Genomic DNA, 454,537 nt, shown 5'->3' on the forward strand with positions numbered 1-454,537 from the left:
ATCCGTTTCGGCCCGCCGGAGAGCGTTTCCTCTCCGCTGTTTTGCTAGGCACCGTTTCACAGGGGCTTGACAAATGAGTTTGGAAAACCGCTCCTGAGAAATAAAACAAATCAGCGCGAGATGAATAGGGGGGGTAGGAAGCTGCCGTTTCCGGGTGGGGAGGGCGTGGAGGGGCTAATGCCGGGGGGAGGCCGAGGGGCAACACGCCCACCGTGAGTGTGTGAGAGAGAGAGAGAGAGAGACCGACCGACCTGGTCTCAGTCTTGACACCAAACGAAAACACCCCAAGAGTTGCGTTGCCCCTCTGGCCATTTTTTTTTGATTATGAATAGATTTCCAGAAGCTGAACTCGGGCATTTGTCCTCCTCTGCTGTCCGTTCGTCACCCCCCACCACCCGCCAGGGTGTTGAATCTCCTTTGCGTATCAATTACCAGCTTTAGTTGCCTTCGGTTGTCAGTGTTGTCACAGCTGCAGCTATTTCATTGTTCACAAACAACAGAAAGATGTAGGATTAACCCGGCCGTACCGCTCACTTTGAAATCGCTAATATAGCGATTAGTACCGAGCCGCATCGCCATGGGAGAGCACATATTTGAAGATTGGGGGGGGGGGACTGAATCGCTCCAGTGTTTTGCTTAATTCAGGTGCAATTTATTCAATAGACTCGGGGTGACCAGATGTCACCCCCCCCCACCCCTAGAAAAATCCACTTTTTAAAGAACTCTTTGGGATGCGATGATTTCAGTCTGCATGCATTCATCCCCTGCATCGTGGCTTTTGTTTCTAAATACGAACAGTTTCAGATTGCAATAATCCATCAGATTTTTATTCGCTATTCATATAACCACTGGGCCGTCTCCATTCATCCATCATTCATCCTATAGCTCATTTTTCTCGCGGGCCACATTGTAGTTTGAGTTTCCCTCAGAGGGCCGTGAATACTGTGGAACAAAAAACATTTCATCATCTCATCATATTTACATCATCAATTTATGAACTAGTTTTGGAATCAGAAATCAAGGCTAATGTGTTTGTGTCAACTATTCGCGTTTGGTAACACAAAAGTGCTTGCAATATCCCAACTTTATCATTTATGATATATGACAATTAGAAATTTTGGTACAGATTTGAACAAGAATCGCGTAAATTGACGCTCTAGATTTGGCTTCGTGGGCCACATATAATCATGTGGCGGGCCAGATCTGGCCCCCGGGCCTTGAGTTTGACACCCGTGCTCCAGCCTATCCGACGCTCTGATCAAGATGGTGAGCGATCTTGAGCCAATCACAGCTGACCTTGGATGGGAGCCAATCGCAGGACTTGTACATACAGTACAAACAACCATTGTTTCTAACCATTGTAAACATTCGCACCGATGGACAACTTAGACAGATGAACCTAATATGCATTTTCCATCCATTTTCTTTTGCCACTGATCCTCACGAAGGTCGCGGGGCCGATCCCAACGAACAATGAGCAGGAGGCGGGGTACACCGTGAACTGGTCGCCAGCCAATCGCAGGGCACATGAAGACAAACGGCCGCACTCACAATCACACCTTTGGGCAATTTAGGATCTCCAATGAATAGCCAATGGGGTTGTCCGTCTCCATTGTTGTACTTCATTTACAGCTACGTTCCTCTTCATTGTTGAACTCGTTGACGTCTCACGTCGTGTCATCTGTTATGACGCACGCACCCAGAGGTGGAAACCCAAGCCAGATCCGGGTTTAAATGTTTGCGGTCCGAAATCAAGATTGAGATAACGGCATTATTGTCCTGTGAGTGAACGTTTTACTAACGCTGTAGCCATAACGATACAACATAAAACAATGGCTGTCATTCATTCATACAATTTCTATCCTGCTACTTTTGTGTATTCCGGGAGATTAGAGTGAGAGAGAGAGAGAAAACAGTTGACCACCATTTATTTTCCTTCCTCAGAGAACACTTTGAAACAGCGACTTTCCATCCCATAATGTTCTCAAAACTTGTGTGATGATTTAAGTTCCAGACCTGCTGTCAGACAGTGACCATTGCTTTCAACAAAATCTACACGAAGGAACAATGTGCCAAAATTTCCACGACTTCCTTTTAAATAGACGTCGTTTTGCCTCTGCGACGTCCTCTGAAGGCGGAAAACTGAAACGGCAGTTTTTGTGATTGAAGACCATCGCGCAAGCAACTGTTATGTGCATACGTGTCAACGTTTCGGAGCGCTAACCTGTGTAAACTAGCAAAAACAAATCCTGATAGAGAGCAAAAAATCCTTAGAACATACCGAAGCAAATTATATGTCAAAATAACATGGGGAAAAAAAACACAAACGTTTTTTAATGATTTTTATTGTAGATCTCCATAATGACAATATCTCAAGTTAATGTCTAATTCTACTCAGTAGAATGATCAAAAAGATAGCTACTTATCAGCCAGGCTACAATACCGGAGAAATTTGTAAGAGAGATTCACCAAAAAGAATCAGTGATGAGAAAAGAAAAATGTTTTGAAAGATTACATATCTACTGAATACCGATGATCAATTCCTTATTTTTAGTAAATAAAGGCTCCGTCACACCATGACGTTCTGGTCAACATTCTCTGAACATTTCAATCTTTCTATTCTTCTAATCGTTCTAAGCGTGTAACAGCGACCAAATAAGATACCCCTAAAAACCATTAGCGGGTGCTAACATGTCACTGGCGCGCGACGAGCGATTTGTCAACGTTGGACGAGCGCGTTGAGCGTGTGACTAAGCAGGTGAATAACGACAGAATAGCGTTTTGCTGGCGTGTAATTTTTACAGCGGAACGGGAACAAAAACGTTGGAAATTTCATACTCACTTCAGTTGTTCTCGTGAGTTTGAACAGTCAGCGTCATGCCGCCTAGACGAAAAAAAGGTGGGGTGCGGACTTCAGCAACTAGCGCTGCAAGCAAGAATGCAAAGCATATTGTTAGCATAATGCTAACAATAAGTTATAGATGAACTCACTGACATTAGCTATTGTTCCTATGAAGCCATCTTGACATAAATATGACACCCTTGTGGTGAAAACACAGCATTCAATTATATTATTTTTAGCTGTTATAAAAACTCGACCATGAGCTAGAATGCTAGCAAGAGAGCTACAATGTCGGCTACAATAATGCCATGTATTTGTAATGAGGCCAAGGCGGCTAACTAGCGAGCATGGACGCTAAATTAGCTACGAGCTGAGTCGACTTAATTTGAGCCACAGATGATCAAAGTCGAGATAAAAAATGACACTCACTTTTTGTTGCAGTCATGTAATATCCCGATATAACTCCTATCTCGCTATGTCAGCGTCACCGATAGCGTATCGTTAACGATTTGATCGATTGTGACAGGAAGCCGAGAGGGGGCCAGCGGCTCCTCGCCCGCAGCCTCCATGTTTCCCGTGGTGAGGTGTCCGGCTCGGCGGTGCTCGATCCGGGCCAAGGATTTACTGGAAAGTTACCGGAAATGTAAGTATTTTGCTAATCCAAATCAACATTTGCTGCTGCGCTTAACATCATGCCTGCTGCGACGAAAATCTTTGATGCAGGTCTACGTTTGGAATTCCCCAGCTTTGGGTTGTCCCCACAAGAGAGTAGACTAGCGCCATTCCGGGCAAAAGCAAATGGAAATTTTCAGAATCCGTATGATTTGTGATATACGGCCGTATACGTAAGATTCACCACAAAATCCGTATGAACTACGGCTAAACCATACGAGTTGTCAGGTATGTATATAAACCTCTTGAAATACCCGGAAAACACCTCCACAAACAGAGAGAGCATGGAAACTCCATTCAGGAAGGTCGAAGGCGAGATGTAATTCCTCAGAACCTCGGAAGACAGACGCTAACCACTCGGTTGCCGCAAGGCCCGGAGATAAACCGATTAAAAGTAAAATCGGATAATGTTTTGACTTTACAGTTTGGGCAAAAGGAATCTTTTCAGGTGTGTCTTTAAATTCAGTGAGGAACTGACGGAATATCTGTAAATGCTCAATGTGAATAAGCTAATTACACGCCGGTCAAAGGTAAAAGGTCGGCGCTGCAGCGCTTTGGCCTTTGCATGAGTCTACCGTAAAAAAATGTCCCTGTTTTTTTAGACTATTTTGAACTGGTCTTCTCATACAGTAACATGTCCTTAAATTCTGAGGTTAAACCCTCATAAGGGCACTGAGAGGATCATTTTAAATCCCTGACTTCAAATTGTGAAGCAGCTTTGCTTCTAAAATATGAAGTAGAGGGAGTCTTCGGGTTAATACGGTCTCGACCTAAGACTTTACAACGCCCGTCCCCCAGCCCCCATTTTGTCTGGCTAATGCTTGTCCGTGTTTGTGCGCCGGAAGTATCTTCGCGTTTTTCTTCTTTCCGTTTAAGACATTATGGCCCCAAAGAAGAAAGCTGTGTCTTTTAGCAATGGTTCTGAAGCCATAAGAAAATTAATTACCATGGAACCGAAGCTCAAGATCATAAAACGATTGGAGAAAGGAGAGACACCAACACCACCAAGGCTTCAGTCGGTTGACCGTGGTGACAATTATCAAAGATAAAGCCCGTATTTTAGCGCATGTGAAGGATTCTGTTCCCATGTCGGATACAATGATCACAAAATTAGGTTCTTTGATACTTGTCGAGATGGAGACGATTGAGGACCAGGTTCCTTCGCGATAGCTAAGCACAGCGTCCCCTTCTTCTTCTCCTCCATCCACCTCTCAGCAGTCATGCTAAATACATCATCTTGTTTATTTCAATGTATTTCTTTTTTGATGCAAAGGATTTTGATGTAAATCCCGACTTAAATGGCGGAATCCGACTTAAGTCGAAGTCCGAGTTAAGTCGCTACTGTAGGAACGAATCTCAGTCGTAGACCGAGGCCTCCCTGTGCAAGACTTGAACATTTTTCATTTCTTAGCCTCATCTGAGACTATTCCCAAAGCGCCCTCTCGGTTTTTGTCGGGAGCCCTCTTTTGTTTGCGCTCTTTGGGTGTGTTTCTCTTACCTGCGGACTGATGGATGATTTTTTTCACCGGGGTCAAAGCGCAGCAGCGAAAGGCTGCAACCTAAACTGGGCTCTCCGTCCTGACCTTACACTTGGTGCATGCTTCTGAAATTCTAGATGCGCGGTGAGGGGGTTGAATAAACACACGTTTAAGGGAAGAAGTGTGTGTGTGTGTGTGTGTGTCCCTGCCCCCCTCCCACTTTGCTATAGTATGAAATAGTTCCCTTCACTTGCTAGTCACCTTGTAATCAGTAATGCCGGATTAACATCTGGAACGAGGTTCACGCGTGCACACACACAGGTGAGCTGTCATTCATTCTTTCCAGACATTATCTACACACACAGACACATGCACACAAACATCCATCATCAATAACAGTGTAGTAGCTGCTCCAGCCAAGTAAACTACAGCTCCTTGGCTTCCAGGTGTCATCCATCACCTGGGCCCACCGTAGAGGTGGTGGTGGGACTGGGGGTGGGGTGTGGTCTGGGGCCCTGGGACACACACATGCACCGAGCTTGATCCACACCAGGCCACAAAAACTGGACAGAGTGACACTTTGAGATGGTGGAAAGGAAATTACAAATACTTGTGTAAAAAATTCCTATGGTAAAAAAAAAGTAGAACCATGGTACAATAGTCCGGTGCAAAGTGAACCGAGCAGCCGAATATTTTACCCAGTGCAAAATGAGATGTACTGTCATGGTACTGCTGAGCCTTGTCCTAGTTGTGCTGGTCCCCCGACACGGCACACACCGGCAGCAATTGGTGAGGCGCACACCTGCAGACCTGCGCCTCGTTTCCTGTAATTACGACTGGTACAAATAGAACTCCTCGCACGGTCTGGCCTTTGCCAGATCGGTGCCTCATGGCTGGTTCCCGCACTCTCTTGATTCCGTTCCTGATCTCCTGCCCACTGACCTGCCTGTCATGCCTGACGAACCGCCTCTCCATCTCTTGAGTCATGCATTCGGGTCCAACCCCGTGTTCTGGTCGTGACAGAACACTGGGTTGGAGGCGTGAGAGGCAGGTCAGTGGGCAAGCAAGGGTTGGTACACAGGAGATCAGGAACGTAATCAAGAGAGTGCGGGAACAAGGCACGAGGCAACGATCTGGCAAAGGCCAGACCGTACAAGAAGTCCTATTTGTACCGACCCTTGCCTGCCCACTGACCTGCTTCTCACGCCTCCAACCCCGTGTTCTGGTCGTTGGTTGGAGGTGTGAGAGGCAAGTCAGTGGGCAGGCAAGGGTCGGTACTAGGGATCGCAACTGGTTACAAATAATCGGTTTTCGGTTTTTCAAAACCGAAACCGTAATCGGACTTTTGAAATCGGTTAAAATTTCCAATCATTTCTTCCGGTTCCGGTACTCCACATTGCGCTATTTTTTCAATATCATTTCCACTTAGAGTAAAGTTGGACTCAAAAGAACATTCAGTTAAATCAAAGAAGCAGTGGGAGTACTTTACAAGAAGTTGTAGCGCCGGAGAAAAAGGAGTCGGAGGCGGAGTGTCGGACACGGGTGAATTATGTAAACACCACAACGGTACCGGTTTTAAAACCGGTTAATCGTTTTTTTGCTACAGGTGTTCGGTTAAAACCGGTTATGAAAGTAAGCGTTTTTTTGCGATCCCCAGTCGGTACACGGGAGATCAGGAACGGAATCAAGAGAGTGTGGGAACAAGGCATGAGGCAACGATCTGGCAATGGTAGACTGTACAAGGAGTCCTATTTGTACCAACCTTTGCCTGCCCACTGACCTGCATCTCACGCCTCCAACCCTGTGTTCTGTCACGACCAGAACACGGGGTTGGACCCAAATGCATGACTCAGGAGACGTAGAGGCGGTTCGTCAGGCGTGAGAGGCAGGTCAGTGGGCGGGCAGGGCTTGGTACACGGGAGATCAGGAACGGAATCAACAGAGTGCGGGAATGAGGCATGAGGCAACGATCTGGCAAAGGCCAGACAGTACAAGGAGTCCGATTTATACCCGTTGTAATTACGGGGAACGAGGCGCAGGTGTGCGCCTCATTAATTGCTGCCAATGTGTCCCGTGTCAGGGACCACCACAGCCAGGGCAAAGGATTGGCAGACCATGACAGTACATCCTATTCTGCACTGGGTAAAATATTCAACTATTCGGTTCACTTTGCACTGGGCTATTGTTCCACGGTTCTAATTTTTTTTTACCTTCTGTCACGACCAGAAGACGGGGATGGACCCAAATGCACGACTCAGGAGATGTGGAGTGGGTTCGGGAAACATTTTTATTCAGTCCAGTGTCGGGGATCAAGCTGGCAGTCCACGGAAGCAGCAGTAACATGGTCGTCAGGCGTGAGAGGCAGGTCAGTGGGCACACTGGGGTCGGTACATGGGAGATCAGGAACCTAATTAAGAGAGTGCGGGAACGAGGCATGAGGCAACGATCGAGCAAAGGCCAGACCGTACGAGGAGTCCTATTTGTATCGGTCGTAATTACGGGGAACGAACGGTCTCCGCCGTGTCGGGGACCGGCACAGGCAGGACAAGGACCAGCAGGACCATGACATGTACGAACAGTTACACCCCTTTATATGTTTTTATGTCCTCTCGTCATCTCTGGATATTGTAGTAACGAAGTATAGAATTCAAAGTGCAGATATCTGCTTTCAAACGAAGGGAGTAAAATTTAAATGTGTCACACAAAAAAAGAACCAAGCAAAGTACATTGCCTGTACTGTACTGTACTGTACTTCAATACAGTACACTAATGATGGTGTTTGTATTACTGATGGAAATACACACACACGGGAAAAAGAAGTGTTAGTCACTTAAAAAAAATAGAAGTTGCCCTCTGCACACTTTTTAATTATTTTCCACTTTTAATCGGCTTTCTTTATGAAAATCTCCTACTTTGCTCAAAGCCTCTTCCCACAATCTGGATTATTTTGGGATGAATAGTGCTGATTAGGTGGCCCAGTAAATGCAGACGCAGGTTTCAAGCGCGTATTTCACCCAAATACTTCCGTTCAAATTCTTCATTCGTGATTTGAGACTGGTGCTGCGCAGATGGTGTACTGTACACTTCCCACCAGGCTTTAAAAAGTGCCAGCTGCGCAACAATACTCGCAAGTGACGCTTACATGTGATATCGGGGGGGGGAACGAGGCCCTTTTAGATCTTCTCAAGCCGCGCTGTAAAAACATCAGGTGGCCTCGTTTATATGAATATTTAATCAGCTTCGGCATTTCCACGCAACCCCTTCGAGCCGATTTGTAAAAGAGCCGAAAAGTAAAGTGGCTCATGTAACATCGTGAATATCTCCGGAAATTCTTATTCTTTTCATAAATTCCACTTTCTCAACCCGTGGTTGTTTTATGTGGAAAAAAAAAGAGCTTTTGGGAGACAAAAAAAAAAAAAAAAAAACAGACGAAAATTACTACACTGTACATATGTTTGAATTCATAACATTTGGAATTTCCTGTAAAAAATACAGTGGGCAGTCTCATTGCACATCATATTTCAGTCTTTATACTTCACTTAAGATTTTATTGTTTTTGCGGCTATATTTGCATTCTTTCAAGTAACCGTAGTATCAGTCACACATATTTTTGGTAAAATATTTTCAAATGAGGCTTAAGGCCATACTGACAACGCCAGATCTTGTCCGATCTCGGAAGCTAAGCAGGTTTGGGGCCTGGTTAGTACTTGGATGGGTGACTGCCTGGGAATACCAGCACGGTGGAGCAGCTGGAAAAGCGTTGGAGATAAAAACTTTGCTGCAGGATTAAAAATGATATTAATATTAATAAAAGGATATGCTGTTTTAAATTAATATAATGTACCTACCTATCTAGCGACAGGAACTACTTTAATCTACAAATTTTAAAAAGAAGGTAGGCCAGCCTTGCCTTTATGTTTAGCTAGCTATGCTAACAATCAAGTAAGCATTTAATCAAATGTATTTAAAAAAAAAAACCACGAAAAACAACAGCTGCCAAACAAAATGTTTTACAAGCGGTAAATGTGATTACATGAAACATTGGGAACAAATTACCCAGAAATTAAATTAAATAAAACGCAACATCTCATGCTCAGTTGAAAGGCAAAGTATAACTTTTATGGAGGGAGTCTGGTATTTAAATAAAAATAACATCTATATCCACGTATGTATCCATCAATCACGTAAGTAGAGATAAATTAGCCAAAATGTGGGTGCGGATTTCAAAAAGATGGATTTTTTTTTTTTTTTTTTAAAAGTCATATATTTCCAAGCATGTGCTTCTGGCCTGTTTAGCAACACGTCATGCAACACTGGCAGAACACGGCTAGCGTCTGTCTCCGCTGCCGTCTGCGCTTCACCCGTGACGAGAGCACAACACCCACCTGGCACGGCGTGCGCGGATTTATTTTGCCGAAGTCTTTTGACAGTCATGAAATTGTCCTCGCGCATTCCTGCGCTATTAAGACACTCGTGGATCCCTCGCAGGAATTTCCCGTCTGTCGCTGTCTGTTTTCTTGCGGAGGTGAGGGCGAGTTCACCCGCGACCCCGAGAATTACTTTCGCTATCTTATTAGGGTAATTGTCGAATAATACAGGATTAACAATTTACACTGCTGCATTTGTAAAAATGTGTAATTTTAATTGTTTAATGTCTTTTTATGGGGGTGCCTTTGCACTTTTTGTTAATATAATAAATACCAGATGGAAAAAGGAATTCATGTTCCATTCAAGCCAAGTTATTGTTTTTCTTTGTTTTCAGGTGGATTTACGGATATGATGGCATTTTTATGAGGAAAAATGAATAAAGGAGTACCACATAGCACATACCAGGGAAAGTCCAGCGCCATCTTTCACTATCTACTCCGTTGACGTTTACTTCCTGTTTCTCTTGAGATGGAACGACTGGGAAAAAAAAGCACAGGTAACAAATACTTTTCTCATATATTCATAGCTAATGAATGATACAACTTTACCACTGATTTAAATATAGTTTGCATATTTCACAGACACAGTATTGAATGAACCCTTGCTGTGCAAAATTCACGGGGCACAATCTTTTGTGGCCCGTGCAGCCGTTCCTCAAAAGTTCTTTTCTGAATTGTTAAATTTCACAGTTGATGAGTCAGCGGGGACTACAAAGGCCCAAATATTTGTGTGCAAACATTAAAAAGTCAAATTAAAAGTAAAGTCTTTTTTTTTTTTCATTATCATTGGAAAGAACTGGGAACATGGCGAACTACTTCCTAAATTAAAACACGTAAAAATGTACAGTTAACAGTGTTTTGATTAATTTACAGAAAATTAAGAGAAATAATGAGAAAAATAGTTACTAATTCTTGTATTTAATACATAATCTGAAAGATCTAATTATTAAGATAGTCACTAACATTTGACTAGTATTATTTTCAATGGTAAATGATTAAAATACACACACATATATATATATATATATATATATATATATATATATATATACATACACATAAATAAATGAATACATGAATGAATGAAAAATAAATAAATAAACAAATGACGAACGAATAAATAAATAAATAAATAAATAAATAAATGGGTGGGTGAATAGATAAATAAATAAATAAGTAGATGAATGAATGAATAAACAAATAAATAAACAGATAGATAGATAGATAGATAGTATATTTTTTTCCACCCTGTCATCCGTCGGATTATTTGAGGCAGTGCCTCCGATGCAGATACGGTTTTGGGTGGAATCCAAAAAGTTCCTGATGTCGGGGGAGTGCAGGTGTGGGGGTCACAAGGGTGGCCCTCCCGGTTTCCCTCATCACTCAACCTGAGGTGCACACATCACGTCCAGATGTTCCCGCACATGAGGGTGCACGCCGCGCTATCGACTTTTTCTTCAGCGGCGCTGTGAACGGGAATCCTCAAGAACGCCGAGGCGAGAGTTCGCCGTCGGTTAGTCGGAGTCAACGCACCGTTCGGATTTATAAGTATACGCTCCCCACGTGAAGTCCCCCGCCGAGGCCGTTCGTGTCAGGCAGCGATGTTATGACTCTCTCCGTCTGAAAAGTCACCCTTGACCTCCGCGCCGGAGCCGGCTTGAGTTATCCGAGCGCTTCTCGCTTTTATGTGATGTCCTCCCAGCGGAGTGAAGACGTCAGCGCGTCGTCCGCGACGTCAAATTTCACGGCAACTTCGAGTCGTGTGACTCTGGCGTGAAAGATGACGTTTGAACAGGACCGCCGAGCCAATATTTTACTTGGCAGGTTACAAGCGTCAAAACTGGATTATCGGTCACGATAACGACTTAATTCTCAAAGCCAAACTACTGCGCTTCTGGTGTCGTCCATCGACCTTTATGTCTGTTTATCTTTCAACTGTCTAATTTCCTTTCAACTCACCGTTGTCGTACTTTTATGTCCAATACTCTGCACAATCTGAATTTTATTAATATCAAAACACACACTAACATCACAATTGTGTCGCTACATGACACTGTGTCATCACACTTTTCCTAGTATGACGTAGAGGATTAATTTGAAAATCCATCCATCCATTTTCTTTGCCGCTTATCCTCACGAGGGAGTGCCAGAGCCTATCCCGGCTGTCAACGGGCAGGAAGCGGGGTACACTACGAAGTGGGGAACTGGGGTGCCCGGCAAAAGCCAGGCAGCCACTGATTGATGTATCTTTCTGTACGCAAAATGATTATAGGTTTTTTTGTTGTTGTTGTCGGAAAGGACAGCATCAGTGTTGACCTTTCCATGGATTTCCATGAAATTCATCCATTTTCTTAGCCGCTTATCCTCACGAGGGTCACCGGGAGTGCTGGAGCTGAACTGGTCGCCAGCCAATCGCAGGGCACATGGAGACAAACACCCGCACTCGCAATCACACCTTTGGGCAATTTAGATTGTCCAATTAATGTTGCATGTTTTTGGGACGTGGGAGGAAACCCGAGTACCCGGAGTAAAGCCACGCAGCCACTGATCGATGTATCTTTCTGTACGCAAAATGATTATAGGTTTTTTTGTTGTTGTTGTCGGAAAGGACAGCATCAGTGTTGACTTTTCCATGGATTTCCATGAAATTCATCCATTTTCTTAGCCGCTTATCCTCACGAGGGTCATCGGGAGTGCTGGAGCATATCCCAGCTGTCAACGGGCAGGAAGCGGGGTACACCCTGAACTGGTCGCCAGCCAATCGCAGGGCACATGGAGACAAACAGCCGCACTCGCAATCAGACCTTTGGGCAATTTAGAGTGTCCAATTAATGTTGCATGTTTTTGGGACGTGGGAGGAAACCCGAGTACCAGGAGAAAACCCACGCAGGCACGGGGAGAACATGCAAACTCCGCACGGGCGATGCCGGGGATTCATTATTATAATAATAATCATTATTTGTTCAACAAAACTGTCGGGAAAAAAAGTTTAGATTTACCGCAGCGACTAACAAAAAGTTCAACATTTATGAATTCTTTTCTCGCCCTCTGAGCTCTGTTCCTGGGCAACCGGCGTTGACGACAGCGAAGTCATTGTTCCTGTCCAAGAAATGGTCTGGTATGTGAATTGCGGTGTTTTTGTACAGATTAAACCGGCCAGCTATAATCTGCTAATTAATGAGCTTTCCTTGTTCCAGTTGGCAAACGGTTTCACCTTTAGACACGGCGAGGTCACTCACTTCCCCCTCTACGACGAAGCCAGCCTCACGTCGGGCAGACGGATGAGACTTTTATCAGTTGCGGGTCCATCCATTTAACACTTGGCGGACGGATGACGGCTATTAATCAAGCGCTTCTGCTTTGCGCGTTCGTTGTATCTTTTTTTTTTTTGAGTAACGAATGACCACATTTGGAAAAAAACGACACCCTGACAACCTCGCGACCTCAAGTACTGCCCCCGCTCTAGCCAGTGCGGTTAACGCCCAGTCTGGGAAACACCGCTCGCGTATTGCTGGAAGGAGATTAGTTGGGTGTTGGTGAGGATTTTCGATTGTGATCCATATTTTTCTCTTCCCATTTCCAACACCCAATGTTTTTCTATTGTGGGCCCCTGGAAGAGGCCACGTGAGAAAATCTCTGAGATCACTTTTATTTGCCTTTCACAGATAGCGTGATGGATGACATCATCATAACTTTACAGGATTGGGTTATGCACGCACTTTGACCCAAAAAAATATACAATGTCTCCGTCTCTCTCTCTCTCTGTAGGGTAACCTTTTCCGCTCCGTACCTCTTCCGTGCGATGAGCTCCATGTCCATTGATGTGCGCCGGGCTCCCTGCCAGGATCCACTCAAAAGAGGCCAGGATCCACCAAAGCCTCAAGTGTTAAACAAAACCAAAAAAAAAAAAAAAAGCATCTGCAAAGTCAATACTGGACTTTTACATCGCCATCCGACAAGAAAGAAAGAATAAGAGTCGGGAAGTGCCTCAAAGGGCATACTAAAGTCTAAACGAAAACACTTAAGGCGCACAGTACCCCACAATAAAAACCTGCTGTCTCCGAGGTCCACTCGTCTCGAGAGGGCCGTAACCCGTCGCTCCGCTGCGCTGCCTTCCGCCCATTCTCTGCGGAAGGTTAATTGCTAGCAGGGAGACACGAGGTCAGGGTGTGCGACTTCCAAAAATGTTGCTAGCGCACGGGATGTACTTGACATTTTCCCCTCGGTACCAGCAAGTCGCTGTCGACATTTAGAGCAGATGAATGGAGCTCAGCCACACATTTGTTTTTTTTAAGTAATACCACGTGATAGTTTGATTTGAGACTACAGCCATAGCATCAGTATTATTCTTTGTTTGATTATTTAAGTTTGCTAGCGCTAGCATCTGCTAATGTAACTGTACTGTTGTGAGCGGCACACTGAAACGATCATACCGTCTTAATTTGTTCTGTGAAACTCAAAGCCTACTTTATTGTCAACGATGTGATTACAGTGATGCCTCAGTTCCAGAAAATGGTTCAAGAAATGGTTTGTTCGAAAACCGAATCAATGTTTCCCATTACAATGAATGCAAAAAGAAATAATGCGTTCCAACCCTAAAAAATTTGGCTTTTTAAAGCATTTTTTTTAGCTTTTCCTGATAATAAACTGCATAGTAGAAATACATATATGTTTTAAATACTTTATATGATAAAATAATTCAAGAAATATATTTATTTTTTTGCTTAAAATGTATGCTTTAGTAGAAGAGTAAGCGAGGCTGGCAGTGCATTGCAGCATCTGTAGCGACTCGGCCTCCAGTCTTGTAAACTTTTTTTATTAACCAAATTGCAGAATAACTTTAAACAGGCAACTTGCCTTCTTTGGAGCCATGATTTGGGATTAATACAGTATTCCTCGATAGGAAGAAAACCAATAGTGACCACCAGGACACGTCTGTGTACGGGAGGCTGCGTTATACAGAATAACAAAAGTTTGCTGGTTGCGCCGCACGCGATATGTTATTTCCGGGTTTTCTCGGGGGCGTTCGAGTAGCGATTTTTGTTCTAAGACAGAAGCAAACAAATCTCGAAATTTTAGTTCGGAAACGGGGACGTTCGAGAACCGAGGCTTTACTGTATTTACTTTTTTCTCTGACACTTGTACGATGTAATAATGTAAACGAGGTGGCTCACGGCGACGTTAATCATTTCAGCAGCACGTCCCGCTTTGTGATATGAACGCAATCACGCGTTGTAGCATGTAGCAGCAGGTAGAATGTAGCATTAGCATGTACTGATTGATTTTTTTTGACAGACCAGTCACTGGTTTAAGGCCCAGGGGGCCAAATGTGACCCGCCACAGCAGTTAATTCATGTCAACTTCCATGATTCTTGCTCAAATCTTTACCAAAATATCAGATTTCCCGTGAAAATATCATGTTGACAAAATACTAGCATTTATTTTCCATTACCAAACTCCTTTTTGCGGTAATTTGATGGAGGGAGGGGTTAACGGTAACCTTGTTCAAGGTCATCTTTTGCGTTTCAAGAGGACTTGTCTGACTGTGCGTGTCGAAAATTTCTCGAGAGTCAACGAGAAAACCTCAATGAGCTCCAAACCATAAATTTGCTTCATACAATGAGAAGAAACTAATCAGTTTTACTCATCATGAACTGTACAGTATTTATCCTGCTCCTCGTTTAAAAGAAATATGCATATAATAATATTTTTGCTTTTGGGTGGCACGGTGGATCAGCTGGAAGGCTTTGGGCTCACAGTTTTGAGGTCTCGGGTTCAATCCTGGCCCCGCCTGGGTAGAGTTTGCATGTTCTTCCCCAAACCCCCAAAAACATACATTAATTGGAGACTCTAAATTGCCCCTAGGTGTGATTGTGAATACAATTGGTTGTCTGTTTCTATGTGCCCTGCGATTGGCTGGCAACCAGTTCAGGGTGTACCTGTGACAGCTGGGATATGCTCCAGCACACCCCTTGTCAGGATAAGTGGCTAAGAAAATGGATGGATGGTTTTGCTTTTGTTCTTTTGGAGGTGGGGCAGTTTTTTGTCCCTGAGTGCGCCTTAAATTCCACAATAGTTTAGAATATTAATTTTAAAGTGCGTAAGTGGCGTATCGACATGGAATTGTTGCTCGGGGCTTCAATCCACTATCCATTGTCTTCTTACCCCACCGCCAACTGTAAAATGTTTATTTGAATAGCCGACCGAGCCTCGGTTGGACGTGCCATTTTTCTAACGGCTCGGAACGTCGGGCGGAAGCCAAGGCGTGATTGATTCGGATTTTACGGACAGATTGATACGCTGGAGAGCATAAATCATTTTCATTGCCGCTCATCAGCGCTCTGACAAGCGTCTCCGTCGCCAGATAAAATCGGGCTTTGCATCATCCGCCGTACAAGTTAGCATACTCCCTTTTCCTTCCTGGAGAAGCGCTCTTGTCGACTCTCATCAGGAGGGCGTTTAACCCCGAGGACGTAAGGACGGACTGTCAACAAGAGTTACTGTGTGGATTTTTTCCAGCTTGGAGATGACATTGTTTTTTTTTTCGTGGACCAGTGTCCGTTTCGATTTTTTTGGACGTGAACTGCAAGCGAAATCCTTAACTGCTCTTGACTCCGAACGAGGAGTCGAGGGAATTTGCGGATCCTCCTCCACGCTTTAGCGCTCTCCGCAGTGGGTCCGACAGCTGTTGGAAACGCCAGACGGGGGACGAGGGACAAACTTGGACCACGTGCTCGGCCCGGCTGTATATTATTCCCGCTTTATTTATTTTAGTGGCTAATAGATTTTAGTTTAGCACTCGTGATAAAGTGTCCCTAAAACTTCACTACTGAGAGTTTGAAGAATTCGGTCTCCAGCACACTTGCTTGCTGGAATTGCGCTTTGTAGGATATTAAACACAAAAGTACATTTATTCATTTAAAAAAATATTGAATTAAAGTTGTATATTTGAGAATGTTTAACTTTAGAAAAAAACTGTACATTTATTTAAATTAAAGAAAAAAAATTCAAGAAAAAAGATATTAAAAGCTATTTTTAAGATTGTCATATGATGAGAATAATTGTATATTTGCAATAAAATAGAATTTTTAAATGAACAAGTTGTTAATATGCTACAATGATGTTATATATTTTCTAGATAGAAAGTAAAAAGTTTCAAGATTTAAGTCCCAATATTAATTATGGAATAATGTAGTATAGTCCTATAATAATAATTAATTTTTAGGTTAAACTGTACAATATATCTTTTTTCAAGAATCAAATCATATTTTTTATGGATTTATATTTTGATGAATAAAGCGGTATTTTTCAGAAAATAACTGATATTGTGGTGTCTTTTCAAGATTTATGTTGTAATATTATAAGAATAAAGGTGTACTTTATATTTTCGAGATAAAATAATTTTTCTCAATAATTTTTCCAGAAAAAAAACTATATTTTCCATGATTAAAAGTCAAGTTTTTTTTAAGTCATACATTTTTTAGAATTTTATTTTCATGTTTTTGAGGTATGCGGTAGGTTGGACATTTCGAGGCCAGTGTTCTAATAATAGAGAATCAAGTCAATATTTTTTTACGAGAGGCATGATGTCAAAGGAACTTTTTGTTGCCTGTAAAATATGAGTTATATAGCAGATGTCGCCAAGTTATATTGTAATATATTCACAGGAAAGAATGAAAACGATGGAAAATGATGTGAATGGATCCAAAAAAGGGAGGAATTGCGGTGGTGGGCTCCAACCCAATGGAACCATTGATGAATACCCCCCACCCGCCCCCGCCCTCATATTTTGGATGTGGGTGGAGGGGGGGGGGCTCATACGATTCAAACTGTGATTCCAAAATAATTGTGGACTATTCCATAAATACACTGACGGCCAAATTCTCTCTCTGGAAAAGACATGAATACTTACATAAGTCCTGATATTGATAAAAATGTAAAACTGATGTGCGAAACATGTCATTCACTCTAATAATATCTTATTGTAATTTATTCACAGACGGTTCAATAGTTTCATAGATCATGAAAGAAGAAAACAAGCAGCGAGACACGCACACCGCACAGGTTTGAATACATAAATATGAGAGAAGATGAAAATAAAGTCGATAGAAACATGTCTCCATCTGACCTATAATAATAATTTCATAAAGCTGAGCTCGCTGTTTTCATAAACCGAGCCCCCGCAGCCTATGAGAACGCGCGTGCTGTGAGAAATGATTAAATCCGGCTCGGTTTTTCCTTTTCATCCCAGCAATCCCCCTTCTGCGTCAACAAATGATTAAAAGTCAAACCTGGCGGATTTCTATTTTTATGAAGTCGAGAAATGAAGCTTAGCCGTGGAATGCGATCACCCGGAATGGTGGAAATATCTGAAGATAAACTGTTAAATCGAACACGTCGGCGTTGGCCCGCGCCCTCATGGCCGGTCTCTCTGAAGCCAAATTTACGAGTCCATAAAGTGCGCAATTAGGACTTGTGAAAGGCACTAACGGTCCCCTCCAGGGGCCTTTCGCAGGAAATGGTTATGTGCTGGCCTCTGAAGTGGTCACCGTCGCGAGAAAGTGAAGTCGAAGCATCGGCGGCAGGATAAAGCGCGGAAGCTTCGATTAACATACGTGTACCGTAATTTCCGGCCTACGAGCCGTGACTTTTTTCACACGCTTTCAACCCTGCGGTTTATGCGGTGATGTGGCTAATTTGTGCATTTGTACTAACGGCCGCAAGGGGGCACTCGAGCGGAAAAGGTAAGAGTGAGACCAGTTGGAATACATGTGCCGAGGAAGTGACTTTTACCGGTCCGGCTCAGTTGGCCCTGCACTAGCGTGCTACTGCCGTGTCTCAGTGATTTTTACCAGTATATATATATATATTTTTTTTTTTATTTTTTTTCTTTTTAACCTCCCCCGTTAGCGCTGCGCTAGCGTTAGCGCGGCGCTAGCACTGATCTAAAAAAAAAAACTGGATAGCGGCATACACATCTAGCGGTGTGTCAATGGATAGGTTTCCAATTATGCCATCTTGTGTGTCACCACCACCCTTATACCGATCAGATGAATTAACTATAGAAAAAAACTTCAGCCTTCACCCATCACCTGTGTTCTTTGACCTCAATGACACACAAGATGGCGTAATTGGGAACCTATCCTTTGGTTGAAGCCAGTCGGCTGCCATTTTGGTACCACCAAAACGTTTACAGGTTGGATTATGGCGGGGTTTTTCCCTCAAAGTTTGGCATGTAGAATTAAAACTAGTCGTGTGACCTTGATGTTTTTTTCAGTTTCGGTAACATGAAGGATTTTTAATTCGATGTGGTAAGCCAAAAAAGGCTAAGTGCAAAGGAAAGACGTATAAACACTGTGACTAGCAAGAAACCTTGCATATTACCTAGGACCCGATTTCCGTAACATGTTAACTTTTCCCAAAATACGCCGTGAAGCACTATCCTCGTAAAATAGCAAAAAACTAAGTATTTTTTGGTCATAAAAACATTACATTTTCAGTCAATCAGTTAGATATATTTTTGGAAATAAGGACTTGCAATGGGACAATACGTGCTAAACGCATTGTTCATTTTCAGACAGAAAATTTAAACTTCTTTCCTCGCATTTGAAAATCAAATTCAATTTGCAGAGTTCTGTATTATGAAATTCATTAAAAATGTCACAGAAAGTGTTTTCTTTCTTATCCACTGATGAAGTTTGGGAAAGTAGTTACATCGCTTTTTCGCGAAAAACCATCGGCCCATAAAGGTGAAGTGGAGTGTGAACAGTGAACAAAAGAAACCGTCAACAAAACTTTGTTCAAGTCAATTAAGATCATCAAAAAATTGAAAAAAAACCTTTACAAACAAACGTTAACAGTGTCAAAGTAAATCTTTCTATTTTACCTGTGGATTATTTTCTCACAGCCACAAAACTGGCGATTAACGCACAGGTCGACATGGTTGTTTTGGGAGTATCAAGTGGTGGTTGGCGGATGGCGACTTCAGTTTTGATGCCCAATGAGCTAGACAGTCTTTTTTTTTTTTTTTTTTTTTAGATCAGTGGGTGCTAGCGTTAGCTCAGCACTAGCTTTAGGGCGACGCTAGCGTTACACTGCCTGTGTACCGTTTTTCTTTGTAAATATCTCGTGTTTAAATGTGGGCACTTGCGGCTTTTACACAGCTCCGGCGTGTGTATGTACCAAATGGTATTTCCTTTACAAATGTACTGGGTGAGGTGCACTCTGTAGGCCGGGAATTACGGTAAATGTACAGCATATGAAAATACATGTTTTAGTATACAGCATGTAGTGATTATACATGTATACAGTGACCAAAATGTAATTGAATATTTGACGGTATTAAATCCTTCCCCTCGGAGTGCACACATTAAAGGAATGTGCCTCTTTTCCATCGAAGAGTGTGACATTTTACGGGCAGGAAGAGCAACGCTGCAAGGACGCCCGGTTCCCAAAACACTCACAAAGCGAAACCTGCTGTTCGGCCCCTGAGCGCTTCGCTCGGGAGGAGGCTCGCGATCGGTCGCCGGCAGGAAGCAGGTGGAAGCTCTCAGTTAAGATAGCGCACCCCCCGAGCTGGAGCTGGACCAAGTTCTTCGTAATCAGCTCCCGCAAAGGAAACCAAAACAACGGTGTCTCTTGTAGCGGTTCCTGTCCTTCCACTACGGAGGTCGGGGGTCAGACAAGCCAATCCGGTGTCTTCGTCTCAAGAAACACGCACGGCGCGTACAAAGGATTTCGTTCCTCCGTCATAACAGCCACAAAGTGATTGCTCGCCTTTGTACACCCAAGTGTGTTTTCCATCCATTTACGTCACAGTTATTTCCATATTTGGAAAAAACTCTGCATGGAAAGAAAATGGAGGGCACGATGAGCGGGGAAACCAAAGAACCTGCACTTACTGTCGTTTCTTATGTCACCCGAACGTAGTAAACCGCAAAATCATATACATATGATTCTTATACGAAGGAAAAATAGCCACTTTGAGCACATCAGAATTGTGCAGATTTTAGACTAATTTTTGTCGCTACGCATGATTCGCCAGTCACAATACCCGCGCTGTTTACTTGGCAACTTTGGGCCACGCAGGAAAGAAAGAACAGAACATTAGATCACTTTAAAGGGCCACTGTCATGTAATGTATGATTTTTTAGTATGTTATTAATGAAAAAAAAAACGGCAGCCGGTATGGATCCATCCGTTTTTTTTCACCACAAAACATGATTTTGACGTGTACGGCTTTTTGTAACTCCCGCCATGAAAATTCTCTCGAGGGATTTGTTTTCAAGAAGAAGCAGGAAGTAATGTACAAGGCAGTGGCGCACTCAAGCAGTCTTGTCCGTTTATGCTAGTTTTACCTGCTGGAAGGTAGCTCGTTGTTCCTTCGTGTTAGCCAAAATTCCGGCTCGTTGCATTGCTGGATGGTACTCGAACACTTGGGATGATGGATTTACCCTTCATAAGTTCGCAAGAGACCCGGTTCGTCATGAAAAATGGATTGCACGGGTGCAAAGGACGAGAGCTTTGTGGGTTCCAAATGACAGGTAGGTGTGTATACAGCTACTAAAAAAAAAAAATAATAGTTTGGGGGGGGGGAGGACCATGTAATCCACCTCTCATAATGTAGCAAAAGATTTGCGTACGTATGACAGGGGTGCTAAATGTGTAGATGTGCGCATCGGACGGCTTCCCTGTCGGGCTCGCCGGCGAAGGTTTCCGCGTCGGGCTCGCCAGTGAAGGCTGCCGGCAGGAAGGCGGACGACAGCGGCTCTGAACAACGCTGCCCCACGACAACGGTGTGAAGCGCCCCGGCTCGGCAGTGTTGTTCATCGCGGATGGCGGCTGTATAAACAACACCGTAAAGCGACCCGGCCCGCCACCATGATAAGCCACCTTGGCGCCGAAAATGAGCCACCCCGCCGGCCTTGTCGGCTGTGGTAGCTTGTCGGGGCACCGGGCCGCGATGGTTCATCTACGTCGTGGAACTGGATCGGACGGGGAGGCGGTTTGGCTGTGATCCGCATATCATCTAAATATGGCTCGTAACAATAGGGTGATATTGCCCCGGGAACTTCACTCAGTTGTGTGATTTTTCTCTTCTTTGAAAAGAGCTTCCGCGTCAGAAGGGGCGTGTTCGTCTCCCATAGTAGGGTCCACGGCGTGTTTTCAATGGCGAATGTCCGGGGTGACGTCACGGACAGAAGATGCAGCCAATATGGCGACCACTTGGATGTCGTCGAATGACACTTGCTCATGGATGACGCGCGCTCCGCTCATATTTATTTTTTCGTGTAGACATTGAAGTGAATAATGTTATACGTATTTTTCATTACAATATCTATTTTACAATGCTTATAGTGATGACACTTGACCTTTAAGGGTTTTTATACAGATTGTGAGTTGAGTTGCTTTATGTTTTTACTTTGGCGGCGTGGTAGCCTAGTGGTTCGAACACCTGCCTCTCAGTGGTGACGTTTTGGTTTCGAGTCACAATTCCCTAAATAGGGATGGTTTTTGTCCAAATGTTGCCACTTCCCAACCAAGAATGTCTATCTGTTTATCTATTTTATGGATTATAAGATTATCCTTATCCTCTGACGTGTGAAAAGAGCGGATTTGTACAGATTATAGAGTCCGAAAAGCGTCCGGGTTGACAATCTTAGACCTGGTACACACATGTTGGACCATGTGTGTACCATGTTTGCAAAAAAAAACAAAAAAAAAAAAACATCAGTCGGGCATTTTGTTTTTACTTCCAGTTGTTTCTTTGCGTGTCTGTCTAAAGTTCTTTTTTTGTTTGGCTACATCGCGGTTCACGGGTTCATGACTCATCTCAAAAACTTGAATCTTTTAAAAAAGAAGTAACACTGCACTGTTATTGTAACTTCATTTTTGTGATGTCCAGTTTGGCCTTCTTGCGTAGTTCATCATATGCATGTGTTTCATATCTACATCCTGACTTCTCCTCCCTGGGCAGCGTATGAGGTTAATAGAGTGAAAATACATCGATAAAAAAGGAAAATTATCCAGGTGAGTGTGGAGGAGGAACACATTCAAAGAGAAATGTTTCATCCGCCGGCTCATTCGGATCCTTTAGCGCGTGAAAAGGAGAATTTACACCCAAAGTTCTCACTCCTGCGCACCTTAATGAAGCAAATAAATTCAAATCGTCCGTTTGTGCTGGGCCCGCCTGACCTCGTAAGTCTCTTGCGTTTTTTTTTTTTTTTTTTTTTTCCAAACTTCACATCTCACTTCACACCCCTATCCTTGTAAATGACGCCGCCGGCGACTTGAATTATATCTGCGTGGGTAATGTTTCCCTTCAAGTTGACTACATGTGTTTTTGCTTTCAAACACGCATTATTATTATTGGGATTTTTTGTTCTTTTCAATATTGAGCGTGCATATCAGTCTCCTCAGGAAACGCCAGTTAACAATGAGCAATAAAGAACGGGCTGTCAGCATCCTGCAAGATGCACTCGGTGTCCTTCGCGAACCCCCTATAATCCATCCATCCGTCCATTTTCTTTGCCGCTTATCCTCACCAGGGTCGCGGGGAGTGCTGGAGCCTATCCCCGGGCACGGGGCGGGGTACACCTTGAACTGGTTGCCAGCCAATCGCATGGCAACTGGAGACAGACAACAGTCGCACTCACAATCACACCTATGGGCAATTTAGAGAGTCCAATTAATGTTGCACGTTTTGGGGATGTGGGAGGAAACCGGATCGTCCAGAAAAAAAACCCCACAGGCACGGGGAGAACATGCAAACTCCACACAGACGGGACCGGGATCGAACCCGGGTCCTCAGAACTGTGAGGCCAAGACTTTTTCCAGCTGATCCACTGTTCCCCCTTTATAATAATAATAATGATAATAATAATAATAATAATAATACGACCAATTGGATGTCAACCAATTCAAGGCGTACCTCCGCCACCTTCCCATAGATAGCTGGGATAGGTTCCAGCACTCCTGCGACCCTTGTGAGGACAAGCGACTCTGTTAATGGATGGATGGATAGTAATGGGAGTTGGAAAAAATATGAGGACATTTGAAAGAGTGTGGGCGGCACATTGGCCTCACAGTTCTGAGTTCCTGGGTTCAATCCCGGACCCACTTGTGTGACGTGTGCACGTTCTCCCCCTGCCTGCGTGGGTTTTCTCTGGGGCAATCCGGTTTCCTCCCACATACCAAAAACATGCAACATTAGTTGGACACTCTAAATTTCCCCTTGGTGTGATTGTGAGTGCGGCTGTTTGTCTCGATGTGCCCTGCGATTGGCTGGCAACCAGCTCAGGGTGTACGCCCCCCTCCTGCCTGTTGACAGCTGGGATAGGCTCCAGTGCTCCCCGTGACCCCTGTGAGGATAAGCGGCTAAGGAAACCTCACTAAGCAAATAAATATTTAAAAATATAACAATGAACAATGCACGCTTGAGGTCACGGGATCATTTCGTTGGTGAAGAGTTTCCATGAATTAAGATTAGGCCTCGACTAAAAAGAAATTGGAATATTTTATTATATCTTATTTTGGGGGAAAATAATACAAATACTGCACATTGACAAAAAATATAAAATATAAAAAAAATTGACTAATGTATTTTGGGTTGAAATTATATAATTTAAAAAATATATAATCTTATAAAAACAATACAATAGTTTTCCAAGTTAATAATTTATAATACCATGAAAAAGTCATACTCTCATACAGAAAAAAATTAACTCTTACAGAATCACTCTTATATTATTTTGAGATTTAAAAAAAAATAAGACCAAGACTAAAGTACTTTAATTTGAATTTTTTGAAAAAAAAATACTACATAATTCTCATAGGATTACATTTTTTAGAGACTAAAAGTTTTTATGTTATGAAAGTGCAACTTAAATGTTTTTAGACTACGACTTTATTTACTTGAATTGGATGTTTTAGAAAAATGTATTGTCACTGTGAACAGGAAAAGCAGAGTTGAAAATGGATAGATAGACAAACAAAAATATTTTAATCACAAAGTACCAAAGGACTTCAGGGGAAGCACACCGGCTAGAGAAAAATAAATTAAAAGGGAAAAAAATCGACTAGCTCTCTTGGCTAACTTCAGGCAAAATGATTGAAATGCATGCGTGGTTCACACTGATGACTACATACATACCTAGAATTCATTATTGATCACGTGTATAATTTGTGCTTGTAACTGAAACAGAGACACCATTGAAATGATCCAGAAGTCCAACACCAGTGACCTCTGATATCACCAATGGGAAAAAAACAAACAACTCCCAAAGACACACGCCAACATCTTGCATGAATCTTCCACTCATCTTCCCAGAAGAGCGGAAGCTCTTTTCCTCCACTTTATTTGTTTGTCCTCTGCATTCAAGGCCCACAACAATTCCCCGTCCAGGTTTGTTTATGACTACCAGATTGTGTTTACCCGGCGTGAGAAGCTAAAGAAAAGCCCCCCCCCCAAAACAAAAAAAAAAACAAAACAAAAGAAAACAAAAAAACAAAACAACAACAAAAAAGGCTCATCAGCCTTTTAACTGAGCCCACATGTGTTTTGCGGATGTTCTAGAATAAAGATGCTGCAAGCTTTCTCTCAAATGAATTTGTCAGTATAGTTTTTGTGTGTGTGTGTGTGGTGTGTGTGTGTGTGTGTGTGTGTGTATATATATATATATATATATATATATATATTTTTTTTTTTTTTTTTTTTTTTTTTTTTTTTTTTGCTCAGGAGTAATGCGCCATCTTGCGTCGGAGAAGAGACATTGTCTCACTCTGAAGACGGAAGTAAAGCGCTGGGCTGTTTCAATTAATCTCATCAAGTACTCCGTGAACAACAAAAGGCAATTCCGGCATGTGGAACATCTGCCTTCAAAGTAAATCCTTTACAATCTGCTGCACTGTTCGTTGGTTTTATTTTCTGACAACTAAATAACATAAATAAACAAAGTAATTTATATCTTATATGACGAAATCTAGAAAGGCAAAAAAAGTGATGTATAGGGTCATGCTAAAAATGTATAAAAATATACAGGCTGTCTGTAGCGGAAGTACAACTTGGCTTGAACATTTGTAACATCACTTCGAAAAGTTAGCTGCCGGGCTGTGAGCAAGTCGCCGTTTCCTTGTCGTCATGTCGTACAGTGCAAAAATCGGTCCGTCCATCCTGAGCAGCGACCTGTCATGTCTGGGCAGCGAGTGTAAGCGGATGATGGAGTGCGGGGCGGACTATTTGCACCTCGACGTCATGGACGGGTCAGCTTGACTACTTCTTGACAGCAAGTTCAGCTAGCATGCTAACGGCTAGCCTCAAGTGGAGTGAGCGCACGAGGGCTTCAGGGGATGCTAAGAACTTGTAAACTATTCATTAGACGCTAAATTCACGCATTTAAAATATTTTTTGGGGGGAGTGGGGGTTGATGAGTGCATCTATCTATCTATTGTACTGCATCCATCTATGTGATTTTCTTTGAGCTGCAGCAATATTAATTTCTCCCTCTTTTGCAGCCATTTTGTCCCCAATATCACATTTGGGCACCCCATGGTGGAATGCCTGCGAAACGTATTAGGCAAAGACCCTTTCTTTGGTGAGAATATGTTAAAATTCCTGATTTTAATGCTCTAGCTGACAACATGCAAAGTGTCTCATCGTGACTATTTTCAGACATGCACATGATGGTGTCCAAGCCCGAGCAGTGGGTGAAGCCCATGGCTGCCGCAGGTGCGAACCAGTACACGTTCCACCTGGAGGCCACCAACAACCCGGGGAGCCTCATTAAAGAGATCCGTGAAAGTGGCATGAAGGTGAGGAAACATCACTTCAGATGTGGTGACATGATTCCAGAGAGGGGTAGGTGTTAAAACGTCAATGTCTTTGCTTGTAGTAAGGCACTGTCGTCAAATTAATACCATTTGGTATTATAAATTAAAGGTCCATTGTCATGAAATACATGATTTTTAGTATGTGATTAATGAAAAAAAAAACGGCAGTCGGTATGGACCCATCTGTTTTTTTCACTACGAAACATGAATATGACCTATGGCTTTTTGTAACTCCCGCCATGTAAATCCTCTCGAGGGATTTGTTTTGGAGAAGAAGCAGGAAGTGACATACAGGGCAGTAGCGCACTCAAGCGGTCTCGTCTGTTTATGCTAGTTTTACCTGCTGGAAGGTAGCTCATCGTTCCTTCGTGTTAGCCAAAATGCCGGCTTGTTGTATTGCTGGATATTTCTCGGAACACTCGAGAGGATTGATTCCAAATGATCCGCTTCGTTGTGAAAAATGGATTGCACAGGTGCAAAGGACCAGAGTTCGCGTGGGTTCCAAATGACAGGTAGGTGTGTATACAGCTTCTAAAGAAAAAATAATAGTTTGGGGTGGGGACGTAATCCTCTCATAACATAAAAGATTCGCATACATAAGTCAGGGGTACTAAATGTGTTGCATCGGAAGGCTTCCCTGCAGCAGCTGCTGAAGGACGGCCTCCGGAGGCCTTGTGGATCGCCACCGGCCTTGTCGACAAAGCTGGCGGCTGGCTCAACCAGAGTGGCCCAAATCTGCCGCGGAAGTGGATCAGCCGGGGAGGCGGTTTGGCCGCGGCGGCGTCGTCGCTCGCGGATGGGGAGGCGGTTTGGCTGCGGTGTTGTCGTCGCTCGCGGGTAGCGTTGTTTTTATCACTGCCGCGCGGAGGTGGATCGGGCAGGGAGGTGGTTTGGCGGTGATCCGCATATCATCTAAATATGGCTCGAAACGATAGGGTAATATTGCCCCGGTCACTTCACTCGGTTGTGAGATGTTCTCTTCCGTGTCAGAAGGGGCGTGGTTGTCTCCCATGGTCGGGGCCACGGCGTGTTTTCAATGGCGAATGTCCGGGGTGACGTCACGGGCAGGAGATGCAGCCCATATGGCGACCACTTGGATGTCGAATGAGACTTCCGCATTTTTGCGCATGGATGACGCGCTCTCCGCTCATATTTATTTTTTCGTATAGACATTGAAGTGAATAATGTTATGTATTTTTCATTAAAATGTCTATTTTAGAATGTTTATAGGGATGACACTTGTTTTTTTTCTTTTTTTTCAAATGAGTTGAACAGGCAAAGCAACACTGGCAAAATATTTGCATCTTAGAATCACAGACCTTGTGTCAAACTGCTAACTGATTCTGCAAATTATGAATAGGCACTGGATAGTGACTTCCTTCTGTTCCCAGCATGTCAGTGAGGACACGCTTTGATTACAGAAACCACCAAAAACAATGAATGAATTGATAAAAAGTCCCATTGCAGATATGACCTGACATGTTGTGGTGACGGTGTGCAGGTGGGATTGGCCATAAAGCCCGGGACTACCGTTGAAACGCTGGCACCGTGGGCCAACCAGATTGACATGGCTCTGGTCATGACCGTTGAACCTGGCTTTGGAGGACAGAAGTTCATGGAGGACATGATGCCGAAGGTACTGCCGCAAAACCCGAGACTGCTCTCAAAACCTCTCCGTAGCATCTTTTACACATAGATCCAATTGGATTTCCACATCCCAGCCGTAATAGAAGCGAGTGATAATGTGTGAAGAATGGTAGTGAGGATATAAAATATAGAATTCAGCATAATGAAACCAAAGTATGTATAATTTTCTTACACGAAACTGTTACAAAAACAAAAGTGCTGTGCCAAATCCTGTTTTTCTTTGTGCTCACTCTGTGGTTATGGTGAAATGTCGGTGCTTTGTTGCAACATTACATTGTCTCTGTACACTTCCTCATTTCATGTCTTAAATCAGGGGTACGCAATGCGTTTATCGCGATCGACCAGTCAAGGGGGAGAAAAAAAGCCATCATCCATTTTTTTTTTTAACTTTAGCTCACCGCGCATGTGCAAACAACGACAATACTGGAAAAAACGCTGTCAATGAGTCTGCAGTAAAGACGACAAAAACGTATCACTTTCATACGGAATGGGAGGGAGCCAACTTTTTAATTGTCATTTTCGAAGTGCATTTGCCTCATCTGCCAGTGGAGTGAAATGTGGAGCGGCATTTTTGATCATTTTATGGAAAATATGACACCGACATTCCGCCTAAAAGCAAGCTGAGAATGAGAAACGTGAACGAACTAAAATCCCAATTGGCCGCACAGCAGTCGCTTTTCACACAATATGGTTCAACAGCAAAAGTGGCCACCGACGCATCGTTTCCAGGTTTGTCACATCACACATGAAAGAGGCATAGCTGACTCGTTGTTCTGATCTTTTAAAAATCCATCCATTTTCTTTTTGCGCTTATCCTCATGAGGGTCACGGGGGGTGCTGGAGCCTATCCCTGCTGTTGACGGGCCGGAGGCGGGGTATACCCTGAACCAATCGCAGGGCACATAGAGAGAAACAGCCACACTCACAATCAAACCTCGGGGAATTTAGAGTGTCCAATTAATGTTGCATGTTTTTGGGATGTGGGAGGAAACCGGAGTGCCGGAGGAAACCAACGCAAGCACGGGGAGAACATGCAAACTCCACACAGGCGGGTCCGGGATTGAACCCGGGACCTCAGAACTGTGCCATTGCTTTACCAGCTGCCCCACCCTGCCGCCCTCTTTTAAAATTAAGGTGGAAATATTATCTTCAATAAAATCTCTGCAGCTGTGAAGGCTGATGTGTGGAAGGACATCTCAGATTGTGTTTCTCACTCCAGTTGGACGAATCCACTCACGTGAGTGACACAGCCCAGGTGTGCATTCTCATTCGTGTGGTGTTTAGTGATCATCAACGTGAACTCGGATAGCTACAAAAAATGTTTAAAGTTAATTATCTTGTGTAATATGGGCTCATGCGGTTATGCAAGGCACACAAACATATATTTACACGTAAAGAATCCTCAATATACATTAAAATCAATACGTTTTGCATTTTTGTAGTGGGTAGATCTTTGTGACCTGGTCGTTCTATTTCATCATTGGTCATTCTTCACCCCCCAACGATCGGGAGAGGCAGGATGCTTGAGAAGTAGATCTTGGGGTAAAAAAAAGTCTGGGCACCCCTGTCTTAAGTGGTAGAAAAGGTTTGACGTGGCCGAGTCGCTCATGTTTTTGACTGTGACTGTTTTTCCCGTCGTCACCTGACTTTTTAACCAAACCGTGAAATTACGTTTCCCTCCCTTGGGCACCAACTCTGTGGAGATGAGAAATCAACCAGTGCTTAACCCAACTGTTCCACACGTTTAAGAGTTGGAATGATTTCAACTCGATTAGTCACGCCCGGAAAATCGGGTTCACGGAGGTCAGAATAAATAAGCGGCTGTTGTGTAATGCTTCCCGCGTGAGGGTCGTTCAATAAATTGATGCTCCAAGAGCATAACAAACAAGTTTGAGTTTTCGCATAAGCAAAAGTGACTTTACAGTACATGCGCTACATATCAGATGCTACATGAGTAATGTAACATAAGCTGATTTGACACCTACACATCAATATCATTGAATAAACATTGAAGGCTTATATTTTGATGTATTTATGTATTCAGGTGTATATTACACAGCACAACTGTAGGTTGTATTGTTACAAAAAAATAAAAGTTGTAATACTTTCACAATTCCACACGAAATAAATCAGTTGTCCTCAACTAAAGCTGTAGTATTGCCAGAATTTAAAAAAAAATTATATACGGTGTGTGTGTGTGTGTGTGTCTGTGTGTGTGTGTGTGTGTGTATATATATATATATATATATATACACAGATTTTTATTCGGTTGGGGGTCAAGGCTTAAGTTCTAATTTGAAAAAAAAAAAAAATTTATGAGAAAAATTAACTATAGTATATTCTGAAAAATATGGAACCGAGCCAGTGTTACCAGGTAAGGGTAGCAATGTGGTTTTAATACTATAAGAGAATAATTCTGCCAAAATTAAATGCTTAAACTAATGTGACTTTACAAGAAAAATAATTTTCCTAGACTAAAGCTGTAATACTACAATGATAGTCGAGATATTGTTGGGAAATAAATTTGGAATATTCCCAAACATTGTTCCAAAAAAAAAAAAAAAAAAAACATTGTGAAGATGTAACATTCAAGAAAAATGCCTTAATACTACATGAATGAAGTTATTTTACCAGAATTATATTGAATTATTGTAATTTTATGCAGTAAGATTAATATTACCAGAATAAAGTCAAGAAAGTTGAGATTTTACTGTTAGTAATTTTTTTTTCTAGCTGTACCATTAGGAGAAAGATTTTTTTTTTTTTTTTTCCTTTTTTGGGTGCAGGTGAGCTCGCTGAGACGTCAGTTCCCCTCGCTGGACATCGAAGTAGACGGCGGCGTGGGCCCCGACTCCATTTACAAGTGTGCGGAGGTGAGCAGTAATAAACGCCACGCGATCTCGAATCCCGTCCGATGTAACCAGAATCTTACCCGTGTCCCCTTGTCACACGTAGGCCGGCGCCAACATGATCGTGTCGGGCAGCGCCGTGATCGGCAGCGACGACCCCCGCTCCGTCATCGCCCTTCTACGCACGGTGGTGGCGGAGGCCATCCAGAAACGCTCGCTGGACCGCTGACATGACTTTTTGATGAACTCCGGTGTACGCGGAAGGTGAGGCCGGCAGTTAAGTGAATGAAGCCGGAGCGTGAAACATTCCCAATAGTTTTGAAATGAAATTAGCGCTACAAGCTGTGTCAAAAATTATTTTTCTATATACTGTGTATATGCACACACTTCTGGTGTTCATCTGTGGGAGTTGGTTTTGTTAATTAAAAAGCCTTCAATGTTGTTTTCATGTGTGTATTTTTTTTTCCCCCCTTATTGGCTTTTGACAGCAGCGTGCATATGCACACAAGTGATGCCAATTTGGGAGGAATTAGGTGTCCCAAAGAAATATAACTTTTGGTAATATTTTTGTTTTACATGCTGTATCTCAAAAACAGTAATCAGAATTAAACGGAACAGTTAAAGCAAGCAATATAATCAAACACTGACTAAAAATATGAACTGATGGCAAGGAAAGGTCATAGAAGAGGAAAGCAATTCACTTGTATTTAAAAAAAGTGGAGCGCAAAGTATACCGTAATTCCCGGCCGCCAGAGCGCACCTGGTTACAAGCCCCACCGAGCACATTTGTAAAGGAAATACCATTTGGTACATACATACGCCGCAACTGTGTAAAAGTCGCAAGTGCCTGCATTGAAACATGAGATATTTACAAAAAGACAATAAAGAACGCTAATGGTAATACTAATGCTATCTCTGTGCTAAAGATAGCGCTAATGCTAACAGGGCCATTAAAAATAAAACTTACTGGTAAATATCATTGAGACATGCCAGTAACACAGCAGCAGACGGTAGCACAGTGCTAACGCTAGCGCAGCGCTAAGAGGGCCAGTATGACGGTCTGAGCGCTCCCCCTTGCTGAAAAGTGAAATGCCCCGCTCTCATAGTTCCCCTTCTTCTACATAGAAGGAGCTAACATGTTATATCCTAAGCCTCACCTTAAAACAAAAATTAATAAGATATACACATATATGTACGTTCGCTGTGTTCGTCTTTCCGAGACGTCCATAGCGAACATGAACACTCAGTGAGAAGTTATCGAATGGCACACGTTGAACCATGGATGGGGATGTTTCAGACTGGCCGGAAGTTTACAAAATATACGCGCATGCGCATTAATCACAACGAGACTTTTCAGCGCCGGGAGTGCTCAGACCGTGGTACCGGCAAAAGTCACTTGCTCGGCACATATATTCCACCGGTCTCATTGTTACCTTTTCCGCTAGAGGGCCTCCTCGCGGCCGTTAGGAACAAAAAATGCACAAATTAGCCGCATCAGCGCTTAAACCGCAGCGTTGAAAGTGTGTGGAGAAAAGTCGTGGCTTGTAGGCCGGAAATGACAGTAAATTACAGTGAAAAATGTTCCAATTTTTATCAGAACAAAAAAATTTACTGCAAGTTGCAGTATTTTGGGGAAAAAAAAATAAAGCAAATGCAGAATTTAGCCGAATAAAATGGGAACTTGTAGAGAAAAAGAGATATTATACATGAATAGTATTAATAAATGTTATATTTGTCTTTTGTTTCTCAACAATGTAGTACTTTTTGGTGGAGTGGAAGGGGGCTGGAATATTCAAAGTATTTCAATTCAACTCAGTGGCATAAATTGGGTCTCAGTCCAAAGTACACATTGATGCCGTCCTGTTCTCTAAGGCGGTGTCGCATGAGCATGAATGAGAATTACCTGAAGGTCAAACTGCGACATACTGTAAGCTCATCGCTCACCATTTTGCTTGTCTGCCGAAGTTTATTAAAGGTCGCCCGCGATCGATACGTAATCTCGCACCTGACTGGAATGTGAGCGAAGAGGCTGCACAGTCGGTTCCCCCTCTCCCCCCCCAGTACCCCCACCCCACGTCTTGTGTCTCAGAAAGACGAGTCCCTGCTGTCGATGACAATCACCGGTGACAAGCTTCAAACTCGCGCTCAATAATGCAGCAACACGCCTGTGAGGAAAATCACGGTCCGTTCCATTATTGATGCTCAAATCAGCCTTTTTTTTTTTTCTTTGTAAATGCCACATGACGTCCGCAGAAAGCGTTCTGTCATTGCATAATTTGTGTGTCGCATTTTTGAATATTTAAACCAGAATCCCCGTGCGAGCGATCGCAGGACTAACGTACGGCGACGCATCTTTTACGTTCATACATCCAATATTGTACGTTTCCCGTTACTGCTTGATTTCTTCCTCTCCGCAGCCGATCGCCAGTAACGCGAATGCAAATGTCAGCATCCCGAGCGAAGTCGCAGGTTCGTGCGACCGACGTGCGCCTCGGAGTCGCTGGCGAACGAAAGAGAAACTTCCTGCTCAGTTGCCTTGGCAACCGCATCCACAGGTGCTGCCGTTTGCACACACTGCCAAGCGCTCTTGTTTTCCCCAAAGCCCAACGTTGCTCAATCAAGACGTCGTTCGGCTGAAATCAAGTCTGAATAATACAAGAGAACATTGAGGCAATTTAAGAAAAGAAAATATATGTAAAAAGCTGTAATATTGCCAAACATTTGACATGGATAAAAAGCGTCTTTTTATCTAGTAATGCAATTTACATGACTGAATTACCTTTTTTTAATGGGAAAAGTTTTAACATCAGAGAAAAAAAAGTAATATCGTAAGAATATATGAATATTCTGAAAATAAAGTGGGAATTTTAAGAAAATAAAGGTCCATAATTATCATAGAAAATTCTTTCATGAGCCTGGGGATTAAATTACAAGAATTGTAAGAGAATAAAAAATAATGTTAAGAGAATATCATAAAAATATTTTATATAGATATCAAAACATTTTAAAAACAATTTTAGGAAAATAGTCATAAAAATATTAATAATTTTGTAAAGAATTCTTTTCTGAATGTAAAATCACAATTTTACCAGAATGAGACAAAATTAATTTGTAAAATAAAAATAACATTCTACAGTATTCCAAACAAAACACTTCTAGCAATGAGAGAATAGAAAGTAAAGACCAATTTTTCCCAGAATCCATTGGCTATCGTGACGTTCCTCCAGGTGTGCACGCGGTGGCCACCTGGGGGCAATATAATACAAAATGACATCTGAAGATGGTCACAGCTCCTCAGTAAACTGCAATACTTCATTTATTCAATAATTGATTATTATTATTCAATTTCAATTTAATTATTCAATTAATTCAACTGGAATACTGCAGTATTTGTTGTTCTTTGCAGAGGACAACTAATATATTTCGGTCAATTGAGAACAGTTTTCCACTCACAACGCCAACCTGGAGGCAACAATGTCTTGTCTTGTTGCTTGTGAGACCAGATGGTGATGCTATGGCGTTTTACATTGTTTATTAGCATTCAGCTAAATGGAGTCCATTAATTAAGGCAAAGCTATGTAGTTGTCGTAAATACACACGTATTTCTCTTTATCTTACTTTTAATCAACTGGGAGTGACAATAAGCAGCTTGAAAAAGCTTTTTTTTTTGTAGAAGAAGAAGAAGAATTGATCACTTTCTGCCAAAGTGCTGCCTGTTGTGAGTTGAATTGCCAGCTCTTGCATCCCAATTTTTTTGCAAACAGTGCCTCATACCTGGAAAATCTCATCTGCCTTGTATCCAGACTAAAATAATTATTTTACAAGAAAGATAAAGATACCAAAAAGTCTTAGAAAATGAAGGGATGGATGATAGGAAATGCCACGGATTGGGTCTTGGCGGAAGTCTGAGACAGATTCCCCCCCCCTAAAAAAAAAAAAAAAAAAAGCCTTCTGACAAAGAACTCACTTTAAGTAGGTGCCTTCATCCATCACACGCGGCGCCGCTAATGTCACCGGACAGACGGACGGACGGATTTTGATGGCGCGTCTCAGTGCGTGACACTTAATGGAGTCCCAGAGTGATGAGCTTCACCTCAAATAGTCTCTTCGGAGTCTTGCCCACACAAAGAGCTGCCACACCAACTTTGACGAGAGACACACTCTCAAAGTTTGCTAATGCTTTGCCCGGTTATATTATGCATGATATTACTCGAATGAGTCTTAAGTCAGAGTGCCCTTACTGGAAAGGAATGTGCCTCGAGCCATGCGGAGACAGAAGGATTGATTTTGGATCACACTCGTTTAATAAAAGTATATATATTTTTTTTCAACCCTCAACATTTATCTAAAATCGTAACACAGTGATGCCTCCATTCTCGACCACAATCCGTTCCAGAAAACAGTTTGAAAAGTGATTTGTTTGAAAACAGAGTTGATGTTTCCCATTACAATGAATGGAAAAAGAAATAATGCGTTCCAAGCCTAAAAAAATGTGGCTTTTTAAAAGATTTTTTTTTTAGCTTTTCCTGATAATAAACTGCGTAGTAGTAATACATGTATAGTTGAAATACTTTAAATAATAAAATAATTTAAGAAATATACTTATTTTTTGCTGAAAATGTATGCTTTAGTAGTAGCGTACGATAGGCTGGGAGTGCATTGCCGTATCTGTAGGGACTCAGCCCCCAGCCTTGTAAATTTTATTTATTAACAAAAGTGCAAAATAACTTTAAACAAGCAACTTGCCTTCTTTGGAGCCATGATTGGGGGTTAATACAGTAGTCCGCCATAAGAAGAAATACAACAGTCATTATCGGGACATGTCTGTGTACGGAGGCTGTGTCATACAGAATAACAAAAGTCCGCTGGTTGCGCCGCGCATGCTATGTCATTTCCGTTTTTTTTTTTTTTCGGGGGAGGGGTGTTCGAATTGACAATAACAAAATGCGTCGTGGGTGGGTCAGCTGCTTGCGGCATGCACATTATGTTATTTCTGGGTTTTGGTGGGGGCGTTCGAGTACCGATTTTCGTTCGATAACGGAAGCAGAAAAAAAATCTCGAAATTTTTGTTCGAAAACGGGGACGTTCGACAACTGAGGGTTTACTGTATATTTAAAAACTAAAAGTCACTTCACTGTCATCTCGATGTTACATGGCGACATACTAATGCCTAAAAAAAATGTAATTCAGTAACATCTGAAAAGTCACTCATTTTAAAAATGTAAACAGTTGAAATGGACTGTTTAATCGATAAACTAAAGTATGTCAAACAAAGGCGTAATATGCAATAAATTCATGACAAAGGTTAACTAAACTAACTAAATACAATAAATTAATAGGAAAAAAAATGGGCAGCACAGTGGATCAGATGGTAAAGCGTTGGCCTCACAGTTCTGAGGACCCGGTTTCAATCCCGGCCCCACCTGTGTGGCGTTTGCATGTTCTCCCCGTGCCTGTGTGGGTTTTTCTCCGGGTGCTCTGGTTTCCTCCCACATCCCAAAAACATGCGACATTAATTGGACACTCTAAATTGCCCCGAGGTGTGATTGTGAGTGTGTTTGTTTGTCTCCATGTGCAACCAGTTTAGGATGTACCCCCGCCTCCTGCCCGTTGACATCTCGGATGGGCTGCAGCACGCCCCGTGACCCTCGTGAGGATAAGCAGTGAAGAAAATGGATGGAAGCAATAGGAAAAAAATCATTTAAAATACAGTCGCATGAATTATTTTGTTTCCATTCATACGTGGATGGAATTATTTAGTTTTTCGATATCGCACCTCCAAGCGTCAATCCCATTTCAGCGTTTCTACCGGGCCTCACATATTTTTTTTCTTTGATCACAGCTGTTTTTATTGGCCCTCATTTTGTTGCGCGGAACAATACACGCCGCTCGTGTTTCGCTCAGTCTCTCCGGGATGTGACATCAGGAAAAAAAACAAACCAAAAAACGACATTCTTACATCAGGTGTATGAATAATGGATCGGTCGCAGACGAGGTCTCCTCGTGTGATCTCCCGCAAACAAACAAAAAAAAAAAACAAGTTAAACGAACTCACTCGAAGTCAAACCTACACGGGCGCATTTGCGCATTTGACATTCGCGCTAAAAAAACTAGATTGTGAGTTTAAGCATCGTCACACAAGGGTTGTGGGAAGTATGCAAATATGCAGCCAACTAATGAAAAAAGGTTGTTTGAAGTAGCGCCGCCTCCCAGGAGGCCAGACTTACTGCATCTCCTCTGCCATTTTTTTTTTTTTGCATCTATTCCCCGTTGCGTTTGTTCCACCCCCCCCATCTTCATTCCATTCTAACATTAGATTGAATATCTTTGCGCGTGCCTCCTCCTCTGTTCTCCCGCACTAAAGGAACATTAGGCAAGTCTTTGCCTTCGCTTTCTCCGTCATAATTACTCAGCCTCCCAGAGGAGATGATGAGCTCGCTCGCTGCTTGTTGTTGTCGTCGCCGCCCTCGCTTTACGATCGAGCGTGCACGAGTGTATTAACAATCAAAATACGACACGCTCGGAATTCATAACAAAAGACGTGCCGTCTTTGCCCCGCAGCCGAGTGCGGCGTGAGCGATGGCAGCCGTGACGCTTGCGTGTACGTGGGGGCCACCCGCCGTACAAACTTTATGAGAACGGAGCGCGTCGCAAAAGTACACGTTTATGTTCCAAAAAATACTCGTGTCAAGTGAAATCCGTGTCATAGAAGTTGATTTTTTTTTTTCCATTTTGTACTCATTTTTTCATTCATTTTAGATTTTTGATATTGATTGAGGCGGCACGGTGGATGAGCTGGAAAGTGTTTGCCTCACAGTTCTGAGGACCCGGGTTCGATCCCGGCCCCGCCTGTGTGAGAGTTTGCTCCGCGCTTGCCGGTTTCCTCCCACATCCCAAAAACATGCAACATTAATTTGACACCCCAAATTCTCCCTACATGTGATTATGAGTGCGACTGTTTGTCTTAATGTGCCCTGCGATTGGCCGGCAACCAGTTCAAGGTGTACCCCGCCTCTTCCCCATTGACAGCTGGGATAGGCTCCGGCACGCCCCGTTACCCATGTGAGGATAAGTGGCAAAGAAAATGGATGAATGGATGGATATTGATTGACTTATTTACAGTCTCTTAGCGGATAAAAGAACGCAATGCGCATTCATCGTTGTGTACACCTGAAGTTAAAGCCAAGCATTCATTTGTCACAAAAATATAGTAAATGCCGCTATGCAATTGTTTGCTTTGTCCTAATAAAGTAAAATATCAAAAAAGTTAGCATACATCGATAGTGTAAAATAACATTATTATGCTTCGGAGCAGTGTGACGCCCAGAAAGCTTCTCAAACTGGTGTTGAACTGCAGTTTTCAACCGATCCATCCATCCATCCATTTTCTTAGCCGCTTATCCTCACAAAGGTCACGTGAAGTGGTGAAGCATATCCCAGCTGTCAACGGGCAGGAGGCGGGGTACACCCTGAACTGCTTGCCAGTCGATCACAGGTCACATCAAGACGAACAGCCGTACTCACAATCACACCTCGGGGCAATTTAGAGTGTTGCATGTTTTTGGGATTTGGGGGGAAACCGGAAAAGCCACGCAGGCACGGGGGGAACATGCAAACTCCAAACAGGCGGATCCGGGATCGAACCTCAGAGCTGTCAGGCCAACGCTTTCCAATTGAGTCACCATGCCGCCTCGCCCACCGCCCCCACCAAAAAATGCATATCACCAAAACAGCTGCACCATCCGAGCTACGCCGTCTTCCCTCGGACGGCCCACCCGGCCATGACGCAAGTGGACTGTAACAACGAAAAAACTTTCGCAAGCAATTAAACGAATAGAAAGCGATTCCCGCAGCTCACACACAACACGAAACAAAACAAAACACAAACTCAACTCGGGATTTCTTTTCTGCGCTTGTTTATCGAGAGACAACTCCAAGGGTAAAGACGACGACAACAACAAAAAAGGACTCGTCTAAATAAATGACGCGCCTCTCTGAGGTAATTCCACCTATTAGCGGCTAAGGAGTCTCGCGCGTTGGTGTGTGCTCTGAAAGCAAAGAGAATGAAAGCCTGGAAGTTAATTAGCTCCACGGCTCAATGGAGAAACTTCGGGCGGGACAAAATGGAACAACCTTGGCAGGTTAATCCCTCGCCGACGCGTGCGCGCGCAAACATATTCCGCTGTATCAATTATGAAAGGAGAGAGTATTTCACTTTCATCGGTACATGTTGCACATTTGTGCAAAAAAATATCTCGTCATATCAGAAAAAGCAAGTGGAAGTCAGGCCAATCACGACATCTTTGTGTTCCCACCGCGATCGCAGGCGAACGTCTCCCACCGACGTCCCCGTTGCGCATCCTAATCCGAGTCTTATCGATCGGTTTCCGCCGGGCGCCCGCGAGCTCGCCCGACGCCGATGTTGCGTCAATAGCCCGTTTCTCCTCCTCCCCTCTTCCGTACGCCCCGTTCGGGAAAGCGGCGGTCCGCCGCGCTCGGACTGAACAGGATTTCTCCCCTGGTATTGACTAACAATTGCGTCAGCGTGTGACGCAGACGCAGCCCGCAAAGCGCTGGCTGGGCTTTCTTTTCCAAAAGCGGAACCGGGGCGTCAATGGACTTCGTGTTATGAAACGGTGGGAAATGCAAACGGGAAGGTCTGCAAGCGCTCACGTGAGGCGTTGTCGCTAACCCGCTAGAGGGAGACATTCACCGGGGGGGGGTGTATCTGCAACGGAAGGCCAGGAAAATGAAAGGGTCAGAGGGAGGCGCTGGCTTCTAAGGGAATGGTTGGCTGTTGAATGTACAAACTGGTGACAAAACTGGGTCTCGTTGCCTCATCTTGTTATTTGCGGCGTCTCCAAAATTGTACGCACATCATTTATTACACTGGTCGACAACAAATTTATCCATCCATCCATTTTCTTGGCTGCTTATCCGCACAAGGGTCACGGGGAATGCAAATTTGTTTAAGATTTTTTTTTTTGCTGTGAACCACATTTGAAAGGCCGTTATATGTATACCAAAAATATAATAGATAATTATTTTTGCATTTCAAAGTAAAACGTTGTTAGGTGAACTATTACAGATTTTATTTTGAAAGGTGGATGGATGGAGGAATATCCCATTGTTGTTAAAAGTGAAGATTTTCAGTTTTGTCAGTTAAGCAAGAAACATGAAGTCGATGGTCATAATTCGCGGGTCACAGGAAACAATGCGGTGCCCTCGGGCTGCGAGTTTGAACCCGGTGATTTAAGGCAAGGCATTGATCGGCTCAAGTCAATTCCAATCACTATTATAGTGCGACAGAAGACTCGGTCAATTGATTGTAAAGTGAATCCCGCACCCACCGCCGAAGAAGAAAACAGAAAAGTGGGACAACGAGACAAAGGCAGAGCGCTCAAAGGATTAACGTATGATTCGTGTTTTGATTTTTCTTTTTTTTTTTTTTTGCCCATCCTTAAGTTGCGAGTTGGCGTCGGCTCGCGGTGATGCAAGCGTGAATACAAGCCCCGCTGCATTGAGCTTTCAGCGTCGTCGCCTTTCCTTTCAGCCCAGAGAACTCTCCAAACCGCCGGCCGTAACGACGGCTAACTACCGCGGCTCTGATTTCTAAAAGTATATCCACGTAAGATTGATGTTCCGGTGCGCGCTATTTCCCCCTCCTTTCTCCTCGGCGCTCCGACTCGAGTTATTACAAAAGAAGACGCAGAAATGTGGGAAGCGCGTCTTTGACATTTTGCCAAGAAGCGCTCAACTCTGGTTGTGTGTACGGGTTCAAAGGTCGTCATCCCACACTGATGCGGCAGGTTTTAGTGCCTCTGATCTTGGGAATTACATTTTTTCCTTAAATTAGTATTAGTGTATTATACTATCCATCCATCCATTTTCTTTGCCGCTTATCCCACGAGGGTTGTGTTGTATTGTTTTGTAATTAGAGTAATTACTCTTCCGCGGTCTGGGATAGGCACAAGTACTCCTGTGAACCTTGTGAGGATAAGCGGTTTGGAAAATGGGTAGATGGAAGATTTGGTCTGTTTCGATTTGTAAGACTTTGACACAAATAACCCCTCAACTCCGTCCATTTTCTTTTGCTGCTTATCCTCACAAGGGTCGCGGGGAGTGCCGGAGCCCATCCCAGCTGTCAACGGGCAGGAAGCGGGGCACACCATGATCTGGTTGCCACCCAATCGCTGGGGACGTTGTACACTAATACTCTTCCGTTTTATTTGTATATTTAAAGATATATTTGGGATCAATGGTGTAGTGGTACACACGCCTGACTTTGGTGCGGGCAGCATGGGTTCGATTCCCGCTCGGCTATATCTGACTGGCGACCAGTCCGGGGTGTGGCTTGCTGGGTTAAGCTCTGGCTCTCCTGTCTCCCTTGTGAGGATAAGTGGCTTGGATAAAGGAGAAGTGGATATTATGAATCAACTGGAAATATATCAAGTTTTTAGTTTGTTTAGTCAACCTATACAAATGTAGTATATAATGTAATTTATTGTGATTTTATGATCAAAACAGTATATTCTATAAAATGGTTTATTTAGTATCTAACTCACCTATTCTATATTTATAAAATGTACCGGGATCACTTTTCAAAATTGTATTAAATATTTTTGTGACCCACATTTTATTCTATTTAAATCCTTGTTTTCTGATACAATTTATTGTTATTCCTATTTAAAAATAAATATCTATATACTTTTGATGACTAGAAAATAAAACAATCGTATTAATGACTTTTGTTTTTTTTACTGAGGAATATTTATTAAAAATGCAATACCTGTAGAGTTTGATTGTTTTCCATATAATTTTTACGTTTTTGTAAAAAAAAAAAAAAAAATTAGTATAGTAGTAGAGTATTTAAAATAGGAATAAATCGTTTTTTTACATTTGAATATATTTTTCACTCACAACTTTATTTCAAATAAAACTACCCATCTATACACTGTACATTACACGTGAAAACAACGTTTTGTTTTGCACTGGAAATAAAGCAATCATCTGTAAATTATTTTTATTGCAATAAACCGACAATAGCAAAGTGCCTTTTTAATGGTCACAATGGCAACTATTGGACAGAAGAAAATTTTAAATAAAAACAAACCCATAGTGATATTTATTAAAAAAAAAAAAAAAAATACATCACCGATCATCACTGGCTGAACCGAAACACCACCACAAAACTAGCTAAACGCGGAGCCGGCACGCGGTCGACACATGCAGCCCTCGCAAAGGCGGCGGCGATGACGCCGCCGTCTCGATTGAGGCCAGCCGGGGACGGGACTCGTCATTATCATCGTTGTTATTATTCACAGGATTATTACTACAAAAACAGCAGTCATGACGCCCCCCCACCCCCCCGCTTTCCTGGCACGGGATGAAATGCTTGTGTGTGGGTGGGGGAGGGGGGGGCAGAACTGTATCAAAGGCAAAGCGGTTGAGGAAAAATAATACGCTAAATTTCATTGAAATTTAATGAGGCGACGTCGCAGGCGCCTCGCAAACTTCCGCGCGGACAACGAAAGCAAAACCCTCATTACAGGTGTTTTCTCGTCTCGCATGACAACAAAACACCTCGTGTAGTATGCGTGTGCGTGTCAAATGTGCTTTGGTTCCGTAAATGAAGCCGACGTTGCGGAACATTTGCGATTTTCTACTTGCCTGTGAGGCTTGCCCGAAAATGTTTGAAACGCACTTGGAAGGTTACAAAGTTAGATTGGATGAATTCATACCGTAAATACAGTACGGTATTTGTTTTCCCTCAAGTTATCTATTTTGCATGAAAGTGGCGTCGCAAACTTTTCCGCGTCAATATTTCTGGTCCTGTGGGGGAAAATCGCCAAATGTTAAAAAGAATGTCACAATTTAGTAGGATACGGTACGCATGTAATTGACAGTTTTTGTGACTTTTGGCATGTCCAATCAGGCATTGCCACTTCATGTCGCTTGTAAAACTGTAATACAAAATTGGTTTTAGACACCCCCCCCCCCCCCCAGAGAGAATAACACAGAACAGCAAAGTGGACTTCACCCGTCAATGTTGTCACAAGGTCCGAGACACAACAGCCAATCGAAAAAAACAAGATTTAACCCCCCAAAAAAATGTATCGGGGCTTCTAGTGTTTTGTGACATCTAGCCACCACCGTGCTGACAAGCCGTACCAGTCCAGTAAATACAGTATGTATTATTTTACAACAATACTTAATTACATTTGTAGTTTGATTTTTACCTGTGGTAGAAAGCAAAAGTATGTACGTGTGAAGTCATTCAATAGTGGGGTGGATGATTGCCGGCGACCCAAAAAAACAACAATAAACACCTTCTCATTCCTCTTTGTGGCGTTCGCACCATGTTTTTGTGGTTCAGTAAAGATAAAACAGCATACTCTATTGGGAGCTTCAAAACGTGAGACAGAATCGCAGCTGCACTGTGTCCAAACGATTGATCGTTGAAATATTAAATACCTTTACAGGTAAAGTTAGAATAAATAGCGTAATTTCCGGCCTATAAGCAGCAACTTTTTTCCACACGCTTTCAACCCTGCGGTTTATGAGGTGATGCGGCCAATTTGTGCATTTTTTTCTAATAGCCGCAAGGGGGCACTCGTAGCCGAAAAAGTAAAGAGTGAGACTGGTGGAATATATGTGCCGAGGAAGTGACTTTTACCAGCCCTGTTAGCGCTGCACAAGCGCTGTGCTAGCCTGTTGCTGCTGTGTTACTGGCATGTCTCAGTGATATTTATGGGTAAGTTTTATTTTGACTGGCCTTTTAGCGCTAGCTTTCTCTGTACCGAGCAAGTCGGTCTTGGTCTAGATTACCGTGATTTCCGGCCTATTAACCGTGAGTTTTTTCACACGCTTTCAACCCTGCGGTAATGCGGCTAATTTGTGCATTTTTTTCCTAATGGCCGCAAGGGGGGGCACTCGAGCGTAAAAGGTAATTGTGAGACCAGTGGAACATATGTGCCGAGGAAGTGACGTTTACCGGTCCGGCCCTGTTCGCACTGCGCTAGCATGTTACTGCCGAATCGCAGTGATTTTTACCAGTATGTATGTATGTATATATAAATATATATATATTTTTTTAAACCGGACCTGCCCTCCTAAAAATTTTCTATAGAAATTCTTTAGAAATCCATATAATTTGTACAGAACAACTTGTTCTATAGAACTTCGGATGTGATTTTCTATAGAATTTATACAGAATAGAAATTCTATAGGATTTGGGTCCTAAAGTTCTATAGTTCTTTATAAATTCTTTTAGAATTTAGAAATGTTCTATAGAAAAGCGTTAGCATTAGCGCGGCGGTGGTAGCGTTCAAGTCTCTGTGTACCGTCTTTCTTTGTAAATATCTCGTGTTTCAAGGTGGGCACTTGGGGCTTTTACACAGCTGCGGCGTATGTTTGTACCAAATGGTATTTCCTTGACAAATGTACTGGGTGAGGCTTATAACCAGGTGCGCTCCGTAGGCCGGGAATTACGTTAGTCGTATACTGTTAGCGTAACAATAAGCTAACTGCAGTTTTAAAATAAAGTTCCAAAACACATTGTACGCTCACAAAAATGAAAATTTGCAGGTATACAGTATTGCCTGATCCTGAAACGGCATCATTTTCAGTACAGCGTGTCGTTTGGAGCTGGACAGTAAAATTGATAGGTTTACATTTTCGTACCATTTTTCCTACTAAATTTTTGTGAGGCAAGACTACAAGATTGCGAGCTGTATCGCCAAATGGTGTATTTCTTCACACAAGTCACATTTCGACATAGTACATGCTTTTTTTCGTTGGACAGCGTCGAAATAGCGGGGATCTTCAGTTTTTATGACATACTGTAGTTCAATCGATAACACAAGTCGTACAGTCTTGATTACAGTCAGTTTTTGTATGAAAAACACTACTAGGCCATAAATAGAAAACAATGAAAACCAAGTACCTACAAGTGAGAACCGCGCGAGATTTCTTGCGCGGCGTGACCACTTGCTCGCTTTCTGTTCACAATCTCAAAACTCGGGACGTCACGTTTATTTGTCGGGGTGGGGGGGGGGTTTGCTGTATGACACGGCGGCTCAGGAAGTCCAGCGGGAGTCGGGGCGGCGCTCTGTCACACAAACACGGCGCTCAGGAAGAGCTCCAAGTTTACAAAACATCTAAAATGCCTCCTGCGTTATTGTCATGCAATATACATGTTGACACGACCCAGACGACAAAAGTTGGAGGAGGGGTGTTTTCTTTTTTTGTGTGTGTGTGTGTGTGGGGGGGGGGGTCCGTTATCCCCCCACCTCCTCTTAATTTTAGGTCCAGTTCTGGCAGTGAAAGGGTTACATTTTTGGAGTTTTTCCTCAGTCTCTTGCATTGTCTCATGTCTCTTGGCACGTTGAGCCACCTTTTGGGGGAGAAAAATCCACTCAACAAACGCACCCCCCCCCCAAAAAAAAAATCCTTCCAAGGCGAAGCATCACAAAATAAACGCAAAAGCAAGCAAGAAGCTTTTTTTTTTCTCTCTAGGTTTCTTTGTCTTTTCCAAATATTTGTACAGATAAAAGCCACAAATAATTTTACTCCTACCTGTATCGTCTTTTGAACACTGACTCAATCGGAATTCATTTTGGTACCAAAAAAAAAAAAAAAAAATGGAGCATCTCGAACCACAACATGGTCATCATCATCTGCCGCCGTTGCCAAGGAAGCAGCAGAGAATTTCAAAATAAAAAAAACAAAGTATAAAACAATAAATAGAAAACACAAACATTTTCCACCACTTATGTGTCTTACAGTATCTACACATTATTTTCATTTGAAAGGATGTGATCTTTTTTTTTTTTAAATTTCATACCTTAAAAAAAAAAAAAAAATCATTTTTCATCCGTCAAGCACGGAGCGAATCGAAGTGAAATGCGCTCGATTTGAATTTCAGTTCCCCGGTCGTGCCGTAAAAAAAAAATTCAATCGAAACGGGATTAAAAACGGGAGTCGAAACGAACGTCGTTTGCAATATCGGGAAGTCTCGGCGAAATGTGGAGCGGATCCTCGGCGGGACGTAGAACGTTTAGAACGGACGTGCGTTTTTCGTTTGCTCGCGTCGTCAAAGTTTTGTGTGTCTGGCAGTGTGGAAGCAGTGCTCCAGGACTTGGTTCTGCGGGCCAAATTCTTCGCGGGGCCAGGTGGGCCTTTTTTTCCCCCCCTTTTGTCTCTCTGCAAGGCTGCCAAGTCGCCGGCGATGGAGTCAGTGGGCTCGGAGCATCGCTATGGCAACCAATTTAGTAGGCCAGCCTGTACTTGGATCGGGACTGTCGAGACTTTTTTTTTTCCACCCCCCCACCACAGTTCCTTCTCTTAAAAGTGAGATTTTTTTTTTTTTTGTTCTCATTTTTGAAAAAGATATTTAGGGTAATGAAATCAAACACAGCGCCGAGACACAAAAAAAAATTAGAACGCTGCTCACTCGCACACGAAAAAAAAAAAAAAAAAAAAAAGGCAGTCGATCTACTGATGGATCAAGACAGTGGCGAACGACGGGAAATTCCGCAAGCGGCGTCCCGATCCGCTCCCCTCGTGCGGCTTGCGAATACGGCGAGTCGGGGGCGAGGTGGGGCGGTCAGGAGCTCCTAGTCCACGGAGCCGGGGTGCAGGCTGAGGGCGGGCGGGTCCAGACAGGTGGGCGAGTAGCTGAGGTGCGGTTCCTTAATCCACAGGAGGGGGGCGCCGTTCTTGCCCTCCTGGCTCTTGCCGCTGCCGCGGCTCCTGAAGCGCACCAGCAGGAGGGCGATGAGGAGGACGGCGAAGACGGGGAACGGGTAGAAGAAGACGAAGTAGAAGAGCGTGTCGTTGGCGCACACCACCGACTTGACGGTGGATTCTGTGGACGGAAGTTGGTCGTTTTGTTTAATAGTTGATGAAACTTTATGATAATTAGTGGTGGAAATAATGTAGCATTTCATTCGGTGTGATATTTTTGTTTGATTTGGTTTTTTTTTTCTGCTTACTGAATCACAAAAACCTGGCATTTGGACAGGGGTGTGTAGACATTTTAGGATTAAAGAAAAATATCGAAAGATATCAGTTGGGGGGGGTGCACATTACCGTAATAAACTGTATATAAATGTGTAACATAAGACATGGGATATCATATCGAATAATATATGTTTACATTTTTTACCACTCTACGTACCTGTATACAACTATACAATGTGATTGTATTTTTTTATTTTTCATCCATACCTAAATATAATGCGCGCTATTAACTTTTTGAAAATATATTTGGCAAATTTGCGCGTTATTTTTGAGAAATTACGGTAAGTAAAACCGCGATTGCGCCAATAGTGAGGCGAACTGTCGCATGTCAATCGGATCACAGAAAAAATATCGAAAGATATCAGTTGGGGGGGGGCGCACATTACCGTAATAAACTGTATATAAATGTGTAACATTAGACATCGGATATCATATCGAATAACATATGTATACATTTTTTACCTCTCTATGTACCTGTATATGACTATACAATGTGATTGTATTTTTTAATTTTTAATCCATACCTAAATATAACGCGCTCTATTAACTTTTTGAAAATATTTTTTCGCAAAATGTGGGCATTATTTGAGAAATGACGGTAAATAAAACCGCGATTGCACCAATAATGAGGCGAACTGTCACATTAGCACATCAAACGATATCCCCTCCATCCCATCCATTATCCAAGCCGCTTATCCTCACAAGGGTTGCGGGAGAGCCGGCACCTAACCCAGCTAGCATCAGGCGAAAGGGGGACTACACCCTGAACTGGTCGCCAGTCAGTTGCAGGGCAGATATCGACACCATCACTGAGCGGGAATCGATCTCACGCTGCCCGCGCCAAAGTCGGGCGTGTTTACCACTACACCATGAGTGACTCCAAACGATATCCATCTTTTTTTTTTTTTTAATATTTAGACTGACTTGGGGAGGGATTGGTCCACTGAACCCTGGTGTGAGTGCACATCCATCTTTCGAAGTCAATCTATACGTGTCGAGTATAAATGCAGCACATCAAAAGGAAACTGTAAGAAGGTCCAAAACCAGGATGAGCACGGCCGACGGAGCGTGTTCCTCCCGACAACAAAAATGCGGAATGTGTAGCGCGACTGTTTGAAACCCCCGTCGGACGCGGTGCCCTCGGTGATGGCGGGAGATCGCACCAAATGGTTCTTGAGTGTTGTGGTCAGTGAGGGATTCTGTGACAAGGTGCGTATCCGTCAGGCCGTCTGCGCGTGGTCAATTCGGAGGACGCTTGGGGTGGGTGAATCGGAGATGAGCGACGCGCTAGTATGACTGAAATGGCGACGTCTCCGAGGTTGCGTGCGCCATCTGGCGACCCGGCCAAAGTGCTATGGTCACCTTTTCATCCCTGTAGACTTGAGTTCAAGTCGGTGTTAACGCCTCAGAGTTCATTGACAAATGTTGTCTGAAGTGGGATGCTCATCTGCCAGACCATCTGTGACAGGAAGTTGGCGAGCGACCAGTTCACAAAGCCTGGCTCTGTGGCGTCCTCGTCATTTGTTCAGGTTTTTCTTCCCAATAGATCTGGGTTGCACTTTCAAGACAAATACTGTCAGAATGGGATTATTATTATTATATTTTTGGTACAGCGGAGGGAGAAAGGGACTTTGCCTTGAAGTGCAGTGCTCTGACATCGGCCCTAGAGTAGAACATGGAGTCGGTCTTGGTCCAGATTACCGTAATTTCCGGCCTATAAACCGCGACTTTTTTCCAAACGCTTTCAATCCTGCGGTTTATGCGGTGATGGGGTGAATTTGTGCATTTTTTCGAACGGCCGCAAAGGGGGGACTCGAGCGGAAAAGGTAAGAGTGAGACCAGTGGAATATATGTGCCGAGGAAGTGACTTTTACCAGTCCGGCCCTGTTAGCGCTGCGCTAGCGTGTTACTGCCGAATCTCTGTGATTTTTACCGGTATGTTTGTTTTTTTAACCGGACCTGCCCTGCTAAAAAATTTCTATAGAAATCTATAGAATTTGTACAGAACAACTTGTTCTGTCGAACTTTGGATGTGAGTTTCTATAGGATTTGTACAGAACAATAGAAATTCTATCGGATTCGGGTCCTAAAGTTCTTTAGAAATTGTTTAGAAATGTTCTATTGAAAATTTTTAGCAAGGTGTTAATGCGGCGCGAGCGTTAGCTCTCTGTGTACCGTCTTCGTCGAGTGAGACCGGTGGAATATATGTGCAGAGGAAGTGACTTTTACCGGTCCGGCCCTGTTAGCGCTCCGCTAGCTTGTTACTGCCGAATCTCAGTGATTTTTACCAGTATGTTTTTTTTTTTAACCGGCCCTGTTAGCACGGTGGTAGCGTTAGCGCGGCGCTAGCATTAAACTCTCTGTGTACCGCTTTTCTTTGTAAATATATCGCGTTTGAATGTGGGCACTTGCGGCTTTTACACAGCTTTTGACGTATGTATGTACCAAATGGTATTTCCTTTACAAAATTTCCTGGGTGAGGCTTATAACCAGGTGCGCTCTGTAGACCGGGACTTAAGGTACTATTTTATACTGAAGGATTGACAACTCCTAAAAAAAAAAAAAAACACGTAAAATTTGCTTCTGAGTTTCAGTTTTTAGTCTGTGACTGAGAAAATTGTTAAGACATTTTGAGTAGGTATGGTGCAATCTTTTATTTTTTATCTTCTATTTATCTTGGGTCATCGTTTAAGATATCGAATGTCAAGAAATGCAAAAGCTTTCAAAAGATGACACTTTAGATCTTAACTTTTAAAATACCGATAATCCTGATCATTTCAGACAAGCTAATCATTCCTTTAATACCAATAAGCATTATGATTTTGGTGGTAAGTGCAACATTAAAATTTCATTTCATCTTAGACGGGCCAACATCTGGAAATTGATTCTCTTGCGTACGCTCGATGTACTGTATACATACAAAGTAAGAGAGGAAGCGCTCACCTTGTTGCAGTACATTGACCGTAACGAAGCCGGAGTTGTTGGTGGCCAGGCGGTACCAAGCATTGCGAGGGTTGAGCAGCCACTCCTCCACGTGGCAGTAGTAGCGCCCCGCGTCCGACGGCCGCGCCCCCTGAACGGTCAGGCTGTACTGGTCCGAGGCGGTCCTCTCGAACTGCAGGCGGGAGTTGGGCCCCGCTTCCTCTCTGGGGCTGCAGTTGCCGTTCCCGAAGACGGCGTCGTGCCCGATGGAGAAGACGCACTCCCGCTCGCGCTCTTCCTCCGTCGGCGGCGGCAGCTCCTCGTCCTCGTCGCGTTCGACGTACCAGGACACGGAGAAGCGCGAGTCTCGGGACGACTGGGAGGGGATGCTGCAACCCAGCCGGATTGAGCCGGACTCCGCGACTGTCACGTTTGACTCCGTCTCCTCCACCTGGAGTCGGGCCTCTGTCGTGGGACACAGCAGCAACTGTCAAACTCTCTCTTGCTGAAATTGGAACCTTAGCCTAAAAAAATTGCAACACGAGTCTTGAAAAGTGAATTTTTAATGACTTTGAGTGTCTGGACACGTCTGCCTTGCTGAAAAATGGATGCGACTTTACCCACATATCCAGACATGAATGAGTCGCCAAAATTTCAGTTTCAGGCCTCTAGTAACTAGAATGTACCCCCCTGGGTCGTCAAGGTGTGGAAAGCACGGCGACGAGAGGCGCTAGCCGCCAGCTAGCTTGCTAAGCTAAAAGGCTGCCAGGCGCCAACCTCATCTGCGGCGTCACTTACTCGTTTGGAAATTGAACTAACACCACCAAGATGTCCTGTAAATTCAAGAATTGTGGCGTTTTTGCGATTTTCTTCAAACGTCGTCCTCACAGTTCTGAGGTCCTGGGTTCAATCCCGGCCCCGCCTGTGTGGAGTTTCTATGTTCTCCCGTCCCTGCGTGGATTTTCTCCGAGCACTCCGGTTTCCTCCCACATCCCAAAAACAGGCAACATTAGCTGGACACTCTAAATTGCCCGTAGGTGTGATTGTGAGTACGGCGGTTTGTCTCCATGTGCCCGGCTGGCAACCAGTTCAGGCTGTACCCTCCCCCCTGCCCATTGACGGCTGGGATAGGCTCCAGCACTCCCCGTGACCCTTGTGAGGATAAGCGGCTAAGAAAATGAATGGATGGATGGATATAAAATGCATTAAACACTGCTTCACTTGTCAAAATGGAGTTGAGGGTTATTTGTGTCAATGTCTTAAAAAAATTGAAACAGACCAAATCTACCCATTTTCCAAGCCGCTTATCCCCACAAGGGTCACAGGAGTACTGGAGCCTATTCCAGACCACAGAAGAGTAATTATAGTACTGTAATTACAAAACAATACAACAGGAACTAAGGAACCTTTGACCAAGTAGCGGAAGTTCAGCATTTGCACATTCATCATTTCTATTATTTGCTCTTGGCAAAAATTCTCAAATCATAGAATTCAATGAATAAAGTATACATTACATATTTATTTCCAGGGACCTGTAAGTTTGTAAAAAACCATCAGCAAAAATAAATTAGAACATCACATACTCAGAGCCGTCTTGACGAATCAATACCACCGATGCTCGAGATTCATATTTTCCTTAACGTCATGTTAATTTGTCATCAGATATCTCCGGTAGCGCGTAATATAAGCGTGAGAGTCTCTGTGCACGTACGGGCCGTATGTTCCCGATGAAATGTTCACTTATAAATGAATCCAAGGAAACAACTATTGACTGACAGAGGAAATGACATCCCCGTAATGAAAGCAAACACATTCACCTAATATAAGGTTGCGTATACGCTGTACTGTGATATATTCCCATAGGGTTCTATTTGTGCGGCTCCAAGAGCCCAATTAACTGCGGCGGTGTCGACTTCATATAAATCTTATTTATTTATATTTTTACTCGCAGTCTTCACGTTCTTGAACTAATGCCGTATTGATGATTCCGCTCTGGATTATAAACAGGACACCTCCAAATAAAAGTTCTAAGGTAAAAGTTCTCCCACCACACACACACACACACACCTATAAATAAAAGTTCTAAGAGCCCCCCCCCCCAAAAAAAAATCAGCAATATATCCACGCGATAAAGTAAGTTATTCGAGCAACTCATTATTTATCTGGAGGCGACAGAGGTTATTGGGAGTTTTCTTGTTGATAAAAAGCAAAAAAAAAAAGAGAAAAAGAAAACTCCACTTACTGTAATTTCCGGCCTATAAGCCGCAACTTTTTTCACACGCTTTCAACCCTACGGGGTGATGTGGCTAATTTGTGCATTTTTTTTTGTTTTTCTAACGCCCGCAAGGGGGCACTCGAGCGGAAAAGGGAAGAGTGAGACTGGTCTGGCCCTGTTAGCATGGCGCTAGCGTTAGCGATAGCATTAGTGTGGCGCTAGCGTTAGCAATAGCGTGGCGGCGCTAGCTTTAAACTCTCTGTGTACCGTCTTTGTAAATATTACATGTTTCAGTGTGGGAACTTGCGGCTTTTACACAGCTGCGGCGTATGTGTGTACCAAAGGGTATTTCCTTTACAAACGTACTGGGTGACACTGATAACCAGGTGCGCTCTCCAGGCCGGGAATTACGATACGTTTTTTTTTTTTTGTTTTCCCTGAGAGACTCTGTCTAATTTTGAATTTGGCACGACTACACGACACCTTCGAGTGCTTTTTGGATGCTTGTCGGGGGGAAAAGCCACCCGGCGAGAACGCTTCCGTGCGGTGCCCGACAGCTGTCGCGCCCTCGAACCGGTCGCTGCCAGCCGATCCCTTCCGCGGATTCGACCGCTGCCAAGGATATTGAGCCGCTTGTTACCGGGGCTAGCGGCCGGCGGCTATTAGCGCCCGGGCAAGAGCCGGAAATGAGGATTTTATACGGCGCGTGGTGGGCAAAGGGGGTTCCAAATTAGAGAGAGTGAAAGGAAGCTGGGTTGGGTGGGTTTGCCTTTTTTTTTTTTTTAATATTCAGCGCAAGCTACAATGCTTTCTACTGATAATTTTTTATTACATCGTACACAATGAAGCAACATGTCATTAGAAGTATATGACGCTCTTCCAATTCGGCACCATCTATGATCCAAATGAATAGACGACGGCCTCTCAAAACCTCCGGCAGCTTCCATAACTGACCCAGCTGGACACTTTATTTTATTAGATTTACACTTTGATAAAGACGACGCTCCGTTTTGAACGACGGCGTGATTCACTTCACGTGTCTGCTTTTGCAGTTGTACGCCACTGCCACAACGACAACAAATTATTTTATTCGTGCCCGAGCGCCAGGCGCTGAGAAGCCCCGTGTGGAAGGAATCATTGCGCTGATTATTATTCTTGAGACGTGCTTCACTATGCGCATCTGTGAAAACTGACATATCGCAGAGGGAAAACTCATTCGCTAGTGCCATTGCTCGCATTTAAATTATTATTATTATTGTTGTTTTAATAATAGGAAGGGACTTTTTTCATATTTTGTGACATTGCAAGAGTCTGCCGAAATTGAGTAATAATAGTAATAATAATGATGAAAAATAATTGCATTTTTGTAAAATATTGCAGGTATAGCAAATATAGGGTGTCAGTATATCAGATTAATAATCTTTAATGAAATTGATGTCAACGGCATCAATTTAAAAATTTAGAAAATGTGAGGGCTGATTTAAAGTGATTAGTCATAATATCCATCCATCCATCCATCCATTTTCTTTGCCAGTTATCCTCACGAGGGTCGCGGGGAGTGCCGGAGCCTATCCCGGCTGTCAACGGGTATGAGGCGGGGTACACCCTGAACTGGTCGCCAGCCAATCGCAGGGCACATAGAGACAAACACTCACAATCACACCCAGGGGCAATTTAGAGTGTCCAATTAATGTTGCATGTTTTGGGAATGTGGAAGAAAACTGGAGTGCCCGGAGAAAACCCACCCAGGCACGGGGAGAACATGCAAACTTCACACAGGCGGGTCCGGGATTGAACCCGGGACCTCAGAACTGTGAGGCAAACGCTTTACCAGCTGAACCACCGTGCCGCCATTAGTCATAATATTTAGTCATAATAGTGTATTTTCTATGAATGTAACATAAATAGCATTTGACAAATTAATAGGGTATATTAAAAAAAACAGTTTTTAAACCACCTTTCATATAACATTGCACCTTTATACTGACGATGCACGAAAAAAAACTATCAGTATAATACATTGGTAGATTTGATTAAGCTTTAATAAAACAATGAATTGAGTTCTCTGGGCAAAATGTATCTGCCGAGGTTGGATGACCTTGAATTAGACGCGTCCCCCACGGAATGGAGAAGAATCTAATAATAAAAAAAGTCGAAATAAGGCCAGCGAGCCAGCTGGTTCCTTCTCGCCTTGGCAGTAAAAGAAGAAATGCACCGTTCGAGAGACCCACCTGGCCGTCGGACCAGAACCTCCGTGAACCCGGACGAGTCCCGCGAGAGGCGGTACCAGGCGCCGTCCGGGTCGCTCAGCCACTCCTCCACCAGGCAGTAGTACGTCCCCGAGTCGCCGCTCTCCGCCCTGTTCAGGGTCAGCGCGTAGAGCCGAGGGGAAAGCCTCTCGGCCTGCACGCGCCGCCGCAGCCGCTCCTCGTCGGCATACGTGCCGTACTCCAGGGCCCCCGAGCGCTCGATCCGCAGCAGGAGCTCGTCGGCCTCCGAGCCCGCGGCGGCGCGCCTCACGTACCACAGCACGGCGTGCCGAGAGTCCGGGCTGGTCTGCGAGGTGACGGAGCAATTGATTCGGACTCGGCTGTCCTCCAGGTTGACCAGAGACTGGTTGTTCTTTTGCACCCGCAGCTTACTATCTGCAGAGAAACACAAGAGATGGACTTTAAAACCCGAGTGTCATCCCTGTAAACATTCTAAAATAGATATTGTAGTGAAAAATACGAAATAATAATGACATTATTCACTTCAATGTCTATACGAAAAAATGAATATGAGCGGAGAGCGCGTCATCCATGCGCAAAGTTGCAAAGGTGTCATTCTACGACATTCAAGTGGTCGCCATATTGGCTGCATCTCCTGCCCGTGACGTCACCGCGGACATTCCCCATGGAAAACTCGCTGTGGCCCCGACTGTGGGAGACAAACACGCCCCTTCTGACACCTCACAACCGAGTGAAGTGACCGGGGCAATATTCCCCGATTGTTTCGAGCCATATTTAGATGATAGGCGGATCACGGCCAAGCCACCTCCCTGCCCGATCCACCTTCGCGTGGCGGTGATAAAGCCAACGCCACCCGCGAGCGACTTGTCAACAAGGCCTGCGGCTGGTGCACGGAAGCCTTCCGATCCGCACATCGACACATTTAGCACCCCTGATTTACGGATTACACCCCCCCCAACTATTTTTTTTTTTTTTTTTTTTTTGTAGCTGTATACACACCTAGCTGTTATTCGTCCTTTGCACCTGTGCAATCCATTTTTCACGACGAACCAGATCTTTTGGAAAAGTATAAAAACTGAATCCATCCTCCCGAGTGTTCGAGCACTATCCAGCAATACAACGAGCCGGCATTTTGGCTAACGCAAAAGAACAACGAGCGACCTTCCATTGGGTAAAACTAGCATAAACAGACGCGACTGCTTGAGCGCGCGACTGCCTCCGACGTCACTTTCTGCTTCTTGTCGAAAACAAATCCCGAGAGGATTTTCATGGTGGGAGTTACAAAAAGTCATATACATCAAAATCATGTTTTGTGGTGAAAAAAACGGATGGATCCATACCGGCTGCCGTTTTTCCCCATTAATAATAGACCAAAAATCATGGATTTCATGACAGCCAGAAAAAAAAAAAAAATCTTAATTACTTGTGCAAAATGTTCATCTCCAGAGACATCCACCTCCCGGACGTACCTGAAGTCAAGCTTCACGAGTGTGATGCAGTTTTGGCAACGACTAATTTTGCATTTTCCAATTAACTACAACAAAGTTTTCACGTTTTGCGATTGACATTGCTCGGTTTCAACGGGCAGTTGGGACGATTTCACTCGATTCCCGCACGCGCCTTCACAGTCGCGAGATACACGGAGGACATGAAAGAAAAACGTGTCACAAAAGTAGCGAAGGCACAAACGGGCGACAAAAAAAAAAGGAGGTGAAGGTTTTGGAGCTGGGGGGCACGTCGGCATTATTAGACAAGGAGGTGGGCCGGGCTGTCTGTCAAAATGTCAGAAGTCGGACGGGGAGGGAGGAGACGATGTCGAGGTGCTGACACCATTGGGTACGTCCGCATTAGCGGCGGCAAGGGACGAATGAGTTGCAGGTATGCGTGGGGGTGGGGGAAGGGGGAATGAATCCCTCTGGAAAGTGTCGAACACACACTTGGGATCCGATGAGAATGTGCAGAGGGACCCGATACCGTGTCCCCCCGTTTTGTGCGCAAAAGCAACAAAGCGCGAGATATCCCCAACGTTGTGCCCGTCATCGATAGGGTATTAAAGCTAAATAGCCGTTAGAGCACGCGACAAATGATTGGCCAATATTATCGAGCCTCCGAGTAGACATATTGATCGTGAGTGTGTGTCGACATGTGGACCTGCTGGTGCAGTTTTTTTTCCACTAGGGGGCACTAAATACCTCCCGTCCCGGCAGCAATTTGTGCTATCGAACGGAGAAGGACAGAAATCTTGACGTCGTCTAATGTGGCAGGAGACGGGAATTAAGATTCTGAGGACATAATGACTTTAAGAGGTGTCACACTATTGCAAATCGAGCTCTAAAATCCACGTTTTTTTAAATGATTGGGAAAATAACTCCTTCCCGCACAAAGGGGGAAAATCACCTCTCGCGATTGATTTTGGAGTCATTAATAAAAATAAGAAAATAAACCTTCGACTCTCGTTAATGTGATATTGTGTCGGTCACTCTTTGTCGGCATGTTTTAAAATATTCCTTAATTGACCAAACTTCAAAAGCAGGGATCGTGAAATTTACGGAGGGGGGGAAACCAATGCAAAGTTGAAGGGGTTTTCACATTTAGACTTTTAAACACTCACTTGCGTTCAATAAATAATCACCATAATTGTAAGAAATGTTAATTCATCTTTCTTCCTGGATGACATGTCAAACGATATTATGCAAAGGTTTTTGCAGGTTAAAACGATCAAGCAAAGCCGTCTAACGCGAGGCTGTACTTCAACCATGGATTACCATTACTTGATTCATTATTTTGGAGTCACAGATAGTGTAGTGCTACACACGCCTGCCTTTGTTGCGGGCAGCGTGGGATCGATTCCCGCTCAGTTATGCCGTCGATATCGACCCTGCGACCGACCGGCGACCACTTCAGGGTGTAGTCGCCCTCTCGCCCGAAGCTAGCTGGGATGGGCTCCGGCTTTCGCGCAACCCTCGTGAGGATGAGCGGCTTGGGTAATGACTCACTATTTAATGTTTCCTAGTTTTTAAACGACAAATCAAACAGTCCGGAGAATATTCAAAACATTGGGCATATTCTCCTCGTACTGTTTTGATTGTCATCGGCCTGCCACGGTTGTTTTCAGTCATATTTACAAATACCGTAGAAAAAAAAGAAGAGGATCACTCCTACGACTGTACTTACAGCACATTTGCACCCCCGTGCATAAATTGATCTTGCGGTAATACAAAGATAATAACGTCCCGTAGTTGTAGCAGATACAATTAACCAATCATCACAGCTGAGACTAATGACTTTAATAAGCCTAATCACGACTGTTGCCGTGATTTATTCCCGCACTATTATTGTTGTTAGCTTTTTTTTTTAGCTTCACACGACTCCGTACGAGGCCGCGAGGTTCTGCGAGTAGAACCGCAATAACACGCCATTGTTAAATCAAGACCTCTTTGACAGTGTCACCAATGAACTTTGTCTTTATGAAGGATTTTATTTGTATTTTTTTGTACAAAACGTAAACTTTGATTTGAACTTGTACCGAAGAGTTTTTTTTTTTTTTTTTTAAGGCGGTCGAGATTCCAGCGATGATACGATCCAGTACTTCTCGTCATTTTTGTGGTTCTTGTTATTCTGAGGTTCACTTATGAAAAACACAACACAAAATACATTTAATAAATGTAAGACTCCTCTACGCCTTGAATAGCTTGCATATTATCTCACCAATTATTATTATCTCACCACTACCAATGACCTTCATCCCGCCCGTGACTCCCCCTACTGCTTTATCTGTTTACGAACGGCGACAAAAGTTCAAGAAAGGTCAAAGTTCCGGATGGTTCCTCTCCCTCCTCCTGCCTGAAAGTCTGCACTGATCAGCCAGAATTCAGAATTCACTTTGATTCTCAATAGACCTTTGCTGTGGCTTCAAAATCTGGACTATCAGTCCTGAAGAAAGCTGGAGTTGCTCTGATATCTGTGGACGTGAAGTCCTTTGATTCTCCGTATTGGACCACCTTAAGAGTGTTGTAGAACCGCAGTTGGACTTCCTGTACTTTGCCTACTGGTAGTTCAAGAAAGCTCAAGGTTCCGGATGGTTTGTCTCCCTCCTCCTGCCTGAAAGTCTCCGCCGATCAGCCAGAATTCAGAAATCCATTTGATTCTCAATAGATCTTTCCTGCTGCTTCAAAAACTTGACGATCTTGTTTCTTGAGTAAGCGACTACAGGTCTGTTGCGCTGACATGAAATCCTTTGATTCCCTGTGTTGGACCACCTGAAGAGCGTTGCAAAACCGCAGCTGTACTTTGCCTACTGAGCAAAGAGTTTGGCGGATGAGACAGCCAACAAGGGACTGCATTTCATCGTGGAAGACCTCAATGGTGGAGGGGACATCTTTGACTTGCTCTCATCCAAGCTCCACATCCCTCCTGCCACTGCCAGGGGAGTCCCAGTTCCCTGACATGCAGGACCCAGACGGTAAGGCTTGGGGAAACCACCTCATCCACATGCACCATCAACACTGGGACACCCCAAGGATGCGTCCTCTTGGCACTGCTCTTCTCTCGGTCCACCAACGCCTAGACCTCAACACACCGAGGTGTCAAACTCGGGAATTATGCAAACGACACAGTAGTCATCTCAGCGACGATGGCGACATGGCACCCAACGGAAGACGAGTCCAAGATTGGAAACCTCACTACCTCCCCCACAGAATCGAACGCCGGAGAATCCTCGCAATCAATTTCTTTACCTCGCAACCTTCAAAAGGAGAACCGAGCAAGAGTGGCTTGGCACAGGAGAGCGGGAATTTATTAATTTTTTGGTTCTCATTTCAAGTGTGAACGCATGCCCCGGGAAAAGAAAAAAAAAAATGGATCAAGACGTGTGAGACGTACAGCGGTGTTTACAGAAACGTCTTTTCAAAGATAAAATGTGCCAATTATTCAAGCCATATTAAGAGGCATTATAAGTTGTTGTAATTAAGCATTTGCTCAAGCGGAGGCGGGACAGACAAACAAGCCGGCTGAGCGAGAGGAGCAATAAAGCAACAAAAAAAAAAAAAATGAGGCCCTCTTCAACAGCAAAACAACCTTCACGTCTCCCCCCAGAACAGTCTGGCAGCGAAATGCGACATTAAGTGAGCAACGACTTCACAGCGCAGCCAGTCACGTCCGCTCACGCGTGTCCGAATCCCGCAGAGAACGCCACGCGTCTCCGGTCTTTCTTTTGCCAAGAAAACACACTAAAGGATTCCATATGATCCGAGTGCATTAAGTGGTGGTGAATGTGCCATTGATGGGAACTGCAACATAGTTGGGGGAGGGGGGACAAAGAGGGGGGAGCCAGTTCAATCACAAAGTAACAAGGCGAGATCGTCGACGACGTGCCTTCCCCTCAGCAGCGGCGTTTGCGTCGGCTTAATGAGCCTCCGGGGGTGGGGCGGGGGGGAGGGTCGTCATCAAAACGGGATCGTCAACATTTCCACTCTTCTGCTTTTACCCGGCATTCAGACTTCAAGCGCCGGTTCTCGCGCTCACCTGTTTTTATTACCCGCGCCGAGGGGCTCGTGTTCTCATCGAGGTGGGTTTGTCGTTTCGTTAGCGGGGTTGCACACAAAAGCGCTTCTCCGCAAAAAAAAAAAAAAAAAAAAACATTTGCAGTCGTTGCGACTCCGCGATCCTCGCCTCAGCTCTAGCTCGTCGCATTCCCCGCTTCAAAATACAGAAGGAAATGTTTAAAAGCCCCCCCACTGAAAGGAGAGACGCCAACAGAAAAAAGGATGGAGGAGAACAAGAGTCTCCTGAAGGGAAAAAGCAAACGCTACACACCGGGCTGCAAAGCTAACATTAGCATGTGAATTTCTGAACTCCCAGCTCAACAGGTGCTTGAAATAGTACCGGTTTTTGCCAATTTAAGAACTGGGGTGAGCCAAGTCGGTACTAAACGCTGTAAATGAGACCTAAGAAGCAGCTATGATGAGGTACTCTCTCGAGCACCGGACATGGTGCTGCTGCTAAGAGCCGTTTTCACCGCGTGGTACCCACTAGCCACCACTATATTCTCACATAATGGCAAAATGAAGTACTATTCATGCGGTCAGTTGGGGTTCGTTTACACTAAAATGATTAAATGCAACTGTATTGTACTTAAGAGTTAAATTAGCAATGTAAAAAAAAATGTTTTTCCAAAATGCTGAGGCTGAATTTTGAAAATCGGATGATGGGCTCTACACACATAAATCTTTTAGTGTCAGTAAAAATTTAAAGAATATTTTTGTGTGATATCGCCTATAAAAAATTTATCAAATTAGTGCAGGGGTGCTCAGACTTTTACCCCAAGATCTACTTTTCAAGCAGCCGGCCTCTCGCGAGCTACCGACGACGGGGGGGAATGATCCTCCCAAATGTTATGTTATTAAAGTTATGTGACATATTATACTATATATATTTAAATCCAGAATTAGCTTTTTGTGCACTGTATTGTCTGTGCTTTCATCCTGGATCAGGTTGTGTCAAGGTGGAATTTGAAAATGACGCACCATCTCATCCTGCACTTTCTACTTCTACACTCGAAAAGAGAAAAAATCTCGTCCAGTTTAATCACTTTTTCTTCGGTTATTCACATACTCCGACAGTCCTTGCATCTTATAACAAAAGCATTCCTTCTTTAACTTTCTCCATTAATATAAAAAGTAAACATAAGCAGCATGTCTAGCTCGTCTTTGCTCTGCGTTGCCCAGACTGTGTTGCTAACTAAAGCAGCGGCGGTGGGCGCTGTCATTATAAAAGTACTGTAACATTTGTAATCATGAGTGTACATCTTTAAGAGCGGGGGTGGGGGGTGTGAGGTAAACTAGGAAAAATAGAGGTCGTTGTAAGAGAGAGTTCCGTGCGCTGCCTAAAAGAAATCAGTGGCTTCTTTACCGTACGTATGTGAATTGTGCCATTGGATGTAACAAGCAGTCACCCCTCACTCATTGAATGACATTGCAAAATGCCACAAACTGAAAATCTGTATGTTATACTTTCCACAGCGTCCCGCGATCGACCAAGACTGCCTCGCGATCCGATCGACGCATTGAGCACCCCTGAATTAGAGTAAAACAGCATTTTTTTTTTTTTAATTTATGTCTCCCGGCGGACCATTTTGTTTAGTCTGCTACTCGATTAACCCTTTTTTCTGATTGGCTGACAAGTTTCAGTTAAAAGTGTCCACCAATAAGCTCGTATGGGCCGAAAAACTGGGGCTTCTTCAAGTCAACCGTGATGTTTCAAACTGTCCCGCTACCCCTAAAAAAACTATTTGAATAGGTCAAATTCAACATTATTTTTGAGAATAGTACCGTAGTGTGACCATTTAATTCAGTGATTCGTCACGTACCACTAGAGCAGTGGTTCTTAACCTTGTTGAAGCTCCCGAACTCCACCAGATTCAAATGCGCATTCATGATGTATGGCTTGCCCAGCTTTGCGATCAGTTACGCAGCTTCATATGATGCTGCAAGGATCGGTTTGTTAATGGGTACAAATCCGAGAGCAGGTAGTGTGGCCTTGTCGTGGAATCGGGCTCTTTCACCTTGAATTCAGCAAGCATTGTGTTCTTATATCCCCCATCTAGATGCAGCTTTTGAAAGTGTTCCTTCAGTTTTGCCGGTGCTGACATAGTTAGCATGGATTAAAATATGAGGAACGTAATCACACGATACTACGATGGCATTCACACGTTGGATCACTCCTGAATGCACTAAATTCCTCCCAGCACTGATTGGCCAGGCAATGTCACCTGATCATCTGCGGCCAGTGATGACCAAGCGCGGTATGTCATCACGTATAGACATGATGAGTCGGTGTCTCTGGATCTCCACGGCAGAACCCCTCAGACCAACTCACCGAACCCCTAGAGTTCAATCGAACCCAGGTTAAGTACCACTGCACTAGAGGAAGCAGTACCACACGTTTAAGACCCAGTGTTCACAGTCTCCACTTTGCTGCAGGGTCCAATTTTTCTAGCTACCCAAAAAGAGACAGACCAAGACCAGACCAGAATACAGAATTCACTTTGATTCTCCATAGATCTTTGCTGCTGCTTCAAGCACTCTGCGATCAGTCCTGAAGAAACCTGGAGTTTCTTGACTGAGGGACTACAGGTCCGTCAACATGAAGTCCACAGATACCAGAACCAACCTGGTACATCGCAAAACTGCAGCTCATTTGGCGACCCCCCCCGATTTATCACAGTTCATCACTGGCACCTCAGCCATAATCGTAGATTATTTCGTGGAATGTTTCCGTCCGTCCCAGGACAGATTCCTAACTTTTTCCTCTCATCGGGCGCAAAGTAAAATTCAACGTTCACCCTCTTCGCTGTCTCCTTTGCGTCAACTAAATGAGAGCGTTGCATCCTTGGCCCTCTGAAAAGTTGTGCAGCTCAGCGGTCATTAAGTACATATTAGGTAAGTATATCTAAATAAGAGCCGGAATGTTCAAGGGAGACCCAGCGGCACCTCTGGAAGAGTACTTTCGGCGCCATTCATATTCATGAGCGCAGGTACGGCTTGTGGAATATTCATGAAGCCGCTGTCAGGTGATTAGACGGAACTCGATCAGGAGACACATAAATCAGAGAAAGAGTGAGAGGGAATGTGACGGCTGGTCAAAGGTGTTTTGAGGAACGGGGAAATGGCCGATAAGCCGAACAGGTATTAAAAGCCTCCGCAGGGAACCGAGACCGGGATTGGAAATGACTTCAGGAGCCCGTCCTGATTTGAAGAGTCAGGCTGCAGCGTCTTCTTCCGAATGCTTGCCCCCCTTCCAGTTTTGCCGTCACTTTGAAGTTAGCCGAATATTTTTTTTTTTTTTTTTTTTACGAGCGATAGTTATCCTCATCCGCTCCCCACTGACTTCCGACGTTTGTTGTGCAGCCTCGAAAACAAGAGTTGTGTCCGCGTGCTGCTTTTGGGGTTTGGGGCTTCAATGTGCTTGCGTGCTTCCTTATCAAAAATCGAGCCGGAGCCTTTTGTGCACAAAACACGCACCGCGCAAAAAGTAAGCGTTACGATTTTTAACTGCCATGAAAAGAGACAAATTGGGCCCGTCTGGGACTGGGTTGAAATAAGGGTTCAATGAGCCAATTAGCTTCTGTAATGTGTGGATTTGTGTGCGGTTCTGTGCACTGCGATGACAGCGCGTGCCACGCAAAAGTGCTGAGGTGTAGGAGCTGTTGTGCCGCGGGAGGCACAAATGGGATACGGCCCGTATCATTAGATCTCCATTTTGGCCCTGTGACACATTTTAATACAATTCGCAAAGCAACAATCATACTTTTAATTAAATTTGTGCTTAATTGTTGCCGCGCTTTCGCAGTGGAAGATCAAATCCCTGTGGTCCTATTTAAGTTATCTCGGGCCATGCCGTGATGTTCGCCGAGGTTGCCCTGGAAACTGCCGTAGACTATGAAATGTATGACAGCTTGTCCAAGAAGAGTTCAAGGCCAACTTTAAATATATACTGTGACTTTTGTTGGCGATGCATTGAAGCAACATACTGTAACAGTCACATTTCAGATTTTTCTTGCGCTCCTGCGGTATCCGGTATCCTCCGGTACGGGGGGCGGACCCAAATGCAGGACTTCGAGGCAGAGGCATAATGTTCAATGTAGTTTATTCCGGAAAAAGGGTCATACACGGTGTAGCAGTCCGACACGGCAGAGGTACAAAAACGCTAGGCTAGGCGGGATCCAAAAGACACGCAGCAAGGTCCGATGACTGTGGGGCAAACTAACAACTCAACAGGTCAGGATCAAACAAAAGGACACAGAATCGCCGTGACTAGGGTTACTCTAACTTAGGCGTAGAAGCGGAGAGTCCCACGGGAAGTGAATGCAACTCACTAACACAAAACAACGAATTGGCAAAGGCACGTGACAAAAACTCCAACATAAATGCCTGCCTCATTACAGTCCCAATGTCAAACAGCTCTGGGCGGTGACACGGCCAAGTCTTGCTCATGACAAATTGGGGATATAAAAGATGAGTGAATTTTATTATCTGGAGAGGTTTAGAAAAAGAAAAGTACGAAAGGTATATAGGCTAACATTTCTAAGAGTAATACTGGTTCAAGTCAATCACTCTTGCGTGAAACCGCCGCGAGCTGATTTGATCGCCACTTGATCTAAAAAGTGTTAGCTGGTGTGTGCACGCTGCACTTGAAGGATAAAAAAATAAAAAAGGTGGATGCCACTCATTCCTACAGTGGAGAAAAAATTGGGGAATTTGCTCTGAAGTGTAGACTTCAGCCCTCCAGTATCAGAGACGGATCGGTCGGGACCTGGAATTTTGTGTGTCGTAGAAGCCTGCAGGAAATGTTTAAGTGAATTTTGCTGTCTTATTTCATTGATAAGATCATTTCTGAACACGCCCATTTTTTAAAATGTCATCAACTGTTTGTATTTTAGTAATATTTGTATTATAACTTGGATATTTGTTCAATACCACATAACGGCACCAACACTCCATCTCAGTCCTCAACGTGGCTTCTGGTGACCAGCAACAAAATAACTCTTCATAATAAATAACATCTTCATCGTAAATTCTTACTGATATTCTTCTTGCGGCGCTGCCATTCTTTCAGAGAAAAAAGTGTCACAAAACAACAACAAAAGACTAAAAGTTGATCCTTTGATGTTCGCTGAAATGAGGTCGCGTGTGGTGCAGTGTGATGGACATGTTTATCCCGGAAGTTATCCCAGTTGGATGTTTAAAAGGTAGACATTGAAGACGTACTTTTCCTTTAAATGTTGGTCAATTTTGATTTAGACTCGTCTTGGGAGTTTGGCAATTCCGCCGTAGTAGTTTTGGACTAGCTTGTGGAATCGACACGGTTCAGAGCCGTCATGCCGATTCTCTTCCTCACCTTCAAGCATACAGTACGAAGTGGTTTACCCATTAGGAAAGTGGAGAAGATGAAAGATGTTTAAAAAAAAAAAAAAAGGAGCGAGAGAGTGAGAGAGAAGTGATAACATTCTCTAGTGGAGGGGGGGGGGGGGGGGGGGAGAAGGCTTTCGGAAAGCAGCAGGTGGCCTCTCCAGATCTACTCCAAATGACTTACTGAATCTTAAGGCAGCTTGCTCTGGCTTTAGCATTAGCATTAGCATGGGCCAGGGTTAATCCATGAACCCCCCCCCCACCACCACCACCACCACTCCCACTGCCAAGCATGTCAGAACTGAAGCCCGAGACATGACTTGATCCCGCCCGCGACATCTCACTTTGGCTGGCCGCCCCTCGCCTAAGCCACTTCATCCCAACAGCATTGAGCAACGCCACGCCGGTGGGACGGGAAAATGAAGGATGTGCAACAGCACCGCCCGAATTCCGTGCGGCAGACCAGTTTCTCAACGCATGACGAGATACTGATGATCCCATTGTGTCGGACGGATATAAATTTCTAAGGCCCCCCAACATCGCTAATTTTAAGATTTACATATGTATACCCAAACAAAGCTTCAACTCTCCACCGACGTTACAAACACTTTCCTTCCTAATGCCTCTCAGTTAGGAAGTACAAAATACATATTTGTTTTCTTTAGTACTTACTTTCTCAATCGTGACACTATTGCCGCAACTACCGTACCGGGCACTTTTGCACTGAGTCGGCTTAACTGTCATCAATAACTTTTCTTTTGGTTTCTTCCTATCATACAAGGTGTCTGTTATAAAATAATTCAGTACCAGCTGCGACTTTTTTCACATGCTTTCAACCCTGCGACTTATGCGGTGATGCAGCTAATTTGTGCATTTTTTCTAACGGCCGCAAGGGGGCACTCAAGCGGAAAAGGTAAGAGTGAGACCGGTGGAATATATATGCCGAGGAAGTGACTTTTACCGGCCCTGTTAGCGTCGGGCTAGCGTGTTGCTGCTGTGTTATTGGGATGCCTCAGTGATATTAACCGGTAAGTTTTGTTAGTTAGTACTAGTATTAGTGCTAGCTCGGGGCTAACATTAGCGCTAGCATTAAACTCAGTGTACGGTCTTTCTTTGGAAATATCAATGTGGGTTTCAATGCGGGCACTTGCGGCTTTTACACAGGTGTGGCTTATGTACGTACCAAATGGGATTTCCTTTACAAATGTACTGAGTGAGGCTTATAAGAAGGTCCGCTCTGTAGGCCGGAGATTACGGTAATCTTTCCAGACCCACAGAACACTGCCTTCTGTGACTATATGAGTGCTAAACCAATCAGACGAAAGAGTAGACTTACTCCTTTCACCGGGAAAAACATAAATGTTTCCATCAGTATTCATTCTTCAAAGGGTGGAAAAAGCAGTAGAACGTGGGTGGCTTTCAAATGACAATATTCCCTTCCTAAAAATTATGCGCGCAAGACTTGTAGCCAATTTTCAACTTTTGCTCGTGGTCTCAGAACTTCCCCAACACCAGTACGAGAGCTTCAACGTGAATTGGCTTGATGGAAAGCCGACCCACGAGAGATGAATGGGCTTCAAGACGCAGAGAACAAAAAGACTCATCAAACTAAAGCACAGGTGCGTTTGCGTAGGAAAGTGTCGGGCATAAAACCTGCGCTGATTAAGAGAAGGGCCGTCCGAGCTGGCCGAGGCTCGACCCGCTCTGCTCTGCTGCTTGGCTACCGCTGTGCATCACTGTAGCTAGTACTGAGTTACGACTTCAATTACAGCTGCGGCAACGAAGCGCGAGGAAACATGCTTACGAGAAATGGAAAGACGCATCTTGAAATAGAAAACACAGATCGGATGGAATTTGAGAGAAAAACGGAGTGTGCGTATCTCGGGCAGTACACGGGTTTGCTTTTGCGAGGACGTCAACAACGGGCTCGATCTAGCGAGTCTGGAAAACGAGCGTGACGAATTAAAAGCCTCTCATGAAATTGTTTTCTGTTTCAGTGCACGCCCGGAAGACGGGTCGCTCGGCGCCCGTTATGACCCCGCGCGCCGGAGGGTTGCGTTTTCCCAAACAGGCAGAAGAAAACCCTGAAAGAGCGGCAAGAAGGCAGCCTGGACGCAGAGTGCCGCCTCAGGTGAGCTCGCGGGTATGGCAAAGTAAAGCAGCCAAAAAGAAAAACAAAGAAGGAGATTTACCGCCACGTCAGTGGCAATAACCCCAACCGTAACGGCGAGCACAACACGGTATCCTTATTATTCATGAAACACCGGCAAGGAAGCTGTTTGGCGAAAAATGTAAACATAATGGAGAGAATTACGAGGAGGAGGAGGGACTCAGGGAATTATAAAATATTGAAAAAAAAAAAATCACAAGCGTGTGAAAGAAGCTGAGGGGGGCGCTCGCAAAGGAAAAACACGCCGCTAAGTGAGAGCACGGGGACCGGGGAAGACATTAAAAGAGACTTATGAGCGGAGGGAGGAGAAAAAAAGCAGGAAGAAAGAGATGGAGCGGCTGATGAGAGGGCGGGCCGTAATGAAGACGGACAGCTTCTATTCACGGCCCGATAAGACAGAACCTCCGATCGCCGCAGTCGCCATCAATAACGGCTCGGTGGCAAGCGCTTCACCGCCGTGAAAAGGGGGGTGTGGCATCTGCTAGCGCCAGCCCTTACGAAAAAAGGGAGGACAACCCTGGAGAACTATCAGAGAGACAATAAAGTTGCGGCGAGTCGACGACGTAAATCGTCAACACTTGTCACGCGGCGACAAGATAAAGCAACATGAGAACCAGATAAGAAACAATGAAAATGAAAGATGGCCAAGAGAGAGCTAGCGTGAGGTGTGAAAATTAGCGATGGGCGTAATAACACATTAGTTGTGTCTTAATTGAGCGGTGAGAATTCTGACGTGTCTGCAATTCTTTTTGGAGTCAAAATGGAGGGCAGCAGAGGCACTGTTGAGTCAGAAAAACGAGATCTGAACGCTACGCAACATGATGGAAAGTGAAGCCAACAGGTTACTAGAGCTATGAACAGATCACTGGTGAATCCCCATGAAAACAAAAAAATATTCCCATTTCTTGGGTTGCAATCACGTGATAATCGCCGCCATTTCTACAGACAAACTAGGCCTTTGCCGACGACATCACCAATGCAACGTGCGGCGGATGTTTTCTACCTACTTTAACTCACTTGATGATTTCCCCAAGCTAGATATGTACAGAAGGTCAAACTCTGTGAAGATATCGATCCATATACTCTCCACGACGACGTACTTCAAAGGATCTGAAAGACTTCCCTGAAGTTGAATATCCGGACACTAGAAATACACGTTTGATCAGAACAGACCATCAACTAACCAGTTGCCTTGTGTACTCGAGCTTCGTTCAGATATGCACGTCGTATATTTGCAAGCCACTTTTGTTGCCGTTTTTCCCGATAACTCAGATAACTGTATCTTCTCCTTCATGCAATCTCATCTTTGGGACACGGAAAAATCGCTTCCCACTGTCTCCGTTTCCGAGATTTCCACATCCGTACACGCAACAAAAATCTGGCGTGATGACGCCGGACAGCTGACTGCTCGTCTGCAACAATGGCGGTCAAGTACCCGGATGAACAAGCGTGACGTCACGTGGAACCCAGCCATAAAAACTTTTGCATTTGAACTTAAACAAATGACATTAATTTAATAGTCTCTATAATTTATTCTCACAAAAGCTGCAATGCCGAAAACTTCAGTTCATTTTACGGGTGCTGCCATTTTGAGATCTCCATAAAGTTACCCCCACACCCCAAAAAAAAACAGCTTGCCACTGAAGTTGTCTTGTATTTTCCATAGTTTCAATCAGCTGGACGGATAACATGGAACCGCAACACCAGAAGGCAAAAAAGGAGTTATTGCTAAGAAGGAGCGTCTATGGCAGATTGAATGAGAGAAACTTTATCCAACACAGCTTGAAAGATTCATAGAGCAGCATGGTAAGTAAGTAAGCGAGCTAAGTAGCCAGTAGGCTAGCTGGAATGTCAGCCAGAATGATTCATGGCACTGACGAGCGTCAAACAGACCCCGGGTTTCTAGCTGTGGCAAGGGATCCTGGTGAAGGTAAGCCATTTTAAATGAAAGATAACAAAAAAAAAAAAAAACCAAGAGACACGGCACCTAAAAATACGCCAGTCCAGAAGGTTCAACAGTTTTCAAATCATCAAATTGGATTTCTCATTCGTTGGACCACTATTTCACAATACTACAGGGACGAACGATTCATTTGTATTTCGATAAACACCCCTAGCGAGAACCTCAACATTGTCATTTCTGCCACCTCCAGTTCTGCTTCCTGTTGTTTCTTCAGTGCCACCGTCTTTAATCCGTCCATCATGTCCGGCCTCACCACTTTTTTTATAAACTTTGCCCTTCATCCTAGCGGAGACTCTTCTGTCACATAGAACACCAGACACCTTCCGCCAGCTGTTCCAACCTGGTTGGACCCGTTTCTTCACTTCCTTACCACACTCTCCATTGCTCTGTATTGTTGACCCCAAGTATTTGAAGTCATCCACCCTGGCCATCTCTTCTCCCTGGAGCTTCACTCCTCCTCCTCTGCCCCTCACATTCACGCACATATATTCTGTTTTGCTTTGGCTAATTTTCATTCCTCTCCTTTCCAGTGCGTACCTCCATCTTTCTAACTGTTCCTCCGCTTGCTCCCTGCTTTCACTGCATATCACAATATCATCGGTGAGCATCATAGTCCAAGGGGATTCCAGGCTAACCTCATCTGTCAGCCTATCCATTACAACCGCAAACAGGAAGGGGCTCAGTGTCGATCCCTGATGCAGTCCCACTTCCACCTTAAATTCTTCTGACACACCTACGGCACATCTCACCGCTGTTCTGCTGCCCTCATACATGTCCTGTACTATTCTAACATATTTCTCCGCCACACCGGACTTGCGCATGCAGTACCACAGTTCCTCTCTTGGTACTCTGTCATAGGCTTTCTCTAGATCCACAAAAACACAATGAAACTCCTTCTGAGCTTCTCTGTACTTTCCCATGAGCATCCTCGAGGCAAATAATGCATCTGTGATACTCTTCCTAGCCATAGCACGGAAGCAACTAATGTGTCCTAAAAATGAGAACGTACCAATTAATTGATTGTACATTTTCCCCGTGATTAACAGAAGGAAGTGTAGTCAAAAGTTTACGGGGGTAGTGCAGTCCTTAAGTGGGACAGCCTCTTTCTGTTCCCCCTCCATCCTCCCCCAGGCGACATCCCGATCATCCTTCCAGCCCCGCCAATAACCTCTTAATGTCCTCCTCCTCGTGCTAGACACGCGGCAGCTAAAATGATGAGAAAAATTTATTGAACTCCCCAAACCATCATTAATCTAAACTCCACTTCCATTAGGGAAAATTCCGCATAATTATTTGTGTGCGTTTGCGCGCGCGCGCACTTTTACGCGCGACAATATTAGATTGTGTCGTGGCGAACGGAAGCTTCCCCCGGCGAGCCGTCGTGCTGAACACGTGTTTGCCGTTATTGTGCTGCAGCAAGACCCAATCAGGTGAAATGTAATAATAATGCGGCCTTGTGTACGGAATCACATGCGCTAATGTCTTGCGGGGGGATTACGTTGGGGGAGATCCTGTAAGAAAATTAAACACGGGCCGTGGGAGGTTAGGCCCCCCCAACCCCCCTTCCTGCTGTGTTTGCGTGTTGCGTGCACACACAAGATTGATGGCGCTAAGCAATTGACCACCCGCTGCTTGCAGCCTGTGCCGGATAAATTCAAGCTTAATAGAAATGAAGATAGAAGTGGCGGACGCTGTATGTATGCTGAACTCGTCTGGTAGGGGCCACGGGGGAGTGCCGTTAAGGCAATCTGGGACAGGAAGTAGGAAGTAGACCCCAAGGCTACTGGCGCCTCGTTATTTGGAGCAATCGCATGCGCGGGAAGACGAAAATATCGGGACACCTGTCGGTGATACTGACGGGAAATGAAAATCGGCGTAATCCTTTTGCTTCCGCTCATCGAGGAGCACCTTCGACGACGTTTGTCCGTAGATAATTTGCCGTCTTTTTTGTGGATAACAGCGATGACAGTAGCAATCATAAATGCATTTTATGATAACAGTGGAACAGTCCTGATGTCATACAAGTCAGATTCTACACGACGGGACTGTTGGCCAGTCAGTCACAGATTGAACTACCGTAATTCCCGGCCTACAGAGCGCACCTGGTTACAAGCCTCATTTGTAAAGGAAATACCATTTGGTACATACATACGCGGCAGCTGTGTAAAAGCAGCAAGTGCCCACATTGAAACACCAGATATTTACAAAGAAAGATGGTACATAGAAAGAGTTTAACGTTGGCGCTAATGCTAGCGTCGCACGAAAGCTAGCGCTAACGCTAACAGGCACGGTTAAAACAAAACTTACGGGTAAATATCACTGAGACACGCCAGTAACACAGCAGCAGCACGCTAGCACAGTGCTAACGCTAGCGCAGCACTAACATGGCCGATAAAAGTCACTTCCTCGGCACATATATTCGGGTGTCACTCTTACCTTTTTCGCTCGAGTGCCCCCTTGCGGCCGTTAGAAAAAGTGCACAAATTAGCCGCATCACCGCATAAACCGCAGGGTTGAAACCGTGTGAAAAAAGTTGTCGGCCGGAAATTACGGTACTTTCTGAAATACAACAACAGACCACAACGTCACACGCAAGATTTCACCAAATCATGCGAGGCTCGAGTGAAGTAAGCGCAGAAAGATTTTTTTTTTACCTTTTTACAATAGCCTCACAGATTCTGCGAAGAAAATTAATAATCACTGCATGTGACGAAATGGGCCAATCACGACAACGAACTATTTATGACGTGTGAACGGCAGGCTACGCACAAGCAATGCAAAGGTGCTGTGTGTATCAACAGTAACACATCAGCAACACGCGGTAGCGCAGCGCTAACAGGGCCGGTAAAAGTCACTTCCTCGCCACATATATTCCACCGGTCTCCTTTTTACCTTTTCCGCTCGAGTGCCCCCTTGCGGCTGTTAGAAAAAATGCACAAATTAGCCGCAACACTGCATAAACTGAAATGGTTGCATTACTGTCCCCGTTGAAAACATTTATTCAGTGACGACTTTCTGAATGCATTTGTAGCTGTTGATTGAGGATGACTGATTGAGTTTAAAGTTTTGCGCTGGGCTTGTGTGACTCCCGAGCCACAACACAACTAGCGTTACCGTCAGGCTAGCGTTAGCGTCACGGTAGCGGTAACCCTAGTGCGAACGCTAACGCTAACAGGGCCGGGTAAAATAAAACTTAAGGCCCCGTCACACCATGACGTTCTGGTCAGCGTTCTATAGCGTCCGAGGAAACGTTGGTAGTCGCACATGGTCGCCGGGATAGCGCCAGAAGAGCATTGTTTGAACGCGAGTGAACGTCAATGATAGCTGGGAATGGGCGGAGAACGCCGGTCCGGAAAAAAAGTTTTGAACATGCACAAAAGTTCTCACCGAGACCAGCGTTCATCAACGTTTAATTTTAAACGCTATAGAACGCTGACCAGAACGTCATGGTGTGACGGGGCCTTTACCGGTAAATATCACTGAGACACGGCAGTAACACAGCAGCAACATGCTGGCATAGCGCTAACAGGGCCGGTAAAAGTCACTTCCTCGGCACATATGTTCCACCGGTCTCCTTTTTTACCTTTTCCGCTCGAGTGTCCCCTTGCGGCTGTTAGAAAACATCCACAAATTAGCCGCATAAACCGCAGAGTTGAAAGCGTGTGAAAAAAGATGCGGCTTGTAGGCTGGAAAATATGGTAGATCAATCAAACACAACAGCAACACGCGAGAACAGCACCAACGCTAGCGCAGCGCTAACAGGGCTGGTAAAAGTCACTTCCTCGGCACATATATTCCACCGGTCTCCTTTTGTACCTTTCCCGCTCGAGTGCCCCCCTAGCGGCTGTTAGAAAACATGCACAAATTAGCCGCATCACCGCATGAACCGCAGGAGTGAAAGCGTGTGAAAAAAGACGTAGCTTGTAGGTCGGAAATGACGGGAAATCAAACGGATTCTTTCTTGTGGAAGTAGCACTTCATACACAACTGAGGGTACAAGAAAAAGGGATTTAGTAGTGACGCACCGTTACCATGGTTTTTGAGGCTGGGTACAAGTACTTCTATTTGAGTACTCGCCTATACAATGTGCTCATACTTGATGATTTAGACTCGCTCAATTACTGAGTTTGGTCAGTCGCTGTGTTTGTTCGCGCCTCTTTTCGCAACACAGACTTTGCGAGGGGACAGAATACTCGGGCCTTATCGGCCAGCACTCTCGGAAAATAGAGAGGAAGCGGAAACAAACCATCTGTGTGAGTGAAGGTCCCCAGACGCGAAGGACACGGCGTGGCAAGGACTGAGAAATGTCTCTTTTCTCTTAATATGAAGGAATTTCAAGCAAGAAGTACACAATGATTGCTTTGTCACACCAGCTGAGGGACTTCCCAGTTGACAACTTATCGCATGATCATTGTCACGGATGGAACAGCAGGATGGCTGACCACTTTACCCCCCAGACCTTGAACGCATTCCCCTGTAGACACTGAGGGTTAGAGCGCAAGTCCCTAGCGGGGAAAGTAAATGAGCTTTCAGGATGATGAGGCGATTTCCAAATAACTCCTGAAAGGCCACTCGACGCCGGCGTCTTCTGCGCGGACGGCCGAGGTCACAACGCAGACGCGACGCTCGCTATCTGGCAATGTCGCGCTCAGTGCGCGCGCTCGCTTATTTGTGTGCGCCGCTGCGCGTCGGCGGGTGGTGGAGGGGGGGAATCAATGAGACACGGTCAGGTCCGATCATGTGACTACATTCCTCTGTCTCACTGTGAAAGACTTATCGATCAAGCAAGTCTCGCTTTGTTAGCGCCGATGTTGCCTGCAGGCACGCTAAAGGACACAAACTGACAAACCGCCAGGCACGCTCATAAGTCTTTCGTAGGATTTCTTACAAAAAGAAAGATACAGGTGCAGTATAGCGGGTCTTCGGTTTTTGACTGAGATGTGGTCCTGCGGTTGTGACGTAAACATAGCTGGGTACATAATTGGGTGATGTGCCAGAGTTGATCATTATGATGATCATCACACGCGTTCAACCCTGCGGCTTATGAGGTGATGTGGCTAATTTGTGCGGCTCGCGTCCGAGAGGGGGCACTCGACCAGGAAAGGATAAGTGTGAGACCGGTGGAATATATGTGCCGAAGAAGTGACGTTTACCGGTCCGGCCCTGTTAACGCTCCGCTAGCGTGTTACTGCTGTCTCTCTGTGATTTTTACCGGTATGTTTTTTTTTTTTTTTAACTGGCGCAATTAGCATTAGTGTTAGCGCGGCGCTAGCGTTAAACTATCTCCTATAAACTATCTAAAATATCTCGTGTTTCAATGTTGGTTTCAATGTGAGTAAGGTAAAGGTAAAAGGTAAGAGTGACGCTGGTGGAATATATGTGCCGAGGAAGTGACTTTTACCGGTATATATATATATATATATATATATATATATATATATTATATATATATATATATATATATATATATATATATTTTTTTTTTTAAACAAGCCTGTTGCTGCTGTGTCACTGCCGTGTCTCAGTGATTTTTTTTAACTGTCCCTGTTTGTGTTGTCCTACCGTGTTGCTACTGTGTAGCTGCCGTGGCTGTTTTTTTTTTTTTTACCGGTATGTTTTTTTTTTTTTTTAACCAGCCTAGTTCATGGTACCGTGTTGTTGCTATGTTAGGCTAAGCTAAGGTATTAAAACTTTGAAAACTTTTTGTGTGTAAAGCCTGAATCCACAGGAGAGGATTGTCAAATATAATAATCATTTCGTCGGATTTATTACAATAATACATTAGGAAAACAGACTTTTTTTGTCATTTCTTTCAGCACAACTTTAGGATGATGGTGAGACCTCGGTGCTGACCGGAAGGGCCAACGTGCAGGCTGAGCGTCCAGAAAAATAAGATCGCTGTGAATGACAACTAGAAAAAAAAAAAAAGGTTGGGGACCACTGGTAAAGAACGTGATTAAAAGCAATTATAATAACTTTATGGGCTATTTGTAGTCGGCTTGTTCCCAATTCCCCACGATTAGGGAGTGTATGTGTGTGGAGTGGGGGGGGGGGGGGGGCTGTACAAGATAAAAATAGTTTCAACAAATGGGTGAAGCCTAAAGAAACGGCGGTAAACAACTTGTAATTATTGTGCTAAATTTGTCTCCAAAAAAAGCAATCAGACATGCTAGGATAGTTATGGCCATTAGCCCGTCTTAACCGCTTGAAATTGTGGCAAAACGTCGTAACTGGAGTGCCTGCTTTTTTTTTTCCCACGTAATTTTAGTTTGTGCATGAAAACGTTGCATGACACGCTAACAATTTGCCTTTCAGACGATCGCTTATCAAAATCATGTGACTTGGCCATTCTCCCTCCAAATTGGTTCTTCAGGTACCGCAGGGCCTTTTCCCCCCCACCTCACCTGCGTTATGAATTATGTATTGTGCCATACGAGACTGTGCTCAATTGGGCCAGTGTGTGCCCATTTGTTGTCGGACTTTGGCCACTAATTGGGAGTGTGTGTGTGTCGCAAAAGGTCCGGTGCAGGTGGCGTGGAAAGTTTAATGCCTCCGCTGAGAAAAACCCGAGCTCAAGGAGAGACGGCTCTCGCTCTCTTTATCACAATTTCCCCGCTCTGACCCGACTGTCTCGGTTCCTCCCTTGCCGTCTTCCCGCTTTGTTCTTTCTTCCCGTGGCCTCTTTTGCCATCTATTCGCCGAGCTCCATTAGGAGACCCCACCCCGGTGCGCACAGAAAATGCCCACGTCTGCAAACACACTTCTATTAGCGGCCAAACCGTAGACCAAGAGCAATTATAGAAAGCGGTCATCCTCTCATCTCTAGAGAACTCATCAGAACCTCGTCTTTACCTGGTTGGAGGACGCTGATTCCGAGCAGGTTGGACGTGCGGTTGGCCACCCGGCTCCAGCTGTCGTCGTAGTTTTTCCTCCACAGGACGGCGGTGCACTGGTACTTGCCCGCCTCGTGGCGCCCGGCCCGCGTCACGGACAGCCGGAAGTTGGTGTTGGAGTGCGAGCGGTCCACGGTGGTGCGGGTGCCCAGGCCGAGCAGCTGCTCCCCCCACTGCAGCGTGCCCTCCCGGGTGAAAGTCACCAGCTCCTTGAACTCGCCCTCGCCGGGGGCCTCCGCGCCGGCCGGCATGAAGCGCCAGGTGACCGAGGCGGGCACGCGGGGGTTGTGCCGGGGCTTGACCAAGCACAGGAGGTCGAAGGAGTCGCCGTAGGTTACCGATGGAGTCCGTGATGAGGCGGAGACCATGAAGGAGGACTCTAGTGGTGACAGAACAGATGCTGATGATTAGACACAAAAACAAAACATCCAGCACGACAACAGCTTATCCTCACAAGGGCCACAGCAGTGCTGGAGCCTATCCCAGCCGTCAACGGGCAGGAGGCGGGGGTACACCCTGAACTGGTTGCCAGCCAATTGCAGGGCACATAGAGACAGACAACAGCCCCAGCAAAATCACACCTAGTGGCAATTTAGAGTCTCCAATTAATGTTGCATGTTTTTGGGATGTGGGAGGAAACCGGAGTGCCGGAGGTAAACCCACGCAGGCACGGGGAGAACATGCAAACTCCGCACAGGCGGGGGCCCGGGATCAAACCTGAGTCCTCAGAACTGTGAGGACAATGTTTTACCAGCTGACCCACCGTGCCGCCAGACAACAAATATATTTCGGGCAATACAAAATATGTGTTCTCACTCATAATGCCAACCTCTAGGCAACAAGGTCTTGCCCGGGGACACTTCCAGAGCAAATAGTCAGGGTTTGGATCGAAACCACCAACCCTCAGGTCGCTGGATGACCCGCTCTATCGACAAAGTCACCGTCACTTCATCTGCCCATTGTTATTGTCATTATGCCTCTCTTCAGGTGTTGCTCCACCATTGAATGTATGTTTTTGGGATGCGTGAGGAAACCGGAGCGCCTGGAGAAAAGCCACGCAGGCACGGGGAGAATGTGCAAACTCCACACAGGCGAGGCCTGGATTTGAACACGGGTCCTAAGAACTGTGAACTTTCCATCTGCACCACCATGCCGCCCTTTACTGTTTTCACGCTATGTTTTTGTAATATGGGAGGATGCATAAATATCTGTACAAAAGCCAAGCAAATATGGAGAAACTCCTGAGCTAAGCTCCGAGGGTTTTTCAGGGTCTTCAATAAGACATACAGACCCGAGTCCGACTTCACCTACCATCAACAATTTTACCCTGACAGCTCGCTAATCGTAGCTAGCGAGAATTTCTCAGACATTTCAGCATCCGTGCGTGCGTCATCCACAGCCGAGATGCTGCCTCAAAATTAACAGCAATAACACAACGAAAACACGAGGGAGAGATTTGTTTCAAGCACCGGCGCTCGACCTCTGCCAAGTTCGGAACTGGCCTCATTAGGCTAAAAACGTTCCATCGCCACCATACGTTACGGTCAAAAATCCAACCCCCCCTTCCCCGGGGAGGTGTGGGTTACAGATCCTCAAACGATCTAGGCCCGTTGTCTGGGAAATGTCAAATGTGAAAGCGCTACACTCGAAGCTCAGGACGAAATATTGAAGTAATGCGATTATTTTGGCTAAGATTTCGCTCTCATCTTGTGTTTCTCCTGCCCTCCATCTCTCTCTCCCTCTTTCTCTCTCTCTCTCTCTCTCTCTCTCTCTCTCTCTCTCTCTCTCAGCCATCCTCAGCTTTGTCCTTCAGGGGACGGTAATCAATGGCTCGCTTCAGTCCGGTCCGCTTAACCAACAGAAGCGGCCTGGGGTCTCCATTTTCTCATTGACAAAAACTTGGGCGAGATTTCACAGCACAAGAAATGAAGAAATGTTTATTTATCAAAAAAATAATAATAATAATTACTCCAGCCTGTCATGGCGGCCAGAGACACCGCCATTGCCAACAGTCCTCTGACTAAAGGAAAAAGTAACTCGTTAACTTGGTTGTTGACATCATATTTTGCATTGTTTAACATGTACACTTGTTCAAATGCTAAAAAAATGAGTGATATTATTACTAACCATTACTTATTAACCTTATAGTTGTAATAGCATTACAGGCTTTTTTTCCAAATTGGATTACTGTTTACTTGAATCTGAATATTGTACTAGCATACACCAAATATGTACCGTATTTGCTTCTTCAACCAACAGCTGTAAACATGCAGTACTACTAAAAGTATTTGAATTTCTAGGGATGGTAATTTTGGGTTAGGGTTAAAATCATGAAATATTTCACTGAATATGTGGAAAGTGAGTGTATTCACGTGTTTAGTTTTTCTTTTTTTTTTTTTTACTTGAACTAGATAATGAAATTAAGCTTTTCACACTATTATAATTGATTGAAACACAACTCTGTTAATTAATGTAATTTGTTGAAAGGTACTTGTATTAATTAATCCACCCACATTGGTCCTCACTGCTTATCGTATACAAAAAAAAATAAATACCCACCGTAATTTCCGGCCTATAAAACGCGACTTTTTTCCACACGGTTTCAACCCTGCGGCTTACGCGGTGATGTGGCTAATTTGTGCATTTTTTTCTAGTGGCCGCAAGGGGGCACATATGCGGAAAAGGTAAGAGTTAGACTGGTGGAATATATGTGCAGAGGAAGTGACTTTTACCGGTATGTTTTGTTTTTAAACCGGCCCTGCTAGCGCTGCGCCCTGTTAGCACTGTGCTAGTGTGTTGCTGCTGGGTTACTCCCGTGTCTCCATGATTTTTATTAGCGTCGCGTTAGCGTATTGCTGCTGTGTTACTGCCATTTTTTTTTTAACCGGCCCTGTTAGTGCTGTCCTAGTGTGTCACTACTGTGTCGCTGCCACGGCTGTTTTTTTTTTTTGTTGTTTTTTTTAACCATCCCTGTTCGTGCTACCGTGTTGTTGGTATGTTAAGCTAAGCTAAGGTATTAAAACTTTGAAAACCTTTTCTGTGTACCGTCTTTCTTAGTAAATATCTTGTGTTTCAATGTGGGCACTTGCGGCTTTTCCACAGGTGCGGCTCAAGTATGTACCAAATGGTATTTCCTTTACAAATGTACAGGCTTATAATCAGGTGCGCTTTGTAAGCCGGAAATTACGGTAGATGTCAAATTTTCGCCACATCACAGACACATTTCGACCAATTGTTAAGCTTGAATCCATCTATCATGTTTCTTTACTTCTTCTCCTGACAAGAGTCGATAGGGGAAAAAAAATTGATTTTGACGGCATGGGGTCTTTCAACTGAGAATTTTCCCAGCGTATGAATCATTGATGTTAACATTAGTCTGGCGGTTAACAGGTAGATGCCAAGAAATGGGATACGTTGAGAAGGGCGCGAAAATCATTTGGAATAGCTTTGAGGAAAAACTCAATTAAATGTGTAACCTAAGCGGGGTCATTCCTTGAGGGAAAAAAAATATCTTGTTATTATTATGACATAAAGCGAGCCACTGTGCTGCGCGGCCTCATCTTCAGTGTGACAAACAAACGCAAAGAATACGTTTCCCCGAGGACCTCGTTCTAGGATGCCCTCCAGGGTTTTGTTAGCTCCCGGCCAGAGTCCATTAGGAGGCAGAAAATTCAATTAGGCCACAGTGAGCAAATATAATATCTACAGCATTAGACGGTCAATCAATTCACCGGGCAGGTCAAAGTATAAGCCGGCCTGTGCCCAGTCGGCCACCAGAGGAAATGAAGTTGTCTTTTTTTTTTTTTTAAGGCAGACAAAAACAGCAAAGCTTGTTACAAAATTGAAAGAAAAAAAAACATGCATGGGAGATCTGGATCCAATAATAATACAGTGCTGTACCTGCAGACCAAAACAAATGGAAGATAAGTTCAAGCCAAAATGAGCGCGTACAAGCTTTCGGCGACAAATTTGGACAAGAAGAGGTTTGGAGACACGAGCGCCTTTGGACTTGTTTGCTGTGATCTCCATAATACGCCTCTTGTTCCTCAAACTAATGTCTGTCACTGAAGCGCACAAATAGCCACTTCAAAACGGACGGCTCCTCTTTGTAGCGGATTAATCCGTATGTGGAGTGTGTGTGTATTGAGCTCTTCAACCCCCCCCCTCGATCTTGACCTGTCAGCTCCTCAGCGCTGCGCTCCGGTGGTTTTCCCAGCTTGTACTCAGAATGTTCTGCTTAACTCTGCACCGGCCGAGGGCAGACCCACACACTGTGAAACACATCGGTGCTGAATTTCCATCCTAATAATTCCGACTAATCTGTGTGTGTGTGTGTGAATAATGATTGTCACTGCCACATGCGATACTTGAGGAGCGGCAGGTAGCGAGTACGTGTCCGAACAGCCCTTCACCCCCGGGCACAAAATGAATAAACCATTCTTCGACTTAATATTGGCATGTGTAATGGGACACATGGCCATTACGTCGATGGCAAATGAAAACCGGAGAAAATGCGCTAGTGGAACAGTTTGAGAGTCGACCGGGGAGACTTTCTTCGAGACTTTGGAGTGTGTCCATTGTGTGACCTTTAAAGCCCCCTGGGTCCCAATCTCTCATTCAGTTCCCCCCGAAAGTATTTGATGAGGTTGAGGTTTTTTTACAGTCAGAAAGGCCAGAGTCATCCGAGCACACCTTTACGGACCTTGCTTTGTATGCTGGGAACTTAGTTGGCCTGACCTCTGGCTGATTTATTGATCAAGAGATCAAGTCTAGTCAACACGTGGAGGCGGCTCACCATAGCCAGACGATGAACTTAAGAGGAACACAATACTGGACAAGGGGGTCCTGGTTTTCCAGAGTCTTGGCCTATGATGTTTCGTGTTTACAAATACCGCAAAACTAACGATAAGAAGAGGATTGTTTTCTCTTTACAACAGTTTCATTTCTTTCTATGGAATGAATATTCTCTGTCAGTTGGTGACTCTGGTTCCAGGCTCACCGTTTCAGGTACCACAAGACCCCCAGAAAATAGGACCGCCAAAAAGCGGTACGGTTGGTTTCCAATGATATCAATGACAACATTCTACCAAAGACTTAAGTGTATGGTTGAAAATATTGTGCCAATAACATTAGAAAGTCAAAACATTGCATGGTTAAGGATTCTGTCAAAATAAAAAAAACACAGCATGGAGTCGGTCTACCTCTAATTGTTAGATTCATTTGGTATTAAAAGACTATATTTGATAGCTTCTCATTGACCGTCCTGTGGGTCCCGCGATAAATGGTGGATTGCCGTGAAACGGAACAAGTGAGCAATTTTGTTATTTTTTACCAGTTTTGATTCTCAAAAATGAAAACCAAAACAGGTGGTGGGAATCTTTTCCGACCTTAGCCAGTCATCCGCAACGCACAGCCACATGCCTTGTCTCTATTTAAAACAGTTCAGACTTTAAAAAAAAATGACTTACCAACAGTCTTGACGGTGACTGTCTTGGTGTCAGACTTCTCCCCAATCTTTTCCCAGCTGAGTTCAGGTCCAGTGCCGTTTTGAAGCCACTCGGTCGCAGCGCAGCCGTACTGCCCCGCGTCCTCCGGCAAGACGTTGTAGATGGAAAGCAAGAAGGTGTCTGCCCGCGACCTCTCCACGCGTATCTCGCCGTAGCTGGAGCGCTCCCTGTAGGCGTCGCTGTGCAGAACGGTGCCGTCCCGGTCCAGGGAGGCCAGCGTCTGGGCCGGTTCGTTGCCCCGTTTCTCCGTCCACTGCCAGACGACAGACAGCGGCCCTGTGGTGGACTGCACCAAGCAGGTCAACTGCATCACGTTGCCCTCCAGAACCTCAGAGGAGTTGCTAGACAACGAGACAGTCATGTTGGTCTCTGTAAGGAAAACAACGCACAATAAAGGTCAGCAAGTAATAAAGATGAAGTCCTTCATTAAAAAAAAAAAAAAAAAACAAGTCTCTCTCACGCTGAATGCAAAAGACAACAGGAGTAAAACATCCAAGAGAACACATGCCCAAGGGCGATGAGACAAACTACAGAGCGCCGTTCCCTGGAGTCTTAAGACCATCCAGTACGAAATGTACTGCAACCAGTATTTGTGTATACGTGAGCAGTTGATATTGCGCGTTAGTTTCTGGCCTGGAGCGCCTCATGGTGACGGCTTGAAAAGCAGTCACCGACCGGTGGGTTTGGGCTTGTGTAGGGGACGGGGGGGGTTGTTAGTCTTTCCGAACCGGCAGAAGTTTGTAGTTCATTGAGGTAAAAAAAAAAAAAAAGGATTGGATCACATGAAAGAGATGAAGACGGGGGTAGAGACGAATCTCTTACTTGCTTTTGCCGCTCTGCGATGAGTTGGAAAAACACAGCGACATCATCGTCACTTCAAAAACATCAGAAAGCTCTCGTTAAATCACAAACTAAAGGGCTGTCGCCCCCCACCCTCCCCATCCCCATCCCGCCCCCCACCCTTTCCTCCCCTCAGGCCAAACTGCTCTTTTTCGCTAATAAATATGAGTCATGCCATGAATATGGATTGCGCTAGCCTCTTCGCTTTTAACACACTCAAACCTCGAAATCCCCATTTTTGAAAGCCTTCCCCGCACTCATTCCAATCCTTTCAGACCCGAGTTGACTCAACAAGAACCGAAGGACGTACGCAGGTACGACACAATTTTCAGTTGTTTTCTAAAGTGGAGCATTTGCGCAAGTAAATATAATTTACAAGCACCTGCACTGGAAGGTCCAATCAAGCCATCATCTTAAACCAGTACATGTCAAGGCCCGTCTTAAGTTTGCCAATGACCATTTGGATGATACTAACCCTATGAGTCATGGGAGACATTTCTGTGGTCAGATGAGACCAAAATTGAACTTTTTGGTCATAATTCCACCAACCGTGTCCGGAGGAAGACTAATGATGAGCTCCATCCCAAGAACACCATCCCTACTGTGAAGCATGGGGGTGGTAGCATCATGCTTTGGGGGTGTTTTTTCTGCACATGGGACAGGACGACTGCAGTGTATTAAGGAGAGGATGACCGTGGCCATGTGTTGTGAGATTTTGGGGAACAACCTCTTTCCCTGAAGATGGGTCGTGACCGGGTCTTTCAACATGACAATGACCCAAAGCACACAACCAGGAAAACCAAGGAGTGGTTTTTCGTAAGAAGCATATCAAGGTTCTGGCGTGGCCTAGCCATTCTCCAGACCTAAACCCAATAGAAAATCTTCGGAGGGAGCTGAAACCCCGTGTTTCTCAGCGACAGCCTAGAACCCTGTCTGATCTAGACAAGATCTGTGTGGAGGAGTGGGCCAAAATCCCTCCTGCAGTGCATGCAAACCTGGTGAACAACTACAGGAAACGTTTGACCTCTGTAACTGCAAACAAAGGTTTCCGTCCCAAATATTAACATTGGTTTCCTCAGGTGTTCAAATACTTATTTGCAGCTGTATCACACAAATAAATTGGTAAAAAAAATCATACATTGTGATTTCTGGATTTTTCTTGTGGCCATGCACCTACGATGAAAAGTCCAGACCCCTCCATGATTTCTAAGTAGGAGAACCTGCAGTATAGCATGGTGTTCAAATACTTATTTTCTTCACTGTAGGTACAGTTTTAGTTTCCTTAATGAATTTTAGAACATTTCAATTGTTAACAGTGTCAAATTATCTGAGCCCAGCAAACCCAACGGCATACCGTCACCCCCTCCAGACCCTGACGCGGAGCATCCTGTGGCAAACTGAACAGCACACCGCTTGTCGGGAACAGCTTTTGAGTCGCCTTCAGGTGATCCCGTCACACCAGGGTGGTGACGCTCACCCGATTTCCCCTTTTAGATTGGCGCAGCACAATTTCAAATGAGCGTGTGAACATGAGAGGGGAGCTCGAACACCAAATAGCTGCCACCTCTCGACTGCTTTCCGCGCTCCATTGCAGGTTCTCCTGAACTTGTGTCAACCGCAACAAACACCCCTTCTAAGGCGTTAAGGAGTCTTGTCGGAAAAACAAAGACAACCATAAAAGGAGTTTTCCTGGAGACCCCCGCTGGCTCGGGGCCACCGTTCTGCGCTCGTTTGGCAAGGAAGCGCATAAAGGTCGGGTTAGGGTGGCCGCCGTAAGCCGCTTGAAATGACACGCTTGTGTTTTTTTGTTCCGCAGCTGGCGTGCGCGTCGGTTTGAAATCGCCCCGCGAGCTCGACGGACCCACCCGTGCATCCGAAAAGGAACGGCCCTCCCGATGAGTACCCCCCTCACACCCCCTTTGGGTGGACACCGGCGCGATGCGTCTCCCCTTAGCTTCTTTCATTTCTTTGTAGTCCCATTTCATGGTTGTCAGTTCAACCTCTGTAAGTCGAGACTCCGCAGCTCTCCATTATCCCGGTGTGCCCCCCCGCCCCCCCACCCCTTCCGCCAACCCTCTTTACAGGAAGGACCGTAACTCCACATTACAATTCCTGAGCAATCCACTCAACGGAAAAATACATTAGGAATAAGAGGAGCATTATCTGATCCCGACTTACTCGCAGCGAACAACGGAGGCCGTCCGTCATGGCACAAGGATAAAGGTGGGGTGCATTCAACACAAGCAAAACTAAAATTATGAATCGCTCATCATTCTCGGCGTAATTGACAAGTAAGGACAACACAACTAAGCCGGTGGCCTCGCGACCCGCTTATTACTCACTGAGCGGCTGCACCGTGATGTGAACGTTGCGAGACCGCTTGCTGCGGTCGATGAAGTCTCCCGTGGGTGTCTTTTCCCGCTCCGTTACGCGGCAGATGTATTTGCCGGTGTCGTTGGGGCGGAGGTGCTGCAGCTTGAGGAGGTGCACGTTGGGGCTCACCTTGCGCACGGTCATCTGGCCGGCGGCCTCGCGGGCCACGTAGTCGGGGCCCAGGACGGGCACGGCGCTGGGGTCCACCACGGCCACCGGTGAGCTGCTGAAGACCCACGACACCGAGAAGAACCGCTCGGGGACGTTCTGCGCCTCAATGGTGCAGCGGAGCTCCAGCGGCTCACCGGCCGTGAAGGACCGCCTCTCCGTGCTCACCTGGATGCTGAAGTCACGATCTAAAGGGAAAGCGGAAAGTCCACGTTAGATCTGGAACGGGCTCGGTGGCCGACGGACTGGCAGCCACGGCTAGTATCTTAGCGGTTAGCATGCTTGTATGCTATATATGCTTATATAAGTATGTGGGTGTTTGTGTTCAAAGTGGAGGATCACCACCGTTACACATACACAGTCTAGATGCGACTACAGTACGGTGGAACATCATTTTTACGGCGCCCGATTTAACGGAGAGCGCGTGTAACGGACTGCCGCTGTGAACTACGGGGCTAATTTACACGGGCCAGGACTTATGCGAATCACATTTCAATTAGCCACGTCCATGTATGTGGTCCCGCTGCGTTCTTGAAAATGACATGACCCGGTTCAAATCCCAGCTCGGAGGAGGTCAGTTTGAACAAACTAACACTTTTCAAACATTTTCAAGACTTTTTTTGTATTCATTTAAAGTAAATGTGTACTTTTTCTTGGGCATTTTAGGCAATGAAAAAAAGTATTAAACGTTCATACTGTATGGTTGTACTGCAATTTCCGGCCTACAAGCCGCGACTTTTTTCACACATTTCCAATCCTGCGGTTTATGCGGTGATGCGGCTAAATTGGTGCGTTTTTTTCTAACGGCCGCAAGTGGGGCGCTCAAGCGGAAAAGGTAAGAATGAGACCAGGTGGAATATATGTGCCGAGGAAGTGACTTTTACCGGTCCGGCCCTGTTAGCGCAGCGCTATTGTGTTATTCCCATGTCTAAGTGATTTTTATCGGTATGTTTTTTTTAACCAACCCTGTTAGCGCGGCGCAAGAATTAGCGCAGTACTAGCACAAGCGTTAAACTCTTTGGTGGTACGCCTTTCTTTGTAAATATCTCGTGCTTCAATGTGGGCACTTTACACCGCTGCAGCGTATGCAAGTACCAAATAGTATTTCCTTTACAAACGTACTGGGTGAGGCTTACAACCAGGTGCGCTCCGGAATTATGGTATATAGGCTATGAAAAAAAACACTGTATCACACATTACCACAATTCACTACTCGTGGATTCACCCAGTGACAATTTATTATTATTACAGTATTATTATTTTACCTAGCCTTTTGTTGAAACTGTCACAAAACTGTTTTTTTGTTTTCAGGCCATAGCCCTGTCTAATTTAAAAGCATTGCTTTGGCACCACTCTGTGGTACTATGGTACTGAAGTGAGGAGCTTCATGTAGTCGTTAGTTGGAAGAGAATTCAAGTCACGCTTGCTGTCACTTTGTGGCACCTATAGGAAATTATAAAACTTGGTCGGGGGGTTGGGGGCGGGGCATTCTGGGCTGAGCTCGGTCGATACTCTGGGGGAGCCATAAGCACTACTAGCCTGGATTTACAGTATGTGATTGAAGTGACAATTATGATTGTTTAATTAAATAATGGCAATGTAATAAAATAATAAGGAAAAAATCTCAAACACATGGCATCGAAGAGCTTCAGATTGAAATCAATATGATAAAACAAGTCAACGTGAGGTTGACATCATCAAAACTCACCGACTTTTAACCTGTACGAACCCGCGTCTGACCAAACAACACAAATATTAAGAATACCTGCTGTGAATATAAACGATAGCAAAAGCACAAAGCGGAAAATGTGGTCAAAATATGCTACATTGTCCATCATTTGATGAGAGAAATGACGGCAGCCGGAGGAATCAGAATAATGCATTTCTAATCAACGCGGGGGGCTCCGCACAATGTCACATTTAATATTTGCGTCATGTGCTTATTGTTTGCTTTTGCGCCGTTAACTGTACCCAGTGGTGATCCGCGTGGAGTTAATTATTGAGTGTCCGCGCATGCATTTATTCATATTGTATGTTCCGGCTGTGTAAACACAACCGTAGCAGGGATGTGTCACATTAACTTTACAAAGAGGAAACAAAAAATTAAAAAAAGAAATAAATCAGATCTTAAAAAAAAAAAAAAAAAAAAACATTCCAGTGAAGCATATTAAAGCAGACATTTATTCTGTCCATGTTTTTACTGTATATTACTCCATTCATTTTGGTTATTTTATCATTGCAGCTTTCAGCATGAAAACACAAGGCAATAATCTTTCCAGTTCACCGATTTTACACCAAACTCATCCGAGCATGCGTTTTCGGACCTTGTTATGAGCCCCCCCCCCCAAAAAAATGTCTCGTCTGGAATTTCGCCCTACCCGCGATTCATTAATTGATGAAGAAGGGGATTCGATACTTTGATCCGTACAGTCGATCACGTGCGGCGCATAATGACTGGCTACATGTCACCATTAACTCCCCCTTCCCCAAACCACTTCTCGTCTGCGTGCCCCCCCCCCCCCTTCATCACAACAAAATACCGACGTGAGGCTTCCAACGTTTCCACCGCAGAGCAATTGTCAGGATTGCGCGTCAGTTGTCGTAATTACAGCTCGAGGTTACCACCAACCCCGAGAGGCAAAGCAGCCTTTTTTCCCCCGACACGTAGCATCTGCAAATTAATACAGCAAATAAACCCCCCTCCCCCCTCGTCCCCCCCCCCACCCCCACCCCACACAAAGTGAGTGCAATTTGGATAAGTGGAAGCAGAGCGAGCACCACCAACTTTGCTCTGTCTGTGAGCAGGAGGAAGATGATGAGGAGGAGGAGGAGGGAGAGAGCGCTTGACTCCCTGTCACACTGCGAGCGAGAATTCTAATTAGGTTTATTTTTTATTGGCGAGGTGAACGCGCGAGAGGAGGGAGGGGGCGCAGCGGAGCCCTGGAAAAAAAAAGAAAAAAAATAAAATCAGCATTTTTTTTTTTTCCTTGCGTGACCTCAACCTTTCCTCTTTTCTATTCTCTCGGGGTCTTCGCTGCGCTTGCAACCGACACACTTTTAGTGTCATCCTGTGCCCCGAGAACCCCGTTTAATATTCCGTCCCCCTCGCTTTAGTATTCAGCGCCCGAAACTGCAGGAAAGCGCAGTCTTCCAGTGTTTGCCAATATTTGGTCACCATTCTTGAGGGGGGTGTCTCCTCGGGTAGAACGCCGCCGTCCACGTACGCAGTTTGAGCGAAGAAAAATGGCGTGCAATTATCAGGTTTGCGCGGTGGTGTAAAACTTCAACCACGGGAAGACAGATTGAGACTTGATTGAATTATTTTATTTGTTGTCGTACAAACATTTACTGTAATTACGACTTGCGGCGCTAAACGTAATCAGGTTTAAGTCACTCAAGGCTAAATCTGCTTCTCCTTTCCCAGCCAAGATATTTCTTCTTATCAGGGAACTAAAAAATATTTAGTTAAAAAAAGGAAACACAGTACAGTTATAACCTCAGTTCTCGACCACAATGCGCTCCATTAGACGCTTCGAGAAGCGATTTGTTCGAAAACCGAATTGATACTTCCCATTGCAATTAATGGAAAATGAAATAATGCGTTCCAAGCATAAAAAATTGGGCTTTTTAAAGCATTTTTTTAGCTTTTCCCGATAATAAACTGCATAGTAGAAATGCATGTGTAGTTTTGATACTTTATATAATAAAATGATTTAAGATATAGATTTATTTTTTGGCGGCATGGTGGCTCAGCTGGTAAAGCGTTGGCCTAACAATTTGAGGTTCAATCCTAGAGACGCTTGTGTGGAGTTTGCATGTTCTCCCCGAGCCTGCGTGGGTTTTCTCCGGGCACTCTGGTTTCCTCCCACATTCCAAAAACATGCAACATTAATTGGACACTGTAAATTGCCTCTAGGTGTGATTGTGAGTGCAGCTGTTTGTCTCAATGTGCCCTGAGATTGGCTGGCAACCAGTTCAGGGTGTACCCTCCCTGGCTCCTGCCCGTTGAAAGCTGGGATAGGCTCCAGCACTCCCCGCGACCCTCGTGAGGATAAGCGGTGAAGAAAATGGAGGGATGGATTTGTTTTTTTGCTTTAAATGTATGGGTTAGTAGTAGAGTAGGCTAGGCTGGGAGTGCACTGCCCGTATCTACTGCGACTCGGCCCCCCAGCCATGAAAACTGAAAGTGTAGAATAGCTTACAATAACAATAATAATGAGGGGGAAAAAAACCAACAAAAAAAAAATTACAAAAAGTAATGTGCAAAAACAACTCATAACTCAAGTTAACGAAATGTTTGAAACTAAACAAAAATGGAGAAATGCTAATGGTACAGAGCATTATTAAAGTTCACAAGTTAAAAGCAGTGCAAAACTATCAACTACTGTATTAAATCTCTTCGGTGGGGGTGACTTGCAACCCCCCCAGGAAGTTCTTTTCTTTTCCCAAAGAACTTATCAGGAGCAATGATTGGGGGTAAATAGTCCTTAATAGGAAGAAAAAACAGTCAGTAATATAGCTACACAATAACGCGCGTCGTGGGTCAGCTGTTCGGGCCGCGTTCTTTATGTTATTTCTGGGTTTTGTCGGTGGCGTCCGAGTAACAATTTTCATCCGAAAACAGAAGCAAAAAGATCTCGAAATTTTCGTTCGAAAACAGATTTGTTCGAGAACGGAAACGTTCGAGAACCGAGTATTGACTGTACCATAATTCTCAAGGGGGAGGTAACAAACACATTAGCTTTATGTAGCTAGCTGTGGTCACTTTTACCAGGTAAAATTTGGTACTACCATAATCAATATATTCCCAAATTCATTACTTGTTTATAACTCATTATTTGCAACGTCGTGATGTACTTTGGAGTATTTTAATAATCCATCATCACATGGCACAAGGAGACGGCTGCAATCACTGCCATTTTTTTTTCTTTCATTCTTTCAAGATTCATAAACAAGGTAAAAATAAACCAACTGCTTGCACATGAAAGCTTTTTTAAAGATCAACAAATTGATTATCACTCACATCCATACTGAGAACACTCGGCAAGCAGACCAAAAATGTGAAAGAAAGATTCAGAGCACAATACAAATATTGTTTGCGATATTACACGCCGCGTTTCTGTCGCAGACGTTCTCCACTTTGTATGCGTTTTTGTCACCACACACAAAATAAAAATCTGTGATGTGCTGCAACCTTAACCGCTGTGATATCACGTCTTGACGATTGATTGCTGCACGCGAATACATAACAGTAATCATTTGCATATATTTCAATGTCACAGCCCCTCTGATTGGACCCAAATCTTCTCTGGAGACGCTAATCAAGGGTGGGGGGAGGGGGCGGGGTTGATGTATACCGATATGACAACTAAGTCCTGATGACAGCTCGCCATTCATCTTCACGCTCTGCGTTTTTTTTTTTTTTTTGCCTTCCTGATGAGAACAATCAAGTTTTTGATTCACATCATTAATAAAAACCTAACAGCGGTGACATTTCAAATCCCACATTGTTTGTTCGGTGTCGTCAAATGCGAGGAGAAAAATATTGCTATTTTGCTTTTAATAGGGCATTTAGCAAGATGCTGAGTGAAAAGATACGACGCAAAATGTCAAGTTTATTATCTCCATGGCAGCGAAAACACGCAAATGACTTTTTTGGGGGGTCATTATTAGTAGAGGAGGGTGGTGCCAGCCTAAAAAATACAAAAATTTCATCAGGTAATGTTTTTTAAATTTATGATTATAACTGATAAAATGCATGGAGGAAGGCCAACATGGCTGACTGAAGTGGAACATTATCTTTATATTCCTATAATAATAACTTCCGTAGACACACGAAAGGCTTGAATTGCTAACTAGCAATAACACAGGTTGTATTAAGGCAGTGGTTGTCAAACTGGGGGTGGGGTGGGGGGGGTGTTATGACAGGCAGGGGTGGGGGCTACCATTAACACTTTTATTTCTTATATTACACCCAGCAGATGGAGCTAATTTTAGTACAGAGCGCACAAGTCCACACCACCCACTGAAATGACTGCAAGAATTCAAGAGGTTAAATCTTAGCAGGAAAAAAATAGTTTTTATTATTATTTTTTGGTTTATTCTTGGTGACCTGCTAAATTTTTCAACTGGAAAAGCGACTGCTGCAGTCAGTGATTATTGGAGCAACGACTGTTTTTCGCGCTTTCCTCGATTCTCGAGGAATCATTTCCGCAAGCTCACAGATTTCGAGTAGATCAAAGAGGAAGTTGATTTAAAAAAAAATATTAGAGGGGGTAAAAGGAAAAGTTCTTAAAAACAGGGAGCTGAAAAAAGACGGGTCCGAGGCTGGCCTCTTTGATGCCGGCTCTGGGTGATTAGTTAGTGATGGGGCTCTCTCCAACTTCATCTTTTATGATGGCCGCTTAATGGAGGTGCCGCTCTCCTCCATCGTTCTCCCGTCTCCCGCTGTCAAATATGCGCACGTGCCAACGAGACGAGTTGGCCCCAAAAAAGTTCTGCAAGTTTCACCCTTGCCTGCCCGAAAGCAAACACGAAGGGGAAAAAAATAAAAATAAAATCATACATCAAGCTTGAGTGCTAACACCTCTGTCGTGTTCACTGTCATGCAACATCATCTATTACCGTAATTCCCGGCCTCCAGAGCGAACCTGGTTACAAGCCTCACCGAGTACATTTGTAAAGGAAATACCATTTGGTACATCCTGTACTCACTCTGTGTAAAAGCCGCAAGTGCCCACAATGAAACCCACATTGAAACGCGAGATATTTTACACAGAAATAGTTTAACGCTAGCGCGGCGCTAACGCTAGCACTGACGCTAGCTCTAACGTTAGTGCCGCGCTAATACTAGTGCTAACGCTAACAGGGCCAGTTAAAATAAAATGTACCGGTAAATAGCACTTTTATGCAAGTAACACAGCAGCAACACGTTAGCACAGCGCTAACGCTAACAGGGCCAGTTAAAATAAAACTTACTAGTAAATATGACTGTTATGCCAGTAACACAGCAGCAACACATTAGCACACTGCTAACGTTAACGCTAACACTAACAGGGCCATTTAAAAGTAAAAAAAAAAAATTACCAGTAAATATCACTGTTAGGCCAGTAACACAGCAGCAACACGGTAGCACAGCGCTAACGATAAATAAGGACCAGTTAACATAAAACATACCGGGAAATATCACTGTTATGCCAGTAACACAGCAGCAACACGCTAGCACAGCGCTAACAATAAATAAGGACCAGTTAACATAAAACATACCGGTAAATATCACTGTTATGCCAGTAACACAGCAGGAACACGCTAGCACAGCGCTAACGATAAATAAGGACCAGTTAACATAAAACATACCGGTAAATATCACTATTATGCCAGTAACACAGCAGGAACACGCTAGCATAGCGCTAACGCTAGCATTAATGCTAGCAGGGGCAGTTAAAATAAAACTTAAATAAACGTAAATATCAGAGACACACCAGTAACACAGCAGGAACACACTACCAAAGCGCTAACGCTAACAGGGCCAGTTAACATAAAACTTACCGGTAGATATCACTGTTATGCCAGTAACACAGCACCAACACGCTAGCACAGTGCTAACGGTAGCGCTGACAGGGCCAGTTAACATAAAACTTACCGGTAAACATCACTGTTATGCCAGTAACACAGCACCAACACGCTAGCACAGTGCTAACGCTAACAGGGCCAGTTAAAATAAAACGTACCGGTAAATATCACCGAGACATGCCAGTAACACAGCAGCAACACGCTGGCACAGCGCTAACGCTAGTACAGCGCTAAAACGGCCGGGAAAAGTCACTTCCTCGGCACATATATTCGAACGGTCTCATTCTTACCTTTTCCGATCGAGTGCCCCCTTGCAGTCGTTAGAAAAAAATGCGCAAATTAACCACATCGCCGGTTGAAAGCGTGTGAAAAAAGTCGCGGCTTGTAGGCCGGAAATTACGGTATATGATTATCTATTATAGATTACAGGGAAGATGGCGAGTGTTCAGAAGGGAACTCTTGGTGCCTTTTTTCTCCTCCTTGAAGTAACGAGGAGTCATCTGACGAACGTGCTTCACATCCCCGGCAGCCGACGCGATCTGGGGCGCAATCCACTCGTACAGCTCCAGAGAGGATGTGAAGCCTTATTGGCGAAGGCCAAAAAAATGAGTCTAATTTGAAGGGATTGACTCGGATCAGACACCCGAGACCGGGTTCCGCCTGGATAACGCCGCCAAAGACGTCGCTGTTTACTCGCCAGCACCGAGGGCCTTTCCAGTAGGCGCACAAAGAGCGACTTCTTCCGAGTGGGCGACGTCACGGCTCGAGCGGCGGGGTGACGAGGTCGAGTCGGGTGGGAGGCGCGGCGACGAGCCATAAAGCTGTCATTGTGTCGGATCCATCCAGCCCGGCGGTTGACTACTTATGAGATAATTATCTTGAGGCATATACAGCCGACATCATGTCACTTAGCCTCGTGCCCTGCCTCCTCTTCCTCGCCCACTTTTGTCATCTCCATTAGATGATCGACTGAGTGAACAATCGCCGTTCCTCACGCTAATGCACTCGAGAAGAACCTCAACTGGTGTCACTGCAAACAGTTTCAGAACTGTCTCCCAACACGGAGGCACCGGTACACTCAACCACCGACTAGTCGCTAGTTCCTATTCATGAACGCACCTGTTACCCTTTTTTTTAATGTGGAATCCATCTTTAGCTATTTGCTGATAAACATTGACGGTTGTTGTGCCCTTGTTGTTATGCTATTTTGCCTGAACGCTGCCAAAGTCGTGCCAAACAGGAAAGTAGTAATTGGTGTCGAAGAAGTGAGGGATACATGTCGACCACTCTAATATAAACTGTGCGTGCGTGTATACGTTTGTACAGTATATATATTGGGGCTGTCGCAATTTAATCTTTTTCAGAATCGATGCGCCAATTGGTACCAATTGATCAAATAATCTAAAATTAATCGTCCAACCCCTGATCCACTTTTATCTATCTATCTATCTATCTATCTATCTATCTATCTATCTATCTATCTATCTATCTATCTATCTATCTATCTACATTACATCTTTCTATATACTTTATCTATCTATCTATCTATCTATCTATCTATCTATCTATCTGTTCACATTACATCTTTCTATATACTTTATCTATCCATCCATCCATCCATCCATCCATCCATCCGTTCACATTACATCTTTCTATATACTTTATCTATCTATTCACATTACATCTATCTATCTATCTATCTATCTATCTATCTATCTATCTATCTATCTATCTATCTATCTATCTATTCACATTACATTTATCTATCTATTTCTATAACATGCATTTTATTCATCACCTGTTGGTACTGAGTTTATTTATCTATATAGATAGATAGATAAGATAGATAAGAGAGAGAGATAGAGAGAGCGAGAGAGAGAGAGATACCACAGTCTTGTAAAAGCCGCAAGTGCCCACATTGAAACTGACATTGAAACACGAGATATTGACAAAGACGCTACACAGAGTTTAACGCAGGGGTGCCCAGACTTTTAGACAGACAGTTAAACGCTAACGCTGCCACGCTAATGCTAACGCTAGCACCGCCGCGCTAATGCTAACCCTAGTGCCTCCGTGCCAACAGCCGGTTAAAAGAAACCATACTGGTAAAAATAACTGAGACATGCCAGCAACACCCGAGCGCAGCTCTAACAGGGCCGGACCGGTAAAAGTTACTTCCACGGCACATATATTCCACCAGTCTCACTCTTATTTTTTTCCGCTCGAGTGCCTCCTTGCGGCCGAATTAGCCGTATCACCGCATACAGCACATCGGCCTGACAGTCGGAGGACCCGGGTTCCAATTCGGCCTCGCCTGTGTGGAGTTTACATCTTCGTAGGTTTTCTGCGGGTACACCGGTTTCCTCCGAGAAACACGCATCATAGTTTCACTGAAGACTCTAAATGTGAGTGCGAGCAGTTGTTTGTTTATATGTGTCCCGCGATCGGCTGGCGACCATTTCAGGGCGTACCCGGCCTCGAGCCCGGCGTCAGCCAGAATACCCTTTAGCAAACGCATGACCTTAGCGAGAAGAAGAAAGCACGATGGAAAATAGACGGTTGGATATATACGTATTATATGTTTTTTTTTAAAAGTAGTCCTGGAGTTTCTTTGACATGAATTAGCACCTTAATGGCCGTTACACTGCGCCTTGAGGTGGATGAAAGGTCTCTGACTGCACAGCGATTTCTATCTAGATTGTGTACACCGCAGACACCTGCTGTGCACACTTCCACCGTTTAACGGTGTTTACACCGTCATTGACTACGCTTTTAACGTCGCCCGCCAAGGCGACACAAATGCATCAGTGGGAGGTTTGTGGAGGTTGAGTAAGACCCTTTTTAGCGCCGTAATGAGGTCAGCGCGAGAGGCCGATCGGCAATCGGGGGGAAGCCGGCCCACGTGCGAGATGCGCGTCAGCTTCTTGACTCTTTGAAATCAAACCCGCCGTCCCTCGGTTTCGCTCACCGGTGGGCTGAATGCGGAGCGCGTTCTTGTCGCTTTGCTTGCGGGTCATGGCGAACCAGCTGCCGTCGGCGTCCTGGATCCACTCGGCGGCCTGGCAGTAGAGCAGGCCCTGGTCCACGGGCTGCAACTTGTGGATGGTCAGGCGGTAGGACGTGGCGCTGGTTTTGTCCAGCCTGAGGTCCCCGGCCGCCATCCTCTGGCGGTACGGGCCCCCGGACCGCAGGACAAAGTCCTTGGACAGCGTGAGCAGCTCCTGAGGTGGGGCGGACGCGTCGTCGGGCGCCTTCAGGAACCAGCCCACTGACAAGTGAGTGTGTTGCATTGTGGTCCGGGACACTTCACAGGTCAGTTGTAGCGTGTCGCCTTCCACTTTGGAAAGAGTCTGGGATGGGGCTGATACTGTCAGCGAGTCGGCAATAACTGCAAGGAGCAAAAAAGAAAAAAAATCTCAATAAGAGTTGCGGGTCACATACAAATATGAATTTCATAACGAACTGGCACAGACTAGGAATGTGGCTCGATGTGATTGTGTAGAGGGAGCGAAGAACGGCAATTCACGAAAATGCTCAAATACAATAAAAATCATCCATCTGTTTCTTTTCAAGTGGACCTGCACAGGACAAGCTGGAGCACATCGCAGCTGACTTAAATGAACCACGTGATCCGCACATACCGGTTCACGCACGAGCTTCGACGGCCGGGTCGGTCAACACGGACACTGGCGCGTTTTGCATTTTTAATATTTGTTGGTATTGTTGTTGTTTCATAATGCAAAATCTTTTTTTTTTGTTTATTTTTAATCAGAGTGCTCAATTATTTTCAAACTACAGTACAACCTCGGTTCTCGACCCCAATCTGTTCCAGAAGGTGGTTCGAGAACCGATTTGTTCGAAAACCGAATCGATATTTCCTATTAAAATTAATGGAAAAAGAAATAATGCGTTCCAAGCATGAACAATTGGGTTTTTAAAACCATTTATTTTTAGCTTTTCTTGATAATAAACTGCATAGTAGAAATACATGTGGAGTTTAATGTGTACAGAGGCTGCGTTAGACACAATAACGCATGTCGTGGGTCAGCTGGTCGGGTCGCGTGCGTTGTGTTATTTCTGGGTTTTTTCGCTGTGCGTCCAAATTCACAATAACAACGCACGTCGCGGGTCAGCTGCTCGGCTCGCGTAAGTTGTGTTATTTCCAGGTTTTTTCGCGGTGCGTTCGAATTTACGATAGCAAAGCACGTCGTGGGTTAGCTGGTCGGGCTGCATGCGTTGTTTTTTCCGGATTTTTTCGCGGTGCGTTCAAATTCACAATAACAACGCGCGTTGTGGCTCAGCTGGTCGGGTCGTGTAAGTTATGTTATTTCTGGGGGGTTTTCGCGGTGCGTTCGTATTTACGATAGCAAAGGGCGTCGTGAGTTAGCTGGTCGGGCTGCATGCATTGTTTTTTTCTGGATTTTTTCATGGTGCGTTCAAATTCACAATAACAACGCACGTTGTGGGTCAGCTGGTCGGCTGCGTGCGTTATGTTTTTTCCGGATTTTTCCCCGGTGCGTTGAAATTCACAATAACAACGCGCATTGTGACTCAGCTGGTCGGGTCGTGTAAGTTACATTATTTCCGGGGTTTTTTCACGGTGCGTTCGTATTTACGATAGCAAAGGGCATCGTGGGTTAGCTGGTCGGGCTGCATGCGTTGTTTTTTCCGGATTTTTTCGCGGTGCGTTCAAATTCACAGTAACAACGCACGTTGTGGGTCAGGTGGTCGGGTCGTGTAAGTTACGTTATTTCTGGGGTTTTTTCGCGGTGCGTTTGAATTTACGATAGCAAAGCGCGTCGCGGGTCACGTAAGTTATGTTATTTCCGGGTTTTGTCGCAGGCGTTCGAGTACTGATTTCCGTTCGAAAACCAATTGGTTCCACAACGGAAACGTTCAAGAACCGAGTCTTCACTGCATTTAGAACCCATCTTTCTTCAGTGTAGCCTATCAAAATGATGTTTCTACTTTATCGTGAGGCGCGTGGCTCCCATTTGATGACCACCTGAGGTTCCGAGAGGAATAAAAGGTCGCAGTACATATAGTGCTCGAATTTATTTGGGAAATACACACGTAGCAAATATTTAACAACAAAGTGAATGTGCTGGAGAGGCGGTTTGAGGTCAGAATGATTCTTTATTTTAAGTGTTCAGCCACAGTCAATAATAAAAACACCATGTTTTTGATAAATGCGCAGGACTGGCTTGAGTACGGCGGACAATTTGTGTTTACCTCAACCCAAATTGAAAAGAAACAAGACGTACAGATATGGAGGTAAGTGCCTGAAGATATGATTTGCAACGTGTGGAGCAAAAAGGTTCCCGTGTTTAAATGTATGGCGTGGATGTTACACAGTAGCGAGGTAGCGCAGGCACGTCGCCGTTGCCGAGGAATGGCGCTCGACGCGCGCAACTTAAGACGGCGTGACATCAAGTTAATTGAGCCAATGATGCAAGTGGAAGCATAAGCGCGCGTGGTGAATCTCAGCCCGGTTAAAGCACGAGTGCGTTGTAATTTATTCTTAAAATAACAGCTTCCATGGAAACGTGATGGTTCAGTGGCTCTTAATAAGGTGATTGAGTGTTTTTTTTTTTTTTTTTTTTTTTGTTCCGGGCATGGCGAGCCTCACGCATCGCTTGAGTCTTTTTAATGACCGTTTAACTTCACCTTTGCACCTTGCGGGATGAAAAACGCAACACGATTCACCGGAATGCGGAATTGTGACAGGGGTTTTTCTTGCATATAAACAAAGGGGTCGGGAACCTTTTAGGCCGAGAGAGCCATAAACGGCAAATATTTTAAAATATAATTCCAAACGACTCGTCCAATATTTTTAAAAACTAAATACAAGTATATTTGTGCATTTTATGTATGACCGACACTTCAAGAGTACAATAAGTCTCTAAATTCATTTAAATAACATTATGATGTTGCTAACCGATGATGACAAAAGTACTTTTTACCATTAATGCGACTTCTTTGGTGATGGCTTAGTCGTCTGTTTCATACGTCATTAAATCAAAGGTCGAGTGTCATCCCTATAAATATTCTAAAATAGATATTGTAATGAAAAATACGTACAACATTATTCACTTCAATGTCTACACGAAAAAATTAATATGAGCGGAGAGCGCGTCATCCATGTGTCATTCGACATCCAAGTGGTCGCATCTCCTGCCCGTGACGTCACCCCGGACATTCGCCAATGAAAACACGCTGTGGACCCGACCTACGGGAAACGAACACGCCCTTTCTGACACGGAAGAGAACATCTCACAATCGAGTGTCCGGGGCAATATTACCCAATTGTTTTGAGCCATATTTCGATGATATGCGGATCACGGCCAAACCACCTCCACGCCTGATGAACATCCGCGCGGCGGTGATAAACGCTGCCCGCGAGCGACGACGATGCTGCGGCCAAACCGCCTCCCCGTCCGATCCATTTCCGCAATGGAGATGAGCGAACGCGGCCTGCCGCTGCGACGAGCCACCCCGGCCGACAAGGCCGGTGGCGTACATCGACACATTTAGCCCCCCCTGACTTACGGATTTTTCACGATGAACCGGGTCTCTTGGAAACTTACGAAGGGTAAATCCATCCTCCCGAGTGTTCACGCAATATCCAGCAATGCAACGAACCGGCATTTTAGCTAACACGAAGGAACAACAAGCTAGCTTCCCGCAGGTAAAACTCATCAGAACAAACGAGTAAGCTGGAGGGCGCTCCTGCCCCGTACGTCACTTCCTGCTTCTTGTCGAAAACAAATCCCTCGAGAGGATTTTCATGGTGGGAGTTACAAATAGCCGTATACGTCAAAATCATATTTTGTGGTGGAAAAACGGATGGGCCGCGTAAGGACTGTAACATTTGTAATTATGAGTGTACCCCTTTAAGAGCGGAGTGGGGCGGTGTAAGGTAAACTAGGGAGAAGAGCGTGTGGCCGTCATTGGAGGATGTGCGTCGGGTCGTTGTTGGAGAAATGTACGTGTGGTGCCAAAATGTTCAGAAAAAAAGATTGGGCCACGGAGTCACGCGATCAACCAGAACTTCCTCGCGATTGAGCGCAATGGACTCATTGAGCACCCCTGCTGTATACAGTATGTTGTTATGAGAGCCATCCGCAACCACCAAAAGAGCCAGGTGTGGCTCGCAAGCCTTAGGTTTCCGACCCCTGCTCTAACATCATGCAAACAGACATTTGGACCAATGTAACACTAAGTCGGGCGCCATGTTGGTCATCAATTCCGATTATCAGGCCGCAGCGAGAAACAGGAAGAAGATGTTTATAAAACTGACACACAAAAAAAAAGAAAATGGGATGGATGACAAGGAGAACCAGTCTTTCTTTCTGCAACTGTGCCGGAGGAACACGTGGATCTTCAAACGTGTAATTACTCCAGTTGCAAAAGAGCAGCCATTAAATAGACGTTAGGTGCAAAGCACGTTCACGTTGATCGTGCGTGAAAACGCCAGCTCAGCTGAAATCGGGGCCAGCCAGAAGGTAGCAGCCAAACTAGGCCAGAATCCGATAGCTCGCAGAGAAGAAGACGGACGAGACGGGACGGGACGGGGCCCGGAGAAGAAGAAATACTGTTAAAATAGATGTAGCGGGAAAACAAAGCGGCCAATAAGGGAGGGTCAAAATTTGCGGGCCTCTAATGAGGCGCTGCATTCTGCCATTTGCTTGCACTTCTTTGACCGAATCCCATCTTCGCGCCGCTCGAGTGAGTTATTACAGCGATATTAGTCATGGGCGCGATAAAGCTCGTCCGCTGATATATGCCTTTGTTGCCGGTATGATACAATTACTAATACGGGACTCTAAGTAGGCCGGTGCCAGTGTTTATAGTGAGAGGCTGCGCTCGTAATGGTTTCTGGCTGGGCAAGCTCGCTCTCTTAATGGGTTTTACCGCTGGGCAAGCGGATTTTAGTGGGACCGTATCGGTATGATATAATCCTGTTGTTGTTCCACAAATTAGTGTCTTCCAAATGAGGGACCGCGAGCGGTAAAGGCTACCGCAAATCCCAAAATAAGCGAATGAGCTCGGATTAGCTTTTCAAATCGCCGCTTTTGTTAGTTAGCCAGATTAGGCCAAAATGATAACATTTGTGCGTCCGTACACTTTATTAAAGCTTGAAATAATAAAAAAAAAAGTGCATATTTGCATGACAAATTTCGTTCGATAGTACATATTGTAATCATTTGTTTAATGTGAGATATAAAGGAAAATGAAATTTAAAACTAGTTAACGAAAACACTCAAAACACAATGGAATCATCTTGGCATCATGAAACTATGAAATTTGAAGAGAAAAAGGTGAGATAGCTATGTTTTGGTTAAAGTGATTTTACAGGTGCGGAACTGGCAGCCATTGCGGTTTCCGAGGTGCTATAAAGCATGTATTACTGCGTTATTACAGCGGCCAATGGCGCAAATGATCAATTACTGTGACACGCAACAAAAGACCGAGTGCTCAGCCGTCAGAGCTTGAGCGGCAGCCGCACGAGACCGTTACCACAACAACACACCTACGCTACAACCTACCATTGCCATAGCAACCCTCCCACATTACGCTCAGGGCCTCTTACAACGGCAAATGCCGCACCGGGACAACCTTCTGGCCCCTCCATCCATCTAATATCCATCGTGAAACCCTCTCTAAGCACCCCTGGAGTGAAAAAATTCAGAAAGTTGATGCTTCGCGGCCCACGGCGTCACCCCCGGCGAAGATATTTCACATCGAGACTCGTCCTCGCTTCCCTGGACCGATCGGACTTAGAGACGGAGCCATCCGGCGCGGCAGACCAATCGGAGCGCCTCGCCCAATCTCGGCAGCATTTCCGAGGGTGCGGGGATCTCGCGATGCCCTCGCTGACCTCAATCTGGGAGCGGATTAGGAACAGAATGAGATGGCGTCTCCGGGCACCAACACACACTTATCCTGTCACTTGAGACAACGTAACAGTGAGTCAGAGCACCTCAACGGTAGCCGCTCTACGTCCAGCATCGGATTCTGGAGCAAATCCTCAACCGATTGTTGTGCTTTTATATGGCCACTCACAGAAGGTACAGAAAAGCACATGAAATATGGTTGGAAATGATCTCTAAATAGGGCACTGGCTGAAATCTTTCTTTCTGACATTTAAACAATACTTTTATTATAACTTTGTGTACGTCGCACAGTTATAGAAAATTCAGGTCTACGTGTGAACTTAAATTCAAGTCAAATGCGGTTTCCTTGTCCTATATAAGACTCCTTGAAATATCTTTCCCAAGAAGCTTGTTTTTATATTGGTTTGGGTTATGCGTTTATTTCTTCTGGCAACAGTTTATTTTATGCAGCAACCTAGATTTATTTTTATTTTAGGGAGGTATTATTCCAAGGCTGAATCCATTAAATGGCGTGAGTCAACATATTGACGGTGTCATAAAAACTACATTCTTCCTTTTAGTTAAAACTTACTCAATGTGAATGAGATTTTTTTTTTGGGGGGGGGGCTCTAAGATCTGCGCTTGTCCTCATTGGGGTGACGGGTGGGCTGGGTTGAGCCTATTGCAATTAACTGGGCGAGAGGCGGACTACAACCTTGGTGGTTGCTAGTCAGTCGTAGACAAACAAGCACTCTGATGTTACTCATGATAGTTTGATCAGATATTCCTGAAGTTTGTGTAAAAAAGATAAAAGGGGAGGAGGTCTTGTAGCAAATGAATAAATTTGCCTTGAGGATGCTAGTGGAAAAATACAGAGAAGGTCAGAAGGAGCTACATTGTGTCTTTGTGGATCTAGAGAAAGCCTATGACAGAGTACCAAGAGAGGAACTGGGGTACTGCATGCACAAGTCCAGCGTGGCGGAGAAATATGTTAGAATAGTACAGGACATGTATGAGGGCAGCAGAACAGCGGTGAGATGTGCTGTTGGTGTGTCGGAAGAATTTAAAGTGGAGGTGGGACTGCATCAGGGATCCGCCCTGAGCCCCTTCCTGTTTGCGGTAGTAATGGATAGGCTAACAGGTGAGGTTAGACTGGAATCCCCTTGGATTATGATGTCCGCAGATGATATTGTGATCTGCAGTGAGAGCAGGCAGCAGGCGGAGGAACAATTAGAAAGATGGAGGAACACACTGGAAAGGAGAGGAATGAAAATTAGCTGAGGTAAAACAGTATATGTGCATGAATGAGAGGGGTTCAGGGGGAAGAGTGAAGCTCCAGGGAGAAGAGATGCCAAAGGTGGACGACTTCAAATACTTGGGGTCAACAATCCAGAGCAATGGAGAATGTGGTAAGGAAGTGAAGAAACTGGTCCATGCGGGGGTGGAACAGTTGGCGGAAGGTGTCCGGTGTTCTATGTGACAGAAGAGTCTCCGCTAGGATAAAGGGCAAAGTTTCTAAAACAGTGGAGAGGCCGGCCATGTTGTACGGATTAGAGACGGTGCACCAGACAAAGTTGGATGTTTTGGAGACAAGGTTAGAGGGAGCAGACTTCGATGGTTTGGACATGTCCAGAGTATATTGGTAGAAAGGTAGTGAGGATGGAGCTGCCAGGCAAACGAGCAAGAGGAAGAGCAAAGAAAAGGTTGATGGATGTCGTGAGGGAGGACATGAGGACTGTGAGTGTTAGAGAGGAAAATGCACAAGATGGGCTTAGATGGAAAAAGATGACACGCTCGGCGACCCTCTAACGGGACAATCCGAAAGAAAAAGAAGAAGAAGAAGGGGGTTGTAGCAAATAAAATGGTTTGGAATAGTTCAGCATTTAATTTTGGGATAGATTTTAGGAAGACTCATGGAAGCCGACATACAGTCTGCTTTTGCGGGCCACATAAAATACTGTGGTAGGCCGGACCTGGCCCCCCGGGCCTTAGGTTTAACACCTGTTCATTACCAATGTGATAATGATATCCTTTTCTCATTCGCTGTGAGAAATGACACGTTTCTTCTTCCGGCTTATGGTGCCGCACTCGCGTGCCTTTGAAGGTCTCCCAGCAAAAAAATCTAATTGAACAGTCTGAGACGTTTCTATCGCAGGTTGTATTTTTCTCGCTGGAGTCCCTTTTTAATATTTGAATACATAAATCCAACATCCGTGAGGAATTAAGGGGAAGTGGCCACATTTTTGACTGATCATCCTTTGCATTTTTCGCTTATTGTGCTTGTGTGGAAAACGGGGGGGGAATGATTCCGTGTATTTATTATTTTGTCTATTTTTTTTTTTGACAAGACGTCATTCCGGCATAAATCGGCCCTCCTGGTCTACCTCATCTCCATTTTTCGTTTTCCGGCGCTTTCGCTTTAATCTTCCCTCCTAGTCGATCTTCTCCTTCCGTCAGAGCCTGTGAAGTGAGCGACGCTCGTCATTGCTCAAGCTGCCCTTTTAAGTCCGCGCAACATGAGCGCATGCAAGGGGGAGGGGGCGGCGGCGGTGGGGGGGAGCGACGACACAAACAACAGCGCAAAAACACGACTTTTGCAAAGATGAGAGGGGGTGAAAACCGATGATTTATCCGACGCGACCTGTATATTCCGTGCATCCAAACTTCTTTCTTTGCACTTTGTTCAATGCATTTTCAAGTTGCCGAAGAAAGAAAGAAATACGAAAGGAATTCAGCGTGTGTGTCGTGTGTCAAGCTTGACGGCAAGGCATCGTATGCACTCATGTTCTGGTTTTGTTTGACATGGAAAACATTATTTTCCGCTCCGCAGGTGCACGTAACATATATGGATGTCGACAAGCGGCATGGTGGGCATCTCATTAGGAAGCGGTGGCTGCTGTGCACAAAACAACAGGGGAAAACTGCGCAGTTAAAAAGTATGTGAAGTACAAAAATCACCAATCGGCTATTCCGTAGCTGTATTTATCTTATTACCGTAATTCCCGGCCAACAGAGTGCACCTGGTTGTAAGCCTCACACAGTAAATTTGCAAAGGAAATACCATTTGGTACATACATACGCCGCAGCTGTGTAAAAGCTTCCCACATTGAGCCGACACGGTACACAGATAGAGTTTAACGCTAGTGCTAACGCTAGCACTAACGCTAGCGCCGCACCAACGCTAGCCCCTAACGCTAGCGCCGCACCAACGCTAGCCCCTAACGGGGCCGGTTAAAATAAAACTTTCTGGTAAATATCACTGAGACACGCCAGTAACATAGCAGCAACACGCTCGCACAGCGCTAACACTAGCACACCACTAACATGTCACCTCCTCTGCACTTATATTCCAGTCTCACTCTTACTTTTCCACCCGAGTGGCCCCTTGCGGCCATGAGAAAAAAAATGCACAAATTAGCCGCATCACCGCATAAACCGCAGGGTTGAAACGGTGTGAAAAAAAAGTTGTATGCCGGAAATTACGGTACTTTCTGTAATACACAGCAACAGACAACAACGTCACACGCAGGATTTCACCAAATCATGCGAGACTTGAGTGAAGTAAGCGCAGAAAGATTTTTTTTTTACCTTTTTACAATAGCCTCACAGATTCTGCGAAGAAAATCAATAATCACTGCATGTGACTAAACGGGCTAATCACGACAATTAACTTTTTCTGACGTGTCAACGGCAGGCTACGCACATTCCACGCGAAGGTGCAGCGTGGGGCAATACGTAGGTCACGTGATGGAATGCGGCCATTGTCGGTCCCGGGAGTATAAGTCGACCTTTACAGTAGCGATTATACATTTGTGATTTCACATGGAGAATTGACAACCCGCGATGAGGAAAAAGTTTTAGACGCTCTTGGATTGAAACTGCTTTAAAATGCAACTTTAAACATCACCTGTCAAGTTAAAAAAGATTTTACGGTGGCAACAGATGGATTCTTTAATGGATCAATTCAATTTACATTATGTCCTGGGGGATGGGGGGGGGGTGGATGTGCCCTAAATCCAAACAAAGTTGACCAGCGTCCCAGAACGGATAACGTTCGGGCTGTGTGGCGCCTTTATCATGGAGCATTAAGCAAGTTTCGACATTTAAATGTTTTACCTCATCTAAAATATCAATGAATTTGACTAATGAGTACATTTTGGCAGGAGAAGCACGCACAGCAGGCGAGTGCAGCAGATGTTCAGCCGCAGCTGAAGTGGTTACCGATTTCTGTAACGCGCCGGCGTGTTAAGCGTCGGCGTGTCGCTACAACGCAAACGGCCATTTGGCGAAGCCGGCGGGGTAAATAACGTTAATTACTTCGGGAAACGGATAGCGGCGGCGAGAGGACGGCGGCGGCGAGCGGGGGCGGCGCCGCGCTCCGATTCGTCAGCCCAGTCGCCGAGGCGGAGGGGGACGGCGTACGCGCCGGGTCAGGACGCGGCACAATTAGGGGATAAATACGCCGGCAGCCTCGCCTACACCTGTCACCGACATCCTGATTATCCATCAAGCTTCAAATGCTCCAGCTCTGAGAGCGCTGTTGAGTCACTCCATCGGTGGATGAGGAGCTTCAATAGGCAGATGGTATAATTGGAGTTTAAATGGGACGACGGGGATGAGGAACAATGAAATTGTCGCCCGACTCGACGGCGACAAACCGACGAGGCTCTGTGCCTCCTCGCGATCCCTCAATCAATCAATCAAAACGGCAAACGGCTCGACATCGCCAAGACAGGTGGAAAAAACAAAGAATGTTGTGCTGATGTTGTTTGTTTACGTTTATTTGATGCAATGTGTGTCATAACAACAATTCATTATGATGAGTTTTAATCTCAAGACTGTCACGTCAGACTGTCTCGTTCCTTTCATTTGAACCTGACTGCACATGACAAATGATTTTCCGAAGAGTCGGCGCGTACGCAAAATTGAAACGCCGCGTGAACCGAACCACGGATTTTCCAAAATGTTCCAGCCCTGACAAAAAAAAAAAAAACTGCGACATTGCGGGGAACGAACAAGTGATATTGCAGGACACTTATTTCAAAAATTTATTCTCTTTGTCGCCTCCTCCCCGGGCCGGGAAATCAAAACAGGTCATCAAACTCAATACAGTCGCGCCGACTACTACAAAAGCAAAGTCCACAAATGATCCTCGAACCGCTGCGAACGTGATGATGAGCCGTGCCAAACGCGACGATGGTTTGGGTCAGGGCGGGTTTGTTGTCAAAAGTCAAAAGTTGAAGGCTGCAGTCTGCGTCCCAAGTCCTCAGCAGGGGGGGTGTTACATCCATAATACAACACACGAGTATCATCTGAGAAGCCCGCGCAACTTAGTGGAACCTAGATGGCGTACGCTTCCCGAATCTTATGTCACGCAATTATCATACACGGGCCTCAAAAGCGCTGTGTAATAATTTAATACATTGCAGCCATATTATGTATAGTGTATGATGGGTGGCTTCTGCTCGCAAAATGCTGGTTATGATATTCTCTTGAGAATTAACGATGCTCTCTTTCCAGCAAAATGCCACCATCTTTCAAAGCTGCCGGTCCAGAAAGGAGAAGTCAGACCATTCTGCTGTAAATCAACGCCGGTTTCACTCATTGTTTACACTTTCACGCTATAATTTTATTTTTAATGACATACTTAGTATGCTGAGAAACTGTAAATCTATTTTGGCTGTTCTTCAGCAGCGGTTTGGGTTTTCCGAAACAAACAAGTTAATTGATTTCTAACGTTCGTAATTCGTGGCAGTGATTTTAGTGTGGGGGAAAAAAAAAAAAAATCTGTGTATCGGGAGAGAAAATAATAATGAGCCCATTAATAACCCTTGAGTATCGCTGGGTCAACAGTGAATGCGGAGGGAACCATAACACGGGATTTATTGGTTTGCTCTCAGTTGGATGGCAAATATTGGAATGTTGACATTGCCGATTTCCTTAGAGGCAGTAAAGCGCTTCACATTGCTGAAATCATCAGAACAGAGTACGGGTTACATTAACGTCGGGGCTGGGACAAACTGTAGATATTGCGATATGCCTTGTCGTTATCGCTCGCTGCAACTACATCAGATATTGATACAATCATTATCTTCCGTCAATATGTGCACGTGGCGCGTTTGATTTTGTTTTGTTTTTTTAATATGAGGCGAGATGTGTGCGTGGGGTATCGATATTGCAATTGAGGTATATTACTGGGTTATCCGTCACAATGCAGCATCAATACGAAAGCCTCGGGTATTGATAAGATCACAATGCGGTGCTTAAGCATGTGCAGTTGTTAACGACTTTACAGTTCGATGTGATGTTAAATAGGTTGGAAAGGAAATATCGATGTGGACCTCGAGGGTGCATGGGAGTTCGCCCAACCAGTCTACGTGTGTTTTGTAGAAGGCGTTTGACCGTGTCCCTCGGGCAGTCCTGTGGGGGGTTCTTCAGGGGTATGGGGTACCAAAGCCCCTGATACGAGCTGTTCGGTCCATGTACGACCGCTGTCAGAGTTTGGTCCGCATTGCTAGCAATAAGTGGGACTCCTTTCCGGTGAGAGTTGGACTCCACCAAGGCTGCCCGTTGTCACCGATTTTGTTCATAACTTTTATGGACAGAGGTTCTAGGCGCAGCCGAGGATTAGAGGGTGTCCGGTTTGGTGGCCTTAGCATCGCATCTCTGCTCTTTGCAGATGATGTCGTCCTGTTGGCTTCATCAAGCTGTGATCTCCAATGCTCACTGAAGCGATTCGCAGCAGAGTGTGAAGCGGCTGGAATGAGAATCAGGATCTCCAAATCCGAGACTATGGTCCTCAGTCAGAAAAGGGTGGCGTGTCCTCTCCAGGTCAAGGATGAGATCCTGCCCCAGGTTCAAGTATCTTGGAGTCTTGTTCACGAGTGAGGCAAGAATGGAGCGACAGATGGATCGGTGCAGCATCTACAGTGATGCGGACTTTGTATCGGTCCGTTGTGGTAAAGAGGGAGCTAAATCGAAAGGCCAACCTCTCAATTTACCAGTCGATCCACGTTCCTACCCTCACCTATGGGCATCAGCTGTGGGTCGTGACTGAAAGAACAAGACCCCAGATACAAGTGGCCGTAATGAGTTTCCTCCGCTGGGTGTGTGGGCTCTCCCTTAGTGATACGGTGAGAAGCTCGGTCATCCGGGAGTCGAGCCGCTACTGCTCCGCATTGAGAGGAGCCGGATGAGGTGGCTGGGGCATCTGATTCTGATGGCTCCCGGACGCCTCCCTGGTGAGGTGTTCCGGGCATGTCCCACTGGAAAGAGACCCCGAGGACGACCCAGGACACGCTGGAGAAACAATGTCTCTCGGCTTGCTTGGGAATGCCTCGGGATCCCTCCGGAAGAGCTGGAAGAAGTGGCTGGGGAAAGGAAAGTCTGGGTATCCTTGCTGAAGCTACTTTCCCCGCGACCCGACCCGGAAAAGGGGTAGATAATGGATGGATGGATGGATGGATATCGACATGGGAAGATCACGTCGTCGATGTTTGGTGCCTACATAAATGTGTCATAAACTAAGGGGACTCCCTTCAGCATAGCCAATCAAAGTTCCTTCGTCAAATTTTCATCCTTAACTGTTATCGCCAAAGACTGGGTGGAAAGGCTACGGTAAATATATTTTCACACCGTTCGGCCCCCGAATCATATCACTAAGTGAACTTCATAAATCAGGTGAGAATTGGCAGAACTATAAGTTGCTGTGACTTCTAAGATTAGTTTCTAGAAATTAAAGGCTTCGTTCTACAATATTGCAATAAGAACGCATTTAAAGTTCGCCTTACAGGCTTAGAAGACACAAAAAAAGTTCCATAATGCAAAGTTGGAATTTTTATGAGCCAAACGCCCCAAATGAAAACAAATGGATCTAGGACTGCGCTTAACAAACGAGGCGCTGTGAGCCCAGAGTCTCGCATGCGTGACGCAAAGTTTGATTAATGAGGTTTCAGAGCATATCCAATATTTAGAAAAATGCGAAGACAAATGAACCCCCCCCCCCGAAAGTGCTAAAAGAGGACATGAGCGATCTCACAGAAGCGGTTACAAGATTTTCCCGACAGGAGGTGGGAGGCCCTTCACTAATGCGAATCTCCTCTCTGAGAGGGGATCTGCAGGAGCGCCGACCCCGAAGTCCCGCGCTACCGCTAAGAGGTTGATGACCAAAAGCTTCTCATTTTTTCACAAAAACTGGTCTCGGTGGCCTTCTTTCCAGTGTCACCGAACAGTCGTCCCTCTTTAGGCTCTGTCCCATTTTCTCCTCATTGGAGCCCCCCCCCCCCCCACACCCTCCACCCTTCCTTCCCTTCTTGCTCGTTTCCATCCAATTATCACATATTTCTTTGTCTATTTCCTCCATCGGCGTGTCCCTTTGAAAGACTTTCTTAGAACGCAGCGTGAACATTTTTGTTTTTATAGAATTCAGAATCTCTCACTAACTTAACAATCTTATCCCTCCCTGATTCTTTTTTTTTTAATTTTATTTTGGCTGATTCACAAGGCGAGTAAAAATTATAGCGTTTGAGGCATGTGGATTCGCAAAGCTGCCCCCCCCCCTTTCCCTGTGGTTATACCTGCAGGAGAGGTGCATCATGACCTGCCGCCGTGTCCCCCTCCCAGCAGGGGACTCGCCAAACACAGGATGCGTTCAAATCCAGAAATTCGGCGACCGCGTCGGATAAATGACTACCGACAACGCTCCTCTCTGACCCGCTTAACCGAGCCTTCAAAGACGCGCGGCACGGCCGCTGCAGGTCAACGGAATCGCGCGCTACTTAAGAGACTTCTGTCCTATTAACGTTTTCCAAAAGAGCACTCTGAAGGTTAAACCAATCACGACGGCGCAACGTACGCTGAAGGAGCAGGCTTTGAACAAGGGAAAGCTTTTAAAAGGCAGCGACTAATACAATAATGATATTTGAAGGTTAAACCAATCACGAGGGCGCAATGTAAGCTTAAGGAGCACTAGATGAACTGCAAAATGGACGCTTTTAGAAGGAAATGACGCCGTTACAGGAACAATATTTACCAAAGAGTGATTGAAAAGTGTCATTTAAGGGGGGTCCGTAACGGATAACCACAGGATGGAGACGAGAATAGCTTTGTGGTCAATGTTCCCTCTAATTTTTGATGTGTTTGAGCAAACGCGCTAAGCCCGTGAGCGCCCCCTTTGACCACTGTGAGCAACATCAGACGTGTGCAATCAGTGTCATCCATTGGCTCATTAAAAGGTTCAGATTACATGTCCATAAGAACATTTTTAAGAACAATTTTGTGTTTTTGCAAACTTACACTGAAAATGTCAACAAATGAAAAATACATTACAATACAAATACATGCCAAGCCAACGACGAACTATAAATTTGAAATCTCGCTTCCAACTTTGTTTTTTTTTTTTTTTAAACACACAATGATATCCCCGTCTGTGTTTTTTCATGTAAAACTGAATTATTGCTTGCAAAATATCTTTCGCAATGCATGTTGAAAGCTGAATGATGCTCCCAAACAATTTTGAGGTTAATGTTATGTTGCCTCCAATATTTAAAATATACAATTAGCTTTTTGGGCAATGTATCGTCTGTGCTTTTCATCCTCAATCAGGCTGTGCCAAGGTGGAATTTTAACATTATCCACCATCTCATCCTTCGCTTTCTACTTTGGCTTCAGACCAGACCTTTGTCACTCAAAAAAAAGAGAAAATGTCATCCAGTTTCACCACTTTTTCTTCTATTATTCACATTCCACGGTGTTTGTAATTATGACTGTACCGCTTTAAAATTGGGTTGGGGGGGGGGGTGTCAGGTAAATGAGGAAGTAGAATGTGTGGCCTGGTGTGGCCGAGCAGCAGCTCTTTGTGAGAGGCAGTGTGTTGCCGTGTTTTAAAAAGAAAACAAAACACATCAGGCTGTGGTTCACTGGGCTGGATCTGTTTTCCTCTGCGCTGAGAGTGTGCGACAAGTGCACAAATGCGCAGTTGCGCAGCTTAGAGGGTACATTGTTTGCGGCGTCAAGACGTTCTGGGAACTGATCGCAGCGTTGCGTTCTTCTCTTTCGTCTGAAAGTTGCAGTGCGATACAATCAATCTGCTCCAGAAAAGTATGTCTAAAGTCTCCCGAAAACTTTTTATCTATGATGTCAAGCGACACCACCGGTAAACACGGCACCTGCATGGACAATATGATTTTCTTCGTTTTAGAATTTGATCTAACGTCCCTCAGTGCCTTACTTTCTACTGAATGTTAAAAGCTAAAACTAAAACCTTGCCCCTATTTAAAGATTTTATGATGGCGGCTGTTCGACCCGATGGATTGTTTGTATTTTGACAATTTGTGATAGGAAAATTGTAAAATTACACCGTCTTGAATGGGTCGACCCTTTCACCCTGACCGTCTAAGCCAGCTTTTCCCGCTGTCCGGCATAGCGGACGGAGACATATCGGAGGCCAAATGAGGGGCCACGGCCAAAATATGATTCACTTCCCACGGCCGTTTCGATTGCAAGCAATCGCAGTTATCCCATGCGCCGGCGCTGACGTCGCTTTGCATCTGCAACAGCTGTGTGACCGCACAATTCCGACACAACAACGCAATTAAACTGACAGGCAATAACATGTCCAAACTATGGCCATTTTTTTTTAATACAATACAACACAAGACCGAGAGAATGGTATCCAAACAGGAACTCCAGAATAAAAAACAGCCACAAAGCACAAAATGATAAGCAACCCGCCTAACAAATGCAAAAAGTTTCGGTTGAATCTCTCTCTCTGTCCATAAAATATTCAAGGATGACATCTTTTGACATGTGAAAAATGCATCTCTGGATTTTGAAGACATCACTTCATAGCAAAGAAAACGGTGGAGCTAAAGAAACGTGGTTTAACGTTAAAGGGCATTGTGGGTAATGTTTTGCCAGAAACTTCACTCGCTAAGTTCTTATAAACTTCATACACGTATGTCGTAAATCTAAAGAGAAATTAATTCATTGATTTTCACGTTTTCACTGTAAAATTAAACAAAGGCCAAAATATTGTACAACAGTTCTGCCTATGACTCATCTTTGTTGTAAATGTTAAAGGACCCCAAAAAAGGTCCGTTTATGCATTATATAGTTTTGAAATTAAATCAGATGATTCATCGCTTATCAGAATTAGTTACTCCAAATATATGAATTGCCGAGGGCCCCGTAGCTCAGTGGGTAGAGCATTGGTTTGGGAAACCGGGGGTCGTGAGTTCATATCCCACTGGAGGGGTTGCGTCGTAAAAACTGTGCCAAACAAAAATGAGCGTTCATCTGAGATGACCCCATAACAGGACAAACCGAAAGAAAATTACTTCTAAATATACGAATTTCCTTAAAAAAACAATATCAGTCGGTCAGGCCCTAGTACGTAGTTCTTCGCCTTGAACTGCAATCATACAAGATCTTAACTTAACCCCTGACGCTTTCTCTCATTAAAGCTTTCCCGCGACTCAGAACGAGAAAAAGAAAAAAATGCATTTGATCTCCTGGTTAGCATTTTCCACGAAGTGATCAAGCGCTAGACTGCGGGCAAAGCTTGCGTCGGGCACTCGTGTTCTCGATGCCTGCCTGCGGCGATCAAGTGGCCTTTATTGGACGACTCTGATCACAGCCTATGCGCTGTCCTTCCGCTTCTCGTCAGGAAGACATTTTGAGGTTCTGGCTTCAGACTCGACTCTTTTCTGGCCCGGCAGTACGGTTCAGACCGCTTCCCAAAAGTTGGGAAGCTATTAAGAATTGATACGGTACGCCTCGGTCTTTGCACCCAAAATGTAGAGCAAAATGAACTACAGTCCCTTGTTGGCGGATTCATCCTTCCCCGCGACAATGTGAATAATTTGAAATGACATAAAGCGCACCATTTCAAAATAAAGCATGTGTTCCTCTTCAAATTAGCAGTGGCAGGCCAAGAATTAGGAGACAAAATGCCGGCTGTCCTCTTTTGTTACGCATTGTTGACATTGTCACATTCCTCTCCTTTGTCAAATTCCTCGGCGGGTGAGTTTTTGCGTTGCGCCGCTGATCTCACGTCACACTTTTTGTGGCGCCGACGCCGCGATCGCCAGCTCGCCTACACGACTCGCGCTGGGAACAGATCAGGGATTCTCCGTTATGAATCGGATTGTGTAGAGATGAACGGAAGGAAGGGGGACATTTGCTATTTGACTGATCGGCGGCAAACGCTGAGATAATAGCTTTGTTATTTGAAGTAGCCAACAGTTTTCTCATTCACCTTTCCTATTTTTAACGATATTTATGGGCTTCAAACCACGTCGAGTGGGAGAAGATCAGCAGCCCCCTTTTTTTCCACACTGAGGCTGAGTAGCAAAATTATTCCACAATCACATCATTATGCGTGTTTACGCAGTACTCAACAAGACCAGTGTAATACCACCGAGAACTATTCCAGATATCTGCAGTTCACCTACAACAGCGTGACTGTATGATAGTTATGTTGTGTGTAAGTGAGGGGCTTACGCTTGTCTAATTAATGTAGTACAGATTGATTTAATAGGTGGCTGATGGTAAACCCGTTAAGCTCTTGTTGAAGACTTCAATTGCCACATTGGCTCTGCATAGTCCCAGGTAATCCCATAGAGATACAGTCATGCCTCGGTTCTCGACCACAATCCGTTCCAGAAAACGCTACGAGAAGTGATTTGTTCGAAAACCAAATCGATGTTTTCCATTACAATGAATGGAAAAAGAAATAATGCGTTCAAAGCCTAAATAAATTGGGCTTCTTAAAGCATTTTTCTTAGCTTTTTCTAATAATAACTCCATAGTAAAAATACATGTATAGTTTAAATACTTTATATAATAAAATAATTTAAGATATATATTTATTTTTTGCTTAAAATGCATGCTTTAGTAGTAGAGTACGCTAGGCTGGGAGTGCATGGCCGTATCTGTAGCGACTCGGCCCCCAGCTTTGTAAACTTTTTTTTATTAGCAAGAGTGCAGAATACCTTTGAACAAGTAAAGAAAAACTTCTTCGCCTTGTTTGGAGCCATGATTGGTCCTCGATAAGAAGAAAAACAACCGTCACTACCGGGACATGTCGCGCGCGTTATGTCATTTCTGTTTTTTTGTTTTTTTTGGGGGGAAGGGGGCATTCGAATTGCCAATAACAAAATGCCTCGTGGGTGGGTCAGCTGCTTGCGCCACACGCATTATGATATTTCCGTTTTTTTTCAGCGGCGTGGGGATTCACAACAAGGCGCGTCGTGGGTCAGCTGGTCTGGCCGCGCAATGTTATTTCCGGGTTTTGTGGGGGCTTTCAAGTACCGATTTTCGTTCGAAAACAGAAGCGAAAAAAATCTCGAAATTTTCATTCAAAAACCGATTTGTTCAAAAACGGGGATGTTCACCAACCGAGACTTTACTGTATACTTAAAAACTAAAAGTCACTTCACTATAATCTTACCAAAGCTTAAAAAAATTTTTAATCTTCGTTCGAAAACGGGGACGTTCGAGAACCGAGGCTTTACCGTACTACATAGTACTTGATGGTAGTTTTGACTGTTTGCACCCGTGTAAGGATTCCAACCGGGGTGAGTAAAAGGTCATTAGTTTGTAGACTGCTTATGGGACACATGCGGTCCTCACAAAGAATTTTTTTTTTTTTTTTTTTAAAGTAAAAGGAGCAACCACTTGGCTTTATTTGTCTCACTTTTCACTTTGGGGCAGTTTCATGTCCACAACTTTGCATGTGTCCACTTTCCTAATTAAACAGCCCGATTTGATGGTGTAACAAAACCAAAAAAAAAAAAAGTGGGAGAGGAGCGAAGCCAGCGCTGGGCAAAGAATGAAGCGGCGAGCCTTTTGTTATTGTAGAGGGAGAATGGCGATGTGGATTTATAAGGCTGAGTTCTGCGATAAGACGGGATTCGCGGTGAGTAGACTCTCCAAAATGCGACGCCGTTTTTACAAAGGCACGAGAGGAGGATTTAACACGATGCGTGCAAACACCGGCGCGCGCCATGTGCGTGCGCGCGCAGGTATATAAACAATTATGACATTGCCTCTCACTGAGGCCCCAGCCAGGAAACGAGGCTGAGCCAGTGCGTCGGGAAGATGGAGAGTAAGTGGGAGATTAAATGGCGAGGCGTGAGGAGGGGTAGTCGGAAGAGAGGTGGGAGTATGAAAGACAAATCTTCCTAAGAGCGTTTGCGAGGAGCTGCGCGCAAAGCTATCGTTGACTAAAATCCTTCACAACATCAAAGATTCATTCCCTGTGCCTAAAACACGCACGGAATAGCGTCTCCGTTCCTGCAACTTTCGCCTGTTTGTCTTTCCCTGTCCCTGAGGTTGCGGGGACCCGCGGGATTTGCCCGGGACCGCCTGCATCCGCACGAAAACTCGCCCCGCGCAAAAACGGACAAATCCCGCGACAGCAATTACCTAATCTACCCAAAGGCTTGCGCCAGAGCACACGGGTACCCCATACGAAGCGGGTACACCGTGACACCACAAACCGCATTGATCAAGCACGTCACGATTCCGGCTGCAGAGCCGGTTGGCAGCATTAAAATCCTAATCGGTTTCATCCCCGCGCCGCGCCGCCTTCGCTCTCCTGCATTTTACGCCGGGATCCCGCATCCCTCCAACCCTCCATTCCGTACGTCACACCGACCCCAGATGGTAAAGCGCCGTGACCAATTAAAGACTTCCCGGAGGGCAGAACCAGTTATTGTCATACGGCCATCTGACAGTTTTTTTTTTTTTTTTTTGTGCGCGCACGCACGGGTTAATAAACGCTATAAATCGCACTGCTGTTTGAATTTGCGTCGAAAGCCGTGTCATTCTGCTACGTCCACACACCTTCCCTCGAAATAAGGCAGAAGGTAGCAGGTGAGATAAAATGTCACTCTACGCCAGGACGCAACAAATCTCGGTTCTGTAAATTGTCCGCGTTCATGTGGGTCACGCAGATTATCTGCGATGCTCGTCTGTCACCAGCTGGAAACAATGCAAATGAATCAGGGCGCCACGACGGAATCGGACTCGCGTAAACTGCCGCAAACATGGCTGCTTGGCGGTGTCACATCGTAGCGGTTAGCCGGGTAGAAGGCCCTGAGTTTTAATCTCGAGCGTGGTGTGCAGGTTTTCATTCGGTACTTTGGGCTTCCTCCAAGAATCCAAAATTATGCTAGATGCTTTTCACGTGACGTCATGAGTCATATGACATTTGTTTACGACGCCGACTGGACAGCAAAACTACAATACAACTCGCGGTTTTTTGGGCTGATTTGTACAGTTTCACAGTAGTAACGGCCCTCTGATGGAAATCGGAACTACGAAGCGGCCCCAGACAAAAGTGAGTTTGACACTCCTGGTTTAGCGCGTGGACGGCTAGCTAGGCCTTGAACATGATCGGTAAAAATTAGCGAGTGAGACGGATCAAATAGTTTTATCCCTCTTGGAAGCTTTTGAAACACATTTAAATGTATGAAAACAAACTTCTTAAAGTATGCTACTGTAATAATAAATCAGATGCAAGATTGCCCTTGCCTAAAGGGGTTTGACGCTCACAGTTGAAGTTTATTGTAAAATCGCCAATGTGCGTTCATGCTTTTTGTTAATATTGGCTTGTCGCTAGCTATAGCCGTTAGCTGCAATTTTGCTAACTCTATGCCGATGGCTTTTTTCGAGCGTGCTCTCCAGTCCCTGGCTGAGTAACTTTCTGCGCGCACTCGGTGAGTTGGTAGCGAAAAGTATGCGGTTTCTGACCATCTCATCGCTGTTTGTGTAGTTAAGAGTCTTGAACCAACAGCTTGAGTTCTGTCGCAAAGTGCTCTTGTGAAACTTATATCTAGCAAATACAGGATTTGCTTCCGGAGTGAGGTAATCAGAGATTTTTTTTGTAATATGTTTTTAGCAACTTATCTTCGCCTCCGGTCAGTGTCCACGATCCACAGCAGGAGGAAACTGCACTTGTGTGAGTTGGAACACCGAACGCCTCCTTGTTGTCTTAGTTTTTTTTTTTAATTGTTTCCCCGTGAGTACGTAGTTATACTACCGTCACTCTGACACCATGTTATGAACTTCCTGTCGCGGTATTGAATAACGTAGACGTGAGTCTACGTGTACTTTTTAACATGGGTGGTATTTATTTCGCTTCCCGCCCCCCGCCAACCTCTCTAGCTCACTTGCTCATCGTCCTGTCTCGTCGCGCCCCGCTGACGTCGACACAGTCACAATCACACCACACTTGCTAGATACGAGAAGTACTATTGCTCAATCTAATATTCTTTCTTTATCAGTCACTCTTTCGTTACAGTGTTCGTTTGTCAAAGGACTTTCAAGATAAAACATCAAACGATAACCGTCGCTAAAACATTGCAGTACAGACTTATACCTTCCTAGCCACGATATGTAGACAATATCTTGCCGTCCGAAATGGCGTCGTAAACAAAAACACGTGGTCGGCGTGACGTCTATGAAAAGTATCAATTATCCACAGGTGTGAATGTTATGTGCCCGGCAATTGGCTACAGCTGACCCACGACGCTTATGACAAACAACATAGAACACTGATGTATAGATAAGATGAAACAGAGGAGGAAAAACAAACTTTGTTGAAGGGAAGGACATCCAGCAAAGCAGCAGGTGAGGCAAACGAGCCGTTGCCAGTATGAGCTGCCAGTATTTTTTTGTTTGTTATTTTTGGGTGAGGGTAAAACACATCTACTCTCCACCTCCACTTGCTAAACGTATCCCTCTTACTAACCTCAAACCACGATGCAACGAGTTAGGTGTGTGTAATTACTTTTTTGGCTTTTTATTCTCAATTTTGCCACATCCCAGGTAATAATAATATTTGTTACGTCTTGTTTCGTAATGAGTAAGCAGGATTCGAGAAATCTTTTTCACTTCTTGCCGTTAACGTAAACTTGCATGGGGTCAAGCATACCAGGGATGGTGCTAATGCGGAACAAAGGACGCAACTTTTTCTTTTTAATATCAGTACGGTAACTGTCATGAGCAAGACTTGGCCACTGCCAAGATGCGCGTGGCCATGCCATTGCTCCGGGCGGTGACACGTAGTCACAACCCTAGTCACAGCGATTCTGTGCAGTTCGTTTGATCCTGTCCTGTTGAGTTGCTCCATCGTCATCGGACCTTGCTGCATGTCTTTTGGATCCCGTCCAACCTAGCGTTTCTGTACCTCTGCCTTGTCGCACTGCTACACCGTGTATGACCCAGTATCCGGAATAAACTACATTGAACATTATGCCTCTGCCTCGAGGTCCTGCATTTGGGTCCGCCCCCGTAATAGAGGTTCCTAACAGTAACACTACGATTTGTACTGTGAAAGCCTTTATTAACCATTCGTGTGTTTTTGTTTGTTTGTTTTTAATGTGAAACTATCATTTTCAGTGGAGATTGTGAAATATTTACTGTATATTGTATTTTTTTTACATTTGGATTGTTAGCGAGTGAGGTCTTGAGTTGATTAATACTAGTGGGAAAGTGTGTCATCCACAAAGCTTCATTTTTTTGTATTTTTTTTTTTAACCAGCAGTAGGGGACAACAGCCTAAGCTGCACACAAAGGGTTTTTTTTTTCCTTTTTCTTTCCGGACTTTTCCAACACAACCTCCGATTCGCTCTGCAAACAATGAGATTGTGACCAGATTAGACTGCTAATGAGGGGGCTGCTTTGCTAATCTCTAAACCAATATAAGCGGTCCTGAAGGCCAGAGCCGAAAAATGAGACGAGAAGATTTTTTTCCACACTCTGTTAAACTGAGCGTGGGGCGATCACTTCTGCCCTTTACCGCTCCACTCTTCTATTATCGGTGCTTTAGTAAAATTGTCAAGAAATATAGTAATGTCCCAGTTGTTGTAACATTTGAGGTTGTGTGACTAGAAATGGCAATAAATAAGCGCATTATCGCATGACTGTGTAGTGATTGCTTCACTTCAGGTAAGAATTATTCCTCTCAATCTCAAATTGCCAAGAAGTATTTATAATGCCAAGTTGGCTCATTTGAGAACAATCCATATTAAAAAAAAAAAAAAATATGACAGGGAGTCGTCTCCAACGTACATGGAAGCGTGTTGCGGCCACACGTTAAACTCCGACAGATGTGTTTTTTTTTTCTATATGCATTGTTCTCAAATGAGTCCAATGCGTATTTAAAAAAAGAAAATAAATCGTCGGTCACAGCGATGTTTACATAGGTTAACGTGTGGCCGCAACACGCTTCAGCGTACGCGGGATGAAGCCTATCCCAGCGGTTTATTGTCTTTTTTTTAAATATGCATTGGATTCATTTGAGAATAATGCGTATTTAAAAAAAAAAACGTCTGTCAGGCAGAGGTTTACCGAAGTTTAACGTGCGGCCGCAACACGCTCCGTGTGCGGACGAGCAGACTCGCTGTCGTTTTTTTCCAATGATAGCTGATGAATGAGAGTTTGTGTAAAACCAGGGATCCTTTATTTAAATATTGCTATTTGTATTGAAAAAATCTGAGTGGCTCCATCGCTATGTGGGATTTATTCTCGATTGAGAACAGATCCAGCAATGAAGTACTTGTATGCGTCCAGACTTTTCTACGCTTTCAAACTCTTCCATGTAAACCTCAACGACTTACTCACCAGATCCTTTTGTAGATCCAGTCGTCCAAGACAAGCGGAAGCGGCTTAGCAGTCCACTTTCTTATCGGCAAAAACATCGACTTTGGCATTAAATGCGGGTCCTCTCATTTTTCCACGTACCTTTGTTTATTATCACCTTCTAAATGTTTAACGGTATCGGACAAAATTCTGGGCGTCGTGCTATAAGACATATTTTCGTTTTAGCATTGAAGAATGCTTTGCTAGACCGTCAGTATGGCCAGTCACGTGACTTCGGCTCTATATTGCAATACACGAGTTTGCACCACAATAATGCTGGCAGTGAATCCATCCTATGACACCTGTTGACTTGCGTTATCCGCACTTCCTGCCAAATCTTAAAATGCCCTTTTGGGGCTAAACAAACCATTAGCCGACTGTGTTATCCAGACAGAGGTTACTCTTGAACAAATCCAGTCCTCACGCACGGTTGAACAAACCCGAAGAGATCGTCTCGCGGCATCCGCAACGTGTCATCCGTTTGACATAACTTGACTTGTGAACGCGCCGAAGCAAGCGTGTCCATGCGCGTTCTCTCGCGTGTACGCGTTTGGTGTATACGTTGCCGCACACGAACGGAGCAAAAGCCCGTTGACCCCGCCGTGCTCAGATAAGGCTTCAAAGCGGCCGCCGTCTCAAGCAGACTCCCGACCGTACGCTTCCTAGAGGCAATTATGCGGTAACTTCCACACTTTACTTGCCCACGTTTTAAAGGCATGAACACAAATAGTTGTTAGCTCATCCGTTCACATCCATATTCATGTTGTATTCATATTCAAACTGCGGCTGCGCTCCGGTAATCTGGCAGAGAAGAGGCAGCGGGCCCTGGAGGGGTTGGCGCTTTGCTTAACTAATCGAATCAACTGGAGGAACAGCGCTGCGTCTTTAGCCCATTATATAAACATTAATAAAAGGTACAGAGTATGGAGAACACACACCGGCATATCCAAAAACATGAAACCCCCCCCCCAGAACCCCGTCTCGCTAAAACCCCCGCGCTAAAAATAATAATTTTAAAAAATATTTGAAAGGGAGAATATGCTTGATGCTAGTTTTACACTTTGATTGGTAATGCAGTATGGCCGCCGACTAGTAATAGTCCAAGAAGCTGGATTTGGACTCCATTACAAATCAGTCCATAAATTTGTCCTGCTACGGTCGCTGAGTGGACGCTGGGAAAAGGGAGAGTAACTATTTAATCAGTTGATTGATTAAATATCTTGTTTTATTATTTAAGTGTAATTTAGGTTCTACCATTTTACCTACATATCTTCCGTAATTTCCGGCCTAGAAGCCGCGACTTTTTTCTCCACACACTTTCAACCCGGCCCTTTATGTGGCGATGCGGCTAATTTGTGGATTTTTTTCTAACGGCCGCAAGGGGGCACACGAGCGGTAAAGGTAAGAGTGAGATTGGTGGAATATATGTGCCAAGGAAGTTACTTTTACCAGTTAGCGCTGCGCTAGCGTGTTAAGGCCGTGTCTCTGTGATTTTTACCAGTATGTTTTTTTTAACTGCCCCTGTTAGCACGGCGCTAGCGTTAGCACAGCGGCACTAGCGTTAGGATAGCGCTAGCATTAGCATTATTTCACACGACTTTTTTCACACGCTTTCAACCCTGCTGTTTATGCGGTGATGCGGCTAATTTGTGCATTTTTTTTCTAACGGCCGCAAGGGGGCACTCGAGCGGAAATGGTAACAATGAGACCGGTGGAATACATGTGCCGAGGAAGTGACATTTACCGGCCCTGTTAGCGCTATGCTAGCTTGTTGCTAGAGTGTTTTTTTTTGTAATGGTATCACGATTACATCAAGCTACGGAGTGACAAGAATTGCTCAATATATATGCAAGATACCTCAGCTTCACATGAATCAATAATGAATTTGCATTTTATAATGAGATACTATATGCGTATAGTATAATATATATAATAATATAGCCCGTGACTTTGTACATATCATGACACACGGGGGCATGCGAATTAGCATATTCCTTTAAGTTTCCTTCCAAATGTACCCTTTAGCTATAAGCGCAAAATGTGATATTGGTCGACTCGGGAAAAGTGTGGAGGTGTTCTGATTTGTCGTAGCGTTCAATCACTACTTTCATATTCTGTTCCAAGAGCAGTCAGTCGAACATCTGCTGGTGTTGTTATAGACCTCTTCAGTAGAAAGCAGAGCAGGGATCCAACAGGAGCACTTCAGCACAATCTCACATTCCATTATTGGGCGTGGGGGTGGGGGGGACGTCTGTCCGCCGACTGGCACCACACCGCGCTGTGACAGTGTGGAGTTTTCGTGTTCGGGGAGGACACGCCGACAGGAACGTCGCAGCGCCTCGGCCCGCTAAAGTAGAGGAGACGTGCGAGGAAAAGTGGAGCCAGACACCGCGATAAGAATCTCTTTCCATTTGGACGCCTGCCCGGCGCGAGGCTTAGAGTCTCCGCGAGAGGCCGGGTAGGGAAACGAGAGCGGGAGGTGAGGGGCGAGGCCGGAGAGCCAAACCGGCAGCGTCCCTCCCAAGGAGAGACGGGAGATAAAATGCGGCGGTGTCACGCGGTCCTCGGGTCCCGATCGATAGCGACGGGACTCAGAAATACAACTTCCCTTGTCTGTTCGTCTCCACTCCGCGTCCTCAACCCACCCTTCTGTTTTCACCAATCCCGCTATTTATTTCTCCACTTGTCAACGTGAGGTTTGCAAAATGTCGCTCCAAAGATGCTTATCGGCATCCCCGTCCCCCCGACACCCACCCACCACCTCATTCTTCAAACAAGGTGTCCATTCAATCATCGGTTCCCTCCATCAACCTGCACTCCGGTGGTTCAATCAGCCGTATTGACAAAAACCCGCGCGTCGACCTGGCCGGCACCGGCTTAAGGCTGAGGGTACGGACTCGGCTAAATTGACTCTGGAGATTTAGATTGATTGATTGGTGGGGGGGGCATGAGACAGATGAGGGGACATGTCTGGGAAATTGGGAGATAGGGTTGCGATTGCAGTCGCTAGCTTAGGTGTCGCTCATTAGGAGTGAATTAAGAAGAAACTTCAAGTGGACTTATTGTGGGAAATGGACATTATTGTCGAACGGTTGGGTCTCTAGACTGCTTGCTTAAATTATCTGCCGATTTCTGAAAATTTATGTTTGATCGTGAACCACGTACCTACATTAATTAACATTCATGTTGGTGTTTTGATGATGAAATAAGAAAGGCACGATGCCGTAGCTGGAAAGCGTTGGGCTCACAGTTCTGAGGTCCCGGGTACCCGCTTTTAATACTTCGCTCGTCGCTTCTACCTTAAAAAATACATAGACCAGAGCTCAACTCGAAACTAAAACGCAGCGCCTAAAAAAATTTAAAAAATAATATATTGGCTTATGAATTTTTTTTTTAATTGATCTAAAAACAAAATGGAGGATGGACCGAACCAAATTGTGGAAGGTCCAGGTTGCCACGACAAATTAGGCCCATTGGACACTATTGAAAAAAAAAAAAAAAAAAAAAAAAAATCAATTTTCAGGCTCATCCTAACACGTCACACCACAATTGGCACCTGGCCTCTGACGGTCAAGACCGACCTGTTTTAGATAACTCTAAAATTAGTTTCCCTAAACGTAGAAAAAACGGTGTTTTTGATCAACTTTTGTTTTAAGGTTAGGGTTAGGGTAAGGATATAACGTATGTTAGCTACCTCTATGTAGAAGAAGGTGAACTATGAGACTGGGGGATTTCCCAGTAAGCGTCTGCTGCGTACCCGGAGTTTCCCTGTTAGCAACACATGCGCATTCATCACAAGGAGACTTTTCAGCACGGGGGAGCGCTCAGACCGTCACACCGGCCCTGTTAGCGCTGTGCTAGCAGTAGCGCTGTGCTACCATCTGCTGCTGTGTTACTGGCGTGTCTCAATGATATTTACCAGTAAGTTTTATTTTAACTGGCCCTGTTAGCATTAGCGCGGCACTAGTATTAGCACTAGCGTTAAATTATTTCTGTGTACCATCTTTGTTTGTAAATATCTCGTGTTTCAATGTGGGCCCTTGCGGCTTTTACACAGCTGATGCGTTGTTTTAAGGTCAGGCGAGGTTAGGGTTAGGCTTAGGCTATAACTTATGTTAGCTATGTAGAAGAAGGGGAAATATGAGACCGGGGGATTTCCCAGTAAGCGTCTGCTACGTACCCAGATTTCCTGTTCGTAACACATGCGCATTAATCACAAGGAGACTTTTCAGCACGGGGGAGCGCTCAGATCCGTCACACCGTGTGGAGTTTCCGTTCCTGCGTGGGTTTTCTCCAGGCACTCCGGTTTCCTCCCACATCCCAAAAACCTGCAACATCAATTGGACACTCTAAATTGCCCCTATGTGCGATTGTGAGTTCGACTGTTGTGTCCAGCGATTGGCTGGCAACCAGTTCAGAGTGTACCCCGCCTACTGCCCGTTGACTGCTGAGATAGGCGCCAGCACCCCCTGCGACCCTCGTGAGGATAAGTGGCTAAGAAAATGGATGGATGGATATTGAAAAAAATGAACCAATTCACCGCGGCGCACACAATAGACAAAAAAACAAGTTGAGACCGAATCAAGAGTGCCTCTCCAAAATGAATGAACTCATTAATGGACAAAATTGATTTTCTGATTTTAATGCTCATCTCCAGTTTGTACCCCTGAGGTGTGTTCGCGGGATGCCGAGAGCTTGTATAGCGAGGTGGCGTGTAATTAAAGAGAAAAAAAAAAAAACCATAAACACGACTCGGGGCCATGCTGCGGCACGTGAGTCACACAAGTGGTGTGAAATCCACACTCTGCTGGAACTTAGCATATTTTTAAAATGAGCAGTTTTGGGGGTGTGATTTCCATTATGTTGCAGGTGTGTTATCAATCAACAGAGAACCGAGTGTTCGGCGTCGTACTTTATGAGGAAAACCTACCCGACTGCTACAACTAGCATTTAAAGGTTGGACGTTCCAGATCGGATATAATTTGAACGTTACAGTGCAATGGCCAAAAAAAAAAACACAGTTATGTACTGATCCGCCCTGAAGAGAAGAAGCGACGGTACAAGCCCACATTAATCTTGGGTGTGCATTGCTTTCCTTATACAGTAAAGCCTCGGTTCTCGAACGTCCCCGTTTTCGAACAAATCGGTTTTTGAATGAAAATTTCGAGATTTTTTTGGGAAATAACATATTGGGCACGGCCAGACCAGCTGACCCACGACGCGGTTTGTTGTGAATTCCCACGGCCCCGAAAAAACACATAAATAACATAATGCCCGCGGTGCAAGTAGCTGATCCAACCACGACGCGTTTTGTTGTTGTCTATTCGAACGCCCCCCGAAAAAAAAAAAAACAGAAATAATAGCGTGTGGCGCAAGCAGTTGACCCACCCACGACACATTTTGTTATTGTCAATTCGATCGCCCACCCCCAAAAAAACCCGCAAATTACATAACGCGCAAGGCGCAACCAGCGGACTTTTGTTATTCTGTATCACGCAGCCTCTGTATACAGACGTATCCCGTTAGTGACTGCTGTTTTTCTTCTTATCAAGGACTACCACCATTAACCTCCAATCATGGCTCCAAAGAAGGAAAATTGTTTGTTTAAAGTTATTCTGCACTTTTGATAATAAAAAAAAGTTTACAAGGCTGGGGGCCGAGTGCCTACAGATACGGTAATGCACTCCCAGCCTAGCGTGCTCTACTACTAAAGCATACATTTTAAGCAAAAAATAAGTCTATTTCTTAAATTATTTTATTATATAAAGTATAAACACTATACATGTATTTGTACTATGCAGTTTATTATCAGGAAAAGCTAAAAAAAATGCTTTAAAAAGCCCAACTTTTTAGGCTTGGAACGGATTATTTCTTTTTCCATTCATTGTAAATGGAAACGTGGATTTGGTTTCGAACAAATGACTTCTCGAACCGTTTTCTGTGACGGCTTGTGGTCGAGAACCGAGGCATCGTTGTAACAGGAATGGTTTCATTTCTTCCAATGAGGACGTGGGTGAAAAGAAGCCAGCCATAAATATGAACAAAATCAATCGTGTGACTGGAGAAATACGGCATTTAGCACCCAGCCTGGCAGCCTGATTTAAAAAAATATGTTTATACACACTGATAACTGATTTCCCTGCCAGTTTTTGGTGCACCGCCATTGAAACTCGCGACCTTTCCATCTACTTTAAGTCTTCCTTTCAATTTGTGCGGGCTAATGGCAATCGGAAACTGTACGGGGGAAGGGGGGGGGGGTTTACCATGTTGGCAATCACATCAGGCAGAGACTATTTAAAATGCACCCATATGGCACCGCTTGCGTGGGGGATAATGCCCGGGGGGTGGACCGTAACCAATCACAGTGCACTTGACTCAGCCGGTCACACACACACACGACTCAGCGTTGCCCCACAAAACCACTAGTGCAACTTCCGTCCGCCCATTTTCTTTGTCTTCAGCATTTATTCTACTCGTCACCTTCTTTAGTTCCTGAAAAAGATGAAAACTCTCTTTTGCTAACTAGCTAAACTAGGGAAAAGCTTTTTTTTCCTCGCTCAATGCGAGAATTGTTTGCAAAAACGCGGAGGCTTCATTTTTACACGCAATAGGTACCCCCCCCCACACACACACACACACACACACCCCTACAGCGCTTTGTGCAACACCCGAGGGTGAAATAAGGCTTCTTAAAACGGAAGCCGTTTGATACTCGGGCATCCCGCTGCTTTATTGGACGCGCCCGCGCGCAGGCTGGTGCGTAGGATAAGGACAGCCTTGACGGACGTGTCGGCCCGTTGTCCTTTTCGCCGCCAATCTGATGTGTAGGAGGAGGTCCGACGGACTTAAAGCGCAAATGGAACCGAACAGATGGCGCTTAGTCAGTCGTGTGGGGGACCCGAAACGCTCGCAAGATCTGAAAAACGGAGAAGTACAAGTGACCTCGCGCCTCGTAAACCGCCGTTGTTCTCGCGTCTCTCCGCCAAGAATAGGAATCACACACGCACAAACAAACAAAAAAAAAAAACGGAATTAAACGGAGGAGTGCTACATTTATATACATCTTATGTTAATGTGAATAAAAAAATAAATTTATGGTTACGGTTTTTGACACATCAAAGTCAAGGTAGCATGGTTAATGCTTAAACATGAAAGTGGCGAGCTATTTTTTAACACTTGGAAATGATTTTGATAGATAGATAGATAGATAGATAGATAGATAGATAGATAGATAGATAGATAGATAGATAGATAGATAGATAGATAGATAGATAGATAGATAGATAGATAGAGATAGATAGATAGATAGATAGATAGATAGATAGATAGATAGATAGATAGATAGATAGATAGATAGATAGATAGATAGATAGATAGATAGATAGATAGATAGATAGATAGATAGATAGATAGATAGATAGATAGATAGATAGATAGATAGATAAAATATATAGAAAGATGTCATGTGAACATATTGTTTCAACCCTCTCTGGACCAAATAAAATTGTGCAGAGAAAAAAATCTGATACTTTCAGAAAATAACACTCTGGACTTCAAATTTTCGATGATATGGAAAAAACCCGTTGCAAATTTGCAACCCCTGCCCGGAAAGGGTTAAAATCCATAACTAGCAGGACCCGGTGTCCCTGAACAGATTGCGTGTTGAAAGAAAAATTGTCCTGTGCAAACAGGCAAGTGAAACTTACTATAATTACTTTATGATAGTCATAACCAGTTTTCATCAATGCAACACAAGGAAAAACTACATTTTTCCATAATGATTTCAGTGGTTTTTTTGAGGGTATAGATTTGGGCCACATAATTTCAACTAGGAGGCTATCATTACTCCCGTGACCCTTGTGAGGATAAGCGGCTCAGGAAATGGATGGATGGGAGGCTTTCATTCAATTTTGTAAAAAATGTCAAACGCGCAACCCACCCAATCTATTGACAGTGTTCAAGTCAGGCCTCGTAAAGTGCCTAATAATGCCGTCCACTCCGCGCTTAGCGAGGACAAGAGCTAGCGTGCCGTTATCAAGACATACATCTACGATGGCGGGCCCGCGATATGTAAGACGTAAACATAATAGCGCGCTGACTTTTATTGCCTATTATGACAAAACAAATCCATAAAGAAACGTAGCAACGCTAACTACGTACAGTCGATAAACGGGCCTGCCAGCACGGCATGAATTTGCAGCACTGCGAGACACGAAAAGATCTCGCATACAGCCGTGATAATAAACGTGTAATTCTCCCGCGGTGTCAATCAACACTGATTGTTTTCGTTCTGAAGAGTTTTTGGGACAGATTTTGCAACAGATCTTTTTCAGCTCGCGTAGGTGAACATGTTGCCCGGCGGAATCCTTCAAACTCAATCCGTCATCCTCAATCAGCAGCTACAAATGCATTCAGGAAGTCATCACTGAATAAATGTTTTCAATGGGGACAGTAATGCAACCATTTCAGGGACAAAATCCACACAGAAAAGTGGAATGTAACCTTTTCTAGCAACGTGGGAGGTTTTTATTCCCGATTTGGTGGAAATGATCGCGTATTTGGGCCGTAATAGCCAATTACAACGTTGTCGTGCATACGACTGCTGCGCCACCCGAGGCAGTACGAACGGGCAGATCTGCAGAGTTCCGCTTTTATTTGATCGCTCTACTGTAATTTCCGGCCTACAAGCCGCGGCTTTTTTCACACGCTTTCAACCCTGTTTACGCGATGATGCGGCTAATTTGTGCATCTTTTCTAACGGATGCAAGGGGGGCACCCGAGCGGAAAAGGTAAGAACGAAACCGGTGGAATATATGTGCTGAGGAAGTGACTTTTACCGGTCCGGCCTTGCTAGCTGACTAGCGTGTTACTGCCATGTCTAATTGATTTTCACCAGGATGTTTTTTTTTTTTTTTTTTTTTTTTAATCGGCCCTGTTAGCGCAGCGCTAGCGTTAGCGCGTTGCTAGCATTAGCAATAGCATTAGCGTGGCGGAACTAGCATAAAAATCTCCATGTACTGTCTTTCTTTGTAAATATTTCATGTTTCAAGTGGGCACTTGCGGCTTTTACACAGCTGCGGCCTATGTACGTACCAAATGGTATTTCTTTTACAAATGTACTGGGTGACGCTTAGAAACAGGTGAGCTCTGCTAGCCGGGAATTAAAGTATGTTTTTTTTCCTGAGAGACTCTGTCTAATTTTGGGATTGGCAAAGGCACAAATACATGACACCTTCGAGTGCTTTTGGATGCCTGTCGGGGAAAAAGTGACTAGGTGAGAAAGCTTCCGTGTGGTGCCCGACAGCTGTCGTGCCTTCGAACCGGTTGGTGGCAGCTGATCTCTTCCGCCGATTCAACTGCTGCCAGGATATTGAGCTGCTTGTTATCGGCGCTAGCATTAGCTTTAGCGTGGCGCTAGCATTAGCATTAGCACGGCGCTAGCGTTAGCGTTAGTTACTTTGTGTGTACCGTTTTTCTTTGTAAATATCTCGTGTTTCAATGTGGGCACTTGTGGCTTTTACACAGCTGCGGCCTATGTACGTACCAAATAGTATTTCTTTTACAAATGTACTGGGTGATGCTTATAAACAGGTGGGCTCTGCTAGCCGGGAATTGCAGTATGTTTTTTTTTTTCCCCTGAGAGACTTTGTCTAATTTTGAATTTGGCAAAGTCACAAATGCATGACACCTTCGAGTGCTTCTGGATGCCTGTCGGGGAAAAAGTGACCAGGTGAGAAAGCTTCCGTGTGGTGCCCAAGAGCTGTCGTGCCTTCGAACCGGTCGGTGCCAGCTGATCTCTTCCGCGGATTCGACTGCTGCCAGGATATTGAGCTGCTCATCGGCGCTAGCAGTAGCTTTAGCGCGGTGCTATCATTAGCGTTAGTGCAGCGCTAGTGTTAGCACTAGGGTTACCACCGCGCTAGCGTTAAACTGTTTCTGTGTACCGTTTTTCTTTGTAAATATCTCGGTGCGCTCTGTAGAATTACAATAAGTTTAGGCAGACATATCTGCCCATAACACGCTTGCTCTCGAACACGCATCGAAGGAAATTAGACCTTGCAAAAAAAGAAAAAAAAAAAACACCCAAACCTTGACCCGCTGGGGTGTGACGATATTTCCTGTTGTAATGCCGTGACCTACACCCCTCTTCTCCTTCCAAGTTTACTTATTGACCTACAAATAGCTGATATGGTGACACTAACGTCACACAACCTCCTCCTCCTTTGTTTCATAATTCTTTTTGAGGTCGCGCTTCCTTTTGGAAAAAAAAAAAAAATGCATCCCTCGCCTATTCCGGTGTGATGTCACGCATCCCGGCGCTTCAAACGCTGACATTATCCGCGGCTTTTTCCTGATAATTGGGATTGAATTTGAAGATTTTATGACGGCGCTTCCGTGGCAGTGCACGGTGGTCTTTTGTAACGGATTGCCTTCATAAAAGGGACGCATTATCAAAAAGGAGTTAAGCACATTAGAGGAAGGAGTCAATGACTGATGAATGGCGCTCGGAGAAGAGCAAGAACAGGCGGGGGGGGGGGGCGCGTCAAGGTCTCGTTTGTCCACAGAACTTGAAGAGGCCGTGCAGCTGTTGTCGGAACACAAAAGAGCCCCAGAGCCCAGCGGCAGAGAACCGCGAGACCCCGTGGCCTTGACTTACTAAAAGAGGGTTAAGAGGTCACGGATACGGGAAAAAAAAAACGGGAGATAAAAGTCCCATCAGGGCTCCTCTAGTTCTCTCTCACACCTGGCTATAAATACTCGTTCGCAATCAGCGCCGCCGGCCCACATTCACGTGGGAAAGTGGCAACCGCCGGAAGTTCGGGATGACAACGAAAAGTGCAACTCGCTCATCTGTCGCAAAAAAGCACGCCGACGATCGTCATTTAACAGCGCCGAGCGGCTCGGGTGTGTCGGTGCCCAAACAACGGCGGCCCATTACCACAGCAAGTAACCCACAGAAGAAGAAAAAAAACCCAGCACCGATTACAGGTTCAACTTCCTGGAAAGCCGCAGGTCCAAACCAGCCAAGTCGATACCGCTGCAGACGAATGTCACTTTATTTTGCTGCATTGGCTTCAGGATTATTCTCCTGTGGTTTCCAACCACTGCGCTTCGACAGTGTCAAAAAAAAAAAAAAGGGGAAATGATCCATTTTCACCCAATCGGCAACAAAATGTATTATCCGTTTGCAACAAATAATGTATCGTCGTTCATCGATGTGCGCCGGTGAACATTTTAAGGTGCCACCTGTTGCCGTTCAAACAACAGAAAAACAGCTTTGCGCCCAACTAAAACGACCTAAATTTCACACTGAATAAATACATTTGCGAGCATTTTGGAACAAAGATCATTATTTTAGGATGTATACGTTTTGTGACATTTTTGTCTGGTGGTGCGAGTTTTTTAGTCTGTAAAATAGGTGTGCCTTGACTGAATAAAAAGGTTTCAAAACAACATTATCGACCTTTTCAAAACTGAGAGATTCTTCTTGATTACTAATTAATGCGAAGGTTTTATCCACTCTTCTGAAATAACCAATTTGTCAATCTTATTTCACCCGAAACCAATTAACAACATAAGAAAAAGTCTAAATATGCGGCACTTTAATTTTCTAAAGTGTTCGGGTCCCAATCCCCCCCCAAAAAAAATCCCAATTTCCTGTCAGTGATGAGCTGCAGTAGACTTTACAGCAAGTTCGCGGGCCGCTCACGTGGTCCTCGGGGCCCTAAGATCCACAGTCTCCATTTCGCTGTTGCGCTCCATTTTCTTGCTCATGGAGCAAATAGACCAAAACAAAACAAAAAATGGTTACTGTAATTACCGTCCTATAACCCGTGACGTTTTTCACACCCTTTCAACCTTGAGGCTTTTGCGGTGATGCGGCTCATTTGCAGATTTTTTCCTAACGGCTGCAAGGGGGCACTCAAGCGGAAAAGGTAGTCAGACCGGTGGAATAGATGTGCCAAGGAAGTAATTTATACCGGTCCGGCCCTGTTAGCGCTGCGCTAGTGTGTTACTGCCGTGTGTCAGTGATTTTTACCAGTTGTGTGGCGTTTACATAATTCACCTGCGGGACCTCGAGTTGGGTTGTGTGGTTCCGCACGGACTGTTTTTGTTGTTGCACTTCCGGAGTTAAGAAGTAGTGAGTTCCCGCCGTAATACGGCTAGTGTGTTTATCTCTACAATTAAAACAAGACTTGTTCCTGCGTTTGACACTCCGCCTCCGACTCCTTTTCTTCGGCGCAACAGTTTTTTTTTTTTTTAAACAAGCCCTGTTAGCACGGCGGCGCTAGCGTTAGCACGGCGGCGCTAGCGTTAGCTCGGCGGCGCTAGCATTAGCGTTAGCTTGGCGGCGCTAGCATTAGCGTTAGCTCGCCGGCGCTAGCATTAGCGTTAGCGCGCCGGCGCTAGCATTAGCGTTAGCTCGCCGGCGCTGGCGCTAGCGTTAGCATTAAACTCTCTGTTTACAGTCTTCCTTTGTAAATATCTCGTGTTTCAATGTCGGTTTCAATGTGGGCACTTGCGGCTTTTACACGGTTGTATGTACCAAATGGTATTTCCTTTACAAATGTGCGCTCTGTAGGCCGGGAATTACGGTATTTGTCTAATATGAATTGATGGCTTTTCATCGTTTTTTTTTTTTTTTTAATTTTATTTTTTTAAGAGGTAACTGCTTATACAATTCGGTTGGTTAATTTGGACTTTGACCCCCCCAGACAAAGGTTAGTAAAGGTCTGCATTCATTACGCCAGCATGAATGGAGGGAAGGGAGTTTCCAACTATGGCAGCTGTCCTAACTTGTGTGGGCCTTTAGGATAGATACAAAGTGTGTTTGGGGGGTGGGGGGGGGGGAGTGTTGCACGCAGAGACTGCTGAACAGGTGACACCCCGTCGTGCAACATATCCTGTCGCCACAGTTAAGACAAGCTCAACAAAGTTATCACAGTTGATGTGATTCCAATCCCATTATCAACACACTGCACCTCGGGTATGTTTAGAGCGTCGGCCAAATGCTTGACCGCTCCTGGACGCGCACGTTTTGTATCCTCGTGTGCCTGCGCAGCAGCCCACTAAAAAAAAAAAAAAAAAAAAAAAACAAGGCCAATCATCTAAATGCGCCTCCACGCTGGCGCTGTTCACTGTAATCCCGTGAAAAAGACCTCGAGGAATCAAGCCGTTTCCCAAAGTGGGAACCATAATAGGACAGCTTGCACCTTTGAGCAGTTGTACTTGTAGAAGCACTTTGTGGGCTTTTTTTTTTTTTTTTTTTGGGGGGGGGGGAGATTAAAGTGCCTCATTAAGTTTCAGAGTTCCAACCTCAACTGCCAAGATCCGAAGCAAAAGATCGCAGCATTGCTGGTTTTTGGCATTGTCTCTTGCGTTTGTACTTATTTGCCGAGGTTCTCGTCGTTTTGAACTCAAAGATGAGCTTGAGTAGAGTTCACCAAAGCTTAGAATGGGAAAAACCCAATCTGATCTTCTAACGATTATGGGCTTCAACCAAATCTTTTCCTTGCAGTTGGTCCCGTTAGGGGTCGCCACATCTTTTTCCATCTAAGCCCATCTCGTGCATCTTCCTCTCTAACACGCACTGTCCTCATGTCCTCCTTCACAACATCCATCAACCTTTTCTTTGGTCTTCCTCTCGCTCGTTTGCCCGCCAGCTCCATCCTCAGAACCCTTCTGCCCATATACAGTACTCCCTCTCTCGCCTCTGAACATGTCCAAACCATCGAAGTCTGCTCTCTGAACCTTGTCTCCAAAACATCCAACTTCGGCTGTCCCTCTAATTGAACTCATTTCTAATCCTATCCAACCTGCTCACTCCGAGCGAGAACCTCAACATCTTCATTTCTGCCACCTCCAGTTCATCTTCCTGTTGTTTCTTCTCTAATCAAAACCGTCTCTAATCCGTACATCATGGCCAGCCTCACCACTGTTTTATAAAACTTTGCTCTTCATCCTAGCGGAGACTCTTCTGTCACATAGAACACCAGACACCTTCCGCCAACTGTTCCACCCCGCCTGGACCCGTTTCTTCACTTCCTTACCACACTCACCATTGCTCCGTATTGTTGAGCCCAAGTATTTGAAGTCATCCACCCTCGCCATCTCTTCTCCCTGGAGCTTCACTTTTCCTCCTCCGCCCCTCACATATATTCTGTTTTACTTCATCTAATCTTCTTTCCTCTCCTTTCCAGTGCGTGTCTAGTCTAACCTCATCTGTCAGCCTAACCCAGGGGTCACCAACGCGCTGCCCGCGGGCGAATGGTAGCCCGTGAGGACCACACAGGCCACAAATTGTTACTATTTGTGCTTTAAATTCTGAATCTGACTTGCTTACGTGAATTAAAATTTTAAAATACATGTAATGTTTTTACTACAATACTACACTACAAATTTATTACAATATATTAAAACGAAAATATTTTATGTACGTGTAATGAACCGAGTCTGAAATTTGCCGCAAACAGGTCACGTAGCACCCTCGTACGATCGATGCTCACGAAGTAGCCATCAGCCACAAAAAGGATGCTGAACCCTGGCCTATCCATTACTACGACAAACAGGAAGGGGTTCAGCGCGGATCCCTGATGCACTCCCACCTCCGCCTTAAATTCTTCTGACACACCTTCGGCACATCTCGGCTTTTCTGCTACCCTCATACAATTTAACCAAATCAATTACCGCTACTAAATGAGTTATTAAGGATGGGAAAATCATTCTCCAAATGTTCTGGATGCCAGTGTCACATCAATCCCAATAATGCTGCCTGCTGCCTTAAATCAAAAGGCGGTTTTAATGGTCATAAAGTCATAATTACAGTAAATTTTTACATAAAAAAACACACATCCAAGGCATTTAAATGTGACAATCAAATTAAATAGAGTGTTTTGCTAAACCAGCCACACGCAGGATTGATTGCGTCTGGCAAACCAGCAAAATATCATTGCAACAAATTTTATGCTTTTGCCGTAGTGACGATCCAATCACAGCCATCTGACATTTTTGAAATGCCAGGAAGAAAAATTATCGAGACGTACCGTCTATTGAGAAATATGATTTTGCAGCTTCTGGATTTCGAACACCTGACGTGGAGCCAGTCAAGTCAGGAAGTTAAAATGAGTTTTTCAACCGCATGGACTTCCGTCTGCATCGGTCATTTCAGTGCACTGTGCCAATAAATGCCTGCCCCCCCCCACCCCCACAAATTATTGACGCGATACATAACACTCATATGCAACTTCCCCATTAGACAACAAGTTAATATACAGTATAGCCTCGGTTCGGTTCTCGAACAAATCGGTTTTCAAACGAAAATTTGTATTGTTTTTTGCTTCTGTTTTCGAACCAAAATCGGTACTCCAACGCCCCCAACTTCTGCTTCTTTTCCTTTCGGCTTTGTCCCGTTAGATGAGCGCATATTAGTTTGGCACAGTTTTACGCCGGGCGCCCTTCCAGACGCAACCCCAATCCCAGGCAGTCTCCCGTCCAAGTACTAACCAGGGCCAAACCCGCTTAGCTTCCGAGATCTGACGAGATCGGGCGTTCTCGGGGTTAGCGTGGCCGTAAGCACTGGAACACCCCCGACAAAACCCGGAACGCGCGCTGCCAGACCATCTGACCCACGACGCGCTTTGTTGTGAATTCCCACCCCGCCGAAAAAAAAAAACAGAAATCATGCGGTTTTCGAACAAATCACTTCTCGAACCGCCTTCTAGAACGGATTGCGGTCCGAGAATTGTGAACCGAGGCCGTACTGTGCACCGCAATCGCCGACGTTCCGGCGGGACTCACCTGTCAGGTTGGTGCGCGCGCTGTAGGAGCCCAAGTAGCGGCCGTCCGTGTTGGGCGTGTAGCACTCAAACAGGCCCTGGTCCTTGGCCTGCACCTTGGTGATGTGCAGCATGGCCGAGTCCCGGCTCAGCCTCTCCACGTAGATGTCTTTGCTGTTCACCCTCTGCGCGTAGACGGCGTAGGCGTAGTTGGGCTGGGCCGTGCTTACGATGCGGATCTCCCGGTCCGGCGCGGACGGGAGGTACATGGACCACTCGAAGTCCTGCTCGACGCCTTCTTTGTAGCCCGTCACGTTGCACCAGATGGTCACGTGGGAGCCCTCGGTCCGGATCAGCGGCCCGCTCTGCACCGTCACGACTCTCTGGGCCACAGCGGCGCCTGCTAGGCGAGGGGGGGGGGTGTAGCGGAAGGACAGCGGATAACACGGGTTACCAAAACTGCACTTTGAAATATTTACCACGTCTGCGCGCCGCACCTCTCGCAGGAAATAAAGGAACATCTGCAGGTACACGTCCTCGGGAGTGAGCTTGAGGTGCGCGCGTACGCTGTTTTTCCAACGCTTGAATTATTCACTTGGTCTTTTTAACAGCTGCTATCCAATCCTGCTCGCATCTATTTGGTTTACAGCTAAACAGATGCACCGCAGCCGACGGCTCGGAAACTACGAGCCGAGGCGGAAATAGACGTTTTAGCGACAAAATGTGTCTTTTCATATATATATATTTTTTTTTACACATTCATGCACCAACATGAATAAATCATATTTCCATTTAATCATAAATGACTACAACGTGCACGTAATTAGAATAACAAACGGAATGCTGCATAAATGACTAAACTGTTTCGGACTTTTCATCGCATTGTCGCACTGCTTGCTGGGCGGCGTGTGTGTGAATGTTGCACGCACTTGCCACCCGACACACACACACAGCATTGTCCATTCACCCAGCAGCTCCAAGCACCCCCCCCCCCCCCCCCACCACCACCACCACCGCCACCCCTCTTCTTTTGGGCCCGGACACAACAGAGCAGTTACACATGCCCAAAATCCAGACAGAGCGACAAGTATGCCGTTTCCTGTCTGCATAAACAACTGGGATTTGCAGCTGTGCGTACATGCGTGCGTGCGCTTTTTTTAAGGATGGAGTGGACACACAATGCTCGCCCATGAATAATTCACCAGCTTTTTATCTTCCATATCCTCCCGTTTGCACCCGGCAACTTTTCCTTTACGTCCGCGGCCGCCCGCTTCGGCACTCGCGGATGTCGTTGAAAAAGGACGACGCCGGTGCGCGTTTTTGCCGACTCAGTGAGCGCAGTGGCGGAAAATGGGAGATTTTTTATTTTTTTTTTTGCTGTGTGCGCACACCTACTTTTTTTTTTTTTTATCCATATATGTGTGGTTTGTATCATGCAAATCTCCCTCATTCATCATTTCTGCGCTTAAAGCGGCGGGTCTTCCGTCAATTGCGTTTGTGGCCCGTTTCGCTCGGGTGCAGCTTCAATCCACTCAAATCTTGCATTTCCTTTAAAAGCCCTTGAATGGGATTTACTTTTGAGTTGCCATGGTGACTCAAAGTGTAGGTGGAGGGGTAGGAGGGGGCGATGGAGACAGTCATCATGACGTATGGGTTATTTTTTTACACAAAAGGACCCCCACTGGACTTATTGGCTCTGACCACTGGCACAGTACTAACAAATGAATCATCTTTTAAAAGCGAATACTGCGTTAACAACGCCGGGGTGCAAAATATCCAGTTGGCTAAAGGTTACAATAATCTGCACATCAGCGCCGGTTGAAGCAATATCTTAAAAACAATCTATCAATGCAGGATATTGGGTTCAAGAATGGGAAAGCTCGCAGATAAAACTCCAGGAAATGCATAGTTGACATTATTAAAGGCCTTAGATCAGGGGTCTCGAACTCATTTTACCTTGGGGCCGCAGGGAGGCGGAGTCCGGCTGAGGCTGGGCCGTAGCCCCGCCGCACGTGGATGTGTGTGAAATTTAAATTTGAAATCCTATCTTCTCAAACATATATATTTTTTTTAAACACAAAATAAGATGAAGGACGCTGGCGTTTACAACTTGTGTGGAAAACCTCTAAAAATAACGCTGCCATCTACCCCACCGTGATTGGTCGGCTTGTCAGCTCCGCACACAACACTGTAAAAGTGCCATCCATATAAAACTCGCACGACCAGAAAACTTTCACATTAAGGTGGGGGCCACAAAATATCATCTCGCGGGCCGCAAATGGCCCACAAGCCGCCAGTTAGAGACCCCTCTGTCGTCGATAAATAAGATAAGTGCTTTGTAACTACCGTAATTTCCGGCCTACAAGCCACAACTTTTTTTTCCACACGCTTTCAACCCTGCAGTTTATGCAGTGATGCAGCTAATTTGTGCATTTTTTCTAACGGCCGCAAGGGTGCACTCGAGCGGAAAAGTTAAGAATGAGACCAGTGGGATATATGTGCCGAGGAAGTGAGTTTTACCGGCCCTGTTAGCGTTGCGCTCGTGCTGTGCTAGTGTGTTGCTGCTGTGTTACTGGCGTGTCTCAGTGAGATTTACTGGTAAGTTTTATTTTAACTGGGCCTGTTAGCGCTAGCGCGGCACTAGCATTAGCGCATGCTAGCGTTATAGTGTTAGCGCCGCGCTAGCATTAACCTCTTTTTGTGTACCGTCTTTGTAAATATCTCATGTTTCAGTGTGGGTACTTGCAGCTTTTACACAGCTGCAGCGTATGTATGTACCAAATGGTATTTCCTTTACAAATATACTCGGTGAGGCTTGTAACCAGGTGCGCTCTGTTGGCCGGGAGTTACGTATATATATATATTGCTCATTATTAGCACTGCTAATTTGTGCACTGGTGCCCAGCTGGAAAATGTATCTCTCCGAGCACAAATATAATCAGCATCATTCATAACGAAATGCACTGTGTTGATTTTCACAACATGGAGTTAAAAAAATTTCCGGCGCAACGTAATACAAAGGCTCTCTCCTCAGATGTGGAAGTACAGCAGGAGCCAATTTTTCCTCCTCAAAGGTACAATATACAATAATTAATAGACGCCATGTGGGACTCCAACAAAACAGTTTCTAAGAATAAAATAGTACAAGATTATAAATAAAAATGAACAGTGACGGGTACAAAAGTGCATACTGATTGCTAAACAAACGTTCAACAAGGAAAAAAAAAATTCTGCAAAATAAAATATTATTCCTTCAGTCAGAAGTCTGAAGTGTTGTTTTTTTGCTTGGTTGACCTTTTTATATGGTTGAAAGGCCTTGACTGTAATCACTGATGTAAAAAAAAAAAAAAAGAAAAGGCAGTTGGTTTACTGTCACTTCATATTTTCATAACGCACAAGGAAGTAAATACAATTTGGGAAGAAAAACAAACCAAACCTGGAACCAAGCAACATCCTGTTGGCCAGGAATCAGAGCTCGCATCATTTAATATGAATTTGCTATGGAAATAAAGACCACCTGGCACAATGTCAGGACCACTGGCCTTTATGAATTTGATTCACGTTTTGACGCCCTTACCGGATCACAAGACGTTGACCGTACAATCCAAGTAAAATGTTGTGGTGACGTAAAAGGACCGACCATATTGTACTCAGAGATGCTTCGCGATGAAAAGGCTTCAAAGAACAGCAAAATATGAGCATGGCCAAGAGATACAATCATCTTTTATCATTTCTGCGCAGCAGGAGCGCCAGTATCATCTTAAAAAATTAACGCAGAGTCACACAACTTGCATAACCGCTGAAAAACGACTCTCAAAACTGGGATGGAACCTCGAAAAAGGAACAAACTCAGTGGGCATGATATCAGAAGAGCAGACCTGGAGGACGGCGTCACGGTAAAGCGAAATGGTTGAGAATCGAGTTGATCGAGATCAGAGAATGCAACAATTTAAAGATCTTCATATGGAAACTAGTAATAACTGGAACTAGGGAAGGTTCCATTCCATATATGGTTTGAGTTCATTTTTAATGAGGCCTGTGCCAGACTAGATACCACAAAAGAGACGAAAGTACGGAAGAGCAAGACCCTTGAGGGTACCGCCACCCTAGCGACAAGCCACTAGTACCCCTGAAGCAACTGACCTGGATATTTGTCAGATTTTACACCAACTAAGGTGAGCAAAAACCTTCTGTGGCGACACAAGGATGCGGAACCCCTTAGATCTCACTTCAAGTTCTTTCAGGTCTGTGTCAGGCAGAATAGCACAAGAGAAAAGGTTAAAAACAGAAAACCTTTATGAATGCAAAGTACAAATAAATTCGGCGGCGCATGTTATGGGAAACATCGGGTAAAATGATCCAGCGTCTGGATTGGCTTTGACCCGATTCCCGTTTGACCTCATCTACTGGCCTCAGTGTTGCCGGGTCTCATCTCGAAATTGCCGCCAACGTCCACTATTACCGATATCCCCGATATTACCCAATATACTGTCCGGCATCTTCTTGGGGAAAAGTTACTTTCTCACTCCTGATTACATTTGAACCCCCTTCAACCGTCTCTTCCACATCTGAGCCCTTCAAGCCTCCTCTTCTGTCTCCCTTCCTCTCTTTGCATTGGCGCTTCTGCGTCTTTTCAGGCGGGATTTAAGCAGCTCCAACCAGACTTCAAAGTGTCTCTCGCTCTGTGGGCTGTTTAGAGAGGCTGACAACGACATACCAAACCCTGCAAAACCTTCAACTGATCACCGCATTCGGCCGCCTCCCAACCGCAACAATCCAAGCACTTCACCCCCCTTTCAACGCGCTCACAGTTCTTCTTCACCTGTGCCGGCGCTCGAATCAGTCCCGGAGTGCCCATATTTGCTCGATAAGGCCTCAGATTTGTCTATTATTAACAGCATCTCCATCGCTCCTACCCCCGGCCGCCTCCTGCCTTCGCCGCCTTTCCGTGTGTCATAGCTGCATCCCACACTGCGCGTCGGGCATGAGTTTCGTGCTGCATCTCCGTGGACGAACTCCGCGCATGACCTCGCCGTACGCGAGGCTGCCGGGAGACAAAGGCGGATGACTCCGAAGCGCACGTACGCGTCTCCACACGCGTACAGGATGCGACAAAAGAGGATTACGCTAAGTGGAAGGGTGTGTAGGGGGGGTAAACTAATCCAATCATTTGTGGCCACTGTCTTATTCTCAGCGGAAACGAACGGGTGCAAGGCTACTAGCGCTGAAGCCTAGTCACATCAGTCTTCCATGACATGTGATAATTACACACCTAGGAAGGTGTATAATAAAAGCACCACGGGGTGTAAGTGATATTGAGGGCACCCAGAGCACAAGAACAAATGTGCTAATGTGCAATTTTAGAGCGCCGTCATAGTCACCTAACTGCAGAAATAAGGAGACCACGGTGACTGGCACCACGAGCAACATTTCAAAGTCAATTTCTGGTCAGTCGCGTCCGACCGCAGAGTCTCAAAATCTACGACGTCTCTCGTTGGCAAACGGACATAGACCAGTTCGTCGGTACCAACGGACGGTTAGACGAGCAACAACACAAGCGCGGGCTGACTGAACTCCACATATCGGCCGTCACCAACGCCACGTCCTCGGGAGCTACCCGACTCCAATTCACGACGACAAACGGTCTCCGCCTCGGGAAGCACGCCCCATCCTCGCCCGACTCCGCTTGGGCTTCCGTCACCTGCCGAATAGCTACAAACACCGCCTCGACGACACGGTCGCCGACGTTTGCCCGGACTGTGGCACCGGGCCGCACGACAACGCGGCACCTGTTCATCTGCCAGGCGCACCCTACCACCCTCACGGCAGGAGATCTATGGCGGCGACAGACCGAGGCGGCCGCTTTCCTCCGGGTATAAGACTTTTCGCACGATTGTCTACGTCCACACAGCGACACTGTCACGCTGGCTAACACATCACAACAACAACAAGCAACATTTCTCTTGAGCTAATTTGGGTTTTGATTATTGACAGTCACATTTTCCTCCACGTTGCCATCATTTCAGAGTGCAGGAACCATCAGCACTAAACAAGGCTGCACCGTCATCGTCTGACTCGGCCGCACTCGCCTCGTTCTTTCAGGGTCCAAACGCACGCGGTGTGACGCGCCAGATGCGTGCGTTTGAGTAATTGCAAAGACACTCTCGATTCTCGTCAAAGTCGAGGGACACGCAGCCCCGCTCAAGACGACTAAGTGCGTTTTGAGGAAAGCAAACGATGGAATAAATAATAAACCTCAACAGACAAGCTTCTCTTTTTGCGATTTGGGAACATTTCTTTTTCGGTTCCAATTGGTTCTCTGGCGAAGTTGGCGGTCAGTGCTTGCCCAGTCTTGGACTGGCATTCTTACAATTTGGCACTTCATCTGAGCCTTTTCTCAGGGTTAGGGTTGCTGACGGTCACCATCCAATGATACGTTCCATTCGATAGTCAGCCTGCGAGCGCGTAATTGGCCGTAATGCGTTCCCACATTCTGGATGATTGTCCCTTAGATCCAAACTGAACAGTCATCAGCTTCAAGTGGTACGTCGGCGGCCATTAATTATTAAGTAGAAAGAGATGTAATCTCAAATCTGTCTTGCTGAATGCTTTTGTCACAAAAATAACACTGTCACAGACAAAAGTACCAGAATGACGGGAATCGTATTATGTTTCCGAAGCTCATAACGGCAGCCGTGTCTGCCTCCTATTGTGCGAACGAACATATGCCCCCACGTCCCTCTGCGCCCACCCCCGCAGCCATTAACTTTTACAGTACAAACTTTTAGGGGAAAATTGGCAGCGACACGGAGCAGAATAAACTCCGACCAGTGATGCATGAATTAATTATGAACGTGCCGAACGTGGATGCAGTCAATGTCCTATCCTCTCGGGGGAGGTTCAGACTCATCCCCAAGATCTGAGACCCTGTGAAGCTTCTGAGACGGCGAGGTAGCGACGGAAAGAGGATGAGAACTTATGGTGCCGGGAGATGAAAAAAGTAAGGAGAGGGTGAAAGCCAGAGAGAGAACGACAGCCGCCTCCAGGGTGCCGAACGCTATAGAAATGCGCAGAACTAAGAGAATCTCGAAGCGTACAACCGCCTCATGTGCAGTACATGTGTGGCACAAAGGGGAAGATCAGGAACATGGCACTTTTCAGTCGTGGTTCTTTTGTCTGGAGGGCTCAAAAAGTATTTAGCCTGTAAGTACAACTTGTTCAGGAGCAATCGTGTCGGAATAGCAAGAGAAAACAGTTTCCAGAGATTGATATGGTCAACCTTAAGAGACCACACACGCAGACGGGTCAAGATTAAAAAGACAACACGGCCATTCAGAAAGTTTGATGCAAGCACCCAGAATGTCCTCATTCAGGTAGAAAATATAGCAAAGTCATCCAGGCCTGACAAAATTAGTCTGCCGGTGTCTAAATATAGCGAGATCAATCCCAATGTGACAGTGAGACGCGATTGCAGCCTCTAAGATGGTTTTTGAGTGGTGTGTGTGCGGAACTGGAACAGTTTAAATGTCTCCCAACCTTTTCTTTACGTTTTGGAATTTCAAAGCAGTTCAGGAGTTAACGTTGAAACGTTTCTTTTTCATCAAATGCATTCATAGTGCTTAAGAATACTGTATGTAACCTATGAGCCCGAGGTTTGATTCCCCAACTGGCATCAAATCATTGGGGTGCTACAAATTTTACTAAATGATCACGACATTGTTAAATATTGAGCTGTTTTTCTGATTCTGGTTCCATACTACTCAGGTAGTAGTGAGCCTCCTGCTGGTCTGTTTTGATAAAACTATTCTTCATTTTGGCGTGGTAGGTGTGAACAAACAAATTGAACTTGGGTGCGAACCAAACCAACCGGTCTGAAATTACCTATAAGCGACGGTTTGGAAACTTTGGAAACCATTCATGCAGTTACAATGTCATCTGATCGCAGGGGGTGAAGCGAATACAGATTATAAGTATTTGAACACCCTGCGATATTGCAAGTTCTCCACGTAGAAGTCAGGGAGGGGTCTGAAATTTTCATCGTAAATGCGTGTCCACTGTGAGAGAGATAGTCTAAAAAGGAAAATCAGGAAATCACAATGTATGATTTATTTGAGTGATACAGCTGCAAATAAGTATTTGAACACCTGAGAAAACAAATGTTAATATTTGGTACAGTAGCCTTTGTTTGCAATGATAGAGGTCAAACGTTTCCTGTAGTTGTTCACCAGGTTTGCACACACTGCAAGAGGTATTTGGCCCACTCCTCCACACAGATCTTCTCTAGATCAGACAGGGTTCTGGCCCGTTGCTGAGAAACACGGAGTTTCAGCTCTCTCCAAAGATTTTTCCATTGGGTTTAGGTCTAGAGATTGGCTCAGCCACGCCAGAATATGCTTCTTCCGGAGCCACTCCTTGGTTTTGGTCTTTGGTCTTGGCCATGTTACAAGTTTGAGTCTTACTGATTGTATGGGTTGGACAGGTGTCTTTATGCACCTAACAACCTCACACAGGTTCATCTGATTCAGGATAAATTATGGAATGTTGGTGGACTTTTAAAGGCGGACTAACAGGTCTTTGAGAATTCTGGGAGAGCGCACATACAACTAAATGCGGACAATATCAACAAGTACGATTCCACTATTTTATCCTCTTTGATTTCAATATGAAGTTTGTGTAACTTTAAAAAAAAAAAAAATCATACATTGTGATTTCTGGATTTTTCTTTTTAGATCATCTCTCTCACAGTGGGCATGCGCCTACGATGAAAATTTCACACCTCTGCATGATTTCTAAGTGGGAGAACTTGCACTATAGCAGGGTGTTCAAATACTTATTCTCTTCACTGTATTTGTTATCGAAGTGGAACGATTTTACTCTGTGAAGCTTTTCTTGTTTCTTCACTCACAAATCCATAAACCAAACCTACCGTTATCATTCTTGAAACACACTAAGTTGCAGAAGTAGATATTTTTAAAGGCCAAATCAGGGGGAAATAGTTCAAGATTACAAATCTCTCAAAGGATTTGGACAAATAAAAAAGTGAACCATAGGTGAGAAAGCCTAAAAAAAAATCCTTACCTCAAACATTCCTCTTAAACAATAATGATGATAATAATTGCTTATTATTACTGAAATTGTACATCTTTGCTGATATGCAGGGACTAAAGATTTGTACACGGAAACACGGAACCCAACTCATGGAAGGGTGACCACATTTTCTCTCTTTCATATTTGATCCCCCCCCCCCCTTCCCCCCTACGATCTCATATTCTTGACGCTGTGATTGATGCGCTCCCATGCGGCATCGAATTTTACGATTCATGCCGCGTCCTCCCAGTTACGACACCATGTCCTTCCCGCGGTGATGATAATCACCTGCGGCGATAAATTGCATAAATCAGCGTCGCGGAGCGGTCCTAACAACACACTGACCCAACTCCGAGAGTCAAAACATTCGACAAATTCCATATTTAATGATTTTATTATTGTTTTTACATGATCTGGTTTTAAGATCATTTGAAGGATGGTTGCTGGTGACACGGCAAAACAAATTGAGGAAGAGAGGCCGAGCCTTCAGCTTCCATTAGGACGAGCCCGTCGTCGGCTGACAAACACTTAAGAGCGACTGCGGCCATTACGGCCTCAATCGGGAGGCGAAGAGGCTGACGTCGCCTACAATGGGAAGATAAAGTAGATTCCATTATAGGTCAGCGTTTCCTCTTGGAATGGAATTTCGAGTCCGAAAGAAGCAGCCAGGTGGTGTGCATGGTGCGGGGATTACAAGATTTACATGCCGGGGAAATCATTTTTGGAGGCAGGCTTTAGAAGCCGGCAGCGTGATGAAGCAATCCCTGCTCGGTTTGGCCAAGATGCGCTTTTTTCCCAAAAAAACAGCCAATGATCGACAGATGCTCTGTTTGGTCGTGTCTGCGCAGAGAAGGAGCGCTGTCTACAGGAGACATCCTGGTCAATGTGATGCAATCTATTATTCATTTTCTAAAAACAATCGCGTTAAATAATGGAAGTGGAACAAACAAAGGAAGGGCTAGCGTAACGTCGGCGAGCACAGGATTTGAAGATTTCTTGACAGGTATTATCCAAACTAGATGTAAAATCTTGTTTTTTTTTGTTTTTTTTTTAATAAGATTCGGCAAAAGCTTGTATAACATAGTCGAAAGAAAACAGAACTGAATTGGTGGCAGCGAAAACGAGGAGGATCCGGCATACTCAAAACAAATTTTCACCGAATGTCGTGAATACTCGACGTGGGATGCTCCTGGTGACGAATTCAGTGGACTAAGAATCTTTCTGTGAAATCTTGGTACCCAAATTGGAGCCGTAATTTCGTTCGCGTTTGAAGTAGCGTGGCCTAGCTTAGCCTAGCCTCGCTTACTAACAACTAGACTCATTCGAGGTGGAAAACATCAATCGCTAGTACCTACACGACCTGCAAAACCTTCGTATCATATACAACGATGTCCGTGAGTACTAGTAGTGAGGAAGTTGGACAAGTTGAAAGGCCTAGTTTAGCCTAGCCCCGCTTGCTAACAAGTACACGCATTCATAATCAAATACTTACCGAGGAGGAAAACATCAATTTGCTGGTATCTACACGACCTGCAAAACCTTCATATCGTATACAACGAGGTCCGTGAGTACTAGTAGTGAGGAAGTTGGACAGGTTGAAAGGCCTAGTTTAGCCTAGCCCCGTTTGCTAACAACTAGACGTATTAGTAATCAAATACTCACCGAGAAGGAAAACATCAACCGCTAGGTACCTACACGACCTGCAAAACCTTCATATCATATACAACGAGGTCTGTGAGTACTAGTAGCGAGGAAGTTGGACAAGTTGAAAGGCCTAGCTTACCCTCGCCCCGCTTGCTAACAACTAGATGCATTCATAATCAAGTATTCACCGAGGAGGAAAACAATAATCGCAAGTACCGATACGACCTGCAAAACCTTCGTATCATATACAACGAGGTCCGTGAGTACTAGTAGCGAGGAAGTTGGACAAGTTGAAAGGCGGAGTTTAACCTAGCCCCGCTTGCTAACAACTACATGCATTCGTAATCAAATACTTACCGAGGAGGAAAACATCAATCGCTAGGTACCTACACAACCTGCAAAACCTTCATATCATATACAACGAGGTCTGTGAGTACTAGTAGCGAGGAAGTTGGACAAGTTAAAAGGCCTAGCTTAGCCTAGCCCCGCTTGCTAACAACTAGACGCATGAGTAATCGAATACTCACCGAGGCCTGCAAAACCTTCGTATCATATACAACGAGCTCAGTGAGTACTAGTAGCGAGGAAATTGGACAAGTTGAAAGGCTGACTTAAATTCGAACTGTAATTGGGATCTATATTTTTAGTATGTTATGATCCTCCTCTGGTGGGTTCTAGTTTTAAATCACAAGCGATCTGGCCTGTGACTGTACAATTTTTTTTTTTTCCAACATGGAATAAGCCTCTAAAGTCCGTCGGCCGTGGCCAAAATTGCGTGACATGTCTTTTCAACCCTCGAGACATCAGTTAACAAGCAGCAAAGGATTTGCGCTTTGGCGGCTTTTTCTTTTGCTTTTTTTTTTTTTTTTTGCAACAGTTCTTCAAAAAGAAGGAACAGCGTCGACGTGGATCGTGAGCGGAAAGCGAAAATAAACGGTAACAAATCTTGAATCGATTCAGTTTTCTCCATCAATTTCCGTCAATTTGATCAGGGGTGAGCTGGAGCTTTATTTCGCAGCTGACTTTGGCCAGGAGCTGGGGGGGTAGACCCTGGACTCTTCATCGGCCAATGGAACTTTCCGACCTGTCAATCACTCGTACAATGATAGCCAATCAGATAGCCGCACTATCTCAACCCCTGGCTTGACACGCCTCTCTCGCCATATTGTCCATGAGCAATGCTGGTTGCCAGTAGCGTGCGCTTGGAAAAGTTAATCTTACGAAGAAAATGGTCCTCAGATGCGCTTGGGTTAACGTGCAATTCTGATGAAGGATATCCTGCTAGGTTACAAGGTACCCGCTTGATTTATTTTACAAAGCCTAAAACACAGTTGACGAAGTGTCTACGATGGATTAAGGCTCGCGAGAGAGCGCACATACAACTAAATGCGGACAATATCAACAAGTACGATTCCACTATTTTATCCTCTTTGATTTCAATATGAAGTTTGTGAGACGTCAAATATTTTTGCAGCAATCGCCAACGTTTCGCTGCAACTCTGACATTGCGTCCTGCTCCGTCCAAAATCTTAATTCTGTGTACATATTCTTGTTGTGAAATAGTTGAGACCTCTCTGTAGAACTGTCTTGGCCAAGTCTGACACATTTGGCAAAAAACATACCCCAATATTATCTGGAATACGCGATCGAGAATCGGCTTCAAGCATGTTCTGTTCAATCGCCATTTTGGAAGCTTGTGGGATATGGCGGAGGGGGCGGAGCTTAAACTCGCCCTCGGAAAGGTCCATTGAGGTTCACGCCAAACAATTCACACTCACGCCTATGGACATTTTTAAAACTTTGATTAATCTAGCATTTGTGTTCTTATCAGAGTACTTGGAGAAAATCCAGACAAGCACGGCAAGTATTGGCAACCTCAACAGAGAAGGGCCTGCCGCAAGTTTTGAACGCCTTATCACACAACTGTGATCCAGATATACTAACCACAAGTTCAATGTGCTCCCAAACTTATCTTGCCGCTTATTCTCACAAGGGTTGCAGGAAAGCCGACGCCTATCCCAGCTAGCTTCGGGCGAAAGGTCGGACTACACCCTGAACTGGTCGCCAGTCAGTCACAGGGCAGATATCGACACCACCGCTGAGCGGGAATCGATCCCACGCTGACCGCACCAAAGGCAGGCCTGTGTACTACTACATCATCAGTGACCTGCCAAACTTGTTAAAACTAATTTTTCACAAGGTGATAGTGGGATGCTGCAAATCATTTATAGATGCCACAGCAAAATATGAAACCGAGAACGATTTTACCAATTTCCTGGAAAACTCAAGTTGAACCTTTATATGGTAGTTGGAGAATATACTCAAAATACATCATACAAATTGCTGTGGAATATAAAATCCAAATACATCCTTCCAGACATTGGGTATATTGCAGACAGTCACATTTGGCACAGTTCTGATTCAAATCTCGATTCTCGTTGTCCTTGTACTCGCGTGGGCTTCCTCCCACATTCCAAAAGCACATTTGGTTCATGGAAGACTAGATTGTCCACGGACGGGAATGCGAGTGTGAACGCTTGTCTATATTTGTCCCAAGGTGGAAGGTGTACCCCGCATCTCACCAAGTTAGCTTGGAGAGCCTCCAGTTTACCCGTGGACCATAGGATGGATGGATGGATGGATGGATGGATGGATGGATGGATGGCCGGCCTCAGTTGAGGGGTAGAAAGATCTGAATGTGTCATTTTTCAGGCATCACATGAACGACAACGTTAGCCAATTTGGGAAAGTACAAAATATGAAAGTTGGTACCACTCCGCAGCCTCCAAATGAACAAACGGGTGGCGAACTCGGCGCAGTCATGCGAAGGCACAGCGGCACGGACTGCTTATGGTCTGAAACTCTGACTTGAGCCTTGTTTATGTAAACGGGGTGCTACTTTGTTTGCAGCGTCAATCAGCATGGCAGCAAATTCTAGAGATCATTTAATTGTCATTCATTCGTTGCTGTTACGTTTAGGACTCGTAGGACATCGGCGCAAAATGGACGTCAGAGGCAGACGTTTAAGTTCAGTGTATCAAAGTTAACAAAAAGGCATTTATTGAACGGTCTGGTGCTCTGTTCTCCATGATCCGTTTATACACTAAGCTTTCCTGGAGGAGGCAGTAAAATGCCGGTTGTTACTGGCTGATATACAGTGAAGAAAATAAGTATTTGAACACCCTGCGATATTGCAAGTTCTCCCACTTAGAAATCATGGAAGGGTCTGAAATGTTCATCGTAGGTGCATGTCCACAAGAAAAATCCAGAAATCACAATGTATGTTTTGTCAACGATTTATTTATGTGATACAGCCGCAAATAAGTATTTGAACACCTGAGAAAACCAATGTTAACATTTGGTACTGTAGCCTTTGTTTGGAATGACAGAGGTCAAACGTGTCCTGTAGTCGTTTACCAGGTTTTGCACACACTGCAGGAGGGATTTTGGCCATTTTTGTGGAAAATACACAGATTGCAAATCTGTTTTTCTTGGAAATATATTTATCAAAAATGATCACTCCCAAAAACTGTTTATATAAATTAGCGGTCGGTGTTTTGTTTTCTTTAAATTCACAGTCCCCTTATTATAAACAATGGGAGCGAAATTGATTTAAGAACTCCACTCTGTTTGTAATAAGCGACAAAAGGAGCTTCGTTTCATTTTTTGTGTTTTTACTGTGACTTTTTGTAATTTTGATATCTTTCAATATCGACTGCTTACTTTTTCTTCTGCTTAATGTGCTCCCGCTGCCTCGTCTTATTACCCGATGCGCTCTTAGAACAGAGATTTTTTTTTTTTTTTTTTTTCTCAAATCGCAGACTTCACCTGTTTGAATAAAAGTAAAATTACAGCTCGGATAAACAAACTGTTTAAATCCGCCGATTGTGAGACGACGTTTGGAAACCGTGTTCTGCGGCTGCTCGTGTGGGTTTTCTCTGGGTACTCCAGATTCTATACTGTCTGTCCATCGACTGTCTACCGTCAAGGACTTCGTCTGATGGGATACGTTCCAGGTCACCAGTGACCCTAATGAGGACTGGATGAAGGGTGACATCACTTTGCTTTTCAACTAACAACCACAATCCCAACGTAAATTTCAAACAGTTTACACTTCGGCCATTTTGCGAGCGATGACAGTGATTTATTGAGCGGATGCCGAGAGACAAACGTTCCGTTGCCCCGTCCTGAAGAGACTTCTTTCTTCCGCCCACGCCCACAACTGATTAGACTCTCAGTTGGACCGTGATGTTGAAAGGATCCTTTTTTCTTTTTTTTTTTCCTCCCGTGTTGTTTGAAATGGATAATCAGCATTTAGCGAGTCTTTGGAACTCTTTCAATGACATTTTCAAAGATTTCCATTTTAATATCTCATCAGGGGCACACAATGAGGTTTTGTGTCTGCTCATGCAGGAAAGCCACTGTTACTCAAATCGTATTATGTCTGTCTGGATCCTCTGCTATGTTGACTGTCGTCATCCTAACTGGGTTGAACCAAGGTCAGCACGAGACGCTTGAAAACATGGCCACGGGATGGGCATTAGACTAAATGTACTTGACAAACAAACAATGAATGGATAAACTGGAAGTGTTATTATCTATATTATTATCTAATTTTTTGAACTCGAGTCCATCATAGATTTCAAGAAAGTTGAGTCCAATCCTGACATGGGTTGGACAGGAATTAGGTGAGCTGCTAGGTTTGCGTGCGATACACAAATAAAAATATTGAAAATGCAGAATTCCATAGATATAGTAAATTTCCGGCCTATAAGCCGCGACTTTTTTCACACGCTTTCAAAACTGCGGTTTATGCAGCTAATTTGTGCATTTTTTTCCCCCAATGCCTGCAAGGGGCACTCGAGTGGAAAAGGTAAAAGTGAGACCGGCGGAATATGTGTGCCGAGGAAGTGACTTTTACCGGCTGGCCCTGTTAGCGCTGCGCGACCGCTGTGATAGCGTTATGCTGCTGTGTTACTGGCATGTCTAAATGATATTTACCGGTAGGTTTTATTTTAACTGGGCCTGTTAGCGCTAGCGCAGCCCCAGCATTAGCACACGCTAGTGTTATAGCGTTAGCACCAGCGTTATGCCATGCTAGCATTAAACTCTTTCTGCATATTGTAACTTTTACCGGTCCGGCCCTAGCGTGTTACTGGCGTGTCTCAGTGATTTTTACAGTATGTATGTATTTTTTATTAACAGGTCCTGTTAGCACGGCGCTAGCGTTAGCATTAGCTCAGCACAAGCTTTAGCACAGCGGTGCTAGCGTTAAACTCCCTGTGTACAGTCTTTCTTTCAATGTGGGAACTTGGGGCTTTTACAGAGCTACGGCTTGTTTATGCACCAAATGGTATCCATCCATCCATTTTCTTTGCCGCTTATCCTCACGAGGGTTGCGGGGAGTGCTGGAGCATATCCCAGCTGTCAACAGGCAGGAGGCGGGGTACACCCTGAACTGGTTGCCAGCCAATCGCAGGGCGTATCCAGACAAACAGCCACACTCGCAATCACACCTTGGGGCAATTTTTCGAGTGTCCAATTAATGTTGCATGTTTTTGGAATGTGGGAGGAAACCGGAGTGCCCGGAGAAAACCCACGCAGGCACGGGGAGAACATGCAAACTCCACACAGGTGGAACCCGGGACCTCAGAACTGTGAGGGCAACGCTTTACCAGGTGATCCACCGTGCCGCCTACCAAATGGTATTTCCTTTACAAATGTGCTAGGTGAGGCTTATAACCAGGTGCGCTCTGTAGGCCGGGAATTCCGGTAAATGGGGAAGACTTGAGTCAAGTTACGTTTGTGGAAGTCTCCCACCCGTGGCGACTGAAGGCCGTAACTACCTGCACTGACTCCAGTGCGGTCGTGAGTAGATTGACGGAGCCCGCGAGTCGGCCCACATCGCTTGGACGTGCCACAACTTCCCATAGCTGAAGTCAGGTCGCTACTGTTATCCCACACAATGAACAGAATTTGCAACCGTCGACTAATCCATTATCATACGCATAAAACGGAGCTTAAGTGCCAACTATTCAACTCTCCAAAGGCCAAATGTTGCATACCTTGTAATGCCGTGTCAGGCGTCATCAAACAAATAATTTAGATGCAACATTCATTTTAAACTGTAGATACACAGTCACAGGCTGTTCCAAAACGGATAAAACAGCATCACGGTCACATATGGCACAGCGGTGTCAACATTTTGACGCGCAAGAAAAATTGGGTTTGTTTGAAGATTGTTCTCTTCTAACCTTATTCCGAATAAATTATTCAGGCTGCAGCTGGGTGGCATAAATGCATATTTTTCCCCTGTCTCTGATCGCAAAGGTACAACAAAACTTGTGCCTGTGATCATTTCAGTGATCTACGCACCCGGACATTAGGTGCGCTTGCAAAATTGAATGATATCCAGTTAAAAAACAAAACAAAACAAAACAAAAAAACAATAACACTTACTTTTGATTAAAGTGCTCAAGTTTTGATTTAGAAAAAAAATGTGCCAAAAAAATTTGTGTGGTGGTGCGTCACTGAATGCCCCTTGTAAGGGTTCACAATAGAGATTTTGGAAAAATATTTGGAAGGGGTAAAAATGTTTTTTTTTTTTTTTTTTTTTTTGCTTTTATGAAAGAGAACAAGACAAGAAGAGCGCCTGATGTTGTAGAATTTGAAACTTCATCACAATCTTTGGCAAAGAAATGCCTCCAAAAATCACACAAAACTTTCCAAGAATTAAAAATGTATAAATTGCCATAGGTGCGGTGGCTCAGCTGGTAAAGCGTTGGCTTCACAGTTCTGAGGTCCCGGGTCCAATCACGGCGCTGCATGTGTGGAGTTTGCATGTTCTCCCCGTGCCTGCGTGGGTTTTCTCCGGGCACTCCGGTTTCCTCCCACATTCCAAAAACATGCAACATTAATTGGACACTCTAAATTGCCCCTAGGTGAGATTGTGAGTGCGACTGTTTGTTTCTATGTGCCCTCCGATTGGCTGGAAACCAGTTCAAGGTGTACCCCACCTCCTGCCCGTTGACAGCTAGGATTGGTTGCAGCACACCCCGCGACCCTTGTGAGGATACGCGGCTAAGAAAATGGATGGATGGATGGATGCTCACTTTTGTTTAAAGCGCTCAAGTTTTGATCTGGAAAAAATGTCTTAAAGAAAAATTCCTGTTGTGGTGCGTCACTGAATGCCCCTTGTAGGATTTGCAATGGAGATTATGAAAAAATGTGTTTTTCTTTTGCTTTTATTAAAGAGAAGAACAAGAGAAGAAGAGTGCCTGATGTTGTAGAATTTGACGATTTTTGGGGGAAAAAAATGCCTCCAAAATCAGACTTTCTAAGGATTAAATATGTATAAATTGCCGTGTTTTGGCTCTTCTTTAAGAATGCTTTATTGCGCTTACATTTTACAGTTCAAAACATTTTTCAACACTAATAATATCCTCAAAACTGTCAGAAAAATAAACATGGTTAACAAAATATCACACTGTGATAACTGCCGACAATTTTGACTTTGGGTCATATTTCTTTTTTCCCCTTATTTCCTATGAGAAAAGTTATTCCCAAATATAAACAATCGGAAGGTCACAGAGCAAATTGAATCCAGACGTTGCAGCGTATTGATCTCAGGCGGCAACAGAAGCGGGACAAACACTGTCGACCCGTAAGGAAAACGCTGCCGGCTGGTCACATGACACTGCATCGGCGAGTGTTTAGACATGGCGGTCATGCTCTGATGCGGCTTTTAAGCCTTCAGGTTTTGTTTCTCGCCGCGGGGGGAGGCAAAGCCGTCACAATGGGAGCTACGGGCAAGTTGTAAAACCGGTTTACGCCCACATGCAGACCCCCCCCCCCTTTTTCCTACATTAAAATAGACGCCATTGCCCAAACCATTAACTCCATATGAACACCTGCTCCCCAATCGTCGCCTCAACCCAACCCCCAACCATGCCTCCCTCAGCCATCAGTAAGACAAAAGACTTTCCTCTTAAATATGCCAAATAATGACTAAATCATGAAGACGTGCCGATAAAAACATCTTAAAATTGTCGTGTTCAAAATGCAATCACTTTGAGTGTTGGTGTTAATTAGTAAAAATGTATACTCCGGGAAAAAAAAAAAAAAAAAAAACAAAAAAAAAAAACACTCCACCGTCGTGCCTCATTATCCATCTTGCGCTCGAGCACGATTGCGACGTGACAGCTGCGTCTTACTTCGTGTGCGCTGGCGAGATTTTCCCGTGACTGGCAGCCCGCTATCACTTCGCAGGTTTGCGGATTACGCCGCGGATCGCAGGGAGAGACAAAAAAACCCAATTAACTATTAATTAGTGCGCTTCAAACGGACTTTTCTGACATTGTCAGTCATTTTGCCTTTGAGGCGGCAAAAAAGCGCACTTGCGATTTCATACATTTATGCATAAGCAATTAGACGCACAAACACGCACAAGTCATTGGTTTTTTTGGGGGGTTTTTTTTGCTGTAAAAGTCGAGAGAAAGCGCATTAACAGAACCTATTGTCGCTCGCTCTTTATGGGAACAAAAGTCTACTTTTTGCAATAATAAATAGAATACAGAAATGCATGCAGACAATTAGTTGCGCAAATCCAGAGTGCGAGCTACTGCATATGGATCATCTCCTCGCAGGTGGGGAGTGGTCGCCATAGTTACAAGACCTGCCGAGGATTCCCGCACCGGAGGTGCGGAGGCAAGGCTACGATGAATGATAGCAGCATCTCGCCGTGTGGGATCTGTGCGTGCGCGTACGGGGAAAGAAGTCGAGCGCAAGCCTCGGGGCGGGCCCTTCATTATCACTTCCGAAGCCCGACAGCAAGAGGGGGAGGAGCAGGAGAAAATCCCGGCGGGGGGGGGGTCTTAGTTGGTGTGTCTGGCAAAGCTGCGGAGGTTGCTCGTAAACACTCCAAGGTGGCTTCGGCTGTTAAATACAGTACAGGAGGATTCTCCCTCCAATAAACGTCGATGTGACGGCGTCAATCCCAACAAACGCTGTCAGGATGCTAAGACTTGATTGGAGAGAGAAACCAACGATGGAAATGTGTAAAGTTGGCCTAAAGCTGGATTTACGCGGGATGGTTCACAGATTTTTTTTTTTGGTCTCACATGGCAAAATTCGGGTATGCATTATTGCAGCATTTGATCCGAGACTACAGAGTGAAAGCGCAGGTCGACTCTACGGCACAATGTTGATCAATAAAACAGGCTCAGGGTGTCGGCCCAGGCCAGACTATATCATGTTTAATATTTGGCCCATGTTTATGTGTGTTATTGTTTACTCTCGTGTTGTCACACGCCACACTGGAATTGAGGTTTGGCTGTTTATCTGCAATACGGGCGTCTGCTTCAGTGAACGTAAACAGTCATAGCTGACATGTGTGAGATTTGAAAGTCACAAAGAACTAGACGGTCGAACGAAAACAGAAACGAGGACGCCATCGGAATTGGGCTTTGGGACCCGCGGGCTAAATCTGACCCGATTTACGAGACGTTCACATATCAAAGGTCAAAAGTAGTACATCAGATTTGGATGACCCTTTTCCTTAAACTCAAAGATGTTCTGTCAATTTATATTTTCATGAATCTGCAATCAAGACGAAATAACCATCACGCATGCCAGGCCGGTCGTTGTTGTCGTCCATTTTTACAGAAACACACCAAATGTTTATCCCTCTGTCTGACTTTCTTGCAAATCGTATTTTAAATACCCTTCGTTTAGGAAGTGAAGAAACTGGTCCAAGCGGGGTGGAACAGTTGGCGGAAGGTGTCTGGTGTTCTATGTGACAGAAGAGTCTTCGGTAAGATGAAGCGCAAAGTTTATAAAACAGTGGTGAGGGCGGCCATGATGTACGGATTACAGACGGCGGCAGTGAAGAAAGAACAGGAAGCAGAACTGAAGATGTTGAGGTTCTCGCTCAGAGTGAGCATGTTGGATAGGATTAGAAATGAGCTAATTCGAGGGACAGCCAAAGTTGGATGTTTTGGAGACAAGGTTCGAGACTTCGATGGTTTGGACATGTCCAGAGGTGAGAGAGTGAGGAAATTGGTAGGAGGATGGTAAGGATGGAGCTACCAGGGAAGAGAGCGAGAGGAAGACCAAAGAAAAGGTGGATGGATGTTGTGAGGGAGGACATGAGGACAGTCGGTGTTAGAGAGGAAGATGCGCGAGATAGGCTTGAATGGAAAAAGATGACACGCTGCGGCGACCCCTAATGGGACAAGCCGAAAGGAAAAGAAGAATTTGTGTACGTCGTAGCGGTAAAGTACAAGCAAGCTTTGCTTGAGAAGGTCGAACTAACCACAACAGTCCACCAGCATTTTGGTTGGGTCCCATTATCAGACGAGCACTTTCAGGGTTTACACTGAAAAATCTCCAAATATTTGGTCCAAAACATTGCAGCTTGTTTTTATTTTTCAACTGAGAATCAAAATGGCGTCCAAAGATATGTCTAAACATGGGCAAACAAGCTGACATGGAAATGTTACAACACGGGTGATGAATTACCGACGACGCTAACCTTGTTAGCTACCATGACAGCCTCGGTTTTGCTTTTTATTACCCTGCCCCCGCCTACACGTGCAAGAGGAAACAAATTGTCCGGCGACGTTATCGCCGCAGTGTCGCTAACACGCCGGTCACAAACGCCGTTCGTCGATCACGTGACATGTGCTTTGCGCTCGAAGATACCGGAGATTATTCCTGAAAGCGTGATAACAAAGGACAAAGGAAATGTGTGGCCTGAAGGGAGCTGGGAGGCTTTTTTTTTTCTTTTTTTTGGGGGGGGGGGTTTACTTGGGGACTTGGGTGGGGGTGGGGGTGGATAGTTTCTAATTAGTATTTGAAGAGGGATGGGCAAAGCACTCTTTGGAATAGGAGAGGGGGAGGAGGTCAGGGGCTACTCACTGGAGGAGTATGAGGAGGAGGTAGCTGGAGGGCCACTCGTTCAACTGAGAACAACACGGTAAAGTGTTCCAACAGAACCACTAAGGGGGTGTTTTTTTTTTTAGGTCGCTTTGCCGAAACATGAGATAGGATTTTAGACAAAAGGGCATGAAGAAAAAAAAACCAAAACTGGCAGGAAGTTGGGATACGGAGGAGTCCTGTCAGTTATCTTGTGCGTCAGCTTCAGTCATTCTCTGCTGAATCACTGCAGCAGACGGGAAACCTCCCCGGAGAACTCGATCCATTCCGCACACTCACTTATCTTTGTATATGAACCGGAGAGACGCACCGCGTTGGGGGTCGCGGGTTCGGCGGCTCCGGCGCCTCGACAAAACGCCGACAGCTGACTTCAACTTTGGACGGATTGCTTTGTCTTTTGAAAAAAGCTTCAGCCTCGTACACAAACTCACTTTAACGTGACAACCGACCCGTCGCCCATCGCTGTCTCTTTTTTAAAGTTCCCGTTTAGTGAAGGTTGAAAACTGGGTCTGCCAAAAGTGACTAAGGCTGCGCAAGAACTTTTTGGCTTGGGGCATTCTGTTTTCCCCCTTCCAAAAATTTCGAACGCTTCAATTGGAACCGGCAACAACAACCGATGAGAAACGCCGGTCGTCCGTGTTTACTTCTGCTGGTCACGGAAAGCAGACAAATTTGATCTGAGCGGAGTTTGAGGGTAGCGAGAAACCGGCGGACTTTGTGGTAGGCCACGCATTTGGTTCCCGAGTCTTTACTTGAATCAACCCACTTCTTAATAGTGCCACAGTCATAATTATCCATCCTTTTCTTAGCCGCTTATCCTCACAAGGGTCGCGGGGAGCGCTGGAGCCTATCCCAGCAGTCAACGGGCAGGAGGCGGGGTACACCTTGAACTGGTTGCCAGCCAATCGCAGGGCACATCGAGACAAACAGCCGCACTCACAATCACACCTAGGGGCAATTTAGGGTGTCTAATTGATGTTGCATGTTTTTGGGATGTTGGAGGAAACCGGAGTGCCCGGAGGAAACCCACGCAGGGACGGGGGAGAACACGCAAACCCCACACAGGCGGGTCCGGGATCAAACCCAGAAGCTACATAAAAAACAAAAAATACATCACATCAAAAGTGATGCTGATTATTGAATATATTAATGTACGCATATCACTATAGAACACAGGTGTCAAACTCAAGGACCGGGGGCTAGATCTGGTCCGCCACATGATTTTACGTGGCCCACAAAGCCAAATTTAGAATGCAAAGTTCCACGATTCTTGTAATAATCTGTACCAAAATTTTATAAATGATAAAGTTGAGATATTACAAACATTTTTGTGCTACCAAACGTGAATAGTTGAAAAACACATTACCCTTGATTTCTGTTCTAAAACTGGTTCATAAATTGGTGATGTAAATATGATGATTAAATATTTTTGTTCCACAGCCATAACGGCCCTCTGAGGAAAACCAGAACAATGTGACCCACGAGAAAAATGAATTTGACACCCCTGCTGTAGAATGTTTGGCTAGCCGAACGTGCTCTGGTTAACCAATCAGACGGGCAGAAAAATTTTGACGTCATTCCGCCCCAGCCCGCTGGCCTTGTGAGAAGAATTTCAAACGTGAACGTTTCAAGGAAGAATGCATTTTCTATTTAATGGACGTACGCTTAAAGTGTTTGAGTTTGTATTTGCAACTAATGAATATCACCTCAATATCGATTAGTGGCCTGTTAATAAACGGAATCAGTTTTGGCCCTGGAAACAAAAAAAGGTCTCCGTCTAACTTCTGCTGCTGACAATTCACAGTAAGAGAATCCGGAAATATTACAGTAACACCATCTAAACCCCAATGTCCAACCAGAGATCGTTTTCAGTTTATTTTGTAACATTTGACCGGTCACGGCATTCGCCAACAGAAATTTGTCAAAAATGAGTCAAGTCTTGTCGAGAGGTGCAGCGCTAAGATTTCTGACTTGGGCCAAGGGGAAGTAAAACGTCGCGGTAGTTTGGTGTGAGTTTTTAAACGTGGCTGTGAAGTCTGGATTACAGGCCGGCAGATTTACCACTGTAGGGAGACGACGCTATTAACCCAAGTTTCAACTTGTCGCGCTACCTCTTGCGGGGCCGTCGAACGCAAACATTACGCAACGTGCCTCCGCGAGCACAATTGAACGCTGACAAAGCGACGTCTCAGCCCGCGGCAAACGGACGCGTGTTTGCGATACACACCTGAGCTTTCTTCTTTATTTACAAGAAACCGTCACGGAGGTTCCCCGTGACTGACAGGCTGAATGTTTTTACGAGTCACTCGAGTCCACGATGTTGTGATGCAAACGAGGACGTACGCGACTATACGGAATATTGCAGGCGCAGAATAACAACAAGATGCGACATGCCCCCTCGCCAAGATGGGGAGGTTCGTGGTAGGGGCAAGAGAGCGTCGCATAAGTTTGGCCATTTGTCGAGCGCTGACACAAAACAGCTCGCTGGAATTTTCCTATAATGCCAACAAGCGCTCGCCCTTATGTCAGCTGCCACGTGGACGACATTCCAAGCGGAGTAGCAGCTGAGTCATGATAGTCGCGCGTGGGCGCGTACGCACTTGCGTCAAAAACGCCTACCGCGCAGCATTTCGGGCACCGGCTGTCGGGTAACATTTGGAACAAGGTTGGGCATCGGGGAGTGCCGTTGCGAACTTGGAATCCTCAGACAGTTTGAAATAAATCAGGCGTCACGCCTCAAGATTTGGGGTGCGGGGTGCAACTATTACTCCAACTGTTTGAGCTTTACAACTTCTCCTAATGGTGTCAAAATGCCCACCAACGGCGCCACAAAGCCCTTTGAAATACTGAAATGCGCATATGAATTATAGAATATAAAGCGTTTAGTTTTGGCACCACACGGAAACGCTAACACGAGCGGAACTGCTATGAACCCCGATCCAAAAATAGTTGGTACGCAAATGCTTTCATGCCGCTTGATTGACCCAAAATTGGACAGACGGTTTTATACGCACTAATATTATTCAGATTCGAGAACGACTTTCTGCTTTTGTCTTTTTAAAAATATTAGCGATAGGAATATTATCACTAGCTTCTTGGGTTGAAGAAGCTGATCAAAAGATCAGAGCCTTTAAAAAAAAAAAAAAAATTGGCTATTTTCCAAGCTTTAAATGTGATGAGTCATGCGCAATTCAAGTGCAGCCAACATAGACAAACATATTCAAAATAAGGATGAAATTGAAAAATGGGCGAGATGCTTTTATGCGTGCCTGAACTCGGGACTTCCATCGGGACGATATGCTCAGATTTAAACTGCCGAACCACATGCCCAATTCCAGATTAATGCCTAGATCCCAATTGAAATCATTATTCGTCTGCCCGTTTAAACTGAAAGAACAAACAAAACAAACAACGCACATTGAATCCAAGCAACAAGCATCGCTAGCAGGCAGGGCGTACACAGACAAAAAAAATGGATAAATACTAAAATATTACACATTCCATAGCGTTTTAGTTGGATTTAGCTGACTCTTTCCCCAATGGGTTGCATTCACTGACGTCACATTTTTTTGCTGAATTACCCGCACACCACTGCGTGCCGCCATATAACCTCTCTACCGAACGTGTACCAGTGCGGAAGGTTGCGGAATATTCTCCGTTACCGTTTGTGTTTTTGTGTTTCACGGGCGTCTCGGGACTCAAATACACAAGGGAGGACTTGCTAACCATCAGAGAGCCTTCTTCTGACGTTTTTTTTTTTCAACAACTCTCGCCAATTCGCTGAAGCTTTTCCCAGAGTTGCTAGTCGCTAGGTCTTCAAAGCCAGTACACAAGTCCGGCTGCGTAAGCGGGGGACATCATCTAACGCTTCCGTTGAAAGACTTTGGATGTTCTGTGGCTCTGTGGACGATTGCCCGTCGCCGCTATCACGCTCGCCGGTCTCAACCCGCCGAGCTAAGCTAACACGTTAAATCGACACTCTTTTCAGAAGGCCAACATTACAGTAAAGATCCTTTTTTGTTAGTCACTTGAAAGTTTCGAGAATTTTGTGAAATACTGGATTTGTTTATTCGCTTGTCTTTCTGCCATTGTCATCAAATTTTAAACAAACATTTCGCTTTGCTTGTGGTGAACTAATACACAGGTTTTACTTTTTGCCTTTGACTTTTTACCGCCTTTCGTTTTCCGTGTTAGCATACAGGTAAGTGCTCCTCTTTCGTGATTTCTGTCACATAGAGTAAAAAAAAAATCAAGGGCGCAATGCTGCGCCTTTGTGACGCAGTCCTGAGTCCCGTGATGTGAGTCCCGTTATGTGTGCATGACAGGTAGCCTAAAAGTCAGTCTGGGCTTGATGCGCTGTCGGTCGCGTCTTCAATAAATGCGGTTAGAAACATAACGTCATCCACCTTGCCTATGTGCGAGTAACGGCGCTCAGGGATCGAAAATGGCCGCCGCACGAGACAGCCCAACGGGTGACGTCACGTGAAAACAACCCATTAATAGAAAAGCGGGTAACCTCCACGTTGCTGCACATTTTAATTGTGTATAACTTTACTCTCATCCGTATGATCAGTTTGATCGACATTCTGATCCAAGCACATCCGAGTCAAAGTCGATTTTTCACTTTTTTTTTCCTTTCTGCTGTATCCACGCGGTCATGACGCATATTGAAAACCTGCCACTAGAGCACAAACAAAAAGACGTGGGGGAAAAAAAAAATGGGAAACGTGCCACTTGAAACATGCAGTGGAGAAGAGCCAGGCCACAAGCTCCTAATCCAGTTCAGTCGGGTTTACGCAGTTCAACTACCTCGCACATATTCATATTAGTTTAACAGAATTTATAGGATTAGTAGCTGGGCTGCCTCCATTTTTTCCAAACCGTCTTACGCAAGCACACACAAACACACACCTTTCAAATCAAACACACACACGTTGGAGCCTCTATCTCCGTGTTTGAAAAGCTAACAAGCATGCGAGCGAGCCTCGAGGCGCCACTCTTGGTTGGGTTTACATCACACAAATAATCTCACACGTAAACACACATCTGGTTGAAAACCTAGCAAAAAAAAAAATAATAATAAAGTCCTGATGCAAGACGTAAAGTGATGTAACATGACTGCCGTGGATGGCCCCTGTAGCACCATCGCGTTCTTCTTTTTGTTTTGTGTTTTTGCGATTGGCCGGTCGGAGTTTTGCAGGAAGTTCAACTTGCCCGGTAGATTGTTTTTGCCCATCCAGCTGGGAGAAAAAAAGAAGACTGACGTCTTGAAATGATTGAAAGGTCGGATGAGGTTCTTTCGGGAGGTTGGTTGACTTGGAGAAAGCTTTTACCCACAGGAAATAAAAAAAAATATGTTCCAAGGATCAAACTGTCGCCTTCGTAAAATCGCCATTGCAGTGAAAAAGTTCACAGCTGTCGCTATGATGAAAACTCTTAACCGTAATATTGGACATATTGTCAAAAGGACATTCTGAGTATCAAGTTAGAACATCATCAAAGGAATTTTTGACACCGCATTGGGCACGCAAAAAAAGTCCAGAGTACTCTAGGGATGTGAAATCGGCGATTTGTGGATTCAGCTCGTGGCTGTTTTTTGTTTTCACTGTTATGAACAGAAAAAGTCACGATACTCTGGACGATTTTGGGGTTTTCGCTTCCGCTATGTTTTTTTCTCTTTGTTTTGGGATTGTTTTTTGTCAAAGTTGATGCTAACACTTGGGCTAGTTAGTATTTCACGCTACAGTACGGCCTCGGTTCTCGAACGTCCCCGTTCTCGGACAAATCGGTTTTCAAACGAAAATTTCGAGATTTTTTTGCTTCTGTTTTCGAACGAAAATCGGTACTCAAATGCCCCAAACAAAACCCGGAAATAATTGAACGCGCGCGGCCAGACCAGCTGAACCACACAGGACGCGCTTTGTTATTTGTCAATTTGAATGAACAGACGAAAAATACCTGGAAATAACATAACTCGTGCGACGGTTGATTCCGTTTTTGAACCGCCTTGTAGAACAGATTGTGGCTCTACTCAGTACAGCCTCGGTTCTCGAACGTCCCCGTTCTTGGACAAATCGGTTTTTGAACAAAAATTTCAAGATTTTTTTGCTTCCGTTTTCGAACGAAAATCTGTACTCAAACGCCCCAAACAAAACCCAGAAAAAACTGAACCCGCTTTGTTATTGTCAATTCAAACAAACCCCCGAAGAATACCCAAAAATAACCTAATACGTACGGCGGTTGATTCGGTTTTCGAACAAATTCGGTTTTCGAACCACCTTGTAGAACGGATTGTGGTCGAGTACCGAGGCTCTTCTCAGTACAGCCTCGGTTCTCGAATGTCTCCGTTCTCGAACAAATCGGTTATGGAACGAAAATTGTTTTGTTCCTATTTTGGAACGAAAATTGGTACTCAAACGCCCCAAACAAAACCCAGAAAAAACTGAACCCGCTTTGTTATTGTCAATTCAAACAAACCCCCGAAGAATAAGCCAAAATAACCTAATACTTACGGCGGTTGATTCGGTTTTCGAACAAAATCGGTTTTCGAACGACCTTGTAGAACGGATTGTGGTCGAGTACCGAGGCTCTTCTCAGTACAGCCTCGGTTCTCGAATGTCTCCGTTCTCGAACAAATCGGTTATGGAACGAAAATTGTTTTGTTCCTATTTTGGAATGAAAATTGGTACTCAAACGCCCCAAACAAAACCCAGAAATAATTGAACATCCGCGGCCCGACCAGCTGAACCACACACGACGCGCTTTGTTATTGTCAATTTTGACGAACGGACGAAAAATACCCGGAAATAACATAACTCGCGCGCCTTCTATAACGGATTGTGGTCGAGAACCGATGCTCTACTGAGTACAGCCTCGATTCTTGAACGTCCCCGTTCTTGGACAAATCGATTTTCGAACTAAAATTTGGAGATTTTTTTGCTTCTGTTTTCGAATAACTGAACGCGCGAGGCCCGACCATCTGACCAACCCACGACGCGCTTTGTTATTGTCAATTCGAACGAACGGCCGAAAAATACCCGGAAATAACGTAACGCGCGTGGCGGTTGATTCGGTTTTCGAAAAAATCTGTTTTCGAGATGCCTTCTAGAACGGATTGTGGTCGAGAACCGAGACACTACTGTAACTTCTAACTTCACTGTATTTTCCTACTAGCGTTGGCGAACTTGGCAGGGCGAAAATAGAATTATAGAAATTATCGTTTGCAGCCAGGTGCACTAACTCTCATGTGATATTGCGTAACTATAATTTCCGAACAGAACTTTGCAAAGTAACCTGAGACCAGTGGTGACAGAAGTCCATTCTTTTGTAAAGTGGAACAAGCAAGCCGTTTAATGCGACTTCTCTTCTCCCTAAAATGTTAAATACCGAATCGCAGACCAATCGGCACAATCGACGTTTCGAGGCTCCGCTGTACAAAATGGTAATTACATTAAGAGATGCACTAGCCATTACTTTGTTTTCCGATACTGACAACGAAACAAACAAGCCAGCGGCTTCAGAATCATGTCGCTTGCTGCAGAATCGATATCCACCCTAACGCTAGCAGCGCATCGCCGTAGGAGAGTATCTCGAAGCCCCTCAAACGCACAATGACACACACCTACACCTACCACCCGCACAATTTCACTCGTGTGATTCATTTGATTATGTAACACTAGAACCGGCACGTCCCCGGCCTTTACTTGTAGATACAAATCTGTTGCGTTTATCAATTGGAAAAATCACTTCTGCGCCAGTGAAAGTGCCAGCAAGACGCAGCCAGGCGCAAACGGTAATCCTCTTGGCCGAGCGGGGGCCTGTAGCCGCCCCCCCCCTTGAACCCACCCGCTTGATGACGGGCCTCCCATATCCAGCAAGGCCCAAAAGCCATCTGGTGTTTGTTTTGGGAGGGGTGGTGGTGAGGGTTGTCGGTGCCAGCGAGCTTGTGTCTATGAATGTTTGCTTCGATCAGTCACACTGTGTCATCATAACTTGCCAATCTCCCCACGCACGCGCGAGACACCCAATCCAGCAGAACTTGGGTGACAAACGGATGCAAACTCGTAAAAAGAACATCTGACGGGGATGACAAACCCGAGTGATCTCACATCCTGAGGTGATGATGCATCATCCAGCTGCGCGTCGGGTGACGCCAAACGGTAAACGGGCGATCCGAGTCTCCGGGGTGCGAGCGTCTATACGGTTAATCTTTGGTCGGGGTCGAAATATGACATTAACCTAGTTCAATACGCAGCTGCTCGCATGTTATGATTGCTGTCACTAAAATGGATACCGTCGGACTCAAAATTGCTGATAGCGATTTTGGCTACCCTAAAGCTTGACAGTTTGTTGACACATATGCAGCATTTGTAGGTTAAAAAAAAAAAAAAGAGTGCCATTGAAGTGCCGTAATTAGCCGTAATCGGTGACTATTCTACTTTGATGAAGAGGAAGGCACGCGCACTGCGACTACATATTAAATACATAAAAGCTATAAATTGACCTTTGAAAGGCAAAGCGGCTTCGCGATTGAGTCGCAGTGTCTTTTGTACCCTTGACACTTATTTGACTTTTAACAGCTTGGTTGTAACCAACCAGCTCTCCTTTGAGGAGATGGAAAGGTTACCGTTGCCTTGGTGACCATTTAAAAGACATTTTTTTTTATTATTAGTTTGATTTTTCTTTAATTAAACGTGTAATGTATTTTGGGATCACTGTATTACATTGACATCTTTTGTCCGTTCTATATATTTTTTTCAAATTATAGTTAAGCAGAACATATGGTGTCCCTTGACGGACAAAAATGGACTTTAGTGAAACAGTGCATACAGTATTTTGTGTACCGTAAGGTCCACCCGGACTCACACCGACAACTCCTGTCGACAAGAGTCTAAATTCGGCTAAGGCTGACCCACAGTGGACGCCAAATGGAAATGGAGGTTTAAAAAAGAAAAAAAAAACCGTAGGAGACTTAAATGTTGACTTACCGAGCAGCGCGAAGGCGACGAGGAGCACACCGGTTGCCATCGTGCCTGGCTCGGCTCAGCTCAGCTCAGCCACCCCCGCGATGTGGTCGCCTCTCCTGGATGAACAAGCGAGCGGATGCTCCTCCACACCCGGGAAAAAAAAATATAATAAAAAAAAAAAGGGGGGGGGAGGAAGGTACAAATCCACGCAAGGTGCTCCCAAATGTCCTGCACAAACGAGCACCTTACCCCGCAAAAAAATAAAAATAAAAACAATAACAAACAAAAAATGGCAAGTCCTTCCTTCCGCTCACCTTCTCGCCGAGGACGTGTGCCAGGCACCCGGGCGACCCAACCCACTCCCCGGTGTACTACCGCCACCACATCCACGGACTGCGGAGGAGCTCCGGCTCGGTCCACACTCGCCAAGTCCCGCACGACTCTTTGGGATATTGCCGAGCACGACACGGAACGTGAGTTAAGCCAAAAATGAAAAAAAAAAAAAAAATAAAAATAAAAAAGAAGCTGAGTTAAATCCGCGTTTTTTGACTTTTTTGCCCCGTTTAGGTTTCTTCGCCGTACCGCTGATAAGAGATCAAATCACGGTCCGCGTGCTCCGCTTTCACTGCAAATCCCGGAGACTTGAACACCCCCCCCCCCCCCGTCGCCCCCGGAAAAGCCGAATGGGAGGGCACTAATGTGGGCCGTTCTGGCACGCCTTCGGCCTGTCGTTGCATCACATTAAGCGAAAGATTTATTACTCCTTTGAACACACTTTTGATCCATCTTATTACAAAAGCATATTGCCGCCACACAAAAAATAAATTTATAAATAAAATAAAATGAAAAAAATAAAGCTCACCATTACATTACAACGTGATAAGTTTCACAACTGGTAAATTTCACGTTATTAAGGTTCGCATTATAACGCGAAACACATCACATCTGTATCTTACACAACCCCAGATCTAATAAAAAAACATGAATATTATAGCAAGGTTTTTCTTCATCTCGTTCCGTTTTATTAAAAAAAAAAAGTTAAACTGTGAAACGGCCGAAATGAGTTTCCTCCGCAGGGTTTCCAGTCTCTCCCTTAGAGATAGGTTGAGAAGCTCGGGGGGTCCTGTGGGTGGGGTTCTTCAGGAGTATGGGGTACCGAACCCCCTGATACGAGCTGTTCCGTCCCTGTACGACCGCTGTCAGAATTTGGTTCGCATTGCCAGCAATAAATCGGACCCGTTTCCGGTGAGAGTTGGACTCCATCAAGGCTGCCCTTTGTCACCGATTTTGTTCACAACTTTTATGGACAGAAATTCTAGGCGTAGATGGTGTCCGGTTTGGTGGCCTCAGCATCGCATCTCTGCTCTTTGCAGATGATGTGGTTCTGTTGGCTTCATCAAGCCGTGTTCTCCAGCTCTCCCTGGAACGATTCGCAGCTGAGTGTGAAGCGGCTGGGATGAGAATCAGCATCTCCAAATCCGAGAATGTGGTCCTCGGACGGAAAAGGGTGGCGTGCCCTCTCCAGATCGGGGACGAAATCCTGCCCCAAGTTGAAGTATCTTGGGGTCTTATTCACGAGTGAGGGAAGAATGGAGCGGCAGATCGACAGACGGATCGGTGAAGCATCTGCTGTGTATCGGTCCGTTGTGGTAAAGAGGGAGCTAAGTCGAAAGGCAAAGCTCTCAATTTACCAGTTGATCTAAGTTCCTACCCTCACCAATGGGCATGAGCTGTGGGTCGTGACCGAAAGAACAAGATCCCAGATACAAGCGGCCGAAATGAGTTTCCCCCCGCAGGGTGTCCGGGCTCTCCCTTAGAGATAGGGTGAGAAGCTCAGTCATCCGGGAGGGGCTCAGTGTCGAGCCGCTACTCCTCCACATTGAGAGGAGCCAGAAGAGGCGGCTGGGGCATTTGATTCGGACACCTCCCTGGTGAGGTGTTCCGGGCATGTCCCACTGGAAAGAGACCCCGGGGACGACCCAGGACACGCGGGAGAGACTATGTCTCTCAGCTAGCTTGGGAACGCCTCAGGATAGTTAGAGCTGGAAGAAGTGGCTGGGGAAAGGGAAGTCTGGGTATCCCTGCTGAATCTACTTCCCCTGCGACCTGAACCGGAAAAGCGGTAGATAAAGGATGGATGGATGGATGGAAGTTAAACTGTGCCCAGGTGAAAAAACAGTTGGCAAAACTTCTCAGCGTCCTCGGACCCTCCCCCCTCGGGACAGTGCGGGACTCGCCACCAGACGCTTAACCACTGTGGGAAAAGGTCACGATTTGCATATGTGAGGATCAAATGTAGGCCAGGAGGACGGTCAAGTTTGATCATCCCACAACAATCAACAATAACAAAACAAAAAGAAAATAGCAGTGAGCTAAAAAACATGCAATATTAGGCCACAAGGCATCAAAGAGAACAAATGGACTATACAGCATAAAGTGCTTTCATGCGGACTCATTCAGCTCTTTCATTTTACAGTCTTTGATCAGTAATGACGAATCATTCAAAGTGAATTAACCCTTTTAATACTCCCGTGCTCTTGTTTCTGCCAGCTTTGTTGCAAAGTCACAAAACAAGCATAAATTCAACCATTCAAATTAGTTTTTTCTTTAGAAATGCAAGTAAATGAGTATAATTGCCCCTCCACCTTATCGTGGTGGGGGGGATTTGTGTGTTCCAATGATCCTAGGAGCTAATTTGCTAGCGTCACCCGTGACAAACAGGTCCTAGGTGAGGGATCAGACAAAGCTCGGCTATAAGACTCTTGTGATGAAAAACATAAATGGATGGAGTTTCCCTGCCGCCCCTCTTGAGCTAGGCTTGGAGGTGGGGCTAAAAGGTAAGCGCCTGGTGGCCGGGCTTGGACCTATGGGGCCGGTTGGGCACAGCCCAAAAGGGGTAATGTGGGTCTCGGGTCACCCGTGACAAACAGATCCTAGGTAAGGGACCAGACAAAGCTCGGCTATAAGACTCTTGTGATGAAAAACATAAATGGATGGAGTCTCCCTGCCCCCCCTCTGGAGCTAGGCTTGGAGGTGGGGCTCAAAAGTAAGCGCCTAGTGGTCAGGCTTGGACCTATGGGACCCGGTTGGGCACAGCCCAAAAGGGGTAATGTGGGTCTCAGGTCACCCGTGACAAACAGGTCCTAGGTGAGGGACCAGACAAAGAACGGCAATAAGACTCTTGTGATGAAAAACATAAATGAATTGATTTTCCCTGCCCCCCTTCCCCTCTGGAACCAGGCTTGGAGGTGGGGCTCGAAGGTAAGCGCCTGGTGGCCGGGCTTGGACCTATGGGGCCTGGTTGGGCACAGCCCAAAGGAGGTAATGTGGGTCTCCCTTCCCAGGGGCCACAGGGGGTGGGTGCAGTGCAAGCCGGGCGGTGGCCGAAGACGGAGACCTTGGCGATCAGATCCCCGGTTACAGAAGCCGGCTCTAGGAATCTAGGAACGTGGAAACGGGGTCCTGCTGGGGGAACCTGAATGCTCAGATGGGTAATGACAGGGAGACCTGTAAGGACGTGACTGAGAGGAATGCCCCCCCACCCCCAATCATAACCAGATCAGTGTTCTGTTATTGGATTTCTGGACTCATCACAGATTGTCCACATGGGTATTTGGTACCAGGACACCCTGGGTCGCAGTTCGATGTTTGACTTTGTGTGGTCGTGTCATTGGACTTGCGGCTACATGTCTTGGAGTCTCTCGTGAAGAGAGGGGTGGAACTGTCAACTGATTACGACCCCGTGGTGAGTTGGCTCCGAAAAAAAAGAAAATATAGGTTTCATATTTGCATTATCCCATTTATTAGCTTATTATGTCAGAAAGACTGCTGGGAAAATGCATTTACGGTTGAAAATATTTCTGGAGGGCAGAACCATATTTCTAATTTGGGTCTTGAGCTGAAAAGATTTGGGGAAACCCAGGTCAAGATTACAACCCCGCCATTCCTATCGATTTGTGCAAATCTGCAGAATCGATGGTCTCAATCTAAAACAAGAGTGATGTCAAAGTGAGCTGGGAAAGAGAAAATGGATCCAAACGGATCGCCGCGTCGGAGCTGGCGAGAGCGCAAACAAAATATAAAATCCAAGAAGTAGAAAGTGAAGCCCGACGCTCCCCTGCTCGCGGTGGATAAATAAATGAGCAGGCCCTTACATGTGCATACAAACAAGTGACGTGCCACAGATCCATCTGCTACTCCGTCGTACCGACGGGGAATTGCAAGTTCCAAACCGTGCTTGAATGCGACATAAATGCCGTTATTAGGATTTTTTTATTGGAACCAAAAAGCCCGTTTGCTTTGCTTTGCAGTTCAAACTTCTTGAACCATCAGTGAAATTCTTCTGACAGGCCAATACAGTCTTTTAATGGGCTCTTCCTTTGACAATAAAATAAAAAAAAAAAACAAGATTATTAACTAAATTAATTTAACATTTCTTTTCTCATATCAAATAGCGAGAAAAGAAGTAAACTATCCGGCGTCGAGCTGTCCCAATTATTTAAAAAAAAAAACATGCGTAACTGCTATATGGCTGTAAAAATAATTTGAACATCTATTTAAAAAAAACGAGTAACGCAATTTACAAACTGCAAAACTAAACTGAAACGTAACGGTGCAAGGCAAGGTTTTAAGTAACATTTCATCGCGGTTTTAAAAGTGTAATATTGAGTTACTCTTTGAAGGAGATATACATTTTTTCCCAATTAAAAAAAAATCAGTTCAAATGTATTTTAATAACGTAACATCTGCGACATGCTTTTTGTCAAAATCCGTTCTGCTTTGACGAAAACTACTCCGTCGAGTGGGTCGTAATCAAGTATTTGTATCCAGTGACAGTAATCTAGAGCAGAGCAAAGCATTCTTTATTGCAGGCAGGAACATTTTCTTAATTTGAGCAGAGCAAAGCATTCTTCATTGCAGGCAGGAACAGTTACGTAATTATATTTACAATTATTTCTACATTATCCCCCTGTTTATCCAACAAGTGTACATTCCATTTTTATTTTATCGTCATTTTCATGCTGCTTTGGTCGTCGTGCACCTTAATCTCCACTCCCGGTCACCACAATTTTCCTCTTTGCTTTTCTGTGTCGCGATCAGTCCGTTTTCTCTGAAAAGTTTACAAATCGAACAACTTTGTGGGCACGTTTCACTCTAATTGGAATGATTTAAATGGTCCAACTAGCTGGGGAAAAAAAAAAGATCTTTGTCCTCTGCTTTGGCAAAAGAAATGAAAAAAACAAAACAAAAAACATATGCAAACATTTGTACCCGGTTCTTCAGAGGTCGGTCCAGATCCGACGGTGTCAATTCCAGCTGGCTCGGTTGATTACGCCTGGTCTACATATTGCACATGCAGTTACAGCGATCGGATCACCTCCCATCTTGGAAAATGGCCTTAAATATGTTTTCTCACAGGAGAACAAGAATGTTTTCAGATGGGTGCAGTGGGGTGTGTGTGTGGGGGGGGGCATTTGATGTCTCCATGGAAACAGAGGAGGCATGCGCTTCATACCAGGGTCCTGCTTCAGCGTGAAACGTGTGCAGCGAATTTAATTTCTTTGAAAATATGAATATTTCAGCGGCCTACATCGCTATTTGTTGAGGTGATGGGCTCGGGTGCAGCGCAGGCGGGGAGAGGGGGGTCAGCCTGGAACGAGAGAACAAGACTTTGAATCGCGGACGCCGCCGCGCGCGGGAACGCGAAGCGGGGCCGCAAAGGTGACGCAAAGCGCTCACAATTTTCATAAACAAGCGAGGATATCAGAGAAGAAGGACGAAGAGCGGGAAAGGGATGACTTTGGTTGTCGAGCGCAGCTTGCACTGAAGTACTGTGAACTCCTCAGAATTACAAATGAGAACAAAAATGTTTCCCTCAAATAAAGACGAGCCTATTTAGAATCATCACATCTGACGTAGATATATATGTATACAGTATTTGGCGGTACGGTGGAGCAGCTGGAAAGTGTTGGCCTCACAGTTCTGAGGTCCCGGGTTCAATCCCGGACCTGCCTGTGTGGAGTTTGCATGTTCTCCCCATGCCTGCGTGGGCTATTTATGACATATGACAATTTGAAATTTTGGTACAGATGTTGACAAGAATCATGGAAATTGATCTTCTAAATTTGGCTTCACGGGCCACATAAAATCATGTGGTGGGCCAGATCTGGCCCCCGGGCCTTGAGTTTAACACCTGTGTTCTATAGTGATATGCGTAGATGAATATATTCAATAATCAGCATCACTTATGATGTGTTTTTAAAGTAGTGTATGTAGCTCCCTGGTTTCTGGACCCCCCTGTGTGGAGTTTGCATGTTCTCCCCATGCCTGCGTGGGTTTCCTCTGGGCACTCCGATTTCCTCCCAGATACCCAAAATATGCAACATTAATCGGACACTCTGAATTGACCCTAGGTGCGGCTGTTTGTCTCGATGTGCCCCGCGATTGGCTGGCAACCAGTTCAGGGTGTACCACGCCGCCTGATGGGATAGGGGATAGGGGTAGGGATAGGATAGGCTATAGGCTGGGATAGGCTCCAGCACTCCCCGTGACCCTTGTGAGGATAAGCGGAGAATGGATGGATATATATATAAACAAATACTGTAGCGATGGGCTTGTTGGAAGTGTGATGTTATTTTGTGAAAGTGAGAGCACAAGTGACAATTTGCTGCATTTGTTTTCCAAAATAATGAGAATAAATAATAAATATATTCGCGTCAGGTCCGCAAATATTTGGACAACGGATTTGAAATGTGCTTAAACTGCTGACAAATCAGGTTTCATGTGAGGTTATTAGAGGATAACAACAGTTTGTACCCAAAGTTTTGTGACGAATGAATACACTAAAGACTCCCTTTGGAATACTTTTAAATATCTCAAGTACACCACCACTCACTGTCGGCGCATAATCAAACATGGCAATTTTATCCTTGTCACGCAAATAAATAAATATTCGGTACGTGTGGCGTGCAAAAGGCAAGATTCCACCCAGAAGCGCACCGATCCTCACCGGGCAATTTCAAGTCATCTGAGTCACCGGCGCAGAGAAGTTCAATTACTGGCTGTGCGCACTTCGACATCAGCGCAGCCGATTACACCCAATCAGCGCCAAACTGCGACTGCGCACTGCTGAGGCCGCCGCCGTCAAAGATGGCATTCGGGTGTCATGCGAGGAGACCTGCGGCACACAACAAAGTTACTTTGGCTCGCCGGCGTCTCGCGGTGCATTAGCATGCATTTTCCGTCAGATGAATTATTCATCAGAAGGCTTCCTAATGCAGAGTATTAATATTGAAATGGCCATCAAGCACTTTCTTTCAATTTCTCACCTTTTGATAGACCTCTTCTTTCCCTTCCTTTGTCACACCGTGTCACGTTTCAACCAGACTGAGTGCTCCTTTTGCCCGCTGCGCCCGTCACTGTGATGTGTGCGACGTTTCGCGTCGAAACTTGCGATCGCAAAACTTTAAACTGCAGTGGTAGTCAGTTTAGAGCAAATCTAATTTTTTTTTGCAAATAAAAACAAAAATCTATTGCAAAATGACAATTTAAGAGCAAAAGATATTTAAACTGCTTTGATAAATTGAAGCCAAAGTCACACAAAAATGTGGTGTGCTATTTGTATGTTGGCGTAGGCCATGAAGGGGCGTGGCCTTGTGACATCAGCCTGGCTATTTACCGCAAAGTTGATTCCGTGCGTCTCGCAAGTGTTTTAATTTTACATTTGTGTGTTTGAGTTTGTACAGAGCCCCTAAAGGGACACTGGAAAAAAAACTGCTTTCTCATTGTAATGAGAAACTTTCTTGTTGTAATGAGAAACTCTCATATTGTAATGAGTAACTAGTCCATTGAATGTGTGCATGTATAAAAGACCCTTTTTCCTTATTCAGGAAGCTACCCCGAGCAGGTAAATAAGCTACGACTAACTGAACACAGGAAGCTACCGCAAGCAGGTAAATAAGCTAAGACCCACAGGTAGCCATTTATCGACACTCTTATTGTAATGAGTAACTTTCTCATTGTAATGAGTAACTAGTCCATTGCATGTGTGCATGTATAAAAGACCCTTATTCCTTATTCAGGAAGCTACCGCTAGCAGGTAAATAAGCTACGACTACCTGAACGCAGGAAGCTACTGCTAGCAGGTAAATAAGCTACAACCAACAGGAAGCCGTTTTTTGACAGTCTTTTTTTTTTGACAGTAATGAGAAACTTACTCATGAGCTACAATGAGTAACGTACTCATTGTAATGAGAAACTTTCTCATTGTAATGAGTAAGTTTCTCATTGTAATGAGTAACTAGTCCATTTCCTGTGTGCATGTATAAAAGACCCTTATTCCTTAATCAGAAAGCTATCGCTAGCAGGTAAATAAGCTACGACTACTTGAACGCAGGAAGCTACTGCTTGCAGGTAAATAAGCTAAAACCAATAGGTAGCTGTTTGTAATGAGTAACTTACTCGTGAATTACAATGAGTAAGTTACTCATTGTAATGAGTAAGTTATTCATTACAATGACAAAGTTACTCATTACAATGAGAAATTTACTCATTACAATGAGGCTTCAATTGTTTGCCAAACACTTTGCAATGCACGTTACTGCCCCCTGCAGACAAAGGGTGCAACATTCACGACGGCAACGCTGCATTCGAAACTATGGGAAATTGGAAACTCTTGAGATTTCCTGGGAAATGGAAAACTTTTGAGATTGAGACGTGTGGCATCAGAGCGTTCAAATCAAACATGAAAAAAGATGGATTTCGTTCCGTTTCCGCAGAAGCTACGTAAACCGGAATTGTAAGTCCTAACGAGTTGCATGAGAAACAAGGCAATCAGGATAAAACGATCAAATGAAAACCAATGAGCTTGTACCTCAACGATGTATTCTTACCCCGCTGCACAAAAAGCACGCTCGCCGTCTGTGATCATCTTCCGTCTACGTCGCGATAATGCTGGTGTCGCCCCGCCGTGCGAATCAAGTCGACTGTCATCCATTATGCATGTGCGGCGTACTGCCTCACAAACATTGTGTAATAATGGAGCGGGACACGCCAAAAAAACAACAACAACAACAAAAAAAGTAGTTTGGAGTCAAATTCAGAAAAACAGAGCAGATTACACAAATACACTCTCAGAACATGTACAAAAAAACTCACACAGATTCGTGCTGGATGATGACAGATGTCGCTGGCAGGTCCGGTCCTGTCTTTGGCTCTCGGCTAACAACACCAAAGGAGGTATTATCCATCAAGTCCAGGTGTCCTGAAGTAAAGTAAAGTAAAGTAAAGTAAAGTACACTAACTACCGACCCATCTATCGATAGGATCAATTTAGGATTGGTAGCTAGCTAGGTAACTGCTAACTAATTTCATGTTCTTCTTGCTAATATAGAATACGAAGGTTTGTAGAGTAGCCAAATATTGTTCTCATGTAAGAGTACAGTTACTTTTCAGTAATATGACTCAATCTAACTAACTACCGATCCATCTATCGATGGGATCAATTTGGGATTGATAGCTAGCTAGGTAACTGCTAGCTAATTTGAAGTTATTCTTGCTAATATAGAATACAGAGGTTTGTAGAGTAGCCAAATATTGTGCTCATGTAAGAGTCCAGTTACTTTACAGTAATATGACTCAAACTAACTACCGATCCATCTATCGATAGGATCAATTTAGGTTTGGTAGCTAGCTAGGTAACTGTGAGCTAATTTGTAATTCTTGTTGCTAATATAGAATACAGAAGTTTGTAGAGTAGCCAAATATTGTACTCATTTAAGAGTACAGTTACTTTACAGTAATATCACTTAAATAAAACGAAAATAAAATTGTCCACATTTGAGTAAGAGTAAGAAAGTGTTCAGTGAAAAAATATAAAAAGTGTTGAGTAACTTCTGATTATTATTATTTTTTTTCAGAGCATGAACATCAAATAAAATAAAAAAATATATTTAAAATGCAGCTGTTAGCAAGTCAAACTAAAAGAAGATGCTGTTGACATTCAGCATCAGCTGTGTTTAATCTAGAAGAGAAGAGACTCGCTGACTACGTGAACAGAATTTTGCATTTACATGTGTGCGTTGCTTGTGTAGTTTGTCACTCAAAGGTCAAGTGTCATGCCTATAAACATTCTAAAATTGATATTGTAATGAAAAATACATATAACATTATTCACTTGTCCATACGAAAAAATAAATATGAGTGGAGAGCGCGTCATGCATGCGCAAAGTTGCGGAAGTCTCATTCGACATCGAAGTGGTAGCCATGTTGCCCACATTCTCTGTTCGTTACATCGCACCGGGACATTGAAAACAATTTTGTGTCACCTACACGGAAGTTCTTTCCGAAAAAGAGAACATATCAGAATCGAGTGAAGTGACCGGGGCAATATTACCCTATCGTGTCAAGCCATATTTAGATGATATGCGGATCACTTCTAGCTAACAACAGATTCCCAGACAGTATGTATGACAGTATGTAGCGTACTCAGAAGCGAGCGACGACAACGCCGTAAAGCGGCCAGGCCCCACGACGAGCCACCCCGGCCCGGCTCGGCGCCACGTTGAGCCACCCCAGCTCAGCGCCAGAATGAGCCACCTCGGCGCCGCCATGAGCCACCCAAAGCCGTGATCGCAGTGGACAAAGGCACGGCTTCGACGACGGCTCGTCCGAAGCCGTGCTCCGCGCCAACCGGTACATCGACACATTTAGCATCCATGACTTATGTGCGCGGATGATTTGTTACATTCTGAGAGGATTGCGCCCCCCCCCCTTCCCAACGCCGAGAAAGAGAGAGAAAAGAGACCATTCACAATCAAGTGAAGTGACCGAGGCAATATCACCCTATCGTTTCGAGCCATATTTAGATGATATGCGGATCACTTCTAACTAACAACAGACTCCCAGACAGTATGTATGACAGTATGTAGCGTAGTCAGGAGCGAGCGATGTAACGTAACGCGGCCCGGCACGACGTGGCACTGAAGCCGAGATCGGGAGACGCGGCACCGACATGCACATCGACACATTTAGCACCACTGACTTACGGATTATGCCCCCCCCCCAACTATTTTTTTTTTTTAGTAGTTGTATACACACCTACCCGTCATTTGGAACCTACGAGGCTATCGTCCTTTGCACTCGTGCAATCCATTTTTCACGACGAACCGGGTCTCTTCCAAACTTATGAAGGGTAAATCCATCCTCCCGAGTGTTCGAACAATATCCAGCAATACAACGAGCCCGCATTTTGGCTAACACGAAGGAACAACGAGCGACCTTCCAGCATGTAAAACTAGTAGAAACATACGAGACCGCTTGAGTGCGCTACTGCCCTGTACGTCAGTTCCTGGTTCTTCTCCAAAACAAATCCCTCGAGAGGTTTTTCATGACGGGAGTTACAAAAAGCCGTATATTGTATGTCAGAATCATGTTTTGTGGTGAAAAAAACAGATGGCTCCATTCGGCTGCCTTTTTTTCCCCCCATTAATAACATATTAAAAATCATGCATTTCATGACAGTGGACCTTTAAGTTTTGTAGTTTGTCACTGGTCCTTGAATACATTTTTGTTGTTCATATTCATTAACATGAGGGAAGCACGATGGACTCGCGGTTATCACTTTTGCCTCAGAGTTGAGACGTTTGCATGTTCGCTCAGACTTCTTCCAACGTTCCGAAAACAAAAATGTCGGGTTTGACTGAAGCCTCTAAATACAGTACGGGGTGTTCCCTTACCTCTCGCCAAAGTCAGCCGGGACGGGTTCCAGCTCACCTGGGACGCCAACGATGACGAGCGCTGGAGAAATTCTGTCGATCAAAGTCCAAGTCTGGAGAAAGAACAATCAACATGCTGAAACCACACTTAAAAAAAAAAAAAAAAAAAAAAAAAACCTTTACCCTTCACAATAGGAACGGCTGCGAGGCAGAGGATGAATCAAAATACATTTTTTTTAACCTCGGTGCCTTTCATCTTACATCGAAAAGCCTGAAATAATACCTGATGGTTGCATTGACTTTTGATATTTTCTTTTGAAGCCGTTCAAAAAACGGAAAAGAAAAGCAGGGAACGACAGGATATCTGCCTTTAAATGCATCGCGCACAGGTCTTGTGATGTCATCCGTGCGGTAGTTCAAGATGGATAAGTCAAAAAACAAAAAAAGAGGAAATTCTCATTTTTTTTTAGCTGGTGTAATAACTTTAAACGCATGAGCACGTTATTGCTATTGACCCATATTTCGTACCTCCCGGCTGTACTCTATTCGTGCTGTGAGCGTAGTAAAGTAAATATATCCTTACAGTTCCCTTAATCCACAACTTGCCCCCGCTCCCACCTTTTTTCTGCTTGCTCTTCAGATGTTTGTGAGAAAAAAAATAAAATAAAATAAAATAAAAACAGATAGGCCTCCTAGCAAAAAAAAAAAAAAAAAAGCTTTAATTGATGCCATCGCTATTGAGAACGCCGTTTGGCGTAAAACATGCTTTACATACACAAATCAAAAAAAGCCCATTAGCACATCAAAAAGGGGGTGTTGGGAAGGGGGGGGGGCAACCGTCGAATTTGCCGTTCGTAGAAAACTCAACTGCCAATTTTGATGACTCAAAAGTATTTTAGAGAAATGCTAATAGGCCTGCTTTTATCTGTTCACGGGTCATCACCAAGATCAAGATATACAGGAGCTGTTTTTATGTTTTATTTTATTTTTTTTTGCTGTGGGTTGCTTGCTGCTACACGCACGGTACACGAGTGAGGCTAACGGATCGTGTTGGAGGTTAGCACAGAGAGCTAGAGAGCGGCTACTTGTCTCTCCAATGGGTTGCATTCACTGACGTCACATTTTTTGCTGATTTACCCACACACCACTGCGTGCCGCCATTTAACCTCCCTACCGAACACGTACCAGTGTTGTAGCCTCTGGAATTCTCTCCGTTACTGTTTTTGTGTTTCACGGGCATCTCGGGACTCAAGCACACAAGAGAGGACTTGCTAACCATCAGAAAGCCTTCTTCTGACTTTTTTTCGACAACTCTCGCTAATTTGCTGAAGCTTTTTCCGGAGTTGCTAGTCGGCACGCTCTTCAAAGCCGGTACCAAATCCGGTACACAAGTCCGGCTACGTAAGCGGGGACATCGTCTAATGCTTCCAACGAAAGACTTAGGACCATCTGCGGCTCTGCGCTTCACGGAGACTTGGCCTTGTGGACGATTTTCCGACGCTGGTATCTCGCTGCACGGTCTCAACCTCCATCGTGCTGATCGTGTCACCGAGCTAAGCTAACTAGCTTAATCGATACTCTTTTCAGAAGGCCAACATTACAGTTAAGATCCGTTTTTTGTTGGTCACTTGAAAGATTTTAAAACATTATTCGTCTGCCTGTTTAAAGTGACAGAACAAACAAAACAACCAGCGCAAATTGAATGCAAGCAGCAAACATCGATAGCAGGCAGGGCCTACATAGACAAAAAATGTATAAATACTAAAATATTAGACATTCCATTGCATTTCCCCAATGGGTTGTTTTCACCGATGTCACATCCGCGCCGCCATTTAACCTCTCTACCGAACGCGTACCAGTGTGGAAGTCTGCGGCATACTCTCGGTTATTGTTTGTGTTTTTGTGTTTCACGGGCGTCTCGGGGCTCAAGTCCACAAGAGAGGACTTGCTAACCATCAGAGAGCCTTCTTCTGACGTTTTTTTTTCGACAACTCCCGCCAATTCGCTGAAGGTTTTTGTAGAGTTGCTAGTCGGTGCGCTTTTCAAAGAAGCCTCACGATCCGTTACAGAAGTCCGGCTGCGTAATCGGGGACATCGTCTAACGCCTCTGACGAAAGACTTTCTCGTGCTGTTTCCAAAGCGTTATTGAGCCAAGGCGCGTATTTTTCATCAGAAAAAAAATGGTACAAATATATGTTACAAAATATGGAAACACAAATTGATTGCAAGCGGAAAAGGATTTAAATGTTCTGGTTCCTTGCAAGGATAGATAAGGAAAGATTATTTTTTGCCGGGCAGCTGGTAAAGTGTTGGCCTCACAGTTTGGAGGTCCCGCGTTCGATCCCGGACCCGCCTCTGTGGGGTTTGCATGTTCTCCCCGTGCCTGCGTGGGTTTTCTCCGGGCACTATGGTTTCCTCCAACATCCCCAAAACATGCAACATTAATTGGACACTCTAAATTGCCCATAGGTGTGATTTTGAGTGCAGCTGTTTGTCTTTGATGTGCCCTGCGATTGGCTGGCGACCAGTTCAGGGTGTGCCCCGCCTCCTGCCCGTTGACTGCTGGGATTGGTCCCAGCACTCCCCGCGACCCTCGTGAGGATAAGCAGCAAAGAAAATGAATGGATGATTGCCATTACAGAATTGTACACAATTTATGTAAACTATGCTGTATATTTTTAAGGCGTTATTACAGAATTTTCCATTTTAAAATAACTAACATAAAATAAGGTATATAAAATACAGGCATATAATTTTAGCCAAAATAATTTCATTTTTAACAAAGGTCAGTGTCTTTCTGGGACCCTCGTGAGGATAAGCGGCGAAGAAAATGGATGGATGGATGGATATTTTTAGCAGAGCGAACCCCCATTTCATGGGAGAAAGGAAATGAGCCATCCTCAACTCACTTCAAATGGTTCCTTTGGCACCAAATTACCACCAGATGGTGACAAAGAGATCAACAAGAACTGAACCGGAAATATGCATATTAAACTATTTTTAATATAAAAAATGAACAAGCTAATGTTGGCTTACCTTGTTGTTGTTCCATAACTTTGGATGATGCATTATTATACTCCACAGTCTCTTTTTTTTTTTTTTTTGTTAACCGTCGGTAACAACCAAGTTCGAAACTGCAACGAACTCATGCGGTCCAAATCCGGCCTTCCCATTGAAAATGACCGCCGACGTTCAGTACGCTGGCAAGGCGTTCTTTGACCAATTGAACCTGTGTAAAAAATATATCATAAATTGGATGAAAAAGCAACATCAGAGGCGGTTACATGCTGTGCTGAGTGCAATTAGACTGAGCTTGGCACCTCGTGATGAAAAGAAAATGGAGCGCATCTCTCATCTCTCATTTCCTCCTCTCCGACGGCACAAGTCCGAGTGGCGCCGACCGGACCGCCTCGCACTGGTGGTGAGCGTCAGGCCTGCTCGCTTCACTCTCACGTCGACCAGCAGCTCGCCGACCCAGAAGACGTTCAACCGATGGGGAGGGGTGCGTTTACGTTGTGTATTAACTTAATATGTTTGTGCAAGACATGATTATGCTTAAACTGATGAATACATAATTTCTTGTTTCTGCTGCGTTACCCACGGCCACCAACACATTTATGCGGTACAAAACTGCAACATTTCAAACATAAATCACAAACAATAGCAAGCTAAGCTACAAGCACCGGGGTTCGAGCAACGGCCGTCTCGTGCTGAATCCGTTTTCTGGCCCGCAAAAAGATCGGCTCGTCAGAAGAATCATTCTTAAAGGGCCACTATCATGCCCATAAACATTCTAAACTAGATATTGTAACGAAAAATACATGTAACATTATTCACGTCAATGTTGAAATGAAAAAAAATAAATATGAGCGGAGAGCGTGTCATCCATGCGCAAAGTTGCGGAAGTCTTGCTCGACATCCAAGTGGTAGCCATATTGCCTGCAGACGTCACACTGGGACATTCCCCATTGAAAACACGTAATGGCATCTGCCATGGGTGAGGAACAACAGAGATTTTCGGATTTTTCCCGACAACTCCTTCTGGCACGGAAGCTCTTTTCGAAGAAGAGAACATCTCACAGTCGAGTGAAGTGACCGGGGCAATATTACCCGATCGTTTCGAGCCGTATTTCGATGATATGAGGATGACTTCTAACTAACAACAGACTCCGCGACAGTATGTATGCCACGAACCTCCGGTACAGGGGCGAACCCAAATGCAGGACTTTGAGGCAGAGGCATAATGTTCAATGTAGTTTATTCCGGAAACTGGGTCCTAGACGGTGTAGCAGTCCGACAAGGCAGAGGTACAGAAAGGCTCGGCGGGATCCCAAAAAACATGCAGCAAGGTCCGATGACTATGGGGCAAACTAACAACTCAGCAGGTCAGGATCAAACAAAAGGGCGCAGAATCGCTGTGACCAGGATTACTCTAACTTACGCGTAGAAGCGGAGAGTCCCACAGGAAGTGAATGCAACTCGCTAACGCAAGGCAACGAACTGGCAAACGCCAGGGACAAAAACTCCAACTTAAATGCCTGTCTAATTACAGTCCCAATGTGAAACAGCTGTAAAGCGGCCCGGCTGAGTCACCCCAGCCGAAGCCACGATGGGCGGGGCACGGCGCCAGAGCCGTGATTGTCGGACGGGGCGCCAACGTCACATCGATACATTTAGCACCCCTGACTAACGTACGCTGATCTTTTGTTACGTTCTGAGAGAAGGATTACGATTATTTTTTTTAATAGCTCTGTACACACCTACCTGTCATTCTGAACCCACGAAGCTCTCGTCCTTTTCCATTTTTCACGACGAACCGGGTCTTTTGGAAAAGTATGAAGAGTAAATCCATCCTCCCGAGTGTTCGAACAATATCCAGCAATACATTCATTTGAAAATTCCCCACACGATGTATGATTGATTCAGTACATGTTCAGAACGTTGACCGTGGGTTTGAATATGACTGAATGTTTTTTAATCTGCGTCTGATCTGTGATTGGCTGGCGACCGGTCAAGGGTGTATCCCACCTCCAAATTAGGTGTGACCGACACCGTCTTACATTCCAATTCATGGCAATTTACCTTTACTATTTCCCCCCACACCCGCCGAAACGATTCGGCGTGAATCAAATTCTAATAAAGACTCGGCGTTCCTCGAGAACACGGTGCGGGGAAAAGGCTGCTTGTTAAACAACTGCTGTAAATATCCAGCCGTGGGTTGAAGTGTGCCCGAGTTTGTCAGCTAATTAGCGACATGCATCAGCGCTACAGCATCTGCGTGTGTCGCGGGCGTGTGCGAACGCTGCCGGCACTTGAAGGGCTCGCAGGAGCCTTGTGGCTGCTAATACGGAGGAAGAAGAGCACCTAAACCACACTTGATGATACAAACATATACAGTGAAGGAAACAAGTACTTGAACACCATGCTATAGTGCAAGTTCTCATACTTAGAAATCATGGAGGGTCTGAAATTTCCATCGTAGGTGGATGTGCACTGTGAGAGAGATCCTCTAAAAAGAAAAATCCAGAAATCACAATGTATGATTTTTTTTCCAAACAATTTATTTGTGTGATACAGATGCAAATAAGTATTTGAACACCTGAAAAAAACAACGTTAACATTTGGTACAGTTGCCTTTGTTTGCAATTATAGAGGTCAAACGTCTCCTGTAGTTGTTCACCAGGATTGCACACACTGCAGGAAGGATTTTGGCCCACTCCTCCACACAGATCTTCTCTAGCTCAGACAGGTTTCTGGGCCGTCGCTGAGAAACAAGGAGTTTCAGTTCCCTCCAAAGATTTTCTATTGGGTTGATGTCTGGAGGCTGGCTAGGCCACGCCAGAACCTTCACGTGCTTCTTACGGAGCCACTCCTCGGTTGTCCTGGCTGTGTGCTTCGGGTCATTGTCATGTTGAAAGACCCTGCCACGACCCATCTTCAATGCTCTGACTGAGAGAAAGAGGTTGTTCACCAAAATCTCACAATAAATGGCCGCGGTCATCCTCTCCCTATTACACTGTAGTCGTCCTGTCCTATGTGCGGAAAAACACCCCCAAAGCACGATGCTACCACCCCCATGCGTCACAGTAGGGATGGAACTCATCGTTCGTCTTCCTCCAAACACGGTGAGAGGGATTATGACCAAAAAGTTCCATTTTGGTCTCATCTGACCACAAAACCTTCTCCCATGACTCCTCTGTATTATCCAAATGGTCATTGGAAAGCTTGAGACGGGCCTTGACATGTGCTGGTTTAAGCAGGGGAACCTTCCGTGCTGTACATGATTTCAAATGATGACGTCTTAGTGTATTACCAACAATAACCTTGGAAACGGTGGTCCCAGCTCTTTTCAGGTCATTGAGCAAGTCCTGTTGTGTAATCCTGGGCTGATTCCTCACCTTTCTAAGGATCATTGCGACCCCACGAGGTGATATCTCGCATGGGGCTCCGCTCCGATTGAGATTGACCGTCGTCATGTTTAGCTTCTTCCATTTTCTCATGATTGCTCCAACAGTGGACCTTTTTTCCACCAAGCTGCTCGGCAAATTCTCCATACCCCTTTCCAGCTGTGTGGAGTTGTACAATTTTGTCTCTGGTGTCTTTGGACAGCTCTTTGGTCTTGGCCATGTTACAAGTTTGAGTCTTACTGATTGTATGGGGTGCCTCTGATTCAGGATAATAAAAAGAGTGCAGGTAGACTTTTAAAGGCGGACTAATAGGTCTTTGAGGGTGAGAATTCTAGCTGATAGACAGGTGTTCAAATACTTATTTGCAGCTGTATCACACTGATTTATGCATTTTTCTTTTTAGATTATCTCTCTTACGGTGGAGATGCACCTACGATAAAAAATTCAGACCCCTCCATGATTTCTAAGTGGGAGAACTCACAATATAGCAGGGTGTTCAAATACTTATTTTCTTCTCTGTATCTACACACACACACACACACAGAAAAAGCTGTCAAAACCCCACCTGCGTGGTGCCTCAAAGATGGCGCCCCGGCGGAAGTTTACAGCTCGTCAAATGCGGCGATGTACTGTACATTAAAGAAGCCCGTAAATATGATCAAACTGTCCGTGTTTGCGGAAGGGATCTATTTGATTTGACTTGGTCCTTCCTACTGTACGCGCTAGCAGAGTTGAGCCTCGGCGAGCAAACATAAGCAATCTCCCAACGGCTGGAGCTGCGTGGCAGGTATTTATGAAGTTTGTATTTGTTTGTTTTCCGCAGCGACGCCGAGGAAACAGGAAATAGTCAGAAAAGACTCCGCCACGCAGAAGAAGAAAGACAAAAAAAAAAAAAAAAAATCACCAGTGGATAGGCCAGCGGTAATGGTACTGTACGCATTTGTGATAACAGCGTGTGTGTGACATGTTCTTCTGTCACCAGGAAGACAACTGCAGTGGAGGAAGGACTGACAGATCAATCATAAGGGAGAATTTGCACAGGACAGGACAGGACAGGGCAGGACGGGGGTGACAAAAGCGGCTTACTGCTTATCGGCGCGTTCTCTCGAGGCCGGGAAACTTCACGGCCGTGATCCGCCACGACAGCCGGTGGCGTCCCGGCACGCTGGGGGAGATTCCACACTGAGCGCTGACACTGATATGATAAGCGGACAAATGCCGTTCCGGTGATCTGCTGATGGCGGTCCCGGGATCGAGCGCTGCGGACTAGCGGTTGTTGGTTGGAGTCTGGCCACACTTTAGCGCCATCAAGTCAAAGAGCACTTTTCTAAATACCTTTGATGATTTAAAGGTGATAGGGGGAGGGAGGGAGGGTGGAATTAAAAGATATTTAATATATTCTTTTGTGTATTCTAACAAATAAGTATGACGTGAAATATTGTTCCATTACTGGATTATCATATAAAGTATGTCTGCATTAGTTTAGCAAATAAAAGAACGGGCACTTTATTAACAGCACAATCTAATGAAGCCCCTATGAAAGAATAACAAGAAAATAAATGGAAATAATAATAATAAAAGGTATAATTACCATTAGCGGCACGGTGTCTTAGCTGGTAAAACGTTGGGCCTCACAGTTCTGAGGTCCCAGGTTCGATCCCGGCCTCGCCTTTGTGGAGTTTGCATGTTCTCCCCGTGCCTGCGTGGGTTTTCTCCGGGCACTCCGGTTTCCTCCCACATCCCCAAAACATGCAACATCAATTGGACACTCTAAATTGCCCCAAGGTTTGATTGTGAGTCGACTGTTTGTCTCAATGTGCCGTGCCATTGGCCGGCAACCACTTCAGGGTGTACTTCGCCTACTGCCCGTTGAAAGCTGGGATAGGCTGTGGCACTCTCCGTGACCCTCGTGAGGATAAGCGCCAAAGAAAATGGATGGATGGATGGATAGGAACTGAGCCATCCTCAACTCACTTCAAATTGTTCCTTTGGTGCCAAAATACCACCAGATGGTGACAAAGCAATACTCTTAATACAATACGATGTACATTATAGTATCATTAAAAAAAAAGCGTCTGCAGTACTCCCCACGACCCTCGTGAGGATAAACAGCAAAGAAAATGGATGGATGATTAGCATTACAGAATTGTAAACAATTTGTGTAAACTATACTGTATATTTTTAAGGCGGTATTACAGTGTTTACATTTCTAAATATATCACATAAAATAAGGTATATAAAATACAGGCATATATTTTCAGCCAAAATTTTTAACAAAGGTATAAAATAACAGAAATGTCACCATTGTTTTTTTTTAAATCCCTACTGTAGCTTAAAACAAAACATTTATGTATTGTATGAGTATCATTATATTGATGGTATGGCATAAAATACTATATAATACACATACGTATATCAGATTTTTTCCTAAATGTTTATATTTTGCCCTCTTTCCTGAAATACGGAAATGAAAACAATATATTTGGCTTTAAATATGTTTTGGTGACCAACAGGACACCCTTCACCATGTGATGTCCCAGTATTTCCGTCTGCTACAGTGAGACAGTTGGGGGGGGGATACATAAATATAAGTTTCTTGAGAGCTCACTGGATCAATCGACAAGGAGCGGAACGGGCTATTACTTTATATTGCGGCATTTAAGCTGTTTTTATTTTGTCCTCGCCAGCTTCATCGAGCAGCTGCTGGGGTGTCTCTTGGGATCGTCATAATAGCGGGGGCCCGGACGAGAGAAGACGGACGGCTCGAACCAGTTCCGAGACCTGCAAGCAGTGTGTGTTTGTGCCGATATATGAGGACGACGCGATCCCCGCAGTATCACAAAATATTATGACAAAACAGCATGTCACGGCATGCCGGTTACACCCCATATTGGCTGATTTTTTTGGGTCAAAAATATAATATTTTGGAACAAAAAAAATCTATATTTTGCCATAGAAATGACATGTTTGAGCACACAAACATGCTCTTGTCATTATTACCACACATTGTAGTACTGACCTGCCACACGCTTTCATTTTGCCTCTCAAAAGTGACGGTTCTGTTTGCGCTGACAGGCATCGCCATGGTAACGCCTCCCTGGTCAACTCCGAAATGAGGCTGACTTGAGAGAGGGAGCCACTCGACCGCTCTGAAAAGCTGAGATGATTCACACTCGAATTGTCTCCACCAGACTCTCTCCGTGCAGATATATTTCAAAAAAAGAAGATGAGGTTTTTTTGGGTTTTTTTTGTACCTTAAGGTGAATAATACTCACTCATCAGAAGAACGCTGTTCTCTGCATGAAAGTCATTTCGAGGCTTGGCCCGTTTCCTCAAAAGAAATAAATAGCTTCTATTCTAGTCTCACACACAGATGGGGCATTAAACTTTGATAAAGCTGACGCAGGGAAAAAAAAAAAACAAAAAACGAGACCACTATATTTTTTTCTCTTTTAACTCATCCAATTCCTTTAAATGCGAACATCTGCCACGAAGGAACTAAATGAGCGCGTACTCTGTATGGACGCATTTATTGCGGATGAGCTGAGGATTGGGACATCTTTAAACAAGTGCACAAAATTCTGTTACATTTTTTGCCCCACATTTTCAACATTTGAATTATCTACTTTTCAACATGATACAATATATGTCGTACAACCTTGCAAAACTAAACATGGATGCAAATGTGGTCACTTTGGTTTTTATACAGATTTTTATGGTGCTATTTTGAAGTGGAAAAACTGATCACTTCAAATTCAAGCAAGGAAAGTTTTGACCTTGTTTTTGATGGATGGCAGTTCATGCTAAACTGTTACTTAAAGTGCCACCGACATGCCGATAAACATTCTAAAATAGATATTGTCATGAAAATACAAATAACATTATTCACTTCAATGTCTAGATGAAAAAATAAATATGAGTGGAGAGCGCGTCATCCATGCGCAAAGTTGCGGAAGTCTCACTCGACATTAGCCATATTGCCTGCAAGGTCTGTTCATTACGTCACAGCGCGGGATTCGCTATTGAAAACACGTCGTGGCCCCGACAGTGGGAGACGAACACGCCCCTTCCGACACGGAAGAGAACATCTCACAACCGAGTGAAGTGACCGGGGCAATTTTACCCTGTTGTTTTGAGCCATATTTAGATGATGTGCGGATCATGGTCAGACCCCCCCCCCCACCCAATCCACCTCCGTGCGGCGGTGATAAAAACGGCACCGCCGCCGCAGCCAAACCGCCTCCCCTTCCGATCCACTTCCGCAGATCCGGCCCGCAACGAGCCACCCCGGCCGACAAGGCCGGTGGCGATTCACAAGGCCGTCCTTCAGCGGTTGCTGCACACTTTCCGATACGCACATCGACACATTTAGCACCCCTGACTTACGGATTACGTCCCCCCCCCAACTATTGTTTTTTTTTTTTTTTAGTAGATGTATACACACCTACCTGTCATTTGCAACCCAAGAAGCTCTCGTCCTTTGCACCCGTGCAATCCATTTTTCATGACGAACCGGGTCTTTTGGAAAAGTATGAAGAGCGAATCCATCCTCCAGAGTGTTCCAGCAATATCCAGCAATACCCCAAGCCGGCATTTTGGCTAACACGAAAGAACCAAAAGCTACCTTCAAGCACGTCAAACTGGTATAAACGCACGAACTCGCCCGAGTGGGCGTCTGCTAATAACGCATACCTGTCAACTTTTCGGAGCGCCAACCAGTATAAACTACCAAAAAAAATCCTTATAGAGAGCAAAAAATCCTTATAACGTACCGAAGAAAATTATAAGTCAAAATAACGGAGGGAAAAAACACAAAATGATTTTTATTGTAGATCTGAAGTTAATGTCTAATTATCAAAGTCCATTTAGTGGCATTAATAAGTAATTTTGTGAGAGGTGAGGACAGTTGTTCACGTATCCTTTTGACTTTGCCTGCTTTCTCTCTTTTCTCTGCTTTCTATACGGCATAGCGGCGTGGACAGTAAACTAAGCTAATGCTGACCAGAGAAGGCAGTTTGGTTGCCTCGTGATGACGTCAAAGCGCGCAGTGAACATTGGGAAACTGAGTCCGGACCACACCCGAATTTCTTTTTGGATGATTGATTGCTGGTTCAATGACAAAAAAATCAGACTATTTTAATGACTTAGCAAGTGCGAATAAATGTATTTAATTGTTCCTGTAAGAGAGGTAATACAACTAACTCAAGGTGTCGCTCTAACGTATCCGAACTCACGCCGGACTCTCGGTGGCACTACGGGGAGGAAAAATCTGTCGTCGGCTATTTTGAGGAAGCAGTTTAGAGGAGGACGAAGGTCAACCCTGCCGACGTGCGAGCCAAGACCACCAGCAAGTCGACCGCAAACGCTCCGGTAGTAAGCTCGACCGACTGCGACGAAAGACTATTGTGAAACCGCAGGAACTTTGGTCTGCACTTTCAGAATCCGTATGATTTGTGATATACGGCCGTATACGTAAGATTCGCCGCGAAATCCGTATGAACTACGGCTAAACCGTACGAGTTGACAGGTATGAATAACGTCACATCCTGCTTCTACTCCAAAACAAATCCCTCAAGAGGATTTTCATGGCGGGAGTTACAAAAAGCCATATATGTCAAAATTATGTAAAAATATACTATAAATCATGCTTTACGTGTCAGTAGACCTTTAACATATTTCCTGTACAGCTAATAAAGGTTCAAATGGACGCGAGCGGTGTCCAGGTGACTTCTCTCTAAACCCCCCCCCCCCCCCCCCCCCCCCACGGCAAATTTGAAGAGAAAAAAAATAACCTGCTGAGTCATTTGACAGTTTGAGGATGTTTTGTAAAAGTGGGCTAAGATTGTTTACCCGTGTGGAAATCCTTCAGGCGGGCATTTAATCGCGCACTTTTTGTTTTTCATTTCTGATGTAGACGGCTGCAGACAGCCATGGCGGGCAAAAGCGCGCACGTACGCGCAGTCAAAGTTAAACTTTATTTTGGGGGCAAGTTGAAATGCAAAGAAACAGCCGTTCTCTTCTTCGGCCTTTTGAGGTTCAAATCTTTAAGGGGGTCATGTGACATTTGCTGAAACACTGCCTTGCCACACACATGCACACGTACGCGCAGACCACCAGACCACATCGTCAGCCGTTTTCCTGTTTCGTCTGTCACGTTTTCGTGCAGCGGAAGGAAGGTTTCGTCTGGACCGCAGACGCCCCTCCAGACGCGGCTCGTTGGGAACGGTTGGTGCACATAGACGTGAATCTGACGTTTGGGGGAAAAAGACTAGAGAACATTGAAGATCATTTTGCCACATATGAATATTAATATTGTTATTATTTTCATTTTTCAATAAATTCCATTCAATATTTACTAAATGATATACAGTACATTATCTTTCTGTCTCATTTTTTGCAGTTGCCCCATTTCTTTGTTCTCGAAAGTTCTCTAAACTTTTGCTGGATATCACATTTTTTTGTAAATTCTATTTTTTTGTGCTCTTATCCCATTTTATTTTATAGCATACACATTTTTTTTCCATTTTTAATATTAATAAACGGAAAAAAACCTTTATTCCATTACATTTCACTCCCTTTTTTTTTTTTTTTTTTTTTTTTTTTTACTGGTTTAGTTTAGGAACCGTATATGGGCCACAACTGTACTCTGGTGACACTCCGGATATAACTGGATATTAATTTTCTCCTTTTATTGTTACAGTCCACTTGTATTGGGGGCAAGGGGCAGAGTTATGGTCTCCATCCCCCCCAAAAAACATGCTTGCTCAAGTTAAAATGCAAAACTATGGATCAAGTCTTAAGGATCAAAAGTGAAACGTCGTCCACTTCCCCCGATTCATTTTGTGCAGATCACCGAGCTCTGGATGAGAGGGAATCTATGTGCTGTGCGGCATGTTGTACCATAATTTTTCATTGCACATTCACAGAACTGGAGGGGGAACAATTGTGTCCAATTGTAATTTTGTCCGAGACGTTTCCATTCATTTTAGTACGTGAAAGGTGCTATACAATTACGATATTACGGTTTATTTGTTCCTCTTCTCCCCGGGCGGTGGCTGAGTCGTCTGCACTGAATTTCGTCGTCAGGTGATGCTGTTCCTTCCACAAAGACTGACCTGACTTCTTTTCGGTCGACTTGGCCTTGCGCAGCTTGAGCACCAGCACAGTTATGATCAGCAGCGAGCAGAGCCCGACGGCCACGGAGACGCTGATCCACGTGCCTGATTGACAATCCCGACGGGTTTCGCTCTCTCCTGCAGGCGGACAAGAGTCACAAGAGCTCAGAATCTTCTCCAATGGGATTTTGCATGGTAATTTGTTAAATCTACAGTCCCGTGACCCCTGTGAGGATAAGCATCTGAGAAAATGGATGGATGGATTATACTATGACTCACGATAGCCAGTGAAGTTGTTCAAGTTACCTTGCGAATAGACGGTGACAGTTGAATAGCCGGAACGCTCGACTGCTGCTCTCCTCCAGCCGTGGGAGAGGGAAGGGAGCCACTCCTCCACCTCGCAGGAATAAAGCCCACCCTCCCAAGGCGTGGGCTTCAACACGGTTAGGCTGAATTGGTCGGGCAAAGCGTGACCGAACCTCAGCCGCTCCAGTCTCGCTGACCAAAAGTCTTCCAAAGTGGCGTTTCGGTAGGATGTGAACACAGGTTGCCGTTCCGTCTCTTTCTTCATCTGCCAGAACCAGGTCACCTGGAACTTGGATTCGAGGCTCGATTGTTTGGTGATGTGGCAAGGGATGGTGAAATCCTCCGATGTGCTAACGTTAAACTCCAACTCCTCCTTTATGATAGACAGGCTGTTGTCTGCCAAAGGATAATCAATTAATTAAAGGACATTACTCTTTAGATGAACCCTAAATCTGATAGATGAAGTCTAGCCTGTGGCCCGAAACAGAAACAATGGAAAATGCATGATATGGTCATACCTGTCAGGTTAACAAGCAACATGACAGGACCACCGTCGACTGAACCTTTCTGCTCCCAGTGGCCTTCATTCCCAAGCTGGTACTGCTCCACCTGACACCAGTATGACCCACTATCCTGCTCGTGGAGCCGCTGAATTTCAAGCCCAAAGTTGCTCCGATCGGATCTCGAGAGACGGATTCTCCCCTGCAGCCCGCGGAGATCTTTAGTCTCCGGATACCTCAGGACTCCCATATGGTCGAGCTCCAATAATGGGGCATTAACATAGGAGGATCCCCTCCTGGAGTAGAACCAGGTGACTTTGTAGGAACAGGAATCACCACATGAACCTGAGATCAGCTCACACGCCAGTTGCACCTCATCGCCTTCCTGTGCAATAATCTGCTTTTCTTTGTCATCCAAAAGGAGATTATTGTCTTGAATGAAGGAAAGATCTTCGTTAACCCAGAGCAAAATAAGTGTGAGTGCGTGAAAGATGAAAGAACTCACCGGGCTCAATAAGCGTCAGCCTACTGCTTCCAGAGACGGAGGGCAGGTGATACCATTCACCCCGAGGATCTTGCAGCCACTCTACTACCTGGCAAACGTAAACACCTTGGTCGGAAATCTGAGAATCCCGAATGGTCAGCTCAAAATGAGGTCCCTTAGTCCTCCGCATGCTGAGCCGCCGGCTGCGATCCGCAGTCGATGTTATTGAAGAGTCTCGGTCCGAACTTAAGATGCTGACGTTTCGGGTGTGTTGTTGGAGGATCCAGGTGACGGAGTAGCGAGAAGATCCAGAGCGAGATGACGTTACTGAGCATTTGATGGTGATGTCACTGCTCACATCTCTTGTCAGGGCAGGAGTGGGTGTCACGATGAGATCACTCGCTGAGAGATGGACAGAAAGGAAAGGAGGTTTGATTCAAAACGGTTTATTTAAAAGGGACATTGGGCCTGTTTTTACTTTTTTGAAGGGTGTTTTCAAGCTTTCAGTCATTTGGTACTTTCCTACTCAGCTCACCATTACCACCTCCAGAATAAAGATCTTGCAATGTAAACGCAAAAAGAAGTCTTGTTATGTTTAAGGGAAATTTCACACCAATGATCCTGGTCCATCCATCCATTATCTACCGCTTTTCCGGGTCAGGTCGCAGGGGAAGTAGATTCAGCAGGGATACCCAGACTTCCCTTTCCCCAGCCACTTCTTCCAGCTTTTCCGGAGGGATCCCGAGCCGTTCCCAAGCCACCCGAAAGACAGTCTCTCCAGCGTGTCCTGGGTCGTTCTCGGCATCTCTTTCCAGTGGGATATGCCCGGAACACCTCACCAGGGAGGTGTCCGAATCAGATGCCCCAGCCACCTCATCTGGCTCCTCTCAATGAGGAGGAGCAGCAGCTCGACACTGAGCCCCTTCCGGATGACCGAGCTTCTCGCCCTATCTCTAAGGGAGAGCCCGGACACCCTGCGGAGGAATCTCATTTTGGTCGCTTGTATCCGGGATCTTGTTCTTTCGGTCACGACCAACAGCTCATGCCCATAGGTGAGGGTAGGAACGTAGATTGACTGGTCTTATTTAGTTAATAGTCTTGTAAACTCGATTTCAATCAGGTCCAGGTTTGTTTTCCAAAAATTGAAAAATCTGAGGAAACTAAAAGACATCCCAACAAACCAAACAAGATCACTCGTCTCGCTCTTATTGGTCTTTGGAAGTCACAAGAGGGTGATCAGGAAAGTTTGCTGTACAGAATTGGTTTGAATACCTTCTTTTTTTTCTTATTTTATAGGCCAAGACTACTGTAATATGATTAAAGTTAAAGCTAATGACATCTTTAATATTGTTCAGTATACATATAAATAAATCACAGTAAGAGGGATTACTTTGCAATAATTTACAATGTATTTAGAGAAAATTAACAGCTTATTCATCAAATGTACGCAGAACATATACAAACATATCCTGCGATTAGCTGGCAACCAGTACAGGGTGTACCCCGCCTCGTACCCGTCGACAGCTGATATAGGGTCCCCGTGACCCTTGTGAGGATAAGCGGGTAAGAAAATGGATGGATGGATATATGAACATAGACTGCAGAGGTGGGCTAGGTGGAAGCGTGATGCTATTTTCTGCAAGAGAATTTTTTTTTTTTTCTCTTGTTGTGTTTGCTGCCGGGACAGGCAGGTAACGTTTGCACAACTTGGCCAAACAGGGAAACCTGTCCTCGTTCCGGGCTCGGCGTAGCAGCTGTTGCGTGGAGGGAATTTGCGGCGTTTCATAATAATCAAAGACCTCTTTGTGTGCGATGGAATAATTGCCTGCTCTCCTTCCACTTTGATACTGTGAGCCAAATAAATAAAGCTTGGCTCCCCCCCCCCCCCCCCCCGCTGGCTTTCTGTCATTATCCGAGCTGCATATTCAGAAATAGAAAACTATTTAAATCAATTAATGTGACAGACTCGTTTCATTCAACGCACTCATCTGTTGCTGCCGGTGGCTCTGCCAACCTCCTCGAGACAAAAATAAGCGATTAGTCAACCTCACGTTCTAAACACCGCTGTGGAGTCGTAAAGTTGACAAATGGACTAGTCGGCGCTCCCATTTCTGTACGGAGCAGTGAATATAACCGCCCCGACAAACAAAACATGGGGGAAGATGGCTGTTAGTTGACAACTTGATTATTATGTGGACAAACTAGCATGCTAGCGTAAACCTGTCTAGAGCAGAGTGTATTTCTGTTGTGTCTTCAGCAGGCAAGAGGCATCGTTATCCCTCTTTTTGGGGTTAAAACTGACTGAACAAAACGAGTAAACAAGAAAAGCGATTTTGAATCATTTCATTTCAGAGAGTTCCGTGTTCGTCGCTCTAAGTTTACCTGGGTTCTGCACCATGACCGCTAGCGTGTTGGAAGGGGACAGCTTCTTATAAGCGTTCTTCTGAAAGACGGACACCCGGCACTGGTAGCTTCCTGCCTCCCTGTGGCTGGCGCCGTTGATGAGAAGGTAGTAGATCCTCTCACTAGGTTTGTTGTCTACCCTAAGGTGGAAGCGTTCCAGCTCTCCGGACCAGCTGACGGCGCCGTCGGAGTACATGGTCAGAATGTTGTCTACGGCCGAGGCACTGCGCTGCAGGCTCCAGGTCAGCGTTACGGCGAGACGCGGTCCTCTGACGCGGCACATCAATTCCACGTTGTCTCCTACAGTCACGACATTCTTGCGGCTTATCAGATTCACGTCCACAAAAGAATCTGTGACACAAAATGCCAGGGGTGGTGAGCGCAGAAAGACATCCACAAGAACTGCAGGCAACATTGCTAAATGTTTGGCTGGACAAACTATCGGAACCAGTTTTATGAGTATCTATGGGGTCAATATACTACAATCAGTTGACAGTCCGAATGCATACATGTTCTCCTGGATTTTGTGGGGCAAATATACAGTAAAGCCTCGGTTCTCGAACGTCCCCGTTTTCAAACGAAAATTATTTTGCTTCTGAGTTCGAACCAAAATCGGTACTCGAAAAACCTGGAAATAACATATTGCGTGCGGCCAGACCAGCTGACCCACGACGTGTTTTGTTATTGTCAATTCGAATGCCCCCCCAGAACCCATCCCGGGAAACGACATAACACGCGCGGCGCAACCATCACACTTTTGATATTCTGTATAACGCAGCCTCTGTACACAGACGTGTCCCGGTAGTGACTGTTGTTTTTCTTCTTATTGGGGACTACCGTATTAACCCCCAATCATGGCCCCAAAGAAGGCAAGTTGCTTGTTTAAAGTTATTCTGCACTTTTGTTCATAAAAAAAACAAAGTTTACAAGGCTGGGGGCCGAGTCGCTACAGATACGGCAATGCACTCCCAGCCTAGCATACTCTACGACTAAAGCATACATTTTAAGCAAAAAATAAGTCTATTTCTTAAATAATTAGTAGTATAACTATTCAAACTATTCATGTATTTCTCCTAAGCAGTTTATTAACACGAAAAGCTAAAAAAAAATGCTTTAAAGAGCACATTTTTTTTTTAGCCTTGGAACGCATTATTTCTTTTTCCGTTCATTGTAATGGGAAACATCGATTCGGTTTTCGAACAAATCACCTCTTGAACTGTTTTCTGGAACGAATTGTGGTCGAGAACCGAGGCATCACTGTATAAGATAAAGTAGAAACACAAAATGTAAGTTTTGAGCTTGTAAACTAACCTGTAGAAGCCACCGTCAGCGTGGTCTGCACCGAGTGGCTGTTGGTCTTACTGCGACTGTTCCATTCAGACACCACACACTGGTACCCGCCCGAATCGGCCAGCGTGATCTCATCAAGTTCCAGGAGGAAGACGTCCTCCGCCGGGCGCGTAGCTCTGACAAAATTCGCCACCTCGACCGCGGCCGTCTCCAAGACACCCTCCTGACTTAGACCAATGAGGTTGGCGAACGTCAGCATCTGCGCTACTTTGCGCTGCCAGATGACGGAGAGCTGACCCTTGGACCCGTGCACTTTGCAAGCCAGCTTTAGCGTGTCGCCTTCGTTGACGAGGACGGCGCGCTGCATTTCAACCGAGAGTCCACTGGCTGCAATGAGAGAGGAGAGAGCGGGGAATCCGCTGTAAAGGGATGCTATCAGGGTTTTTGCAGAGATCATATGAAGCGACATCAACATTAACATGGATATCTTTCAAATTATTGTACTGTTAAAGCATTTTGGACATTTAATCCCCTACAAACTACAGTTTAGGTGAATGAAATAAAGGTTTTTGTCTTTTTTAAAAGTTCAGCAAGGTTGAAGACAGTTTTGGTCATTTCTGATGCCTTTTTCCAATCAACCGCAAGGACTCCTCCGCGATCTCTTAATCTCTCATAATAAATAATGAATCTTTGTTTTCTGGGTGGATGTTTTCTAACACCATATTTTCTGGCACAAGTTTGTCTGACCGCCCACAAGTCACTTTGTAGGCTACAGGGATAAGACATAGCGAAGGTGGACCACTTCAAATACTTGGGGTCAACAAGACAGAGCAATGGAGAGTGTGGTAAGGAAGTGAGGAAACGGGTCCAAGCGGAGTGGAACAGTTGGCGGAAGGTGTCTGGTGTTCTATGTGACAGAAGAGTCTCCGCTAGGATGAAGGGCAAAGTTTTTAAAACTGTGGTGAGGCCGGCCATGATGTACAGATTAGAGACGGTGGCAGGAAGCAGAACTGGAGGTGGCAGAAATGAAGATGCTGAGGTTCAGGTTGGATAGGATTAGAAATGAGCTCATTAGAGGGACAGCCAAAGTTGGATGTTTTGGAGACAAGGTTCGAGACTTCGATGATTTGGACATGTTCAGAGGCGAGAGAGGGAGTATTGATGGTAGGAGGGTGCTGAGGATGGAGCTGCCGGGCAAACGAACGGGAGGAAGACCAAAGAAAAGGGTGATGGATGTGGTGAGGGAGGACATGAAGACTGTAGGGCAGGGGTGTTTTCTCACGGGCCGCATTGTAGTTCCGGCTTCCCTCAGAGGGCCGTTGTGACTGTGAAACAACATTTAAGCGCATCTTCATATTCACATCATCAATGTATGAACTCGTTTTGGAATCAGAAATGGGTTTTTCAACTGGTAACACAAACAATTCTTGTAATATCTCAACTTCATCATTTACGATAATTTTTTCCATTTTCTTCACCGCTTATCCTCGCGAGGGTCGCGGGGAGTGCCGGAGGCCTATCCCAGCTGTCAACGGGCAGGAGGCGGGGTACACCCTGAACTGGTTGCCAGCCAATCGCAGGGCACATAGAGACAAACAGCCGCCCTCACAATCACACCTAGGCGCAATTTCGTGTGTTCAATTAATGTTGCATGTTTTTGGAATGTGGGCGGAAACCGGAGTGCCCGGAGGAAACCCAGGCGGGCACGGGGAGAACATACAAACTCCACACAGGCGGGCCTGGGAGTGAACCTCGGACCTCAGAACTGTGAGGTCAACGCTTTACCAGCTGATCCACCGTGCCACCCCATTTGCATTTTGAAATTTTGGTACAGATTTTGCAAGAATCATGAAAATTCACACTCTACATTTGGCTCCTCGGGCCACAGAAAATCATGTGGCGGGCCGATCCGGCCCCCGGGCCTTGAGTGCTGTCAGGGTTAGAGAGGAAGATGCACAAGATGGGCTTAGATAGAAAAAGACGACACGCTGTGGCGACCATTAATCGGGACAAGCCGAAAGGAAAAGAAGAAGAAGAAGTCTTTTGTGTACATTTTGAAAGACGCCCGTTGGGACTTCCTAACATAACAGGACCTTCGTACTGAGGTCATGACAGCTGAAACCCAATTTTAACGCTCATTATGCCATCCATGCACACGTGGACATAACTGGATATAAAATAATACCGTGACCTGTTGCTGAAATGCTAACTGGTATAGCGTCGGAGTCTTGGGGTTCGCCTTGCACAAAGGCGCCACGCTGTCCTCTTTCTTGGGGCCACACTCTGCACACGTACTCCCCCTGGTCTCCAGTGCTGACGGGCTGCAAAACAAGACGGTAATCTCTGTACCCGACCCTGCTGGCCCTGAGCTCTCCGTGCTCCTCCTGCCGAGCGTACTCGGGTCTCACGGACACAACGCCCGTGGGGCCTATCCGGGCCAGTTCGACGCCTGCCCGGAGCCAAACTACGGAGAAAAACTTTTCCTCCGGCTTCTGTGTGTCGACGCTGCATTTTAGCAGCAGTTCCTGCCCCTCCTGCAGAGATGTTTGCTGCGCTGACAATCTCACCACCACAGAGACCTTGTCTGGCGCCAGCTCTGTTCAACCACAAAAAAAAACAAAGTACAAAAAGAAAAAAAAAAAAAAAGAGCATCGTGAGAGAAGCAGCACACCGCAATGTTGTCAAGAAGCCACTGTGGAAGGGTAAGAGCAAAATTTAATGTCAGCTCATATAACATGAAGAAATAATATCATAACAGATGGCGTGCTCAAGCAGATGGTCTCACCTGTAGCCCGCTTCCAGAGACTGGGCCCCAGGGATCAATCCCAGGGCCCATCGTATTCATCATTTACATCGTCATCTTTTAAATGTCAGTTTACATTTTTAGCAAATCAAAGGCCGTGACGATATCCGACGGCGTTACACTATCTATCCACCCATCCATTTTCAGAGCTGCTTATTCTCACAAGTGCCGTGGTGGCGCAGGAGCCCATCCTAGCTATCTTCAGGTATGAGGCAAATATTAACATTGTTTTTTTCAGGTGTTCAAATACTTATTTGCAGCTATATCACACAAAGAAATCCTTAAAAAAACATACATTGTAATTTCTGGATTTTTCTTTTTAGATGATCTCTCTCACTGCGGACATGCACCTACGATGAAAATTTCAGACCTCTCCATGATCTTTAAGTGGGAGCACTTGAAATATAGCAGGGTGTTCAAATACTTATTTTCCTCACTGTATATATGTGTTTGCTTGAAAAAGCAAATGTTCTGTTTGTTAAATAAAGGTAGATGTACAAAAGTTGTGTTTTTTTTTTTTTTTTTGAGAGGACAGCAAAGTAGCGATGGTTAACACATCTGCTTCAGAGTTCTGAGGGAAGGGATTTAAATATCAGTTCCAGTATTGTGGGGTTGACGTCGACATCCTCAAAAGATGAAAGTTTGTACTCGAAATTGCGAGTGTGAGCAAATATGAGTGTGAATGATTGTCTTTATGTGATTGACTGCGAACCTGTTTAGCGTGCATTGCACCACCTGGTCAAAGCTAGCCTACTGCAAACTAATGAGGATAAGCGTGATAGAAAATGGACGCATGTGTTTTCCTGACCTCTGCCTTTGACGTGCAGCACGGTCTCCTCTGCAGTCTTCTGTGTCAGCGAGTACCAGGAGAGGTCGGGCTCCTCAATCCACTCTTGAGCCCGGCAGTAGACCCGACCCGCGTCCGACGCCTCCAACCGACCCATCGTCAGCTTGTAAGTGGCCTCTCCGATCTTATCCAGTCTCAGAAGACCGGCGAGGTAGCGCCCTTGAAACGTCGGGCCGGGCCTTAAGGTGAAGTCCCTGTCCAGGGACACGATGAGCCGCTCGTCGTCGTCGCCCTCGTTCCGGAGATACCAGGCGACGGACAGATGGGTGTGCTGGATGGTATTGCTGGAAGCTCGGCACGTCAACGCGAGCGCCTCGCCCTCATTTTTGCGCTGCGAGGCCGAGACGGCCGATGAAGCGCTCAAGGAGTCGTCAATCACTGCGGAGAGAAAAGGACCGTCGTGCCTTCGACGACAGTTTTGGATGAACGGGGACTGATTACCTTTCACGACGGTTTTGACACTGTAGATTCCGTCGTGAACGTATTCCGGGTTGATGACGGCGCAGTCGTACTCCCCTTCGTCGTCTTTCCGAAGACTTTGGATCTCAAAGAGGACCGAGTTGGGCGACACGTGGGTCAGAGCGATGTCTCTGCCTCTCGCGCGGTACACAGTGTACCCGAATCTCGGGTCGCTCGTGCTGACGATGTTCAGCACAATCGGCTTGGCGGGCTTGGTGACGCGGAATTCGAACTCCTTCCTGGACTCGACGTCGGCGAAGCCGCTCACGTTGCAGGAGATGGCGAGCCGCGAGCCCACCACGCGGTACAGAGGCCCGGCCTGGATCTCGGTGAGGACTCGGGCCTTTCCTGAGGGCGACATTACAGAGCCCCCAAAAAGGAAGTACAGTACATGCCCACCTATTCGAAGTTCTCTAATGACAAATCCATTTATTCAAGTTTTTTTTTTTTTTTTTTTTGCTGAAAAACATATTTTGCGTTTTTTATGCTCTCTTCATTTTGTCCTAAAATAGTGACAAACATCGGCGAAAAGGAAATTGGTGTTATTGGTGTATTTGAAGCTTCACCAGCATTGGGGAGTAACTTACAACATGTAACGAGAGTACATGAAATAATTACAAAATTTATGCAATCTCTGTCCTTATCTCATACTATATTAGCATATTGCGGCAAATTACAGTTATACATCATGCTTTTTTTTGTTTTTGTTTTTTTTAAACTTTGTTTGCCACAGTAATTCCGGAAGAAGGACAAGCCAACCAACTACTGTACTTTATATACAAACTATAGGCAAAGTGTTCTATTGACATTGTACTTTTATTAGCCATTAACTTTTTTCATATTTAAAAAGTGCCCATTTTATCACAAATAAGCTGATTTTTTTGTTTGACAAAATATTTCAAAAAAACAAAAAAGTTTGTGTTTATAATTCTTCTAAAATACTGCGGGATCAATTTAAAGCTGTCATTTATCCATCCATCCATCCATCCATTTTCTTTGCCGCTTATCCTCACGAGCAGGAAGCGTGGTACATCCTGAACTGGTTGCCAGCCAATCGCAGGGCACAAAGAGACAAACAGTCGCACTCACAATCGCACGTAGGGGCAATTTAGTATCCAATTAATGTTGTTTGTTTTTGGGATGGGGGAGGAAAACGGAGTGCCTGGAGGAAACCCACGCAGGAGAACATGCAAACTCCACACAGGCGGGTCCGGGATCGAACCCGGGTCCTCAGAACTGTGAGGCCGAGGCTTCACCAGGTGACCTACCGTGCCTCCAGCTATCATTTAAAAAAATAAAATCCATTATCTTTTTGTTCATCCTTTAAATCACTTTCATGCAATCCACCTGCACGATACCTTAACCGGAGTACGACTTTTAAACGGAAGCAACCATAAACTGTACGAGACATACCGAGGTGCCAAAGTGTCGCCATGCACAGGAGCAAACGGGGTGTCCGTGAGTTCAAAAGGAGGCGCAGCATCCTGAATCAGCTGTCGTGACCGTGTCTTTTGTGAACAGGTTTTGTGTACGCGCGTGTCTTTTCACAGGAATCAAGGGGGCTCGGGTTTCCTGTCAGAGGCGTCAAGGAAGTGAGAAACATTTCCTGCATGAAACATACTGACCACAACGAGCTCAATAAAGTCTGATTGTCGCTCACAATTAAACATTTCAGTGAGGTATTTTTGGGCTGATAATACAAAAAGTGCATGGAAAAAAAGTGTATAATTTTCTATGACCTTGCCTTTTTTTTTTTTTTTTTTTTTAGCAGTTTTGAAATATATATATTGTCGCAATGGTGAAGTGATAACGAAAGGCTCTATGGAGGCAATCTGAAAGACATGACTATTATTCATTTTGGTAGCATATGTTCAGAATGATATTTTGTATGATGACTTCAAAAATCTGCATTAAAGGCTCACCAAATGACTCGAGAAGGTTCATTAAATGCTCTCTCTCTCTCTCTCTCTCTCTCTCTCTCTCTCTCTCTCTCCTCTCTCTCTCTCTCTCTCTCTCTCTCTCTCTCTCTCTCTCTCTCTCTCTCTCTCTCTCTCTCTCCTCTCTCTCTCTCTCTCTCTCTATATATATATATATTATATATATATATATATATATATATATATACACACACACACACACACACACACACACACACACACACATTTATCCATCCATTTTCTTTTCCGCTTATCCTCACGAGGAGTGCTGGAGCCTATCCCAGCTGTCACAATCACATCTAGGGGCAATTTAGAGTGTCCAAATAATGTTGCATGTTTTGGGGATGTGGGAGGAAACCGGAGTGCCCGGAGAAAACCCCACGCAGGCACGGGGAGAACATGCAAACTCCGCACAGGTGGGGCCGGGATCAAATCCGGGACCTCAGAACCACCTGATATATATATATATATATATATATATATATATATATATATAAAAGCATTGGCCTCACAGTTCTGAGGACCCTGGTCCGAAACCCAGGACTCCGGTTTCCTCCCACATCCCAAAGACATGCAACATTATTTGGACACTCTCAATTGCCCCAAGGTGTGATTGTGAGTGCCGTTGTTTGTCTCCATGTGGAAACAGTTTGGGGTGTACCCCGCCTCCTGCCCGTTGACAGCTGGGACCAGCACTCCCCGCGACCCTCGTGAGGATAAGCGGCGAAGAAAATGGATGGATGGATATAAAACAAGAACGAGCTTGTATGTGGTATGAAATGACAACAATGACACCTAGTGGCGAAAAATGTCCAGGGCACTACAATGGCAAAACAACGTACAGTACTTGTACATATTTTTAACTTCCATCCATCCATTTTCTTAGCCGCTTATCCTCACAAGGGTCACAAAAATGCTGGAGCTACTGGAATTATTTTTAACGACAGAGTAAAATTTAAAAATTAAAATCTCTGATTAGAAATGTGTCAACGAGGAATTTATAGTGATAAGAATAGAACACATAAAAGTAACCCGTTTAATTGGAGCGTGGAACTTTTTTTTTCTAGTTAATGAAAATAACCTTTGATGAATGCATTTTTATTTATAAAAGGTGTGCATCATATTTATCAACATTTAATCATGTACTGTATATGCAGGCTTAGAGTGAGTTAATGCATACCATGGAATAAAGATGTGAAGCGCCCCCAAATATTTATTAATCATTATTTCCTGTGAAGAAATTATTTATTGTATTTAAATGAAATGTAATGCAATTGATCAGTTGTGATGACATTGCAGCAGTAACTTGCAAACACTAATAACATTTATTGTGTTATTACACATTAGATACATGGTTTTACGAGACAAGTATGGCAATCAAATATTTGTAGTAGTATAATTTTTTGAACTCCTCCGAGTTTGAAAGTTGCGGCACGATACACGTCTGACAAAGTAGGGGAAATTTGCTCAGCCTCAGTAGAGGAAGTATCTAAAAACAAATGTTGCTACATATGTAAGTCGGGCGCAGAACAGGAATAGGAACTTTGCAAAACAGCTGCAGAAGCAGCAGCAAATTTGCAAAGAAAACCACAGGGGTACATTTTGTGCATCTTTCTTTTCTTCAAAACCAGTGCAGGTGCGCAGACACAGAGAGAGAAGTCGTCTTCTTGAGTTTTTTCCACAGGTGCTTGTGAAAAAAAGATGAGCGACTCACTAGAGAGGACGACAGAGTGCCCCTCGTCTCTCGCCATGGAGGACTCGGGCCCGGACGGGGAGAGCGGCGCGGAGTACCGCTGGGAAGATGAAGGTCTGCCCATGGCGCTCCAGAGAGGCATGGAGGACTTGCGGGTCAACGTCGAGCTGACCGACGTGGTCGTGCGTGTTCAGGGACGGGACTTCCCTTGCCACAGGGCCGTCCTCGCCGCGGCCACTCAATACTTCAGGTAAAAAAAAAAAAATTACAAAAAAATTAAACATTGCAATCAATGGACCTTGAGCAGACTCCTTTTTGAATCCTTCCAATGATCATCAGATCATCATCGGTTGCATTCTCCAACCACAGTAGATGGAACAGAACACCTAGTTTTGGCCGATTCTCGAGTAGGAGATCGTCAAGAGTTCCAAAACGCCCCAAAACGCCAGACGCCTGCTGTCTTTTTTGGAGAAAGGCGTCATGAGACGTTTTATCTAGCGCTAAACATAGACTTGTCTACCTGGGTTTGAAGTTTCCCCAAAATATTCAGTGAGTCAAACTCTCCTGAGAAGGTTGACGTTCAGGAAAATTCCAGGGGGTGCTACCAATTCATGGATATTGGTTTTGTTTTTTAACCCATTCATGTGCAGGGCGGCAATTTTTTTTTGCCTTATTGAGATAAAAGTCTCCTATCATGCCACAATCAAGGAAATAATCCTTTTTTTTTCCATTTAACGCATTAAACAAAGGGAAAAAAAGATGTTTCCTCTCAAAACTGGGACAGGTATGTTCTCGGTTCTGTGAAGTGGTACGTACTAGAGATGTGTTTATTAATTAATTCTTATTCTGATACAAAATTTGCGCATTAATAATACTGATGGATTAGGATTTTGAAGACAAATTTGGTTGCATACTGACCTTTCTCCGTTTCTTGGAAAACGCTCCACGTCTACTTGAGGCAGCCATGTTGGGTCAGGAGGGAAAGGGAAAGAACTCCGTGCTAACTTTTACCAATGAGTTATCCTCTCCTGATACCAAATTACGGCTTCAGATCAAAACACTTACATATTTTGATATACTGAAGGATATAATGCGTGAAAATCACGATGTCCCAAAAATGGGACGCTGCCCACGAATTAGTATGGAATAGCCCTTAAAAAGGTCACTCAAAAGAAAACATGGACAAAAAAAAAAACAAATGAGAACGGCAGCGGGTTCTGTTGTGTTCAGGGCCATGTTCTGCAGCGGATTGAAGGAGAGTCACGAGGAAAGCGTGGAAATGAAGGGACTGGACAGCGAGACGATGCAGACTCTCCTGGAATACACGTACACCAGCCAGGCCCTCCTCACGCCGTCAAACGTGCAGAAGGTACTGGAAGCTGCCTGTCTGTTCCAGGTAAGCAGGAGAACGGATGACTGGATAGATGGAAGGATCTGCGTGTATGCAGCGAATACTCGGTTATCGAAACGTCTCCGCTCTCGAACGAATCGGTTTTCAAACGAAAATTTCCAGATTTTTTTTTTGCTTCCGTTTTCAAAGGAAAAATCGGTACTCGAACGCCTGAGACAAGACCCGGAAATAACCGACCAGCTGACCCACGGAGCGCATTGTTATTGTGTATAACGCAGACGTGGGAAATATCGATTCGGTTTTCAAACAAATCGGTTCTCGAAGCGCCTTCTGGAACGGATTGTGGTCGAGAACCGAGGTTGTACTGTGTATATGTATACTGTATATCCATTTTCTGAGCCGCTTATCCTCACGAGGCTCACAGGAATGTGGGAGTCAATCCCAGCTGTCAACGAGGAGGAGGTGGGGTACACCCTGAACTGGTTGCCAGCCAATCGCAGGGCACATGGAGACAAACAGCCGCGCTCACAATCACGCCTAGGTGCAATTCATTAGTCCCCCATTAATGCAGGTTTTTGGGAAGTGCGAGGAAACCAGATTGCCCGAAGAGAACTCACGTAGGCACGGGGGAGAACATGCAAACTTCACACAGGCAGGACCGGGATTCGAGCCCCGGTCCTCAGAACAGACGAATTGGAGACTCTAAATTGCCCCTAGGTATGATTGTGAGTGTACCACATTAAAATGAATTATTCCACAATGCGTGAGGCCCCATAGCTCAGGAGTTCGAGCATTGCTTTGGTAAACCAGAGGTTGTGAGTTCGTATCTCACTGGGGCCTCTACTCCCCAAGGGGGGGTTGCGCCAGGAAGGGCATCCGGTTTAAAACCTGCGGCAAACAAATATCTGAGATGTTAGACTGTGGCGACCCCTAACGGGACAGGCCAAAAGAAACTTAATATTCCATAATGCTGTTTTACATAGTAATATAGATTTTACTTTTATACATTAATGATACTTAGCAATGTATATGCATAACTTCATGTCTATTTTATGTATTTACTGTATTCAAAGGTGCGCTGACAAGTCTCATGGAGCAGGCAAACAAGCGCAAGCAATTTTTCACGACAGTATTTTATTGGATTTTGCTGGAATCCGGTAGAATGCGCACATCCAAGACCATCAGTTTTTTGGGAAAAAAAAAATGAAAAATGTCACGTTTGTTGAAGAATTAATATTGCATCTAAAAGGGAGCCAACACTCTTGAATGATTGGTGAATGATTTGTAAAATTAGCACTTGGGATTGAACAATGTCTTTCATCCATCTATCCATTTTTCATACCACTTACTTATGGAAAAAAATGTTAAATTGACCAAATTTGGACATATATTTCCACTTGACAGTCATGATATTTTTGTGCAAAACACAACAAAATGTCTGTAATGGGTTTACTTGTCTTGGTCTTTGCAGTTTTTGCGCGTGGTGGACGCATGTGTTGGCTACCTAAGCAGATCTCTGGATGCGAATACTTGCGTTGGGATCCTAAACCTAGCCGACCGCTACGCCCTTCCCACTCTCAAGACCGAGGCCCAGGACTACATCGTCTCCCGGTTCTCCCGGGTGGTCCAGCAGCAGGACTTCCTGGAAGTGGCGGCTGAGTCACTGGAGACCATCCTGAAGCGAGACGATCTGGACGTGAGGTGCGAGGAGCGTGTTTTCGAGGGCCTCATGCGCTGGGTCAGAGCCGAGCAGGACCAACGGAGCCCCTTACTGGCCCGGTTGCTGTCGTACGTGCGGCTGCCGTTGGTGGAACCGGCGTACTTTGTGGAAAAAGTGGAGGGTGATGAACTGGTCCGCAGCTGCAGCGAGAGCTTTCCTCTGCTGCAGGAGGTCCGCACCTTTCACCTCTCCGGAAAAGAGGTCAGTACTGGACTGTGGATCATATTCCAATTGCCAATTGACAATGGAAAAATGAATATCTGATACACAAATCCCAATGACTGGTCTCGGGTTTTCTACATTTTTGTTGTAGGTGGTGTCCGAACGAACCAAACCGCGCATGAGCCACTTCCTGTCAGAAGTGTTCCTCATCATCGGCGGCTGCACCAAAGACGACCGCTTCATTTCCACCGTTACGTGCTTAGACCCGCTCAGACGCAGCAGGCTGGAAGTTGCTAGGCTACCGGGCACCAACACCGGGGAGGAGGCCCAGAACAGGAAATGGGTGGAGTTTGCGTGCGCGACCTATCGCAATGAACTTTATATATCTGGTGAGCCTGCACTTTGGTCCACCCCCCTTCCAACATACCGAAAGTACAACCTGGTTCTCCACTTTTCTATCCAGTCCCGTCTTTTCTACTTATCGAGCTGCCTACCCAGGCCACAAACATCGTAAATCACAGGGGCCATCTTTTTTTTCCACATTAATAATTTACAGCATTTTAAAATGGTAGCAAACATGAATATCAATGTGCAACAGTCTATTTCGACAAACCTCTGCAAGTGTTCCAGGAGATCATGTACGACGGGCGTGTGAGCTAGTCATGCGGTCTTAGTTTTTTCGCTACCTGGCACCCTGGAGGACCGCGTTGGTGACACCGGCTGTTGTTGTTCTTTGTTGTGTTTCCTGTTTACTCCCTTCTGAAATCTCATTCTGCGCAACTGCATTTACAAATTCCATCACAAAACCTTGTCCCGTTAGGGGTCGCCACAGCGTGTCATCTTTCTCCATCTAAGCCCATCTCGTGCATCCTCCTCTCTGACACCCACTGTCCTCATGTCCTCCCCAACAACATCCATCAACCTTTTCTTCGGTCTTCCTCTCGCTCTTTAGCCTGGCAGCTCTATCCTCAACACCCTTCTACCAACATACTCACTCTCTGGCCTCTGGACATGTCCAAACCATCGAAGTCTCGAACCTCGTCTCCAAAACATCCAACTTTGGCTGTCCCGCTAATGAGCTCATTTCTAATCCTATCCAACCTGAACCTCAGCATCTTCATTTCTGCCACCTCCAGTTCTGCTTCCTGTTCTTTCTTCACTGCCATCGTCTTTAATCCGTACATCATGGCCGGCCTCACCACTGTTTTATAAACTTTCCCCTTCATCTTACCAAAGACTCTTCTGTCACATAGAACACCAGACACCTTCCGCCAACTGTTCCACCCCGCTTGGACCCGTTTCTTCACTTCCTTACCAATGTGTACACAAACGAAGGGTATTTAAAATACGATTTGCAAGAAAGTCAGACAGAGGGATAAACATTTGGTGTGTTTCTGTAAAAATGGACGACAACAACGACCGGCCTGGCATGCGTGATGGTTATTTCGTCTTGATTGCAGATTCATGTACATATAAATTAACAGAACGCCTCTGAACATGTCCAAACCATCGAAGGTAGAGTAGAACAGGCAAGCGTGAATGACCGGGAAGTGGCTTTGATTAGTAAGGGAGAAGTTAGAAAGGCACTGAACAGAATGAAAAATGGAAAGACAGTTGGTCACCATGACATACCAGTGGAGTTATGGAAATAATTTGGTGAGGTGGCTGTAGAGTTTTTGACCAACTTATTCAAGGGGGAGAGAAGATGCCAGAAGAATGGAGGAAAAGTGTACTAGTTCCCATTTTTAAGAACAAAGGTGATCTTCAGAACTGTGGAAACTACCGAGGAATAAAGATGAGGAGTCACACAATGAAGTTATGGGAAAGAGTAGCGGAGGCTAGACTCAGGACAGAAGTAAGTATCTGCGAGCAACAGTATGGTTTCATGCCTAGAAAGACTACCACAGATGCACTATTTGCCTTGAGGATGCTCGTAGAAAAGTACAGAGAAGGTCAGAAGGAGCTACATTGTGTCTTTGTGGATCTAGAGAAAGCCTATGACAGAGTACCAAGAGAGGAATTGGGGTACTGCATGCGCAAGTCTGGTGTGGCAGAGAAATATGTTAGACTAGTACAGGACATGTATGAGGGCAGCAGACTGAAATGTTGGCAAACTGTTTCCGCGTAAAAAAAAAAAACATAGAGATCCGACGTGCTGCATGACCAAGAAGCCAAAGAGCAAAGGTTAATTCCATAAAATAAGACACTGAGAATACGTCACACTGTGCAATCCAATGATTATCCAAAAGTTCCTCTGGGGCAATGGATAAAAATTCCCACCGACACACTCCAGCTGTCTCTTTAGTGTATGTGAGGAGGGAAAAAATACACGAGTACCGTATTTTCCGGACTATAAGGCGCACCTAAAAACCTCAAATTTTCTCAAAAGCCAACGGTGCACATTATAATCAGATGCGCCTTATATACGGATCAATATTGACCCTTAGTGCAGCTCCATCTAATGGATGCAAAATGTAACACCAGCCTCTACTGAAGCGTCTATTCTATGTGCCTTGTATATGAAAAATGTTTTAAGCTAGGCCGTTCATTGAAGGTTAGTCTTATACTGCGGTGCGCCTTATCGTGCGGAAAATACGGTATTCAGGAAAATTTTTCTTTGGTGCTATTGCTATTCCAGGGGGAAAAGAGACCCTGAGAGATGTTTGGAAATACAACGGAGCCCTGGACAAGTGGATCCGGATCGAGCCTCTGATGACAGGCCGCTGGCGGCATAAGATGGCCGTCCAAGCCGGGCGGGTGTACGCATTAGGTGGCTTCGATGGTGTGAATCGGCTCGATTCCGTAGAGGCCTATGACCCCTTTCACAACCGCTGGACGCAGGTTAAGTGCAACCGATTTCACTCTCCTAGTTCCCTTAAGCAGTACAAGGCTTGTTGCCAAAACTGCCCACTATTATCTTTGTAAAGGCTGACGGGCTGACAGCAGGTAGTGTTTTATAACCTATTGTAAGTACCGTAATTTCTGTCTTACAAACCCCGACTTTTTTCACACGCTTTCCACCCTGCGTTTTATGCGGCAATGCGGCTAATTTGTGCATTTTTTCCTAACGGCCGCGAGGGGGCACTCGAGCAGAAAAAGTAAGAGTGAGACAGAATATATGTGCCGTGGAAGTGGCTTTTAGCGTGTTACTGCCGTGTCTCAGTGGTTTTTACCGGTATGTTTTTTTTTTTTTTAACCGGCCCTGTTAGCGTGGTGGCGCTAGCGTTAGCATTAGCGCGCGGTGGTGCTAGCGTTAAACTCTCTGTGTACTGTTTTTCTTTGTAAATATCTCGTGTTTCAATGTGGGTACTTGGGGGTTTTACACGGCTGCGGCCAATGTATGTACCAAATGGTATTTCCTTTACAAATGTACTGGGTGAGGCTTATAACCGGGTGTACTCTGTAGGCCGGGAATTATGGTAAATGGTATGAGACTTGAATTGTAGTTTATATTGTGAGTGAGACACGGAAATACCTCAACGTTTTGGAAAATAATTGACGGATATTTTAAAAAGTTGGTAGACTTGTAAGTCATGGTGCTGCTTTATATCAGTCGTTGCACTAGCATAATCGTTAAAAATGCTAACGTGACATTAAAGTATTCTTCTTTTATGCTGATCGTTTGACCCTTAACGTTGGTTGGCGCAGGTGGCGCCACTCGCGCTGGGCGTGAGCTCCTTTGCTGCCGCGAGCTTTGACAAATGGATCTACGTGATCGGTGGCGGGCCCAACGGAAAGCTGGCGACCGATTTGGTTCAATGCTGGGAACCTGGGACTGACTTCTGGGAGTTGCGGGCGCCGATTCCCATCGAAACGAAATGCACCAATGCCGTTAGCTTCAAGAACTGCATCTACGTAGTTGGCAAGTTTTGATTTCAAATGTTTAGGGGGATAGGGGTGGAACCCTGAGGGAAGTGGTGGGCAAAAAAGAATACAGTGGGACCTTGGTTTTCGAACGTCTTGTATTTCGAACAAATTTCAACATTTTTTTTGAAAATCGGTACTCGAATGCCTCTCACAAAACCCGAAATGACCAACGACTCGCTCTGTTGTGAATTCGCACCCGCTGAAAAAAATACGGAAATAACAGAATGCGCGCGGCTCGTCCAGCTGACCCACCCATGACGCGCTTTGTTACTGTCAATTCGAACGAACCCCCGAAAAACCCCCGGAAATAACATAACTCGCGCAGCGGTTGATTCGGTTTTCGAACAAAGTCGGTTCTCGAACCGCCTTCTGGAACGGGTTGTGGTCGAGAACCGAGGCGCCACTGTAACTGATACACCCCAAAACATAAAAAACAGATGATTTGACTTTGTCGCCTTCGGAACACATTAAAGTAATCATTGTCGAGCAGTAATGAGACCGGCGTCGTTTGTTAGCTCGAGCCAGACTGGAGCAAAGACCATCTGTAACTTCCACTAACAACCCAGGCTAAACTTCAAAGTGACACATTCAAGATGTACCATTTCAACAAACTCCCTTCACACCAATCACTACTTTTCAATTAGTCAGGGCTTTAGCAGGTTTTTGTGGCTTTTACACGAAGAGCACAAAAAAAATGTAAATAGAGGAGTTTTCCGGCAAAACCTTAAGGATACGTTTCAAAGAAAAATAATGCATAGGTGAATTCATATACAAGTACATCTCAATAAATTATAGTAAATATATTGCAATTCGGCGGAACGGTGGAGCAGCTGGTGAAGTGTTGGCCTCACAGTTCTGAGGTCCCGGGTTCAACTCCACCTGTCTGGAGTTTGCATGTTCTCACCCGTGCCTGCGTGGGTTTCCTCCCACGTCCCAAAAACATGCAACGATAATAGGACACTCTAAATTGCCCCAAGGTGTGATTGTGAGTGGCACAGTGGATCAGCTGGGTTCAATCCCGGACCCGCCTGTGTTGAGTTTGCATGTTTCCTCCCGGCACTCCGGTTTCCCCCTACAAACATGCAACATTAATTGGACGCTCTAAATTGCTCCGAGGTGTGATTGTGAGTGCGACTGTTTGTCTTGATGTGCCCTGCGATTGGCTGGCAACCAGTTCTGGGTTTACCCCGCCTCCTGGGCGCTGACAGCGGAGATAGGCTCCAGCACTCCCCGCGACCCTCGTGAGGATAAGCGGCAAAGAAAATATATGGATGGATGGATGGATTGTTCCCAAAGTAAAATTGAAAACTAATTAAAATACAGTGCGCTCCTAAAAGGGAGGTCTCTAATCCCCCTCTGTCCCCACAGGTGGCGCTCTGCACACGATGTACCGCTACTGCCCTCTCTCCGACTCCTGGTCTGTGGTGACCCGGCTCGGGGAAAGGGCGAGTTGCGCCATCGCCGCCTGCAGCAACAAACTCTTCATCACGGGAGGCCGGGACAACAAGAACCACGTCATCTCCACGGTGATGTGCTGGGACGTGGATGAAAGCGTCCTGACAGAAGAATGCGCCTTGCCCATGGGCGTTTCGCACCACGGCAGCGTGACACTGTTGAAGTCCTATACCCACATGCACAGAGTCGCGCCTGTTGCCGACTGACATAGAACTTGAATGAAAGGAACGCAATTGTATAACTGTACCTTTAAGTTGTGTAACTATGGCGTAGCTCCCCCACACCAGTAAAGTTTAACTTTTATTGATAAGATATTATATTTTAAACAAGAGGGGAGGGGGGGGGGGGAAATCACCAATCACAAAAAATGTCGGTACAAAAACCCATACGTTTTATTTAATGTTTGCACGGTGGCTCAGCTGGAAAGCGCTGGTCTCACAGTTACGAGGTCCCAGGTTCAATCCTGGACCCGCCTGTGTGGAGTTTGCGTGTTTCCTGCCTGTGTGGCTTTTCTCCGGGTACTCCGGTTTCCTCCCACATCCCAAAAACAATTTTTCATTTCATCTGTAAATTGTTTGTTTCTGTGTGTCCTGCGATTGGCTGGCAACCAGTTCAGGGTGTACCCCGCTTCCTTCCCGAAGATAACAGGCTCCTGCACTACCATGGCCCTTGTGAGAATAAGCAGCTTTGAAAATGGTTTGCTGTTGAACACTTTTCTTTTGTCTCTCAGTTTTACAGTAAAGAGAAACCAGAACCGCTGAATAAGCATCTTTAAGCGAGGATGGTTTGCATTATATTTTGAAAAACTGTGCACGAAAATCCTGCTAAGAGACAGCGGTGATGGAATTTTTATGTTTTTATTAAAAGCGTTCATAGAAAATTTAAAGTTAGTGGTGTGTATCACGTTTGTGTATGTATTATCGTTGTTGTTATTATTAGTAGTGTTATTATTACCACTACTGCTAAAGTACATATTTGCAAAGGTGAAGCACCCACTCTCTATATATGTAAGTAGAATTATAGATAATTGTGTAAAATAAAGAGGTAGGGGCAGGTCTGTCTGTGGCTTTCTATAAATATTGTAGTGTACAACACTTTGAGGACGTGAGCGCAAACTTCCTCGCAACCCCAGCCCCAGGGCGGAAGTGCTTAGACATTTCAAGTTAAAACAAAAAATATCCTGCCCAAAATAACGAAACAAATCTCCGTCAAGTGGATTAAAAATAACCCTCTGTAGTTTAGAAGGATACTCATTTAAACCACCGTACTTTATGATTGTTGTGACTATAATGTGAATGAAAATCATTAGAAATTGTTTTGAAAGTACATCGGATTTCGTTTTACTTTCGATTTAGATTTATTTTTTTTTTGGGGGGGGGGTGATATTCGACTCCCACTCGATCTTGATCGAGGATTACCCTTTTTTTTTAAATATTTAAGCATGGTCCTCCAACAAGCCTTACTGTATTTAATTTTTACTTCCAGACTCGGTAAGTTTAAAATGGCAAATGAAAACGATGCGGTCGCTGTGAATAGAACATTTTTTTTTTTTAAAAACGAAAGTACTTTGTTAGAAAACGGCAGTCACGTTGTCGCAGTTGTCAAGCGTTGTGGAGTTTGCAATTTTCTCCCGGTGCCTGAATTGCCCCGAGGTGTGATTGTGAGTGCGTCCGTTTGTCTCGATGTGCCCTGCGATTGTCTGGCAACCAGTTCAAGGTGTCGCCTGCCTCCTTATGCAACACTCCAAATACTTTTATTTGCCCCACCTCAGCCAGATACCCTTAGAAACATTTAATTGTACTTTTATTTTTACCTCAAGATTCGGTAAGTTTAAAAAAAACACACGAGTCTTTAAACGTGGTGAATCAAAACGCAAAAGATATTCTTAATTGAAAGTCATGTTAACATGGTATTCTTACTACAATAGACAAATTACTCATATTTGCAAAAGGTACTCGCATTGTACTTACATGTGTGTCGAAAAATAATGTGTGACGTGTCTCAATAATGCATTCTTTTCATCTATCTCCTTAATAGTTTCTGGACAGGTTCTGAAATACGCACTCAGGGGTCAAGAAATACATTTTTTTCCACCCAAGATTGAAAAACCCGATGTCATTGTCTGGGTACATGACGGCAGCAACGTGGTCGAGTTTAACAGCATGACGGAAGAAACTTACGTGCTCCCACCGTACCAGAACAGGGTGATTCTGGATCACAACACGGCAGAACTCACTATCAGAGGCGCCGCATATGAAGACAGTGGAAACTATGACTTGAAGTTCAAAATAAACGATGAACATCAGCGTATCAAGTTTAGAGTCGACGTTATCGGTAAGTTCATCTTTCCATCCGTACTTGGATTTACACAAATATCGTTACTGTCAAAGGTTGGTTTATTAATTATCATTTTGTGTATTCCGGACGACAAGTTTGCGAAGAGAAATCTGGCCAATGAGTGAGTGGCCGTATCTCATTGGCCGATGCACTTGGCGGCGCACGATCGCTACCGTTGTACTTGCTCAAGGGCACGTCAAAAGGGAGCCGTAAGGCGTAAGGAGCTGTTGTGAAAACTCACGGGAAGTTGACTATGAAGTGAGAGAAAGTCTGATCAATACATTTCAAATAGCTAGTAGGGTAAAATAATTCTGACTTAATACTCAAGACTTGGTGAGGTGAGGTAAATGCTAAATCTTGATTTTGTAGTGGCCCCCCCCCCACCAAAAAAAAACCGATTCCAATAATATTGTAGCACTACTCCATTTAAAATTATACGATGCTACTCCCAGATGAAAATTTGATCGAAAGGTATTTTTGATATTCATGTATCGCCATACATTCTCCGGCTATATAATATCGTCAAAATACTATCTTATATATATCAATAACATACTGGGGATTTGCACTGACATCGGTGTGAATTTTGTGTGTCGCACATTTTTGGTTCTTCGTGCTAATGCGAGTTTTTGCGTTGTGTTATTTACAGAAAAGTATCAGCGTCACCGCCGCAGTTCAGTTTAACTGGCATGGCGTAAGAAAAAAAAAAAAAAACTCCACAGGAATGAAAATAATTGCTGTCAAAATCAATCATCCATGCAAACTCAGATTTTATGTTTTATAAAATCATGATTAACACGATGCGCCTCAGTCGAACTCGGTGCAAAGTAGCCCCCCCCCCCCCCCCACCGTTATTTAATGTGACCCAAAAAGCATTCATCGTAATTCCCGGCCGACACCCAGTTACAAGCCTCACCGAGTACGTTTGTAAAGGAAACACCGTTTAACGCGAGCGCTAACGCTAGCGCCGCGCTAATGCTCACGCTAACAGGGCCCCGGTTAAAATAAAATTTACTGGTAAATGTCACTGAGACACACCAGTAACAAAGGAGCAACACGCTAGCACAGCGCTAAGAGGCCGGTAAAAGTCACTTCGGTACATGTCATTTTTTTATGTAATCACTAAATGATCATAAATCAATTTAATTCTGTTTGGTTCTTAAAGGCCAAGTGTCATCCCTATAAACATTCTAAAATGGATATTGTAATGAAAAATACATTCCTAACATTATTGACTTCAATATATAAACGAAAAAATAAATATGAGCGGAGAGCGCGTCATGAATGCGCAAAGTTGCAGAAGTGTCATTCTACGACATCCAAGTGGTCGCCATATTGGCTGCATCTCCTGTCCGTGACGTCACCCCGGACATTCGCCATTGAAAACACGCGGAGGACCCTACTATGGGAGACGAACACGCCCCTTCTGACACGGAAGCTCTTTTTGAAGAAGAGAACATCACACAAACGAGTGAAGTTATCGGGGCAATATTACCCTATTGTTTTGAGCCATATTCAGATGATATGCGGATCACGGCCAAACCGCCTCCCCGTCCGATCCACTTCCGCGGCGGAGATGAGCCATCGCGGGTCATCGCAGCCGGCTGGTGTGGCTCATTTTCGGCGCGGAGGTGGCTTATCATGGAGCCGAGCTGGGCTGCTTTAGGGCGTTGTTCATAGCTGCCGCCGTCCGCGATGAACAACACCGTCAAGCCGGGGCACTTTACGGCGTTATCGTTGCGCACGGCTGAGTGCGGCTTTGTCGGCGGCGTTCTTCCTTCCCGCCGTCCGACGCACACATCGACACATGAGCGCGCCTGTCATACGTACGTGGATCGTTTGTTACGTTATGAGAGACCGATTACATGGTCCGCCCCAAACTATTATTTATTTTAGTATCTGAATACACACCTACCTGTCATCTGGAACCCACGAAGCTCTCGTCCTTTGCACCCGTGCAATCCATTTTTCACGAGAAACCAGGTCTCTTGCAAACTTATGAAGGGTAAATCCATCCTCGCGTGTGTTCGAGCAATATCCAGCAATGCAACGAACCGGCATTTTGGCTAACACGAAGGAACAACAAGCTACCTTCCCGGAGGTAAAACTAATGGAAACAAACGATCCATTTGGGGGCGCTTCTGTCCTTTACGTCACTTCCTGCTTCTTCTCGAAAACAAATCACTCCAGAGGATTTTCATGGCGAGAGTTACAAAAAGCTGTAAACGTCAAAATCAGGTTTTGTGGTGAATAACGCATGGGTCTTTGTCGGCTGCCGTTTTTTTCATCACATACATAACATACTAAAAATCCTGCATTTCATGACAGTGGCCCTTTAATATTACATTTTAAAATGAAAATTATTTTATTTGTTGTTTGTTTTTGTTCAACAATTCTTATTCATTTTTTTTAATGAAATCAAAATACGAAGGAAAAAAATGTCAACATTTAAAGCGTACATATCGATTCGAGTGTGTACTTGTTCAGTTTTACAATGCTTCTTTTTTGTTTGTTTACAGACAAAGTAAGAAAACCCAACTTATCCTGCGAGATGATCAACGCAAGCAGGGCGACGTTGGTGTGCGCAGCAGAGTGCAATTGTCCACATTTGCTGAAGTTTAAGTGGCACTCACAGGGAAAGAAGTGGGCTGGCCCAAATTTAACAATAACACTAATCAATGAAGACGATGATCAGGTTTATCAGTGTGATGTGAGCAACACTTTGACCAATGAAACATCCACGTTCACCGCTAAGGACTGCTTCCAAGGTAATTATAATCCACGATCATGAAACTGGACACACTGGTTAGAGTGGTGGCCTCACAGTTCTGGGGTCTGGGGTTCAAATCCCGGTCCTGCCTGAGTGGAGTTTGCACGTTCTCCCTGTGCTTGTGTGGGTTTTCTCCGGGCACTCCGATTTCCTCCCACATCCCACCCAAAAAAATGTCTGTTCTGGAGACTCTAAATTGCCCCTAGGTGTGATTGTGAATACGACTGATGTGTGCCTCTTTGTGCCCTGCGTTTGGCTGGCAACCAGTTCAGGGTGTACCCTGCCTCCTGCCTGTTGACAGCTGGGATAGGCTGCAGCACTCCTGTGACTCTTGTGAGGATCAGCAGCAAAGAAAATGGATGGATAATGGAACTGTAATGTTCAAGCTTTAGTTGTACATAATTTGAACGCTATTTTGACAATAGTGTAGAGATGTCCGCCTCGGTGACCAACTGGTTATCACATCTGCCTCACAGTTCTGAGGACTGTGGTTGAAATCCCAGCTCTGCCTGTGTGGAGTTTGCATGTTATCCCACTGCGTGCATGTTTTTTTTTTTTTTTTTTTCTCCATGGACATCAGTTTTCTTCCCACATCCCAAAAGCAAGCATTAATTGAAGACTCAAAACTGCCTATAGGTGTGAATGTGAGTGGGGACTGGCTCTTTGTTTCCATGGGACCCGTGATTGGCTGCCAACCAGTTCAGACGGGTGTACCCTATCTTTTGTCCGAAGATAGCCGAGATAGGCTCAATCACGCCGATGAACCGAGTGAAGATACACGGAATGGACGGCGAATGAATGCATGTATAGCGACTTTTGGCTTTTGTTTTCTGTGCAGGAAAAACACCAGCTCCTGTTCTTTACAGAAGGGAAGAAACCCCACCGGTTTTGTGGTTCGTCGTCACGTTTGCGTTGGGCTTCATTGCCGGCTACCTATTCCGCCGAAAATTTCCATGTTCAGGTAAAAAGATACATGCATACAAGACCCACAGACATGATGAGCATGCTGGAAATGGTCCTGATTATTTCAAGTCAATCCTTCGAGCTGTCTTGACTCAATACCAGCTGACTTTTTGAAAACTATTGTGAAATTGGTGCTAGCTGATTTGCAACAAATGATCAATTGCTCACTTTTTCCTTCAAACTCATAAAGTAACCTTTTCTAAAAAAAAAATAATAATAAAATAGGGCACTGGACGCTTCTGTGTTCGTAATTTATTGACCAATCTCCTGCCTTTCATAGCCAAGAATGTTGAGAAAGTTATTTTTAATCAACTCAGCAAGGTCTTGAATTTAGATGGAATTTTTGAAAAATGGCGGCACGGTGAGTCAGCTGGTAAAGTGTCGGCCTCAGAGTTCTGAGGACCTGGGTTCGATCCCGGCCCCGCCTGTGTGGAGTTCGCATCTTCTCCCCGTGCCTGCGTGGGTTTCATCCCGACACTCCGGCTTCCTCCCACATCCCCAAAACATGCAACATTAATTGGACACTCTAAATTGCCCGTAGGTGTGATTGTGAGTGCCACTGTTGTCTGTCTCCATGTGCCCTGCAATTGGCTGGCAACCAGTTCAGGGTGTGCCCCGCCTCCTGCCCGTTGACAGCTGGGATAGGCTCCAGCACTTCCCGCCACCCTCGTGAGGATAAGCGGCAAAGAAAATGGACGGATGGATTTTTGAAAAATTTCAGTCAGGTTTCTGAACATGTCACAGTACAGAATCTGCTCTTATCAAAGCGCTACATGTTTTAAGATTGAATACAGACTCAGAAAAGGTGCCGATTTTGGTCTTACTGGATCTCAGTGTGGCTTTTGATACCGTAGATCACAATATACTGCTAAACAGGTTGGAAATGTAGGTAGGACTGAATGGAACAGTCCTTAAATTGTTCAGGTCCTACCTTGAGGAAAGGATCTACTTTTTAACCATTGTAAGCGCTCAATCTCAACAAATGGCAATGACGTGGGGTTCCTCAAGGGTCAGTTCTTAGACCCCTCCTGTTCAGCTTGTATATGCTACTCTTAGGTAAAATTTTCCAGAACTTTAGTTTTGACTATCAGAGCTATGCAGATGGCGCGCAGTTATATTTGCCAGTGTCTCTTGATGACAAGAGTTCAATTGAGGTGTTGTGCCTCTGTCTAAAGCAGGTAAATACATGGATGAGCCTTCAACTAAACCACAACAAAACTGAGATAATTGTTTTTGGCAAGAAAGAAAAAAGAATCGCTGTTTGTAAATACCTGGACTCACTACCTTTTAAAAAGCAAGGACATAGTCCGAAACGTTGGTGCGCCGATAGATTCCGACCTGACCTTCAACAGTCATATCAAATCAATTACTAAAACTTCCTTTTACCACCCGAAGAACAAATCTAGTGTGAAGGCTTGCATGTGTAAATCAGACCAGGAGAAGCTCACCCATGCTTTTATCTCAAGTAGACTTGACTTACTGTAATGGTCTTCTGACTGGGCTCCCCAAAAAGAGCTTTAAACAGCTGCGGTTCGTTCAGAATGCTGCAGCTCAGGTTGTGACTAGCACAAAGACGTCAGCGCATATAACTCCAATTCTAAAGTATTTACACTGGCTTCCAGTTAGTTTTAGGATAGATTTGAAAGTTCTGCGACTGGTCTATAAATCACTAAATGGTTTAGGTCCTGAATACATGAAAGAAATGCTAATACAAAGCCAGTAGGCCTCTGAGATTGACTGAAGCAGGTCTAATAATGGAGTGCACAGTCCAAAGCAAACATGGTGAAGCAGCATTTAGCTATTATGCTGCAAAAAATGAGTAAATTCCCAAGAGAGGTGACGTCAGCCCCAAGTGTGAGTGTTTTCGTATCCAGATTAAAGAAAGTACTCCCACTTTTCAGTGATATTTCTTGCACTAAAGGCTGTTTTAATTGCACTTCTTCCGAATGTTTTTTTGTATATAATCGAATGCTTTTAATCATGTAAAGTGCACCTTGTGTATGAAATGCGCTACACGAATAAATCTGTCTGAACATTTCTTCCATTTCTGCAGAATGTTTTCAAAAGATGAAGAGGCACTTTGGGAGAAGACAGAAGAAAGCGACTGAGGGATCCACTTGAATGAATTGTGTGCAAAGATTGATTGGAGAAATTCAAAGCACTCATCGCGCAATGAGGACAACAATCATAAAAAGCAAAGCGTGGACATTTGCATTATCAGATGGGAAAAATAAGCAATGGCACCTCCTGCCCCACTGACACAGGAACACAAGTTTCCCCGTTCACTGCCATTGATATATGGACCATTTAAGGGATTTCAGTGATTCCGTTTTTGTACCCCTCATCCTCACTAATATCTTACAAAATAAGGGCTGAAAGTGTCATGTAAATTTTGATATTTTCAAATTCCATTGCTCTTGCACGCCCTCTGAGGTCCAGAGTTCAAATCCTCACCTGCGTGGATGGAGTTTGCATGTTCTCCCAGTGTCTGTCTGTGTTTCCTCCAGGTAACCCACATTCCAAAAACATGCGTGACTGGAAAGTAAATTGCACATAAGTGTGAGTATGAATGGTTGTTGGTCTATGTCCGTGTACCCCTGCGATTGACTGGTGAGCAGTTCAGGCTGTACCGTCTCTTGCCTGAAGGACGCTGGGGTGGGTTCCGGCACACCGGCAACCCTTGTGACGACAAAGCAGTACAGAAAATGGACGGCTGGATGGATCGTTGTTCGCTCTGGGGTGCTTCATCAGTATCACATGTCTTGTATTTGCTTGTACAACTACAGTACTGTATTTGTAGTGCCTTTCTTGGCTCGTTTCCTTAGAGGATGCAATTATACAATAGTTGATATATTGAAATCGATTGACTCGTTACAGCTTGCTGGAGTCAGCTGTCAATCACAGGTCTGACGTGGTGATTATAATGTGAAATATTATATAATGCACAAATAAATGTAGTCGTCGTCGTCCCCCCCCCCCCACCCCCGAATAAGTCAAATTTCCGCTTTATTGAATCTAGTTATTGGGCATTAATGTAAATAGGATCTGCACTGAGTCGCAGACATGACATGGGGGGTGGGACTTTTTCGTGCGCATTAACTGCTACAAGATGCGCATTATGTGTAAGAAACAGTTATTTCATACGCACAAAGTAGTAGTTTGTGCTCATGAAATAGAGGGTGTGCGCAAAATAGCAACGGCGCTACACTGGACAGGAGGGTAAGCAAATCGAGCGTCCCCCTTTTCCTGTAGTTTTAGGTCGAAGTGGGGCTAAAGTCGTGAGATACACGATGGGACAGGGACGTTGAAGAGATGGTAAGAATAAAATAATAGCATTAAAACTGAAATCTCGAATTTCAAGTGCATTAAACAAACACTTAAAAGTTAGAGGAATGCATAGACCACCGCACTTGATGATTTTTGTGACTGTAATATGAATAAACGTCCTGCACGATTGTTTTGCACGTACAATGTGTTTTGTTTTTTTTACTTTCAATTCCAATTGTGGGTGGGGCGCGTCAAATGCTTGAAGGAAATTCCGAAGATTAGCAAGACTTGATCGACGATAAACCTTTTTTAATATTTTACCATGGTCTTGGAGTATTTTATTTTTACTTTCGGACTCGGTAAGTTTTGAAATTGTACGTCGTGTTGACGCGTACTTTTTTTAAAATGTATTTTTACAAGGTACGTTGTTTAGAAAATACTGGCTACACGCTTACACAACACTGCATACACTTTGATTTGATACTCCACAATACAGATACACCCGTGCCCAGATATCCTTATAAACATTCAAGTTCATTTTTAGGTTTATTTCCAGATTCGGTAAACGGTTAAAAAAAAAAAAAAAAAGTCTCTAAATGCGGCGAACCAAAACGTATATCTGTAAATATAGAAAAATTATTCACACTCTGAACAGGTGTGTGTTGAAATAGCTGCGTGATGTGTCGCTATAATGCAGTGGTTCCCAAAGTGGGGTCCACGGACCCCCAGGGGGTGAAAAAACGTCTTCGCAGGGGGCCCACGACACCTTGTCTGAGACAGAGTAATAATAAAATATTTTTCTGAGGTTTTCTGGAGAAGTTGGCTTTCTGGGAGAAACGAGTGGGAAATGATAACTTTGCTAATTTCCCAGAACTTGACAGCCTCGATCTGAGAGAAGCTGATATCAAAGAAAAAAAATCCAGCAGCATTTGAAAACACTGCGGGGAACTTTTAACCAATATTTCACACCTGATGAATTGTCTGGAAAAGAAGACTCAGGGGTTCGAGATCCTTTTGGCTTCAATCTTGACACTATCCATGACGACGACGACAGAAAGGAAGAACTCATCGAACTCCGTCATTACGAAGCCATCCGTAAACAAGTTGAGAACAAGCCAAACAGCACCTTTTGGTGCGAGGGGTTGGAACTGTTCCCAAAACTAGCCAAATCAGTTCCCTTCGTTCCTACGTACGAGTGTCAGGTGGGGTTTTTTCCAACTCTTTATTAGATGTGAAGATGCAAAAACGAAATGGTCTGGAAGCTCATTATGATGTGAGAATTGCCCTTTCCAATGTTGAACCACGTTTTGATTTATTGCGCAAAAATAAAAAGCAAGAGCACGTGGGTCACTAAAATTGAATATTTCTTTGTACCAGAATGGCATAACTGTGTCTGTCCGGCACTACATTATTGGCGAAACTTGAGGTTGTCGGTCCGGGAGCTTTTTGAACGACTCACTGGGGGTCCTGGCCCAGGTTGACTTTGGGAACCACTGCTATAATGCATCCTCTTTATCTGTGCATATCTATCTCCTTAATAGTTTCTGGACAGGTTCTGAAATACGCACTCAAGGGTGAAGCTATAAACTTGGTTCCACCCAGAATTGAAAAGCCCAATGTCATTGTCTGGGTACATGACGGCAGCAACGTGGTCGAGTTTAACAGCATGACGGAAGAAACATACGTGGTCCCACCGTACCAGAACAGGGTGATTCTGGATCACAACACGGCAGAACTCACTATCAGAGGCGCCGCATATGAAGACAGTGGAAACTATGACTTGAAGTTGAAAATAAACGATGAACATCAGCGTATCAAGTTTAGAGTCGACGTTATCGGTAAGTTCATCTTTCCATCCGTACTTGGATTTACACAAATATCGTTACTGTCAAAGGTTGGTTTATTAATTATTATTTTGTGTATTCTGGCCGACAAGTTTACGCAGAGAAATCTGGCCAATATGGACGTAACTCATTGGCAATGCACTTGACGACGCATGATCGCTACCGGTGTACAGAACTTGCTCAAGGGAACATCAAATGGGAGCTGTAAGGCGTAAAGAGCTTATGTGAAAACTCATAATATAAATTGACCTTGAGATGAGGTGGATGTACCTCCATTACATTCTCCGGCTATATCATTTTCATATACTAGGGATCTGCACTGATATCGTTGTAAAATTTTATGTTACGCACTTTTTTTTTTTCTTGACACAAATGTGAGTTCCGTGTCTTGTTATGTACATGAAAGCAACAGTGTCGCCATCTCAGTTTAAACGGCTGTTAACTGGTATGGTGTAAGAAAAACAACTATTGGACTGAAAATGTATCCTGTAAAAATCATTTATACAAACAAAAATTTTCTTTTATAAAATCACAATTACGATAGCCCCGGACGCCCAAGCTAGGCGAAAGGCCTCCGCCGCGGACGTCGTAGTTCGCCCCGCGGGCTGCCTTCGGTGGTGGCAGAGGCCTTTAGGCTAGCTTTGGCGTCCGCTGCTAATGGCCTTCGGTGAGGGAGGAAATAGGGTACATATTACATGACCTATTTACACACGGTTCATGGAAAGCACTGGATTTCCCCTTTAACTCTTAAAACTATCTTTTTATGGTTAGAGAAATGTGATTCAGTCCAATATGTCGTGTGTTCAGGGCGTCCATGTATCCAATCGCTGTTTGGCATGGACATCTCTTTCCATCCGCGTAGCCTAACCTTCCCGCAATGCAGGAGCCAATCACGTTTGAACCGGGGCGGGTCTTGCCGAGAAAGGTCCGCGGGATTTCTAAGGACGTCTGTGACATCGGGCCCTCCCTTTCCAGGGTTCCGCCACTGTAAATTTATTTGGACTTTTTGTGAGTGTGTCTCAGGTTTTATTTTTTGTGTTTTATGAAATGTCAAAGTATTTTGTTTTGTTTCCGTGTTTTCTGAAATGTTCGTTTTTTGCAATTTGTTGTATTGTTTTGCACTCCCAGGCCACTCTTTTGCTGGTGCAGCAGTATTTAATTGTTTTCATGTTCTATTTTGAATACATTTTTCATATCTCTACATGCTAGCATGCTCACTTTCAATTTCAAAGGCAAAGTACAGTAAGTAACTTACCAACGTTCTCGCGGTTTCCGTGGCGAGTCGACGTACGAGCGCTCTATTGATGATGTCTTTAGGTTTTGGCCGCTCAACGTGAGCGTGCTGAGACTTGACTGAACCAATTATGATTATCTGTTCAGGGTGCGTATTATCCCAATGTTGATGGTTTAGTATGAGAAAATAATGAACCTAATGGCTGGAAAACCAGATGTCCGCCAGCATCTCTTCTAAAAACAGCCGGAATATACTTTTGCGCAGTATCAAGACTTGAAATATGACCCTCAAGTGCTTAATTTAAGAACTGTTGTCCCAGTTTTACTCTCCAAATCTCAGGGGACAGGAGTGTTTTGTAGAACTTTCCTTATTTTGTGCGAGTGTGTACTTGTTCAGTTTTCCGATGCTTCTTTTTTGTTTGTTTACAGACAAAGTAAGCAAACCCAACATATCCTGCGAGATGATCAACGCAAGCAAGGCGACGCTGGTGTGCTCAGCAGAGTGCAATTGTCCACATTTGCTGAAGTTTAAGTGGCACTCACAGGGAAAGAAGTGGGCTGGCCCAAATTTAACAATAACACTAATCAATGAAGACGATGATCAGGTTTATCAGTGTGGTGTGAGCAACCCTTTGACCAATGAAACATCCACGTTCACCGCTAAGGACTGCTTCCAAGGTAATTGTCATCGTAGTTCAAATCAATTACAATGGAACTCATCAAATTGTGGTTGAACATAATTTGAATGCGTTTTTTTTTTGTTTTTTTTTTGGTTATATTACAGTTTGACTTTTTTTTTCTCTGCAGAACAAACACCAGCTCCTGTAATTTACAGATGGGATGATATGGGAGGGTTTTGGGTGAGTTTCATCACAATCTTTATGATCGGCTTCACCACTGGCTACATGGTACGCCGAAAGTTTCGATGTTCAGGTAAAAAAACAACAACAAAAAAAAAAAATATTCAAAAGGCCAAAAAAAATGATGACCATTATTGAAATGGTTCCGTTTATTTGAATTAAATTTATATGAACATTGTTCCCATTTCTGCAGAATGCTTTCAAGCAATCAAGAAAAGGCGCCATAAAAGAAAACAAAACAAAAGGACTGGTGAAACCGCTGCCTTTGAGAAATCACCTCCACTCTTGGATCAAGGACAACAATCAAAAGCAAAACCTCGACAGGAGCATTATCACCCCCCCCCCCCCAAAAAAAAAGCTACCTCCTGCCACTCTGACACAGGAACACAAAAGTTATCTCATCCACTGCCATTGATTCTAAATAATTATTAATCTAATTATTTTAAATGTTACAAAATAAGTCATCAAAACATAATGTAAATGTGGATATTTTTGCCCTTTATTTCTTATCCGCTATTCTTGCACTCTTTCTGATTAGCGTGTTTCCCCCTGTGTGGTAAGGTTGATTGAACTCTAAATTTCCCACCGATGTGAATGTCAGTGCGAAAGGTTGTTTGTCTACATGTGCCCGTGAGATTTAACTGGCGACCAGTTCGTGGTGGCACCGCACCTCCCTACCCAGAATCGCCCGAGATAAGCACCAGCACGCCCACGACACTCATGAGGACAAAGAATGTCAAGCTTATCCTAATTTAACTGGAAGAGAAGGTGAATGCGTGAGGAATGAAATGAAAATGTGAAATCATAGTCACTGAAAACTCATCTCTGGGCATTAATAGTGACTGGATATGAACTAAGTAATGCCGACAGATATGATGGTTTGCTGAAGAGTGACAATCATGGTCAGGTTCCAGTGCTAAGATAAGAAAAGGAATCAAGTTCTGGGAAAGAAAGAGAAAAGGGAACCAAGCAGCAATGATATTTTCTTGTCAGTAGGGGGCAGTGTTTATTCATTTAAACAAGCCTCACGCGTATCAAGAATTTGCTTTAAAATTCAAAGCGAATTCATTCATTCTGTTCAAGTTTTAATGAGCCAGCAAAAAAAATAAATTCTGCGCTTCCGTTTGAACAAATCATGTTGTGTTTCTGTTGCCCTACTTAGTGTAATTTATTATCACACTTATGCTTAACCAACCGTGGAGTAAGACGTCAGCTTCCTGACGTCTTCAAACTAAAATCTGGATCTTGAAAGGCTACAAAATAAATTCATTAGGTGGGGCGGATTAAAAATTCGTGACTAACTACGAAAAAGTTGACATATTTAACACTCTCTTGTTCAATGATTGAGTTTTTTTTTAAAGTCCGGTTTTTATCCTTGGCTCTGTTTTATTATGAAAATCGACTTTTCCTGTTATTCAGGTGTCATCGGATTACCTGGGTTGGACATTTGAAGGAAAAAAAAAAAAAAAAAAATCACACCTTGAATGTTTTTAACAGGAGCTAAAGGGCTTTGTTACTTGTTCGATTTGCATTTTACAAGTAAACAGTGAATTCCAATGAAATAGTTGAAGGAGATCGGTGAAAGTTCGTCGTGTGTTTACTCATGGCACACCAACGCCTTTTAGTCTATTTCGTGTGTACTTTCATTTCAGGTAAGTTCCGTCGTGATTTATGATATTCGAGTTCAAGATCGACAAGGTATTATTACTTATGTAGTGTCTCGAACTTTGGTGGGTGTACAAACGAGTGTTTTTAATCTCTGGTGTATGCAAAATGCAACCTGCCTCCATTAATATTTACAATAACACGTCAGTGCATGGTCCAAAGTAGCAGTACACAACTGCAACACGACTGTTTATGACAGAATCAATGCAGCAAAGGTCGAAATTGACCATAATTTTTTAAAACAAATAACATTTATTGAGTGGCCCCAAAGTTTCATTTTTGTTTGAGGAGGGGAGGGCATACATTAACAGCTGCATTTCTTTAAATCTAGGGTGAATAATGGCAAAGAGAGACAAAGAAATTGGATTCTAGCAATATTGGACCGCCACTGGAGGAAGGAAGACGTAATCTTTTTAAGAAATTAAAAAGAAAAAAGCTTAAACCGTTTACGTGACGGGAAATGAAGGATTGAAGGATGCAAAATTAAAAATAGGTGTGACAAAGGAAAGTCTGAAGGAAGGGTCTGGAAAAAAAAAAACAATAAAAAGTTTAAGGTAAGGGATGTAAAAGGGCTTGAATAAAAACTGGCCAAAGGGAAAGAAATCATAAAAGAAGGATGGATGAATGGAAGGAAAGAAGAAACAAGGTCTGAAGTACCAGGAGGGCAAAAAAAAAAAGCAGGTTCAAATGGAGGAAACTGGTTTAATGGAAGCAACCGAGGAAGGAAGGCAGAAAAGTAGTTTGAAGCAAAGTAAGGAAGAATACACAAAAGTGGGTCTGAAGCAAGAAAGGTAGAAAAAAGAAGGGAAAAGGAAAAATGCCATGAAAAAAGATGAATGTGTGTACTGCGTCAATACCAAGTTGTGTACCACCTTATATTTATACATTATCCCTTTTTCCCCCCACAGTTTCTGCACATGTTACAAAGTATGCACTGAAGGGTCAGGAGATAAACTTGGTGCCGTCCATTTTTGGACAACCTGATAGAATTCTCTGGATGCGCGACGGGAGGAAAGTGGTTTTGTTTGATGGCATGGAGGAGTACGTGTTCCCTCCGTACGAGAACAGAATCACGCTGGACTGGGCCTCAGCAGAACTCGCCATCAAAGACGCCGCATACGAAGACAGCGGAGACTATGAACTGGAAGTCAATCTGTACAAGCAGGTGCAACGTTCAAAGTATAAATGGGAGGTTATAGGTCAGTGTGGTATTCTAACCATGCACGTTTTAACACAAATAAGGAGCTCTAAATGTTGATTTGTGCTTGATCTTGGCGAAATAAACGTATGTACGCAACTCGAGGAATTTGCTAACCCCCAAAAAGTCCGACGAAGCGACGAACGTCCGCAAAAAACAGTGTGGTGTAATTTCGCGTCGAGAAAAGAAGATAAAATGCAAAGCGTCCACTCCGAAGCAGAACTAACGTACCGCAACAGCACGTCTATGATTGCTAGCACAAGGTAACATATTGTTAGCTAATTTAAGATAGCTTACCAGTGCTAGTTAGCGAATTGTAATGCCGCCTGTTCTTGGCCAAGAATAGAAACAGCCTCAGGTGGACTTTGAATTGCTTTATTGAACATTCAAAACCAAAATAAACATGTAATAATAATGACATTCCTACACAAGCTACTTTGGGCACAACTGACATCCAGGCATTCAATAATATGCAAACTAGCTAATGGTTAGCTAGGTAACAACCAGGGGCTAACTTCAGCTCACAACTGGTTAGTCCCTACCATCACTCACACATTTTTATTTTGTATTGGTGTTCTTTAAAGGGGAAAGCCAATGTGATGTTAAATGCTCTCTCATTTAATAGTGTTTTGAGATTATTTTTATTGACAATTATGAATTTTCAGGGGCGCTGCCATTTTCGGGAGTCATTTGATCTACGTGTGGGTATGTGACGTGTACCGTGCCGTTCCAAACGCTCGATTACATGGGACACCATTTATGCCCAGTGGTGATTTCTCAGATTTATCCTCATCTAATGAAGAAATAGCAGTATCGGTTGATCGGGAAGACCGAGGAATATTTTCATACAGATTTGAACCTGTGGTTGTAAGTCTTGACGAGTGAGCTCCCAAGGCGGGCCGCAAGCTGAGTTTTCAAGCGGCGGAGGGCTTTAGCCGAGCTTCGGTGGTGGCGGAGGCCCTTAGCCTAGCTTCGGCATCCGGGGCTAACGGCCTCCACCGCCTGGAAGCTCGGCTCATGGCTCACCACTGCCCGCTTCGTTAGCCCCAGACGCTGAAGCTCGGCTAAACGCCTCCGCCGCCACCGAAGCTCGGCTAAAGGCCTCCCCGGGCGTCGAAGCTCGGCTCACTGCCCGCCGCCGGAGCTCGCGGCCCGCCTTCGGTGGCGGCGGAGGTCTTTAGCCTAGCCTCAGCATCCGAGGCTGACTGCCTCCGCCGCCTGGCAGCTCGGCTTGGGGCGGTGTCAGACTCCGCGTCATTCCCGCCCGAAGAACCATCCTCGGCTGCCGGCCTGGAGCTCCCGGGGGCCTTTGTTTACGCACTTATGTCGCGTGTAGGGCTCCGAGTAGTCAGACTCCGCATCATTCTGCCCGAAGAACCATCCAAATATTCAACATTAATTAAAGCCACAGGTTCAAATCCGTATGGAAGTATTCCTCCGTCTTCCCGATCAACCGATACTGCTATTTCTTCATCAGATGAGGATAAATATGAGAAATCAGCGCTGGGCATAATGGTGTCCCATGTCATCCAGCGTTTGGAACGGCACGGTACACGTCACACGTAGATCATGTGACTCGAGAAAATGGCAGCGCCCAGGAAAATTCGTAATTGTCGATAAAAATCTTCTCAAAACACGATTAAATGAGAGGATTTAACATCACATTGTCAAAATGGGGTACATATTACATGACCTATTGGATACACTGTTCATGCAAGCACTGGATTTCCCCTTTAATAATGCAAAATCCATTTTTATCCACCGGGATAGTCTGTGATACATGTAATTGTAAAAACCATATTTTACATTCTGAATCCAAATGAGATAGCACATAAGGTTTTCTGTCACTTCACTCTTGTGTACTCACGTTAGATTTGTCTAGTTTTTGACTTGGTATTCATCCACTTGACATTCTGCGCATTTGTTTGCAGACAAAATAGCCAAACCCAGCATTTCCTGTGAGATGGCTGACGCGAACCGGGCGACGCTCGTGTGCGCAACAGATTCCGAACATCCTCGTTTAGTGGAGTTCAAATGGCGCTCACATGGAAACCGGCAGCCGGGTCCCAATTTAACAATAACCATCAGGGATGAGCGTGATGATCGAATTTACCGTTGCGACGTGAGCAACCCTCTCACCAATGAAAGTGCTACATTCACTGCCAAGGACTGCTTCACTGGTACGCCTCATTTATTATGAATATCACCAATATACTATGAATATTAGGTGTTTGTACGAAGTTTGTATTTCTGTGCAGACAAAAAATCTGCTCTACTTGCCATCATCCTCCCTATCATTTTTGCTGTCATCCTCATTTTGCTCATCACGTTGGCCTGTGTGTTCCGCAGGAAACTTCGAGGTACAGGTAGGAAAAACATTTTTTTAAAAAGTAATACAAACACAAAAGTCACTTAAATGATGAAAGTGCTTGAAATAATAATTACATAAGAACTAGAAAACAAAGGTAATTGTGAGCTATTGATACATTCTAAGCTAATTTGTGAACTATCACAGTTGGTGTGCACAACCTGGAAACACACATTGCTGTTTTTCCTGTTTTTGTCCCCAAAAAAAAATCATTTTCTCTTTTTGTTCTTGCAGCATGTTTTGAAAATACAAAGAAAGGGTTTTTCAAAAGACCACGCAGTACAACGCAAGGTATGATTCATCAACTGTGAGCTGGGTGTAATGATTTTAAATCTGTTCGATGCTCATTAACATGTTATTTCAGTTGGCAGCAACCATTACGGTCGTTGAGACTATTGCGAAGTCAGATGCGTGTGCGTACAAGTCATTCTTTCACGTTTTTCCGATGAAAGTCTACCTTACAGTGAAGTGGTGTATCTGACCTGTATTGATAGATTTAAATCTATTCTTAAGCGTGGTACAAACCTATAGCCTTTTTTTTTTTAACACCTTAACTGATTTTTACACATATTTTCCAACAATATTTTTAAAAAAATTCCAGTAAATGACTTGTGAGACATGTTATAGAGATCGTGCATGTGCACCATTTTCACGCCGCCATATTGGCGGTCTAACAGAGCTCCTCGACATTGTGGGAGACATTGAACCGGAGCAGAATATTCACAACGCCCGAGACTTGTTGTGCTGTTGGTTGTTAAAACAGACGAGACATATTCAAAAAGATCATTCTATGGAAAACCAGCTGAAAAGACCAGAAAATATCGATGGATTTTGGCAATTAAACGTGATGGGTGGTGCCCGACCAAAATACACAAACACACCTGCGTAGCGATCGTTTTATTTCAGGTAGAAATTATTTTTTACAACCTCAAATTACCAAAAAGTATTTATAAACCCAAATTGGCTCATTTGAGAACAATGCGTATTAAAAAAACTGTCTGTCGCAGAGGTTTACGGAGGGTATGTTTGGCCACAATCGCTTCTGTGTACGTTCCGTGGAGACGACTCCATCCTGTTTTTTTTTTTTTTCATTCATAGTTGATGAATGACAGTTTGTGTAAAACCAGGGGTCATTTATTTAAATATTGGTATAATTGAATACTAGCTGAAAAGATTGATGGATTCCGGCACAGGTTAACGTGTCGCCGAACACGCTTCCGCGTTCAACAAGCCGTCAAAACCGTCACTATGTGGGATTTATTCCTGATGAGAACAGATCCAGCAACAAAATATTCATATGCGTTAAGACTTTTATATGCTTTCAACCTTTTCCGTGTAAATCTCGCCGAGTTACTCACCAGATCCATGTGTATATCCATTTGTCCAAGACAAGCGGAAGCAAATTAACAGTCCAATTTCTTATTGACGAAAACATCGACTTCGGCATTTAATACGGGTCCTCTATGCTGAGTTTTTCTAATTTTTCCACGTACCTTCGTCTATTTTCACCTTCCAAATGTTTGACGGTATCGGACAAGACTCTGGGGGTTGTGGTATAAGACATATTTTCGTGTCGTCTCCAACCGACTTTGCATTGAACAATATGGCGAGGTAAACAAAAGTCACGTGATTTTATGACATAGGTACACGACCTCTATAGAAACACTCGACACATGTAGTTATTCCTCAATTTGCATCCAGAAACAGCGTGAGGTCTGGTTACTTCCTAACCAGTTATCGTTCAGTTTCACGTCACAATCACAAAGTTTACTTGAATCTGATGCCAGCATGACTTTGATCGTAACGGATAGAAAATGGTCAAATTGGCATTGATTGTATGTGCGAGGCTTCCTGCTGGGCTCCATTTATATTTGTATTGGTTTTACAAATTTCAGGTTCCAGTGAGGGTGACGAAACCACGTACTTCCTGGGTGGGCTGCCCACGCTTCCCTCCAATCAGAGGCTGCGCCCTTTGCTTCCGAGTGATTGGATTGAGCTGACTAATGGCAATGATGAAAAACTTGATGCAGTAAATGGTAACGTCTATCATGTTGTTTTACAAGCTCGCTTGTTTTTCTGTTAAAACTGCTTTTCAGTGTTTGGATTTTGGTGTTTAAGGAACGAACAAGGAGCTTACTGGAGATGAGGGGGCAGAGTCTGACGCAGCCATTGGCCTCACCGCTTCCGGCGACCTACCCAATTCCCCTTTAGCATCCTCGGACGCGAACATCACCACCGAACATAAGGATAACTCATCTCAACGAGTCTCTGGAGACACCCCGGATGAAATTTCAAGCGAAGTTGACTTACCCGAAGTTGAGAAGGCTTCTGCCACTTCGACAGAAGAGGAAGGTCCAGAAGAAGGAGGAGTGGCAGCAGCTGCTGGGCAGGAACCGCTTTCAGACATTGCACAGACAGCGCCGGGAACTGGAGGTGAGAACCACTGGGAGAGGAGCAGCTCGGCCTCTGAATGTGAAACAGAGTCAGATGATGAAGATGAGGAGGTCATTGCAGATGACGAACAGAGTGAGAATGAATCCCACCATTCGCTGACTGACAGGCGCACAAATGCAACTCAGACTCACGGCTCATAAACCTTTTCATTCTTTTTTTTTTTTTTTTTAACAAGTTGGTATTTTTAAAAAACCCCCCCAAAAAACATTATAATTGTTTTGTTTTTTTTTTTAAATGAACTGAATGTCTAATAATAATATATGAGCTGATTACTGAAATCACCACTAGTTCTACTGGTATATACCGTAATTCCCGGCCTCCAAGTCGCGACTTCTTTCACTGCCACCGCGCTAGTTAGCACTGTGCTAGCGTTAGCATCGCCGCTTTAGCGTTAGCGCCGATGTGTTAGCGTTAGCACCACCGTGTTAGCATTAACAGCGCCGTGTTAGCCTTAACAGCGCCGCATTAGCACCGCGTTAAACTCTGTACCAAGGCTTATCATCAGGTGTGCTCTGTAGGCCGGGAATTACGGTAATTAGGAAATACTGTATCAAACATTTTAATGTTCTCATTAATACCGACTGTGGTAATCGGACTGATGCTATAAAAGGTGCTCACTATGTGTTTGCACATGTTGGTGCCTTTCAAAGTTTAATATTTGAAGCACTTGAGTTGTAAATAGGCTAATTTTTTCCTACAAAATATATGCCAAATGGAACAAATGGAATAGTGTTCTGTTTTATGATTGACCAGCCAGGACCTGATACCGTACACTTGAATTGCAAGTTCTTATCTGCAGTTGGACAATTAGAAGAGTATTTCAATTGACCCCTCCGTGGATATTGCGCAATCCGCATCACTGACCAATCAGAGGCCAGAGATCTGCATAAACCAAAGCCCGTTTTTGCTCCCGCCATTTTCTCAGATAATATTGAATGCTCCAGTATAGGTTTTGTTAGCGTTTTATCGCGTATTTGGGTTATTTAACAAAAAAATATGGTTAAGAGGTGTAGTCACGGACTTTGTAATAGTGACGACAGGTATCCTGAAAGGCTAGTTGGTGGAGTTCGATTCGTACCCTTTCCAAAACCGAAGACCCAGTACGAAAAAATGCCTTCGATGGATCAAACTTTGTGGAAGACCGCATCATCAACTAAATCCATTTAACATCAACCGGAACAGATATGTTTGCACGAAGGTATGCCCTATATTTGATTTTCAATACATGTCTCGTATAAATGAATGAGACGTTCTCCGCTAGCATAACATTGCTACGTGTGAACGATTGACACACTTATTCTTTGTTGATCGATATTTAGCGATGATCGGAGTGCACAAACGTGTCGTTTTCTTGCTGGCTCGCGGCCGAAGCTTAACCAGACTGCGTTTGACTAAATTTGATTTTTAATACACGTCTCGTATAAATGAATGAGACGTTCTCCGCTATCTTAACACCGCTACGTGTGAAGGATTGACACACTTATTCTTTGTTGAGCGATATTTAGCGATGATCAGACTGCACAAACGTATCGATTTCTTGCTTTCTCGCGGCCAAAGCTTAACCAGACTGCGTTTGCACGAAGATATGCCCTAAATTTGATTTTTAATACACGTCTCGTATAAATGAATGAGACGTTCTCCGCTAGCATAACATTGCTACGTGTGAATGATTGAATGAAATCAGAAGCATGGCGTCTCTCTCAGTTCAGAATGTATTGTATTTAGAATGTATAGTATATCGTTGATTTGAATGAAATCAGAACCATGGCGTCTGTCTCAGTTAATGTATTGTATTGTATTTGCCATTTTTTACGAATTGTTTGTCTTACGTCAGCGCACGTGGCGTGACGTCACTTCAGGAGGCGTGGTTAAGTGCCCTGTACGGAGGGGTCAATTGGAAAGTGAAAAATTTGTTTCAAAATGCACTGCACATTATTAATGTAATTAAAAAAAAAAAAACAAAACACTAATTCTTGAATCCATCCCAAAAAAAGGGGGAAAATTCTTGGATGTGGAGTGAGTCCATTTTTAACTGTCATTATTATAATTATGACCCACTGCTCTTTCAGCTCAAAGATTATGAGCATTTTCATACACTAATGTGTCATAAAGAAAAAAAATGGAATCTGTGAGACTTATGGCTTGCTTTTTTTTTTTTCCACTTACGAAACAGACCCCTGACCCTAAAACTAATTTAGCACCGTTACTTTAAGTACGTCAGCTACAGTATTTTGATGCCGGAATCAAAGCCAATCTTTGATATCTTTTGGGAATCTGAGTTTACTCACCGCTTTGCAGGCATCACTCATTTCGGATTGACAAGGCTGCGATTGATTGAATTACATAAAATTAATGTTTTGTTGGGCAGTAAGTAAATAGCCTGATTTAACGTTTACTTGCTTATACCGCTTCAATTATGCTATTTACTAATTTTGATGATGTATAAAAAGCATGTGACTGTTTTTATTAAAGAAGAAGAACTTGACTGATTACGTGAGAATTGTCAAATTTCAAATTAGTACCTGGTACGCCTGATTTTGAGAATGACATGGATGACTAAGGACATCTGAAGCTGTTCACAGTTGAGAGGCTGAAATACAGGGTTTGAATTTTTTAAAATTATTTTTTTTATATCTAAATTGCCCCTAGGTGTGATCATGAGTGTGGCTGTTAGTCTCAATGTGCCCTGCGATTGGCTGGCAACCAGTTCAGGATGTACCCCGCCTCCTGCCCGTTGACAGCTGGGATAGGCTCCAGCACTCCCCCCGACCCTAGTGAGGATAAGCGGCAAAGAAAATAGATGGATGGATAAATACTATTCAACCTTGTCACTTAATTACTTCCTTTTGGGTTGTGTCCAGTAAGATTTCAAGACACTCTCAGTGTTGCTATAAAACATTTAAATTGGATGCTGATTAAGTTATTTTCTGTCCATAGTGGAGCGTAGGAGTTGAATGGAAGAGGATGACCATTGTTGCTCAAATTTGGCTTACTCCAATTTGTCACCCCGCTTCTAAAATGAAGACTAGGCTTTTGCACCAAACACTAAAAAGCAGTCGGCAGACGTTTACCAATTTTTCCTCTATGCGAAGGGCCTCTCACATTTTTAAAAATCACTTCATATGTTAAAATTAGGGCGTCCCCTGCCTCCTGCTCATTGACAGCTGGGATAGGCTCCAGCACTCCCCGAGACCCTCATGAGGATAAGCGGCAAAAAGAAAATGGATGGATGGATGTTAAAATTCGGTATGAGTACTGTACCCCTTTTTATGAGAGATCAAAGAGTGACTCAAGTGCCCACAACTGTATTATTATCCTTTTGTCAAAAGGGGGCAGTCTTTATCAACTTCTAGTTACATTCACGTTTGTCTCTCATCCAAGTGTCTTGTTAAGAGTGTGATATCTCGCCAGCAGCGATGGCGCCCATGCTCAGAGCGGCCGGGCCCACACAAAGACATGTTTCATCGTGTCCTAAAAAGGGAGTTGACCTTCAGGCCTTCAACTGTAAGCTCGAGTCAGATCAGCAACACCGTGACGTCGGCATCTGTAAACAAAGAAGCGGTTGCATGGACTGCCGTGCGACAGGCCGCGGCAGATCTCCGGAGGGCAGGCCCGCCCCGCGTGGGGGGGGGGGGGGGGAAAGTCACACATGATTAGCTTAACCTCTGAGTCACCGAGGAGTCTGTGATCTGGTACCAGCTGACCCGGGGGGTTCGGGGCACGGGCGAGGAATGAACACTATCGCGTTTCAGCGGTCACAACAAATACCGATGGGATATCGAAGGATTGAATTGTTTGTGGCTCTTCGGTTTGAGGGTCGCAATGTGGTTCCACTGAGACCCGGCGGGAGAGCTGGCACACATTCCATCAGCCGAACTTTGCTCGGTCCAGCTTATCGTCACTGTCTGACCTCATCTGATGATTTCATTAAAAAAAAAAAACCCACATCAAACCACCATTATGAGCGTGAACCTGTGGTGTTGCTAAGGCTATTTTAGGGGGGTTTCAGCCCCCAACACATTTGCTACGATGTGTTTATACTGATGTGTTATCGTTGTAGTCCCCTAAACCCGATACTTTCCCCGACTCCCACCCTGATAATTACATTTTGGGCAAAATAATTTTCCATCAGCAATTACAATGATGTAAAAAAAAAAAAAAAACAGGTTAACTGTTGACCATGTGACAATTGTTTGTCACTCGCCTTTAACTGAAATAGTACTGATACAACTGTTCCTGCCGGCAGCTGGAAAAGCGTTGGCCTCACAGTTCTGAGGACCCGGGTTCGATCCCGGACCCGCCTGTGTGGGTTTCCTCCGGGCACTCAGGTTTCCTCCCACGTCCCAAAATCATGCATCCATTGGACACTCTAAATTGCCCCTTTGGGTTGATTGTGAGCGCGGCCGTTTGTCTCTGTACCCCGCCTCCTGCCCGTTGACATCTGGGATAAGCTCCCGTGACCCTCGTGAGGATAAGCGGCAAAGAAAATGGATGGATGGACTAATGTTCCTGCTTTTGTCAGTCTAAAAGTAAGTACCAGTCGACTTGGTGCCATCCAGTTGAACCCCCCCCCCCCCGCCCCTGCCTTAATTGTGAGTCAGATGGTGAAAATACATTCTTGAATCTGCACATTTACCCCCATCCTCACCAAGATTCAATAGCTTCCTTCTTAGCACTTTTATTTTTACCTGCATTTGTTCACTAATTACAGGTTTCACCAAAAAAAAAAAAAAAAAAACACTGTGAAAAGGCCATGAGAACAGCACAGCTAGAATGCGACTAATGACTTACAATTGATCAGCGATACGGCATGTAAATTATATTTGTAGGGTTATTAGCCTCTCGTCGTCACACGGGTATATGGTGGAATAAGTCCTCATGTAGCAGGCCCAATTACCAGTTCGCTGTGTTGCACAAATAGAGAGGAAGGCAATGAAGAAAAATGTCCCACCCGCCATACCTTTTTTTTTTTTTAATATCATTTTGATTAGCATCCTGCCTTGTTTAAATGACCTCCCAGGGGGGGAGCGCCGACGTGAAATTGAACAATATGCCGGGCCTAACTTCTCATTTATTTTTACGCAGCGTTCGGGCAGAGCCCTGGCACCGCTCCACCGAGGAAGCCTCGGGAGACCAGACCTGGGTTAGTCGGGACAAATCAATGAATAACAGCCGAATTACTGTTCTTCCGCGACGCGGCACGCGTGGCGCCCGATGTAATTACGTGGACGGAGTGGTGCGGTGGAGAAACTGTATAAAGGAATAATATCCCTTTCTGTGTCGATAAAGGTCCTCTGTTCAAACGCATTATGTGTCAGAGCTGCAGGAGTAATTGCAGACCAATGTTTGTCATTTTCCTCATTAGAACGCCGCATTTAGTCAGTCTTCCCCTCCTGGCTGTTGATATTTTATGACCGAGCTCATTCAGTACAGTGTGATGTTGCCCCTTAAATTGGGTTGTCAGATTATAATTAATTTCATGAACTGCCCGCATACATGTAAACGGATAGGACTGTAATGGGGGCCGTGAGGTCCAAAATCCACATTCTTCAAAATCTGCCCTGCAATTGTGACCAGTACACTTAAAGTCAGCTTGGGTAGCTCACTCTTCAACCCGAGAGAGGGTAAGCAGGATAAAAAGTGGATGCGTGGAGATATATCCATCCATTTTCTTTGCCGCTTATCCTCACAAGGGTCGCAGGCCGTGCTGGAGCCTATCGCAGCTGTCAACGGGCAGGAGGCCGGGTACACCCTGAACTGGTTGCCAGCCAATCGCAGGGCACATTGAGACAAACAGCCGCACTCACAATCACACCTAGGGGCAATTTAGGGTCTTCAATTATTGTTGCATGTTTTTGGGATGTGGGAGGAAACCGGAGTGCCCAGAGGAAACCCACGCAGGCACGGGGAGAACATGCAAACTCCACACAGGTGGGTCCGGGATTGAACCCGGGACCTCAGAACTGTGAGGCCAAAGCTTTCCAGCTGACCACAATGCCGCCCATGGAGATATATATATTTAATAGTATTATTTTTCTTTACATCATCTAAGAGTGACAACTCTGTTTAAAAAAAAAAAAAAATAGCCATTGAACACAAGTACCCCCCCCCCCCCAACCCGCTTTCAAACTCCTGAACTTTAGATTCAGTCCGTAATATCTTGGCAATAATCTGCCCCCCCCCCCGCGAGGCTCCACATTGTTAGGTAAATATTGTCCTTCCGCTGTTGAGGAAATGTTGTTTTGATAGAGTATTTTCATCTAAATGTAGTTTGTGTACCTTGACAATATGTGAATCATCCCAAAAGTTCGCACATACACAGACATACAAAGCACCAACACACATGTACATTAAATTACATATAATAGTTTGAAAAACAATATTGTAGGAGTAACATAAACAGTGTGTTGCGGGAGAAGAGACCTAGCATTAGCTACTACTCGTTTTGAATTAGGTGAACATTGTTGAAACTATGCTAGCATTTAATTATGTTAGCTCTTTGAGATACATTAGCATTAGCACTCACCATTTTTAAACGCGGCCTCGCATACAGTAACTGCCAACTTCACTGCACTTCAGCCACTGTTGGTCTTCCTGATAATCTTGTACATAACATAAGTGTTGTTTTATCTTAAAAATATTGTTTAAACAGCTTGTTTGATTTGGCCTTCTGTTCACCTCACCGGTTTACATCACTTCCTTTGTGGACAGGAAGAAGGTTTTATTCTACCATTTTGTAGGCAATCCTGACATCTGTTGCAGTTCACAAGTCTTGATTTTCCCGAGAAAGCAATATATGTAAGTCTATTTCTTGGTTTATTTCATTGTTGTTGTGGAGTCTATCTTCACATTTATGTTAACGATGGAGAGGATGTTTGTTCGATTTGAATCATGTGTTCAGGCTTTTGGCCTTGTTAATTTTCCCTGTACACTGCACAGTATTTTTTCTTTTTAAAGTGCACAATAGATTAGAAATGACATTTGCAGTGTTATTTTGAAAAGTTTGAAAAATTTATTTACCACTAAGGATTCATTTCACGCAGAGCACCGCTATTTCCAGCGGCTCCAATGTGTTTTATGAGTTATATATTGTCAAAGCGCATTATATGCCGTTTCCTGATTTGTATTTGAAGTAAGTTTCCTCAACTCAGACTGAAGTTTGAACACCTCACTGAACCCTACAAAGATTATCAGCGCAAATGTATTTTATCCTTTGGGGGTGGGGGGGACTGTTTCCAAATATTGTTTTCCCATTGGATCTTTTGTATAAAACCGAACAATTTGTTCCTCTTCATCCGTTCAGCACCATGGACAGACCGTTTCTGAGACGCAGTGAGATTTTGTTTTCTGTCGTCATGCTCTTGCATCTCTGCTCACCCCTTTCAGCAGTCTAGTGTATCTCACTAGCATGCAGTGTGTCATCCGATCGCATCCTGAGAGAGGACTCTCTGTGACATTTCTCGTAAAGTTACTTAGATAAATTTAATAGAGTAAATCGAGCTTCTAGGTTACCTGTATCTTTTACTCCTCACCTTTGCATAGCAATCAACCTGGCAATACTATATCAACCGATTCGTGGTCAGCGTCCCATTTTTGAGACGTCATGATTTTAACACATTATATCCTCCATTTTCTTTTTTTTTTCCCGCTTGAAAAATATATCGTTTAATGAGCAAGGAAACCCAAGTACCCTCTCGCGGGCAGCGTCCCATTTTTGGGACGACATTATAAATTATCATATAACTTAACCATAAACGTAAAAGAAGTGTTATTTCCTTGATTGTGGCCTTTTAGGAGACTTTTATCTCAATAAGGCAAAAAATTGCCACCCTGCCCATGAATGGGTTAAGTTGCAAAGCTTGGACTTGTGGCAAGGCTTTGAGACCAAGCTGTATTGTCACTGATTTTGAGCCATTAATGGTCGCTAGAGAATTGGAGGCCCAATTTGAAGCTCCGAGAGCAGCAGATTTAAAAGAGACTGGATTAGTTTTCATTAAAAAGGGACACGATGAAGAACACCGAAGTCTTTTCTTGATGTGAAGCTAGCTGGCTACTTGACAAGATAAAGTAGGTAGTAGTTGTAGTACGATGTCTTCCGATTTAACTGCTTTGTCAACTCCTCTGCAACCAAATGAACTAAAGTGTTGGGATCACGTCGTAACGGATAATTTAGTTTCTAATCGTGTCAAAGAGCGCATGTCCAATCAGTGAACAGATTCCTCAGACCAAAAGCCAACGAATATCCTTTCCAAAAATAGATCCGTCATTTTAAGATGCAGACATTATTTTCGTGGCGATCCGGCGTCGCCAAAACGCAATGTACTTAATCACTTACATGAAAGTGAAAAGTTACCAACGCAAGATGTACTCTGTTGTGTGGGTGGTGCACTTTGAATGTCCAAATGCTCTCCATATGTCTGGCATCTCCCCTGTCCCATTCTTTCAACAGGCTGGAGCTAGATAGAGCGTTTTATTTTGAGTGTCACAACAGGAAGGCTGCCTGTGAAACCGAAACGAAGAGAGATGAATTTCTCAGAAGATTTCAGCTTAATTACCCGACAGAAGACTTGTTGGTTTTTGTACAGTATTTAGAATGATGCTTATTGTTTAGGCTAAGAGATTGACAACAATGCCTTTGTTATAATCTCAAACGTTTGCTTGCTAAGACTTGTCGTACGGACGATAATGTTCCTACATCGACGAACGATTCCTTCCGAAGACTGAATCTTTTTAATGAACGAACTGAACCAGATCAGTTTATGTTTGTTTGTTTGATGTTTATGTTATGTTAATTTATGTTTTGTTTTATCAGTTTATAGTGATTATTATTATAATGATAATAATGATTTATTCTTTTTGCATGCCCGCTGCTCGCCACTGTTGGTCAAGCATATTGCCCGGGAATGGAAACGGAACTGTTGACGCGTTCTGTCACTCACTTCTGAATATTTGCTGAGTGACCAACCAATGAGCAGTCAGCATTGTAGGCGAGGGCGGGACGGATTTTCGGCTCGCCAGCGATGTCACTCACTTCACCGAATGACCAATGAGCAGCCAGCGCTGTGCAGGAAAAAAGAGGGACTTAAGTGAACTGAGTGATTCGTTCAGTGAACTGGTGTACTTAGGAACTGAAGAGTGATTCATTCATTTGCGATCCGCCAAGCCGGGATGTACTAGTACGATGAGTGATTCATTTGCCAGAGGAACAACATACTACGCAGTGAGCGTACTTATGAGTGATTTTAACAGCAAGTTCTGACATCCTCGCGGGTGCAACTTTCTCTAGCAATCGTTTCTTCAAGCTAACAGCTAATTTTGAGTCACTTATTAACACTTATATTTAAAATAAATGTAAATTGATTTTAAAATATAGTATATACGAACACATATATCATACTTTCTGTATCTCTAATGCAATTATTAAAGCATTTTTTCACAATAATAGTAATAATGCCAATAATTATGCATAAAACCTTTAGAGCATCTCTCAGCACTTTTTATTTATTACCTCACCACCTTTCCTACTTTCAAATAGACAACATTAACAATGCATATAGTGCTTCGGTGAATGTGTTGAGTGAATGCGACCTTCGTGGATGAATCAATCATGGAATGAGGAAGCACTTATATTATTTTATGAAAAAGAATCAAACAACTCGGTGAAGGAATCATTTGAATGAATCTTTTTTTAGGAAATGATTCAAGTGAATCAGTACACTTAAAAAAAAAAAAAAAACAGAAAACAAAGCTGCCGTTTCCATCGCTAATGGATGACAATGTTGACCACCACTCTTCGCACGCACTTGCAGAGGAACCAAACACTGCAATAATATGCATAGCATGGTTGTAAAGTGATGTTTCCACTTTGGTACGAAACACCAATTATTTGTCGTTGTTTTGTCTATCAAATCTATAGTAGCGTTGAAACCATACCACCGAGAAGGCAGAGGCACAACAACACTAAGCTATAAGCAAAATCCAAAAACGTGAAGTGAGGTCTGATGACTAGGAGGCAAACTTGGAAACATGAACTGAGACGGGATTAAGCTATGGTAGCACAGAATCGCTGTGACGAGGATAGCTCACACTACACGTTCTCTCGGTGGTGGAGATTCCTGATGGCGGTGAACACAACTCACAAACTCAAGGCAACGAACTGGCAAAAGCCAGTGACAAAACTCCAACTTAAATACTTGGTCTAATCACAGTGCCTCATGCGAAACGGCTGTGACCGTTGACAGGAGTCAGAGATGAGACCGCCCAAAGCGGTGGCCAGGCTACGCCCCTCTTGGCCGTGGTCCATTCTTGCTCATGACATGGACGAATGTTGGCATTAATTTGGATCCATTCATTTCAGGACTGCTAGTCCTCAGGGTCTCTAGTGGCAAGAGTCGTGTTACGCACTAGACTATCACCAGTCAATTGTAGGGGACAAACAACTATCTAACATTTGTACCAATGGGCAATTTAGAAGCTTCAATGAACCCAAGATACATATTTTTTAAATGTGGGAGGAAGCAAGAGTACCTGCAGGGAGACACCATACAAACTCCGTTACAGAAGTGTCTGAGCTGAGATCCGAACCCAAAACCTCCCTAATTCACTGCCAGCTTGTGACTTTACTTTCATCAGTTCTAGCAGCGTCCATGCAACGCTACCATGTTGGAACTATGGTGAATACATTCAAAGACTAACCAGTAGTGGTTGATGTTGCTCCTATATCAACTCAGTTGGTTAGTTTTACCCAATTATCGTTATTAATAACAGATCTGTGTCGAGCCAAGTGGTTATAAGTGCATCTCATGTCTCCAAAAACAACACGGTCATAATCTTTTTTTTTTTTTTTTTTTTTTTTTTTTTCAAATTTAAAACTGTGTCGTTTAAACAACCCCAAAAGTTACATTTCTAAGAGTGGGACTGCCAAATGGTTTGGGTCTGCTCAGCTTGACGGCATTGTCACTTCTGTTTCCCCACTCTGGCGGCGAGGGAGTGATTCCCGTTGACAGCAACGCAGATTGCACCGTCGATGAATGCAAATAGCCTAGGTGAGATTTTATGCGCGCGGTACGATTCTATGTGCGCACCAGAAACATTTGTGTCTGCATTTACTTTGGGATCTGGCTTTCCACCCTTGGTGGGCCTCTCTCAGCCAGATGGATGGTCTCAGCCATGTGTCAGAGAGGTGACAGCTGGCTGGCCTGGCCTCCCCCCTGGCCGCGGTTCTGGATCCCGTCTTCTGACAGCCCCTGACAGCTTCGGATGTGTGACACATCTACTGCTCCGCGACCCCACCCGTGAGTTTGCATCACGGAAACTCCTGGTTTGCTGAGAAATCGGTGATGTCTCATGTCGGGACCAAATGAAATGTAAATGATATGATGTGTCACACCCTGGTGGGATAATGCCCTTATTCAGAAGTGTGCTAAAAACTCGCCACTCTACCGACGAGGGCATAATTTATTTTGAAAGACCCCCTTCCCCCCCATCCCCTGTGAAAGTCATAAATTAGACCGCTGCTTCTTGTTTCACTTAACACTCCAAAGCCTTGTTCCCGGGCTCTGTGGTAAATGGATTTAACTTGTTAGAGAGGTCCTGCGGCTGCATTAACCTGGGGAGCGAGTGGCGCAGAAACTGGGGGTTGTGCACGGTGACTTTGTAATATGTGAGTCATTAGTTTTCAGCTCCCATGCAGCAAGTTGGACGCTTGCGCCCGGACAGAGACTCGTCCATGCCTTAGCAAGTCTGCTGGACTCCGTGTTAATGAGACAGCTCTGCGGGGATGAGGGGGGGAACACACACAGAGCGACTCGGGAGATGTCTGCCGGCCTCCCGAAGGTAATTCCGTTAAATGAAAAGCAGACCGCGCGCTAATCATTGTTGCACCGACGGGCCGAGTCTGAATAGTGACAGGGTCGTATTTCAAATCAACGTGGCTTCCCGTGTTCTTATTATGGTGCTGAAATGAGAAGAGGCGCTGGCCCCTTGTTCAGTTGCTTCCTGCCGACGCTCCCTCTCCCCAATTATCCGGGATGGGAATGATTTGTGTCACACCGGCGGCATCACGCAGCTTAGGAATGGATGTTCGGTCTTATCTAGGCCTTTTTCCATTTTTTTCTAATTAGGAGTTACTCCCACTTCCAAATGCCAACATGGCCAAAGTAGGCCTACATCTGGGAAACGTTAGGACAAAGGGAGGGACTCGTTTAGTGCTTTCGCTTGCTCACCTGGCACTTTAAGGGACGATCATTTGGAACTGATCTGTTTAAAATGCAGACAGCCCAGGTTCAAACATCACATCGTGAGCGTGCCGATCCCGGGTTTGCGTCAACCGTTGCTATCGACCTGGTCCATGCTGGGATTTGGTGCTAATGGGCTTTCCAGATGTTCTCCCATGTATTTGATTGAATCCAACACCTTTTTCAGGCCACTGTCCAGCCATAAATCATTGTCCATGTGCTGTACGAAGAGAATGGAGCCAGATGCATAGGTTACATGCTTGATTCATGAGCTCACTCAGTTATATCAACGACTCGCACGGAACAATTAGCTGTTACCCTAACCCAAAGGCCACGGATCTCTTAAAGGGGTTTTAAGTATTCCCTTTATAAGAGCTGAAGCCCCAACACAAGCCTTGGGGACAGCAGAGCTTTATTAGAATGATTTTGTTTTATGTGGTATTTTTGGATGACAGTCGCTGCGCAGCGTTAGAAACAGTTCATGGCTTTATTTGGTCGTGCAAAATGAGCACAGTTTCCGACCGTCCAACTGTGGGCTGAACAGATGTCCCGATTAAATGTTGTTATCCATCTAGTGTGAATGTACTTCGTGACCAAGGTTGTTAATCTCTTTACTACAGCACATCAGCCAATGGCCTCTGTCCAATTGCCAAGGCAGTATGAGGTCTCGCAGACAACCTACCGTATTTACTCGGATAGTAGCCTCGTGTAGCGTTTGCGCAACTGCACAGAGCAGTTGTAGAACAAACACCCTTGATAGAAAATTGATTGATTCTTGATTTCTTGATTAGGTGTATATAGCGTACACGTTGAATGACTTCACACATGGAGAGAGCTGATCAGATCAGACAGAATCGCAATGAGCTCATGAATCAAGCGTGTCACTAATGCAGCCAGCCCCACATTCTAAGGTCATTTGATAGACTATTCCTTGATGTTCAGCCCCTTATCCCAAAACAGGGGCATCCCCCTGCCACCCCCCTGGCTAACACATAGATTGTATTTACTCCCCAGTGCTTGTTGAGCCAGAAGCTTCTCTGGTCCCCCTGTGGAGTCTGGCTCCCGGCAATCCAAGGTCTTTTGAGGAGACATGACGTTGATCATCACAAATAGCCTCTTGCGCCCACCTCCACCGGATCGTGCTTTGCGATCCATCCACTTTCCCTGCACTCTGTCATCAAATCATTGTACTTTTCCCGCTTCCTTTCCTGAGCAGTCCTCAACCCCTGCCATTGATTTCTTCACGCAAAGCAGATTTATGTTATTAGCCATGTTGCAATTTCTGTCATAATGATACATTTTTTTAATCAAATTATACCCACTACAATTCTGTCGTCAATTCGATCGGTCTGAAATGGTCCTAATTTATGTTTAGAATAGAAAGATATTTTGTCTCATTCTATTTTCTAGTATAGGCTAAATGTTACACTAAAGTTTATAAAACAGTGGTGAGGCCGGCCATCATGTACGGATTAGAGACGGTGCCACTGAAGAAACAACAGGAAGCAGACCTGGAGGTGGCAGAAATGAAGATGTTGAGGTTCTCGCTCGGAGTTAGCTGGTTGAATAGGATTAGAAATGAGGTGATTAGAGGGACAGCCAAAGTTGGAGTTTCGAGAGAGCAGACTTCGATGGTTTGGACATGTTCAGAGGCGACAGAGTGAGTATATTGGTAGAAGGGCGCTGAGGATGGAGCTGCCAGGCAAAAGAGCGAGAGGAAGACCGAAGAAAAGGTTGATGAATGTAATGAGGGAAGACATGAGGGCAGTTGGGGTTAGCGAGGGAGATGCAGGAGATAGGCTAAGATGGAAAAAGATGACACGCTGTGGCGACCCCTAACGGGACAAGCCGAAAGAAAAAGAAGAAGAAGAAGAAGGCTAAATGTTACACTAAACAACATGTTAATACGGATCACTGAAGTTCTAGCAAAAGGCGGTTCATCAATTATTCATGCAAACCTCAAATTGTGGCACACAACTATTTACTTGCTTGAACATACTGTATTAAAATAAGATGCCTAAATATATAAATACCTATGGATAATTCCCCTCTCTTCATAATTCCATTGCTTAGCTTGTTGATATGGCTTGGCTGCGCCAGAAAGTGAGGACTTTAACCTTCAACTCTATGGAGCTTTTCGCGTGAAAAGCCCTCATTATCTAAAATATCAGGAAATCATTTGGAGAACAAAGCAAAGGAGAAAAGTCAAATCTCCGGCTTGCCACCTTTGGGAAATCAGGCAGAGGCTATTGAAAGGCTTTTGCCATCATCAGACCTGAAGTCACCTAATACGCAAGACATCTGATGTCGGCTCCCTTGGAGGAAGTGAGCAGATGACGAATCTGTATCCGTAGCGACATGATGAGACGATTGGTCAACATGATCGCTCAGCGTTTTTTCTGTCCAGCGCGCGTGGTTGAGTGGAGTTTTGGGGGTGAATCGATATCAGCTGTTGCTTCTATTATACACACTCCCTCAATGTTATGAATCACAGAGGATCGTAAAAACAGGGAGGACGGGACGCTTCTAGAGACACTAAAGTTTACGAGACGTCGGTCGCATGGATTTTTCTCAAATGGCTCCCCGCCTCTCATGATGGTGTGTGAATTTGAGGTCCAGTTTAACGGTGTGGCTATTTTCACACCCCAGCTCTTAACGTTCGCGCACCGCTCTGAGGCCATTTATTGAGATTTTTCCCCCTGAGATTGGAAATTTGTTGTTTGGATTATCCTCTTCCTCCAAAATATTGTACAGACATCTCCACCCATTTTTTTAAATTAATTTTTAAGTAATTATGTTAGATTTATGACCTTTTCAGACATTAGCCACACACGTTGGCTGTCTTAATTTGTTTTGGCTATGCAGACGGGAGGTCATGGCAGTAATTGCCTTGTTTACTTTGCTTTTCCAACATTATATCATGAATCATAAAGCCAAAGTGTCTATAAACATTCTAAAATAGATTTTGTAATGAAAAATACATATAACGTTATTCACTTCAATGTCTATACGAAAAAATAAATGTGAGCGGAGAGCGCGTCATCCATCCGCAAAGTTGCAGAAGTATCATTCTACGATATCCAAGTGGTCGCCATATTGGCTACATCATCTGTCCGTGACGTCACCCGGACATTCGCCAATGAAAACCCACGGTGTACCCTAACTATGGGAGACAAACGCGCCCCTTCTGACACAGAAGCTCTTTTTGAAAAGGAAAACATCACACAACCGAATGAAGTTACCGGGGCAATATTACACTATTGTTTCGAGCCATATTCAGATGATATGCGATCACGACCAAACCGCATCCCCGTCCGATCCACTTCCGTGGCTGAGATGAGCCATCACGGATGAGCCTTCCGGTGTGGCTTATGACAGAGCTGAGCCGTCCTTTAGGGGGATGTTCACAGACGCCGCAGTACTGACCAACACAGTCGAGCCGGGGCGCTTTATGCGCGCACGCGACTGAGTGACGCATTCTCGGCTCGGTTCTTCAGAGCTGCCCCCGTCCCCAAAGCCCGACCCGCAGCCTTCGCCTCAGCCGGTGTGGCTGATTTTCGGCGCTGTGGTGGCATATAATCGAGGCAAGCCGTACTGCTTTTAGTGGGATGTTCAAAGCCGCTGCAGTACTTGTTGAACACCATTGAGCCGGGGCGCATTACTGCCTACCTGTTATTTGGAACCCACGAAGCTCTCGTCCTCTGCACCCGTGCAATCCATTTTTCACAAAAAAACGGGTCTCTTGCAAACTTATGAAGGGTAAATCCATCCTCGCGTGTGTTCGAGCAATATCCAGCAATGCAACGAACCGGCATTTTGGCTAACACGAAGGAACAACAAGCTACCTTCCCGGAGGTAAAACTAATGGAAACAAACGAGTCCACTTGGGGGTGCCGCTGTCCTTTATGTCACTTCCTGCTTCTTCGCGAAAACAAATCCCTCGAGAGGATTTTCATGGCGGGAGTTACAGAAAGCTGTATACGTCAAAATCATGTTTTGTGGTGAAAAAACACATGGGCCCATATTGTCTGACGTTTTTTCATTAATAACAAACTACAAAACCTTCCATTTCATGACAGGAGCCCTTTAATGTGCTCATTATTGTCTGTGGGATTTAACTACATACTGTATATTCACTTTGGCCTAAAATAAATGGTGAAAACTCAAAACAATGATAAATTTGAGAATAACATTCACAGGGTGTCAAGAAGATGTGGGGCATTCTCAGAAGCATTTGTGGAAAAGGCAACATAAAAATGGCATATCGGGGAAATTTTAAACTGATCATAAAACTTTAGTTGAGTATTTGACTATTCTTTGACTAGCATCTGCATAGAATACTTTCTAGGCCCAAACAATAAATGCTTCCTTGCATGATTAAAAAAATTAACAAAAAACAGCTACTCGATACAAACCAAGGCAGAAAAAATAAAGAAATACAGTGCCATAAAATAATTTTATGTAAACAAAAAACCAAAATATTTTTTGATTGAGATGTTAAATGTTCTGGGGGCAAAATGACCTCAATTCAACCTTGTCAAAGTAAATGTGCTGAAGCGCACATGAATGCAGCACAGTTTGAAGGCAAGTGAGACCCCGCGCCAAAGCGTTGTGCGACAGAGCTCGACCAGTGTGAGTACGCCCTTTTTATATAAAATAGCAAAAATTAAGCATAATTTAAGGAGACAAGCTAAAAAAAAAACACCATTCCTAATCCAAACTATGCATAAGAAAGTCTTTACTCTGTTTGGACGTATCCAATGAGTCTATTCAGAGAGCTACAATTGAGCTTGTGTTTGGGTAAAATGCCAAAATGCATACGGAAAACAAAAATATGTTTTCTATCTGTGGTCAGTTATTCTCGGAGCATTCTTGTTGTCAAACTGAATATTGTTTTTCTTTCGGTCTCCAGTCATTCGCTCTTTGTTTCCAAATCTCATTGCATTCTGGATTTTTCTCCATATGGTTTGGGTTAGTGGACGGGTGATCTGGCCACCCCAGCTTGACCAGGAGGATTCTCGTCTCCAACAAAGAGTCCACAGCAACCGATCTTGTCCAGAAAATCGGAAAATATTAAGGTCTCACTTAATCCAGTTCTTGTTCCCGTCCCAGCTGTCATCAGGCAGGAGGTGGGCACAGCCTGGACTCGTTGCCAGCCAATCGCAGCATATTAAAAACAGCAACAACAAATAATGAACTTTGTGAATTTTGCAAATCCTGGGGGGGATGGACGGATGCTCTCAGGGTCAGAGTATGGTTTACATGGACATCCCAGTTTGTCCATCATGCCAAAACTGTACCCCTTCTTGAAGAACACTTGTCGAACCCCAATTTAACAGAAATCCTTCCTCACGGCCAACTGTCAAAGCACCTGCAAGACTCTTTGCCAATTTGTTAGCTGCTATAGTAAAGAACAAGGTTTTTTCTCCAAAGAGCTGGACAAGCTTACTTTTTTCCATCATAAAATGCTGCAAAATAAAATGCTACATTTATGATGCCCGCAGAGTTGAAAGATGTGCATGGTCAGTGCTGAAAAGAATTTTCCATATTCTAGTGATGTGTGTGTGTGTGTGAGTGTAAGTGCATACATGTGTGTATGCAGGAAAGTGACAAACTCTCAAGTACCGGTTCAGGGTTTGGATAGCGGGCACTTTGAGGACATGGTATAGTTAAATAATGGCTCTCTGTAATCGAGTTACACGATGACTGTAAGAGTGATGATAAATTATGTGTAGTAGGAGCTAGAAGATAGAAATGAGCTCATGTGTTGGTCTTTCTTCATCAATATGGAAACTCTAAGACTTGCCGGAGGGTTTCGAGCTCACGGGAAGACGCAATAAGTTTCAGGCAGCAGTTTCAGAGGCACATGGCAGCGATCAGGCCGCGCTCCTGATATGCAAACGATACGCGTTTGTGGCTCACATTAGCCGGGCCGCGAGCCACCGAGGTTTTCAGCACATGTAAATTGAACGCGGATCGAGTAAGGTAACGCAAAGAGAAGTTCGATGTGCGCTCACCGCAATGAGAGCGCCTCCGGGGAATGATGCATAGTTGCTCTCACTTGAAACAACACATTTTTGAATGCTTGGGTTCTGCGCCTCGTAACCGAAGTGTGAACCACATCGGTTGCTCGCGAGAAAATAGTCAAGGAATACAATGAGAATTTGGAACAAACACCAAAGAAGAACTTGACTGAAGTCTGTGGGTTTCAGCAAGACAACTCGGGAAATGTTGCTCGGATAAAAGTATTCTGCGAAATAATATTTTGCCACATTTTCTGGTCAAACAGACTCCAAGCCATTGTATGAAGCCGTTACGTGAAGAACCGAAACTTCCGTTATTTTGTGTGCAACAATTTAAGCACCCGTCGTCATCGAAGCTAAACAATCACAATGTCTAATTATTTGACAGCAGTCATACTAAAATGTTCAAGGCTTGATTAAAAAAGAAAGTGATTCATAAACTCAATATTTATACCATGGGAGTTCTGAAAGGGCATCTTGTTCTTCTTCTTCTTCTTTTCCTTTCGGATTGTTCCGTTAGGGGTCACCACAGCGTGTCATCCTTTTCCATCTAAGCCCATCTCGTGCATCTTCCTCTCTAACACGCACTGTCCTCGTGTCCTCCCTCACAACATCCATCGACCTTTTCTTTGGTCTTCCTCTCGCTCTTTTGCCTGGCCGCTCCATCTTCAGCACCCTTCTACCAATATACTCACTCTCACGCCTCTGGACATGTCCAAACCATCGAAGTCTGCTCTCTCGAACCTTATCTCTGGCTCATCAACTTTATTCCTCTCGAGTTGCCACAGCTCTCCAAGTCCCCTTTGTTCTTAAAAATGGGAACTAGCACATTTTTTTTCCCTCCGTTTTTCTGGCATCTTCTCGCCCGCTAGTATTCCGTTGAATAAGTTGGTCAAAAACTCCACAGCCACCTCTCCAAATTGCTACCATACCTCCACCGGTATGTCATCAGGACCAACTGCCTTTCCATTTTTCATCCATTGTCTGTCTTTTGAACTTCCCCCCTTGCTAATCATTGCCACTTCCTGGTCCTTCACACTTGCTTCTTCTACTATTCTTTCTCTCTCATTTTCTTCATTCATCAATTCTCAAAGTATTCTTTCCACATATTCAGTACACTTCTGGCACCAGTCAACACATTTCCATCTCTATCCTTAATCGCCCTGACCTGCTGCACATCCTTCCCATCTCTATCCCTCTGTCTGGCCAAGCTGTAGAGATCCTTTTCTCCTTCTGTCATGTCCAACCTGGTGTACATGTCTTCATATGCCTCTTGTTTATCCTTCGCCACTTCTACCTTTGCCCTCCGTCGCATTTCAATGTATTCCTTTTGACTCTCCTCAGTCCTCTCAGGGTCGCACTTCTTCTTCGCTAATCTCTTTCATATATGTGCATGGCCATATGAAAAGGTAGTTCTATCTCGTATTGTACTGCACAGGGATTGTGTTTTTTGTTGTTGTTTTACTTGGACGTTCGCAACTAACTGCTTTCATTTTCTGACCAACCAATATTGAAAGACTATAAAACAACAATGAGCGGTTTATATTAGTGTAATAATTCTCGGAGCGAGCCAGCAGTTGACAGTCCATTATTGACTCATTTCATCGGGTCAAACGATCTTCTCGAATCCAAAACAATCGCGCGCTCGTTTGCCCATGAGCCTCTGGACGTGGGCCTAGTGTATCCCTTGAATCATTCCTGTCTCAAACGGTACATTGTGGGTCTGTTTTTAAACGTTATACATCAATGCAATCCATCTCATTGCATCCACAGTGTTTGTCCTTGATTTATCCGGAACGAAACATTCCGATCTCCAAGCAAATCTCTTTATTCATATACAATTTATTCTATTTGTAAACAAATGACTCTGTATATTGAGGTTTATTTTTTTTTTTGAACAGGCATCAATTGATTTCCTTGATTTAACATTTCCTGTAGTTTTTTTTTTATGAGCAGTACTCCACATTTCAAAATCATGCACGTTTTCTTTTTTAATTAAAGGCTAATAATATATAAATATATATCATGGTCAAAGGTTGTTTTTCTTTGCATCTTGTGATTGACTGGCAACGGGTCCAGGATCTACACAGCCTATCACCCCAAAGTCTGCTGGGACAGACTTCAGCTCACCTGTGACCCTGAACAGAGTAAGCGGCTGCCTTACGTGAACAATTACCGAGCTTCTAGAAGGGTTTCGGCATTCATACTGGTAGAAGTCTTTATTGCAAAAATGCAAAAGCATTCTTAAAATAATCTTAATGTAGTTTGAGGTAGCACGGTATGATAGTGTGCGCCTAAAATATCTATAGGTGTTCATGTTAATGTCAATGTCAATGATTATTTGCCTATACCGTACGTGCCCTGGGATTGGCTGGTGACAAATCCAGAGTGTAGTTCCCCTCTCGCTCAAAGTCAGAGGTCTGCACAATAGAAAATGGATGAACTCATTATCCTACAAATTGTCCACACTTTGCAGTTTTTAGATGCCCCTTCTGCTCTTTATGTGTCGTGTTAAAGACATTTAAAGTAGCATGTGAAGTAGCACTCATTGTAAAGGTAATTACAGGCTGCTAGTGGCACCATCTGTCTTTTTTTTCCCCCCCCCAGAAGGGAACAAAGGTGTTTATTTTAAGGTATCCGATTCACGGTATTTGTTCAATTGGATAAGACGGTGATTATTTGCAGTATGGGATGTATTTCATCATTCAACGCCATTTAGGATATGCAGTGGCTTCCTTAATAAAGAGTTTTGAAACTGCGTGTTTCTTTGCGAATCTTCTTTTGTCTGGAATCCTTTTCGACACGTTTAAACTCCGCTGTCTGGGATTGCTACAAAGACTTGAGTCCGTGTCTTTGTTCTATCTCGATTAGATTGTTAACACGCATTTTGCACCCCTGTCACCGCTTAACAAGTCTTCATCTGCTCCGTAGCCTCATTAGCGTCCCAGCATTGGCTTTGTAAGGTGTCTCTGATGAAAACAAGGCCCCGTTTACTGTCATCTGCAGGCTTTCTCGGAATACAGCTGATTTTTTTTTTTTTTTTTCTCTTCAATAACAAATGCACTGTATCTTCCTAACTCTGCTTGTGGTCCCGCCAGCACATGTGCTTCCAAGATGTGAGCGCCTCTTTTTGTCTTTTCCTCTCTGTTCATTCCTCCCCTGTCCTTGTCGCTGCGTATCAGGCTTCTGCCTTCCCTTTAAGGTCTCCATGGAGACAGGCGGTAGCATTGCCAAGGTCTTATCTTTTTGGCTGCACCTTGAAGTCGCTTGACATCCTCTATGCCCTATTATATACGTGTTCTGGAATCAATTTCTCTATGAGATTGTCATAATGTTTTTCCATTAAGCCGTCTCGGTCTATTCAGCACTCCCAGCCTCTGTTGCTTTTTGTCATGCAGCAACGGTAGACTAAATAACGACTGATCGAGGTTGTGTCATGGCCTTTAACCCCAAACAAGCCATTCACTCAATCTAAATCGCTTTCCCTTAAGTTAAAATCAAGGTAAAAGTATTGAAACCAACTACATTGTGTATATTTTACATAAGAGCACATTTTATTTTCTGTGAAGTTAGGCAATCTGGCCTCTTGTCCTTAGTACTGTAAACTCCAGAAATATGTGGTGCTTAGTACTTCTATATATTGCCTAATAACTATAAAGTTTAGTCAGATTTTACTTTCAATTCTTAATAGTAATAGGTGTACAGTAACAGCATGAGAAGTGACTGTTGTTTCTGTAAAATTTTGTTAAATTGAATAAACACTATAAATACCTCTAAAATACTACCTAACAATTAAATTCATCGGGTAAAAAAAAAAAAAAAACAGAACTTGAATTCTGAACTAAACGCACCACATAATGTCTTGAGTTGAGATGTTTTTTTTTAATTAAAAAGTCGTATATGGAAAATATCCGGTTTGTAGCAGTTACACTTTATCTGCACATCGTTCCGCTAAATTCCTACTAAACTGCAATTCTATGGTGCATCATAGCAGTTACACCTGATGGCTAGCAGGTGTTCATGAGCAGTGACGGATAATGAATATGTTTAAGATATAACCAGGCTTAGCCTGAACTCCTAATGTGCCGCTCGCGGACCTCACGTTTGACGCCTAACAGCTTGGCACAGTTTACCCCGACAGCTCCTCCGAGCCAACAGCGAAGCCCGCAGCAGCTTACAATCATAAGATCACGCCGCTATTTATTCTATACAAATTACTTGCACATGTTGAGTGCCGCCTCGCCCTCGGGGTTAAGCTCTCATCGGAACCCGAAGTGGGACAGGTTGCTTGAGTAATGGATCTACTTTCAGTTCGCCGCCGCTTTGTTGCTCGCTGTTTCTCCCGTGCGCTGTGTCTTGCGTTATCTCCCGGCGAGGTCTGGACATCGGGCCGAATGATTCCCAGAGATGAGGCGTGTTGAATGTGTTTCTCTTTTATTCTTTTGTCTGGTTTTGAGCACACCTTTTATGTGGTGTTATAGATTACACTCGCATGGCAAACAATTACATTCAATGTCATTTTGTCAGCTTTGAGCTCGAGTTGAGCCGCCGATGAATTGCGTCGTTTCCATATCAAAAAAGAGGCCTCGGTTTCAGGATCACTGCGCATCGTCGGTGTGTGTTGGAAGTGTGACTGATAAATGGGGAAAATGATGGGTGGAAATAGTCCTGTGGCGCTACAAGGCCACTCAAGCTCAAGGTCCAGATGTCTTTCTTGTTGCTGACGCGCAAGACGCCGGATGGGCTGAAGCCGTGGCCTCCGCGGCACCCGGCGTGCGAGCAGATAAAACCTGCAGCAGCCGTCCGCATTCATCACGGGCCTTGTAAATGTCAACGCAGGAACTCCTCGAGGCGTTCGGTGAGGTGAATCCGAGCAAAAAAAAAAAAAAAAAAAATAGGTCGTAACCCAGAGTGTCGCCTCATGCGTCAGCGACTGGGCTGTTGTGTACTTGAGCACACATAATCCTTGTTCCAACAGCCCATGAATTCACAATCTTACGGCCATTATCAGGAGATTAATAACCTCCACTTTGGCTCAGTGACCGTTTCATTGTGAACAATAGCACATATTTGGATCATGACCGAGGAATATCAAATGGAAAGTTTTGTCGACAGTGGAAGCTCTAAATTCGAATCCACCCGAGGCTACTGTATACAATTCGGAATTTGACAAACATCCTGAAGAAAAAAAAAAAAAAACCCAATTCTAAAGTCCTTCAGAAATCCAGGCTTTTCAACTCTCTGCACGCTTTGTGTTTGGCCATCAAAAACTGTAGGAATGAAAAAGAAATGTATTACCACGTAAGAAAGATACTTGGCTCTGTCCTGGCTTTTCAGTGGATGGCTGCTTTGACAAGCGCTGTGAGATGCATTTTGTCTTTATGCCGCCGCAAACCACAAGCATGCCGGTACATGGTTTGGACTTTTACTATTATCAACGGTCACCTTACTTTTTTTTTTTAACGACTTTTAAGAAAATTACGATGCCTTTCATCATTATTTATAACCCAATTTGACAACAGAACAAAATACAAACCAATCAGAGTTCAACCAGCAAACTAGAATGGATTGTTTCACACCTTAGTTGCAGGGGTGTCAAACTCATTTTTGTCGCGGGCCACATTGTAGTTCCGATTTCCTTCGTAGGCCCATCATGGGGAATCCATAGAAATCCTGAATCGCCTCATCATATTTACGCATGAAATTTCTGAACTACCGTATTTTCCGCATTATAAGGCGCACCTTCAATGAATGGCTTACCTCAAAAGGTTTTTCATATATGAGGCGCACCGCATTTAAGGCGCATAGAATAGACCCTACAGTAAAGGCTGTTGTTACGTTATGCATCCAGTAGATGGAGCTGCACTAAAGGCTCAATATTGATCCATATATAAGACGCACTGGATTATAAGGCTCACCGTCGGCTTTTGAGAAAATGAAAGGCTTTTAGGTGCGCCTTATAGTGCGGAATATACGGTAGTTTTGGAATCAGAAATCAAGTGTAATGAGTTTTTCAATCATTCCTCATGCCTGGTAACAACACTATCTCAACATTATCATTTATGATACAGTATGTGACAATTTGAAATGTCGGGGCATATTTTCAAAAGAATCACAGATTTTGACACCGATGATTTGCCTTCGCGGGCCACATAAACTGATGTGGCGGGCCGGATCTGGCCCCCGGGCCTTGAGTTTGACACCTTTGCCTTCGTTGGCTTGGGTGAGAAATTCCTTCAAGTGATTAGAATTTCTGCATGAACATAAAAAATAATGCTTCAAAATTGGAGGATGGGTTGGTCAATGACCAGGCGTAGACGGAAAACAATGGAGGGCAGGTTCTTCTAAGAATTTCATTTTTCTTTGACTAAAATACGATGGAATCTCTAACATTGAACACATTCAATGCTACGACACTAGTCAACCTCCATTTTTTTTTTAAACTCTAAAAAAAAAATCAAGGAAATATAAGTTACAAGTTGAAACTGACTACATGATAAAACATTTCTAAACTGCGCAGGGAATGTTTTAATTAACATTTAGCCATTCTTAACGGCCATACAAAGTATGAAAGAGGTTTACTGATGTAGACAATAAAAATGATCACTTGTCCACTCGCCGATTGTGAGTCACGGACACAGTTACAAATGCGCAGAGAAATAGCACGAAAGGGAATCTTTTCATGTTAAGACTAAAAGTAGCTAACATTGCGGTGTATAATCCTACTTTTATTTGTTATTGACAGCTAATTGTACTGAACAGACACGATTCAAACTGGTGTATCTCTTTCCTACGTCTCATTAAGTTCCATTTCCTACCCCCGTGTTCTGTTTCGCCCGTGTGCTCGTGCAAGTTTAAAAGGTGACTTTTCCCGAAAATTGCATGCAATTGATGCATTGTTAGCGGGCGTATGTCAGGTTTGCGGTCTGTGACTGCAATCATTATACTTGCGGGATGTTGGAAAATAATTGCTGGCAAAAAAAATAAAAAATAAAAAGAGTGTTTTGAAAAATAGGTACTCTCTCAATAAAATATTTGGAATGCGGCCATTCTTATTTCGTGTAGGCTATTTTCTTTTTAACAAGCGTTCCGAGACACAACAATAATTTCTCCAAAGGTTCTTTCAACTCTCGCTCTGAATGCAGTAAAATGAAACAAATAGCCCAGTGAGACTTGTTTCCCTTTGAACCAACTATGAATATACGCTCATTCACATCCATCTGTCTTATTGCTAAATCCCGCCATCCTTTCATGTTGTTTAGCTCATTTCCGACGCGGAACGAGATTCCAGAATTCCGCGATGTAACGATCGGCGATCACCACTTTGATGTTTCTTTCCTTTGTTTGGGAAATCTAGATCCATTTTAAACGGACATCAGACAAACAAACACATGACAGGCTATCCCCAGACGTCCTTGGAGGCTCACAGAGCTCCGACGGAGACAATGCTTCAGCCTTCATGAAAGGGAATAACAAATCCGAGACCGTGTCATGTGCTCGCACCAGATCCACAGGCTCGGAACGGCTGAACGAAATACACATTTCCCAGGATTTGGACATGGAATTATTTAACGCTCTGCAGAGGACATAAATCCAGCCCCGTTCTAATCCTGCGATGACTTGTAAACAGTCTACCTCTCAGATGACCTGCCTTCTAAACTGCTTTCAAAAATCTTCTTCACTATAATCCTAAAATGTCCGTAGATTATTTTTCTTTCCCCGCACGGTGATTTTCACGTGTTGAGTGCCGCTCTGAGGGATGATTTCATGCGTTTGGGCCGTCCAGACAGCCTGGCTTGCACCTCCGCTCCTTGCATTTGAATTATAAATGACTTTCTTGCTGAATACCTCGACTAACCGACCTACTGGCCATGTGGTTAAAGTAAAAACCTGAAAGGATTCACCTCCTTTCTCCCACCCCTCAGTAAATAACAATGAAACGAGAAATGCCGATAATAATTTCGAGGGTGAAACTTGGGCTATCGTTATAGTATTAATTGCACAGGCAATATTTCTCAGAACATTCCTCGTAGTCATACAAGCATGCAAATGTGTTAAAAACTGTAAAGTTAAAACTACCTTTGATGAGAGACAACACATACATTCATATTTCCAGTATATTAAATGAGTACCCAACAAACATTTTCACATTTTAACATGATGTAATTTTCAAATTTTTTTGAGCTTACCCGTTTGACGACAAGCTAGCTAGTGCTAGCTGCTAATGTTAGCGGTGTACGACTGGGGCTCCTACGGACGAGTTACTTTTCTACGGCAACAGGATAAACCAGATTTCCCTAGCTACAAACCAATGTTAGTATAGTAGTAAAGTCATCATAACATGGAATATTTGTGGGGAATTCACATCTTGGTAATACATCAATTGTGTAAAAAAAACAATACATATCATTATAATTTGTCTTTTTGCGTCACATAATTTATTTTTACCCCGCTTCTCGAAGTTGACATTATTTTCAATGAAAATATAATTGTGCATATATTTTTACTCCAAGTAATCTCTGTGTAAGTTTGTCAACTTCTCTCTTTAGATTCTTCTTCTCTTGATAAACCTTGGTTGAAGTGCGATGGAAAATAGATGCGTGAATGCTGCTGTATTCTCTCCCCTTTTGTGATGTTATGCTTTCGTCTAAGCTACAGCTCGAGGATACCTGCGAGTGATGATAAGTCTGCAATATGAAAGAGGAAGAGGTCACGGGCAGACAGTTCCGCTCGGTAGACTCTCACAACCTTTTGACGGCAAACAAACAAACATAAAAGCGTCGCCTATACAATGACGACGGCGCAATGTCGCTGCGGGCACGCTGATAGTCTTCTGCCTCTTTATGTTGCGCAGCCGTCACTGCCGCGGCTCCTCCACCCTCATAAACGTGCCCAGAAGGGAATGATTACTTCTCAAGATGTGGAGAAGCATTTTTTTTTTTTTTTTAAAGTAGTACGATAGGCCGTTTGTTCTGTCTCATGGTTCTCCTGATGTGAAGCTTTTCAATCACCTTGAAGCATCGTGCCGGTGAACCCCCCCCCCCCCCCCAATGACACCAGCACCCCTCTTTGAGATCATGTGTCCCCCCTGCACCCACACAATTAGTGTTGGGGGTCACAGTGACACGGCCGTGCACCCCTTCCCTCCCGTTGCAACATGAGGAATGGATCACGAGGAATGCATTTTCGTCCAACATAAGAACATTTTCCCTACGTTCGTACATTTTTTTAACGAGCCAATTTGTCCTCGGATTGTGAAAACGTTGAGGATCTAATAAATCAGGACATTTTTGTGTTGATATTATTATCGGTACCAAGCGTGGGTTTTTGGGAAAGCGTTTGAAAAAAAAAAAAAAAGGAGATTTATGGGGTCAATCAAAAGAAATAGTTTTATATTCTATTTTGTGGTCATATCCTCTGGAAAAGAAGAACCGGTCCAAGATGCAGGTTTTCATTAAACAGACACATAACTCGAGTGATTTGTTCTCGGGCTTAAGAAAGCCTCAAAATCAGTCACCGATGAATACTTTTAGCATATCTCGGCGCTGTATCGATCGTAACGCATCCCAACGCCTATAAGGTATGGTAAAGATGGAGCGTCACAACGGTGGACATTTACGATGTGCGCAGCTCTAGGGAGCAACAGTAAATAAGCATTTAATGTTCAAATCAAAAAGGCATGCGAAGAACTTGACAGTCGTCCAGTAACTCGAAGAATTTCTCTTAAAGTCGTTCCAGTTGTCGTCGAGCTTGAAAACCTTGGACCAGTGCGGGTTTTTTTTTTTTTTTTTTTTTTTTTTGACTCGGCTACCACAAATATTTTGCAGTGGATGCCATTCAAAATCAGTTGTTTTGTGGCTGCAGTAATCCATTGATCGGTCATTAGCGATCCAGTCACTTATGGAAATTGGATTCTGGATTAATTGTTTCTTGAAGCTGGTGAGGCCAAATAGAAAACGTTGCTTGGTTAAAACCAACAGAGGCGCTGTTGAGAAAGAAGTCCAATAACATCAAATTATTGGGAAACTTGAGCTACAACCCTCCAAAACTCCTTGTAGCATTGTTTTGACCAGTATGACACTGGCGTGGAATCAGGACTTTGACGTGCCGAGACGGCCTTTCACGTCCCATTCAAAATAATCTGAAAAAATAGATGTAACTGTATTCATCGATTTAAATGAATTTAGTTCTGCAGTCGCAGCCAACAACGAGGCGCTCTAAAGCAGCCAAGTCGGCGAATTATGCGAAGAAAAGATGTGTTTTGAACTCACTCTCGATAGCAGCCGATGCGAATGGCGCCGCTCAGTTCTTATATTGAAGGGGAGACGGCGCCCGATGCCGGTGTGACGGTCTGAGCGCTCCCCCGTGCTGAAAAGTCTCTTTGTGATTATTGCGCATGCGTTACTAACAGGGGAACGCTGGGTACGTAGCAGACGCTTACTGGGAAATCCCCCAGTCTCATAGTTCCCCTTCTTCTACATAAAGGGAGCTAACATACATTATATTCTAACCCTAACCTAACCTTGAAACAGAAGTTGATAAAAAGATATACACATTTACAGTGAGGAAAATAAGTATTTGAACACCCTGCTATATTGCAAGTTCCCTCGCTGAGAAATCATGGAGGGGTCTGAAATTCTCATCCTAGGTGCATGTCCACTGTGAGAGAGATCATCTAAAAAGAAAAATCCAGAAATCACAATGTATCTTTTTTTTAACAATTTATTTGTGTGATACAGCTGCAAATAAGTATTTGAACACCTGAGGAAAACAATGTCAATATTTGGTACAGTAGCCTTTGTTTGCAATTACAGAGGTCAAACGTTTCCTGTAGTTGTTCACCAGGTTTGCGTGCACTGCGGGAGGGATTTTGGCCCACTCCTCCACACAGATCTTGTCTAGATCAGATAGGTTTCTGGGCTGTTGCTGAGAAACACGGAGTTTCAGCTCCGTCCAAAGATTTTCTATTGGGTTTAGGTCTGGAGACTGGCTAGGCCACGCCAGAACCTTCACGTGCTTCTTACGGAGCCACTCCTTGGTTTTCCTGGCTGTGTGCTTCGGGTCATTGTCATGTTGAAAGACCCAGCCATGACCCATCTTCAATGCTCTGACTGAGGGAAAGAGGTTGTTCCCCAAAATCTCACAATATATGACCGCCGTCATCCTCTCCTTAATACAGTGCAGTCGTCCTGTCCCATGTGCAGAAACACGCCCCCAAAGATTGATGCTACCACCCAAATGCTTCACAGTAGGGATGGTGTTCTTGGGAAGGAACTCATCGTTTGTCGCTGAGAAACACGGAGTTTCAGCTCCGTCCAAAGATTTTCTATTGGGTTTAGGTCTGGAGACTGGCTAGGCCACGCCAGAACCTTCACGTGCTTCTTACGGAGCCACTCCTTGGTTTTCCTGGCTGTGTGCTTCGGGTCATTGTCATGTTGAAAGACCCAGCCACGACCCATCTTCAATGCTCTGACTGAGGGAAAGAGGTTGTTCCCCAAAATCTCACAACACATGGCCACGGTCATCCTCTCCTTAATACAGTGCAGTCGTCCTGTCCCATGTGCAGAAAAAACACCCCCAAAGCATGATGCTACCACCCAAGTGCTTCACAGTAGGGATGGCGTTCTTGGGAAGGAACTCATCGTTTGTCGCTGAGAAACACGAAGTTTCAGCTCCTTCCAAAGATTTTCTATTGGGTTTAGGTCTGGAGACCTGCTAGGCCACGCCAGAACCTTGATATTCTTCTTACGGTGCCACTCCTTGGTCACACCGGCCAATATGTAATCAGTCCGTATTTTAGCCACACCCCAGAAAAATCTGGAAAACTGAAATGGTGAAAAACAATTACACGATACAGATTATTTCTCCAGTTGGGTGCTGCTACACAGTTCTTTGTCCGCTTTTACTAATTATCTTCGCTCCCTAAACTCACTTAATAGCCTTTACGGGTTAATGAACCAATTAGAAAACGGAAGGGAGTGCATATTTTAGCCCACACTATATCCACTTACACATCATTGTTATGCATCGAAACAAACATCTGTACATTTTACATAGGCGTGGAAACAAGCATAGCAAAACATTAATCTTGAGTCTATTTTGGGGATCCTTCCACAATCTTCTCCTGTCAGCTTTGGGGAGGAATGCCTTGGCTTCACGGGTGCAGCCCTCATGCGTTAAAACATGACAAATCACTCGCAGCGGTAAGAAAAAAAAAAAAAAAAAGTCCAACGATGGGACCGCGGACATGCCAAAGGTTTTATTTGATTGTTGTGCCGTCTCCAAGACTCCTCGTACAAACTCGCACACTTGCTGGGTGATATCCATCATTCGGTAAGTGTTTGTGGAAAGAAAGATGAGATATGCCGTGCAGGAAAACTCACTTTAGCAGACAATTCATGGACCTTTTATTTTCTCAGCGTGGGCTGCAACCCAGATTGCGTTGGTGTTGTTTGGCTTAAAAGGAGGCTTGAGTTTTGTTTCCAACAATGCAGTTTTTCTTTCCTGCAAAGAGGCTCCAGTGGGGGTTTTTGTTGTTGTTTTTTTTTTTTTTTTTTTTTTTTTAATTTTGTTTGTTTTTCACTCTTACCAGCTCCAATTGAAGCAGTGACCCGGTTTATACCAGCAACTTAAATGCTGCATAAACCGTCCAGTAATTCATACCTGAGTTTAACGTCAGACCAGATGATCAGAATTTCAGCAAGAGTTTAGAAGTACAGGCCTTAAATTCAAATGTATAATTTTATCTGTGTTTTTGAGGAAATATTGTCAGAAAATTGACTCCAGGATGCAAAATACTCGGATTTTTAAGACAATAGGACAAGATTAAACTGTCTCAATTTGATCTGATTTTCCTGGCTCCATTGTCTCCAGTCCATAGTTTCTGTTTTCTATTTTTGTGCGTGTGTGTGTTCTCACAAGCGGATCAGGATATGCCAAAGAGGAAAATGATAATGGTGACTAAAAGTGACATATACAAACATTTGTTACATTTCTTTATGATGGGAAAAGTACAAACTTTGGTGTGTTGCATTAAAAAACGCCCTGCTCAAAGGCCAAAGGATAGCCAGGGAATGGATTGGGTATGCGCGCTAATGTTATTCATCGTATTCCCGCTCAGGGATGGGAATCAAAAAACTGGTTCTTTTGAGATCCGCATCAGAGTAATTTGATTCCTAGGGATTGTTTGTTGGCTTGCCTAGCGATTCCACTTATCAATAGATATTACGTGGCAAATGAGTATTGTCGCACGCAAGAAGTGTATTTTTGGTTCAGAACTTTTCCAGCATGGCGTCAAGGCAGAGGAGCACTAAAATTGGCTGTATTTCGTGCGAAAAGATGACACCGTGCCCATTTGCAAAGCATTAATTTAATCATAGGGGGAAATACTTCAGAGAGCTCTGTGATTAGTGATACATACAGTATTATAGTGTGATATAAAAATGTCCCATTGCATTCCAATTGGCTTTGGTGCTCATGACTGTTGTACTCTCTGGCTGTAGATTCAAAGTATTATAACATTTATTTTCATTTGTGAAAACAGTTATCAGGGAATAACATCAATAAAAATACAATGAAAGCTTTCATCTTGCCAAGTGTGAAAACAGTAAAACAATCTGATCTCATAACATTCTGGAATTAATGTAATTTGAATTCATCGAGGAGTGGTTGAAAATGGTAAGCCAGGCCAACTGAGCTCACTGAAACACTGGTTCAAGTGTTTGGAGATGAAGTGCAACTGCTCGCCTCAGACAAAGAAAAACAACACCTTTAACTAGTCCCCTGAAGGGGAAATTCAATTTACACCCGAGTGCGTGCCATACACATGGGCATTGAATGTCTACAGATATAAATTGGTACCTTACACGCAGCGAGTACGGAATTGGTTCCCGGCCAATGTCCTGAAACCAAGCCGCTGCGAGTCTTTGTATTTATCCGTCAGCAGTCTGGGTCCCCCCCCCCCAAGAACGTGTGCAGTCTCTGGTGCTCTTCTCTCTCTACACGAACGACTGCACCTCAGCGCGCCTAACTGTCAAACTTCTGAATATTACAAATGACACCACAGTCATCGGCCTCATCAACACCGGGGATGAGTCTGAATCTCAACAGGATGTGGAGCAGCTGGTGCTCCGGTGGAGCCAACACAACCAGGAGCTGAACACACTCAAGACTGTAGAGATAATCATTGACTTCAGGAACATCCTTTGCCACAGCTGATCCTCATGCGGTCCAACTGCGCTTTGTCAACCCTCGAGACCTTCAGGTTCCAAGGAATTAGTTCTTAGGACCTGAAGTCACAGGCCAACATCAACTTCATCCTCAAGAAGGCTCAGCAGTATTACTGCATTACAAATTCTCCGGCCTCCGCAGTTGGATCGGCAGTGTAAAAGAGGTGGGGCAGCAGCAGGGTGAAAAGGGGATAACTGAAAACTGGGACCAAAGTGTGAAGTTTAACACCTGACGCTCAAGTCTCGTCTCCTGTTGTGCTGACTGTAATTGTCACCGTCTAAGTATGTACAAGTATTTTACAAATCCCGCTAGACACTGACGTTTTGGTGAATTCTGTCTGAAAAGAATAGGCGAATAAATGATGGCTCTATTTTCACGTCTCGGATCTGAATCCACGTTAAAATGTGTCGGTTTCTTCTTTTCATCTTGTGGGATTCTGAGTTATTAGGACTGGAACAGGATCGGGTATCCTCAGATCGGAATCAGGGCCGTTCCAAAAGTACTACAGTATTGCGTGTCAGTCCTGTGATTGAAAGGCAGTCCAGGGAGTACTCCGCCTCTTGCACCAAAGTGAGCTGGGAGAGGATCCAGCTTCCCTGTGACCTGGCAGGGATGAACCGTATAGAACTGGATGGATCATGCTTTTATTGTTCAGGGTTTGCTGTGCTGTAGAATTGACAGTCCTGCTTTGATTGACACTTTTCAAGAAGAATTTGAACGAAGACAAGGAGACGGCGCGCCAAAGGCAACACGGCAACATGTTTTCAATGAGGCGCCATTACCGTGATTTTCTCTGCGAGGCGAAGAGTTAAAATCCATAGGAAATGGAGTTATACTTCCACATGCTGTCAGTCAGGTCTTTATTTACCAAAAGAGTGATCTGATGGGGAAATTTGTCTTTTCATTCCACGCGTGTAAGCTTGTCCTCGCATGCCAAACACACTTCGGCGAGGTGGAGGTAGGAACGCAGGAGGCATGGTAGCTGCAAGACCGTACTTACTGTAATGAGAAGCAGACAAGGAGGAACTCTTAGCCACCATTGTTTTCCACCGGATTCCCGTCTCAACCCCTGCTGGCTCCAGAGACGTGAATATGTAAATAAGTGCGGCGCTTCCTCTCTACATCAATCAGCTCCTTTATCTGTGCAATTAGTGGCGACGTTCTACCTAGCACCCAAGAAGTTCACCCAGTTCCAATATTCCAACCATTTGGACGACGATGTGAGTAACAAAATAAGAAGGAGATGAGAAATACAGCGCACAATTCACGGTGAAGAATTCAAATCCTGCTGCCTAGTGGAAAAAATAATAAAACTTTATTTCAATAGTTCAGCTCAGATTTAGTGACCTTCTCTTTTAGAGTGTGTACACAGACACTTTTGTCAGGTTTAACCCGAACCACAAACCCAATCCCTAAATCGAACTCTAACTATACTTAATCCTTAACCCACACCCTATAACCCAATCATAACCTTATCCCTACCGTAGTACCTAAACCCATAACCCTCCTCCCTAAACCTCTTCATTAACTTGAAACCCTAAACTTAAACCTTAATCTGTAAATATTACCCCTAAACCTGAAGTAAAACCCCATCCTTAAACATGATCCGAATATAACCTAATCCGTAACCCAGCCTCGAACCCGAGTCCCTTAGCAACATGCCTAACCATAAAGGAAGAGTCAAAGGAAAAACTACACTGGTGGCTCGGCAGTTTTGAGGTCCCGGGTCCAATCCTGGCCCCGCATGTGTGGAATTTGCATGTTCTCCCCGTCGCTGCGTGGGTTTTCTCCGGGCACTCCGGTTTCCTCCCACATCCCAAAAACACGCAACATTAATTGGACACTCTAAATTGCCCCTAGGTGTGATTGTGAGTCATTGCCCTGTGATTGGCTGGTAACACGTTCAGGGTGTACCCTGCCTCCTGCCCGTTGACAGCTGGGATAGGCTCCGGCACTCCCCGCGATCCTAATGAGGATAAGCGGCTAAGAAAATGGATTGATGGAGATTTACCGCCACACCATCAAGAGGCAGCGAACGAAAACGCGCGTTTGACACCGACCTATCTGCCGCGTACATAAACCAGACGCATCAGACGTCAGACCGCTATTCTTGGCGATCCGAGCTGGTCGGTGCTGAAGAGCAAATCATGCAGCAGTTCTTCGTCACTGCAAAGATTGGTTTTTGAATTATGGACTGCGGCTTCCCGTTCATACTTTGACAGAAAATACCAGTCGTTATTTCACACGAGAAAGGTTCTTGACTCACAGCACCTGTCCGCTGTGGGGGAATCTTCTCAACGATGAATTATCCTGGATGCAAAATTCGGACCCATGCTAACATTTTTTTTTTTTTTTTTTTTTTTTTCCATCCTTTCACTTTGTGGGATTCAAAGTCATTCAAACTGGTTCCAACTTAGTTTTCTCCGTTCTGGCCCAATTCCAACATGAATGAGAGCACCACGAAGAGGGGAAAAAAACCCAGAACGGGATCTCTTCGGATTGGAGTCTGCCCCGTTCCAGATGCGGATAAACGGATCGGCGAGGCCCTGTCAAAACGAGCCTTACATAATTGAAATACACTGATCAATTATATCCAAGCGCATTGCTGATGTGGTTTCTTCGCTGCGGTAAAGTATAATTATTCCATAAAGTTATAAAAATGCATTTATGATCCTTGCACATCTGCTATGTTTCAATGTGTCACACGCCTCCTGATGACATTATATTTGACAGTGATCAAAAATTCATGTAGCACTGGGCGCAATCATCAAAAGTTATTTTATTTACCAACTCATGTGACTTTATTTTATGCATTTATTATATGAAAGGCGGGACAGGGGGGCGACATTTAAATGCATCTGCCTCACATTTCTGAGAATCTGGGTTCAAATCTGGCCTCGAGTTTGGAGTTTGCGCGTAGCTTTTCTCTGGGTACTCCTCTGGGTTTCCTCCCACATTCCCAAAACATGCATTGTAGTATAATTGAAGACTCGAAATTGCCCATAGGTGTGAATCTACGTGTAAATGGTTGTTAGTTTTGTGAGTGGTGGTGACCAGTTCAGGTTGTACCTTGCTCCTCACCTGAAGATAGCTGGAATAGTCTCCACCAGGCCCACGAGCCTAGTGAGGATAAGCGATAGTGAAAATGGATTGATGGATGAAATATTAGAAAAATGAGCAGTAGAGCTATAAAATAGAGAGCACCAATATCATGTAGAATGAATGTACATTGTTTTAATCGAAATGATTTTATTTCATGTTGATCCAATGAAAAGAATTTACCATTAAGTTGAAGTCATTTGGTGGATGAAAAATTTGAGAGAAACCCCTCCATTTTCTTTGCCGCTTATCCTCACGAGGGTCACAAGGAATGCTGGAGCCTAACCCAGCTGTCAACGGGCGGGAGGCAGGGTACACCCTGAACTGGTTGCCAGCCAATTGCAGGGCACATCGAGACAAACAGCCACTCTCACAATCACACCTTGGGACAATTTAGAGTGTCCAATTAATGTTGCGTGTTTTGGGGATGTGGGAGGAAACCGGAGTGCCTGGAGAAAACCCACGTAGACACGGGGAGAACACGCAAAGTCCACCCAGGCGGGTCTGGGATTGAACCCGGGACCTCAGAACTGTGAGGCAAACGCTTTACCAGCTGAGACACTGTGCTGCCTAATTTGAGAGAAATATTTTTGCTGAAACCCGCTACCCTGGCTCGGAAGCGAAAAAAGGGAAGCCAGACGTCTTCCCTAGCGATGTAGATAATGTCGACAAATCCAAATGACCTGATTGCAGTCCCACATTTAGAACTCAGGAATGCGCGGCTCACTTCAATTCATATTTCATGTTTACTGAGGCACTATGGAGACGATATTACATCCCAAAAATACTAGGAAAAAGGTTGGTTTGGCAAAATATGTTCCCTTTAATAGCTAACAGTACAATTCAAACTCACTATAGAGCTCGTGCACCTATGTCATCAAATCACGTCACTGGTCGGAAATCCCACATAGTGATGGAGCCACTCGGATTTTTTTTTCAATACAAATAGCAATATTTACATAAATGACCCCCTGGTTTTACACAAACTAACCCTACGCATTCATTAACTATGATTGGGAAAAGAAAAAAAAAAAAAAGACAGCTCGTCGGCTCCTTCGTACAGGAAGCGTGTTGCGGCCACACGTTAAACTTTGGTAAACTTCTACGTAAAATGCGTATTTAACCCTTTCCGGGCAGGGGTTGAAAATTTGAAAATTTCAAGTCCAGAGTATCATTTTCTGAAATTATCAGATTTTTTTCTCTGCAAAAATTTTTTTTTTGGGTCCAGAGAGGGTTAAAAAAAAAAAGAAAATAAACTGCTGGGATAGGCTTCAACCCCTCGGAAACGGAAGCGCGTTGCGGCCACACGTTGAACTTCGGTAAACCTCTGTGTGACCGATGGTTTATATTCTTTTTTTTTAAATGCGCATTGGACTCATTTGAGAGCAATGCATATTGGGAAAAAGAAAAGTCTGTCGGGGAGAGCTTTACTGTTAGGTTTATCACCTAACTTGCTGGAATAGTTGCACAAATAACGGACAAGAAGTCATCTTTCTTCTGGTCAGGAGGACGTGAGAGACAGGCCAGTTGCAGTCTCCAAAACACGTTCAGAACCGGCCTCTCACGTACTCTTTATTTTTTAATTAGAAAACACACAAGGTCAAAAGGAGGGGTGAGCAGATGAAATGAACACAGGTACAGTTTTGGTGATGATGTGGCACATTCTTTGGTGATGATGAAGTTGTCCTTGGCCACTTGTAGGAAGATACTGTTGCATCTGTGTGTAGGAGCTCGTCCTGTGAACAAGCCTCTTCGAAGCAAGGATGATACTTTGGCTTTGTTGCAAGTCCATCATAAATACGTTAACGATAACTCGAACATTTACCGAAGTTTAACGTGTGGCCGCAACACGCTTCCGTGTACGTTGGAGACGACGCCGTCATTTTGTTTTTGTTTTTTTTAACTCATTGTTCTCAAATGAGGCAACTTGGCATTATAAATACTTCTTGGGAATTTGAGATTGGGAAGAATAATTCCTACTTGAAATGAATTGATTGCTACACAGTCGTGTTTATTCAGTTGGGCACCATCCATCACGTTTAATTGCCGAAATCCATCAATATTTTCTGGTCTTTTCAGTTGGTATTGCATAGAATGACCTCGTTGAAAATCTGTCTCGTCTGTTGTCACAACCAACAGCCCAACAAGTCTCGAGCGTTGTGAATGTTCTGCTCCGGTTCAATGTCCCCCACCCTGTCGAGCAGCTCTTTTTGACCTCCAATATGGTGGCGTCACGTGGACGAGTTCTATAGTTAGCTGGGATAGGCATGTGGGGATCAGCGGCTTAGAAAATGGATAGCTGGCTCAGTATGGATGATCCTGTCGATTGAGATGTCTGTAAAGGCCTGTAGTCAACTTACTCTACTGGTTAATCAACTTTCCCTGAAATAAGACTTATTATTTGTCTTTCTGGACAATTTTTTTTGCCTCGTTCCCGTAATAACATCGTTTGGCACCTTCTTATCTGCTTCTTCATGCACCTGCAGTCTTGTGTAACATTAGCCGCATTAATGAGGTTCGGTTTTTCCCATGCTCCGGGTCGTCCCGTTCGCTCTCTCTTCCACGGCCGCCTTCCAAAAGGCATAAATCACCACGTAAAAGCATCTGAAAGCCAATCCGGCGAGCCGCTTAAAACGATGACGGTAAAATATCGTCGGAGCTGCAGAGGAATCTGCAAAGCATTAAGGCGGCCCCGGCACCGCTCGGAGGCGCAGATGAAAGACGCTGGCCTCGCGTTGAAAGGGACTGCCAGGGAGGTGAAGGATTCTTCTCGGGAGAAATCAAAACCACTCTTTGGCCTCTGGCACGCCGACAGTAACTCACCAGGCCGTCAATCGCTTTTAATCAAATTACTGCGATCTATTTAAAAAAAAAAAAACGGGACGACACGAATATGAGGAATGGCTTGTTTTCCCGCGCGACGAGGGCTGCTTTCAATCTGGACGGGATCTCATTGTCTTCGTACCGTCGCTTTATTTACTGTGAACGCAACTCTTGGATGCGTTATGGTGGGAGGGAGGAAGTGAGTTGGGGGGAAGTTGGCACGTCAAATAATTAGAGAGGAAGCGCATGTAGCTCAGCGCTAATTAATTTCATTAAGCAATCATTTCCCCCTGATGAGCTACATCCATCCAAAAAGAATGATGTGGTTTCGCAGAAATGATTCCACTTATTTTTTTCAAATTTTCTTGTGTGGAGTCATCAAACATCGATCAATAAAACGAGAAGAAGAAAAAAATAAAAAAAAAAACAAAACAAAACACCCGGTTATGTCAGTACATTAAATACACTGACAGGAAAGAAAACTGTATTCAATCAATTGAAAACAGACTTTTTAAGTGCATGGAAACACTACGGTCTGACCGTCACACCCATACTACCCCAAAAAAAAAAAAAAATTAGTCTTGCATGTATGGAATATCGAGTGATTTATGTCTGTGGAGGACTAACATCATTTTTGAAAGGGCGAGGATACAAAAACACTGCAGCATCTGAGTGAAATACACAGTTTCAAATACTGTACAGTAGTGGCACGAATCCAGTCAAGATTTACGAATTTTTCAAGATACGAACTGTTGTTCAGCTATTTTTTTTTTTTGAGGGGTCGGGGGGGGGGGGGGCTTTGACTTGTGAACAAATACTGAACAATTTTTCAAAAAAGAAGCTTTGAGTTGTTTCTTGCTACTCTGTTAGTTTACTGTCAAACTAAACATAAAATAAAACAGAAAAAAAATATGGCTTGTATATTTAAAGCAACCACGCGTAGCCTTTCAGTCTGCTTGGTTAAAACTGGAATTCACAAATTTTGTTGTTTTAAAAAATATATAGAGAAGAAGACAAAGTGTTGATTAAGCCTTTCAGTGCCTCTTAACATCTTGCTGTATTCTTCAATAGGTTATTTTTTGTATTTTTTCATATGTTAGTAAATGCCTGGGCGGCACGATGAGTCAGCTGGTAAAGCGTTGGACTCACAGTTCTGAGGACCCAGGTTCGATCCTGAGTTTGCGTGTTCTACCCGTGCCTGCGTGGATTTCCTCCGGGCACTCAAGTTTCCTCCCACACCCCAAAAAACACGCAACATGAATTGGACGCTCTAAATTGCCCCTAGGTGTGATTGTGAGTGCGGCTGTTTGTCTCGACGTGCCCTGCGATTGGCTGGCAACCAGTTCAGGGTGTACTCCACCCCCCTGCCCGTTGACACCTGGGATAGGCTCCAGCATCCCCGCGACCCTCATGAGGATAAGTGGTGAAGGAAATTGCTGGATGGATGGATTGTAAATGCCTGATTCATATACCGCGATGATACAGCTTGTGTGGACGGCAGGGGGGGGGAATCTCAGATTATAGTTTTTAACCCGTTCGTGGGCAGCGTCCCATTTTTGGGACATCATGATTTTCACGCATTATATCCTTCAGTATATCAAAATATTTCAGTGTTTTATTTTGATTCGTTTTTTTGGGACGATCTACTAAGAAAACCCAAGAACCCTCTCGCGGGCAGCGTCCCATTTTTGGGACGTGAATATAAATTAGTAAAATTATCATATAATTCAACCATAAATGGGGAAAAAAAAGTGTTATTTCCTTGATTGTGGCCTGTTAGTAGACTTTTATCTCAATCAGGCAAAAAATTGCTACCCTGCCCATGAATGGGTTAATGGTAATCTTGAATAGCATTTGTCTTCTGGAAGTTACCAAGGATTGGCTCCAACACTCCCGCAGCCCTTGTGGGGATAAGCGGCTTGGAAAATGAATTGATGGATGTCACGCCGGGATTGCACTTCAAGCAATGAACTGGACGCAAGTAGTTATCAGATAGTTCTTATTATTCTAACCCTAACTTATGCTGTTTTTCGTCGGGACCCAAAAGAAAAAAATCTTCGAACCGGAGGCCCTTGGCTCACCGGAGGACCCCCTCTACGACCTGAGTCGTAGCTGCTGTGTATTTAGAAACCGTGCACCGTGTTCGTGCACCTACGTCATAAAATCACGTGACTTTTGTTTACGTCGCCATATTGGCAGTCTAGCAAAGCATTATTCAATGCTAAGTCAGTTGGAGACGACACGAAAATATGTCTTGTAGCACGACGCCCAGAGTCTTGTCCGATACCGTTCGACATTTAGAAGGTGAAAATAAACATAGGTATGTGGAAAAATTAGATAAACTCAGCATAGAGTGACCCGTATTTAATGCCGAAGTCGATGTTTTCCCCGATAAGAAATTGGACTGTTAATTCGCTTCCGCTTGTTTCGGACAACCGGATCTACATGTGGATCTGGTGAGTAATTTGAAAGCATATAAAATCTGGACGCATACAAATGCTTTGTTGCTGGATCTGTTCTCAATCAGGAATAAATCCCACATCGTGACGGGTTGACTGCTCGTGAACGCGGAAGCGTGTTCGGCTACACGTTAACCTTTGCCGGAATCCATCGATCTTTCCAGCTAGTATTCAATACAAATCCCAATATTTCAATGAATGACCCCTGGTTTTACACAAACTTGCCGATATTTTCTGGTCTTTTCAGCTGGTATTCCATAGAATGATCTCTTTGAAGATTTGTCTTGTCTGTTGTGACAACCAACAGCACAACAGGTCTTGGGTAAATATTCTCCTCCGGTTCAATGTCTCGAGCAGCTCTTTTTGACCGGCAATACGGCGCCGTGAAAATGGCGACGGTCACGTGCGCGAGCTCTATAATGAGAAATTATTTTACGATGGCTATCGTCACATCTTGACTCTCTTTCGTCACCGTTTCCCGATGTTGTCATCTAACAATAAAAACTGGGGGAAAAAAAGCGGCAAATAAATTACATTATGATTTTTATCTGCTTTCTGTTCTACTCTACAGCATCATTTTAATCTCTGGTATAGTCTACGGGGAAAAAAACCCCAGAAGATTCGCTCATGCATACCTGCGTCAAAATTCGTCGACGGTCCAAATAACGACAATTTGCAATCCCGGTGTTTTGTTTGACTCTCGAGGCCCGTTTTTCTCCAGCGCTCCGAATTTGACGACTTTTGGGGCCGAAAAGTATGTTTTTATTATGTTAACCCAGCGATAACTAGGCAACGCGCTGGAACTGTAACCGACGCATCGAGAATAACGGCCTTCACGTGTTTAACGTTAGCACGTAGCCAAACGGCGCTAGGAGGACCCAACTTTGATCTCGGCGTGTAACTGGATTCATGTGTGCGTGTAAGGTAGCGAGCGAAACGAGGAGCGCGCAAAGTCCGAGCCACGTTTGTGTCACGCGTGATGAAAATCAGACTGTCCTCAAAGAGTGTCAAAGAATTAGCTGATAATGTCGTTCATCCCGACGAATGGATAGCGCCGAACGGCCACGGGCCCTCGAAGTCGGCTCGGAGGAAAAAGGATCGCCCGGATTTTTACACACACCCCACACGTTTCGGCACCTCTCGAGCGTCATAAATTCTATTCCGGGGGCACCAGTGGCGCACTCGGAATCGTCGGGGGGCCGTCCCCCCGGCTCACCTAAATCTCTGCAGCACTCAACACCTCCGCGCAAACGGAACCGTTTATGTTTACAAAATTGGGGATGGGTGGGGGCGTCACACTTGCAATGGAATTTAGAATGGTCCCCCCCCCCCCCCCCACCCCCAAACTCATCGTTGTGTTTGTGTATCCGCGCTGTGCAGGTGCAACGCTAAGCGCATTTGCATGTGTTCGGGGGCCCACTTGCGGGAACATAAAAGATTGTCCCGGGAAACATCAGCGCAAGATTTAGTCCTCCTCGATCCGTTGTCTTCAGAAGTATGAACTTATCTTATTATTGATGCATTCAATCAAAAATAGAGTTGGGGGGGGGGAAATACTTTTGTGGTAGTCTGGTTTAAGGATTAGGGATTTTTGGACTGTGCAGATTTTAGTTTATTTATTTTTCGGGAACCACGCCTGAGAAACACCGAAGTGGACAACACAAGTCGACGTTTGCCCTCTGATTTGTTCAGCTTTAAAGCCAATTAGCGTATTAACAATATTAATAATAATATAATACACAATCATTTGGCCATATGGCTACATACCAAGAGTCATAGGATCACGGATGAAACCGACCGAGCAACAGACCCGACTTAGTCTCGGGCCGATGTGAGATGTTCATGATGTCACAAATCGTTCACCCGTCCGTTTTCTGGGCCGCTTATCCTCACGAGGGTCGCGGGAGCGGTCCTACCCCAGTGGCCGTCGGGCCGGAGGCAGGGTACACCCTGAACTGGTTGCCAGGCGATCGCAGGGCACATGAAGACAGAGAGAAGTCGCACTCACAATCACACACAGGTGTCAAACTTGAGGCCCGGGGGCTTGACCCAGCCCGCAGAACGATTTTGCGCGGCCCGCAAAGAAAAATCATCTGCGTCGACTACCACGATTCTTGTGAATATCTGTACCAATGATCCAAATTGTCATATATCATAAATGATAACCTTGAGATGTTGTCTTTGAGATGTGTTTTTAAGATTTTGGCTCTGCTCTTTATCTTATTACCGGTACATCATGGCTCCGGTTTCTAAAATGATTGGTTACAATATGATATCAAACACTCCATTGAGCCAAAACAAGTATTTTTACTTCATTTACTTTTTACTTTTACTTTACTTTTTACTTTTAGCGCCATCTTTGCGACTAACCAGACTGTGACGATAATATTTTTTTGGTTTGTTTTGATTTGGACCAATTACCTCTCGGATTTTGATGAACTTTGGTTTTAAAATGTGGGGTAAGAGTTTTGCCTTTAATCTCGGCTACGTAGACCACCAAGGGTCCGTCCATCTAGTCACGCTTTTACCGTAAACGACTTGAATTCTGCTTTGAAATACATAATAAGTCCCCCCCCCGATGCTTTCGTTAGTATTAAAATTAAGACTTGTAATTGCACGTACTGTAAATACAACCAGGATCTCGAGTTCTTTAAACATATACACTTGTCAGAATCACTCAAAATGAACCGGGCCCTCGCTTCGACAAATCCAAATAACGTTCAAACGTTGGAAAGCGCGGCGGTCGCGCGAAACCGAATCCCGCGCAGTCGCCGTGCGGGGACTCGTATCGCTCGCTCACATCCATTTTTGGATGCGAAGAACGAGTCGGAAAGCGGCATGACTCACAAACGCGGAAAAATGAAACAAGGTGAACTCTTAATCCACAAAGGTTACTATTTATGGTTTTTTTTTTGGGGGGGGGGTTAAGTGTGCGAAATTTAACTGTTGAATGACTCACACGCTTTTATTTTTTAGCCTTTTTTTTTTTTTTTTTTTTTGCTGAAATCTTCCCAATGATGGAGTGCGGCGAGCTGTCGCTGGCAAACACCAGAGGCTTCCACGCTTTCACTGTGTTTGACATCATGTTTGTTTTTAATGAGAACCACATGCCCACTTCGTCGGCATTCGTCTTCATACCAGCATTAAAAAAAAAATAAAAAAATAAAAAAAAAATCATGAAAGTTAGTGCTTTAAACGTGTCCAGACGCCTCAGAATGCCATATGCGCAACGGGTCTAATCAATGGCCTTTAAATTAGCGCTTCGCCTTCTACTAGACACACAAACATTCGGATAACGATATAATCACCTGCGGCGATATTAAATAAATCTATGTATCGGAGGCGGCACGGTGGTAAAGCTGGTGAAGCGTTGGCCTCACAGTTCTGAGGTCCCGGTTTCAATCCCTCCTGTGTGGAGTTTGCATGCTCTCCCGGTTCCTGCGTGGGTTTCCTCCGTTAACTCCTCCCACATCCCAAAAACATGCAATATTAATTTTACACTCTAAATTGCCCCTAGGTGTGATTGCGAGTGCAACCGTTTGTCTCTATGTGCCCTGCGAATGGCCGGCGACCAGTTCAGGGTGTGCCCCGCCTCCCGCCCGTCGACAGCTGGGATAGGCTCCAGCGCTCCCTGCCACGCTTGTGAGGATAAGCGGCTAAGAAAATGGATGGATGTATCGGAGGAAAGACTTCCTGTGGGACAATCACCATTGAGAGAAGTGATTTGGTTGTTGCTGTCGAGAGCAAACGTTGTGTATGCGTGCAAGACTTTGATCTGTAAACTTCGAAACAGGCCTCAGGAGAAATTAATTTTTCCCGTCACGCAACTTTGGCGCGAGAGCGGGAGGCACGATGCTGAAATGCAGTCGGCCTCGGAGCTTTACAGCCCCTCCGGACGGCAGGTGGCTTCTTTTCTGGAGTTTTCTTCGCCGACTCGAAATGTCGATGATGCAAACGTCTGCCGTGGATTTCATGTGAACTCGACCCCTTGACCTTTCCCTCTTCCCTAAGGCCTCGAGCTGGCACCACCGCACCACCGGGTGAACTTTGAACTTTGCCTCACCTCAAAGTCTTTTCTGCCGCTCCCTGCAAACCACGACGAGAAATTAGATACCTCGTTTTCTGAAGGAGGCCAAGTTTTTTTCAATTAATACAAAATATTAACAGCACCGACTATTCAGGATTTGGTGAAGATCTGGATAAAGTTGTAAAAGATGTAGGGCGGCACCTTGAATCAGTTGGTAAAGCGTTGGCCTCACAGTTCTGAGGTCCTGGGTTGAATCCCGGACCCGCCTGTGTGGAGTTGGGATGTTCTCCCCGTGCCTACGTGGGTTTTCTCCGGGTGATCCGGTTTCCTCCCACATCCCCAAAAACATGAAACATTAATTGGACACTCTAAATTGCTCCTAGGTGTGATTACGAGTGCGGCTGTTGGTCTCGATGTGCCCTGCGATTGGCTGGTGAACCCGTTGACAGCTAGGATAGGCTCCGGCACTACCCGCGACCCTTGTGAGGATAAGCAGCTGAGAAAACGGATGGCTGGATGTATTATTCCCGCGAAAGTCCGCTCGCATCAAGGGCAAGCGCGGCGGTCGTCGTTTCGAGACGGCTGCCGTAAACCCGATCTCGCCGTGGGAACTTCGACAGAACGCGGCAACGCGGGACAAAACGCAGACCCAAATGCGGCAGAACTTGACAAAACTTGAAAGGACCGTGTGATGCGGGGAAATGCATTAGCTTCCCGTCCCACCGCGGATCGGCTCCAACTTTTTTTCACGGCCTATTACGTGCCGTCGGGGTTCGCCGCCTTCACCCAGTTTTACTGCAGCCGGCGAGGTTTTCTCTTCCGCACCAGGACCGATTTTTTTTTTTTTTGTCTGACTCTTTCTAAAATCTGGCGGGCAAAATTATAGGATATCAAGTAGGTAACACTTAATACGGCGCAAGGAGCGGGAATGGGAAGCATATGGGTTTGGAAGGGGGGGGGTCCTAAGTTCATTAATTAGGGGCAGGTCACACGGGTCAAAGTGTGTTTTTCCTCGAGAAAGGCACATTAAGGGGATTAACGCTAATCCAAGGGGATTCTAAAGCTTTATCAAGCAGATGGATGGTACTTTCCTGGCGGATCACCTCACTTTGTAGGCCTGCGCGGAGGGATGTTTGCTTTGGAAGGGGGGATTTGGCTAACAGCTCCTCTTGTGTCGTTTTCTTTGTCAACCCAAACACGGCGGACCTCTTGCTTACCTTTGACCCGAGCTCCGAATCCACGAGTGGGGAAACTTCTTCTTATCAGGGACTAATTCCGTTTGTGTAAAGTGCTCATAAAAGGCAGTATTAATACTAAGTAGACTTGTTTTGTTGTGATATATTAGGAGCATTAGTTGGTCCAAGGTTTTTTTTGTGAATTTTGCTTTTTCTGATTTTTTTTTTTTTTTTTTTTTTCAGTATGAAACGCTCCGTGGCCCACGGGTCACTGGTTTCCAAGCACGTGTTCCACATTGATGGATCGCGATTTGTGCGACTGACACTCGCTCAGGGCTGTGTTTTTTTTTTTTTTTTCAAATTGTCGTTTTAATCCCCCGAGCGATTATTATAAATAATGTAAAGAACGTTCGACAGTTTGAGGTTGTCTTTTGGCCTTCTGCTCGTCATTCAAATCATTGTAATCAATTTGTGGTATGTAATTCAAACATTTTATAAGCCTTATTTTGTTGATCTTCAATAGCTCCACAAAAATACTGCTCATAATAACACATCAATATGATAATAATTGTTAATAAAATCAGCTTTTCTTCAAGGGATGTAATGGGCCACTATAAAAGCAACAATATGCATGGTTAATATTTATTGGTTTATTAGCCACCCATTCATTTTCATTGCCAGCCAATCTCAGGGCACATAGAGACTAACAGCCGCGTTCACAATCCCACCTAGGGGCAATTTATCCATCCATCCATTTTCTTTGCCGCTTATCCTCACAAGGGTCGCGGGGCGTGCCAGAGCCTATCCCAGGTGTCAACGGGCAGGAGGCGGGGAACACCCTGAACTGGTTGTCAGCCAATCGCGGGGCACATGGAGACAAACAGCCGCACTCACGATCAAACCTATGGGCAATTTATCCATCCATCCATTTTCTTTGCCGCTTATCCTCACAAGTGTCGCAGGAGCACTGGAGCCTATACCACCAGGATGCGGGGTACACCCTGAACTGGTTGCCGGCCAATCGCAAGTCACATTGAGACAAACAGTCGCACTCACAATCACACCTTGGGGCAATTTAGAGTATCAAATCAATGTCACATGTTTTTGGGATGTGGGAGGAAACCGGAGTGCGTGGAGAAAACCCACGCAGGCACGGGGAGAGCATGCAAACTCCACACAGGCGTGGCCGGGATCGAACCCGGGTCCTCAGAACTGTGAGGCCAATGCTTTAGCAGCTGAATCACCGTGCTGGCTCGGTTTATTACAGTTTTTCTAAATTATGCAACTGCATTCTTTAGCAGTATTTTCGATTGCCAATTTATCTGCAGTAAACCATTTTTTTTTTACACTACATTAACAATACATCTCCAGCTTTCCCGTGACCCTTGTGAGGATTAGCGGCTTGGCTTATGACACGGCATGATATTTAATAAACATTCACTGGCCACTTTATTAGTTACACTAGCACGATCCTTATCCAAGTACTGTAGTACTCATACAAAAGTGTTTTTAGACTGAAACGTGTACCATTTCGCTACATGAGAAGGATAATGTACATTTTATATGAAGTCGACTTGTACAGGTACTTCTCAGGCAGTAAGGCTTCATTTTTTTCAGAGTACATTAATGCGGTTAAAAAAAAAAAAAAATGTTCTTCTTCCACTTCACATTTTGACCACCATCTTTCCCGAACAAGAGAAGCACGATGTGCCTCCCACAAAACACCTCTTTTCCTGCACTGCGGTCCAACATTATCCTCACTGCCAAGAATCAACACCTCCAACAAGCTGTCTCTGGAAAAGAACGCTCGTACTGGAAAGGAAAAAAAAAAATAATAATCCTGCCTTTCGTTCCATAACTGTCCAATGTAAAAGAAATATGAGGGATGTACATTATGTTGTCTGTGTATGACTTTCATCCACTTGCATTTTTTTTTTTTTTTTTTTTTTTTTGCATTATGCAGGGAGTCCTCGTTCCGCGACTGAGATCCGTTCCTCCATTAGCGACTGGACTCAAATTTCAGCTTGAGTCGGATTCCACCATTACAATCGGAATTAACATCAAAATACTTTGTATAAAAAAACAAATACATTGAAATAAACAAGATGACGTACTTAGCATGACTGCGGAGAGGTAGTGGAGGAGAAGAAGGGGAGGCTGTGCTTAGCTATCGCGAAGGAACCTGGTCCTCAATCCGCTCCATCTCGACAAGTATCAAAGAACCTTGTTTTGCGATCATTGTTTCCGACACGGGAACGGAACCCTTCCCATGCGCTAAAATACGCGCTTCGTCTTTAATAATTGTCACCACGGTCGACCGACTGAACCCTCGGCGGTGTTGGCGTCTCTCCTTTCTCCAATCTTTTTACGATCTTGAGCTTCGTTTCCATGGGAATGGATTTGTTGTGGTTGCAGAATCATTGCTAAAAGACATAGTTTTTGTCTTTGGGGCGATAATGTTGAAAAAGGAGGGCGAAAAATGCAAAGATGCTCCCGGCGCACAAAGCCAGACAAAATGGCCGACGGGGGAAGGGCGTTGTAAAGTCAAAACGTCTCAGGTCGAGACCGTCTTAACCCGAGGACTCCCTGTATACTCCATGCGTTTTTTTTTTTTCTTTTTTCTCCATCCATCCATGTTCTGAGCCCCTCATCCTCACAAGGGTGCCGCAGCCTATCCCAGCTATCTTTGGGCAGGAGGCGGCGTACACCGAACATTTGTTGTCCTGTCGAGCGAAAAGGTAACAATATTTATTTTCTTTTGCCTTCCCCCCCTAATGGCCGAGTCCAGGTTTAGGGACCCAAAACGCAACACGAGCACCCCGATATATTATATACTTTTTTGACAATAACGCCTTGCAGAATGACGTGTCAAGCGGGTTCTCAGGTCGGTCCACGTTCTCTCTGGTCCTGATTAGACTTGCACCGAACATCTTTGCGAGGCCGACACAGAGCGCCTTTCATGTCGCCCCCCCCCCCCCCTCCCCCCGCCTGGTCCCACTAAACGGAGCATAAGCAGAAACACGCCGGCGCCCCGGGCGAGGTCAGATTTCTCACCCGACCGCAGCATTAAAGGTACATTGCCTTCCCTAATGGGGGGGAGGGGGCGGGGCAAACATTGCGGTTATTTTTCATCAATCTCACAGACAATATATTCCATCTCATCACACCCAGAGAGGATGGCAAATGGATGGAGTCCATGTGGTTGTCATCTGCGGGGGAACGTCTGGCTCTGCTTTATGACCTGAGAGTCACATCAGCATTTCAAATCAACGAGGTTACGATCGGTGTCAAGGGAAGAAAAAAAAAAAAAAAAATGTCCACCGAGGCTAAACAATCCTCATTTGGATGAGCACCAAAATTTCACGACTTTTCTTGCATGTTGTCATTAATCCTCATCAAACATTTTGTTTGCTGCTTCCTTTTTTTCCCATCAGTTTCATAATTATACATTTGCATATTTTGAAGCAATTAACAATAATAGATCCCTTGTGCCACAGGTGTCAAACTCGAGGCTCGGGGGCCGGATCTGGCCCACCACGTGATTTCACGTGGCCCGCGAAGGCAGATTGGTGTCAAAATCCGTGATTCTTGTGAAAATATGTCCCAACATTTCAAATTCTCATATGTCATAAATGATAATGTTGAGATATTACCTGCATTTTTTGTGTTACCAAATATGAACGATGGTTGAAAATCCCATTGCGCTTGATTTCTGATTCCAAAACTATTTCATAAATTTGTAAATATGATGAGGCGGCACGGTTGCTCAGCTGGCAATGCCTTGGCCTCACGGTTCTGAGGACCCTGGCTCAATACCGGCCCCGCCTGTGTGGAGTTTGCATGTTCTCCCCGTGCCTGCGTGGGTTTCCTCCGGGCACTCCGGTTTCCTCCCACATCCCCACAAACATGGAAAATTAATTGGACACTCTAATTGCCCCTAGGTGTGATTGTGAATGCGAATTTGTTTCTATGTGCCCTGCGATTGGCTGACAACCAGTTCAGGGTGTACGGTTGACAGCTGGGATAGGCTCCAGCACTCCTCGTGAGGATAAGCGGCAAAGAAAATGGATGGATGGATGAAATATGATGTTGCGATTCAGGTTTTCTACGGTTTCAACATAACAGCCCTCCGATGGAAATCGTAACTACAATGAGCTTGACACCCCTGCCATATCCCATATTTCAAAAGTACATGACTGACTATTTAATATCTTAAGTTATCTGCAAATGATTTATGAAGTACAATAAAGTGATGGCTCATTATTTGGCATGTTTAACATGCAGACTTTATAATGACCATATTTCCTCAATTTCTGATCAGGAGTAAGGTATATGAGGTCTATTTCGAAAGGGGAGCCATTTATTTATGCAAATCCATGTTTTATCATAATTTTACATGTTGCTGTAGCCAATCGCATCGATCAGTCGACTTCTAGTTCCAGGAATGCAGCCGCTTCCTTCGGGTGGTTCCACAGGTCCATTGCGGTCGACAGTTTGGATCTTGCGGCCCGTGGGAGATCGGTTTTTGTCCACCTCGGGGTTTGGGTAGCCACCAAGGATGACGACCGTTTTGCCGCCGCGTTTTCAACCGCTGTCCGATGGAGGCCCACGTAGCCCGTCCGGGTAGGCTTGTTGGTCGAATACCGTGTCGGTATTTGCGGACGTCATGGCGAAATAGGCGCGGTCGAGGTGGTTCGTCTGACCGCTGATGGCACAGGTGCGCGGGTAGTTGGCAGCGTAGCAGATACTGCCGGGCGAGTAGTTCGTTGTGTTGCTTCACCGGTAGGATTTTGGTCTCACGATGAAGGTGGTCCTCGTTAGCCACGGCCAGGAAACCGTTGGTGACTCTCGACGACGGGCACGGCTCGGCGGAACCGTCCCGGGCCAACCCGGCCCGGCCAATGATCGTTGGACCCTCCAAGCAATCACTACTGGTCAGTCGTAATCTTGCATACTGTACTCATCCATACATCCATTATCCAAGCCGCTGATCCTCACAAGGGTCAAGGAAAAGCGGGAGCCTATCCCAGCTAGCTTCGGGCGAAAGGCGGACTACACCCCGAACTGGTCGCCACTCGGTCGCAGGGCGGATACCATCACTGAGCGGGAATCGATCCCATGCTGCCCACAGCTAAATCAGGCGTGTGTACTACTACACCATAAGTGAGTATATATATATATATATAATATATATATATATATATAAAAAAGCAATATACGTTGAAATAATGCAAATGTTGGCTCAATTTTTTATAAATGAATTCACTCCTGTGTTTGTGCCAACGATTCCTTTTTCCCACTGTAATTACTATGTATATAATGCAAATGTATTATTGTTTATTTTTGCCAAAAATTGTTTGCAATTTGCAAGTTGGGGAACAAAATTTGTTCCCATTTTTAAAGACAAAACACTTTAATCATATTCCACGTACAATAAAGCCTCGGTTCTTGAACGTCCCCGTTTTTTAACAAATCGGTTTTCGAACGAAAATTCGAGATTTTTTTTTTTTTTGGAACGAAAATCGGTACTCGAACGCCCCAGATAAAACTCGGAAGTAACATATTGCGCGTGGCCAGACCAGCTGACCCACGGCGCGCTTTGTTGTGAATTCCCATGGGCCCGTAAAAACCTGAAAATTCTTCTTCTTTTCCTTTCGGCTTGTCCCGTTACCGGTCGCCACAGCGTGTCATCTTTTGCCATCTTAGCCTATCTCCTGCATCTTCCTCTCGAACCCCAACTGCCCTCATGTCTTCCCTCACCTCATCCATAAACCTTCTCTTTGGTCTTCCTCTCGCTCTTTTGCCTGGCCGCTCCATCCTCAGCACCCTTCTACCAATATACTGACTCTCTCGCCTCTGAACATGTCCAAACCATTGAAGTCTGCTCTCTCGAATCTTGTCTCCAAAACATCCAGCTTTGGCTGTCCCTCTAATCAGCTCATTTCAAATCCTATCCAACCCGCTCACACCGAACGAGAACCTCAACATCTTCATTTCTGCCACCTCCAGTTCTGCTTCCTGTTGTTTCTTCAGTGCCACCATCTCTAATCCGTACATCATGGCCGGCCTCACCTCTGTTTTATAAAACTTTGCCCTTTATCCTAGCGGAGACTCTTCTGTCACATAGAACACCAGACACCTTCCGCCAGCTGTTCCAACCTGCTTGGACCCGTTTCTTCACTTCCTGACCACACTCTCCATTGCTCTGTATTGTTGACCCCAAGTATTTGAAGTCGTCTACCCTCGCCATCTCTTCTCCCTGGAGCTTCACTCTTCCCCCTCCACTTTTCTCATTCACGCACATATGTTCTGTTTTACTTCGGCTAATCTTCATTCCTCTCCTTTCCAGTGCATGTCTCCATCTTTCCAATTGTTCCTCTGCGTGCTCCCTGCTTTCACTGCATATGACAATATCATCTGCGAACATCATGGTCCAAGGGGATTCCAGTCTAACCTCATCTGTCAGCCTATCCATTACCACTGCAAACAGGAAGGGGCTCAGAGCTGATCCCTGATGCAGTCCCACCTCCACCTTAAATTCCTCTGTCACACCTAAGGCACACCTCACCATTGTTCTGCTGCCATCATACATGTCCTGTACTATTTTAACATACTTCTCTGCCACACCAGACTTACGCATGCAGTACCACAGTTCCTCTCTTGGTACTCTGTCATAGGCTTTCTCTAGATCCACAAAGACACAATGTAGCTCCTTCTGACCTTCTCTGTACTTTTCCACGAGCATCCTCAAGGCAAATAATGCATCTGTGGTACTCTTTCTAGGCATGAAACCATACTGTTGCTCGCAGATACTTACTTCTGTCCTGAGTCTAGCCTCCACTACTCTTTCCCATAACTTCATTGTGTGGCTCATCAACTTTATTCCTCTCTATTTGCCACAGCTCTGAACATCCCCTTTGTTCTTAAAAATGGGAACTAGAACACTTTTCCTCCATTCTTCAGGCATCTTTTCGCCCGCTAGTATTCTGTTGAATAAGTTGGTCAAAAACTCCACAGCCATCTCTCCAAATTGCTTCCATACCTCTACCGGTATGTCATCAGGACCAACTGCCTTTCCATTTTTCATCCTTTGTAGTGCCTTTCTGACTTCCCCCTTAGTAATCATTTCCACTTCCTGGTCCTTCACTCTTGCCTCTTCAACTCTTCCTTCTCTCTCATTTTCTTCATTCATCAACTTCTCAAAGTATTCTTTCCATCTATTTAGTACACTACCGGCACCAGTCAACACATTTCCATCTCTATCCTTAATCACCCTTACCTGCTGCACATCCTTCCCATCTCTATCCCTCTGTCTGGCCAACCTGTAGAGATCCTTTTCTCCTTCTTTCGTGTCCAACCTGGTGTACATGTCTTCATATGCCTCTTGTTTAGCCTTTGCCACCTCTACCTTTGCCCTACGTCGCATCTCGATGTACTCCTTTCGCCTCTCCTCAGTCCTCTCAGTATCCCACTTCTTCTTCGCTAATCTCTTTCCTTGTATGACTCCCTGTATTTTGGGGTTCCACCACCAAGTCTTCTTCTCCCCTTTCCTACCAGATGACACACCAAGTACTCTCCTGCCTGTCTCTCTGATCACCTTGGCTGTCGTCGTCCAGTCTTCCGGGAGCTTCGGTTGTCCATCGAGAGCCTGTCTCACCTCTTTCCGGAAGGCCGCACAACATTCTTCCTTTCTCAGCTTCCACCACATGGTTCTCTGCTCTACCTTTGTCTTCTTAATCTTCCTACCCACCACCAGAATCATCCTACATACTACCATCCTATGCTGTCGAGCTACACTCTCCCCTACCACTACTTTACAGTCAGTAACCTCCTTCAGATTACATCGTCTATAAACCTAAAATCGTCTATAACCGTAAAAACCTGAAAATAACAGCGGCGAAAGCAGTTGACCCACCCACGACGTATTTTGTTATCAATTCGAGACTCATTTTATGATATAAAGAAATTAAACTATACATGTATATCTACTATGCAGTTTATTATTAAGAAAAGCTTAAAAAATGCTTGAGGAAGTCCAATTTATTTAGGCTTAGAACACATTATTTCTTTCTCCATTCATTGTAATGAGAAACATCGATTCGGTTTTCGAACAAATCACTTCTCTAACCGTTTTCGATGAAATGAAACCAACGTGGTTTTCGTCACGCGCGTTTGTCATCAAATATAAAGGCACTCAATGTGAAGTTGACTCACATCAACTCAATTTTGCATGACATGACGCAAATATTTGTGCTCAAGACACCGTTTCATTTACCGGACTTCCATCGGAGCAGCGTTACAGTCGCAGCGCGTCGTAGGCCGGCCCGCGTTTGGCCGACGGCGACGCGCGGCTCATTGCAATGCTAATCTGCACAAATGGCCGCCGGAGCGCGGGGGGGTGGGGGGGGTGCGTGTGGGAGAAACAGCGCACCTTTTGTTCAACGCCGCTGAAAGAACTGGCCGCTTCTGGTTCCCTTTCTAAGTCAAGCGAGAATGGACGGATTTGCGCGCGCGGCCAACGGGGAGCCAAACAAATAATCCGTAATATGATGTGTTTCATTTCAAAAGCAGCGTGCCCCCACCTGACTCGTCCGATCGGAATGCAATGTCATGTAAAGTGAGGAAAACCGGGTAACATCACACACAAAGCGTTTTGCATTCGCTGACCTATTATGGAGTTGTTGCACTTCTCCCCACCGCCGCTAACACCCCCCCCCCACCCCCCTCTTTTCTTTTACAACTTCTGAGACTTGGACGTTTTGCAACATGCCTCAAAGGAGGCTGGAGGCCCTTTTTGTTTTGAGCTTTTCACACTTGAGGGCCGTGCTGTGCTGTGGTGGTGGTGATGGGGGGGGGGGGGGGTATGTGACAGCGCTGAAAAGACTGCGAGGGAGGATTGGCTCACACTGTCGGAGGGGGGGGGGGGAAGCGTTGGCTACACATTGGTCCCCGCTCCGAGAAAAGAACGGGATTAGCATACGACGACCGAGTAGAACTAATCTCCTGTGACATAATAGAAGTGTACATAAACAAGATCCCAGACGACCGAGTGGCACCGCCCAAAAACATTCATTGGAACACCGCCTGACCTCCGATTTGATGAAATTTACAAACAATTTTGCCCACTGGAGACAAGCTAAAGTGAATTGATCTGTTCAAGGATCAGACTCTGGACAGATTTCCTGAACTTTCAGCTCTGCAAACATCTCAAGGATCAGACTGTGTGATTGTTTTTGCTTATTCAAAGGGCGAGATCTTGAGGAAAACCCTGGAAACTAATTTTGCTATTATAGTGACTCGCTCTGGTGCAACGAGGCGCACCGATATGTCCATTTGAGCCGTTTGTTAAAACATTGAAGTCTTCCGTATGAGGGTAGTAAAACAGTGGTGATGTCTACCCGTAGGTGTGACAGAAGAATTTAAGGTGGAGGTGGGACTGCATCAGGGATCCACGCTGAGCCCCTTCCTGTTTGCTGTGGTAATGGATAGGCTGACAGATGAGGTTAGACTGGAATCCCCGTGGACCATGGTTTTTGCAGATGATATTGTGATATGCAGTGAAAGCAGGAAGCAGGCGGAAGAACAATTGGAAAGATGGAGGCACTCGCTGGAAAGGAGAGGAATGAAAATTAGCCGAAGTAAAACAGAATACATGTGTGTGAATGAGAGGGGTGGAGGGGGTAGAGTGAGGTTCCAGGGAGAAGAGATGGCGAGGGTGGATGACTTCAAATACTTGGGGTCAACAAACCAGAGCAATGGTGAGTGTGGTAAGGAAGCGAAGAAACTGGTCCAATCAGGTTGGAACAGCTGGCGGAAGGTGACTGGTGTTCTATGTGACAGAAGAGTCTCTGCTTGGATGAACGGCAAAGTTTATAAAACAGAACAGAACTGGAGGTGGCAGAAATGAAGATGATGAGGTTCTCGCTCGGAGTGAACAGGTTGGATAGGATTAGAAATGAGCTCATTAGAGGGCCAGCCAAAGTTGGATGTTTTGGAGACAAGGTTCGAGAGAGCAGACTGGACATGTCCAGAGGCGAGAGAGTGAGTACAATGGGAGAAGGGTGCTGAGGATGAATGATGATGAATATATGTGCGTGAATGAGAGCGGCGCAGGAGGAAGTGTGAGGCTCCAGGGAGAAGAGATAGCGAGGGTTGACGACTTCAAATTCTTGGGGTTAACAATGCAGAGCAATGGAGAGTGTGGTAAGGAAGTGAAGAAACAAGTCCAAGCAGGGTGGGAACAGCTGGCGGAAGGTGTCTGGTGTTCTATGTGACAGAAGAGTCTCCGCTAGGATAAAGGGCAAAGTTTTATAAAACAGAGGTGAGGCCGGCCATGATGTACGGATTAGAGACGGTGGCACTGAAGAAACAACAGGAAGCTGAACTGGAGGTGGCAGAAATGAAGATGTTGAGGTTCTCGTTCGGTGTGAGCGGGTTGGATAGGATTAGAAATGAGCTGATTAGAGGGACAGCCAAAGTTGGATGTTTTTGGAGACAAGGTTAGAGAGAGCAGACTTCGATAGTTTGGACATGTCCAGAGGCGAGAGAGGGAGTATTTTGGTAGAAGGGTGCTGAGGATGGAGCTCCCAGGCAAACGAGCGAGAGCAAGACCGAAGAAAAGGTTAATGGATGTGGTGAGAGAAGACATGAGGACAGTCGGTGTTAGAGAGGAAGATCCACGAGATGGGCTTGGATGGAAAAAGATGACACGCTGTGGCGACCGGTAACGGGACAAGCCGAAAGGAAAAGAAGAAGAATTGGCATCTTCAATCATTTGCTTTTATGTGTTTCTATGCCTGTCTGTGAAAACATGTCTTTATGTGAAACCGGTTTATGGTTGCCAAACAAAGGTTCGGGAGCGTTTTACCGTGCTGGAAAGAAATATCAATGGCCTAATCAACTTCGACTCGTCTTTCACCGCATTACAGCCCACTACAAAAAGTATTTTTAGTCGGCTGACCTGAGCTCCCACGAAGAACCTTCTCGGTTTCGCGCAATGCATCCCATCCACACGCTCGCACGGATATTCCAACTTTTAAGAGGTTCCACTGAAATATGGAGACTGATAATAAAAACAGACACCAATATGTGGCCCCTCGAACATACATGAAAATAAAAACGTAAAAATAACACGCCTCGGGGGCCTTTCACACGTGCGTAAACCTCTGCAGGCCACAACGGAAAGCCCGTGGAATAATATTCATTGGTTAGAAAATGTAAAGAATATTGGAAATGAAGGCGCACCAGGAAAAACTCCAAACGCGGCGTTTGGATACTTTCAGCGTGATTGCAAAGGATCCTGTTTAACGTCATCGTAGCGCCGCGTCGTTCTCGAAGGCTTCATTTGGCTCCGGTCGAAAGTCCTCCTTGGTTCACGGCTTGGCGCCGCCGTTGTGATGTTTGGACGCGCGTCTTATTGATGTCACTTGGATTGATTTCGTGTCGACGGACCGTGTATTTGTTGAAATGGTCTAGCGTAGGAGGTGGTCGCACACCAACAGAATCCCACCGATGACCCGGATTCAGGTGCGGGGGGTTTCAACCTCGCATTTGCCAATTAAAGCTCCTTTTCGCCAATTCCTGAATTATTTGTTCGCGATGCGGAGCGACGTCTCCGTGGAGATTGAATACAAAGCTTGTTGGGGAACGTTGTGTAAAGAAAGCGGATTACGTTACGTGTCATGTAAACACGTTGATTACCGAAAGGTCGGGACACGACGCGTTCAAGTGAATACAAACATATTTCCCGTACAAATTGCTTAGCCTCACCGTTATTGTGTAACTGCTTTTTTTTTTTTTTTTTTTTTTAATGCATTCGATGAAGGTTGATGAGTTTAACAGTGCAACGGTGGGTCATCAGCCTCGGTTAGCCTAAGAATTCTTCCCGTTATAGAGTGAGTAATTATTCTTTTTCTCCGTTTCCCAATGCTCTGTTTATGTTGAACTTTCTAATGGGGATGTGATAAGGAAAAATGACTTTTTATTGTTTGTGTACAAATAATTGGGTCTCTGGAGTGCCTGACAAGCACGTACTTTACATCCGTCTGGCCTTTTCCCGCCCGTGTCGTCCATTTTCTGTCGAGTTATTATGTTTGCCTTCATTTTCAATACACGAAAACGTTGCGGCCTTGAAAATTTCAAATTTCCCTTTAGGATAATGAAGCTCATCGTTATCTATATCCTCATCTGCCGTTTCTGAAACTGTTTCCACGAGCGAGCAGTTCTGCATTATATAATAGTGCGGCTAATTTACATAATAGATGAGCGTTGTGCCCCGAAATAAGCAGCACTGGAGTTAAAAAGAAAAATTGTTGGCTGATAAATCCTTTGATTAATCAGACAAAGCACCACACGCGTGAAGATTCTGTTCCCCCGCCGGTTTAAAGTCCTCTGAGGCCGAAATCTTGCAAGATCGCATGCGAGCTCACAAAAACGAAGACGAGCAGACACTTCTGCACGCGCTCCGATGTTTGCCAAGCGGTCTCAGAAGGAACCGGAGCCGGGAACCCGAAACGACGTCGTGTGAGACGTGTTTGTTATTATTTATGGTCCTTGTCTTGTTCCTATTGTTGTTTGGGTACATTGTGTTTCATGTCACAATTTGTGGCAATTCAATACAGAAACACGTTCAGTATTTAAGATTGTCGGCCCCAACCTGCTTAGGACCTTGTAATCAGGACAAATCCACGCTTAGCACACCTCAGACCTCGGGATAATCTTATTGGATAATCTCGGGAGATTTGACGATGAACTGACAGTTCCCGTCCTTGGTCGCGAAGGGGTTAAACTGGGAGCAAAACACGCTGATTGTATTTCGGCCTAACCCGAGACTACTTTGAACATAGCTGCATAAGGACATGATATTTGGAGTGCACCTTTTCCGACGGTTGCATCAGCTTCTTTTTTTCTGAGTGGAGCACAACCAGCTGTCGACTTGTGGCTGATCCTCCGTTGAAAGAGTCTTACTTCACAAATCACCGTTGTGGAACATCTTAGCATTTTTACACCGAAATGTCAGCCACACGACTTGTGCAGCATAGCTGTTGATTTGGCCAAATGCTAACACAATTCGTTCACGTTGAATCATATCTCAATAATGTCCTGGGGGAAACAACACACGATGGTGCAATGACTAAAGTGGAGAAATGTACATAAACGTAGCAACAATGAGGCTTAAATATTTTTTTTCCCCCGGGTCAAAGACAACACAGGTCCAATTGTTGAAAATCTCTGATAATCCCAAGCGATTAGCTTGTTGTGTGGGGTGTGTCGACAGATTTCCCCGTGTCAAATCTGTTTGATAAACAGTCAAGAGCGACAATCAAAAATCTCTAAGCTGTTTATTTTCAAATTGTGTTTGACCCAGACTCCATGATTGTAGCGTGAAACACAATAATAGCCAAATAGGCTAATTTGTTGCTAATGGCTAATGGTACCATGTTGCCTGTCACCGGTCTGTCTTGGTACGACATCTGGTTAAGGTGTAGGAAACTCGCAATTGTCTGTGGAGATATTTGTCACGTCTAGTGCGCTGTGCTGATAGTCCCTATTTTTAAGAACAAAGGAGATGTTCAGAGCTGTGGAAACTGTAGAGGAATAAAGTTGATGAGCCACACAATGAAGTTATGGGAAAGAGTAGTGGAGGCTAGACTCAGGACAGAAGTAAGTATCTGCGAGCAACAGTATGGTTTCATGGCTAGAAAGAGTACCACAGATGCATTATTTGCCTTGAGGATGCTCGTGGAAAAGTACAGAGAAGGTCAGAAGGAGCTACATTGTGTTTTTGTAGACCTAGAGAAAGCCTATGACAGAGTACCAAGAGAGGAACTGTGGTACTGCATGCACAAGTCCGGTGTAGCAGAGAAAAATGTTGGAATACTTTAGGACATGTATGAGGGCAGCAGAACAGCAGTGAGATGTGCTGTAGGTGTGTCAGAAGAATTTAAGTTGTTAGTCGGACTGCATCAGGGATCCGCGCTGAGCCCCTTCCTGTTTGCGATAGTAATGGATCGGCTAACAGATGAGTTTAGACTGGAATCCCCTTGGACATTGACGTTCGCAGGCGGAGGAACAATTGGGAAGATGGAGGCATGCACTGGAAAGGAGAAGAATGAAGAAGAGTGAAGCTCCCGGGAGAAGAGAGGCCGAAGGTGGACGACTTCAAATACTTGGGGTCAACAATACAGAGCAATGGAGAGTGTGGTAAGGAAGTGAAGAAACGGGTCCAAGCGGGGTAGAACAGTCGGCGGAAGGTGTCTGGTGTTCTATGTGACAGAAGAGTCTCCGCTAGGATGAAGGGCAAAGTTTATAAAACAGTGGTGAGGCTGGCCATGATGTACGGATTAGAAACAACAGGAAGCAGAACTGGAGGTAACAAAAATGAAGATGTTGAGGTGCTCGCTTGGTGTGAACAGGTTTGATAGTATTGGAAATGAGCTCATTTAGAGGGACAGCCAACTTTGGATGTTTTGGAAACAAGTTTAGAGAGAGCAGACTTTGATAGTTTAGACATGTCCAGAGGCGAGAGAGGGAGTATTTTGGTAGAAGGGTGCTGAGGATGGAGCCGCCAGGCAAAAGAGCGAGAGGAAGACCAAAGAAAAGGTTGATGGATGTTGTGAGGGAGGACATGAGGACAGTCGGTGTTAGAGAGGAAGATGCATGAGATGGGCGTAGATCTAAAAAGATGAAGAAGAAGAAGAAGAAGAATGCGCTGTGCTGATCATCTTGACTACACCCCACACAATAAAAGCAGTACCAACAGTATTTTTTATGGGGTTTCTCAATTTAAAATGTGTTTCAGATGCTAAAGATTGGTCTGCGTTCGGTATTGGTATCGGATATGTCCTCACTGTAGTTTTTTTTTAGCAAACTATTGTGTTGCCACCTCTCTTGCCTCCTAGTGCAGTATCGACCTCTGCAGTACTCAACAGTTCCAGTTTCCTTGAGAACCGTTTGTTGTATTTGTTTCTTCTGTTGATAACGTTTTGTGTTAGGTAACCTGTTGAGCTGTGCTCATTTACGACATTGATCTAGCACGTAGGAGTCCGGCTTCAAGAGGATTGCGTAAAGAAGGTTTTGGCCAGATGTCCGTGAAGTAATGCGCCGTTATATTGCCTTCCTGTAGGCCGCCACGATGGTGTTAGTAAAAGTCGTATTACAAATGAAAGGGCCACCATAGCAACGGGGTCAAAAAAATATCCAAATAGTACATTTTTGACAGGTGAGCGTGAGAGTTGGGTATGAACTTGATAGTTTTTATAACGATGTGTTTATTGTCTTTTTTCTGTCTTTAATAACCCAAGAGTTGGCGGAATTTAACACATCAAAAGGCCCAGGTAAGCGCTGAAAACCAACAATGGATCTGCTGCTATCCGTCAGGCAGCAGCGTATTAAATCTAGTCATGATTTTTTCTGTTTGGGCTCAGGAGCATATTGGAAAAATGATGTCAGTTTAGAAAAAAAAAAGTTTGTTGCCGTATCTCCAAACGTAAGCGAAGACGCCACCATCCAAGGCGAAGGCCATAAATCATCAGCATCCGCAAACGTTGCAGACATCTCTCTGAGCCTGAGCTCATCTGAGATCCTCTGACACAAAATGGAAAAGTGTGCCAGGGTTGTCAAACGGTCCGGGCGAATGCGGGAGGTGGGGCCGGGGGGTGGGGGGGGGGGGGGGGGGGGTGACGGTCCGGGTTATCCAGGCAACATTAATACTGCGTATCCAATAGGTAAAGTCGTCTTCCCAGTTTCCCAATACGTTGAACTAATTCTTTGTTTTGCACAGCACAGAGATCTTTTTTTATGCGCCCGAGCAGGTGATTATTTGGCAATTTGCTATGTTTAATAGGAGTATTTCTCAACACGGGCCAAAAGTGATACAATAGCGCATTCTTCCTTATTATTATTATGACTATCTATTAAGGACAGTTAAAGGCTTTGATTTTTATGAGATCAGAAGTGGAATGTTAGCGATGAGACCATCAGAACCCAGAAATCGGAGAATCCCTCTCCAATGAACCTGCGTGTACACGGGCCTCCCGCTTTTTGGTGTCTGTCTGTATTCGGGTACAGGTTTTCGATGGAATAGACTCAGTCAGGTCTAGATCGGAGCTACTGACTGAAGTTCTGTGAAAAATGGTTTTAGAAGTTGGATGGCTTTCCCTTGTTTGCCTAGGTTGTAGCGTTCCAAAGTGCCTGTCTCTTTGGTGACTGTACAGTTTTTTCCTCCACTCAAAAGATCCAGATTCTGATGGGTTCACGGTAATACCCCGTCGGGTTCTGTGACAAATGGTGCCAGAAGTGAGACAATTAGCCATAAAACCATCCCTGGGTTACTCTGGTTGACGGGGGAAGAAGTATGAAGTCTGAACGGTTGCTCTTTGATGTCATGGTCAGGGTGCAGTTTGTTCAACTCTCTGGACCCGGATTCAGATCAGCATTGAGTATTTTACTCTGTGTTGTTGTGATTTTAAATGTCTGATCTTTAAGAGGGAAGAGTGTGCCGCAGGTTTTTCCTCCCCAATAATTGAAATGGGTTGAGGCTATTACTCCTCAGAGTTCCATGACAAATGTGGATTGGTTCTGTGTTGGGTCCACTTGGGAGTTGGGTGACCTCGGCAAAAGAGATCCAGCTTTGGATTGACCATAAATTAAAATGGTGAGTCTGTGCAAGAATATGGGCTACTTATCTTTTACAATAATTTGTATGATGGAAAGCACACCAGGTAAATATTGGAACTCAATGTTACCAAACATGATTTTTCCACCCACTGGACCGAGATGCAGATCCAGCATCATTTCCGAGACAAATGTCAGAAATGGGATGGGTCATTGTGAGGCCACTTGGTGGGGTCCTCGGTATGGGTGACCTCCAAAACAGAGCCCAGAGATATCTGAAGCACTGGTATGACTGGAATGAGGAATCTGTTTAGGACAAGGGTTCATCTTCGGAGTTAGGGTGGGGGTTGAAAAGTGGGATAGTGAATCCGCCATGCAAATACTACATATAGAGCTCGTGTACCTATGTCACCGAAATCACGTGACTGGCCATATTGCTGGTCAAACAAAGCATTGTTCAGTGCCAAGTCTGTTGATGTTGTTGTCTTATAGCGTGACGGTCAGAGTTTTGTCTGATACGTTAAACAATTAGAAGGTGATAATAAATGAAGGTACATGGAAAAATGAGAGACACTCGGCATAGAGTACCCATATTTAATGCCGAAGTCGATGTTTTCGCCGATAAGAAATTGGAATGTTATTTCGCTTCCGCTTGTCTTGGACAACTGGACCAACACATGGATCTGGTGAGTAAGTCATTGAGATTTACACGGAAAAGTTTGAAAGCGTATAAAAGGCTGGACGTATACAAATACTTCGTTGCTGGATCTGCTCTCAATCAGGAATAAATCCGACCTAGTGACAGGGAGACGGCTCGTGAACGCGGAAGCGTATTCGGCCACACGTTAACCTTTGCCGAAGTCCATCGATCTTTTTAGCTAGTATTCAATACAAATACCAGTATTTAAATAATTGACCCCTGGTTTTACACAAACTCTCATTCACTATTCAACTATAATTGAGAAGAAAAAAAAAAAGAGGAAGGAGTCGTCTCCACGAAAAGTACACGGAAGGGATTGCGGCCACATGTTAACCTCTCTGCTACGACAGATGGTTTATTTTCTTTTTTTTAAATGCGTATTGCTGTTAAATGAGCCAAGTTGGCATTATAGATACTTCTTGGTAATTTGAGATTAGAAAAATAATTCCTACCTGAAATGAAACGATCGCTACACAGGCGTGTGTTGGCACTATATTTCATGTTTTATTTCCGAAATCAATCGATATTTTCTGGTCTTTTCAGCTGGTATTCCATCGAATGATCTCTTTGAACATCTGCCTCGTTTGTTGTGACAACCAACGGCACAACAGGTCTCGGGGAATTTGAAAAATCAGTGCAGAGGAGCTGGGTTTGACCGGCAATATGGCGCCATGCAGGTGCACGAGCTCTAGACTGGGGCGACAGGGAAAGATGAAGAACATGAAACATTGTACGCAAAGTCTACGAACAAGTTTGAGAGCATGTCTGAGAATTTAAAACCCTCTTACGTTACTTGAGAAGAACTTATCAGAAGAATTAATGTGACAGTGTGAAATTACGATCATTTTAAAGGCCCGATTCTGCATTCACTTCTGTGCTAAAGAGACTCTTATAAGGTACAGAATAATCTACCAGTGGCACTTTAATTGATCTGACCGTACACACTTAAGAGGAAGTTCTATTTTCTCGTAAACATTTCCACTCTCCGAGTTTATGAGGGCGAAAGGCGGCCGAGCATAGGCGGCATTTAGCGCTTTTCAAACACACGTGTTGGGAGAGGCGGGGGGCATTTTGATGAAGGGGGTGCCGGACCTCGGCGGCGCTAACTACGCTCGGTTTGTCGGGCCGGATGACCTGTTTATTTGGGCTCGCAGGGCGCATGTCCTCGGCTCCCGGACTCAACTGTGAATAAGCCGCCGTGGTGGGGTCTTCGGGTGAGCCAAAGTAAGCAGCGGCGCCGGCCAAAAAGTTCGGCGCGGCGGGGAGGCGCGTGTTTATTTACCGCTCACGCGCGCCGACTGAACAAACAGCACCGGGGATCTGGTTAAGGATTATTTTATTACTTCGCAGTTTGTACAGTTTCTACCATGGAAAAATAACATGTAACATAAGACCGTATTTACAATTCCATTTTTACAAAGTGTCTTTACAAGATTTGCGTTGCTTCCGATTAAAAAAAAAAAAAGTGATACTAAAACACACAGAACATCCACATCCACACACATCCAAATCAAATTGGAATACACACATAAATAAATATAGACATTCACTGACTGTTCCACGACAAACATTTCTACAGCCAAGAAGATGTACAATGCATTATTTCCACACGTTATGATTTCATTAATAAACATTACATAGTATTCCCAGTATAATTCTTTGTTAATCCATTAATGGAATATCGCTAACATATTGAAAAGCACCATTTAATTTCTTTTTTCTTTCATGCCAACAGGATGTCATGCAAAAAAAAAAAAAAAAACACTGAAAGCTCTCCAATCGTAGCACATTCCGTTTTTTTTTTTTTGTTTTGTTTTGTTTTTTTATGTGTAAGTCAAATGGACTACATGCAATGGAACGATGTGACATATTCTGGGTTCGACAACCGTGACATCATCCATGGGTCCAAATAAATAGATCTTGTACCATTCTTCAGGAATCGGCGACTTATATTCTTTTTCTTTGTTGCCTGTTCTCTCAGGTCATCAAACTTTGCTGCTGCTGCTGCTGTTTGTTGAGATTTTGGACTTCCATACGAGGTGCGCAATAGCAAGAGCACAACAGCAGATGTCGAAGAGTCAGACGAAAAACTGTACACACCGACCTGACGTAGCGAGCCAGAAGGGTTCAGAAGGGATGTCTTGTGGTGCACTTGAGGGAAGAGGACTGTAATTTCATAAATGGAAGTGGGGGAGGTGGGCGGCGGCGTTGGCTTTTGGGACAGTTCACGATTCCACACTTTCTTCCCGGATAGTCTCTTAACGGATACGGCGGGCGGGGGGGGGGAGTGACTCGATTTGCCTCGCTTTGTGACTCAGTGTCTTTCGAGTGACGGTTTCTGGTGATGGGAATGGTGCTGCCGGAGTCTTGGCCCTGGAAAATAAAAAAGGGAAAAAGCATAAAATGAAAGCTGTGACCAAATTTGGGAGGTGTGGAAGACAGAGGAGCCTTTAGAAGGACATTTGACTCGAATCACAAGCAAATACTGGACTTGTACGTCTGAATTTCTAAAAGATGGCCATACACACACACACACACACACACATCATACACACAACTTTTGGTCCAACGCTGAACTTTAGTTATTAGTTCATGTTTTAGTGGAATCGCTACAACCCCCTCCCCCACCCGCCCCACATTTTTTTTTTCACAAGTTAGCATTGTCTGTCTGTCTCTTCGTCTTATTCAAAAGTAAGCGTATTGTCGAAAAACCTCTGAAGCTCTAATTCATTCGGCAATTACATTATGTTGGAGTTAACGTTATCATGCTGCAGATTGATGGATGGCAATAAAAATCTACGCTCACAATCATTCAGAAATGTACGCTCCCGTAATCTGATTCTGGGACGGATCTGTCGTGATGATTTGCGACGTCAGTTTTTTGGCGTCTAATCGGACTCGCTGTTGTTGTTGCTTGAATTTTATCTGGCAGCTTGGAGTCATAAGGGAAAGGACGAGAGTTGACACGTGAAAATATGGATGTGCAAATCTATTTTTCCATCTATCTATACGTAGATATGATATAAAAACACATCCCTGTTCAATTAACGTATTTTCCGCACTATAAGGCGCACCTGCAATGAACGGCCTATTTGAAAACCTTTTTCACATATAAGGCGCATAGAATCGACGCTACAATAGAGGCTGGGGTTACGTTATGCATCCATGAGATGGAGCTGCGCTAATAGCTCAATATTTATCCATGTATAAGGCGCACTGGATCATAAGGCGCACCGTCGGCTTTTGAGAAAATTAAAGGCTTTTAGGTTCGCCTTATAGTGTGGAAAATATGGTACCTCAAATAAATTTCAATTATTCTAAAAGTATGGAAGTGAATAAGTGCCACCAGGATCACATTTTCAGTAGTTGTATTTCAGTGTAACGTTTCGATGTTAACAATTGAACTGGCTACAATTCGCCGTCTGAAAATCACCGTTTGTGGCACTAGGCAGGGTTACTTCAGGTCAGAACCGAACAGCCAGCCAATCCAGTTACGCTTTCTTAGTACGTGACGTCACGTGACTCGGTTCTGACCTGAAGTAACCCTGCCTGTGAATTGTAGCCAATTCAAATCCTGGTGGCACTTATTTATTCCATATAAAAGGCTTTTCCTGACAGTTTGTATTTCTAACGTGATCCTCGAGGTTTTGTTCTAACACCGGTATTTGGAAGTGTTCATAATTCCCTCCACGTTGTCTAAGGCTCCAATTCCAGGTAAAGGGGAAGAACCAGCGTATGTATGTATGGTGTTCTTTTGCCGATCAGCAGTGTAATATGTGGGAAATATTGCCCAAAAATTGAACCTTGGTTTCATCAGCCGAGAACACGGCAGAGTTTGGACAGAAATTGGATGGATTGAGGGTTCAATAAAGGGTATTGCAGTGCGTCATTGAGCTGATAATGTTGAAACAGCTTGAAAAGTTAATGGCGAGAAAGAACCCTGATGTGATTAAACCAGTGAGAAGCGAGTCCAGAGTGACCTCATACTTACGGTGTTGAGTGACTGGTAATAGTTCGGGAGTCTGGAAGGTCTTGACAGTGGCGGGGCCTTCCCCTGCGGTCGTTATGACTTGCACCTCCAGTCTGTAGTAGGTGGACGGCCGGAGGTTGGACACGACCAGCAGATTGTGATCCTGCCGGGGGGACGACAGACACACGCAATCAGATGAAATCCAAGCGAAAGTCGTGTGAACGGGCCGCAAAAGAAGGGGACCGTCTTTGCACAAGACTCAGACGAAAACAAATCACGGCTTTCATAAGACCGCCTCGCTCTCCTCTCTTCAGCCGACGCGATAACGCGTGCGGTGGGTGGCGTTATTTATAGTTGCGCTCCAGAGACTGGGAGGCGCAGATAGGGCGCACCGTGTTGTTGATAGAGCCGATGATGTCAAAAAGACGTTTTCTTTGCCGAGGATAAAAGGGAAAAGACGCGGAGTCAGATGAAACGATACCGGAGTGTGAGAACAACGCCGGCTCTGAGCTTTTCCTTCCCCGAGTTTGTCTGTCTGCGTACGAGGTTCATGGAAGGAGGGCCACGGGGCGTTAACCTTAAAGCCAGCCTCAGCAATGAGAGAAATCAACCACGGGAGATGGACTTTCATCTCAAGGAAACACAAGAACGCAATTCTTCATATGTTTTTAGACCGTGAGAGTTTCAAACAACAGCGAGAGAGAGAATGAAAACAGCTCTTGGTTAAAGCTATTCAGCAAAGGCCTACATTTTCACTCTGAATCTCTGGTGCTGGTCATAATTATCACGTTTTTAACAGTACTTCTCAACATGGGCCAAAGGCATATCAATTTCTCCTCTATCGAGACTCCTCGTAGCTACAAAAGACGGTCCCGGGTTATCGGAATATGGAATTAACCCTCTGGTGTTGGGCTACGCAGCAGAGGGTTAACCTATTCACAGCGGGCCAAATTTTGTTGCATGACAAAAAAAATTGACGGCATTTATTTTGACTTTTGTGTAAATACAAACAAAAAAGGCATAATGTGTCTTTGAGCCGCCGACAATAAAACGAGACAAGAGTGTTACCCTGGTAACCAGAGCGCTCCTCTGCGACAAAGCGGTGTTATTTCTTACCGGAGGCAGGATTTGGGACTGGGAGATGATGCTGTTGGGCAGGCTGTTCTGTCGACTCTCGGTGGAGATCTCGGCCCAGGTGACTTGAAAGCCCGTAATGCGCTGGTGGGCCGCCAAACGGGACACACGCCACAGGAAGCTGCCGGTGATATTTCCTCCGCTGATGGAAAATGTAGCTGTCAGGTTTTCGGGCTTGGCCAAAACTTTCGGAAGTGTTGCAGCTGTTAGGAAAGAAAGAGGGAGGGGGGACAGGGAACCAATTCTTCAGTCTCTTGCCAACTATTCAGTCGAAGATTGATACCATTTTAGGCCGGTATGCTATCTATAAAGCAAGGCGGAATCAGTAAATTACACTTCAAACCTTAATACCCCTGCCAAGGACGTTGCTTTTTCATCCATATCAGTGACGACATTTGGCGAAACCTCCATCAATCATACTTCGAATACATGTTTTCGTACGCTGGCCTTGCAGGAGGTATGCGCTCCACAGAGATCTGGATAAACCGACACGTAGTGCTTGTGTTGGGTTGTTAGGTGCCAGACTATTTCTTGGCCCAATCAGAAGCTTTTTTTTTTTTTTTTTTTTTTTTTCCTGGTGGCGTAAATGCCAAAATGTTGAAATATTGTTTTGATGGTTTATGGATTTTTTTCCCCCCCTTGTTACCGTGATGAAATACACGAGCAAGTGTTTTAATTGCTGTATGAACAGTAATCAGATTGCGTTGTGAAATGTGTAAATACTTGCCTCCCTCCCCCGGGCAGTGGATGTGTTTGAGAGTCTTGCTCCGGATGGTGGCGCAGGACGGCGTGAGAAAGGTGGTGCTCTCCTCCTTGGAGCGTCTCTTGGATTTCAGCATGTGAACCGTGACCTTGTACTTGCAGGAGAACAACAGGCCGGGGAGGTTGATGTAGTTCTCCTGAGCCAAGAAACACAGCATCGAGTCCCGCTGATGACTTTGACGTGACACCCGGGGGTCAGGTCCCGCCGAGCCTCGGAGATAATTAAAAGCGCGGCGCCAAGCCGGATCGCGTTCCCGCTCGGGCTTAGTGAACCGGAGCCTCACTTTTATTCCCTTCACTCTGATAATTCAGTGGGCAAACCTGTTCATGTACTCTGCGCTACTTTCGGGGTGTGAATTCTGGGGGTTTGTTGGATCCAGCGTGAACGTTATCATCCCAAACTTGGCGCATAACCAAAACAAACAGACCGAGACCACTTGAAGAGGTCGGCCTCGGCCAGTTTGTAACCGAACTCTGGTCGGTTCGGCGTCGATGTGCACGCAGCACAAACCGCAGGAATCAAAAAGTACACAACACAGGATGTTATATCGCTGAGCCACTGCTAAGAGGATGGTAGTAGAAACGAGATAGAGTGCAGTTTTGGTCATATACAGACTTTTGGTGCAAGTTGCATCAACAAATCTGAAACACTAATACAGCAATATAATGATTTTCAAATGACACTATTTGGTAATAAGCAGTACAGCCAGTATATGACATTTTGGGGGGCTAACACCTCATCATTCTTAAGGTGGTAATGTCTCAAAACCATTGTTTCCACCAAGCAGTACAATTCAGTCCAACATGTTTTATGTTTTGCACACCCTTTCATGTGGCTGCTGGTCACATTAGTATTATATTTTATTGTATTCGTGCACGAGAGGACCTTTTAAAAATCAATTTGCGACGCCTTGGAATAGAAATATCCCCCATTCGAGCACGAATCCATTTGTGTTATGTATACGCTACAAGATTGTGATTTTCACCCAAAAGCTTTTTACTGAAGAACTTTTGGTCAGATGTTCTAGATCTAAGTAGATCAAGTCGATTTGCACTTCAGTCCAGACAAGAGAACCAGATTACAAGTGTGAACACATTCAAACATTCATCCATCCATTATGTACTGCTTTTCCGGGTCGGGTCGCGGGGGAAGTAGCTTCAGCAGGAATAGCCAGACTTCCCTTTCCCCAGCCACTTCTTCCAGCTTTTCCGGAGAGATCTCGAGGTGTTCCCAAGCCAGCTGAGAGACGTAGTCTCTCCAGCGTGTCCTGGGTCGTCCTCAGGGTCTCTTTCCGGTGGGACATGCCTGGAACACACCTAACCAGGGCGTCCAGGAGGCATCCGAATCAGGTGCCCCAACCACCTCATCTGGCTCCTCTCACCCTATCTCTCAGGGAGAGCCCGGACACCCTGCGGAGGGAACTCATTTCGGCCGCTTGTATCCGGGATCTTGTCATCCCCACAGGCGAGGGGAGGAACGTAGATCGACTGGTCAATTGAGAGCTTCCCCTTTCGACATAGCTCCCTCTTTACCACAATGGACCGATATATAGTCCGCATCACTGCAGAAACTGTACCGATCAGTCTATGGATCTCCCGCTCCAATCTTCCCTCACTCGTGAACAAGACCCCAAGATACTTGAACTCCTCCACTTGGGGCAGGATCTCATCCGCGACCTGGAGAGGGCACGCCACCCTTTTCCGACTGAGGACCACAGTCTCGGATTTGGAGGTGCTGATAATCACCCCAGCCACTTCACACACATTCAAACATTCACAATATACTGGCCCCCAAAAAAATCTCTTTTTCAAGGACATCTCGCTGACGTGTGAATTTCTATCTCTCATCGGAAATAGTGACGCATCTGTAATAACGGGCGCTCCCCGGAGAGCCGGCGCGTACGTTCTCTCTGATACCAAACAACTTTGATTAAAAGTGAATGAAGCGCTGCGCTCACATGAAAGCACAAGCGCTGGGATCCTTCCCAGCCATCTACAGAAGCAGGATGTATATTTCCTAGCAACCACAGGCAGGCGGGCTCCCCAAAGAATGTGTTGATTGGCCAGGTCTCTGCCATCCTGGATCAGCCTGAGCCCAAACAGCCCCCACCCCCACCCCCGGATTCCCCTCACCTCCCTTGACTCTCCTAAAAAGAAGCCTGGTGTGGAGGCACAGTCACTCCTGTCCTCCATTCCGGGAACATTTGCTTTATTAAATGCCTTTTATTGGACATCACCCCAATCGCCTGACCACAAGGCTGAATCAGAGCGTTTGCAACAACGGCCATTGATTTGCCGAGTGTCACTGGGCTTTGGGTTCACCGAGTGGACCGTTTGTCCAGGCTAAAGCGTCAAACAAAAAAAGAGGAGGCACGGGCTTTGCATAGCAGAGAGCTGCTGCTGATGAGGCGCTTTCTTTTTCACTTGCCTCAGCGAGGTTGGCCAAACGTTTGCAGTTCAAGACCAGAATTAGAATTTTTGTTCCTTTCACGGGACCCAAACATGAACTTAAACGTTTCTTTGGCAAGAACCTGCATGCCTGCCTGTAAGCTGCTTAAAAACGGACCCACAACCCATTTTGGATCCCAAACCAAATATTTGGGAAACCCTGAGGGAGCCTGGATTGATATAATTGCAATTTTTTATCTCCCTAGTGGTACAATGTGGATGTCCGCCATGAGTGCATACTTAAAATGAAAACATAGACCATTTAGTCAGATCTAACTATGGTACATTAGAAGTACGTGGACCATTAAATAAGGAAAATGATTGGAGATGGCAGGCAGTGCGGTAATGCTAACATTACCTGGATTTACACCAGAGCTGTGAAAAGTCAGTCTAGGCCAACAAAATAGATATTTGAATGATTTTCTTTTGTTACATCTGAAATGTTTCTACACAATGTTGACACGTGGATTTACTATTTTGGGCACATGGAGGTTATTTCAGGTGTTCAATAAATGTAAACAAAGAAAACAAGAGAGGAACTGTGGTACTGCATGTGCAAGAGATATGTTAGAATAGTACAGGACTTGTATGAGGACAGCAGAACAACCGTGAGATAGGCTGTAGGTGTGTCAGAAGAATTTAAGGTGGAGGTGGGACGGCATCAGGGATCCGCGCTGAGCCCCTTCCTGTTTGCGGTAATAATGGATAGGCTGACAGACGAGGTTAGACTGGAATTCCCTTTGACCATGATGTTCGCAGATATTGTGATCTGCAGTGACAGCAGGATGCAGGCGGAGGAACAATTAGAAAGATGGAGGAGAGGAATGAAGATTAGCCGAAGTAAGAGGGGTGGAGGGAGGAAAGTGAAGCTCCAGAGAGAAGAGATAGCAAGGTTGGACAACTTCAAATACTTGGGGTCAACAAAACAGAGCAATGGAGAGTGCGGTAAGGAAGTGAAGAAACGGGTACAAGCGGGATGGAACAGTTGGGGGAAGGTGTCTGGTGTTCTATGTGACAGAAGAGTCTCCCCGAGGATGAAGGGCAAAGTTGATAAAACATTGCTGAGGCCGGCCATGATGTACAGATTAGAGACGGTTTTGAATAGAGAAGAAACAACAGGAAGCAGAACTGGAGGTGGCAGAAATGAAGATCTTGAGGTTCTCGCTCGGAGTTTAGGATTAGAAATGAGCTCATTAGAGGGACAGCCAAAGTTGGATGTTTTGGAGACAAGCTTAGATAGAGCAGAATTCGATGATTTGGACATGTCCAGAGGCGAGAGAGTGAGTATTTTGGTAGAAGGGTGCTGAGGATGGAGCTGCCAGGCAAAAGAGCGAGAGGAAGACCAAAGAAAAGGTTGATGGATCTTATGAGGGAAAACATGAAGATAGTGGGCTTCAATGGAGAAAGATGACACTGTGGCGACCCCTAACGGGACAAGCCTAAAGGAGAAGAATAAGTCCAAAATCCAAAGTGGGCACTTTTCCAGACCTACACTGTAAATCTAGTTTGAAAAGGTTTGAAACAGCGTCTACAAACAAACCTGCGTGGAGGATTTCTCCGGTCCCCGTGTCTCGTTGTGGTGGCAGTACTCGGGCATCCACTGGACGTGGTATCGGTTCATTCCGGGCTCTGGAACATGAGACGGATACAAGCCAAACTGTTTGAAAATAAACACAATTGCAATAATACCTTGACAAAGAAATATTCTATAATATCGTCTTGTTTGTAGTGTTTTGCAGAACTGTAAAACCAGCAATGGAAACCAGAGGGCATTTTTATTACATCTTTATAGCAAACAAACATTGCTGTTTTAGTGCCGCGAGTAGGAAAAAACAAGCAATTTATCTGTGGGAAAGAGTTGTTTTGACCATTGTTCCTTTTAATAGAGTAAATGCTTAAGAGATTAGTCAATAACAATAACTTTCCTTCGTGCCAGTCAAAGTGGAAGTGGCCAATTTAGGACAATACACTTTCAGCAAGATTTAAATCTGATACGTGCGCACATCTGCAACACTTTTTCACCCTCTGAGTCTGCAACGTCGCGATGCACAAAGTAGCTTCGTACCCCGCCACTCTAGCTCGGCAGTATTTGATTAAACTCGCAAGATATTTCATTATACAAGCGCAAATGATTTAATAGGCACACTCCCAGCTTGAGATCAAGATAACTTATTACTCGCTTGCTGTTTTCTAAAAGCAGTCCACCAAGAAAGTTCCGACTGAACAGTTTCTAAAATGCATTTATTGATGAACCTTTAGTTTCTTTTGCAATCAGGCTGTTTCTGGTTCCCTCACTGTTTTTTTTTTCTTTTTTTTTTTTCTGCAGCTGCATTTAAAGAATCTATAAAAGGCCACTTTACACTGCTCGTTTGGCAGCAAACACAAACAGTTAGCAGCTAGCTAGTGCGCAGAGCAAAGCCTTTAACAGCTAAAAATCGTTCCAGATCCTTCCTCCGGGACTTGGTAGAGACTTAAAGTAGACCTAACGGCGCATAAATAGTGGACAGATGCGCAGTCCGCACGGACAGGGGCGTTGCAGCTGTTTGCCATCAAGTCGGCAAAATGTCAATTTGGACCCCGAGCGCCTGAAAAATAGGACAGTAATTCTTAGTGGAGCCAGAATGGCCTTAATCGGACACATTAACCCTCGTAAATGCACACTTATGAGCTCATCATCGGCATGGCCCTCCTCTTATGTTACCCAATGCATTATTCATTCAACGGTGTCGCTCGGATGTGTGCAAAAAAAAAAAAAAACATATTCGATTAATAACTGAGCGACGCTCTGTTCGCCTTGCAGCGGGGGCCGGGGTTGCGGCGGGGAGATAAAAGGGGCCCTTTGAAGGCTTAGACGCAGCGCTGGCACCCGGAGCCCCTGAGCTCTTTGGAAGCAGAAGAGAGGAATTACAGGGTACTGGGAAGGAGAGGGGAGTGGGGGGGGGGGGGGGGATAAAGAAGATACTGTATGCTTAGCCGGCGTCTGACACTGAGAGATGGTGGCGTGTACACCGAGAAACAAGACGCGACAAACAGGTAGAGAACAGAAGGAACGCTCGAGTCATATCAATTCAATTCATTGATATGAGTGAGTTCAGAGTGCTAAGAGCAATAGAGCAACCAGCGGCTAAAGCATCCATGCTAGTTCTTGGATAAACCGCTGAGTACCCACTTCCAAATAAGACCAAGCGCCTTTGTGCGGCGTGAAAAGGCCTTCGAATGCATAGAAAATGCACGAGCAGATGGAATCAGTCAGGATTGGAGCTACCGGAATGGCCGCCGTCCTACAAGTGTTCGTCTGGTTGTCGGGAAGACAGCGATATAGCTGCACTTTGCTGTCCTGTTCCAGTCTCCCAGCATGGGTTGATTCCACTTAGGGACTATCTATATGTAGCTCGTGAGTGACTGGCAGCCAATCCAGGGTGTATCCCGCCTTCGCCCGAGTCAGCTTGGCTAGACTCCGGCTCACCCGTGACTTTGAGCAGGATAAGCAGTCTAGAAAATGGATGAATTGATAGAATCAGTCAGAACGGTAGCTACCAGACTGCCGCAGTCACCGCTGTCCTGCAGTCTTTTGTCTGCATGTTGGACAGAAAGCGATATGTTATCTGATCGAATACACGGTGCGCTATGCTTTGGTGTTCTGGAGACAACCCAGAGGCCCGCGCTGCTTTGGATCACGATGAATGAGAGTTTAATCATGGTCCAGTTAACCTGTCCCTTCATTTTGTCTGTCACACAAACCAGATGTCCTGATACTCCGGCTCCGCGGGCCATCCTGTGTTTACAGTAGTAGAACCGGGCTTGCCGGAGCCAGAGACTGGGGTCATCCCTCAAGTCTAATGAATGGCAGCGGCATATACTGTACACTGCAGACGGGGAGAAACGAGGAGCCTGGAAGAGGATTTACAATGTTCTCTAACACAGTGATTCCCCGGCCGTGATTGATCGCAGCGAGCGAAACTCCGAGCCAACCTTCGCGAACAGTTTTGGACTGACTCCATCTCCTCGCCTCTCTCTTCTGATTCAGCAGTTGGTGTCTCACCAGGCCTTTCCCTTCAAGCCAGGCTTTGCATTCTTGACTAAGGGATGTAGAGTTTGGCTTGGCCCGTGACATAGATTAGTAACAGAATGGGCTTTGACAGGTTACCCTGAGAGCGTTGCTTTCAAGGCTTCCATATTTCCACCCAACTATTAACCGAAGACTCTGGGACTGGACGCCGCGGGGACAAGGCATGTCTACACCGGAGAACATGCGATCCTTCCTGTGCCACGTGACATAAGCTCTTGCAAAACAAAATGGACCGCTTTACCGCCCAAGCGAGGATCTATTAAAGGCAGCTGTCAATAAATCCCATCGCGCTGCTCCTGCTCGGAGTGTTTATTGTTCTTTACTAAACAGTGGCTCCCCTCTGCCAGCCCGTGTGCGGGTCTCCGCCGTTTTTCCCCCTGTCAGCCCTCACACAAAGACACATTGATTCATTTAGTCCATCCACACAATCAGGTAACAGAACTATGAAGAGATTCTTCCATTGTTTGGCTGAGGAGCGCCAAGCATAACACATTAATGCGGCATTCATCATCCGCGATCTTAACAGGGTGCTAACGTGATTTTATTAAAGCTATAAATCAAGGCAAATTTTGTCCATACCTCCGCGGTTCTTCCAGTAGACACGGACTTGCAGCTGGCCATCTTGGTAGAAGGGTGTGCCCACCTCCAGCGGGCCAGAAGGTCGCTTTGCTTTGGCTAGCGCGGGTCCACCAGGAGGTATCGCTTCCTTCTTCGAATTGTGCGCCGATTTTGCTAACGAGAGAAACGAGAGATGTTTGCTCCCGCAGCCGAAACCCAACATGGACTCTCGCGGCGTGGCGACACAAAGACAACAGTTTCCTTGTCAAATCCGGGCAGCTACAACATGTTCTTTATGCATGAATGTACTGGAGCTGGATCCGTACCAAGAGGATTGATTCCCATTCCGGCCAACTTCTATACTTAAAAAAAAAAAAAAAAAAAATGCGTCTGCGTGTAGGACTGAGACTTAGTCTGTCTGCTGAGAGTTCATAAGGATAATTTGGTGCTAGCGGAATGCAAACAAAATGAGGAAAACTGAATTTAGTAACGGATCAGCGATATCACACTGAGCAGGATTTAATCTTCAGATAATACAGCAAGCCAACTGCGTATCGTACGAAATTTCGAGTTAGGTTATATTTCACGCCGTTTAATTAGAGTAATAATCAACCATCTTTGGCAGCTAGCATAGCTATTTGTTCGTTCGTTCATTCAGGAATTTTGATTGTGTCTTGCAAGCAGTTGAGAAACATAGAGCAGACTAGTGATTCAGTGATTAAATCCTGGCAAGTGCCCGAGCCACCTCCGCGACCCTTGTGAGGATAAGCGGCTTGGAAAATGGGCCGATGGAAGTTTGCTGTCTGATGATAGCACACGATGTCAGTTGGGGGAAGTTGAGCTACATTCACGCAGACATCCACTGTGTTACGTATAAATGGGAGTTTCTCCCGCGTTGTTAAAAATATTCCAAATTACCAATTCATTTATTGATTACTATATTATGGATACTACTGTGCGTGTGCATGCGTTTTAGAATTTAGAATTTACCATACCACTCATCCTCACTAGGGTTGCGGATGCTCAGGCGACTATATCAGCTCACTCTGGGTGAGAGGCAGCATACACCAAAACATGACTTAAAAAAATGACTGATTGTGACTGTTTCTTGTAGGTGGGGGCGGAATGAATTACCGTAATTTCCGGCCTACAAGCCGTGACATTTTTCACACGCTTTCAACCGTGCGGTTTATGCGGCGATGTGGCTAATTTTTGCATTTTTTTCCAAACGGCCGCAAGGGGGCACTCGAGCGGAAAAGGTAAGAAAGAGACCGTTGGAATATATGTGCCGAGGAAGTGTTTTTTTACCTACACTGTTAGCGTTGCACTAGCATTAGCGCTGTGCTAGCGTGTTGCTTCTGTGTTACTGGCGCGTCTCAGTGATATTTACCAGTAAGTTTTGTTTTAACCAACCTTGCTAGCGTTAGTGCTAGGCTTAAACCCTTTCTGTGTACCGTCTATATCGGGTTTCAATATCAGTTTTTACACAGCTGCGGCGTATGTATGTACCAAATGGTATTTCCATTACAAATGTACTCTGTGAGGCTTGTAACCAGGTACGTTCTGTAGGCCGGCAATTACAGTAATGGAATTTGACATTTGAGGAAACTGATTTGGTCACGGAACACTTTAAGACTAGTAGGTCAAGGCACCTATGTATAACACGATCTATTATTACAATGGAATCATAAATGTTTTGATCGGATCATGAGTGAACTAGAAAGGAAATGAAAATAATTTTGGGGCCCTCGCTGGAAATGGGTTTATTTTGATGTCTAATACAGGATATTGTAACTCCATTTCCTGCTGCTTTGAACAATGCCAATGTACAGTAGATAAACAATCACACAGCTGTGCTTGAATTATGCCATGCTGATTAATATGCAAACATATGCCTCTCTTTGACAGGCATATGAATGAATAGAATGAGTAGTGCTGTTGGTAATCCACTTAGTTGGACAAACAAAAATGCCGCAGTGACACACAAGTCTGGCAGCGGAACCAACGAGTAAACATCGTCCGAGCCCCGCGGTGTTTACCTGATTCTGAATTCTGGGTGGTGCTGAAGTGCAGCAAGGCCTTGGACCCCTTCAGTCGCACCTGTCCCCAGTACGTCACGGCCTGCAGCTCCACGGTGTAGCTGCTGTTGGCCTGCAGGCCCTCCAGGTCCACCCAGCTCTGGGCCTGTGACGACGACACAAGACGTTGGCATTGGAGTGAGTGCACGTCGCTCGAGCTCTTCCTCAAACGCTCGTCACCGTCCGACCTCCGGCTCACCCTGCGGAAAAGCGCTTCTTATAAAGAACACACGTGGAGCCAAGGAAGGACTCCTCGCGGCGCGGAGATAGCCTCCGAGGCCTCGCTAGGGAGCCGTGTCGTCAGAGCCTCCCCCGGTGGATTCCATCGCCGTCTCGGCCCGCTCGCATTCCACCGGCGGCAGCGAGCCTCTCCGTGAGCTCTTGTTATTGACTGCGTGCGTGTTTTGACATTCTTCGACCAGCAGGGGTGCTTTAGAAGCCCCCGAGGTGCCAAAGTGGAAACCAGTAGTACATGTGTCAATAGGTGTCTGGTGTCTCGGCTCTCTGTGTCACATCTGCTCTTCATTTCGAAAAGCTAATTCGGGAGGAGACTCTCTGCAGGTGTGTGCGTGCCGTCTAGACGAGTCTGCTTTCGGCTCGCATCCCTAATGAAATGATTTTCACGGGAGGTATGCAGCTCTGCACGGTGAAGCAGAGGATCCTGACCATTTTTCGGACATACCGTAATTGCAGGTCACTCTTCACAAATTCACCTATTCGCATTTTATCCGCCCCCGTGGAACCGATCCCGAGCAGCTATTTGCTTAAAAAAAAAAAAAAAAAGTCACAATTCGCGATTTTTGGCCGCCCTAACAAGTTCCCCGTCACTGGAATTAGTGTCATTGACGAAGAGCGAAACTAGGTACCCTGAAGAGTTTAGCCTGGATTGTAAATGGGATTTAAGGAGAGTATGTAGTAATTGCGCACTCCTATCCCGTAATTTCCAACGTATAAGCTGCGACTTTTTTCACACGCTTTCATCCCTGGGGTTAATGCGGTGATACGGCGAATTTGTGCTTTTTGTCTAACGGCCGCAAGGGGACACTTGAGCGGAAAAGGTGAAAGTGAGACCGGTGGAATATATTTGCCGAGGAAGTGACTTTTACCGGTCCGGCCCTGTTAGCGCTGCGCTAGCGTGTTACTGCCGTGTCTCTGTGATTTTTACCAGTATCTTTTTTTTAACCGGCGCTGGCGGCGCTAGCATTACCATTAGCGTTAGCACAGCGGTGCTAGCATTAGCACGGCAGCGCTAGCGTTAAACTCTCTGTGTACCGGCTTTGTAAATATCTCGTGTTTCAATGTCGGCACCTATTCTCATAGACGTTATGACTCATTTAGTCAGTTACATATAAAGATATGGCTGTGTACACTAACCACATGAGACAACATCCACAGTACGGTGCTAGCATTAGCGCGGCGGCACTAGCGTTAAACTCGCTGTGTACCTACCGTCTTTGTAAACATCTTGTGTTTCAATGTCGGCACCTATTCTCATAGACGTTACGACTCATTTAGTCAGTCCGTTACATATAAAGATATGGCCGCGTACACTAGCCACAAGAGACAACATCCATAGCGTGGTGCTAGCGTTAGCACGGTGGTGCTAACGTTAAACTCACTGTGTGCCGTCTTTCTTTGTAAATATCTCGTGTTTCAATGTGGATTTCAGTGTGGGCACTTGCGGCTTTTACACAGCTGCGGCATATGTATGTACCAAATGGTATTTCCTTTACAAACGTACTTGGTGAGGCTTGTAACCAGGTACGTTCTGTTGGCCGGGAATTACGGTAATGGAATTTGACATTTGAGGAAACTGAGTTGGTCACGGAACACTTTAAACTAGTAGATCAAGGTACCAAATGGTATTTCCTTTACAAACGCACTGGGTGAGGTTTATAGCCAGGTGCGTATATCTATATTTTTTTAAAGAAATAATCTGTAAGGGATTCATTTTAAGAGCAACAAATGACGGGTATTTAAAGCGAAACTGAAACTGACTTCCAAGTTGCAAAATAATTTCCCCCATGACTTTAATATTGTGTCAGCGTAGCTTAATTAGCATGACGACTACGCTGTGTTCCCGACTTAGCGTACGCACAAATTCTGCTATAAACGGAGGACCGCCCGGAATGTATTGTAGTGCACGGCCGGGCCCTTTTTCAATGTTGTACCGAGCTGCCAGACTCTTTTCCAATGTTGCAGTACGTTCCATTTCTCGTCTCTGGATATCATCGCACTTTTCCTCTTTGCTGTCACCGTTCGCCTTCCAAGGGTGGCATCCCAAAAACAACACAAAAAGCCAAAGCAAAGTCAAGTTGATCCCTTACATAAATTTGGCAAAATTTGAATGGCTTTTGGAGCACGCCACAGTATGGATAAAAAAAAAAAAAAAAATGGTCAAATTACTGCGTTAGGAGTCATTGTTGTGCAAACATTTCAATCCTTAAGTGGTTTGTCACAGTCCATTTGGTAGCCGCAACCGAGAATTCCAGAAAAATGAAGCGGAATGGCTTTTGCCAGAAATCTACATGGCATCTCGCCGGCTGTATAAATGTCAGAGAAAATAACAAATACTGCGTGTCGCCGCGGATTTATAGTTCTCATTTACGAGACCCATTTTATACATAATACGATATCGGAGTTGTAAATTGCGAGGCCTGGCAAAATTCCGCAAAAACCTCTGGAGGGAGACTAGCTCGTCTTTAAAAAAAATGTATCAATGAAGACACAGCGGCATACATACAGGGAGGGGTTCCTCACTTAATCATTGGAATGCGCAGTAATCTCTCATTTACCTGCACTAGCCAAATTAGTATTACAGTACGTTGAAGCAAATAAGTATTTGAACACCCTGATATATTGCAAGTTCTCCCACTTAGAAATCTTTGAGCGGTCTGAAATTTTCATCCTAGGTCCATGTCTACTGTGAGAGATTTATTTGTGTGATACAGCTGCAAATAAATATTTGAACACCTGGGAAAACCAATGTTAATATTTGGTGCAGTAGCCTTTGTTTGCAATTACAGAGGTCAAACGTTTCCTTTAGTTGTTCACCAGGTTTGCGCACACTGCAGGAGGGATTTTGGCCTACTCCTCCCCACAGATCTTCTCTAGATTAGACAGGTCAGCTCCCGCCAAAGATTTTCTATTTGGTTTAGGTCTGAAAACTCCTTACGGAGCCACTCCTTGGTTTTCCTGGCTGTGTGATTTGGGTCATTGTCATGTTGAAAGACCCAGCCACGACCCATCTTCAATGCTCTGACTGAGGAAAGAGGTTGTTCACCAAAATCTCACAATAAATGGCCACGGTCATCCTCTCCCTATTACACTGTAGTCGTCGTGTCCTATGTGGAGAAAAACACCCTCAAAGCATGATGCTACCACCCCCATGCTTCACAGTAGGGACGGTGTTCTTGGGATGGAACTCATCGTTCGTCTTCCTCCAAACACGGTGAGAGGGATTATGACCAAAAAGTTCCATTTTGGTCTCATCTGACCACAAAACCTTCTCCCATGACTCCTCTGTATTATCCAAATGGTCATTGGAAAGCTTGAGACGGGCCTTGACACGTCCTTGTTCAACCAGAGGAACCTTCCGTGCCATGCATGATTTCAAACCAATGAGGTCTTGGTGTATTACCAACAGTCACCTTGGAAACGGTGGTCCCAGCTCTTTTCAGGTCATGGAGCAAGTCCTGTTGTGTAATCCTGGGCTGATTCCTCACCTTTCTAAGGATCAATGAGACACCACGAGGTGATATCTTGCTTGGGGCTCCGCTCCGATTGAGATTGACCGTCGTCATGTTTAGCTTCTTCCATTTTCTCATGATTGCTCCAACAGTGGACCTTTTTTCCACCAAGCTACTCGGCAATTTCTCCATAGCCCTTTCGAGCCGGTGTGGAGTCGTACAATTTTGTCTCTGGTGTCTTTGGACAGCTCTTTGGTCTTGGCCATGTTACCAGTTTGAGTCTTAGTGATTGTATGGGGTGGACAGGTGTCTTTATGCAGCTAACGACCTCACACAGGTGGATCTGATTGAGGATACCACATGTATTGGTGGTGGACTTTTAAAGGTGGACTAACAGGTCTGTCAGGCTAACAATTCTAGCCGATAGGCAGGTGTTCAAATACTTATTTGCAGCTGTATCACACAAATAAATCATTACAAAATCATACATTGTGATTTCTGGATTTTTTATGTTAGATTCTCTCTCTCTCACAGTGGACCTGCACCTACGATGAAAATTTCAGATCCCTCCATGATTCCTAAGTGGGAGAACTTGCAATATAGCAGGGTGTTCAAATACTTATTTTCTTCACTGTATTTGCATCCAGCTGACAAAGAGCCTTAAATCCTCACTTCAGCTCGTCAGCTAGCTACTGAAAAGACTCCCAGCGATCGATCAATAACCCCCTCATTGTGAAAATCCGTTTATCATCAAACCAAACCATCCAACTCGAGTTTCTCTCAAAGGTCACCTTTGATCTTGCTAACATACGCTTGCAATGAAAATAATCCACGTAGCACAAATGCGCGTTTGCTAGCCTGGTTTCATTCCCTGCTTGTTATTGTCTCCATTTATTCACAACCTAGTGGATAGGCCAATGACAATGTCTTAAATTAATAATCTGTTTATACTCATTTTGTTGTAAAGTGCGACTAAAACGCTTACATGAGATAAAGCCGCAGGAACAGACACCGAGAGCAACGCGAGGGACGGCTGCCAGTAGACATAAATAAACTCCTGGGGCAATTTTTAGCATCCTGCTAGCGTCTGCGTCTGAAGTACAGTAAATGATGAGCCAATAATTTATCTTGGTGGAAATACTGTATGAATCACAATTAATGTGTCCTTCTTCAAAGCATAAGTGGGTTGAAGGGTTCTTCAATCAGTCTGAGCAGGAGAACCAACAAACAGAATCGCTGAATCCGTTGTGTGATTGATGGCTTCGCACGCAACGTCGGAGAATCCCGAGGAGGGGACGCCGGGTGAGATAATGCTGGAAAGCGGAAAACGAGGAGGAGGGGAACCTTTACCCCGTTGGTGGTCTTTCTCCTTCTCTTCTTGGACGGAACCGTCGACTTGGTGGGCACGGTCCAGCTCCAGAAGACTTTGTAGTGATGTACGGGAATGTCGGGCTCCTCTGGCAAGCTCCAGTTCAGACGAACTGTCACCAGGCCTTCATCTCCCTGCGTCACGTTGGTGACGCGCAGGCTGCTCGGGCGTGGCGGGGCGGACGGGTCTGGAGGACAAAGAAACAAAACGCCCGTCACGGGGGTGACAGATCTCACACATCTGCAGACACTTAAGACGTCGAGGTTCTTTCGGGCGAGTCTAATTCAAGGTGGAGCGCGTTTGCGGCCAGAACGCCTTTCAGCGCTTTGACTCGAGGAGCGCAGGGTTGACTGGTATGACACTATGTGAAGTAATTAGCCCTCCGCTGACAATGCGCCGTGAGATGTTATGACAGGTGTCACATCGCGGCTACGACAGCGCGAGTGGTCAGGGGGTTAACAAACACATGGCGCTCGGCTTTGGCATCTGCGCCGCGGATAACGCGGGGAGCCGAGTCGCTGCGCCGGCTCTCCCGCTGCTTCCCCCTGATGTCAGAGTGAAACGGGCAAGGCCGCTTGCTGGCAGTTTTTGTCATGAAACCGAGTACAAATACTTTGAGACTGTACTTTAATAGAATTTAACATTTAGGTTTCTGGCAGTTGACAATACATTTACCAAATAAAAATGGTGTCAAACATATGGTTCGGGGGTCGGATCTGGCCCGGCAATTCATTTTTTCATGGCCCACAAGAACAAATCACGTGCTTCACTTTTGATAATGTTCAGATATTACAAACACGTCTTTCTTACAAATCCGCTTTGTAAAATACATGGAAGAATAGTAGAACAAACAAGAACTATTACACAACTTTTGAAACATTTTCCCTTCCCATCTTTTTCAGTCCGTACAACAAACTACAACAAATATCTTGAAAAATTCACTTATTTACTTCCATACTTTTAGAATAATTGACATTTATTTGAGGTACCGTATTTTTCACACTATAAGGCGCACCTAAAAGCCTTTAATTTTCTCAAAAGCCGACGGCGCGCCTTATAATTGGGTGCGCCTTATATATGGATCAATGTGGAGCCTTTAGCGCAGCTCCATCTAATAGATCCATAACGTAACCCCAGCCTCTACTGTAGCGTCTATTCTATGCGCCTTATAATCCGGTGCGCCTTATATAATGGTGCGCCTTATTTATGGAAAAAGTTTTAAAATATACCATTCATCGGAGGCGCGCCTTATAGTGCGGAAAATACGGTAGTTTGTTGTCCGCTGAGCACAAAGTGGAGTCGTTATTCTCGGTGCACCGCAACAAGATACTAGCGGAGCTTAATTAGCATCGTGTCATCTTCTCGAGTTTTAAAAAGCTTTTTGGTTGCTGTGCTGCTGCTATCAGAGAGAGAAATGACTCCCCCCCCCCCGCCCCTCTCCCTCTCTCTTTCTCCCTTTTTCTCCCCTTTTCCCACCTGTAAGACATTTAAGCCGCTCCACGAAAAAAAAAAAAAAAACACAGCTACATGGACACATGGGCTCCGCATACCAGCTGACGTTGGCGGCGCAAGACAAATAAACCCCCCCCCACCCCTTCTCCTTACAAATTACCCGGACAAAAAGTGTAGCAGGGGCGAAATTGCAATCAGATGATACGGAGGGGGGGGGGGGCAGGCAATGTAAATAGCGACGCGGCGACCGAACGTCCGGGAACTCATCAGAGCCATGACAGCTCCCATCAATCTATCACTGTCCCGCCACTGATTGGCCTGATTGGGGATCGCTTTCAATTCCCCCGAGCCGAATTCCTAGCAACCCCCCACCCCAACCCACCCCACCTGATGCCGCGCTCTGTCGGAGCGCCGTCCGCAACGCTCAGGGGAGCGCATGCCTGATGAAGGATTGACGGTGCGGGTCAATACGCAGGCATACACAACACGTGTAATACCGAACACATTTGTACTTGTCTTGATCCTCGATACAGGATGGCGACGAGACGTACAGTATGTGACCACGTGTCTTTCAATTAATCGTTATTTTCAAAATATTCACAGAGGATCGGGACTGAGCCCTGCCCACCAAAACAAAAAAAAGGCATGCAACTGACCCCAAAAACTTTTCCATCGTTTAAACAATGGAAATACCGCAAACTACGACCCCGTAAAGGGAGCACGGAATCACGATTCAACCAACCACGAGACTGTACTAACCCGATTTTTTTATTCACACATACTCTCGACAAATAAAAATGTCATTTGGTGCTCATGGATGCATATTACAGCATTTTCCGTTGTTTTCGTAGCTCCGTGTGAACGGAATACAAAGAAGAAGAAAAAACAGTCAATTTTTTTGCTAGCTTGTTCTTAGGGTACCCTCAGTCTCCTACTATTGGACCATTTTTTTTTCTAGTTGAATTCTAGTTTGCTAGCGGAGACGCTTCTGTCACATAGAACACCAGACACCTTTCCGCCAACTGTTCCACCTCGCTAAGACCCGTTTCTTCACTTTCTTACCACACTCTCCATTGCTCTGTATTGTTGACCCCAAGTATTTGAAGTCATCCACCCTCGCCATCTCTTCTCCCTGGAACTTTACTCCTCCTCCGCTCCCCTCACATTCACGCACATATTCTTCAGTTCTTCACCACGCTCTCCATTCTCTCTCTGTATTATATTCTGTTTTACTTCGGCTAATTTTCATTCCTCTCCGTTCCAGTGCGTACCTCCGTCTTTCTAATTGTTCCTCCGCCTGCTCCCTCCTTTCACCGCAGATCACAATATCATCTGCGAACATCATGATCTAAGGGAAATCCAGTTTTACCTCATCTGTCAGCCTATCCATTAGTACAGCAAAACAGGAAGGGGCTCAGCGCGGATCCCTGATGCAGTCCCGCCTCAACCTTAAATTCTTCTGACACACCTATGGCACATCTCACTGCTGTTCTGCTGCCCTCATACATGTCCTGAACTTTTCTAACATATTTCTCCACCACACCAGACTTGCACATATACATAAAAAATATTCAGCGCGCAGGCCTGCCAACATGTCAGACAAACTAGTTTAGTGTCAGGCAACGAGGCAGCGACTTGACGCTAATCTGTAGCAAAGATCTACAGCGGCAAAAAAAAAAAAAAAAAAGTTACGTCACTCTCTGTGGGAGCCAAAACTACACTTAGATTCATTTGGGAGCTGAAATATTCTGTCTAATTTAGACATATTACATCTATGCATGACTAAAGAAGAGGGGTGGGGGGAACCCCTCCTGTAATTGAATTTGGTTGCACTCAAATGACATGCGCGACGTTCAAATGTTACCTTGCAATTTGTTCATCTCATTGGCCGCAACTCTACGTACACTTTATGAGATCCAGTACAGATTTTTTTTTTTTTTTTTTTTTACGTTAAGTGGACGCTTAAATGTTGAATACAATCCATCCCAATAGTTCCTATTGCCAAAAAATGAGAGCTATACAATATTTTTTGAAATATTTCTAACCAAAGATTTGGAATAGAACTGTTAATTTAACCGTATTATTTAAAAAAGGCCCTCAAATATTTTTTATGAATTGCATTTTTAAGGAGTGTGTGATCAAAACTAAATATTAGATTCTGAAATGGAACACAAACTAAATAATAAAAAGGATGGATAGATAGATAGATAGATAGATAGATAGATAGATAGATAGATAGCAAAAATGAGTTTGACACCATTTTGTTTACATGATATATCTTCACTGTATTTCAACCTCGACAACTTTTTTTCAAATATTGTATGGTAATAATATTCCTGCATGACTATTGTTAAATGAATCCCTCTCTGATGGCATCAAACTAAAATGCGTAACTCTGGAAAAACACGTTTTTTTTTTTATACGCATCTATATATATAATGCTTTTGTATCGGATCTCATTCGTCTGTGCATCTGTACTTGAGGGCGTTTGAAGTTTTAATGCAAAAACGATTTCATAAATAACACCAAAAAAAAAAAAAAAAAGGAAGAGTTGACTGTGGCGCTCGAAACAAAACAAAACACTGGATGTTAGCATAAGCAGGTAAATCAGTCCGAAAGCTGCACCCGCTTGCTCCTCGGTCTTTAGCCCGACAAATGGAGGTCAGCGGGTGTCAAACAGGAACTGACACTTTAGTGCGTCAGGCCACACAAACACAAACACACGCATACACGCACACACATTTATGTATGTCCATACGCACCTCGGGTGGAGCGGAAGTGTTTGCTCGGCGCGGTGAATCCGCGAGTCCCGTGCACGTTGACCGCGGCCACTCTGAACTGGTACCATCTGCTGGCCCTGATGTCGGCCAGTTGGACCCGCTCCTCGGCAGTCTGAGGGACAGATGGGGGGGGGGGGGGACGGCAGGGGTCAGGGTTCGTGCCCGGTCAGAGCCCCCCTTGTGCGAGTCTGCTGCCCCCATCAGTCATCCGGTTGGTTCTCCTCGCCTAAACTTTGAAAAGACGCCGTGACTTTGAGGAATGGGCCAAACTGTTAGCGCGGCGCCGTGACCGTGCGTATACTGGGTCACCTGACCATTGCACCTTCAGGAACTGAATTGTTTTGCGGTCTTCTTGATCAACTTTCTACAAGAAGTGCGTTTGTACATTTGTGAGATCTTGTTCATTAAACATAGATCATTTATTTCCATTCACAAGAGTACCACACACGACGGCTCGGCTGGTAAAGCGTCGGCCAAACAGTTCTGAGGTCCCGGGTTCAATCCTGGACCCGCCTGAGTGGAGTTTGCATGTTCTCCCCGTGCCTGCGTGGGTTTTCTCGTTACCCCGCCCCATGCTCGTTGACAGTTGGGATAGGCTCCAGCACTCCCCGTGACCCTCGTGAGGATAAGCGGCAAAAGAAAATGGATGGTTGGAAGAGTATCACATGGACTAGCACCTGAATGAAGTGGTACTGAAAAGTGTTTGGATATTTTGGGATGTTTTCTTGCGGCAACGCTACGAAACTAAAGCAAACTCCTTTGGCGGCTAAAGTGGCACAAACTATCATAGTTTATCCATCCATTCATTTTCTTAGCCGCTTATCCTCACGAAGGTCGCGGGAGTGCTGGAGCCTATCCCAGCTGTCATGGGGCAGGAGGCGGGGTACACCCTGAACTGGTTGCCAGCCAATCGCAGGGCACGTAGAGACAAACAACCAATCGCACTCACAATCATACCTATGGGCAATTTAGAGTGTCCAATTAATGTTGCATGTTTTTGGGATGTGTGAGGAAACCGGAGTACCCGGAGAAAACCTACGAGAACATGCATACTCCACAGAGGCGGGGCCGGGATTGAACCCGGGACCTCAAAACTGTGAAGCCGACTCTTTCCAGCTGATCCACCGTGCCGCCTCCTAGTTCATCATCTACTCAAATGGATGATTTGAGTTCCAAAAAATGCACCTGAAATGTGACATCCACTGACAACCCAGGCTAAACTGAGCTCCTCCCCAACATTGAAAGCTTGCTTTTTCAGAATAGAGGTATCATTTAATCATACTTCCTTGATACCAATTCCTCGACGGCACTACTTTCCTATTTAAAGAATGGCTTGGTAGGTTGAATTATGTATTACTGCATAGGCTGTGTAGTTTAGCCACCTGCGCGACCGTCTCCCACTCGGTGGCGTCATCCTCGCTGGGGTGAATGCCAAAGTTCCAGCGCCGCTGCACCACGTGGAGGACAGGTTCCACCGAAATGTTGAACTTGGAGGACCAGCGGATCTCCAGCCGGCCCGAGGGCAGCTCCGCAAACGCCAGCTCCTTCCTCGGCTTCAGGGGGACTCCTGCGGAAGACACGCCGGCGAGCGCGGCGGTCTGGAAGTTAACGTCGCGTTTTATTCATTTGCGCAAAAGACACTTAAGAGAAATACATAAAACGCAGCAACGGGCGTTTGAGGGCGAGACGTGATCTCACTGCAATAGGTTGGATCCACGCTGAGGGTCAACAGCGACTTCTCTCGACTGTGACACAGCGTGACACTTTTGGCTGCGGCGGTGTGTTTTAGTAGCTGCGAGCGTCAAAGTTCGCTCGCCTCGCTGCACTTTGTAATCAACCTTTTAAACGAAGCCCCAGAGTGGGTTTTTTTTTTTTTGATGAAGTGCACAAGGTCAGACGAGTGCTCATCCAAGACTGAATTTACTGTCTCTGGAGTGCAAGACGGGAGCAGCGATAATGAGATAGGGATTGGACTACTTAGTCAATAAGATGTCAAACGGTTGACGGCGTTGCATTGAAAACTGCGAAAAACTGCACCGTATTGAAATCATCAATCAGAACTATTAAAAGAATGACGGTTTCCTGTTTTTACTCCTCTGCCTGTTGGTCGTGATGAGGACACAAATTTGAGTCGAGGTTAGCATAGTGGTGACGGTGTGGTATAATAATCCGGCGTCTGGCTGTGTACGGTAAAATCGGAATTAATTGTGCGTAAAGGACGGAAAAATAAGGTGTTTGCGTACCAGAGAGACAATCCGGACTATGAATTGCCTTAACTGGTTTTACACAAAAATAAGGTACCGAGATATAGCGAGGATTTAGTGTATCGTCAAAAGTTACCATGATGACAAGGAATCTGTTCGACCGCTGAGCAACAAGATTTTTGTTACCCGTGCGATATAAGCTCGAGACACTTGCAAATCTGGCTCGCAAGTCACTAGAACCAGTACGTGGTGGTAGGCTATCCTGTTTTTCGTTAGTTAGAAGACTCATCTTGAGACAAGCAAGGGAGTACCTAGTAGTACCTCTGACCATTGACACGCCGAGTACGATGAAGCTTGTTCTGGCCGCGTCGGTGTGTTTTAGCAGCTGCTCGCTTGCATCACTGCGTTCAGCCTCGCGCACGCCGCGCGCAGGAAATGTGAGCTTTATTAAGAGCAGGAGGTCAGCCTGACGCTCATCCAAGACCAAAATGCGCTGCCATTAAGTAGAAGGTTCATTGATAATGAGGTAGGATTAGACCGCGTCGTCGGTACGGAGTCAAAGCCTTAGGAAACCGCCGCGCACCGAGCACATCAGTCAAGATGAGGTTTCTTCTATTCATTTCTCTGCAAGTTGCTCTTGTTATGGAGACGTTTTTATCCAAGGGGAGGCTGAGGACCACTGCAGCAAAATGGAGACTGCGGTCTAAGCCGGCGCTAATGGCCCCGTCACACCTTGACGTTCTGGTCAACGTTCTCTGAACATTTCAATCGTTCTATTTTTCAGCGTTCTCAAATGAGGATGACACATCTGCCGTGTGATTAACGTGTGTCTAACGCACGAGATGCGCGTAACGGCGACCAAATAAGATACCCCGAAAAACCATTAGCGTGCACTAACGTGTCACTGCGCGACGGGCGATTTGTCAATTTTAGACGAGCGCGTTGAGCGTGTGACTAAACGGGTGAATAACGACAGAATAGCGTTTTGCTGGCGTGTAATTTTTACAGCGGAACGGGAACGAAAACGTTGGAAATTTCATACTGTTCTCGTGAGTTTGAACGGTCAGCGTCATGCCGCCTAGACGAAAAAAAGGTGGGGTGCGGACTTCAGCAACTAGCGCTGCAAGTAAGAATGCAAAGCATCGGTTTATATACCCGTATGCATGGATGTTCGGGAAACGCACGAATGACGGTCAATGGACGCCAAAGGGCGTTCGTTTGACTGTGGGATTGTTCAGTGGTCGTTGACAGGTCGCCAGTGAGTCGTTCACTGCAAAGCGCAAACGATTAAGTAACAACCAAGTAACGCTCGAGTTACGACTGACTAACGATAGCCAAACGCGTGCAACGCTCGGCGAACGTTCTGCAGCGTTTAAAATTAAACGTTGATGAACGCTTGGTCTCGGTGAGAACTATTGTGCATGTTCAAAACTTTTTTCCGGACCGGCATTCTCTGCCGATTCCCAGCGAGCGTTGACGTTCACTAGCGTTCAAAAAACGCTCTTCTGGCGCTATCCCGGCGACTACCAACGTTTCCTCAAACGCTATAGAACGCTGACCAGAACGTCATGGCATGACAGGAACAGGGTACACTTGTGTGTAACGTGGAGATTATTGCGTTACAAGACAACAACAGCATCTTGCATTGGATCCTCAAATTTGAAAATTATGAGTGATCAGCAGTGGTTTGCACCAGAGGTGCCCTACATTTCGAAAACAAACCAAAAACAAATGATCAATTACATAACTCGCAATTGTGCCTTCATTTCTCAATTTCTTGAACCGGTCCCATCTTGGGGTCTGAAGGGTTTTTCTGGATGCAAGTGCCGAAGCGGTTTTTGATGGCTCCATTTCCTCATCTGCGAGGCTGTCACAGTGTATTGTGGGTTTGGTGCATGCGTGTCGACTGCTGCAGGAATAAACCAGAACCTTAAGCGGGACTGGCGGAATTGTCTCAAATACAGATTTCGTTTTCTTGGAAGCGTTTCCTGTCTCATTATTTGGCCGGTTTCCGCTTTGTCGAAGAAGCTCGCCAAGCGCGGTTGTATTTTTACGCACAAAAGCTCGCGGCTTTACTATTTTCTAAAATGTGACAGCGATGTGTTTTGATAAAGGCGCAGGTAGATGCACTTGATTTCAAACTTTTAGTCAAATATTTGTTTGGTTGCTCTGTTTGACCCCATACCAAACTAGTAGTTGGTGAATGGACCCTCAGCAACAGTTGCCATCTCCCACAACCTTCCAAAATGGTGACTGAACAGAACAGGTTTGAAGTAGATTCTCTATCAGACTTGTCCAAGAGGGTTCTGCAGAGAGGTCTCAACTATTTCACGCAAGGATATGTACACGGAATTTTGAGATTTTGGACGGAGCAGGACAAAATGTCACAGCTACAGCAAAATGTTGGCGATCGATGCAAAAAAGTTTGATGTGATACAAATGGGCAAATAGTTCTCCTGCAATGTATCAAGGACTGATAATAATTTAATAAAATTCAGAGAAGATACTTCTCCCTCACTTACCTTTGAACATACAGCCCTGTGTTTGTTGATATTGTTTACATTTAGTTGTACGTGCGCTATTCCGTGAGCCTTAATCCATAGTAGACACTTTGTCAACCGTGTTTTAGGCTTTGGAAAATGAATCAAGCGGGCCCCTTGTAACCTAGCAGGATAGCTTTCATCAGAATTGCACATTCCCCAAGCGCATCTGAGGACCATTTCCTTCTTAACATTAACTTTTCCAAGCGCCCGCTACTGACAACCAGCATTGCTTGTGGGACATGACGACAAGAGGGGCGTGTCAAGCCAGGGATTAAGACAATGCGGGTATCTGATTGGCTATTATTGTACGAGTGATTGATAGGTCGGAACGGTCACTTGGAACTCTTAGCTACTTGCTTTTTGACAGCAAGTAGAGTCGTATTTAGACAATTACATTGTAATACCACGAGACCGTGACAAATTGGGATGTGGTGGTGTGTATTAGCACCGGCTCGCTTGAACGTTCACTCGCATCACTGTGTTCTTCTTTCATTCTCGCAAAGGCTTCACGCATTAAATGTGAGATTTATTCAGCGCAAGAATTCAGCCTAATGCTCATCCAAGACTTTGTCGCCTTTAAGAAGAAGATGAGAGCATGCCGGCTTCCTCGATAATGAGATAGGGATTGGACCGCCTCGTCAATAAACTGTCGGGCCCTTTCGAACGTTATATTGGACCTCTGGCGTCCGAGGCACGCTCGAGGCTACCGCGGCGCCTGTTGGTGGGCAGCGCGATGGAGACGGCGTTTTGACTTCACAGCATTTCGTCTAATTGCGTCTCATAAAAGGGGATTGGATGAACATGCTGGAAGATGAAGAAAGGCCCATGTGGAGTCTTTTGTTTGGTCCCTGCGATAACAGCGTCGTACATGCGTACAGCTGGGGGTCATTGCGCTGCGGTTTCGCAGCTCGGCAGATTGTGTGTGTTTGTGCGCGCCGGCGGACCGACGTGTCACATTTCCTGCGCCACGACGTGCGCCTGGGTAACCGCAGCATTCCTCCCTTCCCCTCCGCCTTAGCTCATCTTCCCACAAAGTCACCCAAGTCCTGGTGCAGACACACGAAACCGCACCAGCGCACATCTGCGCTCGCTGCCTGGCTTCTTCCGCAAAATGTGGGAGGGTATCGAATGCGCGTTCTCGCAGCTTTGCGCCTTCCAAAGATAACTTTCGAGTCGGGCCCGCTCCCAAGAATCACACACAGCGTTCCTCTTTCAATGGGCCCAGCGCACCATGACGTAACCCTGCCGTCGGAGGTCGGGGGCTGGGGGGGGGGGCAAGGGAGGGAGGTGTGTCCGGCCGGGTCTCGATCGCGCCGGCGATAATCATTTGCGGCGCTAACACGTAAGCTGTCGTGAGGACCGCGCTAATCACGCAGAGTGGAAGAAAAACATGATGTAGGCGGAGGGGAGCGCATAGGCTAATTAAGTTTCATTAGATTACATTCAATTTAATCATTCTGACGTCCACAATTTATGCTCCATTTTCCCCAAGCCGTCGTATTAATGTGAGAGATGATCATTCGACGTGCATCAGTATCGGGCACGCGTTCCTAAACTCTAGTGCACGCACCGAAGGCCTTCAGGGGAAGCGTGAGATTCAAAGTCTAATGGCGCCGTGTTATAATGAGCCATCCATCCGTTTCCTATACCGCGTTTCGTCATCAGAGCTGCGCCCTGAGGTACACCCAATTACCGAGCGATCACGGGGGAACACAGAGGAAAACAACCGTTCGCGTAGAGTCGTCAGTTCAATGACCACGCGCGTTTTTTGGAATGTGGAGTGGCGCCATAAAGAAATATGCTAAATGGCATTCAGGGAAGGCAACTGAGTCTTTCCAAATAAAACATCTGAACGTAGATGAGTGTTGTGGTCCGTGCGTGATTAAATGAGCTGTCGTGACGCGCGGGATGATGGATAAAAAGGTGCAGTGGGGTTGAACGTGATGTCCAAGTCAACAAACACTCACATTCACACCTATTGACAATTTAGAGTCTTCAAAGAACCTAACGTGGATGTTTTGAGACTGTGGGAAGAATCCCATTTAAGAACTGGAACACCATATTTGTGATGAGAAAGTTAAATTTGAGTATATCTGTGTAAAAAATATTCTTAACCACTGCTTGTTGACGTTCGCGGGGACAGAAGAAGCTACGTTGTGTCTTTGTAGACCGAGATAAAGCCTATGACAGAGTACCAAGAGAGGAATTGTGGTCCTGCATGTGCAAGTCTGCTGTGGTGGAGAAATATGTTAGAAAAGTTCAGGACATGTATGAGGGCAGCAGAACCGTGGTGAGGTGGGCCGTTGGTGTGTCAGAAGAATTTAAGGTGGAGGTGGGACTGCATCAGGGTTCCGCCCTGAGCCCCTTCCTGTTTGCGGTAGTAATGGATAGGCTGACAGATGAGGTTAGGCTGGAATCCGCTTACACTATGATGTTCGCAGATGACATTGCGATCTGCAGTGAAAGCAGAGAACAGGCGGAGGAACAATTAGAAAGATGGAGGTACGCACCGGAAAGGAGAGGAATGAAGATTAGCCGAAGTAAAACAGGACATATGTGCGTGAATGAGAGGGGTGGAGAGGGAAGAGTGAGACTCCAGGGAGAAGAGATGGCGAGGGTAGATGACTTCAAATACTTGGGGTCAACAATCCAGACCAGTGGCGAGTGTGGTAAGGAAGTGAAGAAACGGGTCCAAGCGGGGTGGAACAGTTGGCGGAAGGTGTCTGGTGTTCGATGTGACAGAAGAGTCTGCGCGAGGATGAAGAGGAAAGTTTATAAAACAGCGGTGAGGCCGGCCATGATGTACGGATTAGAGACGGTGGCACTGAAGCAGAAGTGGAGGTGGCAGACATGAAGATGTTGAGGTTCAGGTTGGATAGAATTAGAAATGAGCTCATTAAGGGACAGCCAAAGTTGGATGTTTTTCGAGACAAGGTTCGAGAAAACAGACTTGGATGGTTTGGACATGTCCCGAGTATATTGGTAGAAGGGTGCTGAGGATGGAGCTGCCAGGCAAAAGAGCAAGAGAAAGACCAAAGAAAAGGTTGATGGATGTTATGGAGGCGGACATGAGGACATGACCCCAAACGTGACAAGCCGAAAGAAAAAGAAGATCACGTTCGCGGGGTTGTGGCAACATTTGGAAAATTTACTTTGTATACAAATGGTATTTTCCGGAGCGTCTGTCCACCCATCAAGTGTGAAATTACACATGCACACTAATTGACACGTTTGTTTCGGCGGCTCGGTGATGAAGGGCTTCCTCCTCGAGTAAAAAAACAAATCGATGCTTTTACTTTGTTTTTATGTGGGCTTGAGTGCACTTCTTGCTTTGCAGCCACCTACGAAAGGCGCACCCCCAATCGATTATGATAACAAAAGCTTTTGTCGAGCAGTGGCGCACTTGCAATGGACAGGAGCAAAAGATAGAAAAGATTATCTTGTATATTGTCGCTAACTGATAAAACACGTTGTGTGTTTTTGTACTCTGCAAAATCCATCAATTTCAAAATGTGCTACTGAAAAAAAAACGTGGAGACCTTGAAAAAAGGACCACGTCCATTTTTCCATGCCCAGATGCTGAAATTGGAATTGAACTCATCATCAAGCTGCCGTAGAACTTTATCTATCTTGCTATTTGTTAGCACGCCAACTGTTAGCATCTTCGCATTTTGTCAATTCTTACGAAAAAGTACTCAACTACAGAGTTACCGCAAACTCCTTACCTAGCTAGATTTGTGTTTTCTGGACTTAAGTGATTATTATATATTGTATGAATCATTTTGGGCAGGGGGGGATCCGCACCAGAGTAGGTCGGTTGGTTAGCCCGGTGGATAGGCTCATTCAGACTATGTCCACCCAAATAAATTTTGGTAATTGCTGTAGAATAGTTTCTATGGATAGATAACAAAGTTTTTGGTGTATGAGTATTCTTGACGCTATACAAGACAGTTTTTGACGTACAAAGTCTGTTCTGTTTCGGGTGCAGTTGCTGATAATATGTAGGAAAATACAGGTCATGTTCATATTATAGAATATATAGTGAATGTAATGGTGTGATGTTGCGCGCTATAATAGGGACAGGGCGTGGAAGCGCACTCTTATTTTGAAAGGTAGCACGTGCCCTGGTATTCCTTTTTTTCGTTCTTTTCAACACTATTACTGATATAAGGAATTGTTCGTGGTAAAGGGGAAAAATGCCGTGGAAGATCTGAGAAACACAGAAAGTAGGCGGCGTGTTTTATTTTGAAGCCACATTTATCGGGTGGCTAGATGAGATCACTTCCTCTTCTACGTGTTAAGGTCAGTAGTTTTGGTCTCCTCCACATTTTTTTATTGCTTTGTTGTAAAAAGTGAATGTAAATTAGTTTAAAATGTCTGCAAAGCGGGTGTAGTTACAGAGGCGCAGCGTTGAATGTGTTTCATTAATTTCACACGTAAACTTGCGAGATAGAGAAGGGGAGACGTTGTCTTACCATACCAAGTCGTTCGCATGTGAGCATTTCATAGATTCTGATTTGAAATGAGGTAAATGACTGGAAAATGCTAATAATCTAAGGCTGTGAGGAAGTGTCTAAGAAGGGCGTTAACATTGTTAGGATTTCCATTCTTCTGGGGGTCATCCTCTACTCAGGGAAGTGCAACCCGGTTGTAGCATATTATACGTTAGCATATTAGCAGTTAGCACTGTTAGAATTGGAGGTTTTCTCAACGGGAGAAGCCTGACTTCATACCAGTCGGTCAGAAATGCAAGCAGAAGCCCGTCAAAATTTCCCTTGGGATTTTTGTACTTCATTTTATTTTTTGTTACACTTATAGTCAGTCACGTTGTGACAAACTGTAAAGCGATTTCAAGCTAGCCAGACTGTTTCCTGAAGTTTTCCTTTTGTCAGTAACATAGATCTTTAATTATCATTGTTTTTTTTGTTCTCTCATTATATAAATTTTCAGGCACACATTGCATCGTTGGCAAAATATTGTGGTACGCTTGTCGAATACAAAAATGGGATTTGTTGCCTACCACAAGCCCTTCGGGGGTCCCGAGATGCTCAGGCGCATTTGGACACATCTGAAAGTCATCTCACCGGGGGGAAATGCTCCATTTCACTCTGCTTGTGTTTGCTAATAGCTTCCAGCATCACGGACCATCACGGCAACGGCTGCACACGCATACACACGCCCGCTTGCGCACACACAGAAACAATTATACCCTTTAAACCATGAGCGACTAATTAGACCTCTGACACGGTGAGGCCACAAGAGCAATTTCACTGGAACGTCGGGGCGAAATGTTGGCGCGATTCTGTGTAAACGCGGCGGCGACAGTGAGGTGTCACGCGCTCGCTTCAGTGACAGCGTAGGCAGGCCCGCATGCGAAGGTCTCCAAACCACACTGGATGGTTTTCATTGACCGGGTCACTGGAACTATCCAAGGTTAGCGCTCTTTTCATCTTTCCACACGAACATTCTGTTCACCTTTTGAGGCATGACATCCACCATCGGAGGCTCTCTCCGGATCGTTCCGCCATCTGCGTCCGTGTGCTCGCGTTCCAGATTGTGTGCACTCGCTGGTCATTACTGAGAAACTCACTACATGAATACGTGTACTGTTGTCGCGGCGTGATGAAAAGCAGGCCGCGGGGGCCGCCGTTCAAACATCGATGCGGACTCGTTGTCCGCTGTGCTCTGTTCTGGCCTTTAGTGACCGACAACAACAACAACCTGCTGAAAGCGAGCGGCCGATTGGTGTTTTAGTTAACATCTCAGCTTTCAAAACATCACTCACGCAACCCACTCAGGATGCGCAACTCTACAGTTTGAGCGGAATGATAGAGTAAAATAACGTGTTCAGGAGTGATGATAACCACATTTTCATAAATAGTGCCAGCTATCTCATAGAAGTTATGACTCATTTAGTCAGTCAGTTACATATAATGATATGGCTGTGTACACTAACCACATGAGACAATATCCATAGTGCGGTGTTAGCGTTAGCGCGGCGCTAGCGTTAGCGTTAAATTCTCTGTGTACCATCTTTCTTTGTAAATATCTCATGCGGGTTTCTATGTGGGAACTTGCGGCTTTTACACAGCTGCGGCGTATGTATGTACCAAATGGTATTTCCTTTACAAATGTATCGCTGAGGCTTGTAACCAGGTGCGCTCTGAAGGCCGGGAATTACGGTAATCACATTATTCAAGTGGGTGCATTTTGGGGAGTTATTTTCCTTATTTAATGATCAACACCTTAATGTGGCAAATTTAGATCAGAAACCAAATTTTAGTCATGCTCGTTAGTGTAGCATCAACAGAAAGTCATCTATGCCATTCCTCGCTTTGGTCATGTGATGAGTATTTGTTTGAATAAATAACGTGTTCAGGAGGAATGATAACCACATTTTCACAAATAGTGGCACCTATTGTCATAGAAGTTATGATATGGCTGTGTACACTAACCATTAGTGTTAGTGCATCGTTAGCATTACCACGGCGGCGCTAGCGTTAAACTCTCTGTGTACCATCTTTCTTTGAAAATATCTCGTGTTTCAATGTGGGCACTTGCAGCTTTTAAACAGCTGCGGCATATGTGTGTACCAAATGGTATTTCCTCTACAAATGGACTGGGTGAGACTTATAACCAGGTGCGCTCTGTAGCCGTTATTATTATTCCATTGGCTGTGTTTTGAGGAGTTATTTTCCTTTTTTAATGATCAACGCCTTAAATGTGGCAAATTTAGATCAGTAACCAAATATTAGTCATGCCCGTTAGCGTAGCATCAACAGGAAGTCAGCTACGCCATTTCCCCACTTTGGTCACGAGATGTTACATGTTTGTTTGCTTTCGCTTACCTTTGTACAGGTTCTTGGGGACCTGGCAGGTGTGGCCGCAGCCGTTGGAGCAGCATTTCTTGACGGCCGAGCACTCGCCGTCCTCCTCGCAGCTCTCCACGCAGGCCGCCGCGAAGCCGCTGGCCTTCTCCGGGGCGGGACAGTCGCCCTGCTTCACGCCCTCGATGGACTTGAGGAACTCGCAGCTGGTGAGGCACTCGTAGTGCTTCTTGGGGAAGAGGGGCTGGGGAGGACGAATGGGAATCCATCTTTCTTTTTTTGCATCGCATCTTAGCAGAGGGATGAGTAAACAACTATTACTGTATTTTCCACACTATAAGGCGCACCTCCCAAGAATGGCATATTTTAAAACTTTTTCCATGTATAAGGCGCACCGGATTATAAGGCGCACTGTCGGGTTTTGAGGAAATTAGAGGCTTTCAGGTGTGCCTTATAGCGGGGAAAGTACGGTATTTCCTGCGCCACTTTATCAAATTCAATATTGCATAATGATGTTTCGAGTGCAATGTCAACTACTTGCTAGCCACGTGTTTGTCCGTAACATTAGCGTGTATTGAAAAATGATCATTCTGAACCTTCGATGCAGAGGTAAAGATTTTTCATAATTAAATTATTCAAGTTATTCAATTCGTCGTTGCTGCGCTACCCTAGCCTGATCCTTATTGTGCCTTCTAAGTGTTCCAATCATGACAAGACGAGTGTTATACCTCACATAGATCCTGGCACTGGTTTTCCTTCAGGTCCCAAGATTCCTTGCAGGGCTCCAGGCACTGTTTAAAAAAAAAAAAGGCTGTGGAACAGGTGGCAGCTACATCAAAAGATCTTTGATTCCCAAAGGCCACACACACACCCGCCCCCTTTTGCTACAGATGCCCAGCATACCTTGAAGAGACATAAATAATCTCTATCATAAAGCAAACACGAGGTTGGTCTGTTTTGCGTAAGCAGACACACCCTGTCTCTTGTAATCTTGTGCTGTTTGGATTCTTGTTGCCGTAGCCCCTGACAGATTCCTCCTTGGTGCCTTAACAGCACGGGACATCCCTAGCCCAACTATCTGCACCTCATACTCTGCACTCTGCGCCTCATTTTCATGTCCAGGCCTGATTCGGTCCATCTGGCACCAGAAGCGAACTCCTCCTCTTTACTAGCGGCTTCATAAACAACCCACCACGCCTTCGAGTTGTTGGGATTCCCACATGGAACGCATTGACTAAACTTTTTTGGCGCAAGTGCGGGATAAAACCGATGTGGCACGAAGCCATTTTGACAAAGGGGGTAGTAGAATTTAGAATTTGGTTGAAAAGCATTAAATCAGCTCGCTCCGAATGAATCACATTCAATAAGACTGCTCTTACCCAATAGAAGCTGGCAGATGGAGCCGAAGGGGAGGGTGTTCGTAGATGACCGAGATCGATGGGGCGAAAAGGGAGGGGGGAGTGAGCGGGTTCGGGCCTTTGGTGCTGAGGCTGCTGTGAAATCACACCAAGCCGATGCCAGACTGCATCTGCGAAGCGACCGGAGCGGCCCAAACCGCAGCGACCGCAGCCAGAGCCACTCAACGCGCACATGCTTCATTTTAGCATCTTAGCGATGTGACACTAGAACATAGCTGCACACATTCTTGCTGCGTGACACCCCTCGGAGCGTTTTGCACGGGGGTGGAAACGCGCTCGCTTTGTTGAAGAAATCTTGCAATTTTTTTTTTTTTTTTTTTTTTTGCCGTCGGATGAAGTCAACCCAGCAATTTTCCATCTTCTGGCGGTAGGATCGCATCGGAGACATGCCTGTGTGAAAGGATATTCCGCAAACGCTCCGACGACACGGCTGTGAAGTTTACACCAGAAAGTCTCTTTTTTTTTTTTTTTTTTTTTTTTTGACAGCAATTGTGGAGAAATATTTTATCTGTCACACTAGACGCTGGAAGCTGATGCCACCCAATTATCGGGTTGGTGTGAAAGCCAGACGTCCTTTAAAATATAAAGGATTGTTGTCATTTTCTCAGCTGAACTGGTCGCCGGCCAATCGTAGGGCACGTGGAGATAGCCAGCAGTCACACGGACAGGCAATTTAGTGTCTCCAATTAACGTTGCACGTTTTTGGGATGTGGGAGGAAACCGGAGTGCCCGGAAGAAACCCACGCAGGCACGGGGAGAACAAGCAAACTCCACAAGGGCGGGGCTGGGATTTGAACCCCGGTTCCTCAGAACTGTGAAGCAGACTCTTTAACCAGTCCTCGCCGTGCTGCTGGATTGTTGTTGTAGTAAAATACTCCCATAAAATTTGAAGACGGTGATGGTTAGCACGCTAAATAAAACAGATTAGAGTTGACATAATATGATTCCGATTTGATATTTTTGTTAGACCTCAACTTTCTCTGCCATCTTGGACACAATCAGGCTGCTACTTTGAATCTGTCAGAATAAGTCTTCAAAGTCTGAAAAACATTGGTTCAGAACTGGGCTTTGTAAAGTTCTGACAAATACCAAGTTCCTGGCAATACAACCTTAGCTAACATGCCTTGTGGTCACGTAGTCAGATATCCCTAAAAGTTTGAAGATCGGTTGAAAACTGCCTTTTGCATCTCCAAAAAGTGGGGCGATCCAAAAAAAGGTTTGGGAACCACTGCAATAGATCATTCTGATGTGGTAAAATAAGCTCACAAAAAGACACACAGGAACATATTCATATTTAACCTCGAATCTTGTCCAAAATCTTATGTTAAAATCATCCATCTGCTGCTTTGATACATCACAACAAATCTGATGATCACTGGTCGAGAACTGTGCCCCAACAAGTACTGACAAAGACCACGTTCCAGGCGAGCTAACGTTGGCTAAAAACGGTGTACTATGTAGCTTGAAAAAAACTCGGGGTCAATTTTGGCAAGAAATATGGTTCGTCCAGCCCCCCCCGGAAGTCTGAGCAAGATCTGTTTTGATTGGTAGGGAACTGAAAAGAACATTTGACACCAGATTTCGCAACTATCTTGGTGAATGTTATGTTTCAATAAACCAACCGCCAAGTCTACAAGAGAAAAACGGACTAGGCGCAAATCCTGCACAACTCAATCACTTGATGGCGACTACACGCAATCACAAGAACAATGCGATATTTGTAAGGTCCGTAATACTGACCGTGGTTCTCTTCAGTGCTTCAGCCAACACTGATTTGAAACTTTTTTTTCTCATGATGTCACAAACTGTCAAAAATATTGTCCACTGTTTTGAAATTACCCATCTCATCGAGGGATGTCCGCACGCAGCTCGTGTTTACGACCCCTTAATATGCTCATTAGGCGTCTGCCTTTTGCCGGCGAAAAGTTTATTTGCTTTTTACGGAGTTGAGCAGCGTGGGCGAACGACGAAACATAAATCTGGCTTCTGGTGGAGGAACGCGGCGGCGCGAGCCCACGCCTGTCAGCTCTCGGTTCCGCTTGACACACTGCTCTCAGTGGGCCCGGCGGTGGCTGTTTCACAGATGCTTTTTCAACGCAGGATTTTTTTATTATTTTTTTAAAATCAGCAACCTCATGCATGGCAAGATAGACGGATGGTCTTTTACATGATCTCATATTTGCTGTGTGACTCAAAAAAAGACCAATGAGAGGGGGAGTTGCGACCGCGCGGGGGCTCCGAAGTAAACCGCCGTCTTGCCGCAAACTTTTGACGTGACATATCGGCTCCCGTCCCTCTCCGCCCGGGGTCCCCCCCCTGCCGCTTTATCATCTGCTATCGATGATGAAACGGCGAGCTAACGCGCACGAATCTACAGAAGGCAGGCGCGACGTCGCGGTAAAGGTGCACGGAAGGCGGCGTCTGCAGGACACTCCGCCGGTGAAGCGAAACCCCACCAAATCCCTCCAACAAATCACCGAACACAGGCACATAAGCCCGAGGATCAGCCTCATTTTCCTCATTGAAAAGGTCTTGTGTGCAGCAAATGAATGCATTCCTTTGCCTTTTTTTTCCCTCCCCTCTCCGGGATGAATCTCCTTCTGGATCCTCACAATCACATCCACACAAGTGAAAATAGATTCATCATTACCGCGACGTGCCGGCGTGCCAACCGGGATGAATTACCGCCCGGATATAGCGACACAAGCCTTTAGTTTTTTTTTTTTTTCTTTCAATTCCCAAATTCTCCTTTTAGGCTTCAGTGCAAAAGGTTCCCGAGAAAGATCACAAAATAGGCCTCTGATGAAGATGAGCGAGCCGAATTAGAATGGGCACAAAACCGTACCGTGTCATTCAGATCAAAACCCCGCACGCCTTTCGGTCAGAACATCTGAAAGTGCCACAAAAGAGTTGGCTCGATAACAAATGATAAAATCTTCGACTTTATTGAACTCAAGTTGAACGGGTTCATCCTCGGTGTAGTGCAGACTTTTTTTTTTTTTTTCCAAAGCCATATAATCCTATTTTGGGTCCGCACCAAACTGAATACCTTCACATACCTCCTACAGGAGCCATTTTTCCTGCTGTTATTCAGAATCACGCATTCGTTGAATTATTGGAAAGAAAATCAAAGAACAATGTCCACCAATTGCGTAACTAAAATCTTGCACAATTTTATCCACCAAGCATCCATTTGCTGTTGCACATTGTTCTACCTGCGGCCCGTTTCAACTGACTTTGGGCAAAAAGCATGGTACACCCTGCACCGGTCACCAGCCGATTGCAAAGAACCGAAAAACCATTCACGCCCAATTTCGAGTCTCCAAGTACGTGCATGGTTTCAAAGCCGGTCTCCATGCCATGTTTGAATCTTGGCTAAAACATTTCTGCGTGTTCTGTGGCTTTCCTTCAGCACTTTTCCAATTGAAGACTCCAAATTGCCCATACGTAGGAATCGGACCAGACAATAACGCTCGTGCACCTAAATCACCGAAATCACGTGACTGTCCATATTGACGGTCAAACAAACCATTGTTCAATGCTAAGTCAGTTGGAGACAACACGAAAATACGTCTCCCAGAGTTTAGTCCGTTACCGTTAAACATTTAGAAGGTGACAATAAACGAAGGTCCGTGGAAAAATTAGAGACACTTGGCAAAGAGGACCCAGATTTAATGCCGAAGTCGATGTTTTTGCCGATACGAAAGTGGACTGTTAACCCGCTTCCGCTTGTCTCGGACTACTGGATCTACACATGGATCTGGTGAGTAAGTCGTCGAGATTTACACAGAAAAGTTTGAAAGTGTATAACGCACACAAATACTTCGCTGCTGGATCTGTTCTCAATCAAGAATAAATCCCACATAGTGATGGACCCATTCACATTTTTTTCAATACAAATGCCAATATTTAAATAAATGACCCCTGATTTTTACACAAACTCACATTCATTAACTATGATTTGGAAAAAAACAAAAAAAAAGAGGACAGAGACGGCTCCTCCGTACACGGAAGCGTATCGCTGCCACACATAAACCTCTGTAAACTTTCTTTGCGATCGAGGGTATATTTTCTTTTTTTTTAATACGCTTTGTTCTCAAATGAGTCAACTTGGCATTGTAGATACTAATTGGTAATTTGAGATTAAAAATAATTCCTACCTGAGATGAAGTGATCGCTACACAGTCGTGTGTATTTTGGTCGGGCGCTATCCATCCCGTTCAATTGCCGAAATCCATTGATCTTTTCTGGCCTTTTCAGATGGTATTCCACAGAATGATATCTTTGAATATGTCTCGTCTGTTGTGACAACCAACAGCACAACAGGTCTCGGGTTTTGTAAATAATCTCCTCTGATTCAATGTCGCCTACAATATCGAGCAGCTATGTTTGACCGGCAATATGGCGCTGTCGAAATGGTGACGTCACGTGCAAAAGCTCTATGGGTGTACCCTGTCTTTCACGGGGTAGGCTCCAGCTCACCCGCGACCCCAATAACGTAGTAATCGTGTCACGACTCATTAGCCAAGATCAAATCGCAGCGCACTGATACAAATTAATTGTACATAATTAAATGTTTGTGATCGCAAGGTGAACATGGAGTATGAGAGAGAGACATCAGCTCTACCCACAGGTGTGCTTCGACCTGTCACATCTGTCAGCCATTGCCCCCCCCCCCCCCCCCCCGGATCGACCGCCCCCCCCCCACCCCCCTCGACCCCCATTTAAGGAAGGGAAGAATCGCACGTCGACGACAGATGTCCCGCCAAAGCAAATACAAAAGATGGCTGCGTATGGTTACAAAAGGTGCTGTCATCAATCAAGTGTCCGATCGCTATTTGCACACTCCGGTGTGCGGTCTAATCCGTAGCAACCGTGCCGACAAACAAGTTTGGGAAAATGCGAGACAACATTAGTCGCCACAAGCTCTGCGCCGGCCTTGAAAAGTATTTGCGTTCCCACTTTATTTCATGTTAGAAGGCAGACAATTTAAGTAATACTGAGTACATAGTGTCGACTTTATACTCCAACTGCACTGCATGTGATTAAACTCGTCTAAGACTTATGGGAAAAACCTACAAAAGATGTCGTAGTGTTTGACTCAGTGTTGCCCAAATTTTACTGATCTGCGGTGCATATTTTACATTAGAAAATTCACGGTCAAGCCGCCGTACCAGAAAACCAAATACCATTCATCCATTTTCTGATCCACTTATCCTCTCAAAAGAGTGCTGGAGCCTATTCCAGCCGTCCTCAGACAGGAGGCGGGGTACACCCTGAACTGGTTGCCAACCAATCGCAGGGCACATGGAAACAAACAACCATTTGCACTCGGGCGTAACAGAAGAATTTAACGTGAAGGCGGGATTGCATCAGGGATCAGCTCTGAGCCCCCTTCCTGTTCGCTGTGGTAATTGAGCCATTTGTTAAAACGTTAAAGTCTTCCGTATGAGGTAGTAGAACAGTGGTGAGGTGTGCCGTAGGTGTGACAGAAGAATTTAAGGTGGAGGTGGGACTGCATCAGGGATCAGCTCAGTGTCCCCTTACTGTTCGCCGTGGTAATGGATAGGCTAACAGATGAGGTTAGACTGGAATCCTCTTGGATTATGATATTCGCAGATAATATTGTGATCTGCAGTGAAAGCAAGGATCAGGCAGAGGAACAATTAGAAAGATGGAGGCACGCACTGGAAAGGAGAGGAATGAAAATTAGCCGAAGTAAAACAGAACATATGTGCGTGAATGAGAGGGGCAGAGGAGGAAGAGTGAAACTCCACGGAGAAGACATAGCGAGGGTGGATGACTTCAAATATTTGGGGTCAACAATCCAGAGCAATGGTGAGTGTGGTAAGGAAGTGAAGAAACTGGTCCTAACGGGGTGGAGCAGTTGGCGGAAGGTGTCTGATGTTCTATGTGACAGAAGAGTCTCCGCGAGGATGAAGAGCAAAGTTTATAAAACATTGGTGAGGTCGGCCATGGTGTACAAATTAGAGACGGTAGGCACTGAAGAAACAACAGGAAGCAGAACTGGAGGTGGCAGAAATGAAGATGTTGAGGTTCTCGCTCAGAGTTAGCAGGTTGGATACGATTAGAAGTGAGTTCATTAGAGGGACAGCCAAAGTTGGATGTGTTGGAGACAAGGTTAGAGAGAGCAGACTTCGACGGTTTGGACATGTCCAGAGGTGCAAGAGTGAGTGTATTGGTAGAAGGGTGCTGAGGATGGGACTGCCAGGCAAAAGAGCGAGAGAAAGACCGAAGAAAAGGTGGATAGATGTTGTGAGGGAGGACATGAAGACTTGTGGGTGTTAGAGAGGAGGGTGCACGAGATGGAAAAAGATGAAATGCTGTGGCGACCCCTAACGGGACAAGCCGAAAGGAAAAGAAGATTTTTTGCGATGTGGGAGGAAACCAAAGTCCCCGGAGAAAACCCACATAGGCATGTGGAGAACATGCAACGTAGGCGGGACCGTTCCTCCGAGTGTGAGCAGACCCTCTAGCTAGTTGTTCCACTTTGCTGCCCAAACCGAATTTGTCACTGAAAATTACATAAAGTTGATCCATTCAAAAGATATTCACAAGACTTACTGTATGAATGACAACAGTTGGATACCAGGTGAATTGGACCCTCTGCCATCTAGTGGAGGAGCGTTCAATTTTTTAGTCTCTGTAGTGTATGTCGGCGGCATAGCGAGATGAACAAAGATGGATGAACTAAATGTATCCTGATTTCCAGAGCATCTAAGTGGGGGGGGGGGAGTTCCATTCCCACGGCACGCATTCGACATGTCTTACGGCATAATAAAGCGCTCGGGAATCACTGGCGTATGCGGTGGCCTTGGGTGGCCCCAACCTCGAGCAAATGGGCCACCCCCTCGGATAGCAACAGCGTGAATAGCCCCGAGGAATGCGTTTAATTATCCGACGAGATTACGTGTGGACCAATTTGCCCCTAAATTCGGCCCCCCTAAAAATAAGAAAGGAACGTTGCATCTGGGAAGTAAACAGTCGCTTCTTCTGCTGCTGGTGCTGTTTCTGTTTTTGTTGTTTTTTTTTTTTTTTTAATATTTCTGCAGACTTCAGCAGTTTAAATCTCGACAAAAGCATGCGTGTGTGTTGCTCTGTGGCTGATTTCCCCTTTGTCTTCTTATCTGCCTCTCCCCACCAGTGACACGCTCTGCATGATTAAGTAGAAACTTCCACAGCGGCCTTTCAATCCGCATTTCACGCCGTAATAAAACGTGGCGATGGCGAAGAGGGCGGGGGTGGGGGCGAAGGGTTCGGCGAAAGCGTGGGATTGAACGGTCACCGGTGCCACGGCCCCGGCAGGCTGAAAAGGAACCGTGGCGGAGGGGGAAAAAACTCATTATTGCGCGTGGAATTCTTCCAGGTGAAGCGGTCGCGGTACTTTGAACGGAAAAATGGAAGAATACGCTTGGTTTATGCGCCGCATGCTGCTTCACGAAGTCTAAATTTAAAGTTGTTGGTATCGGATTGCATGTTTACAAAGATTCTGGTTCAGGTGCTTTTGAGCAGAGCAAGAATTTGTCCGATTGGCAAGAATTATTTGCATTACGGTTCGCTGGCATCCCCCCCCCCCCCCAAAAAAAAAAAAAAATGCTGTATTGTTGCGTGTTTCAAGTGCAATTCTTTCTGGGTGTAGCTTACATTGCAGTTCAACCAATCACGTCGTCTTAATTTGTGACTTTGACAGCTTAAAACTGTCCATCCGCCCATTTTCTTCACCGCTTATCCTCACGAGGGTCGCGGGGAGCCTATCCCAGCAGTCAACGGGCAGGAGGCGGGGTACACCCTGAACTGGTCGCCAGCCAATCGCAGGGCACATCGAGACAAATAGCCGCACTCACAAACACACCTTGGGGCAATTTACAGTGTCCAATTAATGTTTCATGTTTTTTGGAATGTGGGAGGAAACCGGAGTGCCCGGAGAAAACCCACGCAGGCACGGGGTGAACATGCCAATTCCACACAGGCGGGTCCGGGATTGAACCCGGGTCCTCACAGCCGTGAGCCCAACGCTTTACCACCTGCTCCACCGTGCCGCTACGTTAAAACTATTTCATGTTTATTTCCTAGCATTTTATCGGCAATTTTTATTGAGCCGCAATGCCTTGAAATAAAAGACCACTATATAAAACGCTATTAAATAAATTAAAAATGCAGTCCGTGAATATAAATGTCATTATATAAATGAAAATAGCATGACATTAAATTCCATGAAATAAATCACGTTAAATAATTGAAAAAATTCAATTCCTTAATGAATACATAAATACGCTAAAAATACAATAAAACAAAATAGCCTTTTTTTAGTAGGCTGATGAAACATGGATCGGTCATTAGTAAATGGATTTTTAAAGAAGTTATATTATTGTATTACATAGGCCCCCTCCTCAAATTCTTCTATTTTTGTAAAATTTCCCTACTTTGTTTAAGCTCACCCGGAACCGGCAGAATTCTGCCAGAGCGGATTTCTGCGTGCCGGTAGCTCGACGTCCTTCGGACGATGACACGTTGTACTTCTTTTGAAACACTTTGCGACTGAAACCGCAGCTAAAAAAAAAAAAATCAGGAAAATGGGATCAGGACTTTGGCTCAACGTCCACCCTCGGCTATTAAGGGTCCATTTTCGAGCTCGGCCGACCGTTCCAAGGTGAATTTGCCGAGATCGTGTCGACCCCCCCCCCCCCCCCCCCTTTGGACGTGTGGCGTCGCTCCGCGCCGATCACAGAAATTGTAAAATTCACCTTTAACCCCACTGAGTTTGGGCTTTTTCGCCCTCCCGCCGGCCGTATAAAATCCTTCTTCCTGTCTACTGACCCATCCTGAAGCCGGCGGCCCCCGCCCGGTCACGCCATTTTTTTTTTATTTTTTGTACTTGGCTGTCACTGAGACGATACATCCCTCATCCCCCACCCGCCGTTCAATCACCCTCTCGGGCCGTCGTCCGCTCTAATCGCGTTTTGAAACTCATTCTTTTCTTTTTTTTTTTCATCCTTCCATCTGCATTAAGCCCGTGTCAAGAAAACGAATGTTTCCAAGCGGCGCTCCAGAAAAACGATACGTTTGACAACCGCGGGCTTGTGTTGCTTTTGCGGGCACATTTTCTATCATGTGATATATCTTTCAGAGTCACGGCCAAAGCCTTTTCCCTCGGTGACCGCAGAATTTTTTATTTTTTTTTTTTTTTGGGGGGGGGGGGAGACCCTATGGCAACGTCGCGCTATGCTGAGGATACGTTGCGCTAGTGTTCTGGTGTCACTCACTGAAAGAAGTTTCTCACAGTCGATGGAAAAGCTTCACAACTGATGACATATTTTGCGGCATTGTGTTACCGTTTTGGCAGTTGACGTTCGTCATCCCAATTTTGCCTTTGTTAGCGAAAACCAGGACATGTATGAGGGCCGCAGAACAGCGGTTGTCAGAAGAATTTAAGGTGGAGATGGGACTGCATCAGGGATCCGCGCTCAGCCCCTTCCTGTTTGCGGTAGTAATGGATAAGATGACAGATGAGGTTAGACTGGTATCCCCTTGGAGACTATGATGTTTGCAGATGATATTGTGATCTGCAGTGAAAGCAAGGATCAGACGGAGGAACAATTAGAAAGATGGTGGCACGCACTGGAAATGAGAGGAATGAAGATTAGCCGAAGTAAAACAGAATATAATACAGAGAGAGAATGGAGAGTGTGGTGAAGAACTGAAGAAACCTCTACCAATATGCTCTGGACATGTCCAAACCATCGAAGTCTGCTCTCTCGAACCTTGTCTCTAAAACATCCAACTTTGGCTGTCCCCCTAATGACCTCGTTTCTAATCCTATCCAACCTGTTCACTCCGTGCGAGAACCTCAGCATCTTCATTTCTTGCCGCCTCCAGTTCTGCTTCAGTTCCACCGTCGCTAATCCGGCCTCACAACTGTTTTATAAACTCTGCCCTTCATCCTAGCGGAAACTCTTCTGTCGCATAGAACACCAGACACCTTCCGCCAACTGTTCCATCCCGCTTGGAACCGTTTCTTCACTTTGTTAACACACTCTGAGCTGCCAGGCAAAAGAGCGAGAGACCAAAGAAAAGGTTGATGGATGTTGTGAGGGGAGGACAAGAGGACAGTGGGTGTTAGAGAAGAAGATGCTCGAGATCGACTTAGATGGAAAAAGATGACACGCTGTGGCGACCCCTAACGGGACAAGCCGAACGGAAAGAGAAGGAGAAGCAATTTTTCCCTTCGAAAATGAACGGTTTCACTTGTTCTAAACAACACGAGCGAAATAACCAATTTGCGACGCGCAGATTGAGCGAACGTTAAGGCGAATTAGGGCAGGAATTAGTTGGGTTTCAGCGGCGCAGCTGCAATCTCGGGCCGCCAGTCACTTGTTCCATTCCTCGCTGAGGGAAGCCACACTCGGCGGTTTTACTGTTTCTCTTTCGCACTCAAGCCGCCGCATGGCGCGCTTCAAGCCGCCTCTGCGCGAGTCCGTCTCCCATTTCCAACTGAAATGTCAGCTTGCCGTTTTTGCGGCCAATTTTTTTTTTTTTTTTTTTTTTTTTTTTTTACTCCGACTGCAGCGAAACTAGACCGAAAAGTATCGAGCGGCAAGTGTTCCCGAAGACCTGAACGAGTGCAACGGGGCCCGCTAGCGGAGGTGTTCCCGGAATGTCTCTCTGGAGAGCCGTCGGGTTTCAAAGGAGTGTTTTAAATCAGCGAGCCGATAGCGCCGTGTTGTAACGTCTAGACGCCGTTTCCTCAAACTTACGTGATGTTCAAGGTCCACGAGATAGCAGGACTTTCCACTCTGTGCAGGTGCGTGTGTTAAACTCACCTCGGCTAAAAATGATTAACAGACCCGAGATGTGACTTTGCAACTGGATCTGGAAAAGACTCACACGGTTGAAAAAGGATAATGGTTTTTCCAGTTCTGGACATTTTATTGGGCACTCCCCACGTCCAATGCGAGCGCTTTATCAAAAAAATTCTGCCGTCCATCCATCATATTAATGCAGCACTTGTGCTCATCAGGGTCGGCTGGAGCCTCATCCCAGCTGACTCTGGTCAGTAAAACCCGGACTGAAATGCGCACAAATAACCGTCCACGCTCATATTCACAACCTATGGCCAATTTTGAGTCTTGTCTTAACCATTTGAAGCTGCGGTTTTCGTGAAGAGAACATGCATAAGCCACACCAAAATGGTTAGATTATTATCAAAATTAGAATCTCCAGAAACTGGATCTGTTTGCTCAGTGCCGCCACTTGTATCTTTAAAAGTATAACAAGTTCCTTAATGTACAGTTTTTTAAATTCCCCATAGCGGCGGCACGGTGGCTCCGATGGTAAAGCGTTGGCCTCACAGTTCAAAGGTCCCGGGTTCGGCCTTTGGTGTGGGCAGTGTGGGATCGATTCCCGCTCGGTTAGGGTGTCGATATCTGCCCTGCCCACTGACTGGTGACCAGTTCAAGGTGTAGTCCGAAGCGAGCTGGGATAGGCTCCGGCTTTCCCGTGACCCTTGTGAGGATAAGCGGATAATTGAGGGTGGCACAATGGCTCAGCTGGTAAAGCGTTGGCCACACAGTTCTGAGGACCTGGGTTCAATCACGGCCCCGCCTTTTTGGATTTTGCATGTTCTCCCCGTGCCTGTGTGGGTTTTCTCCGGGCACTCCGGCTTCCTCCCACATCCCAAAAACACGCAACATTAATTGGACACTCTAAATTGCCCATAGGTGTGATGGCGGGTGTGGCTGTTTGTCTCGATGTGCCCTGCGATTGGCCGCCAACCAGTCCAGGGTGCGCCCCGCCTCCTGCCCGGTGACAGCTGGGATAGGCTCCAGCACTCCCCGTGACCCTCGTGAGAATAAGCGGTGAAGAAAATGGATGGATGGATGGATGGATGGTTGTTCCCTTATTTTTTAAGTCGTATTTTGAGTACTGCATACAAATCAGACGTAGACTAGTTTCCTGGTTTGGACCTCAGGAACTGGACCGTTTATAAGTGGGATAGGCTGCAACACTCCCCACGACACTTGTGAGGATGAGCAGCTAATAAAATGGATGGATGCCACTGCACATCAAAGCCACACGGATATTGCTTCATTTTATCTACAGAGAGCAAAACAGCCTTGGGGGAGATCATTGTGCCCCATTTTGATTGATGATAATTATCAATTGGTTGACGTGTGGATTGATTATTGATTATTGCAAAATGGAGTGTATGACCGCTAGTGTGCTGGCGTAGCTACGGGGGTACAGACCATTCTTACTGAGAACTTCTCCCACGCCTCTAAAAATAGAAAGTTTTGTTCATTTTTGCCATTTTAAATCAAGGAAATTAAAATGTTCAGACAAGTGCTTTCTTTTTAATATATCTCCGTTATTAAGGGTTAAAATTTTCAGGTAGATATGGCCAGATTGTATGGAAATGTGTCTAAAAAGCGATCCCAATCATGTCGCAATATCCTGCGGGTCCCTTCGACATCTTGTCTTTATTGCTCGTAAGAAATACAAGATGTAGATAACTGCGTTTAATAAATTAATTCACAGCGAGGCCGCGTCCAATTTCCTCTTGATGACTAAAAGCGTTGACTCCAAATTGCCGTATGAATTATGAGCGATTTGAGGAATGTTTGCAGTAAACTTTGACAGTGTTGTAACTCTGCGGTGTTTATACAACAGTTGCGTTGCTCGAAAATGTCTTGTTCCTCAAAATGCTGCCGCTGTCGACATCCATTCGAGGATGGCTTTATTTGGGCCCTGAGAACCAGCAATCGGTAAATTTATTGTTATTATTCTGACGAAAGAATCGCCGCGACACTCTTAAAACCTGTTTTTCGTGAACAAAAAAAATTTGGGGGAACAGGGAGAACATGCAACTCCACACAGGCGGCTCCGGGATTCAGCCCAGCACCTCAGAACTGTGAGATCAACGCTTTACCAGCTGATCCACCGTGCCGCCGTCCATTATCCAAGCCGCTTATCCTCACAAAGGTCACGGGAAAGCCGGAGCCTATCCCAGCTAGCTTCGGGCGAAAGGCGGACTACACCATGAACTGGTCGCCAGTCAGTCACAGGGGCCGATATCGACACCATCACTGAGCGGGAATCGATCCCACGCTATCCGCACCAAAGGCCGGCGTGTGTACCACTACACCATCAGTGACTCAGGGCACAAAATCCTACCAGGAAATTTGCCCAAAATGAGAGCAAACGAATTATTCTGTTCTAAAACTATTTTTTCCTATGCTAATGTGGGTGCAGCATAGCATTAAAGCTTTTTGACCATTTTGAATTATTGTCAAAAAGCTTTAAAAAAAAACCCAAAAAAGAATGTTTCAACAATTGACGAGACATTTGGTTGACGCGTCCATAACAAGACGGACGGAAAAAGTCTCAAGGACCCCTCCTCGCCCCGGATTGAACAGGAAGTTCATCCATCTTGGTATGGTCGAATCCTCAGACCTGTACTTTGATGAACTCCTACTCGGGAATTTACCCCGGTGGGAAGCAGACCTGGACAAATCGGTATCGCTAGATGTGGGCGAGCATGGCGTCAAGACGTGATCATCATTTCGGGAATTTGCCTTGGGGGGGGGGGGGGGCCGTCAGGAGCCGTCGGGAGCCGTTTGTCGCCGCTTTAATTTTTAATTGCCGTGCCACGGTGGGGGCAGACAACAAAGAGGCTCGGGGAGGACAAGAAGAGGTGGGGCAGCGCATGAATTATACATTCGGCCCACAATCGGAGGTGCCTGCCTTATTTATGAGCGAAGAAAGCCCACACAGCTCGGGGCCCCCGCCGCCGCTTTGTCCGCCACTTAATACTTCACCAACTCTGAAGTTTCCCCCGCACACCTCCTGGGCGACTCCTCTTACAGCCGTCTCGCAGCGTTATCATCGGCCCGGCGACAAGCATCCATCGGCCGTAACGAGATCCCGGCTTATCGCCTCGCTCCGAGCTCAGTTTACATTTTGTCATAATTAGACCGGACGGGACGGATCGATCCCGCGAGGTCAGATCGCCGATAAGGAGGCCGCCGGGTCTTGGGGCGCGGGAACGCCGAAGCGGCGTTTGTCGCCGCTCGTCGGGGAGAACCGTGACGGATCTGCCGTCGACGTCAAACGGCGAACATCGCCATGATAGATGCACGGGAGCGAGGGATGAAAACCATCACGTGGGAGACGTCCTTCCAGCCCCGGGGGCCGTTTATTGCGACTGTCAAAAAGCGCCGATAATGAACCGGCTCCGTCCGCCGCGGAGGACCAAATAAATGCATCACTGTCACGGCAGCCGCTGAGGATTGAGCAGATGGCAAACAAGAAACGCCGAATGAATATCGTAGCTATTACGCTTACAAGAACGCGCAATTGTGCACCGCTGATGCAGTCTCTTCGCACATATTCTGCGTAGCATGCAAAAATAATAATAATAATCCAATGAAAATTGAAAGTATAACATCCAGCTATTCAGTTTGTGGCATTTTGCAATGTGATTCAATGAGTGAGGGATGACTGCTTGCTCCATCCAATGGCGCAATTCACATACCTATTGTAAAAAAATGAAAAGAAGAAGCCGCTGGTTTCTTTTAGGCAGCACACGGAACTAACTAGAAGAACGACCGCTGCTCCGCCACACTCCCTTTTTCCCAGTTTACCTTACAACTCACTCATAATTCCAAATGTTACAGTACTTCCGCAGCCCATCAATGTGTCCACCACAGTTGATTTAGTTAGCAACACAGTCTGGGCAACGTAGAGCAAGGACGAGCTAGATGTGCTGCTCATGTTTACTTTCGATATTAATGGAGAAATGCTGTTGTTTTAAGATGCAATGACTGTTGGAGTATGTGAATAATCGAAGAAAAAGTGGTTAAACTGGACGAGATTTTCTCTTTTCCGAGTGGGAAAAGAAGCAAAAGTAGAAAGTGCAGGATGAGATGGTGTGTCATTTTAAAACTCCACCTTGGCACAGTCTGATCCAGGATGAAAACACAGATAATACAGTGCACAAAAAGCTAATTCTGTATTTTAAATATCGGAGGCAACATAACATTAACCTTAAAACGGTTTGGGAGCATCAAATCCCGCCCTCGTCGGTACCTCATGAGAGGCTAGTTGCTTGAAAAGTAGATCTTGGGGTAAAAAAAAAAAAAAAAAGTCTGGGCACCCCTGGTCTAGCGAAAAAATGTCAACGCTAATCAAAGCATATTCTTCTTGAGTGATTTTTTTTTTTTTTACTTGACGAATGTAATTAGCACAGTTTCAGATGGGATTGATCTTAATGATCACTTGAATTGAGAGTGAAGAATCCTGCTCGATTGCGTAGAACCGAACGTTGATTAATCAGGCCTTGGAGCAACTGAGGGAAATGGAAGTGCAGTACTTGGCTGCAACCGGTTGAGGTGCTATTCATGTCATGGATTGTATGTTGACCGTTTTCTCTTGGTTCTTCCCACGTTCCAAAAACATCCCCGTTCGGACTTTAACTAGGTATGACTCTGAGTCCGAATAGTTCTTCGTCTACATGTCCCTCGTGATTGGCTGGCGACCAGTCCTAGGCGCAGTCTGCCTTTTTGCACGAAATGCGCCGGCGAGGGCGCCACAGCTCACCGTGACCTTGAGCAGTAAACGATACAGCAAACGGACAGATGGATGGAAATATTTTTTTTTCCAAGTAACTGTTTATAGCGTGGGTACGACTCCAGGCGAATGCATCATTGCCCTGGAGATCTCCCCCCGTGACAATCCGAAGTCCAGACAAATTGGCGTGTTGTGTTATGTATAAAAACAGAGACGCGCAAGTCGTGCCAATCAGAAACGCGACCCGCTTTTGCACCTCCCCCGATGGGAAAAGCTGAAAATGTCGCCCAGTCCCTCCGTCATCTAAAACGAAACGAGGCCTCGGGGCTTAGGTCTGGGCGGCGGTGTGTAGGAAGACATGGAACGCTGTTGGGACTAGGGAGGGGTTTGGGGTTGGGGGTACTGGTGGGGGGGGGGGGGGTCTAATCCCACGCTGCAGACACATTCCATCACTATCTCCATTTGTTTATTCACGTCGCAGAAACACTTCGAATCCGCTAATCCTACTTGTCCTCCCGAGTTCAGCTCCCGGCAGAAGTGGCTGTCATATTGTCGGGATCGCTGTCGGAGCCGTTCAATGCATTCCTTTCGCTACCCAAAAAAAAAAAAAGTCGGGACCGCTTCGTTTTAAGCGTGCTACACGCGTACCGATAACTGGGCCTAATTTGAGCATTTTGCTGTAAATAGTGAAAAAATATGCTAGTAATTGACGCCACCTAATAAGCATAAACATAACCGTAACAGTTTGATATAAATTCAAACTATTTTTTTTACAACTTTGTCATGTGGATGGTTTACAGATTATTTTTAAAAATGATGAACTTCCACTAACAACCCAGACTAAACAAAGCTCCTCCCCAACATACAAATCTTGTCTGTCAGTCATGATTCATCACTTCAACTTAGTTCCATTATGACTGAAAGCATGAAAATCTTTAATCGACCCATCATATTTACACATTAAAATTGATCAACTCGCTTTGGAATCAGAAACCAAGGGTAATGGGTTTTTCAACTATTGCTGATGTTTGGTAACACAAAAATGCTATATCTATATATAATAAGCTATATATAAATATCCTAACCTCATCATTTATGATTTGACAATTTGAAATTTGAGTCCAGATTTTACAAAAATCATGGAAGTTGATACAGGTGATTTGCCTTCGCGGTCCCACATAAAACCACATGGCGGGCTGCATCTGGCCCCCCGGCCTTGTGTTTGACACCTGTGTATTATGGGCGTTTTCACAAACTGTGAATAGTATATCCCTCCATTATATGAGCCGCTTATCCTCACAAGGGTCACGGGAGTGTTGGAGCCAACTCCTTTGCTGGGTAAAGTAGCACAAACTATCATAGTTTATCCATCCATCCATTTTCTTAGCCGCTTATCCTCACGAGTGCTGGAGCCTATGTCAGCCATCTTCGGGCAGGAGGCGCGGTGCACCCTCAACTGGTTGCCAGCCACCTAGGGGCTATTTAGAGTGTCCAATTAATGTTGCATGTTTTTGCGATGTGGGAGGAAACCGGAGTGCCCGGAGAAAACCCACGTAGGCACGAGGAGAACATGCAAACTCCACATAGGCGTGGCCGGGATTTGAACCGCACTCTTCAGAACTGTGAGGCTAACCCTAATCTACAGCTGTTCCACCGTGCCACTGTGAATAGTATATCCGTCCATCCATCCATTTTCTTAGCCGCTTATCCTCATAAGGGTCACAGGGAGTGCTGGAGCCTATCCCAGCTGTCAACGGGAAGGAGGCGGGGTACACCCTGAATTCTTTGCCAGCCAATCACAGAGCACATTGGGACAACCAAATTGTCCCACTCACAATCTTACCTAGGGGCAATTTAGAGTGTCCAATTAATGTTACGTTTTTGGGATGTGGGAAGAAATCGGAGTGCCCAGAGAAAACCCACGAAGGGACGGGGAGAACATGCTAACTCCACACAGGCGGGGCAGGGATTTGAACCCCGGTCCTCAGAATGTGAGGCCAACGATCTACAGCTGTGCCACCGTGAATAGTATATCTGTCCATCCATCCATCCATCTTAGCCGCTCATCCTCACAAGGGTCACAGGGTGCGCTGGAGCCTATCCCAGCTGTCAACGGGCAGGAGGCGGGGTACGCCCTGAAGTGGTTGCCGGCCAATCGCAGGGCACATTGGGATAAACAACTTGTCACAATCACACCTAGGGGCAATTTAGAGCGTCCAATTAATGTTGCATGGGGTTCAAATCCCAGGGAATCCTCAGAACTGGGACGCCAATGATGGAAAACATGAATAGTTAAATGAATTTACTCTATAGGGGGAACAATGAACCGGGATTACTGTGTAGGCTGTGTCAAGGCGTATCACTTCAACATACTGTACTTCCTTGACACTAATTCCTGTCTTTGCCGGCATATTGTGACATATTCGCAGGTTTCTAAAGAGCACTGAAATTTCCAACAAATGAATACAAACTGAGAAAAAATGTGGAAGAAAGATGCAAATTAGTGAATTCCTGATAAGTGAAATGCAAATGTGTGTGGGGGGGGGGGGGGGTATTACTGTACTATGTACTTCATATACCCTGTGGCACCATGCCGCTTCTCGCGGATCAGTTTTGGGGCTACGGCGGACATTTTAGGGGTTGGGCGAGGTGGGGTCGAGGGGTCTCGCTATTGTCGATGGGGATATTGCTTTGTGTGACGTGGCGTGTTGGTCACGACCCGTATACCGCGCAAAAATAGATATTTTTTTTCACATTTAAAACAAAATTCCCGCGTATACCGCTTTATCATACCGGCAAAGCTTGGAACGCGGGGTTAATAATTCAATCTCCTGCGACGGTCAACCGAAAGTCAAAGGTCAAGACAGCTGTCGATTACTGAGCCTTTGACACACACACACGCGGATTGTGGTTTTCCATGACCCTGAAAGCATCGCACACACACACAGCAGCCGGGATAAATCGATGAGCCTGCATCTGCTAAGTCCATCAGTTTTAAGACCCTTATGATCTAATCTTCACGACGACGAATATACCGCTCAAGTCGGCGCGTCAGTGGCAAAATATTTATTAAAAAAAAAAAAAAAACAAGCTGCCGTAAATCATCTTTTTGTTATTGAAGAGGATTCCAGGGAAACCCGGACCAGGAGGACCGGTGTCATCCGCGTCGGCATTCAACCCCGAAGATGAATAAACACTCGGATGACAGCAGATTGTCTAGGCGACAGGTCCAAAAAGAGGATTTCACCAAAAGCTTTCATCGCAATAATCCCACGAGGGAATTAAATCCCTTTAGACGTGGAAAATATGAGGGATCGGGTAATCTGCCCGAGGTTGATGAGCTCCGTGGGGTCTGGAAAGACGTAAACGTGTTGTTTTGCTCCATTTTTTTTTTTTTTTTAGACGCGCGACACGACCGGCGAAGAAGCCTAAACTGCAGCCGTCCCGCAGCCTTTTCACCTCCTCTCCTGTGGCCTTGTCTTTGCTTTTTTTTTTTTTTTTTTTTTCTTGCCGTGGGGGGTTTCCACTTTCTGCCACCCACCATGTGAATAATGAGCTCCACAGATAGCAGCCAATGAAGCGACCCCCCCTTTGGCCAATGAAACTTAACAACCATGTCCAGATCAGCTCCTTCCTGCTGGGACTGACCAGCCCTACTTTACGCTCCTCTGCCCACCCACACACACACACAACTGAATCCAAGGAGGATTCACACTGCAGGTGGAAAGTGCCCAATTTTGACTCAATGCCTACATCCAATTTTTTTTTCCATGTACACTTTGGACCAGTTCCAGTACGACTGTGTTTTCACCAATTGCACATTGATAACACATTTACTACACAGTAATACACGCTGTATTGAGCTCAAATATTAAACACAACGTAATCATTAGTTGGTCCATGCTGACTCTTCCTACATTGATTTAAATGAGGTTTACTTCCGCACTAGCCGCTTATCCTCACACGGGTCACAGGATTGTTGGAGCCTATCCCGGCCATCTTCGGCCAATTTTCCTGATTTAACAAAGCGCATACCTCTGATGTCGCACATTTAGACCAAGTTTAATTCTCGACAGTACGTCACCCACGTGCGGTAGTTCTCATCGCAATACAACAAACAGTTTATTTCCAGTTTGGCTGTGTTTTCACCAATTGCACATTAATAACACATTTACGAAACAGTCATACACGCTCTTTTGAGCGCAAATATTAACATATCATCATGAGTTGGTCCGTGCTGACTCTTCCTACATTGATTTACATGAGATTTACTTCCACACTAGCCGCTTATCCTCACAAGTGTCACGGGAGTGTGGGAGCCTATCCCAGCTATCTTCGGCCAATTTTCCTTATTAAATACAGTGCATACCTCTAATGTCTCACATTTAGGCCACGTTTAATTCTCGACTATACAGTAATACACATTGTATTGAGCACAAATATTGAACATAACGTCATCATTAGTTGGTCCATGCTGACTTTTCCTACATCGATTTAAATGAGGTACATGACTCCACTGGCGGCTGTCAACTCCTATTTTCCTTAATAAAGCGCATACCTCTAATGTCGCACATTCAATTCTCTACAGTACGTGACCCGCATGCGGGAGTTGTCGTCGCTATACAACAAACATTGAATTTCTCCTCTTTACTGCCGAGCCAATAAAAAGCCCTGATGACGGTGACGCATCGCATAAATGAGTCATCGCCGCATTAGACTTTTGTGAATCACTTGGCGCGCGGCTTTTATAGCTACCGACAACCGGGCGAGATTTTAATACCGTACGTTAAAGTGGTGCTAAACCCAAACCGTTAGGATTACGAGGAGGTCCGTTGGAGAAAATCTGAGAAAAACCTAGTCCGTGCTTTTAAAACTGCTGGTTGTGGCCTTTTTCAACGTTTACTGCATGTTTGGGGAGGAAACAAATATTTATATGCCACCAATCAAGGTGCTTTGATGACTTCAAATTCACATTGATGATCAAAATCCAGTCTGTAAATACAGCACAGCCTCGGTTCTCGACCACAATCCGTTCTAGAAGGCGGTTTGAAAAGTGATTTGTTCGAAAACCGAATCAACTGCCGCCCGCATTGTGTTATTTACGGGTCCTTTTCGGATGGGTTGGGAATTCACAACAAAGCGCGTCGTTTCCGGGTTTTGTTGGGGGCGTTCGAGTACCGATTTTCGTTCGAAAACAGAAGCAAAAAAAAAAAAATCTTTAAATTTTCGTTCAAAAACTGATTTGTCCGAAAACGGGGACGTTCGAGAACCGAGGCTGTACTGTATCCGATTTCTGACATAACGTGTGCTGTATTAATCCGGCCTTCCACCAACCGCCGCGCAATATCTTATTTCCCGTTTTTTTTCGGGTGTTCGTTCGAACTCACGATAACAAAGCGCGTTGTGAGTGGGTCAGCCGGTCTGGCCGCGCGGGTTCTGTTAGTTCTGGGTTTTTTCGGCGGGGTGGGAATTCACAACTTAGCGTCTCGTGGGTCACCTGGTCTAGCCGGGTGTGTTTTGTTATTTCCGGGTTTTGTTGGGGGCGTTTGAGTACCGACTTCCGTTCGAAAACAAAAGCATAACAAAAATCTTGAAATTTTCATTCAAAAACCGATTTGTCCGAGAACAGGGACGTTCGAGAACCGAGGCTGTACTGTATCCGATTTCTGACATAACATGTTGTATTAATCCGGCCTTAGAGGAGAATAAACTCCCCCCAACTGCCGCGCGTTATGTTATTTCCGGGTTTTTTTTGGGTGTTCGATCGAATTCACGATAACAAAGCGCGTCGTGGGTGGGTCAGCTGGTCGGGCCGTGCGCAATTCTGTTCCTTCCGGGTTTTTTCGGCAAGGTGGATCAGATGGTCTGGCCGCGCACTTTCTGTTATTTCCGGGTTTTGTTGGGCGCGTTCGAGTACCGATTTTCGTTCGAAAACAGAAGCAAACAAAAAGAAATCTTGAAATTTTCGTTCAAAAACCGATTTGTTCTAGATCAGGGATGTACTGCGGACGGCTTTAGAGGAGAACAAACTCCACCATTAACATTTACCCACTTGTAATAAAAACAAGGGAAAACGTTGTACGACGGGGCGCTGCGGTCCAGACGGTCCTCGGAGGTGTCGGTGGACCAACACGGCGAGAAAAGCGTCTGGACCTCCGGACCAAAAGGTGCTTTGAAAACCGCTGTGAGCGGCCACTTTAGCACGCCTTTCGCGGCGTGTCAAGGTTTATACGACGAGCCGACCGCACAAACGTCTCGTAAATGGCGCTGACACACTTTCCGAGCCGCGAGGAGATGCTTCCTTGCTCGCGCCTCCGACGTCGCTTGGTCAAGAAGAATTGAAGGCTCCACTCCTCACAAGATGCTCAATGGGGAAGTTCGAGCTATTTATTTTGGCGTGAGAACACGTTGGGGGTTGGGCGGGCGGTGGGCTTTGACAGACGCGTCCTGAATGAGACACAGTAGCATTCCAAAGACTCTTGTTCAATTTTAAGCGCTCCCAAAGATGTTCTCACGGGAGTTGAGCAGGAAATTGTCCCACAAAAAAAAAAAAAAAAAAGTTACACACTACTGAGCTCAAAAGGCTATAATCATCAACCCCCAAAAAAGTGGTGAGACCGCACTTCGCAAACATGGTGGACAAGGGACAAATAAAATAAAAAATATCAATATTTGTCATAGTAGTGTTTTAAATCAGTTGGGGTGGTCCTGGGCAAACATATGTGGCACGGCGGCTCAGCTGATAAAGCGTTGGCCTCACAGTTCTGAGGTCCCGGGTTCGAGTTTGGAGTTTGCATGTTCTCCCCGTGCCTGCGTAGATTTCCTCCAGGCTCTCCGGTTTCCTCCCACATCCCCAAAACACGCAACATCAATTGGACACACTAAATTGCCTCAAGGTGTGTTTGTGAGTGGGGCTGCTTGTCTCAATCTACCCTGCGATTGGCTTGCAACCAGTTCAGGGTGTGCCCGTTGAGAGCTGGGATCGGCTCCGGCACTCCCCGCCACCCTTGTGAGGATAAGCGGCTAAGAAAATGAATGGATGGGTTGTAATAATAATGGGGAAATGAGTTTTCTACATACAGATTACGGTGCCTCTCATTTGGTAAAACCTTGAACTTTGACATCTCCATGAAAACTGAGATCAGACGATGTTCTCTTCTTGAGCCCCCACCCCACCCCCGCATCTGCAGACTTTGTAAATAAAATACAAGGTACGGTAAAGTCATCATCATCATCATCCCACAACTCAAGGTTCAAAACCAACTGATGTTTTAATTCTCTTCATACCGACAGTATAACTCAAGAGAGAGGCCGGTCTCGCCGGAGAACCAGCACGCCACCGTATCCTTATGAAAATGTCAAAATATATTCTTTATATAAGACAAATACAGCTTTGACGACCCCCCGACGTCCTCGGGAAAGGACGTGGAAGCAGAACCGGACGCGCGCTTTTAAAAACATACGTTCCTTTGGCGCGGGATTCGGCAACCCGGGGCCAAGCGCATTAAATTAGAAACGCGGTTTATTTAAACGGCTCAATGTGGGGCGTAAACCGAGATTCCGTACCGGAACCTTTGGATGCGGAACCTTGACCCTGGAAATCGGATTTGAATTGAAAAAAAATCTAGCTTGCCGCATCATATAATTGTATAAATGTTTAAAAAGCACGTCATTTATCGTGCGTTAGGGAGCAAAAAGAGACTTGTGGACCGCTCGCTAACCCTGTTGAAATGTCAACTGGAACGAGATCGCGGGTCTTTGTGACCCCCGCATGGGATGCTATTAAAGAGGGCCGGGCGGACCAGGAGTCTAAAATCCAACTCGGTGCCCCAGAAACCGGAGACTTTTCGGTTGTCTGGAAACAGTCGGGCCAGACAATAGCCGCCTGGAAAGAACTTTGGCCTCCGCGCTCAATAGACTCGCTGGCGCGGCGTGACGGCACGATAAAAGACCCCGAACGCCACCTCGCCCCGATTTGCACAGAAGGCGAATTAGCATGACAAAAGCCGACCCCGCGAGTCGTGCGAGGTTTTTTGACCGTGGTGACTTTGCGGAGCCGCGTGGAAACGGGAGCCTCCGAGTTAGCAAAGGAGAGCCAGATGGAGATGGGAGGTCACCGCGTCTTTGTCTAAATTATTAGGCAGCTCCTTTCTCACATTTGGTCCCCCTCTGCGGCGGCGGCTGGCCGGACAGGCCCTGCGTCCCCCCGCCCTCTCCGACCCCCCCGCCCCTCAGCCCCAGGGGAGCCACCGGCCTTTGTCCCCGTCTGTTTGACCGGGCGCTCTTCATGAAGTGGAGAGGCTAATCAGCGACCGCGGCGCTATTCACGGGGAGCCACTGTACCGCATTCGTCACGATTGTTAGCGCGCCGGTCCTCACGGGGGCCCCCGGACCCCCTCCCTCAAGTGTGCTCCTGTTTGCGAACAAATATTGACTCCCGGCCTTCAATGAAGTCCCGGCTTGCGTACCGGACCCAATTCAACTAATTACGCCAACATTACGGGAGCGTTTTGAAACGCCAGCGCAAGGTTACACAAAAATGCCGTGAAAAGTAATTCGAGCGCCGCTTGGTTTTGGGGAATAAAAATACATAAATAGCTTTCGAAAAGGAAAACTCACGAATGACATGGGGACGCGGAGCGCCAAGAGTCGATATTGGCCATCGGAGTGGAAAAAGCGGAGAATCGAGCGTCTCGACTGCGCCGAGGAGCTCGGCCGTTAAGTGTAAACTTTACGAAGTCGGATTTAGGCGATAAAAGACCATTATTTGGTAAAGAGCGATGGAGAACGTTTATTGCCGTGACACGCCGCACTAGGTAACAAACGCGACGGAGACTCGGCGTGCGGCACGTCTCATTTGTAATTCACAGTAGTGGGAAGTAACGAAGGTTTTTGTACTTTTGACGAATACTCCCCATGTATCTGAAAACAGACTTTTTGTATTTTACTTGTCACGAATCTCCGGTGCGGGGCTGGACCCAAATGCAGGACTCCGGGACAAGGACATGATGTTAGGTGTAGTTTTATACAAAGCTGAGGTGTAAGCAGTCAGTACAAATACGCTAGGCTAGGCAGGAAACAAAAAACATGCAGCGAGGTCTGATGACAAGGAGACAAACTACGAACTAGGACTTGACTATGAAAGGTAAATTAAGACAGGACTAAACTGAGGTGGCACAGAAACACTGTGACGAGGATAGCTCAATGCTACACTATTTTCAGTGGTGGAGATTCCTACTGTCAGCGAATGCAACTCACTAACTCAGGCCACAACGAACTGGCGAATGCCAGTGACCAAAACCCCATCATAAATCTTCTTCTTTTCCTTTCTGCTTGTCGCGTGAGGGGTCGCCACGGCGCGTCATCTCAGATGAACGCACATTTGTTTGGCGCGGTTTTACGCCGGATGCCCTTCCTGACGCAACCCCTCTGCATTTTAGTCGGGGAGAGAAGCTCGTAGCACCCGGTATTCCCAGGCGGTCTTCCATCCAAGTCCTAACCAGGGCCAAACCCGCTGAGGTTCTGAGATCTGACGTTCTCGGGGTAGTATAAATACAGCATCTAATTACAGTCGCAATGCGAAAGAACTGCGAGCGGTGACAGATCACGACATTACTCTCATTTTTTTTTCCATTGTCATTCACATCGACGACAATCAGCCTTGACCTCCGGTCACATGATCGCATTGGGGCACCTCCATCTTGAATAAAAAACCTGCAACACGTAACATCCATTTTTTTTTCTAAATCAGCATTTCTGCTTTTTTTTTTTTGTTTCGTTTGTTTCTTCTTCAGTAAACAGCACGAGTACTTTTTCCTCCTCAGGTGGAGGAAGTTGCCCCGAGATCAACGCCTGCGAGGCCACGTTGAAGCGCGGCCGCCGCTGCGCCTTTTCCGACATTTCCACCTCATTAGCGTCATTTATTGAGTTTCTCAGCGTGTGTGCTTTGGAGGGAGACGCCACCGAGGGTTAAAAGGGGGGGGGCGAGTGGGGGGGGGGGATTTGTTTCAGGAAAATAAAATCATACAGTGTACTCGACGACTTTGGGTCTACCGCATACCGCGTGTAATGTGACGATGCAAAATGCTTTGCTTATTTGTACAAGAATTTATTATGATTTGTTATCCCCCGCAACAACAAAAAAAAAAACTGACTGTCGTTCATTTTTTGAAAAATGTTTTATTTCTGAATGAAAATAATAAGCCTTGAACACTTTTTTGGAGTGGGGTTGGGAAAACTTGTGTAGCTTTTAAAACGGTCTCATTCAAGCATACGATGGTGGAATCTAGGGATGTACCAAAACGCTGACTGTTGCCAGTACTACAGTCGATCGGTTTCGTACTCGAATATGGGGAAAAAATACCCCGATAGCACGACCGTGATATTATTTGGGGAGCTTGAGATGGATTATTTGAGCCGTGTCAGCCATGAGGTATTTTCAAGATACAATCTCTTTTGTTTGCACATTTTATTCAGTAGCTAGTAGCGACTTTCTTCTTCTTCTCTTATCCCTGTGCCCCTTTGACATACTGCCCCTAGTGTTCAGGCTGAGACAAGGCAAGACTGAAACGTCTTGTGTTGCAGGATATAGAGCAGGGGTGTCAAACTCATTTTTCTTGGGGGCCACATCGTTGTTCCGGTTTCCCTCAGAGGGCAAAACGAAAATATTAATCATCTCATCACATTTACATCATCGATTTATGAACTAGTTTTGGAATCAGAAATCAAGGGTAATGTGTTTTTCAATTATTCACTTTGGTAACACAAAAATGCTTGTAATATCTCAACTTTATCATTTATGATATATGACAATTTGAAATTTTGGTCAAAAAATTTTCAAGAATCATGGAAATCGACACCCTAGATTGGCTTTGCGCGCCACATGAAATCATGTGGCGGACCAGATCTGCCCCCGGGCCTTGAGTTTGACATCTGTGCTATAGAGCTCGTGCACCTACGTCACCCACGTCACGTGACCGGCCATCTTGACAGTCTAGCGAAGCATTCTTCAATGCTAAGTCGGTTGGAGACGACACGGAAATACGTCTTATAGCACGACGCACAGTCTTGTCCGATACCGTTCAACATTTACAAGGTGATAATAAACGAAAGTACGTGGAAAAATGAGAGACACTTGGCATAGTGGACCCATATTTAATGCCAAAGTCGATGTTTTCGCCGATAAGAAATTGGACTGTCAACCCGCTTCTGCTTGTCTTGGACAACTGGATCTACACACGGATCTGGTGAGTAAGAGATTTACACGGAAGAGTTTGAATGCGTAGAAAAGTCTGGACACATACACATACTCCATTGCTGGATCTGTTCTCAGTCAAGAATAAATTCCACATAGCGATGGACCCAATATTTAAATAAATGACCCCGAGTTTTACACAAACCCGCATTCATTAACTATGATTAGAAAAAATAAAAGACAGCGAGTCGGCTCCTTCGTACACGGAAGCGTGTTGCGGCCACATGTTAAACTTCGGGAAACTTCTCCGTGACAGACACATTTTTTTTAATTATGCATTATTCTCAAATGAGTCCAATGCGTATTAAAAAAAAAAAGCAAATAACCCTTTGGGATAGGGTTCAGCTAACGTACACGGAAGCGTGTTGCGGCCACACGTTAACCTACGTAAACCTCTGTGACCGACGGTTTCTTTTCTTTTTTTTTTTAAAAAAAACACACTGGACACAATTGGGAATAATGGATATTAAAAAAACAAAAAAAAAATCTGTCAGGGAGCGGTTTGCCGAAGTTTAATGTGTGGCCGCAACACGCTTCCGCTGGATACGACTCCCTGTCGTAGTATTTATTTATTTATTTATTTGCGCATTGTTCTCAAATGTGCTCGGCATTATAAATACTTCTTGGTAATTTGACATTAAGAATAATTCCTACCTGAAGTGAAGTGATCGGTACACAGTTGTGTGCGTATTTTGGTCGGGCACCATCCATCACGTTTAATTGCCGAAATCCATCGATCTTTTCTGGTCTTTTCAGCTGGTATTCCATAAAATGACCTCTTTGAAAATCTGTCTCGTCTGTTGTCACAACCAACAGCCCAACAAGTCTCAAGCGTTGTGAATATTCTGCTCCGGTTCAATGTCGCCTACAATATCGAGCAGCTCTGTTTGACCGGCAATATGGCGCCGTGAAAATGGTGGCGTCGCGTGCACGAGCTCGAAATTTAAGTGATATTTGTGGCAAGACTGCGAGGAAAAAAAACACACTTGGACAGTATCTGAATGCATGCGTGGCTTTTAAGGTGACACAAACTGAATAATTACTAATATTTTCCTCCCGGTCGCTTTTGTATCCCGCCTCTCGCCCAAAGCCAGCCGGGCTGCGCTCCCTCTCCCCGCGCCACCCTAATGAGGACGAGCAGTATAGAAAAATGGATGGTTGACTACTACATTTACGTATAATAACATGTTGGAGGGTATTATGTTTCATGGTGTTCTCACCGCATGTATTTTTATATACACACGCTCCATTGGACATGTATTTGTATAGATGCGCACTTATGGTGTTGCAGAACCGAAGGACAAAAACTCTCCCGGGGCCGAACGTGTTTTATTTTGTATCTAGCCGGGCAGAACTGCATCGAATTCTGGTTTCACGCTGCGCGAGGAGATGAGCGGCTCTGACAGCTCAAGTGGGCATTGTTCACGTTTCATAAATTGGACCACGCTGTGCTGGCGTGGCGTTCTTAGTATTCCCGCTCGAAACATCTCCGAGGGCCCTGTCAACAGATCCGAACGGGCCTGTCAGCGCCGTCTTTTCAGCCCGGCTGTCAGCAGAAGCTTTATATCAGAGTTCTTCGGGACCGGGGCAAGAAACACAAACAAGCCCTGCGGGTGGGGGGGGGCGATTGCGGGGGCCTGGGAAGCACGAGGCATTCTTATCCGCATTCCCAATAACAAGAATCCGAAAAAAAACCCGAAATGTTAACTCTCTTTTGAATCATTTCAAGTTTGAATGATGATTTTTTTTTTTTTATTAATACGTCTGGGAGCAATTCCTGCAGGCATGACTCAACTAGTCCTGTCCTGATTCCTGCACTTTATGCTGTATTACCCCCCCCCAAGATAATGAGGCATGCAACGCGTTGCGTTCATGACAGGAGCGAAAACCGCATTACCTTGGAGCACTGCTTGTGATTCTGGCACCACACCAAGGATCCGTTGTTCTGTGGAGAAAAGTAGTACCTGTCATCAACACCGCATGGAGTTATTAAAAGATTAAAAAGCAGTCACAATATCGCTGTCGCAATCAACGCATTCTTCGAGGCGCACTTGGCCTAGTTCTGGGCCGGGGACAAAACCAATTCTGTTTTTCTAAAGTTCAAGTATTGATCATCAGGCAGGCATAAAGCACAACTTTTAGAGGTTGGGCGATATTTTAATTGTAATAATTGTAATTATTGTATGTACAAACTAAAACATTTACCGTAATTCCTGACCTACTTTTTTTCACAGCCGCCACGCTAGTTAGTGTTAGCTCGGCCGCGTTAGCATGACCACCTCCGCGTTAGCGTTAGCACCGCTGCGCTAGCGTTAGCACGGCCGCGCTAGCATTAAACTCTTTCTGTGTACCAAGGCTTATCACCAGTTGCGCCCTGTAGGCTGGGAATTACGGTACTCTATGAACTGAAAACTGCTTTCATGTGAACAAATACTTCGTAGAACTGCTGGGTTTTTTTTTTTAAAAAACTGCTTTATCAACTGTTCTATTTTCTTCTGCAACAGGGCTAGCTCCACTTACGAGCGATCCGACTCCAGTTTTTCAAGATACAAACCGTCACTTAACTGATTTTTTTTTCCTTTCATTTTAAGAGTTGCTAGCAAAAAATTGTTACCAATTATGAATGTTGGCAGGGAACCAGCACAACAGATACTGAAAAACTCTTCAAAAAAAGAGGCCTCGAGCTGTTTATTGCCATTTCCAATTGAAGTTTACACGTAAAACAAACATTTACAAATTGTGTATTTAATCAAAGCACGACTTGTGCACGCTAGCTTGACGCTAATAAAAAATATGTAAAACGCCAATGGAGCTAGCATTCATGTTCCAGTTGTTACAGTACTGCATAACCCTTGAAGAAACTGATATTTGAACACAAACATGCAGCAACAAATGTAGACAGACTCACAGGCATGTGCTTTTGATAACTGCAAAAAATGACCAATGTTACCAGTTTACTGAGTCACTTAGTTGTGTACAGTACTCTAGGCTATTTTTCTTATTTAACAACAAATCTTACAAAATCTTTTTAAATTACAAGTGTTAAGAGAAAACAAATTAAACTCAAGACAAGGCACTTGTTGTATTTTACTTAAAAAAAAAAAAAAAAATGACGTCACAAAAAAGTCCACCCAAAAATGTCTCTTAAGACTATGGCGTTTTCCCTAAAAAAAATTATTTTTAATAGGAAAAAAAAGTATGATGTCACTTTAAAAAACGTTGACGTTTTCCCTAAAAAAAATGACTTTTTTACTATTAAAAATAATATGGAAAAAAATGATGTATGACATCGAAATAAGGCCCTGGCCTGTTTTAAGTCAGCCTTTTGTGATCTACTCCCATGCGGCACACACGCACACAAAAGAGAGGCTTTTAAGTGCGTGTAACTCAAGCAGGAAAGTGGGGTCAGCGCTTGGGGCCCCCGCAGGGCGAGCCTCTGGTCAGTTTCAGCCCAACGCGGCGACCTCGAGCCGTTTGATCTCTCAACAGACGTCCCCGAGAGGTCACCTGGTCGGGAACTGATGTCAGCGCGGATAGCGACCGTTTCCTTCTGATAGCGCTGGAAGTGCCACTTTGCGCTTGCGACGGTGGGGGGGGGCAACATTTGCTCCCGGCGCTGTGGCGTGCGCACGAAATACGCGCAGTCGTCGAGTCAGCGAGCAGCGGGTCATTTCCTGAGGAACGATGCTGTCACCCTCGGTCAGTTTAATTGCGTTTGCGTGGGGGGGGGGGTGCGAAACAGGTTTCAGATGAAGTACATGAAAGAAAAGAAAAAAATGGTGGGGGGGGCATGTTTTCGGCCTCGCGGGATGGTAAACAGGCGCCGTAAGAGGATTTGCAGATGCATACGTTGAATTGATATTAGCGCAAAGCAGATTGAGAGCAGCGAGGGTTTTAGGTCACGCTTGCGGACACTCATGATGCACGTTTGCGTTGACCCCCCCCCCCTTCTTATCTCACACTATGCCCACGGTCTGATGGAGAGGGGGGGACGCGATGACGTGAAAGCCAAGTCTCATGTGAAGCCAGGGGAGGGAAATACAAAGAGGATTTCTAAAATTACATTTTGCGAGCCACACAACCAAAACTGTGCAGTTTCACCATGCCAATAATAAGCATATAGTTGGATTTATAGCTCTCGCAAAACCCAGCGTGATTATCTCCCCGCATCACATTAAGGTGACTCGAAAGCAGGAATCGTTGCACGAAACGGTACGGAAGATAGTCGTAGTCTGCCGACTGCAAAGAAATGAGGCCACTTGTGGCAAACGTGAACTAATTTCATTCGACGAACTGCTTTCATCACATCCATTTTGTCCACCTTGGGCAAAAAGGCAAACAAGATTTCACACTCAAGTTCACACAATTTACAGTTGTCAATAAATTGGACATGTAACGCGGCGGGGAGATCTTACAAACTCCACACAGGGAGGCCGGAGCTTGATTGATTGATTATTTTGTGGCAGAAAACAGTGATTTCCTCCTCAGACAACACGGCAGAACAACACAGCATTGGTTAGCGACAGACTTTGAATGGATTTGATAGCGTCTATGTAATTGGTACGGATAGCTCATTGGCTAGAGCATTGGTAGTTTGTTTATCACTGGGGGCCTCCACTCCCCGAGAGGGGTTGCGTCAGGAAGGGTATCCGGCATTAAAAACTGTGCCAAACAAATATGAGCGTTCATCTGAGATGACACGCTGCGGCGACCCCTAATCGGACAAGCCGAAAGTACAGACCTGTCAATCACTCGTACGATAATAGCCGATCAGATAGCCGCATTGTCTTAACACCTGGCTTGGCGCGCCCCAGCCGCCATGTTGTCCCGCAAGAAATACTGGTCGTCAGTAGCGGGCGCTTGGAAAAGTTAATGTTACAAAGAAAATGGTCCTCGGATGCGCTTGGGGAACGTGCAATTCTGATGAAAGATATCCTGCTAGGTTACAAGGGGCCCAGTTGATTCATTTTCCAAAGCCTAAAACACAGTTGACAAATTGTCTACGATGGATTAAGAACAATATCAATAAACACAAGGATTAGTGATACGTAAATCCGCGATGTCATGCAAGAGAAATGTCTATTTGCCAATTTGTGTCACATCAGACTCCTGAGACAGAGCGCTGGGTTCGATTACGAGCCAAATCAAACTTTTTCATCAACTATGCTACCGACTGAGTTCATCACCATTCTTTAAATGCAATAGTAGAAAATCAAAGCTCACTCACTTATAACTACTACAATGAAATTACTGATGATCTTTCCAAGTAAAATGTACTCACCCTGCTTTACGTGTGCAGTACGATTCCACTATTTTATCCTGTTGGATTTCAATATGAAGTTTGTGAGGCCATTTCGTGGTGATTGCGTCCTTCTCTGTCTAAAATCTCAAAATTCCGTGTACATATCCTTGCGTGAAATAGTTGAGACCTCTCTGTAGAACTCTCTTGGACAAGTCTGACGCATTTGGCAAAAAAACATACCGCAGTGTCATCTGGAATACGCGATAGAGAATCGACTTCAAACCTGTTCTGTTCAGTCGCCATTTTGGAAGCTTGTAGGACATGGCGACTGTAGCTAAGGGGGGGCGGAGCTTAGGCTCGCCAGTCGGAAAGGTCCATTGCGGCCTGGTTTGCATTGGTACTTGCGTACGACGTTCTGACGTTACGAATAAACGAGCTCGCTACATCGTTGCCGTGAGAACGGAATTCAATCGTACAACAAGGACCCCCAAAGCGATTCGCAACCATTTTTTTCCGAGGTGAAAAGGGAATTTATTTGGGCAGAGGCGCTTACTCGATTCATGTGGAAAACACGGCCAAGGATTTAATACCGAAGGCCACTAATTGAAGAAAATCGGAGTTCTGTTAATGGAAGCAGCTTTTGTGCCTCAAGGTAACGGCTGTAAATCAACGCGTTGACACTTTTTTACATCCCGTTCGTTTTTCTTCTCATGCCGTGGTTTGATAACATCCACACGTGCAGGCACGTTTTTTTTTAATAATTATCTTCCCACGTAACACGAGGTCATTTGATCTACTGTTCAAACTCAAACAGCCTTATCTACGTCTCTATAGAGCAGGAATAGGCCATCAAAAAAAAATTACAAGGACTTCCGGACCGTAAGTTCGCCCGTGGCCGCTGCGAGGTTGTGGGATTCGGCCAGACTTGGCGAGGTCGATCGGCGCAAAGTCTGCTGAAGTTCAATGTCGAGTTCAAAGCCGTTTCCCACAATGTAATCCAAAAGGAACACGAACGCACACACAAAAAAAAAAAAAATCCCTTGGGACCTTTGGCAGGAATTTATCATTAAAGGGTTTTAATTTGACATCCAGTGCCAGTAAGTGCCGAGCTTTTAGAGTCAAGGGTACTGGTCAAATGGCTTGAAAGGAATTTGTGATTGTACAACCTTGTCTCGAGAGGATCTCTTTCACACACACACACACACACACACAAAAAAAAAACCCTGCAGATAAGGATAAAAAATGTATGAGCGAAAGCGGCGAGGAGATGAGGAATCTTCCTTTCGTGGGGTAAAAACGAGCACCCGCTCGGCCGGGCCGTGCGTCAGCCGCTCGCGAGCGACGGAACGTTCCGTTTGGGCCAAGGCTTGATTAAAAAGTGAATTATTCCTAGCCAGTGCATCATCCTGCGTAGTGCGGGATGATTAAATCGCCGTGGCGCTCGCTAACTTATGAGGATGATCAATGCAATCCGCGGTTGGTGGCAACCTGTAAATAAGACCTTGACGTGTAGACTGCAGGCAAACGCCTGCGGGGTAATTTATTAAGAGTGTCATTACCCAACGCCACCTCCAAAATCAAAGAACCCATAAATTTTTTCAATATTTTTTTTTTTTTTCCGGACAGCTTCCCTACTTCATCTACGGGGCCGCATCTACGGATCGGCACGGCGTCTAATTCGGTTCCGTGACAGCATCCGTGAAGCGGGGAAGCTCGGCAGGATGTTGCCCCAGCTGTCCGGGGCCCGACCCCGACCCGCGGGGGAATAATTATAGGTCAGGACTTCATCGCCCTGACTCACCGTGACATTCCTCCGCAGTATGAACATTGCACAGCCGTAACGACTGTCAAGGACCCCGACCAATGAATGTTTTCCAGATATCCTCCGGTGTGATTTGGGGGGGGGGTCAAGGAGAAAGAGGCCCAGGCGCCGTAGTTTTGGTGCTTTTGTTTCTGGCGCTGGGGGTCTCATGTAAACAGGACGAGGTAGGCAGCAGCGCTCGTCGGCTGAGAACGCGGGGGCAGGTGGCCGGGGTGGGGGGGGGCGTGCCGTATTGTCTCGACAACTGAGGAACGGCGACAAACGCCTCTTTTGTCTCCGAGTTCTGCCTTTTGAGAAACGCTTGGCTTTTTGTTGTTGTTGTTTGTTTCCCCCCTCGCGGGCTTTCGCTTCGGATTGAACGATTCTCAGTTTACATCGGAAGGCCGCTATTTGGATAGGATTTATGTTCGTAGATGTGAGCCGAGAGATTGTTTGCAGGAAGGAGAAGGAGAAACCCCACTTCAAAGGAGCCGAGTCCAGTTTGTCCTTTGTCTTCTTCGCAGGGGTCCTCAGGCAAGACCGAAATGACACGCTTCAAGGCACAGATGGGGCACCTAAATAAAAGCCCTCAAAGTCTAGAATTGGAGGGGCTTTGAAGGAATTTAAGGTCGGCCTATCTGTTACCTTGAAGTAGAGACGTCTTCTGGTATCGAATTATTCAAAAACGTGTTTTCGCAATCAATTTGTCCTTGGGTCTTACCAAAGCCACATACCACGTTTAATTGAAATCTGTTCTCTAGTTTTGAATGTCTATGTTAAAAAAAAGTCGAAATCGTAAAGAGTACGATCAAAAGTAATTGATTCGTTCTTGAGTCCTTGGCGCTCAAAAGCTCAAGTACTACAGATCAGGAAACTACATTCACAAATTCTGATAAAGTCCATGATCAGAAGAAACAAAAGACAAAAAGATCGACACGTTTAAAAAAAATGTAATTCAGAAAAGATCCAGATCCGAATCCTGGCGTCTCAAAACTGTACAGCAATTCAGATCAAAAGCCTTGCACATTTCAGATCAAAAGTCATCCGCAATTTTTCAGAACTATCCATGTTGAAGACTCTGGAACACCATCAGAACAAAATCGATTTATCTTTGGAGTCTTAAGAAAGCTACGTACCGAATTTAATTGAAATACATTCACAATATTTGAGTTGACGAGAACTTATCAACAAATAATTCACATCTTTATTCCTTGAACTTGATCAGTTTGCCCTTGAATCACACCGAGGAAGCTTCATCCCAAATTTCGTTTCAACACGTTCCCAATTTTTTCGTGCTGTGCTTTGAAAAATCCAAATTGTGCGTCCACAACATTGTCCAAAGTGAGTTCATTTGTCCTTGAATGAAACCAAAGAAGCTGCAGCGCATCCCAAATGAGTTTCAGAACCGTTCACGATAAAGGAAACGATCCACCGTGCGGATTCGGGACATGATCAAAAGGTTTTTTTTTCAATTTGTCCTTGGGTCTGACCGAACATCCACCGAAATCTGTTGACAATTTATCGGGTTGAAAAAAGGCCCAGATTCACACTGCAGAACACAGTCGAAAGTTAATCATTCCGTCCTGTTGCCCAACCAAAGTAGCCACGGACCAAGTTTCAGTGAAATCCTTTCGCAAGTTTCGGAGTAATGTCCATGTTTAAAAAAAAAACAAAAAACACCTTTGCTATGTGCGCTCCGATGTTAAATTTTTAAATCTCTGACCGTTTGCAGGATTAGGAGAAAACCTACTGCGCCAATTTCAATGGCAACGAATCAAAGGTTGGGCAAGGAAAGGCCACATTTTGCATTCTAGATGAAGGTTTTGTTTCAAAAGTCGCAAGATTTATGTGCTCTCTCGCCGAAGAATGCATGAATATTAAAGGTCGACCAACACGTAAAGCATGATTTTTAGAATCCATCTATCCGTTATCTTCCGCTTTTCCGGATCGGGTCGCGGGGGAAGTAGCTTCAGTAGCGAAACCCAGACCTCCCTTTCCCCAGCCACTTCTTCCAGAGGGATCTCGAGGCGTTCCCAAGCCAGCCAAGAGACATAGTCTCTCCAGCGTATCCTAGGTCGTCCTCAGGGTCTCTTTCCGGAGGGATATGCCCGGAACACCTCACCAGGGAGGCGTCCGGGAGGCATCGGAATCAGATGCCCCAGCCACCTCATCTGGCTCCTCTCAATGCGGAGGAGCAGCGGCTCGGCACTGAGCCCCCTTCGGATGACCGAGCTTCTCACCCTATCTCTAAGGGAGTGCCCGGACACCCTGCGGAGAAACTCTTTTCTGCCGCTCGTATCCGGGATCTTGTTCTTTCGGTCACGACCCACAGCTCGTGCCCATAGGTGAGGGTAAGAACGTAAATCGACTGGTAAATTGAGAGTTTCGGCTTTGGACTTAGCTCCCTCTTTACCACAACGCACCGATACAAAGTCCGCATCACTGCGTCAGTCCATCTCCCGCTCCATTCTTCCCTCACTCGTGAACAAGACCCCCAAGATACTTGAACTCCTCCACTTGGGGCAGGATCTCATCCCTGTAAATCCGAGTACGTAATACAGAATTTCTGGCCTGGACAGTGACGACGCGTTCTTACTGAAGACAACTCTCACGCAAGTGGGCATGTCCCACCGGAAAGAGACCCCGAGGACGACCCAGAACACGCTGGATACAATATTTCTCTCGGCTGGCTTGGGAACGCTGGAAGAAGTGGCTGGGGAAAGGGAAGTCTGTGTATCCCTCCTGAAGCTACTTCCCCCGCGACCTGACCCGGAGAAGCGGTAGAAGATGGATGCATGGATGGATTTACGGGCGCGAGTGTCATGCTTTAAAAGCACTTATTGGGGGTGGGAGGTGGTGGGGTTGGGGGGAGGGGGTAGTGGGCATGGGCTAAGCCACATAGACCGCCATTCATCGGCTTCTCTTCAGCCACGAAGACCTCCACCGGCCCCGGCGGTCTGATTTCCACTGCGGCCAATTTTCTATCAAAACCCCAAACGATTGCTAATCGTTCTTTCCGCTGTTTTTATTTCTCCCACTTAAAGGCATAAAACATGAAATTGACTCTGTCATATTTTTATGGCTTTAACAGGACCTTCATTGGACACACCTGTTTTTTTTTTTTTTTTTTTTTTTTGCTGTCCACATAAATAATCCAACACAAGACTGGCGGCTTTCAGAAAGCCCACTTAGCAGCGTGCCTCCCAGATTGCGCTCAAACATTTGGATAATATTTCCAGTACGCATGGGTGTTGCCCCGCCGTCCATTACACCGGGAGGGGTGACAAACTCCCCAAACGCGGAGAAACGTGTCAATAAATCTGCGTCCCCAGACCGCCATGACATCACCGGCTCGGTCTACAACGCTGGCAGGCGACGTGCGGACTCGACTCGAGATTTCGTTCTGACATTTAAAACAAAGATTCGGAGTTTACCACAGTAGGGTGGGCGGGCGGTGGTCGGGGTGGAGGGGGGACTGGTTCCTCACCAACATCTGCAAGTGCTAAATCCCGTCTGTGTCATTCCAGTGAAGATGATTCAGAGAATGAAAAACAGATCTTTAAATTACATGTGCGATATCTCATTCATCTGAAGCGCGACGAGTGACACTTTCTATAGATTGACACTGATATTAAAGGCGACAGGTGCATTTTTAATAACAAATAATAAAAGTTCAATGCCATTCCTCAGTCAAAATAGATTTGTACACGTGTAATAAAAGTCCACCCCCTCAAAGACAAAGCAGACTCCTTCAGTTCCTCTTAAGTGTGAGGTGCTCCGTTGCCGACGTCTCAAGTGACCCCCAAATTAAGCGCTTAGTCATTAGAGAGGCGGTCTAATGATTCGCCGCCGACACCTTCGGGGGGGTGGGGGGGGGTTGGTTTAGCGCGTTCGCCGCAAATCAGGCGCCGGCGTTTAGCGGGGACGGCGACCTCCCCTGCGAGAATGACAGCGGTGGCCCTCCACAGAGCGACATTTGCTGCCATTTATTGCCCCGGGGGGGGAAGGGGGGGGGGTGGAGGTGGTCAGGTGCCATGTGTTTTTGCAGCTGACCCGACCCTGAACAACACCCGGCACATATACACCATTTCCACATGAAAGCAGCGTGCATTAAACACTTGCGTATTATCAACGGCGGCGATCTATTTTCCGAGGTGCTGGCGGTGATAAATTGCTCTGAATTCCAACGGCTTCGAAGTATTTGCGTCTTGGCTCCTAAAGTGTGATCGCATCAAAAGTGTCGGTACAGATACACAATTGGCTGCTTTAAGGTGGATTCCTTTAAGTTGTACAGCGGTGAACTACTTGTTACGCCGGACGGAGCCGCGATGTGACTCGCCTTCGCAAAGTTCCGAGTTATTTGAATATAAACGAGGATTAGCTTGATTTTACAGTTCTTGCTTGAACAATACTTGAGACTTTGCCTCGACACTTGAAATGTAACTTGTAACTTTGGTCACATTTAATTAACGACGTGACTACAGGGAGTCCTCGGGTTAAGACGGTCCTGAGCCAAGACGTTTGGACTTTACAACGCCCGTCCCCCGTCCGCCATTTTGTCTGGCTAATGCTCGTCCGTGTTTGTGCGCCGGGAGTACCTTCGCATTTTTCGCCCTCCTTTTTAAACATTATCGCCCCAAAGACGAAAACTGTGTCTTTTAGCAATGCTTCTGCAGCCAAAAGAAAGTCCATTACCGTGGAAACGAAGTTCAAGATCATAAAAAGATGGGACAATGGAGGGATAGCGACACCACCAAGGCTTCACTCGGTCCACCGTGGTAATAATTTTTAAAGACAAAGTTCATCAGTCGGATACCATGATCGCAAAACAAGGTCCTTTGATACTTGTCCAGATGGAGAGGACTGAGGACCAGGTTTCTTTGCAATAGCGAAGCACAGCCTCCCCTTCTCCTTCTCCATCCATCTCTCAGCAGTCATGCTAAGTACATCGTCTTGTTGATTTGTTTTTTATAGCAAGTATTTTGATGTAAATTCTGACTTCAGTAGCGGAATCCGACTTAAGTCGAAATCCGAGTGAAGTCGCTACTCGAGGAACGGATCTCAGTCATAGACCGAGGACTCCCTATTTTGCTATATTGTCTGTCCACGTGTGTTGCTGTTCTGTTGCGCAAAGTTATAACATGACATAAATGCTATTGGTTAGCACGTATATGGTGTTCTGCGTTGAGTGTTACCATTACGCTAATGTACTAAAGGCAGAATTAGGTGGTTGTTTTAAATAGTGTGCGTCATTCTCTTTGTTTTATGTTTTGTTTGACCGTAAACTTCATCTGGGTGGCAGCTTGTAGCATTTTTTGTGGAACTCTTCGCTTTCTGCCAAACTGTTGCTTGTTCTGAATTGAAAAAACCCAGCCTTCGCCTCTCAAATTTCCGCTCACGAGCCGACGCAAACGCCGCCCGACCGACGTGTCGCGCCTCGAGAAACGACTTGGGTTCCGCTTTAGAATATTTGCAGCGCACTGGTGGGAAGATACTACATCAGCCTTTAGAGCGTTGAGCCAGCTGGTGGCTGATTTAATGTCGTAACTTCGTAAACCCAAGGCGCCCATTCAAAAAAAAAAAAAACTTGGACAAACCCGCGTACAAATTCTCGACATTTCTCGCCAAGTTGCGCTTTAATAAGAAACACAGTGTCCTCTGGATACGCACCGAAGCTTGTTTTTCCCCCTCTCGCCTCAGCACTTAAGTGACGTGTATTTATCTCGCGTTAAGAACCACCGCCACTTGTCCATTTAGCGCTTTCAAATCGACGCTTAGGGGGAAAAAAAAACATAAATAGCATCTTCCCATTGATTAATCAAGACTGGCAAACGCGGCGGGAATAAAGAAGAAGGGCGAGGCCGAGCGGCCGCTTCTTTTCTCCGCCGTCCCGGGAGAGAACGCCGAGTCCGCCGGAGTGTGAACAACGACTGGTGACACCGCGCGCTGACTCACGCGCACAACGTAGCTACTTTACACCGGCGTGGGGCCGCATACTAGTGACGGCATCCAAGAAAAGTGGTTGGCGGGGTGGGGCTGGGGGGGGTCGCATAATTTTTGTCGAGGTTCGGTTGCTTCAAATGAGCCCTTTTCCATGTTGATTGGAATAAAACTAGACGTGCGTCAATTGGGTTGAAGATGAAGAGCTGCAGTGTCCTGCTGCTGCCCGAATTTGGGGTAGGAACCCAGAATGGGTCGCCGCCGGTCGGGATTATCATCAAGTTCGTGGCAAAGCGCTTTTTCCATTCACAATCGACGTGAATTCATATTACATACACATTATCGGTGTAGTGGTACACACGCGTTGATATTTGCCCTGCGACTGACTGGCGACCAGTTCAGGGCGTGGTCCGCCTTTCGCCCGAAGCTCGCTGGGATAGGCTCCCGCTCTCCCATGAATCTTGTGAGGATAAGCAGTTTGGATCACGTATATACACATTTTCCCCAAGTTTGGGTTATTATATCATATCATTATCAAAGCGGCTTATCCTCACAAGGGTTGCAGGAAAGCCGGAGCCCATCCCAGCAAACGTCGGGCGAAAGGCAGACTACACCCAAAACTGGTCACCAGTCAGTCACAGGGCAGATACCGACACCATCACTGAGCGGGAATCGATCCCACGCCGCCGGGACCACCGCTACACCATCAGTGACAGTTTGGGTTATTCTGATTTGTAAATTGGGTCTCGCCTGTAAAACGTTTTGGGCATAAATTGGAGAAACTGCAGAAAACCTGATTCTGGAACAGTTCTTCCCAATTTGTGGGCCACTGCAAATCATGTGGCTCCACATTGTTTTGCCAAAACTGTCAGCAATGGCAATGCACGCCATATTGCAGATTTAGTCTCGAGGATTAAAATTTCAGAAAGCCAATAAAAAGCAAGTATCTGGAAATGTGATGAGAATGAGTTTTGCATCCAAAATTAAGAAACGTTGATTCAATATGTGTGGATATTATGGCAAAATACGATAAATGTTGCTCAAATTGGGCTTTTCTCTGGTGAATTGGACTGAAAAAGTTGAGGAAATCTTCCACCTGAACATTTTCCAATCAAAAGTACGTCTCCAAATTGTGTGCGTACAATGTACTAGCCTTAAGTACAAATATCAACCAAAAGTCCATACAGTACATTCATCAATAGATTATGAGAATGCCTGACATATTTTCCGAGGTTTGGGGTTTTCTCATGAGTGAAACATTTGGGCAAAATTTTGAAATCTGAGCGACTAAGTACTTGGGGCATCCAACATATGTCGATATGGCAACACGCTGCATGAAATATTACAAATGTGTCGGCATTTTTGGCACTGGAACAGGAAAAGTTGGGCAAAATGCCATCGAAAGGTGGCCCCGCGATTGGCCGGCGACCAGTTGAGGGCGTACCCCGCCTCCGGATCGGAGTCAGCTGGGATAGACCAGCAGAAACTGAAGACATTTGAGAAAGCCTCGCATCGAGATAGATGTCGGATCAACTGCGCCATCCAGATTCCAATGTGTATTTTTTTTTAAAGCATAAATGTCAAAGAAAAGTGATTTTAATGCTCTCTGTTTATTCATCACAGAAGCTGTTCTTTTAGTTCCGCTCGATACTATTTTTTTTTTTTTTGGGGGGGGGGGATACAAAACAAAAGGATTTGTCCTGCATCGTCAGTGAAATAAATAAAATGGTTTCATCTAACAACTTTGCAAGTGCGCTGCACTTGGATTGAGCGTGGCCGTCCGCGCTTGTTGCGCAAAAAAAACAAAAAAAAAATGAGGCGAGCGCGAGTACCTGCGAGTGCTTGAAGAAGGCGGAGATGCGCGTGATGTGCAGGCTGAGGCATCGCGAGGCGCACCGGGCTCGGTACACGCCGGACGCCGCCGCCGGGAACGAGTCGTCCTGCCTCCGGGCGCCCCGCACGCCGCCGCTCCGCGTGCTCGCCAGCGCCGTAATCCACACGCACAGGGCCGCGCACGCTCGCAGCCTCCCGGGGAACATGCTGGTGCTGGTGCCGGTTCCGGTGCTACACAATCAGGCGCTCCGCCTCGGGTTGCCTACAACTGTAATCCCGCCGCGGTTCGCGCAGTACTGACGCGGCGAGGCTGAGCGCGGCGAAACTAAAAAAGAGAAACTTCCATTTACGTGGGGGGGTGGGGGGGGGGTAGAAGGGGGTGGGCGGGGTCTCGGCCAGACGCTTCTCGTCATTGGTGGGCTGCGGGATGATTGACAGGCGCGGGGAGCGACTGGCAGGTGGACTCGTGCACGTGCGCGGCGCGGATTCGGCCCCAAAACCCAACGAGTTCACGCGCAGGTGTCAAAAGCAAAATTTGCGATTTTGCAAAAAAAATGGAAAGTCATAATATTGGAACACAGCCACCGTATGACAAGAAATATGTGGACATTTTACATTAAAAAAAAAATGATTTTTTTTTTTTTATTGTGGAAAACCTTTATATCATAATAATGAGAAATAGTATCACATAATATTATGGGGAAAAAAAAGTCATTTGACCATAAAGAAGTATCACAGAAAAACAAAAGAATGAGGGGGAATGAAAAGTATAATCAATAGGATGTTGCGATCAGAGGGAAAAGGCAATGTCATAATACAAAATAATAAAGCCGCTATTACAAGTAAAAATGTATCATGAAAGAATACATACGGTTTGAAAGAAAGTCATCATTTTGCAAGGACAAAGTTGTAATGGGGGAGGTGGGGGGCTAATATTACAAGTCACTTGAGCATAACGTCAAATTAATATGGTAATAAACCTGTAGAATAACGTAGGACAAAGACAAAAAAGTGTGCATGTTTGGAAAAAGAAAATATTTTTCAATTCTCTAAAGCACAGGTGTCAAACTCAAGGCCCTGGGGGCCACATGTGGCCCAGCGCATGATTTTATGTGGCCCGCAAAGGATTTTTGTTTAAATATGGACCAAAATTTCACATTGTCATATGACAAATTATAACATTTTGATATTGCAAGCATGTTGGTGTGCCCAAACTTCAACAGTACTTGAAAAACCCATCAACCTGGATTTCTGATACTAAAAGAAAATAAATACATTTCATGTGTAAATATGATCAGGCGAACGATTTTTTTATGTTTTTACAGTCATAATGACCCTCTGAGGGAAACCGTAATGACAAAAATGAGTTTGACACCCCTGACCTCGGCCATGAAATATCGGCGGGGGGGATTTTCAGTAAGGCAAAAATACATCCATTTTTTTACGACACTTATCCTTATTAGGGTCATTTGATGGGGCCCCGCGAAGCCAAATCCAGAGTGTCAATTTCCACGATTCTTGTCAAAAATCCGTACCAAAATTTCAAATCGTCATACATCCTAAATGATAACGTTGAGATATTACAAGCCATTTTTGCGTTACCAAATGTGAATAGTTGAAAAACACATTACCCTTGATTTATGATTCCAAAACTGGTTCATAAATTGATTATGTAAATATGATGAGATGATGAAATATTTTTGCTCCACTGTCATAACGGCTCTCTGAGGGAAACCGGAACAGCAATGTGGCCCGGGCGAGAAAAATGTATTGGACACCCCTGCTATAAAGCCTAACAGTGACTGCAGTTATGATCACATTTTCTTGTCGTCCTTTTGACATTCGCCCGTTAATGCCAACTTTTATTCCCGTTATATTGCAAATTATGTTTTCCTGAATATTACAGCACTTTCCCCACTGTTGCCTTGTTAGAGCCCACAACAGGTGAGACCTGCTGCCACCTACTGATGACGCCCAACACGCCCGAAGAAGAAGAAGAAGAAGAAGAAGCTCACTGGCTCCACATTCCCAGGGAAGTCCTCTCTTCCTCTTCCTCCTCCTCCTCCTTCTCCTCCTCCTCCTCACATCTCTTTATGTATTTTCCAATGGCGCACGGAAAACTCTTAAAAACCGTCCCTCCCCTCCCGGTTAAAAATTCCTCAAGATGGTCTCCCGACTCCTGCCGGCGTTTCATCGCCTACGGTACGGAGAGAGAGCCCCAGACCGGATTTTATTTTATTTTATTTTTTTTTAAATGCCGTCTAATTTATTAGAGCCCGACGGAGGGAGCGTTTATTTAGAAAGTTTACGAGATGCTTTTGTCAGTTTTTCAGCGGACGGAGAGGTTCCCCCGGCTCGCTGCGAGATTCCACCGCCGGGGAAACGAGTTTTTATGGGGCGTGCGCACCCTGTCAGGAAATCCCGGAATTAATCGCAGTTCCGCCGCCTCGACGTGACGCCTTTGGATAAACGCTTCGACCGCCGGCTGGCTGGGAAAAACCGAGCGGGGAGACTCCGCGCGACTTTCGGAAATAACCGAGGCCACGGGTGTCAAAATCAAGGCCTGGGGGGCCAGATCTGGCCCGCCGCATGATTTTATGCGGCCCGCGAAGGTGAAACATGTATTAACTGCTATGATGTTTGTTCAAATGTGGACCAAAATTTCAAATTGTCATATGATAAATTATAACATTTCGATATTGGAAGCATGTCGTTGTGCCCGAACTTCAACAGTACTTGAAAAACCCATTAACCTTGATTTCTGATTCTAAAAGAAAATAAATAAATTTCGTGTAAATATGATGAGGCGAAAGATGTTTACGTTTTATGTTTATGTATGTCATAATGGCCCTCTGAGGGAAACCGTAATGACAAAAATGAGTTTGACACCCCTGACCTAGGCCAAGAAATGTCGGTGGGGGAATTTGCAGGAGAGCAAAAATACATCAATTTTTTTTTTAAGACGCTTGTCCTCATTAGGGTCAAGGGGGAGCGGGAACCGATCCCCGGATCCCTACAACATAGACTGGTTGCCGACGAATCCCAAGGCATATATACTGTAGATAACTCATCGTTTTTTCACACCTATGGACAATTTCGAGTTATGAACCTAGGGTAGAACGAGCAAACCGAGTTTTGAACCCTCAGCGACCCACAAGAAACCAAACTTTTCAAACTTTTTCAGCTTTGACAGTAAATTAGAATAATAAATTAGTAAAGTAGAATTCTTTGAGGGTTAGCATCTTTCCTCAGGTTTTCATTTGAAACTGATTGCAGAGTTCCGAGTGGTTAGCGCGTCAGCCTCACACTTCTGAGGTTTTGGGTTCGAATCTCATCTTTGGCATTCCTGTGTGGAGTTTACATGTCCTTCCAGTGCATGGGCGGCTTTTCTCAGGGTGCCTCGACTTTCTCCCGCTTTCTCAAAACATGTGCGTTTAGGTTTGGGTGCGGACACTAAATCTCTGGTCTCAAACTTCCGGCCCGGGGGCCAATTGAGGCCCAAAGGTCGATATCTTGCGGCCCCCTAGTTGACATGACAGCTTTCAGTGTTGTTTGTCAACAAGTTAACCCAAATAAATTAATATCCATTAGTCACTTGGGCAGGCACGGTGGACCAGCTGGTAAAGCGTTGGCCTCACATTTCTGAGGACCCGGGTTTGATGTTCTCCCTGTCCCTGCGTAGGTTTTCTCTGTCCACTCCGGTTTCCTCCCACATCCCCAAAAACCTGCAACATGAATTGGACACTCTAAATTGCCCCTAGGTGTGATTGTGAGTGCGGCTGTTTGTCTCCGTGTGCCCTGCGAATGGCTGGCAACCAGTTCCGGGTGTACCCCGCCTCCTGCCTGTTGAGAGCTGGGATATGCTCCAGCACACCCCGCGACCCCTGTGAGGATGAGCAGCTAAGAAAATAGATGGATGGATGGACGTATATGTGTGTGATTGGCTTGTGCCCAATCTCAGGTGTCACACACTTCTTGCGCAATGTCAGCTGGGATACTTCGAAGCTCACATGTAACTGTAATGAGGAAACGGAAAAAAAACATGGATGGATAGAATATCCAAATAAAAAATCGATTTCACTTTACTTTTTTAATACTTCATCTTACCTGCTGTTATTGTGAACGTAAGTGGACACATCCCCGAAATAGCATCCCGACATGTTTTCCCAGGCACTCCCAGACAAAGTGGAACTTTGGGAGAGAGCGAGCCATCCCTCGCTAGTCTTAAAACGATTTAAACACGGATGTCTGCGTACCTTAAAAGCAGCATAATGGCTTAATTTGTTGCCTTATTACAGCCATGTGTGCCCCCCCCCCACTCCCTCCACCCCTGGGGGGGGGCTTTATAGCGCCCGCTGAAGGAAACTTGGAAACTGTCTGTGTGCGGTCTTCGTGGTCCAGACCCTCCACGGGTCGTGACGGTCTGACCTTAGCAGGGATGATGTTTTTTAATGTAAAAAAAATAATAATAATACATATATGGAAGTAAATATGTGCCACCAGGATTTGAATTTGAAATGTAAAGTGATCACATTTTCAATAGTTATATTTCAGTGTAATAATTTCAATATGAACAATGAATCCGGCTACAATTCGCTGTATGAAATTCACTGTCTTTGCCACAGGCAAGGTTACTTCAGGTCAGAACCGAACACCCAGCCAATCACAGTTACGCTTTCTTAGTCACGTGACATCACATACTAATCTGACCTGAAGTAACCCTGCCTGGTGGCGCAGACGGTGAATTTCATACAGCGAATTGGAGCCGAATTAATTGTTCATATTGAAAAGTTACACTGATATCCAACTATTGAAAATGTGATCACTTTAAATTTCAAATTCAAATCCTCGTGGCACATATTTACTTCCATATAAATACAATTATAGTGAAAATCTCTAATGTCAAACCGTCCATTTTGGTAACCTTCAGTGAAACTCAACTAAACTAAAATACAGTAAAACTACTCACCCTTTGAAAACGCCTGACATATCGAGAGATGATGGGGAACGGACGCACAAATGTATCAATCAATCGATCGACATTATCTTTGTAACGACCACATATGGATACACGCGTGCGAATCGACTTATAAAGCTCAAGGACGAAGCCGCAATCAGGCGCACTCCGACAGACCGAAGAGACGCCATTACCGTCGACGACCTTCGTACAACAATACTGCAACTGCGCGTGCATCCATCTAATCTCCCATCATGCACTTGCAGCGGGAGAACAGGCCGACGCTCGCACGGCGAGTTCAAAGACTTCGGCGCCGGCGACGGGCCAACGCGCTCGACGGCGTCGAGATTATTACGTCTAAAAAGGCTTTTGGCTCTGCATCTCGGGAGCGATCGCGATTGTGAGGGAGACGCTCGAGGCCGATCAGCCGTCGACGCTAAATTAAAAAGATCCATTTCTGACGTTAATGCCGCAGATAACATCTGCGGCGGCGGAAGATTCCGACGACGAGCGTGCGCTCGACGGCGCTTTCGTCGCGGGACAAGTTGGGGGGGGGGGGGGGGCGTCACATGCGAGACGTTGTTCAAATATGAATTTCCATTCACTGGTTGTTCCCGGCGGCACGGTGGAGCAGCTGGTAAAGGCCTCACAGTTCTGAGGTCCCGGGTTCAATCCCGGACCCGCCTGTGTGGAGTTTGCGTGGGTTTTCCTCTCCGGTTTCCTCCCAGATTCCAAAAACCGTGCAACGTGAATTGGACACTCTAAATTGGCCCAAGGTGTGATTGTGAGTACGGCTGTTTGTCTCTACGTGCCCTGCGATTTGCTGGCGACCAGTTCAGGATGTCCTGTTTGACAGCTGGGATAGGCTCCAGCACTCCCCGCGACCCTCGTGAGGATAAGCGGTGAAGAAAATGGATGGATGGATGGTTGTTCCCTTTTTTTAAATCATATGCAGTCCAACCTCCGCTTTGTACGTCTCTCTTCGGATTTTGAGTACTGGCTCCAGTTTCCTGGGTTGGACCTCAGGAGTCGGACCCGTTTAAATGACGCGAATAACACGAATCAGATCATTGAGCGCCACTTGCGAATTCGCATTTCTGACTTTCAGGTGAACCGCGACCGCCGGGGACGTGTCCCGGAATTATCCAAATATTGTGTCTCCTTTTCACGTCTTTAGTCCGGACAGCTGCTCTTTTGTCCATTCACCGATTTTTTTTTTTTATTATTTTTTTTTATTACCCTGCGCGTTCCGCAACGATACAGTATTTTGTCTTTCACGCGAGATTGGAAAAATACACTTGGCACGGAAGAACTCCAGCTGAGGCCTGCGTGAATTTATTTTGCTTCTTTTTCCGTGCAGCGTAACATTGCGCCGTTGGGAAACGATGTGGTCGTTATCTGGTTTTTACGTATTAATAAAAACTTTTCAAGCTACTTTGGGTGTTCGGTTGACACAGTGACGGTTCGACTAGCAGTTCGGTAACCCTCGGTGATAACGGTAAACATTATGAATGATCCATCTGTCAATTTTCTACCGCTTTTCCGGGTCGGGTCGCAGGGGAAGATGCTTCAGCAGGGATTAGCAAGACTTCCCTTTCCCCAGCCACTTCTTCCAGCTCTTTTGTAGGGATCCCCGAGGCATTCCCAAGCTAGCTGAGAGACAGTCTCGCAGCGTGTCCTGGGTCGTCCCCGGGGTCTCTTTCCGGTGGGACATGCCCGGAACACCTCACCAAGGAGGCAGTTGGGAGGGATCTGAATCAGATGCCCCAGCCACCTCATCTGGCTCCTCTCAATGCGGAGGAACAGCGGCTCGATACTGAGCCCTTCCCGGATGACTGAGCTTCTCACCCTATCTCTAAGGGAGAGCCCGGACACCCTGTGGAGGAAACTCAGTTTGGCCGCTTGTATCCGGGATCTATCCCCAGCCACTTCTTCCAGAGGGATCCCGAGGTGTTCCCAAGCCAGCCAAGAGACATAGTCTCTCCAGCGTATCCTAGGTCGTCCTCAGGGTCTCTTTCCGGAGGGATATGCCCGGAACACCTCACCAGGGAGGCATCCGGGAGGCATCGGAATCAGATACCCCAGCCACCTCATCTGGCTCCTCTCAATGCGGAGGAACAGCGGCTCGATACTGAGCCCCTCCCGGATGACTGAGCTTCTCACCCTATCTCTAAGGGAGAGTCCGGACACCCTACGGCGAAAACTCATTTCGGCCGCTCGTATCCGGGATCTTGTTCTTTCGGTCACGACTCGCAGCTCATCAGCAGCATGGAGGACTAGTGGTTCACACCTATGGACAACTTAGCGTCTTCAGTGAACCTATCATGCATCTTTTGGAGATTAGGGCTGACAAGGCCTCACCTCAGATTCAAACCCCTCCAAATTGTGAGGCACTGGCGTTCACCACTAGCTCACCTCGCCGCAGATTGCGAAAGAAAATGTATTCTTACTTTATAGAAAATGATTTTTTTTAAAAGTGCATTAAGCTTGAAGATTGTTTTTTTTTTTTTTGACAGGACTTCAAGATTTTCTATTCTTGTTTGTTTTTACCTCGCACATTAAAAAAAAAAAATACATGCACGCAAAGTCCATTGGAGATTAGTAGTTGTCCAAAAGTTGTGATTGTGAGCATGAATGGTTGATTGTCTATATCAGGGGTCAGGGGTCATTCGCGGGCTACCATTCGCCCGCGAGGACCATAAAAGGCGCCCGCGACGTATGTTCCACAAATTCTTACAATTATTTCTGCTTTAACTTCTGAATCTGACTTGGTTACGTGAATTAACATTTTAAAATTTTAATGTCATTTACTACAATAAATTAAAACGAAAATATTTTATGTACGTGTAATGAACTGAGTCTGAATTTTGGCGCAAATAAGTCACGTAGCGCTCCGTACGATCGGTGCTCACGAAGTAGCCCTCAGCCTCAAAAAGGTTGTTGAGCCCCTGGTCTATATGATACTTGTAACTGTCCGGTGACCAGTCCAACCCAGAAGAAAAAAAAATGGAATTATTCCACACAAGGTGACCGGGATGCCAAAAAAAAAGGTAGGTGCAGTATAGTTTTGCACCACTAGATGGCAATGTGGCCACAGGAAAATAACTGTCAGCTCTCTTTCTCTCTCTCTCTAGCTCTCTCTCTCTTTCTCTATCTCTCTATCTCTGTCTCACACACACACACCTCTAAAATCGTCTTCCAGCGGATGATCCAGCAGTAAATCTCAACAATGGAAATGTTTTGTTTTTTAAGGAGACAATGCCTATAGAAATTAGAATATATTTTAATATGGGCACACATCCGCTGCTTTTCATTTCCTATTTTAACACTGAAAAAAAAACTTAATCCCTAAAGGATTGCCTTTTTTTTAATTCCATCCATTTTCTATAACACGTGTCCTCAGTAAGGTGACATTGAAATTTATGGGCAATTCGGAGCACAGGTACCAAACCCAAGGCCCACGGGCCACGCGTGGCCCACAAGATCATTTTGTGTGGCCCACACGAGCAAACAAAGCGTCTACCTCGTGTTTCTTTCTTAAATGGATTTGTTTGTCGAAAACGAGATTGTATTCCATCTTTTCACCAAATCCCATTTTAACATAAACCGGACAGTCGGAGTCTATTAAAAAAAATTATTTGCGTGCCACTTTTTTGTCCATTGCTTCTGATTCCTAATGTAATATATTGTTGAAAATGATTGCGACTGGCAACAAGTGATTTCTTCAATGAACCTAACGTGCACGTTTTCGGAATGTGGAAGGAAGCCGGAGTAACCGTAAGGCCACCACCTTCTGGAGTGACTCATGAGTAATTACAGTGTTATGACACTCATGATGTGCATATGAGTGATTTTTTTTCCCCCCTTCTTAAATATACAGTATACACAGCTACGTATCTGTGTCGGAGGTCAAGGAAGCAAGCGCGGCGGCCACGCGGGTGGGGTTACCGGCGTAACCTTGAGGTCAGCGTAGGGCGACGGCGTTTGAGCGACGTGTCACAATGCCGCGCTTGTTGTCTGGCTAAGTGGAGGCTCATTACGCAGCACTCCGGCGCTCTGACAAAGCAAGGAAGCAGCGCTCGCGCCCATCCCCCAACTATCGCCCCCCCCCCCCACCCCCCACCCCAGCTATATATACAGTGTCGGCTCAGGGGGACTCACGGCTCTAGATCTTAAAAAAAAAAATTGGGCAATTCATGTAACGTAACCTAGTTTCTGTCAAAAAATTGAACTTTAGCGCCATTACCGGCGACACAAAGGAACGATTTGCCGTATCGAGACGTCGTCGTCGGATTCAATTATTTGGCGAACGCGCAGCGAGAAAGCATCGCCGAGCCGGGAACATGTCGGGGGGTGGGGGGGGGGTTATGACTCACGGCGATGGTCTCCACGGAAACGCGTCTGTGTGATGATCGGTGTAACGCGGGGCCCTTGAGGAGAGGAGCGAACGAGAGGTTCTGCCTTGGAATAAATCCCGAAAAGCAAATGTGCTGCGAATTAAAAGCGGTTTTACAATTCCGGAGGAGATCGCGGGGTATTCGAGGCGGTTGTCGTCGGCGATCATTAGTGATCTTAAAAGGTGATCCGAGGAGACATTTAAGTCTGCCTAGCCTCCTGATTTTATGTTAAGCTATGCCACTGGGCTTCCTGTTCTGTATTTACCGTATGTGTGTCAAAGTGGCAGTAATCCCCCCTCCGTGCCCAGTTTCATCACTTACAGGACTCTCACGCACGCATTTTCCTGTAATTACGTATCCGTGACTCGGAAAAACGACTGCGGAATAATTCCATTGCACGGGGGCTCAAATTCTCATCATAACTTTAGTTTTGACGATCATAACTACGCAGATGACGCAAAATTGTACGTCGCCGTCTCGCTTGATGACTGCAGTTCAGTTCAGGTGTTGTGCCGTTGTCTAAATTTCCCTTCAACTAAACCACAACAAAACCTGAGATAAAATTATTGTTTTGGGTAATAAAGTTCGGAAATACCTGGTCTCACTATCTTTAAAAACCAAAGACCCGGTCCGAAACCTTGGCGTTCTGAAGATTCTGTCCTGACCTTCATCAATCAAATCAAATCAGTTCCTAAAAGTGCCTTTTGCCATCTGAAAAACATTTCGAGAGTGAAGGCTCATCCTGCTTTTATCTCAAGTAGACTTGACTATTGTAATGGTCTTCTGACTGGACTCCCCAAAAAGAGCATTAAACAGCTGCGGCTCGTTCAGAATGCTGCAGCTCGGGTTGTGACCGGAACAAAGAGGTCAGAACATGTAACTCCGATTCTAAAGTATTTACAGCGGCTTCCAATTTGTTTTGGAATAGATTTTAAAGTTCTGCTACTGGTCAATAAATCATTAAATGGTTTTAGGTAATGAATGCATGAAAGAAATGCAAACCCTTGTAGGGCTCTGGGATCGACTGACTCGGGTCAAATAGAGTGTGCGGTGTCCAAAGCAAACATGGCGAAGCAGCATTTAGCTATCATGATGAAAAATTTAAAAAAAATGTAAAATGGAATAGGTTACCAACAGACGTGACGTCAGCCCCAAGTCTGAATGTTTTCAAATCCAGATTAAAGATTTTTTTTGTCATGTGTTTTCGAGTACTTCCACTTTTCAGTGATATTTCTTGCACTAATATCTGTTTTAGTTGTACTTTGGGCGGGAGGCACGGTGGATCAGCTGGAAAGCGTTGGCCTCACAGTTCTGAAGTCCCGGGCTCAATCCTGGACCCGCCAGTGTGGAGTTTGCATGTTCTCCCCGTGCCTGTGTGGGTTTTCTCCGGGCACTCCGGTTTCCTCCCACATCCCAAAAACTTGCAACATTAATTGGACACTCTAAATTGCCCATAGGTGTGATTGTAAGTGCGGCTGTTTGTCTCCATGTGCTCTGCGATTGGCTGGCGACCGGTTCTGGCTGTACCCCGCCTCCTGCCCGTTGACAGCTGGGATAGGCTCCAGTACTCCCATGACCATTGTGAGGATAAGCGGGAGTAATGGGGCAATTTGCATAGTTTTAGCAGCAATAGTAGGTATGGGAACTAATTTGTTTTTAAACTTTCAACATTCTTGTTCTTAGTTCTTTGTACCCCATGTGGGGCTTTGGTCGCCAATGAGTTTCCTCCACATTACTCAGTCCTTGGCCTTCGACTCCGTCTGGTTCCAGGAAATCTTTTCAGAAGACCCCCTCCTAGTTGTCTTTGGTCTCGGTCCGCCGCTCTTTTTCGAGCCAGACGCGCTGTTTGTTGTTGCGTTCTCGTGTGTTTGCGTGTGTCCCATCCAGCCCCCGCATCGGTTGCCACCGTTTTGATGTGTTTTCCAAAGTTGCGCGTTGGTAATTCCGTCAGGCCATGTGTGTTAACAAAGTTCTTTGGTGGATGTTCACTGAGGCGCACAAATGGACTGATTGGATGCGCGAGTTGAAAATGCAGATTGTTGTTTTGAAAAATGCAGTCCGTGGATTTCAAAGTGATTTTTCAATGTCTTAAATGCCACTGATACCTTCCCAATTGTGGGACTTGTGTCACGATCTGTCCCTCATCTATAGAACTCGCGCATGTGACGTCACCATTTTCACGGCGCCATATTGCCGGTCATACAGAGCTGCTCGACATATTGGGAGACATTGAACTGGAGGAGAATATTTACCCAGGACCTGTTGTGCTGTTGGTTGTCACAACAGACGAGACAGATATCCAAAGAGATCATTCTATGAAATACCAGCTGAAAAAAACTGAAAATATTGATGGACTTTGGCAATTAAACATGACGGATGGTGCCCAACCAAAATACACACGACTGTGTCGTGATCACTTCACTTCAGGTAGGAATTATTCTTCTCAATCTCAAATGAACAAAAAGTATTTATAAAGCCGAGTTGGCTCATTTGAGAACAATGCGTTTAAAAAAAAAGACAGGAGTCGTCACCAATGTACACAGAAGCGTGTTGCGGCCACACGTTAAACTTCGGAGAGGTTTATGGAGTTTAAGTCCTCTTTTGTTGTTTTTCAATCATACCTAATGAATGCGAGTTTGTGTAAAACCGGGGGTCATTTATTTAAATATTGGTATTTGTATTGAATAGTAGCTGAAAAGATCGATGGATTCCGGCAAAGGTTAACTTTTCGCCGAACACGCTTCCGCGTTCACGAGAAGTCAACCGTCGTCTTTTTTTCAATCATAGTTCATGAATGCGATTTTGTGTAAAACCGGGGGTCATTTATTTAAATATTGGTGTGGTGACCCCTAACGGGACAAGCCGAAATGAAAAGAAAGAAAGTGTTGAATACCAGCTGAAAAGATCGATTGATTCCGGTATGGGTTAACGTTTCGCCGAACACGCTTCCGCGTTCACGAGCCGTCAAACCCGTCCCTATGTGGGATTTATTCCTGATTGAGAACAGAACAGCAACAAAGTATTCGTAAGGGTCCAGATTTTCATACGCTTTCAAACTTTTCCGTATAAATCTCAACGTCTTACTCACCAGATCCACATGTAGATCCGGTTGTCCGAAACAAGCGGAAGCGCATTAACAGTCCAATTTCTTATCGGCGGAAACATCGACTTTGGCATTTAATACGGGAGTGTATCTAATTTTTCCACGTACCGTCGTTTATTTTCACCTTCTAAATGTCTGACGGTATCGGACAAGACTCTGGGCATCGCGCTATACGACATTTCCGTGTCGTCTCGAACCGACTTAGCAGACCGACAATCTGGCGAGGTAAACAAAAGTCACGTGATTTTATGACGTAGGCGCACGATATATATATATATATATATATATATATATATATATATTCTTATACTTTATATTTGTTGTCATACGAGAGCGGTCCTAACTACCGGACACAAATTCCTTTCGTATTTATGACATACTTGGCAAAATAACGAGATGATTCTGATACTGATGTAGTTTCATTAAAGCGTTCAGTTCTGCCAACCACGCTGAGCTAAACGTAAATAAAGACTTGGGATGAAAATAGCAGCTGCCTGGTGGGAGGAGGCGGGGGGCAGATTCCGACAGAGCGATTTAAAAGTCACTGTAAGAAGAAAACATTGTAAAGTCATTGACTGCCATTGTCGTGCAAGGGGGGGGGGGGTAGCAGGGAGGCCCTCGGATGGCCAGGTCATCAACCCTTGACCTCTGTCCCCGACCCCTGGAATCTCTGACATCTGTCAGCTTTTTCACGCCTCCTTCCACGCCAAAGCCCTCCCCTCCCCCCCTCCCTGCGCTGTCAAAGGAATTTGATTACGGCGGGGTCGAGGGGCGGGGGAAGAATGTGACTTCCTAAAGTCGGGGGCGGGGAGACTTTTTCAACTCCGACGACGACCTTACTACATTTCGGCCGAAGTGCTGCACTTTTTCGTAAAATAGTTTTGTTTTTATTTTATCAATTAAAAATACCAATGTACGAATATTTGCTGTTTTATGAATATGTTTAAATGTCAACTTATTATGGTGGTTAGGTGGGGTTAGTTGGAGGATGTGTGGTCTGCGTGCCACACGCACACACACAATGGAGTATTTGAAGCGTTTGAATATACTTTTATTGTTTGTTTTTTTTGCACTCATGAGTAGAAGCCACTGAATAGAAAACAAGGCCATTTATTGTCGTTCTATAGTACACCGTACAACGAGATAGGAGTCCTCCTGTTTCAGTGCGTACAAAAGTGCAAGGTAATAAAATAAATACATAAAAATAGATGTGTAAAATGGAATGTATAACATGAAGTCGGCGTGCTTTCACATATTGTTTAAGAGCACGGCTTGAGGGAAAAAGGTGTACTCGAAAGTAGTAGGAGTAGTAATAGTAGTAGTAGTAGTAGCAGTTGAAGGTTGTCCCTGGTCGTCATAGTAACAAAAAAAACCCCACACATTTGCCATTGGCTCAGCAGGATATGAGGTGGTGGTTGTTCACTTGCATGAGATAAGGCCAGCCGCTTCAAACAAAATATATATTAAAGGGGAAATCCAGTGCTTGCATGAACAGTGTATCCTATAGGTCATGTAATATGTACCCTATTTTGAAGGTGTGATAATAAATCCTCTCTCATTTAATAGTGTTTTGAGAATATTTTTATCGACAATTATGAATTCGCAGGGGCGCTGCCACTTTCGTGAGTCACATGATCTACGTGGGCGTATGTGACGTGTACCGTGCCGTTCCAAACGTTCGATTGCGTTGATTTCTCGGATTTATCCTCATCTGATGAAGAAATAGCAATATCGGTTGATCGGAAAGACGGAGGAATACTTCCATACGGATTTGAACCTGTGGCTGTAATTAATGTTAAATATTCGGATGGTTCTTCGGGCGGAATGACGCTGAGTCTGACTACTCGGAGGTCTATTCGCGACGTACGTGCGTAAACAAAGGCAGCCGGGAGTTCCGGGCCGGCAGCTGTGGATGGTTCTCCGGACGGTAATGACGGGGAGTCTGACGAGCTTTCAGGTGGCAGAGGCCTTTAGCTGAGCTTCGGCGGTGGCGGAGGCTTTTAGCCTAGCTTCGGCCTCTGGGGCTAGCGGCCTCCGCTTGCTTCGTTAGCCCCGGACGCCCAGGCTAGGCTAAAGGCCTCCACCGCCAAGTTCGGCTAAAGGCTTCCTCGGACGTCGAAGCTCAGCTCACGGGCCGCCGCCAGAGCTCGCGGCACGCATTTGGTGGCGGCGGAGGCCTTTAGCCTAGCTTCGGCGTCCGGGGCTAACCGGCTCCGCCGCCTGGAAACTCGCTCGCGGCCGCCACCGGAGCTTGTGCCTCACCTTCGATGGTGGTGGAGGCCTTTAGCCTAGCTTCGGCGTCCAAGGCTAACGAGATTCCAGGTGGCGGAGACTGCTACTACTATCATTCCGCCCGAAGTACCATCCAAATACTCAACATTAATTACAGCCACAGGTTCAAATCTGTATGAAAGTATTCCTCCGTCTTCCCGATCAACCGATACTGCTATTTCTTCATCAGGTGAGGATAAACCTGAGAAATCAGCACTGGGCATAATGGTGTCCCATGTATTCGAGCGTTTGGAACGACATGGTACACGTCACATCCGCCCACGTATGTCATGTGACCCGCGAAAACGGCAACGCCCCTGAAAATTCGTAATTGTCCACAAAAATTCTCTGAAAACACTATTAAATGAGAGAGGATTTAGCATCACATTGTCAAAATAGAGTACATATTACATGACCTGTTGGATACACTGTTCATGCAAAGTACTGGAGTTCTCCTTTAAGTATTTGACCAAGCAGCAAATGTGCTAGCATGAATAGCGTAGCGCTGGGAGCAGAATGCCAAATCACATGGCGGCAACATCATGTGCTTCCATTTAATCCCTCCGCAGCGGCACAGGCGCCCCGCTGGGTCCAGCAGCCGTCTCAATAGGTACACATGCGCATTTTAATCTGAACCAATGCACAGAACTATTGCATTTCTATAATTGTGTTCATTCCACAAAGAAACGTGGGTTATTATTAATATTAGCGTGCACGCAGGATGCTGCAAAATAAAAGCCCTCCTGAAATGGCTTTTGTTCCTTTGTCGTTGTTATTCTTGGGTTTTCCTCTTCTCTGGTTTTCCACAGGACTGCAAATTTTGTCGAATATTTGGAAGTACGTCCGATAGGCCTTGGGAGCATTTTTTTTTTTTTTCCCAAGCTCCTGAATCCAGTTTCACTTAATAACACGAAACCCGATAGGCAAGTCTATCGTGAGTAGACCCACGAAAAAGCCTCAAGAATTCACGGCTAAAAAGACACGGGAAGTCTACCATTTTGGTTTGAAGCCGCCATTATCGGCTCAATTTGGCATTTTCTGCGTCTCCGTCAAAAAAAAAAAAAAAGTTGTTCTGGCCATTTTGTCCAGTTGCGACCAAATATTAGCCAGTAGAAAGGCGACCGATGCTCCAATTTCCTTACCGCAGTCGTTTTTAACCTTGTTGGAGGTTCTGAACCCTGCACGTTTCATACGCACATTACAAGACTCTTTGGTTGGAAAACTAAAATATGGCTTCATTCAAATTCACAAAATCCACAAAACTGAGCTTCAGTTAAAGTTCAAACAACAACAACAAAAAAAAACAACAAAACGTGAAAAAATAAAAATACAATATGTAGTATGATCCCAAAACAGTTGATTATATGAATTTTACATCATCGCCTTTAAAAATAAAAGAGTTTACACATTACTGGATTCTGGGGAAAACTCCCGCTAACAACCCGTGCTAAACTCAGCTCCTCCCCAATACACAAACATGTTGTCTGTCACGAGATTTATTTGTATAACTTTCCAGGCCTCTGGTGCCATTTTGTGGCGTCTTGAAGCTTTACAGAAAGGATTCAGCGAGTGCCCGAGAATGGACCTTTCCGAAAATGGCGACTGAACAGAACAGGTTTCATGTGGATTCTCTGTTGCGTATTCCAGATAATATTGCAGTATGTTTTTTTGCCAAATGCGTCAGACTTGTCCAAGAGAGTTTTACAAAGAGGTCTCAACTATTTCACGCAAGGATATGTACACGGAATTAAAATTTTGGATGCAATGCCAGAGTTCCAGCGAAATGTTAGCAATTGATGCAAAAAAACGTTTGACGCCTCACAAACTTCATATTGAAATCCAACAGGATAAAATAGTGGAATCGTACTGCGCATGGTAAGCAGAGTGAGTACTTTTTACTTGGAAAGATTGGGAGTAATAACATTGTAGTCTTTAGAAGTGACCCTCGAACATACAACCTTGTGTTAGTTGATATTTTCCACATTTAGTCGTACGTGCGGTTTTCCGCGAGCCTTAATCCATAGTAGACACTTCGTCAACCGTGTTTTAGGCTTTGGAAAATGAATCAACCAGGCCGCCGGATATCTTTCATCAGAATTGCACGTTCCCCAAGCGCATCTGAGGACCATTTCCTTCATAACATTAACTTTTCCAAGCGCACGCTACTGACAACCAGCATTGCTTGTGGGACAATATGGCGAGAGGGGCGTGTCAAGCCAGGGGTTAAGACAACGCGGCTATCTGATTGGCTATTATTGAACGAGTGATTGACAGATGTGCCAGAGCTAGTTTGTTCGCATTTCGAACGGGACGACTCTCACCAAACGCTCTCATGGACCCCGCGAGGCCCGCCACCCGTACCTTTGCCCACCCTTGAACAAAACAACGCGCACGAGCTGGTTTCAAAATATCTGGTTATGTAAGTACGCTTTTTTTTTTTTTGGCCACAAACCTTTCTGTTTCCTTTGCCCGTTGTAAGAAATCATCCGGCTATTTTTCTCCGCGCCGGGCTCGGCTTTGTGTGGAAAACGAGCGCGTGTGCGCTATGACATAACAGTCCGCCACAGAAACCATGTCTAGCCGCTGGAGATGGGAGCAGTTGGGGGTGGGGGGGGATGGGACGGGTGGAGGGGGGACGGGGGGGGTCTGTTGTACATTGTGTACACAAAGCTCACTCTCTGCTCACTCTCCGCACACAACCGCTGAATCTCGAACGGGCCCGCTCTCGTTGCGCTGGAAATAGAGTAGTAGTAATAGTATCCAACATGTCAATGGACGCAATGAGGAACAGATATCCCCCCCCCCCCCCACACACACACACACACGCCTTCCTGGCCCTAATAGCTCCATAACTGTCTAGAGCCACCCTTCCCCCACGTACATATCACCACTGCTCCTCGGTGCTGTCTAGAGAGGTCATGTGACCTTCATCAGCTCTCCCCCCCCCCCTTCCCCTCGCTGGGGGAGGGGAGCCACATTGAACCTGTTCTTTGTTAGGAGGTCAGCCCAGACTGTGGCAGGAAGTGCTCCGACCGTAAACCACCTAATAGTGGCGCAGACCTACATCTCCCCGGGGTGGGGGAGGGGCGGCCCCCGGCGCCTCGGAGAGCAAACGTGTGGATTTAGAGCGCTCGTGCGTGCCAGTTAAGTCGTAAAAGTTTGATCGTTTTTTGAAAGGAGAGTGTCAAAACAAGACGGTGATGTAAGACGCCGCATTAAATGTCACGCAAACGCATCATTCGCTTCTGTAAAATCGTCATTTTTCCAGAGGTCACAGCGCGGCACAATGTGCGCATTTAAGTCATGACAATAAAATTGTTGCCCTTCGTACTGAGCTGTGCTAAAAGGATGTCGGCTATGGTTTATGTAAGTGCGGCGCGAGGAATTCCAGGAACTTTTACTAATGGATTTACGCCGCCATTTAGCCATTCATCCGTTTTCCAGGCCGCTTATCACCGCATTTGCTTTGAAAAAAATGTAATTGTGATTAAAAAAAAAAAAAACACAAAGGAATTTAATCTATATACATATCAATATTATCACAAAGTCGCTGTCGTGGTACGTGGTGGGGGCACCGCGGGTTCAATTCCTGCTCAGTGATGGTGTCTACGTGTGCTGGGATAGTCTCCAGCACTCTTGTGAGGATGAGTGGCTTGGAAAATGGATGGAATCCAATCACATTTAATTGCATAAATAAATCATATATTTTTAGCTATTTCTTTAAATATTTTCATGTATTTTCTGGATTTAAATATTTGCAATCAAATACAAATAAATCATAGATTTTTAGTTATTTCTTAAATATTTTCATCTATTTTGTGGATTTTAAAAAATGTAAATATTTGCAGTCAAATGCAAATAAATACAACAAATGAGTAAATTATTTTGAAATGTATTTTCCCTTGGAGATTAATAACCTTGTTGAATCAATTGTAGTTGTGTTGGAATGATAAGAGTAATTAAATTCTCAATGTATCTTCATTTCTAAAAAAAATGTATGCGGTCATGTTTTGTCAATTTTCATATTTGTCCCATGCAAAACCTTGCATTTCCCTTCGGGCGAATTAAGAAACCATTAATGTATTTGTTTCATTTGGGCGGCACAATGATAAAGCGTTGGCTTCACAGTTCTGAGGACCCGGGTTCGATCCCGCCCCCGCCTGTGTGGAGTTTGCATGTTCTCCCCGACCCTGCGTGGGTTTTCTCCGGGCACTCCGGTTTCCTCCCGCATCCCCCCAAAAAACATGCAACATTAATTGGACACTGTAAATTGTCCCTAGGTGTGATTGTGAGTGCGGCTGTTTGTCTCCATGTGCCCTGCGATTGGCTGGCGACCAGTTCAGGGTGTTCCCCGCCCTCCTGCCCGTTGACAGCTGGGATAGGCTCCAGCGCTCTCTGAGACCCTCGTGAGGATAAGCGGCAAAGAAAATGGATGGATGGATGTACATTTGTTTCATTTGTATGGAATGAAATGTCAATATATTTAATCAATAAAAAATATGCTTTTCAGAAATTAAAAATCCCTTCCAAAAAATCATTTTTTCAAATTGATGCACGAGTCATTATTTAGCAATTGTCTCGCAGCCAGTAGTAGTTTGAGCATTAATTCACAGTCGACGAATAAGACCTCATAAATCATAAATTAAACTTCCCGTGGCCCTTTTTTTTCCCTCTACAGCTGTTGTATTTGAGCCTATAAATGTACCAGATGAGTTTATTCTTCTTCTTCAGTCTATTACCGGTGGCCCCCAAGTGTTTACTTGTCAAACTAATCCGTCTATTTTTTTAGGGAATATTTTTCCCACCCACCTGAATGGAAAAGTACGAGGCGTAACTTTTCAGCAGGCATTATCGGCGAACGTGTGTGCCAGAAAGAGCAAGACAAATTTATTTGCTAGCGACGGACTTTTCATGTATATAAATAAAGGAAAAAAAAAAGGGACATTTCCGTTCTAAGCGCGAGTGACACCAAAAAAAAGCCTTTTCGGGTGAATGCCAGGCTGTGTCGTTGCAGGTCTTAGCTCGCGTTGTCACCATGGTTGCCATCTCATATTTTGTGTTGTGTTGTTGCTGCCAGAAGTGCCTGTGGCGCAGTGCAAACAATGGCGAGGAGTGTTTTTTTGGGGTTTTTTTTTTTTGTTCCACTCCCACTCAAGTTGACACAATGCTATTCTTTTTTTTTTTTTTTTTTTGGTCATGTGACAAACGGTTCAGACTAAAATGACAACCCCAGTAGGAATAAGAGGCAGACGTTCATCTTTGCCTTTTGAGAAGATAAAGGAACTGGCGTCCTACACAACTCGAGGTCAGGCCCCTTATGGTTTGGAGACTGGCCGAGAAACATATTTAATGCTAAATTACTTGTAATACGATTAAACCCAGACAGTGTTGATTGAATATCATGAACCGTTGGATGTGAATCCATCCATCCCTTTCCTTTGCCGCTTATCCTCACAAGAGTCGCGGGGAGTCCTGGAGCTTATCCCAGCTATCAACGGGCAGGAGGCGGAGTACACCCTGAACTGGTTGCCAGCCAATCACAGGGCACATGGAGACAAACAGCCACACCTACAATCACCTCCAGGTGGCACGGTGGTTCAGCTGGAAAGCGTCTGCCTCATAGCTCTGAGGTCCCGGGTTCAATCCCGGACCCGCCTGTGTGGAGTTTGTATGTTCTCCCCGTGCTTGCGTGGGTTTTCTCCGGGCACTCCGGTTTCCTCCCGCATCCCCAAAACACGCAACATTAATTGGGCACTGTAAATTGCCCATCGGTGTGATTGTGAGTGCGGCTGTTTGTCTCCATGTGCCCTGCGATTGGCTGGCAACCAGTTCAGGGTGTACCCATTGACAGCAGGGATAGGCTCCAGAACTCCCCGTGACCCTTGTGAGGATAAGCGGCAAAGAAAATGGATTGATGGTATTGTTTATTTGTGACGGTGGAACGGTGAGCAGTTGGAGAGCGTTGGCCTCACAGTTCAGAGGACCGGAGTTCAAATCGTGGCCCTGCCTGTGTTGAGTTTGCATGTTCTCCCCGTGCCTGTGTGAATTTTCTCCGGGCACTCCAGTTTACTCCCGCGTCCCAAAAACATGCAACATTAATTGGACACTCTAAATTGTCCATAGGTGTGATTTTGAGTGCGCCTGTTTGTCTCCATGTGCCCTGCGATTGACAAGCACCCAGTTCAGGGTGTCCCCCGCCTCCTGCCCGATGACAGCTGGAATAGACTCTGGCACTCCCGTGGCCCTCGTGAGGATAAGCGGCTAAGAAAATGGATGGATACAGTATATATATATATATATATATATATAATATATATATATATATATATATATATATATAAACAGTAAGTTTGCAACCATATTGCAATGTCGATTTAATTAGAACACACATGACTAGAGCATTTCCAACCTTTGTGGCGCCAAGCCTCCCGCGGACCCTAGTGAGGATGGATGGATTGACGGCGAGGTTGTTGCGCGCATATTGGGGTGATTACGGTAAGCAAAGGAATGTGTCACACTAGTGTGGAGCCGTAATGATGTCAACTTGTTATTTACTTTCCAAATCGGGATGACTGGCCAAGGCGAAAGGAGAATTCATCAAGCGCCGGCTTGACCGGCCAGGCGAAAAAGAGGAGCCGCCGCCGCGCGCGGACGGGGGCGGGCGGAGGAGGAGGAGGAGGAGGAGGAGGAGGAGGAAGAGGGGGGGGGGTTGAGGACTTTGCCTGGAGGCCTGCTGCAAACATGCACTGAAGCGTTTCACTACCGGATCCGATACAAACGGCGACATTTGACGCTTCGAGTCTTGTTTTTTTTTTTTTTTTTTTTTTTTACCGTGCGTCTTTTGCTATGAAGTAAGTAGTGGTACTGGAAGCGTAATGGGGTCTTGTTTGAAAACAAACAAAACAAACAAAAAAAAAAACAACAACACCGTGACCAAAAATAACCCGTTGCGAGAGAGAGAGATAGGTACGAGGTCCAAAATGCCAGACAAGGTTAATGAATTGCTTGTTCGCCGCGTAGATGCGGTGTTCAATATTCAGGTTTAAGGTCAGTGAGAAGTGACGTCCCATCCCCCACCCACTTCTCTCTCTCTTTCTCTCTGTTGTCTTCGAAGGTCTCTCTACCCCTGGCGTTGAGCGGCTGCTTGCCGCTGTCGCTTCCCGCCCCCCCCTCTTCTACTCCACCTCCACCACCCCCCTCTTGCCCCCCCCCTCTCCGGTCCTCAGTGAACGGCGAACTCCTCCGTAGTAGCCCGCAGTGGCGACGCGCTAACTCGGCTTTTATTATTATTATTTTTTTCCCCTTTACTCCCGTCCCCCTACCCTCCCCCCCTTCCCTACCCCGACCGCCACCTGGGACGTAGCCGATTAAAAAAAAAAAAAACTCTCCCCACCCCCACCCCCACCCCGGAAAAAAAAAAAAATTACACCAGCGGTCGGAATTTGAAATATGACGCTGAGTAAAATGGGAGGAAAGTCGTCGCTAGCTTGTTGAAGTTGGAGGATCTCCTTGTGGAAGAGGAAGAGGCGGCGGCGGCGGCGGTGGCGGCGGACACCACGAGTTCACTCTCGTCGTTTCGAAAGGTAACGCTTGCGAGTTTCCTTTTTATTTTGTCTTTATATATTTTTTTTCTCGCGTTTATCGTGAGGAAGAAACGAGTGCTGCCGAACGCGTTGTGTGTGTGTTTTTTTTTGTGAGCAAGAGGGGGGCTACCGGCTCATATCCCCATTGACTCCACACGTGTGTTGAAATTCCTGCCCCCCCCCTTTTTTTTATTTCCAACGCAATTCCCCCCCCCCTTTTAATAAACCTTTCGGGTTAGCAACTGTTTACCCTCAGGATTGTTTACACTCCTTCCCCCGTTGCCAGCTTCAATCCTAAAAAACAAGTTTCCAGTTGTATTTCCATTTTTTGACAAAAGACAACAATCCGCACTTCCGCTTGGAAGCGACGCCGAAACCCGCCATTAAGATCATCTGATGCCACTTTTCATTTTGAAATATGCTAAATATTTATATTGCCATGCAGACTTGGGAAGCAGTTGGAGTGGGGGAGGGGAAGAACACCCAACTGTACTATATGTTGCTTATCGGTTTTCAAGAAATTGTTCATGTTACTGTACATAATTTAACGTTAGACATCCCAAATGACCGGGTGTAAACACGCTAGCAGTGCTAGCTTAAACAAAATAAGCACAGCTACATGGAATTCTACGCGTAAACGCTCTATGTCTCAATGGAGTCATAGAAATGTTAACGTAAAACTGTATTTTATTGTAATCTGTGTTTCATAGTCATGAGATTGTGTACGTAGATGGAGTTCATACCTCGCAAAGGGTCAACAGAGGCCAAACAATTCAAATGTTAAGAAGTCTTGATTGTGCCCGTGACCAGCGTCTAATACGTTGCGGGTAAAAGTCCCCAACAGTCGAAAGACCAAAGACCTTCTACGGCAAACCCAACTCTTAAAAAACAAACAAACCAAGTTATAGCAATCGCATCGGTTCAACACCGGATCCGGTGTGACTCCGGTTTAAACCGCTGACCTACTTTACCCGGGGGTTGTTCGCCGGCTTTTCTCACCAAAGTCGAGCATTTGCCCTGAACCCTTAATGGCGGTCATTTTAAGAAACAGTTTTAGTGGCGGCCATTAAAAGAACAATAGTGTTTTATGACCGCCGCGCAGCGACTCTAATGTTCCCATTCTCGAACTATGTCGGTGTGTACATTGAATGGGGTTAATTCCTCTCATTGAGCGGTTGATGATTTGGTCACTTTTGTTGTCGGTCTAGTGTCTTTAGTATTTTGTAATTTCCTGTTAAAATGTCTGCCTATGACTTGTTTTGTTTGGATTCACCCAACCCCACCCCCCTCTCTGGATCCTTACATTTTGCAGTCACATGAACGTCAACTATCTCCGCTGTGAGATGATACTCTCTTATTTTGACGAAATACTTCAGTCTAGAAACAAACGAGAAGGCATCATGTGGATAATAGCCGCTCGTCGTTTGGCCGAACCATTCAAATCTGACGGGGGGACTCCGGGCCAGCTCACCTAAGACGGCGGCATTGGCTCACTCGAAACACATGTTCGCGACTACCTCACATCCTGTGCAGAACTAGGGCATGGAAGTCCCCGAGAAAGCCGGCGACGACCCGACTGCCGCTGTAACGCCCGTATCACGCTGTCCAAATATTTTTGGTGCAATATTTACTGATGATAGACCGTCGAGGGGAGTTGGCAATTCTCTCGCTCTAAAAGGGACGTGCAGTGCGCATGGGCCTCCGGCCAACTGGCAGACTCGGCGGTTACACTAAAATAACGTCCATACAAGTACTGGTCAGTTGAGGTTATAATTATTATTTATCTACGCTTATTTTAGATTTTGCGCAGCTTGTGTTTACAGCCTGGGAACTTTCTGTTACCTGGAGTAGATACGGTGTCAATGAAACGTAAATAAAAAGTTGCAGGCGGAAGCGGTTGGGGTTGGTTTGGAGAGAGTGATTCCAGACTTTGCGGTGTCAAACCCGGAGTTTGGAAACTGGCTTGTTCGTCATTTGTTGCAGCTTTAGAAAGCGGAATATTATTTCTTTAACAGGCTTTTAGTGAGTAAAAGATGTAGATATCGTGCTGTTCTGGCAGAATTGTTCTCTGTTTATTCATGGCAAAAGTTAGATATGGGTCAGGTAGTGTGGGTTCAGTCCTCAGCTCCTTTGACCATGTCCAAGTGTCTTTGAGCGAGATATTAATGCTGGGTCATCAGTAAGTAAATGAGGCGACGGCGTTAAAGCGCTTTGAGTACCTTGAAAGTAGAAAACCGCTATGCAAGCTGAAGCCCGTTTAACACGGCATGCAACATTACACAACCATCCAGGCGTCCATCCTTTTCCTGAGCCGCTTGTCCTCCAGGCGGGCGGGAGGGTACACCCTGAACCGGTCGGCAGCCAATCCCAGGGCATTTACAGACAACCATTCGCGCTCACGTTCACACCTACGATGCCATTTAGAGTTTCCAATTAATGCTTGTTTTTGATTTGGATTTGAACCCTGGTCCTCAGAACCGCGTGGCAGACGCGCAAACCAGTTGTGCCGCTATTATACAACCATGTAAGGTAAATAAAACGGATACTGTAATCCTACCATGCAAAGCATTTGTTTCCCAATCCCAATGTGCCCCTAGCTAGTTGGTAACGAGGGTCCATTAGTTTAATTATCCACTTGAAACCCCTGCACTGTTTTCAACCGTAGTTATTGCTAGCGTGTTTTGCAATACAATTTTGTTGTTGTTTTCATATTTGGGGGTGGGGGGAGGTGGTGTTGCACATTACTGTTATCAGACTTTCGGAAACTAAAAGAACTCTCCACTACCTAACCTTTCGGCCCTTTCTTGGCAACGGTGTCATCTGATGAGGATGTGGACATCCAGCCTTTGGCCGTCTCCCGTCGTTTCTTCCGAGAGAAACACTTATTTTCCCCCCCACCCCCTCCCGCACTTTCCTTCCAGCTCTCTCCCACAGCTGCAGCAGTCGGCTACAAACATTAGTGGCTGTTGCGTGCTGCTACCAATGCGCCGTGCGCGCCGACCTAACTTGGCGTGTTTGTATCGACGCCACATGTTTCGGCACGAAGCAACACGATATTATCGGTTATTCGCGGTGTCCGCGAAAACACGAACGGACGATCGTAGCTGCTAAACCGTGAGAATCAGATGGAGCGTACCACTTGAGCGGTGCCCCCTCCGAGGTTTATGCAGAAATGTACAAGCCGGCCGCTGTTTTTTTTTTTTCTTGCGTCATTACAACATCCTGTTTCGACCACAAAAGGCTTTCGGCCCAAAAACGCAATTTTAGAGACATTTTAGGTTGAAAATTTACAGTGGCTTGATTTGGTGTATCACTCGCTCTATTTAATTACAACAAAGGTTCAAAATTAAATCTCTGCCTCAAAGACTAATGTTACTACAGTTCTATGCGCCACTCCACGTAGAATAAACTGGGGTGAACCCAGGAGGAAAGAGTCAATTTCCCCCCCCAAGCCGCTTATCCTCACAAGGGCGGCCATAAAAGACAATGTCCAAAGATTGGATTTCACACTTAAGAAAACAGACGAAGTACAATGTGTATCAGAACGGTCAATGACCAATTGCCAGCAATGTACCATATCGTCGTTATGGATTATGGATGTTATTGGATATAGACTATTCCCGCGAGTTAGAATGTAGAGTACCGTATTTTCCGCACCTAAAAGCCTATAATTTTCTCAATAGCCGAAGGTGCGCCTTATAATCCAGTGCGGTTTATATATGCATCAATATTGAAACTTTAGCGTAGCGCCATCTAATGGACGCATAACGTAACCCCAGCCTCTACTGTAGCATTTATTCTATGCGCCTTATAGTGCGGAAAATACGGTAATGCCCCTGCGAGTGGTCAAGGACAGACAGCCACCAGTGTGCTCAAAAATCACTTGATTAGATAAATGGTACGAAAACCGCGTCATTATTACGCAATCCTATCTGTCGTTGCTACAACTCGCACTGAGTCAACATACAGACCGGCTTAAGGTTTAGTCAGCTAACAGCCGGCCAACTCTCCGCTCTCATTCACTGACGCCCACGTCGCCTTCCTTTCAAATCCATACACACGCTCGAGTCACAGATACATCAGTAGAATGTGAGGATGGCGACCTCGAATAGACAAAATATGACCTGCGCCTCCCATGCACGTTATTCTTTAACAACGCAACATATATTTTAATACGATTACTTGATTAATCAAAAGGATATTTGGTACAATACTCAAGTTTAGAATTATTCGACAGCTGCCGCATATTTACGCCCATTATTTTATCTCCGTCATAGATAATAGTCATAGATTCTGTGATCTACTGTTACACTGTATGATGAACATGTACACTCATGCACTTGACTTTTTGTTTTACTTTAAACATTGCCACTGTCAAAAAAAAAACAACTTGCACTTTGTGGCAAATTATGGAACGTTTGTATTTTTAAAGCTACATAAATCCAATTGTCACGTAAAAGAACAGCCAAACAGGCGACTGCTTGTTTTCAGTTCAGTCGGAGCAGCGGAATGATACGAGGAAGAAATTTGCAAGATGTGGAACATTTGCGGGTTAGGAACGAATTGAGTAATCTGAAGTGTACAGTATCTAGGGCAAAGGTGTGTGTGTGTGTGTTTTTTTTCTCCAACATGTAATCAAAAGGATCTCGTAGTGTATTCTGAGTCCCGTAGAAAGCCACCGGATGTATTTCGGGGACCTGCATTTCCAACCGTATCTATATGTAACGCCGGTGTTTATAACTCGAGAGTTACACGGTGTCCAAAAGTACTACAACATACATTAGCAGTGTTATGTTTAAAATCGTAAGCGCCAGCAAGAATTCCAGACTTTAAAGAAATTCAGATGTCTAATCTTTGGTTGCGGCTTTGCCATCACGAGATACAAAAATGCAATAAACTTCCCCGGCTTTTTTTTTTTTTTGTGTGAAAAGATGACTCTCTCGCGTGACATCCTCAACAAAACGTGGGAATGGATTTAAAATGTGTGTTGTAAAAAAAGACAAGGCTCATTGAAGCACTTCTTTGCATCCGCACCTCACACAGCGAAGACATTTTATGTTGTATCAGTGGCACGACAGCTGCACGCTGATGACTGAACAAAAGTCCCAGAGAGAACCGGCCCAAGGGCAGGGCCCCGTGAAGGACTCCGCGACGGAGAGCTGACTCACGGTTACTAAAAACAATCGCTTAAATATGTATTTAGCAAAGTCAGAATCGAACCACTTGCGAGCTGGAGCAGAGATGCCAAGGCGGTTATCCGAGCTATTAAGTAAATTGCCATGGTTGATGGCTCGAGAGGCAGAAGTTAAATGGAGTGGTAGAATGCTGGGGAGTTGGTGCTAATCGAAAGAAGGCTTGGGATACAAGATCAGAACATATTTGAGAGTATTTTGCCAAACCGTACAAGGAAATATGATTAAATAACAGCGTAGTGCATATGCTATCAAGCAAAGGGCTTTCTGTCGAAACGTCTGATGTGTTGTCACGTGAATAATAAAGGGCACATTGTTATTTGAAAATCAGAAGGATCTGTGTAGATGTCCCGAAAACAGGGGGGGGGGGATCAGAAATCACGAGGGTTGCCATATCTGGAGTTGATTATTCCTTTGTAGTATTTAGTAATTTGTTGTCGTTAAGAACTCGGGAGTTCTACAATCTTATGAAAATCGGGTTAAAATCCGTTCACCTAAAAAGGAAACAAATGATTAAAAATACGATTCAACATGATACAGAACAGACGCATTTACACATCTATTCTCTCAACTGCTTATCCTCACTAGGGTGCGAGTGTGCCGCAGGCTAGCTATCCCAGTTTACTTTGGATGAGAGGCTTCAACTTTTTACCAGCCACTGGCAGGGCGGCATATAGACGAGCAACTAGTCACATTTACACGAGGGCTGGAGAATATATCTTTTGCGTATCGTAATCGCAGTGAACATGTGCGCAATAGTCACGTTGCATAGTCCTGTGCAACGATGGTGGATAAATATGCTATCAATCAACTGTGATACTAAGAAGTGACAGAGGGACCTGGTTGGGCATACACTACTACAGTACATGTTACTTACTTTCTGTGCAAATAAAAAACAATTTGTCAGTTTTTTCCCCCCGCCACTATTGCTTGTTTATAGTTATTCTGCATTTTTGTTCATAAAAAAAAAAAAAAAAGGTGTTACAAGGCTTGGGGCTGAGTTGCTACAGATACGGCAATGCACTCCCAGCCTAGCATACTCTACTACTAAAGCATACGTTTTAAGCAAAAAATAAATATATTCCTTAAATTATTTGATTATATAAAGTATTTAAACTATACATGTATTTCTACTATGCAGTTTATTGTCAGGAAAAGCTTAAAAAAATTTTTTTTTAGGCATTTAACGCATTATTTCATTTTCCATTCATTGTAATGGGAAAACGCGCTTCGGTTTTCGAACGTTTCACTTTTCAACCGACCTTCTGGAAGGGATTGTTGTCGAGAACCGAGGCACCAATGTATTTAAATATTGTGCGAACTATTAATTAGGACACTGGGACCAATTACACGTCTGCATTTACTGTTTCTGCATTCAGACTGTGATGAAGGAATATGGGTCGCAACAGATGACGCTTGGGGGAGGGTGAGCACGGCATTATTGAAGGGACAAAAAGTGTACACGTTTTGCTTCAACGAACTCACTCAAATATAACTGCTAAGTACATGCGCGAGCTCACTAGCAACCTGGCGAGCAAGTACAGAGTCTGCTCATCCGCGCGACTTGTTTTTTTCGTTGCGGGTACGTCCACATAACAGTGACATGAGGGAAATTTAACTGTTTAACAGACACAGTGACAGTCGGCTTGTAGCCACGGACACATACTTGAATGACACCTTCAAGGGGGGAGCGTTTAGCGGACTTGTACCTGCACAAACCTGCGGCTCCGGGGCGGACTTTATTTTTCAGTATTTGCTAGCCGTTTTATAATTGGCTTTTTTTTTTTTTTTTTTTAAATCAATAAAATTTGGCCGACTTGTTAACAACACTCTGACAATGATGAGCGTGTTCTGCAATTCACATGAGTTCCCGCCACTAGTTTTTTAATATGCGGCAATTAACATATTTCCCTTCTGTAACCCGGCTGCAGCCGGCTGAGCCGATGGTTTGTAGACGTTCAATTGCAGCATTTTGGTCACATGGGGATGTCAGCCAATCGTCGGTGTATTTCTTGCGATCAGGTCACACGGGTTATGTGGCCAATTAAGTGCTTACATGCTGTAACAAGTAAGTAGAGCAGCTCGGCTCAGTCAGGAAAAAGCGTTGAAAAGTTGACCAATCTACTGACTAATCGGTTCAATTCCAAGTCACAACCACCACTGTGATAACTCGTCGAGCAGCATTAACCTGCTCAGTACGACACTGGCATGGACGCAGGATTTCAGGATGACGGTTTTAGATTTGTATCATCTTATTGTGCAGTTGTCAGTTTTTGGCTGTGTTGTGGTTCACGAAAATTGCCGATTTGATCCATTTAGTCGTGCGGATTGTCGCTCGACGACCCAAGCGACGTCTCCCGGTCATTGCCTGGCAAAAACAATCCAGGGTGTCGTCAGCTGCGATTGGATCCAACGCATATTAAACAAGATAATCATCATGGAAAATAGATGATCTCAGTTATCATTTTAAAAATGTGAAACTTGAACTCTTCTGAATACTTGAATCAGTCCTTGCAATTCCTTTACGTGTCTGTCGCAACTGCGTAATGTTCATTTCGGGTTTGTTTCCTCATAAGATCCCAAATGAGATGTAATCTTGCAAGCCGTTTCTTTTGTGCGTGCGCGCCGCATAACCGAGGCTAGAGCGCGGATGATTTTAACCAGATGACTGCGAAACCTCTGCATGGGATTTGACACTTCTCAGATCTTGGATGATCATTACTCGTGTGATATTTGTCACCTGCTGCTCCGGAGGCACTGGAGACAGCGTAGCGTTAAAGGTGACATAGAGGATTAATGTCGACGGATTCCATCTCGGGCTGAATTCATCTCAGATTGCACAATGATAATCTTTTAGTAGGAATTGGAATTTAAACTACATTTCACAGGAGCGTACTTTTGTCACATTCTGTTATTCCCATCTCACAAACTCCATTTACACCCGACTTCGGATGTTTCCGGTCCACGGAGATGTGATTGCGGATTACGCTGCTGTAATGTTGGTTGCAATCCTGGATCAATATGTGGACTAAAACAGAGACTCAGAGTACAACGGGACACAGCGGTTCATTCACAACCCAGGCCGAGCACAAAAAGATCTTCTACGGAATGTTATGGGAATAAGACGGCGGGCAACATTATGTAGCTCTTGTAATTTCTGTGTTACAATCGCAGATGATGCATTATAACACAAAAGTCTCTGAGGGTTTTACAACTCCTTGTTCTCCCGTCATCAAAAACGTTGCCTATTTTATTTTTTAAACCCAAAGAATTTATAGACATCAATGTTCCTTTTCGTCCTTGTCTTAAGACAAGCTGGCATCCAAAACAAACATCCAGAGATTAATTGAATTTAAAAAAATAGACTGAGCATAAGTCTGTCTTGGAAAAAAAAATGTCCTTTTCAAATGAAAACATAGTTCATAAAAAAATAAACTGTTTTTGTGTGCTTACAGAAAGTTGACTGTCCTTCTTAGAACAGATGCTTCTGGTCTCAATTTTATTTTATTTTATTTTTTAACAGAATGTACCGTGGGCCTAAAGTGAAACAAAAACACAATATCAAGTTAAAAAACAGGTCATCAAATAACACATCACAAGAACAACTAAACACAATAAATCAGAATACACTAATAAATAACTAATCACAATGACAAATAACTAAACATAAGAAATTATTGTGATATATTTTTTTAAATTGGTGTTGTGTTTAGCTGCAGCATTGGCGATTAGGCATTCGATTTTTTTTCAATTGCTGTGGTTAGCGATTTGCTGCTGTGATTACCGTCATTTTTGTTTTATGAGACGCTGTGTTTAGTCATTGTGATTATTAGATTTTTTTAGGCTGTTTTTTTTTTGCACTTCGTTGGCTCTCTAAGAACGGCAAGATACATTAATGGCAACACACCAATTAAAATATCAATACAATATCACAACAAAGCACTTCATCCTTCATGTTACACTTTTCTTAAGGCAAGATGAGAGATTGATAATGACTCCAAATTCATTTTCTTCATACCCAATTTGACATTTTAAATTGAATATTGCCGTTACACTGCATGTACTATAAAACTCTGTCAACTGTTATTCCTCCACGCATTTTTTTATTCCCTAATTCGGGGCCCGCTTTTATGGAGTCAAAGAATAATAAAAAACGCGCTGTTTCAAAGATAGTCTTTGAAAAAAAGCTTTATTACATTTAAAAACACGCAAATATACACTGTCATGTTCAAAGTGCCTTCCAGAGTACCTTAAAAAAAGATGAATATGACAACTGCCTATACAAATTTTCATGCCACTGATCTCCTGTTTTTAGGAACGTGCAACATCTATCGTTTTTCTTCTCTCTAGGAAATGAAGAATTTTAACTGTAACAAATCTCTGAATTATTGTGTTATCAAAGCACCAAATGAACAGGTATAGGACAGTTTCAATGCAGCTGTAAGTTGTGTTTATACACGAAGTCACAATGTTTCTGACGCAAGCCCGTCCAAATCCTGGAATGTACTTTTCCAAATGAAAAAAACAAGTTCAACCTGGGACACACCTTAATTATTTCACTGCTCCTACGTTGAAGGTGTAACCTAAATGTTTATGCAAGTCTGAAAGCACCATGGCCCATTACCAATTTTCACCTTATGCAGTGTTACATTCCTCATAAAGTAAATATTTGCACGAGTAACACTTGTAGCCCATAAAACAATCGAATGGAAAACCAGTGTTGTAAATGTGAAGCTAACGGAACATGACTTCCTTTACCACGTATGGCTGTTGCTCATTGTTACACTGTATTTTTTAATATTTTGCTCCTCCTCTACTTCCTGATATGAGAAGTGAAGTGTCACAACATCATTTTGCCGATTGTACAGAATATTTGGGCCAACAACTTCGGGTAATAAGCTTTATATTTTAAGCTGATGCCTCAATAATAAGTGTACACTATTTGTATATGTAATGTTTTTTTTAATTTATTTTTTTTGTCAGTACTAAGCAAATTGTGTTTAGAGCCAGAAGCCTACATTATACTGTACCGCACTATTGTACTGAATTCTCAGTGGGTGTGCTCGTGAAATGGATCATTGCAGAATTATATTTTAAAAAATAAAGTTACACACAATATTAGCAGGTTAAGCAAGGCAAATTTATTTGTATTGTGCATTTCATACACATGGTACCTCAATGTGCTTTACCTGATTAAAGGCATTTGAAAACAAGAAGATGAAACATTTAAAACGGGATAAAAACAATAAAAATGACAAACACAATATCAAAAAAAGACAATTATAACCACATACAATGGAAGTAATATGATCAAAAAGTGGATGTATTCTAAAAAGCATGAGGAAGAAAAGAGTTTTCAACCTGGATTTAAAAACATTCACATTTGGGGCTGACCTCACCCCTGTTGGCAACTTATTCGATTTGTGTGCAGCATAATAGCTAAATGCTGCTTCACCGTGTTTGGTTTGGACTCTGCACTCCACTATTTGACCAAAGTCAGTCGATCTCAGAGTTCTTCTGGGTTTCTATTCCGTAAGTATTTCTTTCATGTATTCAGGACCTAAATCATTTGGTGATTTATAGACCAGTAGCAGAACTTTAAAATCTATTCTAAAGATGACTGGAAGCCAGTGCAAGGACTTTCAGATTAGCGTTATATCCTCTGACCGCTTTGTTTTGGTCAGAACGAGACCTGCGGCGTTCTGAATGAACTGCTCCTGTTTAATACTCTTTTTGGGGAGTCCTGTCAGAAGACCATTACAATAGTCAAGTCTACTTGAGATAAAAGCATGGATGGGCTTTTCCTTAAGAACACTCGTGGAGGTTAGCAAATGTGTTCAATGAAGAGATGGTCCCCTCTAGCTATGACTACAAGGGTGGTAAATCATTAGTGACCCTCGGTAGACGGGGCAGATTAGTTTTTGTCAAAAAAAAAAAAAAACCCTAAAGGGATAAATCTTTACATGTGTAACAAGATTTCAGGTGCAGCGGAGGGGACGTACAAGTACAAAGGAGGAAAAGCACGCTCCAAAGTATACCACAAGTCGTCAAACAGTATATAAACGCAGTGCTGGCCGATGAGTATGTCGAGCTGCCGACCGGCGGACTCGTCTGTCTTTTATTAACTATGTGATGACCGACAGAAGTAGTGATGTAAATTCTGATGTACACCGGACCGGGCTTACTATCTGCTCTGGTTAGGTGCATGGGGGAATTTATTTGGTGGTTGACTGTACAAGTGAATAGTGTACAGGTAAAGTAGCCAAAGAAACAAATTAAATAATATGGATGGCCTCAATTCGACCCAGTAAAGCCTGTTTGTCTTTTTTTTAACTAGAGACAAAAGCCGGCTTTGCAGTGCAGCGCAGTTTGCGAATTGTCCCCCCCCCCCCCCGAAATAAAAGATGCCAAAAAAACACATCCATAATGCTTTTTGGCACACGTTTGTTGGGAAGTATGAAGTGTACTAAATGTGGTATAGACGGAGCAGGAGTCCAATGATCAGTTGATGGAGGAAAAACCTCTGTGCCAAAATAGAAATGGAATAGGAAGAAAACAAGTAACAAAGCTTGCCTTCTTCATGTTATAAATAGCCTTGTGCCAAGAGGAAATAACCAAAAATGTTGGATGTCTTCCATTGTTGCCCTTTGTTTACTGCGTCTCTTTGTTGAATTTGTTGGCAGGTTCCGCTGTGCTGAGCTGCTGTGATGTCACACATTTTTTTTTTTCATTTGAATTTATTTAACCTGTCCTTTCTCTTCTTTTAATTTGTCGTCATGTTGCGCTGCGGTGATGTCACACTATTTATGCTGTCCTACCCACCCCGCTGTGGAAACGCCGAGCCACTTTTGGGGTGTATCATTCTAAACTGTGCAAGGGCTCGTTGAACTGCAGCAATAACGGAAAACGTAGCTAAAGAGCTCCCCTCCCATAAATGGACAGGTTACTTCAAAAGGCACACAGTCCTACCTCCAATTAGAAGTTATTTGAGGTACAAGCCATTAGTCAGCCGATTTTACAAAAACAAACAAAAAACTCGAGTTACGAGCGCTAAATGGTGGCAGTGAACAACACAAAAGCAGCAGATCCTAAGCAGTTCTTCTAAAAAGAGGTCAAGCACTCGCCTCAGTCTACTGCCACTCCCAGCTGAAGTTTATTGCAAAACTAAACACAAAATAAACAATTGTCTCTTGAATTAAACCAAACAACCTAACTTTGCCTTATGTAAGTCCACAATCTTAAGGCTAACTTACGTTGCAAAAGATCATAGAGGGCCCAAGGAAACTAGCATCACTGCTACTATAGTTCTAACAATTTAAGAAGTGAATATTTGAACATATATGGTACAGCAACACATGTAGATGGACATGACCGTAGTTGTGGGTTTAATATTTTTTATCCTTTGCAAAAAATGGCTCTCTACTCCAGCTTACTGACTTTAGAAGGGACCGCTGTCTGTTCATTTTTTTTGTCAGCATAATTCCTGCAGTTTTTTTACTACAGGGAGTCCTCAGGTTAAGACTGTCTTGACCCAAGACGTTTCGACTACAACGCCCGTCCCCCGTCCGCCATTTTGTCTGGCTAATGCTTGTCCGTGTTTGTGCGTTGGGAGTATCTTTGCATTTTTCGCCCTCCTTTTTAGACATTATGGCCCCAAAGAAGAAAGCTGTGTCTTTTAGCAATGCTTCTGGAGACCAAAAGAAAATCCATTACCATGGAAACGAAGCTCGAGATCGTAAAAAGATTGGAGAAAGGAGAGACACCAACACCACCCAGGCTTCAGTCGGTGGACCATGGTGAAAAATTAAAGACAAAACCCGTATTTTAGTGCATGGGAAGGGTTGCGTTCCTATGTCGGATACAATGATCGCAAAACAAGGTTCTTTGATACTTGTCGAGATGGACCGGATTGAGGACCAGGTTTCTTCGCGATAGCTAAGCACAGCCTCCCCTTCTTCTACTCCATTACCTCTCCGCAGTCATGCTAAGTACGTCATCTTGTTTATGTCAATGTATTTGTTTTTTTATACAAAGTATTTTGATGTAAATTCTGATTTTAATGGCGGAATCCGGCTTAAGTCAAAATTCGAGTGAAGTTGCTAACTCTAGGAACGGATCTCAGTTGTAGACTGAGGACTCCCTGTGTTTCGTTTTCCTGTTTTTTTTTTTTTTGTTTCTTTTTTTGGATGTTTGAACTGATTATTTGCCTTTCTATTAATTCCAATCGGGGAAAAGAATTTGAATTTGAAACTCCTAAGTCGAGGTAACACCACAGAGTGAGTTCCATGATTTGTTATCAAATCTTTTTTTTTTTTTTTCTTCCATTTTCGCATGGTTCTTTTAAAGTTGACCTTCTCAAACTGCGGACAGTCTCAAAATGACTTTGATTTCGAAACTGTTTGCGATTTTTGCTAAGCACTCTTGACTTTGAAACACGTCCCGTCTACTCTCTGGTTTTGTTTCAATTTCAATTGCCTGCTGATGACAAACAAAAGTAGCCCAAATTTCCATCGGTGACTTAATGTGAGATTCCCCCCAACCCACGAATTGTAAAATCCTGCAGCATTTGTCACATCCAGTAAAAGGGAGATCATGTCGGTGTAGTAATGACATCGCAACTGTACAAATTCGAGGCTTGGAATGAAGAGGAGTCTTTCAGTTTGACCCCGAAGTCGTATGGAAGGGAAGCGCAAGGAGTGTGGGGGCTGCTTCGGGTGGCATGAGCAGCTGTTGACAGAGAAGTGAGATCTACCGGTTGCCATAGCAACATTTGTATTGCCCACGGTGCGTGTGCGTGGCGCCCGTGTTTAGAGCTTGTTTGTGCAGTCCTCGTGATGCCGGAAAAATAATTGCCCGGCCCAGGCTTTTGTGTTGACGACTTGCCACCTCAAGGACGACGTTTCTGTTTTTTTTTTTTTTTTTTTTTTTTTGCTTTGCTCTTGGGAATATATATACATGTACTAACGAAAGACGTGGCTGCCAATGTTTTGTCATATATAGATCGCCTCATTTCTAACATTTCCTTTTGAAAAAGTGATAGTTTCACATCCTGTCGGGAGTGGGGTCGCTCTTTGTATCATCGCCGTCACCGCACTCTCACTTCTCTACACGTGTTTGCTGTATCGCAGATGCACGCTTGTTCTTTGACACACAACATAAAGAACCTGTCACGCTGTCTGACGGCGGCCTAGATTTTACGCCGCTTTATGTCGCCAATATAGCCTCTATCATTTTTTGTACGTTCATAAAGACATCAGTGATTTGTGTTGTGTTAAACAAGTGTCTGGTTTGTATTTGGAAGAGCCATTAAGGCGCAAGATTTTTGTATTGTACGTCCATAATGCTGCACTGAGGCACTGTGTCCCACAATCTCCTGCATGCACACAATATATTCATTGCCACCCACCCCCACACTGTCATATACACACGCAGGCCTGCCTGCTCCTGCTCCCAACAGCATCCATATCGGGCTATTTGACTGATAGGATGGGGTTGGAAACAATAAATTGTTTTGTCTTCATTTTGTACGGCGGTACCTTGAAAGTCAAAACGTTTTAAAGCGCCGAAACCTTGGAATTCGACCACAATATTTCCAAAAACTACATTTGAAGTTGTACACACACACACACACACACACACACACACACACACACACACATATATATATATATATATATATTATATATATATATATATATAATATATATATATATATATTATTTTTTTTTTTTACATCAAGATTATCGTGCTTCAAACAATGCAATTTACCATATTTTCCGCATTATAAGGCGCACCACCTTCAATAAATGACTTATTTTAAAAACATTTTCACATATAAGGTGCACCGCATTATAAGGCGCATAGAATAGATGCTACAGTAGAGACTGGGGTTACGTTACATTCCATTAGATCAGTGATTTCCAACCGTTATAGAGCCAAGGCACATATGTGAATTTAGACTAATGTCCCCTTTTGTTCATACCGGCAAAATGCGACAAGGGAGTTGTTTTGCGTTTCTGACATTTTAATCTTACACACATCAACACAACACAGACGCGATTAAATAGCTAACACAAAATAGGTATTCAAGAATAGAGTAGTTAAGCCACAACGGCGAACGAGTGTTCCCAAACAAGCAAATGTTCGTCCCAGCGGGTACTGCAAGTTAGCGAAAGTTCCAGCCGCTCCAAAAAAAAAAAAAAAAAAAAAAAAGTGGCAGGAGTCCGTGCAGTTGGTGTTCCAAGGAGCGTAGTTTCCCAGAGCAGCGGTGAGGTCGTAAGAAGTTGCCCTCGTTGGCCGTCTTTCTCGTCCTTATATAGGTAATCCTTGAAACGTTTCAGACTGCCGCGTCACAAAGGACACAAAGAGTTCGCGTCACACGATCCCCAAGAGCATTAGAGGAAACCGCATCACATCATAGGGACTTAACAGTATGAAAGGAATTAGTGTCACAAAGACACACATTATAACAACTTAAAAGCATAATAGGAAAATAAAGAGGCCAAAGAATTAAAAATATACACACCTACACGTAATTGATCCATATATAGGGGGCACCAGATTTTAAGGGGCACTGTCAGCTTTTGAGAAAATTAAAGGCTTTTAGATGCGCCTTATAGTACGGAAAATATGGTACTCCACTTAAATTCAGCCATAATCAAAAGATTAACTGCATGTTTTGAATTTTCCGCTTTCTATTTGCGACTCTTTTTTTCTCTGAAAAGTAAAATACAGCAGTAGGAGGACAAGAAGAATGTTAGAGGAAAGCCACTTGAAGTTACCTTAAAGAAAGATGACTCATTTCAGGCAGAAACACTCCGGCGGTGCAAAAGTAATTAAAAATAAAAAAAAATGTTTTCAATGCTATGCCAGTCAGAGATGTTTGCCAGTATCCATGCGGATGTGTTCTTTGAAGCACTGTTACCTGTTTCTGGTTGTTGTTTGTTTTCTACTTCCTGTTCTTTCCCATTTCCTATTGGAATTTGGTTTGATATTCTGTCGAAGGGCTTGTGGTGTCCCAGTTGTTATAACAGAAGAATGTTGGCTTCTCACACAAGGTGTAGGCTTGTTGTGTAGTGTTCGAGTTTTTTGAGTTACCTCTGTACTTGTTTTATTATCCACGTTATGCATCAGAACACTGATGACTTGCTGGCGGTTAGGCCCCTTTGCGGCCATTTGTTCAATGTCAAAACATTTTAATGCATTACCTCGCCGCCCCCATTTTTGAATCTGGGTCTGACATAATGGAAATGAGTCCACATTAGATGGTTGCATCTATAATACGCAACAGAAGTTTGGGTCTGAGGTCTCACAGGCTTGTTGTTAAAAGAAAATAGTCCTGTTGATGTGAGGAGTTGAATTGAAGGCAATTTAAAGGCAGGCGCTCTGCAGTAGTGCTGTTGAAATGAGCCAACCGAAATGGCTCATTGCTTGATACGACTGCACCATACGAACGTCGTCTAGCGCTGCACCGGCATGTTTTTTCATATTTCATAGAGGTCAGTGTTTCCCACAGAATTCGATTCGGCCAGTGGTGACTCCGTAGGCTGTTTTTGTGTGACTAACCCTGCTATTTCCTCATTTACGTGCATATTATTCATTCGAGCGAGCTATCTCGCGTTCGCATCTGACCCATTATCGCTTATTAGCAGGCCCCGTTTCCGACCGGTCCTAAAAGCGAATCACATGATCTTCTGCTTTGATTATCAACCGCGAGATACTTAGCACATTTACAGTAATCCACCGGAAATCCATGTGGTCATTTGGAGTACGGACTTTAAGGGGTGGGCTGATTTGCGGCTCCATCCATAATCCATGGGTCTCGATTCAAAGATGGGGCGAATTGACATATTGCACGCATGCTTCCCAAGTTTCAAGTTTTTTTGTATGTTGACCGATAAATAGCATTTTATGATGATTGGAAGATCAGATTTAATGTCATAATTCTCCAGATAATCTGATAATGATTACCGTATTTTCCGCACTGTAAGGCACACCTTTAAAAGCCTTTAATTTTCTCAAAAGCCGATGGTGCGCCTTATAATCCGGTGCGCCTTATATATGAATCTATATTGAGCCTTTAATGCAGTTCCATCTAATGGATGCATAACGTAACCCCAGCCTCTACTGTTGCGTCTATTCTATGCGCCTTAAATATGATTTTTTTAAAATTTATTTATTTATTTTTTTTTTAGATAAGCCATTCATTGGGGGTGCGCCTTATAGTGTGGAAAATACGGTAGTTTTGGAAAAGACATTTACTCCGCGTCACTATCACGTCCAGTATATTATAATCAAAAAGCTATTTCATTTTTTTTACCTTGTGACGTGTCTTTTAATGCGATACTGTAAAAATTTGACTGACAGTAAATTTATTTAAAAAAAAAAACACGTTATTGGACAGACAATACATAATGCCTGGCTCAGACTATAAGACATATTTGGTCTTTCACGATTGTCAGACTACTGCAATAAAATCTTGTACATGTATTGTGATAACACTGTGGCCAATCCTTATTTATGTATAAATATTGAATTCTTACGCAGCTCCATCTAATCGATGCGTAACGTAACCCCAGCCTGTACTGTAGCGTCTATTCTATGCGCCTTATAATACGGTGCGGCTTATATATGAAAAAAAGCTTGAAAATAGGCCATTCTTTGAAGGTGCACCTTATAATGCGGCGCGCCTTATAGTGCGGAAAATATGGTATATTTATTAAATGAACCACTCATTTAATGGATCAATAGTGTGTGATACATTATTTTTTTTTGTCCATCGTGAATGTTCCTACAAATATCCAAATGTCCTTTATTTCCGCCTTCTCAGTGGATGGTATGATGTCTCATTGTTTACCAAGCTAACTCTTCCGTCACATGGTCTTGGCACCTCTGAAGGAAACGCAACCCCGATCAGGGTTTACTGAGCCGAAGCATAATGTTGCAAGCTGAACTGAACTCCACACACAACGGTGTCCTTTTGTATTGTTTGCAGTTGTGGGAATAGAATCATGGAAATGCAAAAGAGACCAAATTCACGAGAAGAATTAATCGCATTGAAACGATACCAGGCTTTGTCTTTAAAGAGTATAAGGCTCTCGACGTTGTGTTTCTGCAGTGATTATCACACAGCTCCAGTTGGCAAAGTGGGAGTTTGTTAAGATGCTCCCATGTGACTCGAGGCTTCCGTGATGAATCCTTTCGGCGACCGTTGTTGTTGTTTGTCCCATCCCCCGTTTATTGAGCAAGGGGAGTACGCAGTAGATACGCTCATATGCAACAATCGCATATGCGGTTATTTATCGAAAGAGAATGCTTATGTAAGCCTTGTTTTTTTATCTGAAAATCTACCGAATAATGGGGTCTTGTCCGACCTTCCGGCGGTATCGGCGTTACCGTCGCTGACCCAGTTCATTGCGAAGCTGTAGGTTGGGGGCAGCGGGTCGCGTGGGGCGGGCGGACTGTTTGTGCCAGGCCGAGATCTGTCGCTGTGTCACTTTGAAAGCGATCATCAGCAGGTGATTTCATTATCCGTCGTGGCTTAAAGGAATGTTAACCGCTGGGTAATTTGCTGACCTACATTGCTGGCGCTGAGTGACTCAGAGAGAGAGAGAGAGAGAGAGAGAGAGAGAGAGAGAGAGAGAGAGAGAGAGACAGACAGACAGACAGAGAGACAGACAGAGAGACAGACAGACAGACAGAGAGACAGACAGACAGACAGAGAGACAGACAGACAGACAAGCACACGTCGGATCAGGATTGGCAATGGGAGCTGTGGCTGAAACCAGTTCTGACTCTGAAGTAGTACAGTGTTTTTATTCCTGCCTTTGGATATAAATCGAGCGGTCGTCAGTGTTATCAGTAAGCCCACCTGTGTTTTCCTGCTGTGCGGGGGCACGCGATGAAGTGCACAAATTGCTGTTGTGATCACCTGTTTTTCCAATGATTATTTATCACCCTGCCCCCATTCCACCATTTCTCTCCGTCTCTCGCCTCTGCTTCCCATCCCCCACACTCCCAGGCCCGAGCTCCCCCCCCCAAGACTGCAGCCCAACCAGAAGCTTCAAAGGCGGGTTTTACTCAGCAGAGCAGTTCAAGAGAAAATGGCTGCTGTTTCCAGGTCTTGTTTGCACATCTGTCAGGAGGTGACTGTTCAGGAGAAAATGGGGTCCCTGGTATGCTGGTTTTTCAGCAGCATTCTTTTCACAGACCTGCATGTGCTGGAGATGGCTGCTTTTTTTTTGTGTTTTGTTTTGTGCATTCAAATCAACATCCTGTTCCTTCAAAATTGCGTGATATTATGAAGTGATTTTGAATGACAGCGCTCTTTGTTTCATCCGTACAGCTCTCTACAAACACTTATTTTGACACGAGAATGTGTGGATTGAATGAAAGCTTGACGCTGTACCGTACAGCAATAGGTAGATTGGACCCTACAGCTACATAGTAGCCTATTGTCTATTTTTAGGTCGCCATCAATGCAGCACAGCCGAGGCTCAGTGACTTGAGTGCAAAAGATGTCTTTGCATACGCCTCCATTGCCCTAAATGTTAGTGTTGCAGCATTTCTTTAGGCTTCACTTTTCAGCACTTAATACATGCGCAGGCATATGGAAAGTGGAGGATAGGAAACTACAGTTAGTGGTAAAGTATGAAGGGCTTTGTGGTGGGGAGTTCCATCTGTATTTTGTGTTCCATACACAGGGTAGCCTGACATTTACGCTTGGTTGTACAAGTGCATTGACTATCGTGTGAATATCGGATCTTTAATACTAGGTATGAGCATTTGGCTACATTTCTATAATCAAGATGTTGTTTTTAAGGAGAGTCAACTGCGGACGGCTTAGCTTTGACTTAATGTTGTTGTTCTTTAGACCAGTGATTCCCAAACAGTGTGCCGGCGTACATTAGTGTGCCGTGAGCGCTCTTCAAGTGTGCCGTGGTAAGTTATCAAATTTTATGTAATTGCTAAAAAAAAAAACCCCATTTATTCCAAGAAATAATGTATCTTTATTCATCTATTAATGCCATTGAGGCACAATGACAGACGGAACTATTAGATGGCAGGAAGTACATACAGTAATTAATCGATCCATTTTTGGTGACATTTACTTTTGTTGGTGTGCCGTGGGATTTTTCAATTGTAAAACATGTGCCTGGGCTCTATAAAGGTTGGAAATCACTGCTTTAGACAGCAGTGCCTCTGGTGGGGGAAGCCTGGTAGTGCATGACATTACAGTGTGCCCTTGCCGATTCGCGGCTCACCATTCGCAGCCCCGAATATTATCGGATTTTGGTCTCTTGAGTCTTTTTTTGTTTTAATTTACTGTATTTTCACAGTTGTAAAGGTCTTAAATTCTCTTCTAAATAGATGGGGCGGCACATGAGACATGGCGCCTTACATTGTGGTCCACAAATATTGTTGGGTGACTTGTCCAACAAAGTACACTTTAACACAATGGTTAGAGCAGGGGCACGCAGACTTTTTTTTTTTTTTTACCCCAAGATCTACTTCTCAATAAGCCTTTTGTTGGCCGCCTCCCATTCCGTCTGAAAGGTGATACGTTTTTTTCTTCTTTACTGCAGCATCCATACTCATGTTTGTTAAGATTTCTTAAGCGAGATCTTAAAATATGGGGGGAACTCACTGACAGCATGTTTTGCTGTACTGTCGTCGTTTGCACATGCACGGTGAGCTTAAGTTAAAAAAGAAAACGACTGTTTTTTTTTTTTTTTTTTTTTTTTGGCATGCCGACATGATCAACCGAAACTCCCTCGATCGTCGCATTGAGCACCCCTGGGTTAGACTATTAGCATGTATGCCAAAAGTGTTCAAGCGTGTATGAAACCTACCATATGATGGCGCTCCCGAGGCAACGAGGAACAATTGCATTGCACATCTGCAAGCAGAAGAAGCTTACATACCCCTACACACTGGCTGTGTAGTTTTGATGCGATGCAGTGAGTGTGTACAACATCGTCTGCAATGACCTGGTTACACGGGCAGTGTGTGAAGTAATGTCAGCTTCTTCTGCTTACAGATGTGTAATGCACTTGTTCCGCACTGCCTCGTGAGCGCCATCATTATGGTAGCTCACGTACATGCTAAAATACGTGCTTGCATGCATGCTGACAGTGTTACCAGTGTCTATTAATACTGCATCCATTATTTGCAGGTTTTTGATATTCCAGGGGGTGTAAGGAACGTAACCCCCGTGAATAACTGGGGAACACTGTACTAGTTAAAGGAAAATTCCGGTAGTTTGGAGTAACAATATATCCAATAGGTCATGTAATATGTACTCTATCTTGATAATGTGATGTTAAATCCTCTCTCATTTAATAGTGTTTTTTTAGAAGATTTTTATCGAAAATTACGAATTTTTAGTGGCGCCGCCATTTTCGCGAGTCACATGACTGACGTGCGCGGATGGGATGTGTTACGCGGGGTCCCAACGCTCGATTACATGGGACACCATTATGGCCAGTGCTGATTTCTTGGATTTATCCTCATCTGATGAAGAAATAGCAGTATCGGTTAATCGGGAAGACGGAGGAATACTTCCATACTGATTTGAACCGGTGGCTGTAAATAATGTTGAATATTCCGATGGTTCTTCAGGTGGAATGACGCGGAGTCTGACGAGCGAGGATTATCAAGGTAGTGTACATATTACATGACCTATTGAAGACATTGTTACTCGAAACCACCGGAATTTTCCTTGAACAATCAATTCCATGCGTTAATGTGCCCATCTCTAATAAATCGGATCAAAATATACTGTACATAACTGTTCTAGGGATTTTGCATCTCTGCAAGAAAGCTCCCTGTCAGACAAGTATCACCACTTAGCGTTTGGTTGAAAAATCACTTGTTGACGTAATGCTCCTCTCCTCCCTCATAACTACATTAGTGAAGTAATTAGCAGTGTGACATAATTTACGAGCCAGCATCGGTACGTTGTCGTTCAACAGGTTGTCTTTCATTTCAAAAGAAAAAAGGCAGAAGTACCTGTGTTGTTTGGGTGTATGCTTTTTCATGCGTATTTTGAAAGGCTTTGGTACAAGCTAATCAGTCTGTACGTTAAAGTAGAGATGGATGATTATATGATAGCGATTATTCATTGCGCTAAATTTCGATCAGATTGTGCGTGATGACTCAGTCAATCACGGCGGGAATGTACGCGACAACAGCCACTAAGAGTTGTTGACCTTTTCCTGATCCACTTTCATTTGCAAGTTGTAGAAGGAAGCATGATTGAATAAATCCATCCATTTTCCGAGGCGCTTATCCCCACGAGGGTCGCGGGAATGCTGGGGCCAATCCCAGGTGCAGAAGGTGGGGTACTACTACTAGTTAGCCTATCTGCCCCACAGTTCTGAGTTTGCATCCTCTCCTCGGGCCTGGGTTGCTTTTCTCCGAGTATTCGGGTTTCCTCCCACATCCCCAAAACATGCACGCAAAGTTGATTGACGACTCTAAATTGTTTGTGCGAATGTGAGTGCAAATAATTGTTTATAAGTGCCCTGCGATTGGCCGGCGACCAGTTCAGGGCGTACCCTGCTTCTCCCCCAGGCGGGATGGCATAATCTGTACGGAATATGGATGGATTTGTTTAACTCGCATTTAACATTAATAAAATGTAGAAATACTCTCTAGCTTCATTAATTTTCAGTGCAGGTGCTTTAAAAATGCCAAGAATACAGTATGAAGCAAATTGTGAAATATGACAAAAATGATTACAATATGACAAAAAAATTATAATTTTTTTTTCAGCCCTTTATTAAAATATTAAAAGTATCCTCAAGAAGTCCCATTGTCTTCACTTGCATCGGGACAAAAGCTGGCCAAAAGATGGATGGATGCATTGATTTTATTTATTTATTTTTTTAAATAGCCATCATCTACGTGAAAGTCATTTTCTTTTGCCCTTCAAAATGGCAATAGTTTTTTTTTTTTTCCTCCTCACGTCATTTTCTTCTCGTACGTTTATATTTAGTTGTCGTGTTGGAAATGTACCTGAAGTGCTCCGCAAAGCAAGCCGAAGGGCTACGATATTACTTTTGCTTTCCGTGCTCGCGACACCGATGATGTTTGTTGCGACTCTCTGCTCGAGACCAGCGTGACAGACGTGAGCGTTCCCATGACAACAAGGTTACGCCCTTAAAGGTGTACGCGCGTGCGGAGTCAACTGTCATAACGATAACGTTTGTAGCCGGTGGCTGTTTCATGAAACTGTGGTTTTCTGTATTGTTTATTCTTTCGCACAACAAGTCACATCCTGTACACACCAGCAAAACTTTACACTTACCTCATTTTAAAAATAGCAACAAGCGACAGCCACAGAAAGGACAGTAAAGGTGGTAGTTTTATGAGCTGCTATCGCTTGATAGAATTAACGCTAAAACTGGTGAAAACAGATCTGTATCTCTCCCCTTTTGCCTCGTAGACTTTTTCCATTCAAGTTCAAATAAGATTAGAACTGACAAGCTAAGCAAAAGAGCCTTTCATAGTCCACTCGTCACTTCAGTGTGGATAAACCTTGAAGCATTTTGTCAGATACGGAGGCCCAGGTTGTAATGTAACAGATCAGAGGCGGTCTGATTGATGCTGATCCCTTCCTCCATCTCTAGCGGGGCTCCGACCCCCTCCAGGCTTCCTGGGAATTAAGTGTGCAGCACTCGGTTTGTTTTTGTTGTTGTTGTTGTTGTTGTTGTGACTGAGCTTTTCTGAGGCTAGCCCCCTCAAGTGTGAGCTAATGGGCTTTGTGGTCAAACGAGGACACAGTCGCTAAGGCTCACAAGTGTTTTTGTTTCCATGCAGAAAGAGAGGCAGGCGCATTTTGCTTTTTTGAATGAATTTGTCGAAGAAAATGGTGAAGTCTTTGGGATGTGAAAGGTGTAGTCAGTAATAACGTCTTACAAATGCTGTCACTGTCTCCTGCTTTTCTCCATTTGTAATTTGCTGGACATTTTTAATCAGGTGCTTCCTTTTAATAGCTCCGTCTGCCCCACCGGGAAACGGGGGGGAACAAAACACATTGTGCCTGCCTGAATTAAGAATGTTAGTTTAATTACAGAACCACTCGCTGTGGTACATTAAGGTGAGCTCCCATAACAAAGATTATGCCAAGGTGAAACGGCGCATAATTCCTTTTGAGGAACTTCTTCACCCCCTCTGGCTGTGAGCTCTTCGGTAATTGGGACAACACTGTTGTCTGTATTTTTGCTCTATCGCTCTTGTTGCTACGTTACCAAAGGGGAATTGGAGCGACCGCAGGCGGTGTTAGCAATTCAAGTTGGACAACCGTACATGCCTCATACCTGATGCAACATTGATTTGTCTTTGTGAATCCTCCTTAGATCCTTTTGATTTCTCTATTTTGAAGCAGAAAACTAAGCTTGTCCGTGTTCATGACTCATTGGAGGAGCTGTTGACTGTCACACCCCCCCGGCCCCAAACACACACACACACGCAAACTATTTTTTGGGAGATTATAACACAATGTCCGCAACTACTTGCCGAACATTGGTATCAGAAAGTTAAGAATCATGCAGAATTTGTGTGGGTGGCTTTATATGAATATTTTACTCATCCCTTCTATCTCGTGTAAGTCTTGGCGTTTAGCACCAGATCATGAATTTTTCTCCGGTCCTCCGTGGTGTGGAGGCACGGTGGCTCAGCTGGTAAAGCGTTGGCCTCACGGTTCGGACCCGCCCGTGTGGAGTTTGCATGTTCTCCCCGTGCCTGCGTGGGTTTTCTCCGGGCACCCCGGTTTCCTCCCACGTCCCAAAAACATGCAACATTAATTGGACACTCGAAATTCCTCTTAGATGTGATTGTGAGTGCGGCTATTTGTGTCGATGTGCCCTGCGATTGACTGGCAGCCAGTTCAGGGTGTACCCCGGCTCCTGCCCGTTGACAGCTGGATTAGGCTCCGGCACTCCCTTGACCATTGTGAGGATAAGCGGGAGTAATGGGGCAATTTGCATAGTTTTATAAGCGGTGAAGAAAATGGATGGATGGACTCCGTGGTGTGCCCTGTCACAAGGGACACAACTTGGTTTTGTGTGGTAACCCAAACGTATATTCCAGAATTGGTTGAGAAAATATGAACCTTGTCTGCACGTGGTCGTCGGGCAGTCATTCCTTGACGTTCTTACCATTAGTGTGGAAAAGGTAGAGATGTATTGTTGCAATGATGTGATTCCCGAGACGTAATATTAATTATTCCTGCTTCTGTTCCATATGTCTCTCTCTACAGGAGTGAGCCGAGCCTTCCAGCAGACTTCCACTGTTTCTTTGGGCTAAAATGAGTATTACCAGTGACGAAGTGAACTTCTTGGTCTACAGATACCTCCAAGAATCAGGTTGGTCTTGCAAAGCTGGGATTGGTGCACTTCGTCAAGTTTGTTTCTAAATGAACAGAGGGGGAAAAAAATTATTTGGGCCATGGAAATAAACGGCTTTCAAAATGCTAGTTTTAAACACACGGCCATTATTGTGCCCGATCGTGTCCTGTGTCCTGCATGCTAAGTTTCCTGTTTAGACACGCTGAGCGTAAACGACAATGGCAGACCGCGGCTCGGATGAAGCGTGCACATTTCTGACTGCCGCCGAGCCCTGTGGACTCGCATTACTTAGAAATGAGAAATTCTACACGTACGCACGGGCCTATGAAGACGTATTCAAATGACAGTTTCAGATAAGGCCTGCAAGAATGAACAGTTGATGCACACGCGCGTAGTGTTTATTTCCAAAGTGACATGGCCAACTACTGGCCCGGCATAAATGTTAAAGCATCTTCAGTTGCAATCTGTAATTTTTTTCAACAAAATGTGGGTGTCATGTCAATGTACAGTGACGTAAGACACATAAACCCCAACAATTTTGTTCGGAATACTCAGATTCTTTTCAGATTAAATATTTTCTGTACTATAGCACTGCAATGGTTAATCCAATGATTTGATGACAAAAATCACAAAATCTCTGCCTAGAAGCATCACAGGGATCATTTTCGCACACGGACTAATGTTACAGCAGTCACGTGTGGAGAAAAAAGATGGTGTGATGGCAGCAACACGGGGATAAAGTCCATTAGAGCCAAAGAATGTCGAAAGTTTGAAATCATTTCACATTCAAGTAAGGAGATTAAAGTGTACGGAATGTCATTTCTAACGCAAATTATTTTTTTTACCCAAAAATATAAGTGTTTATGACTTAAAGTCGGCGACCTTTGACCTAGTTTCTCTTGCCTGCGAAACGACTCAATTTGTGGGTGGACCTCTGACGTCACAAAATTTGGGATGGGCTGTTTTGGAACAACGATAAGTCTTTTGTATTCACGGTGAAGAAAAACCCATTCGTTTAGAGAATTCCTCAGTGATTGTAAGCTAAAACCAATCTGTAAAAATGATTTATTATTAAAACTGTGCCAAACAAAAATCAGCGTTCATCTGAGATGACACGCCGTGGCGATCCCTAACGGGACAAGCCGAAAGAAAGCAGTATTATATTATTACTTATTTGTGAAAATATACCAAGTTAGACTACGTTATCTGCTTCTGTGTGTTTAGACGCAATAATAAGCATTTTATACGCAAAGTAGTTCCCGCGGTTGTCGCGTACCAAATCACAAAATATACGGCGTTCACATAATTTCAAAACAAGACCGAAAACTTCGTGTATACATTCAGAATATCGAAGCCTTTACGATATTTCAGTTTATGACTAACTAAACCAAACAAGAACATCACAAACGCTTACCGGTCGATATTTCCAACACGAGGCATATCCTCCACGATGGGTCTGACTGCTGTGTCGGCTTTTTCGGATTCGAACGCGCGTGCCGTCTAATCGGCTCAAATTGCTAACCTTTAACGCTCGTATTCTTCAAAGTCTTCATGGGACCCTTCAGAATAACGTTGATTGCTCGAATTATCGGAAAATTCATCACCGTTCTTATAGTGTATTCCTACGGGATCTGTGTTGTTGTCACGACGTCCTACGTCACGCCCCCGATCGGCTGTTTCCGCTTCGTTTCCGTCTTTTTTCCGGCGAATCCAGCAATGTGCGATCATTTGTTGCAAATAATCGAAAAATAAAAATGTTTCCTTCATAGCGGATTTAAGATTCGTATTCAGCATAAAAACTATATGATATTAGGAAAAAGGTGCATTGCGGTCCTTCCATTCCCTTTGAGTACAATGTGTACTACATTATGATGATGATAGCTAAGTCAGCGTAGCCTAACATCACTAGTTAGAAACTATTGCAATGCGCCGCAAGTGGTCACATAGAGAAGAATAGACACAGCTGTCACTTTATTGAGCAAACTGTAACAAAACAAACCCATAAAACCCATAAAAAGCAAATTAGTATATTAGCTCCCCATGTCCACAAGTCACGTAATTTCGTTCCACAAGCAGACTGTTAAGAGAGAGCCAATTTTACACTCTTATTCGCTGACGCCAGCTTTACTCAGTAGGTTAGGTCCCGCCTTTTAAAGCCATAAATCGTTAATAATTGAGAATAGAGTTGAATGTGAGGAAAGCGACGCCAAGTGGACAGAAATATTACGTGCACATCGACATGCATGTTATACAATAAAATAAATTACTTGATTAATCAACAAGATGATTGATAGAGTATGCAATTCTAAAATTAGCCCCAAAAAATTCTAAAAATAGCCCAAAATTTTCGCTTTCCATCATACAAAATAATTCGGGTCATTTTTGCCAAATGTGAATTAATACGTACAGAATTTTTTTATTCCATATTGTATCCTACCACCTACTAATATCTCCTACCACAATATACTGTAGCTTCAGGCAATATTATCTGTGTTCGGTTACATAATGACTTTAGGGTGGACTTTATTGAATCTTCCTTTAGAAATGCCAGTATATGATTCAATCATTCATAGAATGTAGGCATTTTATTGAATATTTGTTTTGAAATGTCAGTTTACATTTCAATACTGCGTATATCTTGGCAAATTATTGAAATCTGTGGCGTTCTAGTATGAGCTTTTTCCACACATTTGGGATATCAGTCCAATGTAGCTGACATTTGCATATTTTTTTTTTTTAAGTTTTGACTTCCACAGGTGTCACAACCAGAGAGGTTAAACCGCCGTATTAAATACAATTTTCCATAAACGTTATAATAGAACCCTCTGTTACTCCGTTATGTAAACTGCTTTATAAAGAAAGCACAAAACTGGTTCTGTATAAAATTGAGCGACCGTAAAATCAGTGAGGAAGTGACCATGTCACTCAGTTTTATTTCGTCTTCAGGACTTCACTGCAGTACACTTTGGCGCCGCTCCAAGTAAAGTCCATCTTGGGTGTGACTTGTTGTGGGAGGCGCCTTTTATCACATTAATTCCACATGACACAAATTTGCCAAAAACCTATTCCCAAAACCTTTGTAGGGTCCATAGATCTTTTCACTCCCAATGACTCTCTCACATTTGTTACGTAATTGGGGCTGAGGAAGCAACGGGACTGACAAATATATGATTTTTTTTTTCCAGGTTTCTCCCACTCAGCATTCACCTTTGGCATCGAGAGCCACATCAGCCAGTCCAACATCAATGGAACACTAGTGCCCCCTGCAGCCCTTATCTCCATCCTGCAGAAGGGGCTCCAGTATGTGGAGGCAGAGATAAGCATCAATGAGGTGAGAGGATATTTATTATTTTTATTTATTTATTATGCAACGAGCCTCACTCATCATGCATTGGACGGCATCCCGGCAGGACGGAACGGTCTTCGACGGCCGGCCGATCGAGTCGCTGTCGCTCATCGACGCCGTGATGCCCGACGTGGTGCAGACGCGGCAGCAGGCCTTCCGCGACAAGCTGGCCCAGCAGCAGGCCGCCTGCACCATGGCCTCCACCTCCGGCAACCAGTCCAACGCGCCAAAGAACGGTGACGCCACTGTCAACGGAGAGGAGAACGGCACCCACAACATGAGTACGTTCAATGCTTTAAGCGTTCCAGAAGCTGTTTGAAAGAGAATAGCCATGTCTGCATTAAAATTTAAGCAAACACATTCTTAAAGGTCAACTGGCATGATAATTAATATGTTATTAATGAAAAAGGCTGTCGGAATTGAGCCATCCGTTTTTTCACCACAAAAAATGATTTTGACATACAATATACAGCTTTTTGTAACTCCCGCCATGAAAATCCTCTGCGGGGATTTGTTGTCGAGAAGAAGCAGGAAGTGATGTACAGGGCAATAGCGCACTCAAGCGGTCTTGTCTGTTTATACTAGTTTTACCTGCTGGAAGGTAGCTCGTTGTTCCTTCGTGTTAGCAAAAATGCCGGCTCGTATTGCTGGATATTGCTCGAACACTCGGGAGGATGGATTCGCTCTTCATACTTTTCCAAAAGACCCGGTTCGTCGTGAAAAATGGATTGCACGGGTGCAAGGACGAGAGCTTTGTGGGTTCCAAATGACAGGTAGGGGTGTATACAGCCACTAAAAAAAAAAAAAAATAGTTGGTGGGCGGGGACGTAATCTGGGGTGCGAAATATGTCGATGTGCCACCCCGGCTGAAGCCGTGATCGGCGGACAGGGTGGCTCGTTGCGGCGCCGGGCCGCAGTGGCTCATCACCGCCGCGGAGGTGGATCGGACGAGGAGGCGGTTTGGCTGTGAGCCACATATCATCTAAATGTGGCTCGAAACAATAGGGTATTATTGCCCCGTTTACTTCACTCGGTTGTGAGATGTTCTCTTCTTTGAAAAGAGCTTCCATGTCAGAAAGGGTGTGTTTGTCTCCCATAGTCGGTGGCACAGCGTGTTTTCATTGTCGAATGTCCCAGTGTGATGTCACGGCCAGAAGATGCAGCCAATATGGCGACCACTTGGATGTCGAAATAGACTTCCGCAACGGATGACGCCCACTCCGCTCATATTTATTTTTTCGTATTGACATTGAAGTGAATAATATGTATTTTTCCTTACAATATCTATTTTACAATGTTTATAGGCATGACACTTGACCTTTAAAAGACATGTTGACTTATAGAGAAGAACGCAGCATCATTTGTGTTGCATCTGCACGGATAATGTTTTAAATTATTGGCAAGGAGGATTTGGTCATGCTAATCGTGTAACTGATCCAGCTATCAGCCATTCTGCTTACACAATAGAAATAGAAGCCTTATCAGGTCTAGCGTGCGAACTGAATCATGTCGCCTGGCGGAAACACGGCTTTACTGGCCTTTTAATTGCGCCCCCATCCTTATTTTAAAGCACAACGCACAAACCTTCCATTCAAACGTGTGCTCGGACAATAGGCGACCGAGGTGACTAAATTTATTTTTGGACGGTGACAGCGTGATCTACCGGCTCACCGGTTCCCCTACTTCAGATGAACGAGAGCTGCGATTAACGCGATCCTCACAGAATGTGCTATAGTTGGCGCTTTGCAGCTTGATGTGTTAGTGAAACCTGAGATCTGTGGCGCCGGTGGATTGCGAGGGGAAAAAGAGAGAGAGAGAGAGAGAGAGAGGATGTTTATGTCAACATGGAATAAGGGGATTTTATTTCAAGGTGTCAGCAGCATAAGAAGTTTTGATGTTAGCGAGGCTTTGCTCTTTGTGTAAAAACTGTTGGTTTTAAAACTGACATGACGATAAAAAGCGACAATACCGTGTTGACATCAAATTGACTGTCTCCAAAAACACCCCATTATTGCGTACATTTTGCGTGCTGATTGGTGATTTTTCTCCCAGATAACCATTGCGAGTCAATGGAGATGGACGTCGACGTGGAGATCCCCGCCAGCAAAGCCACGGTGCTGCGAGGTCACGAGTCGGAAGTGTTCATCTGTGCCTGGAACCCTGTCAGCGATCTGCTGGCCTCAGGGTAAGCTGTAAAAACCCGTGTGTGTGAGAGTCCGCGCGCCGGTGATGAAGCTGACCTGAATAGAAAAAAGATGAGTAACGCGGGCCCCGGCTCCGTTTCCTAACACGTATTCACTGCTCAGACTGTTTACACCGACGGTGTGGAACTCGCAGTCCGTGGGCCGCGGGAACATGTGATCGAACCCGCCAAGCGATTTTTTTTTTTTTTTTTTTTTTTTGGGCGGGGACGACACAATACAACCTCAGAGGAGCTTTTGTACAAAAGAGGAATACTTTTTAACCACAACTACGCACTCAGCATACACAAGCTTCCAACACTTTGACCTAAATTTGAATGCACATTATACGTACGCTAATGCATTATTAGTATTACACTACCGTAATTTTCGGCCTACAGAGAGCACCGGTTTATAAACCTCACCTAGCACATTTGTAAAGGAAATATCATTTGGTACATAGATAAACTGCACCTGCGTAAAAGCCGCAAGTGCCCACATTGAAACCCACATTCAAACACGCGATATTTACAAAGACGGTACACAGAAAGTTTTCAAAGTGTTAAGACCTGAGCTTATCTTAACATTGTAACAACACGGTAGCACGAACAGGGTTGGTTTAAAAAAAAAAAAAAAAAAAAACACAAAAAAAAAACATACTGGTTAAAAAAAACTGCTGCAGCAGCTACACAATAGAAACATGGTAGCACAGCACTAACAAAGCTGGTTTAAAAAAAAAAACAAAAAAAAAACCATACCTAGATCACTGAGACATGGCAGTAACACAGCGGAAACACGCTAGCTTGGTGCTAACATGGCCGGTTTAAATAAGAAAACAGCCGTGGCAGCTACACAGTAGCAATACGATAGCCTAGCACTAACAGAGCCGGTTAAAAAAAAAAAAACATACCTAAATCACAGAGACGCGGCAGTAACACAGCAGAAACACGCTAGCGTGGTGCTAACGCTAGAGCGGTGCTAACAGGACGGGTTAAAAAAAAACATACTGGTAAAAATCACTGAGACGCGGCAGTAACACGTTAGCGCAGCGCTTACAGTTCCGGACCAGTAAAAGTCACTCCCTCTGCACATATATTCCACCAGTCTCACTCTTACCTTTTCCACTCGACTGCCCCCTTGCAGCCGTTAGAAAAAATGCACAAATTTGCCGCATCACTGCATAAGGCGCAGGGTTGAAAGCGTGTGGGGAAAAAAGTCGCGGCTTATAGGCCGGAAATTATTGTAATTAATTATATGAAAACACTTCCAAGGGATGACTATAAAATAGTTAAATGAAAATTTATAAGAATGGTTGTTGGACTTAGTGTGATGATTTATTCTCATACGGCTACCCAAACCAGTTAAATAGATTTTGGACGATGGTAATGCCCCTCGAAGGCGACGGACGGTGTACACGATGAACCCTAAAAGTTTTGGTGTTCTGTTCAGTTCGGGGGACTCTACGGCTCGAATTTGGAATCTCAACGAGAACAACAACTCCAACTCCACCCAGCTGGTGCTGCGCCACTGTATCCGAGAAGGTGGGCAGGATGTCCCCAGCAACAAAGACGTAACCTCACTCGACTGGAATGTAGGTTCCAGCTCCTCTGCGGACGCATTTGTCTTCCTCCGCTTCTTTCTAAACAGACTTTTCTGTTAACCGCTGCGTCATTCCACCCGACAGAGCGACGGAACGCTTCTGGCGACGGGCTCGTACGACGGCTTCGCCAGGATATGGACGAAGGACGGTATGTTCTCCCGTTGGCGCTGTTAACCCCTGGTATTAATTCGGCGGTGTTGTCGTTGGGAATGCCGTCTCTGAAATAACATAACATCGCTCTCGTCCGTTAGGAAATCTGGCGAGCACCTTGGGACAGCACAAGGGGCCAATATTTGCACTCAAGTGGAACAAGAAGGGGAACTCCATTCTCAGTGCTGGCGTAGATAAGGTTTTTTATGATGCCGTTTGTCTTTCGCTAGTTATGAAATTTTAACACCTTTTTTTCCTCCAAGTTCTACATAAATGTTTTTTTCTGACCGAGAATGAGTACAGTCACTTATATTTGAGTGCTCCCCGGTACCAATAATACAGTTACATCTGGTAATTGTGATGAAAATACACATTTGAATAATCTAATGTTTCATAATACGAATATTTCCTGAGCATAAAAGTGCACCTGGTTATAAGCTTCAGCCAGTACATTTGTAAAGGAAATACCATTTGGTACATACATACGCCGCAGCCATGTAAAAGCCGCAAGTGCCCACATTCAAACACAAGATATTTACAAAGAAAGACAGTACAGAGAAAGAGTTTTAACGCTAGCACTGCGCTAAAGCTAGTGCTAATTCTAGCGCCATGCTAAAGCTAGCACCGCGCTAACAGCTGTGTAAAAGCCGCAGGTGCCCACGTTGAAACCCACATTGAAACACGAGATATTTACAAAGAAAGACGGTACACTGAGAGTGTAACGCTAGCGCCGCCACGCTAATGCTTGCACCACGCTATTAGGGTCGGTTAAAAAAAAAAACATACTCGTAAAAATCACTGAAACACGCCAGTAACACACTAGCGTAGCACTAACCCTAACCCTAATTTTGATGAATCCACATCACGGAATTTTGGCCCGTACAAGTGATTTGTGTATATTTTTAAACGAGACTTGTCATCATATTGAAAAAAAGAGAGGTATTCGACTAGCAGACAAAATGAACCAGCGAGGAGATATGTTAAGGAATAATTAATAATGATGATAATGTGGTCGCTCAGTCTGAAAACCACCTTAACGTTTGGGGCAATATGAGACATGGAAAAAAAAAATAGACACGCAGCATTATCGCTTGGTCCGGCCTGGCCTCAGCTCACTAGGTTTTCGTGTCTGAACGCAACTGACTTGGCCAGAGCTGGGGGATGGGGTCGGGAAAGTCTTCCTGCTGAACGGTTCACTGCTGCAACTCCTGGGGGCTGCCACTTCAACTGAGTTTGTCCTCCATTTTGCAAAGCATAATTTGAAGTTGGCTAAACGCCGCATCAAAGTATCTCCACATGGTTGACATGGCTCCTATTCCACCTGTCCGGAACAAACAGTAAAGCCTCGGTTCTCGAACGTCCCCGTTTTCGAACAAATCGGTTTTCGAATCAAAGTTTTGAGATTTTTTTTTTTGCGTCTATCGAACGATAATGTCCCCGACAAAACCCGGAAATAACATATTGCACGCAGCCAGACCAGCTGACCCACGACGCACTTTGTTGTGAATTCCCACGCTGCCGAAAAACCCGGAAATAACATAAATCGTGCGGCGCAAGTAGCTGACCCACCCACGCCGATAATAGATAGATAGATAGATAATAATAGATAATTGTCAATTCAAACGCCCCCGGGAAAAAAAATGGAAATGACATAACGTGCACCACACAACAAGCACACATTTGTTATGATGTTCAACGCAGCCTCTGTCCACGGACGTGTCCCGGTAGTAACTGTTGTTTTTCTTCTTATCGAGGACAACCGTATTAACCAATCCAAAGAAGGCAGGTTGCTTGTTTAAAGTTATTCTGCACTTTTGTTAATAATGAAAAAAAAAGTTTACGCAATACGGCGATGCACTTCCAGCCTAGCGTACTCTACTACAAAAGCATACAATTTAAGCAAAAAATAAATAATTTTCTTAAATTATTTTATTATATAAAGTATTTAAACTCTACATGTATTTCTAATATGCAGTTTATCAGGAAAAGCTAAAAAAAAAAAATTGCTTTAAAAAGCCGTACTTTTTTGGGCTTGGAACGCATTAATTCTTTTTCCATTCATTGCAATTGGAAACATTGATTCGGTTTTCCAACAAATCACTTCTCGAACCGTTTTCTGGAACGTATCCGAGGCATTGCTGTATGTTAAAGTGTCCTAGTATCGGAGAGTTTTTTTTGGACCATGAAAACAGTATTGGCACTGCAACATCCTTATTTTTTTCATCCCCGCACACTATGATGCAAATTATCCTGGTGAAATATCAATTTGAGGGTTTTGCATAGTTTGTGATCCGCTAAACTTGATTTCCCCCAGACGACAATCATTTGGGACGCGCACACAGGAGAAGCCAAGCAGCAGTTCCCCTTCCACTCAGGTAAACTGTATTAAATCACGTACACGGGACAGCACCAAAAAAAAAGCCAGCCGACACTTTTTTTACGAGCGCATCGTTCATTCCGACGTCCCGCAGCGCCGGCCCTGGACGTCGACTGGCAGAACAACACCACGTTTGCCTCGTGCAGCACGGACATGTGCATCCACGTGTGTCGCCTCGGCAGCGACCGGCCGCTCAAGACCTTCCAGGGTCACACGGTAAGACGGCTCGGGCCGGAGAACATTTTAGGGGAGCCGTGATAATAAAAACTGGGGGTTTTATTTTATTAAATTTTTTTTGGCGCTAGAATGAAGTTAACGCCATTAAGTGGGATCCGTCGGGAATGCTCCTGGCCTCCTGCTCAGACGATATGACCTTAAAGGTGAAAGCGGCGCACTATTGGCGGGAGTGAGGGCGGCACTTTGTACTCACGTCGCCTCCCTTTACCGACCTGTTTCAGATCTGGAGCATGAAACAGGAATCGTGCGTCCACGACCTCCAGGCTCACAGCAAAGAGATCTACACGATCAAGTGGAGTCCGACCGGGCCCGGCACCAGCAACCCCAATTCCAACATCATGCTCGCCAGGTGGGGTTGAGCTCGCGCCGCGCGGGGGGAGCTCGTCGGCGACCCGTGGCCGTCGCGCCTTGACCGCGCAACGCGCTCCGTCGCACGTGTTGTACTTCACACGCCGAAAAGGGGGACGTAATAAAAAGGTTTACGATTCGCGCAGGAAATAAAACTGTCATTGTCAGCGCCGCTCCGATGCACCTTTCTCATCTTGAGTAAACCAGCGGCGCTGTTAAGTGCGCCGTTTAGTTTATAGTTTATTTTGCTTTTTGTTCTGCCTGGGATAAAAAAAAAAAAAAAAATAAGTTTCTCGTGGGGTAATTATTCTTCGGCGCTTCCTCCCTCACGCCCGCAGCGCGTCGTTCGACTCGACGGTGCGGCTGTGGGACGTCGAGCGGGGGGTCTGCATCCACACGCTGACCAAGCACCAAGAGCCCGTTTACAGCGTGGCCTTCAGCCCCGACGGCAAGCACCTCGCCAGCGGCTCCTTTGACAAATGTGTGCACATTTGGAACACCACGGTAAGCCTTGACCGCGGCCGTATCTCTACAAAGCACAATATTGTTACATTTTTTTTTTTTTTCATATCGTCCCTCCCTCCCACTCTCTCTTTTCAGTCTGGTGCCTTGGTGCACAGCTACAGAGGTACTGGTGGGATCTTTGAAGTGTGCTGGAATAGCACCGGGGACAAAGTCGGCGCCAGCGCGTCAGACGGCTCAGTAAGTTCACGACAATCGGTCAAACCGCTCAAGTTGAACACGACTTATGGGACGCCGGTTTGACCTTTTTCTGATTTTGATGCAATAATGGAAGGAAATACAGTGAATGAAAATAAGTATTTGAACACCCTGCTATATTTCAAGTTCTCCCATTTAGAAATCATGGAGGGGTCTGAATTTTCCATCATTGGTGCATCTCCACTGTGAGAGAGATCATCTAAAAAGAAAAATCCAGAAATCACAATGTATGAATTTTTTTAAGGATTTGTGTGATACAGCTGCAAATAAGTATTTGAACACCTGTCTATCAGCGAGAATTCTGACCCTCAAAGACCTGTTAGTCCGCCTTTAAAGGTCCACCTCCAGTCCATGTATTATCCTGAATCAGATGCACCTCATAAAGACACCTGTCCACCTCATAGAATCAGTAAGACTCTAACTTGTAACATGGCCAAGACCAAAGAGCTGTCCAAAGACACCAGAGACAAAATTGTACAACTCCACACAGCTGGAAAGGGCAACGGAGAAATTGCCAAGCAGCTTGGTGGAAAAAGGTCCACTGTTGGAGCAATCATGAGAAAATGGAAGAAGCTAAACATGACGACGGTCGATCTCAATCGGAGCGGAGCCCCAAGCAAGATATCACCTCGCGGGGTCTCAATGATCCTTAGAAAGGTGACGAATCAGCCCAGGACTACAAGACAGGACTTGATCAATGAGCTGAATAGAGCTGGGACCACCGTTTCCAAGGGGACTCTTCGTAATACATTAAGACGTCAGGGTTTGAAGTCACACATGGTGTGGAAGGTTCCCCTGCTTAAACCAGCACATGTCAAGGCCCGTCTTAGGTTTGCCAATAACCAATTGGATGATACGGGAGGAGTCACGGGAGAAGGTTTTGTGGTCAGATGAGAGCAAAATTGAACTTTTTGGTCATAATTCCACTAACCGTGTTTGGAAGAAGACGAATGATGAATTCCATCCCAAGAACACCATCCCTACTGTGACGCATGGGGGTGGTAGCATCATGCTTTGGGGGTGTTTTTCTGCACATGGGACGGGACAACTGCACTGTACTAAGAAGAGGATTACTTAGCCTAGCCAGTCTCCAGACCTAAACCTAATAGAAAATCTTTGGAGGGAGCGGAAACTCCGTGTTTCTCAGGGACAGCCCAGAAACCTGTCTGATCTCGAGAAGATCTGTGTGGAGGAGTGAGCCTCCTGCAGTGTGTGCAAACCTGGTGAACAACTACCAGAAACGTTTGACCTCTGTAATCGCAAACAAAGGCTACTGTACCAAATATTAACATTGGTTTTCACAGGTGTTCAAATATTTATTTGCAGCTATATTGGGAGATTAAAAAAATTAATTGGATGATGAATTTTACATTGTAACAGTTGTCACAAAAGTCTGAAAAAAAAAATCCAACACTACCGCTAATCTGATTTTATATTTTTAAAGTCCATTTTCATCCATGTTTCGAGGTTCCGAATGTTTCGCAGTACACACATTCTTTGGCGCGTTTAGTTTCCTTCCTGCTGTACTTTCTGTTTTTCATTACTTACAGTTTCACTAATGGTTTCAGATTTATGGCCTACAAGTGTTGCTCATGAAAAAAAAAATCTTTACTGCCGTTAATGACATTACCGCTGTCGTTTCGTGATAGACTACGGCGCGTCCCGACATGCGTAAATTTGTCAAATTTGTCTTACGTAATCATCAGAGAAACATAAATCTGCTGTAAACTGGGGACGGCCAAATAATTAATTGCGCGCTATTGAACAGCGAAAGCAAACCACATTTGCTTCTCTTGCCACATCCATTTGACGTAATTATCAGTATAACTAACTGCTTCATTGTACGTGTTTTATATCTGCGAAAATTGTATATAAATATATATTTTTATGCATGTTATTTATGGGGCAACTTTGAAAAACTCACCTATTCCCTGATTTTATGTTTCGGCCAAAGAAACAGTGTTGCTTTGGCGCCATCTGCTGGCATCACTATTTGAGTCGTTTTTACTGTAAGAATATACAAATTACTCACGTCCTTAATTAATTTAAAGCTCCACTGTTACGCCTATAAACATTCTAAAATTGATATCGTATTGAAAAATATATATAACATGATTTACTTCAGTGTCTGTACGAAAAAATAAATGTGAGCGGAGAGCGCGTCATTCATGTGCAAAGTTGCGGAAGTGCCATTCAACATCCAAGTGGTCGCCATATTGGCTGCATCTACTGCCCGTGACATCACCCCGGACATTCGCCATTGAAAACACGCTGTGGCAACACTATGCTATGGAACACGGAAGCTCGAAGAAGAGAAAATCCCACATTCGAGTGAAGTGCCATATTTAGATGATATGCGGATCACTTCTAGCTAACAACAGACTCCCAGACAGTATGTAGCGTACTCGGGAGGACCCATGCCGGGCCGGGGGGGAGAGCTCCTTTCTCGTCCCACATGTGGCCAAACCACCTCCGCGTCGGGGCCAACGCAGAAACCGTCGCCGGCGAGTAAGTCATCGCTAGCGAGCGAGCTGACGCGTAAGCCATTGCTAGTTAGCGAGCCAACGGATGAAGTGGGGTGCCCAGAAACCGGTGGCCGGTGGGGGGAGAGCCTGGCTAAACCATCTCCCCTCCTGATTCACCTCCGCGTAGGGGCCAACACGGAAGCCGTCGCCGGTGAGCAAGTCGTTGATAGCGAGCGAACTGACGCGTAAGCCATCGCTAGTGAGCGAGCTGACGCGTTGCCATCGCTAGCGAGCGAGCCAACGGGCGAAGTGGGGTGCCCAGACACCGGTGGCCTGGCTAAACCACCTCCCTGCCCGATTCAGCCTGTGTAGGAGCTGACGCCGGCGGCACATTTAGCACCCCTGGCTAATCTTTTGTGCATTATGACAAGAGTACGTCCCGTCCCCACCAACTATTGTTTTTTTTGTAGTAGCGGTATACACACCTACCTGTCATTTGGAACCCACGAAGCTCTCGTCCTTTGCACCCGTGCAATCCATTTTTCACGACGAACCGGGTCTTTTTTTTAAAGTAGGAAGAGTAAATCCATCCTCACTAGTGTTGGAACAACACCCAGCAATATAACGAGCCGACATTTTGGCTAACACGAAAGAACCAAAAGCTACCTTCAAGCAGGTAAAACCGGTATAAACATATGAGACTTGCTTGAGTCGGCGTCTGCTACTAACGTCACTTCCTGGTTCTTCTTAAAAACAAATCCCTCGCGAGGATTTTCATGGCGGGAGTGACAAAAAGCCGTACTCGTCAAAATCATGTTTTGTGGCGGGAAAAAAAGGGATGTGTCCATTCCGGCTGCTATTTTTTCCCCTCATTAATAACATACTAAAAATCGTCCATTACATGACAGTGGACCTTTAAGCTTGCATGCAAAGCGCGTTCGGCGACTGGCTAAACTTTCTTAACACGAGTTTTCCCCGCTGCAGGTGTGCGTTCTCGACCTGCGGAAATAGCGGCGTGGGACGGACGGCGAGTCGTTGGAATGCGCAGCAGACTGCCTTCTTTAGACATCAGCAAACGCTCTCGTTGCTCCCCGGGGGAGGGGCTTGGCAGGTAGACGGAGTTCAATTGCAAAGACACAACTCAGAGGAGCAACAACAACAACAAAAGACGAGGAAGGAGGCGTCGGCGCACCTTAAAGCCGTCAGCTCCGTTGGAGAAGACAACATTGGAGCCGCTCCCGACTCCTTGTGTTTTACCAGGTATCTCACGGGGAAGCGCCGCCATCGCCTCCCCCTACTCCTCCCGCTGCGGCGGGTGCCGCGATCCAGCTGCTTGGCACGAAGGGCGACTTGACTAAGACAGGCCGAGAGGCAGCCGTTCCCAGAAAGAAGGCTCGTCCAAATCCTCGGCAGAGACCCCGACGAGGGTTCAGCGACTGTCGCGAAGGCTCGCTTTTCAAGGAGGGCGGCTCCTTTGAAGACCCTCCCCGTCTCCCGCCACCCCTTAGCACCCTCGCTCCGCAGATGGACTCGTCGGACGTGCGGAAATGGGGGGGAAGTGTGCGGATTCTGAATACCAACCGGTCCACCGAATTTAAAAAAAAAAAAAAAAAAGAAAAAAAAAACTCCCAAACAACAATTGGACAAACAAGTGTGGGTTTACAAAGAGAATTTTTGCCCTTTTTTTTGTTTGTTTTTTTGGGATGTACATGTAAAGAATGTAAAGATATGTAAATTAGATTAATACACAGACTTATATACTGTGTATATATGTTTATATACAGTACACCTTATTGACGTCACGTTAGGGGCTCACTTAATGGCTTGAGCCGTCTTTGCTGACGAGCCACAACGGGCTCGCTTTTTAATTCAAAACATCTTTTTTTTTTTGGTTTGTTTTTTGTTTCCAGTCGAGGCACAAACGGCGAAATTTACGGCGTCGTCACGTTTCGGGTCACTGTGTTGCGTCTTCGTGTCGTGTGTCGATTGGGCCGAAGAAGCCACACCCACTAAATTGCAACGCACAGCTAAAGCGGGTTAACATTAACAAACGTTTTTCATTCAAAGCGGAATCACATCAGCTAATTTTTATTGTTATTTTTTTTGGGGTGGTCTGAGGAAACCTTTTCAACTTTTTTCCCCCATAGTATATTTTTTCCCCGCAACCCCCCTTTTTTCATCTTTGTGGGTCAGGTATCAGAATCGGATGTCAACGGGGCGGTCCATCGTTTTTTCTGACTTTTTCAGAGCCATTATTGTCTGTGTCAGACTGAGAAATTGGGCTGTGGGTTTGGTGGCCGACGTGTGGACGAAAGGCTGTGACAGCTGCTGTTCTTCTGTCACTGGCGCACCCTGGTCCGGGGGGTGCAGTCGCCCGTTTCAAGACAAAACATTCAAGTTGTTCAGTGTCTGAAATAAATCACTCTATTTTGATATCAGAAAACATGAGCATTTAATTGTTCTTTGTTTTTTTTCCCTCCATCTACAGTATTTTTCAAAACAAGGTGTCCAACGAGGGGTTATCATGCTAAAGCTAACCTACACACACACTTTGGTCACATGAACATTTCCCGCAGTAGTCTGAGGTGGGAAAACAAACTAAAATTGTCATACCGAATTGTGAGCGTAAAACAGTAAACTGTCATTTGACGTACTTTGACGGCCGGCGTGAATCGCCCCTCCCACACTGTATAAAAACTCGAGCCCCTTCGTTCTGATCATCGTTTGAGTAATGCGCAATTAGCAAGCTAGCTAGCTAAGCGTACTCACAAGAATATACATCTTCCCTTAGGATAGTCTGCTGGAGCAGGTTTATTTCTTCTGAATGAACTACAGTATTATTTTTTCTTGAAATGTGATTACTATTGTAAAACATTGTAGTTTTTCCATCCATTGTCCTCACAAGGGTCACTGGAAAGCCAGAGCCTATCCCAGCTAGCTTTGAGTGAAAGGCAGACTACACCCTGAACCAGATAGTGACACCATCACCGAGCGGGAATCGATCCCACGCTGCCCGCACCAAAGGCAGGTGTGTGTACACTACACCATCAGTGACTCTTCTGTAGTTGTTTTTGTAAACATACTATATACTCACCAACTTGTAAAAGTATTACGTACTCACTTTGTCATTTTTGTAGTATAGAATTTACACAGTGGTATGACTAGCGACCAATTCAGGGTATGGTCCGCCTTTCGCCCGAAGTTAGCTCGGACAGGCTGCCGGCACTCCTGCGACCTTTGTGAGGATAAGCAGCTTTGAAGATGGATATGCATACTGTAATTCCCGGCCTAGAGAGCGCACCTGGTTACAAGCCTCACCGAGTACATTTGGAAAGGAAATACCATTTGGTACATACATTCGCTGCAGCTGTGGAAAAGCCTCAAGTGCCCACATTGAAACACGAGATAATTACAAAGACGGTACACAGAAAGAGTTTAACGCTAGCACGGTGCTAATGCTAACGGTAGCGTTAATGCTAACAGGGCCGGTTAAAATAAAACTTACCGGTAAATATCACTAAGACATGGCAGTAACACAGCAGCAACACGCTAGCACAACGCTAACTAGCACTAGCTTTAGCGTTTCCACTCGCTAGCGCCGCACTAACACTAGTGCTAACGCCCACGCTAGCGCCACGCTAACAGGGTTAAAAGAAAACTTACCGGTAAATATCACTGAGACGCCAGTAACACAGCAGCAACATGCTAGCATAACGCTAGCGCTAACAGGGCCTTTAAAAGTCACTCCCTCGGCAGATACATTCCACCGGTCTCATTCTTACCTTTTCCGCTCGGGCCGTTAGAAAAAATGCACAAATTAGCGGCATCGCCGCAGGGTTGAAAGGGTGTGAAAAAAGTCGCGGCTTTTAGGCCGGAAATTACGGTATATCTTTGCATCCCTGTACAGTTTTCATATAGCAAATCTAAATTAGATTCTAAATTCGGAGTACATCGCAATAACCAACAACTACAAGTCTAAGAAACACGTTTGATTTTTAATAAGAATAAAAGTGCAAAAAGACAAATTTGTGGATTACAGTCGTGTCAGTTATTAATTAAAAAAAAAAAAAAAAGATGTCCGCTTTTAAGTGCGAGTCCCCAAGGAGAACGCTCGTCACGTTCACGAGATTATTTGTAACCGGCTGCACGAGGGAATTAGAAATCAGGTCGTACCACAGATACGAAAGAAATCGATTGTATAAGTTTTTTTCTTCTTCTTTCACCAGCGACAGTAGTTTCGAGCGACGTGACGCCGGCTAGTGCCTCCCTGCGGTCCCCAAGGATTCCTCGTCGGCGTCTATATCGCCGTAGTCTGGTGGCTCGCTGGATATGTGGATTTCAACTGTGCTAGATTCTGAACCTAGCGAGACAAAACAGGGGGGGGGGGGGGGACTGTATTACTCACTTGTTTCAAATGATTCCTCTCTTGCAAAATGCAACCTGGGAAATGCCAAAAAGAAAAATTCCGGGACGGGAAATAGGATGAGGTCATGCCATTTTCTTTGAATGCGTCATAAATGCATCTGGCACCTCCCAAAAAAATGTCAAAATATTTCCCATATGTGATCAGAACATTGAAAAAAAAAAAAAGTGAAGTAGAAACGAAGAAATGCACACAAATATAACGCGAAATTGTGAAATTGGTGCACGTCGCCCCGCTCTCGTCTGTGACGCCGTGACAATTTGAGGCGCCTATCGCGATAATGAAGTGACGACAGGCGCTTTAAAAATGTGTACGACGAGCCTTTATTTGAGTGAGAAATGGAAACATCACAAAGTGCAGACAATCGCAAAACAAATGACGGGACATTTAGTGGAAAAAAAAAAAAAAAGACAGCGGAACATGTCAGCTCGCGAAGCGTTGCCAGTGGTGAGTTGACTACCGCACACTACAGTTAGAGCTCCAAACTGCATAGAAATACGTGAAGAAACAACAGTTAGCAATGCAAAGTACAGCAAACAAAGTACTGGAACAATTCTGTTAGAAATTGCATATGAATGCAGAGAGATGACATAAAAAAAAGGTAATCAAGAGAATAATATTGTTGAACATGGCGTAGGATAAAGCAGAAATTCCAGAAAACCGTTAAAATATATTGACTAGTAAGTTGCTGTATAGGGTGATATGATTTTTTTTTTTTTTTTTTGGCATTGACAGTGCATTAGAAGAAAAAATAATTTGAAGTGGCTCGGGCACAAATACGTAAACAATCACTCACACTTTCATTCACCCCTAGGAAAAATTTTGTCGTCAGTGAACCTGATGGCACGTTTTCCTGTTTGCGGTAGTAATGGATAGGCTGACAAATGAGGTTAGACTGGAATCTCCTTGGATTATGATGTACGCAGATGATATTGTGATCGGCAGTGAAAGCAGAACAATTACAAAGATGGAGGCACGCACTGGAAAGGAGAGGAATGAAGATTAGCCGAAGTAAAACAGAATATGTGTGCGTCAATGTGAGGGGTGGGGGGGGGGGAGATGGCGAGGGTGGATGACTTCAAATACTTGGGGTCAACAATACGGCGCAATGGTGAGTGTGGTAAGGAAGTGAAGAAACGGTTCCAAGCGGGATGGAACAGTTGGCGGAAGGTGTCTGGTTTTCTATGTGACAGAAGAGTCTCCGCTAGGATGAAGGGCAAAGTTTTTAAAACGGTGGTGAGGCCGATGATGTACAGATTAGAGACGGTGGCAGGAAGCAGAACTGGAGGTGGCAGAAATGAAGATGCTGAGGTTCAGGTTGGATAGGATTAGAAATGAGCTCATTAGAGGGACAGCCAAAGTTGGATGTTTTGGAGACAAGGTTCGAGACTTCGATGATTTGGACATGTTCAGAGGCGAGAGAGGGAGTATTGATGGTAGGAGGGTGCTGAGGATGGAGCTGCCAGGTAAAAAAAAATGAGAGAAACGGCAAAGAAAATCCGAAAGAACGAGAAGAAGAAGAGGAAGCCGGCCCAAACCCCTGCAAACGCAACACAAGATGGCCGCCGCGTCTGCCATCGGAATCGCGAACGTCGGCAGATGTGCGGACGACTACGCCAAGAAGCAGCTTTCCCTCATTTCTCATGGTGAGTAAAATTGCCTCCGAATAAAAAAACAAATCAATCAAATGCGTGACGTGTGAACATCAGTGGTGTGACAAAGTTTAATTTCTTCGAGGCGTTCTCATCCGGAACAAAAACGACATCACGTTGGCTGTCCTCACAACAACTTTGGCTGGGGGTTGGGGGGGGGGTCTGATTCCAGTGTCAGACTTGACATCCATTGCTTGCGGTTCGCAGGCTCGTGACATTATTGGATACTTTCGCCAGACCGGAACAGAATGCAATCATCTGGGTTTTATTATTAATAATGATCACGAGCCGCTGGGATAAGCATCACATGTCTCTGCCAAACAGGAAATGAGAAGCTTGGGACAAAGATCCAAAGTGGGACGCGAGGGCAATTGTTTGTTTTTGTTTTTTTTGCTTTGCTACCTACGAGGCCTGCCAGGCCTGGTGTCACAAAAAATACATTTTTTAAAAATGTTGGATTATCAAGATATCTTTTGTGACAATACTCCTGGAGCGTGTCTGACACACATATTATATTTTTATTTATATATTTTTGCAGCATTATGCAAAAAAAAAAACAAAACAAAACGCATTTGTCGGGCTTTTTTTGGGGGGGGGGGCAGAATGGGGCATCAGCATGTGCCGGAGAAGAACTGATGAATAGTTTTTTGTGTTGAGTCACTCTGTAACGTTCCAGAATGAAAAATGGTACAGGCCTGCCATCTTATGTCATCCTCCGCGAACAGGGACGCACCGTATTCTGCCAATCATAATACTGAGTATTATTAAAATAAGAAGAAAGCACGAGTTGGGTCACGCCAAGCTGTCCTCTCCTCCCCTGGCTTGCGCTAAATAAAAATAAAATAAAAGCAGTTCCGTCCTATCCTCTTAGATGGATGGAAAAACAAGTACTACAGGGAGTCCTCGGTCTATGACTGAGATCCGGCTCCAGAGCCCCGAAAGAGAGATTGGGGGAAAAAAAAAAGGTTTGTCTTTGTAATGAGTAACTTACTCATTAGTAACTACATTGTAACTCATGAGTAAGTTATTACAATGAGCGTGTGGAAAAACACGGAGCTTATTTACCTGCTAGCGGTAGCTTCCTGCATTCAGGTAGCCGTAGCTTATTTACCTGCTAGCGGTAGCTTCCTGAATAAGGAATAAGGGTCTTTAATACATGCACACATGCGATGGACTAGTTACTCATTACAATGAGAAAGTTTCTCATTGCAATGAGAAACCAGTTTTTTTTTTTTTTCAATGTCCCTTTAGAGGTTCCATAGTAAAAAATCACAGCTATGCAAAAAATGTTCCCCTTTCCTGGTAATAAAAAGACTATTTAGTCCCATTATCCACCGCAAACAAGGAAGTGGCCTGCTAGCGAACCAAAACTTGGCAAAAAATAACACACACACACACACACACACACACACAGAATCAAAGCACAGCCCTCCACGCTTTTGTTCGACAAATCTATATTTTTGGAGCTTCAGTTCAGAAGGAAACTTTCTCCCGGCGCCAAAATCAAAACTGTCATATCTTTAATCATCCATCATGAACCAGGAAGTAGCCTGCTAGCATAAAAGTAAACAATGGTGCTCAGCCTCGTCGTCCACTCACGAGACGTTAACTGAGCTGTGCATAAACAAATATTCGTGCAGGGTGTGAAGTAAGCTTTATTGCCGTTATCTCCAGCAGGGGGCAGTACTGATTTAAAAAAAAAAAGTATCGTTGTGCAGCGTGCTGCATAAATAAAACTCACATTTTAGGATGTTCAAATAAAAAAAGCATTTTTTTTTTTCACACCGGTCATCACCAGCCTTCGTACATCGGCGAACTGGCGGCGGCGCCGCGAGGCCCGTTACCTTCTGAGAGGACGCTGATGGCGTCGGACTGCGGCTGCCCGTTGCCGTTCATGCTTTTCTTGGCCTCCTGCACGTGGCTCTGGTAGAGGAGGGCCGAGCCCACCATGGAGTTGTGGCCCCCCGGGTTGGCCACCGACGTAGAGGCCGACTCCCAGGCCGGCTCGCCCCTCCGCCTCGGGCTCAGGTCCACGTCCAAGCCCGTCCAGCCGTGGAAGGCCAGCGTGTTGAGGAAGGCCTGCATGGGGTTCAAGATCCCCTGAGACCCAAAAGCGACAAGCTGCACTGTGAGGACGTACGACTTCAATGGGCACAAAAAAAAAAAAAAAACGCACGCGTATATATATATATATATATATATATATATAGAATGTAATGTAATTTAAAAAAAATAAATAATAATAAAGTGGAAACTAATAAAATATGATATAGTAAAAAAGCCTCCGTCAAAACTACTTGACCCTAAAATAAACGCCCAAAAATACCCCACCTCAAATAAACGCCTCCTTTTTACCAAAATAACAGGTAAAAGGAAACTAACTTTGGCAAGTGATCATTTTAAGTAAGCATGAATATTAATTTTGTGGAAATGATTACCGTAATTCCCGGCCTACAGAGCGCACCTGGTTACAAGCCTCACCGGGTAAGTAAGCCACAGCTGTGTAGAAGCTTCAAGTGCTCATATTGAAACACGAGGTATTCACAAAGAAGGACGGTACACAGAGTTTTCCGCTAATGCTAACGCCGCGCTAATGCTAGTGCTGCCGCGCTAACACTAGCGCTGCACTAACAGGGCCGGTTAAAAAAAAAATACTGGTAAAAATCACTGAGACACGGCAGTAACACGCTAGCGCAGAGCTGACAGGGCCGGACCGGTAAAAGTCACTTCCTCGGCACTTATAATCCACCGGTCTCACTCTTACCTTTTCCACTTGAGTGCCCACCTTGCGGCCGTTAGAAAAAAAATGCACAAATTCATCGCCGCATAAACCGCACGGTTGGAAGTGTGTGAAAAAAATCACGGCTTTCAGGCCGGAAATTACGGCATATGATTTAAAAAAAAAACATTTGGAGCAAAAAAATTGTTAGCCACCGGTCGCTATATGAGGAGGGATCGTGTTTGAAAACGTTACCATGATGAACCAAGTGATGAGGGCGGCGTTTCTGAAATTCCTGAGGCTGCCGTCGTCGATGTTGCCCTGCGACTCCAGATAGAAGAGGAGGCCCTCGTTGATGATGTTGGGAACCCAGCTGGAGCGTCGCGGCAACGCGCAAAAATAGACGATACCCTCGTGACGACCGGACTCTGCGGCGAAGACCACCCGTAACAAAAAAAAAAAAAACCCAAAACTTACCAAATAAAGAAAACCAGCATAATTTTGAAGAAGCGGATTTTTATGGCGCTGGCCAGCCGGCGCTCGTTTTCCGTGTAGATCCCTTGACGCCCTTTTAGCAACGATGTCACTGAATGAGGGGAAAACGTCAAACGTGGCGTTTTTAGGGCACATTTGGGTCGAATATTTGGGATTTGTTCCCCGGCGCTGACCTGCAGAAGTGGTCCGATAGAAGAAGATGGGGTTGGCCACGAGGACCAGCAGCATGGGCGCGTACGTGGTGACGTAGTGAGGGATGGCGTGCTGGAAGCCTTGCTCACAGCTCAAAATACACAATACACAGACGCAGTAGTTCTACATCTTCTTTTCCTTTCGGCTTGTCCCGTTAGGGGTCGCCACAGCGTGTCATCTTTTTCCATCTAAGCCTATCTCGCCCATCCTGCTCTCTAACACGCACTGTCCTCATGTCCTCCCTCACCACATCCATCAACCTTTTCTTTGGTCTTCCTCTCGCTCTCTTCCCTGGGAGCTCCATCCTTACCATCCTCCTACCAATTTCCTCACTCTCTCACCTCTGGACATGTCCAAACTATCGAAGTCTGCTCTCTCGAACCTTGTCTCCAAAACATCCAACTTTGGCTGTCCCTCTAATCAGCTCATTTCTAATCCTAAACTCCAAGCGAGAACCTCAAGATCTTCATTTCTGCCACCTCCAGTTCTGCTTCCTGTTGTCTCTTCAGTGCCACCGTCTCACCGCTGTTTTATAAACTTTGCCCTTCATCCTAGCGGAGACTCTTCTGTCACATAACACACCAGACACCTTCCGCCGACTGTTCCCACCCTGCTTGGACCCGTTTCTGCACTTCCTTACCACACTCTCCATTGCTCTGTATTGTTGAGCCCAAGTATATGAAGTCATCCGCCCTCGCTATCTCTTCTCCCTGTAGCCTCACTTTTCCCCCTCCACTTTTCTCATTCACGCACATATATTCTGTTTTACTTCAGCTAATCTTCATTCCTCTCCTTTCCAGTGGGTGCCTCCATTTTTCTTATTCTTCCTCCGCCTGCTCCCTGCTTTCACTGCAGATCACGATATCATCTGCGAACATCATGGTCCAAGGAGGATTCTAGTCTAACCTCGTCTGTCAGCCTATCCATTACTACCGCAAACAGGAAGGGGCACAGCGCGGATCCCTGATGCAGTCCCACCTCCCCCTTAAATTCTTGTGACACACCTACGGCACATCTCACCGCTGTTCTGCTGCCCTCATACATGTCCTGTACTAGTCTAACATATTTCTCCACACCAGACTTGCACATGCAGTTCCACAGTTCCTCTCTTGGTACTCTGTCATAGGCTTTCTCTAGATCCACAAAGACACAATGTAGCTCCTTCTGACCTTCTCTGTATTTTTCCACTAGCATCCTCAAGGCAAATAATGCATCTGTGGTACTTTTTCGAGGCATGAAACCATACTGTTGCTCGCAGATACTGACTTCTGACCTGAGTCTACCCTCCACTACTCTTGCCAATAACTTCATTGTGAGGCTCATCAACTTTATTCCTCTCTATTTGCCACAGCTCTGCAAGTCCCCTATGTTCTTCAAAATGGGAACAAGCACACTTTTCCTCCATTCTTCTGGCATTTTCTCTCCTGCGCTAGTATTCTCTTGAATAAGTTGGTCCAAAACTCCACAGCCACCTCTCCAAATTGCTTCCATACCTCCACCGGTATGTCATCAGGACCAACTGCCTTTCCATTTTTCATCCTTTGTAGCGCCTTTGGAACTTCCCCCTTGCTAATCGTTGCCACTTCCTGGTCCTCCACACTTGCCTCTTCTACTCTTCCGTCTCTCTCAATTTCTTCATTCACCAACTTCTCAAAGTGTCACAGTAGTTATACATATTTATATGAAGATATAAAAGACAAGGCGTTGAATTACCAGAATACAATTGTCGTAAAAATGTCACGGAAAGACAGACAAAGGAGAACTTAGTCTTACTTGGAGATGGAAGGGTAGTAGAGCATGGCCACGCCTTCGATACACAGCAGCAAAGCCAGACCCCATGTGATCATGTGGTAGAGGATAATGGTGCTGGGGGGGGGGCAACAAGTCATGAGACCACGCTCAAGTACGCGACACATGCTGCAGTTCTTTGTCCTCCGGCCGCGTTTGAAAACAGAACAGATCTCTTAACTAGTCCAATTTACCAACGCCTACTACGGACTAAACAAGGGAAGACTTTTAGTCAGTGGGACTTCCGCGCATTTCTGGAATTCCGGATTAAAGTTCAAAGCGGTTAGGGAGCTCGGCGGCGGAGTATGTGGTAACTGTACTGCAACCGAAAAGAGAAAAACACGACGTCGAAGGGAATATCGCTGGTGCCGGGCGGGAAACCTTCGACTGTACCTCCAAAAACTTTTCAGGAACCCAAAAATGCGTTGAGCAGTTAACATGGCATCACCAAAGGGAATATGCCGTTTTCGAAACTTCCTCTATGTATTCATACATCAAAATGGTCTGCTCACATGGGACAAGTTTCATGTTATTTTTACACGTTCCAATATTCAAATTTGGAAAATCGAAAATTTCTCATGCAAGGACATCAAAGTACAGAAAAGCACGCGGATGCGGAAACGATGCCGCGGCCTAACCACCATTTTTTGCGACATTTGGATTCATATCTATTGATAAATCACCTGATTCCGGCCGAAGTCTTGACCACCAGGAAAACATCCACGGCGTAACAGAAGGTCCACCAGAACGAAGCGCTGTAGAACAACTGGATCCACATCTGCAAAGGCACGGCTTCAAGCGGCCGCCATTTTGTTTGCCGCCCCCGTCGGCCGGTGGACTTACCGCACTGCCGAGGCAGAACACGTCCGGCCAAGTGTCGGTGCTGTTGGCCTCGGAGATCCGTTCCACCGTGTTTGGGAGGCCCACCCACAAAGATGACCTCAAAAGGATCCCTGGGAGAGGAAACAACGAGGTACTGAAACACCAGCAAGAGATTTTGAAGTACAGGACTGGGACGATCCTCGATTGTGCGGAAACGCTTTGATATGCCTAAAATCTAAAATATCGGGATCGTCGTTCTGTTACATTCTGTTGTCGTACGTACAGATGTGCTCGTTTTGTGACGTTAAGCCACATTAAGCTATCGCGAGCGTACTGAGAGGAAACCGGTGAACATCGATAAAAGCAAAAATATTAAAGTGATCGTTATATTATTTTCAGAGGTTGAAGTGGCTTTAAGTAGAAATGCCTGCAAACAATTTGGTGACAATTGGTTAAAGTTTGGTGACATTAACGTTAAATTAATGTGAGCGTATATGGCGAGGAAAATGCTTGACGTCTATAAAATCCAAAATATTGGGCTGATCGTTCCATTGTTTTCTGAGACTCAAGGGGTCATAAGTAGAAATATCAACATAAATTTTGTAGACACAAACAATCATTTGCACCTACGACCACAACCAATGGGAATTTAGAGTCGGCCAAATAATGCACGTTTGGGGGATGTGGGAGGAAAACCGAGTGGTTCGTCCACATGGGATTTGAACCCCAGTCGTCCATTGGATGCCTAAATTAGTTCATTCTTAACCAAATATCTTCAGTAGCTGTGACATTAAGCTACGTTAAGCTTGATTTTTTTCCCCCAATAGTGACCTCGTAGATGACTCGTTAAAAGGTCTCCAATGAAATCGAACATGTTCCATTCTGCTGCGACTCCCTGGCAACCCGGCGACTCCAAATGTCACAGAGATGTGAGGGAGGGTGGTAACTGTAAAGCTGAAGTTTACAGTTATTAAATCCCCCCAAAATAAATGCCACACGTGAAACTGATGCGTGATCCTAATTTCCCCCGTGCCGCTATCAGCTTGTGTTGAAGTCGAACAAACAGAGCAGACAAGGTGGCATCTGTAAAGCTGGACTTTATGGCGACGGCGTGCCGCAGACTCCGCTTGAACGAATAAACGCCATTTAAGCGCAACACCTCATATAATTGCCGCCTTTATTGGGCGAATAAACGATACTGCAAGAGACTCTAGAAATAATAATTCAGTGTATTAAGCGCTGCAGTACAAATTAGATTCTATGGATCAGGTTCTTTATTTTATAAACTTCATTTTCGTGCACAAGCGTAACTCAAAATTAGGATTTGATTTCAGAAATGAGAAAACGTATTTAACCCAAGATAAAGGGAGATTTATTAAATATTTAAATATAACCTATTCCTACTGTTTGACATTATGTTCAATAGTTGGGATGATTTTAATATGGGTATTTATTCAACAATATATAAAATATTTACTATAAAGGTTTGTGCCATGCAGTATAACTCAATCATGAATTAAGTGCAGTGTTTGCGTTCCTCGTGAATAAATTTCATGTAATTGATTAAACTGTGTGTAACAGTAACATCAAACAAACATTTTTAGGGATAAAACCTGTCCAGTTTTTGGTGAACACTTTAGCCTACTACACTACTGTATTTCAATGTTGGTTATGACGTCAAAGCGTTTTCTATTTTTCAAAGTTTCTTTTAGTGTAAAAAAAAATAAATTCTGATGCTGTTTCTGTATTTTGGCTTTCAAGTTCATTACAGCCAAAACATTAGAAACCAAAAATATGATTGCACTGATAACTAACTTACATGAAGCGTTACTTTGATTGTAATTAAAAAAACATTTTTTAACCTCAAGCCGAAAGAAACTTACTTACTTACTTTTAGGTGGTGCAACATACATATTTAAAAAAACATGAAAAGCATTTTTTGCTTTTTTCCCCTCATGCTTTTGGGAATAATTTCCAATTAAATGACATTTTAATTGTCCTTTTTTTGTTTGAAATGTTTATAATGATTTTTTTTTTAATCTTCGTTTTAAAATCCTTGTCGTGTTAACCAAATTGAGGTTACGATTATAAATACATAAATCTACTCTGCTTTTAAATCAACTAAAAGCCTTTGCATAATAAAAGAGAGGGTTAACAATCATAATAATACATAAAAAAAAAAAAAAAGAAGAAACAAACACGTGCGTCACGCGTGCGTAATTGCATCAAGCTGCAGCAGCAGCACCAGGAAGGAGCGCGCCGCGGCCAAATGTTTACCCGCACATCCCAAAATGTCGCAGACGCTGATGATGAAGAGGATCCGCGCCGAGGACGCCGGTCTGGGCAGCGGGTACTGGCCCAGCCTCCGGTAGCCTTTCTTCTTGGGCAGGATCTGCAGCACGGTGAGCAGCAGGCTCACGGCCGCGCCGGCCGCCGTCACCGCCCCGAACAGGAGCGGCTGGAAGGTGACCACCAACTCGGTGGCCGCGTCCCGGTCGGAGCAGCAGAAGGTCTCCAGCCGCGGCGACGCCATGTCCGAGTGCGCAGCCAGCCACCAACCCGGCCGGCCGCGCTAGCTTCGGGCACGCGGAATGGGGGGGGGGGGGGGGTCAAGGGGGCTGAGCGCGGATCTCTGACGGATCACATGGTGGCTGCATCATGTGCTCTCAGTTAATCCACCCCCACCGCCCCTCCCGAGAGGTGCCGTGAGGAACGCTACACAAGGCACGCATGTCATTTTGGTTTCCTAACCTGCAATAAATCACTTCATCCAGCCGTCATTTGAGACGCTTATCCTCACGAGGGTAGCTCGCGGGACCGCCCGAGCCTTTCCCAGCCGTCTTTGGGCGGGGCACGCCCCGAACTGGGCACATAGACACAAATTAGCATTTGCACCTACGATCATAACCAATGGGGAATTTAGAGTCAGCCAATTAATGCGTGTTTGCGGGACGTAGGAGCAAACCGGAGGGGACGGACCACACTGGATTTGAACCGCAGTCGTCCATTGGACGCCTAAATTACTTAATTTGAACCAGATATCTGTAGTACCTTTATAGCGATTATCTTTTTTAAAATGTCCAATTCCGAGTTCTATATCGGAGTAGATTCATATTGTAATTTTCAAGTGTCAAACACAAGGCCCAGGGGGCCAGATCCGGCCCTCCACATCATTTGATGTGGCCTGTGAAAGCAAATCATACGTTATCAGCTTCCACAATTCTCAACAAAATCCAACATTCCAAATTATTGTTCTACGTATTGAATCATAACGTTGAGATATTGCAAGTATAATTTCCTTACCAACTTTGACGGTAACTTGGACAATAGTTGGAACGGACCGCAGTTCAGTCAATGCGTGCGTTGTGTCAATCAAATCTTAAGAGTTGTCTGTTGCGATGGATTTATGTGCCGTGTTCATTTAGTTGAATCCGTCCAATAGATCTCTGCTAGATTTCCATACACTTAAAATATTTGCATTCCATTTTTCGAGCATCTAATTTTGTGGTCTTCAAGTAAAGCCATTTGGCGACCACTTTCAGTGTGTGTGGTGGGGGTGGGAAAATTAGAATCAGAATCTGCATCAAAATCAAAATCCTCTTAATTGCAACAAAACGGCCATTTTGAGCGCCCCCTAATGAACGGTGTGACGGTCTGAGCGCTCCCCGTGCTGGAAAATCTCCTTGTGGTCAATGCGCATGCGTTACCAATAGGGGAACGGTGGGTACGTAGCAGACGCTTACTGGGAAATCACCCGGTCTCATAGTTCCCCTTCTTCTACATAGAGGGAGCTAACGTACGTTATATCCTAACCCCAATCCAAAATCCACGTACCTTTTTCCTAAACCTTTACCCTAACCTCAAGATTCGACTTCAATTTTCCTGAACTGACAAACATCGAGACATTTGACTTATGACGTCCAAAGGGACGCAACTGACGACTTAACTGACTCGGAGTGAGCACGCGCCTGAAGAAGGCTTACATTAGCCGAAACGTTGCGCAACAAGACTGAGTCTCTTACGATGTTTTCAATTGGCAGTATTTCAATTTGGAGCTTGGTCGGAAATTTTATCAATTGAATAAATCTAAACTTGAATTTAGCTTAAATCAAGGGGGTGAACGAATTATGGGGTTATTACTAAATTTGTAAGCGTGGGAAGAGGAAGTCAGTTTGGGTGAACAAATCTTTGGTTCGGACGACCCGGGCACCGCTCTTCTTCGTTTATGGAGAGGGGTTCGTCGCTACGCACCTAACCCTAACCTAACTTTAAAACAAAAATTGATAAAAAGATATACACATATATGTACGTTCGCTGTGATGGTCTTTCTGAGACGTCCATAGCGAACATTAACGCTCGGCGCGGGGACGTTTCAGACTGGCCGGAAGTTTACAAAATATACGCGCATGCGCATTAATCACAAGGAGACTTTTCAGCACCGCTGGAATTGTCACGGGAGAGTTCATAAACGGTCAAGCGGGCAATCTGTGCTGGTCATTAGCGTCACTTCCATGTGACCTCTTGATAAGAACGGCAACAGTCAGGCTCTGCGCACTTCATTTTATGCTTGACTCGTTCCGAACACTTTTGAGCGCTCGCTTGAAGGATTTACAGTTATTAGGATTAAAAGTCTATCTGGTTGAATTTTAGCCGCACCAAAAAAAAAAAAAAACAAAAAAACAAAACCAATATGCATATGGGGGACGTACGGTCTTGGATTGAGATCTGAGGAATAAGTGTACCCACACCGGCTCGGCGCATCTCATCGTGGGCATTTCCAAAGTGGAAGAGAGTCCAAAACTTCCCAAGGACTGGTACCAGAGCCCAAGCTGCGTGTGGAGACGAGCCCAACTTGATCTGGTCAGAACTTCCTGACCTCACACACCAGTTCAGGCTCC

General features: G+C 44.8%; 8 protein-coding genes and 4 long non-coding RNA genes across 35 annotated transcripts; 6 read left to right on the top strand and 6 right to left on the bottom strand.

Moving 5' to 3' along the window:
• Window positions 1–3,478: 3,478 nt before the first annotated feature.
• LOC133512013 (uncharacterized) lies at window positions 3,479–9,515 on the bottom strand. The gene is made up of 3 exons (XR_009798092.1): window positions 9,378–9,515; window positions 7,203–7,399; window positions 3,479–5,570 (listed from the first exon to the last, which is right to left on the bottom strand). It is a non-coding gene; the product is annotated as an uncharacterized LOC133512013 (long non-coding RNA).
• Window positions 9,282–31,184, top strand: rpe (ribulose-5-phosphate-3-epimerase). Of its 4 annotated transcripts, XM_061841190.1 has the most exons (8): window positions 9,282–9,517; window positions 9,755–9,916; window positions 25,156–25,300; window positions 25,932–26,011; window positions 26,089–26,228; window positions 27,748–27,882; window positions 30,680–30,766; window positions 30,849–31,184. In XM_061841190.1, exons 2-8 carry the CDS (start codon window positions 9,889–9,891, stop codon window positions 30,969–30,971), a joined length of 738 nt encoding a protein of 245 aa, XP_061697174.1. In that variant the 5' UTR covers window positions 9,282–9,517; window positions 9,755–9,888; the 3' UTR covers window positions 30,972–31,184. The 4 variants fall into 4 exon arrangements, with proteins under 4 accessions (XP_061697174.1, XP_061697176.1, XP_061697175.1 ...); XM_061841192.1 differs by lacking the exon at window positions 25,156–25,300; XM_061841191.1 differs by lacking the exons at window positions 9,282–9,517; window positions 9,755–9,916; window positions 25,156–25,300 and adding an exon at window positions 25,468–25,679.
• Window positions 31,185–42,116: 10,932 nt separating this feature from the next.
• igsf3 (immunoglobulin superfamily, member 3) lies at window positions 42,117–167,109 on the bottom strand. 5 transcript variants are annotated; one of them, XM_061842513.1, is made up of 10 exons: window positions 166,773–167,109; window positions 166,480–166,600; window positions 135,849–136,226; window positions 95,495–95,914; window positions 84,756–85,142; window positions 81,535–81,942; window positions 76,026–76,445; window positions 54,134–54,571; window positions 49,709–50,152; window positions 42,117–46,610 (listed from the first exon to the last, which is right to left on the bottom strand). In XM_061842513.1, the coding sequence occupies exons 2-10, from the start codon at window positions 166,517–166,519 to the stop codon at window positions 46,360–46,362; spliced, it is 3,186 nt and encodes a 1,061-aa protein (XP_061698497.1). In that variant the 5' UTR covers window positions 166,520–166,600; window positions 166,773–167,109; the 3' UTR covers window positions 42,117–46,359. The 5 variants fall into 5 exon arrangements, with proteins under 5 accessions (XP_061698497.1, XP_061698495.1, XP_061698496.1 ...); XM_061842511.1 differs by having other exon boundaries at window positions 135,849–136,229; XM_061842512.1 differs by having other exon boundaries at window positions 166,480–167,109.
• A 4,221-nt stretch (window positions 167,110–171,330) lies between these two features.
• On the bottom strand, window positions 171,331–183,395 carry LOC133512683 (uncharacterized). Its single transcript, XR_009798245.1, has 7 exons — window positions 181,493–183,395; window positions 181,209–181,401; window positions 178,194–178,285; window positions 175,615–175,720; window positions 175,350–175,470; window positions 173,468–173,635; window positions 171,331–172,108 (listed from the first exon to the last, which is right to left on the bottom strand). It is a non-coding gene; the product is annotated as an uncharacterized LOC133512683 (long non-coding RNA).
• A 7,760-nt stretch (window positions 183,396–191,155) lies between these two features.
• On the bottom strand, window positions 191,156–235,117 carry LOC133512676 (immunoglobulin superfamily member 3-like). 2 transcript variants are annotated; one of them, XM_061842508.1, is made up of 10 exons: window positions 233,787–235,117; window positions 200,769–201,134; window positions 200,289–200,705; window positions 198,869–199,273; window positions 196,699–197,064; window positions 195,367–195,738; window positions 193,006–193,386; window positions 192,519–192,932; window positions 192,001–192,396; window positions 191,156–191,832 (listed from the first exon to the last, which is right to left on the bottom strand). In XM_061842508.1, the coding sequence occupies exons 1-10, from the start codon at window positions 233,983–233,985 to the stop codon at window positions 191,582–191,584; spliced, it is 3,567 nt and encodes a 1,188-aa protein (XP_061698492.1). In that variant the 5' UTR covers window positions 233,986–235,117; the 3' UTR covers window positions 191,156–191,581. The 2 variants fall into 2 exon arrangements, with proteins under 2 accessions (XP_061698492.1, XP_061698493.1); XM_061842509.1 differs by lacking the exon at window positions 233,787–235,117 and adding an exon at window positions 202,200–202,285.
• On the top strand, window positions 194,555–196,905 carry LOC133512681 (uncharacterized). Of its 4 annotated transcripts, none has more exons than XR_009798242.1 (4): window positions 194,555–194,675; window positions 195,337–195,451; window positions 195,533–195,629; window positions 196,768–196,905. It is a non-coding gene; the product is annotated as an uncharacterized LOC133512681 (long non-coding RNA). The 4 variants fall into 4 exon arrangements; XR_009798241.1 differs by lacking the exon at window positions 194,555–194,675 and adding an exon at window positions 194,761–194,833; XR_009798239.1 differs by lacking the exon at window positions 194,555–194,675 and adding an exon at window positions 194,936–195,152.
• klhl6 (kelch-like family member 6) lies at window positions 204,106–213,313 on the top strand. Its single transcript, XM_061842517.1, has 7 exons — window positions 204,106–204,666; window positions 205,647–205,812; window positions 207,239–207,688; window positions 207,801–208,038; window positions 210,288–210,490; window positions 211,298–211,511; window positions 212,885–213,313. Exons 1-7 carry the CDS (start codon window positions 204,425–204,427, stop codon window positions 213,175–213,177), a joined length of 1,806 nt encoding a protein of 601 aa, XP_061698501.1. The 5' UTR covers window positions 204,106–204,424; the 3' UTR covers window positions 213,178–213,313.
• LOC133512560 (hepatic and glial cell adhesion molecule-like) lies at window positions 214,347–227,388 on the top strand. Of its 7 annotated transcripts, none has more exons than XR_009798209.1 (9): window positions 214,347–214,461; window positions 215,009–215,305; window positions 217,828–218,076; window positions 218,917–219,039; window positions 221,095–222,356; window positions 223,850–224,146; window positions 225,815–226,063; window positions 226,193–226,318; window positions 226,439–227,388. XR_009798209.1 is itself a non-coding variant. In XM_061842302.1 (8 exons), the coding sequence occupies exons 4-8, from the start codon at window positions 222,631–222,633 to the stop codon at window positions 226,675–226,677; spliced, it is 948 nt and encodes a 315-aa protein (XP_061698286.1). In that variant the 5' UTR covers window positions 215,009–215,305; window positions 217,828–218,076; window positions 218,917–219,039; window positions 221,095–222,630; the 3' UTR covers window positions 226,678–227,388. The 7 variants fall into 7 exon arrangements, 5 of the variants coding, with proteins under 5 accessions (XP_061698284.1, XP_061698283.1, XP_061698286.1 ...); XR_009798210.1 differs by having other exon boundaries at window positions 223,953–224,146; XM_061842302.1 differs by lacking the exon at window positions 214,347–214,461 and having other exon boundaries at window positions 221,095–222,667.
• Window positions 235,118–240,623: 5,506 nt separating the features above from the next.
• LOC133512682 (uncharacterized) lies at window positions 240,624–360,135 on the top strand. 2 transcript variants are annotated; one of them, XR_009798244.1, is made up of 3 exons: window positions 240,624–240,728; window positions 333,230–333,407; window positions 360,026–360,135. It is a non-coding gene; the product is annotated as an uncharacterized LOC133512682 (long non-coding RNA). The 2 variants fall into 2 exon arrangements; XR_009798243.1 differs by lacking the exon at window positions 360,026–360,135 and adding an exon at window positions 353,604–354,804.
• On the bottom strand, window positions 298,641–376,579 carry LOC133512679 (anosmin-1). Its single transcript, XM_061842515.1, has 14 exons — window positions 376,271–376,579; window positions 363,353–363,400; window positions 333,927–333,989; window positions 333,220–333,442; window positions 323,007–323,191; window positions 321,607–321,736; window positions 317,374–317,579; window positions 312,296–312,440; window positions 310,278–310,430; window positions 307,170–307,258; window positions 303,147–303,318; window positions 302,402–302,622; window positions 301,307–301,448; window positions 298,641–299,688 (listed from the first exon to the last, which is right to left on the bottom strand). Exons 1-14 carry the CDS (start codon window positions 376,475–376,477, stop codon window positions 299,630–299,632), a joined length of 2,043 nt encoding a protein of 680 aa, XP_061698499.1. The 5' UTR covers window positions 376,478–376,579; the 3' UTR covers window positions 298,641–299,629.
• A 21,185-nt stretch (window positions 376,580–397,764) lies between these two features.
• tbl1x (transducin beta like 1 X-linked) lies at window positions 397,765–439,981 on the top strand. Its single transcript, XM_061841208.1, has 15 exons — window positions 397,765–398,582; window positions 424,038–424,143; window positions 427,311–427,456; window positions 427,536–427,752; window positions 429,524–429,656; window positions 431,101–431,242; window positions 431,336–431,399; window positions 431,503–431,600; window positions 433,716–433,776; window positions 433,873–433,994; window positions 434,084–434,158; window positions 434,237–434,364; window positions 434,702–434,867; window positions 434,964–435,065; window positions 438,533–439,981. Exons 2-15 carry the CDS (start codon window positions 424,086–424,088, stop codon window positions 438,557–438,559), a joined length of 1,539 nt encoding a protein of 512 aa, XP_061697192.1. The 5' UTR covers window positions 397,765–398,582; window positions 424,038–424,085; the 3' UTR covers window positions 438,560–439,981.
• Window positions 427,584–452,242, bottom strand: gpr143 (G protein-coupled receptor 143). 6 transcript variants are annotated; one of them, XM_061841210.1, is made up of 11 exons: window positions 451,917–452,242; window positions 449,661–449,770; window positions 449,501–449,595; window positions 448,803–448,895; window positions 447,011–447,120; window positions 446,820–446,928; window positions 446,598–446,715; window positions 445,468–445,723; window positions 441,331–441,908; window positions 429,491–429,711; window positions 427,587–427,716 (listed from the first exon to the last, which is right to left on the bottom strand). In XM_061841210.1, the coding sequence occupies exons 1-9, from the start codon at window positions 452,170–452,172 to the stop codon at window positions 441,805–441,807; spliced, it is 1,251 nt and encodes a 416-aa protein (XP_061697194.1). In that variant the 5' UTR covers window positions 452,173–452,242; the 3' UTR covers window positions 427,587–427,716; window positions 429,491–429,711; window positions 441,331–441,804. The 6 variants fall into 6 exon arrangements, with proteins under 6 accessions (XP_061697195.1, XP_061697194.1, XP_061697197.1 ...); XM_061841213.1 differs by lacking the exon at window positions 429,491–429,711 and adding an exon at window positions 428,063–428,263 and having other exon boundaries at window positions 427,588–427,716; XM_061841212.1 differs by lacking the exon at window positions 429,491–429,711 and adding an exon at window positions 428,063–428,263 and having other exon boundaries at window positions 427,588–427,716; window positions 441,212–441,908.
• Between the last annotated feature and the right edge of the window lie 2,295 nt (window positions 452,243–454,537).

Source organism: Syngnathoides biaculeatus, chromosome 14 (assembly GCF_019802595.1).
Source record: "Syngnathoides biaculeatus isolate LvHL_M chromosome 14, ASM1980259v1, whole genome shotgun sequence".
Taxonomy (NCBI): domain Eukaryota; kingdom Metazoa; phylum Chordata; class Actinopteri; order Syngnathiformes; family Syngnathidae; genus Syngnathoides; species Syngnathoides biaculeatus.

What these genes read in the sequence shown, in the direction of transcription:
- tbl1x (XM_061841208.1), top strand. Translation starts at nt 424,086, where the DNA reads ATGAGTATTACCAGTGACGAAGTGAACTTCTTGGTCTACAGATACCTC. An exon ending in AGCGATCTGCTGGCCTCAGG is followed by an intron (nt 429,657 to 431,100) that starts GTAAGCTGTAAA and finishes TGTTCTGTTCAG; the next exon opens with TTCGGGGGACTCTACGGCTC. An exon ending in TGCACATTTGGAACACCACG is followed by an intron (nt 434,868 to 434,963) that starts GTAAGCCTTGAC and finishes CTCTCTTTTCAG; the next exon opens with TCTGGTGCCTTGGTGCACAG.
- LOC133512560 (XM_061842299.1), top strand. Translation starts at nt 214,654, where the DNA reads ATGTGCCCTGCGATTGTCTGGCAACCAGTTCAAGGTGTCGCCTGCCTC. An exon ending in GTTTAGAGTCGACGTTATCG is followed by an intron (nt 215,306 to 225,814) that starts GTAAGTTCATCT and finishes GTTTGTTTACAG; the next exon opens with ACAAAGTAAGCAAACCCAAC. An exon ending in CGCTAAGGACTGCTTCCAAG is followed by an intron (nt 226,064 to 226,192) that starts GTAATTGTCATC and finishes TTTTCTCTGCAG; the next exon opens with AACAAACACCAGCTCCTGTA.
- gpr143 (XM_061841211.1), bottom strand. Translation starts at nt 452,172, where the DNA reads ATGGCGTCGCCGCGGCTGGAGACCTTCTGCTGCTCCGACCGGGACGCG. An exon ending in ATGCTGGTTTTCTTTATTTG is followed by an intron (nt 446,716 to 446,819) that starts GTAAGTTTTGGG and finishes GCGACGCTCCAG; the next exon opens with CTGGGTTCCCAACATCATCA. An exon ending in CATCAGCGTCCTCTCAGAAG is followed by an intron (nt 441,909 to 445,467) that starts GTAACGGGCCTC and finishes TTGTCTCGCTAG; the next exon opens with GTTCAGAATCTAGCACAGTT.
- rpe (XM_061841190.1), top strand. Translation starts at nt 9,889, where the DNA reads ATGGAACGACTGGGAAAAAAAAGCACAG. An exon ending in TGGAGGACATGATGCCGAAG is followed by an intron (nt 27,883 to 30,679) that starts GTACTGCCGCAA and finishes TTTTGGGTGCAG; the next exon opens with GTGAGCTCGCTGAGACGTCA. An exon ending in CCATTTACAAGTGTGCGGAG is followed by an intron (nt 30,767 to 30,848) that starts GTGAGCAGTAAT and finishes TGTCACACGTAG; the next exon opens with GCCGGCGCCAACATGATCGT.
- LOC133512676 (XM_061842508.1), bottom strand. Translation starts at nt 233,985, where the DNA reads ATGACCTCCTCATCTTCATCATCTGACTCTGTTTCACATTCAGAGGCC. An exon ending in GGTCATGGTGCAGAACCCAG is followed by an intron (nt 193,387 to 195,366) that starts GTAAACTTAGAG and finishes TCCATCTCTCAG; the next exon opens with CGAGTGATCTCATCGTGACA. An exon ending in GTTGCTTGTTAACCTGACAG is followed by an intron (nt 192,397 to 192,518) that starts GTATGACCATAT and finishes ATCCTTTGGCAG; the next exon opens with ACAACAGCCTGTCTATCATA.
- LOC133512679 (XM_061842515.1), bottom strand. Translation starts at nt 376,477, where the DNA reads ATGTTCCCCGGGAGGCTGCGAGCGTGCGCGGCCCTGTGCGTGTGGATT. An exon ending in ACACTTCCGCTCCACCCGAG is followed by an intron (nt 317,580 to 321,606) that starts GTGCGTATGGAC and finishes TTTGTCCTCCAG; the next exon opens with ACCCGTCCGCCCCGCCACGC. An exon ending in GGAGAAAGACCACCAACGGG is followed by an intron (nt 312,441 to 317,373) that starts GTAAAGGTTCCC and finishes TCGTCGTCACAG; the next exon opens with GCCCAGAGCTGGGTGGACCT.
- klhl6 (XM_061842517.1), top strand. Translation starts at nt 204,425, where the DNA reads ATGAGCGACTCACTAGAGAGGACGACAGAGTGCCCCTCGTCTCTCGCC. An exon ending in CAATGAACTTTATATATCTG is followed by an intron (nt 208,039 to 210,287) that starts GTGAGCCTGCAC and finishes TTGCTATTCCAG; the next exon opens with GGGGAAAAGAGACCCTGAGA. An exon ending in TTCACAACCGCTGGACGCAG is followed by an intron (nt 210,491 to 211,297) that starts GTTAAGTGCAAC and finishes TGGTTGGCGCAG; the next exon opens with GTGGCGCCACTCGCGCTGGG.
- igsf3 (XM_061842511.1), bottom strand. Translation starts at nt 166,519, where the DNA reads ATGGCAACCGGTGTGCTCCTCGTCGCCTTCGCGCTGCTCG. An exon ending in CGTCGCCTTCGCGCTGCTCG is followed by an intron (nt 136,230 to 166,479) that starts GTAAGTCAACAT and finishes CCCCTCGCCTAG; the next exon opens with CAGGCGCCGCTGTGGCCCAG. An exon ending in AATCAGCGTCCTCCAACCAG is followed by an intron (nt 54,572 to 76,025) that starts GTAAAGACGAGG and finishes CGGGTTTTAAAG; the next exon opens with TCCATCTCTTGTGTTTCTCT.